The sequence below is a fragment of the Dermacentor variabilis genome, unplaced genomic scaffold (genome assembly GCF_050947875.1).
Source record: "Dermacentor variabilis isolate Ectoservices unplaced genomic scaffold, ASM5094787v1 scaffold_14, whole genome shotgun sequence".
NCBI lineage: Eukaryota > Metazoa > Arthropoda > Arachnida > Ixodida > Ixodidae > Dermacentor > Dermacentor variabilis.
Window position 1 is genome coordinate 7343827 of NW_027460302.1, and position 576716 is coordinate 7920542.

At 46.2% G+C, this 576716-nt stretch overlaps 3 protein-coding genes across 6 annotated transcripts; 2 read left to right on the plus strand and 1 right to left on the minus strand.

The window, feature by feature from the left end:
* Positions 1–20747: 20747 nt before the first annotated feature.
* LOC142567724 (uncharacterized) lies at positions 20748–79519 on the plus strand. Its single transcript, XM_075677899.1, has 6 exons — positions 20748–21369; positions 44873–45097; positions 46412–46481; positions 47927–48124; positions 63202–63399; positions 71798–79519. The coding sequence occupies exons 1-6, from the start codon at positions 20986–20988 to the stop codon at positions 72670–72672; spliced, it is 1950 nt and encodes a 649-aa protein (XP_075534014.1). The 5' UTR covers positions 20748–20985; the 3' UTR covers positions 72673–79519.
* A 31414-nt stretch (positions 79520–110933) lies between these two features.
* Positions 110934–202158, minus strand: LOC142567830 (uncharacterized). Of its 2 annotated transcripts, none has more exons than XM_075677982.1 (5): positions 201817–202158; positions 173013–173175; positions 156326–156419; positions 147253–147464; positions 110934–114106 (listed from the first exon to the last, which is right to left on the minus strand). In XM_075677982.1, exons 1-5 carry the CDS (start codon positions 202134–202136, stop codon positions 113852–113854), a joined length of 1044 nt encoding a protein of 347 aa, XP_075534097.1. In that variant the 5' UTR covers positions 202137–202158; the 3' UTR covers positions 110934–113851. The 2 variants fall into 2 exon arrangements, with proteins under 2 accessions (XP_075534097.1, XP_075534096.1); XM_075677981.1 differs by having other exon boundaries at positions 156326–156422.
* A 316-nt stretch (positions 202159–202474) lies between these two features.
* Positions 202475–394966, plus strand: BTBD9 (BTB (POZ) domain containing 9). Of its 3 annotated transcripts, XM_075677978.1 has the most exons (12): positions 202475–202667; positions 207202–207456; positions 239517–239646; positions 240850–241080; positions 258273–258395; positions 270821–270962; positions 292878–293113; positions 310528–310641; positions 328264–328571; positions 339438–339545; positions 359330–359408; positions 388183–394966. In XM_075677978.1, the coding sequence occupies exons 2-12, from the start codon at positions 207215–207217 to the stop codon at positions 388351–388353; spliced, it is 1884 nt and encodes a 627-aa protein (XP_075534093.1). In that variant the 5' UTR covers positions 202475–202667; positions 207202–207214; the 3' UTR covers positions 388354–394966. The 3 variants fall into 3 exon arrangements, with proteins under 3 accessions (XP_075534093.1, XP_075534094.1, XP_075534095.1); XM_075677979.1 differs by lacking the exon at positions 310528–310641; XM_075677980.1 differs by lacking the exon at positions 388183–394966 and having other exon boundaries at positions 339438–339582.
* The last annotated feature ends 181750 nt before the right edge of the window (positions 394967–576716 follow it).

Genomic DNA, 576716 nt, shown 5'->3' on the forward strand with positions numbered 1-576716 from the left:
GCAGGCATAAATGTGCTTCTCAGAATTCTTCTTAGCCTGAAACACACTTAGTAAGTTACACCTCCCTGGAAATGCAAAACAACCTCCACAGCAATCTAGCCTTGCCCTTTTCGACACAGTAAGGCATTAACAACTCGGGGCGCCAACGCGTGGACAGTGTGAGTGCAGGCTATGGCGTTCGCGCATCCTGCACTCGCCTATGCTTAAAGAAAAAAGCTTCTTTTGACCAGTGCTGCATAATTGAAGCATAGTTGGTACAGACGGCGTAACGTCTTACTGCAAAATCAAGGCGCTCGTGTGAGACAGCGCATGTGCACTCCACTGGCCGCTCACCCGTGAGCGCCAAGGGGGGTCACGGCCCTGTGCGCACGATGGTCAGCATTAGAAGAGTTGAATGTTGGGCCAGTTGGTATTTTTCACACGAGAACCACCTTGAAGTAGCGCGCAGCGGGACGGCCCAACAGAAAGCAAGGCGAACACAGGCGCCTGCGTTCGTCTTCCTTCTGTTGTGCCGCCCCGTTGCGCACTATTTCAAGGTGGTTCTGCAGGCTGTGGAGACCGTATACATTGCAGAGGATGTCCAATGCTTTCACATTGATATTGCGGCTATCAGTTACAAGCCGGCAACGTCAAAATTGGCGTCTGATGTCTTCTCTAGGACGTGGGTAAACTTGCGCAATAAAGAAAAGTGAGTATAGAGCAAATTGCTGACCGATGCAACCCTTCGTAACAAAAGAAAAAAACGCCCGACAGGTATCTTGAACTTCGTGTGAAGGCCGAAGAAAATAAAGCGCGGAAGTGAATTGGCCATCGTACACCGTGTCCCGATTTGGGATCAAGGTTCTCCAGTTCAGGTCACATGTGCACGTCATCAACAAGGTGCCGCTTGCCGTACAGCAGTCTCTGCTGTTTCATCTCGTCCGTCACTAGGCCACGCGTAGTGGCCAGCGGAAGCCAGCTTCTGAGTACGGTGCTGATATATTAAAGCGATTGGCATTCTTAGGAATTTCTTATTATTTCAAATGCTGTCAATCCTGTGCAGGATTACAGCACGTATCCAGCTTTTCTGGACACAAGGGTTATAGTTCGCGTGAAAGCCACCACGTGACGTACTGACCTTAAACTTTTAAAACTTCCCGCGGTGACGCGTGTTGACGTCAACAGAACAAAAAATTACCGACGATTACGTTACTTCCTAATGCGAAATGTGAGCGCAGCAAATAAGCTGTTTCACCTTTTGGATAGATTGAGGCAAAGAAATCGAGCAACACATGTATGCGCTATCACATAATTTTTTTTTTATTTTTCACACGTATTCCTTTAACAAAGACTCCACTAACAGTTCTTGACAGTCATGAAGGAAGCTTTGTGGTCGGAGAAATAGACTGATATATGTTCGACTTGGTACACCAATGCTTGATTCTCAAAGACGAGATCTATACAAGTGCCTCGCGAGGTTGTCACAGCCGTGGGGGAAGCAGAGGCTAAGCGCCGCCGCCGAGAAGACCCTGCCGTTCGCGCCGCCGAAGCGGAGGCTCATCGCCGCCGTCGAGAGCAACCAGCAGGGTTGCTCTCGACGGCGGCGATGAGCCTCCGCTTCGGCGGCGCGAACTGCAGGGTCTTCTCGGCGGCGGCGATGAGCTTCTGCTTCAGCCTCGCTGCAGGGTCTTCTCGGCGGCGGCGATGAGCTTCTGCTTCAGCCTCGCTTAAAGCGAGGCTGAAGCAGAAGCTCATCGCCGCCGCCGAGAAGACCCTGCAGTTCGCGCCGCCGAAGCGGAGGCTCATCGCCGCCGTCGAGAGCAACCAGCAGTAAGCGGAAGCGGAGGGGGGCGGCGTGTACACCCAGCGGCAAACGATGGGGGCAGAAGCGCGCGCAGCAAGCGGACAACACGATAAAGGGAGGAGGGAAAAGATAGCAGCGACTGACTGATGCCGCTGACGGCGATAGTGAGTCAACCCCAGCTATCCGCCACACAAGAACAGGGGGGGGGGGGGGGACCCTTTCCTCCTCTTTCTGCATGGCGGCGACGGTGTTCTATGCAGTCACGTTATCTTGACTCTCTAGCGGCGTCAGCGGCATCCAGCGGTATCAGTCGGTCGCTGCTAGCGCTGGGGGGATGAAAGGGGGGCGGAGCTGGTTACGAGGCCGACGACGACGCCGACGACGACGACGACGCGAAACCCAGGAACGGACGCCAAAGAGCTGCGCTCTAAAATAAAATAATTAAAAGCTATCCCTGCGCATTGAACTTCGCCACAATGCTTGTCCCGCCGGCGTTTCAGTGTTCTTGATAAAGCATAGCCGCTCGTCGACTGGAAATCACTCGTCATCCTAAAAGCGTTTAGTCGCGATGAGCAATGGTTGATTCTGGGCTTTTGATGCGGTTCTTCTCTTTTTCTTCTTGTTTTTTTTTTCCTTTTCTTTTTCTTTTCTTCATTCTACGGAGTAAAGAAGCTAGCCTAGCCGTCAGAGGCACTTCGGGGCAGCCTTTCTTCAGTCGGCACACATTGTTAACGTCCGAACATCGCACAGCGTCTACTAGAGACGCCGTCGTGGACGGATTTTGATTTTCCCCTATCGAATTCGTTACGGTGCACACAATTATTTCACTAGCGACGTTGCAATGCGCACTCATGGGCTACCGCCGCAGCTGCAAATCTAGATGTGCTTGAGTATTAAGACATGTACATGGATATGTTGGTTTTTCACCATGACACAAAAGTCACGACACAAGAGTTGAGCAAACTGTCCCTATGTCGTCGCAGGCTGTGAGACCGGGCTAGTTGGTATTCCATGCTAAAGTGACTAGCGCAAGAGTGGACACGGGACACTAAAGAGGCGACAAGGATAAGCGCAAACTTCCAACTGGGCGCTTGTCCTTGTAGCGTGTTTAGTGTCCCCTGTCCACTCTTGCGCTAGTCACTTCAGTCTGGGTCGTCGTCCGTTAGCATGCTATGACCGAAGCTGCTCGCAATATTACGTCACATTTACTGGCCACCAGGCCAGGTACACCCTTGGGTACGACATATACAGCACTTGCAGTTAGTTTCCAAAGTAGTCTCCTATGGCGGTTATCCACGTGCGTGAAGCAAGAACGCTATTTAAAATTATTTATGCAGTAATATATGCGGGATTTGTATATTTTCCACATTCTTTACCATGTTGCCGTTCCGCGTTTATTATATAGCCGCAATGTAGACTAGCAGCTATCGAACGCCATAAAGGCTATCCACATACTGAAAGACCTCGCGCGCAACTCCTGACACTTACTTGTATTCAAGAGTTGTGCGACTGCCCAGGATATCCTTAACGAATGTTACATAACACATAATGAGGTTTCACTTACCAAAACCACGATTTCACTATGAGGCACGCCGTAGTGGAGGATTCGGGAATAATTTAGACCACTTGGGATTTTTTAACCTGAGCCTAACCCTAAGTACGCGGGTTTTCGCATTCCACACCCATTGAAATAAGGCTGCCGTGGTTGGGATTCGATCCCGAGACCTCGTGATTAGCAGCCGAACCCAATAAAAGCTAAGCAATTATGGAGGGGAAGGAATGTTGGCAGCAGGAGGAAGGTGACAGCCGGCATGTGAGACAATTTGTTCCCACCCTCATTGCGCGAGAATCGGTACCATCTGTCGAAGAATGACGCCGTAAAATGCACTGTATTCAATGTGATGGAGCCCGCGTCCACTATTTCAGACCCGAATCGTACTGTAACTACTGACGACCAGGCATCTCGCTAATAGGTGCAGTCACTTGACAGCTGCCGAGCGCTGGCGTCGGCCACAGGACCTACTTGACCTTTGTTCAACACTTGCCGAAATTCTCGCGTTATTTCGCACCATTGCGTTTCAGCTGAACTGCTTCAATAGCCAATTTATTTGTGCCAAAATTTGGCCATCCTGTCAACGTTATGGTTTCTTATTTTTAAGTCATCTTTTATATTTAGGCTAATGCTGTCCTGAAATTTTCAGCGGTTTCACCTTTCCCAAAATGCCCGCATTTTTGTCGGCCTCTGTTCATATTTTGGAGGATATTTAATAGACGTGGAAACCATTGCGTGGTCCCTAACAAAGCTGCTCAAAAAGTCATTTTATATCCCTGAGGTCTTGCACAAGCTTCTGCCTTCTTGCCGTTTATCAACCTCCTGATTTCCCTGTCAACTGTATCCCATTTTGACGACTCCAATCCCATGGAAGTTGGCAACGATATAATGTACATGGGATTAAAGCCATGTAAATAAATTCTACTGTGGATACGACAGCCGCTTTTGCTCACTGTGAATGGAAATATTGCGTTAATGAGCGCCATTCTTAAGCATTTAAATTGATAGTAAAATAATTATGCGGATCCCATGTATGTGCGAATCGATGTAAGCAAAGCTTTCTGTGTTTGTTTACATCGTCATACGTAATCTCCACAGAGTATACAGGCACTCTCTAATGAAATGCTGTCAATGTTTGCCTGATTACGCCTGCCATTGCGATGCAAATAAATGGAACTTCAACTAATTTTCTCAGAAATAAACACTGAATGAAATGCTGACGTCATCCTAAACAAGAACAAACGCCGTAGTGCTCGATCTTATGGTGTCCCTATTCGTAAGCTTATATTCGTGATTTATTTATTTGGGGGGGGGGGGGGGCGATGTGCTCCTGTACCATAGAAATGTCCCTCGGACATCTCTGATGTGCTCATTTTTATTCTGAAGTACCCAATGAAAACTCTCATCGCTGCAACTTCATGATGTCCTGGTGGCAGGCCACTACGGCGTGTCGCGCAAGTATGACCACGCTGATTCATTTGGGTTGTATACTATTTTGTGCGTCATACTTCACCACATTCATTTTTCAAACTATGCCAGAGCTCGGAAAGGGCTGCCAACTCACTACGTCCCTTTCCTCTGTTTACTTCCGCAAAGTGTGTGTCTATCGCTGTGGTTACCAAATACGCCCAGCAGTATGCTACCACTCAAGCCTTTCTGGCGGCTGAGCAACTGAAGTCGCAGGCTTTATTCAACAGGGCGTCGACGTTCAGTATGGCTATCCTCAATTACTTTTCGCGGACTTCGCTCACCGCCTTCTCTCCGGTGTCATCTCTTACACTACTCGCTCCTGCTAGACACAACACAAACGCGCAACGACCTTAATGAAGTATCAATTACACGCTAGCTGACATGCTGTCGATGTATATTTCCGCTGAGCTCCGGGATTGGAGCGTGGTCCCGTCTATGGTGACATTATTTATTTATTTTATTTATTTGTACATACTGCAGCGCAATTTGCGCTATAGCAGAAGTGGGTTAAGAAAAGGTACAGAAAATACATTGGAGTATACAGCGGTAGACACAAGCGAACATTTTTAAAGAGCACTGATGAAAGGAAAATACACAAATAAACACAAGTGAACACTTTTACAAAAAGAGCACTGATGAAAGAAAATGAAAGAAAAATACACAAGAAGTTATACAAATGCTGTCAGACATGGGTGAGCACGATTATGCATCTGGGGTGGCGGTTGCAAAAATTTGGGATGAGCATGAGCGAATGGACCCACGTAATGAATTCCAGTCTTCGATTGAGCGGGGAAAAAAGCTGAATTTGAACATGTTAGTACGTGAGTAGTACTAAAGCCCCTCCATACACGTTAAAGCGGCGGTGGCGCGTAGATGCAGGGGTTTTAAGTAGTACGGTATCAAGTTTATATCAAGATGTCTTCTCGTTGATGATCCCGGCGCGAAGTGAATGTAATTATCATTTGAGAGCCTAACTAAAGAATTGACAATGCAATGCAAGAATTTTAATGATTCGACACGGCGACGAGAAGAGAGAGTGTTTAGGTTCAAGGCAGAAAGTGTTGAAGAGGGCGAAAAGTCCCGATCGTAACAATTACATAAATCGCGCAGCTTTTTTCTGTATAGCTTCTAGTTTATTAATCTCTAACTGCTTATGCGGGCTCCAAACTACAGATGCATAATCAAGAACAGGGCGGATTAGAGATTTATACATTAGTAACTTTGTGTCTTTAGGAGATCGGGTTAGCGTTCGCCTCAAGTAACCCAATTTTTTTAGTGCTTTACTACATATGTAATCAATGTGTTTGGACCATGACATGTTATGCGTAAAAATGACACCAAGATACTTATACTCAGAAACCTTATCTACAGCAAGGCCATTGAACGAGTAACTGAAAAGGGAGGGGGATGATTTGTTGCAGAAAGACATCAGAACGGTTTTATTGAAATTAATGTTCATTTGCCAAGTGTTACACCAATCGCAAAATCTAGAAAACGACTCTTGAAGGCGATAATGATCATTAGAAGATTTAATCACTTCATATAGAACGCAGTCATCAGCATAGATGATGATGAAAAACGTTTATTTGCTCTATTTTGCAGTGATTTTTGCGGCTTCAGATGGAGTCTTCCATCTTCTCTCCAGGGTCGGTTCCCCTAGTCCAGGGCTCCGCTGAGGGTAGCTGCTCTGCGTGCACGCCTTACTAGTCCTTGTTGGACTTTCAGGATGTCACTGGACAGCATCCTCTCCCACTGTTCCGCACTCGGGTTTTTTTTATTATGGCTAGCCCTTCTGTTTTCTGGCAAGCCCATGTGGTATGGTATAGGGTTGGTTTGTCTCCACACCATGGGCACTTGCTCTCGTACTGCGTGGGGTAGATCTTGCTTAGCATGTTTAGGCACGGGAATGTTCCCGTTTGTAGCTGTCGCCATGCTACGGCATCTTCTCTATTTAGTTGTTGTGAGGAGGCGGGTATTTTCGTCTGATGCCTCTGTAGTAGTTTAGTATCTCTGAATAGCTTTGGGCTACCGGCTCGGGTTCCTCAGCGGGGTCGGGATTGTTGGATGCTCGGTTTGTTGCGTGCCCTCGAGCTATCCTATCAGCCTCCTGATTTCCCGTAATGTCGGTATGTCCCGGCGCCCAAACTATCGTGTGTTTGGCCTGGTTGTTGACGGTTTTGCCACTTGAGCGGAGGATGCGGAGCGCGCTGTGGCTGATTCTGCCGTTTAGGTAGTTGCGGCATGCTGCTTGTGAGTCTGTGAGTATGGTTAAGGACCTGTTGGATCGGTAGCCCTCCGCTGCCGCTAGAGCCACGGCTGCCTCTTCGGCCTCAACTACCGTACAGTTCCGAATTAGACGGATGTTAGAAGAGCAGTGAAGTGGCAAATCGTTTATGTATAATAAAAAAAGAAGCGGCCCAAGGACGGAGCCTTGGGGCACACCTGATGTCACATCAACAGTAGCGGAGTCAGTCGAACTGTAAGAGACGAACTGGGAGCGAAATGAGAGAAAGCTTAAAATCCAGTTAACTAAATGAGGATTATTCAGTACAGCATTAAGTTTAGCAATAAGTTTAGAATGTAAAACGGTGTCAAATGCCTTCGAGAAATCTATGAAAATGGCATCAACCTGGTTGCCTACATCAAGGTTAAATGAAATATCATGCGTGAACTCAACTAGCTGCGTTATCGTGCTAAAACCGCGCCTAAACCCATTTTGCATATTAGACAGTAGATTATTTGATTCCAGAAAGAGCATGTGCTTATGAATGATGTGTTCCAACATTTTGCATGATTGTGACGTCAGTGAAATTGGTCTGTAGTTCGACAAACACTGCTTATCTCCAGATTTATAAAGAGGGAGCACTTTGGCTAACTTCCATGAAGAAGGTACAGTAGAGGATGATAAGGTCTTTCTGAATATGACTAACAGATATTTTGATGATCACAACGAATAACGAACATGGAACGCGTTGTGTATCCCGTCCGGACCGGTGCATTTCTTAACATCCAGGTTTAATATAAGGTTTAGGATTCCTTCGCAGTTTATCTCAACGTCACTGATTGCTTCAGAAGAAACTATATTGGTAAGTGTTGGGATAAGGTTGTTACCGGAAACAAACACGGATTGGAAATACTTGTTGAAAGCCTCGGATATCACCGCCGGGTCGTTGATGACGTCATTATCTATTCTGAAAGAAGTGGATGAAGCATCGAGAGGTAAAATAGAACACCAAAATTTTCGTGGGTTAGTTCTTAACAAATTGTGCAGGCGAACGCGAAAAAAGAAACCCTTCGCATTTTGCAACATAAGATTGAATTCTTTCTTTGCCTTAACAAATCTATCCAACGCCATGGGATCAGTGCCTCTTCTGGAACGCCGTAACCTTCGAACGCGACGGGACAAATGCAAGATATCACGAGTCATCCACGGAATGTTAGAATTTTTTTTCTTAATTTTAATGGGCACAAAACGTTCGATACATGATTTGACAAGACGCTCAAAGTAATTAGCAAGGTAGTTGACGTCCTGGTTGTCTGCAAGTGCACTAAACGTATCGAAACGATGAGATAAGGCATCAGTAATAGAATTGTCGTCCGCACGAGTGAAATCAGGGAAACTAGTAAACGTGTAGGGGGATTTAGAAATTGGACAGGAGAGCGACACTAAAACGCCTTTATGGTCTGAAATACCATCAATTACCTCGCAAGAAAAGTCGCGTTCGGCTAGGTTAGCGCTTAAAAAAACTAAGTCAAGGACGGAATTTAATCTGGTTGCACTAGGAACAACCTGGGTGAGGCCAAAGGACAAGGAAATGTTTATTAGTTCTTTACAAATAGCTGTGTCGCGACAGACTACAGACAATGAAGGCCAGTGGATGCCAGGGGCGTTGAAGTCACCCATACAGATAAAACTCGACGAAGCAATGTTAATCTCGCTCATGAAATTTGCAACAGCATGAAGAGCATCAAGAGTAGAGCCGGGGGGACGATATGTAACACTAATCACAATACACCGATTATGAAGGTAAATTTTACACCACACGGATTCTGTTTCTGGAGGAGAAGGCAAGACTGAGAATCGTAGATCCGACCGGATAAACAGTGCCACGCCACCACCAGTACCGCTAATCCTGTCTAAGCGCACGGAAACAAAACCGGGTGGAGTGAACTCAGATTCGTAAATACCATTGTGCAGCCAAGTCTCTGTGATGCCGATAACATATGGGGGGAATGAATAGATATAAGGGACAACAAATCAGCAAATTTTTTAAGAATACTTCGAGCGTTTATATTCAAGACAACAAGGTTCTCAAAACGACCAGGATGAATTCAGGAAGTGGATGGAACGGAAGTCAAATGGCCAGACTCTGAAGAAACACGTTGAGCGGGTGCCATTACTAATGAGTTTGAACTGTCATCCCAGTTATAACGAACCTTGTTAATGAAACCATGATCATATCTCAACTTCACAACAGAACCGCTGTCCCGAAAAGAGGCTGATGCGTCCCAGATTTTTTCCCGAATTAACCGAACCCTAGAAGAGAAATCTTCTTTAAGGACGAAATTTGAGCCCTTGAGTTTTGAAACGTTCCTAAGAACCTCGGTTCTGTCGCTGAAGTTAGAAAGTTTAAGAATGACGGGACGAATGTAACCAGTGCCTGCTCTACCGAGCCTGTGGCAGCGCTCAATATGAGGGCAGCTAGTCTTCGGGTGCTCAGTAAACACAGATGAAACTGCAGTCAGCAGGGTGGTAACGTTTTCATTCATTGCGTCAGAAATACCGTGTATTATCAGATTGTTTCTACGAGAATGAGTTTCAAGGCTGACATTTTTCAAGACCAAGTCCGTTACCTTAGTAGTCAAGGCACTTATTTCAGTACGTAAATCACACAGTAAACTAGAGTCTTTAAACATAGAAGTGGATACTAGTGCATGAACGCGTGACTCTAAAACATCAAAGCGACGCGCGACTGACTGTTGAAATGACTTGATTTCCGCAACATCTCGTGCCAACTGAGTCTGCCCCTCCAATAATTTAGAGAACATTTCGGATACCGAAGGGTCGTTTTTGTCACGGCTATCAAAGGAAGGGCGAGCATCGTCATTCTCATCGAGAGCGGAACCGGATCCACGCCTAGAGGAGACAACTTGCGCAATACAATGCATGCGAACAGCAGGATACAAGACGTTGTGGGCAAGGGAGCAGCAGCAGAAAGCGATCATCACATCGGATACACTCGGCATCAGAATAGTAACATACCTGCATGAAGAACAAGCAGCGATTAAACATGGTGCCGGTGCCGCTGCAGCCTAGCCCACTGAAGAGTCGATCCGCGCGCTGGACATTTATACCGTCGGCTGTTGACGTCACAGACCGAGAGTTGTCGATGATTGGCTGATCAAAGGACAGGACACCGGGGTGACTGGCATGCTGTATCTTGAAGCGGGACACGCCGAAGTAATCGCATATGGTAGCGATAGAGCAATTCCTGCGCAAGCACTAGATGACATCCACGTGCTCGACCGCGAAGGGAGCCAAGTGAGACGAAGCAGTTCCAAGCCATGTGATGCCGCAAAGGCGGGGTACAGCAAGGAAGCCGAAGAACTGCATGAAGAACAAGCAGCGATTGAACATGGTGCCGGTGCCGCTGCAGCCTAGCCCACTCAACCGGTCTACAGCTTCGCTCAACAACACCGCTTGTTACTCATCACGTCTTCCTTCTTTTTTTTTTTTTTTTGTCGACAAGAGCATAGTGTATTTCCTCTGAATGTACTTTCGGCTTTAGGTGTGACCTTGCACGCCCGCTTATTCTGTTACGTTGACGGTGACCGTTGTCGTCAGGCTGCCGCCTCATTCTGAGCTTCGCAGTCACCAGAGAGCACAGCAAGCTGTCTTCACAAACAAACCACCGGGATTCGAGCCCATCTCCCAAATGCACCATCTTGCATTTGGGAGATGGGCACGCTAACCATTACGCTACCACCCGCCTCCACCAATTTCTGTTTATCTGCCTTCCCACTTCACGTTTTTGCCGCAAACGCAGGCAGAACGGATGCAGAAACAACACAAAGAAGTAAAGATTGCTTGAGCCGCCAGCTGACACATGACCTTAACTTTAGCAGGCTATTCTCATCGGAGCGCATGTAGGGTTGCGGCTGCGTGCAGATTGTGAGTCGCCTTAGCTTTATTGTAAATTTGCTTTCACCTTGCTCTTCGGAGAATCTTCGCGCTGCACTTTGTTTCGTCAATCGGGAACCACCTCGACAATGGTCAATTTTCAGTGACTCAAAGGCAGCCCTACAATCTGTGCTATCAGCTTTGCGTCGCGGGCCATTCGAACAGCTCGTGCTTGATATTAGATGTGGGACTGTGCCAGGTTCCCGACGGCAGCTACCTCCAGGACTTACCCGCCAGAACTTCAAAGTGCACTGCAGTCTACAGACAAGGACTCACAACTATGGGCCGTCCAGCAGGCCCGGGGTGCGCTCGAAAAGTACAAGCCTCGTGACTCACTACAAACGGGCCCAACGGGGCTAGTGCAGAGTAGAGTATAACCCCGGGTCGACGCTTGGCCAGCGTCACGACTCGTTAAATCGTCGTTTGCCGGCACTTTATTAAAGTTATTCCTATCCTATCCTATTAGATGCCTACTCCATACATCACATGAGAAAGGACAACACGTGACGTTTCAGTGGCTGCCAAGTCACTGCGGCGTCATAGGAAATGAAGACGCCCATAAAGCCGCTCGGACAGCTCTTGAAGACACACAGGAAGAGGCCATACCACTTTCACGGTCCGACGCAGCCAGAAGCCTTCAAGTGCTTGCACGGGAAATCACGCTCTCTCTATGGTGCACACCAAGCAGCCAGACCAACCGGAGCAATCATCAACACGACCTGCCCTCATTGATGCATCTGTGTATGCCAACTGGACTCCGCCGAAGTGAGGCCACCCTGCTTTATCGCTTATGCCTAGGAGTGGCCTTCACGAAATCCTACTCGTTTCGCCTTGGAATGGCCGACAACGCTCTCTGCAATGCCTGTCTTTGCGAGGAGACGCTGGAACACATTCTGTGCGACTGCCCTGAATATAATGTTCCGAGACAGTCCATGGCATCCGTTCTAGCGCACCTGGACAATAGACCATTGTCAGTTTCAACCATTTTCACATATCGCCGACAGAAGACATCGCAGCTGAAGGAGACGAAGGGACTACTTCGGTTTATGAAGTATACGGGCTTGGACAAGCGGCTGTGACAGTGATGTCGCGTACCGCGCAAGAGTGACGGACTGTAACTGACGATGTGTTTGCTATGTTATGTGCTCTCTCTCTCTCTCTCTCTCCTCCCGTCTTTCATCCCCCCAATCCCGCTCCCATGTGTAGGGTAGCAAACCGGTTAGGCTACACTGGTTAACGTCCCTGCCTTCCTTCTCCACTTTTTCCTTCCTTTTCCTTGCTTTCACCGACTCTTTTCAGCTACAACCGAAACGCCGGACAAAAATGAGACCTACCGTTGAATATTTTTTTCTTGTTTTCATAGGTTTAAACCAAAAACGCTCATTTACACAAATAGGTATTTTTTTAAGAAATGGCATAAGGATACTATATTTCGAGGACATGTCATTTTGTCAATACGGGCCGGCACCACGTATCGACGAAAGGACATCGCAGTGCCGATGCACGCGGCAGGTTACTGAATTAAGAAAACAGGAAACGACTCTTTTTCAGTTCTCGCAACATATTGTACACAGAACACAAGGCACCCACCACCATGACATTTTATTTTTGACAATAGCGACACACAATGGCGGACTGATATACTTCCTAAAGGGGTTTCATTTTATTTTTTCATCGCAGAACCGCAAGCACAGGTTGCAGCCACGACCGCAGCCACGTACTGTGGCCGCGCTCCTTTTTCTCTAACAATGTGGGCCCCGGCGGCTTCACACGCTCCCGTAGGTGGCGGATTGGACTGTCACTCCAAAAGCTTAAATAGATAACCTCTTTGCATAGAAACCATGGCATGATTGTTAACATATTGTTGGCTTGGATATGTTTGGCACGAGGCCCAAGACCCTGTCTTCTAACGCGTTCTCATGTTTGCGTTCGCGTCTCTGTCTTGAAGGGACGCGCATCGTAACATGCTGCAATGGTGCTTGCGTTGAGCGTATGTAAGGCGAAAAAAGAATTACCGACGATTACGTTACTTCCTAATGCGAAATTTGAGCGCAGCAAATAAGCTGTTTCACCTTTTGGATAGATTGAGGCAAAGAAATCGAGCAACACATGTATGCGCTATCACAGAATTTTTTTTTTATTTTTCACACGTATTCCTTTAACAAAGACTCCACTAACAGTTCTTGACAGTCATGAAGGAAGCTTTGTGGTCGGAGAAATAGACTGATATATGTTCGACTTGGTACACCAATGCTTGATTCTCAAAGACGAGATCTATACAAGTGCCTCGCGAGGTTGTCACAGCCGTGGGGGAAGCAGAGGCTAAGCGCCGCCGCCGAGAAGACCCTGCCGTTCGCGCCGCCGAAGCGGAGGCTCATCGCCGCCGTCGAGAGCAACCAGCAGTAAGCGAGGCTGAAGCAGAAGCTCATCGCCGCCGCCGAGAAGACCCTGCAGTTCGCGCCGCCGAAGCGGAGGCTCATCGCCGCCGTCGAGAGCAACCAGCAGTAAGCGGAAGCGGAGGGGGGCGGCGTGTACACCCAGCGGCAAACGATGGGGGCAGAAGCGCGCGCCGCAAGCGGACAACACGATAAAGGGAGGAGGGAAGAGATAGCAGCGACTGACTGATGCCGCTGACGGCGATAGTGAGTCAACCCCAGCTATCCGCCACACAAGAACAGGGGGGGGGGGGGACCCTTTCCTCCTCTTTCTGCATGGCGGCGACGGTGTTCTATGCAGTCACGTTATCTTGACTCTCTAGCGGCGTCAGCGGCATCCAGCGGTATCAGTCGGTCGCTGCTAGCGCTGGGGGGATGAAAGGGGGGCGGAGCTGGTTACGAGGCCGACGACGACGCCGACGCCGACGACGACGCCGACGACGACGCGAAACCCAGGAACGGACGCCAAAGAGCTGCGCTCTAAAACGCGGTTCTAAAATGTCTGTTCACTAACTTGTGCAGTAAACCCATGTTTATAGTATTCGCGCAGTATAGTAGTAGTATAGTAAGAGTCACGAGTATGGCATCCCTAACCGCAAGCGTCACGTTATGGTCGTAACTTGTCGGCACAGCGTAGTTGTAATCCACAGACCCTGTCACTAAAGAATACGTGGCTAGGCATGGCTGATGAATAAGTCATTGCGAAGATTGGTTTTCACTAAAGGTTTGTTACCAAGAACGGCGGGAGCTTATACTGCCGCAAAGGACGGATGCTGGGCGGTGACTCCAATCATTTACTCGGCACATCACACATCTACACGGGAATTCAACTGTTTTCGCCAACTCTCGCTTATATTCTCTCGCCCCTAAGCTGCGACTTCGCCTGCCACCCGGGCCCCAGCTTTTTCTCTTTGTCCCCTGCTTCTTTCCCAATCTGCTTCCACTGATGCTTGCTCCTCCTTTTTCTCAATAAATGAACGCATTCATTCATGCATTCCTAAGTTACTGCAGAAAATAGCGTGTCTTTATCTCCATAACCGTGCACCCTGTCTCTCACCTGGACTCTCCCATCGCAAAACAAAGTTGCAGTGTTGCAAATGGCTGGGCGTCACATATACAATTTTCTAGGAATGGCCAGTAGCACGGTGGGCAATTTTCGGTGGGTAACGAGACAGTATATAGAACACCTTCTCTGCCATATCCACACTCAGTGCTCTGCTTCGTGAGCTACTATTAGCCGCTACGACGAAGCACGAAATGAAAGAAACCTAGCTGGGCTGGTCGCGGGCAGCTCTTTTTGGATTCGCGATGCGTCGATTCAAAATATATATATATTTCTTATCTAAGCCTAAATGACAGCGATATAGGCGAGGTGAGTTCCGGTAGCTCGTTGGCTTGGACTGACGACGCTCTTCACGCAGCACTTTCATATTTCGCGTGTTTGCGAACGGGAATGAAAGAAAGGAGGGTAACACGCCTTCCTGAAATGAAACACTCGGAATAACCCTTTGTTTGGCGGTTGGACATATGTCGAGGGTCCCCGATACGAACCACCTGCAAGTCTGTATCACCTTGCAAAGGGGAACTCAGGTGAAACGTTGACAAAGGGATAGGCTTTTAATTATCATAAGTATATCTTTATTGAAATTCCTTACCATAAGGTGAAAGCCGACTAATAAGCATTTAAATGTTCTTTGTTATTAAAACATCCTCTTAATAACAGGTTACTGTGCTTTACAGCGCCCTAAATTAAAAAGTAAGTTATGAAAAATAAATTGGTGCAGTAAATGTGTAAACGCAGACGCAAGAAAAGGCCTACTCCGTTTCCCAGTATTCACTTAATGAAGATGGAGCACCTCTATACTCTCACGTTGTAGTAATGACAAGAAAAAAACACTTCCAAAAGAGTCAGTCACGAATGTTACTGATTATAAGATGAGCTTGCGCTGGAAAAGAAAATAACACTCAAACATAACGATGGCTGCTCGCAAAGTGCTTCCTCTGATTCCGATCTACGGATCAAGGCGTCGGTTCGTCAGATTGGAATGCTCGTACATTGCAGCGCAATCTCGGGTCGTCAAATGTGAAGGAGAATGTACGCCAGTATTCGCTTCACGCGCGTAATCTGATAAGATAACGCTCTTGCGCTATTGAATCCGCGACAACATACTGGATATTAGAAACACATGCAGGTGCATCTTGAGCTAACTGGTAACGTTGGAGCTGTGGTTAGACGCTAAAAAATAGCCGCCCCCCCCCCCACCTTAAAAAAACAATAATGTTGCTTTCAATATTAGCTGAAACATAGTGCTTGTGGTTTAAAAAGGGCCCCCAACACTGCACAGCGGCGCCGACATACAGGAAATTCAAGAGCAAACCACTTTCCAATTACTGGTATTTATCAAACCAGCATATCGTGGTTCAATGTAGTCCTGTAGTCCAGGGGCCAGTTCCACCACGGGTACTGTGTCGGAGCTCATATTTCATGTCAGCATTGAATGTCACAAACTCACAGTATTTTTTTCTTTAGATCTTAACATTAGTCAAATAAAATACATCCAGCGAAACCCTCACCTTAATATTTCAGTACTTTTCGTTCTAACGTACATATCCGTGCTGATCCATATGTTACAAAGGGCAGAGCAGAAAAATGCAGGTAAAAATAACTTGCAGGCACGTAGCGATAGCTCCGCGCCGGCGCGCGACGCACCGCGCGCGTAGCCAGAAAAAAAAGCCCCGGGGGTTTTGCGTCGCGTTTCAGAAAAATTATTTACGCAGATAAAGGCACAGCAAACACTTAATTTGCCCCGTTGCAGCGATCGCGCGCAGCGAATTAAAGCGCCCGAAGTGTTATGTGATGCGTCTCCGTTTCCGAACAGTGTATTGCGAGCAGCGTAATCGTCATGAGACTGCCTGTACAAATCAAGGCGATGCAACCCTTTTCTAACGTTGTAGCGAGAACGCGCAGCGATATATCGCGCCCCAAGTGTTATGCGACGCGTGTCAGTTTCAGAAAAGTCTTTATTGCGAGCAGCGTAATCGTCATGAGACTGCCTGTGCAAATCAAGGCGCTGCAACCCTTTTGTAACGTTGTAGCGAGAGCGCGCAGCGATATATCGCGCCCCAAGTGTTATGCGACGCGTGTCAGTTTCAGAAAAGTCTTTATTGCGAGCAGCGTAATCGTCATGAGACTGCCCGTGCAAATCAAGGCGATGCCACCCTTTTCTAACGTTGTAGCGAGAGCGCGCAGCGATATATCGCGCCCCAAGTGTTATGCGACGCGTGTCAGTTTCAGAAAAGTCTTTATTGCGAGCAGCGTAATCGTCATGAGACTGCCTGTGCAAATCAAGGCGCTGCAACCCTTTTGTAACGTTGTAGCGAGAGCGCGCAGCGATATATCGCGCCCCAAGTGTTATGCGACGCGTGTCAGTTTCAGAAAAGTCTTTATTGCGAGCAGCGTAATCGTCATGAGACTGCCCGTGCAAATCAAGGCGTTGCAACCCTTTTCTAACGTTGTAGCGAGAGCGCGCAGCGATATATCGCGCCCCAAGTGTTATGCGACGCGTTTCAGTTTCAGATCCAGCGAAAGCCTCGTCCCGCGCGGGCCAGCCACAGCGTGTGCAGCGAAAGAAAGCGCTTCGTACCATCGGAGAACAGGGCCCACAACAAGCAAGCGATTCGAAAGCGCGCGGGTTATGCAGCAGCTTTCCGGTACTGTCGGCAGCTGGGAGCCTGCGTGCGTGTGATCTGGTAACTCTGTGTGCTTCGAGAACGGCGTCGTTGCATTCGCTTCATTTGACGGTGTTTTTTCTCGTCAAATTTGGCAGGCAGTCTGGCAATATTGACCCGCAAATCTGGCAACAGGTTTAAACCACACCAGTCAAACCGCTCGACGAGTTATATGTATTTTTAAACGAGAGCTAGAGAAGGGACAGATTAGGAAACTAGGAAGTAAGCAGGGAAAACATAAACCGAAAAGCTGGTGGGACCGAGAAGTTAAGGAGGCCATAGAGCAACGCAAAGATGTGTGCAGAAAACACAGAGCAGCAAAGAAAAGGGGAGCCACACCAGAAGAGGTGGAGACAAAATGGGAGGATTACCTTGCAAGGAAAAGAGAAGCATTGGCATTAATTCAAGCCAAGACAGCAAAAGTTGGGGTACAGTGGTTGTTAGAGATACGAAAAAAAAGACAGACATGCCTCTAAGAAATGTTGGGATCACATAAGGCAACAGAGCAAGAAGACAGAGGTGGTTCAGCACTCACTGACCACACCAGAAGGAACAAAGGTAGAGGGAGAGGGAGCTCAAGAATATATTAGGTTAACAATAGAGGCAGCATTTGCAGAGCCAATGGGTAGCGAAATGGAGAACAACGACAACAGCAGGACAGAATTAGAGAAGTACAGAGGGATGACAAGTAAGGAATGGGACAGAATTGAACACAAGGTCCCTGTGGGAACAGCGACAGGACCTGATGGCATACCTTTGAAATTGATAAGCATGTTAGGCCAGAAAAGTAAATTAAAATTACGACAACTTATTGAACAAATTGTAGTAGAGGGAGATGTTCCACAGGACTGGAAATCAAGCAGAATGATATTAGTTTACAAAGGTAAGGGAAGCAAGGACAACATTAAATCCTACAGGCCAATAACTGTCACATCAGTAATATACAGAGTAGCAATGCAGATGGTGAAAAAGAGAATGGAGGAACGGGAAGAACGTGAAGAGATCTTGGGAGAACTGCAGAATAGATTTAGAAGGAACAGAAGGCTAGATGATAATTTATTTGTTATAACACAGTGCATATAGAGATAGCGGCAGCCAGGCAGAAACCGCTATGGATAGCTTTTTTAGACATTAGTGGAGCCTATGATAATGTAAACTGAGAAAAGTTATGGAGCCAATTGAGGGAATATGGTCTAGATAGAAAGATGATTAGGTTCCTACAACAAGTTTATACAGATAATGAGGTAGAGGTAACATGGGAAGGGGAAACTACAAAGCCAGCTAAAATAAGAAGAGGTCTCAGGCAGGGCTGTCCATTGTCGCCCCTGCTTTTTATGATTTACATGAGCCAAATGGAAAAGAGACTAGAACAGAGCACAATAGGAACCGACATAAGCTATATGCTGGAAGGACAGAAGGTAGCTCAAGTACTAGCCGGACTGATGTATGCAGATGATATTGTACTGCTTGCTGACACCCGAGTAGGGCTACAGGAATTAATGAGCAAATGTGGAGAGGAGGGAGAAAATTGGGACTGCAGTTCAGTAGAGAGAAGTTTGGGATAATAGTATACAATGATCGAAGAAAGGGGGGAACCATTAGAAATACAAAGCACTAAGATTGACCATGTTGAAAAGTATAAGTATTTGGGCATATGGCTAAACGAGGGCAAAAAGTACTTGGAAGAACAGGAAAAAATTAAGATTGAAAAAGTGAAAAGGAACTCAGCTGTAATGAAACACAAGGCACTATGGAACTATAATAGGTACGAGGTGGTTAGGGGCGTATGGAAAGGGGTTATAGTACCTGGCCTCACATTCGGAAATTCAGTACTGTGCATGAAATCGGAAGTTCAGGCATGCATGGAAACGAGACAGAGAAGTGTAGGCAGGTTGGCCTTAGGAGCGCACGGGAACACCCCTAATGTGTTCCCGTGCAGGGGGACATGGGATGGACGTCATTCGAAGGTAGAGAGACAATAAGTAAGCTAAAATATGAACAGAGACTCTCAGCACTGGAGGAAAAAAGGTGGGCAGGAAAAGTGTACAAATATCTATACATGAAAAGTTTGAACACAAAGTGGACACTCAGAACGAGGAAGCTGAGGAATAGATACCTACAGGCGAGAGAGGGGGTCCAACGTGGTTCTAGTATGGGAAAGGAGGTGAAGGAGACGGAAAGAAAAATGTGGGAAGAAAGAATGCTCGGAAAGCCAGCGCTATCTATGTATAGGTCACAAAAACAGGAGATTAAGAGAGAGCTCTTATTTGATAACTCGCGGGGCAGCTCACTATTATTCGAAGCTAGGACGGGGGTTTTGAGAACGAAAACATACTAGGGCTAAATTTGAAGACGTGGACCCTTTGTGCACAGCTTGCGGAGCCGAAATGGAGACCACAGAGCATATAGTGCTGAGATGCACAGACCTTCGCCCGACTCTGGCAGAGGGAACAGTGGCAGATATGGAAGGGGCATTAGGTTTTCCCGGGGAACGAGGGCAAATAGACGAGAAAATAGTGGCAGTAACGAAGGGGAGGCTAGAGGATTGGTGGAGGAAGTCAAGGGAGAGATAATACCATAAATCGGGGAGATAATGTTTCCTATGATTTTTTAGATAGTTATTTTGGGGGAGGAGGGGAGTCAAAACTAGTGTAAGGAAAAGAGGATATAAAGAAAGGGGGAAAGTAATAGGAGGGGAAGCAAAGGCTAGGTGGCGCCAGCCGCCGCCCGTTACAAAGGGTGTAGCCGCCGTCCATCCATCCAGAACTCTGCCAGTCCTCCACGCATAGAGTTTCTCACTACATTAGCTAGAGGGAAATCTGGCGCTGCTGCGCTGTGGTATGAATAGAGGGTGGTATGCACGGGAATGCCAGTATATTGTGACTTCGGATTGGCATCGTTCTCGGAGAGAGACGACACCTTGAAGACGCGCTTGGCAAGCACCGTTCCGTCTGTCGCAATGATTCATTTTCTACTAAAACAACACGTGAAAAGCTGTTTTGGTTTTATTATTACGCAAAAACATGTTTTGTTTAACAATGAGAACTTGTTATTACGTGTACAATTATATAATACGTAAAAAGTATCAGCAAGCCGCTAAAGTTGGAGGATAGACGACAAGGTTCGCGCTCGCTTTGAAACAGTTTGTCGTCTGTTCTTGCTTTTCTTCGCTTGGTCATGCATTGTAGGTGAGTAAAGATGAAATATACGTGAATGGAAACATTTTATGAAGATTTTACTTTGAGAACGCGTTATTTGTGTAGCCAAATCCACGTTTTAGACGAAGCCTCTTACAACATCAGCCAACACGAGCCTCGCAGGCGGCGCTCGTTGCCTTTTCAACTTCCGGCGGATGTGGCAGCGGCGGCTGAATGCTCCGCCGGCGCTTTGTATGCGCGGGCGTTTGTTAGCGAGCGTTATCGCGGGCCTCCGAGATGGCAACAGACGCCATGGTAATCTCAGAGGTCGCAGCACGTGATCTAGGTTGCAGACGTCCGCCACAAGCGGCGCTCGTTGCCTTTTCGCGGAGGAGAGAAAAGGGAGAGGGCCAGGAACCGAGTTTACGGACAACGCGGCTGGCATCTAGTAACATATGCCGTCATTCCCATGACGGCGCGGTGCCACCTTAAGAAACTCCCATAGACGGTGGCGCCAGATTACCCTCTAGGTGTTATAGTGAGAAACTCTATGCCTCCAAGCGTGTGTTCCCTTTGCAAATATTTGTTTTGGTGCCGGTTTCCAGTTGGGAGGCCGATGGCGTGTCGTCGTGCGCGAAATCGCTCACACAGGGGCTAGTCATCCGCGACTTGAGTGGCCACCTGACAGCCGCCTCAGTATGCCAAACGAAGGTGCGGAACCTCCGCGCTGCGCTGTGTGCGGCCTCCAGCGCGCCCCGAACGCCGTGCTCCTCCCGTTCCCCGACCGGCAGTACTCGAAGCTGTACGGGGCCTGGGTCGATTTCGTGCGCGGCTGCCCTGGCAAAGGCAACTGGCTGCCCGACAGTCGCACCGGCTTCGTCTGCTCGCTACACTTCACCTCCAACTGGCTCAGGCGCAGCAGGGGCTCGGCTCACCACACCAAGATGCTGCTCATCAACCCGTGCGCGGTGCCCACGCTTTACCCGAGCCCGGAGCAACGCCGCCGCATCGCCGAGGCCAACAGCAGCAGCGCTGCAGCCGCCCGGGTGGTTCAGGGGCCGAATTTACCGAGCTTCCCTTTCGTAAGTGCTCTTTGCCATATGCCGGCCGCCTTCCCTAATCCAGTATCACGATTGGCTGAAATTTTCTCTTACGAACAATTCGAGCGTAAAAGTTTTTATAGCGATTAGATTCTTAGGCGTGGACGCGCTTTTCGGGGTATGACTGTGTGTCTGTCTATGTCTCCATAGAGTTTCCTACAAAAATGACTAGAGAAGAGGGAACTCTGGCGCTAGTGTCTACGGGAGCTGCAATGGGAGCGGTTGTCCCGGCATGGGAATTATGGGAAGTACATGGATTTGCCTAAACTTCGTCCTTTTGGCTTCAAACGGCTTTGTAACTTTGTAAACTCGTCATTTGCAACAGTATATTGCGCAATAAATAATTAAATAAACATCATTAAAATTGCCCGACGGCAGGATTCGAACACAGGGACTCTAGCACAGAAGCTTGACATTGAAACCATTAAGCCACGGATGCATTTATCGACAAGCGAATGAAACACCGTTATGAATTTAACGCGGGCATGCCAGTGCCTTGAGACGCTTGGTGCGTTTTGATTTGGCCACCTGGACAAGCTCAATCGTTGCAATTAATAGCAATTGAACGCGTTCCTGGCATCTTCTGCACTTCGAAGAATATAGATTGCGCTGAAATATACGACAATAAGATTATATAGCGTAATATACAAAGCTACAAGAACGTCTGAATCCACAAGCACGAAGATCAGACAAATCCATGTACTTCCCATCATTCCCATGGTAGGACAATGACTGCAGCGCCAGAGTTCCCTCTAGTAATTTTTGTAGGAAACTCAATGTATGTCTCTAACCATTTTCCTCCAGTTTGGATCACTGGGTAGTTCATGGTCTAATTGGTAGCGCATCGGGCAGCTGTGCTGAAGGAGCAGGGTTCGAAATACACTGTCGGAACAACTTGTGTCACTGGGTATGTGGTACTAGGTACGCTGAATTATTAACCTCTTTGATGCCAACTTCGCAATTGGCAGCAATGTGCAAATGGGTATTTGTCGAACTTGAGTGAACCTGTTTGACCATAGAATGTCTCACAATATTGCCCAGAGGGAAACCTGTCGCTGTAGCACTGTTGCATTAAAGTGACTACATAGGAGGAGTGGGTGGGCCCCGCACTGAAGCATTTTCTATTGAAACGTTGGTCCTGTTGAAATGAATGTCCCTGCACACCAGCTGGATGAGCCACATGCATATCGTGTCGGAGGCCCCTTTGCACCTGCATGGAGCTTGGACAGGTGTTTGACTCTGCTCAATCTAGTTTTGCTACTCAGTGAAAAACAGTAATTCCTTCACTGGGGTTTGCTCATCCTTCCAAGTTACCATAGAAAATAATAACATGTATGCATCGTGCAGACGACTCCGTAGAGCAGAAGTGACAACCATCCTTCCTGCACCGTTCACTCTCTCCTGAAAGGTACGCAGCGTGGCGGAAACAGTGATTTTATTCCCCACGTATGCGTTGTACAGAAAGTGGAGAAAGAGTGTCAGAAACAGTGCAATAATGATGGGTGTGTTGTGAAGATGACAGCATGTAGAGCAGACAGTGACTCGGGCCATGAGTTTGGTGCAGCGCTGGGGCTTCAGGATAAGGCGACAGCAGTGCCGCCACAATTTAAGCATTTTTTGCATGACTATCTCATTCCCCATTCTCCGCCATTCTGGTACCCTCTAGTTCTATGCATGGGAATGTCAGTATATGGTGGCTTCGGATTGTCATTGTTCTCGGAATGCCAGGACATCTCTTGAAGGTGTGCTTCACTTGCACCATTCTGTCTGCCACAGTGGTTCATTAAAACAGTTATAGCTTTCATATCACACAACATGTTTTATTCAATCATCAAAGTTTGTGCTTGGATGTACAGTTATATGAAACGTAAAAATGTATTAGCGGGCCTCTAATGTTGAAGGACAGATAACAAGGCCTGCGCTCGCAGTGTCACTTTGTCGTATTTTCTTGCTTTTCTTCACTTTATTATGCATTGCAGGTGAGTAAACTTCATTGAAAGATGTGATACAGGTGAATGAAAACCTTCTGTGAAGATAATATTTTAAGAACGCATTCTCTGTGCAGCTGTATCCACATTTTAGGCAAAGTGTCGCTCAACACCAGCCAGTACAAGCCTGGCACACCCATATGCCGTCATTTCCATGACGGCATAGCGCCCATTAGAAGGTTCCCATAGAAAGTGGTGCCAGATTTTCCTCTGAGGGACAGTGCGAGAAACTGTCTCTGACATCGACTTGGGTCGTTGGGTGTGTGCCACTGGATGTGCGCAGCTCATTGGGGAACCTCTTTGACGCCAACCTGGAGGGCTGTGCTTCAGTTACAGAAAGAAAGAGAGACCTTTAGATTTCCTCCTAGTCTTGGGTAGAACCAAACCCGTGTCATATATGTACATACAACCTTCTCTGAATGTGTATTCACACATGCGTCATGCACAGACTTCGTGGCATTGCTGTCAGATGGCACGGTGCATCAAAATAAGTGCGAGACAGGAGCCAGGCTGCATACACTCGTCACACATAACGCATTTCAGTGGTGGTACTACGCTGTGTCGCTACATTGCTTCAATGCTAATCACAATAATTCAATCCATTGCGAAATAGGTTCTGCTGGGATCTTTTTTAATACAAACCCAGGTCCGTTAGACACCCTCTATGAAAGATTGAAAGCACAGAACTCAGTTTGTAGGAAAAAGTTAAAGAAAACTTATATTCTAGTTATGCAGTACAGTTGAACAGAGAAAAACATCGCAGCGTAAGGCACAATGTCCACTTTCTACGGTCTCTAAAAAGCGTCTCTTCTCTCTCACACACGCACGCACACACACGCGCACACGGTTCGTATCCTCAGGTCATCGAAGCTCCACCCTACCTCCAAGATGTAAACACAACGGAAGCAACACCCTGCTCTTCGTCAGTCGCTGAGGGCAAAGGTTGCCTCCGTGGAGGTGGTTCCGAGGTAGTGCCATCTCCGCTCTCCATTCCAGCCAGACAAAGGGTCCATTTCGCTTTCTCCAGGAAAGGCATATGGAGTGCGCACGTGCGGTTCAAACAAACGCAAGAATACAAAACTGAACACCCTCCTCATCAATAAAAAATGAGCTTGCTTTATACAAATAAAATGTAGAAGTAGTTGCACCAATAGCCTATGCCGCTGTACTAGGTCCATTACAGAAAATTACATGTTGGTCAGTCATGCATATATATTTGCTCAATGAGCATGAACATCATTTAAATGAACCAGCATTAACTGACTCGGAGATAGCTATAACATTTGATTGGGCATGTAGATGTTGTTTAAATTTGAGGTAGCTGAATATCGACTTAATAATACGACCTACGATGTTTGGTTGTCAGAAACACCGCAGGTCTTATGATTATATCTTGCACAGTCTTCCTTCATTCTCTTTTATTTTTCTTTTGTTGTTGTTGAACAGCTTGGTTAACATTAGCTGGAACACACTGTATACATTTTGCAGCTTTCTCATTGCTACTTCAACATTGTCGTCAAAGTGTTCTATTTCTTTATCATCAGGACCGGATGTTTGAGCACAGGCTTGCACTACCTTTAATTTATATCTTATATTTAGGTTTATTACAGTGGCTGCTGCACTTTCATTTATGCTGTAGAATTCATCAGTGTTGTCAGCGATGTCCTGATCGATTAGAAATCCTAGCCTGTATTCTCTCACATCTGGAATATCTCTGTAGCAGAAGGTGGCATCTTCGGTCAAGAGTGCATATGCCCCACTAGTTCCCTTAACCTCGCTAAAGCCAATGATATCCCCGTCAATGCCTGATAATTTCGCCGCAGGGGCGTCTGCGTCAGCAGGCGTTTGGTGTGTTGCGACACCACGTACCCGAGCACACGAGGGTTGGACCCTCCCGCGTGTAGCCATGCGCGGCTTAGCCGTGTCCGGGGAAAAGGGGATCCTGGGGGTTGAGCCAATGCCGGGTGTTCGGACCTTTACGGCCCCTCGGCGGCGGCAACACACCCCTTTGGCCTCGGCTTCACGTAGACGGCACCCCCGGACTGACCCACCCGGGGAAAATGGGTAGTTGCCTTTTCCTGTCCCCCTCTCCACTCTTCGTCTTTCTCTCTCACTTTGAATCTTTCCTGTCTTCTACTCACTTCAGTTTACTTCTCATTTTCCGGGCAGCAAGGGTTAACCGTGTGTATCTACCCAGCCTTGGGTACATATATTAGGTTATTGCGGCGTTGTATAGCTGACGTCTACAGGTATGTTCCTAACCTCGTAGCGTCCCCTTGTTGGGCTCGGTGGTGGGTGGCTACCATCGCCGCTGAATATTCTAAGAATACATGGCAAATGCATTCCCCCCCCCTTGCAGATCGTCCTTACAAAAGAGGGCGCACCGAAGCAATTTTCGATTTCACTTTGAAAACCAACGCAGAAACGTTCCCACGCTACCATGTGATCCACAGTGAAGGATCTCTGCCAATGAGAAAACTATCCCCATTCCTAATAGCAAAATGCCCAATAGAAAAAATCGGAAAACAATACAAAGCTTCAAAGATGTCAAGTGGGGACCTCCTTCTTGAACTCAAAATCAAAGATCAAGTTGAAAAGCTCGCTATCTCGCCAGTGTCGGAGACATCAAAGTCACAATTTCAGCACACCGTTCGCTTAACACAAGCAGAGGCGTAATATCAGAAGAAGATTTCCTAAACCTGAGCGATGAAGAACTCCTGGAAGGTTTCCAAGAACAAAATGTAATCAAGGTTCAAAGAATAACTCTCCGAAGAAATGACGAACAAATCCCGACCAAACACGTTATACTTACCTTTGGTACCAGTATTGTACCTACTACACTTGATGCAGGCTATCTTAAGATCAACGTAAGACCGTATATCCCAAACCCGAGGCGGTGTTTCAAGTGCCAGAGATTCGGACATGCATCGCAATCATGCAGAGGTAAATCGACATGTGCAAAGTGTAGTGCCAATGACCATCAGTCGGAGAACTGCAATGCTGCTCCACACTGTACAAACTGCAAAGGAGAGCATCCAGCATATTCAAGATCTTGCCCCTGCTGGAAGAAAGAGAAAGAGATAATTGCACTCACAGTGAAAGAGAAGATTTCCTTTTATGAAGCAAGAAAGAAACTAGCACACCTACCTCAAACAACCTACGCCAGTGCGGTGCGGCAGGGGACAGCACCGCAGTGGTCTCAGGAGTCTACAGGGACCGCAGTCAGTGGCCCAGTAGTAACTCCATCCGTCCCCGTGGTGGCAGCAGCCAGTGCTGCTCCATCGTCATCATCATCACAGACGGGCCTGCAGACCCCGGTCCCACAGGGTCCCAGGCTAAATCGAACTCCCAGGCCTGAGACGCGCGTCTCAGCGCCTGGTTCCCGATCATCCAGCGCCTCGGAGAAGGTTATGGATGTCGACACCAAAACTCCGGCGTCATCGACGCCAAAAAATCGGCGCTCTCTGGAGCGCACTAAGAAAGACAAGCTCACAATAACTATGCGAACAAAGGGACCGGTAACCTGAACGGTTACCGTTCTTCCAATAGTACATTCCCACTAACAAATGTCACCTACAGTTACTTAGTACATATATGTAAATTACCATTCTCAATTCTGCCACTATGGCTTTTATTGTGCATTGGAATTGTAGAGGACTGATTCGCAATTTAGGTGACATAAGAGACATAACAAATAACTTTTCGCCAGTCGCATTTTGCCTACAGGAAACAAACTTAGGCTCTAAACACACTCAACTCCTTAAAGGCTTCACCGTTGTCCGAAGGGACCGCGAATGTTCCAGCCGTTTGTCAGGTGGAGTGGCGATAGTCGTGCAGGGCGGCACTCCTACACGAAATGTCCAATTAAATACATCTTTAGAGGCCGTAGCTGTCACCATTCTATCCTGCAAAACCATCACCATTTGCTCACTATATATTCCCCCCCACACACATTTTACTATCAAAGACTTAGAAAATCTAACAGATCAGTTACCAGAACCATTTATTTTAGTAGGGGATTTTAATGCTCATTGTACTCTTTGGGGTAGTGTCAAAACTGACCAAAAAGGACAGTTGGTTGAAGATTTTATTTTATCCAATGACATCTGCCTCTTAAATTCAGGCGCCTCGACCTACTTTTCACCAACTTCCCGCACATTTAGTTTTTTAGACTTAGCTTTTTGCTCGCCTTCACTTTTTACTGATCTTAAATGGGAAGCTCTCGACACGTCATATGGTAGCGACCACTTACCCGCACTCATCAAACTCCTATCATCACCACAAACCCTAGTAACTAGACCACATCGATGGAAATTACAGCTCGTGGACTGGCCGGTCTTTATGGAGAACGCAATACTAGAAGATGTCTTTTCGCCAGAGCTAGGTATTGACGAACTTAATAAAAAAATCACTGAGGTTATAATCTGTGCGCCAGAAAAGGCCATACCCCAGTCATCGGGTGTTGTGCACAAAAAGCTAAACCCCTGGTGGACGAAGGAGTGCACCGACGCTAAAAAAGCACAAAATAAGGCCTGGGGAATCCTACGAAGGTACCCCACCTATAGCAACCTGTTAACCTTCAAACAAGCCAAAGCCAAAGCACGGTTCATTCGTAGACATGCTGAAAAATCATCATGGCAAAAATACATCTCTTCAATTAATAGTACGGTAACATCGAAACGAATGTGGGACCAGGTGAGGAAATTTAGAGGAGAGTACTCATCTTACACAATACCTCCACTTACATGCCCAAGCACACATACAACACTACAGGACCAGGCCAACTCATTAGGTGAACACTTTTACAACATCTCCAGCTCAGCAAACTACTCAAATTCATTCTTAAAATATAAAGAGTCGGTGGAGAAACAGAGACTGCCCACCACTGGGGCTTCAGCTGAAATGTATAATAACCCCCTCACAATACATGAATTGAACAGAGTTCTCTCTGCCGGTAAAAAAAACGGCAACAGGTCTTGACCGTGTCCACTACACAATGCTGGCACACCTACCTCAAGCATCGGTAGGGACACTTCTTAAATTTTTCAATATAATATGGGAGTCTGGGGTAATGCCCACAGATTGGAAAAATGCGATAGTAGTGCCTTTTCTAAAAACTGGTAAACCCGCAACATCCCCTAGTAGCTATAGACCCATTGCATTAACAAGCTGTCTAGCTAAATCCTATGAGAGCATCATAAACACAAGACTCACATTTATCATTGAAACAAGAAACCTAATAGACAACCACCAGTGCGGATACAAAAAGGGCTGCTCCACTACTGACCATCTCGTGCGACTAGAGCATGAAATACGTGACACCTTCCTACACAAGAAATATTGTCTGACGGTTTTCTTCGATTTAGAAAAAGCCTATAATACGACGTGGCGATATGGAATCCTAAGAGATCTGGCTGACCTGGGAATTCGCGGCAGAATGCTAAATTGTCTATGTGATTTCATGTCAAATAGAACATTTCAAGTACGTCTCGGCACAATACTTTCACGCACATTTACACAAGAAAATGGCGTTCCACAAGGTTGCATTTTGAGCACGACACTTTTCATAGTTAAAATGAACTCTGTTAATAAAATTATCCCATCATCTGTTATGCACTCACTATATGTCGACGGTTTGCAAGTGGCTTGCCACACTTCGAATCTACCCACCTGCGAAAGGCAACTACAAATAACGATAAATAATCTGACACAATGGGCTGACAAAAATGGTTTCCGGTTTTCAACACACAAAACTGTTACAGTTCTCTTTTCCCAGAAGCGAGGTTTACACTGCACTCCAGTTCTTACATTGTATGGTACAACGCTGCCAGTCAAAGAAGACTACAAATTTTTAGGTGTAACTTTTGACACAAAACTGAATTTCCTTGCCCACATTAACTCAACTAAGATAAAAGCAAATAAAGCACTAAATATCATTAAGGTTTTATCGCACTAGCACTGGGGATCTGACCGAACATGTCTATTACGTATATACCGGTCTCTTGTACGTAGCATTCTTGACTACGGTAGTATAGTTTATGGTGCAGCTAGGCAATCCTACATTAAGCGACTTGATCCAGTTCACAATCTTGGCCTACGACTGGCGAGCGGTGCCTACAGAACATCGCCTGTCCAAAGTTTATATGTTGACTGCAATGAGCCGTCCTTACAGCAACACAGAGCACTACTTACACTTTCCTATGTACTACGAATTCGATCATCACCACAACATATATGCTACAGCATCGTAACACAGTGCAAATCACGGATACACTACACAAACAAACCAAACATGATTCGGCCACTAATCTTACGACACGAAGAATACTGTCAGAATTATGATGTTCCTCATGAGGCCCTGCAGGTTGCTGAAAGGCCACCAAGGTTGCCACCATGGTACAACTTTTCACAGCTATGTGACTGGACACTAACACATCTAAAGAAGAAAGACATCCCACAAGAACACATAATACAAGAATTCCAAGCCATTCAAGAAAAATATAAAAATTACACGGAGTTTTACACTGACGGCTCTAAAACACAAGAATACGTAGGTGTCGGGATCGTAACAAAAAATTGGCAAAATAGCATTCGGATAAATAATTTTTCTTAAATGTTTATCGCCGAAGTTTTTGCAATATGGACGGCAGTAAAAAAAATTACCAGTGACAAGCAGATGAATGCTATCATATATACCGATTCGTTAAGTGCACTCAGATCTCTAAACCTTAACTCCGCGTCTGAACCCCTAATTGGTGATATCCTAAACATGTTGGCCTCTAATGAATACGGAAGAACCTTACGATTCTGCTGGGTCCCAAGCCATGTCGGGATACCAGGGAATGAAGCAGCAGATAGATGCGCGTTCATGGCAGCACACAAAGGTATAACGCAAACAACACTTCCATACAAGGACAGTATCCGAGCGATCCATAAGGCCCTGACATCAAAGTGGCAACAAGAATGGGACTCTTGCACAAATAACAAGTTACACACAATAAAACCCCTGCTGAGCGAATGGAAGTCATGCTGTCACCAGCAACGCTTCTATGAGGTGATCCTATGTAGACTCCGAATCGGGCGTACACACCTGACACACAATTTTCTACTTCAAAACGAAAACCCGCCAACTTGCGAGAAGTGCCATGAACCACTCACCGTAATGCACATTATTATGACATGTCCAAATATTGAAACACAGAGACAAAGGCTTTTACAGAATCTCTATAACTCACACATACCTTTACACCCCGCCTCAATACTCGGAGATGAACCGCTAGTGCCTTTCGCTGACTTGTTCAGCTTTCTAGAAGAAACCGGTTTTTTACACAGACTCTAAAATACCGCAGCTTCCACTGCTTTAACATCTGAATTCTTAATATCTTGTGGCTGGCGCAGCATGGCCTTAGTTGCTTTTGCGCCATTAAACCCGAATTAACTAACAAATGCCTGATAATTTCACAAAGAACAATGCTAAGCTAGCTTCATTAAATGGGATGGAGTAGAGATAGAACATCACGTTTTTATGCTCAGAGGGTCAAGTTGAAATCCTCGTCAAGGCCACTACATTTTTCAGGCTTATAGTGGCACCTGATATAAAAAAGAATCATTTTAATAAGTCGGCGAAAACTAGTGCAGCTATACAGTGTGTTTCAGCTAACTGGTGTCAAGCTTTAAAAAATCCACATGTGGCATTATGAGAGTGTAACCGACTTAGTGTTGTTCACTCTCTTCTTGAGCAACTCAAAGTATCTTACTATATGAGCTTATGCAACAATAATTAATTAAGCAAGTTTGAAAATATTGCTTTAAACGCAGAACCTTCGATGGAGAAGCTGTAGACAATGGGTCTCAAACGCATGACTTGTGGGCCATGTGCAGCCTGTGGAACTCTCAGGTGTGACTTGCGTAGCCCCACTGAATGATGCACCCCCTCTTTTCCCTTTAGTCGGCCAACTTTCAGTTTTCCTTTTCATAGTGAGGTAGACATAGTGATTATTGCTTCAGCAATATACAAACACCGGTGATGAAATAACCAGCACAAGACAGGCTTTTCAAAGTGATAATAGCATGCTAAAAAGCTTAGATGTGACTAAATGTGACCATGGTCATTCTTCTGCTTGAAACTTACTGCAGGTATGATATACTGAACAGGAAGAAGTGAATAAGTGAGGCACAGACCATCAGTACCTTAAAGGGACACTAAAGCGAAACAATAAATCAGTTTATATAGACTAATGAAGCATTGTTCGAAAACCCTGTAGGCACTCATTTCAAAAAAATAGTTTGATTATTAGATGAGAAAATGAAAATAAGAATGGGCAAAAGAATAAAAGTGTATGAATGAATATCTTTCTTGCATTTCAACGCAAAACAATATTTAGTGGTTTTCTAGGCTACAGTGCACTAATCATCTGCGAAGTTGTTTTGTGTTCTGATGAACAGTTCACGAGTTATTGTTACTTTAAATTGGCAATTTATGGCTATACTTGATCACACATTACTGAAGAAGAGTCAAAACTATTCAAGCTGGAACTCTGAAATTTTCAATAATCAAGCAACAAGCTCTCCTCTCTATGAAGAGAAAATTGTCTTATGTCTATTAAGGAATCTACAAGGGATCAGTGAGTTTAGCTAATTTTTCTGCTGTTCAAGTCCGCGCAAATTCACATTCTTTTTCATGTATACACTAATTCACAACAATTGTTGCACAATATTAGAACCGTACAGTGTCCTGTTATTACTAGCACTCACGATTTTTGCTAAGCAGTGCTTGAAACAAAATATTTCCAATAAATAATAAATTTCACAGACATTTGTTGCTGTTGGTGCTATCTGTCCAAAAATATATCAAGCTGTTCCATGTCATTTCCAACATTCGTCAAATGTGGCACCACTAAACATTACAAAGTGGGCAAAATGCGGATGGATTCTTTCTCCAGATTTGAGTGTTTGGCTCAGTCTAGTAGCCGCGCCTAGCCCACATTCCTTCAAGCACACACTGCCAGGAGAAAAAAATGAAAGAAAACACCATGCACGCTGCATCATAACTGCATGCCAGCTACCCAGTAGGTTAGGTTTGCCATTGTGCCCAGGAGAAGTGTAGATAAAGTAAGATTCTTTGTTCACTTTTCTTCACAGGTGACTGTGGAAGCATTTTTAAAGCACACATAGAGCTTGCCCTCGCGTCCTAGTTTCCCAGCTCGTATGACGATATCTGGAAACTTACTTTCCTTATGTGGTGAGGTGTGATGTGTTCCGCAGAGTACTGTTTGCCCTATTCTATGCGACACCGGTTGAACAATTAGATTAGCAGTAAGCAGTGAGCGAGCCTTTATGTCCCCGTCTGCAGCTAAAAGTGCGGATGGCTGCATGACCTGTCGCATTCCAAGCCGCACGCAACAAACCGAATGTCACTTGTTCAGACACGCAGTGAAGTTTTGAAACACATGGTTTCCAGTAGGTGGTCTTCTCATACAAAGACATATTGTATTTAACCGCGTAATCATCACACTTGCATAATGCTCGCACCCCCCACATTGCCCTAAAATATTACTGCAGTGATCGCCGTCTGCTTTTTGTGGTGCATGGCAGCTGATCAAGCAGAGTTTTTTGCCATTGTATGTGCAATAGCACACATGCACTCGAAAGTCTCGAATTCAGTGGCACGATCAGAGATCTTTGTTCGATACACGTTCTGTTCGGTTGCTGCAACATCACAAAGTGGCAGTATGCAAAATTTGTGAGAACAGGGTGGAGAAAGCAGCCAATCAGCAAGCGGTGAACTCCCCGGAAGTTAACTTACCTCGTTTGTTGTCTGCGTACAGACACTGTACTACAAAACAAAATGTTTCTCGTCTTGCACTGAATGAAATCTTTATCTAAAAAACTAAATTTTTTTCTTCTCAAACTTCTACTCACGTTTTCAAACAGTAATACATGTGACTACTACAATTTATAACTATTCGTTTCTCTGCATCATCCCTAGGTAGTGTAGTGCACAGCGACGAAAAAGAAACGACGGTAACAGTGGCACACTTTTCAAGAGAGAACAACATTCCAGTGGCTCGCTAGCACCCGATAATGGGGTCGGCTTCGCCGCACAACCAACGCGCTGTTTGTTTCGAGAGATGAAAGCGACTCTGGAATTCGCTTTCTGCGATTTCTGCAAACGCGTTTCACACCTCCACTGCTCTCATTCCTCCTCAAGCAGTGCGAATGCAACAACCGAAGTTCCCATCTCAAGCGACGTTTTGTCGAAATGAACTATGGATTGGATCCAAACATGTCATTCCGCAGCCAAAGTTGCCATTTAGATCCAATCCAATCCACCAGACATGCCATGCGAAGCCGGTCTCATAAGGAGCGTATGACCGCTCCAAACTTCTCAACTCCCATTGCGTTCGGCGCCTAGCAGACGAAGTGCTCATTTCCAAGATGACTGACAGGAGCATTTCGTCATTTTGACATCACCAAAAACATGGCCACAGCCCGCAGCTGGAGACGGTGCGGAGTAGGCCAATCGTGCAAGCCGGTAACCGAATGAACATGCCAAACAATGGTCTCTGATTGCACTCCAGCTCAGCAGAAAAAAAAAGAACAGCCACTGTGAGAAAGGCAGACAACACATGCACAATTTATGCTATGCAGACTGGTGACCGTTAGAAAAGAGTAATTTTAGCAAATAATCTGTTCATGCAGTTCCGGCTTGTGTAAAGTCTGTGATATTATTCCCAAGGCCAGCATGAGGACTTGGAATTGAACGCCTCTGTCACGGGGCGGGAGAGAAATGGGGCGGTCCTTCACGAAAGCAACGAAAATCGCTGTTGGTGAAACTTGGAAAACATCTGAGGGCTGTCCGCAAGGCTAGGCATGAGGGCTTGCAATGGTCATTCTGATCATAACGCTGTTGCGATGAGTGCTACCAATGGTGAGAGCATGCGCATTTCCTAAACAAACATTCTGTGCTACCACTTCTTTTACCACTTCACTGTACCATGACTGTAAAAGTCAAATGACACGACCTTCAATACCATGCGCGCGAGCTGAGCTGGCTCTCTAGCAGGTGTGCCAACACACCTGCGACAGCACAGCACGTGTGCCGAAAGAGTGCATGATTTCTATCCCTATAAAACAGCCTAACGATTTGTACTATGCTGTCTATTTTATAGGGGTGTGCGAATAGTAACTTTTGACAACAAATTCAGTACTACCAAAGACAAATCGAATCGAATAATGATTATTCAGTATCACAACCAGATCGAATAGGACATTATTATATGCATTGTTAAAATTTCATGCAACCCTACTAGCATTTCATTTCTGGAACATTTATCGCCACAGTACACCTGCAACCTTCAAATTTATAGCTAATGTCCCATGATAGAATTCTGTGATTGTGGTATATTTGGGTAACCAACCGAATAAGTGGACATCAGCAATTGACAGATGGCAAGTGTTGAAACAAACCCATAGTATAATAAACATTTCTTATGTACACACATATGCATATTCATCATGTCATTGAGTGACACTTCTCTGCGCAATCCTTCTTTTACTGCTGTGTTTATCCACAGAGAATACAGTCGCACACAAGCAGTGTTCTTCGGGTTGCACTCCTTGCTTCACCTGTTTGCTTGTCGAATTCGTCATGAATCGTGACAAGTTGCTTAGGCAGTGGGTCCACATGCAATGTAGGTGGTTTCTATGTAATATCATAATTGTGGAACGTATATTTGTGCTAAATGGTACACAAGCAGGTGCATCATGTCCAAGAGTGCGCTTCATCCACGGGCCATACAGACTGAAAATCTCAGCTCTTTGTGACGTCTGTATTCTGGCGCCTCAGTGCTGTAAATACTGATGACAAGCATTGCAAGGGCTTTGTCTGCAAGCTTCAACACACCGACCAGTGCCAAAAACCATTCAACCAGCTCCTAAGACAATAGGAAACACAACGTCTTTCGAAAGGGGTGAGAAGGCAAGGTCCCATGCTCACGAGAAGGGAAACGAGCCATAGAAAGATAGTATGATGGGGCGCTTTGCTGGCTACAGCCGCTTACCTTGGCCTCTGTCTACATAGCATCTGCTCATCTTCCTTCAGCTTTCGATACATTTTTAGTGCATTTGGATGCATTTTGCAGAATGCTAAAAAAAAAGAAAAAAAAAGCAGCCACTAGGATAAAAAAGAAAAACAGCTAATTGGCAATTAATGTCACTCAAAGTTACATTTATTTCAGTCTCAATCTGTCTTAATGCAATAGTGTTAAGAGCCCCGTGTTGCAAAAAATCCGATGTCGGTGCTGGATGTTGCTTGGCGAAAGATCATTCCAAACCGCAACCATGCAGGCCCTCTGCATGGAGCAGAGGCGTTACAGAACTAATTGAATTCCTCAAAGTAAGATATGTCAAAAAATCATAAAGTGCGACCTAAACACAATCTACAGACATGATAGCATCGGAGTTTAATTTTAATATAGCAGAAAAAAATAATTCTGTTATGCAGAAGCTCAAACACAAACCCCATTTCGGAGTGGCGCAGCCCACTTGGTTTCTTACAACACCATCACGCTTGCCTCCGCGCATTCGCAAGAAAGCTGTGGTTGCCAGGGAGCATGACAAGCAGTCGGGGATCTTTTAAATCTATCGCATTCCATTCTTAAAGGCGAAGCTTAAGCTTCCTCCAAACTTTATTCAGGGTGTCTACCAACCGGGAAAACTGGGAATTCTCAGGAATGTTGAGTAGTCTGGAAAAACTCAGGGAATTTGTGCCTCTGTCAGGGAAAATTAGCTGTAATTTTATTGAAAGCGTCGAAAGTCGTGGTAATGCTGGCTCGAATAACAGACAGGAATCGTAGTAAAACGTCTTTGACGTCCTGTCGTCGGCTGGAGGAGTTGCTAGTGTACTGTCAACGACCAACTTTCCGGATTCCCGATAATTTGGACGGCTTCGCGGCACCACCACGTACCCATAGAGTCAATGTATCATAGCGTCTGAAATTTCAGACGCAAGAACTCTTTGCCGTCCGATTTTCCGGACGTTTTGCCTTGACCGCAGGTGCGAAACGGCATTAATCAAAGCCACCACCGCTGCCATTTTGATTACCTCGCCGCCTCGAACCGGCGCTTTCGCACGCAGATCCGTTGGCAGCCGTAGCCACCACTGCGACAATGCTAGGCCTAGCTGCTTTGATGTTCGCTATGGAGCTTCTTGCCGTTGGGTGCTGTGTTTTTTATTGGAAGAATTCGGTGCTGTCAGCAATGGCATGGACTCCGCCGTTGTGGTCCTCGCGATTGGCTTACAAGCTTGAAAAGCACGGTGCGTTGCATAATGCTGGTTCCCGAAAGTCAGCTTCGCCTCCGTACAGAAATGTTACTTGGTGAAGCATACGAAAAAGTATTGCAGTGAAGCATAACACGCGTGGAAAGGGGCTATTGCCACGGGACAGAGTATGTATTCCTTAATTATACACGCATGCACCCGGTATTTCCTGTCACAGTGCGAGCACCGATATGCCTAATACGTGTACCGACAGGCCTTGAGAGCGTTTTCGATTGTGCCTGTGGCGGTTTGAGCCCTTAAGGGCAGTAAATGACATGCATTTATTTTTTCCAACTGGCCGATTTTTCGGATGTTTTCGCGGCCCCGAGGGAGTTCGGAAAATCGGACATTAACTGTGCAACCGACCAAGAAGATGCTTCAAATGGTCCGTGGGGCGAACGAGTGGCAAAAGGAAGACAAGAACAGAAAGGACCTACGCATTGAGGAATGAACGGGAAAGGAAGCATGCTGCCGCCGTTTTGAAGGAGCTTGAGCTCAAAAAACAGTCTTGGCTGAGGCCGAGATGTAGGAGTCCCTCATCCAAACCAATGTAAACTCTTTAAAGCAGTGAAACACAACACTGTGGTGTCGTGCGCGGGCTGAAAGTATGTCAGAACAGTCGAGGTTGACTTGCGAGCTGTTGAGAGATAATCCCAATTGTGACAAAGTACAGGCCTCATACCACTGAGCTTGCTATCATTTGATAGAAATAGCTCATATTCGAAAATATTTGCTTCTCTATGTATCTCCTTTTTATTCGTATTTGAGAATGTCTGACTCAATTTGCATGTTTTTTTAAAGACATTTTATTTGCTGTGAGTTTTACTAACCCCTCCCTTCTATTCTCTTTTTGAATAACATAAACACTACTTCTTAGTATTCAAATTGGATTAAGTCGTTCTTTTTTTAAAAAAATTTCATATGCTCACTAGAGAGGGACAGCATTGGGCAATATGGTTTCAGCCCGTCTTGACAGAAAACATATTTCTGCATCACTTAGGGAATTTTGCAAAGGCACTTAGGGAATTTGGAAATGTCAACTTGGTAGACACCCTGTTTATGACAAGTGTTGTGTTCAGCTGAGGTAGTGAGCACTGCAGTCGGCAGGCCATCTACCGAGGCAGTTTTCAAGGCACGGCCTGCGCTCACATGACAGCCACGTCAAAAGTGGCAATGACGAACCACTTACCACACCTATAGCCACCATCAACAGCACTGACCGTTTTACACCATGCGCAGCAAAAAAACAACAATGGTGCTAGGCACAACTCATCATGAAAAGAAGGGCGAGGTGCATTTTCCTCAACTACAGCAGATCACCTGATGCAGCCTCAACAGGGACAGATTGGGGCATGGTGCGATGGCGAGGAGCAGATTTTTTTTCCCTTTCTCTAAACATGACTGAGTGACGTCGCCTGGTGGGAGAATATGAACTACACACAAGATAGCAGTTGTAATACCTTCACCTTAAAGCTACACTGCCAACATGGACATGTGCAGAGGACGTGCCTTTTGCAAACTATTATTTCCTTGGATTGCATTGCACCCACACTGACCCATTGGCATGCAGTGTCACCCGTGACTTCACGTGTTGACTGCTTGGTGAGTATTTTCGTGTAATTGTAGACGTGCTGCGAAAGAGGGGGGGGGACGGGGGGGAGGTTGCAGAAAAGGAGCTTGTCTGCGCCCTTCGCTAAGCTTGCTTGCAATTACTTTCTGGAGCGGAAACACTCAACTATAATTGCAAAACAAAGAAGACATAGACGTAAGAGAAGAAGACACACCAAGCGCAAGTGTGTCTTCTTCTCTTATGTCTGTGTCTTTTTTGTTGTGCAATAATACTTGGGTAATGGATTACCAACTTGGCCTGGAATGCTGCTCTCATTGAGTGGAAACCCTTTGCTTTGTGCCAACTAAAACTCATTGTTGTTCATGGATTCCTGTTCCTCAAGACTTATAAATGCAAACATGTACTTGGGTATAGGAGCAACAGGGTGAAGTAAGAAAAAAGTGTGAGAGAAGAAAAATTCAGTCATATCCAGGTCACCAATATCACACAGTGCACACTGAGAGAGATGTAAGTCACCTATGCTCCAAGGCTCTGGACAGTCAACGTGCTGCCATGTTGAAGTTATGAAAGATTGAAGGCAAGGACAGGTCATTCCAACAACCCTGTTAGCTCACGTTGTTGCTGTCCCAAAGGAATACAAGTATGAAGGCCTCTATGGAAGCATTTACGAGGACACTGTGCCAGGTAAAATCATCTCTTAGAAGACATCGGCAGTTCTTCCAAAAACCAGCCCAGGCATGTGACGACACGGTGAAGGCAAATTTTGCTATTTCACAGCTCATCGCTAAATCATCTAAGCCAATCATGAAGGGTGCCTTCAAAAAGGAGTGCCTGCTAGAAGTAGCAGGTGCTGTTTGTCTCAGCTTGAAAAAAAATTTGAAAAGATTTACCTTTCACCAACTACCATCACTGAACATATTAATGAGATCAACGCAGACATTGAAAGTGATGTGAACAAGTTGTGCCACGGGTTTGTCGAGTCTTCCATCACTGTTGATGAGAGCACTGACATTACAGACCACGCTTAGTGCACATTCTTGTTAGAGGCATCAACAGAAGTCGTCATGGAGGAGCTTCTTGGTTTGGTATGAATCAAAGGAAAGACCAACAGCGCCGACATGTTCTCTGTTCTTGATAAACTAGTTGAGTGGGCAGAAGAGCTTGGGGAAGCTTGTCTGCCTCGCAACTGATGGCACCCCACCAGTGGTTGGAAGCAAGAGTGGACGGGTCGGACACCTTCGGGTGAAGCTTGAAGCACTCAATGTAACAGAGAAATTTGTTGCAGTTCATTGCATTGTGCACTAAGGGGCGCTATATAGCAAGTCGCCCCAAATGAAAAAGAAAAATGTCCTAGAAATTGTATTTACCACAGTGAACTTTCCTACATCGAAAGTCAGTTCCTGTCTTTGTTAGAAGCAAGTGACACTGAACACAGCATTGTACCGCACTGAAATAGAATGGCTAAGTTGGGCACAAGTGCTTAAGCGGTTTTTTGAACTGCTGAACCAAATTTGTGTGTTCATGAAAGCCAAGGGAAAAGAAGTCCCCAAGCTTTTAGATGCAAAGTAGATAAGTGCCCTTGCATTTCTGACTGTTATTAGTGGACACCTAAGTGGCCTTGACATTAGCCTTAACAGTAAATACAGGAGGAGTGACCTCCAAACTGCAAATGAAGTGACTGAGCTGCAAGCCAACACAACACTTAAGAGGAAGCTTTAGCTTGGGTGCGCTTATCTAAATACATGTAAAAGGAGAATTTGTTTTTCTCGGCAACCACTGCACCAAATTTAGCAAGGTTTCTTGCATTTAAAAGAAAATCTTAAAATGTAGTGACTGTTGGTTTTGAATATTTTATCTAGGTCGTCATATTTTTATTAGAGATTGGCAAAAATAGAAAATTTTCAGAAAACGAAACTATCAAGTCTATAACACTGTAACTCAGCAATGACGAATGATATCACAATTATTTGAATTGCATCTAATAGTACAACTAAAGCGGTCAAAATTGATAGGTTACACATGAATCTAAAAAAATATAGTAATATGGAAATACAGCCTTTGCAAAACCCTTATACACAATGTAACAAATTCACGTAAGATATAAATTGACATATCAATTTTATCTGCATCTGCTTTCAATGATATAGTGGATACCATTCACAGAGCCGCGATATCGGTTCCTGATGCAGAGCTATTAATTATAAAGTTTGTGCTTCTATATTTCCTAAAATTTCTGAAAATTTTTAGCAAAATTCTAGCCCTAACTCGAAATTTCGCTTCAAACAGTCACTAGAATTGAACTTTCTCTCTGAAATGCAACAAATTTCATTAAAATCGGTACAGTGATTATCTCAGAAAAACGTTTTTGCATTTTACATGTATTTGAATAGGCCGCATCAGAGTTGGGCCCGACCTAAAGCTTCCTTTTAAGCGGAAGTTTGAAGACGTCGATGTACCTGAATTTTACTAATTTCTTCACTCATGCACCTTCCCAGCATTGCATAAAAATTCTGAAAATCATCAGCATGTTTCGGAGCACCTACTTGTGCAAGCAGCTTTTTTTCTTTAATGAAAGTGAACAAGGCCTCACTGTGATTGGAGATGACCGATGCGCATTTTGCAGTCTCTCGTGAGGATGGCGTGAGCACAAGATTTAGTGGTAGACATTCACTCCCTGGTAGCAGCGAAGCATTGCCAGGTGTCCAGCCAGCACCTATGGAGGCAGCGCATTATCAGTCAGTGGGAATAAAACCTGTATGGAATCCTCTTTAGGGTGCTTTCTGTCGCGTTTCTGACCACTCAAATTCTCGTGGACCTGTTTGCTTAAGTGTCTCCTGCAAGCACGCCCCTCTTTCCGCAGTGCCACCTAACAGTGTGGCCCCCGAGGAGCTATGTAGGCTACCTAAAATAGTCCGAGAAATACTAAAAGAAAACGCGCCCCTGTTTTTGTCTTGATTTGCTATTTTTGCCAGAACACTGAAAGATAGCCCACTGCCCAGGAAAGTGGGGGCGGGGCAGTGCCGCTGCTACCACCACCATAAGTGATGCTGGTAAAAACGGTGTCAGTTAGCTACTGTCGGAGTTCAAGAACATCTTTGGTTCATCCCCCTTTGCTGCAATGGTGACCTTGGCAGAAGCTAGGTACCATGGGGATAGTAGAACTGAGTAGAACTTGTTGCTGGGCGAGTTGGTTGGGATCTAAAGAATACATTGTTGCGCCAAAAAAGGAAGAATAAAGACTTGGGAAGGAAGAGTACGAAAAGACAGATTGAGCGCAGATTTACCATGGGGATAAGCAAGCAATGCTGAACAATGCCTGAAATTGCAAAATTTGGTCACTTTGTTTTTTGTTGCGGAGCAGCAAAGACACCAGGATGCGACAAAGCTTCACAGTTGAAAAGAAAATGGAAACAGTCTGATGGCACTGGAAGACCAACAGCAATATGAGCAAGACCACCCATCAATTTTGGGTTTACTGCAAGCGAGTGAAGCAATGGAATTCGACCTATCAAACTCAACTGAAGCAATGCCATGGAAAAGGCAAATTCAAGCGTGCCATGAACAACTGAAGGCTCGTATTTTCTGAGAAGATCGATGATGGACTCTTCCAGTGCCTCCAAGAAGAGAGCGGCAGGAAGGGCCATAAGTAACCATCTGTTCCAAGAGAAAGCGTTGAAGCCCGCATTTAAAGTGATGTTGGGAAATTTCAATGCCTCTCACCAGTACCTGTCGTGGTGGAAAAAGTGGTATAATGTTTTGCTCTGGTACCGACAAGCGACAGCCAAAAGCTTCCTTGAGGTCATCGACATTTCGTTCTACAACGATAGGGACTGTTCCTTTGAAGGTTTTGAGGAAGACTGAACAAGAGAATATAAACAGACCTTCATAACTTTTGACTGCAACATTGTTTTTATTTCTTTTCAACTTTTTTGTTTGCACGCCAGAAGTTAGTCCACTCCCTTTTTCCACCCATTCTGCTCTATACTTTAGGTGAGTTATCTCTCTCGATGTTAGGGCAGGTACAGCCGAGTGTCAGAGCTCACTTTGGGACTACTGCTGTAGAGCATATTGACAAATATCCAAATAAATTGTGTAAATAATTTCTATATGAATAATTTCTATGCTGCCTGCCACAGTGTTAATTTTTCCGAGCTAAAGTGCACAAGGTTTGAAAAAGTAACATGTTATTGGCGCCTGCCTACAGCGACATCAGTGCCCTAATGCTAAACATGCTACCATTGTATGATTGATGCAGTACGCACGCTGAAGTCATGAATAGTCTTGTCGTTTCTGATACATCACCATCAGCTGCCAGAACCCCTTAGCCCTTATGCCATCGCTCAGCAGCAAAAACACTTATAGAGCTTCAAGAATTCCCATGCATAATGTACAGCTTGTTCCATGGTTTCGTTTGTTTCATTGCTTCAATAGACATGATATCCCGGACAAAGTGGAAGCCAGGACTGTTATATTCAGTCCATCTCTGTTGCTTAAGGCCTGTTCTTGCCTTAGGTCTGCATGCAGTATCAATCATTCATTTGCAGCATGTTTGAGGACACTAATGTTGCCATGCATAAGCATCTGGTTACGCGGTACTTTTTCAAGTCTCATGCGCTTCTATTGCAGCCTGAAGAGCCAAAACTCCAGTAGCAATCATCACAGATGGAAAATATTTGAACCTTTGTCACTAAGATCTACAACTTCTCCATTGAAGATTTTACAGTTAAAGCTTACTCTAAATGTTAGTTAACTAATTGTTAATTAATCACCTAAACTCACAGTAAAAAATATTTCGAGTTGCTCAAGAGGACTGTGAACAAAACAATAAGTTGGTTGCATTCTCGTAAAACACATGTGGATATTTTCAAGCTTGGCACGAGTCAGCTGAAACACCCTGTACAAGTCTAGGTGCAACCATACTAGAAAGGCCCACTGACACTCCCTCATCAGAAATGGAATTAGCCACCCGGTTCCAGTATCTAGCCACTACCTCCCTCATGACTCTTGCAATTAAAAACCATGGCCTTCAGTTCCCAGTGGCTAAGAAGCAGCTGAAGCTCAACATTTAACATACAAACTCTCTCCACTGGTGTTCATATACCAGTTTGTATACTATATGTATGTGTTCACTTCACTGTTGCAAAAAAAAAGTTTTTCGAATGACTATGATAGCTATAATTCAACCTCCCTCATGACTCTTGCAATTAAAAACCATGGCCTTCAGTCCCCAGTGGCTAAGAAGCAGCTGAACCTCAACATTTAATGTACAAACTCTCTCCACTGGTGTTCATATACCAGTTCGTATACTATATGTATGTGTTCACTTCACTGTTGCAAAAAAAAAGTTTTTCGAATGACTATGATGGCTATAATTCATGATGTACAATTCTTTCTGCCTGTGAGATTATTTATTAGGCTGCTCAGTGCTGCATAAAACCAACTTTGCTTGAGCAGGCTCTAAATAGTTCTGATCCTTCGTTCTTGGAAAGCCAGCATTATAAGCTGCAGACACAAAAAGTGCAACTAGTGATTAGCATAAATGACAGAAATGTTACAATGAAACCTGTTTTTAGTGCACTTTATTCTCCATGACTGCTGCATCAAAAAAGGAAAAGAAAAAAAAAAGAAAAATTATGTTTAAAAAAATTTTTCTTACATACCTTGTCACTTGTGAATGAAGTGGAAACCATTAAAGAGTGATTGCCAAAGTGAAGCAATAGCCTGCTCATAGTTAAGCTTATATATGCTGCTGGGGACACTTCTTATTGGTTATCGCTCAATTCTGGGAAGTGTGTGTGTGCTGCAAAGTCTCTCTGCATCCACAATCGGCCTGAGTTGCAAACCACATTCAAACTTCTGCAGGGCCAGGAATCGTGCAGTGGTATTGGGATCCACCCACGAAGTCTCCGTTTCAATTATATTTGGGAATAATTGGTTTTGGCTAACACAGAGTGACAGGAAAAGACAAAGAAAGCATTGCTTTAAGGAGGAAAGTAATAGCACCAGCCAAATGCGTAGTCAGCAACTTAAATATAAATTTGAACTCAATAAAGGACACGCCTATTATAGAAACAACAAGGACAACACTGACTCATAGCTGAACATTTATTGGAGAATGCATAAACACCCAAGGAAGAAGCACATACATGACAGGAAACAGAAAATGCACTTGACAACTCAGATTAGCCTTCAAACACATTGCACGAGGTAAAAGAAAGAAATGTGTATAATTTGCGTTTACCTTCCTGTTCTTTCTTGTTTCCTGCACATAAGGAAGAGATTAAGTGCCTTAACAGTTATCTCTCACGTAGACTGGCACGTGTACCCGACTGACACGTGGTGTTACCATTCCTGAGCATGCGCAGATGAGTTTTGTGTCTTCTTTCTTTTTTTCGCCTCAGTGCTCCCTTCAGTTGATAGTCGGCGTTTGTGTTGTCCACTTCTCTACTCTTGTGTCCTGTCTGCATGCCTCACTTCTTTTTTGCATAATGAGTCCTTACCAACTAGCTCAGCTTTCTGTCGTTCTAAGCTTCCTGTTGCCCTTGTGCAGAAATTTTTTGAGATGCATAAGTGACCATGTTCCACCATTCCTTGCTTGACCTGCAGGTTCCTGTGAATGCCAAACACTTTAAACCAGTAGGCACAGATGACATAAAGAAGCTCTCAGTCAACAATGGCGAAGGCTACTCTGGCATCTGGGACTGGAAGCTAGACACCTGCCTAACGATAGATGGCTACCCCGCCAAGCCGACAGGCCTCCCCACATTGCACCTGAGCCAGGAACATGGCTTCATTGCCGTAGCCAATGGCAGAAACACCATGAATGCCAAGGTACGTTCAACCCTGCATGTCTCCGAAACCATTACAACATTGTGCTAAATCATGTTCAGCACGCAGATTGCTTGTTATCAATGTTAGTTGAACGAGGGATGTCTCGGTTTGGAGCTAACATTTTGATAGTCCCCTTGTTACAACATTGCCTTAAGTATAACAAACCCCATACAAGCATTCTTGCGCATGATGGTGACAAGCGACATGATGGAGATGGCTGTCGTGTTCGCTCGTCGCCTACAAATCATACCCTAAGTGAGCAACGACATTGAGCGACATCTCCCCGGTGTTGCCAATATGAGGGCAGCAAATGCATGCCGAAACTGACGTGACGCATGCTATATGAAATTAAGTTGATGTGTTTTACTGTAAAGAGTAGCTTAAAATATTTCTGAAGGTCTTGCAGGAGGTGGCATCCTTCCACATATCAAAACTGACTACTAGTGGTTTGCTCATTCCATGCGACAATCAGTACTTAGTACTTGACAGAGGTACATCCAGTTCTGGCTTCGTGCTATTGGCTAGTTGCTCAGAGCAATTCTGGGTGACGGGCGACAAATCCTAGATTTCCAGAAACAAGCGATCTGCTCAGGCGACGGCCCGTTTTGCCGTTCGTCGCACACAAAATTGCTCTCATGAGTCACAGCCCTGATTAATAAGGATATAGCTGGTAACATACAAGAATTCTATAGCATTAACGAGAGGGTGGCAAGTCTTGTTGCGAAACCTAATAAGAGGTACCAATTGAAGGTTGTACAGGTCTACGCGCCTACATCCAGTCATGATGACCAGCAAGTTGAATGCTTCTATGAAGACGTGGAATCGGCGATGGGTAAAGTCAACACAAAATACATTATACTGATGGGCGACTTCAATGCCAGGGTAGGCAAGAAGCAGGCTGGAGACAAGTCAGTGGGGGAATATAGCATAGGTTATAGGAATAGCTGGGGGGAGTTATTAGCAGAGTTTGCAGAACGGAATAATTTGCGGATAATGAATACCTTCTTCCGCAAGCGGGATAATCGAAAGTGAACGTGGAGGAGTCCGACTGGCGAGACCTGAAATGAAATAGACTTCATACTCTGCGCTAACCCTGGTATCATACAAGATGTGGACGTGCTCGGCAAGGTGCGCTGCAGTGACCATAGGATGGTAAGAACTCGAATTAGCCTAGACTTGAGGAGGGAACAGAAGAAACTGGTACATAAGAAGCCAATCAATGAGTTAGCAGTAAGAGGGAAAAAGAGGAATTCCGCATCAAGAACCACCTCAAGAACCACTTCGCAGACAATACTTTTTTTTTTTTTCTGCCAGGCACACCCTGATTCCGAGGAAACTGTGGGCAGTGCAGACAGCCCATGTGCACAGAGTCTTCCAGATGCAGGTCAGTGTTTTATGGACACTCTTTTTCTATGCCAACGATCTGTCAGTCCAGCACACAAGGGGCACAGAAAAATGTGACATGTTCAGGGAAATGCCACATTAGCTGGCCCAGCTGGTATCTAAACAATTGCCTCGTGGACCAAAAGGCTTCTGCTGGACTGATTTGAGTAAAGTTTATTGCACTTGAGGTAGTTAAATTCTAGTGACTGTAGGAAGCAGAATGTTAATTGAGGGCCTGAAATATGTTAAAAAAAATTGCTGAAAATCTGGGAAATTGTGACATTGTTTGTAATCACCTCGCCGATGACGCTGCTCGACGTGCTTAGACTGGAGCACCAACGCTCCTTATACCTTTATCGAGAGTGGACGCTACAAGAGAGCTTCACATTCTTGCTTGTATCATCATGTTCAGTTATTGTCATACACCGCAGAACTCTAACTGTCATTTATACAGACTTGACCTATCAGCGAAAGTGAAATCACCAGCAAACCTTTCAGGACGTGATGCAATACTACGGTGCCGGTTGTGGGTAGGAGTAGCATTCACTAACTTCAACTATCGTATTGGAATGGCGGACTCGCCGATGTGCGCCAAGTGCAAGTGTGTAGAGACCATCAGTCATCTTCTGTGCCACTGTTCTCACTTAGATAACTAACGTCAGACTCTCCAGTGTGCCTTGAATAGACTGGATGATAGGCCATTCACAGAAGCAAAGGTCTTGGGAACCTGGCCTCACAGTTCATTAGCCCAGAAAGCCATTCGAGTGCTTCTTCACTACCCGAAGGCAACAGACTTGAGTGCCCGGCTGTAGACATCCTGCACCAAACTTAGTGCATGTGAAACTGCAATATAGACCCATGTTTTCTCTCTCTTTCACTCCCCCATCCCCCTCCCCATGTGTAAGGTAGCAAACTGGACTCAGTATGGTTAACATCCCTGCCTTTCCTTCCTCCCTTCTGTCTCTCTCTCTGCTCTGCCCATTAGACAACGGACTACCCAGTGACTCAAGTTGCTATTAAAGAGGCTAAAGAAAGACAGACAGACAGATAACTTGGTGAAGTTCGTAAAGAATGCCATGGTGACATGGCCACTCCTCCTAAGTTGAATGCAGAATCCCAGTTCCCTTGTGGGTATCCTTCTGAGAGTTTGAGTGGGAAAGATAGCCCCATCATCATCATCATCAGAGCACAAGCAGGAAAGCCTAGCTCTTGCGTTACCCTACTACCACCTATTTTATCTTCTCTAACACCCCACCTTCTGTGCCTTTGTGACAGAGGACAAATAGTCCAGGGTGGAAGTATCATTTAAAGAGCATAATACATTCTCAAACGAAATTTTCATTTCAAGTATGTGGTAAATATTTCATCTGTTGCATTGTGTACATGCCTTGCAGAGCATCCATTTATTTTGAAACCATGTGCTCTATTTTCTTCTCTTGTTTTCAGGCACGGAGCAAGCAACACCGAGCTTGCAGTCTGAGGCAGGCACACAGTGTGACATTAGCACAGTCACCAAGTTTACCTGGCGAACAGTCAGAATCATGTCGAGGTGGACGCAGTATGACGTGGTGAAAGTGTCTCAAGGCACGCAGGCTTCTGGTCCAGACTTTGATGATGACGACATCCTGAAGATGCAACGTGGAGGTGTGTTCGCCTTTTAGTTTTGTTCACCCATTCCTCTTATGTCCACTTCCTTCAGGTGATCTGTTATTTTGGATGCTTCATCTTCACTTCATCCAGTATTTAATTGTGTTTCCCTTCGGCTTCCTACTTAAACCAAAAATTTTTAAAAATCTATATTTTTCAAATTTCAGTGTTGAAAACATGTCAATAGACATAATTCTATGTGCTTCTTTCGAATATTTGATTCATTTAAGAAAAATTTCGTTCAGTTCTGACTTTATGCAAGTTTCGTATATTTAGTTTTCTGGAACGATTTGCAGAAAATCATTTCCTGACGCTTTGCTATACATGCTTCTGCATGGTTCAAGAAATCCAATAAGATCAGCCTTATTGCTTGGACTGTTCTAGCATGATAGTTGTGATAGTTTTTGGTCATGCAAGGGACATAAATGAAAGTGTACCTCATATTCAAATAAGCACATATAATTGTGTATATTCACAGCTTTTCAGCACCATAATTTGAAGAATACATTTTTTTAAATTTGTTGGTCTAGGATCCAGTTCTCGCCATTAATAAAAATTGCTTTATGAAAGTCATTTTACTATGCCACTAGATTAGTTGAGTGCAGTCATATATAGCAATAAGAAACCTGCACATTGTTCGAAGACAGCTTAGAGCGACATAGGTACCAGCACTGCTGCCACCATACTGACATTATGAGCTCAAAACTGTTTGGGCATGTCATCCGTTGCATAAAAGTCACTGGTTATCTGTTGAGGTGACTGAATGGCTGCCATAGGATGGAAAATGCAGTTGAGGATGGCAGCTGACCAGAAAAACAGTTTCACCGATAAGGCAAATCGTTGATAGCAATAGCGAAGTATTAGACAACTACACAAAGCACGGTTCGAAGTTTTGTCAGTCTATAAATTGCAGTACACATTCACTGACTAATTAAATAAAATTATGCATGTTGTTACATGTGCACAAGCAAGCTTCAATTGACCTCACTCATTGACCACGAACACTCACTGTCACAAAGCATGCGCAATAAAGAGTGCAAACAGAAAGTAGAGAATGCTTTATGCTGCCTCTCACTCCAGTGCGTCTGCTAAACTTCAGATTATGCAATCTAAACTGTTTGAGCGATCCACATAGCCCAGCCCCAGCCCAAACGGCAGGAAAGACTCAAACGTCTTTCTGTCACATTTCAGATTGATTTCACCGCATGCTGCCAAACTAAACCGTAAGCTGCCACCATCGCCATGAAGCTGACAAGTATCTGATCGTAACTGCACCTACCCTTCTGCTTATCAGGATTTCAGGAACATCACGTGTTGGCAGCACCTACTTAGAGGCAGAAACCACAACATCGTCACCATTTGAGTGATCCGCATAGCCCAGCCCAAATTGCAAGAAAGGCTCAAATGTCTTTCTGTCACATTTCAGATTGATTTCACTGCGAGCTGCCAGACTAAACCGCAAGCTGCCGCCGTCGCCATGAAGCTGACAAGTAGGTATCTGATCATCACTGCACCTACCCCGCTGCTTATCGGGATTCCAGGAATGTCACGTGTTGGCAGCACCTACTTAAAGCTAGAACACCGCAACATCGTCACCAATTGAGCGATCCACATAGCCCAGCCCCAGCGCAAACGGCAGGAAAGGCTCAAACATCTTTCTGTCACATTTCAGGTATGCATTGCTCATTTTTATATTGTCACTTCAGCTGAAAAGAGCCCTTGTGGATCACTCTTCTGGTATTCATTATGCCGTAAAATGCCGAACTTGAAAAAGAGATTAAGTCCCTAAAATTGTCGCTTCAAGAGCCAGCAGACGAGCTTCAAACAGCGCTTGCTCTCATTGAGAAAAAGGCATTATCTCAGAAAAAGGAAATTCTGGAAATACAAAGTAGGCTTACATTTTTGATGCATTACCAACAAGCCCACATTGCAACCCTCATAATAGTTCAGTTTGTCTTGAGAGACAAAAGGAACATTTTCCAGAGAAAAGCCAAAAAAGCTCGGCTGACTGCGAAAGATCTCGGCAAAAGCAAAGGTCGAGCCAAATGTTTTTTAACGACCGTTTATGTCCAGAGAGCAAAGCACTCTTCTCTGAAGCATTGAAACTGGAGAAAAGCAAACAATGGCACCTCTTGTGGACGGAGCAATGTGTCATAAAGGCCAGAAAAACCACAACCAGTGCTGTCAACAAGATACCGTATTTACTCGCATAATGATCGCACTTTTTTGTCGCAAAAATTGACGCAAATTCAGGGGTGCGATCATTACGTGGGTTAAATTTCCCGCGAAAAGAAAAAAAAAATTTTTTTTCGTCCCGCGTTTGCTGTGGGATGCGGGTGCGGGACACCAAAACAAAAATGGCAGCCGGCAGAGCAAGCCGAACGCGCCGAACACGATCTTTTTTTTTTTCTCGTGAGTACATTATGTGCATTGAAACAGTTTCTTCCATATCAGTGATGAATAGCAAGTTTGCGGCAATACCATGTCCACTCTGAGGGGACAGAAACAGATGGGCGTGCTTAGCTGCCAGTGACATAGAAACTCATGGCCGGCGTGCTGCGAAAACCACCATCTGTCTTCACTACTATCCTAATCGGGCATGTTTCCACTAAGGGCGGGCGAATATCTTAGCCGTGTTACAAGCGTCGGCGTATGAATAGGATACACTTATAACGTATCAGTGTAAGCGTGGCTACTATCATTGCCACGCGCGATTTGTTGCGTGCCCACAAATGCAGATGAAAAGAATCAAAAGGCGCCTTTTTTGTTTTTGTTGCCCACAACCATTATAAAGCCTACCCATAATAAAGGCAAGTTTGGTTGTACCCCTTTTTGTCATGGAAGTGCGGAAAGTGATGAAAGTAATGAAATGAGGCATCTACTTAAGTATGTTTGGTGCGTGCAGACCGCTTGGTTTGTCTTGAATGGTCGTTTGCGTAGCATTCGACAGATGGTAAGCGCGATCATTATTAGCTAGACTTGGCACACTACATATCGCTGCGGCAAGTTCGGGGTGTGATCATTACACAGGAAATAAAAAAAATCGAATTTTGACGACAAAATTCAGGGGTGCGATCATTATGCGAGTGAATACAATAACATCACCAGATGACTGACATGTCATCACGTAAGGCTACGCTTCAATGACAGACGGAAGGAAAAAAGAGGGAAGAAACACCAAGACGGTGTTTGAACTTCTAGAGCCACGAACGTTTAGTACACCGTTATTCACTTCATCTCCTTTATCATTACTGCATCTGAACATAAGGAGCCTCCAGAAACATTGCGATGAATTCGTTGACCTTTGTGCAACACTGCACCACACGTTTCACTTCATTGCTTTATCAGAAACTTGTTTATCTGAAAACACGTGTCAAGCATATCCACTCCCCGACTATCACCTGGAGCTTGCTTGTAGGCAAAGCTTATCATCAAGCACTACAACTAACAAAACTGTACATAGGGGTGTCGCTCTTTACATAAGAAACGACGTAATATATAGAGTTAGAACAGATATCGTTTTTAAATCTACATGGTGCGAAGTACTCATTACGAAATACCACCAAATATATGGTAACGCATATTTAGGGTTGTACTCAATTCTAATGCGCACGCAATTTTCGGACCCGTTTTATCGGAAAAAAGAGTGTGTTATATTTGAGTAAATATGGTAAGTGGCTTGATAACAACGGTAACAATACTGCTCAGTTTATTATAGTGGGTGATGCCAACATTGACATTAATCGAACCAACACTTATAACTACACAGACTTAATAACAAGCTACGGATTACAACAGTGGATCAGATTACCAACGCGCATTACTAACTCAAGACAGAGCACATGGGATCACGCAATCACAAACATATCTGACACCAAATTTTCAAGTGAAACATTAGCATCTGACATTACTGATCACCTTCCTATTTTTGCAACCATCACATCCAGTAGCCAGTTATGTCCTCAGCAAAATCATATGACATAAAACATGACATAATTTTTGATGCCGTAATGAAAGAAACTTGGCACTCTGTATATTCGGCAGACACAGCAGACAATAAATATGAACAGCTCGTGAAAGTATTTTATAGATGTAAAAAAACTAGGTGAATGTGTTTCAACGGTATCCAGGAGAAATGCAAAGTGAAAACTGTGGATAACTGCTGGTATTGTAAAGTCAATACATCACAAAGATAACATGTATAGAAAACTAAAGCGAAAACCATACTATGTCACTTTAGAAAAGCACGTATAGGGCATACAAGAAAAAGCTTGAAAGCGTAATCACAGTTTCTAAGCGAAATTATTTTCACGCTAAAATTAAAGAAGCAAATGGTGACTGAAAAGCTACATGGAAAGTGATAAATACTGCCCTAAGCATGTGCAACACACAGTATATGTGGAATATCAGTAAGTGACACGATAGTAAGTGATCCTTCTATTATTGCTGAAAGCTTCAACAGTTATTTTACTTATTAGCCAATAATTTAATTGTAAATAACTCGCATACATTACAATCAGACACAGTCGCAACAACTAACCCTGCCAGTTCTCTCTTTCTTAAGCCTACTGACCCTAAGTCGACAACGTAATCCTCTCTTTAAAAAATACTTCATCAACCAGTCTAGACTTGGTATCTGTACCACTGCTCAACCACTTTTGATTATTTTTTGTGAACCCCTGTCACATATCATTAATGAAATGTTCGTTTCAGAGTCGTTCACGACGCTACTAAAAATTTCCAAGGTTGTACCAGTGTTCAAGAAAGGGGATAAGATGAATATGCCCAATTTCTGACCAATATTTATATTGTCACCATTTTCTAATGTTTTTGAGAAAGTAGTGCTAGCCCGACTAGATAAGTTTTTCAGTGGACGTTTGCTAAAGAGCAGTATGGATATATAAGAAGGAAGTCCACTGAGACAGCATCAATTAACATTGTGGAAAAAACAAATAAATTTTGAAAGAAAACTATGAACCATGGGTATCTTCATGGACCTAACCAAGGCTTTTGATCTTGTGAACCACGTATTACTGAAAAAACTTGAAAAGTATGGTATTCGGGGAGCACCCTTAAGCCTAATTAACACATATTTGAAAAACCGGCAGCAGTACATAATAGTTAACAGTATGCCGTCATCACGAATGATAACTAACAGCGGTATTCCCCAGGGGTCCATATTAGACCCTTTCCTTTTTCTGGCATACATCAACGATTTACCTGACTATCTCTCAGAAGACTGCATTTTATAACACAGACAATACAAATATTTTCCTGACAGCCGGTACAGAAACAGATCTTTGCAAAAAAGGCAATGATGTCCTGCTGAAACTATCTAACTGGCTTTAATCTAACTGCCTTCTAGCAAACACAAAGAAAAGTAATTACATAATTTTCGCCGGAGAAAACACCAGACTAATGAACACTAAAGTTCAACAACTCTCCTTTGCAAAGGGTTAACGAGATGAAAATTTTAGGTGCCTACCTCAACAGTTTACTAAAGTGACATAAACATATCCATGAAACTATACTAACCATCTATAAGAAAATCCCAATGCTGTATAAACTATGTTACATGTTTCCTTTGAACACACTCCATACTCTTTATGTCAGTTTTGTACACTCGCATATTATGTATGCTATTACCATATACGGACTCACGTACCCCACCACTTTATTGCCAATTATTGCTGCATAAAATACAGCACTTCGAGCTATTCTCTTCCTAAAAAGATCTGAATCAGTCAATTTGCGTACCCATTACTTAATATACTACTCGCGAAACATTACATTGATTACCACATTCTCGTTTTGTTTTACAAAATTGCACAAAATTATACTATGTCCTTGTATAAAATTGTCAAAATACCACATCCACATACCCATTACGATCAATCACCTCGAAAACACTAACCTTTGCAAAATCTTGCACTAATTATGGATCATTTACATTCTCGCATGCCACATCACAGCTCTGGAAAAAATTACCAACAGATCTAACAGCACACCAGCCATTTATCAGCTACGAAACTAACCTTCGCTTTTTTATGCCCGTGTCACTTGCTCAGTGAGTACATACCATATTTGTACTGTCCCGGACATTGTCTTCTTTTTTTTTCATGCGCTCTAGTGCAAAATAGAAGTGAGGCGTGCAGACAGGACACAAGAGTAAAGAAGTGGACAACACGAACGCCGACTATCAACTGAAGGGAGCACTGAGGTGAAAAAAAGAAAGAAGACACAAAACTCATCTGCGCATGCTCAGGAATGGTAACACCACATGTCAATCGGGTACACGTGCCGGTCTACGTGAGAGATAACTGTTAAGGCACTTAATCTCTTCCTTGTGTAAAGTAATCGAAGGCTGACTCACGCACGCACTTTTACCATTATAGATATGCCATGCCTCTACCATAAGGCGCGTATCCTCATTCTTATGCCTGTACAATATCGCGCATTCATCTAACTCTGGCGTGCAGTTACAATCTCGGCAATGTAGCGAAAGATTAGAAGGCGATCCACCGGTTAACGACCTTTTATGTTCCATTAGCCTCTGATTGATACACCGTCCCGTTTGCCCTACGTAGAACTGGCCACAGCTAAGGGGAATATTATAAACCACACCCATACGACAGTCAGTAAAACTGTTGTTCTTATTGTGCTTAACTGGACAAACATCTGTTCGTTTTTTGCCTTTTACCCGCTCCTTCCTATTCTGTACGGCAGCGCTTATCTTACCTAGCTTATTGGGAGCAGTGAAAGCAACATTAACATCATATCTACTAGCAACTTTTTTAAGCCTGTGCGACACTGAATGAATATACGGAATAGCCACTACTCTTTTTTTGCTACTACTGCTTTCTGTAATCACGTCCGTCCCTCTCGAAACCGACTTCTTTAGGCGCTCAGCCACAGTGGCCACCGCTACACTAGGATAACCTGCTTCTAATAGGCGCCGGACCTGCGCATTAAAACTGGCGCTCATTTTGTGCATGCAGGATCTGGTGAGGGAAGACTTAAGGCACAACATGGCAATTCCATTTTTTACTAATTTAGAATGCTTGGATTGAAAGTTTAGCAACGGCTTCGAAGATCTTGGGGAGTACTGCCAACAAACATTGTTTTGTTCGAAGATAAAGGAAATGTCAAGAAACTGAATTACGTGTCGCTGAGGAAATTCCTTGGTAAACTTTAATCCTCCCCCATAAAGTTTAAATTGCTCACTTACTGAGCTAGCAGCGGAATCGAATTCTTCCCTATTGCAGAAAATCAGGTAATCATCAACGTAACGAAATATCTTGATAACGCTATCATCTAAGGCTTTCTCTAAGCAGTTGTCAACCTTACTTAGGTAAATGTTGCTAAGAATAGGGGCGACCTTTGAGCCAATACAAATGCCTGATTTCTGCAGAAAAACGCCATCTCTCCACCCAATCAGCGTCGACTTCAAGTACATTGAAAGAACTTCTAGAAAAGCTCCCGTGGAAACACCGCATCTGTCAATAAAAGCCGACTCTTGCACTTGTTCTTTAATGCACTCATTTACAGAATTTAGCAACCTGTCATGCGGCAAGGAATAATACAGGTCTTCGATATCCATACTAAAAGCTGTACAATCACCAGGATTTTCCCCTCTCAAATACTGAACTAGTGCCTGAGAATTACGTAGGCAAAAGGGGTCTGAAAAAACTAGTGAAGCTAGGCAGTTCTGTAGGTAACTAGCGGCACAAACCTGCCACATCCCTTTCTGTAACACTATAGCATGAAAAGGAATTTCTTGTTTATGGGTCTTGGCCGAGAAAAACAGTTCTAAGGTGAGGGGGATTTAGCTTTCTTGACATTACAGACAAGCCTATCAAGATTATGCCTTGACAAGAGGTCAACCGCACGTTGCTTAACTACCGAAGGCTTGAGTTTTACTGGCTGCAAATTCTTTTCTATGGCTGAAAACGCTTTTTCTGAAAACATGTCATCTGGAATAATTACGAAATGACCTTCCTTGTCAGATATTACTGGTCTAAGTTTATGCTCCACAAGGTAATCAACTAACGGTCGGACAGGGTCAGGCGTTTTAAAATGAGAATTTGATTGTTTAATGCTAGCAATGCAATCCGAAATACAGCGTGAGCGTTCTTCTTCCGGGACGAACCTGGTTATGCAGCGCGGTATGCTTAAAACGTCAACGGGTTTTATGTTAGGCTTAAAACAGTGCTTAGGACCTAAAGCAAGGGTTCTTCTATGGTTATCACTTACGATGGCGTCTCCAAGAACCAGTACATTATTTGATGGTGAATTATTAGAAAGGTGTTTCCTCTTACTTTATTGAAGCTCCAGAAGTTTCATCCTCCATAGGAAGTCCGCATGTTGCACGGCTAACTTATTCCAATCAGCGCAGGGGCGGTTCCACTGGCGACCGTCTCCCAGGGCCGCGCAACGAACCCTTAGACACTCCTGGTAGAACCTAACTTGGCGCCATGATTCAGCGGAAAGAATAGCTCCAATCCTCCTTGCATGCCCAGTTGATGGTTGAAGATGATGATGTCGTGCCTTAAGTCATCCCTCACCAGATCCTGCATGCACAAAATGAGCGCCAGTTTTAATGCGCAGGTCTGGCGCCTATTAGAAGCAGGTTATCCTAGTGTAGCGGTGGCCACTGTGGCTGAACGCCTAAAGAAGTCGGTTTCGAGAGGGACGGACGGGATTACAGAAAGCAGTAATAGCAAAAAAAGAGTAGTGGCTATTCCGTATATTCATTCAGTGTCGCACAGGCTTAAAAAAGTTGCTAGTAGATATGATGTTAATGTTGCTTTCACTGCTCCCAATAAGCTAGGTAAGATAAGCGCTGCCGTACAGAATAGGAAGGAGCGGGTAAAAGGCAAAAAACAAACAGATGTTTGTCCAGTTAAGCACAATAAGAACAACAGTTTTACTGACTGTCGTATGGGTGTGGTTTATAATATTCCACTTAGCTGTGGCCAGTTCTACGTAGGGCAAACGGGACGGTGTATCAATCAGAGGCTAATGGAACATAAAAGGTCGTTAACCGGTGGATCGCCTTCTAATCTTTCGCTACATTGCCGAGATTGTAACTGCACGCCAGAGTTAGATGAATGCGCAATATTGTACAGGCATAAGAATGAAGATACGCGCCTTATGGTAGAGGCATGGCATGTCTATAATGGTGGAACTGCATGCGTGAGTCAGCCTTCGATTACTTTACACAAGGAAGAGATTAAGTGCCTTAACAATTATCTCTCACGTAGACCGGCACGTGTACCCGATTGACATGTGGTGTTACCATTCCTGAGCATGCGCAGATGAGTTTTGTGTCTTCTTTCTTTTTTTCGCCTCAGTGCTCCCTTCAGTTGATAGTCGGCGTTCGTGTTGTCCACTTCTCTACTCTTGTGTCCTGTCTGCACGCCTCACTTCTATTTTGCATAATGAATCCTTACCAACTAGCTCAGCTTTCTGTCGTTCTATGCGCTCTAGTGTTTATATAACAGCATATAACATAGGGGCCCCCTTTACAACTCCTACGAGAGTTATAGGGCCCCACCTTTAGACCATACCCAATGTACTTATCTTCACGTGATTAATAAAAGAACTTGAACTTAAACACGAGTTACGCAGGATGATGGCTTACATGAAACCACCAGCCATCTCTGCTTGCACAGCCTGTGCACTTGCTGGAGATTACAATACCTCTAATATGTTTTCCAGAGGCAGCATGATAAAAAAGAATGCAATGCCCGGGAAACGTGTTGCGTGAACATGCTGTAAGTATTAAAACATAAATGCTATGCATGGCTCAGCACCCAAACGAATTATTGTTGCCGACAGGCAATGCGGAATTGATTGGAATTGCCTAAAGGTCTCAATAATCAGGAGTTTGAAGTATTGGATAAAGCAGGGAATGAATGACTTAATACCACAAGTGGCCGAAGAAGGTGTATTCTCGGATGACCACTTCCGGGAATGCCGTTAATTTTGCAAGATTTCACATTACTAGCACCAGGATGCATAGACATCTATGATCGATGCCATCCTTGACACAGTCCCAAGCACGCTATCTTATCACAGTGCCAGGATCGCTTTCACCTGTTGATGCTTCTGATGCAGTAAAAGTGAAAGTGGTTGTCCGAAAATATGGCCCAAGCTTGTCCATGTGTTGCTGCGCGCAAACATGCTTGCCTACAAGCTGGTCAGTCTGTATATCGACCATTGTCATGCTCTCACTACAGATAGACAAAGGTACAGTTAGTGCATGCACTGAATCTTCATCCACCAGCAATAAACAAAGTTGATCCAGCTGTGTTAGGCGAATATCGCATCTCCTCGCAACAGTCAACATATATCGCTTCCCTCACTTGATCCCCACCCTCGTCGGTGCATACATCGCGGGTGGAGCAGGCACCACTTGAGGAAGTCGGGGCTGTGTCAGTGTTTAACACATCACGACAACCAGCAAATGCAGCCCTGCAGTCTTTAAACAAGTAGCTGCTTGGTTTGGCTTGCTCTGCAGTTTGGGCGAGGTCGACAGCTGCTAGATTGACAGGCTTTGCCAGCTTCGGTTTCGAGGTGGCACGAGCAGCATGGCTGATGACCATGCCGGCAATGTATTAAAACCAGAATATCGCTATTTTTGCTCAATTCTGAGCGGTATGAGGTAGTGCACGTGGTGTCCAAACATTGAACGGCACGCTGTAAGTTGTCCGAAATTCTTGCCAGAAGTGCACAGCTACGATGTCTAACGTGGTTGATGTTTTTCTTTTAGGTTTTTTTAAGTTAATTATACACCAAAGTCGCAACATATCACGCGGGAATGTTGAGGGGAACGACGACCTATTACAGTGCATTCTAATATATAAGTGTCTACGATCCCTTTGCTGGGAGCGGGCTCTAACACTGTTATACTTTGGAAAACATATAAACGGGGAACATATCAGCGGGGTCCTATTGCACCTCCAAGATATGGCACAGGCGGTGTACATGCTTAGCTGTGCGGAGAGCCATGCGCAGTCTTGGCCAGGCTAGAAGGTTCGAAGGTTTTGAAGGTTTGGAGGATTTATTGAATATATTTGAATACAAGAAAGTATATGGTAAATATTAGTACAGAAGGAGGTCCCAGAGTTTAAACTACCGAGGGGACCTCCTGTGCTAATTACAAAAAAAATAATCGAATACAGACAGGCAGTGGTGTTGCATATCAGTGAAACGGTATTAGCAAAGATAAATTAAATAACGAGAATACATAACTTCAGTAGAACATCATTATACAGAGAAATACACATAAAACAAATTAAGTACTAGACAGTTATACATAAAGTGTAAAAAACTAAGCACGGTTCGTTATCAATAAAGGTTATTTATTACTAACAGGCTGTTGACCACAAGTGAATTTTCAGTGCTTTATGAAATGAGTGTTCTGAATGGACGCACTTGATGTTCGTGGGCAATGAATTCTGAAACAGTGTTCCCGAAAAGAGCGCTGTCTGCTTGCCGTAATTTGTGCGTACTTTAAGTAATAACACATTATTTTGTTCTGAGAATCTTGTAATGTCACGGTTGAGTAGTTGGGGTGCAGAAATATTAATGACAGTACCTTAATTTCGGACGCGATTCTTTATTCTTTATTCAAGAATTACCCCGCATTGCCCGAAGGCGTTATAGCAGGGGGTTACAGGAGGGAAAAAACAGATCTTCATTCGTACAGCACACTTGCTCTTCACACAGCTGATTCCACTCCGCAATAGTTTTGACAAAAAAGGAATCCGCAAACAAGTACGTCCTGGCACGGTACTCGCGGATTTTAAGTGAATGGTCATTACGGCTAGAAATATAATGTGGTTCTTTCAAGTAGATTTTACTGCTAATTCCAGTATTATTGTTAAATATGAGGTATAAAAACTTTAGTCTCAACTTTTTCAGCCGAGAGGAAAGCAGTTCCCAATTCAATTCAAGTTTCATTTCAGTACAACTTTCTCTCCGGCCATACCGCCCCAGGACGAACCTAGCAGCTCGGTTTTGAATTCTTTCCAGTTTATCAATCAAGTTTTTTTGCGCGGGGTCCCAGACGGCACAGGCATATTCTAAAATTGGTCTCACACATGTTAAGCAAGCAGTTTTCTTTAGGTTCGGCTGTGAACATTTCAAGTTCCTCTGAATAAAATTGAGTGCCCTGCCAGCTTTTACAATGACGTCATCCACATGAGCAGACCATGAGCAGTCGGATGATAGCGTCACACTTAGATACTTGTATATAGGTTCGTTTTCTATCAGGGTATTATTTATCTGGTAAAGACTTACAATCTGTTTCTTCTTTCTTGTAAAACATGCATGAACACACTTTTTTAAATTCAAATTCATCTTCCACGTGGAACACCAAGTATTAATACATCCTAAATCAAATTGTAACATGGCAGCATCTTGTTCACTCTTAATTTTCCTATAAACAACACAATCGTCGGCAAACAACCGTATACATGAAGAAATACCAACAGAAATATCATTTAGATGAAGTAAAAACAAAAGTGGCCCTAAGACTGAGCCCTGTGGGACTCCTGATGTCACATCAGCATATGCCGAGCTTTTGCCATTCAAAACAACACATTGTCGGCGCTGAGACAGATAATTTTCAATCCAAGCCAGTACGCTTGGGTGAATATTTAACATTTTAAGTTTAATAAGAAGTGGATATGACACTGTGTCGAATGCCTTGCGAAAGTCTAAAAAGACACAATCTGTTTGTCCTCCCTTGTCAACATCGAATGCCGATTCATGATAAAATTCAATTAATTGTGTTGTGCAAGATAGACCTCTCCAAACCCGTGTTGTTCTTTGATTAGTATATTATTATTTGTTATATGACGCATTATCTCGGTATATATAATATGCTGAATGATTTTGCACGAGATGGATGTTAGTGAGATAGGCCTGTAATTCGCGACATCTCTTTTCGAACCCCCTTTATGAATAGGTACAACTTGACCGGTTTTCCAATCATTAGGTAAGAGTCCTGTGGATAGCGATTTCACATAGATTAAATAAAGGTACATCGAGATAGGTATAGCACACCGCTTTAGTATACGTGGAGATATACCATCCGGACCGTTTGCTTTGGTTTCATCTATGACCTTTAGGAGTGCCTCGATGCCTCTAACACTTAATTCAACTTGTTCCATTAAAGGAAGTGTGCTTGCATGTGGTGTAGAGCTATGATTCCATTTAGGTAGGAAGACAGATTGAAAATATGTATTCAAACGCGTTGCCTTTTCAGTATCGTCTGTAATTATTGGTTGATTACAAACAACTTCATTTATTCCTACAAAATCTGATCCGCATCCTTTTAAAAACCTCCAAAAATGTTTAGGATTACTTTTCATTCTGTTGTTGAGTGTCTTAAAGTACTCTTCCTTCGTATTTTTTATAACAAACTTATGCTCCTGTGTTACTTCAGATAACTTATTTATGTGATTCATACATTTAGTTTTTGTGTATCTATTAAATGCTCTCTTTCGTTTTTTTAATTATTCTGCGAATACGTGAATTCACCCAGGTGTTCTTATGTTTTTTGAGTCTGGTGGAATCTATGCTTGGAACATACTTGTCCGTAAGCTCAAGCAGTTTATCTTTAAATACCCGCCATAAATCATGGATGTCGTAATCCTCAGCAAGATATTCAAAAACTGGCAAGTAATCGAGGAACTCCTGGGAGATACTAGGATAATCACCTTTTTCGAAGAAAATAAATCTCCTTGATGTGGGTGACGTTGATAGATTAATATCTGTTTTAATGTTTGCAATGACAGCGTGATGGTCACTTATTCCTGGTATTATATAAACCGAGCTAATAAGGGTAGGTGAACTGCAGAACAAAAGGTCCAGAATGTTACTATTCCGAGTTGGAGCATTGTCATACTGTAATAGTCCGAAGGTGTTTACAATGTTTTTCATTTCTAAGTTAATACGGCCGTCAACTTTGCATACACAATCACCTTCTAGCCATTCCAAGTCAGGTAAGTTAAAATCACCCACAAGCAAAATAGGCTGCCGGGATGCCTCCGAAACAGTGTCAAACGAAGATTGCAACGGTTTTAAATTAAAAGACCTAGTTTTAGCTGTAAAGAGTAAGTAAGTAAGGGGAAGGATTTTTAGATTTTGGTAAAGTGGGAGGACAGATGCCAGGAGTGAGCTAAATGTAATCAGGCGTACTGCTTGGTTTTGTAAGTGATGAAGGCATGACGTGTGTTTCATACGTGTTTCCCCATGAAGTGAAGCAATATATCAGGTGACTATATGAATGCGTAATACAGTGTCTGTAAGATGTGCTGCTGAAAGCAATGTCCAGATTTGATTAATACACGTAAACCAAAACCAATTTTCTTATCAAGGGATATGGTATGTTTGTTAAATTTCAGGTGAGAGTTAAGAACAACGCCAAGAAATGTGGTTGTATCAGATGGATAAATTATGTGGTTATCTAGATTAAGACTCGGAACTAAAGAGGTTTGCTTATGATGAGTACGAAAAATCATGAAGCATGTCTTTGTGGCATTTATTTGCAGCGCATTGTCAAGACAACAAGACGCAATTTTTTTAAGGTCTTCGTTTAGTCGTGTTGTTAAATTATTGAGGTCTTTATCTCCAGCGAATGTAGCTATATCATCAGCATAAAGTATGCATTCTGAATTGTTAAGGCAATTAGGCAGAGGAGGAGGCATGGACTATCCTGCCCTAGTTTGTGCTTGATCATGTGACCTCCAACATTGGGTGTGCATGAAGACAGCGTGCATCAAGCTGCCATGCTTCTCTGCTCATGCTCTCACACTTTCCCTTGCACCCACAGCATACAGAATGCAAGGTGCAGTAGGATCTTTATTGCAATTATACTTCTTAAAGAACATTGTAGTGAGGGAGAAAATTTACCGGGAGCGCCCATATACAATTGACAAAATTTGCAGGCTTAGGGTGAAGTTGGCTGATGCAAGACAGGCGAATTGCAACTCGCTTTTGTCCTGCAGTGAACTATAAACAGGCTCATGATGGCAACGGCCTATACTTGTTCTAATGTGCAGGTCATGTCCCTGCCTACGCCAGTGTACGACGCACAGTTGGGGCACGCCGTATGCTGTCCGAGGACATGCATGCAATGGGGCGAGCCACTTGGAATACCATGGGATCCTCAGAACATTCCAGACCTCAGCAGGGCGTTCTGACTCAGCTTACGCAGAACCTCGTGAAGGATGTGAAGAAGGCATCACACTCAACAAAAAGTGAGCATTAAAGACTTAGTTAAGCAAGTTGGTATGTGTTCATTTTGGAAATGGTGCCAAATCAAGAAACACAGACATGAATTGCGTTTTCTTTTTCTGTCTGTTTTTTTTTCTGTGCCTCTATTTCCAAAATAAAAAAGATTGAGCGGTCAGTTAAACTGGGAACTGTTGAGTAACATTTTTAGCTCGGAAAAAATGAGCGTCAAGCACAGGTGTGCCATTGTTATTATTACAGTAGACTTCTGTTAGCAATGTGGATATGCTAGGGGTTTTCTGTAAGAGTCCACCCGGTGGACTGTCCATTTCGGCCGCTGCTGATTGGATGCAGCTGTACGAGAGAGGAGGAGACGAGTGGCCCTAGGGCCAATCAGCAGCTGCCGAAATGGACAGTCCACTAGGTGGACTCTTACAGAAAACCCCCCCGGCGGGCTAGTTGGTAATTTATGATACAATATTTCAGCGCAACAACTTGGATGAGAAACAAGCGAATACCATGCACAAGCCTGTGCAAGTTAAGGAACACATGCTGTCTCCTATAACAGTGGCACCTGTTCCCACTTTATTCTGTTAATTCGCCTCCGGTTAATTCGTTTTCAGTTAATTCGATCTTAACCGACTGTCCCGACTTGCGCCCATACACTTTTTTGGGCCCAAACTTTTTTGTTATTTCGATCTTAATATTGGCCTTAGCCAAATAATTCGAACTTGACCGGTCAGCTTCGCCGCAATATAGCCGTATTATGCAGTGAAGCAGACGCAATTTAGTGTGGTGAAGTATACCAATAACGAAAAGGGGCCACTGTCACAGGACATAGTACGCGTTTCGCAATTATAGACGTGCGCACGCACCGTCTCCAGTCACACAGTGCGAGCGCCTAGACGCCGAATAAGCATACTAGCAGCAATTCAGAGCTGTTTCTGGCGTAAAAGGTAAACATTCGGTAGATATCTGCCTGGTTGGGGACAACGGAATTAAAAAGAAGGAGAACTCAACCAAAATTTATATTTAAAATCTAGATATTTCGGAGCCCGACCGGCTCCTTCAGGGATGAGATTGCTGGAGGCGGAGTATTGCTTATGTGCGATTTTGGCGCTGTGACAGGCTAGCAGACACATTTCGTAGGCCTTGGGAGTAAACGGATGTTGTGAGACGTGACTGGGACGATTTGAGCCCTCGATTCGCCCGCCATGCGTTAAATCGTTAACGGGGCCAAGTGCGCGTTACATAACTATGCGCGCGCGCGCACGCCAGCATCGAGAAGCGGAGAAAAGCCATCTGTGTTTTGGGAAAGGTAGCGAAAAAAAGGCGGTAAGATGAAAAAAAAAACGCAGGGGTCTGTAACTCTGAAGGCCTGCCGGTAAACTTATTCGGTGTCTCGGTGCTCGTATTGTGACCGGAGGCTGCGCATGTGCGTGTAAGGAACACGCGCTGCATCTCGTAACAGTGGCAGCTTTCCCGCTTTAAATGCTTCACTGCGTGACATGTCTGCATTGCGGCGAAGCTAACTTTAAAGGCAAATACTGCTAAGTGAGTCAACGCCGTGTTCGGCATTTTAGAGCGCGGCTCTTAAACTGAAACCGTATGGCGCGATTGGCGCGCGGCAGAGGCGCTCGGGCGTCCTTTCGTTGGGAAATCGCGTAACCGCTTGGTACTGTTGCCGCCCCCGCGTCTACCAATGAGAGTGCAGCGCAAGTGTCACGTCACGCTATACGTCACGCTTCAGTTCCCTCAATGCCACCGGATGATGCTGTCCTCCGCGCATGCTGGAGTGCAGGTGGGATTTTGTGGCAAATGGACATGCTTTTCAGGGCTCCGTGGTGGCAATGAAATCATAAATTTTTTGTGCATGCTTTGAGCTTGCTTTTGTTTTTGATTTGCTGTTTTTAGCCTTTAAATAATAATTGGGAGTTTCTATTTGTCTCTCTCTTTTTTCGTGTAATGTGTTTTGTGTACATTTGGTTTTGCAGGATAGTCAGAGCGCTCTTTCGCGTCACGTGCTTCAACACGTGCAAATGGGTGGGACGTTAAGTGTTTTAGCCTTTAAGTAGTAGCTCGGAAGCGGCAAGACTAATAGCTATTAGTGGCTTTACTGTGTGTGCTTTGGTATCAGGAATATTGCTTTGGTAAGAAATAAGAGTGTGGCTGCTTGGTTGAACATGTACGAAAACGTGTCATACCTTAAGTCTGTGCGGCATTGATTGCTTTTAAAACATTGGTGAGAATTACTTTGCGTCATTTTAAAGATTTAGATCCTGTGGTATCGGCTTTTGCTAGAAGGCACGTGCTTGGCATTATTGCAGTATTATAGTACTATAGTATTTGCATTAGAAAAAGCCGTGCAATACATGGCAAGAAAGCTGGGAAAGCGTGCAGTGTGCAGGGGGTCCCTCAAGACAGACGAGGGGACAGATGAGAATGGAGTGGAAAACGAGTCAATCAGCATACACTGTGATGGCGATGCTAGGCTGAAGAAAATGGAGGCCTTCCAGGAAGTGCTTGTCAAACAGGTTGAAGAGCTCAAAAAGTAGCTAGAGGGAACATAACACACGGAAGGTAGTGGAAGAAAGACTTCAGGCAGCCGAGGAAAAGCTGAACAGGGCCACCATTGTGAATGAGAATGGGCGTGACAATGGAACGCAGTCCCCCGACGGGACAGCAGAGGGTGTGTCAGCAAAGCATGTGGAATGTATGCAGCATGGGGAGGAGGTAGCTGGAAAGAGCGGCACCTACCTTGAGGATGCCACACACAAAAAACGGGAGCGCAGGGGTCAGTGCCCCTTGTCAAATCCGAATCAAATGAAAAAGGACAAAGGGAAGCAGGGAGAGATAGAGAAGGAAATGGTGATAATCGCCTGCAACTCAAACCTGGCTAAGTGCTCACAAGCAATTGTGCAGAGGGTGAAAGGTGATAAAAGAGTGGCAGTAGGGACATTTTCAGGGCGGACACTGGGTTCTGTCATGGAGCGAGCAAAAGCAAAGCATGGAAAATGCCGACGTGTGCAACCTTGTCATAGTAGTAGGTGGACTAAATGACGTCCTAAACAGGAAAGGGACAGGACTAGCCCAGCGCTTGGTGACGGGGGTGGACCACTTGCACGAGCTGTCCCCTCAGGTGCAGATCGTTGTGTGCATGGTGCCAGAGGTGCCTGTACCTGAGTCACATACAAAGAGCCGTAGTGGCTGCTGATGATGTGATAGGGAAAATGAGCCGAGAGAAAGGCTTCGAGGTTGTCGAAGTAAACAGAGAAGTGAGAAGGTGTGGTTTTGAACGAGACGGGTTCCACTTCAATTACAGGCTTGGACGAGAAGTGTGCCGGCGACTTGCTGGTCACACTATTGCTTTTTTAGGTTTTTCAGGGGGCCCACAGGCGCTCAAGATGCCAGAGTAGGTAGTAATGAAGAAGGTGCCCCAGGGGACCCTCAGAATAGCATCGCCGTCAATAACAGGAAAAAAAAAAGGAAAACAAGAAAGAGAGCTCACCATGCAATAGGCTACATCAACATGCAGGGCGGCAAAAGAAAGGAAAAGTGGGCAGAGATTGAAGAGCAGTTAAATAGAGAACAAAACAAATAGGGGTGTGTGTGGTTACAGAAACACACCTTAGAGATTCGCAAGAGCTGCCAGTGATTGAGAATTGTGTTTGGGAAGGGCACAACAGAACTAAGTCGGAAAGAAAGGGAGGGGGAGGCAGAATGCTCATCCATCAGGGAGCCAAATGGAAAATAGTAAATTAAAAATGTCAAGAGCATATTTCGCTATCAGGTACAATGAGTGGAGAGAGAACTTGGCTGGGCGTAGCGTATTTGCGGACCGGAAACAACTGCACAGAAAAGATAGAAGAGTTAGTGGAATGCATAAGTGCTGATATTAAGGATTTCAGGAATGATGCTGAAATTATCCTATTGGGTGACATGAATGCCCACATAGAGGATTTAGATGTTTATACTGACAACAACAGGAAGTCAATGCTAGACCCTTGTGAGCAACATAACCTTGTTATCATGAATACAGGGCCTAAGTGTGAAGGCCAGACCACGTGGGAAGTGGGAAACCAGCAATCGACCATTGCTTACTGTCTGATGACAGAAGGAAACCATGATAAGAGAAATGGTCATTGACGAGGAAGGGTATAGCAGCATAGGAAGTGACTATAAACACATCATTTGGAAATGGGATATGTAGTTGGGAAAGAGAGCAAGGAGTGCAAAATGGCCAGTCGAAATTTGAACGCTGAACAAATAGCAAATATAGTCACTAGAGTCGAGGAAGAACTTTGCAAATGGCCAAGTAAAGAGTGAGATTATGGTGAGCTTCTAAGTGTAATAACAACAGAAATACAAATAGAGAAACAACATGCTCGTTCGAAAAGAGAAAAGAAACCGAAAAGCTGGTGGAACAGGGAGACACGAGAAGCGATCGCTGAACGACAGAAAGAAGGACGCACCTAAAATATTTTGGAACCACATAACATGATTAGGCAGGAAGTCAACAACAATACAACGACATATCCTAGACGAAGATGGAAACCAAAGGTCAGTGGGGTGCCTCGCGTTTGCTGCTCACTGGCATAACAAACTTAGAACACCTATGTTTAAAACCAAATATGGTACTCAGACACTTGCCTACCTAGTACCTCATTTCCTAAATAATTATCCAGAAATTGCTACTATGATTCAGGAATGCAGATCTGCTTAGAGTCTAAGAAAAAGTTTAGGAATTATCTTATGCTAAGTTCCTAATGGTTCTTAACTGTCCTTGTGGGCTCGATAACTTTTCTTTTTATTTACTAGTTTTTTTCTCTTACATTTTTTCTCTTATTTGCTATATAATGTTTTGTAACACTGATCAGTATTATTTGGTTGTTTAAATATCTCCATGCTCTCACGCATTACTGATGATATATTATGTATCAAGTGTAACAATCTTACTGCTTTGTATACTTGATTGCTTGCCGCATACCTTGTTTCTACATTGTTGTTATTGGAATGCATCACATAACCGTGCAAACAACAAAGGACATGAAGGACAAAGGACAAAGGTTACATGATGCATTCCAATATCGACCACCAACTAGCCCGCCTATCCCTGTTAAAAATTCTACATTGTTGCACTGTATTTTCATGATGTTCCACCCCCTGAGCAATCTACGGGTAGGGGGGCCTTTGTAAGGCAGTTGCATCTGCCTTTAGCCCCTACATCCCAGACAGTGTATTGTATAAACAAAGCATTCATTCATTCACAGGTAGACGACAAATGAAGCTGTACAGGGTGATATGGGCTGGACTAGTTTTGAAGTGAGGGAAGCTCGCAGTAAAATTGATTATGAAGAATGACTGGGGAATATGGAAGAAAGTAAATGGTCTGGGAGAGTGTTTAGGTATTTTTACAGAAAAAACATTGGTTCACAGTGGCAGAAAAGAACTCTGAAACTTACCCGCAAGTATGTGGCCTGTAGGGTGAGCGACGCAGCAACAAAGAACATCAAGCGGATAGTCAGAGAGGGTGAAAAAATCTCATTGGTGGCGGCAATGCAAAAGAAACCTGCCATGAGTGACTACTTAAGAGGAAAAAATGAAATAAGGAAACAAACAATTTGTGATAACTCAAAGGGAAGCTCATTACTTTTCGAAGTGAGATCAGGATGCCTTAGAACACGCACCCATAAAGCGAGATATAAGAAGGAAGAAGAAGCAGGTGCTTGCTGTGGTAAAGCTAGGGACGGTAAAGCTGCTGTAAAGCTAGGATGGAGCATGTTTTATTAGAATGTGAAGACATCTTCCCAGTGGTCAAATTAGGCACCACTGGCCTCCTTGAAGCCCTTGGGTTCAGTGAGAGTAGGGGAAAAGTAAACATGTCTGCAATAGAGATTAGTAAGAGGCAATTGGAAGATTGGTGGAAGAAAAGTAGGGAAACAACAAAAAACGAAGATTTACAATAGCAAAGTTCACAATAGGGGTCATAAAATTTGGTTGTGGGAGTTCATCGTGTTTTTTTTTCTTTTTCTTTTTTTCTGTTTTAACCTAGGTAGCACATTAGGTGGTATAATAGCAAAAGCTTGGCGGCGCAACCTACTGCCCCATTCCAAAGGGGACACTCATAACATCCATCCATCCATCCATCCTTAGCTAAACACCCGGCAAATGCGGTGTGGCTTGCACGTGCCTGCCATGCTCATGCAAGTGCTGTCGTGTCAGCGGTGGTGTGGGCATTCGCCAAGCGTCGTGCTTTCGCGAACGAAAACACAGCATGCGGTTCCAGCTTTAGGCGCCCGTTCCTGCATTTAGCATCGGTGACATCCTTCTGTGTAACCGACATTGAGAGATGAAAGAGGGCAATAGCTAAGAGAGCGTGAGGAGGAAAGCAGAACAGGAGTGTATGGCTAAAGCGAGAGAAGGAAAACATGGTGCCATGCAAAACGGTCTCCGTGGCGACGACCACTACGAGATGGCGCTAGAGTAGCGTGCCGTCGTCTGTTCACCGATGGCATGAAACAAGTGTGTCTACCAGTATATATGGAAACAAAGCGCAGCATATATGGAAACAAAGTGCAGCATGAGTGGAGGTCTGTCTGCGGTGGCTGCTGCGAATCGCACCCACACGTCACTCACGCACTACCTTTCGCCATGTTCCAATTAGCGAGGCAGTCGCGCCACTCTTCGTTCTGTTTGCTACGTGCCGCACAAGACAGAGTGCATGCACTAACTGATATATTGCGAAATGAAAGCACGTGTAAAGCTATGGTCAAGTTTCGCTTTAGGGAGTATCATAACCGTTGGTTAAATTTTTTTTGCCTCTTTGTTTAATTCGACCTGTTGGAAGATGTCGGTCCCATCAGGATCGAATTGACGGAAGTCGAACTGTATTACAGCCAACTTCATAATTCAACCCTGATGGGGTCACTCAAGTTATTTGAATTATTTGGCAGGCCGAATTACATGGCTAAACTCTTATGTTTCACCAGCTAGCCCTTGTTGCAGCCCACCTTTTGTGAACCTAAAGTAGAAAACTAACCTAAAGATGACATCACAGCTTCTAAACAAAGTAAATATCTAATGTGCCTCCAAATGTCTAGAAAGTGTAGCATTGATTCGGAAGCCTGCAGACCTAACCTTCACAAAATGGAAATTTATTTAAGCTTAACATCCATTGTCATCACTCTCAGACAGCTCTTTATCGCTGTCAGTGGACCTCAACATGTTGCCTTCCATACGGTCCATTGTACATTTAGTATTCGGTATTTATCAAACAACTCTGCAACAATCACAAATGCGATGTCAGTCCATGCCTAGACTAGCCACTTCACTAGTTCATTCTGTCACGCATGCAATTTTTCAGAACACCATAAACATGTAACTAGACTATCTGCCACTAGCTTATCATGAAAAATGGCGAATTTTTTTAATGAGTTTTTGTTATCAAAAACTGAAAGCTATGGATCAAATTTTTCTTTTGCCATCTTGTGATATCAACAGTGATGTCACTGGCTAGGCTGCCTCTGACAGGAGGCTGTTGCAAATCTCACGAACACGCCTTTGGTTTTGTATCCAATTACACCACGCGGGCAGTTCCTGAACAGTTTTCTTAGAAAAAGGAGGCGCATGCTGGAATTGTGTAAGCACTGCAATCAACCACTGTTTTCATCTGAAAATCTTCGTAAGACAGACAAACAAATAGGCATTTTCAGTGGAAGATAATGTGTGCTTGATGCATTCACTATCAAAGGAGATGCTGCCGCTATTTGGTCAGCATCAGCAACAGGCAGGCTGACGAGTCTTATTCAAATTATTCTGCGAAGACCAATTTCAGGATCAGAAGTTTGGGCCCATAGAAGTGTACTGGCACCAGATGGGGCCTTTCGTTAGCTGTTATAGATGGTTAGCTGTTAGCTGTTATGTTTGGTTTAGCTGTTATAGCTAGTGCTAGGTTCAGCGTTGAAATTAGACAGAAAAGCAGTGTTGCCAAGAACCAGGAACCAAGACATGGTTCCTGGTTGTTTTTAGGGGGGAACATGTATTGACAAATATGTTCCTAATCGTTTTGCTGCAGTTAGAACTCACCTCACAATGCCTCCGTCTGCATGGTATCGCATTACATGCCTGCTGACCATCTCACGGAGCCCTGAATCCTGTGATGCCATGGGAGTGCGAAATGTGGCATATAGAGCCATGAAAATTGGAATTGAGGGCAGCTCTCATTTTGCTGGATTTCTCTGATCACTTACTTGGGTTTGTGTGCTTTATTTTTCATAATTCCTTTAGCTCTTTGTTGTCTGACATCTTGAGAATAGATCTAGAGCAAATATCATGTCTTGAAGAAAGTGTCCCGGGGCCCATTTAATATACTTTATTGTTGAACATCTAGTTATATTTTTGTTTCTTTTGTTTTATGTTTTTCAGTGTTGCCTGGATGTCGAGATGGTCTGTTAGAATCCAGTGATGACAGTGAGGATCAAGAAACAATGTGCAAGTATCGCTTGTGCAAGCAAAATGGTTTTGGTGCCTCAGTTGTGGGAAATCCCGCCAGTGAAATGTGTTGCTGTTGCTCGTCTTCAGTCGACCCGTCACATCAGAAGAAGGTCTATAAGTGTGCCTTATGCGCGTACAAGTGCATAGACAAGGAACATTTGGTTGTGCACATGAATCGGCACACCGCGTGTAGCAGGCCGTTTAAGTGTGAAAAATGCAGCTGCACTTTTTCAAGGCAAATGCGTCTGATGCTGCATATGCGTACCCACCAAGAGCCGCAAGAGACAGTTGACACGAGCCAGCAGAAAGAGTTCAAGTGCGACTTATGCTCGGAAACATTCACTAGCCTCGGTGATCTCCTGGAGCACGTGAACATCCATGAAAACCCAGTCAAGTGTCTGCTGTGCCCACGCATGTTCCCGAATGAAATGCACATGAAGGCTCATTTATGCCAGCACAGGGGTGAGAAGCCGTTTGAGTGTAGCCACATCCACCTCATCCAGCACACGGCCACCCATGAGAAGGGCTTCACGTGCGCTGTCTGCTCTCGCACGTTCAGCCGCAAGGCCGGCCTCCTGCTCCACATGCGGCAGCACACAGGTGAGAAGCCGTACGAGTGTCGGGCCTGTATGCGCACGTTCACCGTCCAGGCTGGCCTGAAGAGGCACACGCGCCACCACCAGAATGTCGTTCAGGCTGCCCGCAAGCTTGGTGGGACGAGGCAAGGAACACATACCGTTGGCCGGAGGAATCGCCCTTCGAGTGCCAGCAGACGTTCGCCGGACCTTCCGTCTGCAACCGAGTGACGCATGTTTGAAAAGGGTGTGCTCAGAAAAACTAGGGTAGGTATGTAGGTCAGACATTGAATAGCTCAGGTAAAGACGGCACATGGCCAAAAGAAAGAATAAATAGCGTGTCTGGCGTTCCTTGTTGTGTCCATGCCCAGGTCATCCCTATTGTGGGATGAAGTGAGACATCGTCTTTCATCCGATTGCACTCCATTCCATTAACACTTCATCCCAATTCAATAACCTCTGCCTGATACCGCATTACCAGCACTAGAGAGCTTGTCCGTAAGACTGTTATTGTTTACAGCTTACCTGGTTACCAGAGCCATGGATGGCAATGCATGCTGGCAGTAGCATCTTGAGACGCTTTATGCAACTACAATGTGTATTAATACTTTCTATCACATGAACGCTATCGTTGAAGGAAAATCATAGAGCAACTGCACGTCAACAATTATCTTGCTACAAACACTTTCCATAAGCAGTTAATTCAGTAGAATGTGGTAGGCCACTGCAGTATTATTTTTGTGTACTCTCTGGTTAAGCTCTGCATCACAAGATGTTGCAATCGGCGGTGCTGCTGCCATACACTAATCCTATGATCCGCTCTTCCACGAATGCTAATACGTTTACTGGCAAGCTAAAGCATCCGCTCAGACCTGACTGAGAACTCATGGAAGAGCTTAAATGGGAACACTGACGAAAGGAAGCCCAAGGCAAGGTCATTTATGCCACATGACCAGGTATTTCTAAGGAACTACAGTACCGGCCCTGCACTCGAGACTGCACAATTCAGCGACATCACGTGGATCAGATGTATTGATGTAACGTGCAGGGCATAGGCGGAAAGTTTTCATTTTTCATTTCTACAGGGGGGGTGACGACCAGCTTTCCTAACCCCACATATATATATACATATATATATGTATATATGTGTGTGTGTGTGCAGCTATTCCTTCCTCTCTACATCACACTTATTATCCGTCTGTCAAGGCCGACTAATCTCATTGATAACAAAAGCCCCCTGGCTGAAGCGCCGCTCTGACAATGCACGAAACGCGAAAAGCAATGTAATAGGCGTAGCATGCTTCAAAATCCTGGCTTTGCATGCACTGCAATGACAGAGTGCGCACGCAGCTATATTTCACGCCAGACACTTGCTTTGGACCAAAGCCAAATTAAAGTGACGGTTTTAGTTTTCATGAGAGTGTATACATTCTTCAACAACAGGTTCATGGCATTAAATAAAAGCGAAATTAACAGACCGGGAAGTGACCCACGTGTTCAGAAAAGTCAAAACTGATGCTTTCAAGAAAGTAAATAACCACTTGTAAATAAGCCGAACTGGCAATCGGGACGCCTGCACAATAAAGAAAGAAATACATCAGATTTCAGTGTGCCGTTATTATCTATAAATTCGTAAGTGCCGTTGAACACCACCTGCTGCCTAGAGGACATGCTCGAATAGGTGACCTTCTGCAGCTACGCAGTACTGGCTCCACTTTATCACATCTTCAGTGGCTTTCTTGAAGACCGACGCTTAAATTCTGCAGCAGATATCTGCTTTATCCTTGTCTTGAACTAATCTGACGTCCATCTCTGATCATGTAAGCATGATCTTTCACATAACCCCAAAAAAAGAAATCGAGTGGAGAGAGCTCAGGTGACCTAGCCGGCCAATTTACAGGCCCGTGCTTCCCAATCTATTGCGCATGAAAAGTCGCATCCAGTGAGTTTCGTGCTTGGCTGCTGCTGTGTGCTGGTGCTGCGTCTTGCCGATACCACAGACGTGGAAGACGTGTGACAGCGGGACTTCGCTGAGAAAGTCGTCCACCACTCCTTCAAGGATTTCGTCCACATAATGCTGTCCGGTCAGTGTGTGATTGAAGAAGATGGGACTGATTATAGCACCGGCATAAATGCAGCAACCCACATTGAACAACCACTGGTATTGGTTTCGATTGAATTTTACCCAGTGTGTATTGTAGTTATTCCAGTAGTATGCATTATGCAAATTTACCTGGGCGTTTCTCTGACAATTGGCTTCATCTGTACACATGATGTTGCTCGAGAAGTGCGGTGACTCATCGGCTTTTGTGAGGACCCAATTCGAGAAATCTAGGTGATTCTACAGGTCCCTATCTTTCAAGCATTGGTGCTGGTTAAGGTGCTACGGGTGAAAGGCCGTTGTTTAGAATCCTCCAAACTGATGACTTGGAAATTGGTACCTGGGCGGCCACATGCCTCATGCTAGCATGAGGTTCTCAGACCATAAATGCTAGAACGTCCAACATCCGTGCGTAGGCTAGGACTCAAAGACGAAGTCCTATACCACTGTTTCTTGAAGCTGCCGGTTTGTCTCAAGTTTTCATCATTTCTGATGATAGTCGACACATGTGGTCTACTGCCACACTTCCCATGACTGATATATATGTAGTTGAAGCTTTCCTCTTGTTCTCATTTGTAGCTCCCAAGGCAAGGATCATTTTTACCTCCTGCTCATTAGAGAAAGACATGGCGACTGGGACGAAACAAAACACACCTTCAAACATTTGCACTGATGTTGTGAATTCGCTTTTGTGGTGATAGGTTTAGTGGCAAAAAGAAAAAGAACCATCCATCCACTTTATCTATTCTAAGACAACAGCTATCACAGCTTGTTTCCAACTAATACCAAACGCGACGTGTTACTTCGGCTGAAGTGCGGCAGATAAGGCACTAGCTCGATCACTATGTTTTTTCTTTATTTCCTTTATTTTGTTCTGGCTAACTCAGAGGGAGCTTGTTCAAGGGCTTTGATGCGGGTGGGAGTGCAGTAACGTGGTATTTTTCATATTTCGGGGGGTTTATTTATCGTCTGAAAAAATTAGTACGTAATTAGTACGTCACTGAAGGTACTGCAATTAGATGTCCCTTGGCTGTGCCTACGAATGCCTCACTGACACTTTGATAATTAGGATATTACATGTTGAGCTAGAAAATTGATTACAATTACCTAAATAAATCTCAGTAATGAAAAAATTACTGGCAGCTACTCTACTGTACCTGAAATATGCAGTAGGTTTTCTTCAAGTAACACAATTGCTCTTCTTTTTTTAAATTATATGCATGATAGTTAACTGGGACATCCTGTGTATATTTATGACCTCTGCGTGCAAGTGACAATGTTTCCATTCCTAATAAATGTTGTAAATTATGAGAAGAGTTTTTTTGACGATGAACAATGATGCAGTAAGCTATTAGCCACAATAATGTTTTAAGTTGAAAGGTCAAGGCAAGTAAAAAAAAAAACCTCAAATGGTGGGGGTGACAAAACTCTGGCAATGACACGTTAGGTGAGCGGGGGGGTATGCTTAGGCATCGCCGGGGGGGGTCGCTTAGCCACCCCCCCCCCTCCAGAAAACTTTGGAGGGGGCTCGGGCCACAGAGCCCGCCCGTAGTCTGAGCAGGGTAACACACCTAATGGTGATGGCAGTGAAAGGGAACAGCTGGTACCAACTGATGAACAATGTAACGTGGTACCTCCCAACAACCCATACTTTAAGTGCAATTACAAGACACAAGTGCTGTGACATACAATAGGCCATGCAGGTCTGTAGCTCCCCCTCAGCGTTGGATGGACTTTGTCTAGGACAAACATTGAGGGGGGGGGGGGGGAGTGTTGTGTAGTCTGCGGTATAGTGACACCATCTCTGCGTGAGAATGTGAACTGCATGGACAGTGGTGGCTGTGGTGCCTGCCAGAGGACACATCGCAGCCACTGCATTCCCCTCCGGACACCACTGGCATGAAGACTAGAGTGCCCGCTCTTGCCGTGCAGCCTGCACCTTCATCATGTAACCATTAAGTGTGCATTAAATATAAGTTGTGTTATATCAGCCATGCTTCTGTTCGAGACACAATTGTATGCTCACTGCTTAACCTAGACTTCCTTGCTGCATCAAGTTAACTGGTTATGCGCAGCATTTTTACACACAGTAAGAACTTCATTCATGGCTGAGCACATCTTTTATATTTCTGCTTCAGTCAAGGTTTCATTTTGTTTTGAATGTTTACAAGCAGCAAGCATTCAATTTCTAAAATACGTTTTATGCCGCACTTCATCTTTGGTGATCTTATATATGTAAAAAAAAGGAAAAGGCATTTCATGCATCAAAGTGTTTGAGGCACACACTTGAAATTGACAGAGTAAAAAAAAAACGCATGAACAAGCAAATGCAAGCAAATAATAAAGCTGTACTAGAAGCCCCACGTGTGTGCTCGGTGGTTAAGAGGGGTGGCTTGTCAACCTACGCAGCTGTGTTCCACAACAGTTATGCAAGTGTTGCATGTTCTTCCGAGCACAGGTAGCAACACTATACTGGGGTTCTCGAATTAATCACTTGCAGCGATACTATCACTTTCGCATGATGTAGAATGTGGCACATTGGACGATTCGGTAGGTTTTGCTCAACCAGCCAATGCAGCGCGCACTGAAAGTGATCGTACGAGAATATATCGCATGTTGCGACACGATGGGTTTGCAATACGTTTTTAGAAGTTGGCGCAGATAAGATGACTATGCAGTGTTTAGAACAAGGATGGCTGCACCCATGCAACACATGCAGCTGCAGAACAGAATGCGACAGCCTAGAGTCGCGTTTTCACCGTGATGCAGTAACTTGAACTCGCATCTACAAAAATATGCCAGTGTCGTCTGCTGTTAAAGATAGTTGCCAACCTTGAACACCTTGGCTCCGCCGAATAGTTTCCAGCTGTCAACAGACCATGTCGTCCAATCTGAGTGCGCGTGCAATCCGCCCATGCAGCTTCAGTGTACATTTCTTTCATGTGATTGGCTGTTGCATGGCTTGAAAGCGCTTGTTAGCTGGTGTTTTGTTCGCTTTTTCTTATTGTCTGCTGCTTTCCAATTCATGAACATCTCAGCTCACGTCAGCAGCAACAAGTTCGGATGATTGTATGCGACATTATCTGTTTGTGCAGTTTTTGTTTCCAGGGCGTCCCCTAATCTACTGTTAAAAGGTGTGCGAAGCAGCAAGATCAAGTGCACAATGTAACTGCCTAATTTACTTATTTTACCAAACTTTCATTGTTAGGGGACTAGGATTTGCTGAAGCAAAGCAGGCAGCAGGACCTTTGTAATGTAGTTCATTTGTTTTTGTGCCCATTACCTTACCAATTAATGCTGTCATTGTACTCGCATAGAGAACTGTTCCAGATATTATTGTTCAGAAACTTACCGGCTTGTCGCATGCAGTACCTCGTTAACTGCTTGCCAAAGCATGGTCACCATAAATACAACATTTATAGCTGCACTGGTATTTAGCAGAGCTGCCATTTGGCTTCTGGTGTCACTGTTGTGCTAGTCCTCTCCTTCTGCTCATTCGCGTTTAGTTTGCAGGTGCGACATAATGTCTACAGCTGAAATTCAGTGACTTTTCCAGAACAGGAAGAAAGGGGTTAACTGAGGGGCCCAATTTTGTTATTCATATCATAAGAAGCCAACAAACATTGACACCAAGGACAACATAGGGAAAATTACTTGTGCCTAATAAATTAAATAAAGAAACGATAAATTCATGGAAATTAAAGTTGATGAAAAAACGACTTGGTGGGGAACGATCCCGTAACCTTTGCATTTCGCGTGCAATGCTCTACCGATTGAGCTACCGTGGCACCGTTTCCCCATCCACTTTCTTGGGTATTTGTTTCCTAGTAGAACCCTGGGAGTGTTAGCCAGCGCCACCACTCAATTAAAAAAAAAGTACCCAAGAAAGTTGATGGGGAAACGGTGCCACGGTAGCTCAATTGGTAGAGCATCGCACGCGTAATGCAAAGACGGGGGATTGTTCCCCACCTGCAGCAAGTTGTTTTTTTATCCACTTTCATTTCCATTAATTTATCGTTTATTTATTTCATTTATTAAGCACAAGTAATTTCTCCTATGTTGTCCTTGCTGTCAGTGTTTGTTGGCTTCTTATGATATTTCCAGAACAAATGGCCTCTGTAGGCATATGTGGCTTCTTCAATCCATGCGTGCACATTTTCTGTGCTGCTTTTCAATTCCTGAACATTTCAGTTTGCGTCAGTAGCAACATGTCCAACTGATTCTGTTCAGCGTTATTCACTAGTGCAGTTTCTGTTTTCTTCCAACACGTATAGCTATAATGTGCTGTTGAAAGGTGTGCCAAGGAGAGAATGAATGTACAACGTAATTGCTTAATAATTAAAACTGCCTTTCGATGTTGCAGGGCTAGCAGTGTTTAATTCCCCTGTCATGCGGTCACTCGATTGGTATTATATACGAGCTTAATCTGCTCACACGAGATCATATAGACTGTCGTCTGTGCCATAAAGCTCTGTAAGCTAAATAAACTAGGTCCTGATTGCCGAATGTGTAGGAGTGGTCATTTTCTGTCATGTTGAAAAAGTTCACCCGGACCAAATTCGATTGCGATTGAAAGTGTCCGTGTTTTCGAGAGCATAGCTAGATTCCTGTGACGAGGAGAGATGCGCCAGTATAGTTATTTCAGAGGCAGATTTTGCCTCTGAAGTCTTACCTTTCTACGACCATCAAAAAGTACTCATCTCAATGGCCACGGCAGCAAGACTTGTGCAGGAGTAAGCCTTGCGTAAGCAAGGTGAACTCTGAAGTTCAGCAAATTTTTGCTCATTCTGAAGTCCGCATATATGTGCATATGTCCATGTGTCATCCCAATGGTTTTATAAATAATGGTCTGCTATTTAACATTAATGTTGAATTTTACAAATGCAATAACGTTTATGTTCATGTTCTCATTAAAGCAATTCGGTAACTATCATCTGTGTGTTCATGAATAGTGAATAAATATTTTTGTTACTTGAATTTGGGGCTCGTTCATAAACATACAAATTGCATGGTTATGCCTCAACGAACAGGTGAGAGCTTATATTCTATTACTGCAGCTGCTAGGTTTTATTCCTTTGGAAACCAACACGCTGGCGCATACACTGCGTCTGTCATTTTCTTTTACTGAAGAAATACACTTGCTTGCTTTAGTTTATGAGGTTTAACGTTCCAAAGCGACTCGGGCTATGGGAGACGCCGTAGTGGAGGGCTCCGGAAATTTCGACCACCTGGGGCTCTTAAACATGCGCTGACATCGTACAGTACACAGATTTCTAGCATTTGACCCACATCGAAATGCGACCGCCACGGCCGGAATCAAACCCGCGTCTGTCGGGTCAGCAGCCGAGTATCACAACCACTCAGCCACCGCGGCAGCTAGACTAGCTTGCGCTGGGATATCCATAACAAAAATTTACTTGAAAAGCCCCTACAGGCTTGGACAGGTACTGCCTGACGCATTTCATCAACTTCATTCCTACTCCATAGTTGGTTATAAACTAAAAAAATTGTCGGTGGCTTAGCTCGGCTATGCCAGTATATACGTAGCGAAAGCTGAGGCATAGCCTGGTTAGCCTTGGTTAATCTTGATTGCAAGTCCAGGTTAGTCTGGTTGTCTAGCTATGTTGCAGCGTTTAGCCAGTCGTTCGGCGCGCTGTTCGTCTGTTTCTTGGGCGATTCATTTCCTCTTCATCTCGTTCTTATGTCGATTGCAGGCCTCCTCCTGCTTATCAGAATTGTCGCCGTCCATACTGTCGCCTCAACTGTGGTTGCGGCGCACGCGAGCTCTCCTTTTCAATCCTCCGACATGTTATCAGGCATGCGACGCAGCTGGCGAAGCGAGCGGAGGCGAGCGCAACGACGAGGAACGCGGTGTGACGTCATACCAAACGGCGGTTGCGGAAAGGCGCGGCGCTACGCAGCGGCGGAACACCTGCGACTCGATGCTACTAGTGGCGCATGCGCGGTAGTGACTGGGGAGCGAGAGAGATATCCGCGGCGAGGAGGGCGTTGTGACGTCAAGTACCTCCTTGGAGCTCCGCCACGGCGAAATCGCAAGTTCGCGGCCAGTAAAGCTTTCGCTTTAAAAGGAAGTGAACAGATTTAAATACCTGGAATGGACAGCGGCGCAGTCGCAAATAAAATTTGAACCGAAACATCCCGCGTACGCAGTGGATTATGTTTCTTTTTAAAGTTTTTTCTGCGCCGAGAGTTACAATAATGGGAGGAGGGTGCCGACGGGCCTGCCAATTCCCGCTGCGGTTCGTGGACTATGCACTCACCTCAACTGCTGTCATCAAGATTTAACCTATCTCATAGTGTTTTGGCACTGTCTATCGCACACTCCGCAGCTTAGTTAACGGCGCTCTTTGTCGCAGTTCAGTTATCGTAAACCTCGGGCGCACAAACACTTTCAGGAATTGTTTTCACCTGATTCTTTGGCAAGATGAGCGCTTGGCGCGAGTAGTTAAGTGAACACAAATTTGTTAGGGCGGGCTGCAATTTTGACGCACCAGTGGGGTCAGTGATTTTAGCGACAGATTTATAATCACCAGGATCGGTTTGATTCCCTGGCATTCTCCATGGCGTTACCGACGCATGTCGTGCATACACGCTTCCCCCTTTGCCTGTCGACATCGTTGGCTTTCGCTACTGTTCCATTTTATTAACAAAAAGCCTTTCCGACAAACATTTAGAATGTATTTCTATCCATGCGAAAGTGAAATGCGCAATCACTTTCCCTATTTTTCGCAGTTTACGCACCCTTGAGAAGAGGTAAGCGAGCGACGCTCCCGCGCGAGGACGATACCTGTCTCTAACCACCATACCTGTGTATGCAGTGGGAGCGAGAATGGCGGCCGCCGTAGCAGACGACGCGGTTGTCTTCACCCTAAGCGGAGGCGCGAGCATCGAGGAACCCTAGAGCCCATCAGAAGGTCTCCTCGATTTGGCTGCACTTTCTGCACTAGTTCAGGGAGTGCAGCACTCTAGCACTCGATTTGCCAGTGCAGCTAGCGCCACCTGCACTTCGGCACTCGATTTGACGTCGTGCTGCACGAGTTCATGTACACTTCGGCACTAGATTCTCCGCAAGTTCTTTTCTCGTGCACGTAGTGCAAGGCTTTTGATAGCAGACGACACATGCGCCTCCGTAGCCATGCGGGTGTTGGTAGAAGGCATCGACGGCGCCTGTTATTAGTAACGCAGCACGGACGCCAGTTTTCTTCAGGATGTGTACGCAGCATCTTGTTAAGAGCGCTTTCCGGGTTCAACTGCTGCTAAGTGCACTGAAGGCCAGGATTTTCCCTCAGGTTACAGTCGTTTGTATTAATTTTCACGAGCTTACCGCTACCTCGACATTTGCCAGTGCAGCCACAGAACACCTAGTGCAGCTAGCGCCAACTGCATAGAGTTACTATACTGCCAACTGCACTTCGGCACTTGATTTGACGTCGTGCTGCACGAGTTCATATACACTTCGGCACTATACTCTCCGCAAGTTCTTTTCTCGTGCACGTAGTGCAAGGCTTTTGATAGCAGACGACATATGCGGCTCCGTGGCCGTGCGGGTTTTGGTAGACGGCATCGACGGCGCCTGCTATTAGTAACGCAGCACGGACGCCAGTTTTCTTCAGGATGTGTACGCAGCATCTTGTTAAGGGCGCTTTCCGGGTTCAACTGCTGCTAAGTGCACTGAAGGCCAGGATTTTCCCTCAGGTTACAGTCGTTTGTATTAATTTTCACGAGCTTACCGCTACCTCGACGTTAAGTTTGCGCGAAACCACATCGGTCAGTCGTTTGAAACGTTGTGCCATATATGATTCAGAAAGGTGTGGAAACCACGCTTGGTCATGCTTTCTGCATAATGACAAACCAACAAAAGAAAAGCCACAGCCGCCCAGTCGCAGCAGACGAAGGCCTGTACGTTTCTGCACTTTTGTCCTCGATTTGACCGCTGCACCGAAAGCGCTAGTGTCACGCTACACTCACAGTTCAAGAACTGGCGCTGCACTGGCGCGACACTTTTCTGAACTAGTGCAAAAGGTGCAGCCAAATCGAGGAGACCTAGAGCTACTTTATATGCTACCTTTGGTAGCATATAGGCGGCGTGCACGCCGATGGCCGCGCCACTGGTGGCGGCCTTGCGCGGAACGCACGGGAGAGGAGCGAGCCGCGCGCCGTAGCACGCCGTAGTTTGCTGCGTCGCTGATAGTGCTTCTCCGTCTTATTTGTGTTTTGAGAGCAAAATAGGCAACACCCTTCGCATGTGTGGGATGGCCAAAGCTTCCGAAGAATGTCGAAGAAGAATTGTTGCAGTGTGGGTGGCTCAAATACCGGCGAAAACGTGCCGGCGATAGGGTTCTAATTATTCCCCGCAAAGCCTCATCAGCAGGAGCAACGGTGGCAATGGATCGTCGCTTCGGCGCGAAATTTCTTGTTCTCATCCTTTCCTTCGTCGCTTCGGTTTCTTTTATTAATATTTTTTTACTCGATTGTAGTTAGACGCGTAAGCGACGAAGTCCTTCTGCAGTGCAGCATGTGGTTTAAAGGCATTTTGCTAAAGTTCGGAATGCCGTTTGCCGCTTATATTGTTTTCCGCTTCTTTACCGCGTTGGGCTAGCTAGGCAGCACGACTGCATGAGCGCATTGTGTTGTATGTTAAAGCTACAGAAGTTTGCAAGAACTGAAATTGTTAGTTTTATGTGGCCCGGTAAATCCTCGCACCAGCTGTCGCGGACTTCATGTTTTTACATCTATTTTATGCGTGGCTTCGCACATGTTTAACTGTTGCTAGTTGCTTCATGCATAACTCGTGATTCTTTTGAGCTGCGAGGTTTTCACCCTGCCTCGTTTGTAAAGGGTATAAATCACGCTGTGTCTTATCAGAATGACACCAAGCAAGTGCTTCTTTAACAGCTTTATTCATTTCGCCCGAGGGCATCTTAGATATCGTGGTTTTTTGGGAAATGTGTTTAGAAAATAGGTAGCTCAGGGCGAGAATTGCTAATAGTTGCTGCATATGGTATTTTGGTCCATTTTTCGCTGATCCATTTTTCGCTGAATAGTTCGCGTCACGTTTGGTAAGTCATCACACCTTGATGCTGTCAGAGCAGACTTAACACGCCGAGTGATTTGTTTGTTTCACAACGTAGTCGCTTCTTGCAAGGGAATTTTGTACTCAACTGAATTATTTCTTGTTATGCTTACGCCGCATAGGACTAAACCCGGCCTTGCCGCCAGCGCTGGATCTAATTTGACTGGCGCTGCTCTGCCTTTAAATATATCATGTGGCACCTCTCTCTAGTAACATTTAAAAAAAGTACTGCAACGTTAGACTATAGCTTTGTACGTTTCCAAGAGCTCCCTTAGGGAATTTAAAATTGCAAAAACTGCAGCGCGAACGGCAGTTCATCGGCGGTACAGCGCTAACACGCGCTTTTATTAACCCGTGCGTTTGGTGGCTTCGTTGACTACAGTGTACGCGTTTCTATCAATAAATTCGCAATTATTCTTCTTCAGGCGACTTTCACTACACTTATTCGGCGACGTCACATGTATTCATCGGCAGAAAAATCACAACGGCATATGCAGACATCGCACCGTGCGTATTTGTTATTTGAGTCTGCACTAACGACGGGTGCTTATTATTGAAGTACAGAAGCAGCATTACGGCAAGGGTAGAATTAAAGAAAAAACACGGTCGAGACATCGCATTAGTCAACAAAATTTGTCGGCTAGTTTACATGAGCTCCACTTCATGTAAATGGTCTTCATGGCGTTTGTCGGCGGGACGCACCTGGCGCGTGTGTGGACCATGTTGCCCCAAACACCGGTAACATCTTGTTCATACCCGCTCCCACAGAGGTCTGCGTCTTCCCTACAGCTGTCACCGCAGAAGAAGCAGTCTGGCGCCCGAACAAAGGACAAATCGCAGCCGCGAACTTCAGTCACCCTTGCTGCAAAGCGTTGTCGTCTGCTACTGCTCCCGCGCGTATTGTTGGAAGCGCCCGCTAGGTGGCTATCAGTGGCGCCTCTATAGGCGGTGCACGAGGCCTATACAGTAACTCTAGAGGATGGATGGATGGATGGATGATTGTGGCTCAACCCTTTGAATCGGGCGGCGGCGGCGCGCGCCACCTAGCCTTTAATGGTTCTATATGCATGCATACCTATGTATTTACTCCTTTACTTTTGCGTTGATATTGTCCACCAATCAGATAGCCTCCGTTTAGTTATTTCTACCTGTTCAAGGTCTATTCTACTTTCCCTGTCTTTAAAACCCAAGGCTTTGAATAGTTCCCCGTTAGATTCAACTGCAGGGTGAAGTTGTTTACAAGCAAGTATCACGTGTTCCGCCGTTTCCTCCTCCTCTCTACACGCCTCGCACACCAAATCTATCTCCTGGTATCTGGCTCGGTACGTTTTAGTCCTCAGTACACCTGTCCTGGCTTCGAACAACAATGAGCTTCCCTTAGAGTTATCGTAAATATTTTCTTTGGCTATTTCTTGCTTAAACGTCCTGTATGTCTCCAATGCCGATTTGGTTTGCATCTCTGTACTCCACATACCCCTCTCTGCCTCCTTAACCTTTTTCTTGACAGATGATGAAAGGGGCCCATAAGCCCCTTTCGCCACCTGGCGACTGCTGCAGAAACTCGAGGAGCTGCTACGCGCCTGAGGCGCTCATTTGACCACCTCAGCCGTGATCATGGCGTGAGCATGGCGCTGCAGCGCCATGCTGCCGCGCCTCGCGATAACTGGCGGTTTGCATCCGCAAAAATGTGCGACAGCGCGCGCTCAATTGAGCTCACATCGTACAACACCATCATCTCAGCCACTCAGGAGGCGTGCCGCTTCTTTATGAACGGCCGTCTCCCTTTCCAGGTTATGGGAAAGGAAATCATGCAGTAATACATACTGACTGGTCGGGTACCCGGGACAACCTCCTGGGAAAGGAACTCAGTAATACATACTGACTGGTCGGGTACCCGGGACGCGCAGGCCTGGAGGGGAATGAGAGGCTGACCTGTGGGCTTACGCTCTGGCTCGAGAGCTCACGAGCCGAGCGGAGTAACCATCGCCCTCCCATTCACAACCGACCACATCACAAGAAAGCCGTCGCGAGGAGGAGGAGGATACCCATCCGGCACGTATGGCACCACGCGATAGTCTTGCTCACCAGCGCGGCATGTGGCAATGATACCGCGCCCCCCCACACATCTTTGCAAAGGGAAGACGCAATACATCTCTGCAGGATTCAAACGGGGGTCTACCCAAATTTATTAAGATTGAGCAAAATTTCCCCAACGATGTATGGGCGTGCCTATCCGTGGTGTAACCACTTGCCACCGTTTGTACAACATCTCATGGGGACGCCAAAATAGACCGCCGAGTTTAAATGCCTACTTAGGTACAGTCTAACTAACACACTGAAGCAATGGGAGGCACAATTCGCCAGCTCAGACCCGAAGGTACAGAAGGCTCTTCTTGGTCACGTTCGGCTGGCAGCAGAAGCCAGTAGAGCCCTGGACTTGGGGCGCCACCCATCAAGCTCCTAATCCCCTATCCCCAATTCAATAATGTTATTCTCTCTCTCTCCCGCTCAGATGCCACTTACTACTTTGTTATTGACAGTGTTTCAAAATGCTTCGTGAAGCAACTCAACAAGCGGATGGCAAAGAACGGACGCTTTATTAAATGTTAGTGTCGCATTTTATAGCCTTGTGACGTCACCGCAGCCACTGCCGGTTAACAAGAGGCGTGGCCGGTGAATCTAACAAAATAAACACGCGTCAGCGGCGCATGCTGATTCACAATTCTTTTCCCTTGAAGGCCGATCCACACGATGGACCAAGTCAGCGGGCCGATCGGTCACGTGATGCGACGTCACGGCCCACCGTGGTCCGGTCCGGCGCAGAGCACATCCACACGGCGGACCGCCATAGCAGACAGCGGAGCAGACCATCCAGCTACACTCTCGGCCAGAGTGTTATCACTGTTATCATTCCGGCTCGAGTCCCACAAAGCCGGGAACTGCTCAACGAGGGATACAAAATAAAAAACCTACTTGTCACTCCAAGAGGACACGGTGTTTAAAAAAATTACCGACGATTACGTTACTTCCTAATGCGAAATTTGAGCGCAGCAAATAAGCTGTTTCACCTTTTCGATAGATTGAGGCAAAGAAATCGAGCAACACATGTATGCGCTATCACAGAATTTTTTTTTTATTTTTCACACGTATTCCTTTAACAAAGACTCCACTAGGTAAGCTTCTGCTTCGGCGGCACGCACCTCTGGATTCTGACGGCGACGGCGCTGGGCCTCTGCTCTGGCAGCTCGTTTAGCAGCAGCAGCAGCAGCAGCAGACGGAGGACTTCCATCGGTCGTCTCGCTCATGGCTCAGAAAGAACTGGCAGATAATTTCGCAGTGGCGAACGGCAGCGGCAATTTCGGCTCGGGCGGTGCACATATACAGATCCGCCGCCACCGATCTGGCTCTCTGATTGCCACCGCACAGGGCGAACGGCAGCGGCAATTTCGGCTCGGGCGGTGCACATATACAGATCCGCCGCCACCGATCTGGCTCTCTGATTGCCACCGCACAGGGGTTGCATTGGAGGAGGAGCGAAGAAAGGAATTAAGTTCGAGCCGGCGCTTTGACAACCGGAGACTCGCAGGAAGAGGGGGGAGGGGGGCGGCGTGTACACCCAGCGGCAAACGATGGGGGCAGAAGCGCGCGCAGCAAGCGGACAACACGATAAAGGGAGGAGGGAAGAGATAGCAGCGACTGACTGATGCCGCTGACGCCGATAGTGAGTCAACCCCAGCTGCGGAGTTGGTTTCAGGGACAACGCCGCCGATGCCGACACAAACAATATGATACCCTCGCTTCCGCAGCGCTAAGAACCAGGTCTAGCCGTGGGAAGGTGGTCACGTATTCGTCGACGTGCCGGGGCCTACGTGAAATAACCGGCGCGTCGGCAACTGAAGAGCACCCTATCCGCCACACAAGAACAGGGGGGGGGGGACCCTTTCCTCCTCTTTCTGCATGGCGGCGACGGTGTTCTATGCAGTCACGTTATCTTGACTCTCTAGCGGCGTCAGCGGCATCCAGCGGTATCAGTCGGTCGCTGCTAGCGCTGGGGGGATGAAAGGGGGGCGGAGCTGGTTACGAGGCCGACGACAACGCCGACGACGACGCGAAACCCAGGAACGGACGCCAAAGAGCTGCGCTCTAAAATATATCTGCTGCACGCACGGTTAAGGCCGATCCACACGACGGACCAAATTGCTCTTTTGGACCGCGGTCCGCGCATCACGTTATAGGACGTCACCAGTTCGTGCGTATCGCCGTTGGCCCGCGCAAGACCGCGGCCCTCGCGGTCCAACAAATTGCCGAGGGTTTTCCCGCTTCCGTTTGGCGGCGGACCGCATGCAAACCGCAGCGATTTTGGCTTAGCCAACGAATGTTGTCCGGCAACAGAGTCTCTTCAGCCAAATCCAATCTAGTTTTCGGCTCAGCAAAAGCCAATCGTTTCATGTTCGCAGTTCCGCCCAGTTCCGCCTACACGTTCGTGCAGCAGATATATTTTTTATACACTGTGTCCTCTTGGAGTGACGAGGAGGTTTTTTCATTTTGTATACCTCGTTGAGCAGTTCCCGGCTTTGTGGGACTCGGGCCGGTATGATAACAATGATAACACTCTGGCCGAGAGTGTAGCTGGTTGGTCTGCTCTGCCGTCTGCTATGGCGGTCCGCCGTGTGGATGTGCTCTGCGCCGGACCGGACCGCGGCGGGCCGTGACGTCGCATCACGTGACCGAGCGGCCCGCGGACTTGGTCCGTCGTGTGGATCGGCCTTTAGGCGGAACGGCGGACATGAAAGGACTGGCTTGACTGGCTTTTGCTGAGCCGAAAACTAGATTGGATTTGGCTGAACACACTTTGTTGCCGGACAACATTCATGGGCTATGCCAAAATCGCTGCGGCTTGCATGCGGTCCGCCGCCAAAAGTGATGCGGGAAAAGCGTCGGCGATTCGTTGGACCGCGAGGGCCACGGTCTGGCGCGGGCCAACGGCGGTACGCACGAACTGGCGACGTCCTATCACGTGATACGCGGACCGCGGTCCAAAAGAGCAATTTGGTCCGTCGTGTGGATCGGCCTGCGGTCGGGGTTCCGTTTCGACCTACGCAGTGTCACTTCAGCGTGGTCAGTCACTTGCGTCTGGCTGGTAGCACCCTCAGCTTCGGCCCGCCCATCAGACGGTGTTCGAATGTCGGTGCCTACTTGAGTCTGACTGTTGTTACTGTCGTGCCCTTGAGACTGTGAGTCTACCGCCACGTTCTGGCTGCCTTTAGCCGTTGGTACTTGCATGGGGGCCTCGGGTTCCACCGCTTCTCCTCCCACGCTGGTCCTCCTGGTCTTTAGCTGGTCGAGGTGGCGGCGATGTTGCTCCCCATGCGCAGTCTTTACCGCTGCCATTCGCGAGCCTTCGGTGGACTATACCGAGCCTGGTTTCCATTTGTCACCCACTCCGTAGTTCTTGAACCAGACGTCCTTGTGCAGCGGTTGGCCACTGTTGCACGCACCTGCAGAAGGGAAAGGTCGTGACACAACGTTGTGCAATAAAGAACGTGGTTGATATCTGAGAAGCATAGTAGTTGGGGTTTTCCTATTTGGCAAGGGAGTACGCCGATAATGCGAAAGAATGTGGTCCATCCGAGCTTGCAAACAGCCGCGTTTTTTTAACCCTTGTTTCACAGTCCGTACTGCGCTTTCCGCCAGACCATTACACTTCGGTTTGTAGGGAGCTGTCCGCAAATGAGCGATGTCATTGCGCTTCATAAATGTCCTGAACTCTTCGCTAGTAAATTGCGGTCCGTTGTCCGTCACAAGGGTTCTCGGCAAACCGAACCGGCTGAACATAGTCTGCAGTGCTTCAGTTGTTTTTGCCGAACTGGCGGTCTTCATGGCGGTAACTTTGATCCATTTCGTATGTGAATCAACCAGAATCAACATGTTACCTTCCACAGGACCCGCAAAATCGACATGGACCCTAGACCACGGCTCCTCTGTGTCCGGCCAAGGCACAGGTTGTCGGGCAGGAGGCATGCTGCCCCCATTCGGTGCATGTTGGACACGCGTTGACCAGCTTCTCAATGTCCCGATCGAGCCCTAGGTACCAGAAAACAGAGAGTGTCAGATTCTTCGTAGCCGTTATCCCTTGATGTGTATCCTGCAGCATACGCAGCATTGACTGCCGCGCACACGTTGGAATAACCGCTCGATGGCCCCAGTACACAATTCCATGGCTGTACGTACTACGTCAGTTCGTATTTCCTATGCGCGTAACGGCTCCTGCATGAGCAGGTTGCAAGTATCGTGGCCAGCCATTCTGAATGTAATCGCGGACTTGCGCTAGGTCACTGTCGTCAACAGTCATCGTAGCCAAGTCACTCGTCGACAGAAGACAGATGTTGAGGTGATCGGTCAGAACAACATACTCACGAGCGTCACCTTCTGCAGCCTTAGTGTTGTTATGCTCCTGCCGCACCGGTAAACGGCTGAGGGTATCTGCAGGAATCAATGTCTTTCCTGGCTTGAATTTTGTAGTTGTAGGCGCTTAGCAAGAGGGACCAACGCTGACTCCGGGCAGCGGCCATGGCGGGAACGGGCTTGTCGGGGTTGGAAAGGCTCAGAAAAGGTTTGTGATCTATGACAAGCGTGGAACGATTCCGAGCAGATATTCCCGGAACTTTGTAACCCCGAAGACAACAGCCAATGCCTCTCTTTCAGTTTACGCGTAATTATGCTCAGCAGCTGAAAGCGTTCGCGACCGATCGATCTTGCCCATTTACTCTGATATAGTACTGCGCCGACACCACACGACGACGCATCGGTTTCCTAGCGGCTTACTTGGATCGTAGTGTGCCAAGAACTTAAATTAGCTTCCTCTAGAAGCCGCTTTGTTGCTCGGAACGCGTTATCTTGTCTCGCTCCCCACTGCCAGCGTGTTTTCTTAGCAGCTCATGCAGCGGCTCTAGAACAGTAGCCAAGTTTCCCAGGAATTAGTGGTAGTAGGTCACGAAGCCCAAGAACGCCCGTAGTTCCTTAACACCGGTTGGCTTCAGTATTTTCGCTATTGCTGCAATGCTGCCTGTCTTGGGTAACAATCCGTCCGTATTTATACGATGACCAATAAATTTAACTTCTGCTTGTCGGAACTCGCATTTCTGCGGATTCAACTTGACACCGTGTTGCTGGAAACGTCTGAAAACTTCACGTACGCAGGGTCTCACAGTTACCGCGTTTCTCCGCGACTACCACGCCCTCCAAATATACTTTAATGCCTTGCATGATGCCGTCCATACGTCTCTGAAAAATCGCAGGAGCAGAGACTACACCAAAAGGAAGCCGATTAAAGCAAAACAGGTCTTTCAGAGTGTTTACGACCAAAATCTTCATTTCCTCGCCAAGCGGCAACTGACTGTAAGCATCTTTCAAGTCGATGGTGCTGAAGACTTCACCGTTTAGGTTAGCAAAGATATCCCGTATTTTTGGCAATGGGTACTGTTCCGTGACACATGCAGCATTTGCGGTCACCTTAATATCGCCACACAGCCGAATGGAACCATTCTTTTTGATAACGGGAACCAGAGGCGTGGCCGAGTCTGCACTGTCGACAGGCGAGAGAATGCCATGCCTAACAAGTCTGTCTAATTTGATACTTGCTCCCGCATTGCATTTGGCACAGAACACGCTCTGCAGAACCGCGGCTTCGCTTTTTCCCGCAACCGCAAATGGACTGCGGCGCCATCAATGAGCCCTAGACCTGGCGTAAATAAGTCGCCGAATTCATCTGAGAGTGCGCTAACCAAAGTACGGTCCGGGACATTTTGCTCACCGGAGGTTTCCTCGCCGAGAATGCCAAGGACGGGCATTCATCATCATCATCATCATCATCATCAGCCTGGTTACGCCCACTGCAGAGCAAAGGCCTCTCCCATACTTCTCCAACAACCCCGGTCATGTACTAATTGTGGCCATGTCGTCCCTGCCAACTTCTTAATCTCATCCGCCCACCTAACCTTCTGGCGCCCCCTGCTACACTTCCTGTCCCTTGGAATCCAGTCCGTAACCCTTAATTACCATCGGTTATCTTCCCTCCTCATTACATGTCCTGCCAATGCCCCCATTTCTTTTTCTTGATTTCAACTAAGATATCATTAACTCGCGTTTGTTCCCTCAGCCAATCTGCTCTTTTCTTATCCCTTAACGTTACACCTATCATTCTTCTTTCCATAGCTTGTTGCGTCGTCCTCAATTTGAGTAGAACCATTTTCGTAAGCCTCCAGGTTTCTGCCCCGTAGGTGAGTACTGGTAAGACACAGCTATTATACACTTTTCTCTTGAGGGATAACGGCAACCTACTGGTCATGATCTGAGAATGCCTGCCAAACGCACCCCAGCCCATTCTTACTCTTCTGATTATTTCAGTCTCATGATCCGGATCCACCGTCACTACCTGCCCTGTGTAGATGCATTCCCTTACCACTTCCAGTGCCTCGCTACCTATTGTAAATAGCTGTTCTCTTCCGACACTGTTAAACATTACTTTAGTTTTCTGCAGATTAATTTTTAGACCCATTCTTCTGCTTTGCCTTTCCAGGTCAGTGAGCATGCATTGCAATTGGTCCCCTGAGTTACTAAGCAAGGCAATATCATCAGCTAATCTCAAGTTACTAAGGTATTCCCCATTAACTTTTATCCCCAATTCTTCCCAATCCAGGTCCCTGAATACTTCCTGTAAACACGCTGTGAATAGCATTGGAGAGATCGTATCTCCCTGCCTGACGCCTTTCTTTATTGGGATTTTGTTGCTTTCTTTATGGAGGACCACGGTGGCTGTGGAGCCGCTATAGATATCTTTCAGTATTTTTACATATATCTCGTCTACACCCTGGTTCCGTAATGCCTCCATGACTGCTGAGGTTTCGACAGAATCAAACGCTTTCTCGTAATCAATGAAAGCTATATATAAGGGTTGGTTATATTCCGCACATTTCTCTATCACCTGATTGATAGTGTGAATATGGTCTATTGTTGAGTAGCCTTTACGGAATCCTGCCTGGTCCTTTGCTTGACAGAAGTCTAAGGTGTTCCTGATTCTATTTGCGATTACCTTAGTAAATAGTTTGTAGGCAACGGACAGTAAGCTGATCGGTCTATAATTTTTCAAGTCCTTGGCATCCCCTTTCTTATGGATTAGGATTATGTTAGCGTTCTTCCAAGATTCCGATACGCTCGAGGTCATGAGGCATTGCGTATACAGGATGGCCAGTTTCTCTAGTACAATCTGTCCACCATCCTTCAACAAATCTGCTGTTACCTAATCCTGCCCAGCTGCCTTCCCCCTTTGCATATCTCCCAAGGCTTTCTTTACTTCTTCCGGCGTTACCTGTGGGATTTCGAATTCCTCTAGACTATTTTCTCTTCCATTATCGTCGTGGGTGTCACTGGTACTGTATAAATCTCTATAGAACTCCTCAGCCACTTGAACTATCTTATCCATATTAGTAATGATATTGCCGGCTTTGTCTCTTAACGCATACATCTGATTCTTGCCAATTCCTAGTTGCTTCTTCACTGCTTTTAGGCTTCCTCCGTTCCTGAGAGCATGTTCAATTGTATCCATATTATACTTCCTTATGTCAGCTGTCTTACGCTTGTTGATTAACTTCGAAAGTTCTGCCTGTTGTATTCTAGCTGTAGGGTTAGAGGCTTTCAAACATTGGCATTTCTTGACCAGATCTTTCGTCTCCTGCGATAGCTTACTAGTATCCTGTATAACCGAGTTACCACCGACTTCCATTGCACACTCCTTAATGATGCCCACAAGATTGCCGTTCATTGCTTCAACACTAGGGTCCTCTTCCTGAGTTAAAGCCGAATACCTGTTCTGTAGCTTGATCTGGAATTTCTCTATTTTCCCTCTTACCGCTAACTCATTAATCGGCTTCTTATGTACCAGTTTCTTCCGTTCCCTCCTCAGGTCTAGGCTAATTCGAGTTCTTACCATCCTGTGGTCACTGCAGCGCACCTTGCCGAGCACGTCCACATTATGTATGATGCCAGGGTTAGCGCAGAGTATGAAGTCTATTTCATTTCTAGTCTCGCCGTTCGGGCTCCTCCACGTCCACTTTCGGCTATCCCGCTTGCGGAAGAAGGTATTCATTATCCTCATATTATTCTGTTCCGCAAACTCAACTAATAACTCTCCCCTGCTATTCCTAGTGCCTATGCCATATTCCCCCACTGCCTTGTCTCCAGCCTGCTTCTTGCCTACCTTAAATTAAAGTCGCCCATCAGTAAAGTGTATTTTGTTTTCACCCTACCCATCGCCGATTCCACGTCATCATAGAAGCTTTCGACTTCCTGGTCATCATGACTGGATGTAGGGGCGTAGACCTATACAACCTTCATTTTGTACCTCTTATTAAGTTTCACAAGACCTGCCACCCTCTCGTTAATGCTATAGAATTCCTGTATGTTACCAGCTACATTCTTATTAATCAGGAATCCGACTCCTAGTTCCTGTCTCTCCGCTAAGCCCTGGTAGCACAGGACGTGCCCGTTTTTTATCACTGTATATGCCTCTTTTGGCCTCCTAACTTCACTGAGCCCTATTATATACCATTTACTGCCCTCTAATTCATCCAATAGCACTGCTAGAGTCGCCTCACTAGATAACGTTCTAGCGTTACACGTTGCCAGGTTCATATTCCAATGGCGGCCTGTCCGGAGCCAGGGATTCTTAGCAGCCTCTGCTGCGCAGCAGGTGTGACCGCCGCCGCGGTCAGTTGCTTTGGACGGGCATTCCGCTACGGTCAAATGCGCTGATGACATCACGCCCGCACAAGTTCGGGCCATCGCATTGCAGTACGGTTAGAGTTGCATCTAGGGTTTTTCCCGCGTACGAGACCGGAAGCTTCAGTTGACCCTTCACGGGAAGCTTGCCAAGAAAGCAAGACAACTGCAAATACGCCTCGCGGAGCGCAGACCAGACATGCCGATGCTTGCAGTATGTTTCCCACGTAATGATGGAGACATGCGATCCGGTGTCTACTTGCATTGCCAGCGGAATTCCGCTCCATCAGAGGGTGCGAACCACGGGTGTGACCCAGTTTAACGATGCAGAGTACAAACTCAGCAAACAAAGTTCGTTGCCGTCACTCTCTGAAGAATGCTGTTCACAATGGGCCACCGCTTGTTACCATACATTTCAGCTAGGTGCATGCCCTTTACGTCGGCAACGAAAACACTCCACCCGGCGAAACTTGCACTTTGCTGCCTTGTGCTTAGTGCTGCCGCAACACGGGCAAACGACGTCTTCACTTGGCAGAGAAGTGTGCGGATGAGTCTTGCGGTAATACGGTTGACCTTGCATCTTACTCCTCACATGGACGTTGCCATAATCCTGTGTCTTCTCCATATCATCAACGTTGAGGGCTACCATGTCGGATGCTAGAGCTATAGCTTCGGTTTCTTTCAGCGTCAGCGAAGGTTTTGCCAAAAGCTTCCGATGAACTCCGGCACCATGTAGGCCGCGAACAAGTCTATCTCGTAGCATCCTGCCCGTGCCGCGCCTAAGTTGCAACTGCAGTCCTTCTTCCGAATTTCCACGATAAAGTCCTTTGTTGTCTCGTCAGGACGCTGGCATCTGGTGAAGAACTTGTAGGACTCCGCTATTTCATTGCCCTGTGGCGCAAAGTGTGCTGTCAGCAGCTCAATTGAACTGCTGACAGCACACTACGAGAGCTGCTTAAGCAGCTTCTCGTAGGTGAGCTCTCGTATGTTGGCCGGCGCGCGCCGTCCCGTTATGCCGATTGTTGCCGTGCTTAAGGCTGCCATTAGCAGGGCTAGTCGTTTGCTCGAGTCAACGATTTCGTAAGCTTCGAAGTAGGACTCCAGACGCACCTGGTAGGCGTCCCAACTGTCTTCCGTTTCGTCGAAACCCGGCGGTCCGGCGTGGGCCGCCATGGAGCTGACAGCGGCCCGGTGGTGGGCAGCCTCGTCGCCACTGAAGCAACTCAACAAGCGGTTGGCAAAGAACGAACGCTTTATTAAAGGTTAGTTTAGCTTTTATAGTATTTATCTTGTGACGTCACCGCAGCCACTGCCGATTCACAAGAGGCGTGGCCGGTGAATCTAACAAAATAAACACGTGTCAGCAGCGCATGCTAATTCACAACACTTCGATTGATGCACGTGGAGATCGCAGCAGAAGTAGCAGCCAAACGAAGACGCTGCCGATGCTGCCCCGCTCCCGCCTTCAACTGAGGCTGTAGCGCTGTAGCTGCTTCGGCCCTTCTACGCCGATACTGCGGCGCAATAGAGGGCGCCGGCCTATCGCTTGTGGATCGTTTAGACCATGTTGAGGGCTCCGTGTTTAAGCCCGTGGCTGCCAATAAGAAGCAGGCTAGACTACTGCAGTACTTTCAGCCAAATAAATAAACACTTTGTGTGAAGATTCTGACGTGCCACCGAAGTGAGCGAGGCCGGCTGCGCATGTGAACTTCTCCTGTTCGGCGACCCGTCTCTTGGATGTAGCCTGTTTGTTGGGCTCCCGGCGTTTTCTTGCGTTCCTTTTGCATTTCGACACGCAACTACTGCACTATTGGACTACGGCAAGGTGAGAAATATTGTTTGACAGTCTGCAACGCCTTTCAAGCAAATTTAGCCTTACGGCACAAAACCGAGACTAGACGCAGTTAATTTGAGTTAATGACTCGTACTGGGAAATGTTTGCGACGCTTTCTATGAGCCCAAACATTACTGTAACTTATTTCGGTAGCTAATTATTGGGCACACTTTCCGCACACGGCTCGGTGACGCAGCTAGCGAAAAGCAGCTCGTCCATAGCTGGACCGCGTTGACGGTTTCGCGTGTACTGAATCTTACTGGGGCAAGTTCGTTACGCTTTCCTTGACCCAAAACATTATTGTAATTCGTAACTTTTTTGGGATACTTCTGAGGCATGCTCGCCGCGCCTGGGGTTGTCAATGAAGCAGTTAGCAAAAAAGCAAGCCGGCCGTGGTGGTGGTGGTTTGTAGCAACAGGCGGGTTTAGCCTGGCGATCAAGGCCGGCAATTACTCCGCCCGAGCGTCTCTTACGATACCGCTGAAGGGTTTCACTATATGCCCATCAGACCAGCATCTCTTAAGAATTCAATAAGAACACGTGAAGTTTCTTTGCGGGCTATAACTGATCCCTCGGGAAATATAAGATGGTGCAGGCACACATGCGGAAGGTACTTTTTTTGCAGATTCTTCAGGAGAGCGTCCCTTTCATCTTGGAATTTCTGGCATGACCACAAAAAGTGCTCGATGTCTGCTGTCTCATTGCATGCCGTACAGTTCGGAGAATTGATTTGCCCTGTCTTAAACAACCAGGCCGGTGTACTAACAGATCCTGTCCTTATTCGATATAAAAGTGTGGCTTCCTCTCGGTGAAATCTCTTGGTTACGCAGGGCATATGCGGTGGAACCCAAAGCGACCCAAAGCGATTTCGAATCTTGGCACGTGCTGAATTTTATTGGGACAAGTGTGTGACTCGTTTTATGGCCCTGCAACATCTGCCCAGTGGCGTAGCTAGGTCGTCTGGCACCCGGGGCCCATAGGTCTTTTGTCACCCCCCCCCCCACCCAGGGTGTAGCCGGCGGAAAGAGAGGCGTCTTCAGACGTATATGACACCCCCCCCCCCCTTTGCTACGCCACTGCATCTGCCTTCTTTCGGTACTCGTGCTTCTCGAAAATTCGACCAGCGATTGCCAAGAGTGATAACACGGGAGTGTGTTGCTTGCGCCGGCAGGACGCGCAATAGATAACGCCGAGGAGCTAAAAAACCAAGAACTTGAAAATTCTGTCCACTGAGTGAGTGAAAACAGGCTTTGCACCCGCACGAATTATCTTGAGTGTGAGTAGATGGCATTCTGCGAACGTCTAACATGGTCTGGCTGAGAGATTGTGTTGTGACCTCCTCTGTGTACTTGGCGTACCATCGCGTCGACCGAGGCCAAGTTGTTTTGGAAACGCGCAGTCACCCATGTACTTGTGCTCCTAAAGTGCAGGAAATAGTGCCCGGGAAAGGAGGAATCTTTACACATCAGATGTTTTCTTCATATTTTATGGCATTGTTTGGGAGAAGTCTATTTGCTACGAAATGTATGTAAAAGTGAATTTATTTGTAATGCCGCCCATTCACCACATACGCACGTTTCGCCTCTACACGCAGTATTCCTGTTACGTCTGTATACCAAAATGATACATGCTTGCAATTTTTCTTTTCAGCTGATGGCGTCCGGTGGAGCTTCGTACAGCTACTACTGCTGCTTACCTGTGCCACAACTTGTGGGGATGCGCGACTCTCGCGCGTCCCCTGATATAGTTTTCCCGCATGCGCGCGGCTTCGCCGCGCACGCGGCGGTCGGAGGGGTTGAAGCGCAGTGCGAGAGATGGCGCGAGTGTTGAGCTACGGCAGGGTCACTTGGGCGCAAGGGAGAACACGTTGTCTCTTGGGCGGCGGACCGGCGAACGCAGTGGACGTCCCGCGCGTGCGCCGATCCATGCTTCTGCGAGACCGTCTCGCGTGGCCGCCTTCGAGCGCGCCACCGTTCGCGTGACCGTACGCGCGAACGACCAGGCGTTGGGATCCCGCATGAGGCGAACATATTCGCTCGCTATCCGGTCGCGGTGAGTCGGACTAGATTTGTCGCGCGCCCATCGGCATGTTTTGTGGATAGCAACTCGGCTAGCAGGCATTGACCTATGAAAGGTGCAATAAATGCCCTTGTGATTGTTTGCACTACTGTACTGTCGTTCCTTTGTTCCAAGAGCACGGAGGAGAACTCCACAAACTTTGGACGAGTGCACAAAAAGCCCGGAACGAGTGCTTATATATAGCACAATCATCATTATAATCAGCCTATTTATGTCCACTGCAGGACGAAGGCAATCTCAAATTACCCCTATCCTGCGCCAACAGATTGCAACTATCAGCCGCAAATTTCCTAATTTCGTCGCACCTAGTCTTCTGCCGTCCTCTACTGCGCGTCCCTTCTCTTGGTACCCATTCTGTCACCCCAATGGTCCAACGGTTATCTAATCTGCGCATTACATGACCAGCCCAGCGCCTTTTCTCTTGATGCCTGTTAGAATATCGTCCATACCCGTTTGCTCTCTGATCCAAACCGCTCTCTTTCTGTCTCTTAAAGTTATGCCTAGCATTCTTCGTTCCATCACTCTTTTTGCAGTCCTTAACTTGTTCTCAAGCTTCTTTGCCAGTCTCCAAGTCTCTGCCCCATATGTCAGGTGCGGTAAAACGCACCGACTGTATACTTCCCTTTTCAATGATAGCGGTAAGCTCCCAGTCAGGAGCTCACGAGCAAAATGAACATTTCATTTCAGAAGACGTCTTGCATTTACTTTATGAAATTGCATGCGACACAGTATCGATGGAGGCTTGTAAAGATCATTCGCAATCATTTTTACTAAATACTAAAACGATTCCGCGCCAAGCCCGCGCGTGATTCAGCAGTAGAAGCGGAAAAAAAAAATGCCGCGCCGATCAGCGGAGCCGGCATGGCGTGTACCAGCTGGCGTTCAAAACGCGCGCGCCCAAAACCGAAACGGGGAAGTGTTAATCCCATCCGCTTGGTGCGCTACAGTCAATTCGGCCGCTGCGCTCTATTGGGAGTGTCCTCTCTGGAATTTCTTTATGGTTCGACTTTTCACCATCGTTGCCTCTGTTGCCGAAGTGTCGACTAGCGATAGTGATGACGACATGGAAAGTGACATGGGCGATTCAGGCCCGACAGTGGCAGAAGCTGCGCGTTACGTCAGCCTCACAAGTGCAATCGTCGCGACGAGAACAGCACCCCGCAAGGAAAAAGGCGCCCCGCGACTTCTGCAGTGCTACCGCGCGCGTGCACCGTGAATACGTAACGCCAACGAGGAATCTGCCATGCGAGTGTTTGCCGAGAAGAAGAGGCTGGCTGGAAAGCTGGCTCACAGCTTCAGTAAGTTTGAGGCCGCTGTCGTCGCTGCTAGGCCGTCGCGGCATCAAACGAAAATAACACTGTCGCGCGAAGTGAATAAATGCTATGTTTCCCCACTTTCATCGCACCCTCTCCGAGTTCCGTTTTTGACAGGTAAGTGGACGATCTCATGCCATTTCGGTTAAGCAGTACTACCGTTTAATACGTACTTTTTCCGAACTCCGGCCAACTACGGTTTAACGAGGTTTCACTGTACAGTCAAATCTCATTACTACAAACCCCACATTAACGAATTTCTCAAATTTACGAATAGCTTAAAAATCCCCGCCAGATTGCCTATATCTTCAATGTAAAAATATTTCAGAACTACAAATTTCAATACAGCGGATATTTCAGAATAATGCACATAGTTTACTCACCCCCTTTATAACCGAGGAACATCAGTATTACAAATTCGGCTAAAAGTAACAGCGCCGCAACTCTAGCGCGAAACAGAAACCGCGAGTGTAGTAGCTATCATCATCACCAGGTCGAGTGCCAACTGCTTCACCAAGAACTTCACGACAAAGGTTTGGCGATGTTTGCGCAAGGTCCAACGATAAATGCAGCTAGCGGCGGCGTTAAGAAGCGAAAGCAGTTTTCATTGCAGGACAAATTGGATATATTACAGGAAATTGACGCAGGGAAAAGCAAATCAACGTGTGCAGACAGCGTGGCATTGCCCCATTGACCGTCGCAACCATTTTGAAAGACCGAGACAAGATTGTCAAGCTTCACCGAGAATCGCAACTCGCTCCTACGAGGAAACGGCTACGACTGGGAAACTAAAAATGTGGACCAAGCTGTTCTCACTTGCTTCAAAGATGCCAGACTGCAAAGTGTTCTGGTGTCTGGCCCAATGCTCCAAGAAAATGCCTGCGAATTTGCCGATTCACTTGAAATAACTAGGTTCGACAGCAGTGCGGGTTGGCTTTTTCGTTTCCGCCAAAGAAATGGAATAACTTGGCAGGTAGTCTCGGGTGAGGAAAAGGCTGCTCACAAAGATAGCACGGATTCCTGGCGCAATGATCGTTTACTAGAGGTGGCTGAATCGTACTCTGAAGACGATATTTTCAACGCGGATGAGACCGCATGTTTTTATCGGCTCCTGCCAGACTGGACGATGCACCTCAAAGGAGGGAAGAAGTCGCATCTTCGCGTGACAGTCCTGCTCTGCTGCAATGCAACAGGCATGAAGAAAATTAAACCACTCATCATTCGCAAGTACGTGAAGCCTTGCCGCTTGAAAAATGACATTTCGTTACCGTACGACTACAGTGCCAAGAAACAAGCCTGGATGACCACAGAACCGAGTGGCTCATCAAACTCGACAACCAAATTAGGAGGGATGACCCAAGAATTCTACTGGTTGCCGACAATTGCTCTGCTCACATTGTGAATGTTCGCTTGACGGACGTTCGCTTGGAGTTTCTGCCACCAAACAACACTGTTATAATATGTGCTATGCGGGAGTGCAAAACAAACATACGGTGCGCCGTGCGGGGGCGAAGAGGACGAATCTTGGCAAATACCCGCAAGAGAGTCATCATCATCATCGACGCCGATTCGGGAGCGTCGGCAGTGGCGCCTCAAAAAAGCGTGGCGCGAGAGTGTGGCCCGTGGCGTGAGCAGTGCGCGAGGTTCGGCGTTCGACGGAAAACAGCTTCCTCGCTGGGCGTCTGGCCCAGAGGAGCTATCGCCGCCCGCGCCAATACGCCACACCCGAAGCAACACGGTGACTGCTGGGAGGTTACCTCGCCCCGCTCTTCCGCTGGGCACTGGTCCAGGAGGCTGGCGGTCCTGAACCGGGGCGGTCGAGCGTTCGGGTGAGCGGCCACAGGGCTACCCCGCCAGCTGTGGAGGCAACCCGGTGATTGCGGCCCGCCACCTGAGCCCCGCGAGGTGGTCCGACGCGGCCGTCCGACCCGGCCGTCCGACCGACCCGGCGGTCCAACCCGGCCGTCCGACCCGGCTGTCCAACCCGGCCGTCCGGCGCGGCTGTCCAACCCGCCCGGCCGACACTGCTGTCCGACCCCACTGGCCAACATCTGTTCCACGAGGTCTCCGACACGGCGACACGCTCTTCCGCCTGAACTGTAGGCCATATTATAGTCACCGATACATAGCTATAGCTGCATGTCATTTATGGGGTATTTGGGGAACTGTCACGTGTGTGTGCCGTTATCTGTGTTATGTACGTCAATACATGTCTGATGTGTGTTTGTGCTTCTGCTCGCTGCGTCTGCCTCTTACTGGAGTGATCCGGCCCCAATAACATCACAAACTGGCGAGCCTGCCAGGATCCACTCGTAAATACAGTGAAAGAGGGCAGTTTCGCTTGAGCGCAGACACACATTAGTAGACGGCCCCATGGATTTAGAGAAAATCACGGCTATAGGACTCCAAATAGGATTGTCAGGCGCAGAACTTCGCAGATGGATTGAGGCCGAACAGGTAAAACAAAGGGACGAGAGAGCTGCGGAGCGAGAGGCAACCAAGGAAGCTGCTGAATTAGCGCGCTTAGCTGACGAGAGGCAGCGTGAGATCCTCCAGCTAAAGCTGCAGCTTCAGGAAGGAGCTCGGAATGTGCCGGCAGCGGCTTCTGAAATTTTGGCTGCCCCCAGCACCTCCTCGTCATCCTTCAATCCACAGAAGTTACTTCCTTTGTTCGACGAGAAACGCGATGACTTACACGCGTATTTACAACGATTTGAGCGCGTAGCAACAGGACAGGACTGGCCACAAGAAAAATGGGCTCTTGCTGTGAGCATGTGTCTAACTGGTGAAGCGTTAACCGTGATCGGTCGGATGACTGCCGCCGATTCATTAGATTACCCGAAGGTAAAGAAAGCTTTGCTACAGAGGTTTCAATTCACGGCTCAAGGCTACCAAGAGAAGTTTCGGAAAGCACGAGCAGTAGAGGGCGAAACTGGAAGACAGTTAGCAGCAAGAATTGCAGCATATTTCGACCATTGGATTGAGATGGCTAATGTGCCTAAAACATATGAAGATCTACGAGATCACATGATCTCTGAGCAGTTTCTACATTGTTGTGAGCCCAAGCTAGTCATTTTCTTGAAGGAGCGAGAGTGCAAATCCCTTGACGAACTTGCTAGCTTGACGGATCGCTTTCTTGACGCGCAGAACTGGACAAACTTAGGAAAAGGTACCGACAACACAAATGATTTTGGTGCGAAAAACATTGAAGCTCCCAGGAAACCGCAACTTATGTGCACCCTCTGTCACCGGTTTGGACATTTGGCTCCTGATTGCCGTGCCCCGCCTAAGCGTATGCTGAAGTGTGAGTTGTGCGACAGAACGGGACATACAGCTGAAAATTGCCGAACTCGGTACGGGGACAACAAACCAAGTTCTGCGTGTGCATTCACCGAATCTCGACCAGTCCGGACTCGTCCAGTGAAAGAATCAAAGCGTCCAGGAAAGAAGACTCGCCGATCAAGTGACAGCGACGACGAGAAACCTGATAATGCTGTAACTTTCCTCATCGACGGGATGCCAGTGGTTGAAGGCCGGCTGCTGGGAAGAAGTGTACGTGTACTGCGAGACACCGGTTGTAATACCGCAATTGTCAAACGAGAACTCGTTCCCGAGATGTATATGACGGGAAGAACGAACAACGTTGTTCTTCTGGACGGCTCAACAAGTTACCTGCCTGAAGCTGTCGTACATGTGAACACGCCGTATTTTACAGGCAAGTTAGCAGTGGAATGTATGGACGAGCCCCTCTACGACCTTGTTCTGGGAAATCTTCCAGGCGTCAGAGGGCCATACGATCCGGATTCTGACTGGAAGCGCCCCGCTGCTCCCAACGCTGAGTCGTCGCCGATAGAAATGAAGCTGAATAAGGCGCCTAGGAAGCCTCAGCATGTATCGAGCGTGGCTGAAGCCAGAACTGAAGAACAAGGCAAGATTCGTCCCTTGTGCGTTCCGACAAACGTCCTACGTGACGTGACAAAAGGACAACTCATTAAGGAACAGCGGAAAGACCCCACGCTGAAACATAGTTTTGCCAAAGTGAGCAAGTCGTTTAACTCGGAAAAGGGTCACAGTTACGAATTCGTTCAAGAAAAAGGATTGTTGTATCGCCTTTACCACCAGGCCACTGGCAGAACCTTTAAGCAGGTGGTCATACCAAAAGCATTTAGACATGGCGTATTAGAAGTGGCTCATAAAAACATCATGGCAGGACATAAAGGTATCAGGAGAACAACCGATCGTGTCCTACAAGAATTTTATTGGCCAGGTGTGCACAGAGACGTAAAACGCTTCGTGAAGTCGTGCGACAAGTGCCAAAAGACAACCGCTAAAGGGAAAGTACAGGCCGCTCCACTTCCTCGTCAGTGTGTGCTTGTGTGTGCGTGCAAGAATACAAGTTCGTTCGGTCCTGAAGTCTTAGAAGCGCCGACACAAGACCCTCCGAAGTCGAGAAAGCGCCGGAGACCAGGCCAGCGGAAACAAGCCCACAAAGGAGCGCGCCAGGCACGTCAACAGAGTGTTGCGTTGGAGTCTCCTTTTGCAGGAGTATTCTTTTACTGTTAACTACATAACAGACTGACAATTTCGGAGCTGACTACTTGAGTCGAGTCGCGCGTGATCACCTGTGTATATATCAACATGTGATTAGACATTGCGACATCTCAAGCGCTTAGTATTTAGTTGAAAGAGAACAGATTTCTGCGTTCGTTCTTTAACTGGGTGCAATGTCCTGTGAACAATATGTGTCGAGTGCATACATGAACAAGTGGACAAACGTACAAGACAATTTTCCTTTTTCTCTTTCTTTTCCATCCCGCGTCCTTGTCTTAGAATAGTTGTGAACAACTTTCTCGAAAAAGTTTGTGATGTTATTGGGGCCGGATCACTCCAGTAAGAGGCAGACGCAGCGAGCAGAAGCACAAACACACATCAGACATGTATTGACGTACATAACACAGATAACGGCACACACACGTGACAGTTCCCCAAATACCCCATAAATGACATGCAGCTATAGCTATGTATCGGTGACTATAATATGGCCTACAGTTCAGGCGGAAGAGCGTGTCGCCGTGTCGGAGACCTCGTGGAACAGATGTTGGCCAGTGGGGTCGGACAGCAGTGTCGGCCGGGCGGGTTGGACAGCCGCGCCGGACGGCCGGGTTGGACAGCCGGGTCGGACGGCCGGGTTGGACCGCCGGGTCGGTCGGACGGCCGGGTCGGACGGCCGCGTCGGACCACCTCGCGGGGCTCAGGTGGCGGGCCGCAATCACCGGGTTGCCTCCACAGCTGGCGGGGTAGCCCTGTGGCCGCTCACCCGAACGCTCGACCGCCCCGGTTCAGGACCGCCAGCCTCCTGGACCAGTGCCCAGCGGAAGAGCGGGGCGAGGTAACCTCCCAGCAGTCACCGTGTTGCTTCGGGTGTGGCGTATTGGCGCGGGCGGCGATAGCTCCTCTGGGCCAGACGCCCAGCGAGGAAGCTGTTTTCCGTCGAACGCCGAACCTCGCGCACTGCTCACGCCACGGGCCACACTCTCGCGCCACGCTTTTTTGAGGCGCCACTGCCGACGCTCCCGAATCGGCGTCGATGATGATGATGACTCTCTTGCGGGTATTTGCCAAGATTCGTCCTCTTCGCCCCCGCACGGCGCACCGTATGTTTGTTTTGCACTCCCGCATAGCACATATTATAACAAACACATCCTTGCTGCAACCCCGAGACCAGGGCATTATAAAGAGTGTGAAAGCAGAATTTCGTAAGCGCTTTGTGCAGTGGCTGAGTATCAACCTCCGCCTAAAAGCAGCTGACTGAAATCAATATTCGTCAGGCAGGTGAAATGCTCACAGGAGCTTGGTGGAATTTGAAGGCATCCACCATTAGCAACTGCTGGCGAAAAGCACGGCTTGTCAAAGCACCTGTGCAGCTTGATGATGACCTGGAGGCGACCGACAACAACCCAGGAGACCTGTGGACCGAGGTTACAGAACTGCTGCCCGGTGTCTCTTCCTTCGATGACTATGTGAAGAGTGACAGCGCAGCACTAACGGCGGTGGACCTGACAACCGAAGAGATTGTTAACTGCATTCGTGACGTCTCCAGTGACGATGACGACCCAAAGGAAGACGACTATGGGCCACCAAACATAGAAGATGAGATTGTGTCAAACATCGATGTTTTAGTGCACGTGAACAAAATCCGCACTTTCATCGCTCGGTGCAATAACGTATCCGATGAGGTACTGCGAAAAGTGGTAGATGTAGACACATTCCTAATCAGTTGTGCGTGCTGCACGCACCAGAAGAAATTCCCCGATTTCTTCAAATAAAGCAGCTTTGAAGTTATTGAAACATCTTTATTTGAGAGTATGCTTGTCTGCACACGTGTCTCCTGCCAAGGTACATAATTTTCATTCCTAGGTTTGTCCACTGGCTTATAACTGCAAGTTTTTCATTACAACAATATTTCAAAATAATGAATGACTTTCGGCGGTCCCACGTGATTCGTTAATTGAGATTTTACTGTATTCGCTCGATTTTAACACACACCCAAATCAAACGTGCACCCACTTTCTATGTGTACAGAGTAGCAAACCAATATAGAAATGACATTAAAGTTCCTAAACAAAGTAGAAATCTAATGCACATCCACCATTTTAGCAAGAAAAATTGTTGCACAATGACGATAGGTTTCCCAAGATCAGCTTCATCGCAGTGCATATGTGTTAGCGATTAAGCATGCAAACATATAGAAGCTGGTTTTGGTTACGTGTCCGACTGCACTGCACAGGCAGATTTTGGCCCACTTTTCACTAAAAGAAAAGAGTATGTTAGAATCAGGTAAATACAGTAATCGAACATTATGAGCTATGGTTATCGCTTGAAAATCTTCCCAGGGCAAGCAAAAAATATACACTTTTGACGAGAGATATGCTCAAAGCATTCACTGTCCCCTAAGCTCCATCGAGATAGACGCTGCCACTAAAGGGGCTGCTATAGGGTCAAGTGCATGCACAATGACTGGCCAAGTTCGAATTATCCTATGATGGCCAATTTTAGGACCAAAATAATGAAACTTTGGGCCCACAGAAATGCATGAGCGCTGGCCGGGACCTTCAGCTGGGATGAAATTAACTGAAGTCTACTGCACCTATAATCCATCATCATAACTTTCAGAGAGCACTTCATCATCTGTAACCTACAGCCTGCTCTCCGAATGATTCATTGTGCATCTAATATTTTGAATTTCTAAAACAACTCGCAACCATCAGATGGTGCCAACCGGGATGGTGGCCCAAACCTATATAACCACTTCGCTAGCTTTCTCCTACAACTCATGCCAGAACACAGTTCCGGAACGTTGCAAGTTAGAAAGTCACCATTTCATTAATTGATGTAGAAAAAATGAAGCTCTGCCCATGTACACGAAGTCATTTTTTTTTATAGCGGAAGTGTAGCATGAAAACTACGCTTTCTACACCGCAGTTTTGATGCATGTAGGTAGCAGATGACAGACAAGTTGGTGCCACAAACCTGTGGCACCCTTTTGTCTATGACTGTTGGTGCTGTCGGTATACATATACAGTTGAACCCACTTATAACGATACTGGTTTCAACAATACTGTGTATCAGTTATAACAACAAAAAGCTATGGCACCATCAACTTTTGTATGTTTCCTATGGGGAAATAACCCACTTACTACAATGTCCCTAAGCCGCAATATTAGTTATAATGATGAAGTCTGGCTGCTGGATATCCCTGTGGAAAGTAATGGAATGTGAGATCCTTTCCTTGAAAAGAAAAAAGAAAAAGTTATATGCGAGCCACTGCACGACAGCCTGCCACTCATACTGCCGCTGCACGCTCCTCTCCATGAGATGCATGCCAGCCTCACGCGCATCTCTCCTGTCGCCCTTCCACCTCTCCGAACACGAATGGGCTGCGCCCATAGCTCTGCACCACGTCACCCTTTGAAACATGAATGGACTGTGCCAAGTGCAATGACAACGATGCCAGTGCTCCTCCCAGATTGCTCACAGGGCCCTCACTGTTCATTCTGTATTCTACGGTCCTCATTCTGTGTAATTGTGCTAACTGATTAAGTCATTCGTACTTGCCTTGGTTCGTTGCGTTGAACTCGTTCTTTGACTCGCCGGGAAAATGGAAGATGGCTGCTCTGCCCGCTGATCATCGGTAATGCGCAACGCTGCCGGTGAAAAGATAGCGCACTACTATAGATTTGGAAACGAAGTGCTTTTAACCGATGAGGCAATCATCGCGAACATGTTTGCATCGGATAGCAACAGTGACGGCCACAAGCTGATGTGGTAGGGCAGGCTGCCTCAACATTGTCCCTGCGGGAGGTCCTGTAGATGATTCAGTCCCTCATGGGCTTGCTTTCGCGAAGGACCTTCTGCTTCACCACATGGAGCACCTGGATGCCTTGGAGAAGGATGTCGGCAAGCTTTGTGTAAAGCAAGCAAGGCTGACGGACATGCAGTTTTCTCATGCAAGCCAGTGGGAAGTATGTGGCGAGATGCTTGTGGCGATCTCGTCCCAATGTTTCTCCTGGGTTTCTCAAGCTGAGATGCTACCGCAGCAACCTTCCCGCATTTTTTAAAAGGTGAATTTTGGGCCCACAAAAAGCAATGCCTTGGCAGAGCTCGTATGTCACTTGCCACCTGTGACCCCTCTTTGCAGTTGTCATAGCAGTGCCATTCTTAAACGCCCACAGCCGCAGCTTGTTAACATGCAATCGGAGTGCACAGGAAGCTGAGTTAAACAGTTAGAGTCAACACAATCAGAAGCCGGATGGAAGGTGGTAGGGAGGAGAACTGGCCTCCCGGCCGTTATAGTTTTTTGGAATGGCAAAGTCATCCCCCGTTTTGATTTTGTTAATGCCACCCGGTTATACCAATTATCGGTTATAGCAATGGAATTATTGTGGTACTTGAATATTGTTATAAGTGGGTTTGACTGTATTGCGACGACAGTGAGGGTTTGCTGTGGGGACGGCAGCGAAGTGCTGACGTGACCGTGCATCGCAGAGGAAGGTGAGCTATCTTCCAAGAAGATAAAATTATCATATTCACCTTTGGTGCGTGAATGGACAGGCTGTTCCAGACTCCACACTGTATTATATGAATAGAGAAGTAGTTCTCACACGCTGCGCCTTCGCGATGTACGAATCTTGTTATAACGAAGTTGAAGGGGGAGCCGAAATTACTTTGTTATATTGGGTACTTCGTTATATCCATGGTTGACATTTACTGCAATGTATGTCGAATGGAGCACAAAGTTGTAAACATGAAAATAATAAGACAGCCTTGCGGCCTGCACAGCCACGCTCGCTATGAAATTTGATTAAAACAACAAAAGAATCTTCGGCGTGTCACATGACTTGTTAGCACCCGCCACAACAGCCTTTAGATAGCTGCCTTCTGTTCTAATGTGATGGTCTTTCGCACCTGCTTTCCAGTTGGCTCATCGTGGTTGAGCAGTACGTAGCACACAACAGAGCGTTCCTTTTTGTGATCGAGGAGGTAAGTGAATTTTGCCAACCCAGCTTGGCTAGGCCAGCTCATGGCCTCCGAGATTGCACCAATGCCAATGCAATCTCAAAGGAGGCCATGCCCAGCTGCCAGCCAGCGCCGTGCTGCAGGGAGAGCGGGAGAAGTGAAAGCATGGCCTGGAATTGCGACCCCCGAGATTGCAACAAGGTGGTCTCCGAAGCCAGCCCAGCTGCAGCTGCCTGTGCAGCATGTTGTAGAGCAATAGAGAAGGGAATGCACTAACATTTTGCACTACCGCGTGTAGCAGCATAGCATGGCGTGGCTCGCGCAGGCTTGCGCAGGCTTGCGCATGACCCTCGAAATTGTGGCCAGGCGATTTTGGAGGTCACGCCCAGCTGCGCCTGCCTGTGGGATGCGCCGTGCAGGAGTGAATGCACTAATCTTTCAAACCACCACGCGTACGTGCACGGCCAGGCATGCGCCACAATGAAAGGTGAATGTAGAAGTACCATATAGAACTGCTGCTTGTGCGCTGGTGCACAGCTGCGCGCGGCAGTGGTAAAGACCAGCGTTGCTCGATGACATAGTCGACACGGAGACACGGGCGTTATGACGCAAATTTAGGGGCACGATCATTACGCAGGTTAAATTTCCAGAGAAAAGAAAAAAAAAAGAAAATTTTTCGTGGCGCGTTTGCTGCGGGATGGCAACCGGTCAACAAACAGGCAGCTGCCACTGAACAGTGGGGGACACCAAAACAAAAATGGTGGCCGGTGGAGCAAGCCGAACGCACCCAACGCGTTTTCTTTTTCTTCTCGTGAATACATGACGGGCACTGAAACAATTTCTTCCGTATTAGTAAAGAATAATATCGTAAATATCAGCAAGTTGGTGACAATAACGTAGCCATGTCCACTTTGAGGGGACAGAAACAGAGGTGGGCGTGTTTAGTTGCCAGTGACATAAAAACACATGGCGGGCAAGCTGCGGAAACTGCGGCATTTGTCTTTGCTACTATCCTAATATGGCGCATTTCCATTAAGGGTGGGCGAATATCTTAGCTGTGTTACAAGCGTCAGCATATGAATATGGTACACTGCTAACGTATCAGTGTAAACGTGACCACTATTGTCGCTCACGATTTGTTGCATGCCCACGAGTGCAGACGAGAAGAATCGAAAGGCACCTTTTTTTGTTGTTGTTGACCAAAACCACTATGAAGCCTACAAATAATAAAGCCAAGGTAAGTTTGGCCGCAGTTTTTTTTTTTCCCATAGAAGTGCGGAAAGTGATGAAAGGAACGAAATGGAGCGTCTGCTTAAGAATGTTTGGTGGGTGCAGATCACTTGGTATGTCTTCAAGAGTCGTTCGCGTGGCATTTGACAGATGGTAAGCGCAATCATCATTAGCTAGACTTGGCACACAACATATCGCTGCGAAAAGTTCGGGGTGCGATCATTACACGGGAAAGAAAGAAAAGCAAATTTTGCTGACAAAATTCAGGGGTGCGATCGCTATGCGAGTAAATACGGTATGCCCCTTAAGAGACAAGGACACACAATCTCTCCAATGGTAGTCGCTGCCTGCTTGGAAGAAGTATTCAAGCTATTAAACTGGGGCGGCTTAGGAGTGAGGTTCAACGGCGAATATTTCAGCCACCTGGGGTTCGTAGATGGCACTGTCCTGTTCAGCTACACTGGGGACACGTTGCAACAAATGATTGAGGACCTTAAGAGAGAGAGTGTAAGGGTGGGTTCGAAAATTAATACGCAGAAGACAAAGATAATGATCAACAGCCGGGCAAGGGAACAAGAGTTCCAGATTGCCAGCCAGCCTCTAGGAAATTTACAGAAGAACAAAAGTGGGTTAAAGCACATACAGCAGACATTGTCAGATCCAGACTGGAAGCTTACCATTATCATTGGAAAGAAAGGTGTACAATGAGCGCATTCTACCGGTGCTAACATATGGGGCAGGAACTTGGGAGACTTACGAAGAAGCTCGAAAACAAGTTAAGGACCGCACAAAGAGTGATGGAACGAAGAATGTTAGACTAACGTTAAGTGACAGGAAGAGAGAAGTGTGGATCAGAAAGCAAATGGGGATAGCCGATATTCTAATTGACATTAAGATTTGAAAAAAAAATGAAACTAGGCAGGTCATGTAATGCGTAGGTTAGATAACCGGTGGACCATTAGGGTTACAGAATGGGTGCCAAGAGAAGGAAAGCGCAGTCGAGAACAGAAGAAGATTAGGTGGGGTGATGAAATTAAAAAATTTGCAGGAGGTAGTTCGAATTGGTTGGCGCAGGACAGGAATAATTGGAGATTGCAGGGAAGCCCTTTGTCCTGCAGTAAACATAATATAGGCTGATGATGATGAATGATGATGATTCTTTTGTTATATCCCGTTCCGTTATAATGAGATTCGGGTTTTGCTGCAGTTTGTCTAGATTTGTTGCTGCAAGGAAACTCTTACATCAGCTTTCAGTTTCAGGCAAGGACAAGTACACTGCCAATGGGTGCGAAGTCAGGTGTTTTTTCTCTGCTAATGCAGAAAATGCAGTGCTGCCTGTTTGAATTGGCTACGGTCCTGTCAGCCAAGCGCAGCAGAACATGTCATTGCTAGTCACTGCCCTGTACTGCACTCGTTTGCACGACTCGCGTGAAGTGTAGGTAAAAAAACCAGCTCTACAGTAATCATTCATCGTAAGCTACCATTTTCACTGCCGAAAATAGCCATTTTCGGTACACGTGTTCGACACGTTCGCTGTCCCCTAAGCTTTGCCAAGACAGACGCTGCGGCTAGATGGATCGCGACTAGGGTCACCAGTGGGGTTAGGTGCATGCATGCTGAGCAGTCGCATTCGAACTATCTGGCGAATGCCAATTGTAAGATCAAAGCAACGAAAGTTTGGTCCCATAGTCCTTTGGTTGAGACTGCATCAACGGGAAAATTGCACGAACGGAAATCTACCGTGCAAGGCTTACACTGCATTCTAAACAAACCAAAGACTGAATCTGGCAAGTTCAAAACTTCCAAAATGTTTTCTAAAAAACTAAAAGTTGCAGTTTCGCCTGACAGGTAAAGCATTAACTGCGACAACAAAGTACATTAGACTATTTCACAAAGTAAGCCTCGTAGTATTATGGGCAGTATAAATTGCAGTAGACATTCACTTACTATCTAAACAAGCATGGTGTCACACATGCTAAACATGAGCAGAGTTCACGCAATGACTGAGTGACCACATTCACAACGCTGACATGATGAGCTGAGCAGCGGGGAGCGTAGTTTTTGTCCCAAAGCAAATGCTTCATGTCGCCGTTTACTTCACCATTTTAACTGTGCCACAACTTAAAAACTTAGCAGATCATGTGACCACTAACACTGGGCATGCGACAAGACAGTGTGCATCAAGCTACTAGCGTTTTTGGCTTGCCCTGGTACTGACTGCGGGTCACATTACCTCCAACGTGCCACGTGGTCCCTGCACGCACCGTTGCACCCAGCACACCATGGTAGCGCCGCCAATGGTGATGGCGCAAGTGTTTCTATAATTGCTACAACAATAAAAAGGCACAGTCTAAGCAGTCAAAATTACTTTGAAGTCTGTGGCATCACACTAGCAAATTGGAACTGTGCTTCAGGCCTGAAATTTGAAAAGGGAATAGGATGGATATTTGGGCTAGTTGGTATTAATTACATTGTTGGAGTGCAGAAAGGACAAGGCATGAAAAAAGTTGTGCGACACCTTTTTCGTGCCTCGTCATTCCTGCACTCTAGGTTATTCTGAGAACTAAAAATGGGAACTTCGCCCTTCATATAATGCTCTAAGAACCAACCTCTCTCCATCAAATAAATGCAGAAGGCGTTGAAAAAGAACTTTACCCAACTAAACTAAGTTATCGCTGCTCTTTCATGTCCCTTTAAGCACCTAAACATAGCAGATGAACCAGCTAGTCAAATCACTAACACATTTCAGTATTTACATGATCGAGTGCGGTTTGAGACCAGGAATAGATTTCATTTTAAGGCCTTCAATCGTGCAAAGTCCCTAATTCTGATTCATTACCACGTTGATACTACGATGAAATTGATGCCATTTTTGGATAGTCGCTGCGATCCTTCAAATCCAAGCGCTCCAATCCAAGTAACAGACGTGCCAACCAAACAGCTGGCTGCTTTTCAAAGCAGTCAGAGGGAAGGAAATAAAAGTTGAGGAGAACTGCTGGTAACATGGTCAGCACACCTCGATAATAAGCACTATCACCGCGAACAGAGAGAGATTTGCAAGCGAAACTGCGTGAAGGGTGAGGTCCCATGACCGGAAAACGACCAGATTTCTTGGCCGCTCTGATGGCGATAGTGAAAGCACCTCATAGTGCTCCGATGTGGACTTGGGCGATCAGAAACGACCATCTGAGTGTAGCCCTTTTTCAACTGTACCAATAATATCGGCCTTTTGGGAGTGTTCTAGAGTGCTCATAAATGACCCTCCAGAGGTACCATAACTCATATGGATGTCTTCCCCACCACAGATGCTGTCACTTGGCATTGGGGATCAGAGGACAGTAACGCACACACTGGCATTGCACAGCACAGTAGCACATCATGACGAGACAGCTGCACATTCTTCATGTGATAGTGATGGCGGCCAAATGAGTCAGGCTGTTCGCTGTTGCCCAGACACAGGCCGCGTTTCATGTAGAGTGTTCCACCTGTAAAATCTCGGGTGTGATGGAGAGTGGCATGGTTGCCTCGGGACAGGAAGAGTCGTCCACCACCGATGAGGACAGGTTCGAGCCACTGTTTCTGTTCGAGCGATGATTCTCGACGAGGAAGAGCACCAGCTGCGACAGTGCGTGGCTCTGATCCTCTGCAGCTTGGGCCTGTCGCTCGGCCGCCTCTGCGATCCGCTGCTGGGCGCCCAACATGTCCTGCAGCAGGGCTGTTTGCTGCACCATGCACAAACAGATTTTGAAAATGGTGCAGTGCAAATGAAAACATTTGAAGGAGTTTATATCGGCTCGACATAACCACAGCTTTTTACAAAATCTACTGTAGTATGCGGCAACCTAAGAGTGCAGCGCATGCTCCACCCACATAACACAGCACATCTTCCCTTCACCTGTGAAAGTAAGCCACGCCAGCTGGAGTCTGCACACAACTTAATGACGTAAGGCTTGCTGTGTCAAGCTCAAATATTATTACTGGCTGAGCACTGATATCAAGATCACCTTCAAAATTTGCGTAGATATTCAGGTTTCATCCTAGAACCAGTGACACAAAGATCTGTATGTAGAAAACACCCATTTGAAACATGCAAAACGGCTCCATGTCACGAAAATAGGCATGCCCAATTGGTTGGCGCATTTTCGCAAATTGTGTTTGAGCTGGACAGTGCACTTGTGGCAATATATAGCGTTTTATTCAAAGGTTGTCACTGGCTATAGAGAAAATGCTGGTGCTAGTGCCAATGGGAGCTCAAATATTGCAGTTCAGCCAGCATGACAGTGATGGGCAGTACATGAATTTGCCTAAACTTTGCCCTTCTGACTTCAAACGGCTATGTGATTTTACAAGTTGATCATATTAAACAATATAATTGCAGTATACAAGCAAGAATTCACAACATATATGTGTGTGGGCAGACACGAGTGTGGGCAGAACTTACGAGTGTTTGGAAACTTTGAAAATGTATAAGATGAAGCCACAAGACCATTTGCAGCAACAAGCATGAAGATCAGACAAATACGTACATGATCTAACCATCATTACCATGGTAGCTGAATGACTGCAGCACCAGAATTACCTCTAGTAATTTTTGTAGGAAGCTTTATGGACATAACCAGTGGGAGATGCGACACTCATCTAAACTTCTTGGTGCACTAGAGGTGCCATGATGGAATTGATCGACTACAAGACAAAAACAAATAGGGCGCTCCATTGTTGGAAGTAAATCGAAGCAAATGTTTGGACCCAAGGATGTGCCACAGCCAAACGGTTCCTGACTTATGCTCCTACAAGACTGGTCTACCAAGTGTTACTACAGAGCTACTCTCACGAGATATTGCGGGAGTCTTTCATTTGACTTAATACTGCTAGCCAGCTCATGACAAAGGTGGTACAAAATATTGATCGTATTAAAACCCACAAAAAAAAAAGAAAAGGGGGGGGTGCAGAAGGGGTGGAGGGGGCACGAAAGCAGTGTGCATGGGAAGGTAGACGTTGAGAAACAATGGAAACAATCCAGGATGCAATGTGCACTCACACACAAAAAGAATGACAATCTTCCAGAAGGTATCAGTACCGGTGAGTGGTCTCCATATACAGGGTTTACCAACTATCATGCACCCAGATTTAAAAGTCTGCTAATGCCACACAGCTGGACAGAACCAAGGTAATGTTGTTTACTGTCGATTGGAGATACATTCTGCCTAATTACATAATTAGGCAAAATGCAAAAAAAAAATCTGAGTATCTCCAAGCAACGGCAAACAACATTACCTAGGTTCTCTGCAGCTATGCGGCATTTACATATTTTTAAACCTTAGTGCATGATAGTTGGGACACCCTGTACAACATAATCAAACCTCTATAACGAAGCTGGTAAAATCTTCAATTTTCCTTTCATGCAAATAAGTACAGTTGGCAGTAATTTTTCTTACATAGAAGGGTCTGCGAAATTTTTATCGGGTAATCGGAAAAATCAATTTGAATCAGAAAAAAAATTTTATTTCTTGACATTGACAGTCGGTAACAAAAGATATGGTTAGGCATGCTCACATCGACGGCCTACTCACTGCACTTTTGTGCATTACAGGTGTGTAAAACAACTTCACTAACTAAATATTAGCTTCGTGCCTGGGTCGTCCTCCAGCTAGGGGCGATGATGTATTTGATGTGGGGAGCAAGAATACGGGCGAAAGGGTCTTCGAAAACACGCCCACAACAGTGAAAGAACTTGCTGCATTGTTTTTGAAGCTGAGTACTAAGATTTATATTATGGATAAGAACATAAGCCGTGACCTTGGTTCCCTTAAGAAATCTACAGATCTCATGAGCTGTAGGAATTCGAGGAATTCAAGAAAGTACTTGGTAATGTGCAGAGGGAATTAGGCGAAGTGAAGGTGGAACAAAGTCGACTTAAAAGTGAAAACAGCCGCCTCTCTAAAGAGGTGCAGGCTACTAGACATGAACTGATAGAACTACAGTAATACAGTCGTAGAACAAATCTTGAAGTGAAAGGTATCCCCAGGGTACCCAATGAGTCACTGTCGGCAGTTGTTACCACCCTGGCAGCAAAGGTTGTTGCACAGGTGGCAATGGCTGATATTGATGTCATACACCGTGTTCCAACAAAAAACAAAAATCAGTCTAACATCATTATGAAATTCCATATGTCCATTATGTTCCATTATGTCCTCCGCATCTTCACGGAGGCTTACCTAGACCGTGTGGTATAATATCCCCAATGTGCTGATGACTTCTTCTGTTGACAACTTTCATAGATTACATAGACCACACTCACTGCTTCAATGCAATGTGAGAAGCTTAGGAAAAAATTTTGATGCTCTTCTTACGCTGTTGGCACAGCACAATAACATGTATGATGTCATAGCCATGACGGAAACTTGGCTAAAGTCTGATGAAAGTTATAACATTCCAAATTACGTTTTTCTCTCGTGCCCTAGAATTGCTGAAAAGAGGGAAGGAGGGGTGGGATTCTATATTAGAAACTTACACAAGTACAGGCTTTATTCTTCTTTGAATAGACCTACTAGCAGACACTCGGAAATGTTTTTCGTAGAAGTGCATAATGTCATAATTGGTGTTGTATACCATCCCCTGCATACTGATTGTAGCAAGTTTTTAAATGACCTAGAATACGCTCTCATTCACCTGACCGAAAATAATAAGAAAGCTGTTATAGTCGGCCACATGACTATTGACACTCTTAGTAGCAGACACACTGAATGTTCAAACTTACTGTCTTCGTATGGGTTCAGTAATCTTGTCATTGGTTTCACGTGAATTACAAGTCATACCTCCACTTGCCTTGATCACATTTTTAACTCTGATGCAACTGAAAGCCTTTATGGAGCCTATGATACAGGTCCTGCTGATCACTTACCGATTGCGTTCCTATATTGTCTTGATGATACATATGTTAATAGGACAAATTTTTCCGGTACAACAACGAGAATTGATTATGAAAAACTGTCACTGTCACTTTCCAGCACGTTGTTCTCCGACTTGGACGACTTAAACGCTAACATGCACTGTTCTATGCTAATAGAAAGACTTAACAATTACAGAGTGCACTCAAATAAAAGTAAAGACACAATATACATTAACCAATATGTCCATAGATGACACAGAGCATACTGAACTTAAAGCACGAGATTATTGGCATACTAAAATGAAACAATATAGAGGCAACATGTACTACTTTAATCAATATAAGGAGCACAGAAACAATGCCTTGGCAGCATTGTGAATACAGAAGAAGCTTTATAACAGTAACCAGATTGACGCGTCATCAAACAATCTGAAAAAAATTATGGGCTACTATAAACTCTATTATTAAACCTACAGTTTCAAATCGAATTCTCCCATTGATAGCTACATAATACGATAGCTACATAATGCGAAGCTTCAATAGTAAGGGAAAAATTTAACCATCCCTTTTGTACAGTTGCAGCTGAACTTCTTTTTTGCATGCAAAGTAGGTTCGAGCCATCTTTGCCTGCTTGGAATTCATGCTCCTTTGGCTACATAAATATTTCAATCCAGGAAGTAATAGCAGCTATAAATCTATTAGACAGAGAAAAGGCAGCTGGTTTCGATGGTATTGCGGTGTCTGTACTGAAAAATAATATAAAAACCTTGGCACCTACTCTCACTAAACTGTTTAACCCTTTCAGGGTCAATGACGTAACTGTACGGCGCCGCGAACAAGTTCAAAATGGCCGATGCCGTATATTTAAGGTGCTGACTGTACGTTTAAAGCGTGTATCAATTTCCTAACTTTTTCTTTTCTGGCATGTGCTGCCACTACGTGGGAATACAGGGAATTTTTTTCTCGCGCCTCCCTATCTTGGTTTTCGTTGCAGGGTTTGTTTTAGAGCTAGTTTGCTCTGGTGCGTCTATATACTACCGCTTGCGCATTGGTGCGCACGCGGGCGAAGGGCGGTTTGGGTTTTGTTCCGCGGGCAGTTTCAGTTTTTTCCGCTTGCGAAACTGATGGCTATCCCGTTATTAATCGCTCAAAGGGTGACCGCCTGTTTCTCGCTCGCTTAGTGCTCACAGGGGTTCGCATAGGAAGCATGCCGCTGTGCATGTGTTTCCTCTTGTTTTCCTTTTTTGGAGGCTCGCAAAAACTAATTGCCTCTGGTTGGCGACAAGATGAAGATTACCGGAAGTTTGTCCGTCTTACTTTTTTGACGGGCATACAACCACGGTTTTCTTGAATGTGCTCACCTACGTAGTTCGATTATGCTATGGACCTAAATATTAGTGTAAGAGCAGGAAAATTTGACACTTGCAAAATATTTTCATTGCGCATTTTCTAAGCCTTATGTGTATAACAATGCACCAAATTTTTTATTCTTATAAGTTTATTTCCTTTTTTTATTGTTGTTATTCATGAACAAACAGTACATATATACCAATGCAAAATATTTTTTTGTCACTTTACGAACACCCGAGAAAAATTACGGTAAATTTTTTTTCAAAATAGGTCCCTCAGAAGAATTGGAATCTGCAATGAATAAAATAGACTCTGGGTGGTCGTATATGGCGAAAAAAAAAAATCGACCCTCAGAGGGTTAATGAAAGTTGTAATGATGTCATCAACTGGATACAGTGTTGCATTTACGCTTTCTTGTTGTCTCTATGTATGTGTGTATGGATGTATAGTAACGTGAGTGCAAATGCCAGTGTACCCTTGCTATTACTCGACACACCATGCATCAAATGTACATATAGCATATCAGTGGGCATTCTTGTTGCATTGAGTGAATAATAATTACGTGTTACCGTTCTGCAAACAGCTAAAGCCGTACAATGTTCAACCAACTCTTTTTTGTGTAACCGTTTCATGTATTCTTACCGCAAGCATGTATGTGTGCGGGCGGGCCATGGGTCTTGTCTCGGATACGTGCTGCCTCACTGGTGGTGTGGGGCGGTGTTGTGGGCGACACTTAACAGTTTGGACAGTAACTAACCCTTTTCGCTTCTGGGTGCTGATGGCTGTGTCGTCGGCATGCGGGGAATGGCACACGCCCGAGCCGGCAGGGGCTGTGGCTTTTTCGCTCCTGCGGTGGTCTGCACCTTAGTTTATTGGTTTTTGTTTGGTTGCATTTCTTTCTTTTCCTTTTTTTTGTTTTCTTTGTTTGTTTGATTCAAAACAAGAAATCATTATGCCCGTGTCTGAATCGCGTACTTTTCTTTCTATAACTGCATTGATCCATAACTAGCCTATGGCTAAAGATCCAGACTTTGTCGCACACCGGTTTCGGTTATTTGAATAAAGTTACTCTTACATGTTAAAAAAAAAAAAAGTGTGTGACCATGTGAGGCCCAAGCTGATTGTTTTCTTTGACCTTCACAGAATTATCCAGAAGGAATTCGTATCTTCTGGACACAAACCACCAATAGCACATCCAGAAAAGTGGAACTGGTTTCTCCACCACGACAAGCTGCCTGCTCACTCATCACTCATTGTTCGATAGTTCCCAACTCCCCAACACATTACAGTTCTTCTGTACCTATTCTGTTCATCTGACCTTGCCCCCTGTGACATTTTCTTGTTCCCAAAAATAAAATTGAGGCTGAAAGGATGTCGGTTAGCACAGGTGAAGAGATGCAGTCGGAATCGCCGGAGGTCTTCAACACACTCACACCTGAAAATATCCACAGATGCAGGGCACCATGGCAGAAACGTTATGATCACTGTATTCACGCTCAAGGCAACTACTTCGAGGGAGACAGTGCCGATTAGAAGTTATGGCGAGTAGACTTTATGACCAAATTATGAGCAAATTCCCCGAATCTTCTGCAAAACATAGGTCTGCTGTTAAAGGGAGAACCACAATGATGTTCATAACACAATAATGTCACTAAGTCTTTAGTTTTGGAGGGAAAATAGCATGGGACTCTATTCGACATTCTATTAGTAACACAGTGCTTATATCAATACCAGATATAACCATATATCTGTTATAATGATGAGTTGACTTAAAAGTACAGTGGAATCTCGTTGATACGATTCTCACGGGCACCGAAAATAAAAACGTATTATCCAAAAATCGTATTATCCAAAACGGACTCCAAAAGATCGCGAATAATACATACTTGGCACAGAACTTGCTTTTATTAAAGCACTTTAAAATAATCCGTCACTTTGCGCTGCACTTTTTGCTTTTCGAAGTCCTGCAGCAAGCTTTTCTGGAACTCGTAAAAACGAGTAGCAGTTTCCTCGCTGAGCTCCGCAGACGCGACAAAGCCACGAAGCCCGTCCAAAGCTTCGAGAGCACCGTCAGTATTTAATGGCCGACGATCGCTGCTGCAATCTCCGGCGTCTTGGTTGTCATCGTCGTCGCTCTCCTCTTCAGCGGTAACATCTGCAATGATGTCTTGGACGGTGCGCAATTCACATGTCGCCAGTTGGTTGTCCGCCGGATTTTCGTCGACTTTTGCTAGGACGTTGAGTTTTTCTTTCAGCGATAACGCTTTACGCTTTCTAGACATGGTGAAGCGCACGGGTGAAACGCGGCACCAAAACAGAAGAAACGATAAGGGCGAAGTGCAAGCTGAACGCTCGAAACACCAAAATGGCAACGAGAAATGGCAAGCACAAAGCCAACAAAGCCTACAGCATCGTCAATGCATGCGCCAATCACTGCTTCTTGGTCACGTGATTTTACCGTGAGTACTATGTCTTAGGATAGATGGCGCTAAAAACCTTCGGTGCGTTTGGTGTGCGAGCTTGCGAAAATTGCTCCCAGAGGCCGCCACACTGCTGCAGGCACTGTGAAGAAGCACGGCCGGACTCTAGCCGAGCCGAGCCAGGCCAAGCCTCGAGCACACAAAGCGCGCGTCGCCGCGTCTTTAGTCCGCCGTGCCTGTCGTTTCGCTCGATGTTAATTTCAGTAGCTCTGCCCACCCGCTTCAAAGGACTGGCTCTGATGTTATCATCATACAGAAGACGTTTCCGGGATCGTATTATCCAAACCGACGTGGAAATACGATCGTATTAGCCGTACAAAAATGCATTTACCTCTATAGGGCATCGGCCGGGAACGAAAAAAAAAACGTATTATGCCGAAAAACGTATTTAGCCGAATCGTATCAACGAGATTTCACTGTATAAACATGGCACTTGCTTTGCTAAGTTTCCCATAAATGAACAATGCTCAGACAGTGAGAAAAGTTTGCCTATGCGATTATTTGCGAGTATCTGCCACCATTACCACGCACTACATCACAACCGTGCGCTGATTGTGAAAGCCATGGAAGGCATTGCTAATTGGCACAGCACACCACAAGATGACGCCAGCTACTTCATGTCTGTGCCCCCCACTATCATGCTAATAAAGCTTTTTTCCTCGTGCTGCCAACTATCATGCTCCACACATCCAGAGAAGAGAAGAAAAAAAGTTATTCGCATCCCACACATTGTGAGAATCGATGTAAGCAAAGCTTTCTGTGCTGCTTGTGATGACTGACAATAATTGGCAACAATCATCATCATCATCATCATCATCATCATCATCCTGATTACGCCCACTGCAGGGCAAAGGCCTCTCCCATACTTCTCCAACCACCCCGGTCATGTACTAATTGTGGCCATGTTGTCGCTGCAAACTTCTTAATCTCATCCGCCCACCTAACTTTCTGCCGCCCTCTGCTACGTCTCCCTTGCCTTGGAATCCACTCCGTAACCCTTAATGACCATCGGTTATCTTCCCTCCTCATTACATGTCCAGCCTATACCCCCCCCATTTCTTTTTCTTGATTTCGACTACGATATCAGGAACTCGCGTTTGTTCCCTCACCCTATCAGCTCTTTTCTTATCCCTTAACGTTACACCTATCATTCTTCTTTCCATAGCTCGTTGCATCATCCTCAATTTAAGCAGAACCCTTTCCGTAAGCCTCCAGGTTTCTGCTCCGTACGTGAGTGCTGGTAAGACACAGCTGTTATACACTTTTCTCTTGAGGGATAATGGCAACCTGCTGTTCATGATCTGAGAATGCCTGCCAAACGCACCCCAGCCCATTCTTATTCTTCTGATTATTTCAGTCTCATGATCCGGATCCGCAGTCACTACCTGCCCTAAGTAGATGCAGACCTATCGTAAACTGCTGTTCTCTTCCGAGACTTTAACATTTAGCGAGGCAAGTTAACGTTAAATGTTACCGTGCGTGCACCACTTGGGTTTGTCTACATAGTACACATAACACACAGCAAGACGTGTTTGCTTGAGGCATTGTTGTGTTCCACTGTTCACAGCCTGCGAGAAGTTTAACATTGTTATTGCCTCATACGATGCATCACAAGTGTTGACAACTTTAATTGACTTATGGGAATGTATGTGCCAAAACTACAATCAGATTGTGAGACATGCCGTAGTAACAAACTCCGGATTAATTTTTACCCTGTAGAGTTCTTTAACGTGCACCTAAATCAAACTAGAAGAGAGAGAGAGACAGAGAGAACAACTTTATTGTTTGCCCGAAATGGGGTCAAGGGAAGGCAAATTCAGGGGAAGAAGGGGGCGATCCTCTTCTGTCTTCTTCCCCCTTTAAGCGGCATCCAGGAGCCCTTGGCCCTTGTCTTAGCCATCCGGATGGTTCGGACTTGCACTTCCAGATCGGAGCTGAGCAGTGCGGTCTCCCACTGCTCCACAGACCTGATTTCTAAAGAAGAGCGATCTTTCTGTTGGACGTGACTACGTTTGAGGGGGGTACAACCAAACCGTGTGCTGAAGGTCTGCCGTGCCTTTGCAGATCTTGCATTCGGCTGTACGCAGCCATGGGTAACAGTGGCTGCAGGCCACACGGTCAGGGAAGGTGTTGGTCTGCAGCAAACGCCATGCCACCGATTGCCACCTAGTTAAAGTTCTGTGTGCTGTAGGATACTTGGCCCTCACATGTTTATTATGATCAAGGATGTCTCAGTTGCCACGAAAACCGGTCAGCAGGATGTTGAGTGCTTTGGACGACACATGCCCCTTTGCGAAATTTAGGATGGCTAACTCGGAGTCACTCACAATGAATTTGTACTATTTGGAGGATGCCATCATTGCCAGGGCAGGCCACCTCCTCCCCAACTTTCGGCGATGTTGTGAGGATCATGCCAGATGCGATTGAATCCCCCTGTTGATTTGCTATTGCTATGGTCATGGCACTGCGATTGTCATTATCAGTGGTGTCCACGTAGACTACCTTCGCAGACGTCTCAAATCTTTTCTGTATTGTCTGTGCTCTTGCTTGTCTCCGTTCGGCATTATATACCGGGTGCGTGTTTTTGGGTAGTGGCGGAACATAGATGTTGGTCCTGATCTCTGCTGGGATGTCCAATTTGGCTGCGGATCGGGATTCGTGAAGAGCATTTTTGTATTTCACCTCCATTGAAATGTGGCTGCAGCGGTCAGAATTGGACTCGCTATCTCGAGCAACGCCATAGCCACAAAGCTACCACAGCAGGCACAGAACTGTTGATTTGACATGCGACTGCTTCCACAGCATCATGCTTCAGTGCTTTAATGCAGCTTTGAGTCTGCACACTGAGCATCAGTTGTCCGCTTGACAAATTTACATAGAGTTTATTCTTCAGTAACAGCAGAAACGTACTGAACCGCACCATGAACTTTAATTTACGCAGTTTGTCCACAACTGTTGCCGTGTCTAGTAGTAGAGTTGTCTTGCCTTTTTACATCTCCTTTTCCCGCTCCCACCCTCACCCTTCTATAGAAGTTGCGAGTGGAGAGTGACAAAGCTGTTGCTCGTTTCATGGCTGCTTCAGTTCTACCCATTCTCTGCCTCCTCTCTATCATATTATCTACCTCCCCTCCAGAATGTTGCACATTAATACAAATGTAAGCGCTACAGTTTATGCAATGCTTATTCAGGGGGTGGGGGGGGGAGAGATTAATGGAGCCATCAAAAGGGTACTACGGTGGTGCCCAGGGAGCTCCAGAAGGCAATGGAGAGGTCCAAAGGAGTTTCCCGAGTCGCCTTTTCTCTCTGCTGCGCTCCTGCCATGTATGTATATGCACCCTCTAAACCACCTCCTGACGCGGTGTGCAACCCAACGTGGTGTGCAAGACAGCAACAGTGGAAAAGTCAAAGGAAGAGGCACAGAATGCTTTGCTTTAAAAAAATGCGAAACGCGAAGTGGTCCCCATCCTTTCTACAACTTCTCTTTATCAGAGAGTGCAGAAACAAGTCGCGAAAGCAGTCCCGAAGCAACGGGCAGCACAGCTAATAAAGATGGTGCCGACGGAGTGCAAAGCTCTGCCACTTGAGACGAAGCTGCAAATTTTACAAGACTCAGAAAAGCAGGAGTTCGCACATTCAATGTATCGATGATTCTGAAAACTGGAAGCACCGTGATCATGAAGGCTGGAACCAGTGGTCATACCGATCAAGAAAAAAGGCAGGTTTTGTGCACCAGAGCAAAACCCATGGGTGAAACCAACACGGTGGAAGCCGCTGACATTGCCGAGCTCTGGGAGCATGTTGCTGCTAACGATGAAACAGGTGGTGCTTCTGAATGCAAATAGTGCTGCCTCCTCTCCGATGGGGCGATTCACTGTCGCAAGAGACAGTGGCATTGTGCGACAACAGCAGCGGCAGTGACGACAAGATTGACAATAACCTGTCTCTAGCACCGACTCTGGTGTTCACGCAAAGTTTACAGTCGTCAATTGAGTCGCTCATTGATTTTATGCATGCTAAACAATTGCCGCCAGTGTTTGCATAGCATATGCACACTATGTACTCCGCAGTTGTGAACCTGAAACTCCCGCAAAAGCAAGCGCAGGTTTCTGACTGATCGGCACGCCTAATGCTTTTACGCACTGTTTAGAGGTATACAAAAACGTTTTATTTTTCACAGCACACTTCCTACAACATCTATTATTTTAGCACAAGCAGCAAATTGCTTAGTTTCAGAGCCACAAAAGTATGTTCAGCAGATTTTTTTATTATGGCAGTCCAGATATAGCAATGGTCGGCTATAACACTCGGATTTTTCTTTCTTCTTGATATTGTTATAAGTGGCTGCAATGTTAACAAATATCTTGCAGACCTTCATACACTAGAACTGAGCTGTAATCAGTGCTCTCATACTAATTTGGGGTTCCCTCTCATAAAAGCAGACACTACTGTACGTATATCATGATATCTACACACTTAAGTTAGTGCTGCATTCTTGTCATGCAATGCCAGAAGACTTCTAAGCAAGTGCAGCACCTGTTTTTCTTACACAAGATTTGGAAGCATTAAGCTTTGTGATAAATTTTACAACATTCAATATTCAGCTTTATTTTTCTTTATTTAATATGAAATCTATTATTCTATATTCACGCACCCCAACTAATCAGTCAAGAGATGACAAGAGTTGCAGCTTCAGCACTGTATTTGTGCAAAAATATAAAAAGGATTTGCTGATTCATTCCGCATACCAAAGGGCGTTCACGTAGTCAGCATTTGTTTATGGTTCTCTTAGTACATACATTTAATAATTCTACATTTGGTCAATTCAGACATTTTTCTTGGTTCCATAAATTCCAAGGAAGTTTTCACTGCATGCTACACTGTCTCTGAGAAAAACCAACTGAACAGACACAACCACCTCACAGACAAAGGCAAAGCAAACTTCGCTTCAATAAACAAATTATTCATTTGAAGCGCAGTCAACTTCCATCAAATCGACCCTGAAAATGTCAATGAAATTGATCGAACCATCAGGCAGCTTGAATTAAAGAAGAGCCAGAAACAATATCCAAACAAGCCGACCTTTTATTTGCCAGCATTTGCCCGATTCTAAATTACCCCTGAACCGAACATGCACCCACGTTTTGTCGGTTTAAAAGAGAAAACTAATGTTCTAGAAACAACACTGCAACTCCTATAAAGAAAGTTTAAATTTAATGCACGTCCAAGTTTTCAGCAAGAAAAGTGTGGTGTGTCTCTGATACTGGAAATAAAAAAAAATAGGATGAAACCAGCAAATTTTACCTTTATAGAATGGAAATGTATTTATGCTTAAAGGAGTACTGACACAAAAATTTGAAGTCGAGATAACTTGTGAGATCAATTTAGTGGGTCACACACACATCGTCTATAAAATATCAGCGGCGAATATCGCTTAGAACATATTTAAAATCAATTTTAAAGTACGTGCGCGCAGCCAACCGCAAAACAGAGCACCTCGCGACATTGACATCTCCCGGGACTGTAAATAGCCAAGAAAACGCTACGTCATGTGGCTACGTCACGAATTTTCGTTGGCTGCCATGCGGCTTTACACGTGCTCTTCTCCTCTGTTGTTGCTTGTTCTAGCTGTTGAAGTGGGACGCTCTCCGTGTCGCTGCAACTGCAGTTTTTGTCGTGTCCGTCGGGATATTTTCCACACTATCAGCTTGACTGCGCTGCACTGACCACGCACGAATTGCGAGTACAGCACCATGCCGCGTACATACTGCTGCGTTGACTTCTGCGGAACATATTCAGGGTTGGGTATAACTATGCATAGTTTTCCCCGCGATACCCTTCACTGGCAGAAGTGGACCGAGTTCGTGCGCGCGTGGCTTTTTGCGAACACGTGACCACTTTGTTTACACTCCCGGTGGGCCGTTTCGTTGCTCTCGGAAACCGAAACTTGGACTGGTCGCTACAAAAAAGACTGCAAATAATTACCTGTCGCGCTCTGAAGTAAATGAGGTCTCGTGCCGTGATTACTGGGTCATTAACTACTTATTAAAGCAGAAAAAACCACGTTGATTTTTTTTTGTGTCACTACTCCTTGAATAAGGGGGACGCGGCCCTCGATAAACGAAAAATCGCGAAAAAGCCGATTTTTGAAAAACCATATTTTTGGGTTGTATGTCTCATAAATTACCTGCTCTGTAATTATCAGCACCCAATTCAACCGCAAAGTACAAAAAAGCGCTACTTTTGAGGCCACCGCGGCCCACAAAACACGCGAAAATGCCGAAATGAGGTCAAACTTTGCGCGCGCGCCATAACCGGTCCATGCGGCTTGCCCGCGCCATGTTGGTGTCATTTTGACCGAGAATTCTCTGTCTCTGTTTTGCCGCCTTGCAAAATGGCAGCGTCGGCGCGGTTTTCCTGCGATGTGATGCGGAGCGCTGATTGGCCGGAGCAGCGCGTTCAAATCCCGCGGGCTAAAGCGCGGCTGCTCTGATGTCGCGCCCACTGCGCTCGCGTCGTTGTTGCCCTAAAGCCCCCTTGCTCCGTCCGGCTCAACATGAGCTTGCGAGCTGCTCATCGCCTTGCGCTATCTTTAAGATTATTTCGTCAGTTTTTTTTTTTTTTTCGCTAGTGCTTTGCCGCACGCGATGCCGGCAAAGCCCAAGACAGTGCAGACGTTCGGTGCGCGGAAGTGCGATATGCGTCTTGTACGAGCATCGATCTTCCGCAGCGAGTGCCGACTGCGTAGACGCTTTTCAGTGGCGGAACTGTGCTTTCGGCTGTCGCCAGTCGAAAATCAGACACATATAGTGTGCCTGGAGCTGCAAGAGATAATTAAAAGCTCCGCAGGAGCTTTCTAAAGAAAAAAAAAGAACATGTGTTCAACTTTAAGGCCTGTTTTCTCGGAATGGATTTTTTCACTAGTAGTGGTGCTGGGGAAGGCGATATCTCAAGAACCGCTCTTCAGATTTGTATGCCGTTCTTTTTATCATGTTCCTGAATGACTTTGCCAGGGGGTAACAGGCTTCTTTTTTTTTATGAAAGCTGGTGCAGTTAATTTATAGTAAGCAATTAAATTTTGATGGATATGATCATTACTGGCTACATCAAATTCAAAGTTGTCTTAAAAATTTTTTGGGGGGAAATTAAAGAAAAGGCCTCTTTAGCCCCCTGGAATATCTATCAAGGGATCATCGCAGTGAATTTCAGCTTCCTACGATGTCCTGGCATTTCTCCAGGCTCTTCCTCAGGCATATACATGAATCACCTAGTTAGACCTCAATAACTCTGGAACTAATAAACACATCTTCATGAAACTTTGCAGTTCCTCATAGTTCGGTGGTGTGAACGTACCCTGAAAGTTTCATCTGGATATCTTAAAAAATAAAAGAAGTTAGGTCTCCAGGGTAGCCTCCACTCTCCCTTAAGCAGCAACCACAGGCATGCAATATTCAATCAACAGGCAGATGCTGTTGCGCAGTCGCATTGCAGCATGAAGCAACCAAATGGACGTGACATCTAAAAAAAAAGTTGCAACAAATTTACATTGTAGTTCAAATAAATACATTTGAGCACAAGTAAATAAATCGCAAATGTACCACAAGACCAATGTTTAAACAAGCTGTATTACGCTGTTATCGCCAGTGGAAATCTACTGCAGGCCGCCAGCATGAATTGCCATGGCGCCCTCTCTGGTGAGCAAAACTCAAAAACTTTCTTGTGGTATTTGGTGGTGTCTGAAGCCTAACAGCATCAAAACAAACAATTAATCTCAATATTATCTACAAGACAATACCTATACGGTGTCCTTAGCTGGAGATGAGATGAAGCGATGGCACAATTTATTGCTGCTACAGTAGACAGCAAGTGGCAAGAGCAAATTCAGATCGAAGCAGGCAGACTGGTTGCTTTCATGTTGTTGCACAATCACACTGTCCCTCGCAGAAGGCACTGCATGGACTTCCGGGTGACAAGCAAAATTTCCTGGCTGGCCAAAGACTGGAAATGCAACAAGCGACCAATTGCCCTCTGTGATGACAAACACTGTCACTTGGCACCGTTGCTCGAAAATTGCGTGCATGTGGTTGGGGTTTTAATGTCCATCATCACCACCACTCTCAGACAGCACTTAATTACTGTCTGAGACAACAGCTTGTCACCGTCCATACAATCCATTGCGTGCCTGATATTCTACATTTATCAAATGACTGAAGTCGAGACTATGATGGAAGCTTGTCTGGTCGGGATGATGCATACTTGAATTCCTAAATTATGGGGTTTTACATGCCAAAAACACTTTCTGATTATGATGCATGCCGTAGAACAGGTCATTTCGACCACCTGGGGTTCTTTAACGTGCACCTATAAATCTAAGTACACAGGTGTTTTCACATTTTGCCCCAATCGAAATATAGCTGTCGTGGCCGGCTATGTTGGGCCACCATGGCCCAACACCATAGCCACTGAGCAACCACAGCGGGTCATAATTAAAGGGAAGAGGTCCGGACACCAACTAAAATGGTTTAAAATACAGTCGAACACGGATATATCGAACTCAAAGGGGTCGCGAATTAATTCGATATATTAAAAATTCGCTATAAGAAAATACAGGCCCTGAGACTTTACCTGTGGCGGACGATGACCTACTGTTCGGCGCATTCAAGAATGACTACTATTTCCGCACACACGATGCAACGTAATGCTTTATTTGTGTGAAAAAAAAATGCCTATGTTGGTCTGCTTCTTTGCCTTGGAAATGAAATTAAAAACGCCAACCTCGATCTTATTGAGGCTGTTCAGGCGCGAAAGTCCGGTTCCTTCCATGTCGCCGCAACAACGGCGAATCAAGCTGAACGCTGCCGCCACTTCAGCGGCGGATGGATGGAAGGTAGGAGTGTCCCCTTTGAAACGGGGTGATGGCAGTTGCCACCATGCTCAGCTTTTTTATTTTGCCTTTTATTTTTGTTTACCTGTGTTGTGTGTTATTAAAATTCGCGATTTCCTTTAGGTACGTCTTCCTACCATTTTAACCTTATGTCACCTCTCTGCTGTTGAGCCACCAATCCTCCAATCGCTCTTTGCTAATTTCCACCGCATATTTATTTACATGACTACTGTTATCTCTGAACCCTAGGGCCTCAGGAAGTGTGACTGTGGCTGCATCGACATCAGGATGGATACCATTACATTTAGTATGAGGTGTTCTATTGTTTCTACAGATTTACTACACACAGTACATGCGTCTTCTTCGTTAAATTTCTTTTTATAGCTCCGCATTCTAAGACATCCGGACCTAGCTTCAAAGAGTAGGGCACTGCCTCTTTAGTTATCATAAAACACTTCCTTCCTGATCTGCTGTTTCCAGCATCGTTTACTTAAACACTACGCTTATTTTCCATTCAGTTTATCCACTTTTTTAACTTCCGTGTTTTTAAACTGCCATTTAATGCTCTGTCTTCCTCTGTCCTCATGTCTGGCATACTAACTGGTTAGCTTCCTAGTTCTTTTCCACCATTGTGAGTCAACACTCTTTCTGTATAGGTAGTTAGATACCTTAGCTGCCCACCTGTTATCGTCCAATTTCCTCAGACATTTTCAGCAGATTTCAGACAATTTCAGCAGACACTTCGGCTGGAATGGCGGCTGGGAAAAGGGATGACAACTCGCGCAACGCGTCGTCCATGCACTCGTCGCCGTTGCCGTCTTTGCAGGTTTCTGGAAGTTTGGCCATCACGAGGCCTGCCTTCCGGAAACAGTTGGCCACGGTATCTGGCTTCACGTCTCTCCAGGTGCCTGTCATCATTTGAATGGCCCCCAGCAGGTCAACCTTAAGCTCAGTGCCCATGTGGAGGTTCACCAAAAGCCTATCAATGAGTCGCCTCCTGTAACCAACCTTGAACGACTTAATGATGCCCTGGTCGAGCGGCTGCAACTTCGCTGTCGTGTTCGCCGGGGCAGAAACTTGAGCTCGATGTTTTTGAGCTTGCAGGTGGTGTGATGGGCTGAGCAGTTATCAATGAGAAGGCAAGCGTGACGCCGCGACTTGCCTAGTTCGGTGTCCCACGCTTGCATTCTGTAAACAGCTGACGTGTCATCCACGCCTTGTCATTGAAGGCGTAGCGGATAGGGAGCTGCTTATAGTTTTTGAAGCAGCGCAGTGCGCTTGCTTTGCCTATCACAAAGGGCTGGAGCTTTCGAGAGCCATCCATGTTAGCTGCGAGCAGAACGCTCATGCGGACTTTGCTCATCTTGCCCCCGTGACACGCGCTGCCTCGGTCGTCGAGCGTCTTGCTGGCCAGCATCTGCCAAAACAACCCGGTCTCTTCGGCGTTAAAATTCCTGCGGGAGAAAACTTTGCGCAAATTTCTGGCCCTTCCTTCGGAATCCACTGCTGGATATCCTGGCTGATGACGGCTCCGCTTTTGCCAGAAATTGTTTTGCCAACTATCTTATGGCGATTCTTAAACCTCTGTAGTCACCCTGTGTTGTCGGCGAAGTTGTCTTCACCGAGTGCAGTGGCAAACCATTTGGCCATAGCCATTAGCATTGGACCATTCACCGGAATGTTCTTAGCCCAGACCTCTTAAAATCCATGCATGGAGAGCCTTTTCAACTTTCTAGTGGGCAGAAGCGTGCACACGACAAGCTCCCGATGTTCGTTGCTCCGCTGCTTTCGACTTAATGTCCGCCTTGTTTTTTAACAAGGTGCTTAGAGTGCTCCGAGGAATCCTGAAGTCGTCTGCCATCGTCGCACTTTTCTCGCCCGCCTCAACACGCTGAATGGCTTTCAGCTTTGTCGCAAAGTCCAGGTTCTTGCGCTTCTTGACACTGCTTGTGCTTGCTGCGGCCATTGCTTCCCCGTCAGCCCAACGATCCAGTCACACGTGTCGTGAGACGCACGCAAAACAATAATGCACACAAAACACAAGATTGCGCACAAAACACAAGACTGTGAGCAGCCTCCACCAAAAATGTGCTCGTGATGGCCACCTTCGAGGGCGACAGCGATGTACGAAAGGCGCGAGCTGTGGTTGCCTGAGCAAAACTCGCGAAAAAGCAACCACAACAAGAAAAAAAGGCAAAAAGAGGCGGCCGCTGTTGCCTTCGTTCCTGGCTACCTTTTCCGAGCCGATCACTATGGTTACGCGGGGGAAGGATGACAGACACAGGGAGAGAGAGAGAGAGAGGGAGAAAAGCTGTTCTGCAAGTCGGAGAGTGTGCGCAGCGGGATTACAGTCCGAGCCTCCCTCCCTCTCGCACTCACATTTTCCGAACATTTTGGGGCAGGCGCGGTGCCGCGAAGGCGCAGAGCTCGCGGGTACAGTGAGTGCTGAGCTCGCGCGGCGTTCTATATATCCAATGGCGGGTAAAAATATTATTCGATATAAACGTACGAATTTACACAGAATTTTTAAGGGGATAATTTACGTGTTTGATACAGACAATAATTCGATATATGTGGGTTCGACATAGCCGTGTTCGACTGTATATATTTACGTTTTGGCTCCCCCACGGGAGCCTTGTGCATAATGAAACAAGTGGCAGAGCAGGCACCCTTTTTATGTGCGACTCAAAACATGGTTAAGGCACCTGGCAGATACATTGATGGCAGATTCAGGGTGTCTACCAAGTCGACATTTCCAAATTCCCTGAGTTTTCCAGGTTTTCCCTGAGCACCTTTGCTAAATTCCCTGAATGAGCCAGAACTTTGTTTTATGTCAAGGCAGGCTGACACCATGTTGCTCAGTGCTGTCACTCTCTAGTAAGCATCTTGAAACAAAATATGACTAAATCCAGTTTGAATAGTAAGAAGTAATATCTATTTTATTTAAGAAGAAAACAGAAGGCATAGCGAAAAAAATGGCATAAACCATTCCAAATTGTGTCGAACATCTTGAAATACGAATGAAAAGGAGATGCATACATAAGTAAATATTTTTGAATATGAGCTATTTCTATCAACTGATAGCAAGCTTATCGGTATGAGGCCTGAACTTTGTCAAAACTAAGATTCTCTCTCTGCAACTGGAAATTCAACCTCAACTGTCCTGACATACTCTCAGCCCGTGCACATCTCAGTGTTGGGTTTCGCCACTTTAAAGAGTTTATTTTGGTTTCAATGAGGGACACCTACATCTCAGTGTCAGCCAACACTCTGTTTTTTGAGCTCAAGCTCTTTCAAAGAGGCAGCGGCACGCTTCCTTTCCCGTTAATTCCTCGGTGCGTCGGTCCTTTCTGTTTTCATCCTCCTTCTGCCAGGTGTTCACTACATGGATCATTTTAAGCATCGTCTTGGTCAGTTGTACAGTCAACGTCCTATTTTTCAGATTCCCCAGGGGCCGCAAAAACATCCGAAAAATCGGGCAGTTCCAAAAAAAAAATGAATGCATGTCTTTAACTGCCCTTAAGGGCTAAAACTGACACAGGCACGCCCGAAAAAGCTCTTAAGGCCTGCTAGTACACTCATTAGGCACATCGGTGCTCGTACTGTGACAGGAGATGGGGGGGGGGGTGCACGCGTGTATAATTAAGGAATACATACTGTGTCCCTTGACAGTTACCCCTTCCCACGCTTGTTATCCTTCACCGCGTAACACTTCTGTACTAAGGCAAAGCTAACTTTCGGAGACACATTACGCAACGCGTTGTGCTGCTCTGCGAGCTTCGAAGCCAATTGCGAGGATTACAAAGGCGGAGTCAGTGCCATTGCTGACAGCAGCGAATTATTTCAATGGAAAACACAGCACCGCATGGCAAGAAGCTTAATAGCGAATGTGGAAGCAGCTATGCCTAACGTTGCCGCGGTGATGGCTATGGCTGCCAGCGGATCTGCGTGCGAGAGTGCTGGTTCGAGGCGACGAGATAATCAACATGGCGGCGGTGGTGGCTTTGATTAATGTCATTTGAGACATGCAGTCAGGGCAATATACATTGACTATATGGCGGCAGAATATAAGGAAAATAGCAACAGCGCATGCCGAGAGCCAACAGCAATGTTTTCGTGGATAGCTCTTATAGTGACAACCCTGTTTTCATTCTTGGCAGGCCGGACTGGTGTATTGCTGAAGAGGATCGCGGCAGTACGGCTGCGAACGCAAGCCCCTGGATTGCTCTATCGCGCATGTGTACACCTGGACGGCTGTCTCATCCACTGGCGGTCAACCACCGGCGGGCCGAGGCGCTATCACCTTGACTGATGATCACGTGGTACCTCACGCCGACTACATAGAGCCTGGCATTCTCGGGAAACGTTGCAGTCAGCGGCAAGCCGCTTCGTCGAGCTAAACCCTGTTTTCATTCTTGGCAGGCCGGACTGGTGTATTGCTGAAGAGGATCGCGGCATTATGGCTGCGAACGCAAGCCCCTGGATTGCTCTATCGCGCATGCGTACACCTGGACGGCTGTCTCATCCACTGGCGGTCAACCACCGGCAGGCCGAGGCGCTATCACCTTGACTGATGATCACGTGGTACCTCACGCCGACTACATAGAGCCTGGCATTCTCGGGAAACGTTGCAGTCAGTGGCAAGCCACTTCATCGAGCTAAACCCTGTTTTCATTCTTGGCTGGTGAGTTCTCTGCCATCGATATTCATACATACCTATAGTGTGTTATGCCGCTGACTGCAACAATGTCTTCTGCCTCTGCTTGTTCGGCCTGTACCTCTATTTTGGAAGGGAAGCTTTTGTCTTGTTTTGATTGCAAGGGGAGTTTTCACCTTGGAAAGAACTGTTCCTCAGTAACTGAGAGCGCGTATGCAAAGATATCAGTTACAAAGCGTGAGACTTGGACTTGACCCTCTTGCAAACGTCGAAAACAGTCAGCCAGACACAGGCTCAAACCGCGATGGCGTTTCATTCGCCAATCATATTTCTGCAGTAAATGCTAAACTAGATCAACTGACGACAATAGTTACGGCACTTGCTACTAAGGTAGAAGAACTGCTTACGTTTAAAGCTACGGGGGAAGAGATGGCTGAAAAAGTCAGTGAAATTCAGTCTTCAATTCAATTTTTGTCTAATAAGTATGATACCGTAATTTCCACCATGGAAGCTAACCAAGCGGAGATGGCCCATCTACACGCTCAAGTGGCATCATTGTCTTCAACTGCTGTCACTCAGGCTGACTTGCTGGACAAACTAAGGAGCGAAGTAAATGATCAAGAACAATATAGTAGGAAGTGCAATTTTGAATTGCATGGGCTACCGCTCACGCCTAATGAGAATTTGAGGTCTTTTATGGGTGAGTTGGCCCAGCATTTAAGTATAACAGACTTTACGCCTAATATGATCACTACTATACATCGCCTGCCCAGTAGAACGGATTCCATTAATTTTGTAGAGGTTTCGAAGTTTTTCAATACTTGCAAAGGTGATGCTTTTCGTGCCTCACATGTTAACATTCGCAGCGTTCGAAAACACTGGGACGAATTTTGTGCAGTCACGGCATCTACTCGTTCCGACTACGATGTCTTTGTAATAACAGAAATGAATGTCACAGCAGACAGCCTGAAGCATTACACGTTACCTGGTTACAGGTTGTATTCCTACACGTGCCAAATACAACGGGGTGGGGGAGTTGCAGTATTTGTTAGAGATACCTTGATCGTAACAAAGCTAAGTTTTAGCTTTCACCAAGCTGAAGTTATTGCCCTGCGACTAAATACGCCTACTTTGTCATTGGTTCTGTTCGCTATTTATCGGCCTCCTTGTTTCAACAGTCGATTGTTCTTAGCCGAACTCGATCACGCACTCTCGACTCAGTCACACGAAGATTACGTTTGCCTGATAGGCGACATCAATATCGATATATTACGCCCTGCAGTTGGCTTGGCCGCAGATTACCTTGATACGTTGTCGAAATGGGGACTGCAGACTACTGTTCAAAAAGCAACGCGTGAAGAATACCTATCTGGCCAGCTTACCGCTTCCTGCATTGACCACATAAACATTCGTGCTCCAGCTTTGATCTTGCAATCTGCGGTTGTGGAAACAAAACTTTCCGATCATTGCTTTGTTTGTTGCTCGTTGACTCGGCAATCTAGCTTATCTGTCTCCTCGGTGGCCTCCATTAAGAAAGAAGTTTCCATCTGTGATTCAAAAACCTTCTACACTCTAGTATCAAACTATGACTGGGACGCAGTTTTAAAAAGTGTTGCACCAGCCGATATCTACGACAGGCTCGTTGAGGTATTACACCGAATTAAGAAGGCGGCCACACGCATCGTACTCGTCAAACAGCGTAACAAGGAAAATAAATGGATGACTTCAGAAATTCTGGCTGCATTAAAAGAAAAGGACCTTCTCTGGGCGGAAACTAAACGTTACCCCGCCTCTGAAGCGATGCGGTTAAAATTCAAAGAAGCCAGAAATAGGGCAAATGCGATGATTCGTTGCGCCAAGCGAATGCATTTACGGAATGAATTTAAATCCGCTCAGACAGACACCAGAAAAACATGGTCCTTAATAAATAACCTTAGAGGTGCTAATAAGCACCGAAATCGCGAATGTGATTTCGCTTCTTTTGGAACTAATGACCGTACTCTTGCTAATGATTTTAATACTTCATTCTCTCGAGTGTCGGGTAATGCATCACCGCTTCCACTGTCGTGTACTTTGCATAATAGTACATTGGAGTCCGCTCACTTTCCTTTACTAGCCGAAGACGAACTTAGGTCACTTATCTTTAAACTAAAGTGTAATAAATCACCAGGTATAGATGGAATTCATGTAAGTGACCTGCGTGCCATCTTTGGTGTCATCAAGGATGTGTTGCTGTCGCTTTTTAACAATATCATTTCCAGTGGTACAGTCCCATTAAATATGAAAACTGTCGTAGTAATTCCACTTTATAAGGGAGGAGCACATAATAGAACAGAAAACTATCGCCCAATTTCTGTGTTGCCCTGCTTATCTCAAGTACTGGAAAAACATTTATTACTAACAATGACAAGTTTCTTGGATAAGCACGGGATTTTATCCTCTTCCCAGTATGGTTTCATCCCCGGAAAAGGTACCCAATCGCTTCTTGAAGATCTCTCTGACGTGTTGAACTTGTCTTTCGAACGTAATCAGATCGTATGTGCCGTCCTCCTTGACGTCAGCAAAGCTTTCGATAGCGTGAGTCATGGTATTCTATTAACCAAGCTTTCAATATTAGGATTTCGTGGTACATTCCTGACGCTTCTGGAAAACTATCTGCATCACAGGCGCCAGCAGGTTTCACTAGGGCTGGCTAAAAGTGATTTCCTTGTAATAAAATCTGGTGTCCCCCAGGGGTCTATACTCAGTCCACTGTTATATAATATTTATGTGCATGACCTTGCTGATATAGTACCTGTAGGATTGTATCAGTATGCAGATGATACTGTCATTATAGCTCAATCAACAAACTTTAGGCATGCTATTACTTCCTTACAAGCAATGGCTACTAAGGCTATGGACTGGTTTTGTGCTAACTTAATCAATATTAATACGTCAAAGACAAAACTTATTTGTTTTCACAATCCTCTGAAAAAAAATAGACATTGATTACCCATTTGTACTTCACAATTCAATGTGTTCTCCATGTCTGTGTAAACCTTTAGATTATGTGACTTCTGTAAAATACCTCGATTTGTACTTTGACAGTGATCTTTCCTGGAACTCCCACTTAGATTATGTATGCAAACGACTTCATGTGGTATCTTGTGTGCTTTACAGTTTGAGATATTATATTGACACGTGTACTTATCTTTATCGGGCGACCACGTTTCGCCACCTAACAAATGTTATCGCGCAGCGCGGGACGCGCCTGCATGTATCCGAAGTTTCTGGAAAGTTATAGATACTTCTACCCGGCTATCTGTTGTCGCCGAACGTTGTGTTATCTGATTTCATCGTGTGACGCGAATGGTGTAGAACTTTGTGGAAGGTACCCGGGTCCGAACGATTAGTCTGGAACATTCGACGACTGCTGTATAAAAGCCAACGCGCTTGACTCGCTGATCAGATTTTACGACGATCGCCGACTGTGTTCGCCGCTCTCGTTGTGCTTTAAGTGTAGCCTGTTTTGTGGGCACAGGTTCGCCCAATAAAAGCTAGTTTTTGCCTTTCACAGTTTTGCTACTGTGTTCTTTGACGTCACGACCACGTGACATCTGGTGGAGGTGCTTTGCGTTCATGTACCGGACGCCCCCACAAAGCCGTGACCCAAGCCCGCACTCGGAAGACACCAACGTCGCCAAGAACCAGCGAGGTAGCCGCAGGCTGCAAGGACTGCCCCCGGAGCACGGACTTTTGCCTGATACGACTAGGAAGATGGCCACCAAGTCCACCCCAATGGCAGCCCCAGCGTCACCCGTCGTGCTGCAGCAGCCCAGGGAGCCGCCGACGTTCCGCGGTTCAACTTTCGAGGACCCGGAAAGCTGGCTTGAGACGTACGAGAGAGTCGCTACCTTTAACAACTGGAACAGCGACGACAAACTGCGATATGTCTTCTTCGCTTTGGAAGACGTGGCCAGGACGTGGTTTGAGAACCGAGAAGCCACCTTAACGACCTGGGAACTTTTCCGAAGCGGCTTCCTGCAGACATTCGCAAGCGTCGTAGGCCGAGAACGAGCCCAAGCGCTATTAGAAACCCGGGTGCAGCTACCTAATGAGACGACCGCGATCTACACGGAAGAAATGAGCCGTCTCTTCCGCCACGCCGACCCTGAAATGCCCGAGGAGAAGAAAGTCCGCCTGCTGATGCGTGGTGTGAAGGAGGAACTTTTTGCTGGAATGGTACGAAGCCCACCGAAGACCGTCGACGAGTTTCTTCGCGAGGCCACCAGCATCGAGAAGACACTCGAGATGCGAAACCGGCAATTCGACCGCCGCACAAACTCGACAAACTACGCCGGAGTTCAATCACTGGCCACCGACGACCTGCGCGAGACTATCCGAGCGGTCGTGCGGGAGGAGCTACAAAAGCTGTTCCCACCATCACAGCCTCAAGTGGCTTCGATTGCCGACGCCGTGCGTGAGGAGTTCCAACAACAACTTGGAGTAGCCCCTGTATCGCCCCAGCCTGAGCCGCAAGCGATGACCTACGCCGCCGTCGCACGCCGTCAAGGCCCCCCTCCGCGACCGCGCCAGGGCCCTGTCACGCCGCAGTTCCGTCGTCCGCCGCCGCCAGCGCCAGCACGACCACCCGTCGCCCAGAGCACCTACGTGAGGAAGACAGACATTTGGCGCGCTCCTGACCACCGCCCGCTCTGCTACCACTGCGGAGAAGCGGGGCACATCTACCGCCGATGCCCATACCGCGACTTGGGACTGAGAGGGTTCGCCGTCAACGCGCCGCGTCCACAGCTTGGAGAGCGCCCACGTGACATCGCCGACTACCTCGCCGCTACTCAGTGGAGCCCTCGACGGCCGTCCCGTTCGCCATCACCAGGCCGCTACCTGTCGCCGCAGCGCCGACCATACACTGGCCCAGTCCGGGGCAGGTCAGCGAGCCCATATCCGGAAAACTAAAAGCAGCAACCGATGGAGGTGCGGTTGCTGTTCGTCGAAGTGACGAAGATCCTCCGCCGCCGCCGAAGACACCGACGAAACTACCTCGACGACATAACGACACGCCGCCGTCCCGACGAAATCAGGAAGCCAAGACTACACCGACGAAAGAAGACTTGACGTCGCGACGTACCAGCTTCAGTTCAACACGACGCAGCCGTGATCAGACGCCAAGACCCAACTGCAACGCAAGACAAAGAACCACCGACCTCGACGTGCTTCTAGACGGCCACGCAGTCACTGCCTTAGTCGACACAGGCGCCGATTACTCAGTCATGAGTGGACACATCGCCGTCCAGTTGAAGAAGGTTAAGACTGCATGGGAAGGCCCTCAAATTCGGACCGCTGGAGGACACCTGATTACGCCGACAGGAATGTGCACGGCAAGAATTACCATCCACGACCGGACTTACCCTGTCACATTCGTTATCCTCCAACAGTGTTCACGAGATGTCATTCTCGGCATGGACTTCCTCAACCAACACGGCGCAGTCATCGACCTGAAGTCGAAGTCAATAACGCTGTCGGAAGATCATGCGATACCGCCGGTGAGCCCTCGTAGTCACCACGCCTTGAGTGTGCTCGAACATCACGTGAGCATCCCGCCTCGCTCCAGCATTTTTATTTCGGTCGGCACCGAAACACCCGCTGACGTAGAAGGCGTCATCGAAGGCGACCAACGTCTACTGCTAGACCGTGAAATTTGCGTCGCAAGAGGGATCGCTCGACTGCACGGAGGACACACGAAAGTGTTGCTGACAAACTTCAGCCAGGAGTTCAAGCACATCAACAAGGGCACGACGATCGCATACATCGAGGAAATTCTGGAAAACAGCAATGCGTTTGTCCTCTCTGATTCTGCCGCATCTACCCCGACGACCGTAGTTCCCGAGCCAGACTTCGACATAAATCCAAGTCTCCCCACGATTAAGCAACAACAGCTCAGAAGTCTACTTCGACAATACAAAGAGTGCTTTTCGACGTCATCAAGGATTCCACGAACCCCAGTCGCAAAGCATCGCATAATAACCGAAGAGGGCGCTCGACCTCTCCGCCAGAGCCCATACCGAGTTTCGACGCGAGAACGTGAAGCTATAAGGCACCAAGTCGACGAAATGCTGCGCGACGACATCATCCAGCCGTCCAAAAGCCCGTGGGCATCTCCTGTAGTCTTGGTGAAAAAAAAGGACGGAACCCTGCGTTTCTGCGTCGATTATCGTCGTCTGAACAATATCACGAAGAAGGACGTCTACCCCCTCCCACGGATAGACGACGCACTGGATCGGCTCTGCAACGCTAAATGCGCTACGTGATGGACACAGTTTTAGCAGGATTGAAGTGGCAGACCTGTCTCGTTTACTTGGATGACGTCGTCGTCTTCGCCGGAAATTTCGACGATCACCTGAGGCGGCTTGCGACAGTACTAGAGGCCATCAAGTCATCAGGGCTCACTCTGAAGCCGGAAAAGTGTCGATTCGCTTACGATGAGCTTTTGTTCCTAGGCCACGTCATCAGCAAATCAGGAGTACGCCCCGACCCACAGAAGACAGCTGCCATCGCAAAATTCCCGCAGCCAACCGACAAGAAGGCAGTGCGCAGATTCCTTGGCATGTGTGCCTACTATAGGCGCTTTGTCAAGGACTTTTCACGCATCGCGGAGCCGCTAACACATCTAACCAAATGTGATGTCGAGTTCAAGTGGGAAACGCCACAGGCCAAGGCATTTCAAGAACTCAAACGACGGATGCAGTCGCCGCCGGTACTTGCACACTTCGATGAGGACGCCGATACCGAAATCCACACTGACGCCAGTAGCCTAGGCCTCGGTGCCGTCCTAGTCCAGAGGAAAGAAGGACTTCAACGGGTGATATCGTATGCTAGCCGGTCGCTGTCAAAAGCGGAAAGCAATTATTCTACGACTGAAAAGGAATGCCTCGCTATCATTTGGGCTACAGCTAAATTCCGCCCTTACCTCTATGGCAGGCCATTCAAAGTCGTCAGCGACCACCATGCGTTGTGTTGGCTAGCTAACTTAAAGGACCCTTCAGGACGGCTGGCGCGGTGGAGCCTCAGACTACAAGAATATGACGTCACGGTAATATACAAGTCCGGAAGAAAACACTCCGACGCCGACTGCTTATCACGCGCCCCCATCGATCCCCCGCCGCAAGACGACGAGGACGACGACGCCTTCCTTGGGATAATAAGCGCGGAAGACTTCACTAAACAGCAACGAGCAGACCCGGAGCTAAAAGGCCTCGTCGAGTATTTGGAAGGGAACACCGACGTTGTCCCTAGGGCATTTAAGCACGGGTTGTCTTCGTTCACGCTACAAAACAACCTGCTTGTGAAGAAGACCTTCTCACCAGTCCGCGCCAGCTACCTTCTTGTTGTACCGTCAGCGCTGCGTCCAGAAATACTGCACGCCCTACACGACGATCCAACCGCTGGGCACCTCGGGTTCTCCCGGACGCTGTCGCGAATACAGGAAAGGTATTACTGGCCGCGTCTGACCGCCGACGTCGCCCTTTACGTCAAGACATGCCGAGACTGTCAACGACACAAGACACCACCGACAAGGCCAGCAGGATTACTACAGCCGATCGAACCTCCTCGCCGACCATTCCAGCAGATTGGGATGGATTTGTTGGGGCCGTTTCCGATGTCAACATCCGGGAATAAGTGGATCGTCGTGGCGACGGACTATCTCACCCGCTTTGCTGAAACTAAAGCTCTACCAAAAGGCAGCGCAGCCGAAGTGGCGAAATTTTTCGTCGAGAACATCCTGCTGCGACATGGTGCTCCAGAAGTCCTCATCACCGACAGAGGAACGGCTTTTACAGCAGAGCTCACCCAGGCCATTCTGCAGTACAGCCAGACAAGCCACAGGAGGACAACTGCCTACCATCCGCAGACGAATGGTCTCACGGAGCGCCTGAACAAGACCCTCGCCGACATGCTAGCAATGTATGTCGACGTCGAGCACAAGACGTGGGACGCGGTCCTGCCGTATGTAACCTTCGCTTACAACACGGCGGTGCAAGAAACAACACAGATCACGCCGTTTAAGCTGGTTTACGGCAGGAACCCGACGACGACGCTCGACGCCATGCTGCCCCACGTCACTGACGAAGAGAATGTTGACGTCGCTAGCTATCTCCAGCGCGCCGAAGAAGCCCGACAGCTCGCCCGCCTGCGGATCAAGAACCAACAGAGGACCGACAACCGACACTACAACCTCCGATGACGCTTCGTCGAGTACCAGCCCGGCGACCGAGTTTGGGTTTGGACACCGATACGCCGACGAGGACTGAGTGAGAAACTATTGCGCCGCTATTTCGGACCCTACAAGGTCATTCAACGTATTGGCGCACTGGACCATGAGGTCGTGCCAGACGGAATTTCGCATTCACAGCGGCGCCGCGCACGATCTGAAGTGGTCCACGTGGTGCGTCTGAAACCCTTTTACGGACGCTAACGAACTTCCTTATTTTGTTGTTTTCTTTGCTACGGGTGTTTTTCTTATTTCGTTTGTATGCAGCATCGGGTCGATGCTTTTTTTAAGAGGGGGGGTATTGACACGTGTACTTATCTTTATTGGGCAACCACGTTTCGCCACCTAACAAATGTTATCGCACAGCGCGGGACGCGCCTGCATGTATCCGAAGTTTCTGGAAAGTTATAGATACTTCTACCCGGCTATCTGTTGTCGCCGAACGTTGTGTTATCTGATTTCATCGTGTGACGCGAATGGTGTAGAACTTTGTGGAAGGTACCCGGGTCCGAACGATTAGTCTGGAACATTCGACGACTGCTGTATAAAAGCTGACGCGCTTGACTCGCTGATCAGATTTTACGACGATCGCCGACTGTGTTCGCCGCTCTCGTTGTGCTTTAAGTGTAGCCTGTTTTGTGGGCACAGGTTCGCCCAATAAAAGCTAGTTTTTGCCTTTCACAGTTTTGCTACTGTGTTCTTTGACATCACGACCACGTGACAATATGCCCCTCTCTGTTCGAAAAGTTGTGGTACATGCGTTGTGTTATAGTGTATTAAGGTACGGCATAACAGTTTATGGTCATTGTGCAATTCGTTGGCAAACTAGGGTAAACTCTATTCTCCGTTCTATACTAAAGAACATCAGCTATGATTTAAATCTTCATGAGAAAAGTGGCGTTTTCAAAACCTTATTTATGCCAGACTTTAATCAACTACTGCTGGAAACTGTTGTGCAAAAACACTTCTGGGAAAGTAATTTCAGGGTGAAGTATGTTCCCTCACGTTGTTTGCGGCCTAAGAATCTTTACCTCGTAACCAGGCGTTGTACAAGATATGGCAGGAGAATACGAGACTACTATGTTCCTGTATATTTTAACAAATTGTCTCAAACCGCCTTGCGCGCTCGAACAAAATACAAGTTAAAAAAGGCACTCAGGCAAATTGACTAGTCGCCTCAGGGAATCATTAGTTTTTTCTTTTTGCTTTATTTTTTTCCTCATATACTACTTTAAATGTGAAAAGTACATGTCAATTGAATAAGTGCTTGTTCCACTGCCTGCCAGGCACTGCCGCTCAAGCCCTGTGTGGCTTTGGCAGGCCTGTTATGTACGCCGCTTTTTTGTGACTTTGTGGAATAAAGTATTATTATTATTATTATTATTATGGACTGATGGGTTGATGGGCGGAATGGTTAATTTTTGGGACTTTCACTATAACAATCTTTCAGAATAAGAACAATTTACCGTGGCCCCCTGAAAGTTTGTTATTTTTAGATTTCACTGTATCCTTATTTCGTATAGCTGTCTGCTAATTTACTATCACAATCAATGCTTTGTGTTTCAGGCAAAACTGTGACTTTTTATAAAAAACCTGGTGTGAGAGGGATAGCAAAGTTTGCCAGATTGGCTTCCTGAGCCAGAGACGAAGAAGTGAATAATTTATCGCTCTTTTTTTTTTTTGACCCATGCTGCTGTTGGCATGCAGCTCTTCCCCAATCACTGAAGATTTTGACAATTGTTTGGACATAGTTAGTGCTATAAGTGGCCTTCTTCTTTAATCACCAAGGTAGCGTGCTAAGTTCTAAGTTCTATATAGCAATGATCAGTTATAATGATAGAATTTTTAATGCTTCTTGATATCGTTATAAGTGGACTACACTGTATACAAAGACACTGATGGAGTTGGTGGAACTTAGCACGCTACCTTGGTGATTAAAGAAGAAGGCCACTTATAGCACTAACTATGTCCAAACAATTGTCAAAATCTTCAGTGATTGGGGAAGAGCTGCATGCAAACAGCAGCATGGGTAGAAAAAAAAAAACGATAAATGATTCACTTCTTCGTCTCTGGCTCAGGAAGCCAATCTGGCAACCTTTGCTATCCCTCTCACATCAAGTCTTTTATAAAAAGTCACAGTTTTGCCTGAAACACAAAGCATTGATTGTGATAGTAAATTAGCAGACAGCTATACGAAATAAGGATACAGTGAAATCTAAAAATAACAAACTTCAGGGGGCCATGGTAAATTGTTTGTTATTCTGAAAGATTGTTATAGTGAAAGTCCCAAAAATTAACCATTCCGCCCATCAACCCATCATTCCATAAGTTGTCACCATAAGAGCTATCCACGAAAACATTGCTGTTGGCTCATGGCATGCGCTGTTGTTATTTTCCATATATTTTCCCGCCAAGCACCACTGAAGCACTGTATAATAAGAGTGATGCGTGCAAAACAGACACTGACACAGCGAAAACCACTGTCAAAAAGATAGCTCCATGTTGCCTACAAAGTGCAATGTTTCTCATTTTTTGTTTGTTTTTCACATTTCTTGCAGTGAGCACCGCAACTGTCTTGCTCGAGGTGGACACCTGAACTATGTCAAAGCGCAAAGGCATGTAAACGACACTGTCTGGAAAGCGCGAAGTGCGACTGTGCGGTATCTCTGCGAGTACAGAGCTTGCATTTCACCACATGCTCAGTTAGTACTGCCGCAAAAGAAGCGTGAAAGAAAGAGGCATGCACAGAAAGAAGGGTGAAAGAAAGAAGAGACGCACCTCCGTTGCTAGGCGACACTTTTCTGGGTAGAGCATGCACTCTCAAAGCCTGATGTGTTGTAGCTTCCGCTCGCCCACATTCTCTTTTTCTCAGGCGCCGTCTCAGGTTTTCCGAACCGATGTGCAGCGATGTCCGCTCTCTGCGCCTTGTGGTCTGCTAGCCTCCTATTTCAGGTGCCATGAAGGATACTCGGAAATATAATAATCCCCAGGTTTCGGAATACTAGTTTGTAGTAATGAGGCATTAACATCACAGGTAAATTGAATAGCGGTTGTTATTCTGAAAAGTTCAGTATTCTTAAGTTTGTAGCACTGAAATATATTTACACTGAAACTATAAGAAGTCAGCAGGGGATTTCTGAAAAGTTCGTTAATGTGGTGTTCTTAGCAACGAGGTTTCACTGTAGTGGTTTTATCGTCCATATAAACTCGTAAACATTTGCTTACTGACTAAATGAACCAGCACAGTGTCAGGCACGCACAGGCAATCATAAACACATCTCATTCAATAAGCGCGGACACTAGCTGCCAAAACTCTGGCACGAGAAAGAGCGGCAGCCCCAGCTAGCGAATTGACTCTCATGTTGCCTCTTGCTTCTACTCGAACTAAGCAGCGAGAACAGTGCGCATGAAGCTATCAGCCCGCAGTGCACCTAGACTTGGTACTCATGGCAGAGCGCTTTCAAGATGGGGCCCACATGGCTGCGCTCAGTCATGCCACATGCAGCCGCAGCAAGAGTAGACCCCCTGCCGGTGGCTTCGTGCCTGTGGAAGACGGTGCACCTCCTCCCTGCTTTCATCCCTTGTACGCACGCGAGATCAAGCCACCATCCTCGGCTCACCCTTCACATGCTTTCGCTCACACTTGCAGCATATGGTGCACGGCTACTGTGTTATCGCACTTGGATTTTGCATGGAACATCACGTCGACGCCGATGGCAGAAATGCGCCTGGGGTGTCCATATGATTGCTATTGCAATAACAATTGCATGTTGCACCCACGTGCGAGTGAACATAACAATATGATGTTTTAAGTACTTGACACAATGCGCCATCTCCACTCTCTCTTCCACACACCCACACTTATCTATTTCACACCTCAGCATGCCTATGTAACTGCTCAAATGTGATGTCAGTATATGTTCGTCTGACTAAATCGAGCTCTGGTTTGGCCCTGAATGCCCTTTCAAGTCGGTAGATAATTTCAAGTCGGTAGATAATTTCAAGTCGGTAGATAATTTCGAGTCCGGTCGGGTTATGTGTGGGTACAAGTCAAGGAAGTCTCCATGTGCAATTCCATGGATTTGAATGAGCAGACCAATGAAGGTGCCAGTGTGAGCGAACCAGTGACTCCACGAGTGTGAGCTAGCCCAAGTGTGTGCGACTCTGAGCCAGCGAGTCTCATTGAAGCCTGCCTAGGCCTAATTTATGGTGAGTCTGGAGTCTACCGGCTGAGTGCCATACCAGTGAGTCAGTGTCTGAGTGAGCCCTAGGCTATAATGTGTATCATGTGAGTGAGTCTAAATGAGCCCCACTTATTTTGCCTAAGTATGGTCGCACCCACCCGAATAGTCTGATGCAGCATCTCGGCATGGAAGTGCTCCTCAGCGGTTATGGGCTCCAGCACGGGGATGCTGTCGGGGTCTGGCGGGGGCTGCCCATTGGCCAACACGTGTCGCTGCAAGATGGGAGGCCCCTGATGGTTGGCATCAGTTGAAGCCGGTTGATCAACCAGCACCCTGCCACTGCTGACAGGCTGCTGCAGGGTGCCCCTTCCTGTAGGGGAAAGAAATAATATGAAAAGGACACAGTGTGTGAAACGAACATGTAAAACAAAGCAATGAGCATGCATACCTGCCAACATAGGGACCTTAACATTCAGAAGATCTGCCGAGCAGGAGGGAGGGGGCAACAACAAAAAATACAGGTACGCCAAGTGAACTAATGCATCAAGCACGAGCTTGTTTTGGCCAGTGGCCTCTCGTTGGAGTGTTTGCATGAAAAACTGTTTTCCTGTTTTCTCTTCCAACTTGCCTGCATTTCTCTTCAAAGTAGACTGCCCTGATAAAGTAGAGCTGCGAGGAGGTAACATTGCTTGGTTTAAGCAGCTTTTAGGGAGATTTATGGCCATGCCCATACAATCCAGGATATTAATCGGAATGTGTGTGTCTCCCAAGCAAATTGGGAAGTTGGCAGGTATGAACACGGCCTCAGATGTGTCTGGCTATCACGAAAACTATGTAGAACCAATGTACATGTTGAAATCTAACACAGTGTTGGGTGTGTCTGGCCATCACGAAAACTATGTAAAACCAATGCACATGTTGAAATCTATGTGAAGCAAAGCTTTAGTCAAACAGTTTAATTACTGCTATCAACAAAATGTGAGGCGTACAAGTGTTTATTTTCATACGATGAAATGTGTAATCTCATGCTACGCCTATGCACCACACAAGTCTGAACTTTATTCTTGTGCAACATGTATGTTGATGCATTGCACCACTCACAAGCCATGCCAAAATGCCAACAGCAGTTCATGCAGCTGCACACTGTGAGATGTCGAAACAGCCATGTCACGAGGATGAAGGTGATGCACAGAACGTTATTGTGATCCACATACTGTCCAGGCTATCAGTCAGCAACAGTGTAGGACTTGTTCAGTTACAAATCAACTTGGGCCTCAAAAAAGAATGAACACATTCCTGCAACCACAACGTACAAACTTCCACCATTCTGGGTTAAATTTGAAATGACAGGAATATACAATTGAACATTGCACGACGGGGGTGTTTGCCTAGCAGCACTAGTTCTAGGTTGTAGCGCTAGGCTTAAACAGGTCGGTACTATGGCGGAACGGGGAAGGCAGCGATTCTCGTCGTCTTCTCTTTCACAAGCACTATGCCCACTGCCCAGTGCCTTCAGTACAATCGTTATAAAAAATTCCCATAGAATAATGGAAATGCCTTTGTTATATTTGTTTAAGCATACATGCTGATGTAAGCAAACAAACAAACAAAAACACACACACACACACACACACACACACACACACACACACACACACACACACACACACACACACACACACACAAAAACAATATCGCAACCAGGTCTATGCATAATGCAAATGCGGTGCCTCCGACAAACCAGCAAATGGCTTCCTGCAGATTTTTAAGGCTCATCTGTGGCAAGGAGAGCCACACCTTACACACAGGTGCATCATCGCATCACCAATATACCACTGTGCGATCACATGGGTGGCATGGGATCCAAGACATATGTATGCCTGGTAGCGAAGCTGCCACAGAAGCCCATACGTCCTGCAATGGCAGCTTGTGGAGTCATAGCCGCGCCATCTACATTTCATGGGGCCTACTTCTTGATGTAAAAATGTCAATGTTTCCTGTTCAAGGCTTGTTGTGCCAAGTCATCTACTGTGGCAGCTCACATCACACTGCATACAACAGTTCGAATGAAGCGTAAGAGAGAATATTCACCACAAAACCACATCGTGATCTAAAACAAGTACAACTATCTGTACTTATAGCCCTCGTTCTATAAGGGCAGGCACTACACTGGTGAGCCTTGAGAGTTTTGCATGAATTCAGAGCAATGAGTTCAGTCAGATTTCGAACTAAGTACCACATGCATGTGTCCTTGGTACCAACACACATCTGTTATTTTAGTGTTATGACAAATTCAATATTACCTCAATATAATTTAAAGAAACACACACTTCACTAACACAGCATGCATACCACCTGCAGTTTTTCTCTGGTACTGAGGATGTAGCTAAAACATTTTATTCAGTGAAAAGGCAGTTGAACAATAAAGTTACTGATCAAACCTTATAAGGTTTGATCAGTAACTACAGTTATCAGTGATCAGTATACTACAGTCGAACCCGACTATATCGAACCCATTTACATCGAATTATTCTCTATGTAGAACAATTTCTGAACATGGTATAGTTACAATGAGTATATATAGCAAAAATTACGCTTACATCGAACAAAAATAGCGGTGACTCCATATATCTAACGTCAAGCAGCGGGAAAGCGCCCCCAGAAGCTGGCTTTCTCTCGTGTAGGCAGGGAAACCCGGTGGCGCGGCTCCATCCAACCGCTCTCCCTACCGTGACCAATCTGCGTCAGGCAAGCCGTCGAGCCCCCCCCCCCCCCCTGCAAAAAACAATCCTGGCCCGCCCGCAGCGCTTGCTCAGACTGCCAATCATAGGCTCTTGTGCCCTCGTCGCATAAGATGGCGCAAGTGCGAGTTGTCTCGCTGTTTATCTGCTTCATTGTGTTTGTGCATTGTGGGCCTTCTCTCGCAGTGTTGCCGTGATGAAGCGGCAGAATTTTCCTTTTGTTGTGAAGCTCGACATCATAAATCGGGTCGAACGTGGTGAGAAGTCGGATGTCCCCGCAGCGTGCGAGATTCTGAGGAGCACTCTCAGCCCGATCTTGGAGAACAAGGGGGAGATTAGGGCTAAAGAAAACAAACTCGCGACCCAGTGCCCGTGGTGCCCGACGTGTATGCACGGCCGTGCACATCTGAAGTTGCTTCAGATGTTTCGACTTTCGCGTGCCCGGTGATGACTGTAAATTCTGATGAGCGCGATGAAGCCATTGCTGGTGTTGCCGAAGTTTGGAGTGAGCTGTCAGAATTTCTGGAAGTCGCTGACGAATCAAAAGTCGACAAGTTTGGGAGTGCAGATGATGGTGTACCAACCACGGGCCCGAAAACGAAGACTACATTGCCGACATCATACCAAGCACAAGGCAAAGTGGGCACAATGAGGAAAGCAATGACGGTCATTTGCCCACATCCTCCGAGGTGATTGGTGCACTCACACTAGTCCGGTGCTTCTGTGCAAATGTGGACAGTTGCGGCCTCAGCTGCTCCGACTCCTTAGACAGCTGACAACAACCGCTGACAACACAGCATATAAAGAGCTTTCATGTTAAGCAGCCAAAGCAACGCCAGTATATTTTTACGGAATGAAAATATACTTTGAGCAAGAAGGACAAAAATTTTAAGATACTAACAGCCATTTCATTCAAATAAAAGAAGGTTGGTCAGAGTTAAAAAACTTCCAAACAAACATTTTGTGCATATGCGTTTCCTGCTATGTTAATACATCTATAATACAAAATTTATGAATACATATATCGAAGTAGCTTAAGATACAAATGGAAAGTATCATATCGGATACAATAACTGCAGTAGTATTTTGTACCTGTATCTCAAATACTTGTTGTCCAAGTATTTTGTATCATATCGTGATACAATTGCAAACTATCTTTGCTCAGTCCTGGTGCTGCCTAACTGTTGTAATTAAGCTAGCTCATTGCTTCCAAAATTTAAGTGGAATTACCACACGAATGTAAGAAAAATCACTATCATGCCACATCACTGTTCGCATAGAAAGCGCCCACCAATATCCTTAAACCTCGTGTCCACTGTCTACTAATCCTGCATGTCAAACAGCAAATGCTCGAACTTGGCAGAAGAAGGCATAATCGGTGAAGCTCCAATTGTGTACCAACCCAGCTATCAGCATGAAATAGCCACACGCAATATGATAAGCTTTCTCGCACAAAAGCTTCATTCACCTGAAAAGCGAAATCCATATAGCAATGAGCATGACATATTTAAGGGGAAATGCGGCAAATTAGTGGTCAAATTATCAAAATTTTCAATTTTCAGATTTATTTTTTTTCGCGATCCATGAACCTTTATTTGCCACGCGATAAAATACTATAACAAAATACAAAATACGCTGTAGAAATCGAGAAAGCAGCACTTTCATAGAATGCTGTCATCAGAAATTGCGAAAAAATCGGGCTTTGGAAAGCCCCGTGGGGCCCGTGAATCGCTTGGCTGTAGTGAACTAGAAGGCTTTCTAGTGGTGCGATCGCAGCGCCCTCCCCTTGCTTGCCCCTGTCGCCGCTTGTAGCGAAAGTAGCAGTGGCGCTGTCGTCGCTCACTCTTCCTATTTAGTTTGCTCTGCGGCATGGCTGGTGTGACTTTTTCCGCATTGTATACTTGTTTAGCCTCGTGAAACGGCTTAAAAAGTAGCGTCTAAACTATTATTACACATCAGTTTGCACAATTGGATAAGCACGTGTGTCACAAAGGTGTAAGTTATCTCTTTTTAAATCCCCAAGAGACGAAGAACGACTTTTTTTGGAGCGTAGCCTTGATCGCTTGACAAGCTGCTTGACGCAAATTGCGCTGTGCGCCAGTTGCACCTTGAACTACATTTTATTGCGAGAGTGTATGTGCATACATCATCATTGGTGTTGAAGTTCGAATGCCAAGGGGAACACCAACGCTTGCCCCTTATGTGCTTCTGACGATTTTTCCCAGCCTGCCTGCATATTTGACATGAAAAACTCCAGCTTTTCAAAGCGCATTAATTGCCATTAATTGCCTGAGCTATTACAATCTTGCCAAGAGTGTCATCGGATCAAACATTCAAGAGGAAGTTGCTAGCTCGCTTTTGACAGTTGTAAGACCAGACTCCTATTTTGTACAAGCAGCAGCAGTTGATTGACTTGTTGTTTAATGAGGGAGATCTTGAAGACGCCGAAGGCTCGCTTGATAGCAGCTCTCTGAATGTAGCAGACCACGCATACATTATTCACTGTAGTGACTCAGGACTTACTTATTATGTGGCAGGCCTTGTCACAAAGAAGTGTGTACCGAAGACAAAGTGTAGTGCACGCATGAACCAGCTTCCGCTGCCTGCTTCACATGGAAAGTGCTTAAATACTGCCGTTTTCACAAAATCTTGCGACTTCGCTGGTCTTCTCTACCCTTCACTGAAGCTTTTCGTGTTTATCGGTGAACTTGAAGACATTTTCACTGGCTGCTTTAGCAAGAGTTAGCTACATCGAGACAGCATTATAGATGTGTTGGCAGTCGTCAACAGGAGCAGCACTGGTGGTGTTGGTTCTGGTGAACATTGGAAGGTATTAACCGCGAAGTTGATCGGTTTTTACGTCGTCCCACAAATGCATTTCTATAACAAGGGTCTGAATAAGTCTCGTGATGAGAAACGAAGCACATGGCAGCAACTGAAGGTAGGCCGATCATACATGGCTGCAGTGCCACAAATGTATGCTGCCATTCTTGTGCCTATTCTAGCACACTGCGTTAATTTTTAAATTAATGTGCGAATAATAAACTGTTTTTGAACAATGTGAATAAATATAACATGTGCTTTTATTCTCATGTCTGATGACTGCAAGCTGGAAGAGATGGGAAACAAGATGTGTACAGTAAAGTGTTGTATTGTTTCAATGCCACCCGTAAAACCAAGGTAGAGTGACCTCCCAAAACATTCAAGCAGTGTATTGGCAAAAGTAATTATGCATCTGAAACTAGTCTATCTTGTCGCGTCTGTGACAAGTTGTCATATCAGGGCAGCGTTGACAGCAAAGTAGCAGCGGGTAAAAGCTGGCAGAAAAAGAGTGATCATGTAATCGCTGCCTGATCAGTATACATGGAAGTGAGCTGTAGTTTTTAACATGTGAACATGTAAATTTCAAGCGATGCTAAGATTTTTATGATCAAATAGTGTCTTACATGCCAGCTCGGCCAGTTGCGTGCACGGAACTGCTGAAATAAAGGGATGGTACAGTGTGCACATACTCAGCCATTTTGCACAGAGAACACAAAGCATGAAAAAAAAAAGGGTTTAAGGAAGTATGACAGAATTTGATGGGCGCACAGCAATGACCAGCCGGCCATTCATATGTGACGCGCCTCCGAGCGCGTTCACAAGCAGATAGCGATGCCGGTTACTGTAACAGCTCTATTTGCGTATAGCACTGAAGTAATCAGCCAAGCTGTTTTAAATATACTTCAGCCACCTCCCATTAATGCGCGCATCCGTGCATATGTGCTTTTCTTACGAACAGCCAAACAACTATAGCTGCAGTACCGTGAACTTGCTAAACCAACGCGCCCCGCTTTTTTTCCTAGCTTCGTACTGATACATGGGACGCACCATCATTTCTTTGTTTTGTGTGTGTATATGAACGTTTTTTTTTGTTTACTTCCCAAGTCCCGACTAGCGAGTTTCTCGTAAGAAACTCCACTCAGTATAATGCTGCGCGGCTGCTGGCTGCAGTGCGGCCGGCGGCATTTGTCAAGAGTGGTCACCGCCAGCACCGCCGTATCGTTCCACGATGAAAGGCCCAAGAAGCCGCTCGCGCTGCTAGAAAGCCTTCTAGTTCAGTGTAGCCCAGCTATCCGTTGACACAGCGCCACCATTTTGGTATCATCGAAAAGAGGGAAGATCGGAGCTAAAGATAGCTGTAGCAACGTATTTCTCCACTGAAAAATAAATTAGTAAACACAAGCGAAAAAAAGGCAAATGCGGCATTGCGGCTGGGTGCAGTAGTCACGCGGGGCACATGGCGCGCTCCTATTGGCTGTTGTGGATTTGCATTGCTGTCGAACCTCTTTCGCACGCATTTGCGCAGTAGCGAGCTGCGCATTTCGATCGAGGTGATTGATGATTGTGGTAGCTTACACACATTTTCTGTGATGAGCCCCAAAGGAATCAAGTTCTGAACGGCCCACATGTACTGGAGACCACGGAAGGCGTGGAAAAGAGGGACAAAACTACTCGTAGGAGCGGATGCCGCTGAGCTTGCTGACGAGGCACAACCAGTGCACGTGGGTGACCGGGAAAGCGCGGCCGTGTGCGGTGCTGACGATACGACCGCGAGCTATGGAGATGGCGCGTCCACAAGCGATGGTGAAGGCCCGTCCGCGAGCGATGGCGACGGCGCGTCCTCGAGCGATGGTGAAGGCGCATCCGCGAGCAATGGTGAAGGCATGTCCGCGAGTGATAAAAATAAAAAATTATTGGATTTTAGATGCCAAGACCGCTTTCTGATTATGAGGCACGCCACAGTGGAGGACTCTGGAAATTTGGCCACCTGGGGTTTTTATCATGCACTTACACAGGTGTTTCCGCATTTCGCCCCTATTGGAATGCAGCCACTGTGGCTGAGATTCAATCCCGTGACCTCGTGCTCAGCAGCCCAACACCATAGCCACTGAGCAACCACGGCACGTCTGCGAGTGATGGTGAAGGCGCGTCCACAAGCAATGGTGAAGGCGCGGCCGCGAGCGATGGTGATGGTGCATCCGCGTGTGATCGTGACGGCAACGCGACATTGGTGGAGCAGAGGTTTTCGCATCAAATATTCGACTGCGGATTTTAGCTCCAACTCTCGCTAATAAAGAGGTTGCACAATGAGAGACAAGAGCGGACATTACGAATGTGGTGTCATCTACCTCTGCACAATGGATGGATGCACGATGATCAAAAAGGCAACTAAAGTGCATGAAACTGCTGCAAGAAAGCGAAAAACTACATGAACATGTAAAAAAAATGTGTCTTCACAGGCAAAGGACTACATCCCTGGCGGGTTTTAGGCGTTCAAAGTAAAGATTTCGATGTTTACAACATGTAATTGTGCAGTTGCTTTCAGTCATCCCAGTGCCATCTCACAACGAATGAAGACAAAATAATTCAGTCTTTTGCACTTAGATCCTGAAACATTGATGAGTGCAACAAAACTGTCCATTTTTAACTGCACCTCATAAAAAAAATTTATAATGGGTCTTTTGCAAAAGTTGTAAAACAATTTGCATAGGAAAGCTAAAAAAATATTTTTATGCTCATTTCGGCATTTAAAAAATGAACCAATAGCTTTACTGCACGGAATGGGCCTTTGTGAACATACGAACGTGAAAATCTTGGCAAACTTATGTGTAATTAATTAATTAATTAATTTGAGGATGACCATTAGGGGCTGTCAATTGTTGTAACTCGAAAAACTATAATAGGCACAAAACTAATTTCAGTTATGACATCAGCACAACAGATCACACCTGCATGTCAAATTTCACCAATTTATTCTCATAAATAAAAAAAAGAGTTTTCATTGCCATGTCCCCCCCTTAACAAAATGCACCAAGAAAAACAAGCTTGTCCACCTGGCCACTCTGCTTGTCTCTTAAAGAAACATGAAGAATGATGGCACAAAAAGCATCGATGTAGCAAATGCGATAGCTGGGTACACAATATTTGCCGTCTGGAATGCACATAGTACCCAAAAGCACACAGTATCTTTCACAACATGGCGGCAAACACTACACCATTTTTTTCAGATAGCTATCGTGTGCTAGCTGTTTGCCCTGGTCCAAGCAAAAATCTGCTGACAGCTCAGAGAGTCTGTGTGTTCCCGTCCGTGAAAAACAAACGCAATTCTGGCAGCTCTTGGACTCGTGGGCGGAGCTTCCAAAGCTGTCTGAGCAAGAATAAATGTGGCACAGCAGTCCGAAGCAGTCCAGGACTGTCAGGGACTAATAATCAAAGATGCCCAGTGCGTCGCTATATTACGAGTTGTTTCAATGCTTGATATAAATTTTGGCTGCCTGTGCTTCAGAGTTTCGGATAACTTGGTAAAATGTTTATTGCTTCCTACGGTACGGGGAGAGTTAATGTCAGCTGCCCATCAGGGAACACGCGAGAACCACATTCACAGCTCTGCTAGCAGCACTGCAAACTACAGCATGTTGAGTGTCGCTCAAAAAAGGAGGCAGCATACGTGTGGTGGCGACTTCTGCAGGCACCGCAGTCTGCATGGCTGGGCAGTCTGCGGCCATGAACATGGTGCTTGGCTCACCGACATGCAGGAGGACCTGCTGTAGAAAGGTGCAACACTGTTGGAGGCATGCACTGAATGATGAAGCAGTAAGTGTACATCTTTTGAAACAGCACAATATTAAATTATTAATTCTATTTCAGTATTTCATGCCTTGAAGTCAATGCTCGTCTTTCTAATCTTGAAGCGTGCAGAAAGATATTGTAACTGTGTCTTCTTCCTAACAAGTTTTACCACTAACCTATGGCAGGCACCGTCACTACACCTGCTCAGCAAATGTGGCAATCCATACCTAAGCCATCCCAAAGCCGTTTAGCCTCCACATGCACATGCAAACTCATTCTTTGTCTCTCGTGGTATTATTTATTACAATGAATAAAATAATGTATGTACAGAAACTATTTACAATACTGCGAGCACCAGATGGTCATAGCCAATGACAGGACAATGAGCACAAGCAAGAAAATTAACGCCATACAAAGCAACGCCTTTCATCAGACTAACTAAAAATGACATGTAAAGCACCTAATCAAAAGTGTATACCAAACCGGCTGACATACACTTTGAACCTAAATGTCGTTCAGGTGCATAATCATCTGAGTGAAATGGACTGTAAATGAGGGAATTATTCTTTTTGCATTTCAACCTAGCATACAAGTTTTCCATGGGCTATACAGGCCTATCAGTAAAAAGGTACCAAATAGCATGTCGTCACATGGCACTGACAAGATAGTGGCTACTGTGAGAATTTACGTGAAGCTTTTCCTGGAAATTTTTGTAGAGGACACGTCGGGACAAAATGGCATTATTACAATCAATAAAGAAGTGTCGAATAGTTTTAGACACATTACAGACTTACAAAGGCAACTGTCAATAGAAGCAAAAATAAATACACACCCTTTTTCTAATGCCATGTTCCAACTGGCAAGGTTTCAGCATGTTTCAGTGTTTGTGATGTGTCTTGCAATTTTTTGCTAGCAGATGACATGGCACAGCACTAGTTTATCCGAGTGGATCTATGGTGCACGAATGTAAATATCTCCCACTTTGGTTACAATAGTCTAGCTGGCACAAGGAGGTTAGGTATTCGTTTAATGCGTGGATGGTTGTCAAGACATAATGCAAAGGGCTTGTAACATACCAAACTGCTTTCATTTGAATAGCTTTCTGTTGGGCTGCATCATCAGTTAGCCCAATGTGAATCATTATAAAAGCAACCCTAGAGAGGGAGGTGTGCATTATCACTCCTTTGAAATCTTTCAGCTCTGTGCTGCACAGGAGATTATTGGCAGGGGGGAGAAAGAGAGAGATAAACAGGATGGGAAAGGCAAGGAGGTTAACCGGATGAGATGCTACCCTGATTATTGGCAGGAATTACCAGGGCGTTGTAGTGACTTCACTGCAAATTTCATTACTGGGCAAAGAGGAGGCAACTTCCTCACAAGGCCTGAATGAAGGGTCACTTGCGATTTTTCAAAGATGGCAAATTGACAGAGTGGTAACGCCAAGATGAGGCGATACCAGCGTCGTTCATCCTTTCCGGGGGACGCTATTCAAGACAGCTCGAGCAACAGTGGCCGACCGGAGCCTGGACAGGGACAATGGACAAACTGCAGACGAGAACTTGAATATTCTGTCCCTATTTGGTCACATAACCAGGCTTATCTAATCCATAACCTTGAAGAAATTCAGAACCGCGCCATGCAATTCATCATCAGAGGCTATAGCATACAATCTAGCGTCACTAATACAGCCCAATTTCCATTAGCTCAACCCTGATGGGACCGATAAAATTGATTGAATTATTCAGTGGGTTGAGTTAAACAAGATGCAGAAAAAATGCTAAAACACGCCATTGATTCATTTGACAGTACTTGCCCAATGCTAACACGCCCCCTAATCAAACGTGAGCCCACTTTATATGTGTCCAAAGTAGTAAAATAATGTATAAATTACAGTAAAGATCCTAAACAAAGTAGAAATGTGACACACCCAATTTTTTAGCTGTTGCACAATGACATCCAGTTACCCAGAGTCAACTTCGCCACGAGGTTTTTGTAGTCCGCATCGCCACAATACATCCATGTCATGCGGCAAAGCATGCGAAAGCGGTTTTTGGTTTTGAATTTGACTGCAGCGCGCAGACAAATTTCGGCCCAATTTTCTTTACAAGAAGAAAGCCGCACGTTATAATCGGTTAAATACCGTAATATAAAATTGTGGGTTATGGTTATTGCTGAAAAATCTCCCTCAGCGGACCAAAAATAGGCGTTTTTGACAAGAGATGACGCGTGCTCAACGAATGCACTGTCCCTCAAAGCATGGTCTGCAACTGTCTGCACAAATTACACACAAAGCCACAGGTGACTTGGGGTGAAGCCCGCTTGCCATGTTTTGCCTGGTGTTGCCCACATGAAACAAACCTATTGCTGAAAAAGTTCCTGTGAAATAACCTTTTCTTTTAGCTCAATATCCTTAATCTTAGTGTATTACGCACATTTTGGCAAAAAATAAACATTTCCTTCAGATGTTTTTACGTATTGTCCTTAAAGAGCTAAGTGTGGGCTACATTGTCTAGAGATGTGCGAAGCAAGAAGCCTTCAAAAGACATGAGCAGACTCCCACACAACACTCTCACTGGACTTATGAAGATGTATACATTGTAAATAAATAAACGTTTGTATTCTCAACACCTCAGCACACTCCGTAGAGTCCGTCAATGATGTCTTGCCTGACCAGACTACCGTGAATGGTGCACACAGCCTCACCAGCCTAGCCACTCTAGCAGGCAAGGTTTCCAGAAGGCTACATCCCCTTCAGCCGTGGTGTCCACATTTGTGCATGGAAGATTGAATCACCTGGTGGTGCAAGTCAAGTGCCACTTGGGGAATTGAGTGGCTCTCGGCAGTTTTGTAGACACATCGCAAGTGAACCACTAGCGCCATCTCACTATAGGATTGCAAAGCTCAAGCACAAAAAGCCATTCGAGATGTGCGTTTCCACATTCTACAGGTCGGCACGTGAGTACCCCTCACAAATCTCTTAATTTTGCCATCACATGTGTTTAATAGCAAATGATTTTTAATGTAAATTGCTCATTTTGGGGTCTGACATTTGCTGATATTTAATTTAGCTTAACTGGAGCTTGTCTCGTGTTACAAAGGAAAAGATATATGCACGCACAAACATGCACAGTACGCCTCAATGCCTGCAGTCTTGGTAAGCATACGGAGTTAGCTTATGCAACTTATGTACATTGTACTGATTTGTAGAGCGTGTTTTGTGTCTTGTAGGTCTCAAAGATCACTCCCGCACAATAATTAAAGTAACAGTGTCATCAGCTGAGCAATTTTTATTAAAAATTGACTAAGGAAATGTGTCGGATGGGGACCTCTCGGACAATGAGGTGCATAAGATGAAGTAAAGGCAAGTGTCCATTTCTAAAAAATTCTGTAGTAATGCTATTATTTCTCTAAATCTTGTGTTTCACCCCTCCCCCCCCCCCCCATGTAATTATGCCCGAGCACAGTCTCAAGAGAGCGAATGACTGGCAACAGGTACTGCTGGTGAGGACAAAGAGCCCCTGCCACCCCAACCTAAACGCAAACAGAAATCAGAAGTGGATTGATAATGAGGATTTTATGCCTACAAGCAGCGATTGCACATTTGATCACCAAGAAGCGACAGCTCCGCTGGAGCCTCTTCAGTACTCTCTGAAGTATTTACAGAAGCAATGTTCACTAAGCTAGCCAAGTTCACAAACATTTATGCAATGCCCAAAAACTCCAGAAGGTATGATGGCATCAACCAATGGCTAAGGCACATCGCTAGAAACTTCGCTCAACGATGAAAGAACCACGAATGCAATTGGAGGTCCAGAGTTTGCTGCTGCAAGTGAGAAGTTTTTCTTTGATTGTCTGCTCCAAATGACTGCTTTTATGAATTTCATACCAAAATGAGAAATCCTGTGTTGTAGCATTCAAATGTTTCCAAAAAACGTTTGATTTCATAAGCGAATTTCTGGAAACAGACGATTCCTAACCAGGAAGCCTTACTTTTAGTCAAAAGCTTAAGATTGCCATTGAGGCACCTCGTGCACAATTGCGCACTCAACCTAATTTTTCGAGGGGCCAGAAATAAAATTAATTTTAATGATTGCAATGTGTTGCAGTACGTTATAGAACTATAATCCGATGTAATTCAGAATTTGTTGTTGTAATTCTTAATTTGAGCTTGAAGGGGCTATAGGTGAACAGTGTAACTCCAATTATACAATTTTCTCAGGACCACATGAAAATGTTGCATAATCCTGGAGCAGTATAATCCGACCAACAAAAATTATGCAAATATACCGGCTTTCTGCAAAATAGTTGCAAGGAGCTTCAATTTAAGCTTTAGGCTAATACTGTGAGATACTCAGAAACCGAAATCACCAAAATGCAAATGCAAAAAGAATACCATAATTACTCGCATAATGATTGGACTTTTTTTTTAGTTGTTGCAAATTTAGGGGTGTGGATATTACGTGGGGTAAATTTTCCGGATAAAAATTTTTTTTCATCCCGCATTTGCTGTGGGATGACAACAGGTCAACAAACAGGCAGCTGCCGCTGTAACAGTGCGGGACATCAAAACAAAAGTGGCAGGCAATGAAGCAAGTCGTACGCACCGAACATGATTTTTTTTCCTTCTCACGATTACATTACGTGCATTGAAACAGTTTCTTCCATATCAGTAATGAATAATATCGTTAATATCGGCAAGTTTGTGGCACTAACGCAGCCATGTCCACTTTGAGGGGACACAAACAGGAAATGGGCATGCTCCGCTGCCAGTGACACAGAAACACATGGCGGGCATGCTGCGAAAACTGCGGTATTTGTCTTCCCTACATTCCTAATACAGCATGTTTCCGCTAAGGGTCGGCGAATATCTTAGCTGTGTTACAAGCGCTGGTGTACGGATAGGGTAGACTTCTGAAGTATCAATGTAAACATGGCTACGGTCGTTGCCGCTCGCAATTTGTTACGTGCCAACGAGTGCAGACGAGAGGAATCGAAAGACGCCTTTTTTGTTGTAGATTTTCTTCTTCTTTGAAGTGCAGAATGTGATGAAAGGAATGAAATGGGGCATCTGCTTAAAGGGAAGCTGAAGAGTCTGTCGAATTCAATAAGACGCTCATATACGGATGCGGGAACCTTATAAACCATGTAGGTAAAATTTGGTTTTTTTTTTTTTCAATTAGGAGCGACGTAATCGTCAGTTAAAGTTGCGCTGTAGCTCCGCCCCCCGTCGAATGCCGCGCGCTGCTGCTGACGCTGACGATGCGAGCGGAGACCGGAAACCGCGGTGTTGTGACGTCAACTCTAGTGTTTTGTTCCTTCGCAGCCTGCACGACCGTGCCTGACCGTGCTTGTTTCTGCGTGCGTGCCATCGTAATCTGCTTCGATCGACCCTGCATTCCCTTGTTGGTGCGTCTGCGTGTATGTAGAGTGGTAGTCAACGTGCGCTTGCATGTGCTGGAAAGCCGGCGCACGCCAGGACGCTACGCTCCCCCCTTCTCTCGCACACAGCGAGAAACCGACCGTCTCACGTAGCCGACGGAAGTCGCCGCCTTACGACTTCGGTTACGAGTAGTGTGCGGATGGCGCACAGATGAAGGTCACTACACGTACTGCATGAACCGGGAAGCTTTTCACACGTTTAAACCGTCTTTGTAGATTGCCGACAGCTTTGGACAGCGCACAAATGCCGACGATCGCATCCCCGCTTACGTTCCACGAGGAGGCATGCAGGAACACAACACTACAGTTGTTTGACCGGAAACGAGCACTAGATCGGCGAAAGATCGGCGAGATGACTAGATCGCTTTGCAAAAAACATAGTCACCAAAGAGCATTTCCAACACGAGGAGATGCCAAGACTTCGCTTTCGTTCGCGTCGAAAGCACTGCTCGCACCAGCATCGTTTGCTTCTTCGAGAGGCCGGCTCTTCGCAATCGGTAGGGAGTAACGCCGAACTTTTCAGAAAAACGCAGTCTCTCTAAATTTTCCATTTCCTCTTAATTTTCCATTACAGCACCAAACTACCTGGCACCGCGCTTCATGTGTAGCGGCAGCGGTCGCTCACTAGAGTTGATGTCACGAGGCGCCCGACCAATCACAGGCGGAAACGAGACGCGCTGCTGGGCGTGTCCGCTGCTGCACTTTTCGTCGAAATAAAATATATTTGCGCTTTCTTTCGCTCAATTTCGATACGGTATTCGTATTCGGAGGGTTTAAAACCATTATGTACACATGTTCACTCATTTTTTCTGGAAAACCTTTCAGCTTCCCTTTAAGAATCTGTTTGGTGCATGCAGACCGCTTGGTAAGTCTTAAAGATTCGTTCGCTTAGCATTCGACAGATGGTAAGCACAATCATCATCCTAGACTTGGCACATGACATATTGCTGCAGCACGTTTAGGGTGTGATCATTATGTGGGAAACAAAAGAAAATGAATTCTGACGACAAAAAGTCGATCATTAAGCGAGTATGATCACTATGCAGGTAAATATGGCACTAGATTGCAGATGCTAATCATACTTTATTGGAGACAATCAGCGCTCGCCAGCATGCTAAAATGGTTTTTCTGTCATCTACTCACTGATGAAAAATCGGCCAATTTCTTATAGACTTTAAGCCACGCAGCAAGAGCTGTCTTTCAAGCAGAACAAAACCCACAGGAACATCGCCTATGGCGTCGTCACCTGCACAGACGAATCCCTGAATATGAGCCATGCTATGCAACACATCCGTGAACGTAGGTACAAGCACGGTAGCATCTGCGGCACCTTCCGAGGTGGCAGCTAGCAGTGTGCCTCATTGATTTTACACATCTGCTTGCTCATGGGTTGACAGAGCCAGCCAGAGCCCCTCCAATTTTGTTGGGTTGCTTCACCCATCGCGCAACGCACATCTAACACATTCACGTTTCTCGGGCTGGAGGGTTTCTGCTTACCCCCGAGCTGGCAAAACCGGCCAGGATGGGTTTGGTCTGGCAGCTCTCTGGAAATTCCCTGACTAGCAGATGACAGAAGGAGGCAACGAGTGCTCGCCTCCACTTTTGTAGAGACTCGATGGATTTCAGCATGGTGCATGAGGACATTTACCTCGCTCAGCCAACTGGCTACGGTAATGACCTTCAGTTTTCATTGCATCTGGCATTATCTTTAATAAAGCTTGTTCTGCCCTGTGAGATGGTGCAATATGAGAGGCAGAGAGCTTAATTTATGTTAGCATGTTAGTGCTTTGTTGTTGTGTCCAGTTTTCCTCGTGTCCCTTTGAACAGCACGTGGTGCACTCATGCATGCTATCTGCGTCTCGGAGATTGCAGACGCTCATTCGCACACGTTGCTGTGCATTTCGAGTTTAGTTTTTTCTGGTGGCATCCCTTCTCATATCTCTAATCCTCATGCGATGGTATCTCACATTCCTGTAGTTAGCGAAGATGGTCAGTCACATTTAGCCAGCCTTCGCTGTGTCGGATGTTTGGGTGCATGTATGGCATTGAAAGCGTAACGTGGTCTAACTAGACCGTCGATGTGAATAAAATGCACTGACTCAGTAACGGCCAGCCAGTCTACACAATCACACTTATATGTTCGATTATTGCTCTTGATCATGATAGATATTGTATAGCTGACAGTGCGAGTTGCAGCTCCAGTTTCTTCACCACAGGGGCCATAAAAGAGGCACCATCAGCTGAGACGACTTTCTGAAATCACAGTCCAAGCAGGTCGGCACGAAGCTAATAAATAGGTACCCTGTGCTGATAGATAGGTACCCTGTGCTGATCCTGCTTGTTCCAGTCTTGTCAATTATGATGACAGAATGCCAACTCATCAACGTCGGTAGGCAACGCGATCACTGCGAGCAGATATCTTCAAGCAGGAGGCAACCACTTTCGCAAGATTTTGTGCCATGGAGCCAGACGTGTCGGAGGGTGTTTGTTGTGCTATTCAAAGAGCAAGCTGTGCCCTTGAAAAAGCAAGCCGTGCCATTGGAAAAATGAAAATATGCATCCCAGTAGTGTGTTTACATTCATCCCGGCCAGTTGTCCCGGCATTCAAGTTGTAATGGCCATAATGGGGTGACAGTGGAGTGTGCGCTGACAGTCTTGGGCTGTGCGGGACCAAGCCTCTGCGGTCGCGATTTAATCCAGCGGCTGAACAGTGCAGGTGCTCCAGTGGTTAGTTTTGTAGAGAACTCGGCGGCAACAAATGACTCGAGCGAATCCAGCGTGAACAGCATATTCAATGACTACAACGACGTGTTCTCCGAGGAACTGGGGCTAATCAAGGGTCCTCCAGCCAGCCTGCACATGAAGGAAGGCGCCGTACCCAAGTTCTGCAAGGCCAGACCCATTCCATACGCGCTACGCGAGCGAGTGTCACTCGAGCTAGACCGTTTAGTTTCTGTGGGCGTGCTGTCGCCGGTGGCACACTCTGAATGGGCAACGCCCATAGTCGTAGTGCTTAAGAAAGACGGCGCAGTAAGAATCTGCGGCGATTTCAAGGCCACAGTAAATCCAGCGTGTGCAACTGAGCAATACCCATTGCCAATCATTGAGGATATGTTTGCCCGATTACACGATGGGGACTATTTCAGCACTTTGGATTTACGGGATGCATACAATCAAGTGGCGCTAAACGATAACGCGAAGAAAGTTTGCGTCATTAATACGCCAAAAGGGCTATTTTGCTACAATCGACTTCCTTTCGGTATAGCCTCAGCGCCCGCAATATTCCAAAGGAAAATGGATGAGGTATTGGCTGGCCTTCCAGGAGCACAGGCTTATCTTGACGATGTGCTCATTTCCGAAAAAGCGAGTGACGGCGGCGAAAGGCTGAAAAACGTCTTACAGCGCTTCCGAGAGCGCGGTGTAAAGCTAAGGTTCGATAAATGCAACTTGCGCAGCCCAGCAGTAACTTATCTAGGCCATCGGATCGATCGTGATGGGCTTCATCCGACAGAAAAAAACCTTGACCCTATCATGAAGGCACCGAGCCCCTGTAATGTCAGTGAGCTTCGTTCATTCTTGGGTATGATTACTTTTTACGCGCGGTTTCTGCCGAACATGTCAACCACACTTGGCCCATTGTATCAACTGCTTGAAAAGAACGCATGCTGGCAATGGAAACAGCCGCAAGAGCACGCGTTTGATCTTGCCAAGCAAAGCCTTAAAACAGCCAAGGTTCTAGTTCATTTCGACCCTTCGAAGGAACTTAAACTTGAGTGTGACGCGTCTCCGTACGGTGTGGGAGCTGTCTTGTTTCACACGACCGGTAACGTTCACAGGCCCATTGGGTTCCGCTCGCGAACATTAACGCAGGCGGAGCGCAACTATTCGCAGCTCGAGCGAGAGGCACTGGCACTGGTATTCGGCGTCACGAAATTCCGCGACTACCTTCTAGGTCGGGAATTTACCTTAGTGACTGACCACCAGCCATTGCTGGGCCTGCTGAAATCGGACAAGCAGACGCCCACAATGGCCGCCGCACGGATACAACGTTGGGCACTCCACCTGGGGGCCTACCGCTACCGGCTACAGTATGCACCAGGACGACAGATGCTGAACGCTGACGCCCTCAGCCGACTTCCGCAAAGATCTTCGGAATCTGAGAATGACGGTGAGCCGCCCGAATATGTGCTGTCGCTAAACCAGCTGAACAATGGCACCATAACAACGCGTGAGCTGAAAGCATTAACGGCTTTTGACCCTGTCCTGGTCGAGGTCAAACGGTACATATTACATGGGTGGCCCAGAAACGCAAACGGAATGGCCCGGGCCGTACTGCCGTTTTTTGACCGCAAGCTCGAATTATCCGTAGCACATGAACTGGTGTACTGGGGTAATAGGGTCATAATACCGACCGAAGCTAGGGAGCGAGTGCTGCATCTTCTACATGAAACTCACCAGGGTTCACCGGCAATGAAATCTGTCGCTCGTTCTTTGTTCTGGTGGCCAGGCCTCGATAAAAATATTGAAGACGTGTCTGCACAATGCCAGTACTGTGTGCAAAATCTGCCGATGCCAACTGCAGCTCCCGTCGTTAACTGGCCTGAAACAGGCGAAAGGTGGTCCCGTATTCACATTGACTACGCGGGTCCGATCTGCGGAAAAATGATACTCGTAGTAGTCGACGCACACACCAAATGGCTCGAAGCAATACCTTTGTCACATGCCTCAACGCAGACTACCATTGACTGTCTGCGTGGCATTTTCAGCAGGTTTGGAATACCGCGCACGATCGTTTCTGACAACGGGACCCCATTTGCCAGTCAAGACTTCGCGTTGTTCGTGGCAAACAACAACATTGTGCACCTTCGATGCGCTCCATACCATCCCCAGTCTAATGGTGCGGCGGAAAGGGCAGTGCGAACGATAAAAGATGGTCTTCGAAAAATGACGAAAGGAAAACTGGAAGAGAACCTAGTACGGTTGCTATTTAACTACCGGAGGACTCCGCGAAAATCGGGTAAATCCCCAGCAGAGCTCCTTTTGGGCTATCAAATACGCTCACGCTTGGACACATGCTTTCCTCCAGCACTTGCAGGGCCAAAAGAGGACCAAGATGACTGGCTGCCGCTACCTGCAAGTGAAGTGTATACCCGCAATTACGGTGTGGGGAGCAAGTGGACGCCCGGGCATGTGAAGGCGACGTCGGGAGCGAGAATGGTGACCGTGGAAACATCAGACGGAGTCATCCAGCGGCACGTGGACCAGGTCCGCCCTCGACAGGAAGTACCAGGCGTCAAACCGACAGTAACTACAACCACCACACATCGCAGTGAGCCGGACCAAGCAACACAACTACAGCATCCAGAAACGGTGAATCCGGATGAAGGCATAACCGCTCGGCGCATTCCAAATGGCACCCGTTCTCCAGACTTTGCGGCACCAGATATTCCAGTGGCCCCGTTGCATACAGGTGTCGCCCAACAAACTCTGAGACGCTCAACGAGAGAACGCAAGCCAGTGCAACGCTTTCATTTCTGAGGAGGAAGGAATGTTGCAACTTAACGCATTTTCGAAGTGCGCGCACCTTTTATCGCCTCATCTGGCGATCCTTCGGGTTCGGACTATCTCTACTAACACGTGCTCCTTTCTATCTTCCTGCCACTCGGCTACTTATAAATACACTCTACACCTTTGAATAAACGTTCATTTTGTTCTACTGACTACGCTGAGGCTTCACTGGTCTGGCGTTATTGCGAGCACGCCATGGCTATGTTACAGCAACCTTTAGGCAGCTTCGGGTTGTCTCGAGATCTAAGGCTACGTGATTTCCTATCGGTGCTAAAATTAGCCCGCTGCCGTCTAGCTGGCTGCGGGCCTACCAGAAATTTGAAGATCGAACAGGTTGATACAACGACCTGCGTGAAACTGGAAACCCAATGACAGACACGTGAGAAGTATTGTTTGCTCAAGCATAAACAAAGGTATGAACTGCAGGTATGCATATGCATACCCGATTTGATCTGCATGCCATTCAGTGGCTAATCAATTCGATCTTTGCACATGCTTTTACATTTTCCGTACGCACTAGGGTGGTACTCTCGGGTGAACATTTTTGGAGATAGTTTCACTTTCATGAGCCTCAGCAATGGATGCGTTAAAGTATGCAGCCTACAGTGCTCTTAGCACTGTACGAAGACAGTGAGCTTGGCACAGTGCAAAAAACACTGTTGGCCATATATGCGAATGCATCTAGTGAGAGGAGCAGGTGCTGCCGAGAAAAAGCACAATGGGAGGCAAGGAAGGGACAAAGGCGGCCGGCGGTTGAGCGATGCGAAGAGGGGGAAGAAAAACGAATGAGGAGAGGGCAGGGAATGTGAGGGAAAAAGAAAGGAGGCTCGCAGAAAGCCCAAAACGAAGTCGGAGCTTTCCGCATGCGAAAGGGCACTCCTCCCTTCCTGGCGGAGGTGATTGTGCCACGATCAGGCTGCTTGAAACTGGCGGTGCTTCTCAGGAGTCTGCCGTTGGGTTTATAGGCTCAGTCGACCTATATGCAGAATCGTAAAGTCGACTTATGTGAGGGGTCGAAAGTAGTTTCCATCGAACTGCAGGTAGCATCACACGCCGTGCACGCATAATTCCGCAATAGCTATCAGACATGGTGCCAAAGAGAGCTGCTTACAGAAGAGGAATTTATCTTACGATATGCTCTAAAGTTTTGTTTTCATACACTATAAATGCTTTGCTGACTAACTGTGAGCGTTTCACGGAAAAGCTGGCAGCGCCGTAAAAATTGTGGGGTTTTACATACCAAAACCCCTTTCTGATTATGAGGCATGCTGTAGTAGAGGACTCCGGAAATTTTGAGGTTCCTGGGGTTCTTTAACATGCACCTAATCTAAGTACATGGGTGTTTTCGCATTTCGCCTCCATCAAAATGTGGCCGCCGTGGCCGGGATTCGATACCGCAACCTCCTCGTGCTCAGCAGCCCAACACCATAGGCACTGAGCAACCACGGCGGGTAGCTGGCAAAACTTCACAGGGAACTAAACCACGTGACCAATCACATGCGCCCACAAGCATCTTCACGTGTTTTTGCACCCTTTGCATGCCTGTTCACCATTTCTACATTTCACTTCGCTTGCAAACAGTGGTGTGTGCAATTAGTATCGCTGCCCGACGGACACCAAGATGCCACAAGCACCTCGGCAGCGGTACAGCACTGCTTTCAAGCTGCAAGTGATCCTCTAAGCAGAGTGGGAAAACAATGTTGCAACGAAAGAAAAGGTCTCCACCAAAAGTTATTGTGAAGGTGAACGAAAAGGGGTTTTTTAATGATGAAACTGTCCTCGAATAATTTCGCCTCGTGTGGTGCAGGTGTGCGGGTACACTGCTGAAGCCCTGCAGCATGCTCATCCTGGACTCCTTCCGTGGCCACATCACAGATGGAGTTAGGAAAGCGATAGTGGACTCTGGATGTGAGCTGGTCATCATCCCAGGCGGACTGACACTTATTCTTCAGCCGCTGGATGTGGTGGTGAAGAAGCCATTCAAAGCCATTCAGTTCTACAACGAATGGCTCCAACAGGAAAACCTGAAGACACCGACAGAGTGGCTGAAGTGTGCTTCTTTGAGCAAAGTGGCACAATGGGTCAACGATGCCTTACGGTATGGACAGCTAACCTAGATAGTCCATGCAGTGCTTCCCATGTGCAGCATCTCTGTACTGCCAGCACTGCTTCCGACGGTGAGTAGCAGCAGTAGTTCACATGATGGCAGAGTCGTAAGCGATGTCTCAAGGACAAATAAATGTTTCTTTGCATGACTCACTCTTCTGAAAAACTTATTCAGGGTGTCTACCGAGTTGACATTTCCAAATTCCCCGAGTTTTCCAGGTTTTCCTTGAGTGCCTTTGCCCATTTCCCCGAGTGATGCAGAACTATGTTTTATGTCAAAACGGGCTGAAACCATACCGCCTGATGCTGTCACTCTCGAGTAAGCACATGAAAAAAATTAAAAAGCGACTTAATCCAATTTGAATACTAAGGAGTAGTGTTTATGTTATTCAAAAAGAGAATAGAAGGCAGGGGTTAGTAAAATGCACAGCAAATAAAGTGTCTTCGAAAAGAATTGCAAATAAGTCGGACATTCACAAATACGAATAAAAAGGAGATGCACATAGAAGCAAATATATTCGAATATGAGCTATTTCTATCAACTGATAGCAAGCTCAGTGGTATGAGGCCCGAACTCTGTCACAATTGAGATTCTCTCTCAACCGCTCGTATGTCAACCTCAACTGTCCTGGCATACTCTCAGCCCGTGCACGACACCTGAGTGTTGTGTTTCACTGCTTTAAAGAGTTTATTTTGGTTTGGATGCGGGGCACCTGCATCTCGGCATCAGCCAAAACTTTGTTTTTTGAGCTCAAGCTCCTTCAAAACGGCGGCAGCAAGCTTCCTTTCCCGTTTATTCCTCAATGCGTACATCACATCTGTTCTTGTCCTCCTTCTGCCACTCGTTCGCCCCAAGGACCATTTGAAGCATCTTGGTCAGTTGCACAGTCCACGGCCGATTTTTAGAACTCCCTAGGGGTCACGAAAACGTTCGAAAAATCGGCCAGTTGGAAAAAAATAAATGCGTGTCATTTACTGCCCTTAGGGGCTCAAACCGCCACAGGCACGTTCGAAAACGTTCTGAAGGCCTGTCGGTACACATATTGGGCATATCGGCGCTCGTACTGTGACAGGAAATACCGGGTGCACGTGTGTATAATTAAGGAATACATGCTGTTTTCCATGGCAATAGCCCCTTCCCACGCTTATGCTTCACTGCAATACATTTGCGTATGCTTCACCATGTAACATTTCTGTGCAGAGGCGAAGCTGACTTTCGGGAGCCGGCATTATGCAACGCACTGTGTTCTCTAAGTTTCTAAGCCAATCGCGAGGACCACAAAAGCGGAGTCCGTGCCATTGCTGACAGCAGCTAATTCTTTCAATAAAAAATTCGGCACCCAACGGCAACAAGCTTCATAGCGAACGTCGAAGCAGCTAGGCCTAGCGTTGCCGCAGTGGTGGCAACGGCTGCCAGCGGATCTGCGTGCGAGAGTGCCGGTTCGAGGTGGCGAAGTAATCAAAACTAAAGCCCCTGCATCTACGCGCCACCGCCGCTTGGTCGGCGGTGGCGCGTAGATGCACCTGGTCACCTGGTCGGCGGAAACGTGTATGGAGGGGCTTTAATCAAAACGGCAGCGGTGGTGCCTTTGATTATTGCCGTTTCGGACCTGCGGTCACGGCAAAACGTCCGGACGGCGAAGGGTTCTTGCGTCCGAAATTTCACACGTTCTGATACGTAATTGACTCAATGGGGCACGTGGCGGTGCCGCGAAGCCGTCCAAATTATCGGAAATACGGAAAGTCGGTCGTTGACTGCACACTGGCAACTCATCCAGCCGACGACAGGGCGTCAAAGACGATTCATTGCGATTCCTGTCTGTTGCTCGAGCCAGCATTACCGCGACTTTCGACCCTTCCAATAAAATTGCCGCTAATTTTCCCTGATAGAGGCCCACATCCCCTGAGTTCTCCCTGACTTTTTCCAGACTACTCGAAATCCCTGAGAATTCCCGGTTTTCCCGGTTGGTAGACACCCTGTTATTGGTGAGCTAGGGCCACAGCTTGAGGCTGTGCTTGGAGTCAACTTCTTTTTGCCTAGAAGGGGTTGCAAGTTGGGGGGTTGACTTATAATTGGCAATATATGGCACATACACAGATATATGTACTAAAGTAAATATTGTCATGCGGTAGTGCCAATGAAGAAGGCAGAAAACTGTGAATGTCGAAACTTGTGTTTTATAGGGTGAACCTGTGTCCTCAAAAACAGGCTACAATCAAAGCACAATGATAGCGGTGAACAGTCAGTGATCGCCGAAAATCTGATCAGTGGGTCAAGCGTGTCGGCTTTTATACATCAGTCATTGAAGGTTCTAGAGTAATCGCTGGTGCCCTCGTGTCTTCCAGAAAGTTCTACACCATTCGTGTCATGCATACATTAAATCAGATTACGCAAGGTTCGGTCACAACAGACAGCGGAGAAAACCATCAATAACATGTGGGAAACTTCCAATACATGAAGGCACATCCTGTGCTGTGCGACAACATTTGATAGGCAGTGAAATGTGGTCACCCAATAAAGATAAACAAGTGCACATGTCAATATCATTGAGCGGTCACCTGTCATTAAATAGCATTTCCGTCTGTTTTCTGTTTGACTCTGCCCAACATTTTGCGCTGACAAACCTCAGTTATAATGCAAAACTAACCAGCCCATGTTCTAGGTCAAGGGATGTTCCACATCCAAGCATTCCTGTGGTGTCACAATGCCCTTTAGAAAATGTACTTATGGCAGTGAAATCAAAGCGCCTATTACGTGAAGAAAAGTTGGATAAAGGCACCACTCTGCACTTCATTGATGAGGAGCAGCCAAATGCAAGCTGGCATGATTGAGGTTATATGCAAAGTACTGAACTAAACTATGAACTATAAACTATGGCTTTCTGAATGACCATACAGCGAGTGTGACTCACCGAAGGCTTTACATATTTTATTTTCACCACAGACAGAGAAACAGACAGACAGGTCTGTTTGATTCGCTTGCAACATGAGAACCAGCTCACAATGGTGCATGAGAAGACCATGAACTGTGCAGCTCTACTTCAGTGGTGCTAACACAATGTGACGCTCAAAATGAATGACAAGAGGCTGCAGGCCTTATGTTTAGTTTGGGAGGTCCCAAATCACACGTATCGCTAGTTTCTGAGGTGTAAGAAAACACCCTATGCTGTGTGGACACAGCACACACATGTAAGTGGAATTTCAATGGTGCTCACACCAGCGCAACGCAACATTGATTGTTGCGCTGCTGCTTCGCACCTGCACGTTTGCACAAAGTCGGCACTGTCAGTAGGGAGGGTGCAGAATATTTGCGAACCAACTCTTCACCTTGTCTGCACAAACTACCCGCGTGGTTCAGAGGGTGCCACACAGCCGAAACGAGAGGCAGGGTGCAGCACACTGTGAACAGGCAAATCAAGCGGGCCTCGAGTGGGCCCCAGCCGAGGTACTACCTGCTGGGGAGGAGGATGAGGCACAGGCCTAGGCAGCAGGAGACGACCCCCACCGGTTGGCCCTCCATCCTGCTTGACCAGTAGCAAGATTTGGCCCGCTTCTGGGGGTGGCTGTGCACCAGGAGGTGGCGGAGGGAGCCGTGGAGGCATCTTGCTCTCCTCCCTGCACCATCCGACAGCACCGAGCAAATTGACGCACATTCGTTCTGAAGTTTGTGCAGTGCTAACAAAACATTGAAGATGAATGGTGAAGCAACCATGGGACATGCGCTGTATTTAAATAAAATCTTCAGTTGTGAGTCAGTGTTCGTGCTTGTCTTTTCTTCTGTTTGCACGTGCTAAAGTTGCGCTCTCTTTACCATGAAAGTTCAAGGTTGAGGGTTAAATCCCAGCTGCTTTTCGATGAGAATGGAATATGGCTACTAAGCAGCTGCTGAGTTAGATACGTGATTCAAGGTCTCCAGGTGGCTTTTCAAAGTTGACTCCCCCATTGCAAAGATTTCAGTCGCCTACTAACATGATGGTAGTAGTATTTTTCTTCAGCCAAATTAACTCATTGTGCATTAAGCTAAATGGCTGAAACTTACTTTGAACCAGGCATTTCCAGAGCTTAGGGCTGTCATACAATGGAGCCATCACAGCTCAGGTGTAAGTCAAATTACAGATAAAACAAATACAATACAAATACAATTACAAATACAACAAAAATAGCGGCCACTTGATAAGGCTTTGCCTGGCTCCATGATCGCAATTTAAACAAGCCTGTTGTTGGTGGCTGTGGTCATGCCACATTGCACAACTTCACAGTCTGAAAATATCTGTTTGTCTCCTCCCAATAGACAGTGTTCATGGCATAGCCCCGACGCAGCAGAATTCGTTTTTTTTTTTTTTTAATGTTCCAAAAGTTGCCCTCAACCATAGTTTTCAAGGAATTCAAAGAGCAAGATCATTTTCAAGGAGTCTCAAGGGCTTTTGAACCTCTTTTTCCAAATTCAAGGGTTCTCAAGGATGTCAAGGTGTATGAACCATACTGCTGTATCTTGAATTATCTATTCTATTATACATAGAATGAGTGTTTTGCATAACTTGAACCAAACCAAAGACAAATGAAACTAATCGTATAATGTTCGTGGTCACCTTGAGTTACTGAGACTATCTTTCAAGTGCAATCTGTTAGCTAACTAGTTAGGTTTAATTATGCAAAAAATTAAATATTCGTTTTCGGACATAACTTGTACTTCAAACTTGTAGAGCATATTCAAGAACACCTGACAAAGTTGTTTCTACAACGTTCCTTTTACGTAGTCTTCTTTTTGTGTGTCTGTATGTTCTCAGAAAAAAAGAAAACCCCTACAAAATATGAACAAAATATAGTCAATGCACGCCTGTGTCTGGATTGCAGTGCCCTTAGTGATGTTTAAAAGCAAAACTGACCCTGTAAGCCAACTGCAGGAGAAAAGAAACCGATTAAACAACAGCATCTAGCGTACCTCGGTACCTTTCTTATGCTCCAGAAGCTCAACTGTGGTCCTAAATGATGAGGGATAGGCCGGTGCTGAACAGGTGTGCAAACACCCCTGTCGGCTTTTTTTTTTTTTTTTTTTGACATTGCTGCCGGACTTCATGCATCGATGGGCTTCTTCGATTCTCTAGTCCTGGACTGCTTGGGACTGCTGTCCCACATTCGGTTTTCTTGGGCAGCTCTAGAAGCGGTGCCCCCCAGTTCAGTCGCTGCCAGAATCATGTTTTTTTTTTTATTGCAGACAGGAAGGTGTGGACTGTCCGCAGATTCGATGAGCTATCAGGATATCTTAAAGCAGCTAGCAGACGAAGGCTGTCCAGAAAAGATCTGTATGGCATTTGCCACCATGCAGTGATGGGAATGGCCAAGAAATCCTTTGGAGGAGATTTTGTAGCAATCAGCAACAATGGTTCTGAATGGCTATCAGCCGGACACTAGTCCTGTGAATTCAAAATGGTTCCAGAGTACTAGCGCACATCACTGCGAATATTCTCGAGGAAGATCATCTGCATATGCGAACATTCACGAACAAATTACAACCATCATGAGGCCACATTGAGTCAAACAGCATGCTCAAAAGAGAAAACTCCACACATTCCCAGAGGTAAGCAAGCCACACAAGGTTGCAAAAAACTTACCGCAATACAGTCATGTGGTACACAGGATGGTTATTCCAGTCATTTTACGTTGAATCTGAAGATATCTATCTAGTAGAATGGCCGAACTACAAATCCGTTGCATTACAAGCACACACAGACAATCGCGACACATCGAAGCAGCTAGTAACACAAAAGGGGGAAAACTTAAGTTTTCTGAATGCACCGTAACACATTCACCATGCCCAACGTTTCTAGTGTGCTTCTCTGGTGGACAAAGACCTATCCTACCAAAGCCACAGCATCAGTACAAAGTATGAATGCTGGATACGCCAACAACGCATATTGGGTAGAGCGTGCACTACTAGGCCCAGCAGGACTTCACCTTAAACTACGTACAACTTGTGACTATGTAACTATGGTGTGTAGTTTCCAAATGGCTTACTGTGAGCATGTGCAAGTGCGCAGCGTATTGGATTAGTTCAGTGCCCATTTAACTTGTTCAGCTATAAGAATTGCAGGAGATGCGACGGCATTTTTTACATAAGGTGGTGGTGACCGCCACTTGACGTTCACTACCACCTTTTGTCGTGGCCTCCAAGACAGTGTGGTGTATTCTGGAGCAGCTTTGGAGAAATTACTCTCATGTGTAGCATGGATGTAGCAGCTTTAACAGAATGTAGCAGATTGGAGCAATTTTTAACAGCATTTCCACCACTGCAAGCTGTCATGAAAGAACCCTTTGTGAACTCCTTGTGTGCCGGACTACTTATACAGTGTGCTTAGATGTAACAATTGTTACATCAGTGCTTTGTATGCCATCATTGAATTTATTATATACTGTGTAGTTTCTGCAGCTGCTTTATCACCCTGCTTTTCGAAGGGACAGGCAGAGTGATCAAGCATAGATGCTGGCATTTCATTTTGTCCTGTTGTGCAGCTTCGTGTGCAAGTCCAATTGGTGTAAATACTGAAAAGGTATGTTTAGCTTTACAGGTGAGTGAAGGTGAGCTTGCGAGGAAACAACTTTGCATGTACCTGATGTTTCCCCGACAGTTACAGCTACAGATGTGCTATCAGACTGTCTGAGCATTGATGATTAGTGTTTACATGTTTACACCTTTTGTTGTCAAGTTTGAGCATTTGCTTTTCAGAACAATGTGGAGACAGTGGGATTTTGTGATAAAAGACATGAGCTGTATGCCCAGGCTACGCAATATAGGCTCCTTGCAGTGGATAGGGGGGCCCCATGGAGCAGCACTGATCACCGCTGCCGGTAGCAGGTGTGCGTTACTCTGAAACGGCTGCTTCAGGGACACTAAAGGCAAATATGTGGTCAAGCTAAAGTAATGGATTAGTGTTCGAGATTCTCTAATGAGTCAATATTATCGCAAACAGAGCGTTAATACACGAGAAATTGAGCTAAATGTAGGACATGATTAGAGACTCCTCTGGGACTTCCATGCACTTGCCTGATGACGAAAGCACTCCTCAGTTAAATTTTGTCACTAGTACTCAACCACTCATTGCAAAAAAACATCCTTGTATTGTGTTCATCATCATCATCAGCCTGTTTTATGTCCACTGCAGGATGAAGGCCTCTCCCTGCAATCTCTAATTACCCCTGTCCTGCGCCAACTGATTCCAACTAGTGCCTGCGAATTTCCTAATCTCATCACTCCAGCTAGTCTTGTCATCCTCGATTGCGTTTCCCTTCTTTTGGTACCCATTCTGTAACCCTAATGGTTGAACGGTTACCTAACTGGCGAATTACATGACCATGACTGCCCAGCTCAATTTTTTTCTCTTGATGTTAATTGGAATATCGTCTGTACCCATTTGCTCTCTGATCCAAACCGCTCTCTTTCTGTCTCATAATGTTATGCCTAGCAATCTTCCTTCCATCGCTCTTTGCGCGGTCCTTAATTTGTTTTCAAGCTTCTTTGTCAGTCTCCAAGTCTCTGCCCCATATGTCAGCACTGGTAAAATGCACTGATTGTATACCTTCCTTTCCAATGATAACGGTAAGCTTCCAGTCAGGAGCTCGCAGTGTCTGCCGTATGCGATCCAACCCATTTTTATTCTGCTGTGAATTTCCTTCTCATGGTAAGGGTTCCCTGTGATTAGTTGACCTACGTAAACGTACCCCTACACCGACTCTACAGACTGACTGGCGATCTTGAACTCTGGTTCCTTTGCCCGGCTATTCATCATTATTTTTGTCTTCTGCATATTCATCTTCAACCCCACTCTTACACTCTCTCTTTTAAGGTCTTCAATCATTTATTGTAACTCGTCCGCATTGTTGCTGAATAGAACAATGTCATTGGCAAACCGAAGGTTGCCGAGATATTTGCCATCGATCTTTACTTCTAAGCCTTCCCAGTTTAATAGCTTGAATACTTCTACCAAGCACGCATTGAATACCATTGGAGAAATTGTGTCTCCCTGTCTGACCCCTTTCTTTACAGGTGTCTTCCTGCTTTTCTTGCGTAGAATTAAGGTAGCTGTAGAACCTCTGTAGATATTGTCATGTGGTAGTGACGTTAAAGAACACAGTAGCAATACTGCGAAAGACAAAACTAGCTTTAATTGGGCGAACCTGTGCCCACAAAGACAGGCTACACTTAAAGCACAACGATAGCAGCGAATACAGTCGGAGATCGTCGAAAATCTGATGAGCGGTTCAAGCACATCGGCTTTTATACATCAGTCGTCGAATGTTCGAGAGTAATCACTGGGACCCGCGTGTCTTCCATAAAGTTCTACATTATTCGTGTTGCGCACACATACAATCAGATTACACAAGGTTCGGTCACAAACAGCGGATGGAACCATCAATAACACTCCAGAAACTTCGAATACATGCAGGCGCGTCCTGAGCTGTGCGATAACATTTGTTAGGCGGTGAAACGTGTCGCGCGATAAAGACAAGTGCAGGTGTCAATATTTTCCAAGGTGTTTACGTAAGCATTCTGTACTCCTTGATTACGTAATGCCGCTATGAATGCTGGTATCTATACTGAATCAAATGCATTTTCGTAATGTATCAAAGCCATATAGAGAGGCTTATTATACTCTGTGGATTTCTCTATAACCTGATTAATGACATGGATGTGATCTATTGTAGAGTATCTCTTTCTGAAGCCAGCCTGTTTCCTTGGTTGACTAAAGTCCAGTGTTGCCCCTATTCTATTGGAGATTATTTTGGTAAATATTTTATATAATACTGGGAGTAAGCTAATGGGCCTGTAATTTCTCAATTCTTTACCGTCTCCATTTTTTGTGGATTAGTATAATGTTTGCATTCTTCCACTTTTCTGGGACCCTTGCAGTCGATAGACAGTTCATATAAAGAGCCGCTAGTTTTCCAAGCATTATGTCTCCTTCATCTTTGATTAAATCGGCTGTTATTCTATCTTCTCTTGCCACTCTTCCCCGTTTCATGTCCTGCAAGGCCCTTCTCACCTCATCGCTAGTTATAGGAAGAGTTTCTGTATCCTGTTCATTACTGTTTCTAATTGACGTATCCCGACTTCTCTTGGTACTGTACAGTTCAGTATAGAATTCTTCTGCTGCTTTTACTATATCTTCGACATTGCTGATGATATTACCCAGCTTATCTTTCAGTGCATACCCCTTGGTTTGTCTATGCCAAGTTTCTTTCACACTCATTTCTGGCTGCGTCCATTTTTCATGGCTTCTTCATTCTTTCTCAAGTTATGGTTTCGATTATCATTCATTTTTACCTTGGTCAGTTATGACAGTTCCGCGAATTTTATCTATATCTTGAGTTGGAAACAAATTTTTTGTCATTTCTTTATTAGGCCGTTTGCTACTTGGAAGAGCTTGCCTACTGGTTGCCTTGGTGCCTTGATTCCCACTTCAATTGCTGCCTCTGAAGCCAACCTAGTTACGGTTTCATTCATTAGCTCTATGTCATCATCATCTCTCTGTTCTAAGGCTGCATATTCGTTTGCAAGCACCAGCTGTCTGCTTTCACCCTTACTGCCTCTAGACTTACCTGTTTCTTCTTGACTAATTTTGCTCTTTCTCTCTTCAAATTGAGGCGAATCCTAGCGCTCACCAACCTATGATCACTGCACTTTACCCTATTTATCATTTTTACATCCTGCACTATGCTGGGATCAGCAGAAAGTATGAAGTCAATTTCATTTCTTGTTTCACCATTAGGGCTTTTCTACGTCCACTTTCTGTTGCTACGCTTCGTGAAAAAAGGTGTTCATTATTCGAAGCTTATTCCTTTCTGCGAATTCCACCAGCATCTCTCCTATAGCATTCCTAGAATTGACGCCTTAGCTGCCAATTGCTTGTTCACCAGCCTGTTTTTTCCCCCCTTTTGCATTGAAGTCATTCATTACTACAGTATACTGAGTTTGCACTTTTCTCATCGCTAATTCAACATCTTTATAAAACTGATCTATTTCCTCATCATTGGGACTGGATGTTGGAGAGTAAGCTTGTACTACCTTCAATCTATACCTATTAAGTTAGATTACGACTAGAGCTATCCTCTCATTAATGCTCTAGAATTCGTCAATGTTGCCCACTATGCCCTTATGGATTAGGAATCCTGCCCCATGCTTATCTAGGAGACCTCTATAGCAGAGGACATGTTCGTTATTCAGCAATGTATAAGCCTCACCAGTTCTTCTAATCTCACCAAGGCCAATGATATCCCAAACAATGTCTGACAGTTCCCCAAAAAGTGTTGTATTGTGTTATAAAACGAAGTAAAATGCTGCTTGTCCAGTTCTATTTCACATTTAGAAAAAAGAACTAATTGAAATTACCCTTGACAATGACGCAGGTGGCAGAAAGGTTTCATGTTCGCTTGACTCTGCACTGCCCACACTTTCGCGTTTTAGTAGTTTCGTTGCCGCATAGTGCTGTGCTGGTTGTGTAGCGCTGCACTCGCACAAACTGCAAGTAGCAGAGAACAACTTCCATGTGATGTCGTGGGTAGCCCGAACGGTCTAAGCCACTTGACCAAAAAGCAGCTGCTGCGGCAAATCCACCACTCTGTCGATCCGTCTTGGCTCAGTCTGTCGGGCGCCATTTTACTCACCGACAGGAGCAAAGGGTGTACGCAATGTCACCAACCGCGCCGTTGGATGCTGGGAGATTTCAATTTCAAAACTGGTATTCAGTCTTATCAAATGCAACTTTCTCGTAAAATAAGTCTTTTCTTGCCCCAAAACAAACATTGAGAGGTTTCTGGAATGGTATTTAAACTGTCCACATCAACTTAGCATTTGCCTTTAGTGTGCCTTGAACACTCGTACACATCACTAATATGGCTTTTGTGAGTTGCCACATATTTGCACTAAAAGAACAATGCTGTGTGTACACAGGTCAACATTCCTTGTAGTTCTGCCTTTCAGTGTTCTGGAAAGCATTTTATTTTTGGAATAGCACCCTAAAGAGTTCAAGAAGTGTATCACAAGATGTTCTTTGCATCCTCTGCCTCATGCAAAAATTGGGTTAAGTGCAAAAGATTTTCAGCAGTCACCTCTGCAATGCTTGAAGAGATGCAGTGTCTCACTTGCACCCTTGAAGAGGAGAGAAGAGCTGCTATAGATGCATGTGGAGGCAATGTGTGCCCCTGCCTCATGCTTAAAGCATTCTTAGGATGAAGAATCCTATTTTTTTAGCCGCCCATTTTAATATGACCACTTCGCGCAATGTTAAGTGAAATGAGCAGCTCTAGGTGAGTGTTGCATAAAGTCGACTCTTTTGGTATTTGAAGCGCTGAGGCACCGAAAACGACGGAGTTGAGTTCCCACATCTGACATGTGCATGTCTCACGAGCAATGCGCAGTCCATTTGGCTGCTACTGTCATACACTGCCCAATCAGCTGGAGTCTGGGCACTGTTGTGGCTTCCACTGCTGGCATTGGCGTTGTGTGCACACACACAAACACACACACACACACACACACACACACACACACACACACACACACACACACACACACACACACACACACACACACACACACACACACACACACACACACACACACACACTGGCACCTCTGCTGATAAGCCGGGTGCAAACACTGGTCTGAGTGAAACACATAATAAACGCCAAGCTAATTCTTTCATCAGGCACTGGCAAACCCTAAGTGTTTTTCGATCTCGTCTCATGCACTGCCGAGGCCTTGAACACTGTTACATCAGTCAGTGGCAATAAATTTTAGCACAATCAAATGTTATATCAGTAACACGGGCATCTTTATAATGTTTTTCGGAATAATTTATCTAGTACATCATGATACATGTCCCATGACCACACTGTATGTTGTATTACAGGAAAACTAATGTTTTTAACTTAATGACACATGATGAAAAATGACACGCTCGACTTCGTTTGCATTGAGAAACGACCACTGGTCCCCCAAGAGTGTTTGTGCAGATACTAGAGAAGGCACAGGGCTTGCTTATAAATTACAGTGCAGGGTACAAATATGACACTTATGATTAAGGCTTGTGTAGGCAGTTCTCATGAGTTCTATAGTCTTGAGACTATGCACAACTTAGCCGTACTTCTGCATTCAACAGCGATGTGGCAGGGTAGCAGTTCTGCCTGTGTTCGTGCAGGTCCCTCTCCACTTATAAAAAAATCTTGTATGTATGACGAGCTTGTAGTGTCTAGGCCATATTCCAAACGGTTACATAAATGTGTCCTGCACATGTCGCGTATCGTAGTCACTTATGGCCTGCAAAGCTTGACTAGTGCAAAGAGAGTGTTATGCTTCTATGCCCATGTAATGTTTGCCACAAAAGCTTTTGGGGCATGGTTTGCACAATTTCTGCTCTGCTCAGGTCTAGTGCTTGTAATTATTAAATGACAGTGTTGGTTGCAAAAGCTAATGCAGGCTCAAACTCTGAATTAGAGGCTATGTACGGAGGATTCACGAGAGTTTTACATTTTTTACAAATCCCGTGAATTTTTGTGGTGGACTGTATCATGCATTGAGGCAATAACATGCAGTTCAGTATGAGAAGCCTTGCTTTGTCATCTGCTAGTAAGGCCATGCACCACGGAGTTTTATGGGTGAGCAGACAAAAACAGCCAGGCGAGTTTGACTTCCAGTGAAACCTCAAACGAGCTGCTGCAATTTGGCTCTGCAACAGTGACATCATCGTCAGAGCAAAATCAGTGGACACCAAGCCAGGTAACTCAAGAAGAACAGTGAGTAGTACATTAGCGTATAAGGTGCTAGGTGCCTCGATTCCTGTGCCCCCCTTAATGAATAAAAAAACAAAAACAAAGTCGCATTAAGCCTAACGTACAAATGGTTGGTGGAAGCACTACACGATGCTGGAGATATTGGAAGCCATGTGTGGCACCACCTAGCTACAGTGTAGTGTTTGGTGATGACTGCAACCAATCTGATCGCTAGCAGCAATGGCGTACTAAAATCATTTAGCTTGTTTAGCTAAAATGATGGCACACAAACAAATTATGACTAGGATAATGTAAAAGCTGTTGCTTCCATTCAACTTCACTCACTGCTCCCCCCCCCCCCCCCTTGTGTGGCCAAGTTCAACGGTGGCTTCTGCGTGCAAAAATCACAAAGTATAACTTACAGGAGATACATTTCTTAGCCAAACAAATGCGCAAAATTGTTAAATGTCGGACATTGTATCGCTAACCCAGGAGACTTCACTGGAAGGCAATTCTTTCAGTGGTTGCAGGTGACCCAAAGCACTGCTCAAGCTATTTAGAGTAACAGTTGACAAATATTACTGCATACCTAACCATACGAACGAGCATTATGAAGAGGGCCTATCATATCGTTTGTCACTTCTTTTTATGAGCAGGCAGTGCATCTGGCTGCAATGGTGCGAATGTAGGCTTAGCCCACTTGTCAGCCTCTAGACATACAGCATCCACTAGTAACATTCATGCGGGCGCTTATTAGTTCCCGCTGTACCTTGGAGAGGTTCACATGTTAGGTGTACAGTCAATCACAAAAGTTTACAGACCATGGGATTTAGGAAAATTTCCAAGCAGCCTGTAACAGTAGTCAGCAAAGCCGAACATCGCAATGATGTTCACATATACTGGTACAGGCTGTACACGTGAATACTCAGCTGCATTGTGGGGCAGTGCAGATATTCAGCTTGTTATCAGATTTTGTGTTCCGTAAAATTTTGTGGTTAACTGTACAATTTTGTTCCTTAATGCCTCAGTTCTGCTTCCTCTTAGCAGTACACTGTTGACACAAGTTTGTGAACCTGGAATAGAAGTATCCATGCATCCCAGTTTTGCAGTGTTACATATGCAACTACCTACAATAGCGCCCTCTTCTACGTCCTTGTGCTTTTTGCACTATGAGAAAAAACTGCAAAATGTTATATAACAAGCCGAATTTCTACACTGATACCTCTTGAAGCTCGTTCTTAGTCACAACACAGGGTGCTGTCTGAGAAACAATTTCTTCAATTTCTTGAGGACTTTGTGATGGTGTGGACAGTTGGAACACGGCATCAGTAATAATCACACCTCTGCAATACTGCTGAATCTCAAAGTAAAAATAAAAGAGGTGAGCATGCCAATGAGGCACGCTTCGTGGGAAATGGCCTGCTGATGAGAGCAGTGAAATCAAAATCTGACGGTTAGTTCTCGGCACATACTTTCCTTCCAAAGGTAGGTGCGGCACTGTTCGTATGCAAGGTGGCATGCCAGAGCTTCTCCTTCCACAGCTGAGTGGCAGCATAGTGCATGATGCAAATGCAACAGTTTATAATTGGCAACTGCAACACTGCTACAGAACAGCACCGAGGCCCTTGCTTGAGGCATTAGGAATTACAATGAGAAAAGGTTAGGTTAGAGCATCTTCACAGCTGGATATGAGGCTAGAGCTTCATTTGGCTGTGTAATAAATTCCAAACAAATGGTCAGGTACTAAAGTAGCTCAAACAGGAACACGGATGCAAGAAGACAGAAAAACAGACACACTTCCAACAGCTGTTTATTTTTAAAAAGCCAGTCACACTTACCCCACAGGTCACAAGCATGACAAGCCTATAAAAACATGCATTAGAATGATATTACAATCCATGGCTATCAAGAGGCCAGCTCAGGGCATGTACAGAAATTCTACAAACCTTGTTTGACAGAGCTACAGATGGTTTGTCAATACAGGCTACACCAAAGGTCACAATCTGATCAGCCTCAATTATCAAATACAACAGATATGCTTCTTTGTGCCCATAATGAGAGTACCATTAAACACAGGGCAGCATTTGTGTTCCTTGCTGTGAATAACAAGAAAAAAAAAACCATTTGATGTACCTTTATTTACTTTGTTGCTGCTTTCTCGTAACCTGTCATTTATAGATCTGCCCGTTTGACCAATGGGAAACATTTTGCACAAGTTAACAGAATGCAGTGTGTCACAAAAGTTCTGCAGTCACCAAACTTATTTTTATGAGCTGTCTAACAGGTTAGAGTGGTGTTTTTTTTCTTCAGTCTTGTCCCACAGCAAAAGCAGGCTCACTTATTAGGTGCAGGAAAGATGACCTGAATGTTACTACGACACAAAATTTTCTTTGGGTTGTGCGACAACTGGTGAATGTAGGAAATGGCAGCAATACTTTTCTGTTGACAATGGCACAGTCCCATGTAGAGTTTGTGCTCCTTGTTTGTTGCACTTGCCCTAGTAGTCCTTCTGTGACAGATGCCAAGACTTGGCCATGGTAAACAGCATCATTTAGGTGCATGGTATGTTGGCTGAACCCACAGCTAAAGCAGTGGGTTCAGTGTAGGCATGATCTTTTAAGCACATTAGTGCAGCATATTATTGCAACTCCTCTTTTTACTAGTTTAGAATAAGAGGAATTAAATGAAAGTAGCAGCTTGTTTTACCTTATGGTTATAGCACCAGGCTGTCTGGCCATCACTGAAGGCAAATTTGGCTTAAAGGAGTCTGATGACTATGTCCCCCCCCCCCCCCACTTTTAACTGTTATTTAATAAATTCAAGTGGACTAAGCCACTGATGTAAAACAACAAAAACAGAACAATTTTAGTCAAAACTATCACATGTGCACTTAATAATTAGTGAAAACCTTGTGAGGATTTCTAGAGTCTTTTTAAACTTTCGATCTGCCAAGGCGTCCAGACGTGTCTCCGTCCAGCTTAGCTTGGCATAGCTTACCAAGGACAAGTGCTAGACAAGAACCTAAACACACCCCTAGCTTCTGCAAATAAGGAATGTTTTCTCTTTTGCCAAAAGAGGACATAAGAAGAAAAACTTTTAAGAAGTTTCTGACAGCTGTGCCTGTTTCTTCCTTAACTTAAAATATGGTTCAAATGTAACAAATAGTCTAAACAAATGGTTCGCCTTTCCCAAGTAGTTTCCTTAAACATTCAACAAGGATCTGCATAATGTGAAATAAACATTGCATAATATCTGGCCAGCCTCAAGAATGACTGCTGTTTCTTTTTGTCTACAGGAGAAGCTCTCTAGACTGTTTATTTTCCACAGGAGCCAATTTTTCGGCGTTGATATGAAGAGATCAAGAGAGTTGAGTTAATCTACTGCTGAGGCCCTTATTGTTCAAAGTCATCCCTGTAGCTCTGATGTGAGGCAGGACATTTTGCAGATTCCTGTCATTCCCTTCACGTGGGCAACTTTATACCAAAACATCTAGGTAGCCCAACATGCCTATACTCTATAACCATTTACAACACCACACATTAGCTTCTAAAATGCTAAGGGCACTGTTTGTTCATTAGCTTGTTTGTTTATACTGTCAGTCCAAGGATGGACCATTACAGGAGCGGATAGAAATACAACAAAAAAGATATAAAATATTGGTACATGTAGAACAAAAAACAATACAATAGCAGTATCTGTAAAAAGGAACATGCAGTGATCAAAGAACAAACACTCGCAGCATGCGCATCAGAAACAGATGCTATGATGCATTCATATCCGGAAAAATAAGATTCTCCAAACCAGCAGTAAAAGCACTGACAGAGGAACATGTGACAAGTGGATTGGGTAATTCATTCCAATCTTTAATAGCCCTCGGAAAGAAACTAGACTTGAATATATCATTCTGTGTAACTGGCGGGTGTATGTATAAACTGTGCTTGTGCCTGGAGCGTTGATCTGGTGAAATTATACAGAAATCAGTGAAATTAAGTTTAACCTGGTTATGAATAACTAGGTATAAAAATTTCAGTCGGTCAAACTTAGTCCTTAGTTCTAAAGCGGAGAGGTTTGCACGTCTGCACAGTTCAGTAGGAGAGTGCACGCGGATACTTATTAAATATGAATCTGGAGGCAAGTCGTTGAACTCTGTCCAATTTATGACGGTTAGTTACAGTGTGTGGGTCCCATACAACGTTAGCGTATCAATAAATGGCCTTACTAATACCTTATATGCCAAGCTTTTCACTTCAGGAGTTGCGCTGTACAGTCTTCGTCCGAGACCCCATAAGACTTTATTTGCCCTGCTACACACCTGATTGATATGCGTATGCCACCTCAAATCTTGAGTAAATATATTAGTCCTAGATATTTATATTCTGTTACTCTTTCTAGTTCGTGTGGACCGATGCTGTATTTGTACTGCAATATCACCTTCTTTCTTGTTATGGTCATGCAAACTGATTTTACTGGGTTCAGTGACATTTGCCATTCATTACACAATTTTAATATTCTTTGTAAATTGTTGTTAAGTTCTAACTGGTCACTTAAAGATTCGATCCTATTGTAAATAACGCAGTCGTCTGCAAACACCCTAAGTGGAACAGTTATATCAGAAGGCAAATCATTAATAAATATAAGAAATAAAAGAGGACCCAGGACACTGCCTTGGGGTACTCCAGATAAAACCGGTTTGGGCATGGATTTAATTTTATCTATTTCGACATGCTGCTCACGAGACTGAAGGTAGGATGTAAGCCACTTAGTAATATTTGGATTTCTAAATATTCCATTCATTTTTAAAAAAAGTTTAGGATGTGATACTTTATCGAACGCTTTGGCAAAGTCTAAAAAAAATTAGGTTGACCTGTCCTCGGCAATTTAATGTTTGTGAAAGATCGTGGACGGTTTGAACAAGCTGCGTTATTGTAGACGACCTCTTGCAAAAACCATGTTGTGCTGGTGATAATAAATTGTAAGCGTCTAGGTAATTTGACAGACGTTCACAAACTATATGCTCGAGCAGTTTGGAGCAGGTATTCGTAAGAGAAATAGGCCTTTAGTTTCCTACCTCAGATGTGCTCCCACTTTTGTGAACTGGAATTATTTTAGCTTGCTTCCAGGCTGTAGGAAATGTTCCCTGGGTGAGCGAAGATTGAAAGACTATGGTAAGATAGTTAGCAACCCACGGAGCATACCTATATAGGAACTCATTCTGGATGCTGTCGGGTCCGGGGGATTTCTTAATGTTAACGCACAGAAGAAGGTTCAGGACTCCTTCCTCGTTGATGAGAAGGTCAGATGCTGAAGGGCGGTCAGAGGTGTCATGAAAGTACGGAAATGTGCCATCATCATTGGTGAACATGAAGGAAAAAAGGGAATTGAAATTTTCTGTACGTTCTTGGTTAATCCTTTCATCCTCATCTTTACGTTGTTTTTTGGAAGGATTCACATATCTCCTCACACTGACACAAAGCAAACATGTTCGAAACTAAACAACTGTTCATGGGTAATGAATGTCATCAAGTCCCAGCTACAGTGACCAAGCTCCAGTTGACATGCTGACATCGAATCCAGCTTTATAAAGCATACTGCACTGCCCAAGCAATGCAAGCGATCATCACTAGGTGGCAGTGGGAAACAATCTATGATGATGGCTTGGTTAGTTTAATAAATAGGCACATATAAGCAGGGACTTCTGTTCTTGAGAACTATCAGCAGGGACATCCACTCTGAAGTGACTGCACAATGTGATCCTGGCTTTTTAAAATTGCCGAAGTTTAGAAACTTGCTCTCAAAATACAAGCAGTAAACAAAGCAGCTTTGAAATGATCAGCTGCACAACCAGCTGCAGCAGAAGTATGTGTGTATATCCATTGAAGAGCCCAGGCTCCTGGGAGAACAATGCTTGAATTGTGCAGCATAATGAACTTGTGTAGCTTGATGACATGAAAGTGTTGCATCATCGACACTGATGTGGAGACTGTGTGCCATCAAAGGCCCAGAAGTGGATTGCTCTAGCGGGTTATAGAGAAACATGCTAACCATTGTCTTATACTGGATATTGGCTACAATATACCCAAGGTTCACATTTCTTCTTGACAGCAGCTCTGCAGTTGAACAATTCACATTGTAGGATTACCAGAGCTCTGTGGCACAATATCTCGTCGGTTCCACTGTTCTATCTTCATTTAGCTGTTGCCACATGGTGCTGAGAATTTTTTATTTTTAATGATTGGGGGAACACAGGGATAGTTCAGCACAATGCGTTGGCGGGCTAGTTGGTGTGAATCCATGAATACTTTGTTTAGCGCAAAACAACAGGCACAAGAAAGGCGACCAGGACAAGGTGCTACCCTCAACTGACATTTTATTGCGTCACTCATTCAGTCACTGGGGTCACAGTGCATTAGTGTGCCTTCCTTAACCTTGTACAGCGCTGAATATGGTTTTTGGATTCTGTCACATGAGTGCGCTCTTGTGATCGGATGTTGATGGCTCCACCACATGGTGGAGCCACCAACATCCGATCCAACATGCTCACTGCGCATGTTCCTCTAGTTTCAGCTGTCTATAAAGGAGTGACACAATAAAATGATGTCAGCTGAGAGTAGCGCCTTGTCCTGGTCGCCTTTCTTGTGTCTGTTGTTTTGCGCTAAACAAAGTATTCATGGGAACACAAGGAGCTGAGGAGCAAGAGTGACATACGGCGTGTGGCCGCTGGAAGTTTTTGCAAATAAGAATGAAGTTGAGTAGTGAGTTGAAAAAGTCATATTGTTATTCTGTTGCCTGCTTTTGAGTTAATTGAATTGTTTATTATTGTACATAAAGAACAGCATACCCAACTTCACACTTGTGCACGAAATAAGCTACAACATTTTAAATAAATACCTTGTTGTAGTTACTTATCACTTTTGTGACTCACAACCCAGTGGTAAAACCACTTCAACACATGCTAGCACAAACTAGAAGCCTCATGGACACCTCCGATAAAAATGGCGATCCAAACTAAAGACGGTTGGCTTTTCATTGATGACTAGGACCATGCCGTTTTGGTTTGCTTCTTTTTCTACTGTATCGGTGCTTGAAGCTGGCCTGTAGACAGCACGGTCGATGTTGTGCGACAAAATTGTCCCACTGTGTCGGCAAACAGCTGTGAAGTAACCTTGACAATGATGGCAAATTTCTTTTCCCTGGCTGAGCAGTTTCTGAACTCTGAAGTTTGCACGGTGACTTTGCAAGCCACAGCTGAAACAAAAGCCACCTTTGCCACTTATAGATACTTCTGGCATGCGGGTATCATGATAACTGCTATTTTGTAAAGGTGAGCTTGTGCTGCCACGGCTTCAGACTCTGCAATCCCCTTCCGAGGTCTCAACTGTGGTTGGTTGTTTGTCACGAATTTCATTGTCATGTATTTCAAACTGGCAAGGCAGATAGATGAACACTAGCTGCCAAATATTTGCCAGAGATTCTGGCATGGATTCCAGCCTAGTTGTCGCAACTTTGAGCGTGCGACAATTGCCTTCAGTGTAGCTGAAAAATGCTTTTAGAGGTTTATCAGTGCTGCCTGGTATTTAAAACATCTTGAAACAGCTTTAGTTGCTGATCTACTGGCCATCTGCTCACGGGTGAAGCACGGTAGCTGCTCCTCGATGTTAAGGGCACTCAGGAGCAGAACTCTGCACCGCTTCAGCAGCAACAGTTTTTGAGTGGCTGCCTCTGAATAAAAACAAACTTCCAGAAGTCCCATTGTGTCGGCAGAGGGCCAGGTGTGAACAAAGGTAATTGGAACGCAGGAGCTGTGGCTGAACTTTCCCCGACCATCTTTCTGAATGCCATATATATATATATATATATATATATATATATATATATATATATATATATATATATATATATATATATATATATATATCTATATATGACTCCGAAAAGGCCAGTCCTCCGGCCGAAACATCAGTAAAAACATTTGCCTTAACGTTCCTCTTCTCTTTTTTGAATGTTATACCTTCGGCTCTGCCGCGAAACACTTCATGCTGTGTGTGTGTGTGTGTGTGTGTGTGTGTGTGTGTGTGTATATATATATATATATATATATATATGTAAAATCATCAGCCCATTCTATGTCCACTGCAGGACGAAGGCCCCTCTCTGCTACCTCGAATTACCCCTGTCTTGTGCCAACCGATTCCAACTAGCAACCGCAAATTTCTTAATTTTGCCACACCATTTAGTCTTCTGTCATCCTCTGCTGCGCTTATCTTCTCCTGTAACCATTCTGTCACCCTAATGGCATATATATATTGTAAGGAAGATAACGAATGTGCGCACAGAGTCAGCAACATTGGCAGCATCAAGCGCGCAGCAGAGGCTCGAGCTCGGGAACTGCTCGGTGCATCCTAGAACCGGTGGTCGCTACGAACCCCAATAAGTCGCCTTTATAAGTGTTGGAGCCGTGCGGGGTGATGTTCCATTCTACCATCCTGGAACTCCGTTCTCGGACACTATCCTCTGCCATGCCGGACACCGACCAGCAGACTCTTCCATCGCCACCTTTCCCTTGCGCTGGCACCATTCGCTAGCGGGAGCCTCCTATCTTCAGCGGAACCGACGACAACGATGTTGAAGAGTGGCTGTCGTCCTACAAATGGGTGAGCGTTCACAACAAATGGAATGACTCGGACAAACTGGCTTACGTATCGTTCTACCTCGCGGGCGTGGCCAGTCTCTGGTTCAGAAATCAGGAGAGGGATATCCGAACGTGGTCAGCGTTCAAGACGTCGATTACAGAAGTATTTGACCGACCCGCCGTCAGGAAACTCCCGAGCCGAGCAGCGTTTGTGTACGGGCACACAGGACACAGGTGAGACATTCACCAGCTATATAGAAGACGTTCTAGATTTGTGCAGGCGCGTGAATGCTGCCATGATGGAAGCGGAAAAGATCAAGCACGTCATGAAGGGAATTGATGACGCGTTCCAGATGCTTCTGGCTAAGGACCCGCGCACAGTTGGCGACGTCATCAGCTCGTGCCAGAGCTATGATGAATTACGTGAGCAGCGAGCTCTGACAAGGCGACATCCCACACCAAATGCGGCGTCACTCTGCAGCCTGACCACCGGCCCAGAACAAGCCTCTCTGATAACCCAAATCGAGGATTTCGTGTGCGAAGTCGCACGACAGCTATCCCTGGTGTCCGTCACTCAGAAGTCTGCCAGCACTTTGCCGTCTCATCTCCGTAACGTGATTCATGAAGAGGTCACGGAAGCACTGCTGGCTGTTCACCAGCAGGATGTCGTGACTACACCAGTCACTTATGCTACAGTTGCTGCAATGGCCCCTCGCACTGTGCCTGTGTGTCGCTTCTAGCAGCCTGTGCAGCGCCCTCCCCCTCCCGTCCCTTGGACCACCACTGCCGTCGCTAGCCCGTGGCATACGCCGGACAATCGCCCTATATGCTTCGCATGTAGGTATCCCGATCATGTCGCAAGGTTCTGCCACCGCCGATCGCAGGCGTTTGATGACGATTGCCGAGTGCCCTATGTGCCGCCTGATTCAAATGCGCCTTACGGACTCTTCGACCCATCACCAGCTCGCTCCCAGACTGATCCCCGTCCTCGGTTCGAACCCCTCCGATCACCCTGCCCACACTGCCGATCGCTTTCCCCTATGTGTCGACGACCCATCTCTAACAAAGAGGGAAACCAGACGACGCAGTTCCTGAGGCAAGAACTACGCAAGTGTCGACATGCCGAAGTCCTCCTCCTTTACCTGCCAATGTCACTGATGTGTTTATCGAAGATGTCTCTACAGTCGCCCTCATCGATACCGGTGCCGCTATTTCAGTTATGGATGCCAGGTTTTGCCGTTCGCTTCGTAAAGTGATGACGTCTGCTCAACCTATTCGCCCTACCGCTGCTTGTACTGCCCGCGTGACCATACAGGACGTTTTGTACACGATTGAATTCATAGTTCTTTCATCGTGCTCCCACGCCGTTATTCTAGGATGGGATTTTCTCTCACGCCACAATGCCATCATCAATTGTGCTCGGGCTGACATTGAACTTTTCCACCTTGGTGACCTGGCCTCCGTCGATGCTCATCCTGCCGCTAAAATTGTCGTGAAAGAAGACACCTGTATTCCCCCGTGCTCTTCAGCATTCGTACCAGTCTTCTGTAGTACCTTATCCGACGGGACAGTCTTCTTCACGCCCTCTCATCACTTAGTTACCCGAAAAGCGCTTCCTTTGCCCTTTGCAGCTCTTGACCTTGCCGCCGGTGTCAGCACGATGCCCATTTACAATCATCCTTCATCGCCGCTATCACTGCTCCGCCGCGAATGCCTTGGTTACGTTGAGTCGGTCGATTCAACACGAATTGTCTCCGTCCTCGACGAAGTGCCTTCTACTGCCGTCCATGAACTGAGTGCCCTCTCCATACCTGACTCAACATGAACTGGTGTGTTCAGCCCATTCATCGCCGAAGATCTGACGCATTCGCAGCGATCTCAACTTCTCGCAATCCTTCAGCACTTCCGCCATTCTTTCGACATAGCTCAAACATCTCTTGGCCGTGCATCGACGGTTGAGCTTTACATCGACACTGGCTCTCACTCACCGCTGCGGCAAAGACCATATTGTGTGTCTGCTATGGAATGTCGCGTCATTGCAGACCAGGTCGATGACACGCTCCGTCGAAGCGTCATTCAACCTTCCCAAAGCCCATGGGCCTCTCCCGTGGTCCTCGTCCCAAAAAAAAGACGGTTCCATCTGCTTCTGTGTTGATTTTCGACGGTTGAACAAGATTATGCTGAAGGACGTCTACCCATTACCATGAATCGATGATGCTCTGGACTGTTTGCAGGGAGCAGAGTTTTTCTCTTCGCTGGATTTGCAGTCAGGCTACTGGCAGGTTTCGATGGCAGAGGCCGATTGCCGAAAACTGCCTTTGTTACACCAGAAGGCTTGTATGAATTCACCGTCATGCCTTTCGGACGTTGCAACGCACCTGCTACGTTCGAAAGAATGATGGATAATGTTCTGCGTGGCCTCAAATAGAAAATCTGTCTTTGCTACCTTGACGACATTGTGGTGTTCACCCCTGATTTCGCAATGCACCTGCTTCGCCTCCAGCACGTACTCACTTGCTTCACCTACGCCGGGTTGCAACTTAACCTGAAGAAGTGCCGATTTGCTGTTCGTCAGCTCACAATTTTAGGCCATGTCGTGTCAAAGGAGGGCATTTGCACGGATCCCGAGAAGCTACGTGCGGTTACTGTGTTCCCAAAACCTACCACTATGAAAGAGCTACGCAGTTTTATCGGCCTCTACTCTTACTTCCGGCGATTAGTTTGAAAGTTCGCGTCAATTATATCGCCTCTCACGCAGCTCTTTGGTGGCGCTAGAGATCTCTCATTATGGTCTCCATTTTGACCCTCAAGCATCAACTGAAATTTATACCAATGCAAGCGGTGTAGGCCTTGGCGCTGTGTTGACGCCTGGCCACAGAGAATACGTCGTCGCATACGCGAGTCGCACATTAACCAAGGTGGAGACCAATTACAGCGTTACAGAAAAGGAGTGTTTGGCCATTGTGTGGGCGCTTGGCAATTTTCGCCCATATTTACAGGCCGATCGTTTGACGTAGTGACCGACCACCACGCACTATGTTGGCTGTCGACGCTCAAAGATCCATTGGGCTGCCTTGCCCGCTGGGCATTGCAAATCCAAGAATATGACATCCGCGTGGTTTACCGTTCCGGGCGAAAGGACTCCGACGCTGACGCGCTATCCCGATTGCCGCTTCCCCCGAAGGCCAGTCACGACTCCTCCTGCGAGGGCACATTATCCTCTCTGGACGTTGACACTATCGCTGCTGCACAGCGTAATGATCCCTGGACTGCATCTCTGCTCGACCTTCTCTCGGATACGTCGAAAGTTCCGGCGTCACATACCCTTCGGCGCCAAGTTCCTCATTTTGCGATTCGAGACCAGCTGCTATATCGACGCAACTATGTCCCAGAGGGGCACACCTGGTTATTTGTCATTACGAGAATCTTGCGATCAGAGCTCTGCTCCTCGTTCCACGTCGACCCTCAGTGTGGCCACGCAGGAGTCAAGACTTACGAAGGACTTCGACACCGCTATTACTGGCGGGGAATGTACAATTTCGTTCGAAAGTTCGTTCGCTCTTGTCATGAGTGCCAACGCTGCAAAGCGCCACCGCACAACTCCGCGGATGAACTCCAGCCTTTACAATGCCCATCCCGACCCTTCGATCGCATGGGCATAGATCTCTACAGGCCACTTCCATTGACTCCTACCGGCAACAGGTGGATAATCGTTGCGGTAGACCACTTAACCCGTTATGCGGCGACTGCTGCTCTACCAAATGCTACAGTGCAGGAGGTCGCCAATATTATACTTCACCATTTTCTTCTTCATCATGGAGGTCCACGTGAACTTTTAAGCGACAGAGGCCTTATCTGAAGTCATCGAACAACTGCTAGCTGAATGCGCTATTGTTCATCGTAAATGCACTGATTATCACCTACAGACCAACGGTACCACGGAACGCTTTAATCGAACTCTTGGTGACATGCTCGCCATGTATGTCTCACCTGATCACTCTAACTGGGACCTAGTTCTTTCTTTTGTCACCTACGCCTACAACACTGCGACTCAGGCCACTACTGGATTCTCACCCTTTTACCTTCTTTACGGCCGTCATCCTTCACACACAATCGACATCATTCTGCCTTACTGGCCGGACCCATCCGAATACCTGCCGATCTCGGAAGCCGCCAGACACGCCGAGGAATGTCGCCAGCTGGCACGCCAATTCACCTCGGACGACCAGAACCGTCAAAAAGCCGTTCACGATGCCCAGAACTCGACTCCCACTTTTCTCCCGGGCGCTCTCGTCTGGTTGTTAGTGCCATACCGCACACCTGGGCTCGCTTCAAACTCCTTCCGAAGTAAGACGGGCCATACCGCGCTCTCGAGAGAACATCACCCGTTAATTACCTGCTTGAGCCGCTAACGCCGCCGTCTGACATGCGATGTCGTAACCGCGAAGTCGTTCACGTTCAGCGTCTCAAGCCGCATCACCATTCTACCGTCCTTCCAGAAAACTAAGTCGCCAGGATGGTTCCTTTATTTCCGCGGGGCCATTGTAAGGAAGATAACGAATGTGCGCACAGAGTCAGCAGCATCGGCAGCATCAAGCGTGGAGCAGAGGCTCGACCTCGGGTACTGCTCGGTGCATTCTAGAACCGGCAGTCGCTATGAACGCCAATAAATCTCCTTTATAATATATATATATATAAGTTATGGCGTTATATGAGTATATACAAGACCAGTTCAATTAGTAAGAGCCAGTTCAATTTCACAGCCGAGTTATCTCGGTGGTGTAACCTTCCTTCATGTAATTGTTGCATGCATGACTATCACTAATATTGCTTCGCCTTTCCGGCAAAACTGCAGCCTCTCTCTCTCTTTTTTTTTCTTTTTCTGTGAGTCCGAGTATAAATGCTGCTGTTCATTCTGGTTTCGAGTGAATCCAACTTGGCCTCATTTCCATTACTGAGTGAATTATACAGTGCTCCCCAACTATCATGCACCAAGACTTAAAAAAAAAAGAGCAGTTGCGTTACTCGAAGGAAACCTAGTGCATATTGTTTCCAGTACAGTGGAGTAGCTGCCAGTAATTCTTTTGTTACTGAGATTTAATTCGGTAATTGCAATTATTTATCTAGCTCGAGAAGTACTGTCATAATTTTCAAAGTGTCGATGAGGCATTTGTAGGCACCCAAAATGGCATCTAACTGCGGTGTTTTCAGCGACGTACTAATTGCATACAATTTTTTCCGAATGGCAAAGAAACTTCACGAAGTATAAAAAATACTACGTGAGTGCGCTCCCATACGCATGATAAAGCAGCGCCCTCAAATAAGCTGACTGAATGTTTCAAAATACCGGTTTTGCTCGCACTGAATCGAAAGAGTGTGTGCGAAGCTATATTTTTCACCAGAAACTTGCTTCGGACAAAAGCCAAATTGAAGTGACCGTTTTATTTTTCATGAAAGTGTACATGTGCTGCAAAAACAGGTTTGTGCCAGAAAATAAAAGAGAAATAAACAGACCGAGAAGCGACCACCATGTAGAGAAAAGGCAAAAGTGGTGCGTTGAAGAAAGTAAATATACCACTTCTAAACGAGGCGAATTGGCAATCATGATGTCTGCAAAAAAAAACACAGAAACAAAAAAAAACATCAGGTTTCAGCGTGCCCTTATTTATCTATGAATTCATAAGCTTCGTTGAACAGCAGCTGCTGCCTAGAGGACATGTTCGAATAGGTCTTCTTTTGCAGATACGCAGTACCGCGTCTTCTTTATCACATCTTCAGTGGCTTTCTTGATGACTGACGCCGACATCTGTTATCCTTACCTTCAACTTATCTGATGTCTGTCTCGATCATGTACGCACAATCTTTCACATAACCCCAAAGAAAGAAATCAAGTGGAGAGAGGTCAGGTGACCTAGCCAGCCAATTTACAGGCCTGTGCCTTCCCATCTATTGTGCATGAAAAGCTGCATCCAGACAGTTTCGTGCTCGGCTGCCGCTGTGTGCTCGCGCCCCATCTGGCTGATACCGCAGAAGTGGAAGATGTGACAGCGGGACTCCGCAGAGAAACTCATCCACCACTCCAAGTATTTTGTCCAGATAACCCTATCCAGTGAATGTGCGATCGAAGAAGATAGGAGCGATTATAGCACCGGCGTAATTTGTGCACCACACATTGAACGACCACTGGTACCGGTGCTGAGTGCGCTTTAACCAGCGTGGATTGGAGTCACTCTAACAGTGTGCATTATGTTTAATTTACCTGGCCATTTCTGCAAAAGTTGGCTTCATCTGTGCGCATGATGTTGCTCAAAAAGTCTGGTGACTCATCGGCTTTTTGTGAGGAACCAATCAGAGAAATCTAGACGATCTTACAGGTCCCTATCTTCCAAGCATTGGTGCTGGTTAAGGTTGTGTGGGTGAAAGGCCATCATTTAGAATCCTCCAAACTGATGACTTGGAAATTGGTCACTGGGCAGCCACATCCCGCACGCTAGCATGAGGTATTGAGGCCATAAATGCCAGAACATCCGTGCGTAGGCTAGGACTCAAAGATGGCATCCTCTGCCACTGTTTCTTGAAGCTGCCGGTTTGTCTTCGGTTTTCATAATTTCTGACGATAGTCAATGCATTTCAAGTCAAGGACTGATATATACATTTGCAGCCTTCCTCTTGTTGCCATTTAGAGATCTCAAGGCAAGGATCACGTTTACCTTCTGCTCATTTGAGAAAGACATGGTGACTGGGACGAAACAAAACACACCTTTGAACCTTTGCACTGACGTGGTCAATTTACTTTTGTGGTGCTAGGTGTCGTGGAAAAAACAAAAAAAACCATCCGTGCACTTTATCTACGCTAAGACAACAGCTATCACACCTTGTTTCCAACTAACACCAAACGCGACGTGTTACTTTGGCCGAGGCACAGCAGATAAGGCACTAGCTCGATCACGTCTTTGTTTATTTCGTTTTGGACAATGCAGAGGGAGCCTGTCCGAGGGCACTGCTTTACGATCTGGGTGGGAGCGCAGTCATGTGGTATTCTCTATATTTTGCGGGGTTTATTTATCAGTCGGGAAAAAATTAGTGCACAATTAGTATGTCGCTGAAAATACCGCAGTTAGATGGTCCTTGGCTGTGCCTTCAAATGCCTCATTGACACTTTGCTTGATAATAAGGATAGTATGTCTCGAGTTAGATAATTCATTACAATTACCTAGTTAAATCTCAGTAATGAAAAAATTATTGGCAGTTACTCCACTGTACTGTAAACAATATGCACTAGGTTTTCTTCAAGTAACACATTGCTCTTCTTTAAAAAATCTTGGTGCATGATAGTTAATTGGGACACCCTGTATATATTTACGACTTTTGCATATGAGTGACGATGCTTCCATCTCTAATAAATGTTGCAAATTATTGTTTTTTTTTCCCAGGGTTGTTAGCATTGCTTACAGGAAAGAGAAGCGATACTGAGACACACAACATTCAGGTGCATTTCACACACCACTGATGAGACTCTGTTAAAGGGTCACTGAAGTCTATAGGATTTGTTTCATGGTCAAAAAAGCAAGCAAAGAAATTTGAAGCGTGGTGACCATACAGCAACATATTCATTCTCTAGGCATAGGCTATCTATTCTTCTCGAAACAATTTTTAATTGGCTACCTCCATCTCTTTAAAAAATATAAGCTTTGTCCTGTGCAGGCATGTACCCAGGTCCCCCCCAAATTAAGCAGCATACCCCCCCACTTCCCCCCCCCTGTCCCCAATCGTCACACACATTCCTAAAACGCCGCCAAATCAGTGTTGAGATTTGACAGCTATTCGGTGGTCATCATTTTGCTGCCTTTTTCACTCCTTTTGGATGATTATCTTTATCGGCATCTCCTGGGTTGAGAAGGCCAGTTTTCTAATCGATTCGGTGCCCGCGCAATTAACTCGAGATGCGTTCAGTTGCCACCATCTATTCTACGGTCACGCGCATGGCTGTAGCTTCGTTAGTTCAACCTTCTTTATTTAGACTGATCCAAGTACCAGGAAAGGGATTCGGTTTGTAGTCAGCTGGTCCGCATGCTTGAGGAACGAGTTGCAGCTGGAGAAAACACCAATTGAGTTTAACTTTTCCTTTTGCTTCTTTATTCCCTCGAGTGGCAGATCGTCGGAACCATATACCCGCGAACTGGGTTAAATAAAGTGCAAATTCAAATAATGCAAAAGACCTCCATCATCAAACTCTGCAATAACCCTTAAGCCTATAAGCAACAGGACTGTCACCCATTACCTTGTCTGGGTTTTCCCTAATTGTACAGCACCTTTTGTGCAAAATTGACAACTGGAAACAAGAGTCGCAACGAGTTGAGAAATTAAGCTAAGGCAACAGCCGAACAGGAAGGAAAAGCTAAAATTAACAGTTTAACCATTGTTTATGAAAATATTTATGGATGAACATCTCTTTATTTAAAAAGGAAGTAGAGAAAACGCTGCCGCAAGTCCTGTGCAGCGTCCTGTGCTCTACGCGGTTGTACGAAACTGGCGCCCACGCATTGTCACGCAACTTCCCAAATAACAATACGAGTCGCTTCACTTGGTAGAGCAGTAATCTAGGGATCCAAAAGAACTGTGATCGATCCGCAAATCTATATTTTTTCTATAATTCTTCCAGAGCTAATAAAAAAAAAACGCCTATATAGTCGGATACAAATTAAGCCTGCAGTGAAGCCCTGCGCATGTCCTCATAACCACCAGCCTTTGTTCCTCCGTGAGGCTGCAAATAATTCGTACTTCGAACTTTTCGTGTTACCCAAATAAGGTGGTAAACACATGAACAAAATTATTATCGCGTAATTTTATACATTTCCCTCGCCTATTATAGTGGAATGGCGAAATTCTTTATTGAAGTGAAATAAGATGCTTGCTTCGCTGGAACTATTTATTGTCAAGTTTACGTCAGCTGGCAGTGAAATTTCATGAGTAAAACGGGCTCAGCAGTGAAATGAACTGTACCACAGACTTTTGAAGATTTAATTAATTATGGATTATTATGTGCCAGAACCACAATCTGATAATGAGGCTTGCTGTAGTGGGGGACTCTGGGAATTTGGACAACTTGGGGTTCTTTAACGTGTACCTGAATCTAAGCAGGCGGGTGTTTTCGCATTTCGTCCCCATCAAAATGCGACCGCCGAGGCAGAGATTCAATCCTGCAACCTTGTGCTTAGGAGCCTAACACCATACCCACTAAGGAACCACGGCGGGTAGATTTTTGAAGAGCGAAATGCTCAGGCTCCATATGCTTTGTCCATGTCTGTTGCACACCTCATTGCTTCCGTCGATAAAGAGACTCTTCAAGAACAGCAGAAGCTCCAGAGGTATCAAGTATGACGCCATTTTGAAAAGGCCGCATGACGGCAACTTTGTTTGCTTCTGTGATCGGCTCGCAGAGCAACACAAACCCACGTGGTCTGTGAGCCTTGGTTGCCAACTGCTGTTTTTTTACGTTGTATGCTACTACAGAAATCTACTATAGCGCAGAGGCCTTCGTCCTTCAGTGGACATAAAATAGGCTGATGATGATGATAGGTCTCTTTCTTTTGCACTTTTGTTTGTTTACTTGTTATTGGCAGGGTTCTTCCTGCGTGAGTTCATTCGATGTGTTTCCTCATCATTTGCCAAATTAAGAAGAGGTGTATCTCACAGGCATACTACCTGTGAGATACACCATATTTCATTTCTCTTTGGCGGATTTACGTGTGTTTATGGCGAATGGTGGGCCTTATTCACATTTGTACTAGTAAAGGTACCCCCCCCCCCTTGCACAGAAAAGTTACCTTGGGTTAGACCCCCTCCCGAAAAAAAATCCTGGGTATGTGCCTGTCTGTGTGTATATTTAAATATATTGTGTATATGCACAGTGGAAATTTAAAACAATGTTGAAGTGAGAAAATAGGTATGAAGCAGCCACGGCTAGTGTTTCTAATGTGTGTGTCCTCCTATTGTCAGGTTTTACAGAATTAAAGCGAAAGTATAAATTAAAAGCCGTGCAAGTCCACGCCAACAATGATGCAGTAACCTATTAGCCCCAGTAAAATTTCAAGTGAAAAGGTCGCGGAAAGTCAAGAGAGACCTCAAATGATTTGGGTGGCAAAGCTGATCTGGTAATAACACTTTAGGTGTGTGTGTCTGTGTGTGGGGGGGGGGGCTCAGACCTCGCCCCGGGGAAAACTCCGGAGTGGGCTCGGTCCACGGAACCTACCCCCCCCCCCCCTCCGTAGCCGACGCCTATGCAACAGATCATGTGCAACAGCTCCAGAAGACTCGAACTGCTTAAGTTCCCAACAGTCATTGTTGCTGCGACATTTTTCCAGCCGCGCACGTCTGTCACTGTCACGCAGTGGACCGCCGGCCAAAAACCGCCTTTTTTTCACGGCTGAGCCAGCCACGCAAGTATCAGGCGAAGAACCCGCTACGTGTGTGCCGCGCATCGCGATTCCAGTCTTCCCAGCAGCATACCGGCAGCTCGGATGCCATGGGATGCCCACATCGTGATGTTCCTATTGGTCGTTTGACAACTAACGTCATTCGACTGCATGACGTCAACATGTGGCGACCAACGAGCGACAAGCAACACTACTACTGCGAAGACCGATAACGGGACTCACCCGGCGCGGAGACAACGGCACAGCAGAGCAAAAAGAAGCAGCACGCACACTCTAGGCAGCACAAAAAGCCCAGGAGAGACGAACGGGCCAGGTTTGTCAGTTTCTACAATTAAGAGGCGAGCCCCTGTGGAGGCAATTTCAAAACTGCATATTATCCGCCCCACTATTCAAAGGACGCGACGTCCCTGCGGCGCACCACCTCACCTCATTTTGGCGATCCGCGCTACCGTCCTCTTGATCTGTGCCGATCGGCCGGACCAAAACTTGCGCCACGCGTAACGTGTTTTGACGGCTGGACCCTTGGCGTTCAGCTTAGCTGCCGCTTCTTCCCAGAGCCGTTCGCGCTCCCATGGCTCCACTTCTTTTGTCTTCTCCTTGGAACCACTTGCCAAGTACGGGTGTTCGTTCAGGAATTCCAGCAACATCTCCATCTGCCTCGGAGAAACGCGCGGTCCCAGCTTACGCGTCCCAATCTCGGACATTGAAGAAAGCGCGGCTGCTGCTGATGGGCCATTTTCCGCCATATTGTTTCTACGACCGGCGGCTTCGGATCTGTGATAGTGCAGACAGGGCACGTGAGCAAGCCAACAAGGGCCCAATGGTCCAAAAAGGCCAACATTTACAAATTTCGTAACCAAGAAAATTTGTAGTCTACTGCTAGTTTGAAACACTAGAAAAAATTTCCCAGATTGAATTTATTTGATTGAATTGCAACAGTAACAATATTCAATCTCAAAGGTTTTGCCAGGCTACGTGCTAGCGTAAAAAGCATGTCAAAAGCAGTCAAAAGTAAGTTTTGTCATCGCCTTCAAGATTCGAGTTTACCGGAAGCGGTCGCTGGGCGCTCGATTAGGAATCCGTACGAGTCGGTAGCTGTCGCGGCGGAGCCAATCCAGTGAAGAGCTCGCATGTTTGTTTTCGCCAGTTTTCGCAGCTCTTTGCTGGTGGCTTTTGCAGATTGTGTAGTTTGGTCGTGTGCATACGAAGTACCGTGCGAGGAGTGTTGGTGCCTGTATTGAACTTTGTTCGGCCCAGCACAGTTGGCCATTCGTATGGTAAGTGCATTGCCGTGCGGTATGTTCAACGGCGTCGCCATATACAGCTTCCACGGAGGCGGTGCGGCGCTAGCCATGTTTTGATGCCCTGTCAAGTCTGGCCGCCTGTATGGGTATGGCAGGGCTTCGTCCGGGAAAGGCAGCCGGCCTTGACGCGCTTTCATTTTTAACCAGCACTTCCTTCTACACTGCTAGGTAAAAGATGGATCTGCGAAAAAAAAAAAAAAAAAAAACGACCGACAGGTTCTGAGCGCGCGTCTCGGAATTCGAACTACTGCTGAATAGCTCACGTCATCTGAAACAGTCAACACATTCGAAGGCGCGGGACCGAGCCTGTCATCGGGTCGTGTATCGACGCGCCTCTTGAACTCCCTTCGCTCTAAAGCCCGGGGCAGGTGCAGCTAATAATTCTATCTTGAAGCAGGGAAAGTAGCCCGATGGACAGAACGTAAAGACGTGACAGACAGCGGCGCTCACTGGCAACGAAACGTTTAATGATGCGATCCGCATTTTTAGCCTTCTTCAGTAACTTTGTGTCTATCTAGATAATCTAGCCTCGTGGTGGAAGACATTGTAAATTAGCTGCACATCACGCATATATTGTGTAGAAACAAAACAACAAATAAAAAACCACTAAAACTGTAGCGCTTGTTGGGCACCACTAATGCAGCAACCGAGAAGTGCATAAAGCGCTCATATTAATTAGTGTCCCATAAATGCAAAATTATTGTTCACAATTCAATGTCCATCGTTTACAACTAATTTGTTTATGAAGCTTTCGTTCAGGCAGTGGAGACTAACTAAAGGGCAGACAATGAAGAGGAGCCTTTCTTCTGGTATGATCCATGGCTTTGTAGGGCAGAAAGCTTGGTGAGAGTATGTGGTGAGCATTAGAGAGCGCCTGTGGGTGAAGGTGTGGTGAAAGTGAGTGTGAAACTTTGAACCCCGTGTAGTCTTGTATCAAGCCCCTGTAGCTTCGCTATTACAGCATCTTTTTTAAAAGGTTTTGCAGCTGTATGCTTGTTGTAGTCTGGTACACAGCGGCCATTATATAACAAATTTTCGAGCTCAGATTGGTTTAGGGGTCCTCAAGGCCTTGATGGGACCATGCAAGCTTCTTCAGGCTTTCTGCCTGGTAAGCAAGACTTGTTCCCACCTAATGAGCACAATAAATGCTAAGCGCCTGCATGCCCTGTTCAGTAATCTCTGAAGTACAGAATGAGGCTCTTGCATGACAGGAGCGCATGCTGCCAGCATATGTGATTATCAGAAATCACTTTAAGCAGCGGAACTTTATAGGTACACTAAAGAGAAAAATGTTTCAAGCTGTGTTAGAAATTATCCTTCCACAATACCAAAAAAGTCACTCGTACCACCAGAAGATGCTTGATAGGCCAGAAAGGATGAGAAAATGGAAAACAGATGTGACGCTGCCTTAGAATTCTTTTGTCATGGATTTCGATGGCATCTGCTCGGGCTTAGTTAAATTTTTTACCCCACTTATTATAGACTACTACATTATATTCTAAAAGATCCAAACACTGAATGTTGAAAGCTTCATGAACATTTACTTGACCGGAATAAACATAAATGCAGAAACATTCTTTTTCATACGTAATGTCACACTGACATACTGGCCTTAGTGTTCCGGCTCCAAATTTTAAGTGGAGTTCGTCAAGGATGCTTATCATCCTAAAGTGATTCAATGTTTCTCTTTAGTGTCCCTAAAGAGCACTGACAGAAACACTTTGCTTCAGTTTTATTTCTTAGTTGGATAGCTGTCGACCCTGTAATTATTCTGTGGAGGCTCAATTCGGCAAAGGTGCTACGAATAATTAATTACGTTACTTTTTCATGTGACCAACCCAAAACGTGCAACTTTAGACAAAAGACTACTCTCATCACTGAAACCTGATGTAGTGGTCTCATGGTTGTCATGATCAGCCTACTTTTATGTCCACCACAGGACAAAGGGCCCATCCAAGCGATTTCCAATTGCACTATTTGACCCCGTCTTACACGTGTGGATTTGTTAATTTCATCACACCACCTAATTTTCTGCCTTCCCTGACTGTGTTTCCTTTCCCTCTAACTCTAACAGACCATTAGTTATCTGTTCTGAAAATTTCATGGCCTTGCCACACTCCAGTTTTTCCTCTTAATGCCAACTAGAATATTGGCTGTCGCCGTTCGCTCTCTGATCTGCACCGCTGTCTTCCAGCCTCTTAATGTTATGCTTAACATTGTTGGCTTCATCGCTCATTGCATGACCCTAAACTTTTGAAGCTTCTTTGTTAACCTCCACTTTTTTGCCCCATATGTTAGTACTGGTTACCTAACCTACGCATTATATGACCTGCTCAGCTCCATTTCTTTCTCTTAATGTCAATTAGAATATCGGCTGTCCCTGTTTGCTCTCTGATCCACACTGCTCTCTTCCTGTCTCTTAACATTACGCCCAACATTCTTTGTCCTACAGTGGACATAAAATAAACTGATGGTGATGTAGTACCAGTAGAATGCAATAACTGAACCATTTTCAAGTATAGTGATAAGCTGCTGGTCATGATTTGGTACTGGTACCTGCTGTATGTACTCCAACCCATTTTTATTCTGTAAATTTCGTTCCTACGATTAGGGACCCCTGTGACTAATTGGCGTTGGTCATCACTCCACAACTTAAAACCAGCAAGTGCCAAAGCCAACTTATTTAGGAGCCGTATGGGCTGCACTTTAGTGGGAAATGTTGCATGTTTTGTTAGTGGAAAGGTGCTCTATGTTTAGTATCATCGCACTTATTGTGATCCCCACCACATCTTGTAATGCATTTGGCCATGAGCTGCTCGGCTTGCAGGCCATATGTTGTGCCGCCCTGACTTCATTAAGCATACCCTTTCACAGATTCTAGGAGCTGACTGCCCCTCACAAATACTTGTCGTCTCACCAGGCTACTGAACATTACCTTTGTCTTCTCCATATTGGTATTTAGCCCTACTCTTACACTTTGTTAGCTGATGTTTTCAGCCATCAGTTGCAAGTGGAGTTTCCTCCACATTTTCCTGTAAAGACTTAGAGTAGCTGGGGAATGTTTGTAGATGTTTGCCAAAATATTCATGTATGCTTCCTGTACTTTTGACTGCGCAGTGTCTCCATTACTACTGGTGTCTGCTGAATTGAACAGCTTTTTTATAATCTATAAAAGCCCTAAAAAGGGGTTGATTGTACATTGCAGATTTCTCAATGACCTGGTACCAGACCCCATAACACATTCTCCACGGCCGTGCTGCCGATAGCCAAGTCTGTTCAGCTAATGCCCAGAAAACAGGAGTGTCTCACCCTGCAAAAATGGAAAAGCCACTGTAGCAGCTTTTGGCGACACAGTCATTGTGTGGCCTTTAGCCACCTCATTGGGTACACTGTGTAGTGGTTTATGATACCACATGACCGCCACCTCCATTTTCAACCTGCATTATCATGTCCAAAGCCATGCTGCGCTTATCGCACATTTTGAATGGCTCATATAAAAGATGCTGTTGTTAACTATTTGTGAAGCTCTCAAGCAATTGAGGCTCTGAACTGTAATTGTGAAGAACTGAGGTTAAACAGCGCAAAGAAAACAAGGACACAAGGAAGCAAATACCACAGAGAAGAGCCGAACTTGTTGCTGGGCGAGTTGGTTAGGATCTAATGAATACATTGTTGCGCCAAAAAAAGGAAAAATAAAGACTTAGGAGGGAGAGTACGAAACGACAGAAACTGATTTTATTCTTACAGCAGGGCAGGGAGAATGAACAAATGCGCATGCATACATCAGTGCTGCCTAGTGCGATTACAGGGACGTTTTTAACAGTTGCAACTCGTTTTCAAACAGAAAAACAGATGTGTCACTAATAGAACTCGTGCCTCTCTTTTTTATGTGATATGCCTACAAAAGTTCTCTTGCTAATGTAACACCACTCCTGCCAAGTATCTTTATCTCACGCAGTAGTGGCTGGCATCTGCCTTCCAGGCAAACCGTGCAATGCACAGGTAAATGTGCAATACCTTTGTTGATTACAGACAATTCATGTTCCCGGGCCCAGTCCTTAACACATCTCCCCATTTGTCCAGCGTAGGATTTCCCACATTTCAGCGGTATCTCGTATATAACGCCCGTCGCACATTTCACGTACTGTCTAGTGTGCTTTTTCTGGCATCCTGACTTTTTGTCAACGCTGCTTATGCGCGGACACAGTCCAGCCAACTTACGTGGCGCCGAGAAAACATCTGGCACACCAAACCCAGTAGCGACTTTCTTCAAGTTGTGGGAAAGCCTGCGGACCACTGCGGGTTTACCTCGTTTTTGGTCGGGCCTAGGCGTACGCCTTTTTCCCTTCACCTTCTGGAGAAATGTTTTTGACACTGCCCCAATGACCGAGCTCGGGTAGCCGGCTGTGTGTAGCCTCACCAATTGCTTATCAAAGCTAGCCTGCATCACGTGAGGGCACAACTTCATGAGAGCAGATTCAAGGCAAAGTGTGGCTATTCCTCTCAGATGCTGTGGTGAGATGGGGGACAGCCATTGCCCGGACATCGGGGGTCTGCCTGCACCCCTGGGCCGCCCTTGCAGTCCTGCCGAGGAGACCACCGAGCCGGCTACCTACGGTGAACTCAATCATGTGGGCTGGCTCGCCGAGCACATTGGCCGCCTCTGCCTGCAGCCTGAGTACAGCGATGTCACCCTGGTTGTGGAGGATGTCCGGCTGCCCGCGCACCGGCTTGTGCTGGCTTCCTGCAGCAGTTACTTCCGGTGAGCATGGCTTTCGTTGGGTGCCAAGAAATCAGTAATACATCTTCTCGTTAGTCTGCTGCTGTGACGGTTGCATTTTCTGGAGCACGAACCTCCCAGCCCTTGCATTATAGGGTCTCGGTGAGGTGGTAGTCTTACTGGCACTGACACGTTTTGGGCCATCCCTCCGTATCATATTGCTTTTCGTAGCACACCTCACTAACCATTGTCATAATTTTAATAAATATATCCTTTATTCACTTTACAGCGACCGTTTTTAGGCCTCTATACAGTCATGTTACATATACAGTGAAACCTCGTTAAACCGTAGTTGGCCGGAGCTCGGAAAAAGTACGTAATTAACGGTGGTACTGCTTAGCTGAAATAGCATGACATCGCCCACTTGCCTGTCAAAAATGTAACTCAGAGAGAGTGCGATGAAAGGACAGAAGCGTGCAGTATTTATTCACTTTGCACGACAAAAGTGTTATTTTCGTTTGATGCTGCGGCGGACTAGCAGCGACGACAGCAGCCGCAAACTTACTGAAGCTGCGATCCAGCTTTTCAGCCATACCCTTCTCGGCAAACACTCGCATGGCAGATTCCTCGTTGGCGTTGCATATTATCTGTGCCCGGGTGCGGTAGCGCTACAGAAGTCGCGGGGTGCTGTTATTGTCGCGACGATTGCATTCGTGAGGCTGATGTAATGTGCAGCTTCTGCCACTGTCGGGCCTGAATCGCCCATGCTGTCGCTTTCCGTGTCGTCCTCATCGCTGTCATTAGGCGACATTTTGGCAGCAACAGAGGCAACGATGGCGAACACTCGAACCACGTAACAGACCTCTTTTCGTGGTCGCAGCAGCAGTAACGCTGAGCTTAGTGTCACGTCGTGTGCCAGCGCCGACTTCTTCGTGCCACATTCAATAGCATGAACGATGTCCAATTTTTCTTCTATGCTCAGCAACTGGCGTTTTTTGCTTCGGCATGACGTGAGTTGTAGCTTGCACGATGCTACAACACTCTCTGGCATGACGCCAGAATGATGATGATGTTGATGTGGCTTTACGCGCAAACGCACAGGGTGCATAGAGAACAGCACTTGGAGGCCGTTCTGATCTCTGAGGCTTGTTGTTCTGCCGGGCCACCCGATGGGGATGCCACATAGTCAGTATAGCAACTCTATGGGATGACGCACCGCCATGATTTTTCTACAGAAATATGGAAACACTACGTGTTAACCGATATATACGCAGTAAGCTGGTACAGTTTATGCTGATACAAAACGCATTACGTTCAATGGCCGCCGAGTCAGGGATTTGACATCACTACTTTTAAAACGAAACTGCTGTTTAAGTGAGTACGGTTTAATGAGGTTTTACTGTACCCATCAAAAGTCATTGCTCCAATGAAAACTCTTGATTACCTTCTTGGCACCCTTTTGCCATACCTGGACCTTGCACTAATAAATCCCACACATCATCACATACTATTTCGGTCATTTTGCGTCGCACTGCCAATAGCAGAGCAACTAAACTCCATATTTTAAAGATACTGCACTATCAGCCAGAAAATACTAAAAAGTGTTGAAAAACACTAGAAATTATTTCACTGCTCCAGATGTTGTTCGTTTAACAAAGATTTGTGGGCTTCATTTTGTAGGGGCGCTGTAAACAAGTACTCTTGTATTGTCCCGGCGTAAATTATCTGTGTCACTGACACAAAGGAGTGTTTATGAAGTTTTTTCACAAAGCGTCGATATAATGGCAGCTAAAATTTAATTTGCTGAGAGACATTATTCCTATGAGCTTTTGTTGCTGCTGCACTGCTAGGTCCGTGTAACCAACAGGTCTAGAAATTTAAAAATTCAGGTTATGAGATCACTCAGCTACTGTATTTGTATTAATTTCAAATCAGCTTTGCCCTAGACTAGATAGAATTGAAAAAAAAAATTATTGGCTTGAATACAGCAATCGCAAGCAAGCTCCAAAAAAAATGGGGCATTTTACAATAAAATGATAAAGGTTGGCAGGTATGCAATGGTATTGCACTATCAACCTTTGGCAGTCATGAGCCTTTACCCACACTGTGGTTGTATCAGTCGGCGACTACATCTCGCCACACAGAGGAAGCTCCTGCACACTGTACAGCCTTCAGCCGACATCACGTGGGTGATTGCCTCAAGAACCGTTTTTCTTTTCTAGGGTCACCATTGTCACTTTCTGCTTCAGTACTCTTATCCAAAGACATTTGCTGATTGTCTGAAGGTGGTGTGTATTCCTCCTTGGCACAATAATCATCTTCAGATTCACTATACTCGTTGAAGTTTCTCTCGTAAAACACGTGGAGAAAACGTCGCCATCCTCTCGGTGCTTTGCGCCACAAAAAATGTGTGAGGAGGTGGAGACTGTATGCAGACTCTGCACCTTTGAACAATCTGTTAGAGTCAGTACCTTTTTATGTCAGGTCATATCTGGCACACGACTGCAAAGACTTGAGAGCTAGTTGGTGTGAAGATGGTTTTTGTTGCATGGTTGCAGGGAGGTTTACGTAAATATGCAAAACCACTCACTTTCCGCATAATATGCATGGCGCTCATATCGCCTGCACAAGCAAGAAGCTACAGTAAAAGCTCACTAATTCGAATTCCATGGGGATGCTACAAAAATTTGAGTTATACAACATTCGAACTAATAAAAGTAAGAAAAAAAATTGCTCGGTTAAGGCACGTATATAATATAGTCCGACGTAGTGCGAGTGCGCGTGCACACACGCTATGTCACGTTGGCACGAACAGCGTCTGTAGTTCGAAGCACTGGCGCAGCCAACGTAACCGGATGCGGCCATTGTGGTCCGACGTGCGCAACATTGAGATGGCTCTACCTCCATCTGCATGTTCTTCGCACCGACTGCACCAACCCACAATGCACGGCCCGGAGAAAAAAATATCACACTTTCGCCCAAAAGGCGAAGCATCGATTGTGATAGAAAATTAGTAGATAGCTATACGACATAAGGCTAATAGTTTTATCAGCTGTATAAACTTAGAAACATTTGCTTGCTAACTAGATTAACAACCACGGTGGCAAGCGCACACAGGTAAATATCAACACATCTTGCTTGATGACCGCAGAAACTCGCTGAAAAACGTTGGAGTGAGGAATTGCGGTACCACCAGCAAGAGAATTTACCTTCGTACATGTCTCTCTTCAACACGAACGAAACGTAGGGAGCACAGTGCATACAAAGCTACTGACACTACGCTCTTTCTGCAAACATCACAGATTGCTTTGAAGATGAGGTTCGCGTGGGTGTGCACTTTGGCCGCAGCGCAGATCGCTTTCAAGATACGGCGTCCGCGCGGACATGCTGTTAGGAGCAGCCATCTGAGAAAAACGTCCCCTCCTTCCCTCGCCTCAGCCCCGTGCGTTGTGCTTGACCGGAGAGGGCGCGCTTTTGCCCCACGTTCCTCGCTTGCGCACGCGAGTTTGAGCCACGTTCGCCAGCTCACCTTCACAAGCTTTCACTCACACACACAGCATACGGCGCACAGCGATGATTTTATCGGCCTTAGATTTTATGCGGAATCTCTCGGTGACGCCGACGGCAGCAATGTGCCTGGAGTGTCAATATAATTGTTATCAGAATAACAGGTGCCTGTGCCGCTTTGCCGACAGTCGTAGACAGCCGTTCAAAGTGTTCAAAGCGTTGCACGAGTTGAGGATTGTTCTGCGCATGCTCTGAAGAAAGCAGCCGACGGCGTCCGTGCCTAGAGTCTAGAGGCGACGGCATTTCAGCTTGCGCAGCACAAGCAGCCTAGCGAGACTGGCTGCAAGTGACGTGCACCAAAAATGTCAGATTATAAATGCGCCTTGGCGCCGCAAAAAACTACGCTCTAAAATGCACTTGTGAAATGCACCACAACCTGCTGTGACATTGGTATTCGTTGTACTCTTGTAGCTGCACGCTGCCGAGTTCCACTATATATATAGATATAGGCGCTGTCCAAACACATATCCCAGCAATGCTTTCCTTTGAGTAACAGCCATGAATCCCAAAGGCTATACTTTTTGGTACTGCGAGTGGAGATAAACATCACGGCCACCATGTTTTAGGTATTATCCGGTGCCGCTTCTCGACAGAACATCTCATAGAGAAAGAGCGTAGCCTCCAAGATGTAACATGAAAAAAGAAAGAAAAAGAAAAAAACACGCAGTGCTGCATCCACGTTTTATCCTGAAGCCCTTAAAGTAGGACAGAACCGACCTACAACATAGGCGTTCGTCCTGCCTGGCACGACGCAAAAGCGTCTCTCCCCAGTCAGGCCTAAACAAAGGGCCGCAGATGGAAAGAGCAAAGTGGCGTGGCCCATGCAGCGACACCGGTGTTGCCAATGTGCGCCCGTGCACTAGCACTCTCCCCATCCACTATGGCACCGAGTTTGAATTACCGGTGGCCGTGCGGACTTCACTGTGAATTATCAGGATGCATTACATATTGCTTTCAATACATTGTTAGACAGACCGCGGTGGCTACATCAAATTATCTGAAATTTCTAATTAATGATTTGTGAATTAACGAGCTTTTACTGTATTACACCTACTGGACTCTCACAGCTATCTCTTGAAGCTCAATGCTAGCCCTTTCTTTATCTCTTGCTCTGCACCTAATACAGTAGAACCTCATTCGTACGTTTTGGGAAAAAATGCACAAAAAATAAAACACATACTAACCGGAAAAACACATAATCATCATCAGCCTGGTTATGCCCACTGCAGGGCAAAGGTCTCTCCCATACTTCTCCAACAACCCCGGTCATGTACTGATTGTGGCCATGTCGTCCCTGCAAACTTCTTAATTTCATCCGTCCACCTTTCTGTTGCCCCCTGCTACGCTTCCCTTCCCTTGGAATCCAGTCCGTAACCCTTAATGACCATCGGTTATCTTCCCTCCTCATTACATGTCCTGCCCATGCCCATTTCTTTTTCTTGATTTCAACTAAGATGCCATTAACTCGCGTTTGTTCCCTCACCCAATCTGCTCTTTTCTTATCCCTTAACGTTACACCCATCATTCTTCTTTCCATAGCTCGTTGCATCATCCTCAATTTAAGTAGAACCCTTTTCGTAAGCCTCCAGGTTTCTGCCCCATAGTTGAGTACTAGTAAGACACAGCTGTTATACACTTTTCTCTTGAGGGATAATGGCAACCTGCTGTTCATGATCTGAGAATGCCTGCCAAACGCACCCCAGCCCATTCTTATTCTTCTGATTATTTCTGTCTCATGATCCAGATCCGCCGTCACTACGTGCCCTAAGTAGATGTATTCCCTTACCACTTCCAGTGCCTCGCTACCTATTGTAAATTACCGTTTTCTTCCGAGACTGTTAACCCTTTGAGGGTCAAATTATTTTGAAAAAAGCTTTCCCAGGTGGTCAAATTACTTTATTGCGGATCTTGAGTGTACAAAATGTATAAAGTCAGGAATAAATAGTAAAAAAGAATTAGGAACAGTATTTTGGTGTCTGCAACACTCAGAACTGCAAAATCTTCAATAGTATTTCCGAGCGTGGTACTCCTTGAAATACGGGTCTAAGCATAGCGCCTTATTGCAGTCTGCACACCTAAAATGCGTGTCTGTACTCTTGGAGCGAGGAGTTGTGTTGGCGCACACATGATATCTCTGCGTGCGGCTGCCTTGGGCAGAGGTCTGAGGTACCCTCTCGCGTAAGCGCGTAGCCGCGGAGAGCGAGAATACCTCGTGAGCAGCGGTGATAAACAAGCTAAGAGCAGTGCCAATCAAGATATAAATCAACTTCCGCCGCCCCCTGCGAGAGCGTGCCGACAAAGAAAAAAATGACGTTTCGCGCGCCTCTGTTGCGAACACGTGGCGAAACCGAAACCGCCAAAGGGGCGTTGCCGCAGTCTGAGCGACGTGCTGAAGCTAGCAATCAGCTCTGTTTATCTCCCCAAGAAGGTAGCACCAATTTCAAACGCATCTTGTAAGTGCCAAGAGGTGGCAGCACCTCCCTGTGAGCACGCATCGTCATTATTGCGCGAAATTTCAAACGAAGGGTGGGAACCGTACCCGTACGGCAAAGACCTTGCGGGACAGAAAACCGCTGCCATACATGTACGGCAAAAACCTTCAAAGGGTTAAACATTACTTTAGTTTTCTGCAGATTAATTTTTAGACCCACTCTACTGCTTTGCCTCTCCAGGTCAGTGAGCATGCATTGCAATTGGTCCCCTGAGTTGCTAAGCAAGGCAATATCATCAGCGAATCGCAAGTTACTAAGGTATTCTCCATTAACTTTTATCCCCAGTTCTTCCCAATCCAGGTCTCCGAATACCTCCTGTAAACACGCTGTGAATAGCATTGGAGTGATCATATCTCCCTGCCTGATGCCTTTCTTTATTGGGATTTTGTTGCTTTCTTTATGGAAGACTATGGTGGCTGTAGAGCCACTATAGATATCTTTCAGTATTTTTATATATGGCTCGTCTACACTCTGATTCCGTAATGCCTCCATGACTGCTGAGGTTTCGACAGAATCAAACGCTTTCTCGTAATCAATGAAAGCTATATATAAGGGTTGGTTATATTCCGCACATTTCTCTATCACCTGATTGATAGTGCGAATATGGTCTATTGTTGAGTAGCCTTTACGGAATCCTGCCTGGTCCTTTGCTTGACAGAAGTCCAAGGTGTTCCTGATTCTATTTGCGATTACCTTAGTAAATAGTTTGTCGGCAACTGACAGTAAGCTGATCGGTCTATAATTTTTCAAGTATTTGGCGTCCCCTTTTTTATGGATTAGGATTATGTTAGCGTTCTTCCAAGATTCCAGTACGCTCGAGGTCATGAGGCATTGCGTATACAGGGTGGCCAGTTTCTCTAGAACAATCTGCCCACCATCCTTCAACAAATCTGCTGTTGCCTGATACTCACCAGCTGCCTTCCCCCTTTGCATAGCTCCCAAGGCTTTCTTTACTTCTTCCGGCATTACCTGTGGGATTTTGAATTCCTCTAGACTATTCTCTCTTCCATTATCGGCGTGGGTGCCACAGGTACTGTATAAATCTCTATAGAACTCCTCAGCCACTTGAACTATCTCATCCATATTAGTAATGATATTGCCGGCTTTGTCTCTTAATGCATACATCTCATTCTTGCCAATTCCTAATTTCTTCTTCAGTGCTTTTAGGCTTCCTCCGTTCCTGAGAGCACGTTCAATTCTATCCATATTATACTTCCTTATGTCAGCTGTCATACGTATGAGCTTGTTGATTAACTTCGAAAGTTAAGGTCCTCTTCCTGAGTTAAAGCCGAATACCTGTTCTGTAGCTTGATATGGAATTCCTCTATTTTCCCTCTTACCACTAACTCATTGATCGGCTTCTTATGTACCAGTTTGTTCCATTCCCTCCTCAGGTCTAGGCTAATTCAAGTTCCTACCATCCTATGGTCACTGCAGCGCACCTTGCTGAGCGCGTCCACATCTTGTATGATGCCAGGGTTAGCGCAGAGTATGAAGTCTATTTCATATCTAGCCTCGCCGTGCGGGCTCCTCCACGTCTACTCTCCGCCATCCCGCTTGCGGAAAAAGGTATTCATTATCTGCATATTATTTTGTTCTGCGAACTCAACTAATAACTCTCCCCTGCTATTCCTAGTGCCTATGCCATATTCCCCCTCTGCCTTGTCTCCAGCCTGCTTCTTGCCTACCTTGGCATTAAAGTCGGCCATTAGTATAGTATATTTAGTTTTCACTCTACCCGTCGCTGATTCCACGTCATCATAGAAGCTTTCGACTTCCTGGTCATCATGACTGGATGTAGGGGCGTAGACCTGTACAACCTTCATTTTGTATCTCTTATTAAGTTTCACAAGACCTGCCACCCTCTCGTTAATGCTATAGAATTCCTGTATGTTACCAGCTATATTCTTATTAGTCAGGAATTCGACTGCTAGTTCTCGTCTCTCCGCTAAGCCCCGGTAGCACAGGACATGCCCGCTTTTTAGCACTGTATATGCTTCTTTTGTCCTCCTAACTTCACTGAGCTCTATTATACCCCATTTACTGCTCTCTAATTCCTCCAATAGCACTGCTAGACTCGCCTCACTAGATAATATTGTAGCGTTAAACGTTGCCAGGTTCATATTCCAATGGCGGCCTGTCCAAAGCCAGGGATTCTTAGCACCCTCTGCTGCGTTGCAGGTCTGACCGCCGCCTTGGTCAGTTGCTTCGCAGGTGCTGGGGACTGAGGGCCGGGGTTTGATTGTTGTGTTCAAATAGGAGGTTGTGGCCAAGTACTGCACCAGGGTGACCATCCTGCTCTGGTGAGGGAGGGCGTTACTGGTTCTGGTCACCGGGATCAGGCCACACTCCAGGCCTGTTTAAGCAATTTTGTCAACACGCGGATTTTTTATTTAATCCAGTGGAAAATTGCGCGGCACCGGGATTCGAACCACGGACCTTGCACGCAAGGCGGGTGTTCTACCTCTACGCCACCGCTGCACCCATATATATGATAATATTGCCACATAGTATATGGTCGCCGTAGGTATGTGCCAGGCGATGAGAACGACGCTGAAGTAGCGCGCGAGTGGAAAAACAGAGACGACAACGACGTCGCGTTGACTGCTCTCATAAAAGTGCTTTTACACGTCCTCTACGCCGGCTTTCCCGTCTCCTACTAGGCTGCGACACTGGTGGAGGTGCGGGGTAGGATTGCTTCATGCTCGGCACCCCTTCGTGGAGCCATACCTCGAAAGCGAAATCACCTTCGTTCGTCGAAACTCCTGTTCACCGGTACAGTCACCGCCTGCTAGGCCTGACGCCCGAGTTCAACCCTTTGCAGGACCCTGCTGAAACGCGTCAACCTACTTCCGCCATGGCTACTGCAACTCAATCGAAGGTGACGCTGCAGAATCCTAAGATACCAGAAAGTTTCCATGGCGACGCTTTCGACGATGTTCAAGATTGGTTTCAATAGATTAAGCGCCAAAAGTGACAGCACACAAGAAGAAATACAGACAGGAAGTGCCTTGTCCTGTCTGTATTTCTTCTTATGTGCTGTCACTTTTGGCGCTTAATCTATTGAAAGCTATGCACCAACTAGCCCCACAACGTGTTTTACTTCAAGATTGGCTTGACCAATTTGAGCGTGTCGCCAGTTATAATGACTGGGGCTCCCTAGCAAAAGCTGTCTAATGCCTATTTTGCGCTTCAAGACAGTGCGCGGACGTGGTTTGTGAACCGGGAGAGGAATTTGACCACGTGGGATGCCTTCCGCACCCAGCTGCTAGACACGTTCACTAGTAGTGACAGAAGAGACAACGTGCAGCGCCTACTCGAATCCTGTATTCAAAAACCAAACGAGAGCGTTGCCATGTTTGCAGAAGATATTGCCTGCCTTTTCCGCACAGCAGACCCTGAGATGGCCGAAGAAAAGAAGTTGCGCTATCTCTTGCGCGGAGTGAAGGAGGAACTGTTTGCTGGGCTCGTGAGAAACCCACTGACGGCTAAAGGCTAATAAGGCAAATTAGGCTAAAGTACTATTGGCCAAGACTTGTGTCGATCGTGAAACGTTACACACAGACATGCCTGGATTGCCAGCGCCGCAAAGCCCTACCCAGCAAGTCACTTGGGCTGCTGCATCCTGTTCAGATACCGCAAGCGCTGTTCGAACAAATCGGCATGGACCTTTTAGGTCCGTTTCCACAGTCTACTGCCGGAGATAGATGGATAATCGTCGTCACGGATTGTCTTACTCGATACGCCGAAACAGGTGCTATCCAACGTGGAACAGCAGCCGAAGCAGCGTGCTTTTTCGTCGAAGCCGTCGTCCTAAGGCATGGCGCTCCTGCAGTGGTCATAACAGACAGAGGATCTGCGTTCACGGCTGCGCTTCTAGATACGTGTTGCGACTAAGTGGTACCACTCACCGAAAGACCACGGCTTATCATCCCCAAACCAATGGGCTGACAGAACGTATGAATAAGGCTCTGGCAGACATGATGAGTATGTACATCGACGTCGACCACAAGAACTGGGACGAGATTTTACCATATGTTACGTTTGCGTATAACATGGCTCGCCAAGAGACAACACGTGTGACGCCTTCAACTTCGTTTACGGACGCGAAGTGACAACAATGTTAAACGCAATGCTTCCACATGAGTGCGATGACGACGAGACTGGTGCCGAAGAGTTTACGCAATGCGCAGAGGAAGCCAGGCAGCTTGCACATTTGCGAATCCAAGAACAACAGGAATACGATGCCCGACACTACAATCTTCGGCACAGACCCGTCACATACAATGTCGGTGACCAGGTGTGGGTCTGGATTTCGATTCGTCGGCGGGGGCTGTCTGAGAAGCTCCTGCGAAGATACTTCGGCCCGTACACAGTTCTGCGTCGCATCAGCGATGTGAATTATGAAGTTGTCCCCGACAGCCATAACTGCTCCAAACGCCGGCGGCATCTGCCCGAGGTTGTGCACGTGCTTCGTATGAAGCCATCATACATTTCCTCATGACCTCAACTTTGCACCGTCTGTGCACAGCCTTCGGCAGTTAGTGCATTGGGATGCTGCCTTTTCTTTTTCAAGGGGGGGGGGGGGCAAATGCCACATCCTATATGGTCGCCGCTGGTATGTGCCAGGCGATGAGAACGACGCTGAAGTAGCGCGCGAGTGGAAAAACAGAGACGACAACGACGTCACGTTGACTGCTCTCATAAAAGTGCTTTTACACGTCCTCTGCGCCGGCTTTCCCGTCTCCTACTAGGCTGCGACAATATAGGTAAACCATATGATTCGAAGTATTTAAAAAAATTTGACAACTTCAACTATTGTTGACATCTAATTAATGCGAAGCGTCGCACGGATCGTTGTGGCACGGGACGCTGACGTGCATCGAGCTGGTGGGGCTCCGGCGGCCAGAGACTCGTTTTGTTGTTTTTCTTTGCGTGGTGTCTTAAGAGTGCGATGGGAAACAGATGAAATCGAGCTGCTAGGGAGCGCCCGATGCCACCGAAGCGAAATGTGATGCCCACATTGCACTGCCTGCAGTAGGGAATGGCGGCGTGTTTGGATTATCGCTTACTAAAAGCAAGCAGTACTACGCACCATAGCACTACGCACCATGCGCTGTAAAACAGATAGGTGAAGATGCTTATTTATTTATTTATTTATTTATTTATTTCATTGGATACACCAAAGACCGGCAAGGCCATTACATGGGGGGGGGGGAATAGGGAATAACGAAAATAGTAACAATGCCGGAAAATACGGCGATTCAATAAACACGAGAGTGCAATGCCAAGTACAGTGGAACCCCGTTCATACGTTTTTCACCGGACCGGGAAAAAAAAACGTAACAGCCGGGAAAACGCAACAGTGAGGAAAGCTCCGAAAATGAATGAAAAAAAGTGCAGCTTCAACTATAGACAATTTATTTCCACAGAGTGCGCTTAGGACCTAAAAAAAAGTCCAGAATTGTGGCTTGCCGTTTCTTTCGCTCGCTAGAAATCACCACACGTTTCTCAATAGCCTGGAAGGCCGCATTGCTGTCAGTGTCGCTGTGAGGTGCGACGTACCTGCGGAGGAGGTCCAGAGCCGCAACGGCTTTTCGAAAGCTACGATTTGGCAACTCCCCGGCATCATGCGGCTCGTGCATCGCAGTCTGCGACTTCACTCGCGACCGAGATCCCAACGATCTCGGCGATGCTCTGACACTCTGACGTCCCGACAACAACATCCACGGCGACGTAGTCGTCGTATGTGACCGCCATTTTGGCTTTTGGCGAGTTTTGGCCGGGCTTGGCTATGGAGCTGGCTGCAAGAAGCCGCACGCCAATTCGATGGCGGCCTCTCGAACTGGCGTGCGGCTTCTTGCAGCCAGTTCCATAGCCAAGCCCGGCCAAAACTCGTCAAAAGCCAAAATGGCGGTTGGAGCGCGTTGCCTACTTTAGCCCAGGCGGGTTCGGGGGGCTAAGTTGCGACGTATCATGCGGGAACGTTTTCACAGCTACGACGTAACAGCGGGGTTCCTTATACATTGGATCCTATGGAAGCTATGCCGGGACCGGATGAAAACGACGTAGCAGCCGGGAAAACGCAGCAGTGAGGAACGTAACAGCGGGGTTCTACTGTATAGCATGGAGAATGAAACTAGAAAGAAATGGTACAGTACTCAGATTGACAGTTGTATATCACAATATATTTTTTTTCAGGGTACACTCTAGGCGACACTTCACAAGACAACGAGAGCATCATATGCATAACTTTTGTGTTTTGTTTAGTTCCTAATAATCGCAATAGGTTTAGCGGCGATAGCTGTGAATACGGTGTGCGATGACCCGGGCAGAGATTTGGTGCTACCGGAATGAAAAACTGTGCACCTCATCATTTTCACATGACACGGGCAGCTATATACTGTTCTCTATCGCCTATGCTTTGCGTCTTTTCTTGTTCACATGGGATCTTGTGGCCTCGAAACATATACGATCACAGTCTGCAGCAGTGAACGGTGTCACATTTCGCTTATTGCCTATTAAAAGAGTGCTCCACACTTCTGACCGCACCATGTACTGTAAAACAGATAGGCAAAGATGTTTATTGCGATAGGATTGCCAGTGATAGCTGTGAATGCCATGTGCGATGACCCTGGAGTAGATTTGCTGGTATCAAAATGAGAAACTGAGTGCGTGCCGTCATTTTCACATGAGACGGGTGGCTATATACTGTTCTCGATTGCGCACGCCTTGTGCCTTTTCTTGTTCGCATGGTATCTAGCGGCCAGAAAACATATATGATCGCAGTCTACAGCAGGAAACGGCGTTATATTTTGGTTATCGCCTATTAAAAGTGTGCGCTACACTTCTGACGGCGCCACGTGCTGTGAAACATATAGGCAAAGATGCTTATCGCAATAGGATTACCAATGACAGCTGTGAATGCCATGTGCAACGACCCTGGAGTAGATTTTCTGGTACCGAAATGAGAAACTGAGTTCGCGCTGGCATTTTCACGTGAGACGGGCGGGAGAGTACTGTGGTGAAGCTGCCATGGCGGGCAGCTATATACTGTTCTCGATTACGTGCACCTTGCGCATTGTCTTGCTAACTGAGATAGTGGCTGGAAAACGTATCATACGACCACAGTTTGGCGATGTACTGACCATTGGTGCCAAAAAATTGTGTTTTCTGGGAACATATTAAGCAGTAAAAATGAGCATAACTCTATTGGGTCATTTTTTGTGTTCTCAGTAGCGAAGGTTGGCGCCGAGAAAATGTATGTAATGCTAACGTACTCCAGCACAAGCACTCCAGCACAAGCACTCCTGCGCAGAGTTCTACACAGACGCTTTGAAGTTAAATGCCGGGGTGTCCTATGCTGTCTTCGGCCCATCCTTCTCAGAATCTGATGTACTGCATCCGGAAACAAGTATCTTTACGGCCGAGGCCTACGCATTACTGTCTGCTGTGAAGCATATAAGAAAATCAAAACTTCCAAAAGCAGCAATTTTTACAGACTCCCTAAGCATCGTGAAGGCCTTGATGTCACTCTATACACACAAAATTCCATTACTTAATGAACTCTATTCCGTCTTGAACTCTATTGCCATAATCTTATTGCACGTAGATTTTACACACTTTACAGCGACTCTTTTTTAGGCCCCTTTACAACCACGTCACATCGACTTCACAGAACTCGTCATTCCACCGCGAGATCAATAACACTGTTTTGGCGCTCTTTGGCCATACCTGGCTCTTGCGCCACTACACAATACACATTCTTCATTAATTCCATCCAGCATTGCGTCGATAGCCATCACGGTTTCTTCCGCAGGGGTTGTGGCAAGCAGTAGTTTCATTTTCATTCGCCGCGTGTGTCGATAGCGGCCATGCTTTCGTCCATAGTAGTGCGGCAAACAGTTTTTTCGCTTTGACTCGGTGCAAAGCTGTCAAAGATGCAGTGTGTCGGCTATATCGTGATGGACGGATGGTCTGTTGGCAACGAACTCGCTGGAAAAAAAATAACACGGATTTCATTTCATTTCATTTTTATTTCCTTAAAGACCCCCTGTAGGGGGTTTTACATAAGGGGTGGGGTTAACGTGAGAAAGTAAAACATTTTTTTTTTCATGATGACAGGTGGGATGTAACTTTTTCTAGGAAGGTTGATGGACAGGTGATAGCTGCAATTTGATGCCGACAGTAGTGAAATCCGTGTCTCTGATGTAGGCATTCACTGCTGTGAGCACTAATTAGTCACAAGATGACTAGAATTACAGCTGCCACACTGCTTTTGTGCAAAATAGAAACAGGAATAATTCAGTATATAAAGTTGTGTTGACATAGTAATAATTTCTTTATTGTTTTTTTATACCTCCGATAACTCTATATTCGGTTAATTCCGACAGTTTTTTTCTGGCCCCGTGATATGTGAATTAACGAAGCTTTACTGTATAAGGTTGACAGAAATTTTGGGCACATTACAGCGCGTCATTTGATAATTCAGACTCTGCCTGCCCGACCACATGCCAATTCATGCACCGAGTTGAGCAGGAAGAGTGATATATTATTTTGGGGGCATTGCCACCAATATTGTAGGGGCCTCCTTGAAACCGAAACTAGCAAAGCCTAGTTGATTTGGTAGTCGCCGGCTGCGCCCTAACCACAGGACAAGCCACGCCAGGCTGCTAACCACTCTAAAGGCCGCTTGCCATGAGAGCAGTGTGAGTCGGTGGGAGTTCCGTGTGTCCAGTGTTTGTTCCTTGTGTGAAACATTCACGGCTGACTTTTAATGTGAACGCATTGAGCAAAAATTTGTTAGAGTCTGCTTGACCGAAGGATGGTACCAAAAATGCCCGACAGCGCAAAGAGTAAAAAATGCTCGGATTGATGTGAAATTTCTCAGGGATGGTCCTGTAAAAGTAAACTAACGGCTTTGAAAATAAAGTTTCGTATATTTTGGTCTGAGTGAGAATAGGTCTACTGGGTACGAGACGAGTACGCTTCCCAGATGCCACGGCGTCTCCACAGTTCTGGCTGACTAGAGATGTTTACTAGTGCATGCATCAGTGGATGCAGCCAGTGGGGAGGAGGTGATTCCACATCATGAGTATAAAATGAGTGCATTCATGACTTTCTGAGGCCTACAAATAGTATAATGCTTTCGTATTCCCACAGGTAAGTAGTCACATGTGTCCCTGCCAAATTTATTGTTACTCAGACTCATCTAGGAGCTTCAACTGGCACCTACTCCATCCTCGATGTCAGCCCCAATGCAGACGGTGATTATGTGCGAATAATACCAAACAGTAACTGTTGCTAAGAAGACCACGATCATTCAGCCGTTAGAGCGGGGTCATTCTACATTGGTGCAGTGCATGAAGAAGCGAACTTGCCATCTACGGGCAACGCGAACTTACACGAAAATTTTGCCGGCCAAAACATGTTGCCTCACTGTCACCACCATTGGGGCATGCGTTGACTGCACTGTCATCTATATTTGTAGTGACAGCTTGAAAATGGTCGAAATAAGGACTGATCAGGCTGTAGGTAAGCTCATGCACATGCAGCAACGCATTGACAAGTGCTTTTGGCAAGTGTGTGGAATAAAGTCATTTATTTTCTGGCGAGTGCGATACTTTAGGCCAGTGGTTCTCAGCCATAGATGTGTCGGCGATCCCTTGTGGACCGGTGGAAGTGATGGGGGAACCCTTGCAGTATGGGGGGGAGATATAAATTAACACCACATGCAGAGTGAAACAGCCACCTTTCATTGCTACCTGCAAAGAATGGTCAAACAGAAGTGCCATGTCAATTCAGTCTGGACTGCTTGTCAATATGTGGTGTGGTCACGCTAAGGGATCGAATCCTGGCCACAGCGGCTGCATCTATATGGGGGCGAAGTGCAAAAACACCTGTGTACTTAGTTTAGGTGCACTTTAGGGAACTCCAGGTTGTCCATCTTATTCCGTAGTCCCCCACTGTGGCGTGCCTGAGTCAGATTGTAATTTTGGCACGTATAACCCCATAATCTTTTTTTAAGCAGAGTTGTATATCTGCACCACATTCAACCTGTTTCTGTATTTGCTTTTAAAGTGTGCAAGCCTGGAAAAAGCATGCTCGCATGCATATGTCATACAAAGCTGCAACGAAAGCTTTACAACCATCTCATCAAGAAGGGGAAACATTTGCGTAGTCCCCAACCAGAATGCCTCAAGGTGCGCAATTGCCACATCTACAAAAAAAAAAAAAAAAATCGTTTTCTTTTTTTTTTTGCAGGCGTAGGTATTGTGGACCCCCAAAAATGGCATTGCAGACCCCCATTTGGGAACCACTGCTTTGGACTATCGCTTATTTGTACATTTAGGCAGACCCGATCGAGTCCAAATTATTGGTCTGTCAACGACTCTAATACAGTTGAACCTTGATATAACAAATTGTGTGATCTAATGAAATAAATCTACAATATTTCTGTGTCGCAAATACAGTAAACGTGTGTTGATTTAGCTGTGGTTAACTAAATTTTTTGGCTCATTTCATCCCAATCAAAAGTCTTGGCTAGCATCGATGCATTTCTGCTAACCAGAACCTTTATTATTTCATTCCTAAAATTGGCCCTCGCTGGATAACTTGAACTTGTCAGCACATATCTGCCTGCCTTCACTGACGACCCCGATCATTACCCCAAAGGCTGCATTATCTGTCCTGGCAGTGCTAGGGGACAGTGAATACTTGAAGACACTGTTTCTCACCGTAATCCCAATTTCAGGCTTTCTCAAGGCAGATTTCAAAGGAAAAAATTCCATAATTATTTAGCACTAAATGCTAGAGAAATGCATTAAAGGCATGTTCGCACCTCTTTGAGGTCCCGAATCCATGATTTAAACTGTGTTCACCGCATTGCAAAGTATTGTTCAGAAGCGCACTTGACACATGTCCTGCCTCTTCGAGGAGCAAAGTGCAACTGACGGTGGTCCGGGGCAGACCACTGTCAGCTACACACTATATATGCACATGCACACCTACATATACATACAGTTAAAATTTGATATAGTGAGCTTCAGTATAGCTAAATTCTCAATATAATGAAGTGTTTAACTTTCATAACCTCTTGTCCATAGAACACCATGTATTTAGAACCTTAGTATAATGAAGTGTGTTTGTATGCAATTTCAATATAAAAAAATTTTGCTTCCACCATAAAGGAATGATGAGACAGTCAATGAAAGCTTCTACCAACGTTGATGGTTAAATGATTGGTTTACAAGCGGCTGCTTGCAAATGCACCTCTCAAATTGTGCGCGGCGCAACAAGAGCGACCGCCGAAGTGGAGCCACATTATGTTCCACATAAAATCCAAGTGCAATAAGATTCTATCGCGCCCTGCGCACTTTGTGCTGTAGGTGTGAGTGAAAGTGTGCGAGGGTGAGACAAGAAATATGGTGGCTTCAGGAGTGCCACCTTCTCGCGTGAGCAAGGAGAAAAAGGAAAGGGGAGCGAGCTCGTGGTAGCGCCATCAGGCGTGCGAGGGGTGGGGAGTGGAGGGGTAGGTAAGTTGATGCGTGTCTCGGCCGTGGCTGCACATGTCTGTAAGCATGGCTGAGCGCATATGAAGCCACGCACCCTGCTTTAGAGGTAATCTGCCACGTATGCAAAGAGTGGGCATGTCGAGATGGAGTGGCGCCACGTAAGCGGTCTTCCCGTGCATTTGGTATTGAAGGTTGCGTAATCTCAAGTTTCAGTGACCAGTTGAAGCCAGAGGCAGACGAAGCATTCGCTCCTCGCAGCCGGCACTTTTCATGATAGTGTCGTCCCAGTGCGAGCGACGCTCTCAGCCACGGGGGTGGAGTGCACGTCAAAGCATGGCTGGCTTCGCTTGATTCATGCTATCAATGTTAATATATCGTCCACGTGGCACGAAACCGTATCATTCGTTGCCAACTCCCTAATTCATCGAAATGAATTGTTTTCTCATTCAAATCTACTTTTGTCGATTTCCTGATAATTCAGAAAATTCTGTGTCCGCTTACTGTGTAAGAAAAATGGACTGGCGACTGTAGTTACTTGCATAAAAGGTCGAATTTCAATACAACGAAATTTTGATATAACGAAGCAAATTGCTAGTTTTCCTACTTCATTATATCAGAGTCCTTCCATTTTTTTTTCTGGTCACGAAACTGCCGCCTCAGTTTCATATAGAGCCAGCGCCCGCCGCTAGAGGTGCAACCGTCCATGAGAGGGCATGTGAACGCCGCTACCGCTGTGGTTGTGTGTGGGGCAGCCTCGGTATTCTAGCTTTCTCAACTTCCTCAACCGTCGCTTTAGTTTCATGTAACTATTTTTAACACTGATTATGCTTAAATTGCTGCCTGAGCGCGTCTTCTGCCATGATATAAGCGCCCGGGACGAAAAAAAAGCCGCTCAGAACATGGAGCTTGCGGCGGTCTCAGACCAAAAAAACAATCTGGGATTTTAAGAGCCAGAACCCCGATACGATTATGAAGCACGCCATAGTGGGGGACTCAGGTATAATTTTCACCACCTGGGATCCTTTAAAATGCACCTAAATTTAAATAAATGGGTGTTTTGCATTTCGCCCCCGTCAAAATGCGTCCGCTGTACACGGTCGGGCGGTCTCGGTCCAGATTTCTTCATCATCGCCGTTCGCCTCAACGCTTCGGTGGGTTCCGATTTTTAATATTTGCCTAAAATTAAACACCGCGCATTCGCAACAAAGCGCAAGTGGTCCCACTTATCACCAGATGCAAACATATGGGCTGTTGCACCCCCACTTACCCGTAAGTAAGCGCCAACTCTCCGTTGCGCATAGCGCCAGATTGTTCGCCGAGCACAGCTGTTCACTTTCTGTTAAACTGTGGCAGAGAAGGACTCTGACTGTGGGCAGTATCTTATAACGAGATCAAAAGGATGAAATTTTATTGCAAAGGGCTGCTACAGTAAAATACTTAATGACAAAGAAAAGTAAATTGAGCTGCCCCGTGAGCTTAAGATTTCTCTGCAAAGCGATGCCATTTCTGAATGAAATTTAGGTAGGATTAATACAAGGCAAACTTCGCTACTAAATGTCTTCGGTGTGGCTTTTATCAACGGATAAAGGCGAACTTGAAGTGTTAGGACCTTGAAACTAGCTGTGTTAGGACCTTGCACAGTTGAAACTAGCTGTGTTGTAATTAGGCAATTGCCTTAGCAAGCAGTCGTTTAGAAGAGTCAGTAAGTCCAGCACTTATTCACGCTGCTCGTGGTTCCGACGCAGAAACTACGAGACTAGGTATTTTGGTTCTTAATGCGCAACTATTTACAATATGTTAAAATGCTGCAATCACCGGTCCTGATATTCTTATCATGGTCGAAAAATGAAAAAAAAAAAACTTTATAATTCGATTAAGAAAAGAAATAAAACGTGTTGGTGCAGAAACAACATGCAAACACGATCATTTATTTATCATGTAAAATAAGCGGAGCGAAATACAGACGTCACAGAGGCGTCCGGTCACGAATGGTCCACCATTCACAATGCAAATTTGTTAAAAGCATGACACTGATAAATAAGCATAAAGAAATAACATCAAACGTGAAAGATATGCATTGGGGGGCAGGAAACAAACACCACCAAACGAATGGCATTAAATACAGTATGCATAATCGATTGTTTCTATAAACAAGAAAGTGTAAAGCATAAGCATTTCATAACACATGGCAAAACAACTCTCAAACGAACACAAGTAGCCACATCACAAATACAGCAATTTTTTTTAATGGTTTGTTAGAGATACCACCATTCTACTTCTTCAGCTGTTACTTGCAACAAGTGTTTGGCATCGTTGTCCCACCCCGCCACTTCAACTAAGCAGCCCAGCACTCGAAAAATAGCGCGGCACACGTACAGAACGAACCCGATCACTCGGCTCGCCTCGCACTGCGCACTCGTTTCGGTACGCGAACGATGCCCTCTGTGGCACAGTGGCGCCGCGTCGCGGCACCTTTGGGCAGCATATGAACCTCTCCCATAGCGTGACGGCGGAGTTTCGTGACCATAAAAACATGGAAGGACTCTGATTATATCGAGGTTTAACTTGTAAGCACTTCTATCCCCTCTCTACCTCTACAACATGACCGCCTTCCCACACTTGACAAACATGCACTTTTTTTCCACTTTGACTCTCCTAATGCTAAGGCATCAAAAAGGCAGCTCACAATCGGTTCTTAGCATTTGCCTGATTCCAGTTTGTGCACTTCTTAAAAAGAAAAAAGAAATGTTGTGAGCGTTGTAATTCATGTGCAGTTGAAGTACAGACAAGTTAGGTCCAATAAAATGCATTCCTTCCACTTTCTGCAGTACATGTACTGTTGACATTATTTTGGCTTGCACACTTATGGTTCATTCGATTCACCTGCAACAGTTCAAGCAGCAGCATTTATTTCAAGAAGCGCATGCAGTTCCTTCACCACTGGTATTGTCAGTGCAGCTACAAAGCAATTGAGGATTTCCCTGGCAGCGGACGATGCTACAAGAAGTATAACTGAATGGTGTACTGACAGCAGTTGTATGGTTACCGTATGACATTACCTATGTCCACGAGAGAAGCCAGCATTCGAACATGGCCTTTGAATGCGTCCTGAGACAGATAGGAAATGGGCTTGAACTCGAATTCAAAGTACCATATTTTTCTGCATATAATCTGCGCCTGCGATTACAACAGCCCGAAAGAAAAAAAAGTATTCACGCATTTAATACGTGGAAATAACTGCATACAACAATGCTCAGATCTTCACAACAGCAGTCACCATTTGTGGATGCATGACTCGTCCACATTGTATCTTCACCCAGTGGCTCTGTTCCCATTTGTCGGTGATGCTGATAAAGCAGGCTTCACACACTGGAAATTATTGTGGATGAATCAACCGTGTGGTATGTGACGTCAATCGGATCACTTCACAGCTACCCCGCAGGGGTGTCTGCATAAGCAGGTGTTTGGTGTGTTGTGACACCACTTACCCGAGCACATGAGGTTTGGACCCTCCCGCGTGTAGCTGTGCACTGCTTAGCTGTGTCCGGGGAAAAGGGGTTCCTGGGGGTTGAGTCAATGCCGAGTGTCTGGACCTTTACAGCCCCTTGGCGGTGACAGCACACCTCTTTGGCCACAACTTTACGTAGATGGTACCCCCGGACTGACCCACCCAGGGGAAATCGGTAGTTGCCTTTTCCTATCATCCTCTCCAATCTTCGTCTTTCTCTCTCACTTTCCGTCTTTCCTGTTCACTTCTTTATTACTTCCAATCTTCCAAGCAGCAAGGGTTGACCTTGTGTGGGATAGCCAACCTTAATTATAACAGATTTGGTTATAGCAGAAACGTACAGTTGGCGTTCGAAGGATCTGTTTTCTTACAATCCTGAGGTGTCCCCTTGTTGGGCTCCACGATGGGTGGCTGGCGTTACTGCCGAAACCTGAAAAACACTTATAGATATTTCTTTTCCAAAACTTCCTGATCACCCTCAAAAACGAGGGCGCACCGAAGAAGTCTCAATTTTTTGGCAACCAGAAACAAAACCACGTGATACATGCTGATCAACCAGAAAAGATGGTGAGGATGATCTCAGCATTCCTTGTGTCGAAATGTTTAACGCTCTTGGTGGAGGCTATAAAGTAATGAAGATGGCAAGTGGGGATCTCCTCTTGGAACTCCGAGATAAGAAACATGACAAGCTCCCTTACCTATTGTCATTCGGGGATATCGGAGTGACAGTGTCGCCCCACCGTACCATGAACACCACCCATGGTGTTGTCTCTGATGAGGCCCTAATGGAACTGACTGAAACTGAATTATTAGAAGGCTGGAGTGAACAGAATGTCATTAATGTTAAAAGAATTAAGATGAGGAGCGAAGGCAAAGAGATCAAAACCAAGCACCTAATCCTTACTTTTGGTTCGAGTATACTGCTCGGGTGTTGTTGAGGCAGGTTATGTCAAAGTCCGAGTCAGGCCATACATTCCAAATCCTCTGCGATGCTTCCAATGCCAGCAATTCGGCCACAGTTCACAGAACTGCCAAGGCCAACAGACTTGTACTAAATGTAGCTCCCGTGAACATTCATCCAAAACATGTGAAAACACTCCGCAGTGTGTCAATTGTGATCGCCAACAAGCCACGTACTTGCAGTCCTGCCCATCCTGGAAGGGAGAAAAAGAGATTGTAATGATCAAAGTAAAAGAAAACATTTCCTTTAAGGGAGCATGAAGGCGAGTTTCATACGTCCCAAAGAACAGCTTTCCCGAAGTGATCGTCAGGGGGCAGCGCCACAACGGCACCCCAGCAGTTGTCATGCCCAAGCACACTGAGCCGGCAGCAACGCCATCTGCCCCCACGGCGGATGCAGCCAGCGCTGCTCCACCATCCAAGGTGCTTTCAACCTCTGGGCTGGTAGGATTCAAGGTCTCGTTCTTCGAGGCGAGGCTTTTGAAGCAGACAAACCGTTTGCATGAGCGTAAGACCAGTGCCTCTCAGGAGGTGATGGAAAGAACACCGAGCATGACTGCGCAGTCAGCGCTCAAGGAATGGGCGAATTCCATCAAAGGCTCCAAAAGGGAAACTTCACGTCATGGAACCCAGAAAGGGCCCCATGAGCTAATGTCCGTTTCCTAAACACGCAGCACAAACACTACTCTCACTATGGAGACACGTAGAACTACAATGGAATGTATAAGAGGACTCCTCTGTAATCTTGACGATATTAGAAAACAGCTCAATAAATATAATCCAAAGGCGCTGTGTGTTCAGGAAACGCATCTGAAACCAATGCATACAAATTTTCTACGGCAGTATGCAATCTTCCGCTAAGACCATGATGTGGCTACCACCTCATCTGGTGGTGTAGCAATAATCGTGGGCAAGTCTGTTGCTTGTCATAATTTGCCTCTACAGACAGCCCTCATAGCAGTGTCTGTTCGGGCAGTGATATTTAATAGATTGGTCACTGTCTGCTTGTTACATATACCTCCAAATTTTAAGCTCACTAAAATTTTTATTGCCTCGTTGACCAGCTGCCAGAGCCGTACGTGCTTGTTGGGGATCTTAAAGGGAAGCTGAAACGGTTTTCAATTTCCATGAATTGCTGGGGCAGATCATGTTGAAGAGTTTGAAGTAGTCACACGCGGCACTTATGTTCGCGATCGTGTATCAACACGCAAAAAACCACGGAACTTTAGACAAGCAGCGGCAAGGAGCATGACATCGCGGAATTGCACCCATGTTTACAATCTAATGAGATGTTAGTGCTTTGGCATTCTTCCAGCAGCAAGTTCCCAGTGACACTTTAGCGCGTTCTCCCGTCATTGGAACGTGCAGCTACATAAAAAAACGTATGTACCAGCTAAGATTCCCAACGCGTGAGAAGGTGCACACATCGCTCTCGCTGTTGACACACTCAACATCGTCGTTGCCCCCCGTTGCCGCCATCGTTTTCTGTATCGGCTGTCAGTTCGAACATGTATGGCAAAAATACAAGCTCTCCGAGACAGCGAGAACGTTCCATAATGCTTACAACTCAGCTGTGCAGCCAGAACAGAACAGCGTTCTACGCTCTGAAACAGCGGCGCCGCCCGGCGATCCCCGTGAATGACGTCAAAGCGGTCCTGACCACTCACGGGCAACAGCGGCGTTCGCGTGATGCCCTGAGGCGCTGGTGCGCGTTTTCTTGCAAAAAACAGCCACTTGCATTTGTTTCCGCCCTTTTTAAACAAGATATTCGTGTTCAGTGGACTCAAAACTGAAGAATGCCGCAGGGAACTCATTTTTTTCGAAAATTGTTTCAGCTTCCCTTTAATGCCCACAATACTTTCTGGGGAGACTCCCGGTGCAACGCGAGATGCCGACTCATAGAAAGCTTTCTTATAAATTCCAGTGCATACCTCTTAAATAAGAAGGAGGCCACGTATTACAACCTACAACATAATACATACTGACATAGAAGTTCTGTGGAAACCCTCAAGGGGGAGAGAAGTAATGAATAAAGGGAAAATCAGACATACACCCATTCGTAGCAATTGCTACAATGGAAAGCCATACTGGTTCCTCGAAAGAAAAAGCCTCAGAGTTGAAGAAAAATTCGTCCTGGTGTGAGACTCGAACCCGGGACCACCGCCTTACCGGGGCAGCCGCTCTACCATCTGAGCTAACCAGACAGCTAGCTAATGGCAGGGTGAAGTCGAATTTGTAGACAGCACGAAGCGAAGGCAAGTGCTTGACATAGAAGTTCTGTGGAAACTCGCAAGGGGGAGAGAAGTAATTAATAAGAGGAAAATCAGACCTGCAAGGGGGAGAGAAGTAATTAATAAGGGGAAAATCAGACCCGTTCGTAGCAATTGCTACAAACGGCTTCGAGTCCCGGACCAGAACGAATTTTTCTTCAACTCTAAGGCTTTTTCTTTCGAGGAACCAGTATGGTTTTCCTTTGTAGCAATTGCTACGAACGAGTGGATGTCTGATTTTCCCCTTATTAATTACTTCTCTCCCCCTTGCGAGTTTCCGCAGAACTTCTACGTCAAACACTTGCCTTTGCTTTGTGCTGTCGACAAATTCGGCAGACCGAGTGCTTCCGTCTTCTTGTCGATGGGGACTCCTGTCTTGCAGGGTTGGCGCCCCTATTCCTGGGCACCACTGAGCATGTCTGCTCGTCGGGCATGGTATACCAGCCCCTGTTGGAGGCCTGGGTTGCCGCTGAAGAGCACTCTCCCCCACTGCTCCGCACTCGGATTTTCAATATTGTGGAATGTTTTGTTTTTGCCGCATTCCCACGTGATATGATAAAGGGTGGGTTTTGTGCCACACCATGGGCATATGTCCCTGTATTGGTTTGGGAACATTTTGCTTAGTATGGTGTAGATTTGGGAAGGTTCCTGTTTGCAGCTTCCGCCAGCAAACTGCCTCTTGTTGATTAAGCATGTTATGGGGCGGGGAGTATTTGGCCCTCGTTCCTCTATGATAATTTAGTATTTCGGAGTACGTAGGGGTCACCGTCATGAAGTCCTCAAGTTCTCCATTTAGGTCCGCTCGGTTAGTATGCTCGCGAGCGGTCATATCGGCCCTCTGGTTGCCCTCTAATTCAGTGTGTCCCGGTATCCAGAAAATGTTGTGTCTTACTCGTCTTTCGTATTGGCCAGCGCAGAGGAAGATTTGGAGCGCCTTTTGGCCAATTCTGCCATTGATGTAGTTACGGCATGCTTCCTTAGAATCCGTTAATATTGTAAGGGATTTGTTTGCGCAGTAACCCTCCACAGCCACTAGAGCAACAGCCATTTCTTCTCCCTCAGTTACCGTACAATCTCGTGCTGACGCGCAGGTGATCTCCTTATAGTCCGAGCCAATTACTGTCGTGACGACTATTTGCTCTGTTGTTTCTCGTTTCCGAGGATACACCACGGCGTCCGTATATACCGTGTTCGCCTTGGTTGCTAGATATTGCCCTACATGTTTTGCCCTAGCATTCCGCCTGGCTGCGTGTAAGTTTGGGTCCATGTTTCTTGGCATGGATCCTACCCTGATGGTGCTGCGGTACTCATCTGGTAGGTTTGCCATTCTCTGTTCTTCCCTTTCTATTTCTTGATGTCCCAGCCTTTTTAGAAGCTTCCTGCCCGTGGTAGTCTGCTGGACTCTGAGTATCTGCAACCTGAATTGTGCTTCTTTGAGCTTCTCGAATGTGTTATGGAGTCCGAGGGCTAACAGCTCCTCTGTCGAGGTGTTGGCTGGCACATGAAGAGATGTGTTGTAGGCTTTCCTTATGATGGCGTCGGCCTGGTCACTCTCGCCTTTGTTTGTGTTGTGATAGGGGAGGGAGCGCGTGATTCGGCTGATTACAAGGCTCCTAACCAGCTTGACCGTGCCTCCCTCCCTCATGCCGCTTCTTTTTTGTGATACACGGGTGATCATGCATACCACCTGTGTTGTTGCTTGCTTGAGTAGGCTTATAGTGTGTGTGCAGAGTTGGTTACTCTGCAGCCACATTCCCAGAATTCTGACTTCTTTTTCTGGTATTTTCTGTCCTTCTTGGGTGATGTTGAGTTCCTCTTCCGAGCGCTTTCTTCGTCTGACTCTCAGGAGCTCGGACTTCTCCGTTGAGCAGGCGAGGCCTCTTTCTCTGACGCATTCTTCCACGCATGTTGCTGCGGTTTGTAGACATTCTTCCTTTTGGCTGAGCGAGCCTTGGTTGGTCTAGACGGTGATATCGTCGGCATAGATGGCGTGTCGTATGCCTTCGATCCTTTCCAGCTTCCGGGCTAATCTAATCATTGCAACATTGAAGAGGATCGGTGAGATTACGGATCCCTGTGGGGCTCCTTTGTTGGGTGTGTGGAACTTGTTGGTCCGCAGGTCTCCTAATCCCACCGTGGCGGTTCTGTTAGATAGGAACGCCGTCACATAGCTATGGATTCTTCGTCCACTGTAGAGGTCGTCCAGTCCCTGGAGGATGGCCGCGTGGCTAACATTGTCAAATGCTCCTTTGACATCTAGTGCCATTATTATGTTTTCTCCGTTGTATGGGATGTTGTTTAGTACCTCCTCCTTGATTTGTAATAGGACGTCTTGAGTTGATAGTTTGGTGCAGAATCTGAACATGCTGTGGGGGTACAGGTCTTTGTCTTCCATGTATTGTTGTAGCCTCCTTGTCACGATTTGCTCGTACTACTTGCCAAGGCATGAAGTGAGCGATATCGGTCGCAGGTAGTCACTTGTAGCTTCTTCCCTGGGTTGGGAATCATTACCACATCCGCATGTCCCCACTTCCCAATGTGTGTTGAGGAAGTCTGTCAACTGTGTGACCGCCTCATCACTTAGGTTGCGGATTAGTGAGTTTTTTTGTCTGCACCTGCCACCGTGTTCCGGGTGGATGCCTTGATTGCTGCGAAGACTTCCTCCCTGGTGATGGGTCTGTCCAGGTTAGGGTTCTCTTCGCCACGGTATCTCTCTGTTTACGCCTCGGGTTGATCTTGCCCGTGGCACTTTATGCGGACTTTCTCTGTTCCTTCGAATTGGTCAACCAATCTTTGGATGGCTTTGTTGCTTTCCGACTTGGTTTTGGTTGGGCCTATCAGAGCCTTGAGGATACGCCAGGTCTTCGCGGTGCTAAAGGTCCCATCTAGCGAGTCGCAAAACCGTTGCCAGCTCTGCCTCGCCAGTTGGGCCGCGTATTCCTCTGCCTCCTCGATAACCACTGCAATCTTTTTCTTTAGCTTCCTGTTTAGTCTCTGCTTCTTCCACCTTTTGGTTAGCCCGCGTCTTGCCTCCCATAGCCTGAGGAGCTGCCAGTCCACCTCCGGTGCTTGCTCTGTTCTTTCCACCTCTTGGGTGTATTGCTGTTGTATCGTATTTACTCGCATAATGATCGCACTTTTTTTGTCAGAAAAATTGACGCAATATCAGGGGTGCGATCATTACGTGGGTTAAATTTCCCGCGAAAAGCAATAACATTTTTTTCGTCCCGCGTTTGCTACGGGACACCAAAACAAAAGTAGCAGCCGGTGGAGCAAGACGAACGCGCTGAGCGCGAGTTTTTTTTTCTTCTTGTGAATAGATTACGTGCATTGAAACAGTCTCTTCTGTATCAGTAATGAGTAATATCGTTAATATCGAGAAGTTTGCGGCGATAACGTAGCCATGTCTACTGTGAAGGGACAGAAACGGAGTGGGCGTGCTTAGCTGCCAGTGACATAGAAACACATGGCCGGCATGCTGCGGAAACTGCGGCATCTGTCTTCACTACTATCCTAATACGGCACGTTTCAGCTAAGGGTGGGCGAATATCTTAGCTGCGTTCTTAGTGTCGGCACATGAATAGGGTACACTTTTAATGTATGAATGTAAACGTGGCTTCTATCGTTGGTGGCTACTATCGTTACTGCTCGCTATTTATTGTGTACCCACGGGTGCAGACGAGAAGAATTGAAAGGCGCCTTTTTTGTTGTTGTTGATCACAACCATTATAAAGCCTACACATAATAAAGGCAAGTTTGGTTGCAGCTTTTTTTTAGTCATGTAAGTGTGGAAAGTGATGAAAGTAATGAAATGAGGCATCTACTTAAGAATGTTTGGTGTGTGCAGACCACTTGGTTTGTCTGGGAAGAGTTGTTCGCGTAGCATTCGACAGATGGTAAGCGCGATCATTATTAGCTAGACTTGGCACACGACATATCGCTGCGGCAAGTTCGGGGTGCGATCATTACACAGGAAATTAAAAAAATCGAATTTTGACGACAAAATTTAGGGGTGCGATCATGTCCTTTAGTTGCTTGCACCAATCTTCTATGGAGGTTATCCCCCCCTCCATTTGCCTGCGTTCCTTGCGGAAGGCGTTCCAATCTGTTATTCTGGCTGCTCCTTTCTTGCGCTTGATGTTTTCTGCTGACACTTGCGTTTTTATTGTGTAATGGTCGTTACCCAGATACTCCAGCAGGTTCTCCCACGTGGCTTGCCTCGCTCCTCTGACGTACATCAGGTCTGGGCATGTATCGGGGCTAACACTGTTGCCTAGGCGCGTCGGCTGATTTTCATCCATTAGGAGGGTGCAGTTTGTAGTTTCTGCTGCATCACTAACTTGCACTCCCTTCTTGTTGTCTTTTTGGCACCCCCAGCTCTGCCCGCGGGCGTTGAAGTCGCCCACGATGAAGCAAAGTGTTGGATTTGGCTAGTTTGCTAGCCCCTGTGAAAAGTTTTTGAAAGTCCTCATCCCTTTGTCGCGGTGGACTATATAAATTTATAATAAACGTGCTTTTCTTCCTCACTTTCTTTGGAATTATCTCTGTAACGATGTGTTCTATCCGTGTGCCCGCGATTTCATCGTGTGCTATGGCGACTAGTTTTTTACTATTTAAGGTAGCCGTGCGTCCTTTTTCCTAGCATGTGTATCCCTTGAGCGTCGGCACGGTGTTCGTCTCCTGCAGCACGATTATATCGGGAGAGTTCTGCTGTGAATTTATGAATTGCTGCAGCAGGCCTTGTTTGTTACGATAGCTTCTGCAGTTCCACTGCCAGATATCTAATGTGTCGTGTCTAGCCATGATGGTTTGTCATTGATTGGTGCTGTAATTTGGGTTTCGGTGCCGAATCTTTTCTTGGTAGAGTTTGTCTCTGGCTCCATTTGTTATGTTTTGCATGTTTTGACTTTTGATGTAATTGCGAAAACTTTGATCTTGCGATGTAGTAAGTTCATTTGTTCCTGCATTTTTTGCATAAAGAACTGCATTTGTTTTTCGAGTGTTTCTTTTTCTGGTTGCTGTGGCTGTTGCTCCATTACTGGCGGGGTCTGCTGTCGCGGCGGGCTACCTGTCCTCTACTCTCGCATCTCCCTGATTAATTCCTTAATTGCGTTCCTCGAGTTGCTCTGATCTTTTCATGTACTGCTCTAATTAGCTCCTCAGAGTCTTATTTTCTTCCCTTAGTAGTTTGAGTTCATTGTTATTGTCATTTTTGTTATCCGAGTGTGGAAGCAGCGACTTGGGAGGGCCTGCTCCCCAGCTCACCTTGACTCCGCCCGTCTTCTGTTGTTGTTGTGGCTGCTATTGTCGCTGACCCTTGGCAGCAGGTGGCGCTTCCAGCGGTGGAAAAGAGCTGTCTCTGGACTGGCTCTGCTCCCGGCTCCGTGTCTAGTTGCTGCCCCGGCTCCATGAGCGGCTCTATTCTCTCTCCGAGCTCAGCCACCTGGGATGGTGCCTATGGCTCCGGCTCCGCCCCTGGTTCTGCTGTTGCTGCTTCCGCCGCGGTAGGCGCCCCCACAGCTCCTCGATGTCTTTGAGGCGCATCTGACAGTCACTGGTGCCGACGACATGATCACTTCCGCATACCAAGCACTTCGGTTGGCATTGATGTCCTTCTACTGGATTGTTTGCTCTGCACTGCCTGCAAGTAGTCGCTCCCGGCGTTGGGCAGACGTCCGAGTGATGCCCTTGCGTGCCGCACACGTAACAAAACTGTCTAGTTGGTCGATAGGGGTAGGTTTTGAATTCTTCTGCGCTGAAGATGACTCATTTGGGAATGATGGGGCCATCGAAGGTGATTAACGCCATCTTCGACTTGCCCAGCATCCTTGTCGCCAGGATCTCTATGCGTTGAGTGCGTGGTCGCAGCTTGGATTCCAATGTGTTCGATGGTAGCCCCGCCGGTAGCCCGTGGATTACCGCTTGCTTTACGTCCCTAGGCATGGGCACGTAAGCGTTTACTTCGTAGTTGGTCCCATTGAATGGGAAGCACTTGACTTTCCTGATGACGTCCGCGACTTCTTCCTTGGAAGTGCTCGCGATGACGATATTGGATCCCGGTCTGAGCCTGACCAGAAAGTCTTCTTCCTTAAATTTCCTCCCGCAGGCTTCCATCATGGCTTGCGTTGCTTGGTACAGTTTAACGCCCTTGATTTTTAGCCCCACTCTGGGCCGGATGATGATTTTCGTGTTGTCCATCAGTAGCGGTGGCAGCCTCTGCCTCGGCTGCCGCGGCACTCCCGTCGCGTCGGCTTGCGTCATGCGGCTGCCAGCTGTGGCTGACGGCGCCATCTTGCCATTGTTTTCCGTGGCGTGGGGTCCCCTCGTCTTCAAGATGGCGTCGCTCTGCGTGGCAAGCTTGAGACCCTTTTTCTGGTGCCTGGAATGATAGACCTGCCAGTTTTTTTTGTTCGTTTTGCTGCCGGCTCGCCTCGCCCATGGCGTCCTGTTGCGTAATAAGTTCTTCTGTGGCTTTCCCGCCTCCTCCATGCCCGAGCACGTGGCGGCGGGAGCTTCCTCTCTATCTTGAAATTCGGCCGGGTTTGGTAGTGCCCCGAGAATCCATTTATGTTGTTGCTTTGCCGCTCCGACTTACTAGGTGCCTGCCTGGGTGTCAGGTGTGGCTAAACCTAGCGTGAGGCTTAGCTTTCCGGCCATGTGGGACCTTCGAAGTCGGATAAAAATCTGAAAAGGGGCCTACCGGCTCAAAAGTGGTGTCCTCGTGGTCCTGATGCTTAGCTGCGTTGATTCTGCCAAAAATCTTGGTGGCCCCATTGGGTTTGTCCTACCAAAATCTTCGAAAATTTGTGGAGCCCATGCGGCGTGTGCCCGCTCTCGTCAGCTGCTCGCAACGCCCCCCATTTTGTATAACTAGTTGTCCTGATTAATTTACTTTGTACATAAAGTGTGTACTTCATTTGTTATATAGGTTTATACAATTTAAATTGGTAACATGTGGAAATTTTCTTTTTTTAATTTTACATGTATGACTCCTTGTATAAAATTGGATGCATTCACTACTTTTCACTACTTCATTCACTTTTTATTTACCTATAGACTGCTTAATTTACAGTGCTGTATTAATTAATAGTTTTGTAACAATCTTCTTGTTAACCGAAGGTCCCGCTGCAGTCGTTTGACTTTGGGACCCTTGCCTGTATACTACTAACAACCAACTATGTATCTTGAATGAACAATAAACTGAAACTGAAACCAAATATTAATAAAGGCTGCCTTTGCTTGAATCTAGGTTGTGATCTCTTTTACACAAAAACTGTATGAAATTCATGGGTCAGCTTAGATTAGATGATGTCTGGGTGCAACAGCCACACTTTTAGTTTCACCTTGCGTTCACAATATTCTGAACACTATATATTGCACCATAACCTCCAAAACCTAACAGCACACCATCAGATTTCAGAGGCCAAGATGGCTACAGGCATGTTGGTGTGTGCCAACGCCTCCTTGTTAGTGAGTACGGTACACTCTGGGAAGAAATTGGTGACGAAGAGGCCAGCAATGCTGATGAATACGACGAGCAAACATTGCATGTGTTTGCGACGAGTGGTGAAATCTGTAACAAAATAGAGGCAGTGGAGTAGGTCTCTTGTTTTTTCTTTGGCTTGCATTGAAAGAAAGTTTTCTTTTCTGCAGCCTTCCAAATTTGGGGGGATAGCTTAGACTCTAGCAAATGCAGTAATTGATGAGTTGGTTGATATATTGTACTCTGATTTTCTTGGGTTGCATATGTTGTGGGCAACTTGTGCATTGTGGACTTTTGACTGCCCTGCAGGGCGCTGCTCTATGGTGGCATGCGAGAATCGAAGGAGCAGGAGGTGACGCTACAAGACACACCCCTGCGAGCCTTCCAGCTGCTTCTGCGCTACATCTACACGGGCCAGCTCAGACTGGCTGGACTGCAGGTCCGGACACCTTTGGCTCTTGCCCGAGGCATGGGGCACTAGCATTATTGTAGTTATGTTTGTTGGAAATATTAAAGTTTGTGTAACCATTTATTACGATATCCTACAAAATGCAAGCACCTCGTGGGTTATTAATTCTGCTGCATTTGTCTGCAAACGACTTATCACTACGATTGCCATATTTTTTCTAATATAAGACAAGCTTTTTTTCCCAGAATCCTTAGCCTCGAAACCCCCCACCTCATATGCGAGGCTGACAGATTGAGCTACTATTTCAGTATGGCGGCAGCAATGCCATATTTCCAGCAATCCAGATTTTGAACAGCAGGGCAAGTTGTAGTTACTGATAAATCTTGGCAGAGGAGGCAGTCCTGTATATTTGCATGTATAACCCGCACCGAGGATTTTAAAAATTTAGGGGTAAAGGTTATATGCGAATATCACTTTTAAGTGGAACCTTCGTGGCAACTTGAATTTCCCTTTATAGTGTGGCTTCGTGGCATTTCTGTGCGCACTGCTGTAAAGCCACACCAAAAGGCGAAATTCACACCGCCCTTAACTTGCACCAATTATTCCAGAAGCTTCCAGTTATTCAATGTTTAGGGCAAACCCTGCCGAGTCTCAATAATCTGTCGGCAACTTTATATCGCTTTCATTAGTGTGCATACTTGTCTTCTTTTTGTTAGGTTCCTTAACTGGGCACCCTTGTCTTATAATCAGGACCACTTTATAATCGAATAAATACATTAATTGAATAAAAATATGGTAATAGATCTGAGGGGCTTGATTTATTGTTAAGCACAGTTAAACGAAGAAAACGAGACAATGAAGCCAGAGAAAGCATAGGTGAAGTAAGTTATGTTCAATTGAAAGCGTAGAAATAATGCGGAAAAGTGAAGTGAAAGTGGATGAAAAGATTACTTGCCGCTGGTGGGAGTCGAACCCATATCCTCTGCATTACATGCACGCAATTCCAAGTACTATTGTGCATGTTGTAAATTCAGTTTGAAAATTGGTGGGAAGTGAGACACTCATTCTGTGGTCCAATAAGATGAAAAATTTGCCGTGTTGGTGAAGCTTCACGGTAGCTACAGCGTGACAGACGCAGGCAAAAAGAATAGAAGGGGGCACAATACGGTGCTGACTAACAACTGAAGTTCATTGGAAGAACACATCCGGTGTATAGCATTCCATTGGTTGCAGGAGTGCGTGGTGCTGGAGGTGCTAGAGCTGGCACACCAGTACGGCTTCCTGGAGCTGGAGTCTGGGGTTTCGGCATACCTGGAACGGGTGCTGGGTGTGCGCAACGTGTGCCGCATCTACGACCGTGCCTGCCTCTACCAGCTCGCACCCCTGGCACGAGCCTGCCGACGCTTTGCCGACCGCCATGCGCCTGCCATCCTGCTGAGCGAATCGTTCCGCCAGCTCTCGCCGGTCGGTCACCCCTCCTCACTGCAGTGTCTGGCGTTGAATGTGGTGGCACTTGATTGTTCGGCTCGTTGCTGGTGAGAAAAATGAGTGCAACTAAACGGGAACACACACAGGAAGCGATGTCCTTGCCCTCTCTTCCTGCGTGAGTTGTATTTTTGCTGCACTAATTTTCTTCATCAGCATTGCTATGAGAAGGCTGGTGCTTGCTTAACCCTTTCCGTGCCACACTATTATCCCAAATTCTAACATTATATTTTCTAAACTACGTTTTTGAAATCGGCATGAAAAACTCCGTCTTGGTGACAAATTTTTATTAAATTTAGCCAAAAAAAAAAAAGTTTCTATACACGTCTTCTCCTCTTAACGCGCACGCCCACATATCTCAAATAACTTCAAACCCCAAGCTATGATCACTTCTGGACTGTTATCTGTATAACTTCTCTTAACTTTGAATGGGTCCTTTATTTGCTATTTTTATATAAATTCTAGTAATACTATATTTTGCTATTGAGTGATGTTGTGATACTAACCAAAGTATTAAACGAGAAGAAAGGGGTTAACCGAGGGTTCCAATTTTTATTAGTCATAAGAAGCCAACAAACACTGACACCAAGGACAGCATAGGGGAATTACTTGTGCTTAATAAATACAATAAAGAAACGATAAATTAATGGAAATGAAAGCAGATGAAAAAACAACTTGTGCAGGGGGGCAACGTACCCACAACCTTTGCATTTGTGCAACCTTTGCATGTGATGCTCTATTAATTGAGCTATCGCTGCACTATTTCCCCATCAGCTTCCTAGCATATTTATGTTTCCTAGTTGAACCCTGGGAGTGTTAGTCAGTGCTACCACTCACAAACCTTGGTGGCGTATGTGGAACATCCTTTCTGCTGCAGGCGTCTCACTGAGACTAGTCGGTCTCACTGATGGCGTTTTTCACTGGTCGATTTGGAGCAGAATTTCTTGCTCCGTGGCAACGAATCCGAATTTCACTGGTCGATCTGGAGCGGGTTCGCGCGTTCCACTGGTCGTTTCGGATCAACTTGCTCCGCGCCGGATCGCTCTCACTTGCTCCGCCGCCGAGGCGCGGATTCGGGCGGAAATAGCTCGCGTCACTTCCGTTTTCAAGCGAAATCGGTACCCGGTTGGTACGCACAACATTGTGTTGCTTCGCAAAATGGCTGCGTTCGGTGCTGCTGCAGCGCTCGCGTTTAGCGATGAGAGCGCGGACGACAGCGATTACGAAGTGACGCAAGTGCTGTACGAAGACTTCTATGCACGTTGTCCATGCACAACCCTTGCGGGCGTGACATGGAAATGACGGACTATGCGACTGCCACGGTCAAATTACACACGGGGGACGGCGAGTTTGGTTGCCGTGGAAACGTACAGAACGGAAGTAGGGCATGGTTTTCAGAACCGGTTCGTGCGACGTGTACGCAGACTTCCTGTGTGATCCGCCGCGAAGCGTTTTTGCGCTCCGCTGGCCAATTCGGATTCGTGAAACCCGAGCGCTCGCTCGAGGATTTCGGCGGCCGCTCCAGATCGACCAGTGAAAAACGCCATGAGACTGGTTGGTCTCACTGAGGCTGGTTCGTCTCACTGAAACTGGCACTATCACGAATAAAATAAATAACACAATGAAATTTGATGAAAATATGATAAATCTGGTCCCACCCTGCACCGAAGGAGGTACCTGGGCTTTTGAAGATGGAGCTATGTCCTCCAGCGTTATTTCTCCACGCCAACGAAGGTGACATGGCATGAGCCTGCGACTGCATTGGTTGTGCTCCTGGATTGTGCTGCTGTTTCTTTCTTGTACTGTTGTGTAGAAAGACATTCCTTTTCTTTTCTTTATCTTTTTCGGTACCTTCAATGCTGGGGGTGCGGGTTGCTTAGGCAAGGGGACAGTGTTACTTCTTGTCGCTTTTCATGCAGCAGCACACCAGACTCGCACTTTCATTGTCGAGGTGATTTCACTGCCTTAGGACTGCTGCACGACTGCTGCTAAGCCTTTTGGCCACTTCACACCAAACTGCAACTTTTGCCGCTGGGTATGATAAAGCAGTGCTGGTTAGGCCTAGCTGCATAGCCTGCTTAGCTCCATAGCTTGCCTAGCTGCTTTGACAAGAAATACACCGTAGCGCCGAGCTTGCCACCAGTATGATTGGTCCGTGTAATCCTCTTTCACGACATTACGTGCACGACCTACAATGGGCGGCTGTAAAAGCCGAACTCGGGTCCACTGGTGATCTGCTGTCAACTGCTGTGAATGCCTATCAAGTTTATTTGTGGGCGTAGTGGATGGAATGCTCATGTGTAGGCAGAAAGCTCAACTGAATTTGCCCAGCACAGCCTACTCTGACAACACTGTGTGCGCATATATGCACTTTGCAGCAATGCGCGACGCACACAGGGCTTGCAACAAGCAAATGTGAAACACCCTTGCGGTCTCGACCATCGCTGTACTTAAAGTAGGTGCAGTCAACATCCAATTTTTCAGACTCCCTAAGGGCCGTGAAAACATCCGAAATATTGGGCAGTTCGAAAAGAGTGAATGCACACACTACACTGCCCCCAAAGGCTCAGGTGCCGCAGGCACAATCAGAACAGCCCTGAAGGCCTGCCAGTACACTTGTTGGGCACGTCAGTGCTCATACTGTGACAGGAGGCTGCGGGTGCAAATGTGTATAATTAAAGAACACTTACTGCGGCCTGTGACAGTGGTCCCTTTCCACTCATGGTATGCTTCACTGCAGAATACTGCACATCCTTGGTCCTGTAACATCACTGTATTGCGGTCAACACAATCAGAAGCCGGATGGAGAAAGGTGGTAGGGCGAAGAACTGGCCTCCACGCCATTATAGTTTTCTTGGAACAGCTACGCCATCCCCCATTTTTTTTGTCATGCAACCTGGTTATAACAATGGAATTTTTGTGGCACTTGACTATTGTTATAACTGGGTTTGACTGTATAGTGCTATTGTTAATATTGTATTTCATTATTCAAGTATCAATAGTGTAACAGTGAGTATTGATAGTTGATAGTACTATTGATAGTATTACAATAGTTCGCTGTTGGCAGTGCCATTGATATTTTTGCAATTTTTTTACTAGTATTGCCAGAAGTATTGCGATAACTGACCATCAGTATCACTCAGTTCATGTGGGGAAATGTTGCCCAGTTTATGTTACAGTGTTTGCGTGCGGTACATCTATCAATAGTTTCTCTACTGTAGATAGCTTGATAGTGACTCAAGTACCGATAGCATCGGTAGCACCATAGATTATCTTGCATCACTAATTTGGACCTTCATATAAGGCAAAAAAGTTACTCAATTGTAAATTTTGTATCTGTGTTCCTTAATCAGAGTTTGGCATCGCAGAGGGGTTAAGTGGCATGAATTTGACACACCTGCTTTGCTTCTGTGTTGCTTTACACCACCCTAGGGGTCTCAAGGGCCCCTCACCAGTTCTGTATATGAGATAGCTAGAACTGATCCGTAAACATCTTAACCTTCATGGAATGCTGCATTACCACAGACTAGGAAAGCAACAACAATGCTGGTCACGACATCATATGGTGCTTTTAACCACAATACCATTACACAAAGCAACAATATGTTGGTTCTTGTCAAATAAAAGTAAAAGAAATGTCCCATATTAGCGATTACATCACTGGAAACACTTCGCACCAGCAAAAGCCAAGTGGGATTTAGTTGGTCACTGCAATGATTGCGATGTGTTCTTTCTGGTTAAACGGTCCTGAACCACTCCTCGCGCTTGGTGTAAAGACACAGTCCATGGATAACATGCGCTGCTGTGAACATACCAGCCAAGTTTCGCAAGCGTGTGCGGTGCGTGGAGCTCGCAAGCGGAGCCCGTAGTCACCTTTCTCTCAAACGCTCGCTTTACAGCAGAAGCCTGCTGTTCACTCTTTTATGAACACTATTTTGGAATATAGCAGATGCCCATATGTGGCTTCTAATGGCCAATAGCTGACATCAATCAAGAAGGGTGTTTGGATCAGTGCACTTCTTTCTACTGTTACCTTGTATATTTATTGACGCAGTTTAATAAACAAGCTGAAGTGAGCGAAAATATGCTTTCGAATTTCAATAATAATTACGTACTTCCGGAAGAAGCAGACTATTGTCTGCTCACGCTCGGCCACAGCCACCGGTGGAAAAATTAAACTTTGGCCACCCTGCTTATTGGTGTCGTAGCCGTCGGGTCTCGCTAATTTTGTCTGCACTTAAGTGTCGTTGTAACGAAATCTAAAGGGCGTTAGATTTTGTTCGTTATAAACGTTAGTTTTTTATAGCCACTGACTAATAATTTGAGACTAATTTATTGCACACGAGCGTGCACTTACTACAGGTAAGCCATCGCCGAGGTATCAGCTCCCGTCACGGCCGAGTGGCTGCGTCCGTGGCAAGTGCTAATCGTCCTTACCGATATCGCACAGAGGGAGAAACTAGAATCAAACACATAAGAACTGATTTTATTGCCTTCCATGTCGATGGCACGAACGTTTCATGTTGACGGCGCAAAATAATTGGTTATGCCTCGCTGCTGTGTCTTCCTTAACCGGAGGACGGCCTTCTCGGCAGCAGCAGCTGTCTCAAGCCCATCTGCACCGTCTTCGTGGCCGCCGAAGTAGCGGTGCAGCAGGTCCACAGTGTCCAGCGCCTGGGGCTATGTCGGTGCGTCGTAAGCACAGGGCGGAGTGTCGTTGTCCCCTGCGGCACCTTCATTGTTGCTTCCTTCATGCTCCCAGGCAGCAAGCACAAAGTCGTCGTCTGTCAGCTCCTCCGTTGCCAGAACGTTGGCATCCACGCTCACGTAGTCGCAGAAGGTTCCACCTTCACACACGACACCGGCATCGTGGAGCACCCTCCATGACGCTAAAGCTTCATCTGACCCCGCAGGGGCTTCTGCGTCAGCAGGCGTTTGGTGTGTTGCGACACCACGTACCCGAGCACACGAGGGTTGGACCCTCCCGCGTGTAGCCTTGCGCGGCTTAGCCGTGTACGGGGAAAGGGGGATCCTGGGGGTTGAGCCGATGCCGGGTGTTCGGACCTTTAAGGCCCCCCGGTGGAGGCAACACGCCTCTTTGGCCTCTGCTTCACGTAGACGGCACCCCCGGACTGACCCACCCGGGGGAAATCGGCAGTCGCCTTTTCCTGTCTCTCTCTACCCTCATCTTCGTCTTTCACTTCTACTTTTAATCTTTCCTGTCCTCTCATCTTTTCCATTCGCTTCAAATTTTCGTGGCGGCAAGGGTTAACCTGGTGTGGCTGTCCTACCTTGGGTATACCATATTGGGTTATAGTAACGGCATACTGCTGGCGCTGTGCAGACTTGTTTACATGTTCTGCCACGTCCCCTTGTTGGGCTCCGTGGTGGGTGGCAGACGCCGTTGCCGAACAAATCACTTTTTCTATGGGATCCTCGAACCCGTTTTCACCCGATCGTGCCTCGAAAAGGGTACGCACCGACGCAACCTCTCTATTCATTCCAAAAAGCAAAGAAACTTTCCCGAAATTCCACGGCCTTCACTGCGAACAATTATCTACAAAAGCTAGAACAATTTCACCATTTCTTGTGGCCAAGTGCCTAAAAGAGACCATTGGAGCTGGCTATCATCATCATCATCATCAGCCTGGTTACGCCCACTGCAGGGCAAAGGCCTCTCCCATACTTCTCCAACAACCCCAGTCATGTACTAATTGTGGCCATGCCGTCCCTGCAAACTTCTTAATCTCATCCGCCCACCTAACTTTCTGCCGCCCCCTGCTACGCTTCCCTTCCCTTGGGATCCAGTTCGTAACCCTTAATGACCATCGGTTATCTTCCCTCCTCATTACATGTCCTGCCCATGCCCATTTCTTTTTCTTGATTTCAACTAAGATGTCATTAACTCGTGTTTGTTCCCTCACCCAATCTGCTCTTCTCTTATCCCTAAACGTTACACCTATCATTCCTCTTTCCATAGCTCGTTGTGTCGTCCTCAATTTTAGTAGAACCCTTTTCGTAAGCCTCCAGGTTTCTGCCCCGTAGGTGAGTACTGGTAAGACACAGCTATTATATACTTTTCTCTTGAGGGATAACGGAGCTGGCTATAAGGTAACAAAGATGGCAAGTGGGGATTTGCTCCTCGAGCTAAAAGACAAGAAACAGTACAACAAACTCGCGCACCTCGTAGCCTTTGGTAACATCCCTGTTTCTGTGAGTGCACATCGAACCATGAATACAGTAAAAGGCGTAGTATCAGATGAAGACCTAATGACATTGAATGAAGAAGAACACCTGGATGGATGGAAGGACCAAGGCGTAATCCATGTGCAGCGCATCAAAATCAGACGAAATGACAATGAAATCCCAACAAAGCATTTAATACTCACTTTCAGCTCAACTACTCTACCCGAAACACTTGAAACCGGCTATGTAAAACTTCATGTTCGACCCTACATTCCGAACCCGCGACGTTGCTTCAAATGTCAGAGATTTGGTCATGCATCCCAGAGCTGCCAAGGACAACTTATGTGTGCAAAGTGCGCCACAACCGGTCACTCTGCTGACGACTGCAATAATGAGGTACATTGTGCGAACTGCGACGGCAGTCACCCTGCATATTCCAGAGCTTGTCCAGCCTGGAAGAAAGAAAAGGAAATAATTACTGTAACATTTAAGGAGAACATAACATTCCGTGAAGCACGACAAAGGGTTTCCTCATTATTTTCACTAAAAACAACTTTCGCTGAAGTGGTGCAATGGGGGGCGGCACCACAACAGCCTCTGGCGGCAGCCTGGACCACGCCTAGCGTGCCAAGGCTAGCGCCACCCGCCCCTACGGTGGGAGCAGCCAGCGCTGCCCTGCCATCTCTCAAACTGTCCACACCAGTGGCCTCTTCAAGCTCTGGCAGCAGCCAGGGCACCGCAGAGGCCACAGGGTTCGTTCTTGTCGACCTCTGCCCCGGTGGGGACGAAAACTTCATCGCTTGAGATGAAGTCTACGCGACGCACACATCGCTCTCTGGAGCGTGTGCCCAGTGCCTCACAAGAGGCTATGGACACCGGTCCAAGCCAAACGGCGCAAGTAGCGTCGAAGGAGCGGCGAGGTTCTCTTGACCGCTCCAAAAAAGACAAAACACCAATTACAGGGCCTAACAAAGCCTCTGTAATGTAGTGTCACTTTTGAGACACACAGCACAATTTCTTTTTAAACATGGATGACGTCATACAGTGGAATGTTAGAGGACTATTAAGAAACCTAGATGACGTCCAAGAAATCCTCTGTAAGTTTAAACCTAAAGTGCTGTGTGTGCAAGAAACCCATCTAACTTCCAAGCACACTAACTTCCTCCGGCAATACATGACTTTCAGGAAAGACCGCGAGGATGCTGTCGCATCATCTGATGGTGTAGCCATCATTGCTGATAGAAGTGTAGCGTGTCAGCATCTGAAGCTCCAAACGGCGCTTGAGGCCATGGCCGTTCGAGCCGTACTTTTAAATAAACTCATTACCATCTGCTCTTTGTACATACCACCACATTATCAGCTTCACAGACGCGACTTAGTCATTAATAGATGAGCTCCCAGAGCCCTATATGATTCTCGGTGATTTTAATGCACACAGTAGTTTGTGGGATGATTCACGCTGTGATGCGTGAGGTTGCGTCATTGAACAGGTGCTTTTTTCCTCTGGAACATGTCTCTTGAACACGAAGGAGCCCACATATTTTAACCTGGCCAACAAGTCATACTCTACCATAGATCTTAGCATTTTATCGCCGACACTTTTACCCTATTTTAAATGGAATGTGCTTAACAACCCGTATGGGAGTGACCACTTCCCAATAATCCTAACTACGCCGAAACAAGACCAACTTCCCCCGCAGGTCCCTCGTTGGAAGGTTGACTCAGCCGATTGGGAACAGTACCGAACTCTTACACACACGACCTGGTCTGAGATGTCCCGTATAACCATAGATGACGCTGTTGCATATTTTACAGCTTTTATACTTGATGCCGCATGTAAATGTATTACTCAAGCGAGCGACATTTGTTCCAAACGGTGTGTTCCCTGGTGGAACGATGCATGTAGGCAAGCACGGAAGAACCAGAACAAAGCGTGGGCGATGCTTCGCGATTCTCCAACAGCAGAAAACCTGGAAAACTTTAAACATGTCAAATCCCAGGCGAGGAGAACGCGCCGACAAGCAAGACGAGAGAGTTGGGCGAAGTATATATCAAGCATCGACTCGTACACAGATGAGAAAAAAGTATGGAATAGAGTGAAAAAAGTCAATGGGCAACAAACATATTCTCTGCCTTTAGTAAACAGCCACGGAGAAAGCCTGGAAGATCAAGCCAACTTTCTTGGTACACACTTTGAACACATATGCAGCTCCTCACACTACTCCAAAACATTCCTAAATTACAAAACACGAATAGAGAAGCAAAGGTTAGAAAGAAAATGTACAAAAAGTGCGGCGTACAACGAACCATTCTGCATAGCAGAACTGCAGGCAGCTCTGAACTGTTGTAATACATCCGCCCCAGGTTCAGACCGCGTATTATATGAGAAGTTAAAACAACTACCATCCGAAACACAGAAAACCCTCCTTTCCCTTTACAACGTTATAGGGTTTTCCGGCGAGATCCCCTCTGCCTGGAAGGAGGCTATAATAATTCCAATTTTGGAGCACGGAAAGGATCCTTCCTCTGTAACAAGTTACAGACCTATAGCACTAACAAGTTGTCTCTGCAAAGTATTCGAAAAAATGATTAACTGTCGCCTACTACACTTCCTCGAGTCAAACAAGTTGCTTGACCCATACCAGTGCGGGTTTCGGGAGGGTCGATCCACCAGTGACCATCTCATACGTATTGAGGCATTTATCCATGAAGCTTTTGTCCATAAGCAGTTTTTCTTATCAGTATTCCTTGATATGGAGAAAGCCTATGATACTACATGGCGGTTCAGGATATTGAGAGAACTCTCACACTTAGGTATACATGGTAATATGTTCAATGTTATCGAAAGTTATCTGTCTAATCGCACATTCCGCGTTCGAGTGGGCAATGTTCTGTCACGGAAATTTGTACAAGAAACTGGAGTGCCACCGGGTGGGGTGCTTACCTGCACGCTCTTTATTGTAAAAATGAATTCTCTTCGTCTACACATACCACATAACATCTTCTATTCAACATATGTTGACGACGTGCAGATAGGATTTCAATCAAGTTCTCTTGCAATCTGTGAGCGACAGGTCCAGCTAGGTCTTAACAAGGTCTCCAAACGGGCTGATGAGAACGGGTTCAGACTGAACCCACAAAAAAGCACTTGTGTGATTTTCTCTAGAAAAAGAGGCCTGCACCCTGATCCTGAAATTGTGTTGCATGGTGAGCGTCTGCATGTAAACAGGGAACATAAATTTTTAGGTATAATTTTAGACTCGAAATTAACCTTTGTACAGCACATAAAGTATCTTAAAACAAATGTATGAAAACAATGAATATCTTAAAGGTGCTCTCACTCACAACCTGGGGCAGTGATAGAAAATGTCTCATGAACTTGTATAAAAGCCTAATACGCACACAACTAGACTATGGAGCCATAGTCTACCAGTCGGCTACTCCAACTGCTCTAAAGATGCTAGACCCTGTCCACCACTTAGGACTTCACCTGTCCACAGGGGCCTTTAGAACAAGCCCAGTGGAAAGTCTGTACGCTGAATCGGATGAATGGTCACTTCAACTGCAGAGAACATATTCGTCTTTCATGTATTTTCTTAGAGTGAACGGAGACAGTCAGCACCCCGTGTATTACACCATAAACGATTTGTCCAGTTGTCAACTTTTTTGCAACTGGCCCACAGTAGCAAAGCCTTTCTCACTCCGTGTTAGAGACATAGCTGAAGAAACAAGGGTTCCCCTGCTTGAATACCACCTTATGTCCCCTGCTATACGGCCCCCACCGTGGCAGTGGCAACCAATAGTGTGTGATACATCCTTCGTAGCTGTTACAAAGCGTGTGCCTCTCGCGCATATATGAATGTACTTCCTGGAATTACAGCACAAATACTCGTGTCCTGAATTCTTTACAGACTCATCAAAGTGTAATTCTGGCGTATCTTACGCAGCAGTCGGTCCATCCTTTTCGGATACCAGTGTTCTGCACACGAGCACAAGTATCTTCACAGCAGAGGCCTACGCGATATTGGCTGCCGTTAAACACATTAAAGAATTGAATATCCCAAAGGCAGTTATATATGCAGACTCTTTGAGCGTCGTAAACGCATTGAAAACTGTCAAGAAATATCGAAATCCTATAATTGTATCGCTCTATTCAGCGTTATGCACTACCTATGCGTCCAAGCAGCATATCGTAGTATGCTGGGTGCCGGGGCACCGCGAGATTGAAGGAAACGTGTTGGCTGACCAGCTAGCCACATCCGTCCACATGAACGCTGCAGACACTTCCACGACTGTCCCTGTAATGGACCTTAAACCCTCCCTAAGGGAAACGCTCTGGGCTTACTGGCAGCGGTTGTGGGATAAAGAAACAGAAAATAAACTGCATGTTATCAAGCCATATCTTGGCAACTGGCCGCTGGTATCAAAGAACCGCCGCACGGAAGCAACACTTTGCAGACTTAGAATAGGACACACATACAGTACACACGCATACCTCTTGTCAGGTGGTGATCCACCCACGTGTGATAAATGTGGTGAGCCACTTACCGTGCTTCACATCCTGATGCAATGCAGGGAGTTAGACGCAAATAGGAAAAAGCATTTTCCATTACCACACCGGCAACAAATTCCACTTCAACCTCAAATGCTTATAGGTATGGAACCTCTCTTTAAACATCAATCACTGTTTCAATTTTTAAAAGCTGTACATAGTTTTCACATTATAGCCCCAGGAAATCCATAGCACAGCCTCTTAACAGAGGTTTCTGCTGCGGTAGCTGCATTAAAAGAAAGCACCTGCCTCCCAGCCTTTGGGCTCAAAGGCCTTAAGGAGACATATGTGCTATTTCCATATTCATGCATTTTAGTCCCATGATCACTTGTCATTCGTGCTATACCCAGAGACCACTCCACGTATCACTGTCATAATTTTATACCTATATATCGTTTTATGCTTCTACGATAGCAATTAATTTTAGGCCACTTTACAGCCATGTTACACCCCATCATCGTAACTCACCAATCAGCGCTTAACACATCATTATCAGTCATGGTGCTCTTTGGCCACACCTGGCCCTTGCGCCACTAAACAATACACATCCATCCATCCAAAGCTTCATCTGATACAGCGGCACCACTGGGTAAGGCCATTCGGACCATTGAGTCATCGGTGTCAGGGTTGCTTTCGTTCGCAGCAAATGATGCACGTCAAAAGCAGTTGGCAATGGTGCTGGCTGTCACATCCATCCATGCCGCATTAAGCATCTCTATTGCCATATACAAATCGACCTTCATTTCGCGGTTCAACTACATGTTTAACACAAGTTGGTCTATCACGTGCTTCCGGTATCCAACCTTAAAAGACATTATCACGCCTTCATCAAGGGGCTGTATCCCTGCTGTGCAGTTTGGGCGCCAGAACTGAAGTTCGATGTTCGTCAGCACAGCAGTGGTGTGGTGGGTAGCACAGGTGTCCAAGAAAAGGCATATCTTGCGATTCTGCCTCTTCAACTTCTCGTCCCAGTCCCGCAGCCATCCCGCAAAAACTTCTCTTGTCATCCAGGCTTTCCGGTTTGATAAGTACTGCGGTTGAAGTCGCCTCTTTCCTTTAAAGCATCATGGCGACGCGCTTTTTCCTATCACCAAAGATGGCATCTTCTCCAATCCGTCCATATTCGTACAAAGGAGCACAGTGACGTGAACCTTACTATGTTTCCCACTGCGACAAAGCTCACCTTTTAATGATAGGGTCTTCTGTGGTAACATTTGGTAGAAGAGAGCTGTCTCGTTAGTGTTAAAGACATCCTTCTCTTCATACTTTTCAAGGAGAGGACCAACATTAGCTTTCACCCACGGTGTTGCGGTTTCATTGTCAACGGCCTGGGACTCGCCAGTGACGAGCCTACCAACGATATCACGGCGCTCCTTAAAACGCTGCAGCCAGCCATCGCTTGCAACGCAGCTGTCGCAACACATGATGCAAGCAAAGTCTCTCGCTTTTCTCTGGAGCAGTGCCCCACTCACGGGCAAATGAGCAGCCCTTGCATTCAGAAACCACTTGAACAGCGCCTCTTCCACGGCTTCAAAGGCAGGAGACCGCAGCTTCTTCTGGCTACCTTTCACACCACGTGCGCCAGCGCCAGCGCCAGCGAGGACTTCTTTGCTGCTGAGGATTGTAGAAAAGGTACTCGAGGCGATGCCAAACTCCTTGGCCACTTCAGTTTTCTTTGAAGCAGCCATAATTATGGCTGCCTTCTGATCCAAGGCGATAACTTTCCGTTTTAGCTTCAAGCTGCTGCTGCTGCAATTCATTTCTCTGTTGTGAAACTGGCAACACGGCGGAAAAGCACTGACGGACAGCGTACGGAACAACGCAAACAAAGGCGCACGGCACTCGGCTGGCAGTGCGCACTGCACGCCACTTACGGAGTGGCTTGGCTGCTTGGTCAGCTTGGCTTGGCTTGGAGTGTTGCCGGATGATGAGGGGCCGCTGCGAAAGATTTGAACTGCCACATCGGAAGGCCGCAACGCGTCATGCAATTTAAGAAATCTATATGTTGTGTACAAAGTGGCCTTTTAGGTGCGATTTTGGAATGAAGATTTTTTTGTTATATCTGTTGATCAACGAATCTTTTTTTGTTAAAACAAAATTTTAAACACATGGGTTTCTATGGGGACTTTCAAGGGGAATTACAATTTTTTCATTATATCCATTATTTCATTATAAGCCATTTCTCTATAATGAGATTTTAGTGTAGTTTTGAACACTCATCTAGCCCCGAACCACATGAAACTTGAGTTCAGACCACAAGCACGTTTACAAGCACGTGCTTACTACTAACCACTCCTGGCTAGATGCCTTGGTATACATCGCTTCTTATTTAGCTCCTGTGCTTCAAAATGCACAAGTTGGCTGTGGCTATTATTCGTCGGTAAAGCTGGTGCAGGACAAAGCCCGTCCGCACCACGTAGCATGAACATACAGGAGCATACGAGCATGAGCGCACACTCTAGCCCTGTTGTGCACAAAGCGAACATTGCCGTTCCGTGTAGATGCCATCTGCTACGTAGCATAGCTACCGCGGCCGCTGCGGGCCACGATGAGTCCACTAGCTGACCGCACTGCGGCTCGGTGAGGATAGCCACATTTGGCATGCTGTAAGTGTCAAAATCGGAAGGAGAGGCTTCCACATCTGTTTGAATTGCTCACCGTGGTGACGTCCAGTAGTAGGCGGAGCATTGTGGGCATGTCCCACTCCGGCGTAGGTTTCGCTGCACAAGTCATTGAAGAAGGAGCAGAAGCACTGCATAGGGGACGTTTGATTCCCAATAACTTTGCTTCTGCTGAAAATGTGCGTTTAAGTACTTTTTGCGGCAAAGTATTTCTGAAATAGTCTATTTTAACATTAAATGCATTTCTAGACTTCGATAAGAAGTGGTTCAGGGCCCCTTTTAACTCTCCGCCATCAAGTGGCACTACCAGCCCATCCGCTCACGTTTTTGTCTGTTGCAGACAGACAATTGTGGCTTCTAAGTCACGGTGCTTGGGTAACAGCACAAATGCAGGATACAAGACTAAGTGTGTGACGAGGACATGACCAATGCTTGTCCTCATTGCGTACTTTTTTCCTGTACCTAGCATTTGCATTGCTACCCAAGCACCATGAAAAGTCACAGATTAGCCAATCGTTAAACTTATAGACTACATGGTGACGATTGTGTCTGCAATGTATTAGACTGATGTATGCTTCTAACGCAGCTGAAAATTTCAACATACTTCTGTGCGCTCTTCCTCTGAATGAAGCCACTGATGATGGGCGAAATGACATCAAGCACATCAGCACTTCCGTGTTGCATGCAGCGGCCTTCGTAGCACACAGCAGCGGGAACAACTTATGGTTCCTCAAAATGCAGGGAATGCAGGACTGCCTCTGTAGAAGCACTGCACAGCAGGAAAGCTTGTACCATAGTGTAAGCACACAAAGAATGTGACCTCAGGTCTATCGTGAGTGGGGACTCACGATCTCTACAAGAACTATGGGGGGGGGGGGGGAGGACATACTACGGTTATACTTGTCACGAACCCGAATACAGTTAAATCTAGATAGATAAATCTAGATATCTATCTAGAAATCTAGATCTATATAGAAATCTATAGAAATCTATATCTAGAAATCTAGATATAGATAAATTTAGATATATTTACTCGCATAATGATCGCACTTTTTTGTAAAAAAAATTGACGCAAATCCAGGGGTGCCATCATTATGTAGGTTAAATTTCCCACAGAAAAGGAAAATATTTATTTTTCATCCTGCATTTGCTGCGGAATGACAAGCAGGCGGCTGCCGCTGTCAGTGCGGGACACCAAAACAAAAATTGCGGCCGGGGGAGCAAGCCGAGCGTGCCAAATGCGTTTTTTTTTTCTTCTCGTGAGTACATTACCCGCATTGAAACAGTTTCTTCCGTATCAGTAATGAACATTATCGTTAATATCGGCAAGTTTGCGACAATAACGTAGCCATGTCCACTTTGAGGGGACAGAAACAGATGGGCGCGCTTAGCTGCCTGTGACATAGAAACACATGGAGGGCATGCTGCGGAAACTGCGGCATTTGTCTTCACTACTATCCTAATACGGCACGTTTCCGCTAAGGGTGGGCGAATACCTTAGCTGTGTTACAAGCATTGGCGTATAAATAGGGTACACTTCTAACGTATCAGTGTAAACGTGGCTGCTATCGTTGCTGCTCGCAGTTTGTTGCGTGCCCACGGGTGCAGATGAGAAGAATCGAAAGATGCCTTTTTTGTTGTTGTGGACCACAACCATTATAAAGCCTACACATAATAAAGGCAAGTTTGGTTGTATCTCTTTTTGTCATGGAAGTGTGGAAAGTGATGAAAGGAATGAAATGAGCATCTGCCTAAGATGTAGCATCTGCCTAAGATGTTTGATGCATGCAGACCGCTTGGTTTGTCTTGAAGAGTCGTTTGCGTAGCATTCGACAGATGGTAAGCACGATCATCATTAGCTAGACTTGGGACATGGCATATTGCTGTGACAAGTGCAGGGTGGGAGGGATCATTACACGGGAAAGAAAAAAAAAATCAAATTTTAACGATAAAATTCAGGGGTCTGATGTTATGCGAGTGTGATCATTGTGTGAATAAATACGGTAGGTAAAAACGGCAATTTGCATTGTTACATTAAAATTTCATTGTATTAAAATTCGAACTTTAATGCAAATAAGTAGTCACCGATAGATTTTTCTTACACAGAAAGGGGCCACAGAATTTTCCTAATTATCAGTGAATCGAAAGAAGCAAGTTTGAATGAGAAAACAATTCATTTTGATAAATTTGGTATCTCCTCATCGGTATCTTCCCATCGGCGGGACGAATTAAGCGAAGCCACCCACGTTGTCGCATGCACTCCGCCCCCACGGCTGATAGCGTTATCTGCACTGGGATGATGCTATCATGAAAAGCAAGCGCCGGCAGCACGAAGCGAATGCTTCGTCTGCCTCTTGCTCCAATTGGTCATCGAAACTCGAGATTATACACCTTCAAATACTAAACGCGTGGGGAGACTGCTTACATGGTGCCATGCCGTCGTCTCGCCACGGCCACTCTTTGCTCACACGGCAGATTACCTCTAAAGCTGCTTATGCACAAAGCCGCGCTTACAGCCATGTGCAGTCACGGCCGAAGCGCACACCAACTTACCCCTCCCCCCCATCCGCCCCTCGCGTGCACTGGATCGCATTACCGCTAGCAAGCTTCCCTCCCCCTCTTTCCCTTTGCCCCCTCTTTCCCTTTGCTCGCAAGAGAAGGTGGAACTCGTGAAGCCACCATCTTTCTTATCTCACCTTTGCGCACTTTCACTCGCACCTGAGCACAAAGTGCGCAGGGCGCAATAGAATCTTATGGCATTTGGACTTTATATGGTGCATGATACGGCTCCACCTGCGCGTGATTTGCGAGGTGTGTCTGCAAGCAGCCCCTCGTAATTAAGTCATTTGCCATCTGCATCCACGGAAGTTTCCATTTATTGTGTCGGCATTCTTTTCAGGGGGAAGCGAAATATCATTATATTGAAATCACATACAAACACACTTCGTTATATTGAGGTTCTAAATAGATGGTGTTGTATGTACAAAAGGTTATGAAAAGTTATACTTTGTTATATAAAGAATTCTATTCTGTTAAAGTTTGTTATATCGAGGTTTAACTGTATAGCGCGAGACGTGTTCTGAGGCTGGAAATGATAAAAAAGAAACGTTATATTTGTGCAACTATGCTATTTTTTTATCCTATTTGTTACGTTATGTTAATTGTTTCACTACTACAATTCCTGCTTTCTGTTTAATTTTATTTAATATCTGTTTACCAACATCCCTTGCATTGCATTCTATCCTGGTGTTAACAGCGCACAACGTAGAAGGTACATGAGACGAGAAGACGACACCACAAGCGCTGACTTTCAACAGAGTTTATTTGAAAGAAAACCCACAATGGAAAACCAACAAGCCCAAGCTGCTATTCTAGTGAAACACATTGCATTCTATGTTACTTGGTGTTTTGTTTATTCCCTAGGAAGTTAGGAGTTACTGGTGTAGCACAACTGCATACTTATTCTTTGTTTTTTTTCATTAGGCAGCATGCAATATCCGTGAAAAAACATTGATGCTTCTTTATAGGTGCACCATTGAAGGCTTGATGAAAACTATTCCCAAAGGCCATGCTTTTGCCGTACTGCAGTTGCCAGTTTTTTCTTGAAAACTGCGTAAGTAAGAGGGCCAAGTGTTACGACAAGTGTTGATTGATCTGGAACATAAAATGCGATCTTGCTGCAAGATCTTAGCCAGAACAGATCATTGGTAAGGGCCAAATGTTTGTTTATAACAGTTTTAAGAGAAGAAAGCATGTCTCTCTTCAGAGCAAGGGATGGTGGGTTGTTGACATGGCGGTCACTCTTTGTGCAGTCGGTGCTGGAGGAGATGATTGGGCGCGACTCCTTCTTTGCACCCGAGGTGGACATCTTCCAGGCGGTCTGTGCCTGGGCCAGTCACAACCCCACTGTAAATCCTCGAAACATCCTGGACAAGGTGCGTGCATTGCATTGTTTTTCCTTTCTCACCTTCTGGTTTTCTTTTTCTTCCGCTATAGCGGTGTACTTACCTCACAGGTGTTGATGTTTTAGTGCACTATTTTGAGGCACACAAGGAAAAGTTTTTAAACTGGCGCAAAATTTTTTGGATTGCCTTGAGCTCTTTTCACTTGTTTCTGTCATTTAGTTGTGCTGGTTCAGACTCGCAATGCTAGATGTATTTGACGTGCATAAATGGTGGGACAGCTGCCAGCGTAGCTGAGTTGGTAGAGCCGCATACAATGCTTAGAATGATATCAAAAAGAATGAAAAATCCAATCATTATAGCCAACCATCACTATATCTGGATTACCGTAAATAAAAAGCTGTTGAACATACCTTTGTAGCCCCGAACCCAAGTTTGCCACTTGTGCTCAAAAATAGTCATTGTAGTAAGTAGGCTGCAAAAAATAATATGCTTAGTTATACCTCCAAAGAGCATGTCAATCGTTGGGCGTGCTAAAGGAGACAGAAATCTGCGCTTGCTTTTGCGGAAGTTTCAGGTTTCCAAGCGCAGTCTGCTGCGCGAACGCTTGTGGCAATCCCTTAGTGTGCACGAAATCAATGAGCGACTTTGTCGACAACAGCGCACTTTGCATGAGCATAGGAGTTGGGGTGAAAGACAATCAAATCTCATCATCACTGCCGCTGCTGTTGTCTCCGCCGCATAATGCTGCTGTCTGTTGTGGCTATGATCGTCTCGTCAGAGATCTCTTCGCAATATCTACACTCAGAAACTCCTTCATTGAAGCACCACCTGTTTCATCATCAGTAGCAACATGCTTCCAGAGCCTAGTAATGGCAGTGGCTTGCTCCATGTTGGTTTCGCTATCATGGGGGGCGTTGCCGTGGCACATTCTTCCCACGTTGCTGAAACAGTTGTTTAGGGTGGAAAGCATAGAGCTTTTTAGTATAACACCTAGATAGAAATCTGGCGCTACCGTCTGTGGGAGTTTCCTAAGGGGCACTGTGCCGTCATGGGAATGACGGTATATGTGTCTGCGAGGCTTGTGTTGGCTGGTGTTGCAAGAGGCTTCGTCTAAAACGTGGGTATGGCTACACAAATAATGCGTTCTTGAAGTAAAATCTTCATAAAATGTTTCCGTTCATGCGTATTACATCTTCCGGTGAAGTTTCCTCACCTACAATGCATAACCAAGCGAAGAAAAGCAAGAACAGACGACAAATTGTTCCAAAGCGAGCTCGAATCTTGTTGTCTGTCCTTCAACTTTAGTGGCCCGCTGATACTTTTTACGTTTCATATAATTGTATATGCAATAACAAGTTCTCTTAGTTAAACAAAACATTTTTTGTGTAATAATAAAGCTAAAACAGCTTTTTACGTGCTGTTTTAGTAGAAAATTAATCGTTGTGACAGACGGAACGGTGCTTGCCTGGCTCTCTGAGAACAGTGCCAATCCGAAGTCGCAATGTACCGGCATTCCCATGCATACCACAGCGCAGCAGCACCAGACTTCCCTCTTGGTAATATAGTGAGAAACTCTATGGTGGAAAGGGTTCCCTAACCCTTTTTCCGTTCATCAGCATGGCCACTGGTTCCAGCCTTCGTGATTGAGGCGCTCTCACTTTTTAGAATCGTCGTATCGTTGACTGTGCAAGCTCATACTTCTTTGGGTTTGCAAAATTCGCAGCTTCGTCTCAAGCAACACACCTTTGCATTTTGTCGGCACCATCTTCTACAAACGGGACTGTCCACTGCTTCAGGGCTGCTTCTGTGGCACATTTTTATGCTCACTGAGAGAGAGATTGTAGAAAAGGCAGGTGCAACTGCGGTGCTTCGTTTTCACTTTTTGCTTTTATTTTCTCTCTCTCTCTCTTCTCTGGATGCATATGGAACATCATTGTGGGCAACGTGGACGTAAAGAAGCTGGCGCCATCTTGTGCCACCCTGTGCCAACTTGCTATGCTTTTCGTGGCTTTCGCATTCAGCTCGCAGGCAGCACTGCATGGTAATGGTGGCAAATACCATAAAAACTTGCATATAATACGAACTCGCATATAGTACAAGGTGAAATTTTTAGGACGCGAAATGCAAAAAAAAAAGTTTTATCCGCATATAATACGGGCTAGGAAAACTCGAGGAAAAAATTTATTTAGATTGCACTTCGCACTTCAATCGCTGTCTTCCTCAGCTGTGCTCTCTTTGGATAGTTCCTTGTCGGACATATCTTCCCAGAAGTACTCATCCTCTGTGCCATCGAGTGCATTCGAGATGCCGCACTTCTCGAATGCGCGCCGCACAAGGTCCTCTGGTATGCTGGCCCACGCGTCCGCAATCCACTTGCGTAGCGTGGCTCGCAAAGCTTGCTTCAGCCTCCCGGTCGGCGTCGCTGGAGGTTCACCTGAGCGCATCCAATCTGCATAACACCGCTTGAACGCAGCCTTGAACGATTTGTTCATGCAAACATCTAAAGGCTGCAGCTGAGATGACATCCCACCCGGGATAACGACTAGTTCAGTGCGGGATTCACGCAACAGCCTCTTCACTGAGTCGGCGAAATGGCAACTAAATGCGTCCAGCACGAGGATGGACGGGAACGACAACAGTGCGCCGGGCTGGCTACACCAGACGGACTTTATCCAGTCGAGCACAAAATTCTCGTTCATCCAGCCTTTCTCGTGGCATCTCACGACCACATTTTTTGGCAGCTCCTCACCTTTAGGCGCTGTCTTGCACTTGAAGGCGACATAGGGCAGGAGCTTGCGTCCATCTGCCGTGCATGACAACATGGCGGTAACTTGCATTTTCTCGTTGCCAGTGGACCGGACATCAACTTGTTTAGAGTCCTTTTCGTGCATGGTGAGGGGTGATGGCATGTCCAGATAAACCGGCGTTTGGTCAGCACCGTCGATTTGCCCTAGCTGGAAGTTCTTTGACTTGCACAGCGAAATAATGTGGCACTCAAAAGCGACAAGCAGCTCTTCGAACGATTCGGGCAGCTTTTGCGAAATAGAAGTTCGGCGGCGTAAGGAAAATCCACCACGGCACATGTAGCGATAAATCGAGTGCTTGCTCGCTTTGAAGGCGGAGCTTGGTAGCCCTTGTTCTCTTGCAAGTTCCTTAGCTTTTGCCTGCATAAGCTCCATGCTCACAGCTAGATGTGCGGCTCGCTGTTGGCATACGAACTCCATCAGGATGAGTTCAATTTCTGGGAATGTCCCACTCTTCGGGCCGCGAAAGTGTCTTCGCATTCTTCTGCACGCGAAAAGGGATTCCTTCTGTCGATGCCATTAGCGAATGCTTCCCTTGTTGACGCCTAACTGCCTCCTGGCTGCACGGTTGCCGATGTCTTGTGCGGCTAAAATAACTTTTCTCTTGAAAGCAGCCAAGTACTGTTTTCATGGTCCGAACATCTTGGTCCTTCAATGCAGAATAAAAAAGATGCACTTCGCGAAGCATGGTTTGCACCTGTGCTGCCCAGGTGCGCACTCAGCAATAAAGAAACGATGCTGTAGTCACGCAGCAATAACGAAACCAAGCCGTAGCCACGCAGCAAGAATGAAACCAAAGCTTCTAGCCCAAATTTCTGACTGAAATTTTCATTCGTATCCGCATATAGTACGAGGTGAAAATTTGGGACGCTAATAATACGGAAAGAACCTCGTAATATACGGGGGTTTTTACGGTATGTCAAGCTCAGTCTGCATGAAAAACTCCGTCCAGAAGACAAGAAACTTGGAGGACGCTTCAGTTTCGCCTTTAAGAGTGGAACTCGATAACATTTGAATATCCCTGACTGCTTCTCACACCTCTCGGCAACTGCAGCTTATGTAACCATGATGTTTACCGGGAAGCGCTGGCAGCAAATGCTGTGTTCAAAAGCGAGCTTTCTGGTAAAAACATGGCTTGTTGTATGGGCCGATCCCAGAGGTAGTGTTCATCCGCACCAGAAAAATTGCATAATTTTCAGGTTTCTGTTTTTGTTTCGGACTTTGAATATTTAGGTTTGAGAAGATTTAACGTAAGAGGCATGCACTGTCGGTGTTTTGTTTTATGATATTTGTTTGTGGGTTATCATTCTCAAAATTCCAAGGATTAGATTTGTCAAGAATTTAAGACAAGGTATGAGCAACTTTAGTGATCGAATGGTGTAGCAATACAACCTGCATATACAGCAAATCCCCAGTAATTTGGATTTCATGGGGCTGAAGAAAATTTCCAAATTTACCGAATGTCGAATTAACGAGGTGATGACAATAATAACTCAAAAATTGCCTAAAACATCAATACACCTTTACTTCATAAAATAACTAGTTATTGTTGCTTGTTTAGAGTGAGAAATTTACGCGGCAAACAAAATTGTACGGAGTTCTTGTTGTTGGTAGTGCAGTCCGTGCAGACTGTCGTGAGAAACAACACAGATGCCTTCCAAAACTTTACGTGCGTCATCGGCCTCTGTAGCAGTGCAGGCCGGCACTTCGCATGCACCCACGATGGGCACATTTTCACCATAAGAGTTGGGGTCTTCGTCGCCAAGTACATCATCAAGTATTTCGTCGTCGTTGAGGCGACCGACAACGGCTACGTAACTGTCTATCTGAATGTATTTGTCCAGTGGGACGTCCAGAAGCAGGAGTCTGTTGAAGCGTCTGTCGTCTTCCTCGCCATTTTCATCAAGATCCGCATCCCAGGCTTCAAAGGCGTCAGCATCGTGGACAAAGCCGCTGGGTCGGAAGCAGTTCGCCATTACTGTGGGCGGCGTGTTGCTCCACACCTGCACCACCATGTGTGCTGCGCTGAGCAGAGCCACAGTGTATTTTTTGCATGCCTCCATACAGAGCAACGTGCGCTCAAGCACCTGCCTCCTGGGTCGGCTCTTTACATATTGAATAAAAAGCAGCTCGATGTTTGTCAGCCCCGACACATTGTTATGCACGCTGCAGTTATCTCAAACAATTAGCGCTTTGCACGCTTTTGCAGAAAAGCGGCAGTCCAATTTGCGCAGCCAGGTTTGAAATATTTCTGATGTCATCCACGCCTTTCAATTGAAGCGATAGTCTACCGGAAGCTTCGTGAAAGCTTTGAAGCATCTCAGCTTTTCAGCATTGCCAAGTAGCAACAGCGGTAACTGTTCCGTGCCAGCCGTGCTGGCAGCAAGCAAAACAGTTATCCTGTCTTTGCTTCTATTACTGCCAACGCAAGGGTCCCCTTAAAAGGGGGGACGTGGCTTTGAAAATCAACTTCCTTATTTCTTCATGGATTTCGATAAAGATTGACACAAATGTTCAGAATGTCTCCCTGATGCTTCCATAAGAGCTTCAGAGCGATATCTTGAGAACATTTTATTAATTTTTATTGAGCAGAATTTTTCTCCCTCTAGAGAGAGAGAGAGAGAGAGAGAAGGGAGGAAGGAAAGGCAGGGAGGTTAACCAGACTGAGTCCAGTTTGCTACCCTACACGTGGGGAGGTGAAGGGGGAGTGAAAGAAAGACAGCGAGAAAACTTAGGTGTAGGATGTCTATAGTCAGGCAGTCAAGTCTGTTGCCTTAGGTAGTGAAAAAGCGCTCGAACTGCTTTCTGGGCTAATGAACTGTGAGGCCAGGCTCCCAAGATCGCTTCCGTAAATGGCCTGTCATCCTCTAACTCTCCCTCTAACTTTCTGGAGAGCCTGGGGAAATTAAAAAACGTTATAGAAGGCTTGTAAAGTATTGACCGTATAGCTAAACGTGTACTGAAGGTCGTGACACTCTTGCTTTTTTCTTTTTCGCAACACAAATTTTTTGAAGTGTCACTTTTTATGTAACCTTCGCATCAAGCACACTTTTGGGGTAGACGAATAGCCATATCGTAAACTTACAAAGAGTCAAGATAAGAATGTGAGAATGTCACGACCTGCACCGTAGCACAAGGAATGTGACAAAAAGAAATGGAGTAAAAATATGCTAAACAGTAACAAAGAAATCAGCTCCACAAACTGAGCAGAAAGGCAAAAACACAGTTTTGAGAAAATGGCTCTCAAAGTTTCACCTTCTCTTCAGTTCTCTAAAAGGCACCAAATTTGTAGTCTTTGGGGTGTTTTGTGATGTGGGGGGGGGGGGGGGGGACTTCTTGTACATGTGGCCTCTAGTCTGGTGTGCTTCCCCTCCACCCCCTTTTCTTTTTATATGGCATTCTTTGCTGCTGCTGCTAAGAGCATGGTGCATGGGTTTCAAACAAAGTGACATTCAGAACTCTGTGTGGGCATGAATATAGTTCCAGTGTTCTACCTGCAGGCTGCCTGATTGATAGTCTGCAGTACAATCAGTGAGGCATTTTTTTTTCTTTTGGTATAATTGACCATGTTACCGAATGAAAGCTCTAAGTGTCAGCAGCCTTTCAAGTCATCTTTACTTGACAATGGCTGTAGAACTTAGGATCAGAGAGCTAGTGATAGATATGCAGCTGCTAGGCGCTTTCCAGAATTGTACTTTTGTATGATGCCTCCAGCACTTCTGCAGCTAGGTGTCTGTGCCAGCCCAAGGGGCCTAGTGAACAGAGCTCGTGATGAGGTTCTCTTTGTGAAGGGGTGATATGACAGATATCGTTACGAGCTATCGTGACTACATGATAATAGAGTGAACGCACAATATGTTTGGTTGTGAGTCCGTGGTGCCGGTGTGCGAAATGCCTAGCAGCAGATACAAGGAGCCAATGCTCAATGTGCTTAGTCGCGCAGTTCGAGGTGCTGAAGCGCGAAGTGCTCAGCCGCGCAGTCCGAGGTGCCAATGCGCGAAATTCCTAGCCGCGAGCTTTAGGAGTCAACCCTCGATACTCTTATTTGCGCTGTCCAAGGTGCCGACGCGCGATTTCCTAGCCCCGGGCTCGAGGAGTCGACGCTCGATGTACTTAGTCGCGCAGTCGGAGTCTCCTTATGCGTGAAATGCTTAGCCGTGTGTCTAAGGATTGCGTGCACGATGTACTTGGTCAGGAATTCCGAAACACTGAGCGCTGAAAGGCTTAGCTGCATATCTGAGGATTCTGTGCATGAATCTTGGTCATGAAGTCCGTGTCGCTGGTGCTCGGAAGATCTTAGCCGCGAGTCTGAGACGTCCACAAGCGTAGGGATCAGCCATGCTACTGCGATGTCCGCGTAGTGCCTGTTTTGACCCATCGAGATTACGGTGAGTGGAGACGTCCAGATTCGCGAGGTGCAAACAGCCGAGCAGACGACGCGAGCGCTGGGCTGATGGCAAATTGTGCTGGAGTAACGGGGCAGGCGCGGCCATTCGCATACTCCGGCGCGACCTTCAATCATTTCCTTTTTGTGTGCTTGTTTCTGTATGAAGGAGACAGCTCAAGCGGCAGATTTGAAGATGGAGAATTGCGCTTTCCGAGACCAAGACAGTGGTGGTCGGTCGCGCCGTTCCGGAGATATTGTGGCTCGAAAAATGCTGTTCTTTCTTGATTTCCGTGAAATTTTTCGCCGCCTTGGCTGATAAAACGAATTGTTTAGAGCACTTCTACGTGGTTTACAGTGATGATATTTTGGAATGAGATAGAAAAAAAGTTTTAAAAACTGAAAATGTGATTTTCAAAAAATCTATTTCTTGGCCATTTTTCGCGATGCAAAAGCCACATCCCCCCATAAATGTGATTGGTTTATCTGGCAGGGCTGTGTGGAAGAGGGCTGTCTCATCTGCATTAAAAATGTCGCAGGCATCATAATTGGCTAGGTGCGCAGGCAGTCCGGCCTTCCAATCTTTGGCAACACCTTCACTGACAGTCTCTTTCTTGCCACACACGCTTTAAAAGACCAGGTCGTATCTTTTCTTGAATAGGTCGATCCAGTCTTCCAATGCCTTGAAGGCTTTGATGCTGAGCTTCAGTGCCTACTTCTCTGCCTGTGCACAGTTCAGGGGGCCACTCAAAGGCGGCTGTGCGTCGTGCAAATCAGCAATCCATCGTAACAACGCTTCTTCAGGTTTCTCAGCCATTTCTTGTTAGTGAACTTGTCACTGTCGTACGCTACAGAATCTGAGCTTCATTCTTCATGCACGTACTGAGCGTGCTTCTCTCCGCGTCGAACTTATTCATTGTGATTTGCCACAGCACCCCTGCCTTCACGGCTTTCAATATTTCTACCTTTTCTGACAAATCCTTTGCCGCTCACTTCGCCCGCTTCGGTGGGGCACAAGAGCACCTGGGGGCGCAGCCCGCACGGCACAGCAGCGAAGTGACGCTCACAATGCCAACAAAATACCAAGTATCAACGAAAAGAAAAGAAAGAAAAGAAAGCGCAAACAAAATTTAATACTCAGACACACACACACAAAAGAGAAAAGTTTCGTAATCCTCGTGCATACACATTTGTGATGTAAATGATATAGATAAATTATTGAGGTATTTTACAGAAGTGGTGACCTGTTCGTTATCTCTCTTTGTCCCAAAAAGAGCTAAGCGTTTACATAAAAGCAATCCATGGGTTTCTCGTCAGTTAATACATTTAAAACGTCAGCTACGTCGTGCGCGGCAACGAAAACCAAAAAATCCCGAGAGAATATCGGCCCTTAGCACTCAAGTTCGTCAGAAATTAAGAGCATCTAAAACGTCTTTTCTTGCTACAACACTGACTAATTACCTTAAAACATCACCTCAAAAATTTTGGCGATATGTTGCCCGATCAAAGCCTTCAATCAATGGAATAGTTGTAAATGATACCGTGTGCAACAATCCGCAAATTATTGCCCAAGAATTCAACACTCTTTTTGGTTCTGTATTCAGCCGAAGAGATGAGAGTGCTGCAATATATTTAGAATGCGAGGACCATACTAATGATAGCATTTTTATCTTTAAAGAAGGTATAGTCGGTATGTTGCTAAAGTTGGACGTAAAAAAGTCTCCTGATCCTGACAAAATACCGAATGAGTATTTAAAGCGATACTGTGAATGGACTGCATGCTTCTTTGTTAAAATCTTTTCTCTTTCATTAATGAAGGGTGCATTACCAAGTCAATGGTTATTAGCGAGGATTGTGCCTGTTTATAAGGCTGGAGACAGGCTAGACATTAGGAACTACCGTCCGATTTCCATAACCTGTACGGCTTGCAAAATCTTAGAACATATAATTAGTAAAAAGTTAGTTGAATATATTGAAAACAATAACATTTTTTACAACAAACAACATGGTTTTCGAAGGCGTCTGTCAACTGTCACACAGTTATTTGAAACAATACACAGTTTTGCAGAAGCCCTTAATTGTCGCGAACAAGTTGATGTCATCGCTCTGGATTTATCAAAGGCATTTGATAGGGTAAGCCATAGCAAGCTTATTGAAAAACTTTATGGGTATAATGTAAATTCAAAAATTATTAAGTGGATTCAGGCCTACTTACACAACAGACAACAGTTTGTTGAAATAGATGGTGAGTGCTCCTCTTTCCTTCCTGTATCATCAGGTGTACCTCAGGGCTCGGTCTTGGGTCCAATTTTGTTCCTACTGTATATTAATGATATAGCAACTGATGTACATCCTATGATTGAAGTGCGGTTGTTTGCCGATGACTGCCTCTTGTTTTGTTGCGCTAAAAGTGTTTCTGATCAAGAATGACTAAATGATGCTTTATGTCGAATTTATAACTGCTGTGAAAAATGGCATATGCAAATCAATTTTGATAAATCTGTTTGCATGACAGTTACGAATAAGAAAACTCCGTTGATGTTTTCGTACGCTGTAAATAATAATGTCATTAAGCGTTCCACAAAGCTGAAATATCTTGGCATAACTATCACTAGTAACCTCAACTGGAATGAACACGTCGAAAACATATGTGGATCAGCCCAGCGCAAGCTTGATTTGTTACGGCGTAAATTGAGAGATGCTGCACCAGATATTAAACTTAAGGCATACACTACCATTGTTAGACCAAATTTAGAGTATGCTTGCATAATTTGGGACCCTCATCAACAATACATAACAGATAAATTAGAGCGCATTCAGCGAATGGCGGTTAGGTTTATTTTTTCTGATTACGACAAAACGCACTCAGTAACCTCCATGCTCGCCAGGGCTGGTCTCACTACGTTGGCTGTGCGCAGGAAAATTGCGCGCCTTAAGTTTTTATATCAACTCTATCACAATAAGCTGAACCTGAATTCCAGTTTGTATTTGAAGCCTCCTGGAAGGGTTTCACCACGAACTAACCACAATCACGCTATAATGCCTTATGTGCCAACAGTTGATGTCTTTAAGCACTCTTTCATTGTCAAGACAATTGTTGAGTGGAATAACTTGAATTCTTGTGTGCTTCCGAGCAATAACAGGGTTGACTGTTTTGAAGAAAACTTGACTGCGTTCTTTGCGTGAACTTTGTGCTCTGTATTCCAACCCTGTAACAGCCCGGCAGGGCTCACAGTATTGGAAATAAATGAAAATAAAAAATAAAGTGATAAGCACGATAGAAACGCCAACAACAACAACGAAAGAAGCTGCACAACTCCGCAACCACACAACCGCAGATGCAAAAGACAGTGTGAAAAATGGTGGATGGGTGGACGGTAACACACTAAAATAAACATGGAGAAATTATGTAAAAGAAGGTGTGTACAGCTAGGGTAGCTAGCATAGACCAATAACTACTGTGCAACCATAGGGACGCATAGGTAGTGCCCACTGCCAGAAGCGATTGCAGTCAGAAGTATGTCATAGCCGTCATTTTTTTTTACAGGTTTGTATTATAGTAATGAATAAACATGGCGGCCTTGACATATTTCCGGCCTTTTGGCACTTCCAGCACATGCAAGCGTGGCCTTTGAGATCGGCGCATACTACTCAGACCCGCCATTGTAGGTGGTTTGATCTGGACTCCCTCTGTTGCCACCCGATCTTATATGCCTGATGTGCCTCTGAGCTTTACGAACTGTCCGAAGTAACGGAAGTACTACCTAATATGTCCGAATTAACGAGAGTTTGCTGCCATAGGGTTACGTGCAAGTTTGACGGGACCAGACGGTGTGTCCGAATTAACGGGGGCCGAATTGACGAGGTCTTGCTGTACTGCATGTCATATAGCAAGGTGTGGCATATACATATAGTACATATATATAAACTGAAATTTTCGCTCACAGACAACTCTGCCTACGCTGATGCCGACATCGACACCGAATTTTCTGCGACATGGGGCCCTTAACACTGTCACGTTCAAAGTTGTGGTCATTGTATCTGACATGGGGTCATGACATATTGTTATATACAGTGGAATCTCGATGAACATAAATCACTTAAACCTAACTGCTGCTTAAATAGAATGCAATGCTCTCTGCAATTTCTCTCACTAAATGGAACTCCTGATGTCTTTTTTCTCATAGCCATAATGTGTAAGTTTATACGTTTAAGTTGCCTCATCATTATAGCGATCTTGGAGGCCACAATGGCAGCATGCTAGCGTGGAGTTCTCCGTGTGGCACCTTGCTGGCGCCGCACGCAATCTCGAAAGCTGCGGTGGCAGTGCTCCCGTTCTTGCCTAGTTTTCCGTGCGGCACCGCCTGCACTGCGTTTTGTACAGAAGATTTGGGCCAGTTTGAAACAGTGGTCGCTTAAGTGTTGCTATCGATATTCGCACGGCCTAAGTCAGCGTGAATGCAGCATGACGCGTAACTGATGTAAAAAGTTGCGAAGAGCTGTCCGTTAAGGTTCGTCGACGCTTCATTTACAGTGTTGCCGAAAATGGCTCGCAATGGTGTTCTGCCTTTCTTTCGAACTTGGCACTGTTTCAGCCTAAGTGAAATTTAAAAAAATTTAACTTTGCGGCTCCGGCACGTGTGCAGCCGATGCTGCTGCTGTAATGGCAAGACCTTTGTAAAATGCCAGCACGGTGTAGTAGTTTCCGCTTCCAGCCAACTGGAATGCTTCATTATAGTGTGCAGAATCCACTTGTGTCCCACTGTTAGCAAAACATATAGCAAGCTCTCGAAAAAGAAATTGCCACAGTGGTGCTCTGGACCGGCCGGGCACCGTTTTAAAAAAGCTACGCTGCTACATTTCATTCTTTAGATTACGTTTTTAACAGGAACTTGCAGCTAAATGTGGGAAAGTGCCGGATGGTGTCCATTTGTAACTGCCAATGCCATCTTCAGTGTCATTAATTTTTGCTCATGTTGAAGGGCAAGTTCATATGTAATGAATTACTGACACAACGGCAACTTGTGGAACTATCGAGCGCATTACAACTGAGCTTGACTGTAGTGCTCCTAGAAGGCACCGCATGTCAGTGCTTAAAAACACTGTCGTGAATACTGGACAGCTGACAGTTGAGGCAGAAACATTAAAGGGTTAAATGCATGCTACTAATTTTTCTGGGAATATTGACGGCCTCATCTACTGCACACTGCCAAGTGCAAACTAGTCCACATGTAGATCCCACTTGAAACCACTTCTGTCTGGTGCAGGTTCGTCTGCCACTGCTGACGGTGCAGGAGCTTCTGAATGTGGTGCGCCCCACGGGGCTTGTGTGCCCCAACACTCTGCTGGACGCGATAAAGCTGCGCACCGAGACACGGGACGCTGACCGCCCTTACCGAGGATGCTTGCGTCAGTGCCTCTCTCTCGCATGCCTGTGGCTTTGAGTTCCCTCACTCACTAGTGTTCCCGCCGTGTCATCACCATCAACCTACTGAGTGTTGCATAAATAGGAGCACCAGCTATGGTACGGCATGCTTCCAGGTACACCCGCTGGCACTATTGAGCTCAAATTTCACGCAGAGCTAGCGTTTTGCAGTGGGTTCAGTTTACTAATACATCTGAAAGCCTTACTCGCCTGTTTCATTATCAATAAAGCCGGAGCACTTGCCATCTGTGGCAATATCAGTAAAAACACCAAGAATATTGGTGCAATGGTAGAGCTCTGCGATCTGTCACCAAAATGGTGGGATTGCAGTATCAGTTGTCGAATGTATAGGTGTAGCATGAAATTTGTTGCAACACAGTAGGTGCCTAATGAATAAGACAACAGCAAGAAATGCCAGCAAAGGAACGGGAAGCAGAGCCAATGAAGCGTTCATACGCTTTCTCTTGTCGGCTGCTTCATTGGTCTTGACTTACAGCCACCACTTGCATTTGACCTTGTGTCACTTCAACAATGCAAGTTTAATTGAGATGTGCTCACTACTGTGCTCTTGCGCAGAATTAGGCCCGTGTAACTTTTCCTAAGTTTCACACTGCACACACTCTCGAGAGTGCTGCTTTCTGTGTGTGTAAAGAGAGTTTGCAGTACAGTAAAACCGCGTTAAATCAAACCCGCTTAAACAATACTTTCATTTTAAAAGTAGTAATGTTAAATCCCCAGCTCAGTGGCCATTGAACATAATGTGTTTTGCATCTGCATAAACCGTACCAGCTTATTGCGTACGTATTGGTTAACACGTAGTGTTTCCACTTTTCGTCGCGCAATCACGGTGGTGTGTCGTCTCCGTCGGGCGGCCCGGCAGAACAACAAGCCTCAGGGATCAGAACAACAACCTCCAAGCGCCCTGTGCGTTTGCGCGTGAAGCCACATCAACATCATTTCGGTGCCGTGCCAGAGAGTGTTGTGGTGTCATGCAAGCAAGGACTCGCGTCATGCCGAAGCAGGATAAAAAAGACGCCGGGTGCGCAGCATAGAAGAAAAATTAGACATCACTCGTGCTATCGAATGTGGTACAAAAAAGTCAGCGCTGGCACGTGACAGGGATCTACTGTTGACTACGGTGTGTAGCATTAGGAAGGCGAAGAAGTTGCTCGGAAGCGCTGCTGCCACCATGAAGAGAGGTTGGCTACAAGGTTGGAATTTTCGCCATCGTTGCATTTGTTGTTGCCGAATTGTCTCCTAGCGACAGTAATGAAGACGACACGAAAGCGACAGCATGGGCGATTCAGGCCCAACAGAGGCAGAATCTGCGCATTACGTCCCGCAATGAAAGAGGCGCCCCGCGACTTCTGCAGCACTACCGCCCGTGTGCACGGAGAACATGCAACGCCAACGAGGAATCTGTCATGCGAATGTTTGCTGAGAAGAGGGGGCTGGCTGAAAAGCTGGCTGAAAAGCTGGCTCGCAGCTTCAGTAAGGTTGAGGCCACTGTCGTTGCTGCTAGGCTACCGCGACATCAAACGAAAATAACACTTTTCTTGGATGAACTGAATAAATACTGCATGTTCTTTCCACTTTCATCACATTCTCTCTGAGTTCCGTGTTGCGTTTTTGACAGGTAAGTGGGCGATATCATGCTATTTCGGTTAAGCAGTACTATCGTTTAGTACAGACTTTTCTGGAGCTCCGGCCAACTACGGTTTAACGAGGTTTCACTGTAATGCCATCTGTCACAGCTATTTTGAAATATGCCTGCCACCATACAGTGCAGTCCACGTATAATTATCAACATACAGTCAAATCTCGATAATTTGAACTCAAAGGGGCCCGAAAGTTTGTTCGAATTAAAGGAAGCCCATTGCATGGAGGACTCGCCTGCCGCGGTGCATGTGCACTGAGCCAACAGAGGAGTGGGAAGTTGCACAAGATTGATTCACACGCATTTACAAATTACAGTCAGTTATTAGGTGTGTGTCCGTGCTTGTACTGTAATAGGAGGAGGCGGGTGCATGCGTGTATAATAAAAGGAACATATGTCCAATTCATGGTTATATTGCGCTTAGTTTTACAGTGACGATATTAAGTGAAGGACAGGACGTGGACGTACGTAGCGCAAGTACGTCCACATAATCGTCCTTCACTAATATCGTCACTGTAAAACTAAGCGCAATATAACCATGAACCTTCACCAACTAGCCCCTTTCATTGCTTTACTAAATGTTATTTCGAGTACATCAGGCTTCTACATCCCTAACCTTCCTCTGCTTCCTCGCGCTTTATATTTCGTCGACAACATTGCGAAGGCCAGGCACAGAACTCGCACCCTCATGTGCGCCTTGAACAACAGTGTGTCTTCACCTGTGCTGGCTGGTCTACTCAGAAACGTCGCCCCTACGGAAAGAACGGCAAGACGCCTCTGCAAGATTCTTCGAGCGGAAACGTGGCGACGTCTCTTCCGAGACCACATTGCGGCGATATGCGAGGAAACAATGGACTCAGCGGCTTCAACAGCAATGATCAGGTATTTCTACAACTTGGCAGAGTTGCATGCCGAAAGCTTATGGAAAGGCTCATTCAAAAGCCTCCCTAGAAGAGAGAAGCGTAAGCCTTAAGGAAGCGGTGCTGTCAACCTATCCAGTAGAAAGATCCCCGATTATGTACAATAGACCCTAAATAAGGGACCAAAACACGCAATTGAACCTCTGCTAACGACAGTACAGTTCCTGGCCATGGTACGCTCAGTCGTGGAAAAGACCCCCGAGCCAGAAAAAGGGACGTGCATCCAAGAAGTTTTGGCGGGAGTGTCGAAAAAGAGCCTAGTAGAAAAACCCAAGCCTGCAGGAACAAGCAGAGTGACTAGGTACCTCAAGAAAGAAAATCTAAAACTGCTCCTCTCAGACAAAACAGGCGTGTTTGTCGTGATGAACGTTCCTGAATATGAAAAAACCCGCCCAAGAAAGTAATCCGCAAGAATTTCGCAAAAAGCGACATTACATACAAAGCAATTGCAAAACTAAAAACCGAAGCCGGCAGAACATGTGAAAGCATGGGCTTGACAAGATTGGCAAAGCGTGTGAAAGAGAGCAAAGAACTCACTCTGAAACCATTTTTCACGGTAAAAACCCACAAACAGGGAATTCCTTTTAGGACGATTGTTGAAGACCGCGGAACCTGGCAAAGATGCATCGCGGACTACCTTCAGGCATGTTTGAATTCCTTACCCTTCGGCGACCCATTCTTGATCCGCAACTCTGACGAAGTTATTGCAACACTAAAGAGTAGCCCGCCGATGTCTTGTTTTTCAATAGACGTGAAGGACCTGTTCTACAGTGTCCCGAGGCCAGCGGTGGTACAAGCTGTAGAAGAAGCCATCGACACATTGGGCTACACCAAATTTCAGGACGTGTGCAAGTGCAGCATTTCTAGTTTTGTGACCTTGCTAAAACTGTATCTACATAGTGCGTTTATCGAATATGGAGACAGTGTGTATGAGCAGAAGGACGGTACCGCTTTTAATTCTTGTATAGCTCCCGTGCTTTCTGACTTATTTTTGAGTGTGGGAGACAGAAAACTTGCTGCCTTGTTTGAAGAAACTAACATAACTACCTGTTTCAGATATGTTGACGATTATTTGGTGTGCATGAAAGAATGCCAAATTGATCCATTTAGCATAGAAACTGTCATCAGCATGTTCAAGAAAGCGCATAAAGGTTTAGAATTCGCGTACGAGACTCCTTCCGAAGGTCGATTGCAGTACCTTGACATAAACATTAGGCTCAGAGGCTCCCACATCTGCTGGTGCTACAAAACTAGAGGAGAAAAAGAAATCCTGAGGTATGACTCTTGCCATTCTAAAATCATAAAAAGAGGCATCGCCAAGGCTTGGATCAGTCAAGCAGTTGAAAAATCATGCCGCCATGCTGTGAGGGAGAGCATCGATATTCAAGGAAGCTGCTTAAGAAACAGTGGGTACCAGAAGAGTATGGTGGTGCAAATCAGTGAAATCTTGTTGCCCGAAATCAGAACCAACAGGTAAAGGCAAAAAACACAGGAAAAAGAAAAATTGAAAAAAATGCGTGGTGTTGCCTCTGTGTTGCCATGGCTTGTCACATAGAATAAAAAAGACAGCCCAACGCCATGATGTTCAAGTACTGTTCTCCACTCCAAAAAAACTAAAAGGCATGTGCAAGAGGGTGAATTCAGGATCTAAAGAGGGCAATCCTAGTGCTACGGTCTGTCAGACTAACCACGTGAAAAAGTATGTGGAATGTGCTACTTCAGTGGTTTACCAAATCCCACTAGATTGCGGGAAACTATACATTGGGTCAACTGGACGTTGTCTAAATGATAGGTTACGGGAGCACAAATAGACGTGCCAGCTTCTGATGGCACCTAGCAACTTGGCTGCGCATTGCAAACAATGCAAATGCTCTCCACTACTAGAAAGCATCACAGTCATTGGCACATCAGAAACAAAAACGGAGCGAGAAATATGGGAGGTGCTTGCGATAGCTAAAGAAAAAGAGATGTGCGTAAGCACTCCGTCCATCGTGCTTATCGAAGCTGAGGTTGAGTTTGCCAGGGCGAACAGGTGCAAGTGAACGATGTATGCCTTGCCCGAAATATGATCACATGTTGTCACCTTGTCATATCTTTTTATATCCCCCCCCTTCCCCGCGCCATATCTCCTTGTATATAAGCGCGTTCTTTAACACTATTAAACAGTTGGTAGCTGCGCTGCGTACGTCCACGTCCGGTCCTTCACTTAATATTGTCACTGTAAAACTAAGTGCAATATAACCATGAACATTCACCAACTAGCCCCCTTCATTGCTTTACTATATGTCCTATGACAATTGCCCCTTTGAACTTTGGTATGCTTCACCGCGTAAGACTGCTGTATGGGGGCGAAGTTGACTTTCGAAAACCAGCATTATGCAACACACTGTGCTTTCTGCGCTCCAAAGCCATTGGCGAAAATTACAAAGGCTGCGTCGGCGCCATTGCTAGCAGCGGCGAATTGTTTGAATGAAAAACAAGGAACCGAACAGCAAGAAGCTTGGTAGTGAACGTCGAAGTAGCTAACCCTCGCATTGCCGTGGTGTGGCTATGGCTGCCAGCGGGTCTGCGCGCGAGAGCGCTGGCTCGAGGCGGCATGATAATCAGTATGGCTGTGGGGGTGGGGCAGTGGCACAGCTAGGTCGTCTGGCACCCGAGGCCCATAAGTCTTCTGTCACCCCCCCCCCCCACCTCCCCATCCTGGTGTAGTCAGAAAAGCAAGGATATCGAAAATTTCCGGGGAGAAGGGGGCTGATGTTTAAGCACAAGCACAGCTGCCTTGGATACCGCGCATGTCCCCTGGAGCCCCCCCCTTTCGCTTTTGTTCCCAGAGATCGTGAATGTAGCAGGTACACACTCTGTTTTATTTTCTGCACCAAATAACACGGGGTGTTACATTGATAACTTGTGATTAGCAGATTTGCTCATCTACTGTCAGACTGCAAGCCTTGGCAGCCAATATAGATGCAACATTGAGGAAAGTATGGTTCACAAACAGCAAAAATATTTCAATAAAGTTTTACTTAGCGATTTTAGAAACATATTGCATTTGTGACATTGAAGCCTCACAGTTATGTGTTTCCCAGCAACAACTTCACAAAAGTCGTCGTAGGTACTACGGCGTGCAGTATTTGGGCTAAGCGTAGCCCCGAACCCAAACAAAAATTTAATAGCTTGTCAGTGATGCTGATCTCCCACCCTATTAGAAAATTCCACCTGCTTCCCTGTTACGTGGGCGCCAATGCTATGACAATTATAAGTTTTCATTCTGATCCATAAATTCGATTGGATACGAATATTCGAAGCAAATTGAATGTATTGCTGGCTGTGTGGGAGCAAACATGGTTCTTAGCATTTATTTCTATCTAATCTATGGAAGCGTGTCTGATTTTGTGCAGAATTTTGTAATAATTTCATGTCTCTGGCAAAATTTTGTCTGTAATGTTTTGCCACTGGAGTCTAAGCTGTGCAGGAAAGCCGGCGTCTCAGTAGCAAGGGGCATGGGTTTGCGAACAGCGAGAGTGCACTCTTTTTGCAGGTTCCACCCCCAATGCTGAGCTTATTGCTTGACAGCAGTTGCGATGAATGACGGCTGGTGCAGGGTCAAATGGCTCTGAGTTTATGGGAAAGTGATGTGGTACAATAAGGCAAAGGTTGGCAAGAACTGACAACAAGCGGAAATTACTAAATTTTCCAAAGCTAACACCTTCTGGATGGCATTTTCGAGGCACAATAATCGTGACATTTTCCTTGCTTAGTTCTGTTTAAACGAACGATGCCGAGACAGGGCAAAAAGATTGCTTACATGAGTTTGTTTCTGCCATTATTACCGCGCAGCACATCCCACCCGTGCGCCGATTGTGGAAGCCACAGAGAGCATCGCAAGTTGGTGCAGCACGCCACAAGGTGGTGCCAGCTGCTTGGCGTCCACGTCACCCACGGTTGGGCTCCGTGTGTCTAGAGAGAAAGAAAGAAAAAGAAAAGCGAAGCAGTGCCTGCACTTTCTACAGTCTCTCTCTCTCTCTCAGCGAGCGGGGAAGCAGCTTCAAGCAGTGGTAGCAGCACACAGCACAATTAGTAGAAGTTGGTACTGACAAAGCACAAGGCTGTGTTGCTTAAGCAACTGCAAATTTTGCAGGACTCCAAGTACTAGCTCGCGCCATCAGTGATATCGACGATTCGAAAAACTGGGAGCACGCAATCGTGAAGGCTGAACCAGTGGCCATGCCGATCAATGAAAAAAGCTGGCTTTGTGCGCATCGGCAAAACCGCCATGGGTGAAACGAACACCGTGGAAGCCACTGACATTACCGAGCTCTGGAAGCAAGTTGCTACTGATGATGAAACAGCTTCAATGGAGAAGTTTCCGAGTGCAGATAGTCGTGCGTCATTCTGCAAAGAGATTTCCGACGGGGCGATCGTTGCTGCAATATATGGCTGCATTGTGCGACAGAGATGACAGCCGCAGCAGTGACGACGAGATTGACAGTGGTCTGTCTTTGACACCGACCCCATTGCCCATGCAAAGTGCACTGTCATCGATCAAATCGCTCATTGTTTTTATGCATGCGAAACTATTGCCGCCAGTGTTCATGTAGCAGCTAAATGCGATGCACAATGCAGTTGTGAATATGAAACTACTGCAAAAGCAAGTGCAGATTTCTTACTATTTCAGTGCACCTAATGCTTGACACATTATTCAGAGGTGTGAATAAACGTCTTATCTTTCAGGGCCTGCTCTCTGCAACATCTATCTTTAGCATAAGTGGAAAATTTGGTTCCGGAACTACAAAGGCTTGTTCAGCAGCTTTTTTTTCTTTTTTTCTGGCAGTCCTGATATATCAAGGATCAGTTATAATGATCGGACTTTTCGTTCTTCTTGATATCGTTATAAGAGCACTGCACTGTAATGTTTACAGATGGTGCCACTGTTCACAGTTGCACTGCAATCATCCTTTCTTTAATGGGGTTGCCACACAGTTTGGCTTCGTTGCGAATGAAGCACGCAAGCAGTGCTCACAAACATGGCATTAAACGGAACCCCCTGCAAAGATGCTACCTCCTTGCGGTATTCAAGCATAAGTCAGCCACCAGTTAAGCGGAAACAGCCGTCTCTAGCAGGTGCTCCTAATTATGCGACACCCAGCACTTATGTCCGTTTGCTGTTACCTCGGCCTCTGCGGGCTGTAGGTGTCTTACTTGAACATTCTGGTACCCTAACTGTAATTAGGCCACTGGTTATCTGCTCTGTGCATTACATGACCTGTCTAGCTGCACTTCTTGCTCTTAACATTCCATCTTAACTGCCCTCGTTTACTCTCTGAATCCATTCTCCTAGTTTTATTTACTACAGTACCCTCAGGGCCCACAGAAGGTGTGTCCAATGGGGCACATAAAAATTGTAGACACACCATTTTGTTTTATCTAAACATTATTTTTACAATTTCTTCTTCTATAGCTTATTGCGCAAATATCACTTTCTTTTAAGTATATATTATTTTTCTCCAAGTTATTTCGACCCCTTGCCTTAGTAGTGGTACAACATATTGACTATTGGGCAAAAGTGCTACGACCGGAAGCACTGGTGCTGCTGGCACTTCCTTGTCATAAGTTGGATCACGTGACACAGCTTTGCCCTGGTTAGTGCTCGCATAGATAGCAGGAACCCATATTTTCACGTGGAGTAGAAGGCATCGTAGAATTTCTTGCCATATTACCTGTAGGGAAGTGCGGTGCCACTCAGTGTCTATGCAAGTTTTTTATTGGGCACTGTGCCACCTTGAGAATGTCAATATGCAGGTGGGCAAAGCTTCTCTCGAACATGGTTTGGCTTAAAACTTTATAATTTGTGCACAAATCATGCCTTCTTATAATAACGTCATCATATGAGCCTTCACTAGCGCCTAGTACATCTTTTCTTATTGTTTACTGTCATTAAATGCAGTCCAGACCCACAATAACGAAATTGCCTGGAATTTCGTTGGTGCGAGACTCGGACAGAACAGACAGGAAAATAGCTTGCAAAACAAAAATTTATTGCCAATGGTCGGTATGCTTACTTTGCTGAGCCTCACCTTGCACCAACTTGGCAGCTTTCCCTTCACACTCCGAAAAAGTGGCCCATTGCTACGTCGTTGTCGTGCCCACTGAAGAAACAAACGAATTATGTCGAAGGCATCTAATACTTCCCGTCAGTTCATCTTCTTCTCGTATTGTTTGGGTCCTCGGTGGTCCTCGGCTTCGCACACATTACTTATTGTAGCGTCGTCGGTCATCTCCTCATGCACAAAGGCATCTTCATCCGCGCAGATTAACTCGTTGACACTGAGGCCATCTGGAGCATTGTTTTCCATGGTATAAAGTTCACCCCAGGCATTGGTCAGCGATGGCGGCACTTCACCTGCAGCACTGCTATCGAGTGCGCCTTCGGGCAAATCTTCCTCTGGTGCCGCTGGAACGGTGTATGATGCCTGCTGAGTTTCAAGGAGGCCAGCGTGCTTAAAACAATTTGCAATCGTGGTAGGACAGATCGCAACCCATGTGGTGGCCACCATCTTAAGTGCCGTGAAGATGTCCATGTCAGTGAGGCGCTTGACCTGGAGGTGCAGCAGCAGACACTGAATCAGGCTCTCTCTCTGTAGGCGCACTTGACACTGTGAATGATGCCTTGGCCGAGCAGCTGCAGCACGGAGGCGCAATTTGGTTGGTGGGGGGGGGGGGGAGGAGGAGCCGTGCCACTCTGTGCGGGTGGATGTCCAGCGAAGCTGTTTAGCACACCACACAGGGTTAAGCAAGGGTGCAGTTAAACCTCATCAAACCGTAGTTAGCCAGAGCTCGGAAAAAGTACATACTAAACGGTAGTAGTGCTTGAGATTGCCCACTTCAAAAGCGTAACTCAGAGAGAGTGTGATAAAAGGGCAAAAACATGCAGTATTTATTCGCTTTGCGCAACGATTGGCTCATTTGTGCAAGATTCGCGAGGCAGGCAAGTGCAGTCGAGAATTCCTATCCGGATCGGGCTTGATCGCGATCAGAAGTGTTCGTGTGACACCGGTAATACTGAAGCTGCAAGCCAGCTTTTCAGCCAGCCCCCTTTTCTCGAGAAACACTTGCATGGCAGCTTCCTTGGCATTGCATATTCTTCGTTCACGGGCACGATAGTGCTGCAGAAGTCGCGGGGTGCCTTTTTCATTGCGGGGTGCTGTTCTCATCATGACGATTGTATTCACGAGGCTGACGTAATGTGCAGCTTCTGCCACTGTCAGGCCTGAATTGCCCGTGCTGTTGCTTTCTGTGTCGTCCTCATCACTGTCGTTAGGTAATACTTAAGCAACACAGGCTACGATGGTGAAAAGTCGAACCTCGTAGCCGACATCTTTTTGCGGTTGCAGCAGCGTAGCCAAGCAACTTCTTCGCATTCCAAATGACACACAACATAGTCAGCGGTAGATCCCTGTCGCGTGCCAGTGCCGAGTTCTTCGTGCCACGTTCGATAGCTCGAACAATGTCCAATTTTTCTTCTATGCTGAGCACCCGGTGTTTTTTATCCGAGCTTCGGCATGATGCGAGTTCTTGCTTGCATGACGCCGAAATTATGTTGATGTTGATGTGGCTTCATGTGCAAATGCACAGGGCACTTGGAGGCCGTTTTTCCAATCTCCGAGGCTTGTTGTTCTGATGGGCCGGCCGATGGAGACGACGCACAGCCGTGATTGTGCGATGAAAAGTGGACACTACGTGTTAACCGACACATACGCAATAAGCTGGTATAGTTTATGTGGATACAAAATGCATTATGTTCAATGGCTGCTGAGTCAGAAATTTGACTTTACTACTTTTAAAACAAAACTACTGTTTAAGTGGGTGCAGTTTAACGAAGTTTTCCTTATTTATTTTCCTCATTTGGTAAGGATAGTGATGATAGCTTTGTGATTACTGTGATATAAAGTGATTGGTTCGGTTACTACCTTAGACAGAATCTTGGCCAAGGTAAATGTATACATGACCGTACTTTAGTAGTTGAGTGACTTGGATTGGTGTGGCACTTCAAACCAAACTCTTCTAGCATAAGCTAGCATTATTATTGTTATTAGGAGCGGTGTGCTTAAAGCCTGCTGAACCTTTGCCACAGGTGGGTAGGGATCGTCCCACGCTCACATTTTTTATTGTTGAGGCACAAACATGAAAAACACCTGGAAATATTTATTATTATCATTAATATTAGGGGCTGAGTGCTTGAAGCCTGCTTCCCCTCTACCATGGTTTAGCCCAGTATTGCACTACCGCCGGGATTGGCCCTTATTTTTGCCAACGGACTTGACAAATGCATTGTGGGGTAGAGTGATACAGCTTTGCAGTAAAAAACATGCGCACATTTCCGAGGTCCACCTCATCAACCAAAATTGTAGACAGAGAGCTGCACGAAATTTCGAATTTGTCAGTGGTCTCCATCTTCTTGCCCTTTTCAAGCCGGGCAGCAATTGCATCCTTATGTTTTAAGTGTCACAAATGTCAGCTTTTTTGGCTAAAGGTGGCATCTTGGCAGGCTGGCAAAGCAGATGGTCCGATGACCACACGCACGCAGCTGTTACACGTTGGCACCAACCCCACTCACTGACCATACTGCGCACACACAATCATGTGCACGGTGCACAAAGCCTGACAAAGTGTAATCGGCGTCTTCAGGGGTGGATTTGGCTAATCAGTGATTATTTATTTATTTATTTATTTATTTATTTATGACACCCTCAGGATCAACAGACATTACAGAGGGAAGTGGTACAAAATACAGAAAAACAAAATTTCAACTACAAGAAGCAGCAAAATGTTTCTAGTTATGCGATAGTAGTTATGAAGAGACAAAATACATGTTAAAAAAAATACTATATATATACAAAGAAGCAGTCCAGTTTTTCTTATTATACAATAATAGCTATAAAGAGGCAGAATACAACAAGATGCTACAGAGCATTGGTTAATGAAGTCACAAATTTTTCATGAACTGAAATTGTTATTACCAATTAGGGAAGGCAATTCCAATCATTTGATGTGCGTGGTATGTAGGACTGTAAGAATGATTGTTTTACACAACGGAATGCCACCTTTACGAGCATGCTCCAGACTGTGTGAAATGTAATGGGGACGAAGTATTAGTAAATGGCGCAGGTAGGGATGATGATACAGTTTGTGAAAAAGGCTTAAGTGAAGCATCGCACGTCTGAGAAGCAAGCGTAGGTAGTTTAAGGTTAGCTTTCATTACCGTGATGCTCGCGATACGATTGTACTTAGAGAGCATAAAACGGACCGAATTATTTTGCACCATTTCAAGCGAATGTACCAAATTATTATAATGCGGATTCCAAACCGAAGTGGCATATTCTAACTTAGGGCGAATGAGTGTTTTACATAGCATTAGTTTGAGAGATGAAGGTGATTTTGCAAAGTTACGATGAAGATATCCGAGCATGTGATTAGCGTTGCAGACAACGTGAGAGATGTGAGTATACCATGTTCGATTGCTACTGATGTGAACTCCGAGGTACTTATATGAAGATACGCTGTTAAGTAGTGAATTATTTAAGTGATAAATGGGTAAACTAGTAATCATTCTAGGCACTCGCATGAATTTGCATTGTTTAATGTTTAGTTCCATAAGCCATGTATTACACCACTCAAAGACTGCGTTAATGTCAGCTTGAAGAAGAGCGGCGTCATTTGGCCTTGTTATTTTTCGGAAAATTACGCAATCATCTGCAAGCAAATGAACGGATGAGGAAACGCAGGATGGTAAATTTTAATATAGATGAGGAAAAGAAGAGGACCACGGACTGAGCCTTGCGGTACACCTGAATGGACTATGCATTCTTCAGACGCCGTTAGCTGAAACAAACTGAGAACGGTTAGCAAGAAAACTTTCAATCCAGATTAAAATGCAGGGGTCGAGTTTAAGTAGTCTTCCATCTTTTACTCTTCTTTGTGCCTCTTTCTTTCATGCTTCTTTCTGTGGCCATATAGCTACGCACACAGTGAAATGTAACCTCTGTACTCACGGGGATGCCACACAGTCGCACTTTCCAAACGGTGTTGCTTGTGCACGCTTGTGCTTTGACATAGTTCAGGTGTCCATCTCGAGCAAGACAGTTGCGGTGTCCTTGGCAAGAATTGTGAAAAACAAACAAAAAGCAAGGAAAACATTGGCACTTTTGAGGTGACGCGGAGCTACCTTTTTGTCGCTAGTTTTCTCGGCATCAGCATCTGTTTAGCATACTTCACTCTTATTATGCGGTGCTTCGGTTGTCCGTGGCAGCGAAATCTATGGAAAATAGCAACAGCGTGTGCCGAGAGCCAACGGCGACGTTTTTATGGATAGCTCGTATGGTGACAGTTTATGAACTGATGGGCGGAATGGTCAATTTTGGGGCTTTCACGATAACAATCTTTCAAAATAATGAGCAATTTACCGTGGTCACCTGAAGCTCGTTGATATAACGAGCTCCAGGGGGCCGTGCTAAGTATCAAGATTTCACTGTATTTCTTTTCTTGGCATTCACTGTGCTAGAAACCAGAAAACAACATTGAGTCTCGTCCACTCACTGCTGAGAGGAATGAACAGCACATGATTACGTCCTGCCGTTGACTGACCATCTGCACAAAATGAATGACACACTTATCCTGAACGCCAGCAGAACTTCGCACTATGTACAACTAGAAAACAAGAAACACTGCACACAGTACAGGCGAGACAGGATAGAGCTTGTCCTATACATTGTTTCTTGTCCTTGTCTTCTTGCGTTATAAATTTTACTTCTTTGTTCTAGATCAACTAAAGGATACATCTTGCTTTCTTGAAATATTTTCAGTCTAATCACGTTGCAGCTAAGTGTCAAATACGAAACATGCTAGATGCTTGCATCATCAAATTGTTATGCAAATATGAGGCAGCATGTAGCAGTATGCAGTATAACCCACTTATAACGATACCGGTTTTAACAATATAACGGTTATAACAATATAACAGTTATAACAATGAGAAACTGCTGCACAGTCAACATTTGTAAGTTTTCCATGGTGAAATAACCCGACTACTACATTGCCTTGATGCCGCATTATTGGTTATAAGGATGAAGTCTGGCAGCTGGATGTCTGAGCCGGAAGGTAGGGAAATGTGAAAGCCTTGAAAAGAAAAAAAGAGAACGAGAAATTCGAGCTGCTGCACGATGGACCACTGCTCAAGTTTACCACCACCACCAACAGCCGCTGTGCGCCCATTTTCCAGCCGTCTCCACGCGCCTCTCTCCCGTCGCTCTTCCACCCCTCCGTACATGAATGGGCTGCACCCATAGCTCTACGCTGCCCCACCCTCTGAAACACGAATGGACCGCGCCCACTGTGCTGCTCCCAGCTTGCTCGCATGTTGCTCACTGGCTCCTAATTCAGCACAGTTCTGCCAGCAGCTTAATCGCTCGCATTCGTCTTTTTTGAGTCGAAATCATTCCTGGCCACGTGGTTTCTCAGCCTTGTTTGACTTTCTGCTGAAACGGGAGATGGCTGATCCGCCCGCCGATCATCGGCGATGCACGATGTTGCCGGTAAAAAGAAAGCACATGGCTACAGATTTGGAAACTAAGTGCTTCTAACGGATGAGGCGATCGTCGTGAACGTGCTTGCATCAGATAGCGATGGCAACGACGGCAGTGATGACGCGGTAGGGCAGGTTGCCTCAGCGTTGTCCTCACAGGAGGACCGGCAGACGATTTAGTCCCTCCGAGGCTTCATTTTCGCAAGGAACCTTCCACTGCACTACAATGGAGCACCTGGGTGCCTCAGAGAAAGGTGTAGGCAAGCTTCACGTAAAGCATGCAAGGCTGACGGACATAGGGTTTTCTCGTGCAAGCCAGTGAGAAGTACGTGGCGAGATATTTGTGGCGATCTCACCTCAACGTTTCTTCTGGATTTCTCAAGCTGACAGGCTGTCACGGCAGCCTTATCGTAATTTTTTAAGGCCCCTTTTGAGGCCACCAAGGCGATGCCTTCCTTGGCGGTGCTCGCATATCGCTTGCCACCCGTGACCCCTCTTTGCAGTTGTTATAGCAGTGCCATTCTTTAACGCCGACAGCAGCGGCTTGTTACATGCGATCGGAGCACCCAGGAAGCAGTTAAACGAGTGAACACAATCAGCAACCAAATGGAGGAAGGTGGTGGGGAGGGGCACCGCCATTATAGTTTTCTCACAATAGCTCTGCCATCCCCCTTTTCATGCATCCTGGTTATAACAATTATCGGTTATAATAATGGAATTTTTATGGCACTTGAGTATTGTTATAAGTGGGTTCAACTGTACCAGCAAGTATAATGATCTTACTGAACCATCAGAATAACAAAGCTGTGCTCATGTGGCCAGTGAAAAGCCAAACCAACAAAGTGCTCTTGAACATCATCGGAAGGACTCCTTCATGTTTGAGCCAGCTGAACACTGATGATTTACCCGATACATAGCGATTTACTGGGTAGACCACTTAAAACTAATGTTGCCAGTTACAAATATCCTCAGTGTAAGCAGTACTGAACTATAACCTAGACAGTTTTCAAAGCCTGCACACAGCAAATCGTGTACATTAAAACCTTGTTAATTTGACCCTTGTTTATTCGGAAAATCGGATAGTTCGAACTCAACCTTTAGTCCCAACAGGCGTGTGCATTATTGGAAGAGACTCCAAAGGCAAATACTAAGTTGACAAGGACAGCTTAAATACAATTTCAGAAACCTTTCAAGGCTTGTTTCTTGCCAAGAAAAGACTTAGTTTATGAGAAAATTGCACCTGAAAGGTCCATATATCTTTATCGCAATTCAAATCTTCCACCACTCAAACGGGGAGTGGTGACGTTGCATATGACATCGTAGCCCTTTGCTGCCATTTGTAAGTAAAATGGCACACGACAGACGGAGGTACAGCTTTTTGTACAAAACGTGAAACCGAGCCAAAATAAAGCGGTGGATTTGCCGCTGCAGATGCTTTTAGTCAAGTGGTGTGGACCGTTCGGGCATCCTGCGACATCACACGTACGTTGAATTCCTTGCTACTTGCAGTTTGTGCAAGTTTTGTGAGTCAGCAAAACACAGCAAAGGCACAGGTGCCTTTCTGTAGTCCTTGTTCAGCTTGCGCTACAACAAAATAAGATGTGCCGTTCCAACAAGCTCCTGTAGCTATCCTCATCGACTTCATTTCTCGTTCAACGGGCTCTATCATACACATACTCCGGGATCCTTGTGGCATAGTCACCCGCATCGAGAGCGCTGTGTGTGTCAGAGGCGCCTTTCTATTGTCCTTGTTCAGCTTTGCGCTACAACAAAATAAGTCGTTTCGTTTTGACCAACTTTCGAGGATGAAGAGCACTGGCTACATAGCAATGGACGGTGACCAGCTCACAGGCGAAAAAATTCATCAGAATCTGCCCACGGTAGTAAAAGGCCAGTCTCAGATACGCGTGCCACAGTTGCGCTGTGGCGCAAGTCATGAGGCCTTCGCCGCTGCGAGCGCTAATCAGTCACGAGATTACGAGAATTGCAGGTTCCACATAGCTTTTGTGCAAAGTGTAAACAGGATTGACTCATTCATTCAGTAAATAAAAACATGTTGATGCAGTAAGCATTTGTTTATTGTTTTCTTAATACCCTCGATAATTCGGTTAATTCAGACATTGTTTTTGGTCCAATGTAATCCGAATTAAGGAGATTTTTACTGTATACCAAGGAGCCACACGCATTCGAGTGGCAGATCATGAGATCGAGGGTGTTTTCATTCTTTCAAATTTTGGAAATGGCTGGAGTTTAATGTCCAAGGACTGGTCTGTATCTATGGTCTTCGCATGAAGCACACAAAATAACTCGCAGAAAATTGCTAAATATTAAAGTATTTACTTTCTGCACACAAGCCGCAAAGCCATAGATGGTGTGACAATGCTTGAAGTGCAGAGTTAAGTGCATTGTGCATTCTGTTGATAAGCAGCCATAAGTAGGAGCACCAGGTCTTTTCTGTCGCTTTTAGTCTATTTCATACATAGCAGCCAATGCTGTGGAAACTGCAAATATTGCGACTATAGAGAAGTCTCACTTTGTGTGTTTCTTAGACCAGTTCTTGATCTGCAACATTTCCCACAAATAACTACTTCATATATTGTAACTGGTACGTATGGGCACTAGTTTGTGCCAAGTCACATGCTGTTGAACTTTGGTATAATGAACTACAGTATAACAAAATTCTTGATATAACAAAGTATTTACCTTTTTATATCTTCTTGTCAATAGAATACCACGTATTTGGAATCTCAGTATAACAAAATGTGTTTATACACGCCGCGAAGAAATACCGACACAATAAATGGTTGAGGCGCATCTCCTTTTTTAGCGCTATGCATGGCTGTCAGCGTAGCTGAGCGCGTACGCAGTTTGTGCACCCTGTTTCAGCAGTAATCTGCCGGGTGTGCAAAGACTGGGCATGCCGAGACAGTGTGGCATCATGTGCGCACTGTCTTCCTGCACATGTAGCACTGGAGGTTGCATAATCTCAAGTTTGGGAAACTCGTTGAAGCGAGAGGCATACAAAGCATTCGCTCCCCAATGCTGGCCTTTTTCTTGATAGAGCGTCGCCCCAGTGTGGGTGCTTTACTCCATCTAGACTTATTTGCATAAAAGTTAGAATTTAAAATAAATTAAATTATGGGGTTTAACGTGCAAAAACCACTTTCTAACTATGAGTCACACTGTAGTGGTGGACTTGGGAAATTTCGACCACCTTGCGTTCTTTAATGTGCACCTAAATCTAAGTACACGGGTGTTTTCGCATTTCGCCCCCATCGAAATGCGGCCGCCGTGGCCGGGATTCGATCCCGCGACCTTGTGCTCAGCAGCCCAACACCATAGCCACTGAGCAACCACGGCGGGCAAGTTTGAATTTCAATGTAACAAAATTTTCATAATGAAGCAAAATTCCAATTTTACCAGCTTTGTTATGTCAAGGTCTTAACTGTATATTTTATATATTTCTGCTTCCAGCGGGTTACATGCTGTATTTTTGTTGTGAGTGCAAGTAACGTGCTGTGGCTGCCAGTCGCAGAAACATGTCGCTCCATTCATTTGGTGGTGAATAGGTTGAGATCTGGTTCCTTTCACATATAATATAAGTGTTATATTTCATGATGTAAAAGCACACAATTTAGTTTTACATTGAATTAGATGGCACACACATATTATCTTTCATTTCAATGCACTATATCTTATTGGTCATGGATGCAAGCAGCGACAAAAGTCTTTATTGGGGGCGAGGACTTACGGAGTCATCATCTGTCGGAAGCACCTCCCTTGCATAGTATGAGGGATCACGCGGCGCGCTCCTCACGGATTTCGCTTAAGGCGCTCAATAAAAACACCACGCAGCAGCCCTCCTGAACATTTCGTGAGTACTCGCAAAACGAGGGAAGTTTTTTGCTGTCAAAATAATAATCTTGGGCAAACTGAAAGCAGACAATCGTTTACAGACGCTATCTCTTTGCCGAATCCATACAGTGAACGCCACTGCGCGCGGTCGCCGCTATGGAGTCTCCCGAACTGGCATCTTGCATGAAAAGTAGGCAAACGCTGTGAGCAAACCATGCGAAATATGTTCTTATAGTGGGCTATCTTTATAACTAAATGGAACATAATTGAATGAATTCTCAATGCAGCGATCGCACAGGTTCGCGGTGACCGACTGCGTGCCTGCAGCCATGTCCGCGCACATTGTTTTGCTTTCGCTGTGAGCGCGTTTTCGCACCGTGCCACGAGCTTTAGGCCGCAGCATATGAGCATGTGACAGCACACAAGCAACCAGCGTTGCGTGGAAACTATCGGAGCTGTTCAAAAATAATTTCATTATAACTACGGACTTCGACACCTACCATAGGGCGACTTGGGATGTGCCGTCACGATGATTAATTTTTTTTTACAAGGTCTTGGACGTTTAAATACCATTATATCTGAACTTGCCTTACACTGTATGTTTATCGGTCTTCTCAGTGAGCAATTACTTGCTGCTTCGTTTATTTAATCCAGTACGTTTCATTGTTTGGTGCTACAGAAGCGTGAGCATGTGTCATGCCTCTTTTTATATGCTTTTTGTGGTTCCTTTTCCATTACTGTGAACTTGCCAGTATCCAGCATCAACAAGTTCATAGACCAAAATTTCATGACATTAGCCGGGCAGTACGCGGGCGAGCGTCTCAGTGTGTGCTTTGTGCTACTCACCGAACATCGCAGCCCCGATCCCATATTAGAAATCTTTCTCGCGTCTGTGCTTGCTGCACACTTGAGTTGTAGCCGATGGCTATCTGCCAGTTCTAAGCTTCGCGAGCCAAGCTCCACGCAGCTCATTATCCTGCGGCTACGTGTGAATAAGGCTGACACCGGGCTCCCTTGAGTACGTCCGACACTGCAGCACCGAGCAGTAGCCTACCATGCTGCACGTCTCTAAAGGCAGCCAGTACCTATTATAGTGCTTTCAAGTGTTGTCAAGCAGACACCCAAGGTGGGAGAGCCTCAGCACTTAATCGGAACCGCAGCACAGGTGGGACTTTAAACTTACATTTTCAGCTCGCTTCGGCGCTTCCGAAGCAGCCGACGCGGCCGCTGTGACCATGTGATCCATCATGCCACGTCACGCCGACGGTGGCGCCAGCTTTTCCAGTGGTGGAGCTCACCCCCAATAGCACCGCCTGCTATGTATGAAACAGAATACAGTTGAGCCCACTTAAAGTATTCATGTATCAAGAAAATCATCCTTATAACCAATAATTGTTATAACTGGGTTGCACAAAAAAATTAAGAGGGGACATACATCGAAACATTTTAATTAGTTGAACCCACCTATAGCATTTAACTATAAACACTGGTTTAACAATACTTGGACGTAACAATGACCAGCTGCTGCACTGCAAGCTTGTGTGCGTGTTAGATGGTCTAATAAATCGCCTACTACAATGTTCCGTGCCGTATCATTGCCTTTAACTCTTTCTGTGCCGTGCCCATTGAGCATGGTTAGCCCGCTAACGATGGTTTGAAACGCTGCTTTCGCGGCCTTCCATGTCGCTCACGGACACACTGCGCTATTGGACATGAAGGAGGAGAACTATATTTTTGTTTTCTAAGCAGTTCACTCTTTCCCCTCCGGCGGTGATTGTTGAACGTGCTGCGAAGTTTTCACAATCGGAAAATTGGAAAGCAAAAATGGCCACCCGTTATCGATGCTTAACACATACAAAAGTTAACGGTGTATTGGCCGCTCATTGTTATATCTGATATATTGTTAAAACCAGTATCAAAGTAAGTGGTTTGGACTGCATAGGGTACAATGGGAACACATGGATTAAAGGGACACTAAAGGTTACTATTAAGTCAACGTGGACTGTTGAAATACCATCACAGAAACCTCGAAACGCTTGTTTCGTGCCAAGGAGAGACTTAATTTAAGAGAAAATGCGTTCTGAAGCGTCCGCGTACCTCTAGCGCAGTTCAAATCGCCCGCCCTCCGATCGAGGAGTACTGACATCATGGTCTCATAGTGACGTTGCGCCATCGGTGAGTAGAACGGCGTCCGCAGATGGCGTTACGGCTTTTCTGCGCAAAACACGAACGCGCGGCCAGAAGCAGAGCCAAGACAGAGCCGACAGCAGAGCGAAAGCGGGAGTATGGTGGCTAGCGGAAGGAGAAACGAATTACGTCCCACATTACGTCCCACGGCACACGGAGAGTCCGTTTTCGTTAAACTATAGGCTGCGGCGAGCTCGCAGCGTGGTCTATGAGAAGCGACGAGCCTTTTCGCACTCGCAACAGGGCATAAAAATGTGCGAATCGACGCAAAACTCGGCCTAGAAACGTGCTTCGCCACAGCCAGGGCTCAATACGACCCGAGCTGGCACGACCCAGATGTCGTTTCCCGCACCGCCACCAGGCGCCGCTACTATACCTCAAACTCCAGCGCAAGACGCCCAGAGGCTGGTACTTCATTCTATGACGCTAACTTCGACGCTCGTCGCAATGGACCCTGACACCGACAGATTGGCTCGCGATGGTGGGCTCAACTTCAGCGATTTGAGCACCGACGAGCGCGACCTGCTGCTGAGGGCTCGCACTGCCGGCGTCGTTGCGTACTACGACGGCGGCTTCGACACCGGCTCTCCGGAGCGGGAAAGCAACTAGGGCTTCCCACGACATCACATGGACGTGGCATTCTCGCTGCTTGTTCCAAATGAAAGCTTCGCGAGCCAGCAGAACCCTCACAGCACGACGCGATAACGAAACTACTGAAACTCCAAAGCGTGCGCGGCGCAGAGTCGAGCGAAAACGAAACCTTTCGAACACCCATATTACTGAAGGGTAACGTCAAAATGTTATTTTTTCTTAGAGTTGAATAGACGTAGACAAGTAGCATTTTTTTCCGTCTTATAATCGAATGAAATGATATTTTTAATACGAGTAGTTGAGTATTAGTAACACAAATTATGAGGAGTCCTTTCGTCATCGGTTTAGTACCGGAATGTCGCTGGAGGGTCTCAAATCGTGTCATGCATTTACCTCAATTTCTCGGTTACTAAAGCTCTGTTCGCGATTATATTGACGCCTTAGACGTTCTAGAACATTGCTCTACCACTTTAACTTGAGTTTCTGGTAACCTTTAGTGTCCCTTTAAGGGACAACAGTAAGTTTATCATTTTTCATTTGGGTTCGGTTTAGGGCAGAACTGACTTCAAAGGAATAGAAATTTAGTTGCTGCTCAAATTTTTTTTACAGCCAGACTTTTCAGAACTGCTTCATCATTCAGGCTTTTCTGCAGCAGTACTGTTTACAGCATTTACTGTTACAGCATTTGTTCTACAAGTGCGCTGTTGCGCACTTGTAGAACAAATGCACAACAGCAACTGAAACTACACCCACTCTTATATGATTATTTCATGATTAGATTAAACTTTATAGGCATTTCTGTTTTGTGTGCGGTGCTGGTCATTATTGCGATTGTTGAGAATGTCTCAGAATGTCCACGAACTTTTTGAATAAGCAGTCAGTACCTTGAGTAATAAAACCATTTTAATATTTTTCACCAAGTTTTTGTGCTTCTTTTTTTTACGCTTCAACCTTGGTATTTTCCTACTTTTAAGGTTGGCAGGTTGCTTTTTGGACTCGAATATTGTTTGTGCTGACTGAGCAGGTTTAGTGAGGGCACAGAGAATTTCTTCTCCTGCACTGGGCTGTTTGCAGTGCCTCTCGAACCTTGTGGGGCACCTTCCCTGTGCAGTGCCTGGGGAGAATGTGGCGACCCAGCTGCACGGAGCCCAGGTACTGCAGGGGGAGATGCGCTCTGCACTTCTGGACGGCGACACCCAGACATACGACATGGAACGGGGCTTCACACGGCACCCCATCGATGGACAGCAGGGAATCCTGGTCCGTCTGGGGGCCCCCTGCATCCTCAACCACCTGCGGCTGCTGCTCTGGGACAAGGACAACCGGGCATACTCGTACTACATTGAGGCAAGAATACTTCTTGTACACTTGCACAGCTGACACAACTGGGACCAGGATTGCAATATTTCAATTGCTGTAAAATTTCGATAGATCATGGCTGGTACATACTTCGGGGTGATAAGAAGTTTTCGTAGTCCAGGCCCAAACACCATTCTTACATTGTGTTAGATTTCTGGTTAATGTGACTGCTGTGCCAGGCTGTGATGACTGATATGAACAAGCGAGCTGCCACATGGTCACTTGGATACTGATGCGTTGTATGGATAAACAAGCCGCTGGCAAAAAGACAAGCACTTCCAGTGTTTTCGAGTCACTTTGAGGATACTCTCAGCCACCCCTGTTCATGGTCATTATCAGATAGAGTAGCTCTATTGGTTGGGATTGCGAACCAGTTGCCACCACCCACCATTCTATCATTGAGTGCACAGCTTAGGTAATCCCAACTGGTCATGTTTGCCAGTAATGTCTCAAATGCAGAAGGCAACGAAAAGCTTGAGGTATTGAAAGCACAGAAGGGCATCGCTGACTTTTTGCAATAAATATAAAAGAATAAGCAGCAAATACATGTTCATTCTCCTTCTATGCAATTTGCATGTGCAGTCCATGGTGTTACAACATGTCTGCATACAACATACTTATGGATATAACAGACCTCTCACTTAGGTGGATCTTCCTATATTGCAGTCAAATCTTGATACAGCGAATCTCAAGGGACTGCTAAAAATTATTTTATTTTGAAAAATCCTAATATTAAAAAAGATCTGATTCTCATGCAAAATCGTAAATGCAACAAAAGCAGTCGCCTACCTTTGCTGGGAACACATCCGCAAACGCGTTAACATGTAAAATCACGGAAAAAAGCTCTGAGTATTCAGAAATGAATGCACGTTTATTTGAAGAAGTGGTTTGATGCCCCGCACTTTTGCAATGCCGATTTGCTTTTTTCCAGTGTCCACTTGAGAAAGAATATCCACCCTTTCTTGCGAAGAGAATTGCCTATGCTTTTTTTTCCGTGCTGCTTCCAGAGCTCATTGCGAATGTAGAAATGAATGTCTAATGTTTAAAGCGAGCAAAACAGCCCTCCGACAAAGGTGCCGAGCTACCTGGATGACGGAACAAAGACGGCGAGGGCCGGCCAGGCGCGTGCAGGCAAGTGCAGGCAATGCCAATAGGGCAAACTCGCGTTTAAAAAAGGGCAGGAGCATAGAGAAATATAGGCAGGCATACTGATGATGATGGTAGTGGCACATACGGAGCATTTGTCGTCGTTGCGAGCAGATTCTTACGTTCGAAATTCATTATTGTGAAGCGTTATTAAGATACGATGACGATGAAATTCGATGTGTTATTCTGAAAAACTTGTTACAGTTGAACCCGGCTATATTGAACTCGCAACAAATGCCTATCAGTTCGATACAGAGCATAATTCGATAAAAGCATATACCATTTATAAAATCACTTTATTGATGAAACTAGCTCAGTTTCACATGAAATAGTCTTGCATTTTCTTCTGCTTGGCCAATTTCGCTGCCTGCGACGCACGCACTTCGCCAAATTGTCTAAGAAGTCGGAGCAGCTGAGACCTTCCGCATTTGCTGCGCAACTCTGTTGGCTTGATGCTTAGCAAGTGCCAAGGCAGAGCTCAGCGCACAATGGTCGATAGTGCCACTAGGCCTTACCCATTACATTTTGAAGGCCTAGCATACACCGCTCTAAAAACAACCTCCAGTGATTTCAACGTGTATCATTTTGAGACAACTTTATTTGTCATCACATCATTTTGCAGAAAAAATTGGCAGTTTTGTGGCGAAGCATCACTGGCGATAGCAAATTAGTGGACAGCTATATGAGATAAGGATAGTAGCTTTGTCAGCCATATAAACTTGTAAACATTTGCTTGCTAACCAAATTGACACGCATGCCGTCACGCATGCACAAGCAAACATGAACGCATCTCACTCGACGACCACAGACACTCGCTGTCAAAACAGTGGAGTGAGGAAGCGCGGCAGCAGCAGCGAGCAAATTGACCTTCGTCCTGCCTTTGCTTCTTCGTGAACTAAGAGGCGAGACCACAGCGCATACGAAGCTGTCAACAGTTGGCGCACTCTTGTCTTCATTGCTGATTGCTTTCAAGATGGGGCCCGCACCGCTGCTGGAGTAGAACCCCCCCCCACTTCGTGAGCGGCCATTCTTGGCTCACCCTCACAAACTTTCATTCACACATACCGCATGTGGCATGCGTCAACTGTGTTATCACCTTTGGACTTTATACAGAACACTATGGCTATGGCGATGCCGACTACCCTGTAAATCTCTTTATCTATTCATTTATATTAATTTTAATCTTTATAGTTGTTGCGATTGCCTCAGGATTCCAATGATCAAGCACTGCACAGCAGTATATGTGTTCTGCCATTTCATAACACACTGCGGTCCTAATTTTGGACGGAACAGACCTTGGATCTAACGGACTTATTTTGCTGGATTATTACAGTCTGTTGTATGAGTGTCGACTGAATGTACAAATTTTAGATTGTATGCCTATGTTCGCTTCACCGCAACATTCATGCATAGCTTACTGTATACAGTGAAGCCTCTTTACTACGTACACTGTATTAATAAAGTTTTCAGATTAACAAACTTTTCAGAAATCCCCTGCTGACTGCTTATAGCTTCAATGTAAAAATATTTCAGTACTATGAACTTCAGAATAACAGCATTCAGATTCAGTGTCATGCTAACAACACCTCAATACTACGAACTAATATTCTGAAACAGTCTTAGCTTTTCATGCATCCTTTATGGCAGGGGGCAACAGTAGGCTAGCAGATGACAAAGCGTAGAAAATGGACGCCATGGTGCATGGTTTTCGGAAAACCCAAGATGGCGCCAGAGGAAAAAACATCCCAAGGGGACTTTTTTTCTTCTTCTTCTTTAAACACATCAGGTTATGCAAGGGCATGCTCCTCCCAGACAAGTGTCACCTAGCAATCTCTTCTTTTTTTGCCTTTCTTTCTTTCCCGCTTCTTTCTGTCGCCATACCAGCTATGCACGTGGAGAAATGTAATCTCCGTACTCATGGGGATGTCACATGGTTGCACTTTCCAGACGGCGACACTTACACATGCTTGCACTTTGGAATAGTTCCTAAGCCATATTCTGTAATGATTCGATTTTCGAAGAATTCACTTTGGCAGTGACATCACATTTGGGCAGTCCGCTTACTTAATGAGAAGAGGAAGGACAGAGGCCAATTGGAACACAGGTTTTTTTCTGGAAGTGAACGTCACAAGCCAAGCAAAAATATAGCAAATTATGAATGCTTCTTGGTAAATGAAAAACAATTTCTTGATGTATTGATAAGGTTTATGTTCATCATGAAATGGGTGTGTGACATACTAGTGGTGAGTGATTTAGCATATTTTGTTTAGCGCGGTTGACCCATTTATGCCGCTAGGTGACATGTTGTACCTTAACATGGCGTGCAGAAATTCCACTGGAGTTGTCTAAGTATGCGTAAGCGTACCCCCATATCTAAGTTGGCCCACGTCGAAATTTCAAGTTGGCCATGCCCCATATTTAAGTTGGCCCAACCCTAAATTTAGTTGGCCCACCTCGAAATTTCAAGTTAGCCAATCCCCAAATTTCAGTTGATCGACTCCTACCGTAAGCGTCTTCATGCATTTTCTATGGAGCCCTATGTATCCCTATGAGTATTGTCTCTCATCAAATTTATTTTGAGGGATTTAAATTGTTCCTTATTACTCATAAACCCACCAATAATCTACATTTACACTATTATACCGGTTGAATGTCTTGACGTCTCAAATTGTGTATTTTTTGTACAGAACTAACACAGGCACCACAGGTATCACGATCACTGCCATTTTGCACTGAACGCCGGTCTCGCCCATGCACACGGCACCTCGGCGCCTTCGGATCAAACCGAAGCACCTCGCGGCACTTTGCTTCTTAGCAGACAATGGATTCAGTTTCCGCATGATTGACATGTGCCTGACGCCTTCATAATATGCATGCGCGGGCCGAGGTGATGGCGTCACCCAGGCGGCAGCTAATCTCTGCTTCCAAAGCGTATTCTTCGAAAACCGAAGCATTACAGAATACGGCTCCAGGTGTCCACCTCGAGCGAGACAGTTTCGGTGTCCACGGCAAATAATGTGAAAAACAAACAAACAAAAAGGAACATAATGCCTTATAGGCAACATGGAGCTCATTTTCCTGTCGGTGGTTTTCTTGGCCTCAGCATCCCTTTTGCGTGTGCCACTCTATATACAGTGCTGCGGTGGTGTGTGGCGGCGGAATCTATGGAAAATAGCGACAGCACGGGCCAAGAGCCAGCTGCAGAATTTTCATGGATAGCTCCTATGGTGAGAACCGATAAGCTGATGGGTTGATGTGCAAAATGCTTTAATTTCAGAATAACGAACAATTTGCCGCAGTCCCTTGAAGTTCGTTATATCGAGACTTCACTGTACTCAGTTTCACAAGTAGCAGGTAATGCTTCAAGGCTGTAAATACTTCTCTCACTCCACGCAGTCAAATAAAAACTATAGTATACCATACATTAAAGAAAGGTATAGGTATATGTCATATAATTTTATGTCACATTAGGTCTCATAGTTTTATGTTGCAAAATACAACATAATTATTATACAAAAGGCATCACAGATGCAAAGATATTTACCACTGAACGGACAGTGCCACATTTCTGTGACCAGTGGCTGCAGTGAAGCGCTTGGGCCTGCAACCAAACCATTGTACTATGTTGCATACTGGAAGCAAAAGTGCGCAAGATTATATGTGTGTTGATGTAACAACCTGTTCACGAGTTGTATCATGTGACCTACCTAGTTATTACAACAAAATTGCAGGGATGAAACACAACTGCACTGCAAACCACGTAAACTGGCCTATTACTGCTACTTGCGGAGCTTCTGCAGCATCATCTGCAAAGTATGAAATGTAGTACCAGTAGGAGTTGAGCAACACATGATGTAAATTCTCGAGAATGGCCTTGTGTCTTTTTGTGCTACAGTTGTCGAGAAGTTATTTGGACTAGGCGAAGAGTGCCTGAAGTTTCAAATAAGTGAGAGTCCAAAAAAGTTGATTCACTACAAAAGAAATATCGGCATACTGCAGCACTCCGGAAATGATTGCCCATGGGTTGCTTTACAAATAAGGCTTTTACGCAGTCAATTCTGAATGTGGTCACTGTCATGCTGTTGCTATAAGCGTGCATCCGCACAGAATACCGTAAAACAAAAGCTGCGAGACTTAAAAAAAGAATAAAAAAAGCTTCCAGAAAAACACTCTTCCTATGTCAACTTTCATGCAACTCTTGTTCTAGGGTGGAAAGCGAATAAGGGTTAGTCGTACTGAATTTCTTAAATCGCACAGAAGCCATGCATACCTTGTTTAGCAAAATCTGGGGAATTTTTTGCAAGTCTTCCAGGAAAATTATGTAAACGGGCTTAAGACATGATCCAAGTGAGACAAAGGAAAATAGACACACAGTTAAACCTTGATATCATCAGCAGCAGCAGCAGCAGTCAGTTCTATGTCCACCGCAAGACGAAGGCATCTCCCTGCGATTTCAAATTACCCCTGTCCTGCACCAACTGATTCCTACTAGCGCCCGTGAATTTCACAATTTCATCGCTCCACCTAGTCTTCTGTCGTCCGCGATGGCGTTTTCCTTCTCTTGCCATTCTGTAACCCTAATGGTCAAACGGTTATCTAACTGGTGCATTACATGACCTGCCCAGCTCCATTTTTCCTCTTGATGTCAATGAGAATATCGTCTATACCCGTTTGCTCTCTGATCCAAACCACTCTCTTTCTGTCTCTTAACGTTATGCCTAGCAATCTTCGTTCCATCGCTCTTTGTGCTGTCCTTAACTTGTTCTCAAGCTTCTTTGTCAGCAGGGTGTCTACCAACCTGGAAAACCGGGAATTCTCAGGGAATTTGAATAGTCTGGAAATACTCAGGGAAAACTCAAGGAATTTGTGCTTCTATCAGAGAAAATTAGCTGTAACATTATAGAAAGGGAACGAAAGCCGTGTTAATGCTGGCTCCAGTAACAGAGGAATCGCAAGGAATCGTCATTGACGCCGTGTCATCGGCACGATGAGTAGTTAACAACCGATTTTTCAGACGCCCGATTTTTCGGACATGCCCGATAATTCACATGGCTTTGCAGCACCACTACGTACTCCATATAGTCAATGTATATTTCCTTGACTGCAGGTCCGAAATGGCATTAACCAAAGCCACCACTGCCGCCATTTTGATTATCTCGCCGCCTCGAACCGGCACTCTCGCACGCAGATCCACTGGTAGCCGTAGCCACCACTGCTGCAACGTTGGGCCTAGCTGCTTCTACGTTCGCTATTAAGCTTTTTGTCGTGCGGTGCCGTATTTTTCATAGAAAGAATTCACCGCTGTCAGCAATGACACTGACTCTGCCTTTGTAATCCTCGTGATTGGCTTCGAAGCTCGCAGAGCACAGCGCGTTGCGTAATGCAAGTTTTTGATAGTTAGCTTCGGCTGAGTACAGCAGTGTTAGGCGGTGAAGCATAACAAGCGAGGGAAGGGGCAATTGTCACGGGACACAGTATGTATTCCTTAATTACGCACGCGTGCACCCCCATTTCCTGTCACACTATGAGCACCGATATGCCTGATAAGTGTACTGGCAGGCCTTAAGGGAGTATGGTAGGGTTGAAACCCCCAAAAATCGAATTTTCAATTTTGGCACAGAAAAATCGACTGCGCTATGGGGTACAAACCTGCGGAAGCGCGATCTCGAGTGCCCGCTCAAGCGGTTCAAATGTTACGCCGAAGTGTGCCGTGCGTCCTGGTGTTTAAGAATGGCGGACAAAGTCTGGTTTGTTTATCGTTGTCGTTCGCGGTTTTCTTCGTTATTGCGTGGTTATATTTTTGTTTGTGTGTGTGTGTGTAGTAAATGATTTGTACTAAAATATAATCGATTAATTAAAATAAAATGAGACATCCACCCAATTGTAGCAATTGCCGCAAAGGAATCCCATACGAGTTCCTTGAAAGAAAAGCATCGCAGTTGATGAAAATCTCATCCTGGTCCGGGGCCCGAAGCCGGGACTACCGCCTTTATGGGGCAGCCCCTCCATCATCTGAGCTAACCAGGCGGCTAGCAGTTGGCAGGGTGAAGTCGAATTTGTTAACAACTCGAAGCAAGAGTTTGACGCAATAGCCCTTTGTAGAAAATAACTATTACGTCGAACTCTTGCTTTTGCTTACGTGGTCGCCTCTGTTTTGAGTTTCAAACATATTACTTGTTCATAAGATGGCACGATTGTCCAGAAAATGGAGCAGAATGAGGACTTTCAACAGTAATTGGTCTTATGAGCCAATGTATTCATGGATGAACACAGAACACCAATGAGTCGCTCAACCAACCAATCTGGTGCTGTTGCCCTAGCAAAACTTTCTCAGTGCTTACACATTGAAGACAGCAACTTGCAATGCTGTAGCCAACTACAGTGACAATAATTTTGCACGAAAAGCTGTTCTGGAGGCCCTTGGAATTGTTCTAGGTCTGTTTTGTTATACTACACCCTCGACAGGACAGACAAAGAGCGTGTTGACAGGGCAGAATTCTATGACTCTGCAGAGAGCAAGGAAGGATGGCTGATAAAAAGGAACACTAAGAAGGGTTTTGGAGACACCTGCAAGAAAGTCAGCAGTGAAATGTGTTCTCCTGGGGCATTTTGAGCATCCACAAGCAGTATTCGAACTGAAGACTTCATTTTTCTCAAATTGCATTTTTTATTATTTTTTCAAATTCAATGCACCTTTTCTCAGAAAGTATTCATCCCATTCCAGTGAAACATTGTACACATGTACTACAACCAGTCATAAATATTCTGAACTAAAAAAATCTCTGATAATATGAATGACAACACTGGAAAAATTTAGACTGCAAGAAACCCCCTTTCTGGCTTTGCACAAGCAGAGATATTATTTTTTGGGGGTGCGAACTCCAAAGTGGATATGATATCTCTTTAGTTCAGATATAACCTATTGGTATCTAGAATAACACTGTAATATCATCACATTCCTCTGCATTCTTGCAGAGAAAAGGTACATCAAATAATCAAACACACCTGAAGTTTTGGGAGTGGGCCACAGGAAAGGAAAACCATCTAGAATCAAACAAAGTGTCTCATGTTGTACCTAAGAGCAACTTCTGTAAGCACGCGAAGTTTGATGCGAATATCTGCAGGTGCTTCTAAAATACTATTTTAAAACTAACATGTACCATTTACCCTACCATACCTCCTTAAGAGCTTTTTCGGACGTGCCTGTGGCAATTTTAGGCCTTAAGGGCAGTTAAAGACGTGCATTTAATTATTTTTTCGGAATGCCGGATTTTTCGGATGTTCTTGCGGCCCCTAGGCAGTCCGAAAAATGGGACGTTCACTGTACAACTGGCCAAGAGGATGCTTCAAATGATCCATGGGGTGAAAACGTGGCAGAAGGAGGATGAGAACAGAAAGGATCGACACATTAAGGAATTAATGGGAACGGAAGCGTGCCGCCGCCTCTTCAAAGGAGGTTGAGCTCAAAAAACAGCGTTGGCTGATGATGAAATGCAGGTGTACCTCATCCAAACCAAGATAAACTCTTTAAAGCAGTGAAACCCAACACTGAGATGTCGTGTACGGGCTGAGAGTATGTCAGGACAGTTGAGGTTGACTTCCCAGCTGCTGAGAGAGAATCTTAATTGTGACAAAGTTAAGGCCTCATACCGATGAGCTTGCTATCAGTTGATAGAAATAGCTCATATTCAAAAATATTTACTTACATATGCATCTCCTTTTCATTCGTATTTCAAAATGTTCGACTCAATTTGCAATGGGTTTGACCATTTCTTTCGCTGTGTATTTTGCTAGCACCTTCCTTCTGCTTTCTTTTTGAATAAAATAGATATTACTCATTATTCAAATTGGATCAAGTAATTTTTTTGTTTCAACATGCTTACAAGAGAGTGACAGTATTGGGCAACATGGTGTCAGCCTGTCTTGACATAAAACAAAGTTCTAGCTCATTGAGGAAATTTTGCAAAGGTGCTCAGAAAAAACCTGGGAAAATCAGGGAATTTCGAAATGTCAACTTGGTAGACACCCTGGTCAGTCTCCAAGTCTCTGCTCCATATGTCAGCACTGGTAAAGTGCACTGATTGTACACCTTCCTTTCTGATGATAATGGTAAGCTTCCAGTCAGGAGCTGGCAATGTCTGCCGTAAGCGATCCAACCCATTTTTATTCTTCTGTGAATTTCCTTCTCATGATCAGGGCTGCGTGTGATTGATTGACCTAGGTAAACATACTCCTTCACAGACTCTTGAGGCTGACTGGCGATCCTGAAATCTTGTTCCCTTGCCCGGCTATTTATCAGTATCTTTGTCTTCTGCATATTATACTTCAATCCCACTCTTACACTCTCTCTGTTAAGGTCCTCAATCATTTGTTGTAACTCGTCTGCATTGTTGCTGAATAGAACAATGTCATCGGCAAACTGAAGGTTTCTGAAATATTTGCCGCTGATCTTTACTCCTAAGCCTTCCCAGTTTAATAGCTTGAATACTTCTAAGCACGCACTGAATAGCATTGAAGAGATTGTGTCTCCCTGTCTGACCCCATTCTTTATTGGTATCTTCCTGCTTGTGTAGAATAAAGGTAGCTGTAGAACCTCTGTAGATATTTTCCAAGGCATTTACATAAGTGTTCTGTACTCATTGATTACGTAATGCCTCTATGACTGCTGGTATCTATACTGAACCAAATGCCTTTTAGTAATCTAGGAAAGCCATGTAGATAGATAGATAGATAAACTTTATTAAAAGAATAATCAGAAAAACCGCTAATGGTCGGGGCCCTTAGTCCAGGGCTCCGCTGGCTCTTGCCATCTTCTCAGCTCTCTTAATCAGCTTGAGCTGGTCGTCGAGGGCCGAGCTGGACAGCAGTGCCTCCCATTGCTCCCTCGTTATGTTCGTCTCTGGGTGTTCTATGTTGTGTAGTGTGCACTCCCACGTAATGTGGTATAGGGTTGGTGTGGCCCCACACCATGGGCATTCGTCCCTGTAGGCTGTGGGGTGTATCCGATGTAATATGTGTAGGTTCGTGTAAGTGCCTGTCTGGAGCCTACGCCAGGCAGCGGCATCTTCTGTCTTTAGGTTTCGATGGGGTGGTGGATATCGCAAGCGACGCCCTCTGTGGTAGTTCACGATGGCTGAATACTCGAGGTCGACAGGGTCCAGGTCTTCTGCAGCCGGCGTGATGAGTGCTCGGTTATGTACGAATCCTCGAGCTGCTCTGTCGGCTTGCAGGTTGCTCGTGATGCCAGTGTGACCCGGTATCCAGATGATAGTTTGGGTGGCGAAGTCCTCAGAGTCCTCCTTGAGTATTCCGGCTAGGACTTGTGCAGCAGGTCTTCCAATTCTACCCTGTAGGAAGTTGCGGCAGGCCTGCTGGGAATCCGTGAGGATCGTCAATGGTTGATTTGCGTGTAGGGCCTCGCGGATGGCTAACGTGATGGCCAGCTCTTCGGCTTCCGTAATCGTGCAGGGGCGGGTCGATGCCGCGGAGGTAACGTGGCCTCGGTGGTCGTATGCCACTGCAACTGCGCCCTTGTTGTTCGTCCCATACATGGCGGCGTCCGTAAACTGGGCCGTTGTACTGAACCTGAACGCTTTCTCCATGTACTGGGCCCTTGCTCTCCTCCTGCCGGAGTGTAGGTTAGGGTCCATGTTGCGTGGTATCGGGGCAACGTGAAACCTGTCCTGGACGTGACGAGGTATCAAGCAGGTTTCTTGGGTTCGTGTTGTTATTGCTGGGAACCCCAAGGTTCGTAGGACCTGCCGGCCTGTGCGAGTCCGCGCAAGTCTCTGTTGTTGCGAGACGTAATGGGCTTCTGTCAGTTCGCTGAGGGTGTTGTGCAACCCTAGCGCCAATAATTTTTCAGTCGATGTACTCATCGGCAGGCGGAGAGCGGTCTTCAAAGCCATCCTCAAAAGTGTGTCGGCCTGCTTTGTCTCGGACTGTGTGAGGTGGTAGTAAGGCAGGCTGTATGTGATTCTGCTCACCACCAGGCTACTGACCAGTCGGAGGGTGTCCCTTTCCTTCATGCCTCTGTTCTTGGATGTTACGCGGGAGATCATGCGTGATACCGCCTTGACACTGGTTTTAAGGAGCACAAGGGTGTGTGTGGCCCGCTGGTTGGACTGTAGCCACATGCCCAGCACCCTCAGCAATGGCTTCTCTGGTATGAGGCCCCCGTTGAGGCGTACCTCGAGTCTTCTTGTTGGGTCTGTGGGGACTGTGTGGTTACCCCGGCCTCGCCAGACTCGTAGAAGCTCAGTAGAGAGGCCTTTATAGTACTCTGTAGATTTTTCAATAACCTGACTGATGACATGGATGTGATCCATTGTAGAGTATCCCTTCCTGAAGCCAGCCTGTTCCCTTGGTTGATGAAAGTCCAGTGTTGCCCTTATTCTATTGGAGATTATTTTAGTAAATATTTTATATAATACTTGGAGTAAACTAATGGGCCTATAATTTTTCAATTCTTCAACCTGCCCCTTTTTGTGGATTAGTATAATGTTTGCATTCTTCCAGTTTTCTGGGACCCTTGCAGTCGATAGACACTTCGTGTAAAGAGCCGCCAGTTTTTCAAGCATTATGTCTCCTCTGGCTTAGATCAAATCGACTGTTATTCCATCTTCTCTTGCCGCTCTTTCTCGTTTCAAGTCTTGCAAGGCCCTTCTGGCCTCATCGCTAGATATAGGAGGAGTTCCAGTATCCTGTTCATTACTGTTTTTTCTTTTGGCCTCCTAACTTCGCTGAGCCCTATTATATCCCATTTACTGCCGTCTAATTCCTCCAATAGCACTGCTAGATTCGCCTCACTAGATAACGTTCTAGCGTTAAACGTTGCCAGGTTCATATTCCAATGGTGGCCTGTCCGGAGCCAGTGATTCTTAGCATTGAGGTGTCCTGACTCCTCTGGGTACTATACAAGGTCAGTATAGAATTCGTCCATTGATGATATTACCCTGCTTATCTTTCAGTGCATACATCTTGGTTTGTCCTATGCCAAGTTTCTTTCTCACCGATTTCAGGCTGCGTCCATTTTTTACAACTTCTGTAGTCTTTGTCACGTTATAGTTACGAATATCCCTTATTTACGCCTTGTTGATCAGTGTTGCCAATTCCACGAATTCTATCCTATTTCTTGAGTTGGACACTTTCATTTTTGGTCGTTTCTTTATTAGGTCCTTTGTTACTTGGGAGAGCTTGCCTCTTGGTTGCCTTGGTGCCTTGCCTCCCACTTGCTGCCTCTGAAGCCAACCTAGTTACGGTTTCATTCATTAGCTCCATGTCGTCATCATCTCTTTGTTCTAAGGCTGCATATTTGTTTGCAAGAACCAGCCTGAATTTGTCTGCTTTTACCCTTACTGCCTCTAGATTTACTTGTTTCTTCTTGACCAATTTTGCTCTTTCTCTCTTTAAATTGAGGTGAATCTTAGCCCTCACCAACCTATGATCACTGCACTTTACCCTACCTATTACTCCTACACCTACACTATGCCGGGATCAGCAGAAAGTATGAAATCAATTTCATTTCTTGTGTTAACCATTAGGGCTTTTCCAGGTCCACTTTCTCTTGCTACGCTTCCTGAAAAAGGTGTTCATTATTTGAAGCTTATTCCTTTCTGCAAATTCTACCAGCATCTCTCCTCTAGCGTTCCTAGAATCGATGCTGTAGTTGCCAATTGCTTGTTCACTAGCCTGCTTTTTCCCCACTTTTGCATCGAAGTCGCCCATAACTACAATATATTGAGTTTGCGCTTTTCTCATCATTAATTCAACATCTTCATAAAACTGATCTTCCTCATCATCGTGACTGGATGTTGGAGTGTAGGCTTGTACTACCTTTAATCTATACCTTTTATTAAGCTTGATTACGACTACAGCTACCCTCTCATTAATGCTGTAGAATTCGTCGGTGTTGCCCACTATGTCCTTATGGATTAGAAATCCTACCCCATATTGCTTCTTATCTAGGAGACCTCTATAGCAGAGGACATGTCCGTTATTCAGCAATGTATAAGCCTCACCAGTTCTTCTAATCTCGCTAAGGCCAATGATATTCCAAACAATGTCTGATAATTCCTCAAAGACTCCTGCGAAGCTAGCCTCACTTGAGACGGTTCAGGTGTTAAACATTGCAAGGGTCAGTTTCCATTGGCAGCCTGTCCGGATCCTGAGATTCTTAGCACCCTCTGCTGCATTACTGGTCTGACCGCCGCCTTGGTCAGGTGCTCCGCAGCTGCTGGGGGTTGAGGGCCATTGGGTAATTGAGTTAGTCATTTGGGAGGGTGTGGCCGAATACTGCACCAGGGAGGCCAATTCCTCTTCTGGTGATGGAGTGTCTTGTTGAAGCATAGTGGGCCTTCCTAATTTGGTTGTACCTGGAATAGTATAGACCCAGTCGCTCTAAGCACCTTTTGCCGGTGGCAGGCGTCACTCCAAGCCTGCAGAAATTGTGCACTGGAGGAGGTGAATTTCAAAATCACCATCAAAATTGGAGGACGCTTAAGCTTCGCCTTCAAGAGTGGAACGCGACAGCGTTCCCGTCAACCCGCCAAGGGGTGTAAGACAATGCGCTATGCGCAGCAATCACTTACGAGGCACCCCGCATCGGACTTTGCACCCACCAATCACGCGGTGAGTGTCGAGCAACGCAGCATTCGGCGGGGCAATGAAACATGCACCTGAGCAAGCGGAACGAACCAAAGAACTCGGTGTTTCGGAGGAGGAAAGGATCTACGCCAGCCAAACGTCATGGTCAGCACGGGCAGAGAGATAGATAGATGGTGATCTAAAGAAAGGAAGGACGCTTGATTCTGCAACCTGTAAGGGAGCACAGCGAAGCGTCGTCAGGGGAGAGGGAGTCGGGGCCGCGACGCGCCTCGCACCGGTCCCCGCACAGCCCCAATGCGCGCGTGGCGCGCCACCTGTCGGGGCAGCGCCGTACATTGAGAGGAGGGTTTGCCGCAAGATGGCTCTGCATGTGCGGAAAGCGCAGAAGAAATGTAGCGGAAACGTACTTCGCTACGCGTTTAACTGCGACTTCTGTAATTTACATGCTCATAATTACCAATATACACAGCAGTATAGCTTTCTACAGCACGTTTGTAAGGCAACACTTCATTCAGTAGAGGCGTTTTTAACCCACTCTGAACTATCGAACTCATGGCTGAGTGGTAGCATCTCCGCCTCCCACTCCGGAGACCCTGGTTCGATTCCCACGCAGCCCATCTTGCAAGTTGTTCTTATTTATAAATTGCCGGCCGGGATTTTCGCTCACGGCCAACGCCGCCGACGCTGACGACACCGGCTTTTCTGCGACACGAGCTCCTTAACGCTGTCGCGTTAAAAAAAATAGCAGCAAGATTCGAACTTCCGACTATGGCAACCGAGCATTCGCCATAGCTCAGTCAAATAATCCCGCAGACGGGGAGGCTACCTTATCACTAACAAGTACAGCCCAGAGGGCCATAAACGGCTAAAAACTTCTTTGATTTGTCCGCAATAGAAGTGTTTTCTTATGGGGAACTTAATATAGAACGATTTCTAAATGGTTGCGGCCTCGTAGTTCCGGAATCGCACTTGCGCAGGTGACATGGCGTAGTGTTTCTCAATGCTTCCAACATCGTGGTTTCGGACTCACTCGTACGCATGCGGCCATGAATGCGGCTTAATATGTGATAGTGAACATCAGTGTAATGAATTTCTCGATATAACGAAGTATTTATCAGTTTATAGCTTATTGTCCATGTATTTAGAACCTCAGTATAACAAACTGTGTTGATGTACACATTCAGTGTAACGAAATTTCCCTATTGCCATGAAGCAATGTCAAGACAATAAATGGAAACTTTTCCGACCCCAGATGGTCAAGTGGTTCAATTACAAGCAGCTGCTTGTGCACGGGCCTCTCAAATTGCGCACCATGCAGCCGAGAGCGACCGTGGAAGCAGAGCAGCATCATGTTCGTATAAAGTCCAAATGTGATAAAGTCCTGTTGTGCCTTAGGCGCTGTATGTTTTAGGTACGACTGACAGCGTATGAGGGTGAGCTGAGAAGGATGATAGCTTGATGAGTGCTGTCTTCCACATCTCATCAAGCTATCACCCTTCTCAGCTCACCCTCACACGCTGTCACTCGCAGCTAAAACATGCAGTGCCTGGGGCACGACAGGACCTTGAGCAAGAGGAAAGGGGGACCCTAGGGGGACCTCCGTGTGAAGGGAGGAGGAAGGAAAAATGAGGGCAGGTTGGCGCGCATCTCGTTTTCTAACACAGCCGCGGCTGCGCATGGCTGTCAGCACAGCTGAGCGCATACGCAGCCTGTGTGCCCTGTTTTAGAGGCAACCTGCTGCCTGTGCAAAGAGTGGGCTTGGCATCATGTGCGCTGTATTCCTGCGTGTTTAATACTCGAGGTTGCGTAATCTCAAGTTTTGGAGACGTGTTGAAACGAGAAGCAGATGGAGTGTTCACTCCTCGCTGCCGGTGCATTTCATGATAGCATTATCTCATTGTGGGCGACACTATCGACCACAGGGGCGGAGTGGACGCGAAATTGTGGCCGGCTTCGGTTCGTACTACCGATGTGAACATATCGTTAACATGGCATGAGACGGTATCTTTCGCTGCCAACTCAAGTTCAACAAATGTATTTTTTTTTTCATTCAAATTCGCTTTCTCTGGTTGCCTGTTAATTCAGAAAATTTTGCAAGCTCTTTGGTGTAAAAAAAATACATTGGTGACTGGACTTATTTGCATAAAAGGTGGAATTTCATTGTAATGAAATGTCAATATAACAAAGCAAATTACTGATTTTACTGTCTTTGTTGTGTTGAGGTTTAACTCTGCAGTAAGACTTCGTTATAATGAAGTTGAAGGGGGAGGGAAGATTTACTTTGTTACATCAATTACTTTGCTATGTCTACTGTTCACGTACTGTGATGTCAATCTTTATGGGGATTTTAGAAGGAATTTCACTTGCTTCATTATTTACATTATTTCATTATATCCAGCTTCGTTGTAATGGGTTTGATTATATTCACGAGTTTTCAGGTCCTTAGAAGAATAAATATTTTCGGTCTTCCAACTTACCCCTTAAATACAGGACGCCTTCCCATGTAAGAGTGGCTATAGATGAAAAGGGTGTAGGTGTGGGGTCACAGAAGATGCAGAATCATTTAGATGCCTTGTTTCTCCATGTGCATATCTGTCAACAGCCATAATATTATTGTCAAATGGCCATTATTTAGAGCTTGTTTACGATTGTGGTGTTGACACCAGTAGTTCGATTTTTCATTTGCACTTGGTTTTGGGCAGAAGTTATTCTAAAAGAAAGAAGTGCAGTCGCTGACCGATTTTTCACAGCCTAAATTTTAGGATTTGTCAATTATATCGACTTACCCGTCCAGCCCAGGACCAACTGTTTCGGTTTAAGCCTCTATTTTGCAGAACATCAGCAGTACCTTCCACCATGAGTGTAACACAGGCAACTGAGGTTCGGTGTGAAGGTGAACTCCATTGAAGTGGGGAGAGGCTTTTACGTCACCCCACCACAGCAACTCGAGCTACAGCACGCAAATTGCTCCAGGCATAAAAAAAAAGCAGCACATGCTGGTTCTTCCCAGCTGGGAGAGGGAGTCTTGTGGATTGGTTTCGCATTAACCCCTTTAGGGCCTTTTTTTTTTCCTCGGAAGGCAGCACCTTAATGGCTTATTTTCGAATGGCCTGAAACTCTTCAAAAACATGTTTAAAAAGTACAGAGATTTCTGAAAACCTTCTACGGCTTAGAGCAAGTTTTTTTACTATATTAAGCCACTCAGTTCATTCCTTGGAAGTTTGTGGAAAAGACTGCCTAGACTGTTGCATTCCTCCATTGATGCTGTGCAAACTAGTGCAAGTACCAGCAGTATGATTGCACCCTAAACATGCTACTATGAGCTGTGCCCTCTCACACCACCTACACCAGATCCTACCCATTTCAGGTATTTGACAATGCAATGGCATGCCCATATTGGGATCACTAGCTGCTGTCTAGTGTGAAACATTTAATAAAAGCTTATGTGATGAAACAGCGACTGCCATCTATGTTGTGAAAGGGCAAAAAAAGAACTTTTGACGGCCTCTTTTTGTCATAAGCCATTCAGAAAGTGGCGAAATACCTATGACGAGGTGAGCTCGTAATAAGCCACAACGTGGCTAACGCACGTGTCGAGCTGAGGTCAAAAGCCCTTCAGAGGTTAATAGTTGCCACCCTGGTGCCCACAGGTGTCAGTGGACCAGCAGGACTGGGTGCGTGTGGTGGACCACTCTCACTTCCTGTGCCGCTCCTGGCAGAGGCTGTACTTCAAGCCCCGAGTCGTCCAGTACATCCACATTGTGGTGCGTACAGAGGGCGACATTGTCAGCCAGCATGAGGACTTGCCTTGTGGCTGTGGAGATTCTTGCAAAATATTAGCTACAGAGAAGTCTGGCACCATTGTATGTGCGCGTATCTAAATGGGTGCTCTGCCTTCAGGGGAGCGCTGGGATGCGGGTGTGTGAAACTTGTCTTGATATTGGCTTGGCTCAGAACACAGTTATTCGAATTGAATTGAATCTTTATTATCATGTCTTGCACAGGAACGATGGCGGGAATAAAAGCTGCACAAAAGCAGCTTGACTAGCTCTCACTACCTACAAAAGAGCCATAAAGCAGTGAGATCTAATACTAAACATAAGATATCAAACATGAGATCGGATAATTATTACAACAATAATTCTGAATTATTGCAAAACAAAGTTTAACAGGATGCAATAGTTTTTGCTTAAGCATTAAAAAAAATAGAAGGTAAAATATACACGCATGTTGAACAGACATAGGATTGGATTACTGTTATACAATTATATAAATCACACTTATAGTGAATGGCTGCTATGAATTAGCACTAAGGTTATAAAAACAATGCCATAACATCTGTTGGAAGTCATATTTTCTGTGTTTACATCAATGCCAATAAGATAATTTAACATCTTTGGAATAACATTGCGTAGCATCTGGTCACAATAATAAAGCACTAATAAAGCTTTCTTAGAATGAAATCATTTTATAAAGTATTTGTTTGCCCGTAATACATATCTTGCTTCTGTCTGGCCACATTTAATAAAAGCAAGCGAAGGAAACAAAAACACATAATTGAACCTGATTGACTGCGCTCTCCGGCTGGGACTGCAGTGCCCGTCATGAAAAGGGCAAATGGGTCTTTCCACGGTGCATAGCAATGTAATACTTAGCAGACATGATCGTTAGCGTGCATTGTATGCACTGTGCTTGTCGGCTCAAAATGGTCATACCCGGTGAGGGACCCTTTAAAACAATGTGTTGGGACATAAAACATGTACATGTGGCAGTTGATACATACTGTAAAACCTCATTAATTGGAAGTCCGCCGGATTGTAGAACTGAAGCAAAACTACGAGTCAGCCTAGTTGGAACAGATTCATTATTTAAAAATGTTTTGTGCGCAAACAAACAGGGACAAAGAAGAGGAGCAACACAAGGATGAGCGCTTTCTAACAACTGATTTTATTTTCGAAGAACTTCCTGCTTAAATACCCACAGATCTGCGCGATCTAGTCAAACAGAGCACGCCTATAGCACATATAACACTTGAGATAAAATGCCGTGGACCAAAGCCATCCGGTAAACATAAAAAACATCAAGGCGCATGTTACAAGAACTTACGATGAAAATATGTTAAACATGTGATGACAACAGCGAATTTTCTTTATCCAGCAATGAAACAGAAGGATGGCTGATACATTTTTCCTTTTGTTTTTCAATCCAGTACGCTTCCACAATTTCTCTCGCGGTTTGATTCCCATACCTGTACAAAATTTCAGTGCTACTAAGACACGGTGAGCAATCGTGTTCTTGACAATGCATAGCCAAATGCGTACCAGGGCGACCTTTCAGTCTAGATAAGTGTTCCCTTAGTCTCGTGTTGATGCATCTCGAAGTCTGCCCTACATATACATGACCACACGTCATAGGAATCTGATAAACAACGTTTTTCATGCAATCAACAAATTGGTTCTTACGCGGATGTCTAGCGCTACATTCATTCTTTGCATCATCCTTTCTTTCGAACTTATTTTTAACCTTAGAACGCACACTACCTATTTTGTGTTTTGCCGAAAACACCACTTTTACTTCGTAACTCCCAGCCACCTTTTTAAGTCTATGGGAAAGGCCGTGAACATACGGAATCACTCTAACCTTGCAAGCCAAATCCTTCTGCCTTCGATTCTTTGTGCATTGTCCTTTATCCTGTTTAAGTTTTTTCATTAGTCTATTGCATGACGCCAGCATCACAGCGAGCGGGTACCCAGCGGGTACCAAGGATTGTAAAAATTTTCAAATTACAAATCAAATTTTCGAATTATCCAAAAAGGAGAAAAAGCTAGGAAAGAAAGAGCACATTTATGTCACATCTATTTCACATTTATTTTTTTGTGCAGCCGAACGACATGAAGTAAGCAATAATTAATTAATTAATCAATTAATTAATTTGTTAATTGATTAATTGCTTTCTCACATACCCTCAAGCGTCATGGCATTATAGAGGGGAGTGGGGTACATGCAAAAACAATAACAATGATTATTACAAGTTTATATGATGCAAGTGATATGTGCAGTGGACGTAATCATTAAGAAACAAAACAAAAATACTATGACATTCAAAGGATATAAGCCTAGCAACATCTGAACTGGACAAAAGGAAAATATGACGTGACAGCGCATGTGGCCACGTGCATGGTCACAGTTGAAAAAAAGAAAACGAGGTTCGGTGAAAAAGTGCGCTGTCTTCGATTGACACGATATCATCAGGAAGGTGGTTCCAGTCTTTCGTTGTATGTGGAATAAATGAATATAAAAAGCTGTTTGTGTGACAAAAAGTGCCTCTTACTTTATGATGGTGATCAACTCGAGATAACGGATAAGTAGGTGCTAGAATGAGCTCACTGCTAAGGATATGATGATGAAATACTTTATGAAATAGGCATAAGCGAAAAGCCTTTCCGCGCAGTGATAAAGATGACAAACACAAGTTGCTTTTCATAAAAGTTATGCTAAAAGTACGATCGTAGTTTGAATGAATGAAACGAGTGGAATTATTCTGAACCATTTCAAGCGAATAAACAAGAGTAGCATCGTATTGGTCTGAAATAGCAGCAGCGTATTCTAACTTAGATCGAACTAGTGTTTTATGGAATAGTAGTTTCATTGATGAAGGGGATTTGCTACAGTTTCACCACATATAGCCTAACATGTGATTTGCGTTATTGATTATGGAGTCGATGTGACATTTCCAGGATAAGTCAGATCACATAGTTACACCTAAATAATGGTAGCATGAAACTTGTTATAGCTGGAAGTGGTTATGCATATATGCAGGCACAACAGTCAGCTTGCATTTCTTGGTGTTCCATGAGCCAGCTTTTACACCAAGCGGTGATGTTATTTAGATCAGTGTGTTGAATTTCTTGGTCCTTATCATCACGGATCTCACGATACAGTACACAGTCATCGGCATATAGGTAAACTGAAGATGACACACAATCGGGCAAGTCGTTAATGTATATTAGAAAAAGTAATGGACCTAAAACAGAGCCCTGCGCAACTCTTGATGCTACATTAATTAAGGGTGAATCATGACGGTTGACAGAAACATACTGTCGGCGATTGATTAGGAAGTATTCAAGCCAGGGAAGTACATTATGGTCAAGGTTTAAAGAGGAAAGTTTCTGCATAAGCTGTACATGAGTAACCTTATCAAAAGCCTTCGAGAAGTCCAGAAAGGCGCAATCGATTCTGAACTTCTTGTCTAGTATAGAGTGCAAGCACTGAGCGAAAAGAAGTAATTGAGTTTCCCAAGAAAATGAACACCTGAAGCCGTGTTGTAGTGACGTAAAGAAAGAATTTGCTTCCAAAAAGTTAGACATGACTGTACAATACGTGCTCCATCAGTTTGCAAGGGATACTTGTTAGCGAAATGGGCAGATAATTTAATGGAGAATGTTTGTTGCCTAATTTATGAACAGGAACCACCTTCCTAATCTTCCAATCAAAAGGAAGGATAACATGATCAAGCAACTGCTGGAAGAGTTCAGGCAAAAACAAAGATGAGTAATGTTTAGTCTGTTCTAGAAATTTAGAGTTGATACTGTCAGTTCCACAAGACGAACAAAGCTTTAGCGAGTCGATGAAATGTACTATTCCAGAGTGATCGAACGTGATAGGGGACATCAAAGGATAATCATGCTGTGACATATATTTAACACAATCAACTCCACATGAAGAAAAATTGTCTGAAAGATTGTTGTTAAACACGGTGGCGCATTGTTCAGATGGTATAGGTTCATTTTCAGAATTATTAAGAGAAATAACACTGGTTTCCGTCACATTTATACTGCTGCAAGATGCTTTAGGATTGCCTAATAAGAGGGCTGGGAGAATGTTTACTAGTAGAGTAATAATCTTTGTCATGACAGAGCGCTGCGCGGTACTCTGCTTCAACGTTGTGACATGCTTCCCAGCGATTTCCTGTTCTTCGTAACTTTGCTGAATGAAATGAATGCTTCTTTTTTTTTTTTAAGCCATGTTTCCGTTAACACGATTAAATGAGCATCGCACGAGGATATACCGTATTTACTCGTATCTAAGACGGTCCCGATTCTAAGCCGACCCCGAATGTCCGAAGTCCGAAAAACTAAAGAAACTTACCTCGAATGTAAGCTCAACAAAAAAAACGAGGACAGCGTTCACGGAATGAAAACAGCATTTATTTAATATGAATGCTCCGAGCTCACTCTAGGTCATCATCACTGCTAGCCTCATACGCATGCTCGTAGGATGCGCGTAAGCTCGCATCCGCGCGCCTATGCATGCGCGGTGCGGCACGGCTCATACGTGTTGAAACGTGGCGCATTCCCGGTGAACAGCTCCTCTCTGTTAGCGCGTGCTTATCTTCCTTATTGCTGTCATCTCCTCGTTGCAGCACACGCAAAAAGCATCTCTCTTTGTCCCCTCCAATGACGGACATTTTTCTCATCGATGCCGAAGTCTCGCCCGGCTGGAATGTTTGACGATACCTTTGCGGCTAGCACAACTTTTCATTTGAAAGCAACACTATAGTGGCATCGCCTGTCTCGTGTCATTACGATAATGCGACGTCGCTCGTGTACTTCAGTTTGCCACTGCCGTGACAAGTAGCAGCTGCGGTGTTGATTTTTCTAGCTGGTGCTAGCTATGCACCATATTTATCATTTTCAATTACAAACTGGCACGTTTTTTAATATCCTCGAATCTAAGCCAACCCTAGAGTTTGGCATATGATTATTTGAAAAGAGCTATCGGCCTAGATTTGAATAAATATGGTAGTAATGTCAAGTTCATCACAATGTTTCATGATGCTCCTAGCATTAGTAAGTAAAACCGGAACTGATAAACATTAACAGGACAAGCCACCACTTCCACTCGTCAATTGTTATTTCAGTGTGCGCTTGAGATAATGTTTTTGCGAATTGCCATGGTGTGAGCGAGCCCGTGTGTTAGAGGCAGGGCCATTGGGATCGCTATTGGCATTATCACTGCTGTTGTTTAAAGCAGGATTGCGACTTCGTTCCCGCATGCTACTGCTACTGCGATCGTACGTATAGCAAGTGTCATTGATAAACAGATCGAAGGTGGTAAGGAGGTGACTAGGGTAATGCTTTAGCAAAATTAAACATTTGCGAGCCTGACGAGTGGCAAACGAGAAATCTTCGGTTACAGATATGTTACACAACCTACAAACAAAACCAAAACATGGCATTGCCAAAAAAGCGAGACCAACAAGATATCAGGGGAGCTACAACGTAGTTACAATTTGATGTTTGCTCTATGGCCCTACTCATAGCTTTATGCTATCCTGCACATTTGTTCACTTTTCGGAAGGGTTTTTCAACATTTTTTAGAGTTTTACAGCGCACACAACAATCATGAGGGGGGGGGGGGGGTTGTCGATAGTTGATGGAAGTGCCGCTGTTCCATTTGCGGCAGCACCTTCAGAACGGCAGCGCTTGCGGGGAGTATCGATAGTTCGTGGAAGAGCAGACACTGCTCACGTGTTTCTCTTTCCCTGTAGCTAGTTCGACGTGCTCGATTTGACTGCCGGCTACGTGCTACTTCCATGCTTCCTCAGTCATCATGAGTGCTCCAGGCCGACTGAACATTCCGCACTCATTCACAGCAGTGTTCAAGAGTGCTGCCATTCTTTACGCTGAAGAAACAAATCACTGCGCAGCGGGCCGCAAGTTCGATGTTTCTGAAGGGGTGGTGCAAGAGTGGCAACTGCAGCGAAGCAAAATTTTCACCTGTGACGGCAAGTGAAGAAGTTCCCACGTTCCGAAGTCTGGACGCTTTCCGGAGCTGTAGGCCAAGCTTGCAGCGTACGTCGCTGAAATGCCTGATCAGTCCCTGCCATTGAAGTGCGACATAGTCATGAAACAAGCCCGGATCTTCGCCTTGTAAGGACCTGCTCCACCGTGAGTACAACAAGTGGCTGGCGGCAGAAGACCGCGAACTTACGCCAACTGGATCTATCAAAAGAGCCTTTTGGCGGCTGCGTGTGGTTCAATGCATTTGGCATGGGCTGCTGTTCCACAAAATGTTGTGGTGCGGTCGTTTGCCAAATGTGGAAATTCACTGGACAACACACTGTGGGACCGCGGCAGCAATGACGAGGGCAGCACTAGTGAGGATGGTGGCACAAGTGAAGACGAGTAGTCCAGTGACCATGCCAGCTACCAATAAATTTTCGTTAGCGAAGGCGCCCTCGGGTATGCTCTTTTTTTTTTCCCCTGTCACACGTGATATGGGGGGGATCGACTTACATGTGAGTCGACTTACAAACATGTAAATACGCTAATATTCAGTTTCTCAAATAGTTGATTTTTTGAATACCGGTACCTTTGGTGAATTACCAGCCTGTGCTCGGTGCCTTGGCATGCACAACATACCCACAGCGCACGAACTTTATTGGTGGAAGGTTTGACCAGGTCGACTGGACCGATCAAAATGATTAATGCTACATGAACGGAGGGAACAACAAAAGCAGTGTGTACGGAAAGCATGGAAGCATGTGTGATGATTGGGCCAATTAGCCACCAGAAGACACACTGATCAATTCGATTACGCGAGTTCAGTGTGCACGCACACAGGTTCGCTTTCTACCCACATGCGAGCACACAGACCAACTTGGCACATGTGCTCACGGTAGTTGCCAGCTGGTCGACCACAGACCTGAGTGCCGTCAATGTAACTTGTATGCATGACCTCGTAACTGATCACTGATGAGCTACCCATAGGAACATATTAGCAACAAGTTTTCATCAATGGTTTGCCACTCGTTATCCTATCGGTCAGCAGCGAATTTTAGTCACGGCCACACCCTTGACCACACTGTCTAGCCTGCTAGGCCTAATCAGAGCTGCATCATCGGGTGTCATCGAATAAAGTTATGGTTACCAAATGAACGCAGAGCTATTTGCGGCAATTGCATGGCCCTCAGAAAGCCGACAAACCGCTTCGTGAACGAAAGCAAATGCATGGGATCACTGTTGCATGTCATGGCCACCATCTTCGCGAAATACTATACAGCGGCCCCTCGTTCTAAAAACTGTTCATAGGCGCACAACGGTCTCTTTTCGTTGCTTCAAGTGACCCGTCACAAGACTAGCTTTGAATTTACATGACGGGCTTGAAAATATTATCTCACAGCGTGTCTACCTCTGGCTGTAGACACATATGCATTTACAGAGATGGCAGATGGACGCAGACGGACACAGGCGAAAAAAGCGCAATTACGGTCTTGTTATGATATATCTGAAATAACAGTTCTAAACGCAGATTTCTTCAGCGAGAGGAGATCACTTCTCATTCTAGCTCACTTTATATTTCAGTGCAGCTCTCGCCTCACTTGTACCAGCCCAAAACGAACCTTGCCGCTCTATTCTGTGTTCTCTAGATTTGGTCAATCAAGGTTTTCTGGTGAGGGTCCCAAATACAACACGCGTACTCCAAGATCGCACGAACGATTGAAATATAAGCAGTGTTTTTTAGGGTAGAGAGTGAGGATTTCATATTTTGTTGTTTGAAATATACCATTCTGGCAGCTTTTGAAACAACATTACTCTCATGCGCATTCCCGGAACAATAACTCGAAAACGTTACGCCCAAATATTTGTACACAAATTGCTGGTTAATAATATTGCTACGGCACAATATGTGCGATCACGAAAGGCGAGCAGTGTGAAGACGACGACGACGACGATTAGAAGCTAGCGCGGGCTGTTGCCTCTTGGCCAAGCGCAGCGTATTGCCTTGTAGCCTTGTAAATATACTTGTAAATAGCTTTTCGTCGGTGTCTTCCTACGTAACATATCTGGTGGAGGTGGACGTTCCCTGTACCTCGTCACGGAGCTTCGCAGTGGACGGTACGTCGTGCCTTCCTTCATGGCTCCCGGCGACGACAACCCGACTCCGCCGGCTCCGACACCTGCTGCCACTTCGACGACCTACATCACTCTCCCCGCTCCCCGTGATCCTGGCGTATTCTCAGGCAAAGATGGGGAAGACGTCGATGACTGGATCAGCCTGTATGAACACGTCAGCCGCAATAACCAGTGGGACCCTACTATTATGCTCGCCAACGTAGTCTTTTACCTCGGTGGCACACCTCGAGTTTGGTATCGCACGCACGAAGATGAGCTCACCAGACTGCTTCGAGACTTGTTCGGCAACCCCTACGGTCACCAACTTGCCGCGCAGAAGGCGCTTTCCGGCCGTGTGCAGACGTCAACAGAGCCCTATGTCACGTACATTCAGGACGTCTTGGCTCTGTGCCGCAAAGTTGACACCCACATGACTGAGTCAGACAAGGTTTCCCACATCCTCAAAGGCATTGCCGATGACGCCTTCAACTTGCTCGTGTGCAACAACGTAGCGACGGTGGATGCTGTTATAAAAGAGTGCCGCCACCTGGAACTCGCCAAAAGCCGACGTATTGACCCGAAGTTTGCCCGTCTGCCCAACACCCCAGCGACATCTTCCTGTGCCGACGCTCCTCGTCCCAACAACACTGCTGATGTTACCAGGATCGTCCGGCGTGAGATCGAGGCCGCCTATCCGGCTGCCTTCGACTCCAGTCCCACTAACACATCTGCAGTCACAGTCTCACTGATCCAGGCAGTTGTCCGCCAGGAGTTCGAAAACATGGGTCTTCACACCATCTGCTCGGCCCATCGCCCTGATACCCGCGCGGCTTCTTCCATTCCGCCCCGTCCCGCATCTTCTTACCCTCCACGTTTCCGCAACCCATCTGCATGGCGCACTGCTGACGACAAGCCCATTTGTTTCTACTGCCATCGAATCGGGCACATTTCTCGGCACTGTCGCAGTCGCTGGAGTTCCCCGATCCGATCTACTTACACTGCCTCCTCTCGCTCCCCAGGTGGCCCTTCTCGTCCCTATGCCGTACCTTCCGATAATGCCGCCACTGATTCTCCTGCAACGAACCGCCCCTATTCTCGTTCGCCTTCGCCCCAACGACGACAATCTCGCTCTCCCCAGCCCCGTCGCTCCTATTCGCCAACTCCCTTCGGACGCCACTCCCAGCCGGAAAACTAGACGATGCAGCGCCTCGAGGTGACGCTGCATTGCTCCCTACGCCGCCAAATCCTCTACTGACGTTGCCCACTCATCTGAACCTTCTTGACGTGCAAGTCGACGGTGTTTCTGTGTCTGCTCTCATAGACACTGGGGCGCATTTGTCCGTAATGAGCGCTGACCTTCGTGACCGGCTCAAGAAAATTATCACGCCCGCCACGACGCCTGTTGTCCGTGTCGCCGATGGCGGAACAGCCCCCGTTATTGGTATGTGTACCGCCCGCGTCTCCTTCGCCGAACGCTCAACAATCGTGCTATTCACAGTCATCGCCCACCGTCCCCACGACATCATCCTCGGCTTAGACTTCCTCTCCGCACATTCTGCTCTCATCGATTGTTCCGCCAGTACTCTCCGCCTTGACCTGCCTGTTCTCGATCCTGCTGAACCACACCCCAGTCGTCTCAGTTCCGCCGACTTCGTTCGCTTGCCACCTTCGGCACTGACCTACGTTGACCTAGTGTCATCCCCACCAGTCCCCGACGGTCACTACATCGCGGCTCCTATGCAAGACGTCCTCCTTACACACGGGATCACAGTACCTCATACAGTTTTATCTATTACGGCGAATTGCGTCTGCCTGCTAGTGGTCAACTTTGGCTTGACGACACAAGTGCTGCCACGTGGGATGTCTCTGGCCCACCTTTGCTCATTCGAGGATCACTCAGTAGCATCCATTGCAGTTGACGACACTTCATCCGATACTCCTCTACCATCGCAGTCGGCAAATTGTACCATCGCTGACTTCCAGAAAATGATTGCCCCCGACTTGCCGTCCGAGCACGCTCGTGAACTCTACCGCGTTCTGTTTTCCTACCACGATATTTTTGACTTTAACGATCATCCTTTGGCCCAAACTACAGCTGTCAAACATCGCATTAATACCGGCGATGCCCCTCCTATTCATCGCCGCCCGTATCGAGTGTCACCAGCTGAGCGTCAAGTTATTCACGCAGAAGTTCGCAAAATGCTTGCCAAGAACATTATTGAACCATCACATAGTCCATGGGCGTCACCTGTAGTACTGGTCAAAAAGAAGGATGGCTCATGGCGCTTTTGCGTGGATTATCACCACCTTAATAGGGTTACCAAAAAGGATGTGTATCCCCTACCTCGGATTGATGACGCCCTTGACTGCCTCCACGGTGCTCGCTATTTCTCCTCTATTGACCTTCGCTCCGGCTACTGGCAGATTGCAGTGGACGATCTCGACCGCGAGAAGACTGCTTTTGTCACACCCGACGGTCTTTATCAATTCAAAGTGATGCCGTTCGGTCTATGTAACGCCCCTGCCACTTTTGAACGCATGATGGACTCCCTTCTTCACGGATTCAAATGGTCCACGTGCCTGTGCTACCTGGACGACGTTATCGTATTCTCCCCAACGTTCGCTACGCACCTCGAGCGCCTCTCAGCAGTCCTGGACGTTTTTCGTCGAGCCGGTCTGCAACTCAACGCATCCAAGTGCCAATTCGGCCGTCGCCAGATTACCGTCCTTGGACATCTCGTTGACGCGAACGGAGTGCAACCGGACCCAGGCAAGATCCATGCTGTTGCGCACTTCCCTGTTCCAAAGTGTGTCAAGGATGTGCGCAGCTTCATCGGCCTTTGTTTGTACTTCCGCCGTTTCGTGAGAAATTTCGCCGCCATAGCACGACCACTAACCGAGCTTTTGAGAAAAGACGCCCCTTTCCAGTGGGGCGATAACGAGGCCTCTGCATTCTCACATCTAATCGACATTCTCACAACGCCTCCCGTTCTGGCCCATTTCGATCCTTCTGTGCCTACCGAAGTCCGTACTGATGCCAGCGGTCACGGAATTGGCGCGGTACTGGCACAACGCCAGCGTGGCCTCGACCGGGTTATCGCTTACGCCAGCAGGCTCCTCTCACCCGCGGAGCGCAACTATTCCATCACTGAGCGTGAGTGTCTGGCCCTAGTTTGGGCGGTTGCGAAATTCCGCCCATACTTATATGGCCGATCCTTTTCCGTTGTCACAGACCATCACGCGCTTTGCTGGTTATGCTCACTGAAAGATCCTACAGGCAGACTTGGTCGCTGGGCCTTACGCCTCCAAGAATATTCGTATACTGTCACCTATAAATCTGGCCGACTACACAAGGACGCTGACTGCCTGTCTCGCTACCCGGTCGACGAGCCTGACGCCGCCGACAGTAGTAGCGCCAACGGCATTTTCTCTGTGTCTGCCTTCGCTAACATCGCCGATGAGCAGTACCGAGACCTATCGCTGCGAGCACTTATCGAGCGTCTGCGTTCTACACCTACCGACGCATCCGTTCGCCGATATGTCCTCCAGGGCGGCATTCTGTATCGAAGGAACTTCCTCCCTGACGGCTCTGACCTTCTTCTTGTCGTGCCAAAACAGCTACGTCAGACTGTGCTCTTTGAGATGCATGACGCACCCACTGCAGGACATCTTGGGGTAACCCGCACGTATGACCGCGTCCACCGCCGCTTCTATTGGCCTGGTCTCGCTCGCTCCGTTTGACGCTATGTTGCTGCCTGTGATCCCTGCCAGCGTCGGAAAACACCTCAGGTGCTACCTGCCGGTCATCTCCAGCCGATCACCATCCCTGTGGAACCGTTCTTTCGTGTTGGATTAGACCTGCTCGGTCCCTTTTCCACGTCATCCTCTGGGAACAAACGGGTAGCCGTCGCGACTGATTACGCCACCCGATACGCTATCACTCGGGCTCTCCCTACCAGTTGCGCCACTGACGTCGCGGACTTTCTCTTGCGTGACATTATCTTGCTTCATGGCGCCCCGCGACAGCTCCTTACTGACCGTGGTCGAAACTTTCTCTCGAAAGTTATCGCTGACATTGTGCGTTCCTGCTCCATTCAACACAAACTGACTACCTCATACCATCCTCAAACCAATGGCCTGACAGAGCGGTTAAACCGTACTCTTACCGATATGCTGGCCAAGTACGTTTCCAAGGACCACCACGACTGGGACATTGCCCTTCCTTACGTAACATTTGCGTACAATTCTTCCCGGCACGACACCGCTGGATTTTCTCCCTTTTATCTACTGTACGGTCGCGAACCTACCTTGCCCTTAGACACGGCACTTCCTCCTGCTTCGGTCTCAACAAGCGAGTATGCGCGCGACGCCATCGCCCTCGCCGACCATGCACGCCAGCTTGCCCGTGCTCGACTGACGGCCTCACAAACCACTCAGCAGTGCCAGTACAACGCCCGACATCGTGACGTACGGTTTTTGCCTGGTGCGCTCGTGCTCCTGTGGTCTCCCACTCGTCACGTCGGACTTTCAGAGAAGCTCCTTTCGCGATACACAGGGCCTTACCGCGTGCTGCGCCAGGTGACGCCTGTGACTTACGAAATTGCTCCTGTGGGTTCAACCTCGTCCTCTCCTCTGGCATCTAGTGATGTCGTACACGTCAGTAGGCTCAAGGCCTACTACACTGCTTCCGAGTCCGATCTTTAGTCGCTCCGGGACGGCGCTTTTGCCGCCGGGGGTAGTGCTACGGCACAATATGTGCGATCACGAAAGGCGAGCAGTGTGAAGACGACGACGACGATTAGAAGCTAGCGCGGGCTGTTGCCTCTTGGCCAAGCGCAGCATATTGCCTTGTAGCCTTGTAAATATACTTGTAAATAGCTTTTCGTCGGTGTCTTCCTACGTAACAATATCATTATTCGAACGATATCTATTGAATGTGTAACTGTCTGCTGACAATAGTGGCTCGAGATGATTTTGTCTGTTTGTTCCCTGCGCAGATCCTCATTCCTGTATGTTGTCATTCAAGCGCGATAAACGGTGGCTGTTAGACAGCGCTGCATTTGTCATCTTTGCTTTATCCTGTCTGAAGCACTTTTCAATTACTTTCTAAGACTGCACCAACCAGCTCAGTTCAGCACACTCCTGCAGATCACGTTGAATAATTATCTGTAATAATGCAAACCTTGTTAGAATTAAGTTGAAGGGGGAACCGAAATTACTTCGTTATACAGATTTTGCTCTATACTGCAGTACAGCCGAACCCACTTGTAACAATACTCAAGTGCAACGAAAATTCCATTGTTATAAGCGATAATTGTTATCATCGGGTCGCATGAAAAAAATCAACATAGTGGAATGGCAGTGCTGTTTCAGAAAACTCTAATGGGGGGGGGAGGCCAGTGCCCCTCGTTCACTCGTTTAAGTGTTTAGAAAATTCTGCTTCCTGCACGCTCCGATTGCTTGTAACAAGCTGCGGCTGTTGGCATTCTAGAATTGCACTGCTGTAACAACTGCAAAGAGGGCTCATGCGTGGCAAGCGATATGCAAGCTACACCGAGGCATCGCTTTGGTGACCCCAAAAAAGGGCCTTTTAAAAAATGCGAGAAGGTTGCCGCGGCAACCTGTCAGCTTGAAAAATCCAGAAGAAAAACTGGGGCGAGATCACCACAAGCATTTCGGCACCAACGTACTTTCCAGTGGCTTGCATGAGAAAACCGCATGTCTGTTGGCATTGCTTGCGTTACGCAACGCTAGCTGACACTATCCTCCGAGGCATCCAAGTGCTCCATGTAGTGCAGCAGAAGGTTCCTTGCGAAAACGAAGCCCCGGAGGGACTGAATCATCTGTCTGGCCTCCTGCATGAAGAACATTGAGGCAGCTTGCCCTTCCATGCCATCACTGTTGTGATCGCCGTCACTATCCGATGCAAGCACGTTTGTAACGATCGCCTCATTGGTTAGAAGCTCTTAGTTTCCACATCTGTAGCTGCGCACTTTCTTTTCACTGGCAACGTCATGCATTGCCGATGATCAGCGGGCAGATCTGCCTTCTTACGTTTCGGTGGTGAGCCGAACGAGGCTGAGAAAACATGTGGCCAGGAACGACTTCAATGCAACTAACAATTACGAGCGCGAGTTACTTAATCCATTAGCATAACTGCACAGGATGAGGGGCCAGTAAGCAGTCTGGGAGCAGCGCAGTTGGCGCAGTCCATTTGTGTTTTGTAGGATGTCACATCATAGAGCTATGGACATAGCCCATTCATGTTCAGAGGGATGGAAGGGCAATGGGAAAGAGTCACGCGAGGGTGGCGATGTACAGAAGGCTGGAAAATGAGCGCGCAGAAGCTGTTGGGGAGGTGGGCCATCGTGCAGCAGCTCGAACTTCTCTTTTTGTATATTCTTTTCAAGGATTTTGCAGATTTTGATCACCTTTCTGCACGGACACCCAGTGGCCAGTCTTCGTCATTATAACTGATAATCTGGCATGGGGGCATTGTACTAAGCAGATTATTTCACCATAGAAAACATACATAAGTTGATGGAGCAGCAGCTTCTCATTGTTGTAACTGATATATTGTTAAAGCTGTCTCGTTATGAGTAGATTTGACTGTACGTATATGTCCAATGGTGTGCGCATCTTTAAACATGCGAAGAAGACTATGGCTCCATGGTCCATCGAACTGCTGCGCAGTCGTGTATGCAATTAAATTTCAATAAAGCAACAGCAAAAAAATCTCCGGTGTGTGTAACACAAAATTTTTTGCATCTAACATGACAGCCTTTACGATAGCCTCCTTTCTGTGCCAATCTCGCTTTCTTCTTGATTTGCTCATATTGTCGTAAAAACGGTGAAACGGTGATGCCATCAAAACAACAAATAGCTAGCATGTTGCGATGCGAACTTCATTTGCATCGCAACATGCTAGAAAATAATAGACAGATTGCCTTTCTCGACGCCCTCATAAAACATTCCTCCTGGGAAATTGCAACCAGTATGTTTCGGCAGTCAGCCCACTTGGGTAGATACCCGAGGTTCGACTCTGTGGATCCTATGGAACAGGAATGCTCTATTGCTGCTCCACTCTTCTCTCACACATTCTACAACTGCTCTGAGCCTTGACAGCACAAGCAAGAGCTAGCCGTGGTAAGGAAGAACATTTCAAACCACCCAGAGCTCGAGCATTCTACTTCACTTGTTCTAAAGCACTCCTTCAGAAGCTCCTTCTGACAAACAAAGTGATCATGCATGCAAGGTTTCTTACCTTAGAGTGTGATGCTGAGCAGAAGGTGCGGCCCTTGCGCTATATTAAGGACAGCTGCCTCAGGTTTTAGGTGATAAGGTGTCGTCTGTTGTTGGTGAATGGCTCATGCTGAAGTGTGATAATGATAACAGTGCTCTGCATTTGGAAGGAAGGGTGGATGACTACTGGGCAAGCATATTTTGCCTGAAGGCAACAACAGGTGTACAGAAATATCTCCTGCTTTCTAAGTTCATAAAAGCATTTCTTTCTCTACCCCAAGGCAGTGCCGAACTAAAACGAGGTTTCAGTGAAAACAAGCACCTCATAGATGGATGAAGCTCTCTGAGCATTGCCAGCATCAATAGAATGCGCCGTGTTAAAAGTTTCCTTCAGTGGTATGACGGTGGTGCCACTAAGGTAACTCTCAGCTTTGACCTTTTGAGGAGCGTGAAGCAGTCATGAGCAAACTATGCACAGAGGATGAGTGCTGAAGAAAGTACAAGCAAGCGGAAAGCAACAGAATATGCTGCCTTCGAGCAGCCCAGTCTCAGAGCACAAAAGAAAATATTGGAGGACCAAGCGGCGGCCAGCAAGGCATTGCTCTCTAGTGCTGAGTAGGTGATCAACACCGGCATCAAGCAAAAAGACATGAATAAGTTAGAAAGTGACCGCATGCTTCTAACGGCAGTAAATGCAAACCTTGAGCAGGCACTTAAAAAAACTCAAGGAACACGAAAAGCAAATGATCAAAAAGGCAAAGCATTGATATCTAGCCATGTATAAGCTGTTGGTTAGCCTATAGTCATGTGCAAGAACAGCTTGGTTTTTAAGGTTTCTAGTCATGGTCTAGTCAGCTGCTACTCATGTGCAAGAGCAGTTTGGTGTATAAATAAGTTGGGGCTAGTCATCTAGCCTAGTCCAGTGAAATGCCACTCATGGCTAAGTCACTTTGAAGTACACATATATTTGTTTGCATTTTTTATACCAGCTTTTCTTTGGTCTGTGTTGAATTGCTTGGTCCTATGAATATTCTAAGCAATTTGATCAACCTGCTCAGCAGGTTGGAACAAATTGAAATCTACCGTGTGGGTTCTTGTAGGATTTAGTGGGCACCGGTTTGTGGGACCTTGGTCACTGAAGCTAAAACACGGTTCCACCAAGTCAGTTTTATGCACGGAGCTTTAAAAAAAAAAAAACACACACACACACACACACACACACAACCTCGGTGGTTTCATGACTTGTAGCTATGCCACATTTTTTATTTATTTATTAATACTGCAGGCCAACATACTGCTCCTGCTGTAAATATTTACACCTTTTTGTTTTCTGTTCTAAAAGTGGGCTTTCTTCCACATTACTAGACCGCTCCAAATTTAATAATTGGTGCTCCATTGAAATGGAGCTATTTTTCTCCGCAACCTGCTCCAAATTTGGATTTTCCTGATCCAAAATTTGTTCCAAATTCTACTTCAGCTGTTGCACCCCTGTCAAATGGTAAATATAGACTACATTGTTTTGTATTGTTGGGGTTCTATGGGGCCTTAGGTGTTAGAACCATGATCTGATTATGAGGCACGCCATAACGGGAGACTCCAGAATAATTCGGACCACCTAGGGTTTTTTAACGTACACCTAAGTCTAAGTACACAGGTCTTTTCACATTTCGCCCCCATTGAAATGCGGCCGCCGTGGATGGGAACATCGTGCTTAGCAGCCCAGCACCATAGCCACTAAGCAACCATGGCAGGTACATTGTATTCTAAAGGCACTAGACTGAACTTGGCAAGTTTCAGTAACTCTTAGATCTCCAGTGGCCCAAATATAAAGAAAAAAAAGCACTTTAAGATCACTGACATAGTACTGACGTACCAGTGCTGAAGCCTTGGCATAAGGCTTAGTATGTCGAACTCTTGAGTTAGTATGAAACAGAGGATGGCTAGGCTGGCTGGTGCATGTCTATATAGCAAAAGCTGGGCGCAAGATTGAGATGGGAGAAGTGAGCACCTGTCTAGTTTTGTCCCTTTTCACATCTTATTTTCATGCTTGGCTTTTAGGTATAGATCTTGAACTTTAATTTTTTCTTCTAGTAATCAACATATTGTGGCATGTTACCCTGAAAAAAATTAAAATAGAGTTGTGAAAGTATACTTTAGCAATTTGAGCTGAGTCACTGTTTCTCTCTAGTGTCCACTTAAGAAACTAGCATGGCACCAAGTTTTGAAACTGTTGTAAATGCAATGCAGGGCACACACAACACAGTGAACCGAGTCTTCCATGCTGTGTCCCTGGAATGCAAACACGTTGCCTTGGAAACTGGCGAGGAGGAGGAGCCCTTCCCCAACCTGGAGGAGGGCCTGGTGGTGCCCCATGAGAATGTGGCCACCGTGGCACGCTCGGCGTACGTGGTGGAAGGGGTGAGCCGCAGCCGCAACGCGCTTATCAATGGCGACACCTCCAAGTACGACTGGGACTCTGGCTATACCTGCCACCAGTTGGGCAACGGTGCCATTGTGGTGCAGCTGGCACAGCCGTACCGCGTCGACTCCATGCGGTGAGCACTTTCGTGATCTTGTGAGATGGCTTCAACAGCCTAACACCCAGAAAAACACCCTAATATGCAAAAAGGTACCAGTCACGCTTTGTAGTCTGTTCTGCCAACATCAGGGAGCCCACAGGTCCTTGAAACCCTTGAGAATTAAAAGTATGTTTTCAAGGCCTTGGAAGTCCTGGAATTTTCTTAAAACCCTTCAATTTCTTGAGTAATACCCTCTACGGTTTAGTATGTAACCTGCTTTCTATGGTGGATCAGGGTGGGCCCGGCTAACATTTCATTTTAAAAACAATGGTACAGTTAAACCCACCTGTAAAGATACCAGTTTTTAACAATACAGTTAAACTTTGGTATAACGAACTGCGATATAGGAAAATTCTCAATGTAATGGAGTATTCTTGTCTGTAGAACATCATGTATTTAGAACCTCAATATATAACAAATTGTGCTTATACACGATTCAAATATAACAAAATTCCACTGCTGCTGCGAAGGAATCCCAAGACAATAAACGCAAACTTCTGTGGTCGTATATTTATTTATTTATTTATTTATTTACATGTACCTCACAGGCCTTCAAGAAGGCATTGTATAAGGGGGGAAATACAGTAACATGATAGTATGGAATCAGCAAAAGGAAACATCAGTATAATGAAAGGAATATGCATGCAACATGGAAAAATAATACAACATTAGCAAATACATTTGTTGAACAATAACAATGAACGGTAAACACAATAACATGATGGCATAATAACAATATAAAAGTTTTTGCATGTATACAGTAGTAAAAAAATTAGGATCACTGAAATCCTTTTATTAACATGTAGAAAAATGCAGGAAAGAAATTAAAACAAGACAAGACGCGTTAGATGGTTGAACCGAATACTGATCAATTAGAAGATTGCAAAATGCGCTGTGTTTAGATTAACAAGCGATGCTATCTGGTAGAGCGTTCCATAAACAGACCGCACAGGGCAAAGCTGAAAAATTAAAAGCGTGTGTGTTGCCATGAATTCGAGTGTAGCTGAACTGATTGTTCAGTCTTTGTGATGTCGAGGACACTTTTTGAGGTTTGATAAGGTTAGGTCATCTGTTTGAATGATTCTATGAAATAATAATAGAAGGGCAATATCACGGCGAGTGGTTGGTGGTTGCAATGACAGATCAACTTTTATTTGGGTTACACTTGATTGGTTACTATAATTTTTTGAAATGAAACAGAGATGGTTGAATTACAAGTGGCTGCTTATGAATGCACCTCTCAAATCGCTTGCCATGCGACAAGAGCGACTACTTAAATGGAGCAACATCATGTTCCATGTAAAGTCCGAGAGAAATAAGATCTTGTCGCACTTCATGCTCACTATGTGCTTTAGGTGCAAGTGACAGCATGCAAGGGCGAGATGAGAAGGATGGTGGCTTGATGAGTGCTGTCCTCCTGCACGAGCAAGGGGAAAGAGGGGGCGGGCAGCAAGCTCGTGACAAAACAACCAGGCATGCGTGAGAAGAGGGAGAGGGGGGGGCAGGTTGGCATATGTTTCCGTTTCAAGCACAGCCATGGCTGCGCATAGCTGCTGTCATTGTGGCTGAGCGCATGCGCAGCCATGTGCCATGTTTTAGAGTTAAACTGCCACGTGTGCAAAGAATGTACGCGATGAGCTGGTGTGTCATCATTTCATTTCATTTTATTACCCCGAAGCGCATACGCATTACAGAGGAGAGTGCTACACAACATATACAGAATTAACAAGCACAATGAAGATTAATGAAACAAAATGCTATAGTACAGGGATCTACGCTCGTTACAATGGACCCGCGTACAACAGACTTTCAGAAATAACGGACACTATTTGAGCCTTAGTTTGTTCTACCTATTAATGCAACGAAGTTTGCTTTTAACAGACTGCTACAACGGACTATCGGCTACAGCGGACAAAATTAGAAGCAATTTTTTTTGGAATCGGGCACATAAAATGTACTTTTCTCATGTTGACACGGGCTGACAACTGACTTGCGAGGGTCAACGAACAATCGCGGCTTAATATCACGCGAGGGAGAAAGGCGGGGCAGAAACACACCATCTTCTTTGGGGGGGGGGGGGGAAGAGGAGGCGAGAGAGAGGGTTGTTCTGCGCTAGCGGCTGCTGCTTACGGTGTGGGTGCCAGTCCGCACCCGCGTGGGTCTTATCTTCAAAGTCATCTGCAATGTGGACAAAATGCACCCAGTGCCGCTCGCTTCGTATGCACTACGCTTTTGACGTTTTGAGAGACAGCACGAAGGTTAATTCGCTCGCTCCTGCTTCTTTGTTTGCTTAATTTGCTATGGCAATCGATGGTACGCCTTTAAGGCGAAACTGAAACTTTTTTTGTTTGATTTTTAATTTGGACGTTCGTCACTCACTCTTTGCAATAAAGTTGCTAGACATTGCGACGAAAGTTTCCGAAGCGAGGCGTTTCGGATAATACGAACTTCGGATAAAGTGGAAGTTTTTTGTCAGATTATCAGGGTCCGTTGTAATGAGAGTCGACTGTACAGAAAGCCAACCACAAGAGAAAAATAAAGAGCCGAATGCTGGTTAAACTAAGCTATTAATAAAGAGAATAAACAGTGATAAGCGACAATGCTACATAGTAGCTCAAACAACAACCACAAGCGGAGCAACATATATATAGAACCCAACGCACTAGAACCTGATAACTGTTTGCAAAAACTAAAAAAATAAGGTCAAGGATCAATGTCAAGATATACGAAATAAACGAAATGAGTCGTAATCTGGTATTAATGGTACGTCGAGCGGAAGGCAATTCCACTCTGTCGATGTATGAAGTAGGAAAGAATGAAAAAGGTAGGATTGTGCAAATACAGTAAAACCTCGTTATAACGAAGTTGAAGGGGGGGTCATAATTACTTCATTATAACCATTAGTTCGTTATAGCCACTATCCATTTCTATCCACATTAGCAAACAAGAGAGGATGTACTCTCCACCAAATCTCACAGCAGCCCGCCACGCCAAAAAGAAAAATGGTCGTCGCACGGAAAAGTCCACTCTGAAGGCCTGCCAGTACAGTTATTAGGCATCTTGGTGCACGTAATGCTACAGGATATGCATGTATAATTAAGGAATACATACTGTGTCACGTAACAATTGACCCTTCCCACTCTTGCTATGCTTCACCGCAATAGTACACGCATGCTTCACCGCGTAAGACTGCTGTTCTGAGGGGAAGCCGACTTTTGGGAACTGGCATTATGCAATGCGTCGTGCTTTCCGAGCTTCGAAGCCTTTCGCGAGGATTTTTGAGGTGGACTCAGCGTCATTGCTAACAGCAGCAAATTGTTTCAATGAGAAATAAGGCACCGAACAGCACGAAGCTTGGTAGCGAACCTCGAAGTTGCTAGGCCTAGCGTTGCTGCAGTGGTGGCTATACGGCTGCCAGTGGATCAACATTCGAGAGCGCCTGTTCAAGGTGACGAGATAATCAAAAAGGCAGCAGTGGTGGCTTCGATCAATGCGCTTCGATCAATGCACTGGATTCTCATCATTCTTCTTGCTTTTCTGTCGCCATTCCTCCAGCACCATTGATACGGTTCTCCCGTACCGGCCGGACCCTGCTGAATGCTCACCTGTTTCTACGGTCGCCCAGTATTCAAAGAAATGCCAACAACTGGCACGTTTTTTGACGTCTACTCAACAGTGCCGCCAAAAAGAGCATCATGACCTCAGCCCATCCCCTCACCCTTTCCCTATCGACTTACTCGTGTGGCTGTGGGTCCCGCCTGTTGCTGCTCCTGGCCTTTCGTCCTAGCTCCTCCCAAAGTACCACGGGCCCTACCGCGTGGTTGTTCAACAATCGCCAGTTAATTTCGTTGTTGAACACGTATCGCCATCTCCCGATCTGCGTCATCGGGGGCGAGAAATTGTGCACATTGACCGGCCGAAGCCGTATTATGATCCGCTCACCTCTTCCTGGGTCGCCAGGATGGCTGCTCTTCAATTCCGGGGGTGATTGTGTCGAAGATCGGCACGCTGGAAAGCCCCGTTGCCATCGCATGGCTCGCCCCCATTTCGCTCCCTGGCTGTGCCCTACCTGCAGGTGCTGCATTTGTTGCTGCTGCTCAGTATCTTCCGAGTCCAGTATCTTACTGAACATAGTATCAGTATATTCAGTAAGTTCAGTATCTCCCGAGCATACCATGAAATGCCATAACGCCTCTATATGATCACAACACATGTCATACAGCACTTGCGGGCACTGAAGCAGCAGTAAAAAATGATTAGACGTTTTGCTGGCCTGAAGGGAACGTGATTGACCAACCTGGGTAACATTTGGAAAGATTGGATGCGCTTTGTAGGTGATCACAAGGAAGAAGACAGGACGTCAATAGTTAGCCATGTGTCCTATCGTGCTGCTTCCATGCCCACTGACTTGGCATGGCTGGGTAGTCGCTTGCCGCACGCAGGGTTGGTTGATGTTCCTGGTGATGCGCCTGAGCCGATGAACATGGGGCACACTGCAACAAGGAAAGTGCCGTGAGTCAAAGAAAAGCCACACTCCTGAAGATAGCATTGTCGCGAGTAAGTAGTCTCGTCCGGGTCTGTTGCTCCTGTTGTAGTGACCAGGCACGGTAGAAGGCAAGCGGAAACTTATATAACATGAAGACGTTGATCCTTAGCCATGTGTCCTCTATCATGCTGCTTCCATGCCCACTGACATGTTGCGGCTTGGTGGTCGCTTTTAAGACAGGTGTAGCTTCGACGGGGCAGCCGGACGGAAGGGTTACGGCATGAGGCCTTAACGGCCGGGGCGCGCAGCGCCGCAAGAAAAGAGCCGGACTGCTCCAGTCGGGGACCAGACAAATAATGAATGTTTATTTCTGAGGAGGCAATTTACAGGAGGCACTTGCAGCGTTTGGCTGTAAGTGCCTCCTGTGAGTGGCGCCCTGATGTAAAGACCCAAAACCGAAACCAGAAGTTACGGATACTACATCACCTCTCCCTTGAAAGGAAACATGATCTACTCGCTCTCCTTGCAACAAAAGTCACGAGTCAAAGAACACATGTTAGTACTGTAACACACATGATTAGTGATACATCTTTACACAATAGAAAATGATATCTCTGGCTTCCCCATTTAAAAAAAACGCACATGAACACTGAATATGAGTTATTGCACTCCAGATCTGCAGTTCCAGTACCTGTCTTGGGAGGACGATGAGATGCAGCCTTGCACACACAGATAACACATAGAAAATTCGCAAAGTACATAAGTATACAGTAACAACCATCTGTGTGCCCCCTGGGACAGCACTGATGGGTGGCTCATTCGCCCTGAGCCTGACTCGAGACAGTCTCTGTGGCTGTCGTGGATTGGCATTGTGCGTAAAAGCACTTTACACTCCATAGTGCCCCCCCCTTAAGAATGCTAACGGCTTTCAATGTTAAAACTTTCTTTTTTTGGCATGAAAAACAAATTAGTATGGCGGCGACTACCGTAGTGAAAATGCATACATGTTTATGCTGCAAGAAACGTAACATACAAGAAATGTATGGTATCCCTTCTGCGGGGATGCTAAGAAATGAAGAAAAGTGTTCCTACAGCTAGGATCCACTGATAAATCTGCAGTATAGCAGTAAGTACAGCGTGCGTATAGCACCGTTTATGCTGCCAGAAATCCCCCCATTTGAAGGATACTGCTTAAGTCTTATTCAGCTAACAAACATGTAAGGAAATACTTTTGGCGTTAAGAGCCGAATTCGCATGGGAGGGTTGCAACCTCTGTAGACAGTAACCTAAGGCAACAAGCTACTTGGAAACATGATCCTTAAATCGTTCCGGAGGTTGTCTATGGCGTGTAGACCTACGGAGGACTGGTTCAAGTTGTAGAGGAGGAACAGCAGAAGTGTTACTCGTACTGGGGCTAGAAGGTGTCAGAGACCTGAGTGCCTTCAGGGGCAGTGTCTTGGGGAGGAGTGTCGCACGGGCGTTCAGGAGACTGTTCTGCCCGGGGTGAACCCGGTGGTGGTGGTGGTGAGACAGGTGGTTGCAAAGAAGGGGTTGCAGCAGGAAAATGAGTACCAGTAGGAATAAAGACAGTAGCACCAGCGAGTCGATGCAACAGTTCGTCAGCTCTCGGTAGCGGAAAGGCGTCAATGATGATAGCCTTGTTGGAGTCTCGAAGATCGACGCAAAGTCGAATGAAATTGTCCTTCTTTCGAACGACGACGATCGGAGAAATCCACTCGGACGCAGTGACTCGTTCGATGACATCAGCTGATTCCACGCGTTGCAGCTCGGCGGAGACTTGCTCCCGGAGAACCAGAGGTAGAGGACGTAGTTTCGCTGAGACTGGTTGCACTGAAGGTCTGAGACGAACGTCGTGGACGAAGCCCTTTACAAGTCCCAATTGCCCTGAGAACAGATGGGCGAACTCTGTTGGGGCGTTGTGCGGAAGAGACGGAGGCTGAACGCTTGGGTCAGCTGGAAGTCCTGATACTTGACATGTGAGCGAAGACCCTTGAGTGTCAATGCCCAAAGCTTGAATGGCATCTAAGCCCAGAAGAGAAGTGCCTTGGTTCGTGACGTGAAATGTCACTACTGGAGCGTTGTTGCGATACTTGACGAGCCCGGAGAAACGTCCTGAATGCAGAATTTCTTGCTGCGAATAATTCTTGAGTCGAAGACTCGAAGGAGATAATGGAAAAACCTTGAAATGTTCTTCGTATAGGGAGCTGTTCATCAGCGACACTGTAGCTCCTGTGTCCACGAGCAGCTTGAGTGTAGTATTCGCAATGAGGACTTCGGCGCGAATTGTTGCCGGACGGAAATTCGGTGCTTGAATTGTAAGCACGAACGGGACTGTAGAGGCTGATTCTGTATCAGCGGTAACGGAAACAAGCTGCGTTCGAGCAGGAGGCTGTCGCTGCGTTCGGTTCCTCGAACAGCAAACCGAAGCGTAATGTCCCACTTTTCCGCACACACGGCAGGTAACGTGCTTTGCCGGACAGGCTGGATCGGATGCGATGTGGCGAGGTGAACCACATCGGTAACAATGGGGTGCGAGTTCTCCAGTGGCTTCGCAGAGTTCGGGCCGGACGTCACGTTGACCGGCCGCTCGATGCGACTGCCCGCCACGCCGTTGATCGCCATCTTGAAGGCGCCGGGTCGAGGAAGAAGTGGGGCGGTGACCGCCATCTTGCGCGCCCGGGCGAGGAAGGAGATGGCTGGCGACGCCATCTTCGCGTTGCGTCGATACGCGCTGAATAGACGAGTTGCTTAAGACTTCAAGTTTCTTGTCAACTTGCTCCACGCTTCGTCCGATTTCATTGGCTTTCTTGAGCGTGAGGGACGATCCTTCATACAGTAACCGTTCTCGAACTCTTTTTGATGCGACGCCTTGGAGAATTTGGTCGCGAAGAGACTCGTCGTGCCAAGCGCCGAACGCACAAGCAGGCGCTAGCCTTTGTAGCGCGGTGACGAAGTCCTGGAAGGTTTCCCCAGGTAGGTGCTTTCTGTCCCGGAAGATGATGCGGTGCACCAGGGGATTTGAGCTTTCTTTGTAGTGCTGGTCGAAGATGCGAAGAATGTCTTCGAACGTAGCGGCCGTCTGGTCCGTTTGCGACGCGAGGTCATAGTAGAGATGCTGCCCCTCGAAGCCTAAGTTGCTCAGTAAAATGGCCTTCTTCCTCTCGTCTTGTAATGCTTCGCATCCGGTCGCCTGAAGAAACGTGCAAAAAGAACGTTTCCATGTGAGCCACGGTACCGAAGGAGTACCGGGTAATGCAAGGAAAGGCGGCATGGGTGGTGCGAACGCCATGCTGGGCACGGAGAACAAAGGCGGGGGAGTTGCGGTGGACGATGTCGAAGTGGATGTGGCGTCTTGCATGCCGGAAGGAGGGGAGCAGCAGAAGTACAAAGGCAAGGGGCCGTAAAAGTGAAGTGAGCGGTTTACCTCGTCACCAGTTTGTTGTAGCTTCGACGGGGCGGCCGGACGGAAGGGTTACGGCATGAGGCCTAAACGGCCGGGGCGCGCAGCGCCGCAAGAAAAGAGCCGGACTGCTCCAGTCGGGGACCAGACAAATAATGAATGTTTATTTCTGAGGAGGCAATTTACAGGAGGCACTTACAGCGTTTGGCGCTGAGTGGCGCCCTGATGTAAAGACCCAAAACCGAAACCAGAAGTTACGGATACCACAACAGGGTTGGTTGATGTTTCTTGTGATGCGGCCGAGCCAATGAACAAGGCGTGCACTCAGACAAAGAAAGCACCGTGATTTAAAGAAAAGCTGCAGTCCTAAAGATGGCATTGTTGCGAGTCGGTAGTCTCGTCCGGGTCTGTTGCTCCTGTTGTAGTGACAAGGCATGGTAGAAGGCAAGCCAAAACCTGGATAATATGAAGGCGTCGATTGTTAGTCATGTGTCCTATTGTGCTGCTTCCATGCCCACTGACGTGGCACGGTTGGGTGGTCGCTTTTAAGACAGGGTTGGGTGATCTTCCTGGTGATGCGGCTGAGCCGATGAACAACGGGTGCTCTCCGACAAAGAAAGCACCGTGATTCAAAGAAAAGCTGCACTCCTGGAGATGGCATCATCACAGGTCGGTAGTCTCATCCGGGTCTGTTGCTCCTGTTGTGGTGACCAGGCATGGTAGAAGGCAAGCCAAAACCTGGACAGCATAAAGGCATCAGTCGTTAGCCATGTGTGCTATCGTGCTGTTACCATGCCCGGTTATGTGAGCTTTCTTCCCATGCATTTACTACTAGAGCTTGCATAATCCAAAGTTTTGCAGATGCATTGGAGCAAGAGACAAATGAAGCATTCACTCCCCCTGCTTTTTATGATAGCGTCGTCCCACCATGGGTGACACTATCAGCTGTGGGGGTAGAGTGGATGTGAAAGCATGGCTGGCTTTGTTTTATTCGTACCGCTGATGTGGATATCATCGACGCAGTATTAAGCCGTATGCTTAATCGTTAGCTCTCAAATCCAACAAAATTATTTTTTGTGTTATTTGCTCTTTTGATTGCCCGATAATTCGGAAAATATTTCAGCCTCTTCACTGTAAGAAAAATCTGTCGAAGACTGTACTTATTTGTATAAAAGGGTAAATTTATACAACAAAAGTGCATTATAATGAAGCAACTTTTCAATTTTACCGGCTTCGTTATATCGAGATTCAACTGTATATCGGATATAACTATGAGCAGTTGCGGCACCGGCACCATGAACTGTTGTGTGTGTTCTATGGTAAAATCAACGCATTATTACAATGCTTTCATGTCATGTTATCAGTAACAATTAAACATGGCTACTGGGTGTGGGCTACAAGGAAGGGAACCCAAAATCCTCAGAGAAAGAAAATGCGAGCCACTGTACATGCCTGTTACACACCCACTTTTGGGCTGAGCATCCTGTACAGCATGCCTTTATCAGAGTCGCACCCTCTTCCACCTCCTTTTCACCCTTTTGACATCGGCGCTGCCAGTACAGTCGACTCAGGTCTTGGATGGGTGGAAGGGAGACGGCAGAGAGGTGCAGGAGGTTGGCGACGTGGCGACTTCATGTGGTGTGAGGTACACAGCACAAAGGCAGGTGCGGTGGCTCGCACTTCGTTATTCTTTTTCCAGGATTTTGCTTCCTTTTTCTTGTTGCTGCAGACACATAGTAACCAAATGTAAATGTTAGAGTCGATAATGTGGCATTGGAACAATGTAGTAAGTAGTTTATTTTGCCATAGAATGCATACGAAACTTCACAGTACCACGGCTGCTCATTGTTACATCTGAGTATTGTAAAAGCCTGTAATGCTATAAGTGGGTTCAACGGCGCTTCTTTCTGTCTAATTATAATGTTTCAGTGTTTGTCCTTTCTCCTTTTTTCATGCAGCCCATAATTGGAATTTTTTTGGCTCTTGGATATTGTTCTAAGCGGCTTCAACTGTATAAAGCTTGAAGGATGGCATGAGCGCACACATGTTCTGCTTCGTGCAACAGCTTGCCAGGAACTGGAAAATCCCTCAGTGGGTGAGAGTGAGAGACACCAGCACTTGATGGTGGTTACCCTTCCATGGTTACACTGCTTTCTTCGCACCTCATTAGAAACTTGAAGATCGGACACTTCAATTATCTTCAGGGCAATAAAAGCTATCTATAGTGTTTTGGAAACCTTGGCTTAGTAAAATATTGCTGCATTAGATGCAGTTTTCCACCTTGAAAAAGCTGTGACGAGGCCTCTAAAGTCCTTGAGAACCGTTGTGTTTTTGTCATTGAAACCTGTACAAACCCTGCTATATTTCTGTTGCAAACCTAAAATCCCTTGCTTCACCAAGCGTTGAAATGCTGCAAGGCTAGAAACAGTCTGATTTTCTACGCAGGAGTCTTTAAATGGCTCCTAAGCAGACGAGGTGTGCTTCTGGCGGTTAGCAAATATGGCAGAGGTACCAGCACATCACTTTTGATGTGTACAGCATCCCATAATCTAGCAATTCTTCTATTTTTCATCTTGTGTTGGGCAAAGTTGATTTGAAAAGAACACAAGCAGAGCCAGTGGCTGACTCCTTCATGACTGATTTTTACCCACCAAATTATTTGGACCTATCCTCAGCACTACCACCCACCCTCTCCGTAGAACTAATGCACATTGGCAACCAAAAAAAAATTTTAAAAAATAAAGAAGGTTAGTTTTCGTGAGCTTCATTCTCTAGTTCGTTTAGTTGTAACTAACAAAGGAATCGATCCCCTTGGTGTTTGTTACTCTCCTCACTCATTTCCATAAAAAAAATACTTTTGACACAGTGCAACTGATTTTTGGATGTTGAGTTTGTTTGTTTGTTTGTTTGCTTTATCCTTTCTTTTCAACCGCAGGCTCCTGCTGTGGGACTGTGATTCACGCCAATACAGCTATTACGTCGAGGTGTCCGTCGACCAGCAGAACTGGAACATGGTGGCCGACAAGCGCAATGAGCTTTGCAGGTGAACAACTGTATGCACTACTGATGCAGCACCGTTGGTAAATATTAATTATCGGTAGTTTTTAAACTATCAAGAAAGTAATAAAATCTATCGATGGTAGTACTATCAAGATCACTGTTGAAAGTATTGCGATGGTTCGCTATTACATTGCAATCAGTGGTTTTGCAATTCTTGGCTAAGGATATAGGCACAAGTTTTGTGATAAATGACAATCACTAAGGCTCAGTTCACGCAGTTTGTGAACAGGGAAACGTTGCCAAGTTTACCATATTTACCCAATTCTGACGCCCCCCGAATCTGACGCCCAGCCAATTTTTGCAGGCTTAATGTATGCAAATAAAAGTGCACCTAACTGTAACATGCCGCCGATTCATAAAAGAAAAATATAGCATGCTACTGACATTTGCGATAAGAATGAACAAGACTTGCAGAATTTACTTTCACAGACGGAAATTTTTTTAGTCCTTTATTCAAACAACATAAAAGCAACATACTGGGAAAAAAAGTCTTTTTTTTTTTTCAGCTTGAGTTTAGGTATTGAGTTCTGAGGTTTCTTGATAAATGTCTTCTTCGGCCAACACTGAATGACAGGGAGCAAGCATCGTTTGTTGGTTTGGAGCAGGAGCACAGGACGAGGAAGAAGTTTGGGATGCGACCCACTTTCTTTTGAAAGCACGTTCGGAGGAGACAGGCTGATGCAAGGCTACAGTGGTGCCACGCACGGGATCTAGAGCAGATACAATGTAAAGTGCAGTCCGCTTATAACGATATCAATAAGAATGAAAAATCTTATCGTTATAACCGATCGTTGCTATATCTGAACTGCCGTTAAAAAAGAAAGAAATAGAAAACAACTATTCAGCATACCCTTGAAGCTCCTAAACCAAGTTTGCCACTTGCGCTAAAAATAAATGCTGTACAAACTAGGCAGTGAAAAATAAAATGTTTGTTTATACAGTTTAATCTCGTTAATTCGAACTTTCGGTTTATTTGAACTGAAGCTGTGGTCCCGTCAAAATTGTGTGTATTCCCATGGGCGAAAACTCCCGGTGAGTCATCATCATCATCATTTATCATCATTTATTTTTCCTTAAGGACCCCTGTCGGGGTATTACATAAGGGGGGGTTACACAAGATAAAGATAGAAACAAAGATATGGTTACAGTTTCTTACAAGACTCAGCCTGTGGATTGGCATTAAAACAAAAACAAAAAAAAAAAAAAAGCCAAGAGGCACACTGAATAGAATGCAAAAGCAAATCAGCAGAACAGTCACAATGTGAGACGGCATTCGCAAAAGAATGAAGGCACAGTAAGATCATTATAAGGTTAGGGCTTAAGGTGATCGGTAAGCAGCTGCTTGAAGATAATGGGGTTGCGCTCATTGACAACTCTATCTGGTAAATTGTTCCACTCTATAATGGCGCCAGGCAAAAACGATTGATTAAAGGAAAATGTTGACCCATGCAAGCGCTGGATGCTGCAAGAGTTGAAAAGGCGACGAGATGTACGGGTTGGTGGGATTAGAAGCCTTCCATGCAGTTCGGGGAAGTTATAATAAAGTTGCTGGAAAAGGCACAGTTTTGCAATTTTCCGACGCAACACCAATGGTTCGAGTACTAGAGATGATTTAATCGCACTGACACTTTTTTCACGGCTGTACCTGAAAGTGATGAATCTAGCGGCACGATTTTGTATTGATTCTAATATATTAATTAAGTAAGCTTGGTGCAGGCTCCAAATAGCTGAGGCGTATTCAAGTTTACTTTGAATAAAAGTTTGATAGGCTAGTTTTCTTGTGGATGAGGGGCACAGCGCAAGGGTATGTCTGACGTAACCTAGTGATTTATTAGTGTCGGTAGCCAATTTCGTTATATGGTCGGACCAGGTCAAGTTGCTATTAATAGTGATACCGAGATAACGATACGATTCAACGGTGGATAGGGCTGTCGAGTTTAAAAAGTACGGGTGATTCTTGTTAGAGTGTTTATGGGATACCTGCATAACTTTACATTTGGAGATGTTAAGTTTCATTAAAGAGTTGGAACACCAGGTTTCTAATGAATGTAAGTCTTTTTGGAGCATTGCATGGTCGGCTGGGTCTGTAATGCGATGGTAGATTACGCAGTCATCTGCAAAAAGTCGGATATTGGATGATATGCCGTCGGGAAGGTCGTTTATGAAGATGAGAAAGAGAAGGGGACCGAGGATGGACCCCTGTGGTACTCCGGAGATGACGCTAGCAGTGGTTGAGGAATGATTTCTGATAGCTGTGTACTGAAATCGATTAGTAAGAAAGCAACGGATCCATGACAGTGCGAGAGGGTGGAGACCGAGGCATGAAAGTTTGGCCAAAAGCCGCTGATGGGGGAACACAGTCAAATGCTTTGGCGAAGTTTAGATATATGACGTCAGTTTGAAGTGATGAGTCTATGTTCAGGTGAAATTCAGTAATAAATTCAAAAAGCTGTGTATCGCATGACAAACCAGGCCGGAAACTGTGCTTATTGTGAAAAAAAAGGAGTGATCACCGAGATGACCGAGATGACCACCGCCATTTTGATTATCGCGCCGCTTCGAGTCGGCGCTCTTGCACGCAGATCTGCTGGCAGCTGTAGCCACACCGCGGCAACTCTAGGCAGAGCTTCTTCGACGTTCGCTTCCAAGCTTCTTGCTATTCAGTGCCGTGTTTTTCATTGAAATGATTCGCCACTGTTAGCAATGGCGCCGACTTGGCCTTTGTAATTCTCGCCAATGGCTTCGGAGCGAAGAAATCATGGCGCGTTGCATAATGCCGGTTCTCGAAAGTCAGCTTCGCCCCAATACAGGAGTATTACGCGGTGAAGCATAGCAAAAGTTTGAAGGGGCAATTGTCACGGGACTTGGTATGTTTCCTTTAATTGCACACGCGTGCACCCGCCGTTTCCTATCACAGTATGAGAACCGATGCACGCCTAATAAGGGCCGATTTATGCTCGAGCTGCCCATCGCCGCAAGCCGCACCGCATGCCTGCGGTCGCGCGAAAAATTGCACGTATCCAGCACTTGTGCACAAATTACCATTTACACTGTGCGCACAGTGTATACCTTACACATTGTAAACCGAAATTTGTGCACAAGTGTTTGATACGTGCAATCTTTCGCGCTACCGCACACGTGCGGTGCGGCTTGCGGCGCTGGGCGGATCGAGCGTAAATCGGCCCTAACTGCCTGTAATTTGTGAATGCGTGTGAATAAATCTTCTCGAACTTCTTACTCGTGTGTTAGCTCAGAGACATGTGCCACTGCAAGCAAGTCCTCCATTCAGTTAGCTTCCTTTAATTTGAACTTCTTCTAATTCGAACAAATTTTCAAGCGCCTTCGTGTTCGAATTACTGAGATTCGACTGTACCTCTAAACAGCATTAGGTGCATTGAAATAGTCCGAAATCTGCAGTTGCTTTTCGCGGAAGTTTCAGGTTCACAACTGTGGTGTGCATCGCGTCCAGCGGCTGTGCAAACACTGGCAGCAATAATTTAGCTTGCATGAAGTCAATCACCGACTCGATCAAGGCCAGTGTCAAGGATGGGCCATTGTCACTCTCATTGTCACTGCCGCTGCTGCCTTTTCCTCTGTCACACGTCACCATCAGTTGTGACAATGATCACCCCATCAGATATCTCTTTGCAATATGAAGCAGTACTATCTGCATTTAAAAACTCCTCCATCTAAGTGCCACCTGTTTCATTGTCAGTAGCAACATGTTCCCAGAGCTTGGTAATGTCAGCGGCTTCCACCGTGTTGATTTCACTATCATGTGGGGCTTCGCCCTGGTGTGCAAAGCCCGCCTCTTCCGTTGATTGGCATGGCCCCTGGTTGCAGCCGTCATGATCGCAGCACTCCTGTGCGGACTCGTACTTCTTTCAGTCTTGCAAAATTTGCAGCTTCGTCTCAGGATACACAGCTTTGCACTTCGTCAGCAACATCTTCTGCTAACTGGACTGTCCGCTGCTTCGGGAATGCTTCCGCGGCACATTTCTGCGCTCGCTGAGAGAGTGTAGAATTGGTGGGTTCCGCTTCGTATTTTGCTTTTTCTTTTCCCTCTGTCTCTTCACACGTGGAGCATAGTTCCATAGCATAGTGAAGCACGATCGCAGCAAGCAACATGGCCGCAAAGTGGCTGGCGCCCTCTTGTGGCATACTATGCCAACTTACGATGCTCTCCATGATTTTCACAATCGGCGGGCGGGCGGGATGCTCTGCGCAGTAATGGGGGCAGATATGAACTTGTGTAGGCAAACTTTTTGCCCCGTCTCTTAGATTAACAAAAAAGTTAATCTAAGAGGAACATGGCAACGCAAATGTCACCATTATTCTGCATGAAAAGCGCCGTCCAGAAGGCGAAATTTTCATCATGTCCGATGCACAGTGAATAAAATATTGTTATATATGGTCTTTTTGTCATAGCCCTAATGCTTAAGTTGATACTCCTAATGCCCATGCCACACGAGCACAGAAAATGCTTGCTAATGACTTAAATTTTAATGCCATTCGGAGGGTGCCACAGACATGCTTAGTGGCATTAAAACTTCATGCCATTTGTGGAGTAGTACGTACCCATGACTCACTTGGCCACTAAATGTGTACTCTCGTTCCCAATGTCTTCACATTCTGACAATACTAAATGAATTTGTAGTGAAAAACAATTAATGTATTTTTCGCTTTCCTTTAAAAAGAGCTCTTCATGGCTTAGTGCAGGCACATGCCCCGAATTTTTTTTCGGGGGGTAACTTAAGGTAACTTTTTTATGCAAATGAGGGAGGGGCAGTTCCTTTACTAAACGAAACCGCCGGGAAACATTTTTTTCGTTCTCACAGAAATTTCGCTATCACGAAAATGGACACATAAACACACTCATAGCTTTCCAGAACGGGAATTTAATGAAAATAGTTGTTTATTTTTCGCCTTGTTTTGCATGAGCTTCACTACACGTGCCTCAAAGCTTGATAAAGTCTCCATTGCTTCATAGCCATCATGCTCGCCGAGGAAAGTTCAGATATCGTTGAATGCGTCCAGTACATCACACGAACTTACTTGCTTCTTTTTGCGCTTGGCTTTCGCCATCCATATCATTACTGTCGTTTTCCTTGCGCACACTGTCGACAGTGGCATCGTCGCTCAACTCTTCGTGTACGATTACATCGGCGTCCGCACACTAAAAGTCCTCGAGTTCCACATCATCTGGCACCGTATCATCTGCACTGCAAAGCACGTCCCTTGCTTCCGTTAGTGGCTGGAGATTGCCACCATTTTGAGCACTTGCTTCCGGCTCTGGCAAAGCTGCCGGTGCATGCTGACCAAAACCGGCATGCCTGAAACAGTTCTGGATAACGGCGGCTGAAGTAACTGCCCAGGCATGCCCTGCCATGAAGAGATTAGGGGGGGAAGCTACCATGGAGACCGAACTTATTTATTTTTTAAGATATCCGGATGAAACTTTCAGGGTATGTTCACACCACCGAACTATGAGGAACTGCAAAGTTTCATGAAAATATGTTTATTAGTTCCAGAGTTATTGAGGTCTAACTAGGTGGTTCATGTATATGCCTGAGGAAGAGCCTGGAGAAATGCCAGGATATTGTAGGAAGCTGAAATTCACTGTGATGATCCCTTGATAGATATCCCAGGGGGCTACAAAGCCCTTTTCTTTAATTTCCCCTCCAAAAAATTTTAACACAACTTTGAATTTGATGTAGCCAGTAATGACCACATTCATCAAGAATTAATTGCTTATTATAAATTAACTGCACCAGCTTTAAAAAAAGAAGCCTGTTACCCCCTGGTAAAGTCATCCAGGAAGAGAACAAAAAAGACGGCATATAAATCTGAAGCGCGGTTCTTGAGATATCGCCTTCTCCAGCACCACTACTAGCGAAAAAATCCATTCTGAGAAAACGGGCCTTAAAGTTGAACACGGTTTTTTTATTAGAAAGCTCCTGCGGAGCTTCTAATTCCAGGCACACTCAATGGCACACTGCGTACGCCACGGCGTTTGCGCAACAGGCACAGAAAAAAATAAAGGAGGTACAGGTTTGTTCAATCAGCATGGAAGCGCCGACTGCGAAGGCACGCTGAGTCCACCATGATGCCGCATTTAAAAGGAAGGAAGAAAGGAAAAAGTGGAGAAGGAAAGGCAGGGAGGTTAACCAGTTTAGCTTAGCCGGTTTGCTACCCTACACATCGGAGTGGGATAGGGGGATGAAAGATGGGGAGTAGAGGGAGAGAGCGCATAATACAGCACACACATCGTTAAAGTCCGTCACTCTTGCACGGTACGTGACATCACTGTCACAGCCGCATGTCGAAGCCCGTCTCTTTCATAAACCGAAGTAGTCCCTTCGTCGCTTTCAGCTGCGATGTCTTCTGTCGGTAATATGTGAAAATAGTTGCAACTGACAATGGTCTATTGTCAAGGTACACTAGAATGGACGCCAGGGACTGTCTCTGAACATTATATTTAGGACAATCACGCAGAATATGTTCTAGTGTCTCCTTGCAAAGACAGGCATTGCAGAGAGCGTTGTCGGCCATTCCAATGCGAAATGAGTAAGATTTCGTGAAGGCCACCCCTAGCCATAAGCGATAAAGCAGAGTGGCCTCACTTTGGCGGAGTCCAGTTGGCATACAGAGATGCATCAAAGAGGGAAGGTCGTATCGACGATTGCTCTGGTTGGTCTGGCTGCTTGGTGTGCACCATAGAGAGAGCATGATCTCCCGTGCAAGCACTCGAAGTCTGCTGGCTGCGTTGGACCGTGAAAGTGGTACGGCCTCTTCCTGTGTGTCTTGAAGAGCTGCCCGAGCGGCTTTATCGGCGTCTTTGTTCCCTATTTTATTTATTTATTTATTTATTTACAGCATACTGCAGGCCGTGTGGCCCAAGCAGGAGGGGCATGGTAACAAATAAAAGTACATGTATAAAAGGCAGAATTGCAAAAATATGAAATTCAAGAGATGAAACAATATAACACGAAACAGCAATGTTAGTTAAGAAATACTAATAATATGAGTTTGAATTGATTCAGGTGAGTTCAGATGATGGAAAGGGATGAGGTTCCATTCTTCTATGGTTCGAGGAAAGAATGAAAACTTAAAGAGGTTTGTCCTGGCAACGTAAGGGGAGAGAGCGAGGGGGTGGGAATGACGGGTTTTCCTGGATGCGGAAAGTGTTATGTATGAACTAGGATCTAAAGAAAATTTACGGTTTATCAAGGAGTAGAGGAACTGCAGGCGCATTATTTTTCTCCTTGTTTGAAGGGTGTGAAAGCCATTTGTACGCAGTAATTCAGAAACAGACTCTTCGCGGCCGTATTTGGAAAAAATAAAACGTATGGCTCTTCTCTGTATCCTTTCAAGGGCGTAAATGTTGATTTTGGTAAACGGGTCCCAAATAACGCACGAGTATTCCAATTTCGGTCGAATAAATGTGGTGTAGGCTAAGGATTTTACTTCATGGGATGCATGTTTAAGCTTATGGCGAAGTAGACATAACTTTCTGAAAGCAGCGGAGGCGGTAGCAGCAATGTGGCTATTCCAATTTAGGTTGTTAGTAATTGTAATTCCAAGATACTTGTACTCGCTCACTTCGGCCAAGGGATCTTGGCCAATAGAATAAGAAAATTTTAGGGGTAGTTTTTTGTTTGTTATACGTAGAAGCACAGATTTATCTGAGTTAAGTTTCATTCCCCACTTGTTGCTCCACTCAAGAATGTTGTTTAAGGCTAAATGAAGAGATAGTTGATCATGAACTGTATTAATATCGTTAAAAATGATACAGTCGTCTGCGAACCTATGACGTTGCAGTGACTTGGCAGCCACTGAAACGTCACGTGATGTCCTTTCTCATGTGATGTATAGAGTAGGCATCTAATATCGAACACAAGCTGTTCGAATGGCCCGCGACGCAGAGCTGATAGCACAGATTGTAGGGCTGCCTTTGAGTCACTGAAGATTGACCATTGTCGAGGCGGTTCCCGATTGATGAAACAAAGTGCAGCGTGAAGAGCAGCTAGTTCCGCAGATGTCGATGTCGTTGGGTGGTCAGTCCTAAAGCTGATGGTAATAGCTCTTGCTGGGACAACCGCAGCACTGGACGAATACTGGATGTTTGTGGAACCATCAGTATAATTATGTACACTGTCCGCGTACCTCTCGTGCAGAAGAAGCAGAGACAGTTGTTTCAGCACAGGCGACGACAGCTCAGACTTTTTCCTGGTTCCTGGTACGCTTAGATGGACTATGGGGCTGATAAGACACCAAGGGGGTATTGATGGTTTGGATGCAGCGGTGAAGCCCGAGGGAAGTTTGTTGTTGTACTTGACGATATTTTTAGTGAATGATGCTTGGTGCCGGTCTGAAGGTAGTGTTGCAAGGTGGTGATAGGGGGCACGTGCAAAATGTCTGATGTGCATTCTCAGGGCTTCCACCATAATGTGAGTTTGCATTGGATGGTCTTGAGCAATTGCAATAATTGCCTCTGTTGATGTGCATCTGGGCAAACCAACGCAAACTCTGAGTGCTTCAGCTTGTGCTGCCTGCAGAACACGAATATTTGTCTTGCAGGTGTTGTTCAGTACAGGTAGACCATATCTTAAAAAACCGAGAAAGAGAGCTCTGTAGAGTTTCAGCATTGCGTCTACTGACATCCCCCACGTCTTTCCTGTCAAGTATTTAAACAAGTGGGAGGTTGCTGTCAGGCACCGTTTCACATAGGCCACGTGCGGGCTCCAACAGAGGTCTCGGTCGATAATTACGCCAAAAAATCTGTGGGTTCTGACATAGGAAATGGTCTGCCCATTGATTGAGATGACATAAGCCGTCATTGGTTTGCGAGTAAATGCCACTAGTGCGCATTTTTCTGGTGATATGCTGAGACCTTGTTTACACAAGTAGCTCACTTCAAAGTAGCTGCTCTTTGAAGCCACGCACGTATCTGGAGACGTGTGACTGCCGAAGTCCAGACACAGATGTCATCTGCATATATTGAAATTTTGATGGTAGTTGGCAAGTATTCAGCAAGTCCACTAAGAGCGAGGTTGTATAGCACCGCCTTGAGGAACGCCCCTGCTGGTATAGTGTTGCGTAGTTGGGCCATCGTCAGTTAACACATAGAATGATCTTGCAGACGGTTAACTTGCAATCCACAAAAAGACTGGACCAGCTAGGCAAACCATCACAAGGGCGTCGAGAATGGCCTCATGTAATATGTTATCGTATGCCTCTTTCACATCGCAATCAACATGATATAGACATACTCCAGCAGGACCTCAACAGCATAGCCTCCTGGTGTCAAAACTGGGAACTTTGCCTGAATACTGATAAATGTTACCAGGTAACATTCACTAAATCTAAAATCACTTATGAACCTACTTACAAACTGGGAGATTCCATGCTCAGGAAGGTTAACGAAATTAAATACTTAGGTGTTCATCTAACTGCTGATCTGTCCTTTTCCAGCCATATTGATATGACCGTCAGGAAAGCCGAGAAAATGCTTAGCCTACTTATACGAACCCTTAGAGCTGCCCCTCAGATTCTTAAAACCATAGCATACAAGTCGCTGGTAAGGCCGCAATTAGAATATGCCACCGCCTTGTGGGATCCCCACCAGCGGTACCTGATTGATAAGTTAGAAGGCATACAAAACCGCGCTGCTAGGTTTATATCAAGGCAGTACTCCAGACACCCAAGCATAACATTAACAAAGAAACACATCGGACTAGAGCCGCTACAGATAAGACGCCAGAAGCACCGACTGAAACTTCTGCACGCAATATGCACTGACGCAACAGGCATTGACAAGCTAAAATACCTTAAAGCACCCCACTATATCTCAAACAGAAGAGACCACAGTTTCAAAATACGTGAAATTTCCTGCAAAACGAACTATATAAAGTTTTCTTTTTTTCCCCGCAGTATTTCTGAATGGAATAAGTTGCCAGTTGAAGTTGTGAGTGCTCCTCGGGATGCATTTTTAAGACTAATCAATGATTTGTAATTGCAATCGTCTTCCAAACCAATGACTGCAGGCTAAATGGACTTGTTTCTTGTACTGTTTTTCATGTACTTTTTTCATGTACTTATTTTTATCTTGATGCATTGCTCCTTTGTCATCCCTCCCGTTTGTGTGATTATATTTTCGTGCTAGTCACTTCATGTTGTACCCACTCCCCTGCTATAATGCTTCGGCGCTGCAGGGTGTACTGTAAATAAATAAATAAAGAAAGAATAAAGCTGCAGATAAACGCTTATGGGACCTTTCGTTCTAGTCATATGAAACGAGATCAACTACATTGTCGATGAAAAAGCGGTCACGTCGGAAACCAGCCACGGAATTCGGATAAATGTTGTACAGTCGAGCCCAACTATATTGAACCCGTGTACATCGAATTATTCTATATATCGAACAATTTCTGGGCACGGTATAGTTACAATGATTATATATAGCAAAAATTATGTTTACATCGAACAAAAATAGCAGCGACTCCTGATATATAGAACGTCGAGCGGCGGAAAAGTACCCCCAGAAGCTGGCTTTCTCTCGCGGTTGCGGGTAAACCCGACGGCGCGGCTCCATCCAACTGCTCTCCCTACCGTGACCGCGCTGCTTCGGACGAGCCGTCGACACCCCCCTGCAAAAAATGATCCTGGTCCACCCACAGCGCTTGCTCAGACAGCCAATCAGCGGCTCTTGTGGCCTCGTTGTGTATAATGGCGAGAGTGCGAGTTGTCTCGGTGCTTTTCTGGTTCATTGTGTGTGTGCCTTGTGTGCCTTCTCCCGCAGTCTTGCCGTGATGAAGCAGCAGAATTTGCCTTTTGTTGTGAAGCTCGAAATCAGAAATCGGGTCGAAAGCGGTGAGAAGTCGGCTGTGTCCCCGCAGCGTGAATGATTCCGAGGAACACTCTCAGGACGATCTTGAAAAAAAAATTGGAGGACGCTTAAGCTTCGCCTTCAAGAGTGGAACGCGACAGCGTTCCTGTCGACCCGCCAAGGGGTGTAAGAAAATGGGCTACGGCGCAGCGACTATGCGCCCCGCATCGGACGCGGTGAGCGTCGAGCAACGCAGCGTTCGGCACGACAACGAAATGTGCGCCTGAGCTAGTGACGCACGCCTGAGCCTTAGAAACAGCTCGTTTCTAAGGCAACACCGCGTTCACTAGAGGCGCTTTTGTACCGCTTTAAAGCATCGAACTCGTGGCTCAGTGGTAACGTCTCCGTCTCACACTCCGGAGACCCTGGTTCGATTCCCACCCAGCCCATCTTGGAAGTTGCTTTTTATTTATGAAGTGCCTGCCGTGATTTATCGCTCACGGCCAACGCCGCGGACGCCGACACCGACGACACCGGCTTTTCTGCGACACGAGCTCCTTAACGCTATCGCGTTAATAAGGGGGAAATTAGGGCTAAAGCGGCCACTCTCTCGCCCCGGTGCCCGTGGCGCCTGACGCGTACGTGCGGCTGTGTACGAGTGGTTCATCCGAAATTGCTTCAGCCGTGCCGGCTTCCGCGTGCTCGGTGGTGGCAGTAAATTCTGATGAATGCGACGCAGCCGTTGCCGGTGTTGCCGAAAGTTGAAGCGAGCTGTCAGAACTTCTGGAAGCTGTTGATGAATCAACAGTGGACGAGTTCATGAGTGCAAATGATGGTGTCGCTACCACGGGAGGGCCCGAAAACGAAGACTACATTGCCGACATCGTACCGAGCACAAGTGAAAGTGGGCACAATGAGGAAAGCAACGATGGTCCTTTGCCTACATCCTCCGAAATGATTAATGCGCTCGCACTAGTGCGGTGCTTCTGCGCGAATGTGGAAGGTTGCGGCCTCAGCTGCTCCCGACTCCTTAGACACTGTGAAGAAGTGCATGCGTCGCAGGCAGCGAAATTGCCCAAGCAGAAAGAAATGCAGGACTATTTCATGCAAAACTAAGCTAGTTTCATCAATAAAGTGATTTTATAAATGGTATGTGCTTTTATGACATCCAATTATTCAGCAGGCTTATATTGAATTATGCTCTATATCGAATTGATAGGTGTTTTCTTGCGAGTTCGATATAGCCGGGTTCGACTGTAGTGTTCAAGGTACCACTCCAGGCGGCCAAGAATCATCCGTTCCATTATCTTTCCTACACAGATGGCCAGCGCTATTGGGTGGTAAGAGGTGAGCTCTAGCGGGGATTTGCCCTGCTTCAAGAGTGGCACCAGGCGGCTTACTTTCCATTCGTCAGGAACATTTCCCTCCTGCCATGAGGTGTTCAGCAATTCTATCCGTGCGGATTTTCCGAGATAGCACAAGGCTCGGTATGATATACCATCTGGACCCTGAGATGACAAACAGCTGCAGAGAGCTAGTGCCGCCTCGAGCTCCTCCATTGTAAAAGGAAGGTCCATGAGGCAATCACAGGAATGGGGGACATCATTTCGGGCTGGAGAATCTGAACGAGTCGCTTGGTCTGCGATCCGTGCACAAGTCTTCTGCGACATCGATGTCTTGCCGCCCTTGGAAAAGCGCAAGCACCTTGAATAGAAAACGCTATTCCGGAAGGCAATGCAGACCTTGCACCATTTTCCAAATGTGAGACAGTGGCTTGCAGGGGTCGAGTGTCTGGCAAAACGTTGCCCATCGTTCCGACGCTAATCTATCCGTACGATGCTGAATCTTCTTTTGCATCCTCCTGGCTGCCCTAGGTCATGGATTGATTTTGTACGCCGATATCGACATTCCACCTGGCGACGAAGTGCTTGAAGTTGCTCTTATTCTATGTTGAAGTCGTTTCGTGTGTAAGAGATCGTCAGCATGCAAGTGGCATTTTGCATGGTATTTTTAATTGTTTGCTCTAACCCAGAGGGTAGGCCCTCGCGGCAGACATCTTCCATATCAGATTTGAAGTTGGCCCATTGAATCGTCCGAATGGCATTTTGTGGGCCAGATCTAGACGACAAGCCTTTGATGTTCAGATAGGTGGGAATGTGATCACTCCCATGTGTCTCAGTATCTGGAAACCACTTCACACATCTGGCAAGACAATTGGAGACGAAAGCAAGGTCGAGGCAGCTGCCGTATGTCACGCCTCGAAGAAAGGTGGGGCTACCATCGTTCAGAAGAGTAAGGCCATAGTAGTAGGTGATGCTTGCTAATATTTGTCCTCTTGCATTTGTCCTTGTACTTCCCCATGCTGGATGGTGTGCATTGAAATCACCTATGATTACCCATGGGGCGGGACAAACACTCAAGATATCTGCTAATCTTTTAGTATCGAAATTGCTGGAAGGCAATATATATACGCCTATAAGAGTAAACAAGAGTTTGTTTTTTTAACTGTGATGCATATATATTGATTGTCATCGTGGGGCGCAATTGGTTGCAAAACAAAGGTGAGTTCATGATGAACAAAAACGATGATTTCACTGCATCCACCATTTGTTGATGACATGATAAATTCGTACCCTGACAGGCTGATTGGTTTCGACAAGTTGGGCTCACAAATGACGATGAGTGGAAACACATTGGTGTACACAAACTGGCGAAAATCTGAAATTCGTGATTTTGGCCCTCTGGCGTTCCACTGGATGACGGGCACTTCCTTGACTTCTTTTCAGAAGAATGGGGTATGGGTAGCCATCTTTCTAGTTGAGGAATTCAGGCACTGGGCTTAAGGCGTCCAGCACTTCAAGTGCACTTCGAGCAGACAGTGTCCCCATGTCCACTAAAATCGCTCGGATGGCCTCCATGAGGGAACGTAGCACCGAGATGACTTGACGATCTGTTTTAGGTGAATCATCCATGACCGGAGAAGGCTCCGGTGGGGACGCAACATTCTGAGGTTCTTTAGCAAGGGAGCGGCTCAGTAGCGCAGGCCATTCCTCTAAAGAAAGAGTCTTATCTGATTCCCTCGTGGAAGTGGTGGGCCCTTTTGCAGCGTGGCTAAATGGTACCATAATGGAGTGGGTACTATCACTTTGCGCATGCGCCTTCTTTGAAGACGTACAATCGTGCCGACGTTGACGCCGACGCCTCACTACTTCGGCTGCCTCCCTGTGGGCCGAATTGTCTCTGGCCATTTTCTTCAGAACTGCGCGCTCCCTCTTGATGCGGGGACAGTCTTTCAACGAGGCTGCGTGAGGGCCGCTACAGTTGGCACACTTCAGAACTGTGGCACTGCAGGTCTCTTCTGCATGAGGTTCAGCACAATGGGGACACAGTAGTGAGTTGGAACACGCGCCCTTGACGTGTCCTAGCCTGAAGCACTGATGGCATTGAAGCGGCTTCTGGATGAATGGTCAAACCGGATATCGGAAATGTCCGACTTTAACGTGCGATGGTATACAATCGCCCTTGAAAATTACTTTTACACAGCACGTATTCCCAAGGCGGCGCACTTGCGTAATGATCGTGTCCTCGTTTGCCAGCTTGATGAGGCTAGGTAAATCATCATTGGAAATGGCAATGTCATTGTCGTAAATACACCGGCTATGGATGTGTTGTCGATCGGGATAAAGGGGCGCATTTTGATTCCGCCTAGCTCCGTGATTTCTTGTTTTCCAAGCGCACTCGCGCTGTACACGTCTATGGCTAGTATATTCTTGTGCGGATTTATTCTGATGTCTTTAATTTAATCCGGCACCACACATTCCAGAAAAATCATAGAGCTTGCCTGTTCAGCAACCGTAAATTGCTTGACGGTTCTTCCGGCATAAAGAGATGACGTGGGGCCAGTGCTCAGGAGTGGACGGCGCTGTGTTGGCAATCTTTCTCTTCGCCTTCTTACTCCGGACGGGTATGAAGCCCTCATCGGATGAGTCATCTTCCGACATAGAGTACTGCTCGGTGTCACTGGGGGAGCCAGCTCGCTTGCTTGCGGTTGATGGCCGTGATGACTTCTGGCCAGGCGGGCCTCTGGCATTCTTCGTGTCTATGGCCGCAAGCCGGGAAGGCGAGGCACCTCGAAAGGCGAAGATTTCACCAAAAATTCACAGAGCACAGAAACAATTGTTCTGTCAAGAAGACACTTCGGAAAGGAAAGTTATGTGCGTGGAGACTGACGGAAATCGGGCCGCATCACGGGCGTTCGGAGTTCCCGAAACTTGCGTGCGGGACTGGCACAAACAGAAGGAGAATATTTTCACCAGCAAAGCAACAAGGAAGGGTTTCAGTGGACCAAAGCAGGGCCACCTTGCCGAAATAGAAGGGCTGCTCATGGAATACGAGCAAGAGCAGTGAGCGGCACAGCAGCCTGTGACGACCGATCTGCTCAAAGTATGGGCGATGCAGTTAGCCCTACAAAAAGGGCTAATGCAGAGTGACTTCAAAACGAGCAGGTGCTGGCTATAAAATTTTATGAAAAGAAAAGGCTTTTCTCTTCGAAGGCGTTCAGGGATATGCCAAAAGTTGCCCGAAGAATATGAAGAGAAATTGCACAGTTTTCAGCGGTACGTTTTGAAGTTGCGCCATAGAAACAGCTACCACTTCAGACAAATTGGAAATGCCGATGAGATGCCACTCTACTTTGACATGCCTGCCACCACAACCGTTGAAAAGGGGGCGAAACAAGTGCGTTTTGTCTTCCGGCCACGAAAAAATTATAGTCACCTCAATGCTTTGTTGCACTGCAGAGGGGCACAAGCTGCCCCCATATGTTATCTTCTGACAGAAGACGCTCCCAAAAGGAATCGTGTTTCCGAGTGGCATGATTGTATGTGCAAATGAAAAAGGTTGGATGACCACGGACTTGGTCGATGACTGGATTGATAACGTTTGGTGGAAGAGACGTGGCGGCAATTTGGGTCTGCATGGCACGCTTGTGCTCGATGCGTTCAGGTGCCACCTTGACCAGCGCATCAAGGACTAACTGGCTGCATGCAACACTGATCTTGTCGTGAAACCCGGCGGCACGACATACCAGCTCGAGAGCTGCTCGATGTTTCTTTGAACAAGCCAGTGAAAGATAGAATTCGGGTGCTCTACACCAAATGGCTTGTCAGTGGCTGTCACGAATTCATGCCTGTCAATAAAACGAAGCATGCCTCGCTGCAGGACTTTGGTGGATGGGTGAAAGATGCATGGTGCGCGATCCCATCTGCCATGGCCAACAAGGCCTTTAAAAAGTGCGGGATTTCGAATGCCATGGACGGCACCAAGGATGAAATGCTTTGATCTGTTGATAGGGGTAAGGAGTTAGTTGTCTGATAGCGATGACGAGTGATATCTATTGCGCCACGCAACTCGTACCGGCACAGGGAAAATCTTGGCGGCAAAGTATGCCGCTTCAATTTGTGTTTTTATTCATCGTAACTTTAGTGTATTGGGAATAAATCTGTTTTTTCCAAATGAGAGAAAATGGTATTTCTATAAGAAAGCACGAAGTGTGCGTTATTGTACTCTTTTTTTTTTTTTTGTCATGGAAAACGGGTGCACATTGCAATCGGAAGTTTTCATTTTTTTATTTTTTGGTTATGAAAAACGGGTGCGCGTTAGAATTGAGTAAATACGGTATGTGTCGTCCCACTGCAAGTGACACTATCAGCCGCGGGGTCGGAGTAGATGAGAAAATGTGGCTGGCTTCACTTAGTAATGCCGATGTGAAGATACTGTTGACATGGCATTAAAGCTTACCTTTCATTGACGACTCTCAAATTCAAGCAAATGAATTTTTTCATATTCAGGTTTGCCTTTTCTAATTGCCTGATAATTTGGGAAATTTTGCAGCCTCTTCCATATAAGAAAACTCTATTGGCGACTGTACTTATTTACACAAAAGGTTAAATTTCAATATAACAATGTTTTGTTATAATGAACCAAATTGCTGATTTTACCTACTTCCTTGTAATAAGGTTTAACTGTACTACCAATCGTACACTATTAATAATAGCACTATCAATAGTTTTTGCACTCTTGATAGTTTGGTAATGACTAAACTATCATAGTACGCTGATAGTTTTGCATCACTAGTGTCTGCCCCTTAAAGGGCCCCTCACCAGGCCCCATAGCAAATTTCGGTTGTACGCTGGAAGTTCTTACGTGCCCTCTAAGGACTGTTCAGCCGCAAGAATTTTTCACATTGGTTTATTAGTAGCTGAGATAAAAATATTTCAGTACTGCAAACCTATGATTTTCAGGAGGCAAGCACCACTGCTGGGAGAGACACTCTGCCCGCTTGCCCTGTCTAGCCTCCGCAAGTGAAATTCCTTGCCTGCGTGCTCTCATACCGGACCTCGAGGATCACGTGATGCATACGTCACAGGCCCTGCCTTGATTTTTTCCCCCCCTCGCTTCTCTTGCTGTGCGGTGCACTTCCGCTGGCGGTGTTATGCACAAGCTGTTGTGTTTGTCTTGTTTTGCACAGTGCACACAAGTCAGTGCTACACGAACACTGAGGCAGACACAACTGGATCACAGAGCATGAACTGCACACGCTGGAACACAGTAGAAAATGGCATAGTTTTGGTGTCAGTGCACATGACTGCACGACGTGGGAACAAGCAGACGAATTGGAAGTACATCTCTCTTGCTAGTAACGGGGCCGATCCCTATGTTTGTGGACGTCTGGCTCGCGGCTAAGCATTCCGAGCATTGGCAACGCGGACTTCGTGATCAAGATTCGTGCGTGGAATCCTTGGACATGCAGCTAAGCCTTTCAGCAGTCTGGGTTTTGGAATTCGGGACCAAGCACATTGCAGATGCAATCCTCGGACCCGCGGCTAAGCATTTTGTTCATTGAAGTCTCTGACTCGGCGATCAGGCACATCGCGCGTGGACTTCTTGGATCCTCACCTAAGCATCTTGTACATTGAGCGTCGACTCCTCGAACCCGCAACTAGGCATTTCGTGCATCGGCACCTTGGACTGCGCGACTAAGCACGTCGAGTGTCGACTACTCGAGCCCGTGGCTAGGAATTTCGCGCTTCGGCACTACGAACTGCGCGACTAAGCACATCGGCACCTCAGACCCGCAACCAGGCATGTTGTGTGTTCACTGTATTATCATGTTGTCACGATAGCTCGTAACAATATCTGTCATATCACCCCTTCACAAAGAGAACCTCATCATAAGCTAGGTTCACTAGGCCCCTTGGACTGGCACAGACACCTGGCTGCAGAAGTGATCGAGGCATCATACAAAAGTACAATTCTGGAAAGCACCTAGCAGCTGCATATCTATCGCTGGCTCTCTGATCCTAAGTTCCACGGCCATTGTCAAGTAAAGATGACTTGGAAGGCTGCTGGCACTCAGAGCCTTCAGTCAGTAAAATGATCAATTCTACCAAAAGAAAAAGATGCCTCACTGTACTGGAGACTGCTATCAAACAGGCAGCCTGCAGGTACAACACTCGAGCTATATTCATGCCCACACAGAGTTCTGCACCTCACTTGGTTTGAAACCCAGACACTATGCTCTTTGTAGAGCATGGCGAAGAATGCTTTGCAGAGTAGCAGCAAAGAATGCCACACAAAAAAAAAAAAAGGGAGGGGAGGGGTAACGAAGGCACACCAGACCAGAGGCCACATGTACAAGAAGCCCCACATCACAAAACACCCCAAAGACTGCAAACTTGGTGTCTTTTAGAGAACTGAAGAGAATGTGAAACATTGGGAGCCGTTTTCTCAAAACTATTTTTTTTGCCTTTCTGCTCAGTTTCTGGAGCTGATTTCTTTGTTACCATTTAGCATATTTTGACTCTGTTCTTCTTGTCGCATTCCTTGGGCTGCACTGCAGGTCGTAACATTCTTGCTTTCTTATCTTGATTCTTTGTAAGTTTATGCTATCACTGTTCGTCTACCCCAAAAGTCTGCTTGATGCCAAGGTAACAAAGAAAGTGACACTCCAAAAAATTTTTGTTGTGAAAAAAAAAAGACATCAAGAATATCACGACCTTCAGTATGCATTTAGATATGCAGTCAGTACTTAACAAGCCTTCTTCACGTTTTTTGACTTCTCCAGGCTCTCCAGAAAGTTTGAGGGGAAAAAATTCTGCTCAATAAAATTCAATAAAATGTTCTCAACGTATCGCTCTGAAACTTTTATGGGAGCATCAGGGAGACATTCTAAACATTTGTGCCAATTTTCATCAATATCCCATGAAGAAATAAGGAAGTTGATTTTCAAAGCCACATCACCCCTTGGTAGAATGCTTATGGTCAGAGTACCCCTGCTACAAGGGCAGCAGCATTTTTCCTTCAATGTTCTGCACAGTGCGGTGGCTAGAGGTTGTTTCCACTATTTCCAGAGCACTTCCAATTTTGTCACATGTAAGGCCTTTTGTGGAGTCTTGTGCAAAAACAAACAAGAAGCATAAAGGCTCAAGTTGGGGCATTGTTGAAAGCATCTGTGTGACCTGCTTCCAGCGTAGTCAATATTCATGCTTGTGGAAGACTTGCAGCCGTTCCTAGCGGAGTTCCAAACTGACTGTCTAATACTTCTTTTTCTCGCTACAGTGCTTTGGTTACTGATGACACTGTTTGTCAAATGTAACATTGTTATAACAGTAGACTTAGATTAAGACATCAAGTTGATGAAAGTAGGCAAGCACTTGTCAGAGAATGCCGTTTTCACTGCACTAAGCAAGCTGTGAGCTAGGTATCGGGAAATTTTTTAATTATTATGCTTGAACACTCGGGCTACATAAATCAATAATTCTGTTGTTGCTGTTATGTGTATATGGGAGGGGGGGGGGGGGTAGCGAGGAAACTTCTGTCTTTTGCAAATATAAAATGGTTGGTCAGTCAGTAAACCTGAGTGTTGTCATCGTATGCAGGTCATGGCAACTTCTGCGCTTCCCTCGACAACCTGTGGTGTTTATCCGTATTGTGGGCACCCACAACACTGCAAATGAGGTGAGTGTCTGCCTCCCACTGAATGTCTTGCCTTGAAATGTCTACTGTAAGGGCATTCTGCCTGTAGGGCTTGGAGAATAATAAATTTTAGAAGTTTTTAATTAACAAGGTGAGTGATGCAACTGAAAATGCTACGCATATTATTTACTCCTTTTGTGCCACACTATTATAACCTGAATCCTGCAAAAATGTCCAAAATCCTTCTACTGCAGAATTCGTTATGAAATACAATGTCGACATTATCTTGCAAAAGTGAAGCTAAGAGTAACACAGAAATACCTATTGTCAACTACAAATTGGAAATTACAAAAACATTAAAGGAACCGATCCTTGGCCACTTTTTCCCAGAAATGTGCGGAGAAATGCAGCTCATCCGTGGCACGGAAGGGGTTAAAGGGACCCTGAAAAAAGAAAAGATCAAGCCTGAGAATACATTGCAGTATGTGCAATGACTTTCAGATGGATAATATTATGCAGATATTAAGAGTACAGTGTTTAGTTTCCCCATTGCTCTTCAACACAATGTTTCCTCTCAACGGAGGCAGCTTCGATAGCAATGCCCTGCCTATTGCTCCATTACTCGATTCCAGTACTTGTTGTAGATGGCTAAATAGACAGCTAAGTAGACAACGGCCATCTCAATTTCGTTCAAACTTTGACGAAGTCAGCAAAAGAGGCAGCTTCGCGAGGACAGTGTTGAAGGACTATGCAGTCTACTTTGATGTTCAAACAAGATGGTGGCTGAGCATAAGGCTTGGAAACTCGTCAGGAAAGTAATCTGTTTGCATGAAAACCTACTCGTGCTTTGTTAAATGCCTAATGTAAGTGACATTCTTTTTTCATTAGTTTGCATGCACAGTGTTAGAGTTATGAATAGACTATTCTTACCTTTCTTATCTTTCTTACCTTTAAGCAAGGTGTCATCGTGTCGCAGAGACGTCTTACAGACAGCTTCACATGCATTCCATTGCTTGGGCCCTAATCTGTCTGTTGCTGTCAACTTAGATAGACTATATAATGCATGCCAGAATCTGAACACATTCATTATCATTTTTTCTTCCTTCCCTGGCACATTAGTAATCCTCCAGTGTTGCCTTCTGACGAAGGAGTGGTAACAGTATGGGTCGTATGCACTAACCCCTAAGCTGGGAATCACGTCTGTAGACAGGCCCTAAATTTGACCATGCCACAAGGAGCTCGTCTACAGAAGCATGACTCTCTCACCGCATTGAAAAGCACAATTCAAAGGAAACAAATATGTGCTGCCATCTCTCGGGAAAAAATAGTGCATGGTGGTGAGGTGCTTGTTTCCAAGATGGTAAAATTTTTCTTTTGTAGACAGCAAAGTGGAGAGCGGGTGTACAGGGCATGGCAACTTCTGATTTTGGTGCGAATTTTGCCACACTTCCCAACGTGGATACTGCAAAGAGGCAGAAACCTTTTAGAGATAGCGAGATTGCAGCATTGCAGGAGGAAAGAGATGACTCTGACAAATGAATACATGTTGGAGCTCGAAAGTTACACTGACAGCAAAAGTTGGGACAGAGAAGATGAGAATGACTTAAAAAAGCCAGTCACTATGCCTGTGATTTCCAAAAAATAGCATGACAAGGGAGCCGAAAGAACTTGGTTTGTTTTTCAATGAAGTCCTGGGATAAATGTCTTGTTTGCTCAAGTAAGTTACATCCTGTCCGGATTCTGAATCTACAAGAGGCAGAAATTATCCTGCGAACGGCCTTTGGACAAACTCGGGGCTGCACTGAAAGGCACAGCGCCCTAACGCTCTCTTGACAAGACAGATGCTGCGCCGCCAGGCAGCGGTGTCCTGTGCAGGAGCATCGGCGAGCGACATGCCCAAACGTGCAACAAAGTGCCAGACAGCCCGGCGCCGTATTTCCTTTTTCCTGGAGGTTACCGCACGCAGCAATCTTGAAGCGGGGGAGTAGTTCCGTCGCTGGTTGGACCTCTCGGACGACCGCCGAGTGCTGGCTTTGTATTGGGCTGTTTGTGTGACAATCGCTTCTCGAGGCTTTATAAGCCCCGACGCCGCCGCCTGAAAAACCGGATCCACCGGACCACCGTGAGCCGAGTGCCGCTCCCGAGTGGAGTGAGATGTGTTACACATTGTAGTCTCGCCGGATGTCGCCGTGCGGGAACAGTCGCGTTTGCTGTTAGCTCTCGGCCCCCATGCCGATCCGATCTTGTCCTGTATAATGTATATAATGTCCTGTATATAGTGTATAAAGTCCCTTTTGTTATTCTCACCGACGCCTGACTCAGAGTCTTCGCTACCAACGCTCTGTCACGAAACGAGTGACGAGCGCTACTGGACCACCTCAGAGTCGCAACACGAGCTGGCAACGTTCTGTCACGGAACGGGTGACGAGCGCTACGGGACCACCTAAAAGTCGCAACAGGGTACGATCATTACGCGGGTTAAACAGTGGGGGGGAACTCCCCGGCTTCGGTGGCAGTAGAGTTACTGTATATGCTACCGTAGGTAGCATATACAGTAACTGTATGTGCTACTGTATCTACGAGGCCATGTGCTACTGTGCATGTGTATGTGCTACTGTGCAGAGTTACTGTATGTGCTACCTGCGGTAGCACATAAAGTAACTAGGTGGCAGAGGTGATTGGCGCCATCTCTGTAATGGGCGAACGCAAAAATCCGTTTCCCTTGCATGGCCTCGTAGATCGTCGCGCGCACGCGCGCCGATCCAAGTGGCTGAGCCCTTCCCCCTTCTGAACTCCTCTCCAATCGGCCACCCTCGTTACTACCCTCGCAACTCCCTCACCTTCGACTGTCTCCGCGCGCACGCCATGCGGCCCCGCCGGCCCGGAGCCAGCTCAGCCCGCTGCATGACGTTTCATGTTTCGTTGTCTGCTGTTATCGCGAAGCGTGTGCTGCAGTGCGTTGACCGGCGTGGCTAGTTTCGTCAGTTTCGTGGTCCTCGGTAGCTGTGTGCTTGTACTCCGCGATGTTTCACCCGTTTCACGACTCGTACCACTCCTGCATCGTGCAGTGGTGCACGAATACCTTAAAAACAAGTCCTGCAAGGTTGTTCCGGGTAACTAAAGACAACAGGTGAGCGCTCAGACCCAAGGACATCAGAAGGCGCATGTACACGAACACAGCCCTGTCCATTTGTGTGCTCCATGAGGCTCCTAGGGACGTTGTTGCGCCTTGATTGTTCTACACTTGCCTGTTCCTGGAAGAGAAAGCTGACAAATAGATGTTCCTCCTCATTGTCACCTGGTCTGTGATTTGTGTTTTTCTGTGCCAAGTCTCATTCTGCAACTTCAGTAACTTGCCCAGCTGTCCATACCGCCCTCAGTGCTTTTTCTGTGTGTCACGTTCCACAAACCTACTAATAGCTGAAAAATTACTGTTAGTGTTTGTGTACTATCTCAGTAACCCCCGATGGGAAAACCGCGCGAACAACCTTCATGTGTAGGCATGATACGCTTTTTTTTTTTTCTTCTGGAAAGCATGAGCATTGCAAGTGTCCTACATGCAGATTTTTGCAGTTCATGTTTATTATACAAAGGAGAGCCCAGTAGATATGACTTAGTGCCTTAAGTGACGTAATTTTATTGCTAAGCATTTCATTCGGGTCGAAAGAAAAGTTGTGTTGGCTTATTTTACCTGGTCTTTGATTGAGCAATAAACCTTTCTGCGAATGTTTTCTGTGTGCTGCTGCGAAAGCCGACTACCTTCTGTTCCCCTTTCCACCGTTACTCAAGTTGTGGCCAAGTGCAGAATAATGTGATAATGTGTGTTTCAGCTTTTAGTACAATGTTATTCTTTTTCTGCCATGTTTTTTTCAATTTGTTCAGCAGTAATGAACATGTCACGCATTTCATATACTTTCGTGCAAATTTATAAGTAAGCGTTCTTTTTGGTATGGCTCTCAATCAAACAATGCTAGCATTTTATTCTATTTCTTAGGTATCTTGCGTGTCGTCGTTTTTGCCATTACCAGTGAGTTTTCCCTTTTTATAGTTGTCATGACTATGTCATACACGTCGTCCAATTTTGTACAATATCTTAGTGCATATATCAGGAGCTCGTCTACATTTCGGTCTTGAGGACGCTATATGAAAATCTTTTAAGTGTGTACATGAAACGGCCTTCGCGTTTTCTAGCGCTTTCTTTTGTTATTTCACCATCTGTGAACTTGTCTTTAGTACTCTTGTATATGTCATGCACCTTTCACTTTTGCTCATTTTTTGAGCGTGTATCACACCACGTTGTAAGAAAAATCTGTTTTCGGAAACGAAGTCAATAAAGCGAGACTAAACAGCTGTTCTGTTGGAAGTGGAATTTTTTTTTATGTCTCGGCACATGCTGGTATAATATAAGCACGACCTACTGTATACAGTAGGTCGTGAATATAAGTATGGGCAAGACTGTGCATGCCAACGCATAGCCCACTGCGCACCACGTGCCAGCTCGCAAGCAATAGAGAGTTTTAGTTTAGAGGACGCAAGGCGTTGGGGCCCCTAGCGCTTGGGTGCGTTTGAGTTTGCGTACGCAAGCCCCGCAGTGGGGTCGCATGCGCTCGCAGCGCCATCAGTGTCTGATCTTTGCTGCGTTATTGTTTTTTAAAACATGAAATCAAGCATATGAAGTAAAGCACATAAAACTATTCTTATTAAAAGCAGGTAATAGAGAGGTTTAGAGTGTCCGGTATTCGGGTAAACGCAGGCTGTGGCTTTGGGGCGAAGTCATGAACGGGAGCGTCTTGCATGGTGCAGCCACCTGGTGGCGCAAAGCTCAAACAGACAAAAAACAGCTAATATTGCAGTAACCAAGTGTATTTTACTTTGCTACGGGTTTAAATTTTTTGCAGCATCACAATTACGCCAGTGCCGAAAATTTACACCAGCAGCGAAATAAAATAGACTTGGTTACAGCAACATTAGCTGCTTTTGTCCGTTTTAGCTTTGTGCCGCCAGGTGGATGCACCATGCAGGACGCTCCCGTTTATGGCTCCGCCCCAACTGCGTTTATCCGATAACCGGACATGTTAAACCCCTCTAATATATATAAAAACGGCGCCTGTCGACACTTGGCGAAATATTTATTAGATTATCTACCCGCTAGCTACTCGTAAGTATTCTACACCGCGGGAGTCACGTGGATAACGTGACCATTTAGGGGCAGCGATGTTTTCGGCCGGCCAAACAACCCAAGGACGCAAGTAGACGTAGCGGTCTGCGCATGCGCAGTACCGTTGCTCCTAGTTCTTGCGTACGCAACCCGCTTGCGTCCCCTAAACTAAAGCTCTCTAATGTCAATGCGCTGCGTAGCGTGCGCATTGCTTGCGAGCTGGCGCGTGGTGTGCCGTAACAAGCGCGCTATAAAAAATAACGCGCCGCTTATGGGTGAAAACGAAAAAAAAAGTGAGCGGCACGCGCGACATGGGGGAAAGGGGGAAGGGAGTGAGCGGGTTGGCATAATAAAAACAAAAAGGAAAGAAAAACGTTTGGGAGAGGAGTTGCCGTGCGGCTGCTGTTGCTGTTGCCATGACAACGTAAACAATCATGTGGGCCGCCATTTTGCTTCTGCGTCGCCCATTGGTTAGGGCCGTAACTGAAGGGGACCTTGGCGCTAGCGTTGAAAGAGCGTCTGCTCGAATGGGAGCCATAAGGAGTGTCCCCCGCCCCCCCCCCCCCCCCCCCCGGGTTAAATTTCCTGCGAAAAGAAAAAAAAATTTTTCGTCTCACGTTTGCTGCGGGACAGCAAAACAAAAATGGCAGCCGGTGGAGCAAGCCAAATGCGCCGAACGCGTTTTTTCTTCTTTTCGTGAGTACATTACGTGCATTGAAACAGTTTCTTCTGTATCAGTAACGAATAATATCATTAACATCGGCAAGCTTGCGGCAATAACCTAGCCATGTCCACTTTGAGGGGACAGAAACAGATGGGCGCGCTTAGCTGCCAGTGACATAGAAACACATGGCGGGCATGCTGCGGAAACTGCGGTATTTGTCTTTACTACTATCCTACTACGGTACGTTTCTGCTAAGGGTGGGTGAATATCTTAGCTGTGTTACAAGCGTCAGCGTATGAATAGGGTACACTTTTAACGTATCAGTGCAAACGTGGCTACTATCATTGCCGCTTGCGATTTGTTGCGTGCCCACGAGTGCAGACGAGAAGAATCGAAAGGTGCCTTTTTTGTTGTTGTTGACCACAACCATTATAAAGCCTACACATAATAAAGGCAAGTTTGGTTGTATTTTTTTTTTTTGTCATGGAAGTGCGGAAAGTTATGAAAGGAATGAAATAGGGCATCTGCTTAAAGGGACACTAAAGGTTAATATTAAGTCAACGTGGACTGTTGAAATACAATCCCAGAAGCCTCGAAACACTTGTTTCGTGCGAAGAAGAGACTTATTTAAAAAAAAAAATGCATTCTGAAGCGTCCGCGTACCTCTAGCGCAGTTCAAATCACCTGCCCTCCGATTGAGGAGTATTGACGTCATCGTCTCATAGTGACGTTGCACTGTCGGTGAGTAAAATGGCTCCTGCAGACGGCACTACAGTTTTTCTGCACAAAACGCAAACGTGCGGCCAGAAACAGAGCCAAGACAGAGCTGACAGTAGTGCGAAAGCGGAACTGTGGCGGCTAGCGGAAGGGAAAGCGCACGACGATAAGCTGGTTCCTTATTCTATGACGCCAACTTCGACGCTCGTTGCAATGGATGACCCTGACGACACATTAGCTCGCGATGCTGGGCTCGAGTTCAGGGATTTAAGCACTGATGAACGTGACCGGCTGTTGAGGGCTCGCGCTGCCGGCATTGTTGCATACTACTACGACGACGGCCTGCTTTGAAAGGCATTTCACGCGACTTCAGTAAGTCTGCGTTGAACTCGTAATCCTCTGGACGAAAGTGTAGCGAGCACACTACGTGATTTCTTGGCTCTTTGCCAGCGCGCTGTGGCAGAGGTACGGCACTTAACCACTTCGAACGGAGAGGTTCAGTCGTTGGCACACAGTGATAAGTAACATTGGATTCGCCACTGCAACTGCCCTTGGCCAACTTCCGCAGACCGTTCGCGCATCCCACGACATCACATGGACATGACGTTCTCGCTGCTTGTTCCAAATGAAAGTTTCGCGAGCCAGCAGGACCACCGCAGCATGACGCGATAAAGAAACAACTGAAACTCCAAAGCGCGTGCGGCGCAAAGTCGAGCAAAAATGAAACCTTTCGATCACCCATACTATTCAAGGGTAACATCAAAATGTTATTTTTTCTTAGAATCGAATAGAAGTAGACAAGTAGCATTTTTTTCCATCTTATAATCTAATGAAATCATCTTTTCAGTACGAGTAGTTGAGTACTAGTGACATAAATTATGATGAGGAGTGCTTTCGTCGTCGGGCTAGTACCGGAATGCTTGTTTCTATTTGCTCCCAAGCCCAGCGCTCGATCGCTGCGCTGCCATGCGCCGCCCGCACGTACCACATTTCTAGGTACTTTTTCGCTGAAGCGCCATGACATGCCCCCTAGATTTGGTTTTGCTCCCCTGGCTGTGCCAGGACGCGCGGTCTGTTCGGGCCAGCCTGCATTCGCTGAGTTTAGGTGGTGTAGGTAAATTTTAATTCTGAATGCTTAAGCTTACCCTAGGCTTACCTTAAGCTTAATTTGTATGCTTACCCAAAGAGAAAACCGTCCCTTCGTCCGTCCCGTAATAAGACGACCGCTTTCGAGATAGCGCCCGCAGTAGCAAACGAATTTGCCATTGTGCTGCCTTCAGCTTCAACAGCAACAAAGTGGCGAAAACACAGTGCTGGCGGTGCTCTCATTTAATGCCTCATTCTGCAACTTTTGCTAATCGCTTTGAAGTCAAGCGGGCGCGCGTCTCTTTAAGACTATGTGTAAGAGTTGAGGAGGACTTTGGGATGAAAACTTGGGAGGTTTATTTACATTGAGACGACCAAGAAATTAACAGTCACGGAAGTCATTACGGGCCGGCAGCAACTCGGACGCAGCGGCCCGTGGCAAGAAGCTCGAAAGAGATGAATCAAGGAATGCTCTAGGAATGCTCTCTTGCTGCTCCCGGTCTGTGTCTTTTTAAGCCCTTCGGTGTCTCGAAGACACGTCACATTCGGCCAATGGGAGAGCCCGCTCAGGTGACGCCATTTTCGGCCAGTCGGCAAGCCCGCTCAGGTGTCGTCATTTTCGCCCATTGGTAGGCGCCCGTGCAATGGTGTCACACCTGACGGAGAGGGTCGCTGCTTGGTCCCCAATTGTCCGAGGGCTTACTTCTCCCTCCGGTCTTGCCTTGCAGACTTGCAATGCGCCGTCACAATAGGCGGATGGGGGCGACGCTGCCAGGGTTTCATAGTGCATTACACCCGTCTTGCCTCTTGGACCCAAGTTACGTGGAACAGTGTCAGGCTCTCGCTTCACTTTCGGGAAGAGTCAAGCAGTGAATAGCTCCACCTGCAGCACACGAGGTGGGGGCCGCCAACTTGTTTGCACGTGCCGCGCCTCTGGAATGTGGTATCCGTGCTTCTGCGCTTCTTAATTAGCTGTGGCGCGATTCGATGTGGTCTGGTGAACTTGAAGTAGGCTAAGGAAACGGTCCCGTATCTAACAGCTCGTCCTCGCCCCGGAAGTTCGGAATGGCCGGTGAACTCAATTCGCTGGCCATGAGAAACGCTGAAAGAACCTGCAGGGTACTGGTGTCGAGCCTCGTTTGACGAACTTCGGGATCCTGGGCCCTGGAGAACGTACGTCAAACAAACAAAACAATACAGCGCTGCACCACGTGTAAGCGCAGGCTCTTCACCCCTGACTCGCCAGGCTATTACTGAGTCAAAATGAACCCTGATCTTTTATTTACCCAATTTTGACAAAGCAGTTCCAACTACCTTTCCAAACCGCTATCCATTTCTCCCCGAATTCCGACAAGACCAGAGTGTCATTGTTGTAGTAAAACAATGGGTCGTTGCCGTTGTAAACAAACAATGAAAACAGCCAAACGTAACTTAAGCGGCCTAACTACTTGAACAGCATGTTTCCAACCTATCGCAGTGGCGTACTTATCGCACATATTGGTGCCACTGAACAGTCTGGTCAACTTCACAAGTACGTAATCACAAGCGCGCTAGCCTTGTGGTCACTAATCAGAACGCGTACTTGCGTCGTAGGCAAACTTTTTATTACGCTTACTCACGTTTCTTCCTTTAGTCCCTACAGGACACGTAACTTACACGAGCAATTAAACTTGCGGGGCTTACGCACTCCGCAGAAACCTTAAAATGATGCGTCTCCTAATAACTCGTTCCACGCTTGCTTATTAGAGAAGTCAGAATACGGCTGCCTTAACACACACAAGCAACCCAGTCATAAATCTGCTTCCTTCCGTCCACACAGGACACGCGCTAATGGAACTAAGAACGCTTCTCAGTGCAAATGGTGCACTTACTGAAAACCTACGCGGTTAAACTTAGAAAATAAAAAAACGCTTATAAAAAAAAGAAGGTTAACTAAAATGCGCTACGATAGGCCTCTCACCGATAACCTTGACATTCAGGTTACTCACACACACAAAAAGAAAGCTTGTCTACTTATTAATGAACACCTCGCGATACTACATGTTTACAAAAAAAATGCGTCTTTCAAATCTCAAGCTTCTCAAACAAAACATAAACAAAGCTCAAACCTTACACATTGAAACAAATCCTAGTCTCAAATCGCGAAAATTATCCATTGCTCAAAAATAAAACAAAGCGGCACTTTTTACTTCTACGGAAGCTCTCTTGGCCTTCCGTTCCAAACCATTTTCGACTGACTCATACTTTTTAGCCGTACCCGAGGTGGTCAAGGTCTGAAAGCTACTCTGGCTACCGAGGAACAACAAAAGGGCTGACTCACTATCAGCTCCTCCAAGACGTTATAGTCTAATGCCAATTTGTGTCCTGGCGCTCGCCTTTCATCACGAACTCGATTGACCGCGTCGCTACTCCCTATCACCTCGTTTCGTCTTGCCACCTTGCGCTCCCTCGCCCTACACGCTGAGCTTCGAAAAGAACGACGGAATGATGAGGAATTTAACTGTCCCGTGCCCTTTATCCGCGTCCGTGCAGAACATGCTTCTCGGTCTCTCTCTGACCGGTGGCTCGAACATGCTTGATGCGCACACGTCGTCAATGACGACCGCACCTTTCTTTTCTCCGCGCCCTGCCTTTTCGCACCTGTCGCCATCTTTGGCTTCGCTACATTAGCCACCGCATTCCGATCTTTACGGCACTTCTTTCTGCGGCGCTTTCTCTTTGAATTCTCTTTCAGGTCGCTTCTGGCACCTCGTGCTGGCCGTTACACATCTCATCAGCCCGGATCGGTCTCTTACCCGCACAGTCTGATTGATTTTCATTTAAATCAACACTCTCTGCCTCGACTGGCGGACAGCTCAACCGACTCTTGAACAATGCAGCAGGCTTTACTCGAGTTATGCAACTCGCACTCTTGCGAACTGCCCTCTACTGCATTGCCCAGCTCACGCAGTGCATCGACACACAGCCCGTCGGTCTCGATCGCTGTCTCACGCGCACAGTCCGAATGACTCCTAATTGAATCATCCTTATCTAGGCTATCTAGAGTGGCGGAGAGCTGCACCGATCCCTGAACCATGCAGTTGTCTTCTCTTGAGCTACGGAGCTCGCAATCCTGCGAACTGCCCCCAACTGCATCGTTCAGCTGGCACTTCCCTTCGGCACGCATATCTGGCTCGACATGGGTGCTCGCGCCTGTCGGGTCAACAGTACCCTGTACCTCGCTAATGACCTCGATACCATGAGATGCGACGCACACACACGGTAACTGTGCCAATTTGTTCGCAGCTGGCCTAGCTGTCTCTACAGTCCTCTGTTGGCAAAGCACCTCGTCGCTCTCACTCTGGCCTTTAACGGTCTCTGTTGCCACTAAGGCATCGTTAGCAGCTAGTCTTTTCCCTTCACCTATGAATGTGCAGCCAATCTCACGGGCACTACTCTTCTCGTCGGCTTTTGGCGAAAATCCGCTATATACTTCCTCATTCTGGTGCTCTGTACTGCCTACAGAATTTTCAGACAGCCGTTGTCTCTGTGCTTTTAACTGCTCACAATATTGTATCTCTTTTATCAATGCTGCCTTCTCTCTCTCGTACTTTTGCTCACGCTTACGTTCTTGATACTCACGTTCACGTTCATTCTCACGTTCTTGACGCTTACGCTCACTCTTACGTTCACGAACGCTCACGCTCCCGTGGTTCTTGTATCACCTCCCAAGCAAGCTCAATGCTTTTATCATCATTGCCACTATCTTTAATCGCCTTTACGATAGCTGGCGTTTTAATCTGTTTGTCCGCCTCAACTCCCAAGTCGTCGCACACCAACAACAAGTCTAACCTCGCCAACCTTCTAAGATCCATGGCAGCTGCCCCGACTGGTGGTTAGAACTGTTTTCCTTAATTAATTTGTGCAAACACACAATGCAGCAAATTCCTGATTCCTAGAACTATCAAAATGAACACACAACATTTGAAGTCTGCCGAATCAAGAGGAAAAAAACCACGCGCTCACTTACGGTTGCAGCACCCTGCCATCTGGTTCATTGGTCCGCTGTTCCCGGTTCCTCAGGACTCCCTGGGTCGAAGGCTCGCTCTTCTTCGCTACTCCCAGTTCCTCAGGACTACTTTTTTGGACGAAGGCTCTCTCTTCTTCGCTGTTCCAAGTTCCTCCGGACTTCTTTGGATGAAGGCTCTTTTTCACTGTTCCGGGTTCCTCAGGATTTCTCTCGACGAAGGTTGATCCGTAGCGCTGCCACCAGTTGTTGCATTTGGAGGCAATCCCACCGCTGGCAACCACTTGTAAGATTCGTCGGACGATCCTACCGCTGCCACCAGTTGTAAGAGTTGAGGAGGACTTTGGGATGAAAACTTGGGAGGTTTATTTACATTATTTGCAGTGAGACGACCAAGAAATTAAGTCATAGAAGTCATTACGGGCTGGCAGCAACTCGGATGCTACGGCCCGTGGCAAGAAGCTCGAAAGAGATGAATCAAGGAATGCTCTAGGAATACTCTCTTGCTGCTCCCGGTCTGTGTCTTTTTAAGCCCTTCGGTGTCTCGAAAACACGTCCCGTTCGGACAATGGGAGAGCCCGCTCAGGTGACGCCATTTTCGGCCAATCGGCGAGCCCGCTCAGGTGTCGTAATTTTGGGCCAATGGTAGGCGCCCGTGCGATGGTGTCACATCCGGCGGAGAGTGTCGCTGCTTGGTCCCCAATTGTCCGAGGGCTTACTTCTCCCTGCGGTCTTGCCTTGCTGACTTGCAATGCGCCGTCACAATAGGCAGATAAGGGCGACGCTGCCAGGGTTTCACGGTGCATTACACCCATCTTGCCTCTTGGACCCAAGTTACCTGGAACAGTGCCAGGCTCTCGCTTCATTTTCGGGAAGAGTCAAGCAGTGAATAGCTCCACCTGCAGCACACGAGGTGGGGGCCGCCAACTTGTTTGCACGTACCGCGCCTCTGGAATGTGGTATCCGTGCTTCTGCGCTTCTTAATTAGCTGTGGCACGATTCGATGTGGTCTGGTGAACTCGAAGTAGGCTCAGGAAACGGTCCCGTAGCTAACAGCTGTAAGCGGCAAAAACACAGCGCGCGAAGCTATGAGCTGTTGGCACTGTTTTGTGGGCATCGCAGATCGCTTTCAAGCTGTGGCCCACGCGGCATTGCCATAAGAAGCTGCCGCCTGAGTACGCTCATGGCTCAATAATAGAGAATTTTAGTGCGTCCAGTTTGCCGGGTGAACGAGGGCGTAAACGTGAGCGGCCAGATTGGTGGCGCCAGCTGTTGGCGCAAAGCTCAACCACACAAACACGGAGCCAATTGATATATTCTGCTTAGCTGCTGGCGTAAATTTTAGACAGTGGCGCGCTCGTGTGGACAATTACGCCACTGCACAGCAGTGAAGCAGAAGATAGTCGCTTAATGTAATTTTAGCTCTGTGTTTGTCTGGTGGAGCTCTACGCCACCACGGCGGCTGGACCGCTCCGGCCGCTCACGTTGCCCCGGCTCATCCGGCAATCCGCCCAAAACACCCCCGTTTGCCAGAATAGCGGACACGCTAAAAGTCTCCAGTGGTTTCACACGGATGAATAAGGCGCTGAAGAGCGATAACGGCTTGTATAATGATCGGAACCGTCATCAGCGCACCTCGGGCCTCCATGTGCAATACTTTGCTTGCATCATCAATGTTCCTTGCGCCACCGTCGGCACCAGTTCGTGTCGCCACTGAGCTGTCATTAGTAATGGCCTAATCAAGTTACATAACATTGGTAATGACACCGGGCTGTGCGTAGATGAGCTAGTGGCACAATGCTTAAGCATAGTCTAACTCCCAGAGGAGTTTCTGCGTGATTTTTTTTTTCTTGTTCCTGGACGTTTAATATGCGTACGGTACGGCATGTATGGCGCCGGCGCCTTGCTATTGTTTCTGCTGGAAGAGAGATAGTGATGTCAAGAAGGAAAGGAAGCTAGAGCGCAGCGATGATGTGGCTGGTGGTGCGAGAAACCCTCCATGCCCCACGATTATCCCAGCTTTTGTAGATCGAAGCGCCTCGCACACCACAACCAACTTCTTATCACATCCCTTTATCCCCTTATCCAAACTGAAAAATTTCGTCCAGTGTTGCGTCAGCTTCTGCACGCAACTCTTATTTCGAAACAGCTTAGGCGGCTTGTTATGGAAAACCTATTTTCTCTTAGTGACAGCTGGGTGAGCAGATTGTGCGCTCACGCAAAACATCTCCCCAGTCCCACGTTAAGTACCTACAGGGATCTAGGGAGCGCTCGTCATGACGCTTTGGGGGAAAAGTACATAGAAACGTGGTACACGTGAGCGGCGCATGGTGGCACAGCGGTCGAGCGCTGGGCTTGGGCGTAAATAGAAACACGCTACCGGAATGTCGCTGGGGGGTCTCAAATCGTGTCATACATTTACCTCAATTTCTCGGTTACTAACGCTCTGTTTGCGATTATATTGATGCCTTAGACGTTCTAGAGCATTGCTTTACCACTTCAACTTGACTTTCTGGTAACCTTTAGTGTCCCTTTAAGAATGTTTGGTGCGTGCCTACCGCTTGGTCTGTCTTGAGTCGTTCGCGTAGCACTCGACAGATGGTAAGCGCGATCAATATTAGCTAGACTTGGCACACGACATATCGCTGCGGCAAGTTCGTGGTGCGATCATTACACGGGAAATTTAAAAAATCGAATTTTGACGACAAAATTCAGCAGTGCGATCATTACGTGAGTGCGATCATTATGCGAGTAAATACGGTATTCCTTCTTGAAGAAACACTTCACTCCCAGTTCTTGATTGTCATGGAAGGAAGCTTTGTGGTTGCAGAAATGGATGGATATAGTATGCTCGACTTGCTGCACCAATAGCTGGTTCAGTGTAGCGCACCTCTGGATTCTGGCGGCGACAGCACTGGGCCTCTGATCGGGCAGCTCGTTTAGCAGCAGCAATAGACGAAGGACTTCCACCGGTTGCCTCGCTCATGGCTCAGAAAGAACTGGCTGAGAATAAGCTATTTATATAGGCAGACGGGTTATATTGTAATATAAACCATCTGTAAGCCTCGGACAATTAGTCTGGTGCGGAACATTTCGCAACAGCTACCGCAGACGGAGCATAGCTTGGAGCAACTGTCTCACTTATAGGGAGGTCACGGGAGGCAGTGCGTAGGTGCCCAGAAACATTGCGTGACGAAGAGATGGCAGCAACTGACTAACGCCGCTGGCGCTGCTAGCGAGTCAAGTGAAGGTGGCTCTGCATTTCGGCTTGGGAAGTGCGCACTGTTATCCGCTGATACTGAGCCGGCGCTTCGACAAATTGAGAACACCACGCGCGTTCTCCGCCATGGAGGAGGGGGGGTGGGGGTTACACGCAGTGGCGAACGGAAGTGGCGAACGGAAGTGGCTACGCGTTTCGGTTTGGGCAGCAGCACATCATCGAGATTAGCTACCAACCGAGCCGGCGCTCTGATTGCCGCCGCACAGGGGTGGCATTGGAGCAGGAGCGAAGAGAGCAAGGCGCGCACCGTTTGCGAGAGATAACGCCTGGAGTGCGCAGCAAGAGCAGTGCGCTGGCCCCAGCTGCGGAGCTAGTTACGGCGAGGCACGACGGCGACGTGTCTGGGTGTCTGAAAGGGGGAAGTTGTGAGCAAGTTTGGGAACAAAAATCAACAAGAATTAAATCAAGCTCCTTCTGGGTACCATGATGCCTTTTGCAAAGCATCATGCACAAGCTAACCTTGGCAAGCTGTTTATTGAGAACCCTGCTACAGACCTGTTTCCATTTTGCCGGCAATTAGCCTTATTTTAAAGGAACACCTACTTTTGGTTATGAGAAGTTTCCTTGACATGAGCAATACACTGTGTAAAGTGCAATATGGTTATAGCTCTGGAAGGAGCACCACCACACTGTTGGAAGACTTTTGTGACATTATTTACACAGCCTTAGATGCTAATGAGGTGTCATGTGATCTTTTCCTGGACACAACCAAGGCTCCAAGGACACAACCAAGGCAGTTACTGCTGAAAAACATAGAACTGCTAGGATTTTGTGGTCCCTTTCTGAAACTACTTAGTACTTCATTACTTTCCAATCGTATTCAATTGGTTTCTGTCAACAATTACTCCAGCAATAGCATAACCTTGAAGTCCGGAGTTCCACAAGGTTTGGTACTCTCCTCTCGTTTATTTAATCTATACGTAAATGATTTGAGTTCTGTAATAAATAAATCCTATACATTTCAATACCGTATTTACTCGCATAATAATCACACTTTTTGTCAAGAAAATTGATGCAAATTCAAATTGTACGAAAAGAAATTTTTTTTTCTTCCCCCATTTGCTGCGAGATGACAGCAGGTCAACAAACAGGTGGCTGTCGCTGTAACGGTGCAGAACACAAAAACAAAAATGGTGGCCGGCAGAGCAAGCCGAACATGCTGAACGCGATTTATTTTCTTCTCGTGAGTACATTGCGTGCACTGAAATAGTTTTGTCTGTATCAGTAATGAATAATATCGTTAATATCGGCAAGTTTGCGGCAACAGCATAGCCATGTCCACTTTGAGGGGACAGAAACAGAGATGGGCGCGCTTAGCTGCCAGTGACAGAAGCACATGGCGGGCATGCTGTGAAAACTGCGGCATTTGTCCTTACTACTATCCTAATATGTCACGTTTCCGCTAAGGGTGGCCGAATATCTTAGCTGTGTTACAAGCATCAGCGTATGAATAGGGTACACTTCTAATGTATCATTGTAAACGTGGCTACTATCGTTGCCACTCGCAATTTCTTGCCTGCTCATGAGAGGAATCGAAAGGCGCCTTCTTGTTGTTGTTGATCACAACCATTATAAAGCCTACAAATAGTAAAGCCAAGGCAGTTTGGTTGTAGCTTTTTTTTCCAGTGAAGTGGGGAAAGTGATGAAAGCAATAAAATTGGGCATCTGTTTAAGAATGTTTGGTGTGTGCAGATCGCTTGGTATGTCTTAAAAGAGTCGTTCGCGTAGCATTCGACAGCATTCGACAGATGGTAAGCATGACCATCCTTAGCTAGACTTGGCACATGACGTATCGCTGCGGCAAGTTTGGAGTGCGGTCATTACATAGGAAAGAAAAAAAAATCGAATTTTGACGACAAAATTCAGGGGTGCAATCATTACGCTAGTGCGATCATTATGCAAGTAAATATGGCACGCGAATGGTACGGTTATTCTTGCTGCTGGCGCTGTACATCAGAATGCAATCGAAACGCTTCAAGTTGATGCCATATCAGTTATGGATTGGTTTCCCAATAACATGGTATCAATTAAAATATCAAAAACAAAACTTGTTTGTTTTCAAAACCTGCATAAAAGAGTTGACAAAACCACATCTTGTATTCTGCACAATTCACAATGCAGTAATTGTACCAAAATGCCTTACTCAAGAACTATGTAATAAGTACTTAGGTCTTACTTTCGACGAAGATGTGACCTGGAATAGCCATCTTTCACTTATATCCAATAAGCTTCATGGTATGTCATGCGTTTTATACAACTTGCATTCTTTAATCTTTTACCCTGTTCGTAAACTTATTGCACATGCACTCATTTACAGAGCGCTCAGCCATGGCATCACATTGTTTTATAATTGTTCTCTGGTGCAAAAAAAATCAACTGTCTTTTGAAGACCATACTTGGAAGTGTCAAGTACAATGTTTACCTTTTCCCAGAGTTTGAACCTGTTTTCTAGCACACACCTTCCGTCATTTGATGCTCTCTTTTTGCAGACCGTTTTACGTAATTATTACTGGGATAGTGCTTTTTTAATTCAGCATGTGCCTGTTAGACTGCTTTGGTCAAACCCCTCTTTTATGTTCCGAGATGTTATACGAGGAGTGGCTATTTTACAAGGCATTAAGTATACCAAGGCTTTTTGGCTCACTGCCAGATTCCTTATTTTCTCTGTCTTCAAAACGTGAATTAGTTCAATACCTTTGTGTAAACTTTTCCGAAGTGCCCATACAACCTGCTCAACGTTTACCTATGTATTATACCCTTTCATGTAATAACTTTTTTTTGCTCTTGTTTGCTTAAGGTTTTTTGTTTTAGAAACTGCACTAGCGCCTTTTTACTGCTGGTCGCCGGGTACGGCCTGACAAGTCTCCTCCTGATTTGGGCCAACCCTGAAAAATTATCTGTAAATCTCAAGGTGAAATAAACATTATTATTATTATTATTATTATTATTATTATTATTATTATTATTATTATTATTATTATTATTATTATTATTAAAACATCCACAGAGGGAAGAGGTTCTTGCTTTTGGTGGAATTTCTTCATTTCGCAGACGATAAATTTGTTGGGGAACATGACAACTCTTACCCACCGCGGTTGCTCAATGTCTATAGTGTTGGGCGGCTGAGCATGAGGTCGCGGGATCGGATCCCGGCCACGGCGGCCGCATTTTTATGGGGGCGAAATGCGAAAAACACCCGTGTACTTAGATTTAGGTGCACGTTAAAGAACCCCAGGTGGTCTAAATTTCCGGAGTCCTCCACTACGGCGTGCCTCATAATCAGAAATTTTATAATAATATAATAATCATAATCATTTTGGCACGTAAAACTTCATAATTAAAAAAAAAGAGCATGACAACTCTCGTCTTCACAAAATATTTGCAGGGTTGAATGCTGCTGTTAGGAAGTTCCAAGCAGATTTCACTACAGAGAGAGATGTAACTATTACTGAAAGCCTTCTTCTATGGAAAGAGCTATTGAGCTGGAAGATGCACAGTAAAACCTCATTAATACATAGTTGGTGGGGACATGGAAAAAATGCGTACTAACCGGTTATACGCCTTAAGCAAAAACCACGAATTAGCCGTGACTTACCTTTCAAAAGTAAAGGAAAACTAAGGAGTAGTACTGTTCACAGTACACATCTTGCTTTATTCCGAAGCAATGGACCAGAAGTCAGTTGGTTTAATTCACTGCCACAGAGCCCTTGTAGCGACAACAGCATCCTCAAATTCTGAGAGACCTTGGGCCAACCTTGTCATGAGGCATTTCTTCTCGGCAAATGCCCTCACTACAGCCACAGCCTCAGCAACTGCTGTCAGAGACAGACTTGGATCGTCCACTTCGACATTGTCGTTCTCATTAACTTCAACTTCACAAGACACAACAGCGGCAACAATCTCGCTGTCTGATAAGTCGGGAGATGTTGCCACATCACTGTCTAGGTCACAGAACAATGCAAACTGCAAAGCCTCTGCATTACCTTGGCACTCCAACACTTCTGTGAGCAGGCTGTCACAGACGCCGGCGTTCTCTTCGTTTTCGCCATTGCTCATGCACACAACGAACTTCGTTTGAATGAAGCAGTTCTTGGCTGTGGTGGAATTCACCTGCTGCCACGAGTAGGCTTGGTTATTGCACCTAGCATGTCGATGAAGGACGTCTTGTCACACTCCATTGCTAGCAGCATTCTGTACAGCAAGTTCTTTTTGTATAAATGCTTGACTGAGCAAATGAGCCCTGGTCGAGGGGTTGTGCAAGCGCCGTGGTGTTTGGTGGCAAGAAGAGTTCGATTGCACTCGGGTTATCCAGCACACCGTGTGCTGATGCACTGTCGAGCACAGAACTGTTCTTTATTCTCTCTCAAAACGCCAATCCAGGAGCCAGGCATGTTCTTTGAAAAGCTTTGAAGCCATGCAAGCTTTTGTGTTGTTCTGTATATGACGTCCAAGGGCAGTTCGACACATTTAAAACACTTCGGTTATACCAGCCGATAACAAGCAGTGGAAGCGTTTGGCTTCCTGTTGCATTGGCCACAAAACCAACTGACAGCCTTTCTCTCACGCAGTTTTCACCCTTGAACGCCAACATTCTGTTGGGCAGAAGTCTGTAAAAGAGTGCTGATTCGTCGAAGTTTAAAATGTCTTCGATGGCTTAGTTGGCTAGCGTTTCTGGCAGCGGCCCGTTCTGCCATTCTGCGGCACCTTTGCGGTCTGCATGTGCTGCCACTCTGTGCACCACCCTCGCACTTAAATTGTGGCGCGCTTGAAACCTTGCTAGCCAACCGTTGCTGCAAGAAAAATTCTTGTGGTTCATTTGACTAGCAAATATTTCTGCCTTTACGCCGGGTAGGGGGCTTCTGACTTTTTTCAGCCACATCAAGGCCTCTTCAACGTTGGGAAAGGCTGATCCCCTCAAGCGGCACCTTTTGATTTTTGATGCAGCACCACTCCTTAGCTTTTCCCGTACTTTCCATGTGCCACAAACTGTTGTGACCGGCAGTCCCCACGCACATGTGATGGCGGTCTTTGTTGCTCTGGTTTGAATGTTACACGGATGTCCAACTTCTCCTTCATGCTAAGTTCGTGACTATCTTGTCCATTCAATTTTCGTATGGCTCCGTTTCTCCTGACGAAACCCGATAAAATATTCAGTCTATGCTGAACCACCACAAGCGACACCACTGTGTACTAAGTCAAATGTGTAATGAAATATCCAGTCGCCCCTTAGCCACCATGAATGACACCACGTCGATGACACACATGCAATGCGATGACACGCATGAAATCCTATTGCGAAGCAGTAAAATTGTTGGGGCTTTCAGCTATGCTGCGCTCTCCACGCTTGGTGACCCAATCTAAAGGAAGAAGCCCAATCACCATCACCAACATGGCGTCGTCGATACACGGCGTCGATCACTACCTCCAAGTACCGATTTAATTGCAGTTTCCATGTTTTTTTTTTAAGTAAAAAAAAGGGGGGGGGGGGTTGCAACAGGCTGTTACGGCATACTGCAACTTGATGAAAACGTTACACGCTAATCGGTACACATTTTATGAAGCACTAGGTCGTAAGCGGTCAGTCAGTACATTGGGTTCAATGGCGGCTCAGCCGAGGAACTGTAGCAACTACGTTTTAACCATAACTACACCGTAAGCGGGCACATATTAACGAGGTTTTACTCTACATTCCTCTCCACCATTTCTCTCAGATTAGCAGTACTTTAGACGGTGAATCTGTGAGTGGATACATCTAGAACATTCTTGTTTACACAGGACACAGCACTCCATGCGAGTTTTCTTTCCCAAGCAATGGTTCAGCTTCCCTTGAAAAACCAACACATTGTCATGACATTGTATGTTGACCACCTGGACAAGGGCTATGTGCTGCACACGGACAACTACTACAGCTCTCCTATACTTCTTAACTATCTTGCAATGCTGCGGGACTAATCGTAAAGTGGTTCAAAAGAAATAAAAGAAAAGAACCTCAAAAAATGAAATTGCATGGTCACAAGTAGAGAAGGAAGCTTTCTATTATCAAATGGATGAACAAGAAAGGAGTGTGTATCATTAGCACAGTGCTCGATCATGAGATTGTGACAGTGATAAGAAAGTTCGGTAAACAGATAAAGGGAGCCTGGAGCTGTTGTTGAATACAATAATGGAATGGGCGATGTGAGCCTTGCTTACCAGTGTATTGTGATATACAGAATTGCCCACCGTTGAGTGAGAAAATATTGTGAAAATGCTCCGTCATCTAATCAACATCAGCCTGTTCAAGTGCTACATCCTGTGCACAAAGGTTGCACAAAAAGTTGCCCAGCTGACATTTCACTGAGGACATCCTTCCTCCCACATCCCCTAGTCGGATTTCGAGAAGGCTGGATTTCAGTGACCCATTGATGTTGCCCTCTGTTGCGCACCGTGGTTCAGGATATTTCACATAAAAACAAGCTTCTGAAGTGAACATATAAGTGAAGATGTAACACAATATTGTCACGTGGTAGGGATGGTTGAGGACACAGCCATCTTTGTGAAAGAAATGAGCCATCTGTTCCGCCACGCCAACCCAGATATGGACGAGGAAAAGAAAGTTCGCCTTCTCATGCATGGTGTGAAGGAAGAACTCTTTGGCGCAATGATACGAAGCCCACCGAAAACCATAGAAAAGTTTCTTCGTGAGGCCACCAGCATCGAGAAGACATTCGAAATGCGGAACCGGTAATTCAACCGCTGCACGAACTCTACAAACTACACCGCAGTTCAGCCACTGGCCACCGACGACCTGTGCAACACTATCCAAGCGGTCGTGTGGGAGGAGCTAGAGAAGCTGTTCCTTTCATCACAGCCTCAAGTTGCTTCAATTGCCGACATCGTACGGGAGGAGCTCCAACAACAACTCGGAATAGCCCCTGAATCGCCGCAGCCTCAGTCGCAGGCGATGACATACGCCGCTGTAGCCCGCCGTCTCGCTACCTCTCCGCGCCCATGGCAGGGACCAGTGACGGCACAATTCTGTCGTCCACCACTACCCTGCACCTCCATCAGATGTCACGTGGTAGTGACGGTTGAGGACTCTGCAACAAAACTGTGAATGGCGAAACTAACTTTATTGGGCGAACCTGTGCCCAGAAAAAACAGGCTACACTCAATGCTCATTGAAAACGGCGAACACAGTCAGCGATCGGCAAAAATCTGATCAGTTTGTCAAGCACGTCGGCTTTTATACGTGAGTCGTCGAATGTACCAGAGTAATCACTGGGACCCGCGTGTCTTCCACACTATTCACATCATGCATACATGCAATTAGATTACACAAGTTTCGGTGACCAGACAATCTGATGGAACCATTGATAACGTTCCAGAAACTTCCAATACATGCAGGCGCGTCCTGTGCTGTACAATAACATTTGTTAGGTGGTGAAACGTGTCGCCCGATAAAGACAAACAAGTACCCGTGTCAATATTAAATAAATGTAATTATTTAATTCAAATTAGTCTTTTGTAGAAAAACATTTTCTGCTTAATAAAGGATTTCTAAACGAACTCCCCCAGGCGTGATCGTTCTTGAGGGAACAATTGCTTAGTTAAAATTTAAAGGTGCAGTCAGTCGCTTCCTCGTTTATTAGGAGATTAGAGAGGTGCGTATGTGGGTATTATTTGGGAGCTTTTGCATTGAAGTAACTCATTCTCATGAACAACTGACCAATGGCTCTAACACATCTGTTATGTCATAGGCAGGACATAATAGAAGGGGCCTCTATAGCCGCACAATAAGATCAGCTATCTTTAATGCGAATTTTGGGTTCCTTGCTGCATGCAGCGACATGACATTTGGCCCGCATGTTCATAGCAGTATTATCTATAGCTCGGGAAAAGAAGACGGTAGCAGGGATTAGAGAGCAAATAGGGGTAGCAAATATTCTAGTTGACATTAAGAAGAAATGGAGCTGGTCGGGCCAGATATCTATAGCGGCTCCACAGCCACCGTAGTTCTCCATAAAGAAAGCAACAAAATTCCAATAAAGAAAGGCGTCAGACAGGGAGATACGATCTCTCCAATGCTATTCACAGCGTGTTTACAGGAGGTATTCAGAGACCTGGATTGGGAAGAATTGGGGATAAAAGTTAATGGAGAATACCTTAGTAACTTGCGATTCGCTGATGATATTGCCTTGCTTAGTAACTCAGGGGACCAATTGTAATGCATGCTCACTGACCTGGAGAGGCAAAGCAGAAGGGTGGGTCTAAAAATTAATCTGCAGAAAACTAAAGTAATGCTTAACAGTCTCGGAAGAGAACAGCAATTTACAATAGGTAGCAAGGCACTGGAAGTGGTAAGGGAATACATCTACTTAGGGCAGGTAGTGACGGCGGATCCGGATCATGAGAGTGAAATAACCAGAAGAATAAGAATGGGCTGGGGTGCATTTTGCAGGCATTCTCAGATCATGAACAGCAGGTTGCCATTATCCCTCAAGAGAAAAGTGTATAATAGCTGTGTCTTACCAGTACTCACCTACGGGGCAGAAACCTGGAGGCTTACGAAAAGGGTTCTACTTAAATTGAGGACGACGCAACGAGCTATGGAAAGAAGAATGGGTGTAACGTTAAGGGATAAGAAAAGAGCAGATTGGGTGAGGGAACAAACGCGAGTTAATGACATCTTAGTTAAAATCAAGAAAAGAAATGGGCATGGACAGGACATGTAATGAGGAGGGCAGATAACCGATGGTCATTAAAGGTTACGGACTGGATTCCAAGGGAAGGGAAGCGTAGCAGGGAGCGGCAGAAAGTTAGGTGGGTGGATGAGATTAAGAAGTTTGCAGGGACAACATGGCCACAATTAGTACATGACCGGGGTTGTTGGAGAAGCATGGGAGAGGCCTTTGCCCTGCAGTGGGCGATCATCATCACCCAGGCTGGTGATGATGATGGTGGGCGATGTATGCCATATAGGGCTGATAACCAGTGGAGTTACAGAATGGGTGCCAAGGAAAGGGAAGTGCAGTTGAGGATGGCATAGAATTAAGTTGTATGATCAGATGAGGTAATTTGCAGGAGATGACACAGTTGCCTGAAATGTGACAGGATTGGGGATCGCCCACCTGCCAACTCTTCCAAATGTCCGCTGAAGTCTGCAGAGTTGGGCTTGGTTTACAGTTTTACAAACGTTACACCAAGCTTCAACCCTTTCAGGGTCAGTGACGTAAATATACTGCGCCGCGAACAAGTCCAAAATGGTCAACCGCGTATATTTACGGCGCTGTCTGTAAGTTTAAAAAACGCTCCAATTTCCTAACTTTTTCTTTCCTGGCATGTGCTGCCACTATGTGGGAATACAGGGATTTTTTTTCTCGCGGCTCCTTCTCTCAGTTTTTATTGCATGGTTTGTTTACTCTGGCACGCCTATATACCCGCGGAACAACACCCAAACTAACCGCTGCCCGCTCATGCATTGGCACGAAGGGGGGCAGCGGTTAGTTTGGGTTTTGTTCTGCGGGCAGTTTCAGCCTCTTGCGGTTGCAAAACTGATGGCTATCTCGTTACTAATTGTTCAAAGGGTGACCGCCTGTTACTCACTCGTTTATTGCTCACATGGGTGTGCATACGCCAAGGATGCCGTCATGCATGCGTTTCCTTTTTTGGAGTCTCTGATTATCTGATTATCGCCTCTGAGTGGTGATAAGACGAAGATTAGCGGAAGTTTGTCACACGTTTTGCTTTTTTGACGGATACACAACCACACAGTTTTCTTGAGTGCGCTCACCTAAGCAGTTTGATTACGCTATAGATAAAAAAATTAGTGTAAGAGCAGGAACATTTGAGACTTGAAATTTTCGTGTGCGCATTGTTTAAGCATTATGTGTATAAAAATGTTTCAAATTTTTAATTCTTATAAGTTTATTTCCTTTTTTTATTGTTGTTATTCATGAATAAACAGTACATATATACTAATGCAAAATATTTTTCTCGCTTTACGGTGACCCTAGAAAAATTACGGCAATTTTCTTTCGAAAGGAGGTCACTCTGAAGATTTTAAATCTGCAGTAAAATAAATCGACCCTAGACGGTCGCATATAGCGAAAAAATTAACCCTGAAAGGGTTAAGAAAAAGAAAGTTTGTGAGAATGATTTACTCGTTTAACTCCAAACATTGTGCTAGAAGTGTTCAGTCATCAAAATAATGTAAAATGAGTACTTGCTCGAAGAAATTTTATGCATGCAAGTTTCTGAAGCAGGGAAAATCGCAACAGCTAAGTCGCTAAAAAAAGTGATGGTGATCTGAAGATTATGTATAAACAACGCATGTGTTGGAATCTACGTGGAGCAAACCTTTATTCAAGTGATTAATAATTGCTATACTGCTAATGGCAGTGCATACGATCGTGTGTGCTTTCATCCTACACAACATGTCACGATGTAATTTCATGTAATGGTTATGCTTAACAGTGCAAAGAACACAAGTTCTGTGTCCCTTGTGTTGCATTGGCATGACATGCATGTGTAAATACATTTAAGGCTTCTAAACCACTTGTGTTGCAGTGGCACATGCCCTTTCTGGAGCAGCATATACCCATTCTAGAGGATTCCGTGGGCTACCCGAGCTTGGTCGTAGGGGTGGTGTCAAAAACATTGCTCCAGAAGCTGAAGGGAAAAGGGCGTATGCCTAGACCTGACCAAGAAAGACGCAAACCCGCACTGGTGCCATACATATACAAACTTCTCTGTAGCTTGAAAAAAGTCGCTACTAGGTTTGATGTGCCAGTTGTTTTCTTGGCGCCACACAAGTTGGCTGGCCTGTGTCCGCGCATAAGCCGCATTGACAAAAAGTGAGGATGCCAGAAAAAGCACACTAGACGGTACATGAAATGTGCGACGGGTGTTATATACGAGATACCGCTGAAATGTGGTAAGTCCTATGTGGGACAAACGGGGAGATGTGTCAATGACCGGGCCCAGGAGCATGAATTGTCTATAATTAGCAAAGGTAATGCGCATTTACATGCACATTGCATGGGTTGCTTGGCAGGCAGATGCCAGCCACTACTGTGTAAGATTAAGATACTTGGCAGGAGTGGCAATACATCAGCAAGATAACTTTTGGAGGAGTATCACATAAAAGAGAGGCACGAGTTGTATTAGTGATACGTGTGTTTTTCTGTTTGACAATGAGATGCAGCTGTTAAAAACATCACTGTAACCGCTCTAGACAACACTAATATACACACGTGCATTTTTTTGTTCTCCCTGCTCTGCTGTAAGAATAAACTCAGTTGAAGTTCAGCGCTTGACCTGTCATTCCTTACTCTCGCTCTTAAGTCTTTATCTTCCTTTTGGCTCAACAATGTATTCATGATATCTCGATCAACTCGCCCAGCAACAAATTCTACTCAACTATTTTTGGTTATGCAGGAAGTGGAAAAAGTTAGTGATGTTTCACCTTGTATACGCGAGTGACGCGCAAGCGTATGGGTACTATAGCACACATGATGCTGTCAGCCCTCAGTGCTCCTTGACACCTACGCTGTCCGCATCATAGGTCGTATTCAAGACAGGGCTCACGCAGCCATGCCATACGCAGCAGCCACCGGAGTAGGAGGCCCCGTTGTAAACATTAGCTTACTATATAAATCACCTAGCATGGTGTCAACGTGCACAGGCAAACATGAACACTTCACACTCGATAACCGTGGATGCTTGCTGTCAAAACGCTGGCGTGAGGAATCGCAGCAGCAACGGCAAGCGAAGTGACTTTCGCGCTGTCTATCGCTTCAACGCAAACTGAGCAGTGAGAACATGGTGCATGCAAAGCTACGAGCTGTCGGTCCACCTAGACTGTGCCCCCAAAGCAGATCGCTTTCAAGATAAAGCCCGCACAACCATGCCTTGGGACAGTATGGTGGTGCCACTGGCAAAGTAGTATCACTCAGTACCGCATGGTGGCACCCTGGTAAGGGGATGGTTCTCACATCCTTTCCTCGTGACAGCTAGTGCTTTGAAATGCCGTCATTGAGACAACTGTGCCTCTGGTCACAGCGTCTGCATTCATTCCGAATGTGCTGCTTGAGGAAGTGGCACTCGAAGTACCGGTTGGCTTCCGCATACAAGTAAAGCATGATGATAAGGGGGAGCACCCCCCATAAGAGAGTGCAATATAGTGCTTGAAATAACCACTTCCCATTTCATGCTCAATGTATTCTTGAATAGCAAGCAGACTTGGTTCTTCGTAAATTTTTTCGTAATCCATTAATAGCAAACACTTCAGCCACACAATTTTGGGCATATGCGTGTCAGACTTCGTGTTCAAATTGTTAGTTTAAAGAGTATGAAGGACGCCGATTTTTATCCTCAAATTTCTGCGTTGTCATTGCCCATAGCACTAACTAAATACGTAGGTGAAATTTGCAGACAAACTGGAGCCAGCACGGTGGCCCAGGCACCTTCCTTGTTCGCTTGCTTTGCGGCTTCAGACAAACACCACCAATTTCATGAGCTATACACTTGTGCTTGCGTGCAAAGTGACACAGATAATCGCAAATGCTCTCTTGGTACGGTCCTCACATTCCTATCTGATGTCAATGACGCGATGGTGCAGAAACCCAAAAACGTACCGGTACGTCAGTGACACTGAAAGGATTAAGGCATTGGTATTCTTTAGAGATGCCTATGACCTGATATGTGCTCAATGCGTTAGGTAGAAGCTTGTTTTTTTTTTATTACGCAGAATATAGGTGTGCTTTCTCAAACTACGTGATCAACATGTACAGGGTTCATATAAACCCATTTGCTGGTACTTGTGTTTGAAGCATATACAATCTTTGTCTTATATATATGGCGAGAAAATGGTAATTGGCCAAACCTTGGGGAAGAGGCAAAGAACACTTCACTTGGAAAACAATGTGTTCCTTGTCAGTATTTCCTCTGCCAAGTTTGCTGCTGCTTGTGTGCTGCGTCTAAGGGTCAGCGATTGTTAGTAAAGTGCACATGTATTGCTGAAAAGTTGTGTCCTATCCCCTTCAGGCACTGCGTGTCCCATAATCAACGGCACTGATGTGGATGATGATATGTAATATGTGTTTCAAACATCTTGAAACACTTCTGATTGGATCCGTGCAGGAAGTTTGAATAATGTGTGCAAGGTCTTTTAGTGAAACAAGGTGGAAGGTTTATGTCTGGGTGTTTGCTCTCATGTAACTATGTTGTGATGTAGAGGGTTCACTCTTTTCATTATTTTTCACGGTGTTTTACATCCAGCATATATTTTGTGTGGCTGAATGGGTGCTTTCTTTGCAAGTATGGTAGACAGAAGATAGCTGATCTTCTCGTATCTGGCTTTCTTGGGGAGAGTTCTCACATGTAGTTCACATTCACTAAACTTGACAAAACTCACTAAAGAATTAAAAGTTCCTAATCCGTTTTGCAGCTTTTCATGCTTTCATGATATTTATGAAAGCATGTAAAAAGAGTAGTAAATAAAATTTTCAAATGACAGTACTCATTGGTGCCTGATGGGGCTATAGGCAAGCCTTTATAAGAAGTGTGCTATTACCCCCCTTCCTCCTCCTCCTCCTCTTCTTCCTCCCTGGTGGCATGACTGGAATTTTACAAATTTAAGGTCACAGGCTGGCAGGGATTGCCAGGGGACTCCTTTGTCCCTGCAGGGACACATAACTATGATATAAGGCAGGAGTTTGCTGTCAAATGGCACAAGAATGAAGATGTACACAGTGCAGCATTGTGGGAATGTGCTCACTTCTGAGTGAGTTGACCACATTTCTCACACAGGGTGCATCGAAGCTAGTCATCATCAATGTAACATGATGATTGCATCTCTTCGCTGCCTGCCTCTGGTATTAGCTTGAACAATTAAAACAAGCACACTCATTACTCACCACGCAGGTTTTCCACTGTGTCCACTTTGAGTGCCCAGCCCAATGCATGGAGACACCTGGTGCCACAGCCGCAGCAGCAGCTCCGAAGCACTGTAGTGGCACAAGTGAGCGGCGCAGTTCATCATCATCGAGTCATGACAGCGACGTCTCACAGCAGAAACTACTTCAGCATCCGTGAATAGGGACAGACACAGTGACTGTTTTGGTGAAACATTGCTTAGCGTAAGATATGCGTATGTACTGAGAAAATGTGGTCAGGACAGGCACTGTTTCCTATGACAGTAGCTGTAGAAGCCTGCGAAATGGCCATGCAGTTGGCATGTGCATTCCGAGCACTGTATATCGAATAATGCCATATCAAGCGCAGTTTTTCACTACAGATGAACCCTAGAAAATTCTCTTTGGGTTTAAGTAAGCAAATATGTGTATAATTGATACAGATGGTTTCTATTTTTTGTGATTGCTGTGCTGCGAGTCATCCTCATGCTATTGTAGCCCCACTTATATCGATAATATTTATTGCATTGTTCTGTGGCTCACACTCACATGCACAGGTTAATCACTCCTCCGTTGTTTTTGCGATAGATGGGAACAGTGATTATCCTGTGAACAGTGATTATCCTGCCCACCTTTTCTCTGGGCACACATGTGCTGTCTGCCCTCGCCACCGTTTCCTGAATATTAGCAGACTGTGTCAATGACGTCTTTAGGTGCATCTTGTTCCCCTCTAACCATCGTTATCGGTGGCCCCGTGGCTCGCTTCTCAAGGGCTCTTGTGACAGCTGTGGGGCTCTGTTGCCACCGTGACATGTGCCCTGCTTTCTGTTTATCTGTCACACATTTCTTTATTATTAAGACTGGATTTACTAATGAAAAAAAAAATTCATCTTTGCAGGCTGACATTTCTCTTTCAGTAACCTGTCACAGCTTTCGCATTTCCAGTGAAATCGCTTTATTTGTTTTGTTCTGCCAAAGTTTCACTGGAATAGTTTGTACTCGAATGGCACAAGAATGAATATGAACACAGTGCAGCATTGTGTAAGTGTGATCACGTTGGAGTGAGTGAACAAGGTTTCTCACACAGTGTGTGTCAGAGCTAGTGCTAGTGACTAACACTGTCACTCGGGTAGTAATTGCAAGAATGTGACCATGAGTATTGGTCACAAATCTAGTATGTCACGTGGTGACCAGGAAGCTCATTAAATGGGCACCATAGTGACGCTGTGGACACAGCCTTTGAGCACCTTTGCTTAGGCTCTTATATGACAGTGATATTATTGTGTATTATTCATAATATCACAGTAGCATCAGTGATATCACATTCATGTCACAGTGGGCAAAAAAAAAAAAGAATAACACTCTAGTGAACATAGCGACGACAAGTGCTTGTCACATCGATCTCTTCCAATGCATCTATTTGTTCGCATGTGCTGTATTTACCCTCGCAAGACTCGCACTTATTATTTTTCAAAAATCTCAGCAGGGTGGGGCTCTTGTGCAATACGGTCATTTGACAGCTCACTACAACCATGAACGACAGTGCAAATGAGGTACAGAATAATGCAAACATTGGCTTAGCATTTGCACTGACACTTATTCTAGGTTAAGCACTGCTGACCAACTTCCCCTTCATTCTTTGCTGCTCTCAATGCTGCTCCTATCATCACCAAAGCTTAGCTACTGCATCACTCTCATGTCGTCACCTTGACATTATTGGTATCGCGGTCATCATGTCCCTCCCAAGGATACTTGCCCTCAATGCTGTTCATACTTAGCGTTAGATATTCCTCTGCAACTTCAGAACCTTTAGCAATTGTATCAACTGATACCGAATGCCAAGCATTCAGAGTTTAATCTTTTCTGAAACTTTCTTTTTTTTTTTTTCTTCAAAATTTGAAGCTTGCAAATATGTCATGGGGGGCGGGGAGGGGGAAGCAGGTCTCGCAGGAGGCCGTGTCTTATGGTGCATTCACACTAGCGAAAAAACATATGTGGCCACAGGCAAGACACACATCACGAAAGCTGCCTTGCGGCAGCTTTTTCCTGCTGCGGGAGGGATCGGTCCTGGACAGATTTTTCAAGGCATTCAGTGGTGGCAAGTGAGCTTCTAATGCCGGAGACCAGTGAAAGTGGCCCCTTCAATACGGTACTGGTAAAACTGGTGTCATGCAGACTTGCCCAACCGCGCAACTCGTACTCATATCTGGTTTCAGCTGGACCGCTTGTTTCCTACTGTCTGCTCACGTCAGCTCTAACTCACACTTGTTTTGATTGTCATGGCTTGAAATTGTTTTTTACAATGATGGGTCTAAACCGAAACCAAGACATCCCGAAGAAAATGTTTTTGGATACAGTGCGCCATATCTAATTCTGTACAAGACGGACCCTGAGTACAAGGAGGCGATGCCCAGAACCTCATTCTCCCTGTCTTTTGAATGTTGCAATGCATGAACAACAGGGAGCGCACCAGCATGATTACGATTAGTGGCAACAGCATCGTTATCTTCTACATAACTCACGTTAAGGACAAAGAATGTAAACACAGCACTGATCTGTCAGATCTGGATTCGACACTGATTTGGCAACGAAGGAAAAAGCACACGACATTTCGTACATACACGCAGAGATAAAGAGAGGAGGCGAGATTTTCATACTATCACATGACTGCCACAGCGGCTCACTGCCAGTTAATGTGGCTGCTCTGCAGCAGCTGCATTTTGCTGGCGGCAGCGTGCCGTGTGCGTTTTTTCGCTAGTGTGTATGCTCCTTTCCACTAGTAAACATGATACCACTCGGTTGAGATTCATGACAGCCTCAGTGTGTCATCAGTGCATGCACTCAACTGAGAAAAGGCTGGGTTAGACACAGCCTTGGAAGAACAAAGACGTGTTGTGCATGAAATGAGAACCACCAGGGTCACATTGGCTGGGCAGTAGTTGGACACTGGTGGTGCCTGAAGTGTTCAAGGCAAATGACAATAGGGAAATTTGACATTTGGCTATTTGGTGTAGCAAATTAAAGTTTGCATGCAAGAAACAACGAAAGGACCAGATTGGAGCAAATACAGAAAAGGTGACTCTGGGCTAGTTAGTATTGCATCACGTAGTGGAAAACAGCATTAGAAACAAGCATTCAGACACAGAAGTGTTGGTTATCAACTAGTAGTGTGTTTGAGAAACGAATATGTACAATAAAATGGCTGGAAGCAAGGAAGATGGAAGATAGCCGCCATCAGAAAAAGAACAAAAACGCATTAAGGCTGTGAGTTTATCAGGCACCAGATAAGAGGCAAGAGCTACGGCCTGCTGGCAACTAATGGACACTCCATATATCGTGAGCAAACTGAAGGTACTTGTAATCAAATACAAAAAAGTAAGAATAAAAACAACAAATGTAAACAAGTAATAAATCAAAGGAGAACAAAAATAAAGGTAAAAATGACAATCGTGAAAAAGAGCATGGTGGGTGACATTGTGCATCAATGTGGCAAAGAAGATGAGAAAAAGTATACCAAGACAAAAAATGATGCTCATGTCAATGCACCACTGGTATGTTCTAATTGCTAAGGCATATTATTGTATATATTTTCATTCACTGAATAAGCTGCCAGTTAATAGCTTGTGTTGCATGTGCCTGACTGCTCGTTTCTTACGCAGTTTTCCCACTGCAGTATGCACTAAGGCAAGACACCAAGCACCACAAACTGTACTTGCTGTCCAGTGTTTGTGTACCTGCTGCAGTCTGCTGCTTTTGTTGTTTTTGCGCATGAACTTTAGTACGGCTAAAATGAACACTTGCAATATGAAAGGTACATAGTGTCGAGGCATGCCACTTTGTCCAGTGGAGTTTGCACTTTCTTAATTCATTTGTGCTGTGTAGCAGAGCATGGAGTTAGGGCCATAAGCTCCAAGCATGAAAAAAAGCTAGGCCATGTGAGCAGGTGCGACACCCAGGGCACTATGGCAGTCAAGCTGTAAAAAGTCACATCATCACCATGTGATTGTGTGATACACAACACCAGCTGAACTGCAGCAGCTTGTTGTGGGGTTTAGTGCATAAGCACTTTGTGAACCTCTTCGTGTCACTGTAGCATAAATTTAGTGTAATGTCTTTTGTTGGGGTCTGCCATGATGACAGTTTAGAACCTCAAAGGAGTGCCAACATGTCATTTTTGTCTTGTCATTGCTTCTTTTGTGTTAATTGAAGGTCCAAACCCTTTAAACCCGAAAAAATATTGACAAGCACTGGAGCATTGTAAATAATTTACTACAATGCTTGCTTCTACAAACCAGTTTCAGATTGGATACCCAGAAAGTGGATTCCTTGTGAAACATTGGGCTACTCTATTAATGCGATTGTTGTGTCTGCATATCTGCCAACTTTTTCGATTTTATTGTAAAATGCCCGATTTCTAGAAATAGGTATCGATTGTCATATTGACACCAGTAATTTTACAACTTTTTTATTCGCATCCTATTTAGGGCAAAACTGATTAACAGGATGAAAATATCATAAGTGATTTTTCAGACACAACTTCCTGGACACACTCAATTATGCGCACTTATTAGCAGTGTAACCACCAATGAAATGACAGGTCGAATATTTTGCCGCCATTACACTCTTCACAAGTAAATATCATGACACAGATAATTTTTGCTGCAAATATAGAGCTGCATGCCTTTTCATAGTGTCCTTACAGAAAAAAAGGTCAGGTAATCTTAATAAACAGCGTATGCCTTGTGTAGAAAAAAAAAGTTTTTACTGTGCACCAAATGTTAGCATATTTTTACTTTGGCGGTACTAATTTTGACATCTTATGGTGCGTAGGACTGTGGCTGCCACAGGCGAATTCATCTGAAAGACAGGCGCAGCAATTTTGTTAATTTTTTCATGAGCAGTGCTTTCATATTGCTACAAAACGTCAGCAAATTTTGCTGTGTCACGAACGAGAAGAATAGAGATCCGAGGAGCTCGAGTTTTCATTATTCACAAAATTATAAAAAAGAAAATGAAACCAAAGAAAGCATAATGTAAATTGATTGTTATGTTTTAATTTAAATCTAGAAATATATTAAGGTAAAAGGAAATAAAAGTGGACGAAAAGATAACTTGCCATACAGGAGAGCCACACCCACATACTCTGCATTGCCACTTGAGCCGCTGTGGCGGCCATTCTGCCGTCTACTTTCTTGGGCATTTGCGTTTGTGTGCAAGATTAGCCCTGGAAATTTTAGCCAGCAACACTCACGGCCAAGGGGGCAGACGTGGATCATCCGTTTTAGCCGCAGGTGCCCGGTTGTGCAGGCAAACAAGCCTAGGTAATTTCGATGACACTCGGGCGGCATTTCAAGAACTCGGTGTCAGATTAAAATATCTTGTTCCCACTTTCACACGTACCACATCTTTTATATGTGTAAATGTGAATAATCTTTTTTCACTTTGTTATTGTGTCTGCAGTGTTTTATAAATTTTGAAATTGGCAGGTATGGAAAAGAGCTGTGTAGAAGTTATATCGGGTGCAATGAGGCTTGCCAGAATTTTTTTTAGGGTTTCGTGGTCAAGGGTTTAGATTTCACACAAGAAAGGTAGAAAATTTTGCGTTGGTACTCCTTTAAGCTCTGCATGACTCGGGAGTAATGTCACTGAGTTTAGACAGAGAGCTGAAGTGCTCGAGAGGCTACCTTGGCTCACTTCCGATCGCTTAAATGCTTTGTTCAAGTGTACTGGCCTCTAAGGCTTGTCATGTAAACCAAAAGCAACTGTTGCGCTGAAGCACAAATTGTGTTTGCAACTGAATTAACTTTTGTGAATAGTTTATGTGGGTGCCCTTGGCAAATTCTGTGGCTTTTGCAGCAGTCATGTCGATTCCTGACGTACTGGGTATGAGGTGAAGTTGCTGTTATCTTAGTAAAAGCCACTTCTTGAGCCAACTCATTCTTTCTCTCTTTTTCTTGCATTTTTCTTTTGTAGGCATGTTCTTAAATTGAAACTATGTTAAATATGCATTGACTTTTTTTATTAGGAAACTGACAATTCAGTCTGCATTCTGCACCATGGGAACTTGTAACCTTATAAATAAATCTTGCTTCTTTATTTAGGTCGCTTACAGGGCACCTTTTATTTAGTTTACTTGCAATGCCACCTACGAATTTTTCTGGTGACAGATGTGGCCTTGAATTGCGTTAATAGGCATTTCTTTTGCTAGTGAACTTGTTTTCCAAAATGCTTTATTTAGCAACATATTTTGTTAGCCTGTTGTGTTGCCTTTTCACAGATACCAGGAAATAATTTCAATGTATGGCTGGGCAATGTAGTTATTTTTACAGAGTGCTTTGGATACAAAGGGCGAATTTTCAGAGTTAATGAGCCACAGAACAATTGCTCCTGTGCCTCAAACAAGTCTGTCTATGGAGTGAAATAAGACATGTCAGTGTTCAAGACATCCTAGCCAACAGTTGTTGCTCTGACTTATGTAACCATGATGCTTGAAATGTGTTGAATATGCTGTGCATGAATCACTGAAGGAACATCTCTTCAAACGAGCGACGCGTCTATGCAAGCATAGGCAATGTAAACCTGACCATAAGGATTGTGACTAATGAAGTGTCATGTAATTATATACCATTCAACGGTTGGGCCATGTGCTAGAGAAGAGTTGTTGTCAACCCTAGGATGATTGTGAAAAGGGTCTTGTGGATTGTAATCACTATGTTGTACGTGAGTATACAATATTACTGATGATACTTGTCTGTGTGAAAAAAATATTTGATAATAAATTGTTTAATTCACCATTTTATAATACGAATTTGTTTTTTGGGTGCTAGTACTAAGAACAATTGCAGGAGTAATTACTTCTAAATAAACACATCTCTGAATATTTATGGTCTTTTCCTGGAAACATCTTGGGATTATGTGTATTCTTACAAAATATCTTTAGCAAGTATAAATAATGGTAAAATGGTACGAGGATGAGGCTCTTGTGGAGAAACGAAACCATCAAAAGCGGTGTTGTGCACTTGCAGTGGCTTTTTGCCTCTGGAATACTTCACCATGCAATGCTTCAATTTTTGCACAGGGATTGCGAATTGGGTGAGCTGGAAAGTAGAACTTCGTTGATACGTTTCGGATAAAAACGCAACAAAAACACAATAACCGGGAAACATACAATCTAAATTCACTGAAAAAATTTGGCAGACTCGATGTAGTTGACGTAATGTGAAGCATGGCGCGAATCGTGGCACAAGACACCGACGCGTGTCGAGCTGGTGGGGCCTGAGGCACCCCTTGTTCTCCTATTGTGCAGTATTTTAATGGTTACGGGAAATCGAAACGAAATCGGAACTGAGGGATGCGAAACATGATACTCACTTCGCGCCGCCTGCAGCAGGGAGCAGTGGCGCATTTCAGTTACCACTGGTTAAAAGAGTATGCTCTCAATGACGCTATGCTTCGCGTGTTGTGGCACTGACGGATGATTATGCTTATCACAATCGGGTTGGTGGTGATAGCTGTGAAGGCAGTGTGCGACGACCTGTGAAGAGGTTTGCTGGTGCCGGAATAGGAAATTGAGTGCACACCGGCGCTTTAACGTGACACGGGTGGGCGAGTGCTGCAGGAAAGCTGCTGCATCGGGCGGCTACTGTTCTCACAAACACATCAAAGTTGGATTTAACCGCTCTTTCTGCGCATGCGTGACGAGCACTGGTTGCGAGAAGGAAATGTGGGGCTTTCGGATCTCTCGATTTGTATTCGTCTAGGTACTACAAAGGAGAACGTTGTGGGCTCCGTTCATCTCTAGCTGAGCTAGCAGCACAGAATCGCAGAATGCGTGGCGAGGAAGCCATGTCCGAGGTGAGTTTGCTGCATTTCTTTCTTTTTTTTCAGCATGGTAGCATGTTAAATTCTGATTTTGGAATTCTGACGTCTGGAAGTCGGGTATTTTCTCGGATGTCTTTAATGGCAAAGCATTACATCGTGCCGATGCATTGTTCATTGTGTCGTTCAGTGTACCGCACACATCAGGAGATTCGCGTGGGAACGGAAACATGTTAATGATTTCAACTGTTTTTGTATGTGAAAGCAAGAAAACTGAACGTTGCTAAGTGCTTTAGTAGCCCTAGATAATTCTGACAGCTGTACAGCAACACTGGAAAAGCGTTAAGACGTCCCGACGCTTTGATTAATTGAAACACATTTTGTATCCTGTATGTTAAATGAACGTCGCCATGCAATGTTGTCAAAGCAGTACAGCAACACTGATCGGCTACGCGGTACAGATTTGTAGCGACAGTGGCCTCTTTACACTCTTGCTATGCTTCACCACAATGCATCGCGTATGCTTGGCTTGACGGCGTAACACCGGTGCGTTACGGCGAAGCTAACAGTAGGTACGCCGGCAGCGTGTTTCTATTTACGCCCCAAGCCCAGTGCTCGACTGTTGCGTCACCATGCGCCGCTCGCGTGTACCACGTTTCTAGGTACTTTTCCCCGAAGTGCCACAGCGAGTGCCCTAGATCCTTGTAGGTACTTGGTGGGGCTAGGGAGATGTTGTGCCTAGGCGCACAATCTGCTCGCCGCGTGCATCTAAATGTCATACAAAAATCCCTCACGTGACCTGATCCTAGGTGCCTAGAGACAAGATTGTTTAGGGATTTTTGAGAAGGCGTGATGGTGGCGCTGAGTGACGATGTGGCGTGTTCGTTCTCAGCATGATCGTTCTCTGGCCCGCGCCGGACCGCGCATTGTTCAACGCTGCTTATGTGGTTGTGCTAGCATTGCTTGTGTGTTGGTTGTAGGTTCTGTGTTACTTGGCAGAAAGCTGTGAGTAGTGGTGGTGCGGCAGTGCGGCTTTTGCCTCGCTGAGCTCTGGTATACCCGTATACTTCCTTGAGAAATCGGCGGTGGTGACAATCGAAGTGGCCTAATGGCCTAGCGCCTCGAGCGGCAGCGAAGTTCTGCGAACCGCGATGTGACGTCGCCGTGTCCGACTTTGCTTAACGGACATCGAGGGATGTGCTACTCGCTGCAAGTCATGTAAATGCGACTGCATCGACCGCCCACTGTTCAGCGCTGAATTTGTGTTTGGTGTGCTGTGCTTGAAATGAGTGGTGCAGCCGTGCAGCGGGGTGGTGGAGCAGCAGAGTGGCTTAGGGGCTCCATTTGCACGTTCACAGACATGTGCTCCCGTTTTGGTCTCATTAGTGGCTGTCGCAGGATTGTGGTATGCTAGCTCCTTGCCTAGTATGAAGTTTACAATGCTAACACACAGCTTGTTCACGTTCTTCCGTGCTAGATATCATTTGCATGACAACCGAGTTGAAAACGAGGCATATGTCTGTGTTCTTTGCGTTTGTGTGTTATAAATTGCTTTCTATTGTGGAAATTCTGGCAGTCTTATTCCGCAAGGAGTACGAATCTAAACATATAAACATATTTCTGTGTGTCTGAAGTTTTGAATTACACATAATACCCTTTACGACTGATAAGTGGGCTACATGGCCTGTGTGAATCAGCTACCTTTTGTTGTGACGCTCTTTCGTATGGTAGACTGATGCATGGTGCATGTTTATTTCTGTACTGTTGTAAAAACCGTTTATTCACTCAATACAAATGTACTGCTTCTTCGCCGCGCTACATTTTAGTTACGCGGTGAAGCATACTAAAAGTGGAAGGGGGCTGCCATCACCCAGCATAGTAGGTCCACTTAGGTGACCTGAGAAGTGGCGGGTTTGCGAGTGTATAATTGAAGACATCTTATGTCCAGTGACAGTGGCCCCTTTCCACTTTTAATATGCTTCAGCGAAGTACATTGCTTATGCTTCGCTGCAAAATATTGATGTATTGCGAGAAAGGTAATCTTAAAAAGCCCAATTATGCAAGGTTTCTTTTGTAGCTTGCTACACCGCAATACTGGGGCGGAAATAAGAATCGTGCAGTAAAGCATACTAAAGTGGAAAGGGCACTGTGCTCATTATATTCAATTGTGATATAATTTGCAAGTGCATCTGTGCTCGTAGTAAGCTTCATTGACAATTCTTTGTACATTACTAATTCATATTTCAGGGAAGCCTACCAAAGCACATTCTTCATATTGGAATGTGTTACTCACCTTCAATGCAGGAACACAATGTGGATTCATGCCCATGCTTTTGGCTGGACTGCACATGCTCTTTGAGAATTGATTCATTGTTCATAAGTGCACTGGTACTTTACTCTAAATTGGAGGGCTGAAGTTGATATGGAAGCACAATTTTTATTAAGGGGACAAGATGTTGCCAAGATGGTTGCAGCACAGCTTTTTTTTTCTTCCAGGCACCTTTGCTACTAGAAGCTTCCATTGCAGTATTTTGAGCCAGCACATAGTGTATATAAAAAGCGGTCACTTATTGGAAACATCACCTTTGCTCTCTGCAGTAAGCTGTGCACAGGAGAAGTTCATAGTTAAAAAAATGTAGCACGACCAGACAAAATAAAAGAAGGGGGTGGCTGCAGCAATACTAAGTGTTAAATGGTGCTTTATCCTTTCCCTTGAGTTTTCTGTTCTTGTGCTTTTCATTATGGACCTTCCACAGTAACCACACGAGTGCCGAATTTTAGCTTGTTTCAGGTCTCTTGATTGTTACTAACAGAACAGTATGATAAACGAACAAGGGCTTGGAGGCATCCAGTCACCTTGCTTGTCTCATGGTGTCGCTAACTAGAAAGGGAGGTTTGTTCCGATCGCTTCTAAACTGTATTGCCACCAAGCCAACAATGTTCTCAATGACAACTTTTGGACACTAGAATGCTTCCACCCAGCAAAGTCTAAGAAGGAAGCATTCAAGATGTGCAAAGTGGGCCTTTTGAAGCTGGCAGCGTTGCTGAAGGGGCCTTGCCTGTCTGCCCTCTTTATGAATACAGTAAGGTGATTTCCTCCTTGAGAGGGATTGTTTCAGAGGTTGTTACATGGCAACAATGCTGGGTGTTTAGCAGCAGAGAAGCTTGTCTTTGCCCACTGTCAATAATGTGTTCCTTCTCCAGTGCCCTGTGAAGTGCTTACCCTTTGGATGCAATGCCCTCTTCATGCATGCATCCATTTTTAGTTGGTAAAGACGTCTGTTACCCCTTGCCTCAAGTTGGTCCTTGCTGATGTCACCCAAGAAAGCATTGGGGAGTATGGCGATGCACACTTACAAATTACTGTTGATACCAGTGAGACCAGAATTATGGAGCTGCTGTTCTTTTTGGCCACTCCATCCTCTCCTTAGTTACAATGAGCAGTTATTTGTCCGAGCTGAAGGCATGCGTAGTTGGTTGTGCATAGCTTGCGCACTAAGACTTCATCATCATCATCATCATCATCAGCCTGGTTACGCCCACTGCAGGGCAAAGGCCTCTCCCATACTTCTCCAACAACCCCGGTCATGTACTAATTGTGGCCATGTCGTCCCTGCAAACTTCTTAATCTCATCCGCCCACCTAACTTTCTGCCGCCCCCTGCTACGCTTCCCTTCCCTTGGGATCCAGTCCGTAACCATTAATGACCATCGGTTATCTTCCCTCCTCATTACATGTCCTGCCCAAGCCCATTTCTTTTTCTTGATTTCAACTAAGATGTCATTAACTCGCGTTTGCTCCCTCACCCAATCTGCTCTTTTCTTATCCCTTAACGTTACACCTATCATTCTTCTTTCCATAGCTCGTTGTGTCGTCCTCAATTTGAGCAGAACCCTTTTCGTAAGCCTCCAGGTTTCTGCCCCGTAGGTGAGTACTCGTAAGACACAGCTATTATATACTTTTCTCTTGAGGGATAACGGCAACCTGCTGTTCATGATTTGGGAATGCCTGCCAAACGCACTCCAGCCCATTCTTATTCTTCTGATTATTTCCGTCTCATGATCCGGATCCGCCGAAACTACCTGCCCTAAGTAGATGTATTCCCTTACGACTTCCAGTGCCTCGCTGCCTATTGTAAATTGCTGTTCTCTCCCGAGACTGTTAAGCATTACTTTAGTTTTCTGCATATTAATTTTTAGACCCACTCTTCTGCTTTGCCTCTCCAGGTCAGTGAGCATGCATTGCAATTGGTCCCCTGAGTTACTAAGCAAGGCAATATCATCAGCGAATCGCAAGTTACTAAGGTATTCTCCATTAACTTTTATCCCCAATTCTTCCCAATCCAGGCCTCTGAATACCTCCTGTAAACATGCTGTGAATAGCATTGGAGATATCGTATCTCCACTGCACTAGCGCACTAAGACTTGTTGGCATGTTATGACAGAGACCTGCCTGAGAACCTTAGCACAGTGTCTATATGTAAAACCCTTCCGATATGTTGACTTGCTTCTCTTGTTTCACACTTTGCCTGATGAAGCCAGCAACTGGTTCAACCAGATGTTCAGCAGGCTTCCCACTAGTTTTCCCAGCGTCTCCTTTACCAGGGTGCCGCTCATAGATATGTTTTCTTGACCTTGTGCAGTACTTCAACCATGGCCACACCTGCTGAACCTATAACATGCAATCAAAAAAGTGCTATGCATCATGTGCTACAAGGCCTTGAGGAACACCTTCTTTTATTTACGCCCTCATCATACTGTATGAAGCCTCGCATGATAAATTCGACAATTAACATCTGGTTTTTCAGTGTTATTCCTGTCCAGGTTGCTGAAAGCTATCCCGAGTGTTGCAAAAGCAAAAGACTGCTGCCGGACAAGAAGTGCTTAAAGCAAGGGTCACTATAACCACATATGTCACACAAAATGAAGAAGGCCACTGAGTGTATAGGTGGTTTACTTCAATTTCAACAAGCTTCATTCTCCCTTTGCAAGTGAGTAAACTCAACTTGCCCCGAAGACATGGCCTGTGACAAAATAAATGCCAGATGCTGTGTCCCCTGCAAAGCTGAAGAAGTGTACTATATACTGACCCCGCAGCGACTTCTACACTGGGCAAACAGGCTACTATAAAAATGACTGCCTTTAACTAACTTGCTAATAACGTGAACACGGGCAGAAATTTGGCTGTTCATTGGGCCCAGCTGCAGGCACAAGCCACTCTTCCACCGGATGTGCATTGTTCACAGGAACTGGAGCTATACAAATGCAGATAAAAACAATGATGTTTGAAAGTAGTAGAGTTGAACTATATTCTGCACAAGCAGTGCTACCTGCATTGCTGGTACCTTATAGCCACAATTCATGGCTGCACCACCATGCAAAGACGCTATTCTTGAATTATTAACTGCTATTTATTATATTTATGGTGGCCATATATTGCAAGTACATATCATCCACATTGTGTGCAATATGGTTAAATGATGTCAACTATGATAGCCATTCCTAATCTGAAATGAAATAACAGATCAAATATAGGCAACAAATTGTAATTCAAAAAGACAACCAGTGCACAGGATAAGTGAAAGCCTTCCATTTATTGAAAAAAAAAATGTCATGTGTCATGCCACCAGCAGTGGGTAGCAATCTTTCAAGCTAAGGTGACAGAGGCAAAACTTAGCAAAATCCTACAATCACACTCAAATGTAAAACGGCCTTGGACACAAAAAACCGACATAATATTGTACAGAATGAAAGGGCAAAACTCCATCCAAGAACTCTATGGCACCACATACATGACCTTGTGTAAAAAAATGTTAACATGCCCTACACATAAAAAAACAAAAGCAAGAAACATGGAAAACACTCCTTAAAATGCAATGCGCAGAGTCTGAAACCAAGAAAAAATAACCCAAAAATGGTTTCGCTAAGTCTTTTAATGATGTAAATTGTCAAACTATCTAGTCACTTCTTAATGAACCTGCACAGCTGAAAAGAACGGAAAGAAAGCCCAATAGCAGGGCCACAGAAAATGTCACCAAATAAATATACTTTGCTTACCAAGAATATCTCCGATTGAGTTGTAGTCTGACTTTGCACAATAATTGTGTATGAACTTTTCTTGTTTAGAATAGTTTAGCAGATAGGGAAGAAATCACTATGAGAGCACCAGGTGTATGCATGGTCTAAGCACAAAAAGCCTATGCTTTCATAATTCTGTTTTTTTTTTTATCTACTACTATTCACGAGTATTTAATTGCATTAATAGCACTTCTAACATCCTACTGCAAAACACAACATTGGGCAAATTGTGGCATAAAGAAAATTGCAGTTTCACTCATAACGCAAAACAATGATGCAGTAGCTGGTGAAATATGCGTAGGAACGTTGCTTCATGCGGTGTTTGAAGTGAACGCTTGCCAATGCAAGTGAGTAATCTCCTTTAGAGAAGTAAAATAAGTACGAGTCATATTTATTTGTGGGAGTTGTGCCTCCCAGTGTTGAAGTGGAAAGACTCTACTTTTCTTTCTCCTTTTTCATATCCAGACTTGGCCACTGGTCTCCACCAAAACAACCCTTTAGCTTCTTACTGCTGAATTTGTCTTGGTTTTCTCAAATCTATATTTGGGCTACCCATTGCTAGGTCTCGCGCTGTGCTTGAGCAAAACAAGACACCAACAGCCCCATCCAGTAAATCTGAAAAGTCAAGATTAATGAAGCAGATGCACCCAATCGCTGTCATTACATTTAAGAAGAAAAATTAACATAGCACTGCCTTCATAAGTGGGAAGGTGATGTCAGAACTTGGTGTGGACGCCAGCTCTATATACAGCATGCAGACATTGAGCAGGTGTTAGTCGATCATGGCACCCGTTGGCTTGATTGCGCTCTCCAGGATCAGTATTCACCACGACTGTACCTTCAGCAGAGTGGCTGAAATGTAGAATTGTGGACTGCCAATCTTTTGATCGTATGTTTGAATCCTCGCAGCAGAATGAGAACTTTGTTAGCAATATTCTAGCAAGAAATTTGGGAGTTCCAGTGATAACACCAGTAGACGTCAAAACAACCAGGGGAGTTAGCCCATAGCAGCTATAGCTGTAAGAAAGAAGACTGGCACAAGCACAAGAATTGAGATGGGCACACTACATGCCTTTGTTCTGGTAGTGGTCCACTACTTTGGTGCTACAGTTAAGGATCTCGAATGAGTTCAAGGAGCAAGAATTTAGCCCAGAAAAAAATATTACGCTTAACAGCTGTATCTAGCCATACCATTTTGCCTATGCAGCTTTATATAACCCTGTCCACACTTGCTTAAAGCACATGAGTGGCATCCTGAAAAAAAATTAGCTTTTGATATTGCTTTGGAGGAAATTCATCTGTTTTGGCCTAATAGTACATGTAAATGTTGCACATACTTGCATTTGGTATACCTTGTCACCACTTGTTAAGTCACCTTCTTACCTCATCAGTGAATCACTCCTGCAACCGAGTGTGCTGGTCCAGGTTTTATCTGCATTTCCGCCTGTGCAGTTGGTTGATGCCTTTGGCTGTTCACTGTAACTTCATATTTCAAACATTTGGTTGCATAAGAGGCTTTGCCAACACTGGTAATCCTAATGCCTGGGCAGGCTTCACAAAAGGCCACCAGTACCTCCTCATTGTAGACCGTGCTCAACATTCTTCTTCGTTCGACTGTAACTAAGAACCCATATGTGATTCCTCCAAAGCGGCTGGTATTGGCGATGCTTTGATGCAGAAAGAGGCTATTGTCACATGTGTCAACCTTAGGCCAGAAACCAATCTAGCACAGGTGGAAATAGTCTTGTCTTTCCCATATGGTGGTTCAGCCTCGCGAGGCACATTCCTTCAGTCAACTTGCACACTGTCAATGTAAGTGAGACGGATCAAAGGTTCGCTATGGTGTCAGGTTTCTTGCCTGGTTTCAGTAGTGGCATCATGACTAAGTGTTTCCACTCTGTGGGGAATTCCAATATTCCAGATTTCATTGATTACAAGCAATAGTGCTTGCTTCCTCGTTTCGGCAAGATTCCTCAACATCTGCAAAATGACTCCATCTTTGCTATGTGCGCTTTAAGTGTTGACATGTTCAAGAGCAACAACAGTTTCTGCCATTGTAAAGAGGCTTTTCATTCCTTCCTAGGTAAGTGGTCATTGAGGTGCGTACAACTCTGGCGATGGTCAGTCACTGTGAGGTGGTCGGGGAAAGCGTCTGCAGCTTGTTCCTCAAATTACTCAGATGTGCACGGAAGATTGAGCAGTGTGTTTTCAGTAGTATTACAGTATTTGGTTCATCCTATTATAGCTGTGAATGTGTCGCATCTTACTGAGACCTATACATTCAAATGACACGCAGTGGTCTATCCACTAGTCTCTGGCAAGTTTCTTACTATGACATCTTGCCTGCTCAGTCTTGTGCAGAATATTGATCAGGGTTTGTTGCGTGCAGCCACAATTTAAGTACGCAGCATGCAGTTTGGCTTGCTCACCCCCAAAGTTGCAGCAGGTGCTTGTCAGGGCTGGATGTTGCCCCAGTAAGCTCTAGTTCGCATCTCTCTTTGCAGTTTGTAAAGGATGCATGTTGCTAGCGATTCTTCAACACCTTCACATTCTGCAGACTCAAGTGCATCACGGAAATGGTCCCAGCCTAAAACCCTGATTTTGTGAATGTAGCACATTTTCACCCCTACATCAAGTGTTATACTGGATAATGGTCGCTGCCTCTTGGGACAAAGTCGCACCGACACTCTGGGTGAAGGCCCCAGTTGCCCATGCTGGATTTAATGGAGGGTGTGGCAGTTGGTACAGTTGGTGTCATTTGTTAATTTGAGGTCTGTGGTTTCTGCTTCGTCAAGGTGGCATCCTCTTGGCCGCACGTCTTTGCATCCCCAATGTGGGTGATGGGCATTGAGCTCACCTTGACCGAGTATTCTGTGCTCGGGAAAGAAATTTGAAGATGTCAAAGCCAAGTGAAGTCGCCTCGGCTGCGGTGCCTGGTTGTGGGAGAGAGGTAGACCAATGCCAAAACGACTTCCTTTCACTTCCTTAGCCTGCAGCACACCACCACAACTTTCTGATCAGACATATGTTTATTTAAGCTGTTCTTTCCTTCCCCTAATTCAATGACAGCCAATTTTAGGAGCTGCAAATCAAGCTGACTTCAGAAGGCTGCCGATTTTTTAGCTACTTCTAGGAGCTTATTGCATGGTTAATTTTCTAGTTGGGCATGACACGCTTTGTGCTTAAAAAATGAACTGTTTAAAGAATTATTGGAGTAATATTGGGACAGGCAACTCTGAGTGATGACTGCTTCTGTTGCAAAATGTGGCAATGAGCTAGGCGAATGCTGTCATGACAGTGTAGTGTTCAGGTTGTATGAGTATAGAAGAAACAAAATTGGAGTTGTGAAGTTCAGAGCCCTATTTTTACAGCCTCTCTTTATACTGCTGGCATTAGAAAGCTTTACAATAGTAGACGCAAATAGCATGCATAAACAAGAATCCTGTCGGCGTAATTCTGGGACCCATGTGGTTTGCATAACCCAGCAGCACACAAGTCGCTTGCATCCTCTTATCCAATACTATTATTTTCATTGTAAAGCAACCAATATCGCAGCAAGTCTGATCAACCTGCATCAATATGCTAAAAATTTTTAAGCAGTTAAGGTGTGTCGATTGAGAGTTTAAAGCACTTCATTTGGCCACTAGACTTGTGCTTTCCAGTATTACTTGCTAATCAACTCTTGAGGTGTTAACATTGTTTTTCTGTGCTGTAAGATTAGTTTGACAGTCCCAATACAATTGTTAAAGTGAAGGTCTGGGCTGTTGTATTGGCCATGTCATTCTAAAGCTTTTAGGTCTGACACTGTCAAAGCATTTGGCAACATTAATAAGCCTCACCTCACTACATATATGTATTGAAGCGGGACCATTCAGCATGTGAAAATAAAAATACCGGCAAATAGAGAGTTCAAGAGCACATGAGATTATAGTAAAGCGGACGGGGCAGTATCTTCAGGGTAACGGGACATCAAAGCTGGAACTAGGGCTGCCATACATGCCATCATTGCCAACGCACATATTGTCACGTGGTGGTGACGTTGAAGAACACAGTAGCAATACTGTGAAAAACAAATTAACTTTTATTGGGCGAACCTGTGCCCACGAAAACAGGCTACACTTATAGCACAATGATAGCAGCGAACACGGTCGGCGATCGTCGAAAATCTGATCTGCAGGTCAAGTGCGTTGGCTTTTATACATCAATCGTCGAATGTTCCAGAGTGATTGCTGGGACCCGCGTGCCTTCCACAAAGTTCTACATTATTCGTGTCGTGCACACATGCGATCAGATTACACAAGGGTCGGTCACAAAAAGCAGATGAAAGCATCAATAACATTCCAGAAACTTCCGATACATGCAGGAGCGTTCTGCGCTGTGCGATAACATTTGGTAGGCGGTGAAACGTGTCGCCCGATAAAGACAAGTACACGTGTCAATAACCCCCTCTTCAAAAGCATCGACCCGATGCTGCAAACAAACGAAAGTAATAAAGAAGCTCTCGTAGCAAAGAAAACATCAAAATAAGGAAAGTTCGTCAGCGTCCGTAAAAGGGTTTAAGACGCACCAAGTGGACCACTTCAGATCGTGCGCGGCGCCGCTGTGAATGCGAAATGCCGTCTGGCACGACCTCATAGTCCAGTGCGCCAATACGTCGGATGACATTGTAGGGTCCGAAATAGCGTCGCAGTAGTTTCTCACTGAGTCCTCGTCGGCGTATCGGGGTCCATACCCAAACACGGTCGCCGGGCTGGTACTCGACGAAGCATCGTCGGAGGTTGTAGTGTCGGCTGTCGGTCCTCTGCTGGTTCTTGATCCGCAGGCGGGCGAGCTGTCGGGCTTCTTCGGCGCGCTGGAGGTAGGTAGCGACGTCAAGGTTCTCCTCGTCAGTGACGTGCGGCAGCATGGCGTCGAGCGTCGTCGTCGGGTTCCTGCCGTAGACCACCTTGAACGGCGTGATCTGTGTTGTTTCTTGCACCGCCGTGTAGTAAGCGAATGTTACGTACGGCAGGACGGCACCCCAGGTCTTGTGTTCGACGTCGACGTACATCGCTAGCATGTCGGCGAGGGTCTTGTTCATGCGCTCCATGAGACCATTCGTTTGCGGATGGTAGGCAGTTGTCCTCCTGTGGCTTGTGTGGCTGAATTGCAGAATGGCTTGGGTGATCTCTGCTGTAAAAGCCGTTCCTCTGTTGGTGATTACGACTTCTGGGGCACCATGTTGCAGCAGGATGTTCTCGATGAAATATTTCGCCACTTCGGCTGCGCTGCCTTTTGGTAGAGCTTTAGTTTCAGCGAAGCGGGTGAGATAGTCACCACGACGATCTACTTATTCCCGGATGTTGACGTCGGAAACGGCCCCAACAAATCCATCCCAATCTGCTGGAATGGCCAGCGAGGAGGTTCGATCGGCTGTAGTAATCCTGCTGGTCTTGTCGGTGGTGTCTTGCGTCGCTGACAGTCTCGGCATGTCTTGACGTAACGGGCAACGTTGGCAGTCAGATGCGGCCAGTAATACCTTTCCTGTATCCTCGACAGCGTCCGGGAGAATCCGAGGTGCCCAGCGGTTGGCTCGTCGTGTAGGGCGTGCAGTACGTCTGGACGCAGCGCTGACGGTACAACAAGAAGGTAGTTGGCGCGGACTGGTGAGAAGTTCTTCACGAGCAGGTTGTTTTGTAGCGTGATCCAAGACAACCCGCGCTTAAATGCCCTAGGGACAACATCGGTGTTCCCTTCCAAATACTCGACAAGGCCTTATAGCTCCGGGTCTGCTCGCTGCTGTTTAGTGAATTCTTCCGCGCTTATTATTCCAAGAAAGGCATCGTCGTCCTCGTCGTCTTGCGGCGGGGGATCGATGGGGGCGTGTGATAAGCAGTCGGCGTCAGAGTATTTTCTTCCAGACTTGTATATTACGGTGATGTCATATTCTTGCAGTCTGAGGCTCCACCGCACCAGCCGTCCTGAAGGGTCCTTTAAGTTAGCTAGCCAACACAGCGCGTGATGGTCGCAGACGACTTTGAATGGCTTGCCATAGAGGTAAGGGCGGCATTTTGCTGTAGCCCGAATGATGGCGAGGCATTCCTTTTCAGTCGTAGAATAATTGCTTTCCGCTTTTGACAGCGACCGGCTAGCATAGGATATCACCTGTTTGTCTGTCTTTCCTCTGGACTAGGACGGCACCGATGCCTATAGGCTACTGGCGTCAGTGTGGATTTCGGTACCGGCGTCCTCGCCGAAGTGCGCAAGTACCGGCGGCGACTGCATGCGTTGTTTGAGTTCTTGAAATGCATCGGCCTGCGGTGTGTCCCACACACCGATGACTTGATGGCCTCTAATACTGTCGCAAGCTGCCTAAGGTGATCGTCGAAATTTTCGGCGAAGACAACGACGTCATCCAAATAAACAAGACACCTCTGCCACTTAATTCCTGCTAACACCGTGTCCATGACGTGCTGGAACATTGCAGGCGCCTAGCACAGTCCGAATGACATGACCTTGAACTCGTAGAGGCCGTCTGGCGTGATGAAGGCAGTCTTTTCGCGATCTCTCTCGTCGACCTCTATTTGCCAGTAGCCAGACTTGAGGTCCATCGACGAGAAGTATTTAGCGTTGCAGAGCCGATCCAATGCGTTGTCTATCCGTGGAAGGGGGTGCACGTCCTTCTTTGTAATCTTGTTCAGTCAACGATAGTCGACGCAGAAGCGTAGGGTTCAGTCCTTTTTTTTCACCAGAACTACAGGAGATGCCCACGGGCTTTTCGACGGCTGGATGATGTCGTCGCGCAGCATTTCATCGACTTGTTGCCTAATAGCTTCACGTTCTCGTGTCGAAACTCGGAAAGGGCTCTGGCGGAGTGGTCGAGCGCACTATTCAGTTATTATGCGATGTTTTGCAACTGGTGTTTCTCGACTCCTCGATGACGTCGAAAAGCAGTCTTTGTATCGTCGGAGAAGACTTCTGATCTGTTGCTGCTTACTCACAAGAAGACTTGGATTTACGTGGAAGTCAGGTTCGGGGACTATGCTCATTGGGGTAGATGCGGCAGAATCCAAGAGGACAAGGGCATTGCCGGTTTCAACAATTTCCTCGATGTGTGCGATTGTCGTGCCCTTGTTGATGTGCTTGAACTCTTGGGTGAAGTTGCTTAGCATAACTTCCGCTTTCCTTCCATGGAGTCGAGCGATCCCTCTTGCGACGCAAATTTCACGGTCGAGCAGTAGATAATGCCTTCTACGTCAGCGGGTGTTTCGGTGCTGACAGAAATAATAATGCTGGAACGCGGCGAGATGCTCACTTGATCTTCGAGCACACTCAAGGCGTGGTGACTACGAGAGCTCTCCGGTGGTATCGCTTGATCTTCCGACAGCCTTATTGATTTTGACTTCTGTGGTGGTATTCTGTAAGAGTCCACCTAGTGGACTGTCCATTTCGGCCGCTGCTGATTGGATGCAGCTGTACGAGCGTGGAGGAGACGAACGGCCGCAACCAATCAGGAACGGCCGAAATGGACAGTCCACTAGGTGGACTCTTACAGAATACCCCCCCAGGTCTATGATTGCGCCGTGTTGGTTCAGGAAGTCCATGCCGAGAATGACGTCTCGTGAACACTGTTGGAGGACAACGAAGGTGGCAGGGTAAGTCCGGTCAGGAACGGTAATTCTTGCCGTGCAGATTCCAGTCGGCGTAATGAGGTGTCCTCCAGTGGTTCGAATTTGAGGGCCTCCCCATGCAGTTTTAACTTCCTTCAACTGGGCGGCGATGTGTCCTCTCATTACGGAGTAATCGGCCCCTGTGTCCACTAAGGCGGTAACTGCGTGGCCGTCGAGAAGCACGTCGAGGTCGGTGGTTCTTTGTCTGGCGTTGCAGTTAGGTCTAGGCGTCGGATCACGGCTGTGTCGTGTTGAACTGAAGCTGGAACGTCGCGTCGTCAAGTCGTCTTTCGTCGGTGTAGTCTTGGCTTCCCGACTTCGTCGGGACGGCGGCGCGTCGTTATTATGTCGTCGAGATGGTCTCTTCGTCGTCTTCGTCGTCGGCGGAGGATCTTCGTCAGTTCGACGAACAGCAACCGCACCTCCATCGGTTGCTGCTTTTAGTTCTCCGGATATGGGCTCGCAGACCGGCCCCGGGCTGGGCCGGTGTATGGTTGGCGCCGCGGCGACAGGTAGCGGCCTGGTGATGGTGAATGGGACGGTCGTCGAGGCTCCACTGAGTGGTGGCGAGGTATTCGGCGATATCGCGAGGACGTTCGCCAAGCTGTGGTCTCGGCGCGTTAACGGCGAACCCTCGGAGTACCATCTCCCGGTATGGGCATCGACAGTAGATGTGCCCGGCTTATCCGCAGTGATAGCAAAGCGGACGGTGGTCGGGGGCGCGCCAAACGTCAGTCTTCCTTGGAATGCTGCGTGGAGTGACGGCTTCGCGTGCTGGCGGCGGGGGTGGTGGTGGACGACGGAACTGTGTCGTCACTGGGCCCTGCCGTAGGCGCGGAGGGGGAACATGACGGCGGGCTACAGCGGCGTATGTCATCGCTTGCGGCTGAGGCTGCGGCGATTCAGGGGCTACTCCGAGTTGTTGGAGCTCCTCACGGACGGCGTCGGCAATTGAAGCCACTTGAGGCTGTGATGAAGGCAACAGCTTCAGTAGCTCCTCCCGCATGACCGCTCGGATAGTCTCGCGCAGATCGTCGGTGGCAAGTGACTGAACTTCGGCGTAGTTTGTCGAGCTCGTGCGGCGGTTGAATTGCCGGTTCCGCATTTCCAGTGTCTTCTCGATGCTGGTGGCCTCGCGAAGAAACTCGTCGACGGTCTTCGGTGGGCTCCGTACCATTCCGGCGAAAAGTTCCTCATTTACACCACGCATCAGTAGGCGGACTTTCTTTTCCTCGGACATTTCCTGGTTGGCGTGACGGAATAGGCGACTCATTTCTTCTGTAAAAATCGCGGTGGTCTCACTAGGCAGCTGCACTCGGGTTTCTAGTAGTGCTTGGGCTCGTTCTCGGCGTACGACGCTTGTGAACGTCTGCAGGAAGCCGCTTCGGAAAAGGTCCCAGGTTGTTAAGGTGGCTTCTTGGTTCTCGAACCACGTCCTGGCAGCGTCTTCCAATGCGAAGAAGGCATGTCGCAGTTTGTCGTCGCTGTTCCAGCTGTTAAATGCAGCGACCCTCTCATACGTCTCAAGCCAGGTTTCCGGGTCCTCGAATGTTAAACCGCGGAACGTCGGAGGCTCCCTGGGCTGCTGCAGGACGATGGGGGATGCTGGGGCTGCCATTGGGGTTGCCTTGGCCACAATCTTCTTGGTCTTCTCAGGTAGAAGTCCGTGCTGCGGAGGCAGCTGTTTAAGATGGCGGCTTGCTCGATGGTCCGGGACTACGTTGGTGTTCTCATTGCGGTCCGGGCTTGGATCACGGCTTGTCGGGGGCGTCCGGTACATGAACGAAAATCACCTTCACCAGATGTCATGGGGTGGTGACGTTAAAGAACACAGTAGCAATACTGTGAAAAACAAAACTAACTTTTATTGGGCGAACCTGTGCCCACAAAAACAGGCTACACTTATAGCACAACGATAGCGGCGAACACGGTCGCCGATCGTCGAAAATCTGATCACCGGGTAAAGCGCGTCGGCTTTTATACATCAGTCGTCGAATGTTCCAGAGTAATCGCTGGGACCCGCGTGCCTTCCACAAAGCTCTACATTATTCGCGTCGCGCATACATGCAATCAGATTACACAAGGTTCGGCGACAACAGACAGCGGATAGAAGCATCGATAATATTCCAGAAACTTCCGATACATGCAGGCGCGTCCTGCGCTGTGCGATAACATTTGTTAGGCGGTGAAACGTGTCGCCCGATTAAGACAAGTACACGTGTCAATATACACATTCATTCTTCCCAACTTTACACAGAACCCTGCGTCCCATTGCTAAAACTAAGAGCGCGAAAAACGGGCAGAGATGCAGCTGAACATAACAGGCGACAGTATTAAGCTCCACGTCGCCGTGTTTATCCCGCCCTTAGTACGAATAATATTAAACATCTACTCTGCATTTTAGTTCGTGGAATTCTGGCAGACCATGTGATGTCACTACGCGATCATTGTCGCAAAGCCCACAATGGAAGTAAATCACATGAAGTCACGGAGTGCGCACTAGCGCTGAACACGATTGAAAACATGCGCTGCCCCATTTCAAGGTCGCGTGAAAAGTTGTGAGCAACCACCACCTTAAGCATTACATTACTTACGCAACGTAAGTCGTGGCGAAGAACACGTACAATACCTCCGCCTGCGACGCCCGTCAAGTAAAGGTGCATGTGCGATGGGATGACGCTGCCTAAAAGGGCGAACACGGCGACGCTGCTGCACAGCGCCGGTTCGCAAATTGCTTTGCCGAGACGCTACGCCATTTGAATATGTCGATCGTCAACCGCACTGAATTCTACAGAAATACGGGTCTCACACCACCAGAGTTCACCGAGACGAAAAGCTGATATGCCACACCACTACTATTGCACGACTTTTCGCCAACAAATACCGAACCCACTGCGGAGACATCATACGACCAGCGGTCGGCGTGGGCCGGAGATTCAACGCGCCACATGGCGCAACGGCATCACTTGGCGCCATCATCGCGCCATCGTGCCTTCTCAAAAGTCCCTAAACGACCCTGTCACTAGGCACCTAAGATCGGGTCACGTGAGGGATTTTTGTACGACATTTAGACGCACGCCTGCTCGCCAAGCTGTCGCTAAGAGCAAATAGGCTTTGCAAAACACACCGCCTAGGCTATTTCGAAATAAGAGTTGCGTGCGGAAGTAACACTGGACGAAAAGTCGGGATAAGGGGATAAAGGGATGTCATAAGAAGTTGGTCGCGGTGTTCCGGTGTCATTAGCATTGTTATGTAACTTGATTAGGCCAGGACTATCACTAGCGCAGTGGCGACACGAGCTGGTGGCGACGGCGGCACAATGAGCACGTACCACGTTTGTAGCTGCTCTATTGCCGAAGCGCCGCGGCACGCGCCCCAGCCCGCGCTCGCAGTTTAGGCGGTGTAGTTAAATCTTAATTTCAAATACGTAGCATGTGTATGCTTGCCCAAAGAGAAGCCCGTCCCTTCGTCCGTCCCGTACCAAGACGACCGCTTTCGAGATGGCGCCCGCAGCAGCGAGCGAATTTGCCTTTGCGCTGCCTCGCGCTTCAGCGCCATCGAAGCGGCGAAAACACAGTGCTCACGGTGCCCTCAGCGAACGCCTCAGTCTGCCACTTTCGTACGGGCGCGCGTCTCTTCAACGCGAAGTACGCGGCGAGAACACAGCGCGCGAAGCAGTCGGCACTCTTTGTGGACATCGCGGATCGCTTCCAAGCTGCGGCCCGCGCGGCAGTGCCATAAGAAGCCGCCGCCTGAGTACGTTCACGGTTCAATAATGGTTCGACGCGGATGGCTAAGGCACTAAAGAACGATAACGGCTTATAATTTAAATTATGAGGTTTTACGTGCCCAAACACTTTCTGATTATGAGGCATGCCGCAGTGGGGGCTCCAGAAGTTTCGACAACTTTGGGTTCTTTAACGTGCACCTAAATCTAAGTACACGGGTGTTTTCGCGTTTCGCCCCCATCGAAAAGCGGCCGCCGTGGCCGGGTTACGATCCCGCGGCCTCGTGCTCAGCAGCCCAACGCCATAGCCACTGCGCAACCACGGCGGGTACCGGCTTATAATGACCGGAACGTCACCAGTGCACCTGGCGCGTCCGCCTGCTGTACTTATAGGGCTTCAGCCCTCCCCCACCCTCGAAATGTTTTCATCCTGTCCACGCAACGCCGACCAAAACAACCCCCGGCGCCGGAAATAAGTCTGGATTTTCTCTAGAATGTCTTTTTCACGCTCGAAAAGACATCTCAGCGCGTACATTGCGAACTCGGGCTGGATTTCGCGGCAGCGCCCATGCACCGGGAGTCACAACGCAGTCGCATCCGAGCACAAAGTTTCAAGGGCATTTTCATGGCCAGCGGGCTTGTTGCGGAGGTCGAGGAGCACATAGATTCCAATTTCGAAACTTTGTGGGTATAAAGATTTCGTAAACTTTCGATGCGAAAGGTGCACTGACATTTCTAAAGTCGTGCTTTGTATTTTCAATCCCGAAACTTTGTGGGTTCAGAAGAACTTGTTGTTGGGCGAGTTGGTACATATTAGCGAACATTGTTTAACTACGCGAACAAACGGACCACAGAGACAGCATTGGACAAGGATGGGCGCAGACTTGCAACTAATGTTTATTACACAGCGACTACATATAAGTACACCCCCGACATACACCACTGCGCGTGCGCGAAAAAGAAAAGATAAAAGAAAAGAAAAACCTTGTACATGCAAAACGCGACCTACCTACGCTCGTCAATAAACCTGATCTCACTGTTGTGTAAATAAACTGAGGGTGTCACTGACGCAGTCTTGTCCCTTCTTTCTAAATGGTGCGCCTCGAGTAGCTCTCTGGCTCGGCTATCTCGGCAGCGGCACAAAATATTCACTTCCTTCATGATCGGCTTGCACGTGCACGCCAAGCAGTAGACAGGCGGGTGCCCATTCGTTTTTGCCTGTCCAATGTTCGCCTTTGTGGGTTCAATGTTGTTATAAACACTTGACAGAAAAGGTGCATTGACTTTTCTGAAGTCGTACATGGGAACATACAACGAGACAACCCAAATCAAGACACTATCAGACAAGTTGACAAAGCACTCGGCGATGTCCGATAAGACGAAGCGTTGTGGTGGTTCATTTGTGCCGTCATCTCACAGAAAAAAATATCAACATTTTTTCACCTACGCCAAAGCATCCATGTCAAGACACTAAAGCCAGCAAAGGTAACCGCGTTCTCATTTATTCTTTTTCTAATGTGACTTTTATTCGCGAGGGCGCATTGAGCCTCTTCAGCGCTACCCGCGGGCTGCCAGAGCCAGCCAGAGCGCGCGCGTTTTTCTCGTGCTGCCCCGACCACCGCGACTTCGGTGCGCGTTCGTGTTTCTCTGGCCGAGTGGATTTTCGCCTGGCAGAGTTTTGGACGCCTTCTGGCTCGCAGACGAGAAAAAAAACTCTGTGCCCTTCCACTCTGTGAAAAAGGATGACCAGCGAAGCTGTGTATGTGGGCCCTTAATGGCGAACTGCACCTCCGCCGCGGGTTCGCCCACGTATGGAGAGTGCTTAACGCCTGCTTCACCTCCGCCGCGGGTCGGGCCGGTATTGCACTATCTACGGGATCGGCCCGCGTGTTGGGTGTGCTTAGCGCCTGCGGTATTACACTATCTTCGGGAACGGCCCTCGTTATGGGGAGTTGCTTAACGCCTGCTTCACCTCCGCCACGGGTCGGCCCGGGATTTCACTATCTCCGGGATCGGCCCATACATGGGGAGTTTTTCGCTTACTGCGCCAACGACACGAAAATTTCCTTGGTTGGTAGAGGGATACAGCTTCGCCGTAAAAGAAACAATGGTCGCTCGCCGCCAACACTGTGGGGACTCGGCGTATTGCAACGCATTCGCTTGAGCCCAACCTCTTCGGAAAGTCTTGTCTCGCCGCTGTAGGATACAGAACAGTATGCGTGTGGTCCTCTGTGTACCAAGCGTCTCACGTTTTCTTCGATATTCCTTCAGTAGCCACATAAGGTGCCCAAAGTAGCCATTCGATTGTAACTAACATGCTTTCCTTCTTTTTCATTTCGGTTCCCCCGCCCCTCAAAAGAAAAGTAAACACACTGTTGCGGCGCAGCGAATTGTCGCATAATAAAAGTTCGAATTTGTTACTTTTTCTTTTGCGGAAAGTAATGGGCCACTGGACGCTTCAGCTGCCGGATATTATTATATTATTCCGATAGCAATTATACGGACACACCAGGCGCATTCCTGCCGTCGCTTTCATGTTTCGTATAAAGTGGAATGGCGATAACATCGTGACCGCGCGCCGCATGCTGTATATGCGAGTGAAAGGGCGGGGGGTTGCGTGGGTGAGACGAGTATGGTGGCTCAGTCTTGTGTGCGCAAGGGAGAAATGCGGGGAGGAAGTGCGCCGCCTTACGTCGCGTGCGATGCATCGGGGAGGTTGGTGGCAGGAAGGAAACGCGCCTTAGGATTCTGTGACCTGTGAGTCTGTGATTGCGGAACATGTTTATTTGCCTTTTTTGACACATTATATACAGTGGCGCTTTCTTAGATATGTAGATTTATTGGAGATATATACGTATATTTAAATATCTTATTGCGAGGTTTTGTGTATACATGCAGTGAACTTTGTTTCTAGTGACATTTTTTTCCCCATTTATGAAGCTGTATATCTCTTCACATTTGTATGTTCCACTGTATCTTCGCATTTCTAGTGTACGAGGGCTAGTCAACTGAAAGTGAGCCAACCAACCCCGCGCAATAATGATTGATAAACATGAATGATAAACATGAAACAAGCTGCGGTGTAGTAGTGAGAAGGAGGTCAAGAATGTTAGCAGATTGGTCAGTAGATCGTGTAGGCTGAAGGACAAGTTGCTTAAAGTTAAAATCCATACAGAGGTTGATGAAGAGAGAGCACTCAGATGAGTAGTCAGATGAGGGAGGAGAGTCATGCCAGTTAATTGCTGGAAAATTGAAATCACCAAGAAAGAAGAGTGGACATGAGAGGAAGCGGACAATTAACTCATTTAATACGTCATGTAAATCTCAATTAAATGTTAAGGGCGAACTGGGCGAACGATAGCACACACAGAAAATAAAATCACGATATCCGAGAGTGACATGCGTACACACGATTTCCAAACGAGTAGCAATATCTATAACACAACAACTCGAGCCGTCACGTGCGGCGATCAACACTCCGCCACCAGTACGCGAGATACGATCACAGCGAAAAAATTTCAAAACTCTTTCACATTCAAAGATTTCATAGTCTGCAATATCACTCGAGAGCCAAGTTTCAGTCAAGATAACAATGTCAGCTGAACACGAGTGAATGGCTGAAGACAGGTCATCACGTTTATTACGCACACTACGCACATTGGAAAAAAGGAAGGAAATTGGTTTAGCCACCGGGCGAGCAGATAGCTACAGCGATGAAGTACTAGCGGCGAACGAGGCATTCCCGATTGTATTCGTGGAAGCCGAAACAGATGTGCCTCTGCTCTCGCTGGAACGACTTTCGGCAATATCTACTTCACAAACACGATCGGTGGATGAACAATAGACATAGTAGTTTTTCTTGATGAACAATCGGTTCAACCGCAAGAGATACTTCTCTCCCGAAGCCTTACCGAAATCAGCCAACTTTTTGCGGGACTGGCGTGTGGCGCGAGAGAAGTCTTCACTGAATGATACTTTGGAATTTTTGAACTTTGTACGTTGCGAGATAATCTTGTCTCTTAATTTGGAAGAACCGAATTGAACTATAATGGGTCGACATTTCTCCGAGACGTACGAGCCCAGTCTGTGAGCACGATGAATACCTTCGTCGGGAAAAGATAGATCCAGCTTTTCTGAAATAATTTTTCGAACGTGTTCTTCAGACTCTGCCCATGTTTCAGAGCTAGTGTCCGGGATACCGAAAAAAATAAGGCTATCTCGACGGGAGCGATCCTCGAGATCGTCTAGCCGTGAATTTATAGCACCTGACTCCGCACGAACTGCTTCGGATATGGCATCGTTGAGCGCAGGAACACGTTCACTGTCCAGCGACAGTACCTGGGATTCGACAGCCGCAAGCCTGTTAGTAAGGTCGCATGCTTTCTGCTCTAGCTCAACTTGGTTCGCCTTAAGCTGAGTTAAAGTATCCATCAACTCACTGTGACGGGCATCCGATTTTTCAGACAGGGCAGCAATAGCAGCTAGCACATCGGCATTTGGATTAGTATCAGTTGGTCCCGGGTTTGACTCAATGTCGCCTGCTAACACCATAACAATATGAATACAATCACATACTGTAGAAACTAACACTAGTGGGCAGGGGAAGAGCAGCGTACAAATGTTGCTGGTACGTTTAGCGTGCAAGGAAGGACAGTCACCAACCTGTACAGCAGAGAAGCAGAACGGATTGTCAAGCGTGCGCATGGTAGTCGCTCTTTCCTGCCCATCTTTCCTGCCCATCTAGCTAGCAGATGCCAATCACGGCATCTGCTAGCTAGATCGCGCTCTCCAGGATCTGTATTCACCAAGGCTGTAGCTTCAGCAGAGTGGCTGAAATGTAGAATAGTGGACTGCCAATCTTTTGTTCGTAAGTTGGAATCCTCGCGGCACAATGAGAATTTTCTTTATTTGCAATATTCTAGAAAGAAATTTGGGAATTCCGATGACAACACCAGTAGGCATCAGAACAACTGGGGGAGTGAGCCCATAGCAGCTATTGCTGTAAAAAAGAAGAGTGGCACAAGCACAAGAATTGAGGCAGGCACAAGGCGCACAGGGAGGCACGAGGACTTGTGTGCCGTGTACTCCCTGAATTAAGGGGCTCGATCTCCCGCTCCTGAGTTCAGGGACCAACTGTTAACATACAACGAGAACACCAAGCACTATTACCTAGGGCGCAGGGCATTCCCCCTGCCACATTCTAAATTAAATAGGCCACAGGCGGTTACATTGAGGCTTCTGCAGATACGAACGTACCCTAACCCGGTCATCATGAATAAAATTAATCCGGACTGCGGGGTTTCAGTCTATTGCAGTAAGTGTGGGGGTTTGCTCCATTTAGAGCACATGCTTTGGCGCTGCTTGGGGTTGGTCGGTGATGGTTCTCGAGGTGAACAATGGTGGCAGCGGATGCTGCACAGTGAAGTGCTGGCGGACCAACTCAGGGCTGTCCAGAGGGCCCGTGTTACGGCAGAGGGGCTCGGCCCCTCTGTCCCGACGTGGGAACGGCCCGCATTAGGCCCAGACTGATCCCTCAGGACCTAAATAAAGTTATTCATACCATACCATACTACATGCCTTTGCTACATGCCATACTATATGCCTTTGTTCTGCTAGTTCTCGACTACTTTGTTGCTACAGTTAGTGATCTCAAATGACTTCAACGAGCAAGAATTTAACCCAGAAGAAATGTTACGCTTAACAGTTGCATCTAGTTGTATAATTATGCCTATGCAGCTTTATATAACCCTGTATGCACTTACCTAAAGCACATGAGTGGCTTCCTGAAAAACAAAAGAGCTTTTGATATTGTTTTGGAGAAAATGCATTTGTTTCAGCCTAACAGCATATACACATACAGCACATACTTGCATTTGGTATACATTATCGCCAACTGTTAAATCACCTTCTTACCTCAGCAGCGAACCACTCTTGCAATCAAGTGTGCTGGTCCATGCTTTACCTGCATTTCCACCTGTGCAGTTGGTGAAAATCAGTGGCCGTTTACTGTCCATTCATATTTCAAACGATCGGTTGCATAAGAGGCTTTGACAACACCGGCGACCCTACTACGTGGGCAGGCTTCACGAAAGGCCACCAGTACTGCCTCGTTGCAGATTGTGCTGAACATCCCTGTTAGCCCGACTGTTACTAAGAACCCAGATGTCTTTCCTCCGAAGCGGCTGGTATTGGCGATGCTTCGATGCAGAAAGACGCTGTTGTTGCACATGTCAACCTTAGGCCAGAAATCAATCTGGCACAGGTGGAAATAGTCTTGTCTTTTCCAGAGGATAGTTCAGCGTCGCGAGGCACATTCCTTCAGTCAATTTACGTGCTGTGAATGTCAGTGAGATTGATCGTAGGTTGGCTATGGTGTCACGTTTCATGCCTGGTTTTAGTAGTGGTATCATGACCGAGTGTTTCCACTCTGTGGGGAATTCCAATATTCCAGATCCCATTGATTACACGCAGCAGTGCTTGCTTTCTCGTTTTGGCAAGATTCCTCAAAATCTGCATGACTCCATCTTTGTCAGGTGCGCTTTAAGTGTTGACATGCTCGAGAACAACGACAGGTTCTGCCATCAAGAGGCTTTTAATTCTTTCCCCGGAAAGTGGTAATTAAAGTGCGTATAAGTCTGGTGACGGTCGGTCACTGTGAAACGTTTGAGGAAAGCAAATGCAGCTTGTTGCACAAATTTCTCAGATGGGCACTTAAGATCGAGCAGCATGTCTTCAATACTATTACAGTATTTGGTTCATCCTGTTATAGCCGAGAATGTGTGTCACGGTTTACTGAGACCTGTGCGTTCAAATGACGCGCAGCAGTCCATCCTCTAGTCTCTGGCAAGTTGCTTAGCATGACAACTTGCCTGCTCAGTCTTGTGCAGAACATTGATCATGGTTTGTTGCGTCTAGCCAGAATTTAAGTATGCGGTAAGCAGCTTGGCTTGCTCACCACAAAACCCGCCGTAGCTGCTCAGTGGCTATGGTGTTAGGCTGCTGAGCACGAGGTCGCGGGATCGAATCCCGGCCACGGCGGCCGCATTTCGATGGGGGCGAAATGCGAAAACACCCGTGTGCTTAGATTAAGGTGCACGTTAAAGAACCCCAGGTGGTCGAAATTTCCGGAGTCCTCCACTACGGCGTGCCTCATAATCAGAAAGTGGTTTTGGCACGTAAAACCCCATAATTTAATTTTTTTTTGCTCACCCCAAAGTTGCAGCAGGTGCTTGTCAGGGCTGGATGTTGCCCCAGTAAGCTCTAGTTCGCATGTCCCTCATTGCACTGTGCAATGAAAGCATGTTGCTAGCGATTCTTCTACACCTTCTCATTCTGCATACTCAAGTGCGTCACGCAAATGCTGCCAGCCTGAAACCATGATTTTGTGAATATTGACACGTGTACTTGTTTATCTTTTCCGGGTGACCGCTTGTCACCGCCTAACAAAAGTTATCGCACAGCGCAGGACGCGACTGCATGTATGGGAAGTTTCTGGAGTGTTATCGATCGTTCCATTCGCTGTCTGTCACGGAACCTTGTGTAGTCTGATTGCATATATGCGCGACGCGAATAGTGTAGAACTTTGTGGAAGAAATGCGGGTCCCAACGATTACTCTGGAACGTTCGACGACTATTGTATAGAGGCCGATGTGCTTGACCGATAATTTCAGTGTGATCATCATTTCAGTGTGATGTCTCAATGTACTGCGGTGGCCAGGTTTCCATTTTCGTTATCCATACAGTGCTTGTGTATAGCTGTTCATTCTTTTCGAAGGTCACAGAAGTCTTCTGCTTCTGTGGGCAGCTTGTTCTGTCTGTATCGTGCAGCATAGTCACTTGACTCTTGTTCGGTGTATTAGCATTTGCGGAAGCTGGAATACGATTGTGCAGTGATTGGCTACGCGGCCGCTGCTCCGTGTTCTTCTTCAGTTCTTTTTTCTGACAAGCCTTTTCTGGGTATTTCGGGTCCGTGTGAGAACGCACGAGAAGCCATGGTGGCGCAGTCTTCAGGTTCGTGTTCTGTGCCTCACTTTGTGCAAACAGGTGGGAGAATATGTCTTGTTTATAACCAGTTCCCTGGAATCTAAAGCACGGCAACATTCTGGGTTCGTAGTGTAACACAGGTGTCAGCCAGCCGCAGTGCTGCACAACAGGATGACGCCTTGGCGTCGGTAAAGTGGGTAGCGCCATTCGGCTTGCAAAGCACCAAAGGCAGTGCCTTTGGTATTTGACTGGTAGTAGACAGTTTTAGTTTAGTACATGCTATAAAATAGCGGGTTGTCACTGCACAGGCACAGAACGCTGAACGACCTATATCGTATGGAATACACACGCTACATTAGGGAGTTTTAGAACAGGGGCCCCAAACGTAATAGCATTAAAGCCACTGCGCATGCGCAAGACACAAACTGCGTTTGGGTTTCGCGTCGCGCTCGCTATTTCACTGGTTTAGCGGGAGCCCCAAAAGCTGCCCCAAAAGCTTTGCGTCAACAAACATGGCGGCACTCATCGAAGCGACGGCTCTGACCTAGCACCAAACTGGGGTCGCTTTGTGGTAACGTGGGAAGTTGTTGAAGTTGAAGGGTTGTAGAAGCCTTCAATTCTCTGGGCAAGGGCTTAACATTTACTTCGGAAATACCGGTAGATAATAAGCTACAGTTTCTTGATGTCAAGTTAAAATTCCTACCGGAACATGTGGGTTGGTCATTCTCACCCCGAGCTGGTAATTCTCACCCCGAGCTAAAGAACTATGCCTCAAACCATTCCAGGCTTGTGAAGAATGGGATAGTCATTTCGTGTTTCCGGTCAGCGTTGTTGAAGTCATGTCACCACACTGTAAAGATTGCATTTATTGAGCAAGTTGATAGGTTGAGAAAGGCTGGGTACCCGCTCGCTGTGATGCTGGCGTCGGACGCTAGACTAATGAAAGAACTTAACAAGGATAAAGGACAATGCACAAAGAATCAAAGGCAGAAGGATGTAGCTTCCAAGGTTTCAGTGATTCCGTATGTGTACGGCCTTTCACACAGACTTAAAAAGGTGGCTGGTAGTTATGAAGTAAAAGTGGTATTTTCGGCAAAAAACAACATAGGTAGTGTGTGTTCTAAGGTTAAAATTAAGTTCGAAAGTAAGGATGATGTAAAGAAAGAATGTAGTGTTAAACATCCGCGCAAGAACCAATTTGTTGATTGCGCCAAGAACGTTGTGTATCAGATTCCTATGACGTGTGGTCATGTGTACGTAGGGCAGACTGCGAGATGCATTTACACGAGGTTAAGGGAGCACTTGTCTAGTCTGAAAGGTCGCCCTAGTACGCATTTGGCAATGCATTGCCAAGAATATGATTGCTCCCCTTGTCTTACTAGCACAAACATGTTGTATAGGCATAGGAATCAAACCGCTAGGGAAATCGTGGAAGCACACTGGATTGAAAAACAAAAAGAAAAATGCATCAGCCATCCTTCTGTTTCATTGTTAGATAAAGAAAATTCGCTTCTATCATCGCTTCTATCATCACATCTTTAACGCATTTTATTGTAAGTGGTTGTTTTGTGCACCTTGCTGTTTTTAGTTTGACCGGGTGGCTTTCGTCCACGTCTTTTTATCACAAGTGTTATATGTAATATTGACGTGCTCTTTGGACTTGATAGCGCAGATCTGCGGGTATCATATGCGCTATAGGCGTGCTTTGTTGACTAGATCGCGCAGATCTGTGGGTATTTAAGCAGGTAGTTCTTCAAAAATAAAACCACTTGTTAGAAAGCGCTCGTCCTTGTGTTGCCCCTATTCTTCGTCCCTGTTTGTTTTCGCACAGAAAGTTTTAAGATGAAGTTTTCGAGATCGCTTCTCGTATCGAACCAGTTGAAGCCTAACGGCAGAAACCTTCCAGATGTCAGCGACAGGTAAAGTCGGGAGATAGCCGCGAAGGCGGCGTATGGTCTCTGAGATTGGATGATCTCGCAGGCCAGCTAAAGCTGTTATAAACGTACGCTGTAATTGCGTACACTATACTGTAACTTTCTAGTATCGTGGCTGTTTCCGAGTTCAGTGCTTCCACTAGCGATGCGGCGTCTTCTACTTGCATATTACTTGGAGACATGCCTTTACTGGAATCATACAAATCAAATACAATCAAATTTCTGTGAGTTGGCGGATGAAAATAGCATGTTGCCAGTTGCAAGTGGTTATGGTAACAATGCTGGAAGTTACAGCAAGTCAGTATGGGCTGCAATCATCTCGTAGATGCTGTCAGAAAATATCTGACATTGCCTGCCTGCCTCTGGGCAGTATAGAGAACGCGCTTTCTTCTAGCCTTTGTCGATATTGTAGGTATTGCTGACGCCCATATGCCTTTGTCTAATGCAGATGGGTTGCTTGTAGATCAGATGGCTTGAATTCCATGCAGAACAATGTTATCTTTACGCTCGGGGAGCTTCATTTGCAGGTCTGTTTTTTGCTGTTAGTAGAGACACCGTGCGCCACTGTCACCCCTCTTGCACCAGAAGCTATGCCGCTGATTTCCATTGGCCTTGCAATGGTGCTTTCTGAAATCTAATTGATTGGCAAAATTCATTCGATATGCCATGCACACATCACACGCAAGTAATCGTTTTCCGCTCAGTTCTAGGCATCTTGCCACACTACATTGAAAGTGCGCAAAGCAAAGGGAAAACAAGATAGTGTGCACAATAAGTCCAAGATTAAAGTTACTGCATTATTACACTCCTGGCAGGAGCATACTTGCATATAGGTCTGCCTTATTGTATTTGAACCATAACTGTGAATGAAAGCATGGCCCATGCTTGCAAGAGCTAGAACCAATGCAACATCAGCAACAGCTGCATGTTCAACCCGCTTTATCTGGGACACTTGAGGATTACCTGATTACAAAATAAACACATTTTAATAATTGAACAATGGTAGATTGCTGCTTTACAATGAACATAATAATTTTGTATGTGCAAGAAGTAGCTTTCCTTATAACACCTTGCTGTAGACAGTACAGTAAGGGCACCTAACAAAACAAGTACGTGGCAGTCAGCAAACCTGAATGACAAAGAAAAGGCCTTCATAAATATTGCATAGAAAAGATGGCACCAACTTCACAAGCACTGGTGTGTGCACTCGTCCCCATACAGAAGCTGCCAAGGTGTGGCGATGCATTGCACGGCAGGCTGTTATCACCATATTTGTTTATCTGTGTGAGCCTCTATAGCAGTGCCTTAGTGACGGCTTCTCCGCATTGCATGACTTGGGCCACGTGTCCGCACTCGGCGAATAAAAGAGCGAGCGACGCATGGAATGCAGATATACACTTGTTACCTTTGGAAAAAGTAATGTCCGATTTATCGCAGCCAATTAAAATACGAGACAGAAGGCGGCGCTGTATGCGCTCGATTATAAACCACGTGATGTAAATATCTGGCTAGGAAGCGGCGTCCGGCATGTTCCTGGCGCGGCGATTAGCTTGTTGCGCTGGGTACGCGAGTTCATCCTTGTGTGTACAGTCGTCAAAGAATGAAATGCGACAACGCGACCGTGAGCTCTTAAATAGATTCTTTGCTCAATCTTAGTGTACTGAAAATCGCTGATACATACCTGCGCGATTAAGGTAAGAGGGGTTCAGATTAATGTGCAACTCGTGTGCTTTCAGTTACTCGCCGTCGTATGTTTCGCCGCGTCAGCATCTGTGCCGCGGATAAACAGCGCTCGCCGTATCGTCTTTCATCCGCTGACGACTGTACGCAAATCTTGTACCGGGAATCACTGAAGCATTGCGGCCGCATAAGAGGTGTCCAGAATCACGAGCAACTCGCGTGCTTTGAGTTACTCTCTGTAGTACGTTTTGCAGCGTGATAATATGTGCTGCGGAGAAACAGCGCTCGCAATATCGTGTTTCATACGCTGACGATTGTAGGCATGTCTGTGAGTGCTCGGACCTTTGGCAGATGAGGTCCGTGCTTTTACTGAAAACATAATAGGCGCCTCCTCGATAGCAGGTGGCACGAAAGATCGCCGCCGAGCTTGACGGTTTGATGAACGTGTGCTCTGAGAGAAGGTAGTGCTTAAACTAACTGCCGGAGAAAAGTGCGATAAAACGCATGTGATGGTGGACGTGGGTGTACGCTGCGAAGGCATGAGTGGCATCCTCGAACGGTGACTTTCCCGAGTTTACGGCTCCTGACGCCTCGGCCCTGACGCCTCTGTATGCACAATCCCTCATGACCTCGAGCGTACCGGAATCTCGGAAGAACGCTAACATAATCCTAATCCATGAGAAAGGCGACGCCAAAGACTTGAAAAATTATAGACCGATCAGCTTAATGTCAGTTGCCTACAAAGTATTTACTAAGGTAATCGCAAATAGAATCAGGAAGACCTTAAACTTCTGCCAAGCAAAGGACCAGGCAGCATTCCGTTAAGGCTACTTAACAATAAACAATATTCACACTATCAATCAGGTGATAGAGAAATGGGCGGAATATAACCAACCCTTATATATAGCTTTCATTGATTACGAGGAAGCGTTTGATTCGGTGGAAACCTCAGCAGTCATGGAGGCATTGCGGAATCGGGGTGTTGACGAACCGTATGTAAAAATACTGAAATATATCTATAGCGGCTCCGCAGCCACCGTAGTCCTCCATAAAGAAAGCAACAAAATCCCGATAAAGAAAGGCGTCAGGCAGGGAGATACGATCTCTCCAATGCTATTCACAGCGTGTTTACAGGATGTATTCAGAGACCTGGATTGGGAAGAATTGGGGATAAAAGTTAACGGAGAATACCTTGGTAACTTGCGATTCGCCGATGATATTGCCTTGCTTTGTAATTGGGACCAATTGCAATGCATGCTCACTGACCTGGAGAGGCAAAGCAGAAGAGTGGGTCTAAAAATTAATCTGCAGAAAACTAAAGTAATGTTTAACCGTCTCGGAAAAGAACAGCAATTTACAATAGGTAGCGAGGCACTGGAAGTGGTAAGGGAATACATCTACTTAGGGCAGGTAGTGACGGCGGATCCGGATCATGAGACGGAAATAATCAGAAGAGTAAGAATGAGCTGGGGTGCGTTTGGCAGGCATTCTCAGATCATGAACAGCAGGCTGCCATTATCCCTCAAGAGAAAAGTGTATAATAGCTGTGTCTTACCAGTACTCGCCTACGGGGCAGAAACCTGGAGGCTTACGAAAAGGGTTCTACTTAAATTGAGGACGACGCAACGAGCTATGGAAAGAAGAATGATGGGTGTAACGTTGTGGGATAACAAAAGAGCAGATTGGGTGAGGGAACAAACGCGAGTTAATGACATCTTAGTTAAAATCAAGAAAAATTACCGACGATTACGTTACTTCCTAATGCGAAATTTGAGCGCAGCAAATAAGCTGTTTCACCTTTTCGATAGATTGAGGCAAAGAAATCGAGCAACACATGTATGCGCTATCACAGAATTTTTTTTTTTATATTTCCCGTACTCCTGAATCATCTCGACGGCGGCGACGGTAAGCTTCTGCTTCGGCGGCACGCACCTCTGGATTCTGACGGCGACGGCGCTGGGCCTCTGCTCTGGCAGCTCGTTTAGCAGCAGCAGCAGCAGCAGACGGAGGACTTCCATCGGTCGTCTCGCTCATGGCTCAGAAAGAACTGGCAGATAATTTCGCAGTGGCGAACGGCAGCGGCAATTTCGGCTCGGGCGGTGCACATATACAGATCCGCCGCCACCGATCTGGCTCTCTGATTGCCACCGCACAGGGCGAACGGCAGCGGCAATTTCGGCTCGGGCGGTGCACATATACAGATCCGCCGCCACCGATCTGGCTCTCTGATTGCCACCGCACAGGGGTTGCATTGGAGGAGGAGCGAAGAAAGGAATTAAGTTCGAGCCGGCGCTTTGACAACCGGAGACTCGCAGGAAGAGGGGGGAGGGGGGCGGCGGGTACACCCAGCGGCAAACGATGGGGGCAGAAGCGCGCGCAGCAAGCGGACAACACGATAAAGGGAGGAGGGAAGAGATAGCAGCGACTGACTGATGCCGCTGACGCCGATACAGGGGGGGGGACCCTTTCCTCCTCTTTCTGCATGGCGGCGACGGTGTTCTATGCAGTCACGTTATCTTGACTCTCTAGCGGCGTCAGCGGCATCCAGCGGTATCAGTCGGTCGCTGCTAGCGCTGGGGGGATGAAAGGGGGGCGGAGCTGGTTACGAGGCCGACGACGACGCGAAACCCAGGAACGGACGCCAAAGAGCTGCGCTCTAAATGAAATGGGCATGGGCAGGACATGTAATGAGGAGGGAAGATGACCGATGGTCATTAAGGGTTACGGACTGGATTCCAAGGGAAGGGAAGCGTAGCAGGGGGCGGCAGAAAGTTAGGTGGGCGGATGAGATTAAGAAGTTTGCAGAGACGACATGGCCACAATTAGTACATGACCGGGGATGTTGGAGAAGTATGGGAGAGGCCTTTGCCCTGCAGTGGGCGTAACCAAGCTGATGATGATGATGATGATGATGACGGCTCGGTCACCTACAGACGAAAACGTTACTGGCAGACAGGGGAAGGGTGAAGTGGAACCCGCGGTTGACGGTAGTGGATTGTACAGCTTTCACTATACGTATATGCTATGCACCCAAAGGCCCCAGACTCAGTCGACTAAGTTACCTAGGGCAGCTTTTTGTATGGGGTTCCTCCGAAATCTTGGGATAATAAAGTATGATTCTGATGGGCACATCTCGCTGCACGATCAATTTTGTCACTGCACGAATTTTCTGCCCAAATGATATAGAACAAGACATATCAGAAGTGTAGGGCAGTCTTGGGGACTAGTGGACTTGAAAAAGCTCAAGTGGGAATTAAAAATGGATTTGACTTCATTCTTTGCACCTATCTCAGCATTGTGTATGACCAGTGCTCCTTTTTCATCGTATTTAACTCTTCCATAAGGTTGAGCGTTATTGTGAATGCTTTCAGAGGACACAACGATGTCCTGCGGCTCGCCGCCATCACGCAAATGCGGTGCGCTTATTTTCAGAGGCTTTCCTAGTCCTCTGCATTAAACTGATTTACTTTTCCTTACAACATAAAATGATGACAGTAGCTTCCTTACGTTGCATACTCTTGTTTGTTATTTCTTTTCACAAGTACTGTGGTAGGTTGTAAAGACATAAGAGAAGCTGAAAGGTCTATCATCAGCTTCGTTGTCTGTTGCAATCTTTATCAGTAAAGTGAGGCTAACATGTGAAAGTCTTTTCACGCAAATTTTATCTGCACCTTTTGGCACATGTACCATGCTGAGAAAATATTTTTTAACCTTACTGCGTTGTTCTCTTCTAATTAAGTCACATGGAAGTGGTGGTACTAGACTAACGACCCTTTTGATGTAATTGTGCCACACAGCAGCTGCATGGCATAGCACCATCATATAACACATTCCTATGAAAGCCTCAACACCTTTTTTTACTAGAATGATGATAAGAACCAAGCGCAAGCATGACACGAACTTAATCGAACACACTCAAGGAATCCATTCCACAATGCTGGTGAGCGCCTTCCCACAGACCTATCCAGGAACAGTGGCATGTCCACCAAACTGGTGGCAGCAACTGCCACCTTCTGCTTCACACCCTTGCCCAAGCCCTGCGCGACACAGAAGGAACGCTGATGTATGCTTTCATCGAGTGGCAGTGAGAGAGAGAGAGAGAGTAGAATGAATATAGAGGAAACGCAAGAGTAATTATTTTTACATTGTGTTATAAATGCTTACAGCTGCAGCACTATTATACGAATCTTCAAAACTGATAGCAGGAACAGAGCATGCTGCAGTGAATATGACTGGCGTACGAGTACTGTCAAAGTGAATTGACCATAATCACCCGGTAGAGTCTGCGATGTTTAACATGCCATTCTCGCTGACGTGTCTCGTGAACTCCTGCTGCTTATCCGTCGGCTGTAGACAAGGCCGGATGGGAAGCCCAGTGCTAGTGCCTGTTGTCAAGAGTGATGCCTCCTTGCCAACCAGATGACGTCAACTGTGGAGGTGGGCGAAACCCAGACCAGCACATCACAGCGTCTGTAGATGTTGCTGGACACAGTACCGACCGACACGTCGGACGTTCTTATGTTCGGAATCCCATCTGCTTGCACCTCTCATGCAGCCATGCGCTTTTTCAAATGACCAGATTTCTCTGTTTGGTGCCATATTTCTTTATTGGCCTTTTCATTGCCATGACACCTCGGTTGGTAAACAGCCTCATGAATCCATGATATAGTGTATAAGCGTGACTGAACGAGGGCGTAGAAAGAAACAGATACACAGAGACTTTCTACGTTCTCGTTCAGCCACGCTTATACACTCTATTATGGATTCTAACCAACTAGCCCGCCAACGTATTTTAACCAAGCCTCTTCAACCTTTTGCAGAAGTATGTGTGCCTAGGCCAAGTAGTCACAGCGGACCTGGATCATGAGGATATTACCAAATAATAATAGATTGGAGGGCCTAGTTCACTCTTTTGTTATCCTAGAAAAGAAACTACGCAATCAGTACATTCTACCAGTACTAAGCTGCAGGGCTGAAACTTAGTGGACATCAAAGAAACTTTAAAACAAACAGGACCATGCAATGCGGGGTGGATTAGGCTATGGCAGGTTTAACATTATGAGACCAGAACTGTACACTACTTATTAGACAGCAAATGAGTGTAGCCAATATGCTGGTTGAGAGTAACCGAGCTGGAGTTGGGCACGTCATTACATGAAGAGAGCAGATAATCAGCACTCTTTTTTAACACAATGTCTGTCAATGGGAGGGGAACATGGTCGGTGGCAGCAGAGGCCATATGAGCATGGTACTATTAAGAAATCTACAGGCATAGTATGGAGTTGGTTTACACAAGGCAGGATAGCTAAAGAACACTGCTACCTTAAAAATTTTCCGTACAAGAGAACGCAGTGTTTGTACAAAAATTGCGAGTAATGTGGGTTTTAAAGGTATACAAAAGTTATCATAACTCTGTTGTTTTTGATTTGTTTGAATATGTTTCTGACTATACAGTACCTTGCACTATCAGCTCCGTCCACATTACCCTCTTTCATTGTTTCCAGTTTTTTAAACGACTTTCTTTGCCGCTACCCCAAGGCAAGGTATTTGTCGTCGTTTTCTTGCAGTATATAGTTGTCAAAACTTGGGTCACTGCGTATGTACATAAATAGACAACCTGCTGCTGGTTATTCTATTGCATAGTAGACAACTTTGGCACAGAGTATGTGCAACTGGTTAGGTGCTCATTCTTGGCTAATCACCCAGAATGGGTGCGCTACCGAGACACAAGAGGTATGAAGCCTTAATTACATTTATATATTTTTGTATTCCTCTGCGCATACACCTGTCACTACTGGATCTTCTGCACGTGCCCACTCACGTTGCCTAGCTGCAGACCTGCCCAAGATTGCCCGCCATGAGTTTGGGACTAAAATTGTGCATCCATTTTCCAGCCCACGAGCAAGTCCATTGCACATGGTATCCAAGAAGACTCCAGGTGACTGGCGCTTAAACGAGACCTACCAGTGTTTGACGCTACCGTCCCCGACCGCTAGCCATTGCCACACGTTGAAGGATTCGTAGCAGCACTGCACGGAGCTGCTATCTTCTACAAAACATCTCATCTCATCCTCTCAGCAACACTTTACCCTTGACAAACATCACCCATTGCCTTCATCTATGACCCAGAGAGCGAACAGCTACAGGCAATGATGTTGTGCTCGTGTGGTTTGCTACTGCTGCAGCCTTACCAACTCAGACAACCTTCATGGCATTTAAATTCCAACATTGTGTTAGATATGCATGTTTGATCGCGATAACCTTTACAGTGCATTAAAGAGAGGGTGCGTGGAGAAGGGCAACTGATTATATACCTTTAACACAATTCCTCGCTTTTTGTTTACGTGAGGCTGTGCACACTTACATGTATTTTCTTAACAATTAAATTTTGTTTTCTGACAATGCAGACACGTGTTTATTCAAGCTGTTCATTCTGCACCCTAAGGCAACAATAACCAACTTTAGGAGCTGCAAGTCAAGTTAGCTTAAGAAGGCTTCGCTATTTTTTAGATACTTCTAATAGCCCATAGCAGGGTTAGTTTTCTAGCCGGGCATCATGTGGTGCAGTGCAGAACAGTTTACTTGAGAGGCATGACATGCTTCGTGCTTAAAAATTAATTGTTTGAAGAATTGTTGGAATAATATTAGAACAGGCAACTCTGAGAGAGCACTGCTTTCGTCACAAAATGTGGCAATGACCTAGGCAGATGCTGTCACGACAGCCTAATGTTTAGGTTGTAATGAGTATAGATGAAACAAAATTGGAGTTCTGAAGTTCAAAGCCCTATGGCTACAGCCTCTCTTTATACTGCTGACATTAGAGAGCTTTAGAGGACGCAAGCAGTATGCGTAAACAAGGGCCTTGTTTGGATATTGCTGGGGCCCATGTTTCTTGCATACCCAAGCAGAAAACAAGTCGCTTGCGTCCACTTGTCTAATACTATTATTTTCATTGCAAATCAGCCAATATCGCAGTTAGTCTGACCAACCTACATCAATGGTAAAATATTGCCGCGGCGCCATCTGTTCCCAACTGCGCTGACGACGAAGACGACGACCTCGAGTGTGCAAGCGAGGTGCTAGAGAATGAACTGAACGCTTGTTCTAATTGTCTCCATTAAATACCGCTCTCCGCTCTCGTCCCAAGTGAGCCGTGACACTGGTGGACGTGCTGGGTATCGCATCATCGCCTAATGATAGGGACGACCACTGCGGGTAGCCCTGCGTCCTTCAAGACATCCTGCGCACCGCGCAAGGGTGCCCGGTCTCTTGCAAGGAACTTTGTCAGCGACCTCACCGACTCAAGAAATGGCGCTTGCAAGTCCAACACAGGCGACTGTTCAAAACAATCTGGCCCCCACAAGCTTCCACGGTGACACATATGAAGACCCCGAAGACTGGCTGGACCAGTGGCGTCCGAACCAGAAACATTCTAATGTGTACTTCGCTCTTGAAGGTAGCGCAAAGACGTGGTTCCAAAACCGCAAGGCACATTTGACAACGTGGGACAAATTTTGCCGTCGGCTACTTGATACTGATACTTGAAGAATAAGAATGGGCTGGGGTGCGTTTGGCAGGCATTCTGAGATCATGAACAGCAGGTTGCCATTATCCCTCAAGAGAAAAGTTTATAACAGCTGTGTCTTACCAGTACTCACGTACGGGGCAGAAACCTGGAGGCTTACGAAAAGGGTCCTACTTAAATTGAGGACGACGCAACGAGCTATGGAAAGAAGAATGATAGGTGTAACATTAAGGGATAAGAAAAGAGCAGATTGGGTGAGGGAACAAACGCGCGTTAATGACATCTTAGTTGAAATCAAGAAAAAGAAATGGGCATGGGCAGGACATGTAATGAGGAGGGAAGATAACCGATGGTCATTAAGGGTTACGGACTGGATTCCGAGGGAAGGGAAGCGTAGCAGGGGGCGACAGAAAGTTAGGTGGGCAGATGAGATTAGGAAGTTTGGAGGGTCAACATGGCCACAATTAGTACATGACCGGGGCAGTTGGAGAAGTATGGGAGAGGCCTTTGCCCTGCAGTGGGCGTAACCAGGCTGATGATGATGATGATGATGATGATGATGATGACTTGATACTTTCGGAAGCGCTGATCGCCGAGATAATGCACAACGCCTTCTCGAGTTGCGCATTCAGAAGCCCAACGAAAATGTCTGCATGTTTGCCGACGACATGTCTCGTTTGTTTCGCCGCGCGGATCCCAACATGCCTGATTCGAAGAAGCTGAGCCATCTCATGCGCGGCATCAAAGAACATCTGTTCGCTGGTCTCGTGCGTAACCCGCCTACAACAGTGGAATTCATTAAGGAAGCCACAGCAATCGAGCGGGCGCTCCAGCAGCGTTGCCGTCAATATGAACGCGTGACTAACGATGCGCTTGCAGGAGCCGCAGTACTGACAGTGAAAGACGAGACCTCGCTGCGTCAACTTGATAAGAGACATCGTGCGCGAGGAGAGTGCGAAACAAACTGCGACACCGAAGGAGTTTACTGTTGCTTCGGTCGCTGAACTTGTTCGGCAAGAAATTCGGCAGGCATTAGCATCTCCTGAGCCACTCCCTGAACCGTGTCCCGAGCCGCGCTTCGAGCCACGCGCATACAGCTACGCAGACGCTGTCCGTCGCCCGCTTTCTACCGTGCCAGTACAGCAGTACCACCAGCGGCCACCTATTGGTGTCTGGATTCAGAGGGAGCATTTCCGGCGACCCCAGCTTCGCAGGACCGATGTATGGCGCACTGCTGATCGTCGGCCATTCTGTTTTCACTGTGGCGAACCAGGGCACATTTATCGTTATTGCCCCCATCGCCAGGGTGGCATCCAGGAATTGTCACCTGCCACTCCGCGACAGTTTCCAGAGAGACATCCACGCTTCGACGACAGTGTCACTCGGGAACAAGGCAGCTCAGCTAATCTTCGATCGCGCTCACCGTCTACGTTACGTTATTCTTCGCCGAACCGTCGCAGTTTCGCCGACGTGGCAAGAGGCCGCTCTACAAGCCCACGGCGGGGAAACTGAAATCAGCGACCTGCAGGGGGAAGGTTGCAAGTCGTCGAACCACCGAAAATCTCCCATTATTACAGAGAAACGAGCAGAGCAAGCCGGAGAAACGGAACGTCGACGAATTTGTGAGTGCCCACCTACTCTTAACGATTGATGGGCACGGCCTGAGAGTTTTAGTTGATACTGGCGCAGACTTATTGATAATGAGTGAGCAGTTGGCAGACCGGCTTAAGAAAGCAAAATGCAATGGGCGGGCCCTTATATTCGAAATGCCGGAGTCAAGATAATGATACCTACAGGAAAATGTACAGCACGGCTCCAGATAGGAAATACAGATTGTGTTGCCACTTTTATGATTTTAAAAGAGTGCTGCAGATCACTCATCCTTGGAATGGACTTCTTGCGGGAGTACGGCACCGTGGTTAACATACGGGACGGGGAGATAACCTTGTCAACTAGTACAGACACGAGCCACGACGAAGAGCGCCAACGTACGTCGTTACGTGTCGCCGACGACGACGTCTGCATGCCACCACTATCATGCAGTCTTGTCTCCGTCAATTGCGGAGAACAGTTTAACAAGGACGGTGTAGCCGAACAACTAACTGCACTTCTGTTCCACCAAGGTGTTGCCATCACTCGGGGTATCGTCAGCGTAATCGGTGGTCGCGCAGAGCTACTACACTCTTAGGCAAAGTTACTCCCTTTGGCTTGCCCCTTCTGCCACACAACAATAATCGTTATCTGCCTTGATGCGTTTCCTTTCTTTAACGCTGCGAGCCCGGAACTTTCCAGTAACGAACGGCACGCGCGTTATCAGAAGGGGCACTCCAAAGGGTGTAAACTGTTCTATGCTGATAACGCGCGTGCCGTTCGTTACTGGAAAGTTCCGGGCTCGCAGCGTTAAAGAAAGGAAACGCATCTAGGCAGATAACGATTGTTGTTGTGTGGCAGAAGGGGCAAGCCAAAGGGTGTGACTTTGCCTAAGAGTGATACTGACAAATTTTACCAATGAATGCCGGCACATCAGTAAAGGCACCGCTGTGGCATACTTTGACGAAATTGACCACGTTCAACACTGCTTTGCTGTAAAAGAGGAATCTACCACCGATAAGATGCCACCTGCAGCCGTCGTCGACGTTGACCCAGGTTTAGCGTCGCAACAGAAACAAGGGCTCAGGAGTTCTGCTTGACCATCTAAGGGACGGCTTTTCTACAACGTCCCCAGTGCGCCATATGCCGCTGACGAAGCACCGCATCATTACGGAGGAAACAGCAATACCCATCCGACAGCATCCGTACGCGTGGCTGAGAAAGAGCGTGAAGCAATACAGCAGCAAGTCAGGAAAATGCTCGATGATTTCATCCAGCCGTCAAAAAGCCCTTGGGCGTCGTCCGTGGTACTGTTAAGAAGGATGGTAGCCTGCGGTTTTGTATCGATTATCGCAAGTTCAATCGGGTTACGAAAAAAGATGTGTATTCCTTACCACGCGTGAACGATTCCCTCGACAGGCTACGGCATGCACGTTACTTCTCATCGATGGACTTATAAAGTGAATAGTGGCAAATAGAGGTCGATGAGCGGGATCGCGAAAAGACTGCTTTTGTGACGTCTAATGGGCTCTATGAATTCAAAGTTCTCCCGTTTGGTTTGTGCTCCGCCCAAGCCACGTTCCAAAGGCTAATGGATACTGTTCTCTCAGACCTTAAGTGGGAGACTTGCTTAGTGTATCTAGACGATGTGATTGTTTATTCTGCTACATTTGATGAACATCTCAGACGGCTATGGTAAGTTCTTCAAGCCATACGGTCCACTGGGCTTACCTTAAAACCTGAAAAGTGCCACTTTGGATATGAATAACTACAGTTTTTGGGCCACGTTGTAAGTCACGTAGGTGTCAGATCTGATCCTAAGAAAATCGCAGCCGTCGCAAAGTTTTCAAGGCCTACGGACAAGAAGGCAACCAGACGCTTCCTGGGCTTATGCGCATATTACCGGCGATTTATTGCAGGTTTTGCACACATTGCCTCACCGCTCACCTGCCTAACCAGAGAAGATGTCACGTTTGTGTGGGGCGAGGACCAGGAGGCGGCATTTAACGAGTTGCGGCACCGCCTACAAACTCCGCCTGTTCTTGCCCACTTTGACGTGGATGCACCGACAATGATCCACACCGATGCCAGCAACGTAGGTCTTGGCGCCGTCCTTGTTCCGCGGCAAGGATGCGCTGAGCGAGTCATCGCTTACGCGAGTAGAACATTGTCACGTGCCGAGTCGAACTACTCCACAACAGAGAAGGAATGCTTGGCTGTAGTATGGACAGTCACCAAGTTCCGCCCGTACATATACGGCCGCCCATTTCAAGTTATGTGACCACCATTCTCTCTGTTGGTTGACCAACATGAAAGATCCATCTGCACGTTTGGCACGCTGGAGCCTACGGCTTCAAGAGTACGGCGTGACGGTGGTCTACAAATCGGGAAGGCAGCACTTAGACGCTGACTGCCTTTCCAGATCGCCGATCGAGTCGTCAGGCGTAGATGATGACGAATCCGCCGGCTTTTTAGGAGTTGTGAATGCGGCCACGATCTCTCAACAACAAGAGGACCAGGAGCTCGCTTCACTAATGGATTTCTTAGAAGGCTGCACCACAAACAAGCCCGGATTGTTCTCAAGGGACATGTCATCATTCTGCATAGGCAGCAGTGTTCTTTTTAGGAGGAACTTCTCTTCAACAGGGAAGAGACATCTACTGGTCGTCCCTAAAACTCTCCGCAGTGAAATCTTGCAGGCCTGTCACGATGAAGCTACCTCAGGCCACCTAGGCTACACAAGAATTTTAGCACGGATCAAAGAGAAGTACTACTGGCCACGGCTCGCAGCGCAGGTGAAGCACTACGTTCGAACGTGCCTTGAATGTCAGCGTCGAAAAGTGCCACCTACGAAACGCCGTTTGCACAAAATGGGATGAACCTTTTGCGCCTATTCCCAAGATGTGCTGCCGGAAATAAGTGGATCATAGTTGCGACAGATTACCTCACGCGTTATGCAGAAACCAAGGCGCCAAGGGATTTAGAGCCGGCACTCTTGCCGACATGCAGCTTACGCCGCTGTTGTTTCTGCAGGTTTTCGGTGCTTCCTGGACGGTGATCGCACATCGACCGCTTAGTGGGCGTGCGGTTAATCCGTGCTACCTGAGCAATCTTCTGACCCATCATGGCACATATGGACAATCGACGCAAGCTCATCGCTGTACGAAGAACGCTGCAAGGCTCACTGGGATGGTTTCTTCGACCATGACGTCGATGGCAGGCTCGTCGAGCGTTGTGAAACACGTGACCCGGGACTGGCTTATATAGCTGCGCAGCACCTTGGCTACGTGGGATTTAGGGCCGGCACGCTTGCCGATATGCAGCTTACGCCACTGTTGTTTCGGCAGGTTTTCGGTGCTTCCTGGACGGTGATCGCACATCGACCGCATGGTGGGCGTGCGGTTAGTCCGTGCTATCCCGAGCAATCTTCTGACCCATCATGGCACATATCGACAATCGACGAAAGGTCATCTCTGTACGAAGAACGCTGCAAGGCTCACTAGGATGGTTTCTTCGACCATGACGTCGATGGCAGGCTCGTCGAGCGTTCTGAAACACGTGACCTGGGACTGGCTTATATGGCTGCGCAGCACCTTGACTGCGTGGGATTTAGGGCCGGCACGCTTGCCGACATGCAGCTTACGCCACTGTTGTTTCTGCAGGTTATTATTGTTCACCTAATTGAAACTTCTAAAGCAGTCATGGCGTTGGCGGCTCTTCCCACGAGGGCGAGTGTTGCATGTACAGCTTGAGTACAGTGCACTGGACGTGATAGACGTTTTCGTTTAGTTGTGAACCGAGTTTTGTGGGTCGTTTTGCTCTTGCTTCTTGCCGGCGACATTGAGCTCAACCCTGGGCCTTTTGATAAAGGGGAAATGGATTTCCTGAAGAAACTACAGGATACTATTACGAATAAGTTAGAAAACATTGATGCCAGGATAACTAGTCATGATGCCAAAATGGCTGAATTGGACAGCAAGCTTGACAAAGCCCATGACCAGATAGGTAACGTTATGAAGCTAGTACAAGAACAAGCAACTGTAATTAGGGATCTAAGTCATCAAGTTAGAATTATGCAAAAAAAAAATGTAGACCTCGAAAACAGAAGCCGTAGATTGAACCTCGTGTTTTACGGGATAGATGACAATGGTCGGTCCGAAACGTGGGAACAAGCTGAAGCTTTGGTTAAGGGTATCTGCGCTACTAATTTGGGAATCGAACTGCAGTCGGTTCAAAGTGCACATCGGGTTGGTCGCTTTTATGAACGGAAGAAGGAAAGCTACCATGCAGCAACAACTCACAGCTATACAACAGTCAGCGGCACAACAACAACAATTCGCAACTCAACAACAACACTCTAACACTCAGTTGGCGGAACGCACCATGAGGCTACAGGAACGCATACTAGCACTGGAAGCTCGTCAGAGCCGGCGCCCCAAGAAAACAGCTCATCAGACCCTACCAGAATTGCCAGATTCTCTGGGCTCCCCAGAACCCCATCTTGTGCACGCATCACCACCCCTTGATAACCAAGATGGCTCCGCCTCAACATATATGCAGTAAGCGCGGGGGCTCCCCAGGCGAAACCACGGTGTGGCTGTGGAATTGCCGGGGCTACAAGAACAAGTATGGATCACTGATACAATACATCGCTACATCAACAAGACCACATGAAATCATCGCACTGCAAGAAACGAACACACACGTCCGCCTACCTGGATACGTCATTTATGGCACCGATACAGGCAGCAGCCTTCACACCCTGGTCACTAAGAAGCTAGTGGCCGTTCAACACCATCTCCAGCAATCCGAACCGCTTGCCATTCTGCTCGAAATTATCCCACAGGCAACAAAGAAGAAGGGTCCCATGTTTGTTCTAAACGTCTACTGTCGGCCGAAAAGCGCGCCATCGGTCCTCAAACTGGTTTTGGAGCAAGCCACGCATGCAGCAGGCAACCATCCGCTTCTAATTGTGGGCGACTTTAATGCAGCCCACCCCCTCTGGGGTTATACGTGCACCAACCCCAGGGGAAACATGCTTCACAAAGTTATTGAGGACATGGATCTCACACTCGTCAACGATCCAAAGAATAGCACGAGGCTTGGCACAAGTGTTCAAAGAGACTCGAACCCCGACTTAACCCTCACCAGAAATATCCCCCAAGCTTGCTGGACCAACCTGGAGGAGTACCTAGGCAGCGAGCACGCGCTGCTAGCCACCACTCTCCATGGGCTCGAATACAAAGCCAGGATAGGCACGGCTCGCCTCACGGATTGTACCAAGCTGCGGGAGATAAGAGAAGAAAGAGCTGCGAAGGAACAGAGCTAACAGCTTCAGTCAATTAAGGACTGGATCACTCAGCTTCAGAAGGATGTGAAGGCGCACACCAAAATGCTTGAAACATTCACCACCACTCCAAGCATCGACGCTCGCTTGCTCCACATGTGGGAAGACCGGCGTAGCCTGCTGAAGCGTTGGAAAAGGCAAAGATTAAATCGCAAGCTCAAGAGGCGAATAGCACTACTCACACAAGAGGCTGCGGAATACGCTACCACGCTATGCCGAGAGAATTGGTTATCCCTCTGCGACAGCTTGAGAGGAAGACTGAGTACTTCCAAGACGTGGAAGTTATTGAGGTATTTAATCAACCCGGCCAGCAGCAAAACGGAATCCCACCACAATATGGCCCGAGTAATTCACCAATTTCCTGGAAACGAGGCGGACCTCCTTTTGACTCTCAAAGCCCAGTACTTCCCCACACAGCCATCGGAGCCTCTGCCACCCTACACCGGCACCCCTAACGAGCTCCTAGATGAGGACATTCATCTACATGAGGTAACAGCGGCGATAATGGGCTTGAGACGCCACACAGCCTCGGGAACGGACCAAATTACCAATAAGGCACTCGTAAATCTTGACAGCCCCTCGCTACTAGAACTTACCGCTCATCTTAACGAAGTATGGAGGAAAGGAAACCTTCCCGAGGACTGGAAAATAGCCGAGGTTCGTCTGATACCGAAGCCAGGCAAGCCACCAGCCATTGAGAACCTACGACCGATCTCCCTCACTTCGTGTGTAGGAAAGCTCCTAGAGCACATCGTTCTCAATCGGTTACAACCATTCCTGGAGGACTCGGGGAAACTTCCAACAACGATGATAGGATTCCGTCCACACCTCTCAACTCAAGACATCCTAGTTCAGCTGAAGGAGGAGGTGATTGTACCAGCGACACGCAACTCCCCCACGGCTATCCTCGCCTTAGATCTTAAAGGGGCGTTCGACAACGTCAAGCACACAGCAATCTTACAGAGGCTAAACGTGCTGGGCTGTGGGGCCAGGACGTACTCCTATATCAGAGATTTCCTCTCAGATAGAAAAGCCATCCTAAAGGTCCGGGACAAAGCCACAAACCCCTTCCTACTGGGCGGGCGCGGCACACCACAGGGCGCAGTGTTATCCCCTCTCCTTTTCAATATCGCCCTAATAGGCCTACCGCCGCTCCTCGATAACATCCCAGGGATCCGGCATGGCCTATATGCCGACGACATTACCATCTGGTCGTCCACAGGGTCTATCGGGGAAATGGAGAACCGCTTGCAGGAAGCTGCAGACGTGGTGAGCGACTATGCTAAGTCATGCGGGCTCAGCTGCGCCCCCCAAAAGTCGGAGCTACTCCTGGTCTCAACGCGAAAGAAGCACACATCCGACTCGCCCACTATCAACATACAACTGGAGGGACACACCATCGTTCCGTCTCAGAGCGTAAAGATATTGGGAATGGTTTTCCAGTCTGATCGCACCAATACAATATTAATTCAAAAGCTTAAGAATACAGCAGCCCAAGTTACGCACATGATCCGGCGAATAACAACCAAGACAAGAGGCATGGGGGAGGCGGACACGCTTCGGCTTGTCCAAGCCTTCGTCGTGTCTCGAATAACTTACGCTATTCCATACGCACTACTCAACGAGACGGAACTCAAGAAAATCAACACAATGATCAGAAAGGCATATAAGCAAGCGATGGGCCTGCCAATCAGTACGTCCACAGACCGCCTACTACGACTAGGTGTGCACAACACGGCCGAGGAGCTGATCGAGGCACATTTATCCAGTCAGCGAACAAGGCTGGGGATTACGGAAGCAGGGAGGTTCATTCTCTTACGCCTGGGGCTCTCTGCCCCTCTGAGCCATCCGCCGCCTCAGACTGTGAGCTTACCCCATGCCATCCGGAGAAATATCACCGTACGTCCTCCACCTCGCAATATGCACCCAGTGCACCACGCAGAGCGAAGGGAGGCCCGCGCCCTGGCCATACACAAGTGATACGGGACTTTACCCTCTACAGCCTACACGGACGCTGCTTCTTACCCCAGATGCGCAGCCACAACAGCCACCGTAGTCGTCAACAAAGAACATCGGAGCAGCATTTCGCTCACACGAAACAATCCCCTCCAAGCCGAGGAAGCGGCCATAGCCCTCGCGCTCTCCCAAACAGAGGTTGAAGTCATAGTGACCGACTCCCAACAGGCGTGCCGCAACTTTGCTAGCGGCAGAATTCATACCACTACGCTCCGGATCATCAATCAAAAGCCGCCAACGAGATCAGTCATGATCATCTGGGCGCCAGCTGATCAAGGCATTCCTGGCAACGAGGTCGCCAACCATGTGGCTCGAGATCTGACCCACCGAGCCGACGCCGAGGAATCTGAACCTGAGCGCATGCACCCTTTAGTCTCTTACCAAGACATCACACAACACCACAAGCTAACCCGCAGAACATATGCACCCCCACACAAGTCACTACCTAGAGAGCAGGAGCGATTCCTCCGAGCTCTACAGGTTAATACATTCCCCCACCCAACCAGAAATCACCTCATACACCCTAAAGAATTCTCTCCGCAATGCCGCTTCTGCGCTGAGCCCGGGTCCCTCAGGCACATAGTAGGGGGTTGCAGAGCGGCACCATTAAATCCTCCGAACCCTTACCCCACTAACGAGCTTTGGGAGAGAGCCTTGGCCAGCTCCGACCTCGAGGATCAGCAACGGCTGATTGCGAGGGCCCAGGACGCGGCCCGAGCTCAAGGCATTCTGGAATGAGAACGCCTCTCCAAAGCTGCATTTACCTAATAAAAATGGTTATTCTCTCTCTCTCTCTCTGAACGGAAGAAAAGACCTATAATTGTAAATTTTTCATCCGATAAAGAAAAAAATGGCCGTTTTGAAAAATGCAAGCAAGTTCAAGGGCTCCTCTTACAGTGTAGAACAGGATTTTTCATTTGAAACTCGAGCAGTGCGAAAGAAACTTTGGGAATACGGCAAAGTAAAGGCGGATAAGAAAAACCAGGTTAAGTTGAAGGACGACAAACGGATCATAAATGGCAAAGCGTTTACATGGGACGATGAGAAGGAAGAAGTTATTGCCCTGTCAAAACGGTGACGTACAAATGATATTTGCTCTGTCTATCGTGATTTAGTTATTGCGGTGGCAAATTGCCGTAGTATATACTCAACAAGGTAGATGAGTTTGCTGGATTCGTTGAGTCATTAAAGGCAGATATAGTGTTTGGTACTGAATTCTGGCTTAACCCATCCACTACTGATAGTGAGGTGCTCCCCTGCAACTATACTGCTTATCGCAACGACAGGCCGGGTCATGGCGGTGGTGTTTTTCTATTAGTTCATTCGTCCCTTTCGTCTTCGATGTCGAACATCCGTCATGACTCGGTCGAGTCGGTTTGGTGCACAGTTACACTGGCTAATAATCTTTCTTTTGTCACTGGAGCGTTTTATCGATCATCAAGCACAGATTTCCGTGTTTTGGAAATGCTGTGCGATATCGTTTCGAAGGCATGTGGCCAAATAATATTGCTTGCGGGTGATTTTAACTTGCCCGACCTAAAGTGGGAAAATTGCAAATGCGAGTCAATGAATGCAAACCGTACTAATCTAGAAATGAGGAACCTGGTTGATAGTTTTGGCTTTTTTCAGTATGTCCTCGAACCCACACGAATTAATAGTACCCTAGATCTCCTCCTTTGTAATTCGCCAAATTTAGTTGGTAATGTTGATATCATTCCAGGTATCAGTGATCATCGGGTTGTGGTTGCAGAGACCAAAACGAAAGTACAGCGCATAAAAAGGTGCATCAGTAGAAGAGTCTGCTTCTTTGAAAAGGGCGATTATTCATCAATTTCTGATAAACTTCTTGATTTTCTTCCTGTTTTTGAATGCTTTGCGGAGGAACACGAAGGAGAATTTTTGTGGAGCACACTTAAAGCTGCTTGACCTTACAGAGAAGTTCATACCAAGTATTGAATCGGCTAGACTCCAAAAGTGTAAAATACAATGGATCACCTTTCGTGTATTGAGGTTAATTAAAAAACGAAGGCATGTGTTTCAAAGATATAAAAGAACAAAAACACACGCGTGTTTTAAAAGGCTGCAAGAATTAACACGCGAATACAAAGGCCTGTTGAAAAAAGCAATAGAACAGTATCTTAAACGATTAAATTACAAAATGAAAACAAATCCTAAACTGTTCTGGCAATATTTGAAGGGATGTGGGTCTGATCCTGTTGGAATAAATGAAATTATTTACAATGACCACACTCTTTCTGACGATGCAGAAAAAGCGACATGCCTAAACAGGCACTTTCAATCAGTCTTTCTTTCTTAGTCTGCATGCAGCCCACAATCATCCTATACCAACGTTCCTTTTATGAAACCAATCGAACTCAGCGTTAGCGGCATTGAATCTCTGCTAAAAACCTTGATGAAAGTAAGGCTATCGGTCCTGACGGTATCTCTCCGAGAATTTTAAGACAGTGTGCTCACGCCGTCTCGCTTTACCTTTATTGAATTTTTCACAAATCATTAACTACTGGTCAGATGCCACAGGACTGGAAAATTGCAAATGTAGACCCTATTCACAAAGCAGGCTCTAAAAAAGAAGTTACAAATTATAGACCTATCTCACTTACTTCGATTTCGTGCAAGATCATGGAACACATAATATACAAGGCTTTAATGAAACATCTAACGGACAACACGTTGCTTACAAACAGACATGAATTTCGCAAGGGCTTTTCATATGCGCCACAACTGATTGAATTTTATGATGACCTACCGTCTGTAGTTGATTTGGGTGGGCAAATAGACTGTATATTTCTGGACTTCCGTAAAGCATTTTATACTGTTTGCCATTCTTGACTACTTCATAAACTTCGAATATTAAATATAGATTCTAGTGTCTATAACTGGATAAAAAACTATTTGTCAAGTCGCCGTCAACGTGTGGTCCTGAATGGTACTAATTCAGATTATCTTGAGGTCACATCAGGCGTCCAGCAAGGATCAAGGATCACCCGTAAAGCAATGGACTTACTAAGCGCCTCAACAAGACTCCCACAGACATGCTGTGCATGATGTCGATGTGGAACACAAGAACTGGAGCCAAATATTACCCTACGGAACATTCGCTTATTAATGGCTCGGCAAGAAACAAAAGAATGACGCCATTCAGTCTCCTCCACGGTCGAGAAGTGACTACAATGCTGGATGCTATGCTTCCTCATGATTCCAGCGATTCCGAGACTGACACCGCACATTTTGTTGTTCAGTTCAGTTCAGTTCAGTTCAATTTATTTCCAACAAAATGTTGGGGGTCCTCCAGGCAAAAAGTTGTCATAGACAACTTGAGGGCGCCTGGGGACCATACAGACAGCAGGCAGTGATATATTTACAAAAGAACAGTTTGAAAGATTTTACATCACAGGGTATTTTCAAATAGTGAAAATAATATACAATCAAGAAAAAAATCAAATACAGATATGTCTACTACGAACATACAATGAAAAAATTGGAGGACGCTTAAGCTTCGCCTTCAAGAGTGGAACGCGATAGCGTTCCCGTCGACCCGCCAAGGGGTGTAAGACAATGGGCTACGGCGCAGCGACTACGCGCCCCGCATCGGACGCGGTGAGCGTCGAGCAACGCAGCGTTCGGCGCGACAACGAAATGTGCGCCTGAGCAAGCGACGCACGCCTGAGCCTTAGAAACAGCTCGTTTCTAAGGCAACACCGCGTTCACTAGAGGCGCGTTTGTACCGCTTTGAAGCATCGAACTCGTGGCTCAGTAAAACAAAGAAAAAAAAAACTCGTGGCTCAGTGGTAACGTCTCCGTCTCACACTCCGGAGACCCTGGTTCGATTCCCACCCAGCCCATCTTGGAAGTTGCTTTTTATTTATGAAGTGGGGATCAACTTCCGGTTCGGATGCGAGCGCACGTCTTTTCCTGGCGCTCCGTTTCTTTTCGACAGTTACGCGTACTGTTCGCGTCTCACCATCTTCTGTCGCACATCCTCTTCATCGGTGTCGCTTCGGCCACACGTCGAGACAAGCCTCGGAAAGGTGCGTTGCTTTCTGGCCGTTTTACGGCCGCTTTTACGCGCCAGCGGGCGGCCTTGCTAAGCCTAATGCATGGCCACGACTGCGTTGATGACCGAGCCCGGGTCATCGCAGCTACCTCCATCTGACGACCATGAACAACGCCAGAGACAATCAGCTTTGATGACGCCTGCCCAAGACTGGGGCCAGGAAGCGGCTACGCCACGTCCCGAAGGCGTTCCGGAAGCGTCTACCACAGAACGCTCTGCTGGGATGCATGAAGAACGCTGTGGGCATGCTACCGCTGACCAACAACATAGACGCGAACGCCAAAGACGAAAGAACAATAGGGAACCGAACGAACGCAGCCGCAGCCGCCACCGTCGTGATAGAGACCGCTCTGCAAGTCTGTCAACGACGGCCAGTGCGGTATCGAAACGAACGCGGCACGACTCTTTCACGTCATCGACCTACGAAGACGCGTCCGCCCCTTCCAGTGACGAAGACGACATGCAAACACAAGCACCACCGACATCCTCAAGCCTACAGTCTGATGTGACAACGCCACGTCAAGCAGAGACTGCATTGCACGCGTCTCAAGAACCGTTTTCTTACGCAAACTCAACTGAGAAGCTAGAGACAATTCGAGACGCCGGAGCCCTCTCCCAGGACGCGTTTGAATATTACGGTGCCGAAGGAGTGTGGAAAGTGCAACGCCGTAAGCACAACCAAACGCGGCCCGAGAAGGAAACACCGCCAGAAACTTTTGTGCTAGTCGTGAAACCAAGGGTAAACGTGGCGCTCACGACTGTACCAGGCAAGGACCTCCACCGCAACTTCGTGATGGCCACACCCGCTGCCGTCAACACCAAGCCTTTGACGTACACGTTGCAACCAGCATCTAACACCATAAGATTGCTCGTTCACGACAAGAGGCAAGCAGACGGGCTTCTCAAACTTTCACACCTAGACGTGAACCACGGACAGATACCAGTACAAGTGTATCAGGCACCCGGACGAGACATGTGTCGAGGTGTTATATATAACGTTGACTGCAATGAAACAAAGGCTGAACTCCGGGCAGCCTTGACCTGTGAGCACCGACGTATCCTTGACGCGCGCCCAATGGGAAAGCGTGGGGCATGTCTGCTGACTTTTGAGGGGCGCCACCCTCCTAACAGAGTCGTGTATTACGGCCGCATCACCCGAGTTTCAATTTACGAACCTAAAAGCATCGTGTGTAATCGTTGTCATCGCTTTGGTCACAAGAAGGATGTCTGCCCGCACGAAGCGGTATGTCCTACATGCGGCAAGACACACGAAGGTAGTACTACTGGCAATGAATGCAAACAGACGACGCCCAGATGCCGCAACTGTGAAGAAGAAGGTCACACGGCGACTGACCCGAAGTGTCCAGCTAAACTGAAGTCCGACGCGAAAATTGCTAAGAAACTCCGCTCAAGGCCCCGCTCTCGTCGTAGAAGGCACGGCGCACACCGATCGAGAAGCCGCACTAGAACTGTCCCGTGCCATGACGTCAAATTGACGCAGCAGCTACGTGAAAGTGAAAACATCTCACCGCAGCCACGTAACATAAAGGAAGCAGTGAACGAGATTGTTTCAAAGAACTGCGTACAACCAACAACGGGAGGAAACGGCTGCAACCTCAACTACGCAGCAGCGCTCAAGCGAACTCAACCAAGTCGAGACAAACCGGCGAACTCTTTACCTTATACCACACCTATGCTGCCTTCACCATCGCAGCTGGTTGATACATCGAAAGACAATGTAGAAGCTGAGATTGCGGAACTCGCACGACAGAACGTCGAACTGCGGCGGAAACTAGAAGAGAACGAAAAAAGGCATGCAGCACTGCTCGAAAGTGTTCGTGCCAAGCGACAGCAGCAGCCATGCAATCCGCAGGAGCTCACTAAAACGCAAGAAACAACCTCTACTACCACACCGCAGACAGACCTGGCTCTGCTGGTACAACAACTTTTGCACCCTCTCCTCCAAGCGCAGGAGAAGCACTTCCAACGACAATATGGCTTGCTCCAACAGCTCTTCGCCTCGCGTCAATAGCCACCCGGCTTCGCGTACAGCCCTCGACAGTCCCACTCCACACGTTTTACAGTGGAACTGCCGAGGGCTCGGCACTTGTGCGACAGAACTGAACCTCTTGTTTGACTGTGTCGGACGCCCCCTTGCGCTTTTACTTCAAGAAACTAATGGCACAGATCGGACACTACGACAGTTCAATGGTTATTACCAACCGTCAATAGAGCATAGAAACAGGAAACGACACCGAAACCCGCAGCACAATGGTATCGCCAGTGCAGCCGAAGAATTTGTAATACGGGGACAAGCGGCTGTCTTTGTCCGCACAGACATTCCGCAAACGCAGATTGACACTTCTCAGTACTCGACTGCCGTGCAGGAGGTGGTGGCTGTCCGTTGCAAGATTGCAAAGCGAAATGCAGTGCTGGTATCGGTATACATGCGCCCTGAAGTTAGCTCCCGTACACGCGGTTCATTCACGTGGATTCACGCTTTGCGGAGACGTTACCCAAATGACGACTTCCTGATAGGCGGCGATTTCAACGCCAAGCATCCGCAGTGGGGCTATGACTATCACACGCCCCGCGGAATGGCGCTCGCAGATGCCACGGAGTCAGCTGACTTAGTGCTCGCAAATGACACCGACTACCCCACCCGCGCCGCCCTGCATAGTGGACAACGTAACACGACCCCAGACCTGACGTTATCCACAGCAGCCTACGTGAAAGACTGGCGATGCGATCCGGACGCCTGGGGTAGCGACCACTATCCACTGTGGATTACTTTGAACGTGGGACGAAAGCGTGCGGCCGGGCGCACTGTGCGCACGATCAGATGGGATGCCTACAGGAGAGCATTTGCGGAGCAACCCAAGACTTCATCCGTACGGGAGCGGGCGTCACGCGCCCTGCGCAAGGCCACTACTGAGACTGAGGTGAGAGCTGATGCTCCGGCGCCGGACATACATATGCTAAACCTTTGGGATGCGCGCAAGCGAGCACAGTTGACCTACGAAGCCAATGGCCGACGACATCGCGACCGCGTGCGACTTCGACGTCGCACTGCCATCGCTAGAAGATACGCCAAGCGCCTGTATCGGGAACGTTGGAGCCAGCACTGCTCCTCATTCAACGAAAGAACTGGCCTCCACAAGGTGTGGCACACGTTCAAGGCTATGACAGGTCAGCGTAAAACACGCAGCGCTATTTCAAACGTCTTGCTCAAAACTAGCCAGTCAGTCAGCCAACTCCAAGATGATGCCGCCAACACGTTTTTTCCCCAACCGGCGACGCCCCCGAACGTCGACATTTACCGGAAAACGCCGCCAGTGACCGATGAGGGCATCCAGGCTCCATTCTCACTCTTCGAGCTCGAACAGGCACTTTCTTCCATCAACGCGCGCAGCGCGCCAGGCTATGATGGCGTGACTTGGGCGGCTCTGAGAAATCTGGAAGAATACGCAAAAAAGCAACTTCTCGAGGAGATTAACGAAGTGTGGATCAACGGTGAAATCCCAGCAGGATGGAAGCATTCGATAGTCACACCCATACCGAAACCAAACAAACAGCCAGATGTACTGTCGAACATGCGCCCTGTATCTCTCACACTTACTACGTGTAAGCTGGCGGAGCGAATGGCCTTGACACGCATATCTCACTTTCTAGATACAGAGGGTCGCTTTCATCCAGCCCAGACAGGGTTTAGACCAAACCTTGGCACTCATGACAGCCTCCTACTTGTGAGGGAAGGTGTACTGCGTCGAAAGACAGTCGGTCGCGCAAAGCGACACCCGAGCGTCCTGGTGGCGGTGGACCTCCGTAAAGCTTTTGACACTGTGACGCATGAGGCAATCATCGAGGCAGCTGAGAGGCACGGAATCACGGGCCGCCCCCTCAACTTTGTGCGTTCCTTCCTTCAAGATCGCACTTTTTCCATACGGGTCGACGGAGACGTCGGGAAGGTTTACCCAAACATAGTGGGAGTCCCACAAGGCTCCATACTATCACCCCTCCTCTTCAATTTGACTATGATAGGCCTGGCTGAGCGACTGGAGGCTATTTCCGAACTGGGCTTCACAATTTACGCAGATGACATCACGTTATGGACTGCATCACGACCAATTGATGAGCAGCAGGAGACCCTGCAGGCGGCACTTGACGTTATTGACGACTACCTGCCACAAACTGGCATGCGGCCATCTCCAGAGAAGACAACCTATGTGGTGATCCGAGGTTCAACGCAGGACGAAGCAGCCCTCACGCTCAATCTCGCAGGCAAAACGCTGCAGCGAGCAGAAAAATCAGTGCGCGTTCTCGGGATACCTATTGACCGCACAGGCACAGCGGATGCGTGGCTCGCAGACCTTCGTCGGACATGGCACAACACTCTGCACCTCATAAAACGAATCTGTTTCCGCATGGGCGGTGCTGGTACCGACGTATGCCGAAAGCTTGTTAGTGCTTTGCTGACATCCCGAGCGATATACGGAGCGCGCTGTTATGACCTGCTTGCTCGGCACTGGACACAGCTAGAGGTACTCCACAGATCAGCTCTCCGTGTTATCACAGGGCTCCCAAAACACACACGTGTCGAGGAGCTACATCGCTATGCGAAGTTGCCTACCCTCCGTGCAACCATCGAAGCATCGAAGGCAGGACACGAGGAACGCCTGAAGCACACCAGACAAGGCAGGACTCTACTGGCCTACATGGGAAAGGATATATCAACTTTGCCACAACTGCCATCCGACATCTCACCGTGGGATGACATTGCTGTCGTCGACACTACACCAACGCCCCGAAACATGGGTGCCCAACATGCGCACCGCCGGGCAGCATTCGCTGCGCGTCATGTGCAGACATTGGCAGACGCACCGCCAAGCCATGAACAAGTGTACACTGACGCAGCTTTCGACCCACGCACCAACGAGGGAGCAGTCGCCTACCACGTAGTGAGTTCTTGTGAGACACATTCTACCTTTACAACTGCTGATGCTGACGACCCAATGGAACTTGAACTCCGCGCAATAGCCTGGGCATTAGATAGAGTTTCAAGCACCACGCAAGCAAAACACATCGATATATACACCGACTCTCAGTATGCGCTGCATGCCTGCAAGTCGCGCCACACATCATCATCGGAAGTACTCCTCGTCAAGCAGGCCTTCAGGCGCGCGGAAGCCCACGGGGTCACTGCAACACTTCATTGGATCCCTGGTCACCAGGGCATCGAGGGAAATGAGAGAGCCCACGAGGCGGCGCGCGCCCTTCTTTCCAACCGCGTCGTCTCCCGGGATCCTTCAGAAGCCCTTACAACCAGCACAGGCAACACGACAAATGGAGCCCCGTATGACCCCGACAGAGCTCTGAGAGCAGCAGCCAACCGACGCAAGAGGGAACTCCGTGCGAGTGTGCCCTCAGACCCAGACCCACTTCCAGCGGGCCTTCCCAGGTCGGGACAGGTGCTGTTGCATAGGCTCCGTTCCGGCTTCGTCCTCACACCGGATGTGCTGGAACGGTGGCGACAGTACCGGCCACGCCGGGAAAGACGCCCTCCATCTCCGTCTCCCAACTCCCTTCCATCGCAGGAACCCGGCCATCCCACAGCCTCCGCGGACCAAGAAGCGCTCCATACGCCACACAGGTGCCCTGACTGCGACATGGCTACGCGGCCATCCGCAGCCCATCTGTTTTGGGAGTGCCAGCGACACGCTCAACAGCGGGACCACCACCTGAGGGCGGTGCGAGTGTCGTCCTACGAGGAGTGGATTAGACCGGCAGCTGGATCGATGGATTCTGACAGGGCCATTCTGGACTCGCTCTTGGCTTTCGCCAAGGACGCGCAGCTCCTAGGACGGCTCTGAATACGCCTCCCCCCTCCTCTTCCTATTCCCCATTATAGGCCTTCGCGCCATCCTTTAATAAATACATTTTGTCATCATCATTTATGAAGTGCCTGCCGCGATTTATCGCTCACGGCCAACGCCGCGGACGCCGACACCGACGCCGACGACACCGGCTTTTCTGCGACACGAGCTCCTTAACGCTATCGCGTTAAAACATATTTTACAGAGCGCATCGAAGAAGCAAGACAGCTCGCGCGCGTTCGCATAACTAGCCAGCAAGACCGAGATGCCCGACGTTACAATCAACACCATCGATGCGTTGTCTACCAGCCCGGCCAAAGAGTCTGGGTTTGGGCTCCTGTACGCCGCCGAGGCCTCGCGGAGAAACTTCTACGCCGATATTTCGGACCATACAACGTTCGACGACGCCTTCGCGACGTCAACTATGAAGTCGTTCCTGACAGCCCATCCTGCTCCTGCCCATCGTCCCGCCGAGCATCGGGACGATGCTCCTTCTGGAGGGGGGCTAATGCCGCGGCGCCATCCGTGCCCAACACCGCTGACGACGAAGATGACGACTTCGAGTTTGCAAGCGAGGTGCTAGAGAAGAAGCCTGAACTGAACGCTTGTTCTAATTGTCTCGATTAAATACCGTCTCCGCTTTTGTCTCAAGTGAGCCGTGACAAAATGTAGCAGTTTTTAAGCACCTAAGGTCTGTCGGTGGAGTGCTTGAAACACTTCACCACACTCTAGGCCGGTAGACTTGTGCTCTCCATGCCTGTCATTTCTTGTTGATCAGCTATTGAGGTGTTTGCGTCGTTTTTCCATGCTGTAAGGTTAGTTTGACAATCCTAATAAAATTGCTAAAGCGAAAGTCTGGGCTGGTAGATTGGCAATGCCATTCAGAAACGTTTAGGTCTGACACTGTCAAAGCATTTGGCAACTTTAGTAAGCTTCACCTCACCACATATGTGTATTGCGGTGACATAATTTTGCTGTGATATATGCTGAATAATTTTACTGTGGTAGTAAAAATGCCAACAAATAGGGAGTTCAAGAGTAACTGATATAATAAAGCGGGCGACGCAGTATCTTTAAGGCAACAAGGGCATCAAAGCTGGAACTAGGGCGGCCTTACTACCCGTCACCGCAATACACTTTGTTTCACCGCATTACAGAAATGTGTTGCGGTGAAGTTATTATGGGCGCATATACACATACATTGCACAGAACATTGCACAAACTTTGCACAGAACCCTGCGTCTCATTGATAATATTAAACGCCCGAAAAACGGGCAGAGATGCAGCTGAACATCACGGGGCACGGTATTAAGCTCCATCTCATTGTGTTTATCGCGCCCTTAGTGCCAAAAATCTTAGCTCGTGTAAATCTGGCAGACCATGTGATGTCATTTGAACTCCTTTATGTTCACAGTACTACAGTATACTTTTTGCAAAGCCCGCGATAAAAGCAAAGCACGCGAAATCACGGAGAGCGCACTAACGCTGAACACGATTGAAAGCATGCGCTGCCTCATTTCAAGGACGCGGGAACAGTTGTGAGCAAACATCACCTTAATCATTGTATCACTTACCTAACTGAAGTCGCGTTCACATACAATACTTCTGCCTCGACGCCCGTCAAGTAAAGGTGCATGTTCGATGTGATGACGCTGCTGTAAAGGGCGTACAGTGCTACACAGCGCCGGTTCGCAAACTGCGTTGCCTAGGCGCTTCGCCATTTGAGTATTTAAATCATCAGCACCACGCAATTCTTCAGAAATACGGGTCTCACACTACCATAGTTCACCGAGACCAAAAGTCGTCATGTCACACCACTATTGCTGCACGACTTTTTGCCAACAAATACTAAACCCACTGCAGGGGGAGACATCACACGATGTCGCGGGATCGAATCCTGATCCCGGCCACGGCGGCCGCATTTTCGATTGGGGCGAAATGCGAAAAGAACCAGCGGTCGGCGTGGGCCAGAGAGCGAAAGCGCCACGACGTCACTTGGCGCCACCATCGCGCTTTCTCAAAGGTCCCTAAACTATCCTGTGCCTAGGCACCTAGAATCAGGTCACGTGAATTGTACGATATTTAGACGCACGCAACCCTCCGCGAGCGAGCATGTGATCATCGCGTGATAACCGCGTGCCCGCTCCGGAGATATCGGGATGCGCGTGGGATCCCGCAAGGTTCACAAGGAACTACAGTTTTCAACGGTCCACCTTTCCATCGCGTCTCAACGCGATGGAAGGCCTTGGTTGTTAACGCCAAGATGGCGCCAACAACCAACGCCTTCCTCGCTTGGGTGCGCAAGATGGCGCTCCCCGCCACCCCTCTCCCTACACCCAGCGAGCTCAAGATGCGCCCAACGGCATGGCGGTAAGTCGCGATCTGGTGAGGCCGGTCAACATGGCGCCCGGCCCGAACTCCGTGAAGCCAGTCGAGACGTCGGTCCATTGTTGCCGATGTGGTTCACCTCACCACATCGTATCCGATCTAGGCTGTCTGTCGAAGAACGTTACCTGCCATGCGTGCGGAAAAGTGGGACATTACGCTAGAGTTTGCCGTTCGAGGAACCGAACGCACGACTGTACCCTGCTCGAGCTCAGCTTGTTTCCTCTACCGCTGGTACAGAACCAGCCACTACAGGCTCGTCTCTACTTACAATTCAAACACGGAATTCCGGTCCGGCAATAATTAACGCCGCAGTCCTCACTGAGAATACTTCGTTAGAAGCGCTCTTGGATCAGGCACGTACCCAGGGGCGGGGGGGGCGGCCTCCCCCCCCCCCCGAAATTAGGCGGCATGCCCCTCCCTGCCCACGCCACCACTCCTCACACACCTTCCTAAAGCGCCGCCAGATCAATGTTGAGACTTTACAGCTATTTGGCGATCAGCATTTTGTGCATTTTTCACTCCTTTTGGATGGCGGTAGTTATCGGCATCTCATGGGGTGTGAGGGCCAGTTTTCTCATAGATTCGGTGCCCGCGCGATTAACTCGAGATGCGTTCATTTGTTGCGACCGGACAAAACGCCAGTTGCGTTTAACTTATCCTTTTGCTTCATTATTTCCTCGAGTGACGGCCGAGGAAATTTACGGCCGAGGACTTTTACGTGCCGAAACCATGAAGCGTGCCGCAGTGGGGGACTCCGGAAATTCGGACCCGCTGGGGTTGTTTAACGTGCATCTAAATCTAAGTAGATGGTTGTTTTCGCATTTCGCCCCAATCGAAAATGCGGCCGCCGTGGCCGGGATCGGGATTCGATCCCGCGACTCGTGTTTCGCAGCCCAACATCATAGCTTCTAAGCAACCATGGCAGGTGGACTTTTGAAGAGTGAAATGCTCAGAGTCCATACACTTTGTCCATGTCTGTTGAACACCTCTTTGCTTCCGTCGATGAAAAGACTCTTCAAGAACAGCAGACGCTCCGGAGGTATCAAGTACGACGCCATTTTGAAAAGGTCGCATGACGACGAGTTCGTTTCCTTCTGTGATTCTTCTGGGCCGTGTGCCTTGGTTGTCAACTGCTATTTTTTTAAGTTGTGTGCTACGATACAAATGTTTATTTTACACTTTCGGTTTTTTAAATGTTCTTGGCATTGTTCTTCCTCTGCTTCTTTCCTGCGCGAGCGCGTTTATTTGGTTCCTTGTTTGCCTAGTAAAGGAGAGGTGTATCTTACAGGCGTACCTGAGAGATACACCCCATTTCATTTCTCTTTTGCGGGTTCGCTCGTCTTTATGGCGAATGGCGGGCGTTATTAACATTTGTACTAGTAAAGGTACGCCCCCCCCCATTTGCATAGAAAAGTTACCTTGGGTTGGGCCCCTCCCGAAAAAAATCCTGGGTACGTGCCTACCGTGGATACAGGAGCTACAGTGTCGCTGATGAACAGCTCCACGTACGAAGAACATTTTAAGGGTTTCCCCTTGTCTCCTTAGAGTCTTCGACTCAAGAATTATTCGCAGCAAGAAATATTGCATCAGGACATTTGTCCGTGTTCGTCAAGTGCCGCAATAAGGCTGCTGTAGTGACATTTCGCGGCATGAACCAAGACACCTCTGTTCTTCGACACCATTCACACTCTGGGCATTTACATTCAATGATCTTCGCTCACGTCGGCTAGTATCAGGAATTCCAGCTGACCCAAGTGTTCAGCTTTTGTCCCTACCGCACAACGCTCCAACAGAGTTCGCCCATCTGTTCTCAGACAATTGGGACTTGTAAATGGCTTCATCACGACGTCCGTCTTCGAGCTTCAGTGCAACCATTCTCAGCGAAACTACGTCCTCTACCTCTGGTTCACGTGAGCCAGTCTCCGCCGAATTGCATCGGCTAGAATCAGTTGATATCGAACTGTGTCAGCGTCCAAGTGGATCTCAGGGAACCCAACAAGGCTATCGGGATCAAAGCCTTTCCATTACCGAAGGTTGGTGAACTGTTGCACCGACTCGCTGATACTACTGTCCTCAGTACGTTGGACTTACAGTCCGTTATGATCAGGTTTTATTTTCGGGAAAAGCAGTGAGCTTACTACATTCATCACTCATGACAGTCTCTTTCGCTTTAAGTGTGTATGTTTCGGATTGGCATCTGCGCCTTCCGCTTTTCAGCAGATAATGTCATCTATTTTAAAAGAGTGTCCAGGTACCTTGTGCTACCTTCATTATGTTTTTGTGTGGGATCACACTGAACGTGACCACTATAGAAACTTGCAAACTGTATTGTCCAGAATAAGTAATCCAGGCATGCAGCTTAACCATACGTGCGTATTCAGTGTCCCAGAATCAACTTTCCTAGGACATAAAATTTCTGGAAACGGCATTTCGCCGATGGATAACAAAATCCAGGCAATTATGCAGGCACCACAGCGTAATGACAAAAATGTTCTACATTCATTTCTGGACCTGACGGGATATTATGGAATATTTATCCCGCAGTATGCTGACTTAGTGGAACCTCTAAGAAAACTCCTCAGGCAAGGACGAGCCTTTAAGGATACTGAGTACATCTTTCAATAGATTCAGGAAGTACTTGCATCACGTCCTGTGGTACGGATGTTTCAAGCGCATCTTCCTATTATTGTAGCGGTTGATGCTGCAGACGTTGGCTTAGGAGCCGTCCTTCAGCAGAAATACGGAAATTCGCTCTTTACAGTGGATTTTCCATCTCGAACGTCAACTTCCGCAGAAGGACGGCACTCCGTGGGCGAACGGGAAGCATTGGCTTGTATTTTTGCTTGTTTATTTGTGGGGTAGACAGTTCACACTACGAACTGATTACTCTGGTTACATCACTATCCCCAAAGGATTCTGGACAGCGTCAGTTAAGGATTTCATAGTGAAGTGCAAGATTACTGTATTACAATTTCACAATTGAGTACTGCAAAGGTGACTAAAATGTCATAGCGGACGCACTGTCGCGCCAACCTGTTGCCCCCGAATCTGAACCAGCACTAGATGAGGAAATAGTGTATTTGGTTTCAGTATACATTACAAAGGAAGAGTTCCAAGCAGCTACACAGGCTGATCCGGTTTGCCAAGCGCTAAAGCAAAAAAAAAAAAGAAATGTAGTCAGAGCGCGGAGAAATGCTGAAGATATTCCGTCAGAATTACGGGCATATGCTTATCCTACGTCGATAATCTGCTTCTCCGAGGAGAACGTGTCGTTTCTCCTGCGTCCTTGTGTCAGGAACTTCTGTCACGTTCATGATCAATAAGGCATCACTACAGCAAAGCTCAGACAGCGGCATCTACTGGTGGCCTCACATGGATATACAAGTTGAGGAACTTGTAAGAAACTGCTTTGTTTGTCAACAAGCAGATAAATCTGCCAGTCCTTTTGTTCCTTTGCAACCTGTCGAATGGGCGTTAAGACCATGGGGAGAGTCAGCGATCGGCATAATAGGTCCTCGTGATCGTGATCCACATATGCACGTTTTGCTTAAGTCATTGCTGACTATCATTCCAAGTGGCCCGAAGTTGCTTTTATGCCTTCAGTCACATCCGAAGCCATTATGCGCACTCTTATTTTCATATTCAATAGAGAAGGATTTCCTGATGCCATAGTGTCCCAATTGGACCACAGTTTGTTTCCGCAGAATTTCAGAACTTCCTGAAGGAAAGAGGTATTAAGCATTTCTTGTGTTCTCTTTACTACCGACAGGCCAGGTAGAAAGATTTAACCGTGTCCTCAAAGAATTTACACAGATTGCTATTGCGGAACAACGAGGCCTTGGTGCCGTTTTAGAATACTTGGCAATTTACAGGTTTACGCCACATATGACTACCGGTGTGTCTCCAGCTATGCTGCTCCGAAATCATCAACCGAGTACTCTACTTGACGTCGCAAACATGCCTCCGCTTCATCCAGAATTTGCTTCTCCTAAGTTGCGCCAGGAAGTGCAAAGTCTAGTATTTCAAAAACAGGAAAATACGAGAAAGTGTGTAGATCGACGTCGCGCAACAAAATTCCTTCAATTTCAACTACGAGATCTTGTCCGAGTACGTATCTCACAAAAGACTGGTCCTAAATACTCCGGTCTGTTCAAGATTTATCGTAAAGTAGATCGAAATACCTTCCAGCTTGAAAATGGCAAGCGTTGGAATGCTACTAAACTGGTTAAATGCCCGGCACGACAGGATTCTCTTGAAAGCTCAGATGAAAGGAGTCATTTTAATGACTACTAATCCTTTGATGATAGTTTCCCACCTTTTATTCCAGTTCCTACTGGTACCGGTTTTCCTGATGCACCCACTTCATCACAACCTCCTGTTTCACCCTCGCAACCGGGTTCATCTCATGCAGAAGAATCTCCTGAGCTTCCGTCCGACACTCCCTCCCAAGATAGGGCTCCTGAAGGCACCCAGGACACCGACACACATTCCAGATCATTTACAAGTAACAATTCCTCTGGTCCTACACCACAATCAAGAGCTCCAACCTCGCCGCTCAGCTACAGGCTGTACAGAGGGCCCGCGGCGGTCAGGCACGGCTTGCTCGTGCCGACATGGGAGCGGCCCGCAGCGGCTGCCCCGCTTAAGGGGTCTCGGAGTCGCTCCTTAGGACCTAAATGAAGTTCATTGCCTGCCTGCCTGGCTCTCCCACAGCCAGAATCAGTTCTTCGTAGGTCTGTACGTCACAGAAAACTGCCGGTACGGTTTAAGGGTTATGTTTCCAAGTAGCTTTACTGCCCTGGTTTATTTTCTACAGAGGTTTCAAACCTCACATGGGAATTCTGCTCTTATGCAAAAAATGACTTTGCTTAAATGTTTGTTAGGTAAATAGTATACAGGTAGTGTCCTTCAAAGGGGGGATTTCTCGCAGCACAAACGTGCAATTAAATTACGGGGTTTTACGTGCCAAAACCACTTTCTGATGATGAGGCACGCCGTAGTGGGGGACTCCGGAAATTTTGACCACCTGGGGTTCGTTAACGTGCACCTAAATCTAAGCACATGGGTGTTTTCGGATTTCGTCCCCATCGAAATGCGGCCGCCATGGCCGCGATTCGATCCCGCGACCTCGTGCTCAGCAGCTCAACACCATAGCCACTGAGCAACCACGGCTGGTCACAAACGTGCAATGCGAACATCTCTAAGTTTCTCTACGGTAAATAACCGTTACACCAATTCTTTTCTTTATGCAAAAAAAAAAACACTCTTTCATGGTAACTAGGTTCTAGAGTATCCTCACAGAAGGGATACCTTCCCTTTCCAGTACCTTACATTTCTTACAGTGTAAACTTGCAGTACGCATAACGTCATGTTCGCTACGGTAATGACCGTCATACGAATTCGTCTATTTATGCAAAAAGTCTTTTCCAATTACTTACGTCCTTTAGAATCCTCACAGGGGGGATTCCTTGCTTTCTCGCAGAGCAAACGTTAACTACGCACATCCTTAAATCCATGACGGCCCATAGATGACTCGACTCAGGTGAATGAACCACTTATCCGTGTTGTCGAAGGTGGGACATGGATGTTTGCATTGGCTATTTCTTTCTTGTATTGAGTGAATGCTTATTATCATGCGCCTAATGGCCTGGCAAAGGTCATCGCTTGGTGCGAACAATGGCAAATGTCTACTAATTTGAAAAAAAAACTGTTTTTATGAGAATCAGACTTAAGAAAAAAACTCCTCAACCTGCATATAGTGTTGACAACGTATCTCTATTAGAAGTAACAGAGTACAAATATTTTGGCCTATGGATAACCAAAGAGCTTTCCTGGACGAAGCACATAGATAGTGTTAATGCAAATTCTTTGCGTAAACTGTTTTTCTTGAGGCGCTCACTGAAATCATCTACGCCTGGTGTTTGTTTATTGGCGTACAATTCCTACCTTCGTCCGTTGTTGGAATATGTCGTAATTATTTGGGACCCATTCACTTTAAGCAATATTAAAAAAAACTGTAACGTGTACAGCATAAGGTAGTTGGGTTTGTTTTTAAGTCATACGGCCGTGCGTCTGTTGGTGAGCTCGTAAGACGCAGTGGATTACCCCCGTGACTGTGCGCAACCTTAGCTGCCGATTAAAGTTGCTCTTTCAACTTGTAAACGGCCATTATAAGGTTAACACTTCCAAGTTCTTTACTTACTCATCAGGTTATAACACGAGACGAAGGCATACTTTATGACTAACCCCCTTGAACGCACGGAATAACTGTTTCAAATACTATTTTTTTCCTGGGAAAATAACAGACTGGAATACTCTTAATTCTGATATTGTTACCCAGAATTCCGTATCAATGTTTGTAAAATGCTTCCAAATGTCATGAATTTGTGTGCGCTATTTGCTTGTTTATTTTCATGTGTTCTTCACCAATGCTTGAAAAATGCCTGCATATCTGAATGGAATGGAATGGAAAACTTTATTGACTCTTTTAAGGTTTTAGCGGGTCGAGGCCGAAGTCTTCGTTCTTGAAGCTTGGGTCCTCTTCAGCCATGGATGGGCCCCTAGTCCAGGGCTCCACTGAGCCGGGCCGCCTCGCACGCGTGCGCTATAAGAGCTCTTTGAGCCTCTAGCTCGCGGCTGGTGAGCCAGCTCTCCCATTGCTCCGCACTTGGTGTTTTGTGTTTGTGGAATGCCTGGTTTCTTGTACACTCCCATGTAATGTGGTATAATGTTGATTTAGCTCCACACCACGGACAGGTTGCGCTATTCTGCGTGGGGAAGATCCTACTTAGTATGTGTAAGTTTGGGAAGGTGCCCGTTTGCAGTCTCCGCCATCCTGCGGCCTCCTCCTTTGTTAATGCTTTATGTGGTGGGGGATATTGATACCTTAGCCCCTTATAGAGGTTTAATAGCTCTGAATAGCTGTTCCCGCAGTTGATCTGTGGCCCCTCTGGGGCGGTGGACGTCCCTGCTCGGCTGGTCATCCCTCGAGCTAGGCTGTCCGCCCCTTCGTTGCCTCTGATCCCTGCGTGGCTTGGTATCCAGATAATTTTATGTGTGGGTTGTCCCTCAGCGAATGGAACTCTGCTGAGGATCTTGAGCGCCGTGTTACTAATTCTGCCTCTTATATAGCTCCGGCACGCCTCTTGTGAATCTGTTAGAATATTGAGGGATATTCCTGTTCTATAACCTTCTTCCGCTGCCAGTGCGACAGCAATTTCCTCTGCCTCGGTTATGTTAGCCACCTCGGCCGTGAGTCCTGTGATTAATTCTCCTTGATTATTTACTACTACCGCTGCCGCGTTGTTTTTGTGTGCTTGTGAGTATAAGGACGCATCGGTATAGACTGTATTGTCCCGATGTCCCATCGTCTTTTCGTAAAACTCTGCCCTAGCCTGTCTCCTACTCGCATGGAGGTTTGGGTCCATGTTGCGAGGGATAGGTTGTATGCGTAGTTTCTTTCTTAGTGGGTCTGGTATTGTGGCCCTGCTACTTTGTGGTTTTTTTACTTCCCGACCTAGCTTTGTCAGGAGCGCCCTTCCCGTTGTTGTATTGCTGAGTCTTCGTACTTGTGCGTTGAGGTTGCATTCCCTTAGTTCTTCAAAAGTGTTGCTGATTCCAAGTTGCATGAGTTTGTCGTTGGATGTGTTCCTTGGGAGGTGGAGAGCTGTTTTATACGCTTTCCGGAGGATGGTCTCCACTTGCTCTTTTTCGGTGTTGGTGATTGCATGGTACGGCAGTGAGTATGTGACCCGGCTGACTATCAGGCTGTTGACCAACCTGAGTGTGTCCTCCTCTTTCATGCCATATCGCTTGTGTGCCACTCTGCTAATCATTCGGCCCACCTGTCCTGCTGCTTTGTTTAGCAGGCAGATTGTGTTGCTGCATTTCCGGCTTCCTTGCAGCCACATGCCGAGGATTCTAATCATCTTTTGTTCCGGGATGTTCTGTCCTTCTAGCCTTACTTCGAGCGGGGCATCAGTGGGGTGTCTGCCCACCCTGAGGAGTTCAGATTTCTCCGTGGAGCATCTGAGGCCTCTTTGCTTTGTGTATTCTTCGATGCAGGTGGCAGCTTCTTGTAGTGCCTCTTGTTTATCCCCTAGTGAGCCTTGAGTAGTCCAGATCGTTATGTCGTCCGCGTACATTGCGTGGCTGATTCCTTGGATCTTGCTAAGTTTCTTGGTAAGGTTGACCATCGCTATGTTGAAGAGTACTGGCGAGATTACTGAGCCCTGCGGAGTGCCTTTGCATGGCGTTTGAAAGGCGTCACTCCGTAGGTCTCCCAGGCCTACTGTCGCTGTTCTGTCGGTTAGGAAGCTTCTGATATAGTCATGGACTTTCTTCCCGCAATTAGTGGTGTTAATCCCCTCCGTAATGGCGGCGTGTTACACGTTGTCAAAGGCTCCCTTGATGTCGATGGCCATGACCACGTTTTCCCCGTGTTTCGGCATTGTCTCGAGTACCTCTTCCTTTAGCTGTAGCAAGATATCTTGGGTAGACAAGTTTGCCCTGAAGCCGAACATGGTGTTGGGGTACCATCCTCCGTCTTCAAGATGCGTTTGGATTCTTCGGGTCACTAATCTTTCGTACAGCTTGCCTAGGCATGATGTAAGCGAAATCGGTCTGAGATTTTCAATTTGGAGTTTTTTGCCGGGTTTGGGAATCATCACCACTACGGCGTGTTTCCACTCCGCTGGTACTTTGCCTTCCTCCCATAGTTTGTTGAGGTAGAGGGTGAGCTGATCAATTGCTTCGTCGCTGAGGTTTCGAATTAGCGAGTTTCGGATTTTGTCCGCCCCTGCTGCTGTGTTCTTTGTTGTAGCCCTTACAGCCTCGACAACCTCTTCTCTTGTGATGGGTCGGTCTGTAGTTGAATTTTCTTCTACCTGGTAGTCGCCTCGGTAGCCTTCTACCGAGATCTTTCCGTAGCATTTTTCCCGTACTGCTTGGAGCAGTTGTTCTTCTGTTCCTTCATACCGGTGGATTAACCTCTGAATGGATTTGCTGCTTTCCGCCTTGCTCTTGCTCGGATCCATGAGTGTTCTGGGGGTATGCCATGTTCTGGCTGTGCTTAGGGTGCCATTCAGTGAGGTACTAAACTGCTGCCACCCCTGCCTTGCCAGCTGCGTTGCATACTCCTCTGCTTGCTAAGTTATTTCGGCAATTTTCTTCTTAAGCTTTCTATTTAGCTTCTGACGCTTCCACCGCTTGGTTAGGCCTCGTCGTGCCTCCCATAGCCTGAGGAGTCGTTTGTCCACTTCTGGTGCTTGTTCTGTTCGTTCCACTTCTTTTGTGTAGAGATCTCTTATTTGTCTGAGTCGATGGCTCCAATCCTCTGCCGAGGTTATGTCCCCTTTTAGCTGTTTACAGTGGACTCGAAAGGCATCCCAGTCTGTTAGACGTGCCTTGCCAATCTTCCTCCTGATGATTTCTGCCTCTGTGCTGACCCTGATGATGTAGTGGTCGCTGCCGAGGTTTTCTTGCAAGTTCTCCCATTCGACTTGCTTAGCGCCCCTGACAAAGGTTAGGTCGCGACACGTGTCCACGCTTACGCTATTGCCCTGTCTGGTGGGTTGGCTTTCATCTGTGAGTAGCTCGCAGCCTATGTTTTCTGCAGCTGTGCAGATACTGCGCCCTTTCTTGTCTTCGATTCTACTGCCCCACTGCGGACTCTTCGCATTGAAGTCTCCTGCTATTATTAGGGTGTTTTGCCCTGCAAGCTTCTTCGCTTCCGCAAAAAGCTTAATGAAGTTTCCTCTGTTTTTAGGTGGGCTATATAGATTGATTACGAAACTGCTCTTAGCTTTCTTTTTCCGTTTTGGAATCACTTCGGTCACTATATGTTCTAGCTGTGTGTCTTCTAGTTCCTTATGTGCTATGGTTGTTATTTTGTTGCTTATTAAAGTCGCTGTTCGTCCATTTTCCTGACACGTATATCCTTTTAGGGTTGGGATGCAATTTGTTTCCTGTAGTAGTATTAAATCTGGTGGATTTCCTCTAGTGTTAATGAACTGTTGCAGGAGCCCTTGCTTGCGCTTGTAGCTCCTGCAGTTCCACTGCCAAATCTCTAGTTGGTTTGGTCCTGCCATGTTGATGTATTGGTGTTGTTATTTGTTCCCTGGAATTCTGATCCAAACCTGCGCTCGTTGTAGAGGCGGTCTCTGGCGTCGTGTACTGTTTTCTGTGTAGTTTGATTCTTTACGTAGTTGCGGAAGCTCTGGTCTTGCAGGGCTATCTTTTGATTTAGCTGCTGCATTTGCTGCTGCATTTGCTGCATGAAAGCTTTGAGGTCTTCAATTGAGGTGTTCCCCTCGCTAGTTTGCGTGCTCTATATGTTGCTGCGGCGGTGATGGCGCCCTAACTGGTGAAAAACCTGCCTTTCTCATCTCTTGCATTTCCTGAATTAGGTCGTCTATTCTTTTCCTGAGCTGCCGGGTTTCTTCGCGGCAGAGCTCAAGCTCCTTTTTAAGATTACTGTTTTCGGCACAAAGCCTCTTCTCGTTTTCTGTCTGCATGCTTGTGTTAATGGTTATGTTGTTGTGCGGAGCAAAAAGCGTTTTGGGAGGGCCGGCTCCCCAGCTCACCTTAACTCCGCCGCTTTTCTTCTGATGATTTGGCTTCGCCCAGGTCTGCTGGTCTGCGCCGCGCAGGGGGGGGGGGTAAGACTCGTCCCTCTCCCGGCTTCGGCCCTGGCCTTGACTGTGGCTGCGCCCTTGTCTGCGGCTCCTGGATTCACTCCGGTAGTCGCTCCGTCGCTCTTGATCTTCATTCCAGAACCAGCGCGGTCGCCTTGCTCTGCTTCTGCTCCTGCTGCGTCCCAGCCGCTGCTGGCCCTGGGGTCCCCATCGTAGTTCGTTTGTCGACTTTAGGCGCTGTTTGCAGTCCTTTGTGCCCGCCGCGTGGGAGCCCCCACACAGCAGACACTTGGGTGTACATTGATGATGTTCTTCCGTATCTTTCTAGCCACATTGCTTGCAAGCTCTGATCCGGGGGGTCGGGCAGACGTCCGACCGGTGACCTTGCTGGCAGCAAATATAGCAAACTTGCCGCGTTGGTTTATATGGATGACACCACATCTCTCCTCCGTAGTACAAAACTTGCTTGGGGAGGATGGGACCATCAAAGGTGATAACAGCTGTGCTAGATGAATTTTTGGCGTATGAATTGGCGTATTTCTAGGTATACCCACCCTGCTATGATCTGATTTCAGATCGCAGTATATATGAATAAATAAATAAATACATAAATATAAATATAAATGTATGGCATGTGTTTGCAAGTATGCAACACTTCGTCCTCTTCGCAAAGCGGGTACTTTTGCAAATTTCTGTGCAATGTGATATGCACTATAGGTTGTGTTCATTTTCAATGTCATTACATGTATGCTTTTTTTTCTAAAAGCATTGGGGAAGGAAAGATATCTGCTTAGAAAAAAATCTTTTTGATGGGCGCAAGTACCTGAATTTTCTCATGTATAAAGATGTCCACGGAACACTTTTGCTACGGTGCTTACATGTGATATATATTCAACTCATTTCAAGTTAAATAACACATGGCGTGTAGTGTGTCACATTTCCACTGCATTTATTTTCCATTTGGCCAACGCCAACTATAATGTGTAAATGATATGTGTCCATAAGTTATACTATTTTCAAACCCTATTCGTTGTATAACTGCTTACAATTCTGTGTTATTCTGTAAGTCATTACTGCGTCTTTCATGGCTCGCGCTTTTCTAGAGCGAGGAGAGCGAGTGGCCAATTTTAAGGGAGGGTTGATCTGATATCGTGTTTCGATATCCTGTTTCAGTTTCGTAATAGGTTATGACAGCTAGCGCCACTCCGCGCCCAACCCTGTAAGCGTGCCCTGTCCCCTCGTCGGAATAAACTGATCCTTTGTCCCCGACTTGAGCAGTTCGTCTGCGGCGCTTCGCGCACCGGCCGTTGGGGCCAGCGTCCGGCCGCCCCGTCGAAATCATGGCCATTGTTTGTCAGTCTAACCGGTGAAAGACAACGCCGGTACGCACTACGCAGCATGGTCAGACTGTAGCATACGAGCGCGAGCACGTACTCAAGCCCTGTCGTGCACACAGCAAAAGCTGCGCATACGCACTACAGTTGCATGTATATATAGCTGCGCTCTTTTACGTAGAGTAGATAGTAAGTGAGTGGCCCTGATCCCTTTTGACTCAGGCCAGGCGTTTGTCAACGCCACAGGAGAAGTTGAAATCACGATCTCCTTTGAAATCTCCTTTCTTTCTGCGCAAGGCGCAGAAAGAAAGGTGAGAACGAACATAAAACACAGTTTTATCACAGTCGCAGGCTGAGTCTGTCTGGTTGGTCTGGTTCGTTGTACTCTAGGCTTCAGTCGCCTCTGATTTCACCAAAGCCACGACGATCCGCCAACCATGCCAAGTCAGCGCGTCCAAGCCGCGTAGCTGAGGTGGTCGGCGCCGGCCGCCGCTCGCTGTCGGAGTTCACTGTTACTGTGATGGGTGGCTCTAGGCGGACGATGTTTGTGTGGGGTTTTCCTCCAGATTTTCGGCTCGCCTTCGTTCCCACTGTTCTAGCCGGGCCTTCGCAGTCTCGGTGCGTGCAGTTCGCTGCTCCTCGGTGAGGCCAGCCAGCGCCAGGCTCTCGGTGAAGGGCACGACCAGGGACACGCGGGAAGCCTCCCACATTGTTGCAGCACGCGGGCAAGGGTTTCTTCTGGTGCACCGCACAAGCGACACGTCGGATCCACACCGAATAGTTCGTGGCCGCCTTGGTTTGTGAGGAGAGCGCTAGTGCGGGCTCGAAACAGCAGGGCGCTACCTCTATCTCCTCGGTAGTCTGGTCTCGTGCGCTAAATCGTTTTTTTTTCAGCATCATTGATCTCCTTGATGACCGTCTTGCGCCACTCTACCTCTGTCTTAGTGCCGTGGTGTTTTGAATTTTGGCTGTATTTCGTGTCTAGGGACGTGACTTTCCGAATCCAAGCCGTCTTGATGTTTTTGTATCTTAGCTGTAGGTACATTCTGCGACTGTAATTTGTTTGCCATGAAGTTGAGTCTGCCGGCGTATTGTAATTTTGACCTCGCCTCTCTTGCCTCGTACGAGAACCAGCTCATTTCCCCGCTTACTGCTGCGTTTGCAGTGGCTATGCTGCCCCCTAGCAGCCAGCGGCCTAGTTCTAATTGGTGACGCTCCAGGCATTTTACGGTCTCACTGGAGTAGGCCAGCACATCGTCTGCGTATCTTGTCGCTGGTACTGCTACTCCTTTCCACAGTGTGCGTCCAACAGTGTATGGGTTGTACGAATGTCTGGCCAAGTGCGGTCTTTGAAGCGATTAGATTTCTTTACTAATGCCTTTTGGTGTTGTTCAGAAAATTCGGTTGGTCGCTGAGATTTACGCTGATGTATTTGTATTCCGATGTTTTCCGGTGGAGGGCGAATTCGTCGCTAGTGTTGCTTGTATTTACTCCCATCCACTCTGTTTTGTCAGCGTTGAACATTAGCAGGTCGTATCCTGCAACTTGGGAGCAGATGTCGAGCTGGTGTTGGAGGTCAGCTGCTGATTCTGCTAGCAGCACAATATCGTCAGCGAATGCCAGACATGAAATTTCGGTGTATTCTTCTTGCTTGTTAGTCGTTGTCGTCGATAGGCGGAGGCCTGGTCCCTCATGGTCTAATGTTTGGAGGAGTTGTGTGATGTATATTGAAACGTGTACTTATCTTTATCGGGCGACCACGTTTCGCCGCCTAACAAATGTTATCGCACAGCGCGGGACGCGCCTGCATGTATCCGAAGTTTCTGGAAAGTTATCGATGCTTCTATCCGCTGTCTGTTGTCGCCGAACCTTATGGTATCTGATTTCATCGCCTGACGCTAATGGTGTAAAACTTTGTGGAAGGAACGCGGGTCCCAACGATTAGTCTGGAACATTCGACGATTGCTGTATCAAAGCCGACGCGCTTGACCCGCTGATGAGATTTTCGACGATCGCCGACCGTGTTCGCCGTTATCGTTGTGATATAAGTGTAGCTTGTTTTTGTGGGCACAGGTTCGCCCAATAAAAGTTAGTTTTGTCTTTCACAGTATTGCTACTGTGTTCTTGAACGTCACCACCACGTGACATCTGGTGGAGGTGCTTGTGCGTTCATGTACCGAACGCCCCCGCAAAGCCGCGATCCACGCCTGAAGCCCGAGGACAAAACCAACATCACCCAAGACCAGCGTGCTAGCCGCAGACTGCAAGGACTTCCCCCAGAGCCCGAACTTCTACCTGAGACGACAAAGAAGATCGTGGTCAAGACAACCCCAATGGCTGCCTCAGGTCCCCCGTTATCCTACAACAACCTCGGGACCCACCGACCTTCCATGGAGCAGCGACTGAAGACCCAGAATCCTGGCTGGAGACCTACGAACGAATTGCGACATTCAACAACTGGGACGCTGACGACAAGCTGCGGCATGTCTACTTCGCCTTAGAAGACGCCGCCAGAACGTAGTTTGAGAACAGGGAGTCGACCTTGACAACGTGGGATCTGTTCCGTAGCGGCTTCCTGCGCACCTTTACAAGCGTCGTGCGCAAGGAAAGGGCTGAAGCTATGCTGGACGCCCGAGTGCAGCTACCAAACGAGAACGTTGCCGTCTTTACGGAAGAAATGAGCTGTCTATTTCGCCACGCCGACCCTGAAATGCCCGAGCAGAAGAAACTCCGCCTACTCATGCGTGGTGGGAAGGAGGAACTTTTTGCCGGAATGGTACGAAGCCCACCAAAGACAGTCGACGAGTTTCTGCGCGAGGCCACCAGCATCGAGAAGACACTCGAGATGCGAAACCGGCAATTCGACCGCCGCCCGAACTCGACAAGCTACGCGGGAGTTCAGTCACTGGCCACCGACGACCTGCGCGAGACTATCCGAGCGGTCGTGCGGGAGGAGCTACAGAAGCTGTTCCCGTCATCACAGCTTCAAGTGACTTCGATTCCCGACGCCGTGCGTGAGGAGCTCCAACAACAACTCGGAGTAGCCCCTGAACCGCCGCCGCCTCAGCCGCAAGCGATGAGCTACGCCGCCGTCGCCCGCCGTCAAGGTCCCCCTCCATGACCGTGCCAGGGACCCGTAACGCCGCAATTCCGTCGACCACCACCGCCGCCGCCAGCACGCCCACCCGTCGCCCAGCGCAGCTACCCGAGGAAGACAGACGTTTGGCGCGCTCCTGACCACCGCCCGCTCTGCTACCACTGCGGAGAAGCCGGCCATGTCTACCGCCGATGCCCATACCGGGAGATGGGACTGCGAGGTTTCGCCGTTAACGCGCCGCGGCCACAGATTGGCGAACGACCTCGCGATATCGCCGACTGCCTCGCCGCCACTCAATGGAGCCCTCGATGACCTTCCCGTTCGCCGTCACCAGGCCGCTACCTGTCGCCGCAGCGCCGACCATACACTTGTCCAGTCCGGGGCCGGTCCGTCAGCCCATATCTGGAAAACCAAAAGGAGAAACCGATGGAGGTGCGGTTGCTGTTCGTCGAACTGACGAAGATCCTCCGCCGCCGACGAAGACGACGAAGAGACCACCTAGACGACATAATAACGACATGTCACCGTCCCGACGAAATCAGGATGCCAAGACTACACCGACGAAAGACGACTTGACGACGCGACGTTCCAGCTTCAGTTCAACACGACGCAGCCGTGATCCGACGCCAAGACCTAACTGCAACAACAGACAAAGAACCACCGACCTCGACGTGCTTCCCGACGGCTACGCAGTCACTGCCTTAGTCGACACAGGGGCCGATTACTGCGTAATGAGTGGACACATCGCCGCCAAGTTGAAGAAAGTTAAAACTGCATGGAAAGGCCCTCAAATTCGAACCGCTGGAGGACACCTCATTACGCCGACTTGGATCTGCACGGCAAGAATTACCGTTCATGACCGGACTTACCCTGCCACCTTCGTTATCCTCCAACAGTGTTCACGAGACGTCATTCTCGGCATGGAATTCCTGAATCAACATGGCACAGTCATCGACCTGAAGTCGAAATCGATAACGCTGTCGGAAGATCAAGAGATACCACCGGAGAGCTGTCGTAGTCACCACGCCTTGAGTGTGCTCGAAGATCAAGTGAGCATCCCGCCGCGCTCTCGCATTATTATTTCCGTCGGCACCGAAACACCCGCTGACGTAGAAGGCGTCATCGAGGGCGACCAACATCTACTGCTCGACCGTGAAATTTGCGTCGTAGTGCCCCTGATCATCGGTCGGACAACTGATACGCTCCTCCACACAGTACAAGCTGCAAAGGAGATCATCCAGCGTATTCGCGACCTTGCCCTTGCTGGAAGAAAAAGAAAGAGATAATTACGATGAAAAAGAAGCTTTCCTTTTATGAAGCAAGAAAGAAGGTATCACACTTACCTCAAACAACCTATATCAGTGCGGTGCAGCAGGGGGCAGCGCCCCAGTGGTCTCAGAGCTCTACAGGGACCACATTCAGTGGCCCAGTAGTCACTCCATCCGCCCTCTTGGTGGCAGCAGCCAGTACTGCTCCATCATCATCAAAGACTGCCCTGCAGACCCCGGTTTCGCAGAGCCCTACGCTAAACCGAACTCCAAGGCCTGAGACGCGCACCTCAGTGCCTGGTTCTCGATCATCCAGCGCCTCGGAGAAGGCTATGGGAGTCGACTCAAAAACTCCGGCGTCAACGACGCCAAAAGATGAGCGCTCTCTGGAGCGCACTATGAAAGATACGCTCTTAGTAACTGCGCTAAGAAAGGGACTGGTAGCCTGAACGGATACAGTCCTTCCAATAGTGCAATACCTTTAACACAAGTCACCTGAAATTGCTGAGTACATACACATAAATTAAGATTCTCGATTCCGCCACTCGGGCTTTTATCATACACTGGAATTGTCGAGGACAGATTCAAAATTTAGGTGACGTTAAGTGCAACGGTGGCGTAGAGGTAGAGCATCCGCCTCGCGTGCAAGAGGACCGTGGTTTGAATCCCGGTGCCGCGCAATTTTCCACCAGATTAAAAAAAAATCCGCGTGCAGATAAAATTACATAAACAGGCCTGGAGTGCGGCCTGATCCCCGTGATCAGAACCGGTAACGCGCTCCCTCACCAGAGCAGGATTGGCCACCCTGGTGCAGTACTTGGCCACAACCTCTTATACGAATACAACAATCAAACCCCGGCCCTCAGTCCCCAGCAGCTGCGAAGCAACTGACCACGGCGGCGGTCAGCCCTGTGACGCAGCAGAGGGTGCTAGGAATCCCTTAATCCGGACAGGTCGCCATTGGAATCTGAACCTGACAACGTTTAACGCTAGAACGTTATCTAGTGAGGCGAGTCTAGCACTGCTATTGGAGGAATTAGAGGGCAGTAAATTGGATATAATAGGGCTCAGTGAAGTTAGGTGGCAAAAGAAGCATATACAGTGCTAAAAAGCGGGCACGTCCTGTGCTACCGGGGCTTAGCGGAGAGACGAGAAGTAGGAGTCGGATTCCTAATTAACAAGAATATAGCTGGTAACATACAGGAACTCTATAGCATTAATGAGAGGGTGGTAGGTCTTGTTGTCAAACTTAATAAGAGGTGCAAAATGAAGGTTGTACAGGTCTACGCCCCTACATCTATTCATGATGACCAGGAAGTCGAAAGCTTCTATGAAGACGTGGAATCGGCGATGGTTAAAGTCAAAACAAAATACACTACACTGATGGGTGACTTCAATGCCAAGGTAGGCAAGAAGCAGGCTGGAGAAAAGTCAGTGGGGGAATATGGCATAGGCACTAGGAATAGCAGGGGAGAGTTATTAGTAGAGTTTGCGGAACAGAATGATATGCGGATAATGAATGCCTTCTTCCGCAAGCGGGATAGCCCCAAGTGGGCGTGGAGGAGCCCGAATGACGAGACTAGAAATGAAATAGACCCCATACTCTGCAGTAACTTTGGCATCATACAAGATGTGGACGTGCTCGGGAAGGTGCGCTGCATTGACCATAGGATGGTAAGAACTCGCCTAGACTTGAAGAAGGAACGGCAGAAACTGGTACATAAGAAGCCGATCAATGAGTAAGTGGCAAGAGGGAAAATAGAGGAATTCCTGATCAAGCTACAGAACAGGTATTTGGCTTTAACTCAGGAAGAGGACCTTAGTGTTGAAGATATGAACGACAATCTTATGGGCATCATTAAGGAGTGTGCAATACAAGTCGATGGTAACTCCGTTAGACAGGATGCCAGTAAGCTATCGCAGGAGACGAAAGATATGACCAATAAACGCCAATATATGAAAGCATCTAACCCTACAGCTAGAATAGAACCGGCAGCACTTTCCAAGTTAATCAACAAGCGTAAGACAGGTGACATAAGGAAGTATAATATGGATAGAATTGAACAGGCTCTCAGGAACGGAGGAAGCCTAAAAGCAGTGAAGAAGAAACTAGGAATAGGCAAGAAGCAGATGTATGCGTTAAGAGACAAAACTGGCAATATCATTACTAATATGGATGAGATATTCCACGTGACAATAGAATGCATTGACGTCATCGTGGTTGCCATGTTTGGGTACTAGCACAGTAAGAGCTGCGTCCGTGTCGTCACATGAAAACCATCTATAGTGTTTTTTGTATTTATAGTGTATATTTAATAGATAGAAAGCAAAAAGAAAGGCTCTTGGTTTTGTAACGGGCACAGTCGTCCGTGTCGTCATTTGGCGTACCCCTGATCAAGGTGTCAGAAGTGCGAGTCAACGCATCGGTTATGAATATGGCAGCTGGTGCGGACGCCGGGGATACAAGGTCAACATCGTGAGTGTCGTAACGCCCGAACTTCAGCCCCCGTCACCGCTTACCTTCATAAGCGCGGGCAAGTGGCCGACATATATAGCAGTGCATGAAGACTCCGCCTTTGCCGCCGGTCTCAAAACAGGCACTGACGATGTGCCGGTGCGCATGCTTTTGTATTGTATGGGTCCTTAAGCACGCAGCGTCTTGTCATCACTGGGTATGCCAACTCGGGAAACCCTCTGCTTCGCTGATATCAAGAGTAAGGTAGTGCCACATTTCTTCTACCCAGTCAATGAAATTTATGCAAGGTGCCAATTCCATCACCGAATGCAACGGCAAGGGGAGCAAGTCCAAAGCCAGTCCACGAGCAATGACAAGCTTTTGCAGATTAACGCCCAGCTTCAGGAATATGTTCCAACTGAACAGCTCGAGCAGGAGTACACAGCCGCAGCAGAATATAGCGATTAAGCAATTAGCATGCTTGCTGAGCTCTGTTGCCGAATCAGCGAGATAGAACGAGCGCATGCATACAATCACAAGCTTCAAGTTCAAAAGCCATATCTGTAACGCCCACCAGACATGAGGCACGAGGCACATTTGTAGGACCCCGATTGCCACAGCTGCATGTCTCTACTGCGAAGAAGGCGCGCCGTACAGCGACATCGCCAACGCACGGCTCGGCTCTGCTCGCGCTGCTGGTATGGTACGGTAAAATTTTAATGAAGTCCTGCAGATCGTTAGCCTTCACGAAGCGGGCCGCTGCCACGTGGGAACCGGAAGGCCGAGCCTCTCGGCCGCATCGTGGGCCTGCTGGACAACCCAGAGTTGGTCAGCCAGAAGAGGGCTGCGGAGAACCGCCTCCCATCTAGCCGAGTTGTTAGCGATGATAGAGGGTGACCGGGCACACCGCCAGAGCATATGGTCTAACGAGGCTATATCTCCACAATCGTGGCAGGTAGCGTTGGTGTAAGTATCCGGATAGATTTTATGTAAGAGCGACGGATTCGGATAGGTATTCCTTTGTAGTAGACGGAGCGTTAATGCTTGAGCTCTATTGAGGCGCGGATGAGGAACAAAGTAGGTTCTACGGCTGAGATAGTAGTGTTTAGTAATCTCGTTTTAGGTGGAGGGCGTGTCCCTGTTCTCTGGGGAGTCGCCTTCCGATTGGTCGAGGGTAGCGCGGTGGGCAAGTTCACGCACAGCCCCGTGAGCCGACTCGTTGAGGGTGGGAGGAGCACCCTTTGTCTGACCCTGATGTGCGGGAAGCCAATAAATGAAGTGGTGCGTGATTGCCTTGCCCCCAATAAGTCTGAGGGCCTGTTTGGAAACGGTGCCTTTTTCAAATGCTCTGACTGCAGATCTTGAATCACTATAGATGACATCCCGTGAGCTATCCAGCAGGGCTAGTGCAATAGCCATTTGTTCAGCTACTTCGGAGTCCCTCGTCCGAACCGAGGCAGCATTGGTGATTCCTTGCCAACCACCAACAGTGACGATGGTGAACGCCCGGCGTCCCTTACAAGAAGCGGCGTCCACAAAGCTGACCTGTCGCTGATCACTGTGTATTTGCCTAAGGAGGTTGGCCTGGCCGCCCTTGCCCTCCTTCTACCGCGATTATGATCGAGGTGCATGTTCCTAGGTATTGGCACGACCGTAATGTTCTCACGAATCCACGAAGGAACGTCAGAGAACTCCTCCGCTCTTTATCGGGGTGATATCAGAGTTCCTGAAAGATGGATCTCCCTGCCTTCGTTGTTGTGAGGCGAGTTAGCTGTGCGCGCTCCTGGGCCACTGCAATCTCTTCAAGGGTGTTATGAATGCCAAGCTGCATTAAGCGCTTGTACAAGTGTATACGGGTAACCCGAGAACCCGCTTGGTAATCTTCCTTAACTGTGCATTCAATTTATACCGCTCTGCCCGTTTCTATCGATGCATGGCTGCCACGTATCTAAAGTGGCACAGAACGAAGGCATGCATTAGTCGAATGAGGTTATCCTCCTTGAGTCCATGATGCCGATTTGATACTCTCCGAACTAAAGGAACGGCACTTTCAGTTTTAGCAATTAGCTTGCGTAGTCTTGCCATTTGTAACCCCTGACTCAACGATCATGCCGAAGACCTTGATTGAATCGACTCTGGGTATACGACAACCGTTTCTTGTATATAAGTTAGTGTCTCTGTCTTCTAACGATGTCCATCCCTTGGGCTTTGGACCGCGTTTCTTGGGACTATACAGCAAAAGTTCCGACTTCAAGGGGAAGCATCTGAGACCGGTGGGTTCGAGATAGATTTCAATAGTGTCTATTGCCTCCTGTAAGGCTCCCTCAACCTGACCGTCATTGCCTCCTGTGGACCATATAGTTATATCGTCAGCATACATAGTGTGTTTGATGCCTTCAATCTCGAGAAGCTTTCTGCTTAGGTCAACCATGGCTATATTGCATAAACAGGGGAAATGACTGACCCCTGTGGGGTGCTTCTCTCGCCAAGTTCCAGCAGTTGTGATTCGAGATCGGCCACCCGGAGGGTAGCCTTCCTATCCGAGAGGAACGATCTAACATATTTATAAAATCTCTCACCCAGATTGAGCCGAGATATCGAGGCTAGGATAAGCGAATGTAGAACGCCGTCGAAGGCCTTATCAAGATCAAGTCCCAAAACGGCTCGAGTGTCGCTGGAGTCGTTGTCCATGATTTGATGCTTAATCAGTTTCATGGTATTTTGTGTGGATAGGCCTGGTCTGAATCCTCTCATACTATGGGGCTAAATGTCGTTATTCTCCAGGAACCGGGAGAGTCGATTCAGGACTGCGTGCTCCGCTACCTTACCCACACAGGATGTAAGCGAGATGGGCCTCAAGTTGTCAACCCTAGGTGTTTTGCTAGGTTTGGGGATGAGTACTGCGAGAGCAGTCTTCCAAGGTAATGGGACGGTTCCATTCCTCCAAATTTCATTAATGTCCTCTGTGAGGTATGCGATTGATTTTTCATCCAGATTTCGCAACGCCTTGTTGGAGATGCCATCCAGCCCTGGTGCGGTTCTACCACTGAGCCCATGTAGAACCCTACGAATCTCCTTAACGCCAAATTCTGCATCCAGGTAGGAATTGGCCTGGCCTTGGTAATCGAGATGTACAGGAGACCGCCCTGAGCCGACTGGCAGATATTTGCTAGCAAGCGTGCGGATTAATTCGTCCTCAGAGGTCATTCGTGCGGCCTCATGTATGGTTCTACCAATGACATGCCTCTGATTAGACCTATTATTGGTCTCGTTAAGCAGATGCTTAAGCAAGCTCCAAGTTTTACCATTGCGCATTTGGCCGTCTATCGAATTGCAAACCTCTCCCACTGCTCTTTAGAGAGGGTTACACAATGCTCTTGAACGTGTTTGTTAATCTCAGAAATCTTTTTGCGTAGCCTACGATTAAGTCGTTGACATTTCCATCTGCTGAGAATGGACTGTTTGGCCTCTAACAGATGGGCTAACCTGCTATCCATTTTCTCAGCAGGAAGCTCGGTGCAGACCTTAGAGGTTGCACGCCGAACGTCCTCTTGGACCTGAACCATCCATAGCTCTATGGTAGGTCGGGAATCTGAGGGAGGCCTATCCTCCCGAAGCTTGCGGAATTTATCCCAGTCCGTGTACGAGAATTCGCGCTGTTTTTTACCCACGATAGGAAGCTGGGCCTCACAAATATAGTGGTCACTACCAAGGTTCTCAGCCAAGTTATTCCATTTGGCCTCAGTCACGTTCTTGCCGAAGATGAGATCGGGGGTAGAGTATCTACACGTGGATGCCCCTATTTGGGTTGGAAAGTTAGGGTCAGTGATCAGCGTCAGGTCCAGATCCATGGCATTCTGCCAGAGATGCTTACCCTTATTAGTATCATATTTATAACCCCAGACATGAAGCGGGGCATTAAAGTCCCCTGCGAGAATAAGAGGACTTGAGCCTGCCATGTCTATGGCCTTGCGGAGCAGAGTCTTAAATTGTTGCCTTTTTTCGTTGGGACTACTATATATATTAAGAACATACATGCTGCCTCGGTTGACCCGACCAGGTATGATCTCTACTATAATATACTCAATATTACTACCAGCCAATTTGAGTTTTTTACTAACGAGAGTACATACCCCCCTCCCCCCTGACTGCACTGCGACCGAGCAAAACCCAGTCATTGAGATGCCAGGCGAGAGGGTTTCCTGTAATAAGATAACCTGGGCCATCTTTTCACAACTGCGTAGATATTGCTGTAGGGGAGCCTTCTTCCTAGAGAAGCCCCTACAATTCCATTGCCAAATTCGGAATGTCTCAAGGGGCGGAGCCATCTCTTACGAGCTGAACACCGTCCCTAGGTGGGGCTAGAATCGGGGCTACGTTGCTAGCTGTTGGGTCAGAAAGACGTGTCAGTGGGTTCGTTGGCGTTACCGGGCCCACAACAAACTCGAGAAAGGATTCCATTTTGGCCAACCGTTGGTTAGTGTTTGCATCTAAGGTCATCTTGCTTTGCATCTCAGTAATCCTATCACGTAACTGTTTCACACTTTCGCTAAGAGCGGTTAACATCTCGCGCACCTCTGATTTAGCTTTACGTGACACGTCATCCTGATCACAAGCTATTGCCCTCTTCTTCGGTGCTTGTGACCCGTCGCTACCCTCGGCCATCGGGACTTCCAGAATTTCCGGGTTGACGGTAGGGGTGGGTTGCGAGTTCCTAGCGCCCTTAATCTCTGCTATCTCAGCCATTAGCCAATTAATGTTCTCTCTCATAGCCGCGTTCTCGCGCTCTAATCTCGTGATTTTTTCCAAACTATCATGATTCTCTGGCAGCGACCTCGACATCACCTCTGATGGTGCTCTACAGACCCGATCTGCCCAAGCGGGGCGGCCCTTCTTGTGGACCACCTGATGCTGATGATCATGTCCCCGGGCTCTGGATCTTGACCTGGACCGGCTTCTGGGCTCGAAGCGAACCATGGAAGCAGATCGTCCCCTGGAGCGACCGCGGGAATGGCTCTGGGACAAACTCCAGGAACGATCGCGACCCCTAGACCGCGATCTGGAGTGACGGCGACCTCCCTCGGGGGCTGTATGCTGGGACCGATGCTAGTCGAGCTCCGGGAACTGGAGCTGGGCACCGCGGTAATCCGGGGTAGGGCTTCTCATCCGGCTCCTTTCGGCTCTGGCACGTTGTCTTCGACGACGTCGAACGACGTATGGGATTTTAAAGCGTTGTCTGCATTCCTTTCCTGCCGGGAGATGGCCCTCGCCGCACAATTTGCATTTACGCATGCACTGATGCTGCTCGTCTGAGTTCGAGGCTCCACATCCTCTGCATACGGCTTCGCTGGGTGTCGGACATACGTCGGCACGATGGCCAAGCCGTCCGCAAACGCAGCAGATGTCGATCTGCTTACGATATAAAGTACATCTGACCAGTGCATTGTCGTACCTGACGTAGTTGGGTACCCGGTATCCATCAAAGGAAACTGACGGTGCCGGTGTCCTTAATCCTCTTGGTTGCCAGCGCCCGGGGCAGCATTAACAGCATTAACTGCCAGCATTAACAATCTTGCGCTGCAACACCTCTGGCCCGTCACAACGGGCGACGTATCGTATTACACCTTTGCACGTAGCATGTGGTGTCATGCGGTATGCCACTACCTCGTGCAGACGACCCGCCACCAAAATATTCTTGATTCTAACATATTTGGTTGCATTCTCCTTCTCGGGGGTACTGACCACGACGATATTCTGCTGATAGTTAGGACAGATCGTGTCGGCTTCACGCTTCGAATCTTCGATGCAAGTAGCGGTGTTGATTGCATCAGCCACCACCAGTCGGGCCTATCCTGGATATATTCAGGCCACCCCTCACTCTGATCACAATTTTGATGTCCTCCCTGGGAAGCGGGCGGCATTCTTCCACGACGAATAATGCGGCTCTTGACACCAGCTCCGGTCCTGGCACGATCGTTGTGCCCGGGCACCACGTTAGGCCTGGCTCCATTGCCGGGCCTGTCTTTCGATGATTTCGTCAAATGGTGTCTTCGGCCAGCTAATTGCCAGCCGGAATCCTCGAGAAAATCGTCGGGGGGATGCTCCTCCCCTTGCACTATGTATTCCATAAGAAGGGGTCTCGCCGAGCGGACAAAAGGCCGGGAGCGGTTTCGTGCCACGAACTCTTATGGTCCACCGGCGACGCGGTCAAAGTGAAAAAAGCCGTAAAATTTGAAAAAGTCCGGTCACTGGCAACAGTCTGGTATCTAGTTGGAGCTCACAACTTCACGAATCCGTCGACGATGAAATTGGGCACCCACAAGCAAAAAATCCGGTCAGAAACCCCCCCCCCCCCCCAAAAAAAAAAACGGGAGCCGATGCGGACAAAGCATTGTGTGTTCTCTTCTTCTTCGTCCAGTCCGCGCTGCTGGTTGCTTCGGGCTGCCTCGCCATTGTCCGTCGCTGTTCACGGCATTGTTTATATCGTCGAGTGTATTGTTCTTCCTGCCTTCTCGCATGACGTCATCCTCGGATGGGACTTCTTGTCCTGTCATGAAGCAGTTATCAACTGCGCACGCACCACTAAACTAAGGTCGTGATCGCCCTTCTAAACCTGCCGTGCGCGAGGACAGATATTCCGCCTGGCTCCTTCGCCCTCGTACCCATATCCTGCGATGTCATCACTGATGCAAGTCCTCTTCACGCCGTCCGACGTCTTCATGAGCCGTGAAGATCTACCACTATCCGTCCCAATGCTTGACATCGCCGGCAGCTGCAGCAATATATACTTCTACAATCTCTTCTGTGCGCCTATTACGCTGCTCGTTAGTGAATGCCTTGGCTTCGTGGAGCACCTCGACTCTTCGTCTTTGGTTGACGTACCCAGAGACACTTTCGATGTCAACTCGGGCCAACCATCTGCGATTTGGGCGCTTGAGGAGCGTCCAGGGATGCATGCCACACATGCCGAATGCGCCAACCTTCTTGATCTCCTGCACCACTTCAGAAGGCCATTGTGCTGCCATCTTGTGAAAGTGGGGGGTCATAGTTCCCCGTGACTACAAATAGTCGGTGGTGTGGCAGCGCGTGCTCTTCTTCGCGAGATAGAACACGTCTGAGACCATTAAACATGTACGTAAGTGACTCCTCGTCTGGCCGTCAACGCTCTTCCTTCCTGGCTACAACATGGTGTCAGAACAGGTTCGACCAGCGGACATCGACTCCGAGTCCTCTTCCGTGCGAAGGACGATGCCAACTACGAAACACCGGTGAGCTGCTCCCTATACGCACATCTCGCTACTCAAGCAACGCGACCCCTGAACGTGCGAGATATTCGATGCAGTCGTGGAGCAGTTCGACAAATACTTTATGCCGCGACGCAACCTAATTTTTGAAAGAGCCAGATTCAACACTAGAATGCAACAAGAAGGTGAGTTGGCCGAAGATATCGTTACTGCGCTTCACACACTTTCGAAAGACTGCGAGTTCAGCGCTCTTCGAGAAGATTTCGTGTGCGACCGCCTCGTAGTTGGGATAGATCATAACCAACTATCGGCAAGGCTACAGCTCGACGCAGACCTCTCTTCAGAAGGCTCTTGAGCCCGTCCGCCAGATCGAGAGCGTCCGTCAGATACAAGACGAGTTCCGCCAGGAAGTGTCATATCTGAACAAAGTTGCGTCCGCTCCCCAATCTACTTGGGGTACTTCGACACAGGACAAAAGCGGCAGCTATTCACGTGGGGCAAACAAGCCAACTTCATCCTCCGGTAAAAACAGCATGCATAAACCATGGCGTTGGTGCGGTCGAGAGCGTTCGTACTCTGTACCCAGCACGCTCGTAAGTCTGCAGGAATCGCCAGAAAAAGGGACATTACGCCTACATATACATGTCGCGGTGCCTCGATTGTGTCGAAACGGAACAAGTCAATTTAGAAGCAGGATTCCTCGGAATAATCAAGACGTCGGATGCTGGAACGTGGGAGGCAACAGCCTTGGTTGAAGCTCAGCCAGTATGTTTCAATATCGACACTGGCGCCGACGAAACAGTCCTCCCGAAGCAGGTATTCCAGACGCTCAAGGACAGACTATTTCTCTTAGCTCCTCCTCGCCACCTACATGGTCCAGATGGAAAGCTTCTTCCATCCGCAGGAGTGGAACAACTCTAGCTCATCTACCGCGACCGTACGACTATATACTCAGAATGCCCACGTCTTAGATGAGGTCCGCACTCCGGTGCTAGGCAAGCCGGCGATGAAAGAACTCCGCATGTTGACATTTGTAAACGCCATTTCTCAGCAAGTGAATTCGAAAGAATTTCTAGCGCTGTTCCAGGGACCCGGCAAGCTGCACAAGGAACACCGAATTCAGCTGCAAGCAGCAGCAAAACCTTTCGCGCTGAGCACTCCGAGGCGCATCCCAATTCCTCTATACGAAAAAACAAAATTGCAACTACAAAGAATGCAGAAACTCGGCGCCATATCACCTGTTCACACGCCGACTGAGTAGTGTGCATTAGTGGTGGTCGTCGTCCCAAAGCCCTCCGGAGACGCGAGAATCTGCGTGGACTTCACAACTGAGCCACCACGTTCTGAGAGAATGGCATCCTATCCCTTCCGTGAGCACACTCTCGGACTTCTTCATGGAGCTAAAGTGTTCTCCAAACTGGACGCTATCTCTAAATTTTGGCAAATTCCAATTTGTGAATGTTCTAAAAAGCTCACCACGTTCATCTCATCTTTTGGAAGCTTCTATTTCAACCGGTTACCGTTTAGAATTGCGTCTGCTGCTGAACACTTCCAGAATCATGCATATTAATTAATAATTACTATGCCATGCATATTAATTAAATAATTAATTTGGGGTTTTACGTGCCACAACCATTTTCTGTTTATGAGGCAAGCCGTAATGGAGGACTCCGCAAATTTCGACCACCTGGGGTTCTTTAACATGCACCTAAATCTAAGTACTATGGGTGTTTTCGCATTTCGCCCCTATCGAAATGCGGCTGCTTTGGCCGGGATTCGATCCCGCAACCTCGTGCTGACCAGCTCAACACCATAGCCACTGAGCAACTATGGCAGGTACCATGCATTTCACAAGGCGTCAGTAGGGTTGTCTGTGACTTGGTCGACATCGTTATCAGGGGTTCGAATGAGCATGATCACAATGAGACACTCAGAAATGTGCTGCAGCTACTAGTCAAGGCTGGAGCGATACTGAATGAAACCAAATGCTTGTTCAATAACGTTCCTTGGACAACGGCTAGACCAAGACAGAATCCGACCCGACGAAAAGAAAGTTGAAGCCATTATGAAAATAGAGACCCCAAGAAACATGACCGAGCTACAGAGAATTCTCGGAAGGGCAACATACCTCGCCAGGTTCGTTCCCAATATCTCTGAAGTCCTGCAACCAATTAATCTTTTGCTGTCAAAGAAGCAAGAGTTTGCATGGGATGCTCCACAACAGTCGTTCAGCAGATAGAAGTCGGTGCTCTCGTCTCGCCCTGTCATTGGAGTTTACGATCCATCAAGAGAAACGATCGTCACTGCAGACGCATCGTCCTTCGGCCTTGGTGCATTATTCCGGCAGAAGCAAACGAGGCAAGTTTTCTGTCATCGCTTATGCTTCACGATTACTCTGAGACCGAGAAGCGTTACGCTCAAATCGAAAAAGAGAGAAGGGAAGAAGGAAAGACAGGGAGGTTAACCAGACTGAGAGAAAGAGGCTCTTGCTTTAGTCTGGGCATGTGACAAACTCGGTGATTATCTTGTTGGCAAGCTGTTCAAGCTGGAGAACGCTGGTTCCCATCTTCACTTCGAAGAGCCTTGACGACCTGACACCCAGATTACAAAGGCTAAAGATGAGAATGATGCCATACCAGTACGAGATTTCATACGTTCCAGGCAAAGACCTCCTAGCCGGAGACACTCTTTCCAGAGCGCCTCTCCAAAAAATAGAAGACACAGAGCTCGAAGAAAACGTGGAAGCTTTTGTATGCTTTTTGGAAACCTCTTCCCATAAAAGAGCACTGCCTTCCATGGTTAAACGCATCCCAACAAACAGACCCTGTTTGTGCAAAACTACACCGGTGGAGCAAGACAAAGCGGCCCTCCAAGCGATGTTTACCACTGGACCTAAAACCTTTCTACGAGCATCGACACCAGCTCACTAAGGAGAATGATTTACTCCTCTACGCTGCTCGAGTTGTCCCTGCCTCTGAAGTGACAATTTGCGAGCGTAGTAAGTGTGAGCAGCATGCTATTATAAAAATTTTAAACATCACTGGGCCACGGATTCCACCTGTATGATATGAGCTGCTCACCTGAAGCCTCCGCGGTGAAGCACAGTCTACTGCAGTGAAGCGAAGAGGGAATCTAAGCGCGTACTAAGTACTAAGTGTAAGCAACGTAGTTTTATCATGTCAGGTGCCCACCTTTTATTAAAACTGGAAACCGCACTGGGCCACGGTCCTCGCCTTTAAAATAATCTCACGTACGGACCTGAGGCGCCCGTCTAGGGGTATTACTTTTACTGTTGAGCGCTATAATGTTCAACCGCAATACACATAGGTGTTGTGGATAAGCTCTTCAAAGTACATTCGCCATCATGAAGTGCGCATGAACCCCCTGCTCATTTCGCCTCCAACAAAACACCTCTCTTGTTCCCAGCGTGCTTGACTTTCGAGTCAAGAAATGACCCTCATTTTTATTAATTTAACTTTTACCAGAAATTATAACTGTTTTTATTGCATATAATATAGTATTTGAGCACTGACAGATATATTTGAGTTGAGCAGCTACATTAGACTCTCGAACCGGGCGTTCTCGGAATGGCTGCTGCGTTTGCCTTGACTGCGCCATTTTTTGTGGTTTTCGTCAACGCCATCGCACGTCTCGCGCATGCAAAATGAGTGATTCACGTCTTTCCCAAGACTTTTTAGCAATATATAACGTGTTTCTTTCATGGCTGCGTGCGAGGTGAGCAGCGCGTAATGGGGCCCCAGCGGCAGCTTTCAAAAGCTCGCTTATAGGCGGTGTGACACGGAGCTAACTCCTTTGAGGTGAAACTCCCTTGCGGTCCTTTAAGGGAAGGAAGTTTGAAGGAGATCCGAGTTGCCCGTGTCACACGGGTATGAGCTGCGCACGGTTACACAGGGAGGGCCCAAACTCCATGTGCTCGGGTCTGTAGTGTCGCAAGATACCAAACGCACGGTTATGAAGAGGCCACTGCGGGGCTGATGGCGAGGAGGAGGAGGAGGAATAAACTTTTGTTGTAGAACCAGCACTTTATGATGGCCGGGCCTAAGCCTCCCACGAAGGGACGTCGAGGGCTTGCCTCGCCGCCGCCTCGCGGGCGTGCTGGGTCGCCCAGGTTTGGTCGTCGAGGGCGGAGCTCCGCAGAGCCTGCTGATGACGACGCCCTGACATTTTTAGCATGACAATGGCATTAGGATACTGCGCTGGAAAAAAGTATGTGAAGGCGATGACGTGACGACGACTACGTTACGAAAACTGCATGGCGAGAGTCGAATAACGAAGCTGGAGTGATGACGTTGAAACGATGACGACGGCCTCACGGTGACGATTATTTGACAACCATCGCGTAAAGCGAGTCGAGTGGCAAAGCTGGAATGCCAGAAATGCATTAAGACCACGACGCCGTCAGGAGGAAGAAGAAGCAGAAAAGAGAGGACGTGCTCCGCATCGGCTTCGTCTTTTTGAATGATTCCGCAGGCAAGTTTGGCCACGGATGCATGCTTCGCTGTCCGAACATTCCTTATGGAATCTAAACGAATGCCCTGCTAAATTCCTTTATTTTTGTTTTTACTTTTAAGTTAATTATTACCAATTCAATATTACCTTCCTGATGTTATTTAACAGGCAATTCTGCGCTATTCAATGCTATTTCAATAACTATTAGGAAATTTATGCTCCATAATAATTTCGAATAATCCACCCATCTCTTGGCCAATCCCCCATCGTGGGTAGGAGCCACACGCATCACAGGCCACAACAACAACAACAACAACAAGTTTGGCAGGACCACGCATTGAAGCTCAACATCGGATACGTGAGGTTAACGCGAATGGGTAGATACCTTTGGACAAGATGGGCCAGCATTTTTTAGACTTCTATCGCTTCTTTTCTGTGCATCGCAGGTGGGCGCCAGGCTGGGCCTAACGCCACGTAGGTCTAGCGAGCCCGCCAAGCCGGCATCGCCGGTATACGTACGGACGACCAGCTCTCCTCGGAGACGGAAGACGGCGAGGAAAGAATGGGTTGGCAGGTGGTCACCAACCGAAGATCCCGATCTGCGAAAGAGACCTGGGGAGCTGGTGGAGCCGCCAATTTGATCCAAGAATCACAAGGAAAGGAGACCGCCAATAAAGTGCTGCCGGGGCCGACAAGCTCAAGCGCCGGATTGTGAAGGCGTCAAGAATGCCGCAACTGCCGGAGGAGCACAGGAAAATCATCGTTAGGCCTCGGGGAGGCCTCAACCTGAACAAGGTCAGCACAGCTATTGGAGAAGCGATCGTCCAGGCAGCCGGACTTACAGCAGACCAAGCGAAGGAAGACATCGTCTGCCCCAACTTCACACAGAATATCGCGGTGGTTAGTACACCGGAGTCCTATCATGCCGAAAGGTATGTGAGAATCAAGTCCATTACGATCATGGAGGCAGAATATGAATATGAGTGCTTATGAATCAGCCCCCCCCCCCTCTACGTGCAAGGGGGTTATTAGAAGAGTGAACTTCAATGACAGTCGAAGTGTGATCTCGAAACAGATTTTGCATGAATACAACCCAATGGCCTTGTCTGCACAACGTACCGAAGCTACGGACTCGGTTATTGTAATTTTCAACGGATTCAGGGTGCCCAACTTCATCAAATGTGAGTCAACTCTCTTGAGGTGCCAACTGTACAGGAAGCAATTTGAGGTATGTTACGCATGTGGAAGAATTGGACACTGGTCAGACGTTTGTCCCACACCTGATGTTGTGCAGTGCAGGGGATGTGGTATGCAAGACCCAGGGGAGGATCATATCTGCTCTCCCAAATGCAAGTTCTGCGCTGAAGATCACCCCACAGGTGACAGGGCTTGCAAGCAGCGGTACCAAGTACCATATGTACTAAGAATAAGAAGACAACGCTCCAAAGTGGAGACCGAGATGGAATCTGCTCAACCGACAAAGGAAACGACTCCAGGTGCCGGAAGGCGCTCACGCTCAAGAAGCACATCAAGATCAAGACAGCGCTCAACATCGAGGGGAAGAAACCGTTCCAGGTCTCGGGAGGCACAGGCGCGCTTCGAGGAGCAGGAGCTGAAGACAAACAAGAAAAAGGAGCCTGGTGCGACCTGGGCTGAGAAAGTCAAAGGTACTGTGCAAGTCACAGGTGCGCTAGCCTCGCAGGAACAAAGCGATGATGCCAGAGTAGAACAGCTGATCAGAGAGGTTATGTCACTAAAGAAAGCAAATGAACTTAAGCAGCAGATTCAGGAAATGAAAAAAAGGGTTGAGGACAGAAAGCGGCAGTGTGGCAATAGCTAAGCCGGTGTGTAGAAGTAACAGCCAGGAAGAAGACACACCGGCGCCCAAAAAGAGAGCTGTAGTTCCGGAGGCAGAATCGATGTGCTCGGTTCTGGAGGAGATTAGGAATGCGATTAGGGACCTAAAGGACACGGTAGACAGCGTTAACCTTAAGGTGGATAAAACATGGAAGTGGAAGTTAATAGCCGAAAAAAGGTTGAAAAAGCTAGAGACCCAAGGAGAGGATGAAGAATATATTCCCTCTGAAGCCGAAACCTTTAGAACACTCTTAGGAGCGGTAGGTGGTACAGTCAAGAGAACAGTGACAGGGGTAGCAAGTCAGGGGGCAACGACAATAATAATGGATAACAGAAAAAGACTTAGTGTGTGGCAGTAGAACTGCAGAGGATTTTAGCAAAAAGAGCGTCACTAGCACAGATAATTAAAACGGTTGAAAATAGCAAAAAGAAGCATGGCAGGACAAAAGGAATGAAGTCTGAAATGCACACCCTACTTTTACAGATTGTCCTTTGTGGTGCGTCTGCCCTGGCTCCGGGCCCATGCTTCCTTGTCTTAAGCATCGAAGTCCACCAGCTACGCCTACCTGCGTGGCCCGCCGTTGCCTGCTCAACGCACGCGCATGGACGAGGAACCGCAGCACTGACAACGGAGCGCGCAGCCCTTATAAGCCCAGTCGGCGACGAACGCATCCGCGGGCACGGCAGAACAAAAAGATGAAGCCTCAAATGCACACCCTGTTTTTACAGGTTATTAAGCACGGAAAGTGCTTCCGAAGTGACAATCGATTCATTATTGTTCTGCCAGGCCAACGGCTTGCGTTGAAAATGCCCCGATATGCGTTCAAATGCTGTTAATGCTGTCCGGCGACGTGGAGTGTAACCCCGGACCGGATCACGTCGAGAAAATGCTTAAATAGCTATTGAAATGCCAGAAAGATCTCATAAATGATGTGAGCCAAATTGAGGCAAACCAATCCACGTTTCAGGAGGAACAAGGTACTGTCAAGCTAGATATCAAGGAGCTGCGCAATACCCTAGTGAACGTAGAGGAAAGTAGAACAGAACTTGAAAATATAGCGCAAGAGACGAAATTAACGATTCAGCAGCAGCAACAGAAAACTATTGACTTGGAGGACCGACAACGCCGAAACAATTTATTCGTATTTGGAATCACGGAAAACGCGAGCGAGACTTCAGATGAACTTAAACAGAAAGTTTTTAGTGATGTTTTCGAACGGCGACTCGATGTGAAGGTTAGCTCTGTGGAAAGAATCCACAGACTCGGCGAGAAAAACAGGAACAGAGCACGAGCAGTGATAATAAAATTTTTTGACTATAACGAAAAGATGGCAGCACTAAGGAATTGCAAGAAGCTGAAGTGAACAAAAATTTCTGTATCGAATGATTACTCACAAGCAACGTCGCAAAAACGCAGCAGCCTGTGGGCGAGCACAAAAATGGAAAGGGAAAGAGGGGTAAAGGTACGGCTCGTGCACGATAGCTTTTGTATTGAGAACGAGGCGTTTGCATGGGACAATGAGAGAGGATGCAGAGTGAAAGTTGACCGGCAGCATGCAAGTGAAGACGAGTCTGCTTGACGTTACAAAGCGTATACAGATAATTTTATCCTGATCAATGTAAATGCGCGAAGCCTAGCAAATAAAACAGTTGAGCTTGAGCACCTTCTTATGCAGCACAATCCACATGTCGTTGTCACGGAGACTTTGTTGCGTGCCATAATTGCGGATAATAGTCCCGCTCGGTTATGGGGTTATCCACAAACATCGTGACACGCGGGGCGGCGGTGTGGCTATCATCTTTAAAGAAGGAATTGACGCCGTACGATTGAAAGAGTGTCCTGAAAACGAAACTATTTGGCACAAGCTTAAAGTCAACGGCATTTGCTGCGTGCTTGGAGCAGTATATAGACCCCAAATGCCCCTCTAACATTTTTGAAATCAATCCAAGACCATCTGTCCTGTAATGTACCTGCCAGCGCGCGTTTGGTAGTTGCGGGAGACTTTAATCTTCCGGGTATACAACGGGACCGTCTCGAAAGTGGTTCTCCCGACGTTACAAACTGTGACACCCTGTTGGACATCGCATTTCATTAAAACTTAACACGAGTTGTCAATGTAATAAATAGAAGTGGACCCACGAGAGAAACATTCCTGGACTTGGTGTGCGTAAATGAAAAAATACATGAATATGAGGTGAATATTGAAGAAGGACTTACAGACCACAAACTTGTTATACTTTGCGTAAAAAATGGTCTACCATGTAAAAAAAAGAAAACAAATCTTCGTTAGAGATTTGAACAAGGCTGACGACGTCAGCATTTTAGACTACTTGGAGAAGCATCTTTACTCTTTCGACGGATCGGATGACGTTGATATCTTGTTGAGGGAATTTAAATGAATAATCAGTTATTTTGTGGAAAAATTTGTGCCTCAACGGGAAAAAACAAGTCAGAAAGCGTAACCCATGGGTTTATCGGGAAATAATTCAGTTAAAACGCAAATTGAAAAGCATGAAAAGAAACAACCTAAGAAAACAAGATGACATTTCACAAGTATCATCTCTGCTTAAGCGCAAATTAATTTCAGCAAACGAAAAATATTTTTCTGAGAGCTTACCTTCTCTTATGAAATGTTCACCACAACGTTACTGGCGTCACATCGCTCCGACAAAAGATAGGATTCAGTACATAGATTTCGGAGGCCACATCATAACCGATCACGCAGAAATTGCTGAAAAATGTAACGAGTTGTTTCACTCTGTATTCGTGCCTTCTCAAGTTCAAAGCGCAGACCTCTCCGCAGAAATTATCCACGAACAGGAAGGCATGTTAGATATCACTATATCTGAGCAAGGAATATTATCGCTTTTGCTAGATATTGACACAAAAAAATCTGTTGGTCCTGAAAAGGTCCCAAATGAGTTTTTAAAATGTTATGCAGAATGAGTTTTTTAAATATTTAAACATTATTTTCAGCTTGTCCCTGGATAAGTGAAAATTGCCCTCCGACAGGTTAAGAGCGAAAGTTATACCTTTCCACAAACTGGAAACAAACATTGTGTCGAAAACTACAGGCCAATTTCAATCACGTCCACATGCTGCAAAATACCAGAACATATAATATCGGCAAGTTTATTTGATTACCTTGAGGGCCAAAATCTGCTTAATCCTAATCAACATGGCTTTAGACGAAAATTGTCGACGATCACCCAGTTCGTAGAAACAATCCACGAGTTATCAAAAGCAATCAACGATAAAAATCAGGTAGACGCAATCTGTCGTGATATGTCGAAAGCATTCGATCGGGTTTCACATATAGAACTTATAAGGAAACTGAAGAATTTTGGAATTAATAGTACTATTGTCGCTTGGATTAAATCGTATCTTAAAAATAGAACGCAGCATGTGGAAATCAACAGCGCGAAATCCGGCATACTGAGTGCTTTATCAGGTGTTCCTCAGGGCTCCGTGCTCGTTAGCGTCTTACTTCTGCGTTATATCAACGATATTGCAGAGACAGTTTCCGCAGGTGTTAAGGTTCGGTTATTTGCAGAGGATTGCCTGCTTTACTCAAATATAACATCCAAAGAAGATCAAATTACGTTAAGCACGGGCATTAAGCAGTGTCCATGACTGGTGCACAAAATGGAAAATGAAAATAAATCATAGCAAAATGTCATAAGAATACCAAACAAAATTAAAGATATTCTTCCGTTTGAATACGAAATTGAAGGACACAAATTACAGAAAGTAAGCTACTTCAAGTATCTAGGCATAACGATAAGTGAAAATTTAAATTGGGATAGGCACATTCATAGTTTATGTAGTGCAGCCGAGAGAAAAATGTTGACTTTACTCCGGAAACTAGGGCAGGCAACCACGACAACAAAACTAACCGCCTATTTTACACTTGTAAGACCAACTTTGGAATATGGCTGTATGGTGTGCGACCCCTCTGCGGAAAACCAGATAGGAAGGATTGAAAAAGTACAAAGGGCGGCTAGATTTATTCTGCCTAGATATAAGTCCGCGGATTCAGTCTCGGGGATGTTGTCAGAACTTAAATTACATCAACTCCTAGAGCGGAGAAGAGTTGCTAGACACGTTCCTCTATCTCTTGCGAGGTAACTTCTTTAACATAAACACCGGACTTTACATAACGCAGCGCTCGGCCAGAACATTGAGGAACAGTCACAACGAACAACTTACACCCTTACAAGCTCGGATAAACGCATTCTAATATTCGTTCTTCCCACGAACAATTAAAGAATGGAACTCGCTGTCACAGCACATAACACAAACAGACTGTCAGTTCGTTTGAAAAGTCTATACACCTTTACCTTGACCTACCAAATTAACCACGACAGCTCGTTTGTAGCGAATTTCACCTACTTAGAAATATTGATGTTGCGGTGTGTGTGCTTGTACTACCGCATTTGTATTTTGTTGTGAGCCGTAGGTTGTGCACATTAATTTTATTTTGGGTTTACGTGTTACAAGACTGTGATTGCTAATGCATTTTCTGCATTGCAACAAATATTTTCCACCCTGTAACGGCCCCAAGAAATGGGCAAACAGTATTAATAAATGAATGAACGAAATGAAAAGGCTGAAACTAATAATGCTGCAGGTAACTCTAGCGGAGGAGATCGGGCTGTCCGGCTTCAACTCGGTCTGCAAAGGCAAAGAACCAGGCAGAGGAATTGCCACCCTAATGGACAAGAAAATTCCCTACATAGAGCAAGATCTAAAATTAGGGGCGAGTAAAATTGAATACATATTGGTAGACATGGCGCTAAAAAGGCACAGAGGTAAAGCGCAAAGCTTGTTCTGCCTCTACATATATAGCAGTCCCAGAGAGATGAGACAGAGCTTCAGAACAATTTTTAATAGGGCCATAAGGGTGGCCAGAACTGCGCCTCTCATAATAGGAGGAGCCTTCAGCGCCCCGCACCAATCTTGGGGTTACCGCTGGAGTAGTAAGAAAGGGGAAGGAATCTGGCATCTCGCTACGGATTTAGGCATTGCTCTTATCACGGACCCAGCCTATCCTACCAGCTGTGGCAGTTCCACGTGTAGGGACACTACCCCGGACTTATCCTTCACTTATAACTTACACAGGCAGACTGGATCAACTCTGGTGCGGGCCTAGGAAGCGACATTATATACTACACATAATGGTGGAAACGACGGGGATGGAGGTAAAGCATTTCACTTACATTGACTGGGATCACTTTAGAAAAATAAAAAAAAAGACATAGCAGACACAGATAGAAAGGGCCACATCAGATTACAAGAGTGGGTCGCTCAGCTTACGGACGACTTCACTGTAGCAACTAAGGCTACAGAGACAGAGGAAGAGGTCGAACAAATTGACAGTAGATTGCCGCATTTGATCGAAGTCAAGAAATCGAATTTAAAAAGATGGAAATCACAAAGCTTATACAGAACACTTAGGAAACGAATTGCTCAGCTCAATAGAAATATAGAGGAGCACGCACGATATTTGCAGAATCAAAAATGGGATGAGGTGTGTAAATGTGTATATGGAAGGAAAAAACTTGGGGGAAATTGGAGTCTGCTCAGGCATCTGTTCAACGAGAAGGGCACTGAACTGAATAGACGTACGGCAGCGGCAAAACTGGTACACCAGGAAAGTCAGACTGCAAGCGCAGAGAGCATAATGCAGAGATTGGCAACTAAATACTTGCCTCTCAGGAAAGAGGATCAGGATGCGAGTTATCCCGATTACTTAGGGGTAGAATGCAAATATATGGATCAGGGATTCAGCAAAAGTGAGGTACGCACGGCACTGTACGACATGTATAGTAAGTCAGCAGCTGACTCGCATGGCATCTCTAACAGATTGCTTAAGAATTTGGACGACGAATCAATAAAGTATCTGACCACATAAATAATGAATTATGGAAAGATGGGGTATGTACAGAAGAATGGATGACGGTCAGTACTGTCTCAATACCAAAGCCAGGCAAACAACTAGGATATTTCTCAGGCCAATTTCGTCAACATCATGCCTAGGGAAGACAATGGAGCACGTCATCTTGAAGAGGTTAACGAAAGATGTGGAGGACGATGACATCCTACCGTATAATCTGATTGGTTTCAGATCAGGCTTGTCCATACAAGATGCCATTGTTGTTATTCTCTGCCATGTATTTAACCCTGCTGTATTCCCAATCACTATCATCAGGCACGCTTCCTAACGAGTGGAAAAAGAGCAAGGTCGTTCCAGTCTACAAATCAGGTAACCGTAATTCACCCTGAAATTATCGTCCAATATCCATAACTAGTATCCCTTGCGAAATAATAGAACACGTCGTATACTCACACGTAATGAATTTCCTAGACAGTAATAACTTTTTTCATCCATCGCAACATGGCTTCCGTTAAGGGCTGTCATGTGACACTCAATTAGCTACATTTCTTCATGACCTACACACAAATCTCGATACTAACTCTGTGACCGATATAATTTTTCTTGACTTTGCAAAGGCGTTTGATAAAGTAGCTCATCAACGCTTATTATTAAAACTTTCTCGCTTGAACTTCCACCCCAATGTCCTAGCATGGATAAAAGAATTTCTTAGTAACCGATCACAGCCCGTCAGTGTTAACAATACTACCTCAGAATTTCTTCCCGTAACATCAGGCGTACCCCAAGGTTCAGTCTTAGGTCCCCTCCTGTTCCTAATATACATTAACGATCTTCCATTGCATGTTTCCTCTCAGATTCGTATGTTTCCTGATGATTGTGTTGTCTCTCGAACTATCACTAATAGTAATGACTGCATTTATCTTCAATATGACCTGAACAACATTACAACCTGGTGTGATCAATGGTTAATGATACTAAACAATAATAAATGTAAATCTATGTCAATTTCCCGCAGCCGTAATCGGCATGACTTTATCTACACAATTAATGACATCCCAATCGACAGTGTAAACTCTATTAAATACCTAGGCATTACGATCACGCATGATTTAAACTGGTGGTCGCATATAACTAACATCATATCATCTTCTAACAAAACCTTGGGATTTCTGAAACGCAATCTCTGCAACGCCCCTCAACATGTAAAACTACTAGCATATAAAACACTGCAGGTTAGGCCAAAACTCGAATACGCATCACCCATATGGCATCCTCACCAGATTTACCTCAGCAACGCATTAGAATCCATACAGAACCGCGCCGTAAGATACATTCACTCGACATACTCATATGATATCAGCGTATCACCATTAAAAGTAGAGTCTGGCTTGGACACACTAGCGCACCGTCGCCGTATCGCGAGCTTATCATTATTCCATAAATTCTTCACCAGCTCGCTTCGCAACACACCTTACATTGTACCACCTTCACGCATATCGCTGCGCACAGGCCACCCACTAAATGTTGCTCGCCCTAGCGCGCGCACTGTCACCTGCTCGTCATCATTTTTTCATCGTACAGCTAAATACTGGAACGGCCTTCCCCACCACGTCGCTGCCATCACCACCTCATCTGCCTTCGTGGATGAAGTAACGAGTATTCTGTCTTTAAAATAAGATAGTGGGCAACCTCCTGTATTTTTGTATCACCCACCCCTTTTCCCCATGCAATTTCACTATGGAATAAATTACCCGAAGAAGTAGTTAACGCTAATACAACAGAATCGTTCGTGCAGCTTTCAAATAACCTTTTCTTTGACCTCTAAATTGCCGCAATGAAAGCAGTTTCTTTTGCGTTACGCTTTTTCATTGTTATTTTGTTTACGTATTGCACTGTTGTATGTTCATGTTTATTTCTGTTACGTATAGTGTTACAATGATGTATGTACATGTTTTGTTGTGTTCTTAATTGCTAATTGGCAGTTGTAATTTACGTTGTTGTATGTACCCACTCCTGCTTGGGCCCGAATAGGGCCTGCAGTATTTGTAAATAAATAAAAAAAATGTAATACCCCGCAAGGGGTCTTTAAGGTAATAAAATGAAATGAAATGAAATCAACTGCTATTACCTACACCAAAAACACTCGAGCTATCTTGGGGTTAGATGTCGAAAAAGCTTTTGACAGAATTAAGCATAGAGCAATATTTGCAGTGATTTCCGAACTGGGAGGAGGAGGAGTAGATTTTAATGGAGAGAAAGGAGGAGAGGTCGGCCTGGAGAGCGTGTCTCTAGCCTGCTACTCCTCACTGGGGAAAGGGGAAGTGGGAAATACAGGGAAAGGTAGGTGGCGGGTGATTATGTTATGGTACAATGAGATACTCTATACACGTTGTCCAGTATGCGGATGCGCACTGTAGACGCAATGCACGTAAGAGTAATCTTTCCATACAAAAAGAAATCTTGTCACAAAAAGTTATTGCGCGAACACATTTCGCACTGACTGCACGTCTCACAGCTTCTAGAGGCGATCGTCCAAACCAGTCTCACTTAAAAAGTTCAAAAGTGATTTTATGGCACGATGGGCACAGTGAACACTCCTCTACGCGCCCAAAAGCTTTTCTTCTGAAAAGGGGCGGGAGTCCAAGCTGTCAACTGTAGATTTAAGTGTTCTTCGTTCGGCCGCATATTGAGGGCACACGCAAAGTACGTGAGATATTGTCTCGACAGTGTGACAGACGCTACATTCAGGGTCCCATGTTTGTCCAATCTTGTGAAGGTATCGGTTGGTGTATGCGACACCCAGCCGTAATCGATGAATAAGTGTTTCCTGGCTTCTCCGCAACCGAAGTGGAAGCCGGAATTGTAATCCAGCGTCAAGTCTATGGAGGCGCTCTTGTGGATGTTCGGGGTTGTCCCAATGTCGCGCCGTAGAAGTTTTAAGGGAGGTATGGAGCAAGGCGTTAATGTCATACCGGGAAAAATGAATTTTTTATAATAGTTCCGTCAGTGTGCGCCTGTTTTGCTTCTGCGTCAGCCTGTTCGTTTCCAGCTATTCCACAATGGCCAGGAATGCACTGCAGCACGATGGTATGTCCGGAATGAGACGCCTCAGCAAGCAGAGACATGATGTCATAAACCAGAGGACTATATGCGGTTCTGTCACTCATATAATTGCTGATGAGTTGCAGTGCTGGTTTTGAGTCGCAGAACACTGTCTACTTCTCGAGACTTTGTTGCAGTATGCAGCGAACTGCTTCTAGAACTCCGGTCAACTCAGCTGCTGTAGACGACGTCCTATGTCCTATCTTGAACCGTTGTGCGATCCCCATTCCTGGCACCGTGTAGGCCGCCGCGGAAGAGGTCTGTGTCACAGAACCATCTGTAAAAATATGTTCGACATATCCATACATGTAAGCAATGTATGATAGCGCGAAATGCTTGAGGCCAGCAAGCGGCATCTTCGTCTTCTTCGTTATTCCAGGAATTGAGAGCCTCACCGTTGGCTTTGCCATCGTCCAGAATGGAACTTATTTATTTATTTAATAATACTGCAGGCCAATACTTTGGCCCAAGCAGGAGGGGCATATCACAAACAAGAAAACACAGAAAAGCGTATACAATGCAACATGAAATGAACATAATGCACTAAAGAAGCACAAATGATAACATCAACATCGCTAACTTGCACAAAAATGATTTTGCAATGCAGTCATGAAATCTTTAGACTGAAATACACTAATGGGAAGTAAATTCCAATCGTTCACCGTTCGAGGGAAAAAACTGTACTTGTAAGCGTTTGTTTTCGCGAAGATCGGTGCAAGCAAATACTCATGACTGTGTCGTGTTCTCCTCGTAGAAGGCCGACATATGGAAGCTGGTAGCGTCATATTATTTTTTCCAGAAAGAGTGTTATGTAGTAGTACAAGACGATTAATTTTTCTGCGTATTTCGAGTCTCTGTATTCTATTTTGTAACATTATTGAGGACGGCGAATCCTTCCTGGCATATTTCCCGTAAATAAATCTCACTGCTTTTCTCTGTACTCGCTCAAGTTCTTTTGAGTCTTTCATGGTATGCGGGTCCCAGAGTTCGGAAGCATATTCTAACTTTGATCTCACTATTGCATTGTAGGCTAACATTTTAGTCCTTACAGGCGCGTTTTTCAGCTTTCTTTTTATGAACCACAATTTTTTTAGCGCAGCTGAGCAAACATCCGAGATATGAGTTGACCATGTAAGCTTATTGTTGAGGGCAACGCCAAGGTATTTGTATTTGTCGACTTCGAGGACAGTTCTATTTCCAAGTTGGTACGGAAAAATGCTAGCAGATTTTTTTCTTGTTACGCGTAAAAGTACAGTTTTTTCCGCATTGAGCTCCATTCCCCAATTAGAACACCAGTCAGTGATTTCTGCAAGGCATCTTTGCAGCACAAAATGATCATCATAGGACACAATTTCCTTGGAGATAACACAATCATCCGCGTATAACCGTAAGGACACATTACCAGGAATAACATCAATCAAGTCATTAATATAGATTAAAAATAACAATGGTCCTAGTACACTGCCCTGAGGGACTCCTGAGGTGACCTGACGTGCACTGGAAGTACAATTCCTAATATCAACAAACTGCTGATATTAGGAATGATAAACTGTTCTCTGTTATTGAGATAAGCACATATCCACTGTACGATACCAAATGGGAGTCCAATTTTATCTAGTTTATGTAATAGCTTTGCATGGGGAACTTTATCAAAAGCTTTGCTGAAGTCCAGAAAGAGCACATCTATTTGTTCAGATAAATCAAGTATGCGGGATAGCTCATGTACGGTTGTTACGAGTTGAGCTACAGCGGAGAGTCCTTTCCTGAAACCATGCTGAAAAGGTGATAGTATGCTATGATCTTTCAAAAATTCTTGTATAAAACCAGCGACAATATGTTCCAATAGCTTACAACACGAGCTAGTAATAGATATAGGACGGTAATTTGAAACAGATTGGCGGTCTCCTTTCTTGTGCACCGGCACAACACGTGCTTTACTCCAGACTGATGGTATTGCACCTAATTTTAAGGATAACTGGAAAAGATTAGAAATGAATTCAGATAATTGCTCAGAATATCGCCTCAAGAAAGCATTAGGAATGTTATCAGGCCCAGCTGACTTCCTAATATTTATATTTAGAAGCAATGCCAGGACACCTTCGCGACTGATTAAAATATTATCTACCGATGGGCTACTTGCACTGGAAAGTTCACACTGATCACGTTCTGTAAACACACTTTGAAAATATACATTGAAGTATTCAGCAATGCAGTGCGCATCCTCTATTTCAATTCCGTTGACGTTAATGCTTTGTATCTGTTGTTTTCTCTGGCTTAGATGCAGCCAGAACTTTTTAGGATCGCTAGAAATAAATTCTTCTAGATTCAAGCTGTAGAACTCATCTCTAGCCGAATTTACCTTTCGTAGTAAGTCTTGTTTCAGCTGCGTAATCTGCGGGGTTGTAGCTTTGTTCCTCTTTCTCAGCCTTTTTATTTTACGCTTGGTCTGAATAATATCTCGATTTATCCAAGGATTTAGGCGCTGTTTTCGAACTACTTTTAAAGGGACAAAGTGCTTCGTACAGTACTTTACAGTCTCCTCAAAACGTTGCCATGAAAGTTCAACATTATTTTCGATTATACCAAGTTGTGTATCTAAATAATCTATAATCGCAACATCATCTGCCTTAGTGAAATCTCTAATTGTTTTAACTCTTCTATGATCTTGGTGCTTCTGCGCAGGAACTTTCCAGCAAAAAGATATCAGCTTGTGATCTGATGTACCAGGCTCGACCGTTGTTGTTCCATCAGAAAATACTTCGCTCAGGAATAGAAGATCGAGAATATTATTTCCACGGGTGTCACTATAAACAGCCTGCTGGAGGCCCAGGCTGAACATAATATCTATCGCCAAGTCACCAGAAACCGATGAACCATAGTTTAAACGATTCCAGTTTAGACACGGTAGATGAAAGTCACCTGCTATTATTAAGTTTTTTCCCTTTAGTTTCAGAAGATGATCATACAACTGATGCATAAAAGAGTCATCAGCACCTGGGGCCCGATATACAGAGCACAAAAAAAAACGACATTCCCCAGATAGATACCTTCAAGAGTAAACTTTCGTGTTCCTTGATTTGATCTGCAACTGTTACATGAACACTGGATTTTGTTATGACTGCAATACCGCCACCGCGAGAAACCCTGTCTTTTCTGTACAGATGATAGTTCGGCGGAACTATTTCGTCGTCGCCAATGGCTTCGTGCAACCAAGTTTCCGAAATGATGCAGACATGGGGGTCATATAACAAAAGCAAATCTTCCAGCTTATCTGTTTTATTTACAATACTTCTGGCATTGAATGAGAGAAGCCGGAGCTGGTGCGCCTGCAAAAGCTAGCTTTCGGACGTTGAGCTGTTCGTTCTATAATTTTGTTTGCGGCTCGGTGTACTATCAGTTCCAGAAATCTGTTTACGGGAGTTGGAGGCATCATCCCAAGAAAAATACTGGTCATCAATTCGCAGCTTATCGTGAATCAGCTGAACCTTTTTTCCGCTATCTTTGTCTGCCTTCGCACTAGTCCAAAGCAGTTTGCGTTTGCGCCGCGTGTCAGCGCAGTAATAATTCTGAATAGAAATGTTTGAACCCTTTAGCTTAAATGCGTTCTGCATGACTGAATCCGTGTAGTCCTGTAAATACCTGTAAATAGTCCTGTAGTCCTGTAAATAGTCCTGTATTTCCGCGTAGTCCTGGAAATACACGATAATCGGCTTGCCATCTGAACTCCTCCCAAGACTATGTATTCTTGCCACCGACGAACAGCTCAAGCCCAATTTATTCAGAAAGACGTCGTTTAAAACCTTGCCACGTAAGAGCGACAAAGTTTCATTGGGAACTTCCGGAACGCCAAAAACTATCAGATTTGATCGCCTACTTCGATCTTCTAGGTCGATCATCTTGGCTTTCTGTGATTTTAGTATCTCTTCCATTTTACATACAGTTGTGACCAAGGTAGCAGCTGTGCTCGTATTTTCTTGTACGTCTTCTTCCAACTGAGTCAAACGTTTGTCAAAACAATCAACCGCTTTTTCTGTATCTTCAAGGCGCATTTTCAAGTCCGCGATATCATTTCTTATTGCCTGTTGTCCTTCTATCAAGGATTGAAACGTTTCTTCAACTGTTGGTCCAGGATTTTCCTCAACATCGCCACACAACATCAGTTTGCAGGAGCAAAAACAATCATAGGTTATACTTATACAAAGTTGAGGGCACGGCAGAACAACTAAAAACCTATTGTCACTGCGAAACGAACAGTTGTGACCAACCTGTACAAAGAAGATGAGGCGCATGGTGAACGACCTGCGCCAAGCGCTTTCGCCGTGCCCACTGAATATCCTCGGGTGCGGGACAGTCTTTTAGGGGTAATGGCCGGTGACGTCACGAATCCATGGCTTGGGAAAGGAGGCGGTTCGATGATCACGTTGAGTATCCGAGCTTGATTGCTGATGCTTGGTGTTGTCGATACCGGCGTTGGCGTGGTTGCAGGCGATGAACCTTGCGCTGACGGCAACAGAGCCTGTACAAAGATGAGGCGCATGGTGAACGACCTGCGCCAAGCGCTTTCGCCAAGGTAGATGTACTGGTAGCGAAGGCTCCATAGACGCGCATTGGTCCAAAAAATGGCGGCTCGTGGGCACTCCAGCGCCCCCTGGATTTTGGGGGGCAAACTACGCAAACGTGACGTAGAATGACGTCACGCATACGTATGCTTTTGGCGCGAATTATAAAGCGGTCTTTCTGTAGAATCCGCGTTTTCGAGCCCGTACCTCTCGAAGGTTGCTGCCTTTCAGCGCGCCCCAACCTTTGCCAGTCAAATGTGCTCGAGTTCCTGCTAGTTATGGCCTTGTTAATGTGCAATTGGGAACGCAATGAAAGTGACTGGTAAAGGAGGGGCAGCATAGAAAGGCAGCAACACTTCCAGACACTGGCGAAGCATGCATGATTCGTAGTGCAAATACTGGTGCTAGTACATTGAGAGCTTTTGAGTAGAGCAAGGTATGATGCACAAAGCACTGGCTCAAGTGCACAGTTCGCAATATAGTGTACGGCAAGTATGGTTTTCATAGTTTCATATTCATTGTTTATTGCAGCAACCAAACAAATACAGTCACAAAGCACACCCTTTGCACACAAACAAAAAATACATGTCACAGGCAGCACAAGCAGTATTGTTTAAGTTAGCTAATCATCTCAATAGTCACAGTGCAAAGACGGAAAAAGACTTCGCACTGGCCGCACGCCGAAGGAAACGACAAAACCGAGAAAACTGCCGCAGCGGTGCAGCGGGCTGCAAATCTTACCGAACGGTGACAAAGAAGCGACGTGCAAGGACGACGAAAACTTCGCAAACGGAGCATTTTGAGACCGGCGAGCTAAATTTATACGCTTTACCAGGCGCGCCATCGCAGACAGCTGGCGATAAGAAATCGCTTCGTAAGCTCCCGCCACTGTGGCCGGGTTAGCCGGGTATCGAAACAAGGCCTGCAAAGACGCGCTGTAATGCACCGCACACTCATGAATAGGGGGCAGGTCAAGAGTGTTGCAAAAATACAAAATTTGCCAGGTTTTAATAAAATGACTTACCTCTTTCATAAAACAAGGTGCTAATATATTTTTTCTTTTCTATTGGCAGATTACATTGTAATTTTGTAGCTTTATCATTTCTTTATATGAGTGTTTTGCCCCCCATCCTCTGGTTGTGCTGCAGTCGCGCTAAACCACTTTTCGGCCCAGCCTTCGCCACCACTTTAAATCCGCCTTGCTTTCGCCGTGCCCACTGAAGATCCTCGGGTGCGGGACAGTCTTTATAGGGGTAATGGCCGGTGACGTCACGAATCCATGGCTTGGGAAAGGAGGCGGTTCGATGATGACGTTGAGTATCCGAGATTGATTGCTGATGCTTGGTGTTGTCGATACCGGCGTTAGCGTGGTTGCAGGCGATGAATCTTGCGCTGACAGCAACAGAGCCTGTACAAAGAAGATGAGGAGCATGGTGAACGACCTGCGCCAAGCGCTTTCGCCGTGCCCACTGAAGATCCTCGGGTGCGGGACAGTCTTTATATGGGTAATGGCCGGTGACGTCACGAATCCATGGCTTGGGAAAGGAGGCGGTTCGATGATGACGTTGAGTATTCGAGCTTGATTGCTGATGCTTGGTGTTGTCGATACCGGCGTTAGCGTGGTTGCAGGCGATGAACCTTGCGCTGACAGCAACAGAGCCTGTACAAAGATGAGGCGCATGGTGAACGACCTGCGCCAAGCGCTTTCGCCGTGCCCACTCCTTTCGCCGTGCCCACTCACTTCGGGTACTTCGGGAACTTCGGGTATGTCATACGGTTCGAAGTCCGACGACAATAAGTCTTGCTGTGACAACACGGCTTCTGAGTAGGCGGACACAAGCCGTACGTTTGTGACGTTCGTGAGTGGATGGTTCCTGTGTCTAGTCAGTAGCCTTAGATGCACTCGCAATGGCTCATGTTGCAGATAAACTCGAGCTGGGCACGCACGTGCCTCTGCAATATTGTCCCAAGTAGACGCACATCGTGGTAGTCCTATTCAAATTCTCAGTGCGCGAGCCTGAGCACTTTCAAGTGTGCGTACAGCAGTTGTACTAACCCGAGAAAGTACAGGCGCACTGTAGCGGAAGTAGCCAACAAAAAGTGCCTGGTAGAGCTGCAGAAGAGATGACTTGGATGGCCCCCATGATTTTCCAGACATATGTCGAATGATCTGAGTAAAGCTGTCTAGCTTTTTTCTTAATCCAGAGAGGTGCTTCGACCAAAATAAGTCATGGTCGATGATGACTCCGAGAAAATTATAGTGGGTTACTGAAGGTATAATCTTCCCATCAATCATAACGGGGTAGCAGGTCATTGACTTTCGTGTAAATGCCATGGTTGCACTTTTTTCCGGTGAGAGCTGCAGTCCGCGACTGTTCAGGTATGTGGAAAAAACCTTTCTTGGCAATCGTTAAGCTCACCTTAGATTCGGGGACATTAAATCAAAGAAGATGGATCTCGGTGACAGAGGGACGCCACAAGGGTCGGTCTTGTCACTTATGCTTTTTCAACTTGGCCATGTCAAAAGTGGCAAAGGGATTAAGAGGGATAGAGGGCATTCACTTTACCATTTATGCAGGCGATTTGACTATATGGACCGCTGAAGGAAGTATGGGACATACCGAAAGTAGACTTAAGAGCATTTATGAGGTAGAGTCTATGCTAGACGACATGGGATTCAAATGCTCTGCTCGTAAGTCTGAACTCCTTGTACTGAATAACAGTAGAAGGGGTTAGTACTAACCACGAAGGCAGGCGAATCTATTAAGCAAGTTGAATCCATTAGAGTCTTACGGTTATTCTTAAAGGCAAACGGGGCAAACGGAAGAACAATACAACACATCACAAGCAAGACCGAGAAGGTAATAAGACTGCCAAGGAGAATCACTAACAGACACAGAGGGTTGGGAGGAGAGTGCCATGAGACTGGTGCACGCTTTCGCATTGTGTCACTTCTCATATGGAGCTGGGATGTTCACTTCGACACAGACTGAGCTAAACAATTGAAGAGATTAAAAGGCTTTAACAATACGGCCCAAAAAAATGCAGCTACAATTGTAGCAGCGTGTCCGGCACTGCACAATCTGTGCATTGACGCAGCTGTGCCGCATACGGGCCGCGTGTACTCTGAAGGAGACGACAACGACGGCGACCGTCCGCACGCCTCAAGCAGCTCAGGATCACAGAGCGAAGCACCTCGGGCCAGGTGGGCACTGTATTTGCGCGGGAGGACAGCACGTGCAAGAAAAATTCCAATGTTCTCGATTCCTCGTAATCGGCACTTACAGCATGTACAGAGAGCAGTTTGCCATGCATGTCACCAGCAACGCTAGGCTGTAGCAGTTTGCCCAGCTGCAGCGGATTACACATGCAGGCATTGCCACTCCTGGCATGTGCTTCAACTACGTATGCTGCCCTGCCTTGAGGCTGGTGTACACTAACACTTGCCCTTCTCCACTGGTAGTGTCGGTTTTGTGTCAGACACTTCAATGTGCTGGCGCTAGTCATGTTGCGCTAGAAGCGCAAGTGGCTTTCGTGTCAGTGCTTTCGTGCTCTCACGTGCTGACACTTGCTCCTCCTGTGCTGGGTGTGTTTGTGGTTTTGTTGTTGCCTTCCCTTGCTGCTCCCATGTGCAGACACCTGCTGTCGCCTCCTTCTGCCCTAGAAGTGCGCGTGGCTTTGTGCCAGACGCTCTCACGTGCTGACACTTGCTCCTCCTGCGCTGGCTGCGCCGCCTTCCCATTCTTGTCCCATCGTCTTACAAAGCATGCCTAGAGACGCCAAACGATTTCCTTTTAATTCTTTTAATTTTTTTTTCAGTAGTGACAAGTAAAACACAAGAGAGAGAGAGAGAGAAAGCAATGTACACAAAAAAAGTGTACATTGCTTAGGCGGCAAGGTGAAACATTACGTTGAACTCCCAATGGAACACATGCGCGCCAAAAGCCATCTTACCCTGAAATTTTTCGGCTAAAAACAAATTTCAAAGTAAAGGATTGCAGTGAGAACTGAGGCCTAACTAAATCTAAGCAATGCTTCAGTAATTTAATCTAAAGAAAAAGGTACCAAATGGGCAAAGTATCCATGCGTTGTATTTATTGCACTTGTTCTAAATTAACATGTCTGTTGCATAATTTGAATGAGTGTGAACTGAGTACGCAAGACAAAAAGGGAAAATGAAACTGAATATTGAAACATGATAAACAATACAAATTTATTTCTCTTCATTGCACAGTCCCAGCACATGACGTATAATTGAATGAAATTGATAGGGATAAACGATATTGCTAGTCAAAAGTAAAAATGAAACAATTAAATATGAATGAATGTGATATGAGATATGTGATACTTATGGCAAGGGTCATAAAATTGGGCAGATAATGCATAGGCACACGGTATTTATGAACTTATGCAAAAATGCCTCGGGAATTGACATGGTCTAAATGCACACATGCCTTAGATATATTTTGTAAAATGTGGCCTTGGTTATTCCTAATGCGTGCATTAAACATTGCGTGAGATATTTGGTGAAGGCAAGCATGAGCACAGTTTAGATATCGCAGACCATATAAATTTCAAATACACTTCTAGGGGCAACTGTAAATTATTTGTCCATGCGAAACTTATTAGCCAACTGCAACGAAATTTCAATTTGCCCAAGTTCGTTATTGAAGCAATCTTCGCAAAGCCACAGGGCTTATAATACTAATACACTTTCAAATTAGCAGCCTCTAAACAGCACTTAAGCAGATGACATGTGCACCTTGTTGTTGGTGCCTATGACGGATAAATTTTAAGCACATTGCAGGTGCATTATTCCATGTTTATTTCAGATTCATGTATGTCGACCAGGTGCATTATGGCGACGAAAGCGATGGCGGAATATTTTTGAGGTCACCACTGCCTACTAGGTGAGCGCAGATGTGGAATACCACCCCCTGCAAATCTTAGTTCGGCAGGCCTGATCCCCTACCTCATGGTTGGAGATGAGGCATTCTCACTAAAGCCATCTCTCATGACACCATATTCTCGACGTCGTAAGTTGTCTTGTCTACTTTACAACTAGAAAGCCACATTACTTTTAACTTATCTTTTTTACTTTTAACCATATTCCAATTAAACTTGCACCTACTTCCATGTAGTATAAACTAAAATAATGTGAACCTGTAGTTTGCATCGCAAGCAGGCATCATAACCATGGTGAATGTCTTTTTGTAGTTGAGGTTCCTAGAGCCGGAGTTATTGGGGCACTCAATATGGACATGTTTGCCATCAATACTTCCAATACAGTTAAGAAAATTCCACTTCTCTTCCATTTCATCAGCAATATGAAACAGTTAAATGCACATAAAACATTACGCAACCACCACATGTGCATCTGAAACGGCAGAGCTTTGTCAAAGGTTGCTTCTTCATGAGAAAGAATTGAAGTAGATGTGACATCAACAGCTGTGATATATTTAATTGCACTGCATGTCATTTACTTTATTATTTTCATGGTGAGCTCATTTACTGTTTTATACTGTGAAACCACAGGATTTGGCTGTCTTGGTCAGCATAATCAAGTGAAGTAAGTTATCTAAACACATGTCCACAGTGCTGTGAAGAATGATTTGACCAGATATGTTGCCTGATAATAATTCTATGTAGTTAATAATAATATTAATAATATTAATATGCCTTTATTTCCATAAACATACAATTTATGGGGGATCTAAAGAAAAGGTTGCTCGCAGCAACTTGACGGGCCTTAAACCCGGTCTGAGGGCAGCGGCAGAAGGCACAGGCACTTATTCAGGACCGACAAAAACAATACATAAGCAAAATAATGACACGTTGGCTTAGAAATGCCAGCAAACAGAAATACAATGTAAAAAACCCCATTACAAACCATAAAAAAGCTAACCAATCCACAGTGTACACTAGAGCAACAAAAGGAGTGATAGAATCATTAACCAAGTAATTATTGTAAGGAAAGAATAACACATGATTGAGCCGTTGACAGAGGCTAATATCAAACGGAGATGTGTAACGACCGTCTACCTCAGAAACAGTCACAAACAACGAATTAATTCGTCTTCAAAAATCACTAAAATGCTCATATAAATGCGATATACGACAAGTGACATCTATGTTATTACATTTCAGCATGCTTAACAGCCGTCGTAACAGGTTGCGGCTAGAAAGCATGTAAAAATATAAATATCAATTCGTGAACTTTCACCTTCTTCCGGAAATTCATCGCTGGTTTGCGGAAACCTCACGTAACCAGCCTGTAGTACATCCCATATTGTACCTGTAGTTTCACAATCATGGCCGCAGTCGACTGTCCAGTCAAAAAATTATGTCAAGCTCTTGACAGTGTCACCATTGGTCAGGAATCTGGAAAACAAGCATATTTAATGTGATGATATCTCAACTGATAAATAGCGTTCCTAAGACGCTGCTTTCATTGATGTAACAATAAATACAATACACTTTAGATGTAATTACACGGCATTTTTTTTTTGCGCGGCTTCATCTGTTTTCGTCGCATGGTTTGTTTTAGAGCTAGTTTGATCCCGCGCGTCTATGTACTGCGTGCTTGGGAGTTGGCACGCGGACGGGCGGCGGATTGGGTTCCGTGGGTGGTTTCAGCTTGCGCTCACAAAACTGATCGCTATCTCGTTACTGATCGCTCAAAGGGCGACCGCCTCTTTCTCGCTCCTTTGCTACTCACAGGGGTGCGCCTAGGAAGGTCGCCCCCGTGCATGCGTCTCCTTTTCTGTCTTCTTGAGACTCGCGAAAACTCATTGCCTCTGGTTGGTGATAAGATGAATATTAGCGGAACTTTGTGACACATTTTGCTTTCCTGGCGGGCACAGAACCAGTTTTCTCGAGTGCGCTCACTTGCACAGTTCGATTACGCTATGGACGTAAATATTAGTGTAAGCGCAAGAACATTTGAGACTTGGGAAATATTCTCGAGTGCGCATTTTCTAAGCCTTGAACTACGTGTATGACCATGCATCAAACTTCATCAAACCATGCATCAAACGCTTATTTCCTTTTTGTATTGTTGCCATTCATGATTAAACAGTGCATATATACCAACGCAAAATAATTTTTTCTCACTTTACGGTCACCCTAGAAAACTTAAGGCAATTTTTTTTAGAAATAGGTCCCTCAGGAGAATTGGAATCTGCAATAAAAAACATCGACACTGGGCGGTCGCATGTGACGAAAAAAATCGACCCTGAAAGGGTTAATAAATAAAGCATAACATTTTATCCCGCATCATTATGAGTTAAAGCATTATTTTTGAACTCCCTGCTGTTTTGTAGTTGTTTCTCAGTCGTTACGGAAGTTCTGCAAGTCTTACTGCATCAAGCTCATCTCTACATAATGCATCATTGAAACACCAAAACCAGTTTGAGATCTTTTAACAAGTGCTTGAAATAATTTTTCGTGCTTTCAGGCTACTAGCAAATCGTTGCACTATACCAGGGGAAGAAACAAGTAAGCGTAACCTTTATGCAACACATTACTGTTCTTGCATAGTCGACCAACTAATCTCCCTCCATTGCAGAAACACTTCCAAGAGCAGCAAATTGCTCGCAATCCAGTCTAAAATATATTAAAGAATTTAAAGAAAAACGAGATAATCTAATTACCAGCGCAAATGCAGCACTCTCAGTCTAAGTGCCGCTTCCTCTCAAGTATTGCTTCCGCATGCCGAAACTCTATTACAATGCGACATACACACCTAGGAACGAGAATTCTAACAACGGCAGGTAAATAACTGGCATAGCAAAATTCTTTCACAACAGCTCTTTTCCAGCAAAACAATGCCTGAACTATTAAACTTACCTGATCGTCATAGCAAGCCGATCGTGCGACGAAATTGTCTGGTGCTCGATGAGCGGTCGGACCAGTGCGAGCAATGGATCGAAGACGCTCGGTGGCATCCTCAGAAAACTGATGGACCGAATCGATCGTTACATTTACAACGCTATAAACGCTAAGATAACCTCACAACTTACTCTCGAAAATAGGGTTCATTTTTAGCGCGAAGCAGTAGCAGAAGCGCACTCGCTTGTCCCTCGACGTTCCTGTAGCTCCAACTTGGTCGCACCCAGCACCTTCGTAACCTTGCGTTTTGAGTGCGCCGACGCCGAAGTAGCAGGAAACACGCCAGAATGGTGACATCCAAAGTAATTAAAGTGTCATCTGTATCAACACCGGTACCGGGCATGGTTGCAACGCAGCGCGCCGAGCGCGCGAAACGATACGAATAGCGCGTGATCTCGTCGGATCACGTTCATGCTGCGAGACTGGGTCGTATCATATGACTGCCCCACTGGCCAAACTGCCGTGCAGTTTGGACGACCCTTTCGTGGCCGACGTTCTACGGTGCCGTAAGCCGGCATGCCGTTCCGTCATGTTTGCCGGTAGCGTGGACGCGCCTTTACTCCGAAGCGCCTCTGCTGATGCCCTCTGGAATGGACTGCAGGGAGAATGGAACTCCATAAAAGAGAAGCCGCCCGTAGGCTATCTGTACTTGTCACTGCCATGCAGGACGGAGGCTGTGACTGTCTTGTTACTGAACCACTCAGGAATGTCGACCCGTTTTTGAACAGAACGAATCGCTGCACTTCACCGCCGACAAATAATTGCGTTGCACCCGCTCGCGCGGAGCTCACGGAGCAAGCGATGACAGTGCGGTGCGCATAAATTGGTTTCCTTTAGTGCGTTGTATTTAACAATTTGTGACCGCATGTAGCATCTTTAGAACCATTAAAAACGTCCCGGCAGCGTTAGCTAAATCTTTTACAAGACAATGCCGACTTCTTCGAGTATTGTAACAACTCTTCGTGTGTAGTCGACACAAGCTAAAAGGCAATATTTCACTGACTGCCTTAACGTGACCAAAAAAGAGTAACGTCACATGTCGCGTGCAGTGCATCGTCACTCATTCTTGCGCAAACTGACAATGCTAGGGGCTTCGGCGTAAGAGGAGGATTTAGAGGCAAGGATGTAAGACAGACACCACAGCAGGGCCGAAAATTAGAATCTGAAACAATGGTAAAACGTATTGAACAAAAGTGTTTGGGTTCTTTTCACCTTTCAGGGACTCACGGCGATGAGCAGTGCTGAACTTATTTTTTTCTCGTGTCTCACAGTGCACTGCGCTGTGCGTCATTCCGGCTTTCAGTAGCTTAATGTTTGGTATTCACAACCATTTTAAACTATCTCCAGGTGCTTTCTCGATTAACCACGAGGGACATTTTGCTACTAGAGCGCGACGTTAGCAAGCGGAAAAACGCTCTTTTCCAAGACTTCAATACTTAGCACAGTAAAATTTCACGCTTGTGTTAAGGCGTGCACATGTCCGCCAACTAATCAGCAGACGTTGCATGCCGGCGTGATGTGTAGCTTTGATGCATTCCCAAATCAAGCTGGTGAAATTAAGGCTGCGGAACGTCTGATAAAATAACAACACCCATACACAACCAGTGTAAAATATTTCTTTACAAGTTAAAGGTAAAAAGTTGCCGGGCACTTTTCCGTAGGTTAAAAACAGGGTTCCCGTAGAACGGACAGCCGTTAAAAATGGTTTCTGTAAATTGGAAAACGAGAGCCGTGGTTGTGATCACGCAATTGCCCGTGCTTTGCAAAATTAGGTAACGGTGAGCTACGTAGAACGTAAATTCTGTAAATTGAGCGCCGTATGTGTGAATAAATTACAAGGCCGTACTTAGGAAAGAATAGGGCATATGAAAAGCGGACAGGGCGCGGTAAGAGAAGGTATGCACATAGAACACACAAAACGAACGAGAAGGAGTACAGAAACATCTTTTTTTTTTCGTTGTTCTTGTGTCCATGTTTTCTATGTTCGCATATATGTACCATGAATCCATACAAACTTGTTCAGCTTTATGTTGCTTCGTATCAAGTGCAAACGCTGCTTGCAAAATGTTTATATTTTGTAAATGATAATACTGGTGCATATCTCCAGTCAATAGGACAAAATTATTTGGTTCATTGAAATGAGTCAACTATGTTGTAATGAACAACTTGATATAACTCGCAATGCTTCACATATAAATTCAAACGGGCGAAAAATCAATGCACATAGGAAAGCATACGCCAAACTGAATGTGCTGTGTTTTGCACGTTTCCTGGTTATCTCATCGTCTTCTATACCACTTCATCTTCGTGTCAGTCTTCCCATGTTGCATTTGGGTCCTGTACATGACATGTACAAATCATACATACAAATTCGTGCCCAAGAAACAACAAGCCACCCGAATCTGAACAAAACTGCGTGCTTATTGTGCTTTACTGAAAAGAACTTGCATGAATAAACACTAGAAATGGACTGGCTAGAGGAAGGATTGGTTGCTTGCACATGCCTTCGGCTTTGCCTGGAAAGGAAAAAAAGAACACTAATCCATTAAGACTGTTTAATATTACCACAATCAGCACCATTTTTACTCACAGGGGAACAGCAAATGATTTCTAATTCACAAATGTCATCACAAGTGCTCTTGTCAAAACAAATAGTTCATACTCAGCCTGGTTGGTATATGTTCGTAGCCTTACAGCATAAGACGCGTCCAATGAAAAGGACCCAATTGATGGCTTGCTTGGAACAGACAAAGATGGCACGCACACACTATGACATTCAGAGATTAAAGTCTCTGCATTTAGATAGAGCTGCCACAACCACATACTGCGGACCAGTTTTCAACTTTCACTACTCTAATAAACAACCCTACAGATTTCACTTGTTTCGCAAAAGAATGAATTCTTGAAACGAGCTCAAACCACTGTTGTATAATTCCGACGCAAAACAAGCAAGCCAGAGCTAATATCGAAAGCTGATATAATTCCAACAATACAAAGGAATCATGACTTGCACCACAACATCTGTGCCTGCAGCCACTTTCATACCAATGTGCAATTTATTACGCAATGCAATGAAAATTGAAACTTACGGTCGTGTGTGCATCAACATACCAGCCGCACTTTCTTAAGTAGTTATAATCTTGTGCCATGCTTACCCAAAAAATTTGCTGTTTTGTTGCCTTTGGAAGCAACCTGTACCATTTTCGCTACGTAAATGAACGGAAACTGCAACAAGTATGGATCGACCACACATGTGGCACCTGCAGGCGGTACCGTTTATTCTGTGAATTCCTTGACTTGCAATTCCACAGCCAAAGTAGTAGTGCCAAGAGTGTGTGATTTCATATGAATGTGGTTAGTTTGGGAATTTCATTTAAAATATCCAGCCTCGCCTAAAAATTTTAAAGTACAGCTAATTTACTAACATGCCGAACAATCCGAATGAGAAATGTTTTTATTTCCAAACTTTGTTACGGGCCCTCCAGGCGAAACGCTGCTACATACAGCTTGAATGTTGCCTGAAGGCCCTCACATGGCAGCAGTAAGTCTCCTATCGGCAAACGTGCAACATGTGAAACACTCATCAGATTCCGGTTCAGATTTATTGGCTCCAAAAGAAAGTGATTACATCACAAATATACAGACGAGGGTCCCAAAATGATAGAACTGTATTGGGACCCTCGTTTAATAATATTGATGGTGATATCCCAGGTAGCACAAAAGAGATACGTAACGTTTTCGTAGCGTTTATCCAAGACGATAAAAACGGGTTAAAGAAGACGCGAATGAGAGAACTTCGGCGGGAAAACGTCGTATATCTCTGCTAATGTCCGGCTTAATTACTTTCTTGAGACGATCTAGAACAGGTCTGCAAGACGTATTCGAAAAGCTGGTCTAGAAATAGGATTGGGAAAGACACAAGTAATCCCTTTGCCAAAGCTATTCGTAACCAATTTCTAAACGTTTTTAGGACGTTATCAAAAAGCTGGTCTAGAAGCGGTCTTGAAAGGTTTACGATCATCTGAAGCTAATTTTAGCGGGTGACGGGCGCGATCAGACATCGTTGTTCAAAACACGCGTTTAGTTTCGCCTCACACGACTGGCCTATGCCGTGCAGACGTCGTCAGCCGCACCCGTTGGCACGGCCTAGGCCAATCGCGTGAGGTGAAACTGATCGGGCGTTTCGAACAACGATCTCCAATCGCGCCCCAGATGAGTAGAAGCGTCGGTGTTGACTGTAAGAGCCATGGCGCAGTGCCAAGCACTGTTCCCCGCATGGCTGGCGCATCCTCTACCAAGTCGCACGAAAATGAGCCTGTTAGGAATAATAAATCCTTAATACCGCCTTTAGTAAGCTGCGATGCTTACAGCCACAATGGGAATGACATCCTGCAAAGAACAAATCGCCACGTCTTGGCAGGTGGCCAGACCAAGGCCTTCATGCCAAGAGTGCATGAAATGAGAACATTGTGACAAAGCAAAAACACTTTATTAAAATGTAATGCTTATGCAAGGTTCGAACAAACTGTGTGAGAAATGCAAATAGAAGTAAAAGTACATCAATAATGACAAAAGTCGCAGAAAGGATTCGTAATGAACTCAAAAGTGAACATTCACTAGCACATAAACAAAATTCCAAGTACACATACAAAAATGAACAGAAAAACCTGGAGTGTACTAAAGTGTCTAATTTATCATAGTAAAGTGCACGTGCTATTAGATGGACTAGAGTTATGCAGAAGTGACATCGGAGCGAATGGAAGAAGTAGACTGAAAAATGCAAGAGTATGAATCGGATGGTAACTGCCTCCAAGCAATGTGACCAATCAGCTAGAAGCTTGAAAAGAGCACAAAAAGAAATACCACCGCATACCATCATAAAACAATCCTGTGACAGAAATAAAAAAAATGGGAACAATGCAAAATTTGAAATATTGCCTTTAGGATATATCAGAGAAAGTAATGGCGAGAAAAAATAACCATACAACTAAAAAGGAATAAAGTGAAATTAGTACACAATACTTAAACGGGGGATTCAGTGTAACAAGTGAACACTACTGTAGTACAGCGAACGATGAAACAGTAATGCTGCATCTTGCCACTCCATAACGTGAGAAATGAATATGCAAGCCTCATATTAGAAACTTACATAAACATGGAAATAAACTGGAATGCACTGGAAGCTGCATTTGTGTAACAAAGGAAGCAATGGTCATAATAAATAGTAAGTGTTTTATCTAAAAAGCCCTTTACAAGAGGCAAAGTTGTACCTCTCTGGTAAAAACAAAGTTGCAACGAATAATTTGCAAGCCAGCAAATACATTAATTAGCACACTGACATGTCACACTTTGCGCACATCTCCAGTCTCCTAAAGTAAAAAAAAAGCACTCTGAATGAGAAAAACGTTTAACACATGTAGCCCAGAGCAAATTCTTTGCCAGTTCACTCACACTTTCACACCCAAAAACATTTTCCACAAAGTCCAGGCACAGTTACACTGATGTTTACCAATTCACCCACACTTTCACGTCCAAAAATATTTGGCACACAGTCCAGGCAGAGCTTCATAGATAAACAGCTTGAGAGCACCCTACTGATTATTGTGCACTCCCGCTGCTGGAAATATAACTGCTGCACATGCTGGTAGTGGTTTCAATGTAGACACACTTGCTGCCCTGGACAGGTATGCTCAGATATCTGCACTGGTGCTCCATTTTGTCGAAGTAGACACATTGATGCACTACGCTGGCAATTGAAATGTTTTGAATGCACAAGTATTGGCTTCACCAGAAAGACTTGCACACATACCACCAGTGGCATATATGTGCACTTGCTCTTCACTCAGTAGCATTGAACTTAAAGTGTTCCCTATGTGGGAGCCATGTGTAAAACCGGTGTCACACGACCACTCTCGATCGCGATCAAGCCCGATCCGGATCGAAATTATCGATGCGACTGGCTCACTCTCGTAGCTTGCGCAGAGGAGCCAATCACGACCGAGAAATTCGGTTTGTAACGGACTGGATAGCGGCTAAAAGAGCCCCGTGTGAAACCGGTATCAAATAATGCACAGACGTACGCTAGGAAAATCTGTTGCACAAGGACAAAGAACTGCGACATGCCCTGTTGTGCGAAGCGCGCGAACAGAACACATGTATATATATATATATATATATAAAACTGCGAGAGCGCTTCGCGAACTCCATGCGCACACATGGCACCCGCACGAACTCGGCAGGCCGCCGTAAAGCGCGAAGGGCGCACAGCGTACATTCCGGCACATGTCCCAAACTGCAAACAATCGTACTACCTAAAGCATACAAGTTATTTTATACCAAGGGCATGCTCGACTCACGTATGCAGTATGCACAAGCGAGTTATGCAGCGTACATGCTGTATCCATTCGCCAAATAGTAAAATTGATAACAAGCACAAAGCTACAAGGGACTCAATACATTACTACCATTTGAGGCGTCAAATAAAATCGAATTTGGCCGTTTCATATATTGGACACAACATATGGACACATGTGGTACCCGGTAAGACCATAAAATACCCATCACGTGGGTAAAGGGGGCGAAAACACAATCGAGAACCTGAAGCGCAAATGATAAAAGCACGGTATGGTGCACGCAAAATTCTGTCAGTGCGCTGTAGCGCGAGGGAAGAAAATAGGGCGAGCACTTGACCTAACCTTTTGGCTCTAGTACTGAATAATTAAAAAAAAGCCTGTTTGAACCAGTTCCCTCGTTTGCAACACTCTTGCTAAACGGGAGACTAAAATACCACGATGACGGCTCTATTGCGGAGATCGGCAAGGTGTGCACAGACAGAAATTTTGCCGCCTTTTTTCGCATTCTGCAAAATGCTTTCTTGTTAGGATCACGCATAGCGGCCGATGCCGACGTTAGGGACACACAGGCACGATTTCGTCCCTCTAACTTTCGTCCTTATACTGCCCTTAACGCCTTAATTACAGCGTCAGTGAAAAGCCGCCTCACAAAACATGACAATGAACTTGAAGAGCTGATTAATGCCCTCCACTCCGCGCCCTCCAATTGAATACACTACTGATTTCCAAATTAAAGTACACAAACAGATCGCACAACCCAAACTAATCACAGAACGTCGTTTTCTTTACTGCAAAACCCTGCAACACTTACATGACAAAGGGCAGCGGCAGCACATTCAGAACAGCCGCTATCATACCACAGCGCAATGCAAGTGCGATAACGCTATTATGCCCGGCTCAAACAGATCGCACAACCCAAACTAATCACAGAATGTCGTTTTCTTGACAGCAAAGCACTGGAACCCTTACATGACAAAGGGCAGCGGCAGCACATTCAGAACAGTCGCAAACAGACCATAGTGCCATGCGAGTGCGATAACGCAACTATGCCCGGCTTCACGAATAACGTGGCCGCCTTGGTCACATAACAATTGAAAACACTACTGATTTCCAAATTAAAACCACACAAACATATCGCGCAACCCAAACTGATCACAGAATATCGTTTTCTTGACAGCAAAACACTGCAACACTTACATAGCAAAGGGCAGCGGCAGCACGTTCAGAACAGCCGCAAACACATCACAGCGCAACGCTAGTGCGGTGACGCGACGACGCCATGACGAAGCGACTATGCCCGGCTCGCCCGGCTGCCTGGCATCACGAATCACGTGGCCACCTTGGTCACATGATTTGACGACGGTATCGCCACCTTGCGCAAGGTTGGATCGCGTTGATGGGTTGTTGAATATTGTAGAAGCCGCTAAAGAGGCTGACGCGCCGTGGCGTGGCGGTGGCGCCTTGAGTCGTTTTCAAAACGTATTCACCCCTCGTTTTTAAGCTGCCTGGCTTCCAACGTTATCATAACGTATTCACCCCTCGTTTTTAAGCTATCTTGTTTGGAACGTCTTTGATGCGTCGATTTTGGTCAAAAATCCGTTTCAGACGTTGAATTTCTTAATACGACGTTTTCAAGACATTGTGTGCTACCTGGGATGTACACACCGCGGATGAGCGTTACTATCAAATAACATCGACAGATGACATAAGTTATACATTTCATTCAATATGAAGCAACAACGAGAAACACGACATAAAAGAAAGCCGGGTAAAAGCGTGGACGAAACACAAGAAGTCACATCCAGGGAAAACACGGGGAAGGCGGGAGATAATTCAAGACGATGAGCAAAACGAAAACAAGGCGAAAGCAGGAGCCAGCATTTCGAGAAGTGGACTTTTCTTTTTCCAGGCGACATATGCTTTCGCCTCCACAGTATACAGGGTGTTTCAGCGAACTTCAATATTTCTGAAAGGCTGCCCGTGGCAGGTAGCTGAATTCTAGTTTATGAGCCGGTCTACCCGAAGCGGCGGACACTAGCAGAAAAAATTTAAATGCGAAATCAACTAATTAAAAAGAATTCACTAATTAAACTTTAGCCTAATAACGTTATGACCCATATTGCAATTTACAAATTCTAGCAGTGGAGTTCGTAAGGCGGATCCACTTGGAACGAATTCTCAGGACGGTACCAGTTTCGATAGAAATTCCCGCACTTTGCGGAGAAATGCATTGGCGTTCCAGTTACTTGCGTGTTTCAGTGCATGAAACGACGTTTTGTCAACAAATTACCTGGAACGCCAATGCATTTCTCCGCAAAGTTTGGGAATTTATATCTCGAAACTGGTGCCATCTTGAAAATTCGTTCCAAGTGGACGCCTTGCGAACTCCACGGCTACAATTTGTAAATTGCAATACGGGCCGTAATGTAATTAGCTAAAATTTAATTAGTGAATATTTTATTAATCAGTAGATTCTGGATCTCAATTTATTGGAGTAGACCAGCTCATGAACTAGAATTGTGATATTGCCACAGGCAACATTTAAAGATTTTTGAAAGTGTTCCCTGAAACACCCTGTTTATATACGTGGGATTCTGCTAAAGGGGAGAGGGCGTAAGCGGGTGGGTGCAGAAACGAGCGAAGGTGTATTAGCGGCGAGAGTGTCGAATTGAGAATGAGGGAGCGCTGTGCACAAGGCCCGGGACACGGACGTCTGTCAATCACGTGTCAACGGCGTCCACAGCAGCCCTCTATAACCCGTTTCGCTGGTGGTCGTAGGCTATCCTGTCTCTGAAAGAGATGACAGAAGGAGCGGCAGAAACCGGTGCTCGTGAAAAAAGAAAGAAAATGTTGAAGTGGAATAAATAAATAAAAGGAAAAAAAAACGGAAAGAAGAGGAGGACGGAGAAAGAAACGCTAAGAAACCAAACTGAATGTTGTTGCCTTTGTCTTGAAATTTAGCATAGCAAATACATTCTAAAGCTCCCTTTCAAATGTTTATGCCTGTTGTTTACAATTTCTTGAATTTATGGATAAGGTATCATTCACGGTATTTTCTTTCTCGTTGCGAACGGAAATTTGACTGTATGATGTGGAGCTTGAGTTAATCAAAGTTATGACCTGGTTGGTTGAAATGCTCGGCGACGGCTTTGGGAAGCTTTTTAGCTGTGTCCGCGCGATGTCCGTTTAATCTGACGTTCATTGATTGCACTGTTTCACCGATATATTGTTTCCTACAGAAAGAACATTCAAGCATAAAATCACATCCAAACTTCTACAAGTGAAGCTAGATTTGACTTTGTGAGTATAACTATTTGCGGTGCTTTCAACTTTAATGTCACCTTGAAGGTGCCTCCAGATTTTGCACTTGGGGTGGCAACATGCCTTAGTACGGGGGAATTATGTTGCCTGACTTTTGTGTGCACTAACACGTCTTTAAGCTTCCTGTTGCCGCGATAGGTAGCCCTATGTACATCAGGGAACGCTTTTCTCAGACGCTCCTCAGCTGATAATGATAAGGCGCCAATATTGTAAACTGGCCTATAGAAAAGTACAAGAATGAGGCCCCAAAACAACTGAGCAACCACACCCATTACAGAAAACTCAACACTAACCCAACTCCAGACTACAGCAATACTGTGAAAAACACAATAGCGGAGCTCCTGTCCAAGGAACTAATCACGCAATCTGAATATTGCTGCATGAACAAAAACGCAGGCCGTTTTTATCTACTTCCTAAAATACATAAAATTCCGGCAGAAGAAATATTTGCAGCAGAAATTCCAGGTTAGCCTATTGTGTCTAATAACAACACACCTACTGAGTCACTGTCCAAATTCTTAAATAAGCACCTGTCGAACATCCCAACTACTTTCCCACCTTCAACACACGCCGCACTTCCTTCGAATTATCGACGGCATCAACGCTCACAAAATGCTTTCCGACCGCGCCATTCACTTTGGGTGTTTCTATCCTGTACACCAACATACCCTTGAGCGAAGCCATTTCAAAATCCCTCGCAATCAATCCCCAAGCGCACGGTACTGAAATTTACCTGTCGCTCCTTCGGTTAATTATCACGCTCAACTATTTCGAATTCGATTCTATTCACTACCTGCAAGCTTTCGGCACTAGCATGGGAACTCAACTCGTTCCCACGTATGCTAACATTTTCATGGGACAGCTTAGCACCTGTTGAAATCCGACCCTTTAAAACCCCACACCTATTTTCGTTGTATTGACCACATACTTGTAATATAGGAACACGGCACAAGCGGGTTAACCGACGTAATTAGCCATTTCAATCGCTTCCACCCGAGTATTAAATTTACTGCTCAGCACTCTCCCAGTCAGATCAACTTCTTCGACACCACGGTCTACACAGAAAACGGAAAACTGAGAACGACACTTAATCGGAAGACTACGGATAGCCAGCAAAATTTAGACTATAACAGTCATCACCCGCGACACTGCAAGCACGGAATTTTTTGTCGGACAAGCGAAACGAATAAGAATCTGCAGCGAAGACTACGATTATATCCACTACATAAATGACCTTAAAACAACGCTAGCAGAAAGAAACTATCCACGAGTTGCCCTCGATAGAGCTTATGATGTCGCGTCCAGATTGGAGAGACAGGCGGAATTAGCGAAGAAACAGCCTACAGCAGAATCTGACAGACCGCCAGCCTTTATAACAAAATATTCTAATGCATTACCAAACAAAGAACATCCTACGGAAATACCACCCAATATTATCAAGTAACGAGCGTCTGAGAAAAGCGTTCCCAGATGTAGCAAGGCTTACCTATCGCCGCAAGGGGAACTGTAAAGACATGTTAATGCACGCAAAAGTCAGTCATCATTCCCTCATAATAAAAGCATGTTGTCGCCCCAGGTGCTAAACCCGCAGGTACCTTCAAAGTGACATTAATATAAAAGCACCGCAAATAGTTGTACACACGAAGTCAAATCTAGCTTCACTTGTACAAGTTCGGATGTGATTTATATGCTTGAATGTTATTTCTGTAAGAAACAATGTAGCGACGAAACGGGACAATCAGTGAACGTCAGATTAAACGGGCATCGCTCGCACAAAGATAGAAAGCTTCCCAGCGCCGTCGCCGAGCACGTATCAACCAACCAGGTCATAACTTTGATGAACGTAAACTCTACATCTTACAGTCAAATTTCCGTTCGGAACGAGAAAATAGTAAATCATATCTTATTCATAAGTTCAAGACATTGCAACCAATAGGCATAAACGTTTGAGAGGAAGCTTTAGAATCTATTCGCTATGCTAAATTTCAAGCCTTAGGCAACAACACTTAGTTTGGTGTCTTAGCGCTTTTTTTTTTCTTCTTCCCGTTTTCTGTTTATTTATTTCATTTCAGTATCTTACTTTTTTACAAGCACCGGTTTCTGCCGCTCCTTGTATTAACTGTTTCAGAGACACCATAGCCCACGACCACCAGCGAAAGAGGTCATAGAATGCTGCTGTGCACGCCGTTCACACGCCGGCTGACACACGGGCGTTGACACGTGATTGACAGACGGCCGTGTCCCTGGCCTTGTGCACAGCACTCCTTCGTTTTTAATTCGACACTCTGTCCACCAATACCTGTGTCACACGGGCACATTTGGAAGGCCTTCCAGTCGACTGCCTTCGAAACGCCACAACTCTATCGACTCAAAGGAGTTGTCGCGCTGCTACAAGGCACTTTTGAAAGGCCGCTGAGTGGTTCAGGTGTTTCTCGCAAAATTGTGTGGCGCTGCGGATTTTTGTTTTAGTTTTCATGTCACGAACGATTAAACAACATTAAAACTACTTAAAAGCACTATAATTTCTTTTATGTTTGTTTATAGATTAAAAAAATTGTTCATACATTGCCATACATATATGTTTTGTTTTTAAGTTCTTGAGTAGCGAAACTGCGGCAACGTTTGCGTCGCTGCACGTCGCTGTTGTCGAGAGTACGTGCAGTTCGCACATATCAAGTGGCGAAAATACTTTATTGAATAATTATTAACACTCGTATTTTAGAGCATTTTGGTTTGATTTGTTCTTTCTAGCCGTGAGTACGAGCACACTGAACGAGAGGGCATGTTCGCGCTATTTCCGTTTCCGTTGCTCAAAGGCCATCGAGATTTCGATAGAGTTGTAAGGTGCTCCGTTGACTCGATAGACTACTGACTCCGCGGCCTTCGAAACCGCCCGTGTAGCAGCTCAAACTTGACCTTTGAGTCAACTGACTATCGGTTGGAAGGCCTTCCAAACGCCCGTGTGACACGGGTATAACACACCTGCCCTTATTGTCGCACCCACCTGCCTTACACCCTCCCCCCTTAAGAAGAACCCCACCTATATATACACTGTGGCGAGGAAAGCATATGTCGCCTTGAAGTGACATTTGAGACAAGTCAAAGATACACCTCCAGGAACGTAGTACAGTTATCGAAAGAAATGATACTTAGTCATATTTGAAGATTTCAAGAGAAGTACATGGTTTTATAGTTGAGGGTAATTTACACCAAAGAGAAATTGCAGCGAATACAGATGTTTTTTGCCATAATTGGTATGCACCATGGGTAAGAAGAAATTGTTGTTAGCCGTCAATCTTATTACATTTTTATTCTGCAACAGGTCAGCTGCAATGAATGGAAACGTAAGGTTATTATGAAGCGACTCGTGGAATAAGACGAGTATGTTAAATTGGAACAAATTATTAACAGGCAAGATATTGTACACACGAAGTAGCACAGAGGCATTGGATAGCATGGAGCTAATATGGATAGCTAGAAATGCTAATGCATATTCACCGATTTTGGATATGATAAATTGATAAGTGACAACCGTGCGTGTTGCCCCATGAACAATACCGTAATTAATCTGACGATGAATGATAGAAAAATAGAACGCTAGCAGGGCCTGACGAAAGAAAGGGCGATCTTTGATTATTGCACGGATACCAAACGCAGTCTTCTGCTTGAGATGTTGGAAGTGAGAGCGAAATATAGGGTTAGGGTGGCCACGATGTATGCCAAGAAAGGTAACACGTTGCAAACTGGAATTGAATAATTCCAAGGTTTAGTTCAGGAATAAAAGTTAGGGGCCTCTGAGCACTTTTAAACAACATAAACTGAGTTTTTAGAGGTTTAAGAACTAAGTGTTACTACACCATTTCATAATGTTACTCAATGCAATATTTAACTTTGACGTAAGAGCAGCAATATATTTATCTCACGAAGATATGGTTGCCATCTGCGTATAAAACGCAATGAACGTAGTTGGAGGAGTTAAGAGAACCCAACAGATGATTAGGATACACAAATAAAATGTAGCAAAAGAATTGTGCGACATGTAAAGAAACATTCTTTTCAGATAATTATATAGTATTTATTGTTGAGGTGACCTCCTAACCGAGACATTTACAGTGCTGCACTTATATCTTCAACTTTCCCAATTTCAATGTCACTACACACAGACAGATAAAAAAAACACTCTTAATGAGCAACAAAGCTAAGATGCATAATGTATCACATAAGATGAGATTTCAAAAATAAGCACTACAGTAAACATGTCTAGGATGTACATTATTATGATACAGGGGATTATGAAAATATTGAGTGCGATCAGATATTCCATACAATAAAGAATGTAAACTATAAATTGCGTTTCTCTCTATTGTGTATTCTGTCAAGTTTACAAAAATACGCTGTAATTTGGTTTCGAGTCAAGGTAACATTTTCTTTCCCAAATGTATTCAACTGTGAGGGTAGAACGTGTCTAAGCGGCTTGATGAGGGGTTTTGCGCGCCTGTATGGTAGCAACCATCTGTCTTCGCTGCGGCTACGCGCGTCACTTTTTTCAAGTCGTGACGTATGTTTTAAAAAGGTTCTACAACTTTCGGAGCCGAAGGAAAAAGGATACAGTAGCCGGCATTGTAAAGGTTAGTTACTCGTATTACGTTATATTAATCAAAAATTTGCGCGGTAGAATGTAAATAAGGTACATTCGCTATATGTCGAAGTGCTGATTTTTGAATATGAAGAAGTGCACGAAGATCGAAATGAAATTGAACTATGAAATGGCTTCATGTATCAGCTACATTAGAGTACGTGCAACTTTGTTGAAATTTCAAACAGTTTCTGTTTCAAGGGGTCACGTTCAAAACACTGCGGTTGCTGAGCACCTAATGACATGTTGGCTACTGATACCGTATTTAACTATGTGTTCTGTATTAGCTGCAGGTCCTTATTTTTCTTTTTTTAACACCTCAATTTTGTTGCTTAATTTAGTCTTTTAGTGATGCTTACATCGTGACGCTGCTCTACATTGATGTGGTCTCTTAGGCCCAGTCAAGCTGTTTCGTACAGCTTTCTGCCAAGAGCTCCGACAATGTATGTGGCGAAATAAATGAATTGATTGCGTTTCGTAGTGGTAGCCCACACAAGAGCACAATAATTAAGATGCCATTCAAACAAGGCACAATATATCTGCAACTCTCTCCGGAAAAAAATGACGGCAGCTGGATAATACACCTGCGGCAGATGACAATGATTTCATAACTAGTTCAATGTGATATGTCGAGTTCATATCTTCTGAAAGCGTCACGCCCAATACTTTGTATTTGGTCAAAGTTTCCATGGGCGCACCACCCATAATTAATTCTTGATTTATATAAGCTTGCCTGCCTCTTGGCTTGAATAATATGGCCTTTCAATTTGAGCTATTAATTGTTAGAACTTTATTCCGTGACCAACCCAACAAATTGCAAAGGATACTGTGAGATCTCTGCAACAGATCATCACGATCATTGCCAGTGACAAACAGGTCCGTATCGTCAGCGTATAGTACAACGTATGCGTCACTTACTTCTTCAGCAATATCGTTTTCATAGATATTGCAAAGTCAGGCCCAAAACGCTACTCTGGGGCACCCCTAATTTAATTTCTTTATACGAAGTGCAGTACTTTTCGATAGCAACGCACTGCGTCCGCCCAGATAAGATAGAAACAACTGACCTGCCGCACCACGGATACCATATCCTTAGCTTAAACGATAAAATGTCTTCCTATATTCAACGTTAGTTTTCCGGCATCAATATTATTGATTATTATCTGTTTTTGACGCAACAAAGCTGTTTCGGTTGGCCTGCCCGGGCGGAATCCGTGTTGATAATAAGAAAGAATGTCACTCTTTCCAAAGAAATCATTCATACGAGTAGAAATCAGCTTTTCAAAACCCTTAGAAAATGCTAATAAAATTAATATAGGCCTTCCCTAGGTGATTTCGGTTGCCACATATGAAAATAAGTGACACCCTTGCTTTCTTCATAGCTGTTGGAAAATGACCAGATTCAATTACAGAACAAGGCTAAACACAAATAGAATCAACTACACATATTATAGCTCGGATTCGAATGCCATCAGCATCAACAGCCTCGCTGTGTTTTAAGCTAAAAAATGTACCACAAGATTTGGCAACGTCAGTCGGCTCGTGGAAAATGTTTTGCATTCATCTGGGTCATTCCATGCGAAACGTCCTGACCCCAAAAGTGACCATCGTTGAATTTCTTGAAAAAAATTGTGCTAGATGACTTTTGTGTGAATAAGGTTTCGCCAAAGTATTCTCGTCGAAAAAAAAAATTAATCACGTGATTGCTCTGAAATTTCCGGGAAGGAGCAAAAGTTGGTTGGAGGTAATTTTCTTTTTATTCAAGTGTGAAAGTAGCTGCTATAACAAGCCGTATTTTAGAACATAAACTGGCATCCTCCTTTCATATTACGTTACAATTAAATAAATTTTTAAATTTATTTCATTCATTAAAAAAGCAAGAAAGGCGTTTCACCTTCTTTTGCAGAAATTGCGATAACTTTTCAGCTGCAATAATTTTTCTACCTTTCTGGCTTTTGCTATAGTGTATGTTAAAAATAATTCCAAATTATTAAGAAATATATCTTTTGAGTAAAATACCTCCGAAGTAGGAAAAGAAGACTTTCTTTGCGAGATTTAGGCCACATTTAAATTAAGCCTTAAAGCACTCCAGATAAATATATGTCAGATCAATATACGCACCGGCCTTTTAGCTTGTGATATAGGGTTTCGTTCGAGTAAATTTTTTTTTTGAAGCGAGAAAAAAATTTTTTTTTCAAGTCAGCAACCCATTTCATTAGTAGGCACTGCTGAGCTCAGTCTTCACTGCACGGTGCGTATAAACCACCAGAGAGTTTTTGGGCTCCCATATGCACTCCGGTTCTTTGCCGAACGAACATTGACTGTGTCGGCTATGTCGCTTGACGTCAGTCTAAACCCACCGTAAATGGCTTGTTTTCGTCAGTTCACCACTTTCATTTTTGTGGCTCGGGGCTGTCAGGTTCGCCAACACAGCATCGATGCGGGTGTCTTGCAATACCAGTTAATGGTTAAGTTTGCCTCCTGCTCGGTGAAGAGGCAGAGCAGGAGGCAACACGGCCCCTCATTTTCTGCTGCTCCACACCAGAATGAAGACGGCTGTTGACCGGGCCACAGACGCGCAAAACTGGAGATTAGAGCGTGATTCAACTTGTCGGTTGCCTTCCGTTTTTTCATTCACTCATGTTCAACTCTTCCACACATGAACCTTTACATGCAAATGAAAGACTCCACAGTATTCATGCCCGCTTCCTTAATTAAACTTCTTCAGTATTTGAGTATGAGGTGATAGCAACCCGAAGAGTTGAAACCGTCACTGGTTTGAAGTGGTGGAATAACCGAGTTCCTTTAACAGCGGTTGCTGTGCTGAATCTCAAACCAAGCTCTGTTCTTTTTCCTTGGATTTTGCAATTAGGTACCCAGATTACTGTAATTCCCTTCATATTACTTTTGGCCCAGTCAAACAGATCCTCTGGAGATTGAACCTGGCTGTGATATAGCCGCTGCAAGCTTGCTCTTGCTGCGAGACGTTTGAGCGTACCCATCGCATGCACTTTTGCCGCGTGAAGTGGCGAAGAAATTCCATTCTGCCGCTAGATGAAAGTTCTCTTTATGGTAGCAGAGATTCAAAAAGTTCTTTTTGTTCTTATATTGTTATAATCATTCAGGAGGAGTTCAGAGCCCTCCCGCTTGTCAAGGGTCGATGGTTGGCACATTTCCGGGGACCTAGCCGTTATTCCCTTCGCGTTTTCTCGCAATGTTTCCACTTTATTTTTAGCGTGCGTCTGTTTTCCGCACTCCAGTTTTGTCTTTTTTACGCTGCTGCGAGCACCTCTTTCTAAGGCCTCCTTTTCTGTTCCTGTACCAACTGATGCAGGCTCACTTTCACTACCTCCGAACAGAACGTAGAGATGTTCTTCTGGCAATACCGCATTCGCCATCTTTTGAGCACTATACAAGTACCGCTTGCAAACTTCATATTCGTTTTCCTGGAACTAGGCCCAGAGAAGGGTGGGCATTAACAACGGCCAGTGTGATGGCTGCCGACCCCCGGCAATGTTTCGCATGTCTAAAGAATGGGTCTGAGGAAACTTCGAAGCGATTTTAGAAGCGTATAGATGAAGGTAAAGTTGCTTGTGGTGCTTGCCTATGGTCGCATCGTCACCCACGCTTCTTCTTGAGCGCCCCGCAAGAAGACGCCGATCTATGTCAGTCAAACGAACTACAGTTGTCAGCCGCTGCTCGCTGCAGTAAGTCGTTCTGTGGCAGTTCTTTGAGCCGAAAGAGCATGGCGGAAGTCCGCTTTCTGAAAAATAGTGCCAAGGGTGCCAGTAAGCCTCCAGAAATAAGCTCGTTTTATTTGCACTGCATTCTGTTGGTCTCATTGTCTAACATTTTTTTTTTACTTTTCTGACATACTTCAAAACATGCCGCACTGTAAATGGGAGATTAGAAAACCTCAGTCTGTTTACGAAAACATCGCGTAATTGATATAGCAAGCATCGTTTTAGATGATGCCTTGAAATATTAGTCTCATGGAAAAATCTGATTCCGTCCAGGCGCTCTAGGTGAACTGCGCAAAGATTTCAAACCGCAAGTCAATGCTAGAGACATTTTTTTACCTTTAGAATTGGAAGATGTTGATGCTAGAAGGCACGGTACTGAAGCTTGGATTTCGCGTCCATTTTGAACGTGTTGGACCGAGTTATGGGCCGTATTCTTTCCTATGTTTTTTCGATGCGATAACGTTTGTACGCATTCCATTCCAGAGGCCGGTGCGTATATTGAGCTATCTGACATATATTTATCTGGAGTAATGCTTAAATGTGGCCTGAAACTCACAAAAAAGTCATTTTTTTTCAATTTTGGAGGTGCTTTGCTCAAAAAACATTTCTTAATAATTGGGAATTATCTTAACATACATTATTGCAAAAGGCAAAACAATTATTGCAGCAGAAAAGTTAACGCAGTTCATGCAAACAATGTCTGAAAACGCAACTTTTTCTACTTTTTTAATGAGCCAAATAAATTCGGGAAATTCTAAAATTCATTCAATTATGACGTAATATGAAAGAATGATGCCAGCATAATGTTCTAAAATAAAGTTTGTTATTGCACCTACTTTCAGACTTGAATAAAAAGAAACTTACCTCCAAACAACTTTTGCTTCTTCCCGGAAATTTCGAAGAGCGATCACGTGATTAAAAATTTGTTATCGACGAAAATACTTTGGCGAAACCTTATTCACAAGAAAATCATCTAGCCGAAATTTTTTCAGAAAATACAGCGATGGCCACTTTTGGGGTCGGGACGTTTAGCACGGAATGACCCATGTCTTAAAAGCAGTGCCGCTGACTGCGTTCTCTGGTGATGTTGTGACACGCTGACGAAGATGTTTCAAGCTTGGTCGGAAGACGACCACGCTCTGGTCTTCGCCCGCTGTCTACCATCTTGTCAGCTGCTACAATTATTGTAAATACCCTCTAAATATACTCCTGTGAACTACTTTTAACCCCGTAACATTTTTGGTGGAGGTTGCGGGATCAATATCAAGACGCATATACGCAGCGGGCTCTCCTCGGCTGCATCTCCAATGCGACCTCAAGGCCAGGATGCTTCGGGCACGTCGGCACCCACACCCACCGTCATTCTAGCACAACCTCGCGATCCAGGAACCTTTTCTGGCACCGACGACACTGATGTTGAAGACTGGCTTCAACTATATGAGCGGGTGAGCTCCAGCAACCACTGGGATTAGACCATCATGCTCGCTAATTTGATATTTTACCTTGCGGGCAGGGCACGCGTATGGTTTCAGACCCACGAGGAGGAACTTACCAGCTGGGACATTTGTAAACAGAAGCTCAAGTATCGTTGGACGTCACCGCACCGACCAAAAGGACCTCGCTTCGCGTGTCCAGATGTGCACTGAATCCTGCCTCACGTATACAGGGTGGTTCTTTATGAAAGGGGACACGCGAGCGGCGTGGCCCATGCTCTGCGGAGGCTGCTTAAGAGCGCGAGCAAATTGCAGCGAGGAGGAGCACGGCCGCTTGTGGCCTCGTCTATTGGCGGCCAGAAGAACCAGGCATGGCCGATCGGCAAACGCCTGCTAGAATTAGCTGGAACGGCTCCCCCCCCCCCCTGCCCCCTCCCATGACTGTTGCGCAAAGAGCGGGGCCTGCAACGCAATGTCTGCTGCTACAAAACCGCGTTGGGTACGCAAGCTCACTGGAAACGTGGAAGCGACACACCTACGCCCGGTAGTTATTAGATACTCCCGGCGTACCTATATTAAAGCGTAAGCGTTCTAGAGCTACTTCAATCGGAATCTGTCCATTTGTTTGTCTGTAGCGCGTGACACGATACACTGCGTGCATAGGTATAAGTCAGGTCCTATGGAGGTGTATATTGTCACGTAGTAGTGACGGTCAGGAAAGCAGCAATACTGGGAATAACGAAACTAACGTTTTATTGGGCGAACTAGTGCCCTAAAAGCACGCTATACTCAAAGAACGGCGACAGCGCCGAACACAGTCGGCGATCGTCCAAAATCTGATCAGCGGCTCAAGCGCGTCGGCTTTTATACATCAGTCGCCGAATGTTGCAGAGTAATCGCTGGGACCCGCGCGTCTTCCACAAAGTTGTGCAACATTCGCGTCGCGCGATGAAATCAGGTTTCAACAAGGTACAACAGACAACAGACAGGTGACAACAGACGGCGGATAGAACCATCGATAACCTTCGAGAAGTTTCCGATACATGCAGGCGCGTGCTGCGGTGTACGGTAACATTTCTGAAACATCGTCACCCGATAAAGATAAGCTAGCACACGTGTCATTACGCCCCTCTCAAAAATCATCATCCCGATGTTACAAAAATAAGTGAGCGAAACACAAAAGGACACCAATTAATCAAAAGTAACAAAACAATGAAAAGAAATCAAGTCCAAAGGTCGGTTACGTGAAGCAACAAAGTTCATTAGCGCTGATAGTAAAGCTTGAGTAGCACAACGTGGACTATTCAGGTCGTGAGCGGCACCACTGTGATAGCCAAATGCCGTTTGGCACGACCTCATAGTCCAGTGCGCCAATACGTCGGGGGATCTGTAGGGTCTGAAATAGCGTCGCAATAGTTTCTCACTGAGTCCTCGTCGGCGTATCGGGGTCCAAACCCAAACACGGTCGCCGGGCTGGTACTCGACGTTGCGTCGTCGAAGGTTGTGGTGTCGGCTATCGGTCTTCGGCTGCTTTTTGATCCGGAGGCGGGCGAGCTGTCGGGCTTCTTCCGCGCTGGAGATAGGTGGCGACGTCAAGATTCTCTTCGTCGGTGACGTGCGGCAGCATGGCGTCGAGAGTCGTCGTCGGGTTCCTGCCGTAAACCAGTTTAGACCACGTGATCTGCATAGTTCTTTGTACCGCCGTGCTGTAAGCAAAGGTTACGTACGGCAGTACCGAGTCCCCTGTCTTGTGCTCGACGTCGACGTACAGTGCTAGCATGTCGGCGAGGTTCTTGTTCAGGCGCTGCGTGAGACCATTCATCTGCGGGTGGTAGGGAGTTGTCCTCCTGTGGCTTGTCTGGCTGTATTGCAGAATTGCTTGGGTTAGGTCTACTGTAAAGGCCGTTCCCCTATCTCTGATGAGAACTTCTGGGGCACAATGTCGCAGCACGATGCTCTCGACGAAAAATTTTGCAACTTCGGCTGCGCTGCCTTTCGGTAGAGCTTTAGTTTCAGCGAAGCGGGTGAGGTAGTCCGTCGCCACGACGATCCACTTATTTCCGGATGTTGACGTCGGAAACGGTCTCAAGTCCATCTCGATCTGCTTAAAAGGTCGGCAAGGAGGCTTGACCGGCTGTAGTAATCCCGCTGGCTTTGTCGGTGGTGTGTTGCGTCGCTGACAGTCTCGGCACGTCTTGACGTAACGGGCGACGTCGGCGGTTAGTCGCGGCCAGTAATACGTTTCTTGTATCCTCGATGGCGTCCGGGAGAAACCGAGGTGCCCAGTGGTCGGATCGTCATGTAGAGTGTGCAGTACTTCTGGACACAACGCTGACGGTACAACAAGAAGATAGTTGGCGCGGACTGGTGAGAAGTTCTTCACGAGTAGGTTGAAGCGTGAACGAAGACAATCTGCGCTTAAACCACGTAGGGACAACGTCGGTATTCCCTTTTAAATACTCGATCGAGGCCTTTAAGCTCCGGGTACGCTCGTTGCTCTTCAACGAAATTTTCCGCGCTTACTATTCCAAGGAAGGCATCGTCATCCTCGTCGTCTTGCGGGGCGGGCCAATGGGGGCGCGTGATAGATAATCGGCATCAGAGTGTTTTCGTACAGACTTTTAGATTGCGGTGATATCACATTCTACAGTCTGAGGCTCCACCGCGCCAGCCGTCCTGAAGGGTCCTTTAAATTAGAAAGCCAACACAACGCGTGATTGTCGCTTACGACTTTGAATGGCCTGCCATTTAGGTAAGGGCGGAATTTTGCTGTAGCCCAAATGATGGAGAGGCGTTCCTTCGCAATCGTAGAATGATTGCATTTCGCTTTCGACAGCGAAAGGCTAGCGTATGCTATCACCCGTTCAAGTCCGTCTTTCCTCTGGACTAGGACGGCACCGAAGCCTAGGCTACTAGACAGCGTGCATTTCGGTATCGGCGTCATCGTCGAAATGCACCACTACTGGTGGCGGCTGCATACTTCTTCCGGCTTCTTGAAATGCGTTAGCCTGTGGCATTTCCCACTTGAACTCGACATCACATTTGGTTAGGTGTGTGAGCGGCTCAGCGATGCGTGTAAAGTCCTTGAGAAAGCGCCTGTAGTAGGCACACATGCGAAGGAATCTACGCACTGCCTCCTCGTCGACGCGCTGCGGGAACTATGCGATAGCAGCTGTCTTTTGCGGGTCAGGCCGGGCACCAGATTTGCGAAGCGGCACTTGTCCGACTTTATAGTGATCCCTGATGACTTGATGACCTCTAGTACTGTCGCAAGCCGCCCAAGGTGATCGTCAAAATTTCCGGCGAAGACGACGACGTCGTCCAAGTAAACGAGACACGTCTGCCATTTCAGTCCTGCTAAAACCGTGTCCATCACGCGCGGGAACGTTGCAGGCGCCGAGCACAGTCCAAATGGCATAACCTTGAACTTGTTGAGGCCGTCTGGCGTGATGAACGCGGTCTTTTCGCGATCCCTTGCGTCAACTTCTATGTGCCAATAGCCAGACATAGGTGCAGCGGTGGCGTAGAGGTAGAACACCCGCCTCGCGTGCAAGAAGTCTGTGGTCCGAATCCCGGTGCCGCGCAATTTTCCACCGGATAAAAGAATCCGCGTGTTGATAAAATTGCATTAACAGGCCTGGAGTGTGGCCTGATCCCGGTGACCAGAACCGGTAACGCACTCCCTCACCAGAGCAGGATTGGCGACCCTGGTGCAGTACTTGGCCACAACCTCCTCTATGAACGCAAGAATCAAACCCCGGCCCTCAGTCCCCAGCAGCTGCGAAGCAACTGACCACAGCGGCGGTCAGACCTGCGACGCAGCAGAGGGTGCTAAGAATCCCTGGCTCCGGACAGGCCGCCATTGGAATATGAACCTGGCAACGTTTAACGCTAGAAAGTTATCTAGCGAGGCGAGTCTAGCAGTGCTATTGGAGGAATTGGAGGGCAGTAAATGGGATATAATAGGGCTCAGTAAAGTTAGGAGGCCAAAAGAAGCATATACAGTCCTAAAAAGCGGGCCCGCCCTGCTCTACCGGGGCTTAGCGGAGAGACGAGAACTAGGAGTCGGATTCCTGATTAATAAGAATATAGCTGGTAACATGCAGGAATTCTATAGCATTAACGAAAGGGTGGCAGGTCTTGTGAAACCTAATAAGAGGTACAAATTGAAGGTCATACAGGTCTACGCCCCTACATCCAGTCATGATGACCAGGAAGTCGAAAGCTTCTATGAAGCCGTGGAATCGGCGATGGGTAGAGTGAAAACAAAACACACTACTGATGGGCGACTTCAATGCCAAGGTAGGCAAGAAGGAGGCTGGAGACAAGGCAGTGGGGGAATATGGCATAGGCACTAGGAATAGCAGGGGAGAGTTATTAGAAGAGTTTGCGGAACAGAATAATATGCGGATAATCAATACCTTCTTCCGCAAGCGGGATAGCCGAAAGTGGACGTGGAGGAGCCCGAACGGCGAGACTAGAAATGAAATAGACTTCATACTCTGCGCTAACCCTGGCATCATGCAAGATGTGGACGTGCTCAGCAAGGTGCGCTGCAGAGACCATAGGATGGTAAAAACTCCAATTAGCCTAAACCTGAGGAGGGAACGGAAGAAACTTGTAAATAAGAAGCCGATCAATGAGTTAGCGGTACGAGGGAAAAGAGAGGAATTCCAGATCAAGCTACAGAAGAGGTATTCGGCTTTAACTGAGGAAGAGAAACTTAGTGTTGAAGCAATGAACGACAATCTTGTGGGCATCATTAAGGAGTGTGCAATAGTAGTCAGTGATAACTCCGTGGTAACTCCGTCAGTATGGATAGAATTGAACATGCTCTCAGGAACGGAGGAAGCCTAAAAGAAGTGCAGAAGAAACTAATACTAATCCATAAGAAAGGGGACGCCAACGACTTCAAAAATTATAGACCGATCAGCTTACTGTCTGTTGCCTACAAACTATTTACAAAGGTAATCGCAAATAGAATCAAGAACACCTTAGACTTCTGTCAACCGAAGGACCAGGCAGGATTCCGTAAAGGCTACTCAACAATAGACCATATTCACACTATGAATCAAGTGATAGAGAAATGTGCAGAATATAACCAACCCTTATATATAGCTTTCATTGATTACGAGAAAGCGTTCGATTCTGTCGAAACCTCAGCAGTCATGGAGGCATTACGGAGTCATGGTGTACACGAGCCGTAGGTAAAAATACTGAAAGATATCTATAGCGGCTCCACAGCAACCGTAGTCCTCCATAAAGAAAGCAACAAAATTCCAATAAAGAAAGGCGTCATGCAGGGAGATAAGATCTCTCCAATGCTATTCACAGCGTGTTTACAGGAGGTATTCAGAGACCTTGATTGGAAAGAATTGGGGATAAAAGTTAATGAAGAATACCTTAATAACTTGCGATTCGCAGATGATATTGCCTTGGTTAGTAACTCAGGGGATCAATTGCAATGCATGCTCACTGACCTGGAGAGGCAAAGCAGAAGAGTGGGTCTAAAAGTTAATCTGCAGAAAACTAAAGTAATGTTTAACAGTCTCGGAAGAGAACAGCAATTTACAATAGGTAGCGAGGCGCTGGAAATGGTAAGGGAATATATCTACTTTGGGCAGGTAGTGACAGCGGATCCGGATCATGAGACGGAAGTAATCAGAAGAATAAGAATGGGCTGGGGTGCGTTTGGCAGGCATTCTCAGATCATGAACAGCAGGTTGCCATTATCTCTCAAGAGAAAAGTGTTTAATAGCTGTGTCTTACCAGTACTCACCTACGGGGCAGAAACCTGGAGGCTTACGAAAAGGGTTCTACTTAAATTGACGACGACGCAACGAGCTATGGAAAGAAGCATGATGAGTGTAACGTTGAGGATAAAAGAGCAGATTGGGTGAGAGAACAAACGCGAGTTAATGACATCTTAGTTGAAATCAAGAAAAAGTAATGGACGTGGGCAGGACATGTAATGAGGAGGGAAGATAACCGATGGTCATTAAGGGTTGCGGACTGGATTTTAAGGGAAGGGAAGCATAGCAGGGGGCGCAGAAAGTTAGGTGGGCGAATGAGATTAAGAAGTTTGCAGGGACGACATGGCCACAATTAGTACGTGACCGGGGTTGTTGGAGAAGTATAGGAGAGGCCTTTGCCCTGCAGTGGACGTAACCGGGCTGATGATGATGAGCCAGACTTGAGGTCCATCGACGAGAAGTATTTAGCGTTGCAGAGCCGATCCAATGCGTCGTCTATCCGTGGGAGGAGGTATACGTCCTCCTTTGTGATCTTGTTCAGACGACGATAATCGACGCAGAAACATACGGTTCCGTCCTTTCCTTCGCCAAGACTACAGGAGATGCCCACGTATTTTCGACAGCTGGATGATCTCCTCCCTCAGGATTTCGTTGACCTGGTGCCTTATAGTTTCACGTTCTCGCGTAGAAACTTCGTAAGGGCTCTGGAGGAGTGGTCGAGCGCACTGTTCGGTTTATTACGCGATGCTTTGCGACTGGTGTTCGTCGAATACTCGATGACGTCGAAAAGCACTCTTTGTATCGTCGGAGAAGAGTTCGGAGCTATTGCTGCCTCTTCATGAGGAGACTTGGATTGATGTCGGAGTCTGGTTCGGGAACTATGGCCGTCGCTGTAGATGCGGCAGAATCCGAGAGCACAAACGCATTGCTGGTTTCGACAATTTCCTCGTTGTACGCGATTGTCCTGCCCTCATTGATGTGTTTTAACTCGTGGCTGAAGTTGGTTAGCATCGCGTCCGCTTTCCCTCCGTGCAGTCGAGTGGTCTATCTTGGGATGCGAATTTCACAGTCGAGCAGTAGGCGTTGGTCACCCTCGATGACGCCTTCAACGTCAGCGGGTGGTTCGGTGCCGACGGAAATAATCAGGGTGTCTACCAAGTTGGCATTTCCAAATGCCCTGAGTTTTCCAGCTTTTCCCTGAGTGCCTTTGCAAAATTCCATGAGTGACACGGAACTTTGTTTTACGTCAGGACTGGCTGGCACTATGTCGCCCGATGCTGTCACTCTCTAATAAGCATGCTAAGAAATTACTTAAGCCAATTTAAATAGGAAGAAGTATCATTAATTTTATATATAGAAATCTGTAGCGAGCGGTTAGTAAAATGCACAGCGAATAACTGAAAAAAATGGTAGAACTCATTGCAAATCGAGTGGAACATTCTCAAATATGAATAAAAATGATGCATACATAAAAATGTTTTGAATATCCACCTGTCCCGAATTATGATCGACTGTCGATACATACGTGTGAAACATAGGTGGTGCTTGAGACTCCAATGAAAGCAAATCAAGGTGATAAAATGATTCTTTGAGCATTTTATGATGGGTCATTATAATTACAGAGTAAATAAATATTTGAATTTTGTAAAGGCAGTCATGCTACGCTTCTTCATCCCCTGCTCGAATTACATGAACAAGTTATTCATTAGCCCCAAGCATTTCAAGAAAGAAAAAAAATGATATATTTCAAGGTTGCTACCGACATGCCCCACATCAAGCTTCACGTAAAACATGGTAGTGCGTTCACCAAAGCGATATTTCGTGATACTACATAGCGCTGAGAAGCAAAATGGAATTTAGGTTAACAGAACGTTCAATTTGCCGTAAGCTTAACGTTCTGCTCTATTCCTTGCTACCACTGCACAGAAATGACAAAAATAGCTCGCGTCTACAAATGTGCACGTTCTGACTGAACTTTTATCAATTTATAGCAAGCTCATTGGTGTGAGGCCGGAACTTTGTCAAAAATGAGATTCTCATCAGCTGGTGTGCCAACCTCAACTCTCTTGACATGCTCTCAGCCCGCACACACCTCAGTGTTGCATTTCACTGCTTTAGTGAGTTTATTTCGGTTTGGATGAGGAACACCTGCATTCCAGCGTCAGCCAATATAACACTTTGTTTTTTGAGCTCAAGCTACTTGAAAAAAAGTGGCGGCAGGCTTCCTTTCCCGTTCACTCCTCAATGCGTAGGTCCTTTTTATCCTCCTCCTTCTACCGCGCTTCCGCCCCACGGACCATTCGAAGCATCCTCTTCATCAGCTGCACAGTCAACGTCCGTTTTTTCAGACTCCCTAAGGGCCGCGAAAACGTCCGTAAAATCGGGCAGTCCGTAAAAATGAATGCGTGTCTTTCACTGCCATTAAAGGCTGAAATCGTCACAGGCACATCCGAAAATTCCTATTATCACGCTTATTAGGCATATTGGTGCCCGTACTGTGACAGGAGATGGTGTATGGACGCGTGTATAATTAAGGAATAGATACTGTGTCCCGTGACAATTGCCCCTTCCCACGCTTGTTATGCTTCGCCGCGTAACACTTTTGTACTGAGGCAAAGCTGACTTTTGGAAACCGGCATTATGCAACGCGCCGTACTTTTCGAGCTTCGAAGCCTATCGCGAGGACCACAAAGACGGAGTCAGTGCCACTGCTCACAGAGGCGAACTCTTTCAATGAAAAACACGGCGCCGAACGGGAAGAAGGTTTATAAGGAACGTTGAAGCAGCTAGGTCTAGCATTTGCCACGGTGGCCAGGTAATCAAAATGGTGGCAGTGCTGGCTTTCGTTAACGCCGTTTGGGACCTGCGGTCACGGAAAAAGGTCCAGAAAGTCGGACGGCGAAGGGCTCTTGTGTCCGACATTTCAGATGTTCTTAGACATTGACTCTATGGGGTACGTGATGGTGCCGCGGAGTTGTCGGGCGTCCGGAAAATAGGCGACTGACTTAACTCCTCCAGCCGACGACACGGCGTCAAAGGACGATTCATTACGATCCTTCTCTGTAAAGCAAGCCAGCATTACTGTGCCTTTCGTTCCCTTTCAATAAAATTACAGCTAATTTTCCCTGATAGAAGCACAATTCCCCGAGTATTTCCAAGCTATTCAAAATCCTTGAGAAATTCGCGGTTTTCCCGGTTCGTAGACACCCTGATAATACTGGAGCGCGGTGCTCACTTGATCTTCGAGCACACTCAAGGCGTGGCGACTACGAGATGGTTCGGTGACGAAGCTAGCGTTTTATTGGGCGAATTTGTGCCCTCGAAAACACGCTATACTCAAAGAACGGCGACAGCGGCGAACACAGTCGGCTAACGTCGAAAATCTGATCAGCGGGTCAAGCGCATCGGCTTTCATACACCAGTCGCCGAGTGTTCCAGAGTAATCGCTGGGACCCGCGCGTCTGCCACAAAGTTCCACACCATTCGCGCCGCGCGATGAAATCAGATTACACAAGGTACGGCGACAACAGACAGCGGAAAGAACCATCGGTAACGTTCGAGAAACTGCCGATACCTGCAGGCGCGTCCTGCGCTGTGCGATCACATTTGTGAAACATCGTCACTCGATAAACAGGTTCACGTGTCAATATGAGGATGCCTTATGAATACGCATGACTACTGAGATTTACGATTATGACTATATAGTCAGTAGAAATGTGTAAGTGTAATTAAGGTTAATAAAGTCTAATAACATTATGTACGATAAAATTAGTTAAGCGCAACGGCGAATAATTGAGGGTATAGGAATAGGCCGGTTAATTAAGATATCTTAAGTTATTATAATAATTGATAGTTACTAATTTTATACCAATGGAGCCTAATCAAAAATCATTAAGGGCAACTTGAGATTAGTTAGACCTATTTAAGTAATCCTAATTATTAATTGTAGATACAGACGTCTCCGTCATAATTTTAAGGAAGGCTAATTAATGAAGTAATAGCGAAAATGTGATTATAAAAATAACAGCCTGAATAAATGCTTAAGGAAATAATTACGTTTACTTACCTAAGTTAATGTTTCACCTACGTGTACTTCTCTCCTAAACCGCTCCGAATCAGGTGAGTTTGCTCACGCTATGGGCTGAGTGGGCAGCTAGAGCTCCGTACTGGAAAAAAGTACGCAGAAACTACTGGAGTTGTCAGTGTCCATAAGACTATGGCCAAATTTCAAGTTGCCTCCCCCCTGCCAATTTAAGTTAGCCCACCCCTACTATAAGCTTCCCCATGCATTTTCTGTGGACCCGATGTATATCTCTGGTTACTGTCTCTGAATCAATTTTTTCAATTATTCCTTATTGCTTATAAAGCTACCAATCTACATTTACGCTATTATAATGATTAGCTGTCGTAACTTCGTACATTACGCATTCTTGTGCAGATAAAAGGCATTACACTTTTCGCGTGGCGGATAGACACTGTTGCGGAACTCGCCAAAGCATGCTTACGCTTTAAAATGTGCTGGAAGTGGTTATTAACCAGTGGGCATATGTTGGGTCCTTCCACGTTTCCAGTGCGCTAGCGTATCGAGCGCGGTTTGCAAGCAGCAGACGCTACGTTGCAGGCCCCGCCTATTGCGCATCCGCCTGGCTGATAGGCAAGCAGCCGCTTGCCTATCAGCCGTGTCTGCGTATTCTGGCCGCCAATAGATGGCGTTCTAAGCAGCGCCCGCATAGAGTTACTGTATGTGCTACCGCAGGTAGCAGAGTTGCGCGTCTGTTTTATCACGCCGCTAGCGCCTCTATTGGCAGAACGTCATCACGTGGAAGCCAAGCAACCGTGCATTGCGGAGAAGCAGATGTTCGAGCCAATTTTGTATTGCCCGACGCCGCCGCTGCAGCGAACTGGATTGACACAAGTTATCGCCAGTCAAATTCAAATCCAATCCGGCCGATCTTGCCGTTCGCTGTCCACGTGCGTGCTAGCTGTGCAGCAACAACGCAACGTGCGCAGCGCATCTCACGTTTGTTTCGTCGGCCTGCCTCGTTACACCTTACTGCATTAATTGTTTTTCTTCCTTTGTAAAACTAGTGAAGGGTGTTCAGGTAAAGACACCTGAAGAAACAAATGTTCAGTCAACTGCCTATTGCGTCAAGTGTGTATGGGATGAAATAGCTTGACTAACAGCTACGTGCTTTTTGGGCTGTGCTAAAAAATTCACAGCTGGAATATTAAAAGCTACTGCAAGTCTGGATTTTTTTAAAAATAATGGAAGCACGTAGAGTAATACAGAAGATTTAGCTGGAATTACCAGTTTTCTGCATGTGACGCACCACACTGCTTTCACAGAAGTGTCGTAAAAAAGCCAGCTCATATTTTCATGATTATGCACTGCTTGGGTTGTTTCTGAATATGAAAGAGGTTACTACTAAGTAAATATATTTAATCTACTACAGCTTATGTGAAGCAGGGTGCAAGAGGAATGAATGATCGTCATTTAACATACGGTAAGGGCCCAACTGTGTTTTGAATTATTCCCTATAATGTAGCCAAGTCAATCCTGTGAGAAAAACTTTCGCTACACTCCCACAGATGGCTACTTTTGGAATCCCTGCAGTAAAAAGGCACATAATGAAATCACACTTGCAGGTGTAGCTGATATCCATTGCTTCCTGGTAGATGGATATGTTCCTACACAAGATCTAATGGGGTACCAGAGTCGAAATATCAATGGTTGGTCATTGATTCACCAGTAATATTTTAGACTGGCTACATGTTGAGAGCTATGGCACATAAGCAAGTATGGGCCTCATTATATTTAGTACAGTTCCCTTTGCAAAAGAGCACTACTTGATAAAGCTCACTATATCAAAATGTTTGCACTGGCATACACTAGTGTTTTTGTTTTCTTTCTCTGAAATTCGCATTGTGATTTTATTGCCAAAAAAGAGGTAGTTGCGGCTCGGTGCTTTTTGTTACTGTTTACATGCTAAAAGAGCACTGCACTGCTCTTAGTAGCGTATTTATCTCTGTTGAAACAAAACCGGAGTGCCAAGCAGTATTCAAGCGAAGGAAAGTTATTAAAGTATCTGATTGTTTACCTCACTTACTAAAGATTGTCCAGTTTTTAATACGCTATGTTATTTCGAACTTTATACTACCTTGTGAAGTAGCTCTTTCGCACGAAACTTTTTGTAGGATTTCCGGAATCTATAATATAACATCACCATATTCCCTAAGTTTATTCGGTGCGATCTAATCGTTACCGTCGCGGTTCACGAATGCTGCATCTGATCGGCGTATATAGGATACACAATCTATCCTAGATACGCGAGTGCCCATACGTTATTAGGGTGGAGAAAGTGCACAGGTGAATGCAAGTCAAAAAAAAAAAAGAAACTAATATACGCGCGGCATCTTACGCCGCGCGCTAAAAAAAGCAGCGCGTTTTTCTTCACAATCTAATCCAGCCAGCTGTTTCGATGCGCTTTGTTTGCGATTAGGCGGAAAAGCGGTGCACAAGCGATGCAAAAGCGCCCACGGTCGATCGACGATACGCTAGGCATGTCGCCTGCAAAAACGGAGTGCGGCTTCGCCGCATAGACTTGGTTGCTTCTCAGGCAAGAAGGCGGACGTACGCGCAACTCTGCTACCTACGGTAGCATATACAGTAACTCTAGACTGTTAGTGAGGAGAGCGCTATCTGGTGTCTGAAGGATGCCAAAGCCCCACCAGAAGTTGCCGTAGTGCACGCGTAAGGCGAGACGCGGCGCTGGCAACGTTAACTCACTTTAATTTATTTACAATTTATTTACAATACCCCTAAAGGCCCTCGAAGGAGGGTATTACATAGGGGGGGGGGGGGCTACAAGAAAAGCAAATGTACATTCAGGTACAGCATATGCATAAAAAGAAAAACATTTACAAGACATGTGTTTTTTTGTTGTCGTTCAACAAGTCAGTGTAGTCAACATAAAGAACAAAAAAAAAGAAAAGTTACATAAAAACGTCAGGAGCAAGCAGCAAATCACAAAGCATAAAAATTATCAGGGAAACACACTTAATAAGGGAACAACGTTTTAGCAGCTTCTCACAGTAGTGCAAATTGTTTCCTTAAATTTGGTTATGTCAGTTTCCATGGCTATGTATGAGGGTAAATCGTTCCAATCGATGATAGTGCGTGGTACGAAGGATTGAGCGAAAGTTAATGACCGACAAAAAATGCGTTTCACTTTGTTAGGGTGATCGCGGCGAGGAAAGATAATCGGCGGTGACTGAAAGAAATCATCACGAAGTGAGGAATGGTGGAAAATTTTATGAAATAGTGATAAGCGGGAATGTTTTCGACGAAGGCTCAAGGATTGCAAACCGGCACGATTTTTTAAAGATGTAACGCTGGTGAATGTAGAATAATCTGAAAAAATAAATCGAGCAGCACGGTTCTGCAGGGCTTCAAGGTTAGAGGCTAGATATACCTGATGGGGATCCCAAATTGCCGCAGCATATTCAATTTTCGGGCGAATGATTGTGGTATATGCCTGTTTTCGTACGAGTGGTGGCGCTTGCTTGAGGGTTCGTTTAAGTATTCCAAGACTACGGTTAGCAGCTGCCAGGGTTAAATTTATATGGTGATGCCACGTTAGGTCAGACTGGAAATGAAGGCCAAGATATTTGTAGGAAGTGGAAGACTCAATCGTGCTGTTATTAATGAAGTAAGCGTTTTCAATTCGAGACTTTCGGCCGTTAAATGTCATGAACTTGGTTTTAGAGATATTAAGCGACATTAGCCATTTGGAGCACCATAAGGCAATTGCATCAAGGTCAGATTGCAAGCATTGGCGATCGATATCAGAGGAAATTGTGCGGTAAATTACGACATCATCGGCAAAGAGACGAACCCGGGACGTTACGCAAGAAGGAAGATCGTTAATATATATTAAGAAAAGTAAAGGACCTAGCACGCTGCCCTGGGGGACACCGGAAGTAACGTGGGCAAAAGAACAATTGTAGTTGTTAGCGGAAGTGAACTGGAGCCTGGAGGAAAGAAAATCTTTAACCCATGCGAGGACGTTAGGGTGAATGTTTAGGCATGCAAGTTTGAGAAGTAATCTGTGGTGCGGAAAGCAATCAAAAGCTTTGGAGAAATCAAGGAAAACTGCATCTACTTGTAAACCAGCGTCAATGGATAAGTGTAAGTCATGAACAAACCCTGCAAGTTGTGTTTCACAAGAGTAGCCCTTGCGGAAACCGTGTTGATACTGGTATATTATGTTGTGGCTTTCTAAGTATTTGGCAGTTTGGGAGTGAATGACGTGTTCCATGACCTTGCATATGGTACTTGTTAGCGAAATAGGTCTGTAGTTGCATGGGGAAGAACGGTCGCCTGACTTGAAAAAGGGTGCTACCTTGGCTATTCGCCAATCATCGGGGATAGTGCCTGTCGCGAGAGATTGTGAAAAAAGGGCCGTCAGAACACTACAGATGCCATGACGTGTATTTTTCAGTATAGTGTTATTGATACCATTATGGTCACATGTAGAAGAAATTTTCAGTTTACTTAAAAGGGAAAATATGCCCGCTTCGGTTACATCAATTTCTGGCATGTCAATGTCAGATATACAATCCTTCATAGGTGCGGTAGTAATGTCCTCGCAGGTAAAAACAGCCGTGAATGTCTCGTTTAGAAGTTCTGCGCATTGTGATTCTGGAAGTGAAATGTTGTTGCTATTATGAAGAGTGATACCAGGATGTTGTTTGGGATTCACGATGCGCCAGAATCTTCGAGGGTTATTTTTAAGCATAGATGTTAGGTTATGGCAAAAGAAATGACGGCGTGTGGTTTTAAGTAATGTTTGGTATTCTTTATCGCAGGCTTTGTAACGCAGCCAAGAAACCGACGTAACGTTTTTATCGGCCTGTCTGTAGAGTCGCTTTTTTTAATTGTTTAAACGCCGAAGCTGCTGCGTGAACCAGGGAGTAGTACGGTTGCTTTTTATTGTAATGGTAGGTATGAATTTTTCTATTAGTTCTTTGACGAAGTTTTTAAACAGAAGCCAATTTTCTTCTACCGTGAATGATAGGTGCCTGTCAATAAAGTGTTCTGAAAAATTCAATAATTCGGAATTCATATTAGCAAAGTTGGCTCTGTTGTAGCATCTGATTTTTTTGTTGGTGGCTTGTCGTGTGTTAAACGGGCGTGTGAGGTTGCCGGTGATAATGGAGTGGTCAGAAAGGCCATCTAAGTGGGTGATATCAGAGCAAAGGTCAGGATTGTTTGTAAGGATGAGGTCGAGAATATTTGCAGAGGTTGCCGAGTGCCGCGTAGGTTGATCTATTACTTGTGTTAGCGAGTGGTCAAGGCAAGTGGTAAGAAATTCGTTCGCTTCGGTATCTTTGCACATAACTGTGAGCGTTGACCAGTCTATTGAAGGAAAGTTGAAGTCGCCGAAAATAATTAATACCGAGCTGGGAAATCGGATTACCACATCATCCAAAATTATGCGAAATTCGCTCGCAAACGTGCACGTCATATCAGGAGGGCGATAAAATACACCGATAACAAAGGACGTCGGGCCACACTTGAGGGAAACTAACACGCATTCAAGAAAGGAATTAACAGCAACGGGAACGGCCACTACATCATGTTTTATGGCAATAAGAACACCGCCTCCCTTTCGTTGAAGCCTGTCAGTACGAAAGAAATTATATTCTGTACCGCTGACCAAGATACAGTTGTCAGGAACAGTATCATTCAGCCAGGTTTCGGTAAGAGCCACTATGGAAGCTGAACACGAATCTATCAATGAAGACAGTGGGACAGTTTTGGGGAGAACACTTCGTATATTTGTGTACAAAAAGCCAATATCACGTGAGGCCAATTGCGCTTTGTGTAAAGAAGGCACTAATGTGGCGGGATAGCATGTATTAGTGCGTCATTCGGTCTGGTCATTCATAGCAGTTACATTTTCTGTGCCCCGTTCGTTGGTGTTAAGACGAACTGCGCAGTTGTTGTCCGAGTCCCACACGTACACATATCTATTGATAAAGAGCTTAGTGAAAACAAGCTTAGTGCGATCGCCTTCTTTCTTTATACTTTTAGCAAACTGTAAGAGCTTTCGGCGTTTTTCACGTACAGGGGCTGAGTAATCTCGGGAGATTCTAAGTGTTGTGTTCTTCAACTTGATGCCCATGTTTAAAACAGATTCAACCTCTTTCACATTACAAAACTTTGCTATAATTGGTCGTTTCTTATCTGCCGAAAATGCGCCTAGTCTGTGCGCTCTCACAATGGTGTTCACAGTTAAGTCGAGCTTATCAGAGCAAAATTGACGCACAAGTTTTTCAGATTGCTGCCACGTTTCCGCTTTTTCGGTATCATCAATTCCAAAGAACAGAACATTGGCACGGCGGGAGCGGTTCTCTAAATCATCAATTTTGTCTTGCATGGCCGAAAATGTTTTTTCGTAGGACTGGGGAACCTGCGCACAAGTTCCTACGCCAGCCTGTGACTCAAGTGCAAGAACTCGCTTTATTAAGTATGTCCACTTCGTTTTGCACGGTAATCTGCATGGTCAAAACTTTGTTGACAGAATCCAAAACCTGCGTGTGGCTTGATTCAATGCGGGTAACTGCGTCAAAAACCGAATTCAGTTTCTCCTCTTGCGCTTTAGTCATTGGCCCCGGGTTTTCCTCAAATCCCCGCTAAGCAATAACATGCTCCAGATACACAGTACTGTTTCACGAACACGTTTCAAACAACCAGGGGGCCACGACACTGCTATCAAGCATACATCATCACTCCGGAAGTTGCACGACGTGCAATAACTAACCTGAAGGTACATAATTGACGAGTGCGCTGACACGGCAACAGTGCCGCAGCCCAATGCGCCGAGCAAGTGAGCAGGCTTTTGAAGGGGTGTGCCAAGTGACTCGGTGCCAGGTTGCCAGACAATGGACGAAGGAAAGGCTATTCCTGGCGGCGGAGCACACGGAGCGTCCAAAGAAAGGCCGGGCAGCACCTGGATCCAGTCCGTGCAGTGTCTGTTGGCCAGGGGAGGCCCCAGATGAACCGTTGAAGCTGAGTGGGAACGCGGATGACCCAGGATAGCCAGCAGCAGCACCTGAAGGTACATAATTGATGAGTGCGCTGACACGGCAACAGTGCCGCAGCACTGTTCAGGCAATGGTCCGGATACGCTGTTAACAGTCCTTTCCTGCAAAGTTGGGCTTGCGACCCCTCGCGCCCTCTGTTTTTTTTTCCTTAAGGCGCTGAACACTTGGTTAAAATGGTTCTGCTGCCACTGGTATTAGAGCAAAAAAAAAAAGATGCCGGGGGGGGGAATAATAAGAATTAAACAATCACGCACTGTTGCCTTCTACACGTAGCCTAAAATCATTTTTCTTTCCTTTCCTTTTCCCTTCATATTTTTTATGGCTACGTTTAAACAGGCTCGTTTTCCTCCAAACCGCCACGCAATGGCTACATTCCATAAAATAATTGAAGTTTAATCTTGCCCTTATCTATTTTTTATTATTAGATATCAGGGCATAGAATTTTGCGTCCACTCACGCGTCGTGGGGCGGACCTAGGGGGAATACATAAGCCAGGCATTTGCGTTGGCTGTCTCAGTCTACTGTGTTTTGCCACACGCTAGAGTCGTCTGGACCGATGTGCGGCTGAAGCCTGCAGGTCATGCCCTGGGCCTGGTATCCGCTCCCGATGACGTGAGAGACAGCAACTTTTCTTTCTTTTTTTTCCTTTTGCTATTAAGGTTATGGGTTAAATAACAGTCCGATTAATTCCTTCAAGACCGGCTGCTCATTTTTTTTCCTCAGCCGTGTCGTTTATTCAAGGCTCTCGAATAGTTCAAACAAATTATTTTATTTCAAGGTAAAACACAACCTGTCAGAATGCTCAAGCACTTGCTATCTATGGGTCGTGGCAGTCTAATTCCAGTTGCATTAAGCGCATAGAGGTCATGCAACCGCATTAAGTAAACACAGCACTGGCGGCTCGGTTGCGGGAATTCAAGCGTTCTTCTGTTTTTGAACGTTTTCTGCCGAGTCGCCATGTCGCTGTGTAACATTTTCCGCCTGTTTTACACTTCCTCGTAAATTCGCAATTTGACTATTAGTGAGGAGAGCGCTATCTGGTGTCTGAAGGACGCCAAAGCCACACCATAAGTTGCCGTAGTGCACGCGTAAGGCGAGACGCGGCGCTGGCAACGTTAACTCAATTTAATGGTCCGGATACGCTGTTAACAGTCCTTTCCTGCAAAGTATGGCTTGCGACGCCTCGCGCCCTCTGTTTTTTTTCCCTTAAGGCGCTGAACACTTGGTTAAAATGGTTCTGCTGCCACTGCTATTAGAGGAAAAAAATAGGGGGGGGGGAATAATAAGAATTAAACAATCGCGCACTGTTTCCTCCTACACATAGCCTACAATCATTTTTCTTTTCTCTCCTTTTCCCTTCATATTTTTTATGGCTACGTTTAAACAGGCTCGTCTTCCTCCAAACCGCCACGCAATGGCTACATTCCATAAAATAATTGAAGCTTAATCTTGCCCTTATCGATTTTTTATTATTAGATATCAGGGAATAGAATTTTGCGTCCACTCACGCGTCGTGGGGCGGAGCTAGGGGGAATACATAAGACAGGCATTTGCGTTGGCAGTCTCAGTCTACTGTGTTTTGCAACACGCTGGAGTCGTCTGGACCGATGTGCGGCTGAAGCCTCCAGGTCATGCCCTGGGCCTGGTATCCGCTCCCGATGACCTGAGAGACAGCAACTTTTCTTTTTTTCCCCTTTTGCCATAAAAGTTATGGGTTAAATAACAGTCCGATTATTTCCTTCAAGACCGGCTGTTCATTTTTTTTCCTCAACCGTGTCGTTTATTCAAGGCTCTCGAATAGTTCAAACAAATAATTTTATTTCAAGGTAAAACACATCCCGTCAGAATGCTCAAGCACTTGCTATCTACGTGTCGTGGCAGCTTAATTTTTACGAGAATTTGGGTCTCATTCCGGTTGCGTTAAGCGCATAAAGGGCGTGCAACCGCATTAAGTAAACACAGCACTGGCGGCTCGGTAGCGGGCGTTCAAGCGTTCTTCTGTTTTTGAACGTTTTCTGCCGAGTCGCCATGTCGCTGTGTAACATTTTCCGCCTGTTTTACACTTCCTCGTAATTTCGCAATTTGACTGTTAGTGAGGAGAGCGCTATCTGGTGTCTGAAGGACGCCAAAGCCACACCAGAAGTTGCCGTAGTGCACGCGTAAGGCGAGACGCGGCGCTGGCAACGTTAACTCACTTTAATAGTCCGGATACCGGCACTTCTATGCTGTTAACAATTCGTTCCTGCAAAGTATGGCTTGCGACCTCTCGCGCCCTCAGTTTTTTTCCCTTAAGGCGCTGAACACTTGGTTAAAATGGTTCTGCTGCCACTGCTATTATAGCAAAAAAAATGGGGGGGGGGGATAATAAGAAATAAACAATCACGCACTGTTGCCACCTACACGTATACCCTAAAATCATTTTTCTTTCCTTTCCTTTTCCTTTAATTTTTTATGGCTACGTTTAAACAGGCTTGTCTTCCTCCAAACCGCCACGCAATGGTCCATAAAATAATTGGAGCTTAATCTTGCCCTTATCTATTTTTTATTCTTAGATATCAGGGCATAGAATTTTGCGTCCACTCATGCGTCGTGGGGTGGAGCTAGGGAGAATACATAAGCCAGGCATTTGCGTTGGCAGTCTCAGTCTACTGTGTTTTGCAACACGCTGGAGTCGTCTGGACCGATGTGCGGCTGAAGCCTCCAGGTCATGCCCTGGGCCTGGTATCCGCTCCCGATGACCTGAGAGACAGCAACTTTCCTTTTTTTCCCCTTTCGGCATTAAAGTTATGGGTTAAATAACAGTCCGATTATTTCCTTCAAGACCGGTGTTCATTTTTTTTTCCTCAACCGTGTCGTTTATTCAAGGCTCTCTCTCGAATAGTTCAAACAAATTTTATTTCAAGGTAAAACACATCCCGCCAGAATGCTGAAGCACTTGCTATCTATTTATTTATTTATTTTATTTATTTATTCAGAATACCCCTAAAGGCCCTCTCGCAGGAGGGTATTACATAGGGGGGGCGGTGCAGTAACGCATACAGATGTAATAAGTGATTAGTAAACTGAAAACAAAAATTGGGAACTGATAAACAATAATCACAAAAGATAATAATACAAGACGATTAAGATTATTGTGGTAGTAAAAATAATCAGAAGTGAACAAGAAGAATACGTATCACAAACACACGAAAAATGGAGGGTAATTTGAGTCATAGAAAGCACTCAGACCAATAATGTATAACAAATCAGTAAACAATACAAAACGTAAACTTAACAGAAAAAGGCAAAACACCGCAATAAAAATAGGAACAATAACCAAAACAATATGCATGTTCATAGAGGACAAGAACATCTTTTAACATCATTCTTAGCGGGAAAAAAATGGGGGTTGGACATGACACAAGAAAGGTTTATGCACTTTCATTAAGGATTAGAAGTTTCTGAAATTCATTTATGTCGGTGACGGTTGCGATGTGTGATGGCAAGCTATTCCACTCGGTTATGGTGCGCGGTATGAATGATCTGGCATAAGTTAGTGTGCGACACGTGAAGCGTTCGATTTTAAAAGGGTGATCACGGCGGGGAAAAATGGCAGGGGGTGGCCTAAAGAAGTCCTCGCGAAGTGATGCATGATGGTAAAGCTTATGAAGAAGTGATAAGCGAGCGATTTTACGCCGACATGATAACACATGCAGTTCAGCACGATTCTTCAATGAAGTGACGCTGGTGTGACGTGAATAATCCGGAAAAATAAAACGCACAGCACGGTTCTGCAGGGCTTCGATGTTTTTAATATTGTAGACTTGATCGGGATCCCAAATGGCTGAGGCATATTCTATTTTAGGACGGATTAAAGTTATATAAGCCTGTTTACGTAAGTGCGATGGGGTATGTTTCAAGTTACGTTTAAGAAACCCAAGTGAGCGGCTTGCTGAAGCAAGGGTGACGTTAATATGGTAATTCCAGGACAGGTCAGACTGAAAGTTAACTCCAAGATATTTGTACGTGGTCGTAAGTTCCACTGAAGTATTATTTAGCAAGTAAGAGGTTGGAATTCGAGAAGCTTTTTTAGAGAAAGACATCACTTTAGTTTTTGAAGGATTTAGTGTCATTAGCCAAGTTGTGCACCACGAAGTTAAGGAGTCAAGGTCAGATTGTAGCGATTGGCGGTCAGCTTCAGAAGAGATGTTGCGGTAAATAACACAATCATCAGCGAATAGCCTAACTCTAGATTTGAGGGACGAGGGTAAGTCATTTATATAAATTAGGAAAAGCAATGGACCGAGCACACTTCCTTGAGGAACACCGGATGAGACTGGGACGAAAGGAGAGTCAAAGTTATTGACGGACGTGAACTGTTGTCTATTAGAGAGGAAGGCTTGCACCCATGCCAGAACAAGTGGGTGAATATTAAGATGTCTAAGTTTTAGTAAGAGCCGGTGGTGAGGAACTCGATCGAACGCTTTTGAGAAGTCAAGGAATATGGCGTCAATTTGGATGCCGGCGTCCAATGATGAGTGTAAATCCTGAGTAAATCCTGCAAGTTGTGTTTCACATGAGAAGCCCTTGCGAAAACCGTGCTGGTATTTGAAGATGATATTGTGTTGCTCTAAATATGTAATTACTTGTGAGTGTATAATGTGTTCCAAGAGTTTACAGATGGTACTAGTTAAAGATATAGGTCTGTAGTTAAGTGGGGACGAGCGATCCCCTGATTTAAATATGGGCACTACTTTTGCTATTAGCCAGTCCTGAGGAATTGTGCCTGACGACATTGATAGAGAGAAGATGGCTGCCAAGCAACGATAGATACCAGAAGAAATATGTTTAAGTATTTTGTTGTTGAAGCCATTATGATCAGATGCAGATGACGTCTTTAATTTACCAAGTAGAGATAAAATACCAGCTTCATCAATAATTATTTCAGTCATATTAATACCGGAAACAACATCAATGCTAGGGCATGTAGTAATATCCTCAAGAGTAAAAACTGTTGAGAATGAGTCATTTAATAACTTAGCACATTCGGATTCAGTAACAGGAGAACCATTGGTATTAGCAAGAGTTACATCGGGGTGGTTGCTGGGATTTATTGTGCGCCAAAAGCGCCGAGGGTTATTTATTAGCAAAGATGGCAAATCACGACTGAAAAAGCGACGACGAGTAGTTTTTAAAAGTTGTTGATATTCCTTGTCACACTTTTTATAGCGACACCATGAAGCTGATAGTCTGTTTTTGTCTGCCATTCTAAAAAGTCGTTTCTTTTTATTAAGTCGACGTAATTGCTGATTGAACCATGGAGAAATGTTGCTTGTTTTGATGGTCATAACTGGAATGTATTTGTTAATTAAGTTTGAGAGAGTATGTTTAAAAAGGTTCCAGTTATCTTCAATGGAACGTGACAAGTAGGAGTCTAAAAAATGGTCCGTGAAATGGGATAATTCGATACATATTGCATCAAAATTGGCTCGCTTATAGCACCCTATACACTTTTCAGCAACTCTCTTTTGGTTAAGTGAACAAGTTAAGCTTCCAGTAATTATGTCATGATCAGAAAGACCATCGAGATGGGCTATGTCAGTAAACAGGTCAGGTCGAGAAGTTAAAATTAGGTCAAGAATATTTGCCCATGTGCTCGAGCAACGTGTAGGTTTTTCGATAAGCTGGCACAACGAAAAATCAAGGCAAGAATCAAGAAATTCCTGTGCCTGAGTATCGTTGGCTGAAACAGATAGTGTAGACCATTGAATATTGGGATAGTTGAAGTCTCCGAAGATTAAAAGAACCGCATTTGGAAACCTCCCGCATATTTCAACAACGCGATGAAATTCCCCTTCGAAGGTCGCATTCATGTCCGGGGGGCGATAAAAAATACGAACAATGAGGTCAGTGGAACCAAGCTTCAGGGACACAAATACGCTTTCAAGAAATGAGTTGACAAAGATAGGTATAGCAAAGAAATCTGTAGAAATTCCAATAAGCACACCCCCGCCTCTTCGATCCTTTCTATCGCAGCGAAAAAAGTTAAAATCTACTTGACTGACAAGAATATTATTATCGGAAACAGTATCGTTGAGCCACGTTTCTGTTAGTGCGATGATGGAAGGCGAACTTGAGTCGATAATTGAAGATAGTTCAATACTTTTAGAAAGAACACTTCTGATATTAGTGTAGAAGAAAGAGACCTTTCCGTCTGAACGATATGGGGTGGTTACATGTGCTTGACGCTTAGAAGGGGCACGTCACGTAGGTGGGGTCATTGCTGAGCGTGCGTCTGTGCGTGGTACACACACCGCGCAATTAGAAGTTGTGTCCCAAATGTAGGTGACGTTATTTAGGCACAGCCTGTCAAAAATAAGACGTACACGATCACCTTCCTTTCTTAGTGTTTTCGAAAACTGCAACAACTTCCTGCGTTTGTCCCGCACAGCCTCCGAATAGTCCCGTGCGACACTGAAGGGCGTATTCTTTAGTTTGAAGCCTTTGCTCAGAATAGTTTCGACTTCTTTGTCATTAAAAAGTTTAGCGATGATGGGGCGCTTTTTATCTGAGGAGAAGCGACCTATGCGGTGAGCCCTGGCCAGTGACGAAATCGAAAAGTCAAGTCGGTTCATGCAGAAGTCACGCACAAGGCGCTCGGACGTTTCCCATGTTTCAAATTGTTCCCCGTCGTCAATTCCATAGAATATTACGTTTGACCTTCGGGAACGATTTTCCAAGTCGTCAATTTTGGCTTGAAGGTCTGAGAGGTCTGATGAAGGTCTGATATTGTCCCGGCGTGACCGGTTTTCCACCTCATCGGATTTTGAAGCGAGTTTAGCGATAGATTCCCTAAGTGAGACTATTTCGGAGTTAAGCTTGTCATACATTGTACTACAGTCAACAGCTCCTGTAGAAGATTCGAGCGAAGATACACGTGTTTCAAGGGCTTCGAAGCGAGAATTAAAAGATTCCTTGATATCGGCAATGTCAAGTGCAATTTGTTTCTGACCAGCCAACAATTGAGCGAGAAGATTAGCCGTCTCTGGAGGGGAACTAGTAGAGCACTGACTGCTACTTGAAGTGGTGTTATGAGCCTCGCTTGACCTTGATGTACTTGCTGAAGGCACACCTCTAGGTCCAGGGTTAAGTTCAATATCCCCACTCAAGAGAAGGCTATCGTAACAGTGCAAAATGCGAAAGCAGCAAGTAACAACACTGTTCGGGCAGAACAGCAGCAGCAAAAAGCGGTCATCAGAACGGTAGCTATATGCACCTTGGATATAACATACCTGCGTGAAAAACAAGCAGCGTTTAAGCAACATTCCGGCGTCGCTGCTGTACTGCCCACTGAAGGAAGGTGCCGTTGCAAAGACCTTTATATCGTCCGGTGTAGATGTCGCTGACCACAGCTTAGCGGTGATTGGTAGAACGATGGGGACAACAGCCAGAAGCGAATCACGTGGGAGGCCGTCGGCAAAGCCAAGGGGCATGCCAGGGCTATCACCAACAGGAGTGATAGGGCTGTCCATGGGCACACCATCGACCGCATCCACGTGCCGGTGAAAAGGAAGCGCGGAAGATAAGGCAGCGTCCCCGCAGAAGAATCCATGGAAGCATCCCAAGAACTTTATATCGTCCGGTGTAGATGTCGCTGACCACAGCTTAGCGGTGATTGGTAGAACGATGGGGACAACAGCCAGAAGCGAATCACGTGGGAGGCCGTCGGCAAAGCCAAGGGGCATGCCAGGGCTATCACCAACAGGAGTGATAGGGCTGTCCATGGGCACACCATCGACCGCATCCACGTGCCGGTGAAAAGGAAGCGCGGAAGATAAGGCAGCGTCCCCGCAGAAGAATCCATGGAAGCATCCCAAGAACTGCGTGAAAAACAAGCAGCGTTTAAGCAACATTCCGGCGTCGCTGCTGTACTGCCCACTGTACTGCCCACTGCCCACGGTCGTGGCAGCCTAATTCCAGTTGCGTTAAGCGCATAAAGGGCGTGCAACCGCATTAAGTAAACACAGCATTGGCGGCTCGGTAGCGGGCATTCATGCGTTCTTCTGTTTTTGAACGTTTTCTGCCGAGTCGCCATGTCGCTGTGTAACATTTTCCGCCTGTTTTACACTTCCTCGTAATTTCGCAATTGGACTGTTAGTGAGGAGAGCGCTATCTGGTGTCTGAAGGACGCCAAAGCCACACCAGAAGTTGCCGTAGTGCTCGCGTAAGGCGAGACGCGGCGCTGACAACGTTAACTCACTTTAATGTTCCGGATTTCGGCACAACTATGCTGTTAAGTCCTTTCCTGCAAAGTATGGCTTGGAACCCCTCGCGCCCTCTGGTTTTTTTTTCCTTAAGGCGCTGAACACTTGGTTAAAATGATTCTGCTGCCACTGCTATTAGAGGAAAAAAAATGGCGTGGGGGAATAATAAGAATTAAACAATCAGGCACTGTTGCCTCCTACACATAGCCTACAATCATTTTTCTTTCCTTTTACCTTCATTGTTTTTATGGCTACGTTTAAACCGGCTCGTCTTCCTACAAACGGCCACGCAATGGCTACATTCCATAAAACAATTGAAGCTTAATCTTGCCCTTACCTATTTTTTATTATTAGATATCAGGGCATAGAATTTTGCGTCCACTCACGCATCTGGGGCGGAGCTAGGGGGAATACATAAGCCAGGCATTTGCGTTGGCAGTCTCAGTCTACTGTGTTTTGCAATACGCTGGAGTCGTCTGGACCGATGTGCGGCTGAAGCCTCCAGGTCATGCCCTGGGCCTGGTATCCGCTCCCGATGACCTGAGAGACAGCAACTTCTTTTTCTTTTTTTTTCCTTTTGCTATAAGAGTTATGGGTTAAAGAACAGTCCGATTAATTCATTCAAGACCGGCTGTTCATTTTTTTTCCCGAGCCGTGTCGTTTATTCGTGGCTCTCGAATAGTTCAAACACATAATTTTATTTCAAAGTAAAACACATCCCGTCAGAATGCTCAATAACTTGCTATCTATGGCTCGTGGCAGCTTAATTTTTACGAGAATTAGGGTCTCATTCCAGTTGCGTTAAGCGCATAAAGGGCGTCCAACCGCATGAAGTAAACACAGCCCTGGCGGCTCGGTAGCGGGCATTCAAGCGTTCTTCTATTTTTGAACGTTTTCTGCTGAGTCGCCATGTCGCTGTGTAACATTTTCCGCCTGTTTTACACATAATCGTAATTTCGCAATTCGACTGTTAGTGAGGAGAGCGCTATCTGGTGTCTGAAGGACGCCAAAGCCACACCAGATGTTGCCGTAGTTCACGCGTAAGGCGAGACGCGGTGCTGGCAACGTTAACTCACTTTAATGGTCCGAATACCGGCACTACTATGCTGTTAACAGTCCTTTCCTGCAAAGCATGGCTTGCGACCCCTCGCGCCCTCTGTTTTTTCCCTTCATGCGCTGAACACTTGGTTAAAATGGTTCTGCCGCCACTGCTATTAGAGCAAAAAAAATGGGGGGGGGGGAATAATAAGAATTAAACAATCACGCACGGTTGCCTCCTACACGTATACCCTAAATTCATATTTCTTTCCTTTCCTTTCCCTTCATTTTTTTTATGGCTACGTTTAAACAGGCTCCTTTTCCTCCAAACCGCCACGGAATGGCTACATTCCATAAAATAATTGAAGCTTAATCTTGTCCTTATCTATTTTTTATGATTAGATATCAGGGCATAGAATTTTGCGTCCACTCACGCATCTGTGGCGGAGCTAGGGGGAATACATAAGCCAGGCATTTGCGTTGGCAGTCTCAGTCTACTGTGTTTTGCAATACGCTGGAGTCGTCTGGACCGATGTGCGGCTGAAGCCTCCAGGTCATGCCCTGGGCCTGGTATCCGCTCCAGAGGACGTGAGAGACAGCAACGTTTTTTTTTTCCCTTTTGCTATTAAAGTTATGGGTTAAAGAACAGTCCGATTAATTCCTTCAAGGCCGGCTGTTCATTTTTTTCCTGAGCCGTGTCGTTTATTCATGGCTCTCGAATTGTTCAAACACATAATTTTATTTCAAAGTAAAACACATCCCGTCAGAATGCTCAATAAGTTGCTATCTATGGCTCGTGGCAGCTTAATTTTTACGAGAATTAGGGTCTCATTCCAGTTGCGTTAAGCGCATAAAGGGCGTCCAACCGCATGAAGTAAACACAGCCCTGGCGGCTCGGTAGCGGGCATTCAAGCATTCTTCTAATTTTGAACATTTTCTGCTGAGTCGCCATGTCGCTGTGTAACATTTTCCGCCTGTTTTACACATAATCGTAATTTCGCAATTCGACTGTTAGTGAGGAGAGCGCTATCTGGTGTCTGAAGGACGCCAAAGCCACACGAGAAGTTGCCGTAGTTCACGCGTAAGGCGAGACGCGGGGCTGGCAACGTTAACTCACTTTAATGGTCTGGATTCCTGCACAACTATGCTATTAAAGGGACCCTGAAACGCTTTTGACGATTTTCTACAAACGTATTGAGTCGTTAGAGTAAGTCCTTCTGATCATTAATTGACACATCTAAGTGCTCCGCCTAAAGCGTGTAATTTATTATAAGGTTTTAAATATGCACATCGCTGCCGATCGCAGCCCACTGCTCGGCGGAATTTTAAGCCGCCCCTACCCATATGACCGAAATCACCCATACGACGTCAGTGGGGCGAGCTATCCGATTGGCTGACAAGGGCGCGTGATCAATAATTTTTCCAATTTTATGGTAAACAAATGATCTTCGTATTAGTTGGAATGTTAGTTAATATGTTTTATGAAAAGAAAATAACATAAAGAGAATGCACAAGAATAATTTTTCGGTACACTTAAGCACTTCCGGCACAGAACGTGTGTCGTCTGCTTGTGTTACAACGTACTCCATTTTGAAGACAGCTCCGCGGTCAGAGTCGGTCTCAGTCTTTTCGCGAGCACTATGATTCGACTTCGTTGCCTTGTGGACTGCAAACGTAGCGACTGGCAATATGTCAAGCTGCGACATCGTGTCCCTCTGCAAGGCAGCGTACGAGCGAACTGGCTGCTGTGCATCGGACTGCCGCTATCCGATCGGTGCCAGGATTTGCGCGTTTGTGGCCGTCACTTTACACCCGAAGATTACTAACGCAATAGCGTTTCGCGAGTCCGGTATTAGGGAAAACGCAAGCGCAAGGGGACAGAGTCTGGCCGCTTGACTTTGCCATAGCGGGATGAGCCATGAGATGAGCAGAAGGGCAAATGCGAATAGTATGCACGGTGCAGCCACCTGGTGGCACAGAGCTCAACGATACACAGTAGCAGCAACGAAGTGTATTCTTCTTTGCTGCTGGTGTGTATTTTTCGCAGGAGTGTAATCATGAACACGTTGTTTTTATAAATGTTTAAAATGTTTTACACTTGGTGAGAGCAATATTAGCGCTTTGTTTGGCTGGTTAAATTCTGCACCAACAAGTGTATGGACCGTGCAGACCGATCAGGCCGCTCACGTACGTCTACGCTAAAGTTCCTTCACCAGCTTGAGTTTATGCCTACAGTCATTTGCCGAAATGACCAGCTTGCCTGTGGTTACCGGAATACAAGACACGTTCGGCGCTACGACAGAATGCTCGCAACGCACGCTGCTTCGATAGCTCTCGCTTGGGGTCGATGCCAAGCGGCTAGCGGAGCGGTCTCGCGCGGGCGGGGGCGGGCTCCAAAACAACCGGAAGTGGAAGATGTGACGTCGCATCGTGACGCTGAACCAGTGAAGGCGGAGCTTAGCCCCGCTCGCTCGGCGAACGAGTTGAGGAGGAAAAGCATGGCTAGGGAGGAGGGTAACTTCTAATCGCTTGTAGCTCCATTAATACGTAACGCTTCACTTAAATTGTGGTGCGAATGTTCTACTTAAGCTGTACCCTACGCGTCTACAAAATTTGTCCGAACCGTTTCAGGGGCCCTTTAAGTCCTTTCCTGCAAAGTATGGCTTGGAACACCTCGCGCCCTCTGGTTTTTTTTCCTTAAGGCGCTGAACACTTGGTTAAAATGATTCTGCTGCCACTGCTATTAGAGCAAAAAAAAAAATGGCGGGGGGGAATAATAAGAATTAAACAATCAGGCACTGTTGCCTCCTACACATAGCCTACAATCATTTTTCTTTCCTTTTACCTTCATTGTTGTTATGGCTACGTTTAAACAGGCTCGTCTTCCTCCAAACCGCCACGCAATGGCTACATTCCATAAAACAATTGAAGCTTAACCTTGCCCTTACCTATTTTTTTATTATTAGATATCAGGGCATAGAATTTTGCGTCCACTCACGCGTCGTGGGGCGGAGCTAGGGGAAATACATAAGCTAGGCATTTGCGTTGGCAGTCTCAGTCTACTGTGTTTTGCAACACGCTGGAGTCGTCTGGACCGATGTGCGGCTGAAGCCTGCAGGTCATGCCCTGGGCCTGGTATCCGCTCCCGAGGACGTGAGAGACAGCAACGTTTCTTTTAACGCGATAGCGTTAAGGAGCTCGTGTCGCAGAAAAGCCGGTGTCGTCGGTGTCGGCGTCGGCGTCCGCGGCGTTGGCCGTGAGCGATAAATCACGGCAGGCACTTCATAAATAAAAAGCAACTTCCAAGATGGGCTGGGTGGGAATCGAACCAGGGTCTCCGGAGTGTGAGACGGAGAAGCTACCACTCAGCCACGAGTTCGACGCTTGAAAGCGGTACAAACGCGCTTCTAGTGAACGCGGTGTTGCCTTAAAAACGTGCCGTACAAAGTTATACTGCGGTGTATATCGGTAATTATGAGCATGTAACTTACAGAAGTCGCATTTACACGAGTAGCGAAGTAAGTTTCCGCTACATTTCTTCTGCGCTTACCGCACACGCAGAGCCATCTTGCGGCAAACACAGAAGACCCCCTCCTCTCAATGTACGGCGCTGCCCCGACAGGTGGCGCGCCATGCGCGCATTGGGGCTGTGAGCGGACCGGTGCCAGGCGCGTCGCGGCTCCGACTCCCTCTCCCCTGACGACGCTTCGCCGTGCTCCCACGCGGGTTGCAGAATCAAGCGCCGTTCCTTTCTTTAGATCACTATCTATCTATCTCTCTGCCCGTGCCGATCACGACGTTTGGCTGGCGTAGATCGTTTCCCCCTCCGAGACACCAAGTTCTTTGGTTCGTTCCGTTTGCTCAGGCGCACGTTTCGTTGCCGCGCCGAACGCTGCGTTGCTCGACGCTCTCCGTGTGATAGGTGGCCGCAAAGTCCGACGCGGGGCGCCTCGTAAGTGATCCCTGCGCCGTAGCGCATTGTCTTACACCCCTTGGCGGGTCGATGGGAACGCTGTCGCGTTCCACTCTTGAAGGCGAAGCTTAAGCGTCCTCCAATTTTTTTTTCCCTTTTGCTATTAAAGTTATGGGTTAAATAACAGTCCGATTATTTCCTTCAAGACCGGCTGCTCATTTTTTTTTCCTCAGCCGTGTCGTTTATTCAAGGCTCTCGAATAGTTCAAACAAATTATTTTATTTCAAGGTAAAACACATCCCGTCAGAAAGCTCAAGCACTTGCTATCTATGGGTCTTGGCAGCCTAATTCCAGTTGCGTTAAGCGCATAAAGGTCGTGCAACCGCATTAAGTAAACACAGCACTGGCGGCTCGGTAGCGGGCATTCAAGCGTTCTTCTGTTTTTGAACGTTTTCTGCCGAGTCGCCATGTTGCTGTGTAATATTTTCTGCCTCTTTTCACTTCTTCGTAATTTCGCAATTTGATTGTAAGTGAGGAGAGCGCTGCTATCTGGTGTCTGAAGGACGCCAAAGCCACACAAGAAGTTGCCGTAGTGCACGCGTAAGGCGAGACGCGGCGCTGGCAACGTTAACTCACTTTAATGGTCCGGATTGCGGCACTACTATGCTGTTAACATTCCGTTCCTGCAAAGTATGGCTAGTGACCCCTCGCGCCCTCTGTCTTTTTTTCCCGTAAGGCGCTGAACACTTGGTTAAAATGGTTCTGCTGCCACTGCTAATATAGCAAAAAAAATGGGGGGGGAATAATAAGAATTAAACAATCACGCACGTTTGCCACCTACACGTATACCCTAAAATCATTTTTCTTTCCTTTCCTTTTCCCTTCATTTTTTTATGGCTACGTTTAAACAGGCTCCTTTTCCTCCAAACCGCCACGCAATGGCTACATTCCATAAAATAATTGAAGCTTAATCTTGCCCTTATCTATTTTTTATGATTAGATATCAGGGCATAGAATTTTGCGTCCACTCACGCATCTGGGGCGGAGCTAGGGGGAATACATAAGCCAGGCATTTGCGTTGGCAGTCTCAGTCTACTGTGTTTTGCAATACGGTGGAGTCGTCTGGACCGATGTGCGGCTGAAGCCTCCAGGTCATGCCCTGGGCCTGGTATCCGCTCCCGATGACCTGAGAGACAGCAACTTCTCTTTCTTTTTTTTTCCTTTTGCTACAAGAGTTATGGGTTAAAGAACAGTCCGATTAATTCCTGCAAGACCGGCTGTTCATTTTTTTTCCTGAGCCGTGTCGTTTATTCATGGCTCTCGAATAGTTCAAACACATAATTTTATTTCAAAGTAAAACACATCCCGTCAGAATGCTCAATAACTTGCTATCTATGGCTCGTGGCAGCTTAATTTTTACGAGAATTAGGGTCTCATTCCAGTTGCGTTAAGCGCATAAAGGGCGTGCAACCGCATTAAGTAAACACAGCACTGGGGGCTCGGTAGCGGGCATTCAAGCGTTCTTCTGTTATTGAACGTTTTCTACAGAGTCGCCATGTCGCTGTGTAACATTTTCCGCCTGTTTTACACTTCCTCGTAATTTCACAATTTGACTGTTAGTGAGGAGAGCGCTATCTGGTGTCTGAAGGACGGCAAAGCCACACCAGAAGTTGCCGTAGTGCACGGGTAAGGCGAGACGCGCCGCTGGCAACGTGAACTCACTGTAATGGTCCGAATACCGGCACTACTATGATGTTAACAGTCCTTTCCTGCAAAGTATGGCTTGCGACCCCTCGCGCCCTCTGTTTTTTCCCTTCAGGCGCTGAAAACTTGGTTAAAATGGTTCTGCCGCCACTGCTATTAGAGCAAAAAAAATGGGGGGGGGGGAATAATAAGAATTAAACAATCACGAACGGTTGCCTCCTACACGTATACCCTAAATTCATTTTTCTTTCCTTTCGTTTTCCCTTCATTTTTTTATGGCTACATTTAAACAGGCTCGTTTTCATCCAAACCGCCACGCAATGGCTACATTCCATAATATAATTGAAGCTTAATCTTGCCCTTATCTATTTCTTTATTATTAGATATCAGGGCATAGAATTTTGCGTCCACTCACGCGTCGTGGGGCGGAGCTAGGGCGAATACATAAGCCAGGCATTTGCATTGGCAGTCTCAGCCTACTGTGTTTTGCAATACGCTGGAGTCGTCTGGACCGATGTGCGGCTGAAGCCTCCAGGTCATGCCCTGGGCCTGGTATCCGCTCCCGATGACCTGAGAGACAGCAACTTTTCATTTTTTTCCCTTTTGCCATTAAAGTTATGGGTTAAATAACAGTCCGATTATTCCCTTCAAGACCGGCTGTTGATTTTTTTTCCTCAACCGTGTCGTTTATTCAAGGCTCTCGAATAGTTCAAACAAATTATTTTATTTCAAGGTAAAACACATCCCGCCAGAATGCTCAATCACTTGCTATCTATCGGTCGTGGCAGCCTAATTCCAGTTGCGTTAAGCGCATAAAGGGCGTGCAACCGCATTAAGTAAACACAGCACTGGCGGCTCGGTAGCGGGCATTCAAGCGTTCTTCTATTTTTGAACGTTTTCTGCTGAGTCGCCATGTTGCTGTGTAACATTTTCCGCCTGTGTTACACTTATTCGTAATTTCGCAATTCGACTGTTAGTGAGGAGAGCGCTATCTGGTGTCTGAAGGACGCCAAAGCCACACCAGTAGTCGCCGTAGTGCACGCGTAAGGGGAGACGCGGTGCTGGCAACGTTAACTCACTTTAATGGTCTGGATTCCTGCAAAACTATGCTGTTAAGTCCTTTCCTGCAAAGTATGGCTTGGGACCCCTCGCGCCCTCTGGTTTTTTTTTCCTTAAGGCGCTGAACACTTGGTTAAAATGATTCTGCTGCCACTGCTATTAGAGGAAAAAAAAATGGCGGGGGGGAATAATAAGAATTAAACAATCAGGCACTGTTGCCTCCTACACATAGCCTACAATAATTTTTCTTTCCTCTCATTTTCCCTTCGTTTTTTATGGCTACGTTTAAACCGCCTCGTCTTCCTACAAACCGCCACGCAATGGCTACATTCCATAAAATAATTGAAGCTTAATCTTGCCCTTATCTATTTTTTTATTATTAGATATCAGGGCATCGAATTTTGCGTCCACTCACGCGTCGTGGGGCGGAGCTAGGGGGAATACATAAGCCAGGCATTTGCGTTGGCAGTCTCAGTCTACTGTGTTTTGCAACACGCTGGAGTCGACTGGACCGATGTGCGGCTGAAGCCTGCAGGTCATGCCCTGGGCCTGGTATCCGCTCCCGAGGACGTGAGAGACAGCAACGTTTCTTTTTTTTTCCCTTTTGCTATTAAAGTTATGGGTTAAATAACAGTCCGATTATTTCCTTCAAGACCGGCTGTTCATTTTTTTTTCCTCAGCCGTGTCGTTTATTCAAGGCTCTCGAATAGTTCAAACAAATTATTTTATTTCAAGGTAAAACACATCCCGGCAGAATGCTCAAGCACTTGCTATCTATCGGTCGTGGCAGCTTAATTTTTACGAGAATTAGGGTCTCATTCCAGTTGCGTTAAGCGCATAAAGGGCGTGCAACCGCATTAAGTAAACACAGCACTGGCGGCTCGGTAGCGGGCATTCATGCGTTTTTCTGTTTTTGAACGTTTTCTGCCAAGTCGCCATGTTGCTGTGTAACATTTTCCGCCTCTTTTACACTTCTTCGTAATTTCGCAATTTGACTGTAAGTGAGGAGAGCGCTATCTGGTGTCTGAAGGACGCCAAAGCCACACCAGAAGTTGCCGTAGTGCACGCGTAAGGCGAGACGCGGCGCTGGCAACGTTAACTCACTTTAATGGTCCGGATTGCGGCACTACAATGCTGTTAACATTCCGTTCATGCAAAGTATGGCTAGCGACCCCTCGCGTCCTCTGTTTTTTTCCCTTAAGGCGCTGAACACTTGGTTAAAATGGTTCTGCTGCCACTGCTATTATAGCAAAAAAAATGGGGGGGGGGAATAATAAGAATTAAACAATCACCCACGTTTGCCACCTACACGTATACCCTAAAATCATTTTTCTTTCCTATCCTTTCCCTTCATTTTTTTATGGCTACGTTTAAACAGGCTCCTTTTCCTCCAAACCGCCACGGAATGGCTACATTCCATAAAATAATTGAAGCTTAATCTTGCCCTTATCTATTCTTTATGATTAGATATCAGGGCATAGAATTTTGCGTCCACTCACGCATCTGGGGCGGAGCTAGGGGGAATACATAAGCCAGGCATTTGCGTTCGCAGTCTCAGTCTACTGTGTTTTGCAATACGCTGGAGTCGTCTGGACCGATGTGCGGCTGAAGCCTCCAGGTCATGCCCTGGGCCTGGTAGCCGCTCCCGATGACCTGAGAGACAGCAACTTTTGTTTTTTTTCCCCTTTTGCCATTAAAGTTATGGGTTAAATAACAGTCCGATTATTTCCTTCAAGACCGGTGTTCATTTTTTTTTCCTCAACCGTGTCGTTTATTCAAGGCTCTCTCTCGAATAGTTCAAACAAATTTTATTTCAAGGTAAAACACATCCCGCCAGAATGCTGAAGCACTTGCTATCTATCGGTCGTGGCAGCCTAATTCCAGTTGCGTTAAGCGCATAAAGGGCGTGCAACCGCATTAAGTAAACACAGCATTGGCGGCTCGGCAGCGGGCATTCATGCGTTCTTCTGTTTTTGAACGTTTTCTGCCGAGTCGCTATGTCGCTGTGTAACATTTTCCGCCTGTTTTACACTTCCTCGTAATTTCGCAATTGGACTGTTAGTGAGGAGAGCGCTATCTGGTGTCTGAAGGACGCCAAAGCCACACCAGAAGTTGCCGTAGTGCTCGCGTAAGGCGAGACGCGGCGCTGGCAACGTTAACTAACTTTAATGGTCCGGATTGCGGCACAACTATGCTGTTAAGTCCTTTCCTGCAAAGTATGGCTTGGGACCCCTCGCGCCCTCTGGTTTTTTTTCCTTAAGGCGCTGAACACTTGGTTAAAATAATTCTGCTGCCACTGCTATTAGAGGAAAAAAAATGGCGTGGGGGAATAATAAGAATTAAACAATCAGGCACTGTTGCCTCCTACACATAGCCTACAATCATTTTTCTTTCCTTTTACCTTCAATGTTTTTATGGCTACGTTTAAACAGGCTCGTCTTCCTCCAAACCGCCACACAATGGCTACATTCCATAAAACAATTGAAGCTTAATCTTGCCCTCATCTATTTTTTATGATTAGATATCAGGGCATAGAATTTTGCGTCCACTAACGCATCTGGGGCGGAGCTAGGGGGAATACATAAGCCAGGCATTTGCGTTGGCAGTCTCAGTCTACTGTGTTTTGCAATACGCTGGAGTCGTCTGGACCGATGTGCGGCTGAAGCCTCCAGGTCATGCCCTGGGCCTGGTATCCGCTCCCGATGACCTGAGAGACAGCAACTTCTCTTTCTTTTTTTTCCTTTTGCTATAAGAGTTATGGGTTAAAGAACAGTCCGACTAATTCCTTCAAGGCCGGCTGTTCATTTTTTTCCTGAGCCGTGTCGTTTATTCATGGCTCTCGAATAGTTGAAACAAATTATTTTATTTCAAGGTAAAACACATCCCGTGAGAATGCTCAAGCACTTGCTATCTATGGGTCGTGGCAGCCTAATTCCAGTTGCGTTAAGCGCATAAAGGTCGTGCAACCGCATTAAGTAAACACAGCACTGGCGGCTCGGTAGTGGGTATTCAAGCGTTCTTCTGTTTTTGAACGTTTTCTGACGAGTCGCCATGTTGCTGTGTAACATTTGCCGCCTCTTTTGCACTTCTTCGTAATTTCGCAATTTGACTGTAAGAGAGGAGAGCGCTATCTGGTGTCTGAAGAACGCCAAAGCCACACCAGAAGTTGCCGTAGTGCACGCGTAAGGCGAGACGCGGCGCTGGCAACGTTAATTCACTTTAATGGTCCGGATTGCGGCACTACTATGCTGTTAACATTCCGTTCCTGCAAAGTATGGCTAGCGACCCCTCGCGCCCTCTGTCTTTTTTTCCCGTGAGGCGCTGAACACTTGGTTAAAATGCTTCTGCCGCCACTGCTATTAGAGCAAAAAAAATGGGGAGGGGGAATAATAAGAATTAAACAATCACGCACGGTTGCCTCCTACACGTATACCCTAAATTCATTTTTCTTTCCTTTCGTTTTCCCTTCATTTTTTTATGGCTACATTTAAACAGGCTCGTTTTCATCCAAACCGCCACGCAATGGCTACATTCCATAATATAATTGAAGCTTAATCTTGCCCTTATCTATTTCTTTATTATTAGATATCAGGGCATAGAATTTTGCGTCCACTCACGCGTCGTGGGGCGGAGCTAGGGCGAATACATAAGCCAGGCATTTGCATTGGCAGTCTCAGCCTACTGTGTTTTGCAATACGCTGGAGTCGTCTGGACCGATGTGCGGCTGAAGCCTCCAGGTCATGCCCTGGGCTTGGTATCCGCTCCCGATGACCTGAGAGACAGCAACTTTTCATTTTTTTCCCTTTTGCCATTAAAGTTATGGGTTAAATAACAGTCCGATTATTTCCTTCAAGACCGGCTGCTCATTTTTTTTTCCTCAGCCGTGTCGTTTATTCAAGGCTCTCGAATAGTTCAAACAAATTATTTTATTTCAAGGTAAAACACATCCCGTCAGAAAGCTCAAGCACTTGCTATCTATGGGTCTTGGCAGCCTAATTCCAGTTGCGTTAAGCGCATAAAGGTCGTGCAACCGCATTAAGTAAACACAGCACTGGCGGCTCGGTAGCGGGCATTCAAGCGTTCTTCTGTTTTTGAACGTTTTCTGCCGAGTCGCCATGTTGCTGTGTAACATTTTCTGCCTCTTTTCACTTCTTCGTAATTTCGCAATTTGATTGTAAGTGAGGAGAGCGCTGCTATCTGGTGTCTGAAGGACGCCAAAGCCACACAAGAAGTTGCCGTAGTGCACGCGTAAGGCGAGACGCGGCGCTGGCAACGTTAACTCACTTTAATGGTCCGGATTGCGGCACTACTATGCTGTTAACTTTCCGTTCCTGCAAAGTATGGCTAGCGACCCCTCGCGCCCTCTGTCTTTTTTTCCCGTGAGGCGCTGAACACTTGGTTAAAATGGTTCTGCTGCCACTGCTAATATAGCAAAAAAAATGGGGGGGGAATAATAAGAATTAAACAATCACGCACGTTTGCCACCTACACGTATACCCTAAAATCATTTTTCTTTCCTTTCCTTTTCCCTTCATTTTTTTATGGCTACGTTTAAACAGGCTCCTTTTCCTCCAAACCGCCACGCAATGGCTACATTCCATAAAATAATTGAAGCTTAATCTTGCCCTTATCTATTTTTTATGATTAGATATCAGGGCATAGAATTTTGCGTCCACTCACGCATCTGGGGCGGAGCTAGGGGGAATACATAAGCCAGGCATTTGCGTTGGCAGTCTCAGTCTACTGTGTTTTGCAATACGGTGGAGTCGTCTGGACCGATGTGCGGCTGAAGCCTCCAGGTCATGCCCTGGGCCTGGTATCCGCTCCCGATGACCTGAGAGACAGCAACTTCTCTTTCTTTTTTTTTCCTTTTGCTACAAGAGTTATGGGTTAAAGAACAGTCCGATTAATTCCTTCAAGACCGGCTGTTCATTTTTTTTCCTGAGCCGTGTCGTTTATTCATGGCTCTCGAATAGTTCAAACACATAATTTTATTTCAAAGTAAAACACATCCCGTCAGAATGCTCAATAACTTGCTATCTATGGCTCGTGGCAGCTTAATTTTTACGAGAATTAGGGTCTCATTCCAGTTGCGTTAAGCGCATAAAGGGCGTGCAACCGCATTAAGTAAACACAGCACTGGCGGCTCGGTAGCGGGCATTCATGCGTTCTTCTGTTTTTGAACGTTTTCTGCCGAGTCGCCATGTCGCTGTGTAACATTTTCCGCCTGTATTACACTTCCTCGTAATTTCGCAATTTGACTGTTAGTGAGGAGAGCGCTATCTGGTGTCTGAAGGACGCCAAAGCCACACCAGAAGTTGCCGTAGTGCACCTGTAAGGCGAGACGCAGCGCTGGCAACGTGAACTCACTTTAATCGTCCGAATACCAGCACTACTATGCTGTTAACAGTCCTTTCCTGCAAAGTATGGCTTGCGACCCCTCTCGCCCTCTGTTTTTTTTCCTTCAGGCGCTGAATACTTGGTTAAAATGGTTCTGCCGCCACTGCTATTAGAGCAAAAAAAATGGGGGGGGGGAATAATAAGAATTAAACAATCACGAACGGTTGCCTCCTACACGTATACCCTAAATTCATTTTTCTTTCCTTTCGTTTTCCCTTCATTTTTTTATGGCTACATTTAAACAGGCTCGTTTTCATCCAAACCGCCACGCAATGGCTACATTCCATAATATAATTGAAGCTTAATCTTGCCCTTATCTATTTCTTTATTATTAGATATCAGGGCATAGAATTTTGCGTCCACTCACGCGTCGTGGGGCGGAGCTAGGGCGAATACATAAGCCAGGCATTTGCATTGGCAGTCTCAGCCTACTGTGTTTTGCAATACGCTGGAGTCGTCTGGACCGATGTGCGGCTGAAGCCTCCAGGTCATGCCCTGGGCCTGGTATCCGCTCCCGATGACCTGAGAGACAGCAACTTTTCATTTTTTTCCCTTTTGCCATTAAAGTTATGGGTTAAATAACAGTCCGATTATTCCCTTCAAGACCGGCTGTTGATTTTTTTTCCTCAACCGTGTCGTTTATTCAAGGCTCTCGAATAGTTCAAACAAATTATTTTATTTCAAGGTAAAACACATCCCGCCAGAATGCTCAATCACTTGCTATCTATCGGTCGTGGCAGCCTAATTCCAGTTGCGTTAAGCGCATAAAGGGCGTGCAACCGCATTAAGTAAACACAGCACTGGCGGCTCGGTAGCGGGCATTCAAGCGTTCTTCTATTTTTGAACGTTTTCTGCTGAGTCGCCATGTTGCTGTGTAACATTTTCCGCCTGTGTTACACTTATTCGTAATTTCGCAATTCGACTGTTAGTGAGGAGAGCGCTATCTGGTGTCTGAAGGACGCCAAAGCCACACCAGTAGTTGCCGTAGTGCACGCGTAAGGGGAGACGCGGTGCTGGCAACATTAACTCACTTTAATGGTCTGGATTCCTGCAAAACTATGCTGTTAAGTCCTTTCCTGCAAAGTATGGCTTGGGACCCCTCGCGCCCTCTGGTTTTTTTTTTCCTTAAGGCGCTGAACACTTGGTTAAAATGATTCTGCTGCCACTGCTATTAGAGGAAAAAAAAATGGCGGGGGGGAATAATAAGAATTAAACAATCAGGCACTGTTGCCTCCTACACATAGCCTACAATCATTTTTCTTTCCTTTTACCTTCATTGTTTTTATGGCTACGTGTAAACAGGCTCGTCTTCCTCCAAACCGCCACGCAATGGCTACATTCCATAAAACAATTGAAGCTTAATCTTGCCCTTACCTATTTTTTTATTATTAGATATCAGGGCATAGAATTTTGCGTCCACTCACGCGTCGTGGGGCGGAGCTAGGGGGAATACATAAGCCAGGCATTTGCGTTGGCAGCCTCAGTCTACTGTGTTTTGCAACACGCTGGAGTCGTCTGGACCGATGTGCGGCTGAAGCCTGCAGGTCATGCCCTGGGCCTGGTATCCGCTCCCGATGACCTGAGAGACAGCAACTTCTCTTTCTTTTTTTTCCTTTTGCTATAAGAGTTATGGGTTAAAGAACAGTCCGATTAATTCCTTCAAGGCCGGCTGTTCATTTTTTTCCTGAGCCGTGTCGTTTATTCATGGCTCTCGAATAGTTGAAACAAATTATTTTATTTCAAGGTAAAACACATCCCGTGAGAATGCTCAAGCACTTGCTATCTATGGGTCGTGGCAGCCTAATTCCAGTTGCGTTAAGCGCATAAAGGTCGTGCAACCGCATTAAGTAAACACAGCACTGGCGGCTCGGTAGTGGGTATTCAAGCGTTCTTCTGTTTTTGAACGTTTTCTGACGAGTCGCCATGGTGCTGTGTAACATTTGCCGCCTCTTTTGCACTTCTTCGTAATTTCGCAATTTGACTGTAAGAGAGGAGAGCGCTATCTGGTGTCTGAAGAACGCCAAAGCCACACCAGAAGTTGCCGTAGTGCACGCGTAAGGCGAGACGCGGCGCTGGCAACGTTAATTCACTTTAATGGTCCGAATACCGGCACTACTATGATGTTAACAGTCCTTTCCTGCAAAGTATGGCTTGCGACCCCTCGCGCCCTCTGTTTTTTCCCTTCAGGCGCTGAACACTTGGTTAAAATGGTTCTGCCGCCACTGCTATTAGAGCAAAAAAAATGGGGAGGGGGAATAATAAGAATTAAACAATCACGCACGGTTGCCTCCTACACGTATACCCTAAATTCATTTTTCTTTCCTTTCGTTTTCCGTTCATTTTTTTATGGCTACATTTAAACAGGCTCGTTTTCATCCAAACCGCCACGCAATGGCTACATTCCATAATATAATTGAAGCTTAATCTTGCCCTTATCTATTTCTTTATTATTAGATATCAGGGCATAGAATTTTGCGTCCACTCACGCGTCGTGGGGCGGAGCTAGGGCGAATACATAAGCCAGGCATTTGCATTGGCAGTCTCAGCCTACTGTGTTTTGCAATACGCTGGAGTCGTCTGGACCGATGTGCGGCTGAAGCCTCCAGGTCATGCCCTGGGCCTGGTATCCGCTCCCGATGACCTGAGAGACAGCAACTTTTCATTTTTTTCCCTTTTGCCATTAAAGTTATGGGTTAAATAACAGTCCGATTATTTCCTTCAAGACCGGCTGCTCATTTTTTTCCCTCAGCCGTGTCGTTTATTCAAGGCTCTCGAATAGTTCAAACAAATTATTTTATTTCAAGGTAAAACACATCCCGTCAGAAAGCTCAAGCACTTGCTATCTATGGGTCTTGGCAGCCTAATTCCAGTTGCGTTAAGCGCATAAAGGTCGTGCAACCGCATTAAGTAAACACAGCACTGGCGGCTCGGTAGCGGGCATTCAAGCGTTCTTCTGTTTTTGAACGTTTTCTGCCGAGTCGCCATGTTGCTGTGTAACATTTTCTGCCTCTTTTCACTTCTTCGTAATTTCGCAATTTGATTGTAAGTGAGGAGAGCGCTGCTATCTGGTGTCTGAAGGACGCCAAAGCCACACAAGAAGTTGCCGTAGTGCACGCGTAAGGCGAGACGCGGCGCTGGCAACGTTAACTCACTTTAATGGTCCGGATTGCGGCACTACTATGCTGTTAACATTCCGTTCCTGCAAAGTATGGCTTGCGACCCCTCGCGCCCTCTGTCTTTTTTTCCCGTAAGGCGCTGAACACTTGGTTAAAATGGTTCTGCTGCCACTGCTAATATAGCAAAAAAAATGGGGGGGGAATAATAAGAATTAAACAATCACGCACGTTTGCCACCTACACGTATACCCTAAAATCATATTTCTTTCCTTTCCTTTTCCCTTCATTTTTTATGGCTACGTTTAAACAGGCTCCTTTTCCTCCAAACCGCCACGCAATGGCTACATTCCATAAAATAATTGAAGCTTAATCTTGCCCTTATCTATTTTTTATGATTAGATATCAGGGCATAGAATTTTGCGTCCACTCACGCATCTGGGGCGGAGCTAGGGGGAATACATAAGCCAGGCATTTGCGTTGGCAGTCTCAGTCTACTGTGTTTTGCAATACGGTGGAGTCGTCTGGACCGATGTGCGGCTGAAGCCTCCAGGTCATGCCCTGGGCCTGGTATCCGCTCCCGATGACCTGAGAGACAGCAACTTCTCTTTCTTTTTTTTTCCTTTTGCTACAAGAGTTATGGGTTAAAGAACAGTCCGATTAATTCCTTCAAGACCGGCTGTTCATTTTTTTTCCTGAGCCGTGTCGTTTATTCATGGCTCTCGAATAGTTCAAACACATAATTTTATTTCAAAGTAAAACACATCCCGTCAGAATGCTCAATAACTTGCTATCTATGGCTCGTGGCAGCTTAATTTTTACGAGAATTAGGGTCTCATTCCAGTTGCGTTAAGCGCATAAAGGGCGTGCAACCGCATTAAGTAAACACAGCACTGGGGGCTCGGTAGCGGGCATTCAAGCGTTCTTCTGTTATTGAACGTTTTCTACAGAGTCGCCATGTCGCTGTGTAACATTTTCCGCCTGTTTTACACTTCCTCGTAATTTCACAATTTGACTGTTAGTGAGGAGAGCGCTGTCTGGTGTCTGAAGGACGCCAAAGCCACACCAGAAGTTGCCGTAGTGCTCGCGTAAGGCGAGACGCGGCGCTGGCAACGTTAACTAACTTTAATGGTCCGGATTGCGGCACAACTATGCTGTTAAGTCCTTTCCTGCAAAGTATGGCTTGGGACCCCTCGCGCCCTCTGGTTTTTTTTTCCTTAAGGCGCTGAACACTTGGTTAAAATAATTCTGCTGCCACTGCTATTAGAGGAAAAAAAATGGCGTGGGGGAATAATAAGTATTAAACAATCAGGCACTGTTGCCTCCTACACATAGCCTACAATCATTTTTCTTTCCTTTTACCTTCAATGTTTTTATGGCTACGTTTAAACAGGCTCGTCTTCCTCCAAACCGCCACACAATGGCTACATTCCATAAAACAATTGAAGCTTAATCTTGCCCTCATCTATTTTTTATGATTAGATATCAGGGCATAGAATTTTGCGTCCACTAACGCATCTGGGGCGGAGCTAGGGGGAATACATAAGCCAGGCATTTGCGTTGGCAGTCTCAGTCTACTGTGTTTTGCAATACGCTGGAGTCGTCTGGACCGATGTGCGGCTGAAGCCTCCAGGTCATGCCCTGGGCCTGGTATCCGCTCCCGATGACCTGAGAGACAGCAACTTCTCTTTCTTTTTTTTCCTTTTGCTATAAGAGTTATGGGTTAAAGAACAGTCCGATTAATTCCTTCAAGGCCGGCTGTTCATTTTTTTCCTGAGCCGTGTCGTTTATTCATGGCTCTCGAATAGTTGAAACAAATTATTTTATTTCAAGGTAAAACACATCCCGTGAGAATGCTCAAGCACTTGCTATCTATGGGTCGTGGCAGCCTAATTCCAGTTGCGTTAAGCGCATAAAGGTCGTGCAACCGCATTAAGTAAACACAGCACTGGCGGCTCGGTAGTGGGTATTCAAGCGTTCTTCTGTTTTTGAACGTTTTCTGACGAGTCGCCATGTTGCTGTGTAACATTTGCCGCCTCTTTTGCACTTCTTCGTAATTTCGCAATTTGACTGTAAGAGAGGAGAGCGCTATCTGGTGTCTGAAGAACGCCAAAGCCACACCAGAAGTTGCCGTAGTGCACGCGTAAGGCGAGACGCGGCGCTGGCAACGTTAATTCACTTTAATGGTCCGGATTGCGGCACTACTATGCTGTTAACATTCGTTTCCTGCAAAGTATGGCTTGCGACCCCTCGCGCCCTCTGTTTTTTCCCTTCAGGCGCTGAACACTTGGTTAAAATGGTTCTGCCGCCACTGCTATTAGAGCAAAAAAAATGGGGAGGGGGAATAATAAGAATTAAACAATCACGCACGGTTGCCTCCTACACGTATACCCTAAATTCATTTTTCTTTCCTTTCGTTTTCCCTTCATTTTTTTATGGCTACATTTGAACAGCCTCGTTTTCATCCAAACCGCCACGCAATGGCTAGATTCCATAATATAATTGAAGCTTAATCTTGCCCTTATCTATTTCTTTATTATTAGATATCAGGGCATAGAATTTTGCGTCCACTCACGCGTCGTGGGGCGGAGCTAGGGCGAATACATAAGCCAGGCATTTGCATTGGCAGTCTAAGCCTACTGTGTTTTGCAATACGCTGGAGTCGTCTGGACCGATGTGCGGCTGAAGCCTCCAGGTCATGCCCTGGGCCTGGTATCCGCTCCCGATGACCTGAGAGACAGCAACTTTTCATTTTTTTCCCTTTTGCCATTAAAGTTATGGGTTAAATAACAGTCCAATTATTTCCTTCAAGACCGGCTGCTCATTTTTTTTTCCTCAGGCGTGTCGTTTATTCAAGGCTCTCGAATAGTTCAAACAAATTATTTTATTTCAAGGTAAAACACATCCCGTCAGAAAGCTCAAGCACTTGCTATTTATGGGTCTTGGCAGCCTAATTCCAGTTGCGTTAAGCGCATAAAGGTCGTGCAACCGCATTAAGTAAACACAGCACTGGCGGCTCGGTAGCGGGCATTCAAGCGTTCTTCTGTTTTTGAACGTTTTCTGCCGAGTCGCCATGTTGCTGTGTAACATTTTCTGCCTCTTTTCACTTCTTCGTAATTTCGCAATTTGATTGTAAGTGAGGAGAGCGCTGCTATCTGGTGTCTGAAGGACGCCAAAGCCACACAAGAAGTTGCCGTAGTGCACGCGTAAGGCGAGACGCGGCGCTGGCAACGTTAACTCACTTTAATGGTCCGGATTGCGGCACTACTATGCTGTTAACATTCCGTTCCTGCAAAGTATGGCTAGCGACCCCTCGCGCCCTCTGTCTTTTTTTCCCGTAAGGCGCTGAACACTTGGTTAAAATGGTTCTGCTGCCACTGCTAATATAGCAAAAAAAATGGGGGGGGAATAATAAGAATTAAACAATCACGCACGTTTGCCACCTACACGTATACCCTAAAATCATTTTTCTTTCCTTTCCTTTTCCCTTCATTTTTTTATGGCTACGTTTAAACAGGCTCCTTTTCCTCCAAACCGCCACGCAATGGCTACATTCCATAAAATAATTGAAGCTTAATCTTGCCCTTATCTATTTTTTATGATTAGATATCAGGGCATAGAATTTTGCGTCCACTCACGCATCTGGGGCGGAGCTAGGGGGAATACATAAGCCAGGCATTTGCGTTGGCAGTCTCAGTCTACTGTGTTTTGCAATACGGTGGAGTCGTCTGGACCGATGTGCGGCTGAAGCCTCCAGGTCATGCCCTGGGCCTGGTATCCGCTCCCGATGACCTGAGAGACAGCAACTTCTCTTTCTTTTTTTTTCCTTTTGCTACAAGAGTTATGGGTTAAAGAACAGTCCGATTAATTCCTTCAAGCCCGGCTGTTCATTTTTTTTCCTGAGCCGTGTCGTTTATTCATGGCTCTCGAATAGTTCAAACACATAATTTTATTTCAAAGTAAAACACATCCCGTCAGAATGCTCAATAACTTGCTATCTATGGCTCGTGGCAGCTTAATTTTTACGAGAATTAGGGTCTCATTCCAGTTGCGTTAAGCGCATAAAGGGCGTGCAACCGCATTAAGTAAACACAGCACTGGGGGCTCGGTAGCGGGCATTCAAGCGTTCTTCTGTTATTGAACGTTTTCTACAGAGTCGCCATGTCGCTGTGTAACATTTTCCGCCTGTTTTACACTTCCTCGTAATTTCACAATTTGACTGTTAGTGAGGAGAGCGCTATCTGGTGTCTGAAGGACGGCAAAGCCACACCAGAAGTTGCCGTAGTGCACGGGTAAGGCGAGACGCGCCGCTGGCAACGTGAACTCAATGTAATGGTCCGAATACCGGCACTACTATGATGTTAACAGTCCTTTCCTGCAAAGTATGGCTTGCGACCCCTCGCGCCCTCTGTTTTTTCCCTTCAGGCGCTGAACACTTGGTTAAAATGGTTCTGCCGCCACTGCTATTAGAGCAAAAAAAATGGGGGGGGGGAATAATAAGAATTAAACAATCACGAACGGTTGCCTCCTACACGTATACCCTAAATTCATTTTTCTTTCCTTTCGTTTTCCCTTCATTTTTTTATGGCTACATTTAAACAGGCTCGTTTTCATCCAAACCGCCACGCAATGGCTACATTCCATAATATAATTGAAGCTTAATCTTGCCCTTACCTATTTTTTTATTATTAGATATCAGGGCATAGAATTTTGCGTCCACTCACGCGTCGTGGGGCGGAGCTAGGGGGAATACATAAGCCAGGCATTTGCGTTGGCAGCCTCAGTCTACTGTGTTTTGCAACACGCTGGAGTCGTCTGGACCGATGTGCGGCTGAAGCCTCCAGGTCATGCCCTGGGCCTGGTATCCGCACCCCAGGACGTGAGAGACAGCAACTATTCTTTTTTTTGCCCTTTTGCCATTAAAGTTATGGGTTAAATAACAGTCCGATTATTTCCTTCAAGACCGGCTGTTCATTTTTTTTTCCTCAGCCGTGTCGTTTATTCAAGGCTCTCGAATAGTTCAAACAAATAATTTTATTTCAAGGTAAAACACATTCCGTCAGAATGCTCAAGCACTTGCTATCTATGGGTCGTGGTAGCTTAATTTTTACGAGAATTAGGGTCTCATTCCAGTTGCGTTAAGCGCATAAAGGGCGTACAACCGCATTAAGTAAACACAGCACTGGCGGCTCGGTAGCGGGCATTCATGCGTTCTTCTGTTTTCGAACGTTTTCTACAGAGTCGCCATGTCGCTGTGTAACATTTTCCGCCTGTTTTACACTTCCTCGTAATTTCATAATTTGACTGTTAGTGAGGAGAGCGCTATCTGGTGTCTGAAGGACGCCAAAGCCACACCAGAAGTTGCCGTAGTGCACGCGTAAGGCGAGACGCGGCGCTGGCAACGTTAACTCAATTTAATGGTCCGGATACCGGCACAACAATGCTTTTAACATTCCGTTCCTGCAAAGTATGGCTAGCGACCCCTCGCGTCCTCTGTTTTTTTCCCTTAAGGCGCTGAACACTTGGTTAAAATGGTTCTGCTGCCACTGCTATTATAGCAAAAAAAATGGGGGGGGGGAATAATAAGAATTAAACAATCGCGCACTGTTGCCTCCTACACATAGCCTACAATCATTTTTCTTTCCTATCCTTTTCCCTTCATTTTTTATGGCTACGTTTAAACAGGCTCGTCTTCCTCCAAACCGCCACGCAATGGCTACATTCCATAAAATAATTGAAGCTTAATCTTGACCTTATCTATTTTTAATTATTAGATATCAGGGCATAGAATTTTGCGTCCACTCACGCGTCGTGGGGCGGAGCTAGGGGGAATACATAATCCAGGCATTTGCGTTGGCAGTCTTAGTCCACTGTGTTTTGCAACACGCTGGAGTCGTCTGGACCGATGTGCGGCTGAAGCCTCCAGGTCATGCCCTGGGCCTGGTATCCGCTCCCGATGACCTGAGAGACAGCAACTTCTCTTTCTTTTTTTTTCCTTTTGCTACAAGAGTTATGGGTTAAAGAACAGTCCGATTAATTCCTTCAAGACCGGCTGTTCATTTTTTTTCCTGAGCCGTGTCGTTTATTCATGGCTCTCGAATAGTTCAAACACATAATTTTATTTCAAAGTAAAACACATCCCGTCAGAATGCTCAATAACTTGCTATCTATGGCTCGTGGCAGCTTAATTTTTACGAGAATTAGGGTCTCATTCCAGTTGCGTTAAGCGCATAAAGGGCGTGCAACCGCATTAAGTAAACACAGCACTGGCGGCTCGGTAGCGGGCATTCATGCGTTCTTCTGTTTTTGAACGTTTTCTGCCGAGTCGCCATGTCGCTGTGTAACATTTTCCGCCTGTATTACACTTCCTCGTAATTTCGCAATTTGACTGTTAGTGAGGAGAGCGCTATCTGGTGTCTGAAGGACGCCAAAGCCACACCAGAAGTTGCCGTAGTGCACCTGTAAGGCGAGACGCAGCGCTGGCAACGTGAACTCACTTTAATCGTCCGAATACCAGCACTACTATGCTGTTAACAGTCCTTTCCTGCAAAGTATGGCTTGCGACCCCTCTCGCCCTCTGTTTTTTTTCCTTCAGGCGCTGAATACTTGGTTAAAATGGTTCTGCCGCCACTGCTATTAGAGCAAAAAAAATGGGGGGGGGAATAATAAGAATTAAACAATCACGAACGGTTGCCTCCTACACGTATACCCTAAATTCATTTTTCTTTCCTTTCGTTTTCCCTTCATTTTTTTATGGCTACATTTAAACAGGCTCGTTTTCATCCAAACCGCCACGCAATGGCTACATTCCATAATATAATTGAAGCTTAATCTTGCCCTTATCTATTTCTTTATTATTAGATATCAGGGCATAGAATTTTGCGTCCACTCACGCGTCGTGGGGCGGAGCTAGGGCGAATACATAAGCCAGGCATTTGCATTGGCAGTCTCAGCCTACTGTGTTTTGCAATACGCTGGAGTCGTCTGGACCGATGTGCGGCTGAAGCCTCCAGGTCATGCCCTGGGCCTGGTATCCGCTCCCGATGACCTGAGAGACAGCAACTTTTCATTTTTTTCCCTTTTGCCATTAAAGTTATGGGTTAAATAACAGTCCGATTATTCCCTTCAAGACCGGCTGTTGATTTTTTTTCCTCAACCGTGTCGTTTATTCAAGGCTCTCGAATAGTTCAAACAAATTATTTTATTTCAAGGTAAAACACATCCCGCCAGAATGCTCAATCACTTGCTATCTATCGGTCGTGGCAGCCTAATTCCAGTTGCGTTAAGCGCATAAAGGGCGTGCAACCGCATTAAGTAAACACAGCACTGGCGGCTCGGTAGCGGGCATTCAAGCGTTCTTCTATTTTTGAACGTTTTCTGCTGAGTCGCCATGTTGCTGTGTAACATTTTCCGCCTGTGTTACACTTATTCGTAATTTCGCAATTCGACTGTTAGTGAGGAGAGCGCTATCTGGTGTCTGAAGGACGCCAAAGCCACACCAGTAGTTGCCGTAGTGCACGCGTAAGGGGAGACGCGGTGCTGGCAACGTTAACTCACTTTAATGGTCTGGATTCCTGCAAAACTATGCTGTTAAGTCCTTTCCTGCAAAGTATGGCTTGGGACCCCTCGCGCCCTCTGGTTTTTTTTTTCCTTAAGGCGCTGAACACTTGGTTAAAATGATTCTGCTGCCACTGCTATTAGAGGAAAAAAAAATGGCGGGGGGGAATAATAAGAATTAAACAATCAGGCACTGTTGCCTCCTACACATAGCCTACAATCATTTTTCTTTCCTTTTACCTTCATTGTTTTTATGGCTACGTTTAAACAGGCTCGTCTTCCTCCAAACCGCCACGCAATGGCTACATTCCATAAAACAATTGAAGCTTAATCTTGCCCTTACCTATTTTTTTATTATTAGATATCAGGGCATAGAATTTTGCGTCCACTCACGCGTCGTGGGGCGGAGCTAGGGGGAATACATAAGCCAGGCATTTGCGTTGGCAGCCTCAGTCTACTGTGTTTTGCAACACGCTGGAGTCGTCTGGACCGATGTGCGGCTGAAGCCTGCAGGTCATGCCCTGGGCCTGGTATCCGCTCCCGATGACCTGAGAGACAGCAACTTCTCTTTCTTTTTTTTCCTTTTGCTATAAGAGTTATGGGTTAAAGAACAGTCCGATTAATTCCTTCAAGGCCGGCTGTTCATTTTTTTCCTGAGCCGTGTCGTTTATTCATGGCTC

Coding starts and splice junctions, on each gene's coding strand:
- LOC142567830 (XM_075677981.1), bottom strand. CDS start 202,136: ATGGCGGAAAATGGCCCATCAGCAGCAGCCGCGCTTTCTTCAATGTCC. Junction 173,176..201,816: donor GCGCGGATCGCCAAAATGAG/GTGAGGTGGTGC, acceptor CGGATGGTGCAG/GGAGGAGAGCAAGATGCCTC. Junction 156,423..173,012: donor CTCATCCTCCTCCCCAGCAG/GTAGTACCTCGG, acceptor ACCTTTCTACAG/CAGGTCCTCCTGCATGTCGG.
- BTBD9 (XM_075677978.1), top strand. CDS start 207,215: ATGGGGGACAGCCATTGCCCGGACATCGGGGGTCTGCCTGCACCCCTG. Junction 241,081..258,272: donor CGTTCCGCCAGCTCTCGCCG/GTCGGTCACCCC, acceptor CTCTTTGTGCAG/TCGGTGCTGGAGGAGATGAT. Junction 339,546..359,329: donor AAGCGCAATGAGCTTTGCAG/GTGAACAACTGT, acceptor CATCGTATGCAG/GTCATGGCAACTTCTGCGCT.
- LOC142567724 (XM_075677899.1), top strand. CDS start 20,986: ATGCCAAACGAAGGTGCGGAACCTCCGCGCTGCGCTGTGTGCGGCCTC. Junction 46,482..47,926: donor ACAGAGTCTTCCAGATGCAG/GTCAGTGTTTTA, acceptor TCTTGTTTTCAG/GCACGGAGCAAGCAACACCG. Junction 48,125..63,201: donor CCTGAAGATGCAACGTGGAG/GTGTGTTCGCCT, acceptor TCTAATGTGCAG/GTCATGTCCCTGCCTACGCC.